The sequence below is a fragment of the Symphalangus syndactylus genome, chromosome 4, assembly GCF_028878055.3.
Source record: "Symphalangus syndactylus isolate Jambi chromosome 4, NHGRI_mSymSyn1-v2.1_pri, whole genome shotgun sequence".
Classification (NCBI taxonomy): Eukaryota; Metazoa; Chordata; class Mammalia; order Primates; family Hylobatidae; genus Symphalangus; species Symphalangus syndactylus.
The window spans coordinates 86,450,898-87,003,852 of record NC_072426.2 but is presented as its reverse complement, the minus strand read 5'-3'; the positions used below and the strand labels follow the sequence as shown (position 1 = coordinate 87,003,852).

The 552,955-nt window shown below is 45.1% G+C and overlaps 11 protein-coding genes, 1 long non-coding RNA gene and 7 pseudogenes across 32 annotated transcripts; 11 read left to right on the top strand and 8 right to left on the bottom strand.

Moving 5' to 3' along the window:
* Window positions 1–8,467: 8,467 nt before the first annotated feature.
* Window positions 8,468–31,904, bottom strand: MMRN2 (multimerin 2). Of its 2 annotated transcripts, XM_055275464.2 has the most exons (7): window positions 30,721–31,904; window positions 18,527–18,655; window positions 18,336–18,442; window positions 18,154–18,234; window positions 17,228–17,401; window positions 15,277–17,094; window positions 8,468–10,082 (listed from the first exon to the last, which is right to left on the bottom strand). In XM_055275464.2, the coding sequence occupies exons 1-7, from the start codon at window positions 30,882–30,884 to the stop codon at window positions 9,700–9,702; spliced, it is 2,856 nt and encodes a 951-aa protein (XP_055131439.1). In that variant the 5' UTR covers window positions 30,885–31,904; the 3' UTR covers window positions 8,468–9,699. The 2 variants fall into 2 exon arrangements, with proteins under 2 accessions (XP_055131439.1, XP_055131441.1); XM_055275466.2 differs by lacking the exon at window positions 18,154–18,234.
* Window positions 31,905–31,938: 34 nt separating this feature from the next.
* Window positions 31,939–36,605, top strand: SNCG (synuclein gamma). The gene is made up of 5 exons (XM_055275478.2): window positions 31,939–32,170; window positions 32,985–33,026; window positions 33,353–33,480; window positions 35,951–36,022; window positions 36,312–36,605. Exons 1-5 carry the CDS (start codon window positions 32,050–32,052, stop codon window positions 36,330–36,332), a joined length of 384 nt encoding a protein of 127 aa, XP_055131453.1. The 5' UTR covers window positions 31,939–32,049; the 3' UTR covers window positions 36,333–36,605.
* Window positions 36,606–41,705: 5,100 nt separating this feature from the next.
* On the top strand, window positions 41,706–43,962 carry ADIRF (adipogenesis regulatory factor). The gene is made up of 3 exons (XM_055275463.2): window positions 41,706–41,886; window positions 43,433–43,495; window positions 43,708–43,962. Exons 1-3 carry the CDS (start codon window positions 41,826–41,828, stop codon window positions 43,812–43,814), a joined length of 231 nt encoding a protein of 76 aa, XP_055131438.1. The 5' UTR covers window positions 41,706–41,825; the 3' UTR covers window positions 43,815–43,962.
* LOC129480922 (uncharacterized) lies at window positions 42,732–44,533 on the bottom strand. Its single transcript, XR_008657191.2, has 2 exons — window positions 43,964–44,533; window positions 42,732–43,198 (listed from the first exon to the last, which is right to left on the bottom strand). It is a non-coding gene; the product is annotated as an uncharacterized lncRNA (long non-coding RNA).
* A 31-nt stretch (window positions 44,534–44,564) lies between these two features.
* Window positions 44,565–107,955, top strand: LOC129480916 (procathepsin L-like; annotated as a pseudogene).
* LOC134736484 (uncharacterized) lies at window positions 44,708–48,006 on the top strand. Its single transcript, XM_063638124.1, has 3 exons — window positions 44,708–45,016; window positions 46,325–46,469; window positions 47,362–48,006. The coding sequence occupies exons 1-3, from the start codon at window positions 44,842–44,844 to the stop codon at window positions 47,471–47,473; spliced, it is 432 nt and encodes a 143-aa protein (XP_063494194.1). The 5' UTR covers window positions 44,708–44,841; the 3' UTR covers window positions 47,474–48,006.
* Window positions 68,609–74,487, top strand: LOC134736328 (ribosome biogenesis protein BMS1 homolog; annotated as a pseudogene).
* Window positions 107,956–131,089: 23,134 nt separating the features above from the next.
* On the bottom strand, window positions 131,090–139,997 carry LOC129480909 (NUT family member 2A-like; annotated as a pseudogene).
* Window positions 139,998–150,683: 10,686 nt separating this feature from the next.
* On the bottom strand, window positions 150,684–376,260 carry GLUD1 (glutamate dehydrogenase 1). Its single transcript, XM_063638123.1, has 15 exons — window positions 375,657–376,260; window positions 374,330–374,402; window positions 372,999–373,178; window positions 371,552–371,689; window positions 371,326–371,463; window positions 370,807–370,887; window positions 265,535–265,714; window positions 264,087–264,224; window positions 263,861–263,998; window positions 263,342–263,422; window positions 158,075–158,254; window positions 156,627–156,764; window positions 156,401–156,538; window positions 155,882–155,962; window positions 150,684–155,550 (listed from the first exon to the last, which is right to left on the bottom strand). The coding sequence occupies exons 1-15, from the start codon at window positions 376,250–376,252 to the stop codon at window positions 155,521–155,523; spliced, it is 2,310 nt and encodes a 769-aa protein (XP_063494193.1). The 5' UTR covers window positions 376,253–376,260; the 3' UTR covers window positions 150,684–155,520.
* On the top strand, window positions 163,666–437,185 carry LOC129480910 (arf-GAP with GTPase, ANK repeat and PH domain-containing protein 5). Of its 6 annotated transcripts, XM_063638115.1 has the most exons (26): window positions 163,666–163,805; window positions 165,074–165,153; window positions 168,822–169,010; window positions 169,891–170,033; window positions 170,761–170,882; window positions 172,120–173,405; window positions 175,244–175,366; window positions 276,283–276,471; window positions 277,352–277,494; window positions 278,222–278,343; window positions 282,705–282,827; window positions 383,743–383,931; window positions 384,812–384,954; window positions 385,682–385,803; window positions 387,041–388,327; window positions 390,166–390,288; window positions 402,616–407,780; window positions 408,151–408,219; window positions 410,518–410,586; window positions 413,240–413,274; window positions 416,846–416,946; window positions 419,544–419,579; window positions 422,787–422,838; window positions 423,459–424,996; window positions 428,473–428,524; window positions 429,145–437,185. In XM_063638115.1, the coding sequence occupies exons 17-26, from the start codon at window positions 407,558–407,560 to the stop codon at window positions 430,690–430,692; spliced, it is 3,723 nt and encodes a 1,240-aa protein (XP_063494185.1). In that variant the 5' UTR covers window positions 163,666–163,805; window positions 165,074–165,153; window positions 168,822–169,010; window positions 169,891–170,033; window positions 170,761–170,882; window positions 172,120–173,405; window positions 175,244–175,366; window positions 276,283–276,471; window positions 277,352–277,494; window positions 278,222–278,343; window positions 282,705–282,827; window positions 383,743–383,931; window positions 384,812–384,954; window positions 385,682–385,803; window positions 387,041–388,327; window positions 390,166–390,288; window positions 402,616–407,557; the 3' UTR covers window positions 430,693–437,185. The 6 variants fall into 6 exon arrangements, with proteins under 6 accessions (XP_063494185.1, XP_063494187.1, XP_063494186.1 ...); XM_063638117.1 differs by lacking the exons at window positions 163,666–163,805; window positions 165,074–165,153; window positions 168,822–169,010; ... (6 more) ...; window positions 278,222–278,343; window positions 282,705–282,827 and adding exons at window positions 378,589–378,728; window positions 379,997–380,076; window positions 382,675–382,752; XM_063638116.1 differs by lacking the exons at window positions 163,666–163,805; window positions 165,074–165,153; window positions 168,822–169,010; ... (6 more) ...; window positions 278,222–278,343; window positions 282,705–282,827 and adding exons at window positions 378,589–378,728; window positions 379,997–380,076.
* On the top strand, window positions 192,205–223,770 carry LOC129480911 (arf-GAP with GTPase, ANK repeat and PH domain-containing protein 5-like). 3 transcript variants are annotated; one of them, XM_055275457.2, is made up of 10 exons: window positions 192,212–192,841; window positions 193,212–193,280; window positions 195,573–195,641; window positions 198,295–198,329; window positions 201,901–202,001; window positions 204,598–204,633; window positions 207,841–207,892; window positions 208,511–210,048; window positions 213,532–213,583; window positions 214,204–223,770. In XM_055275457.2, the coding sequence occupies exons 1-10, from the start codon at window positions 192,619–192,621 to the stop codon at window positions 215,749–215,751; spliced, it is 3,723 nt and encodes a 1,240-aa protein (XP_055131432.2). In that variant the 5' UTR covers window positions 192,212–192,618; the 3' UTR covers window positions 215,752–223,770. The 3 variants fall into 3 exon arrangements, with proteins under 3 accessions (XP_055131434.1, XP_055131432.2, XP_063494190.1); XM_063638120.1 differs by lacking the exon at window positions 198,295–198,329 and having other exon boundaries at window positions 192,679–192,841; XM_055275459.2 differs by lacking the exons at window positions 208,511–210,048; window positions 213,532–213,583; window positions 214,204–223,770 and adding an exon at window positions 210,586–211,451 and having other exon boundaries at window positions 192,205–192,841.
* LOC129480908 (NUT family member 2A-like) lies at window positions 238,544–247,455 on the bottom strand (annotated as a pseudogene).
* On the top strand, window positions 299,685–331,260 carry LOC129480912 (arf-GAP with GTPase, ANK repeat and PH domain-containing protein 5-like). 4 transcript variants are annotated; one of them, XM_055275460.2, is made up of 10 exons: window positions 299,689–300,328; window positions 300,699–300,767; window positions 303,060–303,128; window positions 305,782–305,816; window positions 309,388–309,488; window positions 312,087–312,122; window positions 315,330–315,381; window positions 316,000–317,537; window positions 321,021–321,072; window positions 321,693–331,260. In XM_055275460.2, the coding sequence occupies exons 1-10, from the start codon at window positions 300,106–300,108 to the stop codon at window positions 323,238–323,240; spliced, it is 3,723 nt and encodes a 1,240-aa protein (XP_055131435.2). In that variant the 5' UTR covers window positions 299,689–300,105; the 3' UTR covers window positions 323,241–331,260. The 4 variants fall into 4 exon arrangements, with proteins under 4 accessions (XP_055131436.1, XP_055131435.2, XP_063494191.1 ...); XM_063638121.1 differs by lacking the exon at window positions 305,782–305,816 and having other exon boundaries at window positions 300,166–300,328; XM_055275461.2 differs by lacking the exons at window positions 316,000–317,537; window positions 321,021–321,072; window positions 321,693–331,260 and adding an exon at window positions 318,075–319,335 and having other exon boundaries at window positions 299,685–300,328.
* On the bottom strand, window positions 346,014–355,223 carry LOC129480907 (NUT family member 2A-like; annotated as a pseudogene).
* A 10,224-nt stretch (window positions 437,186–447,409) lies between the features above and the next one.
* Window positions 447,410–451,803, top strand: FAM25A (family with sequence similarity 25 member A). Of its 2 annotated transcripts, none has more exons than XM_055275454.2 (3): window positions 447,410–447,482; window positions 449,403–449,465; window positions 451,616–451,803. In XM_055275454.2, exons 1-3 carry the CDS (start codon window positions 447,410–447,412, stop codon window positions 451,747–451,749), a joined length of 270 nt encoding a protein of 89 aa, XP_055131429.1. In that variant the 3' UTR covers window positions 451,750–451,803. The 2 variants fall into 2 exon arrangements, 1 of the variants encoding a protein (XP_055131429.1); XR_010120528.1 differs by lacking the exon at window positions 447,410–447,482 and adding an exon at window positions 448,566–448,798 and having other exon boundaries at window positions 451,616–451,688.
* Window positions 451,804–454,945: 3,142 nt separating this feature from the next.
* LOC129480905 (annexin A8) lies at window positions 454,946–471,645 on the top strand. 7 transcript variants are annotated; one of them, XM_055275448.2, is made up of 12 exons: window positions 454,946–455,201; window positions 459,197–459,287; window positions 460,443–460,537; window positions 461,829–461,942; window positions 462,706–462,796; window positions 463,456–463,535; window positions 464,024–464,083; window positions 464,629–464,722; window positions 464,960–465,055; window positions 467,455–467,513; window positions 468,262–468,384; window positions 470,731–471,645. In XM_055275448.2, exons 1-12 carry the CDS (start codon window positions 455,181–455,183, stop codon window positions 470,788–470,790), a joined length of 984 nt encoding a protein of 327 aa, XP_055131423.1. In that variant the 5' UTR covers window positions 454,946–455,180; the 3' UTR covers window positions 470,791–471,645. The 7 variants fall into 7 exon arrangements, with proteins under 7 accessions (XP_055131423.1, XP_063494183.1, XP_055131424.1 ...); XM_055275447.2 differs by having other exon boundaries at window positions 455,009–455,201; window positions 460,344–460,537; XM_063638114.1 differs by lacking the exon at window positions 464,960–465,055 and having other exon boundaries at window positions 455,009–455,201.
* A 24,580-nt stretch (window positions 471,646–496,225) lies between these two features.
* On the top strand, window positions 496,226–497,118 carry LOC129480129 (heterogeneous nuclear ribonucleoprotein A1-like; annotated as a pseudogene).
* Window positions 497,119–505,474: 8,356 nt separating this feature from the next.
* Window positions 505,475–515,231, bottom strand: LOC129480128 (collagen alpha-2(I) chain-like; annotated as a pseudogene).
* A 29,238-nt stretch (window positions 515,232–544,469) lies between these two features.
* On the bottom strand, window positions 544,470–550,891 carry LOC129480285 (neuropeptide Y receptor type 4-2). Of its 3 annotated transcripts, XM_055274016.1 has the most exons (3): window positions 549,049–549,328; window positions 547,100–547,255; window positions 544,470–546,065 (listed from the first exon to the last, which is right to left on the bottom strand). In XM_055274016.1, the coding sequence occupies exon 3, from the start codon at window positions 546,004–546,006 to the stop codon at window positions 544,879–544,881; it is 1,128 nt and encodes a 375-aa protein (XP_055129991.1). In that variant the 5' UTR covers window positions 546,007–546,065; window positions 547,100–547,255; window positions 549,049–549,328; the 3' UTR covers window positions 544,470–544,878. The 3 variants fall into 3 exon arrangements, with proteins under 3 accessions (XP_055129991.1, XP_055129993.1, XP_055129992.1); XM_055274018.1 differs by lacking the exon at window positions 547,100–547,255; XM_055274017.1 differs by lacking the exons at window positions 547,100–547,255; window positions 549,049–549,328 and adding an exon at window positions 550,616–550,891 and having other exon boundaries at window positions 544,617–546,065.
* Window positions 550,892–552,955: the final 2,064 nt, after the last annotated feature.

Sequence of the window (552,955 nt, the reverse complement as noted above, 5' to 3'; positions counted from 1 at the left end):
AAGTGATATCAAGAGTTAATCTTAGAAACTTGCTCAGTAAAAAACATTTTCTAGTATAACATGTTCTGTAAAAAGCAAATGCTGCCATCTTTGGAATCTTAATCTAAAAATGGGGCCAGGCGTGTGGATCACAAGGTCAGGAGTTCAAGACTAGCTTGGCCAACATGGTGAAACCCCATCTCTACTAAAAATAAAAAACTCATCCAGGCATGGTGGCGGGTGCCTGTAATCCCAGCTACTCGGGAGGCTGAAGCAGGAGAATTGCTTGAAACCAGAAGGTTGAAGTTGCAGTGAGCCAAGATCGTGCCACTGCACTCCAGCCTGGGCAAAAGAGCGAAACTCCATCTCAAATAAACAAATAGCAAAAAACAAAAATGTTGCATTAAACTTAGTTTTTGTCTCTCCTTTCCACTCTTATTCTTAAATTTGAAGCTCATCGAGTAAGTGAAATATTTGAAGAATATGATAGGCCAGCAAGAAGAAGTATTATGTAGTACCATAGTTAGTAAATTTGTAAAACCTTGGAAGCCATTATTTGGTCCCACTTGTAATTTAGTGTTTTTAAAGTGTGTAGCTTCATTCAGATAGCTCTTTAAATAATTAAAATATAAAAGCAAACAACCCAAACCACCTGACTATAAACAGGAAAAGTTAACCCTCAAAGAGAGTTCTCCTTGTGAATTCTCTTTATGCTGGCAAATAGCTGTAGGATTAAAGGCATATTAGGGTTTCCTTCAGTTTGTTTATTCTAAGCTTTTACTATGCTTTCTTACTGAACAAGTTTCTGATGTAGAAAACTTGCATCCGATTTCTTTGGAAATATTTTCACAAAAGTTATTTTAATCAGTATTTTACATTGCCTTTCCAGTGTCCAGAAGTGTTTCTAAACTTAGAAAGTGACCTATAGTTTTTTAAAATTGTTTTCCTAGAACGTGCCAAATTTTGATTTACTCTTAACAGTCAGTACTTTTCTTCAGATGCTTTGTTCTGTTTAGAACAAAAATGCACTATAGTTTTTAAAGAATCATGCATCTTTGAGTTGTCCCAGGATCAAATTTGATATTGAATAATTTATTCCAGGGCAGCTTTCATAAACATACTTCATAGATGTTGTTTTGAAATGTTTCTAAATATCTAAAATCATTTCAACAGCAGAAATGACTTTTATTTTAACAGAAGATTATGATAGCCCTCGTAGTGTTTAAAAGTGGTCATATTGATTACTTACTTTGAGTCCGGTGTTGAAATAGCAGCGCCACAGCTCGTCTCTTGCCTCGGTGCTGCTGTGAGAGTCACAGTGGAGACTGCAGGGAGGAGGTGTGTTCCTAAGAACCAAAATCCAGCGCAGCATCCTGTGAAGCCACGTGTAATGATGGTCCCATAAGGAAAGTATGTGAATATGGCTCTTGTAAAGGATTAACTATTGTAATTTTAGCTTATGCTCTGTATTCTGTTTTCTATGGAATTATTTAAGCCCTTTTAGTGACCTTTGTCCTGGCCCATTTAAAAACTAAAATGTAGTATATATTGTATAAGATGGAAATATCATTATTGCTTCATTAGGGAAAACTGTACATAGGCATTGAAAGAAGGGTAAAAGCAAGCAGTTTTATCAGGCAATTGTAAAACACCAAAAACATAGATTCGTCTTTGACATGTAACACACTAAATGTATTTTGTACAGCATCGGGTTTAAAGGTGCCTTACTAAGTTTACCATTACTTGCTTTGTTCTATATACAGATTATGTCCAATGTATCATTTTGAAGTAAATAACCTTATTTTAGTACACTTTAGTGATGTGTTTTGTGATGCTACACTCAGACGGTATTGTGCATCAAAAGTCATCTGTTGAGATTTTTATAACAATTAAGTTAGTGTACATACATATGTTCCTGAGATGTACACTTCAACTACCAGAAACCCAGTATGGAGCACAGGTAGGTACACGCTTGCATTGTGGAGATAGAGAACTTCGAAACCTATCACAGTTCAGGGGTTTTTCCTTTAAAAAACAAGACAAAACATTGTTTTCTTTTTTTTTTTTTTGAGACGGAGTTTTGCTCTTGTTGCCCAGGCTAGAGTGCAATGGCACGATCTCAGCTCACTGCAACCTTTGCCTCCTGGGTTCAAGCAATTCTCCTGCCTCAGCCTCCCCAGTCTGGAACTACAGGTGTTTGCCACCATGCCTGGCTAATTTTTTGTATTTTTAGTAGAGACAGGGTTTCACCATGTTTACCAGGCTGGTCTCGAACTCCCGACCTCAGGTGGCCCACTTGCCTTGGCCTCCCAAAGTGCTGAGATTACAGGCATGAGCCACCATGCCCGGTCAAAACATTGTTTTCTGATTATGGAAATGTACTCATGGCAGAAAATTTGGAAAACAACAGGAAATAATAAAGCAAATAAAAATCACTCAAAATTCTATTGCCAGACATTACCACTATATACATTTGAGTGTTTCTTTTCAATCTTTTTTTTGAGACAGTCTTGCTCTGTCACTCAGGGTGGAGTGCAGTAGCGTGATCTTGGCTCAGTGCAACCTCTGCCTCCTGGGTTCAAGTGATTCTCCTGCCTCAGCCTCCCGAGTAGTTGGGATTACAGGTGTGCACCACCACACCCGGCTAATTTTTGTATTTTAGTAAAGATGCGGTTTCACCATGTTGGCGCAGGCTGGTCTCGAACTCCTGACCTCAAGTGATCTGCCTACCTCAGCCTCCCAAAGTCCTGGGATTACAGGAGTGAGCCACCACGCCTGGCCGGTTTCTTTAATATTATTAATAGAGCAGACATTAAGAAACAATTGTCTAATCCTTGTTCTTCCAAAATAGGTTTAATCCTTGTAGATAGTTTCAAGCAGACACTAAGTCAGTTACTAAGTCTTCACTTGGAGAAACATTTGTCTGCTGATAGTAGTAGCATATTGACCATTTCTGACATGTCATCCTTATATCAAGTTAGGTGCACTCTCCTACACAGCCTTGGCTCAGCCCTTGGAGCATACAGTGTTGACTGGGTGGACATGATCCGCTGAAAGTGGCCAGCAGTGAGCAGAGGCCACCTATTGTCAGCGGCACTACTGCAGGCATGGAGACTTAAATGTGTGAGTGCTGGTATAAGCAGAAGTGGGAGAGTCACCTCGATGCTGGGATCCAGATGGCGGCTTATTTCAAGTGCAATGGCACATATAAGAAATATTTTTGGAAGGGAGCAAGGACTAGGGCTGAAAGGTTCATTCATAATCTTTTTTTCTTTAGATGGAGTCTTGCTCTGTCACCCAGGCTGGAGCGCAATGGGGTGATCCCAGCTCACTGCAACCTCTGCCTCCCGGGTTCAAGCAATTCTCCTGCCTCAGCCACCTGAGAAGTTGGGATTACAGGTGTGCACCACCACACTCAGCTAATTTTGTATTTTTAGTAGAGACGGGGTTTACCATGTTGGCCAGGCTGGTCTCGAACTCCCAACCTCAGGTGATCTGCCCACCTTGGCCTTCCAGAGTGCTGGGATTATAGGCGTGAGCCACTGCACCCAGCCCATAATCTCCTTTTGACATAGGAATTGTTAATTCACATATTCCATCAACCCATTGCTCCTCTGAATCTTAGCAGCTTCTTGGTCTTTGTTCAAATGAAATCTAAGTCAATTCCATATCTCTCAATGTCCCTACATCCACCTCAGTGCCTATATCCTAATTTTGTCTTTTTTAGAGACAGTCTCGCACTGTCACCCAGGCTAGTGTGCAGCGGCTGTTCACAGGCACAATCATAATGCTGTAGCCTCAAACTCCTGATCTCAAGCCATCCTCCCACCTTAGCCTCCTGAGTAGCTGGGACCATGCCACCATGCCTGGCTCACATTCTAAATGTTATGCAGGAAGCTCAAAGTGTTAACATCTGAAAATCAATATGGAATGTTTATATTGAAAATATTTTCGGCCGGGTGCAGTGGCTCACGCCTCTAGTCCCAGCACTTTGGGAGGCCGAGGCGGGCAGACCACCTGAAGTCAGGAGCAGCCTGGCCAGCATACAGTGAAACCCTGTCTCTAAGGTACAAAAATTAGCTGGGTGTGGTGGTACTCGCCTGTAGTCCCAGCTCTTTGGGAAGCTGAGGCAGGAGAATAGCTTGAACCCAGGAGGTGGAGGTTGCAGTGAGCTGAGATCGCACCACTGCATTCCAGCCTGAGCAACAGAGCAAGACTCCATCTCTCAAAAAAAATAATAAAATAAAAATAAATAAATAAATAAATATATATATATGTATGTATGTACATATTCAAGTAATGTGAAGAAAAAGTTGGGCCCCCCTTGTTTTTCTTTAATGGAAGAGCCATTTTTAAAAGCCAATTTAGAATCCATATGATGACATCTGTTGCTCCACTGTATGACTGAAATGCAGGTCAGTGTTGAAAAACATAAAAAAATGGAAGTCTCCACCAAAAGACCTACACTGCTGTGGGAGGGATTTTAATCAGACATTTCAAAAGCAATTTTTATTACTTGATCCTGTCCTCATACTTGGCTAGGAGTTTGGCTGAAGATAGAATCTAACTCTGAAGATGATACTCCATGATCTTCTAGCATCCCTTGTCGCCGGTGAGAAGTCTGATGTGGATCTAATAAATGACATGTTATACAGGGTAACTTACTTTCAAGAAATAGAATTTTCTTTTTATTCTTGATGTTGGAAGTTGAAACTGGCCATATCTAAATATATTCATTCTGTTTCTTAGTACTAATGAGGTCTTTTGTTAGACCTGGGAAATTTTCTCCCATTATTTCTTTTGTTTCTTCCCTTTTTTCTTTCTTTTCCTTTTCTCTTTCTAGAACTTTCTAGAACAAATCTCAGGTCCCCTAGATGTTTCTTCCGTAATTGTTACTATGCTTCTCCTGTGTTTCATCCTACCTTCTACTTTTGTCAGCCCATCTGAGTTTATTTCAACAGCTAAATGTTTTATTTTGAAATGATTCCAGGCTTCCATTAAAGTTTCATGAATAGTATAAGGACTGCCATTTACCCTTCACCCAGATTCATAAACTGCTAACATTGCACAATTGCCTTGTCATTCTGTGTGTGTGTACAGGAGTCACAGAGACTCATCTTGTAATGTTTGTAATGTCTGTGTATCGTGTATGCACACATTTTTTTCTGACCTATTAGAAGCAAATTACAGAGCTAATACCCCTTTATCCCTAAATACTTCAGGGATGTTCTATGACTTAACCAATTATGTACAATTATCAGAACCAGGAAAGTTCACATTGATACAATAGCAATGACCAACAATACCATAATCTATAGACCTTACTGAAGTTTTGCTAATTGTTATTTTGGTGTGGTTGGGTTTTTTGTTTGTTTGAGATAGGGTCTCATTCTGTCACCCAGGCTGGGGTACAGTGGCACAGTCATAGCTCACTTCAACCTCAAACTTTGGGCCTCAAGCGATCCTCCTGCCTCAGCCTCCCAAAGGGCTATGATTACAGGCATGAGCCACCATGCTGGCCTCATTTCCCCTTTCCTTCTCAGAAGGATTCTGGCTTTCCCTGCCGCATTCATCCACCTCCACTACCCCCTCCAAGAGAGCTGAGTCATTGTCAAGCCAGGTTTGGGGAGCTTTCTTGATGGAGGGGATGGAAGGAGGGTGGTGCTCAGGCTACAGCGGGGAGAGCTTTTCCGTTTTTGAGCTAAAGACAACAGAGGGTGCAGAGGCTGAGAAAAGGAGAGTTCTAAGAAACATGTCACGAGCTATGTAGCCTCTTCACACTGCTTCTGAAATAAAATCTAACAGTAGGAGTGACTTTGACATTATGTTGTGGTTTCTGCAGACAACTTGGGATTGGCCCCTGCAGGTTTGTTAAGGGCGCGTTTGTCAGGGTATGGGGGCTCCCTGCTTCCAGAGGCCCAGCAGCTGCTGTGTACCTGGGGTTCAGAGCCGATGGCAGGGCTGGAGTTCTGGCACACAGTGACCCCAAGTGTGTTTATTTTTTTCTTTGTGGTGATGGTGGAACTGTTCTAGGGTTGGTTTTTGTGTGTTTTTGTTTTCAACTTTTTAGATTCAGGGGCTACATGTACAGGTCTGTTACCTAGGTATGTTGTGTGATGCTAAGGTTTGTGGTATGAATGATGCCATCACCCACATACTGAACATAGTACCCAATAGTTAGTTTTTCAACCCTTGCCTCCCCAACATGTCTCAAGGGCTGGGTTTGAGTTTGGGGCTCCCCCCAAAGCACTCCCATCTCCCCAGCAGTCTCACATGTTTGGGGTCATGATTTCCTGTTGCTGTTTCATTTCAGACCTGATCCCTTCTATTTTTCAGGAATTACTAAAATGTCCTGATGTACTTATGGTACCATCTCATTTTCCAATTGGCGATTTTTTTTTTTTTTTTTTTTTTTTTGAGGTGGAGTTTCGCTCTTGTTGCGCAGGCTGTAGTGCAATGGCTCGATCTCGGCTCATTGCAACTTCTGCATCCCGGATTCAAGTGATTCTCCTGCCTCAGCCTCCCGAGTAGTGGGGATTACAAGCGCCCGCCACCATGCCTGGCTAATTTTTGTATTTTTAGTAGAGACGGGGTTTCATCACATTGGCCAGGCTGGTCTTGAACTCCTGACCTCAGGTGATCCGCCCGCCTCGGCCTCCCAAAGTACTGAGATTACAGGCATGAGCCACCAATTTGGGGATTTTAAAATATTTTTTCCACATCAGGTTTGCGGGTACCACTGTGTGCTCCGTCCGTTGTGTTGTTTTGGGTGCCACAGTGAGGGTGCTGACCACTGGTCTGGGTAACGGGGGTCTGCTTGCAGTACAGTCAGAAGGAGCCTCCACCCAGGTGGAGACAGGAAGTGTATCAGATGAACTTCGGAATTCTTGCTAATCTGGGGTCCTAATTGTAGGACCGTTTAAACAGAAAATTTGCCCTTAAACTTGATGTTAAGATTTTGTGAAATGCAGTCATATATGTTTTGTTGCATGGAAAACACCCTGTCTAGAAGAACCATTATTTCTCTAGTTATCCCAGAAGCTTCTGGAGTGACACAGCCATGCTGTTGGCAGAGTTAGCACATTCATGTATAACCTTCCTCTCAAAGAGGACCAAGTGTATGAGGGTTGGATGACATGTACCCCTTCCGGAAGGGATCAGTTCACTTCATTTACTATGGGAGGTAACTTCCAAAGGATAAGACTGCATTACCTGATGTCTCAACTGTTACCAGCAGGGCCTGACCAGTCACTGCACGATTGAGCAGAAAGAAGACACAGCACAGTCTGCAGCAGCAAGGCTCACCTGCTACTGGGCTTCTAATCTTTGTTCTGGCGTGGCCAACTGCTTCATGCCTTGGGGCAGAATTGGTCTTGGTAACTGAGAGCTGCACTGGGGGTGGGTGATATTTAAATCTGTGGTTAAGATAATAAAATGCCAGAGGCCAGGCGTGGTGGTCCACGCCTGTAATTCCAGCACTTTGGGAGGCTGAGGCGGGAGGATCATTTGAGGTCAGGAATTCGAGACCAGCCTGGCCAACATGGTGAAAACTTGTCTCTACTAAAAATACAAAAATTAGCCAGGCATAGTGGTGGGTGCCGCTAATCCCAGTTACTCGAGAGGCTGAGGCAGGAGAATTGCTTGAGCCTGGGAGGCAGAGGTTGTAGTGAGCCGAGACTGCGCCACTACACTCCAGCATGGCTGACAGAGCAAGACTCCATCTCAAAAAAGAATGCTGGAATACCTAATTAGAGCTGTAAGATCAACCACCTCACACTAAAGACAGAGTTCAAGAGAGGTTGTGATTTACCCCATGTCAAACATTAGCAGTGTGGCCTGGCATACTGTTCCTTTTAACACCGATGTTTTAGCACAGTGAGTGCACAAAACTTAGTGCTAAATAAATTCTGAGGAACAAGTGAAGTAATGACTCCTAGCAAACAATGAGAAGTGCTGGTAACCTTGTTAACACCAACAAGCAACTCACTACGAAGTCCAATCTGATTTTTTTTTTTCTTTTTTTTTTTTGAGACAGAGTCTCGCTCTGTCTCCCAGGCTGGAGTGCAGTGGCACGATCTCAGCTCACTGCAACCTCCGCCTCCTGGGTTCAAGTGATTCTCCTGCCTCAGCAATCTGATTTTCTTATAGAGAAGACTATATTCAACAAATTTTGAGTACCTAATACCAAAAAAACCCTTGTTTCTGATAGCTAGATGACTGTTTTCTCAGGTCGGTTTGCTATAGGATCTGAAATTTTTTGAAAACCATATGCTGGTATATTACAGGAATAATTGCAGCTATGAGCTGTACTGTCTAGTCCAGTACTAGTGTCTTTGCCTAGTGTGGAAGCTTCCGAGTGTTTTATGTAAAATGAACGGAAATCATTCTACATAACAGGGCCTGGAAGAATCAGTCACATTTACCCACATAGTTTCACGTTGTCCCATATTTTTTTACCTACTCTACCAATTATTTTTTCCCTCCAGAAGTAAATGAGGCAGAGATTTGAAGGGCATCACTGTATTCCAAAGTTGATCATTAGTGAGAGGGATTTTTACAGTCTTCCTTCCCTCCTCCCTCAGCTGCCTCCTGGTTAGAGATGCTAACAAGAATTACGATGGTCCTAAGATACTGGAGGAAGTAAAAAAGGGGAAGGCCCTACACATTTTAGTTCACGTTTGGCATTTCTTGGTCTTTACCCTACGTAAGGCAAGGAGAAAAAGACATGAAATTTAAATTACAGATAAACACAAGTGTATTAGTCCATTTTCACACTGCTATAAAGAACTGCCCAAGACTGGATAATTTATAAAGGAAAGAGGTTTAATTGACTCACTGTTCCACATGGCTGGGGAGGCCTCAGGAAACTTACAATCATGGCAGACAGTGAAGAGGAACCAAGGCACCTTCTTCACAAGGTGACAGGAAGGAGAATGAACACAGGAGGAACTATCAAACTTATAAAATCATCAGATCTCGTGAGAACTCACTATCACAAGAACAGCATGGGGGAACCGCTCCCAAAATCCAATTACCTCCACCTGATCTCTTCCTTGACATGTGGGGATTATAGGGATTACAATTCAAGATGATATTTTAGGTGGGGGCACGGCTAAACCATATCATACAAGGAATGACTGAAACTAAAGATATTAATTTCCTTTCCCTTGGTTGGCCAGGCTGAAGTCTTCATTACTGACTAATAGAGACCAAGCAGGTTGGTTTAATCCCATTGCCCTCTAGTGCTTTCCAGTGTTGGCCAAAATGTTGCCTCCATTTTAAACAAACATTCCTCCTGGGAAAGAATGTCTTTCTATCATACGATTAGGGAGAAGAGAAGAGGAAGCAAGAGAAAAGTTTAAAGTGTTGTACAGAAGTTTCCAACCACAGGAGGAGCAAAACACCAAAGAAGTTGTCGAATACAGGGTGTGGCGAAGAGTTGGAGCCCAGGCCGTGCTGTCTGAGAAGGCATGCCAAGCCAAGGTTCAGGCTTCCTAGGACCATGTCCTGCCGGGAGAAGCATTCCAGTCCTTCTCATCATGGAGAAATGGCCAAGCCCCGTGCGGCTAGAAGGAGGCCACGTACACCACACTGTCTTTGCAGAAGGTTTCCAGGGAAGAGACAGACCAACTGAATGACCTCCGGCCCATCCCTGGCCAGAGCCCCAGGCCAAGGAGAGCTGGGCAAGTCCATGATGTCTGATCAGATCGGGGCTGGGGTTCAGGTCTTAAACATCAGGAAGCCCCCAAATGCAGTGCCCGGCAGGCTTCTCTTTGTTATTGATCCCTGGGTTAACTCAAACCACACTCGCTCACCCTTCTGCAGCTCAGCCATGGCAAAGACCGTTGCTGTGCTTCCACTCCCCTGCCCAGTGGTACATACTGGAGTCCGATGGTGACCTCCAAACACCAGCTGCCCGGTGCCTGGCCCTGGGCCAAATTCAACGCTCACTGCAAACAGGTAGACACCACGCTCAGGGGCTCGGAAGTAGCCATGTTCAGGGAAGTAGCTGCTGCCAACATTGATGTATGTAGTGTTGAACTTCACTGTCTGCAGGGCAGCCGTCCCTTCTGAAAAGCTGGCATAGAAGGCCACAGGGGATCCTGAAACATAACAGGACAGTGCTTAGTGACTCATCCCTTACACCCTTGGGTGGGAAATTAAACCCTGAGACCTACTGTCCTCACCTTATTAGCACTGGAAATAGGTCACTATTTCTAGATAACCTAGATATTCTCAACACCAGTGTTATTGCAGCTAGATGGCCAATTCTGTTTTTCACTAACAGAGAGGAAGGAAAATGCAAGTCTGTTGTCTGAGCTGATGTACATTTTAACAAAATACTTTCTTTTTTTTTTTGAGACAGGGACTCACTCTGTCTCCCAGGCTGGAGTGCAGCAGTGTCATGACTCACTGTAGCCTGTTTTTTTTAATGTAGAGATGGAGTCTTACTATGTTGCCCAGGCTGATCTCAAGCTCCCGGGCTCAAGTGATCCTCCAGCCTCAGCCTCCCAAAATGTTGGGCTTACAGGTGAGCCACCATGCCCAGCCACAAAGCACTTTCTTGTTTGATCCCTTTTCCTTCCAACTTTCTTGAGAGACAGTAACCCTGATTCACAAAACAGGTTGAATCCTTCACCGGCTGCCCAAGGCTACATGGTTTGTAAATGGCAGGCTGGGACAGGAACACAGGTCTCTGACTCCCAGACGACCACTACTTGCTAGGAATCTTGAGATACTCAGGGGAGAGGGAGAAAATATCCATCTTCAAGGTAATAATAATGCTAACACTGGGAAGGTATCTGCAGAGCCATGAAGGCTGGATCCTCCTGGATGTTGAAGACAGAACCTTGGAGAAAGAAGGAAAGAGCAGGTGGAGCCAGGGAAGAGAAGCCCCTTCAAGCTGGTCTTCTTTTTTTCAGTTGATAAAGGGTCTCTTGTTGCCCAGACTGGAGCACATTGGCGATCATGGCTCACTGCAGCCTCAACTTCCTGGGCTCAAGCAATCCTCCCACCCCAGCCACCTGAGTAGCTGGGTCTACAGGCATGCGCCATCATGCCTGGCTAATTTTTTATTTTCTGTAGAGACAGAGTCTTGCTCTGTTGCCCAGGCTGGTCTCAAACTCCTGAGCTCAAGCGGTCCTCCCACCTCAACCCCGCAAAGTGCTGGGATTACAGGTGTGAGCCACCGTTCCTGGCCAAGCTGGTCATCTTAATGTGGTTTTTCAAAATGTCGTACAGAGCCCTGAGATTACATATGGGTAAATTGAGGCCCAGAAAGAAAAAGCTTATTGCTCCAGACCACACAACTAGTAAATTACCAAGCCTCCTGGGAGCAGACCTTGAATCTCTAGACTTCTGGTTCTCTGCAGGGAGCATTTTGGCCAGCCTTAGGACAGGAACACTGACAGAACACTGGTGCCGGGTCCATGCACGGGCACAGAGGCAGAGGAAGTTGCCATGTGTGGAGGGTGTACAAACAGCCAGGAAGAAGCCAGTCCTGCTGCCTGGCCAGCATGGTTGGGCAGCTGGGGACAGGGTCATGAAATGGCACAGGAAGGGTGAGTCCTACTTGGGTCCTGGCTGTGACACTGGCCTTGGCACCAACGAAGTCATGTCCACCATGGGGTTCCTCAACCTGCTCCCTCTGTAGGGGTTTAAAAGAAGGTCCCCATTTCTTAGGTGATAAAACCAAAGTCTGCAGAGGAGCAGTTTGCTGAGCAATTACTGACTTGGGTCCCGGAACTCAAGCCTCAGCTCTTTGACTCCCAATCCAGTAAGCCTTTGTGAATAAAAAAATGTTGCTTTTCTCTAGTTCTGGAAGATTTTTTGAGAATTAGACAGTTGAGAATAGGTTTCCCATTTGTGTTAAGATTGTGTCAAATCAGCCGGGCGCAGTGGCTCACGCCTGTAATCCCAGCACTTTAGGAGGCCAAGGCAGGCGGATCACCTGAGGTCGGGAGTTGGAGACCATAGTGACCAACATGGAGAAACCCCATCTCTACTAAAAATACAAAATTAGCCAGGCGTGGTGGGGCATACCTGTAATCCCAGCTACTCGGGAGGCTGAGGCATGGGAATCGCTTGAACCCGGGAGGCGGAGGTTGCGGTGAGCCGAGATCCGCCGTTGCACTCCAGCCTGGGCAACGAGAGTGAAACTCCGTCAAAAAAAAAAAAAAAAAAGCTGGGCGCAGTGGCTCACGCCTGTAATCCCAGCACTTTGGGAGGCCGAGGTGGGAGGATCACGAGTTCAGGAGTTCGAGACCAGCCTGGCCAACATGGTGAAACCCCGTCTGTACTAAAAATATAAAAATTAGTTGGGCATGGTGGCAGGCGCCTGTAATCTCAGCTACTCGGGAGGCTGAGGCAGGAGAATCGTTTGAACCCGGAAGGCGGAGGTTGCAGTGAGCCGAGATCACACCATTGCACTCCAGCCTGGACGAAAGGGCGAGACTCCGTCTCAAAAAAAAAAAAAAAATGTGCCCAAGTCAGAGGCAGGCGGCTGCCTCTGCAATTCCCCTAACACCCTGCAGGTGGGTCTCTCGCCTAGCCGAAGGAAGGCCGGCCCGCAGCGCCCTCTACCGGTGCGAGGCCCTCGTTCCGGCCGTTGCGTCTAGGCGCCTGCGTAGGGAGTTCCGCCGCAGAGGGAGACCCGCCGCAGAGGGAGACCCTCAACTCAGCCTTGCGCCGGACAGGCCCTAAGATGCGGGAAGGGCTGTGCAAACTCAGAGTGTGCTTCCCTGCAGGGCACACATTCAAGCCCTACAGCCTTCCTACAAACAAATAAAGGGAAATTTGGGGTGTGTGTGTGTGTGTGTGTGTGTGTGTGTGTGTGTGTGTGTGTGTGTTTGAGACAGAGTCCTACTCTGTCGCCCAGGCTGGAGCGCAATAGAGCTATCTTGGCTCACAGCAACCTCTGCCTCCCAGGTTCAAGTGATTCTCCTGCCTCAGCCTTCCAAGTAGTTGGGATTACAGGTGCCTGCCACCACACCTGGCTAATTTTTTTTTTTTTTTTTTTTTTTGACAGAGTTTCACTCTTCTTGCCTAGGCTGGAGTGCAGTGGCGCAATCTCAGTTCACTGCAGCCTATGCCTCCTGGGTTCAAGTGATTCTCCTGTCTCAGCCTCCCGAGTAGCTGGGATTACAGGCGCCTGCCACCACACCCAGCTAATTTTGTATTTTTAGCAGAGATGGGGTTTCACCATGTTGGGCAGGCTGGTCTGGAACTCCTGACCTCAAGTGATCTACGTGCCTCGGCCTCCCAAACTGCTAGGATTATAGGCATGAGCCACTGTGCCCGGCCTGGAAATTTGTTTTTAAGGACAATATTTTTTTGAAATAAATATTGTCTTGGTAACCACATATTCAAACCATGGGGCAAATTCTGAAAGTCATCAGCATACTGAAGCCTTGCACCATACACGAGAGGAAACGAGAGAAGTGTCAGTATCGGTGGACACAACCTGGACCCTGAAAATGCTGGGGAAATGGGAAAACGTTGACTGCGTTCCTACATGGGGTAAGCCTCGTGCTAGGTATTTGGTAAACGCAGCAGTCTTCATAACAAAACTTTGACGTGGGTAGGGATTCTGCCATTTTACTGAGGAAGAAACAGACAAGTGATGCCAGAGCCTGGGTGCTTCCCACTGCTCCACGTTGCCTCTTGGGCCATAGGGAGGGTCAGCAGGGGCAGGGGCTGCCTGGGACGGGACCTTCAACAAGGCCTTGGACTTGCCACATGCCAGGCTGCACATGGCCAAGATGGTGGCCTTGTACTTAGCCCTGTGTCTGAGTGGGGAGAGGCCACAGCTCCAAGGCCAGCCTCTGGCAGAGAGAGTCACTTGAGACACAGAGCCTAGTTGTTCCCCTCCCAGGACCACACTCAGGGAGGGGATGGGAAGCTTGGTCGCACATCCCTTCAGCCTCAAAGCCAGCTCCCAGGCCCAGGGCCCTGCAGGGACCAGCCATGGAGTGCCTTTTGGAGGGGAAGAACCAGCACCCTAAAGACAGCGCTCCTCTGCTGCTCACTAGCTGTGCAAGCAGGAAACTTCTGTTTGCGCCTCAGTTTCAGGTAAGGTGGAAGTGCTGATGAGTGTGTCATTGACCTGTTGGGATGGGTCACTGTGGTAAAGCCCAGGAGGGGGGCTAGCACAGAGTGGTGGGACAGGTTAACTGTATTTGCAGAGGGAATGAGCTCCTTCCAGGGCCCATGGCTTTCCCTGTACAGTCCACTGAGGTGTGTTCCAAGACCTTAGCAGGTGCCTGAAATCTCAGACAGTACCAAACCCTATATATACTATTTTTTTTCTCTATGTACATACCTGTGCCAAAGTTTAACTTGTAAATTAGGCACAGTAAGAGATTGACAATAATAATAAAATATAAAACAATTATAACAATATACTGCAATAAAAGTTATATTAATGTGGTTTCTCCCTCTCTCAAAATCTTATTGTACTGTACTCACCTATTTTCTGATCGTGGTTGATGCAAGAAACTGAAATCAATGCTGGGCACATGGCTCACATCTGTAATCTTAACACTTCAGGAGGCTGAGGTGGGCAGATTACTTGATCCCAGGAATTTGAGACCAGCCTGGGCAACATAGCAAGACCCTGTCTCTACAAAAAGTACAAAAATTAGCTAGGCTTGGTGACACATGCCTGTAAGTCCCAGCTACTCTGGAGGCTGAAGTGGGAGGATCAGCTGAGCCTGGGGAGGTCGAGGCTGCAGTGAGCCATGATCCCACCACTGTACTAAAGCCTGGATGACAAAGTGAGACCCATCTCAAAAAAAAAAAGAAAAGAAAAAAGAAAAAGAAAAAAAACTAAAATCATGGAAAGTGAAACAGAGCTAAGTGGGGCTGCAAGTGGCCACAGTCCCTATCCACATTCTCCCTAGATACAGTGGCTTAAACGCACATGGGAACGAAGGGGGTGAGGTGAAGAGATGAGATGGGGGGACTTGAAGACTGCCCTGGCAGGGCAGGAGGCCCTCCCCTCTCTGCAGCAGAAGCAGTAGGCGGCACTAGTGTGCGTGTGGCCTCCAGACTCTGTCGCTCACGGGCTCTGGCACTAGCAGGTGGTTCTTGTGACTTCTCCTGTCTCCCCATAAGCCAGGTAGCTTGAGAGACCCACACCCCTGAAAGGCAGGTGGGCCAAGGGGAAGGTGTACCCAGTAGGGGTGACGGATGGCCGTCCTGTTCTCTTTCTTCCTTGCCCTCTTGGGGGCAGAAGAGCTGCCGGCAGCCGGCCCTGGCCTCCTAGGCTCGTCCAGTCTCCCCGGCCCAGGAACTCACCTGCCTCCCAGAGCGCCGCGCGCAAGGCACCTGGGACAGGCCCTGTGACGCGCGTGTCCACCAAAGTCTCCGCTTCCTTCTTGTCCCTCTTCCGGGGAGCTTCCAGGCCTTTCTGCTGCTTCTTCCCTTTCCTGCTCAGCATGGTCTGCAGCTTCCCCAGGTCCAGGCTGACGTTGGCTTCCATGAGCCCTTGGAAGTTCCCAAAGAGGCTGTGGAAGAGCCGCTGGTGCTGCTCCAAGCTGCGCTGAGTGGCGAAGAGTGCGTTGTGGAGGCCGTCAAGGGAGGCGTTGAGGGAGGCGGCCCCGGCCCCGGCCCCGGCCTCGGCCTCGCAGCACCGCCCGACACTCTTGACGTCGTTGTTCAGGCGCTGGAGCTCCCGCGCCAGCCCGGCCAGGGCGGTGGTGGCGGCCTCTTCGCGGCCCGCGTCGTGGCTGGGCTCCAGGTGCTCTGCCGGCCGCGGGGGCTCCGAGGCCTGCTCCAGGGCCGCCACTCGGGCGGCCAGCTCGTCCCAGCCGAGCGCCTGCTCCTGCAGCCCGCTGGCGGCGTCCTGCAGGGCCACGCGGATCTGCTCGTAGCTCAGGGGCAGCGGTCCCGGCGTCTGCTCAGACATCTCCTCCAGCACCTCCTCCCCGAAGAGCGCGGCCAGCACCGCCTCGTGCCGCAGCGCGTCCTCCAGCAGGGCGGCGAAGGCGCTGTGCAGCTGGCGCACCTCGTGGCGGGCCTCGGCCGCGGCCGCCTTCAGCGCGCCCACCTCGGCATCCAGCGCCTGCACTTGGCTCCGGAGCCGCGACGTGGCCGCCCGCGCCCGCTCGCCCTCCGCTTTGTGCGCGTCCACGGCCAGCGACACGGCGTCCACGGCGTTCTGCAGGGCCTGCAGGGAGGAGCCGTCCAGCTGCCGCCGCTCGTCCAGGCTCACCTGGGTCTCCTCCAGGGCACGCGTGGCGTCCCTCTGGCCCTCCCGGATGACGTCCAGGTCTAAGTAGAGCTTCTGGCAATTGCAGTCCTTCACGTACTTGATGAGGTCGGCATGGCCACCCTGCAGGTGCTGCAGCGTGAGGTTGAGCTCCAGGAGCTGCCGCTCCACCCCCTCCCTGTTCTCCTCCATGATCAGAGACTTCTCCATCAGGATCACGCGCAGCTCACGGAGCGCCGTGTGGTTCACCTGCAGCTCCTCCACCTGCCGCTCCACCTTGCTAATCTGATCGAAGGTCTCGTCTGATTCGGAGTACAGTTCCTTGATCTCATCTACGTGCCGGGTCAGGGTGGCCCTCATGTCCTCCAGGGTGTACTGCAACTCCTCCTCCCTGCGGGCCGTGGTCATGTGCAGCTCTGAGAGGTTCCTCTGCAGCTGGCCCAGCCTGGCCTGCAGGCTGTCCGGCTCAGGCCTTGCCCCAGCCCCGGGCGTTGCCAACACCAGACTGCCATTGGTCCCTGGGGCCTCCTGAGCCTTGTGCAGCCTCTTCAATTTGGTGTCCACATCGGCCTGGAGCTCCGAGATCGAGCGGTGCAGGCTAAAGTGCTGGGCATGCAGGCGGTCCTCCACGTCCTGCCGCAGCTGACCCACTCTCTGAGTGTTCTCCTGGACCTTGGCCTCAAATTTGGCACCAAGCTCCTGGAAGTCAGCCCTGGCCACAGCACTGTCCTGGACTCTGGAGATGGCCTGGCGGTTGGCCTCCACATCAAGAGACAGGTTTCTTATGGCCTGGGAAAGGCTGTGCAGGCTTTGGTTAAAGTTCCTCCAGATGGGGCTGAAATGCACTTGTAGGAAGGTGTCCACGTGGGGTAGCAGCACCTGCTCCAAGGATCTATCAGAGAACTCTGCAACAGACATGCGGTGTGACACAAGCCCTGCAGGAGCAGACACTCCTCCCAGGCTGGGACCAGCGGGGTCCTCCCCTCCTCCCCTCAGTGTGACCAGGCTCTTCCTCAGCCCCTACAGCCTGCCACTCACCGTGCCCTGTTTGATTTGCTTCCATCATTGCAGCTGTGAGGTTACCAGGCAGGGCTTTCCACAGGCCTGGCAGACTGTCTGCCACCTGGTGCACATCATTCTGGAGATCTCCCAGCAGGTGTTCCTGCTGTTCCTGTTGCACCTCAACCTCATTGATCGCTGCGGCAAGGTGGCCTAAATACACAGCAGACATAAATGTCAAGGGCTAACTCACCAGGCCTGGGAAGATCACGAGGTTCAGAGAAGGAGAGTTGAAGGCTGAGAGCAGGGAAGGTAGCTGCTGATGTCCTCTGAGCAGGAGCTTAGAAGCCTTAAACCCCTGGAGGGCAAATGCATAGCAAGTGAGCCCTTACCTTGCCTCCTACACCTACAGCAGACATGACTAATCAATCATGGTACACTCCCCTCCTCAGCACATGCACATGGCCTCACAACTTCATTCTTGGCAGCCCTTGTCAATAAATACTTCACCACATAATGAAACTCATTTGCTTTCTCGATCTTGGGCCCAGCCTTGAAGGGCCCTGCTGCAAATGGTGTCTCTTGGTGGGTTTCCTGTGCTGACTCCAAGACCAAGGACAGCATGACTTCCTGGCTCTGGTTAGGGCTGTGGGAAAGGGTGAGAATGCTTTTTCCAGGCACAAGGGCTTGTGTGGTTCAGGGGGGCAAGGAAAGTGCCAGATGAACCAGTCCTTCCCAGAAGATGGGGCGAAGGAAAAGGGTGTGTGTGCTTAGCCAGCAGGCAGCTGGGGGCCCTGTGAGCCTGGCCTTCAAGGTGGGAGGTGGTGCAGGCCACAGAGCAGGCCTTGCTGATTCTGGAGGCAAGGTTTCCCTGAAATGGCACTGCTGTATCACAGGAGAAAGGGCCAGCTGGCTACATGGGCCCCACCAGCCTGCCTGCCTGCCCCTTCTGGAAAGCAACACACCAGGTTCAAAGCTGACTGGTCCATCCCGAGGTTCCTGGTGGCTGTCACCAGGATCTGCAGGCTCAGGGACTGCCATGGAATCTGCAGAAGAAAGCATTAGATATTGACCCCATTGGTCAGGGGAGCTGCTTGACCTTGGGGATCAGAGATCAAAGGGGAAAGGGGGCTGCAGGGAGCCCTACCGTGGTGCTCACAGTTGGGGCCCGTGTAGCCAGGGCAGCACCTCCAGGCCAAAGAGGTCAGCACCTTCTGCTTGACCTGGTACACCGGCTTGTGGGCCATGCGGTACCTGGAAGAGGAGGAGGGCTGGCTCAGTGACTCCAGGGAAGGCCCGCTCCAGGCCTGGGCAAATGGCTCACCCTCCCCTACTCACATGACTTTGACTCTCTGGCAGTCTGGAGCTCCCTGCGGACACGGCTGCTGCGAATGAACGAGGAATTTCTCTGTTTTGCAAAGAGCTAATAAGGTGACCAGCTTGGACATTGGGTAGGGGCACCAGTTACTGGAAAACAAGCCAGAGGAAAAGGCTGCTGAGCCACATCCAGGTCAACAGGGGGTGGCAGTGCAGAGCCACCGGTCCCCGCCTCCTGCTGGAGCAGTGCTGGGATTCTGGAATCCATTATCCTGAGGAGAGAGCCTTCCGCATTATTCATCCCTGGGCTGCAGAGCAAATGTTTCACAATCCCTACCTGCAAAGAGAGCACCTGCTCCACCACCTTCCCAAAGCCTCCCTGAGCCAGCAGAGAGGCTGAGAAACCCACCACAATCTAGAGCTGTGAAAAGCAGCTCCAGGGTGATGACTGTTTTAGCCAACAAAACTAACAGCGAGAGTGTGGGGAAACACTGTGTGCACTGCAGCTGTCTGCATGGATTCCCTTTGGTGAGGTTAGCTGCAGAGCCAGAAAGCTCTCACTGTTTCTCCTGCTACCAACATGCAGCTGGGGCTGGAGAATCCTGGGTTCGAATCCCTCACACTTTCTGGCTGTGTGACCGAGTGAGGCACTTAGGGAGCTTCTCTTTCCCCATCTATACAATGGTGATCATAATGCCCTCCTCTAAGTGGGCAGAGAAGCACCAGGGGCCTGGCTCCTGACAAGTATTCTGTGAACACAGCCCCACTGCCCCATTCCAGCTGCCCTGGCAGCCTGCCCAGTTGCTACTTATATGAGGGACCAGCTCCCTGGCCATGCCCATTAGGACCATTCTAGAAAGGGACTTTCAAACAGTTGTCGTAAGGAAAGGTAAGCAGCTGGGTGGAGCAGTGTCCTCTCTGGGATGGCCGCCGCATCAAGGTCATGCAAGGTGGTTGGGGGTCACACTCAGCATCCCGCACACCTGAGAGGTAGCCCCTCCATCCTGGCCCTTCACCAGCATGTACTGTGGTGGTCCCAGGAGTGGGGGACACTCATGCTGACGGAGCTCCAGTTCACTGACCCAGTGGCTGACTCCATGGGGTCAGTGGCAGTGGTCAGAGAGCCCTTCCCCAGGCAGCCAGCTCCCAGAACAGAGCTCGTCAGAGTTGCCAGTGGCAATGATCTCTGTGGCACAGTACAGCTCAGCACCTCTTGGGTGCCGGGTGCTGCGTTCAAGCTCAGGGTGTGGATGTGGACGTGCAGACTTTCCCTTCAGGGTCCCCAGGGAGAGCGGGCACTCTTAGAATGGGTGAGAAGTGCTAGAATCTGCAGAGACTTTCAGGAGAAGGAGCTAATGGGGCTGTGTCTTAAGGCCAGAAAGTCGGATGAGGCACCAGATGTGACAGGGGTGCGTGGGGGTGAGGAAGGGGCTGCAGAAGGAGGCTGGGACAAAGAGAGAAGCCAGACCTCAGCGGAGGAGCTGGCCCATGTCCCTGAGGGCATGGGAAATCATGGAGGGGTTTCAGCAGGGAATTGGCATGAAAGAGCCACCCTGGTTCCTGGGTGCAGAGAGGATGGGAGGGCAAGATGTTGGCAGCTGTGTCCAGGGTATGGGGAGAGATGGTGGCAGCTTGGACTGAGTGATGGTGGACGTGGGAGAAGTGGCCACATCTGTGGGCTCTTAGAAGCAGCGTTCAGAGGCCTTGGTGATGAAGTGGCTGTAAGTGCCGGGATTTTATTCTCTGGAGCCGGTCTTTGTCCTGGGGCTGTCAAGCACTGTCACACAGGGGATAGTGTTGGGAAAGGCAGGGGCGGGGGATTCGAGTGACCTTTTCTTTTTTTGGAGACGGAGTCTCGCACTGTCGCTTGGGCTGGAGTGCACTGGTGCAATCTTGGCTTGCTGCAACCTCCACCTCCCAGGTTCAAGCGATTCTCCTTGCCTCAGCCTCCCAAGTGGCTGGGATTACAGGTGCCCACCACCACGCCCGGCTAATTTTTTTGTATTTTTAGTAGAGACAGGGTTTCACTATGTTGGCCAGGCTGGTCTTAAACTCCTGACCTCGTGATCCACCTGCCTCGGCCTCCCAAAGTGCTGGGATTACAGGCGTGAGCCACCGCACCCAGCCAAGTGACCATATTTTGAGTGCTGAGCCCCCAGCCTGCTTTACCCTCTTAGCAGCAGACTGGAAAAGTTTCTTAGGAAAATGAGCCAGCCCGAAAAGACCCAAAGCTGCTGACACCAGGGGTTCTCCCATAAAAATAGCCAACCAGAAGATCCTATGACAAAATGGGTCAGAAAGGGGTATCCATATACCCCAGCTTCCAGTCAGCTTCTCAGTCTTTCTCCTCTTAAGTGAGCAGACATCCAAGATTTACCCGAGAAACATTGTATTCCAAAAGAGGGCCAGGTACAGTGGCGCACGCCTGTAATCCCAGCACTTTGGGAGGCTGAGGTGGGAGGATCCTTTGAGCCCACGAGTTTGAGTCCAGCCTGTGCAACGTAGTGAGACCTCATCCCTACAAAAAATTAGCCAGGTGTGGTGGCACATGCCTGTAGTCTCAGCTATTCAGGAGGCTGAGGTAGGAGGATTGCTTGAGCCCAGAAGTTTGAGGCTGCAGTGAGCCATGATTATGCCACTTCAGCCTGGGTGCAGAGCAAGACCCTATCTAAAAAAAAAAAAAAAAAAAAAGAAGTCAAAGTGGGCAAACGGAAAAATGTCAACTTGGACAAAAACCAAGACTGTGTAAGGAGAAGAGAACCACTCCAACATTTGCACTAAGATTTCCAGGTTGATAAAAGAAATTACTGCACCCGGCCGGGTGCGGTGGCTCACGCTTGTAATCCCAGCATTTTGGGAGGCCGAGGCGGGCGGATCATGAGGTCAGGAGATCAAGACCATCCTGGCTAACATGGTGAAACCCCGTCTCTGCTAAAAATATAAAAAAAATTAGCCGGGCGTGGTGGCGGGCGCCTGTAGTCCCAGCTACTCGGAGAGGCTGAGGCAGGAGAATGGCGTGAACCTGGGAGGCTGAGCTTGCAGTGAGCCAAGATCGCGCCACTGCACTCCAGCCTGGGTGACAGAGCGAGACTCTGTCTCAAAAAAAAAAAAAAAAAGAAAAAAAAAGAAATTACTGCACCCAAGAAACAAGACCAGGAAGCTATGAAAAAAAAAAAAATGAGGAGGGGATGGGAGAGGAAGGGTGAGCATTCAGAGAACAAAGAAAACTCTTGGAACTTAAAAACATAACAGTAGAAATGAAAATAAATTTAATGGAAATGTTAGAGGGTAAAGTTAAAGAAATTTCCCTAAAAAGAGCAAATGGAGAGATGAAAAATTGGAAAGAGAAAAGAAAAATAGAGGACCAGTCTTGCAAATGTAACATCCAAATAGCACAAATTTCAGAAAGAGAGAACAGACGGAGGAAATCATCAATGAAAAAAAATCAGGCCAGGCATTGTGCCTTATGCCTGTAATCCCAGTATTTTGGGAGGCTGAGGCAGGAGGATCACTTGAGCTCAGGATTTCAACACCAGCCTGAGCAACATGGCAAGATCTCAATCTCCACAAAAATATTCAAAAATTAGCTAGATGTGGTGATATACACCTGTAGTCCCAGCTCCTCAGATGGCTGAGGTGGAAGGGTCCCGTGAGCCCGGGAGGTTGAGGCTTCAGTGAGCTACGATTGCACCACTGGACTCCAGCCTGAGCAAAAGAGCGAGACCTTGTCTCAACAACAAACAAAAAACATATTCCAGAAGTGAAGGACTTTAATTTCCAGATTCAAAGCACCACCAATTACCTGCAATATGATGAAAATACACTTACATCAAAACATGTCATGAAATTTTAGAACTCTGGAAACAAAGGGTTTCTACATGCTTCCAGAGAGAAAAACCAAGACAAACACACTCATACAAAGTCAGTAATTGGAATGGCTTTGAACCTCTCAACAGCAATATTGGAAAATGGAACACAGTGAAAATTGCATTCAAAATACTGAAGAAAAATAATTTACAACCCAGAATCCTATATCCAGCCTAACTATGAACCAGTGTGGGGAGTGAGAATAAAGGCATTTTCAAACGTCCCAGGTTTCAGAACATTTACCTCCCATGTATCCCAGTAGGAGACTACCTGATGAGCAGTGGTTTGAAATATTGCCTGCACATCAACACCATCATGCAAGCCAGGTGTGGTGGCTTGCACCTGTAATCCCAGCTACTCAAGTGACTGAGGTGGGAGAACTGCTTGAGGCCTGGAGTTTGAGATCAGCCTGGAGAACATAGTGAGACCCCATCTCAAAAAAAAAAAAAAAAAAAGACACCCAAAAACAAAACCACTGTGTGGCACTTTAAAAATAATAGTCTTGGGGCTGGGTGTGGTGGCTCACACCTGTAATTCCAGCACTTTGGGAGGCCAAGGCAGGTGGATCACTTGAGGTCAGGGGTTCCGGACCAGCCTGGCAAACATGGCAAAACCTCGTCTCCACTAAAAATACAAAAATTAGCCAGGCATGGTGGTGCACACCTGTAATCCCAGCTACTCAGGAGGCTGAGGCAGGAGAATCACTTGAACCCGGAAGGCAGAGGTTGCAGTGAGTGGAGACTGCACCACTGCACTCCAGCCTGGGTGACAGCTAGACTCTGTCTCAATAATAATAATACACTCGTTATTATTATTTATATTAATTATTAATTAATAATATATTAATAATATATTAATAAATAATAATAATAATAATAGTCGGGCCAGGTGCAGTTGCTCATGCCGGTCATCCCAACACTGGGAGGCCAAAGCAGGAGGACTGCTTAAGACTAGGAATTTGATACCAGCCTGGGCAATATAGTGAAACTTCATCTCTACAAAAAATACAAAAAGTAATAAAAAGAGGCTGGGTACGGTGGCTCATGCCTATAATCCCAGCACTTTGGAAGGCCAACGCAGGCAGATCACGAGGTCAGGAGTTTGAGACCAGCCTGGCCAACATAGTGACATACTGTCTCTACTAAAAATACAAAAAATTATCTGGGCATGGTGGTGGGTGCCTGTAATCCCAGCTACTTGGGAGGCTGAGGCAGGAGAATCACTTGAACCTGGGAGGCGGAGGTTGTGGTGGGCCAGGATCACTCCACTGCACTCCAGTCTGGGTGACAGTGCAAGACCCTGTCTCAAAAATAATAATAATAATAAAAAGAAAGAAAAATGATAGTCTCCTAGACCCCCTGAGGTTAGGGCCTGAGCACCAGCATTTTAAGGCTCTCTGGGTCATTGCATGGCACACCCAGGATGCAGAACCATGGTGCCACAGGAAACACTCCAACAAAACAACAGAGAGAATCAAGAAAGAGAAGGCACAGGATCAGGAAACAGGTTCCAACACAAAAACCAGGTGAAGGGAGCCCCCAGAATGACAGTGGGCTGTGGGATGAGGGCAGCAGTTCACACTGGAACACACCTGGAGGCTCTGGGAGCTGCATCTCCAAGAAGACGCAGCTGATCTGACACCCGGCATGAATGAGAGTGTAGAGAGCAGATGTGGACAACTGGCTGAAGGTATGGAGCTGAGTTAGTGATAAAGACACGGAATAAGCAGAAGAAAAAAGCAAGACATGAAATTTTAGAACTCTGTGAGTTCTAAATTTTTACTACTGAGAAAACCAAAAGTGTGCAAGGGGGCAAAAAAGTTTCACAGTTTATTTCAAGGCTTAATGCTGAGCAGTACACGTGGCCCTATGGATGCGTGCACATGTATTTGCTTTGGGGTAGGAATGAGATCTGGCTCATAGGTAATGCTACCTCCATCCCAGCTACTCAGGAGGCTGAGGCACGAGAATTGCTTGAATCTGGGAGGTGGAGGTTGCAGTGAGCCAAGATCGTGCCATTGCACTCCAGCCTGGGCAACAAGAGTGAAACTCCATCTCAAAAAAAAAAAAAAGATAATGTTACCTCCTAAGAAGTAGCAATGCAAGCATGTTCTTTAGTGATACAGAGGTAAACGCAAAAGAATCACCTGCAAATTTGAAAGTCATTGCCTTTGGGACCAGAGGGAGCTGGGGCTTCTGACTGTCTCAACAAGCCTTAGAGAATCAGTTGACTCCTAATCGGGAGATCAGCAAACTTTTTTTCTAAGGGTACAGATAGTAAATATTTGACACAAGGCCAGCTACATAATCTGCAGGGCCCAGTGCAAAATGAATATGTGGGGCCTCTCCTTCAAAAAGTATGAAGAATTTCAAGATGATGACACCCAGGGTGGGGCCCTCCAGAGTGCAGGGCCTTGTCTGTGACTGCACAGGTCACATGTCCCTGATGCTGGCCATGGTTTCAGGCTTTCCAGGCCACATGAACTCTGTCCCATCTACTCAGCTCTGCCATTATACCACAAAAGCAGTCAATGACAATATGTAAATGAACCAGCCTGGCTGTGCTCCAATAAAACTTTGTTAGCAAAAACAGGTGATGGGCTGGATTTGGCCCACTGGCCATAGTTTTCTGACCCCTGCCTATGAGTATGTATAACTAATAAAAATGAAACTTAAAAAAATAAATAAAGTCATTTTCATCAGGAAGAGAAAATGCAGATGAATAATCAAGAACAGTTTGGAACCCAGGCACAGTGGCTCATGCCTGTAATCCCAGCACTTTGGGAGGCCCAGGTGGGAGGATCACTTGAGTGCAGGAGTTTCAGACAAAACTGGGCAACATGGCACAACCCTGTCTCTACAAAAAATACAAAAATTAGCTGGGCATGGTGGCAAGCACCTCTAGTCCCAGCTACTTGGGAGGCTGAGGTGGAAGGATTGCTTGAGCTGAGGAGGTGGAGGTCACAGTGAGCCCACATTGAACCACTGCACTCGAGCCTGGGCAATGGAGCAAGACCCTGTCTCGAAAGCAAAAAAGAAAGAACATTTTGAAAGACAACAATGAGTAGGGAGTTTCTCTCACAACTATCAAGACCGACTCCAAAGCCAAGGAATGAAAACGATGGGGCGTTGGCTCAGGATTTGATATGCCAGCCAGTGGGAACAGAGACCAGGAAGGGGCCGGTGCATCTCCAAGGGATCAGTCAACGTAAAAAGGGGATACCTCACAATAAGGATGGAAGGAAGGAAGGGATGCTCACTCAACACTGAAACAGAGGGCTGGGAAGGTGCTGGCCCCAGAGCTCAGGAGCCACAGGTGACATGCTTGTCTGCACAGACATCCACCTGGGGCTCCATGGAAATTCCTGGAACATGGGCTCAGTATCGGGGCAACCTGCCCCCAATATTTCAACATAGGTTCTATTTTCCCTAAGTGTCAGCCGGTCTGAGAAATAAAGAGAAAGAGTACAAAGAGAGGAATTTTTACAGCTGGGCCTCCGGGTGTGACATCACCGATCGGTAGGACCATGATGCCCACCTGAGCCGCAAAACCAGCAGGTTTTTATTAAGGACTTTAAAAGAGGAGGGGGTGTATGAACAGGGAGTAGGTCACATGCTTTAAGGGGCAAAAAGCAGAGCAAAGATCACATGCTTCTGAGGAAACAGGGCAAGGACAAAATCAGAAACTCCTGATAGGGGTCTATGTTCAGTGGTGCACATATTGTCTTGATAAACATCTTGACAGAAAACAGGGTTTGAGTGCAGGGAACCAGTCTGATCTCAAATTTACCAGGGCTGGGGTTTCTCAATCCTGGTAAGCCTGAGGGTACTGCAGGAGACCAGAGCGTATCTCAGTCCTTATCTCAACCTCATAGGACAGACACTCCCTGAGTGGCCGTTTATAGACCTCCCCCCAGGAATGCAATTCTTTTCCTAGGGTCTTAATATTATATTCCTTGCTAGGAAAAGAATATAGCGATATCTCTCCTACTTGCACATCCATTTATAGGCTCTCTGCAAGAAGAAAAATATGGCTCTTTTTGCCCGACCCCGCAGGCAGTCAGACCTTATGGTTGTCTTCCCTTGTTCCCTAAAATCGCTGTTATTCTGTTCATTCGCAAGGTGCACTGATTTCATATTATTCAAACACACACGTTTTACAATCAATTTGTACAGTTAACACAAACATCACAGGGTCCTGAGGTGACATACATCCCCAGCTTAAGAAGATAACAGGATTAAGAGATTAAAGTAAGACAGGCATAAGAAATTATCAGTATTATTAGGGAAGTGATAAATGTCCATATTAAAATGAAATCTTCACAATTTATGTTCAGAGATTGCAGTAAAAATAGGTGTAAGAAATTATAAAAGTATTAATTTTGGGAACTGATATATGTCCATATTAAAATGAAATCTTCACAATTTATGTTCCTCTGCTGTGGCTCCAGCCTGTCCCTCTGTTTGGGGTCCCTGACTTCCCGCAACAGCTCAGCCCTAGAGAAAAATCTCTCTTAGACCAGTGGTTCTCAATGGGAGGAGAGGGTACTTTCCCCGGGTGCATTGTCACTACTGGGTGGTGGGTGCTACTCACGACTGGGTGTCTCATGGGTGGGGCCCAAAGATGCTGCCAAATACCCTACAATGCATAGGACATCTCCACACCCTACAACAAGGAATTATCTAGTCCAAAATGTCAGTAGTGCCAGGGTTGAGAAACTCTCTCTAAACAAAGTTCCATTCCTGGCAAACCTCTGACCTACTAAAGAGGGCCTGGAAGGCCTGTGCCCCAGGCATGCCTGGCCTGGTCCAGCCTGCCAGGAGTGACCGGGACTTTCCACCTCGAGCTCCTGGAAGTGGAAACTATGCCGCCCACCCTTCCTGCCCAAGAACTTTCTCTACTGACCTGCCCAGAGCCTGGGCTTCAGCACTGCTATTCTCTCTGCCCATGCTCCCTGCCCTGGGCAGGCCCTCCCTTGGCACAGTACAGGCTGCTGGCCCAGAACCCTGGGAACATTCCTGACCTTTGCTTCGGCTTCCTCCAGCTCTTGGCAGCTTCTTGCTGGCCCTTGATGCCCATGCCCCCCGCCCAACTTGCTGAAGTGCCCATTTTTTCCCTCCGCCCCTCCATCTCAGGCTGGCTTCATCTTTGTGCCCTCCCCTTGGGGAGTCCTGCTGGGTGCCCTCATCTCCCAGTGGCCAACCCAGAGTGGATGTGGGGCTCATCTGGCCTGGTTTGGAGCTGCCCTTGGTCTTCTGTGGCCCCAACCTGCTGCCCCACCCAGATGGGAGGGTATGTGGACTCCTTTGGAGCTTTAAATGGAAGCTGGGCGGCCTGAGCTCTCCTCTCCTCTCCTCCTCCTCCCTGAACCCACAGTGACCTTGAGCAAGGCCCTTCCCCCGTCATCAAAATGCGAAGAAACTGTGCCTCTGCGGCACACAGATCAGAGCGGGGGTGGGGGGAAGAGGGAGGGAGCCTGTGGGAGGGGGAGGGCGCATCCATTATGCAGATTGTGTGGAGTGCCTTCCCTTCCCCAGCCAGGAAACGCCCTCCCAGGGGCCCTCAAGTCTTCCTTGGGAAGGAGGGCGTGTTCTCAGCAGCCTTGCTTTCTGAGGCCCTGAAGCCAGCCATTAACCTGACCATTCCAGGGGAGAAACTCACAGGGTTTTTTCCTTGAGTCAGAAAAGGGCCTTGGCAGAGAAGCCTGAGGCTCTCTCAGGGACCAGCCCAGAGCTGAGAACCCCTGAGCGTGGTTCTGGAAGCTTCAGCTCTGGCCAGTGTGGGCTCTTCCCTGTTCATGCCAAGGGCTTTGTGCTGGGCAGGGGTCGGGGGTGGGGGTGAGGATGGGGGAGGAACAAGTGCAAAAGGTGCATCCTGGCCCAGAGAAGGCAGCCTGTGCTCTGCCCTACTCCTGTGTGACCTCCAGTCATATGCTGGGCTCTTCTGGGCCACAAGCTCCCAGCTGGGAAAATCCCAGTGCCCCTTGTGTGAGGGACAGGAGAAGCCTGAGGCCAGTGACTGGGGCCAACCCGCCTGCTGGCAGCAGCATCCCCTACACGGCCACCCTCTTGTGGGGACAGGACAGCCTGGGTGGGCCCGGGCTCTCACCATCACTTAGGAGCTGTGTGGCCCTGGGGGGCGTCCCCACCCCTCTGAGCTGTCACAGCAATGTGATAGATGGGACACCTTGCCTGGGGCTCAGCGCGGTCCCTACCACAGACTGAGTTCCACTGGGACAGCAAATCCTGGGTCTGAGGAGCCCACATTCTAGACATCCCCAAGCCAGGGCACAGAAAGAGCCTCTTCCTCCCGAAGTCCTAATGCTCAGGCTGCTGGCTCCCTGGGCTGGGCCCCTCAGGGTCCCTGGCAACCTAAGAAGCAGTTAACCCCTTCACTTCTCCACCGAAGGGAAGTCTGAGGACATAGTGGTTCTATTCAAGCTTCTCCTTGCAAAGGGTCTTATTGGGGCCTGCATCCTGGGCCCGGCCTAGCCCTGGGGCTCTGGAAACAGATGTGAGCGGCAAAGGCAGGGCAGAATGCCTGGCCCTGGCAGCCGAGCCTCCTCGTGATGGTGTCGGTGTCACCACCCCTGCTAGTGGAACCCAATTTGCCTCCCCTTCCCATGCTGCGGGGACGGGGGCTGGAGCACGCTTCCGCCTCCCTGGTCACAGGAGCACGGGAAGCAATCAGCCCAGGAAGCTGCGGCATTTCCTTCCTTTCTCACCAGCCCATCCGGGCTTGCCCTGTGGAGACTGCAGCTTCTGGATGTGGGAAGGAGAGCCCTGCAGGCAGGGGGCTTCCAGGCTTGGGACACCTGAGCATTCCTGGGCCAGGTACATGCACCCTCCCACTCTGAGAACCCCAGAGAAGGACTGCGGGGCCCCTGCAGGGCTGCCCATCAGCAGTTCCCAGACCCTCACTCCTTGGGGCTAAGGGAGCAATGTCTCTCCCACAACCAAGGGGGCAGGGAGGAAGAGGAGCAGCTCCCTCCTCCCTCCTGTCCACCGGGTCCTCTCATCCTCCCTTTGATCAAAAGGAGGAAGGTGGCCTGAGACTCAGGCGTGGAGCTTCCTTGGTCCTGAAATCAGAGCGGAGTGGCTGGATCCACCCCGCCCCTCCCCCAACCCCCGCTCCCCCTGCCGCCCCACCATTCACCTGCACCTCCCAGCCCTGAGCAGAGTTGGGGGAAGGTGGGAATGAGGTTTCTCCATGGCCAACTGCTCAGCCACTGCTCCTCACGCCACTGCCACCAGCCCCTCACTAAGGGGCCTCTTGCCCCTCCCTGGTCAAATCCATTTTCAGGAAAGCACCCAACAAACCTGCAACTCAGAAGCCAAATGAGACCTATCCCAGGCAGGTCCGCTCTGCGATGGTGGCTCTCATACACCGCATAGAAGTGTAAGGTGGCCCCCCCTCACTCCCTAAATCCATGTAGATGCCCTTAGCCAAACAGGTCTGGTGTGTGGGGGCAGGAGGGTGGAGGTAGGAGCATCTGGGGGCCGGGGCTGGCTCCGAGTGCTGCAGAGAGTTGACTATGAGCTCTGGAGTCAAACTCAGATCCTGCTCCTTAGCTGTGTGACCTTGGGCAAGCCCCTCAGCCTCTCTGAGCCTCAGGCTCCTCCTCTGTAAGTGGGGCTGTTGGAGGGATGAACTGAGATACACGTGGCAAGGTGCCTGGCCCTGAGACTGGGGGCCCCGTAAACAGCACCTGCTGCTCTGACTGAGGGGCAGTTGGAGATGAGGGGGCACTTAAAGGCCCAACACCTCATCAGCAGGAGGGGCCCTGGCCCTGTACACACAGAATGTTGGAAAGCTGTGTTCTGGGTCCAGTTGCAAGACCATCCTGCCCACTTGCTGGGTCGCTGAGGCAGAGTGCCCTGGATTGTGCTCTGGAGAGCAGGGGGCCCTCTCTGCTCACTGCTGGGCAGTCAGTCAGGTCCCCAGGGAACTCAGATCAAAATCTCAGGGCAGCCCTGCTGGGTCTCAGCTTTCAGAATTGATTTCTTTGGAAGAACAGGAGGCATAGCCAGGCCAGCTGGCAGTGGCTTCAGCCACAGTCCCCCAGTGCCCCATGCTGGGTGATTGATGGTAGGAGCTGTGCCTCCCTGACAGCCCCCCAAGCCCCATTCCCTGCCGTGGCTCCGACAGGGAACTCCCTGCAATTCTTAGGTGGATCCTGAAACACCCAGTCCAGGCTCCTTGTTCAGCCTCACAGCTGGCCCAGCAGATAGATACTATTAGCCCATTTCACAGATGGGACCCCAGTGAGGTCTAGAGAGGCTCTGCTCTAGCTGAGCTGGGACTCAGATCCTACTCCATGACCTCTGCCAAGGTCCAGGCCCTCTTACCGTCCAACGGGGTCCTTGCCGGTGTCCTTAGCCTCTGCCCTCCAGACCCCAGGTAGCCTGGAGCTCTGCAGATCAGAGAGCCTAGTACTGGGAGCCTGGGCCCATGCCCCCAGCAGCCCCCAGCCCAGGGGGCCCCCAAGGCTGAACAGCAAGCTCAGGATCATCTTGGTGGTGGGGCAGGCTCAGCTCACACTCAGCCTTGGCAAGTGGCTCCAGAAACTGCTACTGACGTTGTCTTCAAGTTAAATCTCAGGAGGAAAAGAAAATACGAGGACAACAAAGAGAGGAAGTGGCCTGGGCCAGCCTACCCGGTGGGTCTTGTCCTGCCCCCCAACTACCCTGGCTGGCCCCTACAGGGACCGCCAACCACACAAGCCAGTTCCTGTCCCTGAGGACTTGGCTCAGGGATTCTGGGAATGTGGTAGACACAGGGGGTGGCCCCACCAAATGCATCCTTATGGGAACCTGCTCCCTGGGAGCCATGAAAAGAACATGGACTTCGAGGTGGGGCCATAGGAAGTGGTCAGGTCCATCTCAGGGGACCTGCTGCCCATCTACACTGCTGGCCAGGAAAGGGGGGGCAATTCATGCCTCCTCAGCACCTTCAGCACTGGGCGGCTCAGAGAAGGGAAGGGACTATTCTGGGGTCACACAGCATGCAGCCAGAGGCCAAGGCATGGGGAAGTCCTTCATTTCCCCACCCCCACCCACCTCAGATCCTCCAACTGGTTTCATGGGAGCCCACGGTCTAGCGGCATCTGGGATGCTGGTGGGTAGCTGCACAGCCCAGGCCGAGGGAGGTTGGCCGCTCTCACCTAACAGGCCTATGTGGCCCTGACCCCTACCTAGGAAGCTGGGGACATTGGCCAAGGTGCCTCCAGTCTCTGTGCCTGTCTGTCCAGGTGTAGCATAGACACAGCACCCCCGGGACCAAGAGCACCCAGCCAGGGCTCTCCCCATGGATGGGCAGGGCAGTTAATGAATGAGGGACAGGGATGGGTTGGGAGGTGGCCAGCCCCCTCCAGCCCCTGGACGGCATAGGGCAGGAGAGCTGGGCTGAGCCAGCAGGAGCCCAGGGAGCCTGGTCTCTGCCTTCCTATCCTGGAGGAAGGTGAGGCTGAACCTCCTTCCCTTCCTCCCTCCCTCCCTGCCCCCACTGCACGCAGGGCTGGCTGGGCTCCAGCTGGCCTCCGCATCAATATTTCATCGGCGTCAATAGGAGGCAGCGGGGACAGCCGCTGCGGCAGCACTTGAGCCAGCTCCAGCCCGCAGCTCGCAGGGAGATACAGCTCCGTCCTGCCTGCAGCAGCCCAACCCTGCACACCCACCATGGATGTCTTCAAGAAGGGCTTCTCCATCGCCAAGGAGGGCGTGGTGGGTGCGGTGGAAAAGACCAAGCAGGGGGTGACGGAAGCAGCTGAGAAGACCAAGGAGGGGGTCATGTATGTGGGTAAGTGGGGCATGGCAGGGTGGGACAGTGTAGTGGCCAGAGGGTGAGGTGCCCAGTTGCCTTCGCCAGACCTTACTCCCCAGCCCCAGGGAGGCATTTTGGGAGGGGGCGAGGCCCTGGCTATTAAGGCAGGGTCTCCAGACCCTGGAGCACCCACAATGCCCTGTGCACACCTATGTATGTTTGTCTCTGGCCTCCTCGGGGCCTCTGGGTGTCAGAGACCGCAGACAGGGCTGGCTACCTGTCTGTGCACACACAAACACATGCCCAAGCATACCAGCCTCCCCTGAGCCTGGAGCCTCTGAAGCATGAGCAGCCTGTGCTCAGGTGGCCCCCACCCTCTCCATATGGGAGCGGCTGCAGCCAGGTCAAGGATCCCCACCCTCCCTAGAGAGAAGGGGCGGGCTAGGGGATGAGACCTAGGCTCAGTGTTCCCTCCCCCGCATCCTCTCCTGGCGCTCTCCAGAGGAGGAAGGGGAGGTCAAGCCAATGACTCAGCTCTGGCCCATCCTGTCCTGTTGCTGCTTCTGAGGCCCGGCCACACCCAGGCAGGGGCTGGACCCTGGGTCTAGCCAGTGTCCCTACCTCAGGCCTGTTCTCTCTTATCCCCCACCTTCTGTCTTGTCCCCTTCCCATCCATCCACTTCTTCCAGACACAGCAGGAAGAGGCCCTCTGAAGGGGCCGCCAGCCCCCAGACTCCATCCTCACCCCGCCACCGACCCCACAGTTTGTTCAGCTGTTCTGTTGTGTTTGTCCTGACCACTCCCAACACCTCGAGGGGGGTCTGGGCTGACGGCTCCATTTCCTCCCCAGGAGCCAAGACCAAGGAGAATGTTGTACAGAGCGTGACCTCAGGTGAGGAGCCCCAGGGCCAGGGGACACATGGGGGATAGGACCCCTGGGGCTCCTGCATCCTAGTGCTAGGGCTCAAACCTAGAGTCCTGCCTTACCCCCAGCTGGGGTCCCAAGCCCTACAGACCCCTGCAGACCATGAGGCTAAACTAGGGTGGGCGTCTCCTTACCCCCACCAGCATCAGAGATACCCTGGAGTCAGAGGGAGCAGGGGAGGGTCCCAGCAGGGCCAGGGCTCTGAGCTCCTGGGAAGGGGCTGCGAGCCTGACTCCAGCAGGCCTGCCTGGGGGCTGGGGCTGGGGCGGAGGCCAGCCAGTGTCCTCCCGTAGTGGCCGAGAAGACCAGGGAGCAGGCCAACGCCGTGAGCGAGGCTGTGGTGAGCAGCGTCAACACTGTGGCCACCAAGACCGTGGAGGAGGCGGAGAACATCGCGGTCACCTCCGGGGTGGTGCGCAAGGTGAGCCCCGGCTCTCAGACCTGCCCAGTCCTCTCCTGGGCCCAGAGAGGCTGCTGGGCGGAGGCGGCATGACTCCACTCCACACCCCAGGAAACAAGACGGGGGGCTGGGGCTGGCTTCACTTTCAGCATCCACTGAGCGCCGGCGTGGGGTGGGGTCCGTGCTTGCTGTTCGACCTGTATTCGGGTCTGGAATCACCACAACCACCCCTTCGGGAGACTTGGGAGCCCATCTCATAGACAAGGAAAGTGAGGCTCAAAACCACACCTTCTGGACGGCTCTCAGCATTTAGCAGACATCACATTTTATAAGTGAAAACAGGATCCCACATGGTGACAGGCAGCCTCCCGGGCAGTGGTCACCAGGCCGGGGGCTGAGTCGCACCCGCCCCGCCCCCAGGGCCCAGCCTCCCTCCCTGGGCTGGGCGGGGCAGCTGCCTCCTGCTGGGAGCCTCAGGGAAGTAGCGTCCCCTGGTGGTGGGAAAGCAGTGCTGCTTCTGACCCTACCCTCTGCAGCTGCCTTTGTGTACGTGTGTGTGCCCGTGTGTTGAGTGAGCGTGTGGGTGCATTTGTGAGAATGTGTGGGTGTGCATGCATGTGAATGTACACATGCGTGTGCAGCCCAATAGCAGACAGCACAGGAGCAGTGGGGCGCTCCCCAGGGACGCGTGTCGGCTGGGTGAGCTGTCCCAGCACCTGTGACACAGCAAGCTCTGCTTTATGCATTGTACGCTTATTCATTTAATATACACAAAATCCCATGAGACGGTGTGGAAACTAAGGCCCAGAGAGATTAATGTGTCCAAGGTCCCATGGCTAGTTCATGTGAGCTTGGAATTCCCCTGAGCAGCCTGTACTCGAGACCCTGTGGCAGTGTACGTGGTGGCCTGGGCTAGGATTCCAACCTGGGGGTGGGGCGGGGGAGCAGTGTTCAGCTCTCCTACCTGCTCCAGGCCTCCTAGGTGGTGGAGTCTGAGGCTCTGAGCACTGAGAACCCCTGCGTTGGGAGTGGGTGGGTGGAAGGGTGGGGGCTGCCCTACTCCTCTTGGCTCTGGGGTGATGCCCAGGTGTCTGCTTCCAGGGCCGGCACAGGGTCTCCATGTCCTTGGAGCTGGTAGCCGCTCCCTCTCCTAGTTCCCCTTCCTCGTGTATGACCTTGAGAAGCGGAGGAACCTCTTTGGGCCTCCGTGTTCTCATCTGCAAGTTGGGGGTGAGAGTGTCGGTCTCCCTGGGCTGTGTGATGAGGCAGGGCCATGACCTCCATGAAGCGATTCTCCTGGTCTATGTGAGCACCCAGCAGAGGAAGGTGACCATCATCATCATCATCATCATGTGTCCTGGGCAGAACACATAGAGCCCCAGGGCGCCCCTCCCTCCTCACCCCGAGCAAAAGAGGCCCTGGGGTGAGGGTGCCCGGGTATTCCTAGTGAATCGCGGAGCAGGGCTAGTGAGCCCTTGGAGCCACCTCGAGGGAGACTCATTTCCTGGTGACACCCAAAAACCAGTCAGGACTCATCTCCCAGTGAACCGTGAAAGGCCTCAGCAGGGACCATCTGACCGCTCATACCCCTGGCCTCATAATCAGCCTTAGGGCGGCAGGACTCAGCAGGTGGCCACCTGCCCTGCTGCTGGATAGCCTGGCCGACTCCAGCCAGCACAGCACTGCCCTTTTATGACCCATTCCGCCAAGGGGCAGGATGGCCCTGGGGCAACACAGAGGTGACAGGATCCTCCCCTCTGCCCGCCGCCAGAGGCAGGTGCTGAGGCCAGAGTGCAGGGCAATCACCAGTGTGGTCCTACACACCCAGATGGCATGATCTCTCACGCAAGTGTCTGGCTGGCATGGAGTGCACGAGATAGAAGAAGATGGGAAGTGAGGGAGGACTGTGTAACCTCTGCTGGCCCTGACCAGCCTGAGCCCAGAGCCTGTCCAGGAGGCAAGGAGAGGGACCCATGCTCCTGTGGACTGAAGTGGGCCTGGAGCAAGCCTGATGTCATGCCAACACACCCCACCACTTTGAGCTCGAAGGCCCTGAGCTGCATGCCAAGCCTCCCTGGCCTCAGAGTCCCTATGTGAACCCCAATCAGCCTTCCTTGTAGGGCTACTGAGGGTGGGGTCAGACCTGGGGCTTCAGGGACCTCTGCCCACTCTCACCCCCACTCCACCCTACCCCACCCAGGTTCCTCATCAGTGAAGCCCAACTAGGGGCTTCCCAGAGACGGGGGACCAGCTTGAGGGGTAAAGCTGGGCTCCAGAGTACTTGGTGCCCCTGGAAGGCCTTGGCATCATCAGAGTCCTGGATATTGTCTGAATTGCACACCCCCAATACCTCCAGCCCCTCCAAGTACAACAAGGCCATGAGGGGCCTCTGCTCCTCCTTGAGGCCAGGGTAGACAAGGCCCTGGTTGCAGGGCAGCTACGGGTCTCTGCATTCTCCACATGGCCTCATGCCCCCTTTTGTCCCCTACAGGAGGACCTGAAGCCATCTGTCCCCCAACAGGAGGGTGAGGCAGCCAAAGAGGAAGAGGAAGTGGCAGAGGAGGTAGGAGCTGGGCTCCTGGGGTGCATCATGGGAGGTTCCTGGGTAGGGACCCCATCCCCCACAGACTCACTGCTTCCCTCCTGGGTTCCCAGGGCCCAGAGGGGCCTCCTGACCTTCTACAGCCCCCACAGGGACTGTGGGCAGGGCTAACCCTGAACCTGAGTGGGAGGTCCCCCCACAGATGACCCCTCAGGCATGGGGCACAGAGGACAACCTTTCCCAGCCCACTCAGGGTGGCCCGTGAGGGCTGGGGCCTGGAGCTGGGTGTGCAGGTCATTCTCTCTCCCAGGCCCAGAGTCGGGGAGACTAGAGGGCTACAGGCCAGCGCGGACGCCCTGAAGAGTGCTCCTCTGCCTTGGACACCATCCCCTCCTAGCACAAGGAGTGCCTGCCTTGAGTGACCTGCGGCTGCCCATGCTCCTGCCCTCGTCCCTGGCCACCCTTGGCCTGTCCACCTGTGCTGCTGCACCAACCTCACTGCCCTCCCTCAGCCCCTCCCACCCTCTGGTCCTTCTGACCCCAAATATGCTGCTGTGAATTTTTTTTTTTAATGATTCCAAATAAAACTTGAGCCCACTCCTGCCATGCTTCCTCTGGGTGCTGTGTAGCTTGAGGAGGGGTCCCCAGGTCCTCCCAGGAACAGGAACAGGTTCACCCTGTTGATAGGACCAGTTATCCTATAGGGACACACACAGGGCATTCACGGGACCTGTATGAGCCTTCAGGAACACCCCCAACCCACCCATTGCCTTTAACATGGAGGAGGCAGCACTGCCTTCAGCTCCCCAAGACATTCAATAAGACTCACAGTCCCAGCCACGGGGAGAGCTTAGCTCAGCCTCAAGGTAGCCTCCGCGTGCCTGCTCTGAGTCCCTGAGGAACCCACTGTCAGCAGGAGGTGAAGATAGGCTCCTGGGCCTTCCCTCCGTGTGAGTCCTGGGCTCCAGTGTCGCATGAGGAACAGGGCCACCTAACATCCTCCCTGGGGCAGACGGTGACTTTCAAAGATGGAGAAGTCTAAACCTAGTGAGGATGAAGGGCATCCCCCAGGAGAGACAGGAGGTGACCCTGCGGCACCTCCCACCTGGCCCCAGCCAGTCTCATGCTCCCCGCTGGACCTGGAGCTGGGTACCCCCTCCACCCCTCCTGCACCCAGAAGCCTGCCAGGTGCCACCAAAAACACAACAGCAGAGACGCACGAGGCCGCACCTTGACAGAAAAATAGTAAAAAGCAACAGCTGCTGAGTTCCTCACAGGCGTTGACTGGGCACTGTTCTGAGCACTTCACCTTATTTTATCCTCAGAACAAACCTCTCAGGTTGGAGTTGTAGATCCAGGTTTTGTTGAGAAGCACAGGACCGGGCAGAAGCCCACGTGGCTCCCCAGCCCTGCTATGGCTGCATGGGCCCCAAGGTGCTTATAGTGGATTGCCCCCAACCTAAGGTTTCAAAACAACCCAGGGCCTGCTGGCCAGTGGCCTACATGAAGGGCTGTTTGCCCAGCCCACTCTGAACAAGCCTGCCGGGCACGACGCAAACAGCCCATCATGTAGGCCACTGGCCAGCGGGCCCTGGGTTGTTTTAAAGCCTTGCATGCCGGGCAGGCTTGTTCAGACCAGGGTTCCCTGGGGATCCTGGCTTCCCCTTTGATACTCAGATGGTTTGGGCTCAGAGCATCTCAGTGGCTTGTCACAGGCCTTCAGGCCTGGATGTTGGAGCCAGAGCTTGGGTCCGTCCACATGTGACTTCAGACACTGCCCTGTCCACACCGCCTCCCCATCCAGCCTCTGCAGTGGATTCAAGGGCAGCCCAGCAGGCTGGGAGCCCAGTCAGACACAGCTGAGCCAGGCTGTATCTATTGTCTGGCCATGGGCATCCACTGAAGAGGCAGAACGGAGCAGGGGGCTGCTGGTCTCCACACTCCCAAACCCTGCCACGGGCAGGTATGAAGGGTCTGGAAGCAGCTCAGGGCAGTAAGGGCTGTTCCTGCTCCCCAGCCCAGACATGTGCACATTAAGCAGGCCTGTATGAACCCAGGAGGAGGCCACCTGGGGCCTGGGTGTGCCCGAGAGTCCTCTGGGCTGTGAGAGAAAGCAAGGAGGAGCAAGGCCGGTCAGGTGATGGGGGTGAGGGAGAGGGCACCTATGCCCGGCTCCCAGCGACAGCCTGCCCCAGGCTCCAGAGCCCTCTGCCTCTGCTGGAGGAGCCCAGAGGGGTCCCTGCTGCCCCTACCACAGCCCCACCCACAACCCCCTCTCACATACACTCAGGGTTTTTTCCTGGACTCAAATGACAAACATCACTAGAAAGCCCCTTCCCAGCCATGGGCACTGGCAGTGCTCTTTGCCTTTGAAACCTCATGTGCTCTGCACCCTGTGAGGCTGCTTCTGACCTCCCTGCAGGAGCACAGTCGACTCCCCTTATCCACCAGGATACACCCAAGATGTTTCCAGCTGCCTGCAACCCCAGATAGTACCAAAGCCTACATATGTGTCTTCCTACACGTACACATGTGCCTCCCTATGATGAAGTTTATACATTAGGCACAGTAAGAGACTAACAATAACCAGTAAGAAAATGGAACAATTATAACAATATACTGTAATGAAAGTTATTTAAAACATGAATTATTTCTAGAATTTTCTTTTTTTTTTGAGACGGAGTCTCACTCTGTCATCCAGGCTGGAGTGGTGGCGTGATCTCTGCTCACTGCAACCTCTGCCTCCCGGGTTCAAGTGATTCTCTGGCCTCAGCCTCCCAAGTAGCTGGGACTACAGGCGTGCACCACTAATTTTGGTACTTTTAGTAGAGACAGGGTTTCACCATGTTGGCCAGGCTGGTCTCGAACTCCTGACCTCAAGCTATCCACCCACCTTGGCCTCCCAAAGTGCTGGGATTACAGGCGTGAGCCATCACGACCAGCTATTTCTGGAATTTTCCATTTAACATTTTGGACCTTACCAATTGCGGTGCAGGGGCCAAGGGAAAACTTCCCCTTTACCCTCTGAAGGTTCACTGAAAAGTCAGCTCATAAAAGCAGAATAGAAATGGAATACACATTCATTAGCATGCAAGGGGAAATCAGAGTGACTGCCCTGCCACAAAATGGGGTACAGATGAGCAGTGGGGAAGTGTGGTAATTTCAGGGGGCTAGTAAATGATTTTCAGGGGAATTCAGTGGGCTTGAAGAACATACAGTGGCCTGGGACAAAGTCTGTTGGGCTCACAGAGCAGACAACGGTTTGCAAAATCTGTCCAGGTGTGTGAGCAGGCTTCAGTCTTTCTTCCTGTGACATGAGTTCAGTCAGAGAAAACTCAGGGAAGGGACCAGGGGTCATTGTTTTCTTCTTTGGTGGGTCCAGACTTTAGGCAGATGAGGGACTTCAGAGAACAACTTCACTGTAAGCTTTGGAAGAGACGAAGGGTTGAGGGAACTGTGAGAGTCTGGTTGGAGAGACCTTAAGGCTTCTTCAGTTCAGAATGTCACACCACTATATTTCGGGATATTGGTTTCTGAGCCCCAACAATGGGTAACGGAAACTGCAGAAAGTGAAATCACAAATTAGCTGGGCATGGTGGCTCACGCTTGTAATCTCAGCTACACAGGAGGCTGAGGCAGAACCGCTTGAACCTGGAAGGCAGAGGTTGCAGCGAGCCAAGACCCCGTCATTGCACCCCAGCCTGGGCAACAAGAGCAAAACTCTGTCTCCAAAAACAAAAAAAGGAAAAAAAAAAGTGACACCACAGCAAACTGGGGCGGGGGTGGGGGAACGGTAATGCGGTAATACGCTCCCTCCTTCTGCCTCTCCTTGTCTGAGAAGCCCTGGTGCCCTGCACCCTCTCACAAGGTCCACTGCTGAGTCCTGGGCACCCTTCAGCCAATTTAATCTTCACACACACACTTTGGGGAGATGCTGTGATGTGATGGGGACGTTGAGGCTCAGAGAGGTGAGGGGCTTGCTCTAAGAGTATCTGAACCCAAGAGGTTTGACTGTAGTGCCTGCCGCTAGGGCCATGCGGAGCTCTCTCTACCATCATCTGCTGGGGGCTGGCTGTCTCTTCCTGTCCAGCTGCTCCCTTTCCGTCCAGCTCACAGCTCATTGCCCATGGGTCCCAGAGCCCAGTGGCACCACCAGCCTGTGATAAACTGGAACACTCAAAGGCCTGCCTGGCTATTGGGCACTACCGGTGGGATTTCAGGAGGGCTGGCAGGGCTGCTGCCGGCCAGGCAGGGCAGGGCTGAGCTGGGCTCCCCAGAGTCCCCCAGGCATCCATATGGCCACTCCCAGGGCAAGGCCTGGCTCTGGGAGAGGAGGGGCAGGGGCTGGGAAGACTGTTGCTGCCGCTTTGTTTTGCCTGAGACCCGCTCCCTCCCCTTTCCTCCACCTAATCTCACCGCCTGCCTCTTCCCTTTGCCCAGGGTTGACCTCATATCCATTAATTCATACCGTGTGTGTGTGTGTCCAGACACCTCCCTCTAGGGGCTGACCCCGCAGCACTAGAAGCAGGGTATGTACCAGCAGACCAGGCCTGCGTGGCAGGGGCTTCCCAGCGCTCCAGAATAGAGGAGACACCAGCAGAGGTGCAGGAAACAGCCCCGGACAGGAAGCGTTAGAGAGACCCAGAAAGGCGGGGTGGGTGTGCACTGGCCTCCAGGTCCTGAAGGCCGACTCTGGAGTGGGAGTACACCCAGCTGGGTGGGGCCTGACGACCCACGCCCCTTGTGTGCCAGGGGAATGTATCTCGCAGGCTGTTTTGCTGACCCCAGGGATGACCTTCTCCACTCAGGCCCAGGTCCCTAAGTCCCCTCCTAACAGCCACAAGTCGTACCCTAGTGCCTTGCCCACCCCATCTCAGCAAAGGTGACCTGAGAGGCCCAAGCTTATTCCTGCCCTCCCACGGCCCAAGCCATGCTTCCTGCCCAACTTCCTAAGGCTTCGGTGACGGACGGCAATCTCCTTGCCTGGGCTGCACAGGCACACTGCCCTCTCCCCCTTGGGGTTGCATGGTCTGCAAGTGCACACACCTATGTCTCGCCCTCTCAGGGGAAGGATTTACCAGGCCCTCTCCGTCTGCATCCACTGGGTCTCAGTGGCTACAGGCACACAGCCAGTCAGCAGTGCCCCTGCAGGTATTTGGGGCTGGGGGCTCCGACGATGCCAGAGCCCTAGGGTTTACAGGCACCTAGGCAGATTCGAGGATCCAAGTCCCTGCCACGTGAGTCTGGGTGAGACCGACCTCGCTGCCTCAGTTTCCTCCTATACACTGATGCTATTAATAAAAATACCCATTTCAGGAGGTGGTTGTAAAGATCATACAAGAGACTGCAGAGCGTTAGGCAGCATCTGGCACAAGACAAATGCTCAGTAAAAGACCGCTGCTGTCATTAATGTCAACACCAGCCCTGAGCTCCTGCCCTGGAGCTGACCCAGCGCTCACACCCAGGATCAGAAAGGGAGGGCTGGGGTTGATGAGCTGGGAGGAGGTGTGCACCCTTCTCCTGCCCCCAGCTCCTCTCTGGATCCCTGTCCTAGCACCTCTTCGGTCCCTGGTTCCGTCTGTCCCTTTCCCACCGCGGCCCGTCTTAGGCCAGGATGTGCTCCCTGGCCTGCGGACTCTGGAGCAGGGCCCGGCCACTCCCCGGAGCCTGTATGACGGGAACCGCCCCGTGCCCTCTCCCCTACGCGGGGCAGGCCGGCCCTGGGGCGCCTTAAAAACCGGAGCTGGCGCTTGACATCGCCACTCTGGGCAGGATCCAACATCGCTCCGGCTGCTCTTGACGACTCCACAGATACCCCGAAGCCATGGCCAGCAAGGGCTTGCAGGACCTGAAGCAGCAGGTGGAGGGGACCGCCCAGGAAGCCGGTGAGGATAGCGCGTGACCTAGGGCCCAGGCAGAAACGGCGGGTCTGCGCGGTCCGCAAGTTTGCGGACCAGCAGCTTGGCTCGGAAGGCTCGGCCCTCCACTGAGACGCAGGGGCGGGCAGAACGCCCACCCCGGCCAGCGGAGAGGTGGTGCCCGGAGGGAGGCAGCGGAACAGAGGCTCGGGAGCCGGAGCTGCGCTGCGGGCACTGCGGGAGCCCCTCCAAGGTGGTCATGGGGCGGCCCGCCCAGGCCCTCAGGAGAGGGTGAAGGTCCAGGACCAGGACCGGGCGCGGCCCGCCACCACTTCCACCCGCGCGCCACCAGAGGCTGCCCCAGACCCCAAAGGGCTTTGTTTCCATCCCACCCCCATCGCCGAAAAGTAATCGTCGCCTTAAAGTCCCCACCTGGCAAAGAAGGTCCTTAGTTCCTCCACCTCCAGCTCTCTCCTCCTTATTTCAGAGGTGACCCAGCTGTGGTGGGGGCATGGGAGATGTGAGGAGACGACTGGTTCTTCCTGCACCTAGCCCAGGCTTTGTTAGGACTCCAGCTCCCTATCAGTCCTGCACATATCCCAGTCAGGAGACAATATCCAAAACAACCCCTTCCTTCACCAGTGCTCCAGGGGAGGCCCACAGTTCTTCCCTTGAGACTGGAATGCCACCAAGGAAGCCTCCGTGTCAGGTCCCTTCCTTCTGGGCTTCACTTTTCCATCTGAGAGCTGGGTGCAAAGGATGGGCTGCTTTCTGATGGGTTAATCGAGATGAGGTTCCCAGGGGCCTCTCAGCACACTTGCCTGACTAACCCTTTCCGGAGGATGGGGTCTGGGTAAGGCAGGCCCTTTCCCGTTCAGCAGCAGGGACGAGTTACAGCTCTGCAGGCCGGAACCACCTGTCAGCCCACCAGGGGCTGGTGACTCCATTCCCAGCAGGCCGAAACTCTGGTCCAGAGGAGATGGTCCGGCCTTGGAAGTTTTGCCCCCTTCCTTCACTTGTCTCCTAATGTCTTAAGCTGCCTGTCCACAGAGGCACTGGCTTTGCTTGTGTGCCCTCCAGGGCAGGCCACAGGAGGGAGGAGGCAGTAAGAACCTGGCAAAATTCCAAGCCCCAGGGCCAAGTGCATGGAAGGTGGGAATTCAGGCATCTGGGCCAGGCTTCTAGGGGAGAAGCTGTAAAAGGGGGCAGGGGTCTTCTAGGCCATGCTCAACATTAGCCAACAGTCCAGATGCTAGCTGCAGCCTGGCCCCGCCCTGCCTTCCTTCTTCTGTCCAACATTTTCTCAGCAGCCCTGGAGATGGAAAGGGAAGCTCCTCCCCTACAGAGAAGGAGCTCAGAGTTAGAAATAAACAAAAACATCCCAGAGGCATGGAAAGGACTCCTGCCCCTCGGGCTGGGGGGCCCTGGGCCAGTGACTTCATCTCCATGGCATCCATCCGTTGGACCTGTACCACCGAATACTCTGGAGGACACATAAGACGCATGGCAATGGTGGGGCATGGTAGTCGGTGGTGACTCAACAGGGGCTAAAAGCCACATCTCTCTGTTCCAGTGTCAGCCGCCGGAGCAGCAGCTCAGCAAGTGGCGGACCAGGCCACAGAGGCGGGGCAGAAAGGTCTGGTGGGGCTGGAGGGAGGCGGGCAACCAGGCACACCTCCCACTCCCCGCCCCACCCCGGCCGGGGCCCAGGCACCTGCTCTCCTCTGCAGAGCCCTCTGTCCACAATGCCCCAAGCAGGTCCCCCGGGGAGACCCAGGCCAGGCTAAGCCTACGTGCACTGGTTCCCGGGGCCCTGCCTGACCTGCACTCTCTCCCGCCCTTCCCCAGCCCTGGACCAGCTGGCCAAGACCACCCAGGAAACCATCGACAAGACGGCTAACCAGGCCTCTGACACCTTCTCTGGGATCGGAAAAAAATTCGGCCTCCTGAAATGACAGCAGGAAGACTTGGGTCGGCCTCCTGAAATGACAGCAGGGAGACCTGGGTGACCCCCTTCCAGGCGCTATCTAGCAGAGCCTGGCCCTGATCTCCGGGCAGCCACCACCTCCTCGGTCTGCTCCCTCATTAAAATTCACGTTCCCACCCTGTGTCCACTTCATGACTCCTCGCAAGCTGGGCCCAGTCCTCTCATCCCAACGGCAAAGCCACCGTAGCCGGAGTCCTAGCCTCCCAAATCCGGAAATCCAAGCCAACGGTCTCAGGAATGTTTTCCATCCCGCCACGCGCCTCCCGAAGCTCCCAGACCGGAGGCTCAGCCCCCATCTCGGTTAGTGCCCCTCCCCCGCCCGACTCTGGAGCCAGCCCCTGCCCCTCATTCCCTGCCCCAGGACCCCGGCCCCTCCTGGGAGCTAGGCTGGACTCGGTCCTCAGATCCCGGGAAGGCTCAGCTCTGGGCGGGGCAAGGCACCCTGCAAGGGCGGGGGCCTCGGGAACTTCTCTCCGCCAGCTGCGACTGGAGGCTGGGAACAAGGGAGACGACCCAGGGCCACGGCCCCTCAGGACTTCAGGCGGCCGGAGGTTGTGGGGGCGAAGCGGAGTCGGGAGCCGGGCTTCCGGCCCTCGCTACCCCGTCTCGGCTCGCGGGTCGCCTGCGCGCCTGCCCCACCCAGCGGTGAGTCATGGGGCAGGGCCCGCGGGACGCTTTGTTGAGTGGGGCGCTGCCGCCCGGCGGGGTCTCGCCCCGACACTCCCCGGGGAGGGGCTTCGGGGCACGGGGCCGTGCACGTGAGAACGAAGCACGGGGGCCGCGCACGTGCGCGCTCGCGTGAGGGAGACCCCTCCCTTCCACACTACTTCCCTTCGGGACAAACCGGTAACCTCCCGCCCTGGGCGGTTTTGTCTAGCGGGTTCCGGATGGACTGGTGTTCGCAGCACCCCCCCGGCACGTGTCCACGCGCGCGGCCGCGGTACGGAGTATGCCCTGCCAGTAGGTGACTCAACGTGGCAGTGGTTGAGCGCGGGATGAGGCCCGGCCCTGGCGCGGGGCGCGGGCTGCTGCGGCCCTTTCCTCCTCACGCCCCAGCGGGCCCCTATGTTCCTGTCCAGCCGCTCCATGTCTTTACCCCGGTACTACCTCCACCCGCAATCGCCTCCTCTCCGGACTGCGCGCCCGTGGCCTCTGCGTTTCAGTTCAAAGGTACCGACTACGCGGTGCTTCCCAGTTCTGAGGCGATTTAGTCAGCGGACTCAAGGCGCACTCGCTGCCTCCCCGGGTCTCCCAGCAGGGGACGAAGTCCCCAACCTGGCTGCCAGCCCAGGTGCTGCAGTGCAGGTCTGCGTAGGAGGCCGTTCCCTTCTCCAGTCTGAGATCTCCGGCGCGGGGCACGCGTCTACCACCCTTAACCCAGGGCTGCCCCGGTTCCACGATCGGTTACTTGTTGCTGACTGTCCCCAAAAGGTTTCTTTGTAAAATGTGGGAAAGTTCTTGAAGAGACACCTGGAGCAGTGTCAGGGGCGCTTCCGGGAGCCCTAGCCTCCAGGAGCAGATCCTAGGGTCTGGAGAGCCGGCCTCAGGGCCACTCCAGGAGGCTGGTGGGGCTGGACTGGCAGAGCCCAGCATCCTTCTGGTGTGCATCATTCCCCTTTGACTCGGGGATGAATCCCAAGGGACTTTTCACTTGTTTTTGTGAGTGATCGCCTTAAGCGCGACCGAGGTGCGGCCAAGGAGAGAGGTCAGGCCTGAGGCCAGGAGTCTTCTAGAAAAGGCTTTTCTTGTCTTGAAGGCGGGGCATGGTGGCTCAGTCTGTAATCCCAGCACTTTGGGAGGCTGAGGCGGGAGAATGACTTGAGCCCGGGAGGTCGAGGGCCGCTGTACTCAGTCTGGGCAACAGAGTGAGACCCTGTCTCAGAAAGAAAGAAAAAAAAAGCCGCCCTTCATCTTTCTCTGGACATCTTGTAGCCAGAAAGGAACTCTAGAACCAGCCACTTGCAACCACAGGAGGAGCAAGTCTGACGAAAAGCCCATCTGCTGATGAGGGCAGAGCCTCCCAGACCTCCAGCCTGTTCCCACAACACCCACTCCTTGTCCACCTCAGCTACCTTGACATTCCCATCATGCTCCTGCTGCCTCGGTATCTTCACACCTGCCGCATTTTCTGCCTGGCATACTCTCCATAAATCACCCATGCCTATTGCTCTTCCAAACGTCAGGTCTCAGCGGCCTTGGGTGTGCCGACAGACACACACACACACACACACACACACACACACACACACTGCATCAGGCCCCTGGTGACACATTCTCACACCCCTGTACCTCCTTTTTAGAGTCACAATGAGCCTTCATGTGTGCTTCTCCATAGTGGTGGTTCATGGGGCTGTAACCAGTCCCTTTTTAGTGCATGCCCAGTGTCTTCCGCGGTGCTCGGGCAGCACTGGCTAAATGATTGCATGGAGGACCATCCTTTTGTTCTCCTGCTGGATGACAGTGAGTTCTCATTTTCAGGTTTACCATGGAGCCATCTCTGCAATGCAGCCCCTTCCACATTGCCCCAGCCCCATGGAGCTGGCGCTCCCATGGTGCTGTGCAATTGCCTGTTCCTGTGTGCCTCTGCTCCCCCGACACTACGAGCCCTGGAGGGCAGGGCCAGGTGGGACTTACCTTTTGGACCATGTCTGGGACACAGAGGGCACAGAGCCACTGTCTCTGTAATAGGTCCCTTGCCTGATTGCAGGGCAAGTCCATACACCCGAAACACCGGGTTGCAGCAGAAGAAAGAGATTTAATCGCAGGGCTGCCAGACAAGATGGGAGAAAACCTCAAATCTCTCTCCGAGAAGTTTGGGGCTAGGGTTCTTAAGAGTTTTAGAGCAGGCCAAAGTGTGGAGACTGTTGATTGGTTGAAGAGTGCAGAGTAAAGTCATGGGGCCAGGGAGAAGAAAAAACTTTATTCTCATGCTGATTATGTTCTTCTGGGCTGTTCAAACTGGTTGGGGTCACTTGTTTCGCTGGAATTTGGAATCTGAAAAACATTTTAGGCTGGGTGCGGTGGCTCATTCCTGTTTTCCCAGTACTCTGAAGGCCAAGGTGGGTGGATCATCTGACGTTAGGAGTTCGAGACCAGCCTGGCCACATAGTGAAACGCCGTCTCTACTAAAAATACAAAAATTAGCCGGGTGTGGTGGCGTGCGCCTGTAATCCCAGCTACTCGGGAGGCTGAGGCAGGAGAATCACTTGAACCTGGGAGGTGGAGGTTGCAGTGAGCTGAGATGGTGCCGCTGCACTCTAGCCTGGGCGACAGAGTGAGACTCTGTCTTGGGAAAAAAAAACTGAAAAAACAAACGAAAAAAACGTTTTAAGCAATTCCTAAACAAAAGCCTGTGATTCTAACAACAGAAAGCCAAACTGTAGGAACAGTGGGGATGCAGATGGTCAGTATCCAGTGCCACGGAAAGTTCTATAGAAGGAATTTAGTCAAAGCACAGCCTCATTAATGCTTAATTATAACTGTTAATGCTTAATTATAACTATATTTCTGTGTAGAATGCTCGTTAACCCTGTGACGACAGCTTCACCAGAGGAGCCCTTGGGAGCTTATACTGCCCAGGCCTGTCTCCGCCAGGTTCATGGAGCAAGTACAGCCCAGACTGGCTGAGGAGGAAGGACTGTGGCCACACTACACCTATTGGGTGTCAGTCAACTCTCCAGAGATCAATTCTTCCACTAGCAATGCCACAAATGATTCCTAATTCTCCAAATTCCAGTTTCCCATCTAGCCAAACACACAGTCACTAACATTACATTGTGGTTCCACTTACAAATGACTGCATTTTCAGGTGGAGGTGTTCCTTAAACCATTCTCTCTGGATGGCATTCCTTCCTCCCTCCTCTTCTTCATCCCCATTTTCAGTCCGTAGGATGAACTTCTTTGTATGTAATCTCCCAAACATCTACCGCTGGAGTTCTCAGCTTTGACCCCCATCAGACTACGCATGAGGCAGGGTGCAGATTCTTCCACTTGCACCTCCTCTCCCCTTCTCTCCCTCCGCCGCCTTTTAAAAAAGTTACTTGTCCCATTTCTACATTGTGAAAACACGTAGATTTGTATTCCATTCCTCAGCCCTGAACCACACCTTTGTTTTTGTCTTGGATCTGCAATTGAAGATATTAAAAGCTGTTTGCCATTCCTTCTGCTGAATATTTTCTGCTATCTCTTGGTTGGTTAGAATTAGTCCTGCAGAGTCTTCTCTTTTTTTTCTTTTTCTTTGAGACAGAGTATCACTCCTGTTACCCAGGCTGGAGTGCAATGGCGCGGTGTCCACTCACTGCAACCTCCACCTCCCGGGTTCAAGCAATTCTTCTGCCTCAGCTTCCGGAATAGCTGGGATTACAGGTGCCTGCCACCACGCCTGGCTAATTTTTGTATTTTTAGTAGAGACGGGTTTTCACCACGTTGGCCAGGCTGGTCTCAAATGCCTGATCTTAGGTGATCCACCCGCCGTGGCCTCCCAAAGTGCTGGAATTACAGGCATGAGCCACCGTACCCAGCCCAGAGTCTTCTCAAGAATGAAATAGTTACAGATGATAAGTGTTTACAGAGATAAGACATCTGATATTTGAGTTAATAATTTTTATAGCTGGGTAATATCAGGGTTCATTTTATATTTATGTATATATATATATATATATTTTTTTTTTTTTTTTTTTTTGAGACAGAGTCTTGCTCTGTTGCCCAGGCTGGAGTACACTGGCATGATGTCGGCTCACTGCAGCCTCCGTCTCCTGGGTTCATGTGATTCTTCTGTCTCAGCCTCCTGTCTCAGCTCATGCCTGTAGCTGGGATTGCAGGCATGCGCCACCATGCCTGGCTAATTTTTGTATTTTTAGTACAGACAGGGTTTCACCATGTTGGCCAGACTGGTCTCGAACTCCTGACCTCAGGTGATCCTCCCACCTCAGCCTCCTGAAGTGCTGGGATTACAGTCGGGAGCCACCGTGCCCGGCCCATTATATTCTATTTTTGTGTATGACATTTTCTATTTTTAAAAAGGTAAAAAAGTTAAAATAAAAATTTTATAAAAAGAAGGGCTTATGTGAACAGTATTCTGATTTTTAAATGTTTGGTTGGTATTGTTAGTCTGTAGCCTTTAGACTTTATCCCTGGCTGGGTTTCAGGTTTGTGGCTCCCTCTTCAGCTTCAGTGTCTTCTAGGTGTGGCTGCACTGCCTTCTGGCATAGAAGGTTGAGCAGGCCCTACATGTCTGATGCACATTGAAGTTTCTTTTTTTATTTTTAATTTTAATTTATTATTTATTTTGAGATGGGGGTCTCACTATGTTGCCCAGGCTGGTCTCAAACTCTTGGCCTCAAGCAGTCCTCCCACCTTGGCCTAACAAAGGGCTGGGATTACAGGTGTGAGCCACAGCACCAGCCCCCTACTGGAATTTTTTTTTTTTTTGTAGAGACAGGGAGGGTCTGGCTCTGTCACCCAGACTGGAGTGCAGTGGCCTGATCATGGCTTCCTGCAGCCTCAAACTCCTGGGCTCAAGCAGTTCTCCTACCTCAGCCTCCCAAGTAGCTGGGATTACAGGTGTGTGCCACCATGCTCAGCTAATTAAAACAAATTTTTTTTGTAGAGATGGAGTCTCACCATGTTGTCCAGGCTGATGTCAAACTCCTGGGCTCAAGTGATCCTCCCACCTCAGCCTCCCCACAGCACTGGGATTACGGGTGTGAGCCACTGTGTCCGGACTCCCACAGGAATTTCTAATAAGCAACATGATATTTCTGGCTTGTTCTCTTTCTTTATGTTTAAAGTACAATAATTTTTCTAGAGTTTGTCTTGGTGATTATGGTTCTGGTTCACTGTTGCCTGGTGTGCAGTTTGCCCTTTGAATACTAATTCAAGGCTGGGCGTGATAGCTCAGGCCTGTAATCCCAGCACTTTGGGAGGCTGAGGTGGGAGGATAGCTTGAGCTCAGGAGTTTCAGATCAGACTGGGGGACAGTGATACCCCATCTCTACAAAAAAATAGGAGAAGTATCCAGGTGTGGTGGTGCACGCCTGTAGTCCCAGCTACTTAAGAAGGCTGAAGTGGGAGGATCCCTTGAGCCCAGGAGTTGGAGGCTGCAGTGAGCCATGATTGCGCTACTGCACTCCAGCCTGAGTGGCAGAGTGAGATCCTATCTCCAAAAAAAAAAGTATATATGTATGTGTGTGTGTGTGTATATATGTACCTGTGTATGTGTGGGTGTATGTATACATATACATATATACCCAGAAGACAGATTGTTGGATCATAAGTCAGCTCTATATTTAATTTTTTGAGGAATCCCCATAGTGTTTTTCTTTCTTTCTTTCTTTCTTTTTTTTTTTAGACTGGGTCTCACACCGTTGCCCAGGCTGGAGTGCAATGGCATGATCTCAGCTCACTGCAACCTCTGCCTCCTGGGTTCACGCAATTCTCCTGCCTCAGCCTCCCAAGTAGCTGGGATGACAGGCACACACACCACACCCGGCTAATTTTTTTTTTTTTTTTTTTAGTAGAGATGGGGTTTCACTATGTTGGCCAGACTGGTCTTGAACTCCTGACCTCGTGATCTGCCCATCTCGGCCTCCCAAAGTGCTGGGATTACAGATGTGAGCCACCATGCCTGGCCTTCCATAGTGTTTTTCATAATGACTATATCAATTTGCATTCCCACTGATAGTGTACAAGGGTTCCCTTTTCTCCACATTCTCACCAACAGTTGTTGTCTTTTGTCTTTTTTTTTTTTTTTTTTTTTTTTAGAGATGAGGTCTCCCTGTGTTGCCCAGGCAGGAGTGCAGTGGCTGTTCACAGGTGTGAACATAGCACACTATGGCCTCGAACTCCTGGGCTCAAGTGATCCTCCTGCCTCAGCCTCTGGAGTAGCTAGGACTATAGGCGTGCACCACTGTGCCCAACTCCTGCATAATTGTATTTTAAAATATTTGCTCTGTTCCATTGCTCAGCTTTCTTCTTTGGGAATTCTAAGTGTGAGTATGAAGTTCTTTTCTTCCTACTTTCCATATCTACTGTTGTCTCCCAAATACTGTGTATCTTTTTCATTCCTTTTTTTCTTTATTTTTTCCATTTCTGTTCTATAGGCATCTACTGTGGTATCTACCTTCTTGTGCTTCTTATCTGTGATGGTTTGTTTAGTCTTTTTTCTTCTATTCATTTCTGAGATATATTTCTCTTCTGCCTGCTCTTGCTGTCTGGCCATCTCCTCTCAGAGTTCTGGCAACTGCTTTACAGTCTTCCTTCATAACAACTGTTGTTTATTAAGTGTCTTCTTTTTTCCTAAAATTCATGTTGGAATGTTGACTGTTCTTTTTCCATATTTAAAAATAGTATGTTTTTACTGTTAACTAGAAAAAAAGGGAAGGGCAGAAGTACATATCTATGGTATGCTGTCCTTTCTGTAAGAAAGAGAGGATGGGCTGGGCACAGCGGCTTATGCCTGTAATCCCAGCACTTTGGGAGGCCGAGGCAGGCAGATCACAAAGTCAGGAGTTCGAGACCAGCCTGGTCAACATGGTGAAACCCCATCTCTACTAAAAATACAAACATTAGCCGGGCATGATGGCACACGCCTGTTGTCCCAGCTATTGGGGAGGCTGAGGCAGGAGAATCGCTTGAACCCAGGAGGCGGAGGTTGCAGTGAGCTGAGACCGTGCCACCGCACTGCAGCCTGGGTGACAGAGTGAGAATCCATCTCCAAAGGAAAAAAAAAGAAAGGATTAAAGAAAATACAGTGTCTCTGTTTATTTGTAGAAAGTGGAGGAAGGCCAGTCACAGTGGCTAATGCCTGTAATCCTAGCACTTTGGGAGGCCGAGGTGGGCGGGTCACTTGAGGCCAGGAGTTTGAGACCAGCCTGGCCAACATGACAAAACACTGTCTCTACTAAAAGTACAAAAATAAGCCAGGCGTGGTGGCACATGCCTATAATCCCAGCTACTCAGGAGGCTGAGGCATGAATCGCTTGAACCCAGGAGGGAGAGGTTGCAGTGAGTCAAGATTGTGTCACTGCACTGCAGCCTAGTTGACAGAGCAAGACTCTGCCTTAAAAAAAAAAAGTGCAAGAAGGATAAACTAGAAAATAAAGGGATTGGGGGATTGGTTACCTATAGGGGGCAGGTGGGAAAGGGGTGGAAAGAGGGAGGGAATGGGAACAGGCTAACGGGAATAAGAAGAGAGTGACACTTATCTGAATATATCTTTTTTTTGTGGTTCTCAGAACCATGGTAATGTTCATATACTCAAAATATAGACAAAACAATTAAAACCAACCAGAATATAGGGGAGGGAAGTACCCAAAATGGAATACAAACACTAAAAAGTGAACCTAACTCTACTACAAATGAAAATAACCACACTCCAAAGAAAAAATCCAAGTAACCTTGAAAATCAGTGTGTTGACTGGATTCTGTAGGGTTAAATGCAGCAAGCACTCTCCATAAATTCTGTAATCTGGTCAGTAAATATATTCTTTCTCATAGGATTGTGGGTAAGCAATTCTGAGACAACTTTATATAGTAGAATTGAATGCATAAGTAAGTGTATCATAAATAATAAGAACTGGATTTGTCACTACTGGAGAAAGAAATTAAAAATAAAAAACAGGGAACCCTCTTCCAACACCCCATGTGGTGTTGCATTGGAATCTGAGGTATCAATATAAACTCAGGATTTTTAATTTTTGTACTAATAAATGCAGAAATATAGCTGGGCACAGTGACTCATGCCTATAATCCCAGCACTTTGGGAAGCCTGAAGTGGGCGGATTACTTGAGCTCAAGAATTGAAGACCAGCTTGGGCAATATAGTGAAACCCCATCTCCACAGGAGTGGAGGAAAAACCAGGCAGAGGGAACCCCAGGACATTGAGGGGCTCTGGCTGCTGTATGGGACATGCTTCTGGAAACTTGTCCCTAATAGGGCATCAAAGCCAGGCAGGCAGGGGCTCCTGCTCTGTCAGAGGTTGGAAGCCAGGACTGCATCTTCCCATCTTACTCTTGGGATGCAGGTCAGCTGTTTTCCTTCAGATGAGAGTCAGGTTCCAATTTTTTTTTTTTGTTTAGTTTTTGAGACGGAGTCTCGCTCTGTCACCTAGGCTAGAGTGCAATGGCGCTATCTTGGCTTAGTGCAACCACTGCCTCCCTGGTTCCAGCAATTCTCCTGCCTCAGTCTCATGAGCAGCTGGGATTACAGGCGCACACCACCACGCCTGGCTAATTTTTGTGTTTTTAGTAGAGATGGGATTTCACCATGTTGGTTAGGCTGGGAGGTTCCAATTTTATAAGATGAGAAGAAGGGCTGAGGTCATGCCCATTCTGCCACTTTGCTGAGTCCAGAGCTATGATGAAGTGAAGAAGAAGGCACAGGGCAGGACAAAGAAGGGGGCTCAGGGACTCAGGAGTTTTCCTTGGCAGAAGTCAACTTGCCCCACCCCTGAGAAAACTCTGACCGTCTCAGCTGCCAGGGAGGAACACAGGGACTGGGGAGGAGGGGACAGGGAGGGGAACAGTCTGCTGCTCTGTGCCCTGGGAGAGAAGTCTGATGACAGCAGTAACTCAGGAAGGGTTAAGAATATTCCTAAAATAGCCAAGCCACAGTCTAAGCCAGTCCATGAATGCCTCTTCCAGAGAGCAGATCTGTAGCAGGAAAAGTCAGCCTGATCTTTGCCCTACTGCCTGCTGCCTAGCCCTGGCTGCTGATTAAGCCTCCCACCCTGCCCGCTTCACCAATTCCTCTTGTCCTAGTGGGGATGGAGTAGTAGTAGTCAGAGGAGCCAAATCACCCCAATCAACAGGGAACGACAGCTGGGACCAGGAGCACTGGGCCCAGTGGCCGCCCATCCACACTCCTGGGCTGAGTCAGGTAGGGGGACATAGGGAGACAGACAGGCAAAGTGCAGGCTTTGTGCATGGGATGGAGGCTGCCAGGAGAGAGCAGCCAAATTCTCCCACCCACACACATGCATCGCCAGCCATGATCAGGTGGGACCTCCAAGATCATCATCAAATACCGCCATCTCCTAGCTCCGTGTTCCCCTACACTTAGGGCATCTTGGAGTGAGACAGGCAGGGAGGGGTTGAGGGTGCCCCTACATGAACAAACCATATCTTTGTTTCAGGGGCAGGACCAGGTACATAATTTGCAGGACCCAATGCGAACTGAAAATGTGGAGTCTGTCGTTCAAAAATTGTTAAGAATTTCAAGGCAGTGACAACAGAGCATTAAACCAAGTTCAGGTCCCCTCTGAGTGTGGGGCTTTTGCCACTGCACAGGTGGCACCTTTATGAAGCCATCCTTGTGCAGGGATTTGGTTTAATGAACATTTACTAAGTTCCCACTACTCAGCTCTTCTGGCTCTGTAATGTGGTCTGGCTGTGTGTCCGCACTCAAATGTTAATTTTGAATTGTAATCCCCATGTGCTGGGGGAGGGACCTGTGGGACGTGATTACATCACGGGAGTGGTTCCCACATGCTGTTCTCGTGATAGTGAGTGAGTTCTCCTGAGATCTGATGGTTTTATAAGGGGCCTTTTCCCTCTTCATTCTGTACTTCTCTCTCTTGCTGCCATGTGAAGGACGTGTTTGCTTTCCCTTCCACCGTGATTGTAAGTTTCCTGAGGCCTCCCCAGCCATGTGGAACTGTGAATCAATTAAACTTCTTTCCTTTGATTAACTTCTAATCTATAACTAAGGTCTGAGTCCTGAAGACCTTCCTCTGGAGCCTCAGTAAATTTAGTTAATCTAGATGGGTCCAGGTGCTGCAGGTGATTACCCTTATCTTGTCTCCTGCAAAATCATGGAGGTTTGGGGAGTTCTTTAGACCTCTCGTATGGAGGTTTGTTTTTTCTTTCCTGCAAGGACAAAGTGAATTGTATGATGGTTTATGTATCATTTTTTAGTTTATTGCCAAAAATTGAGGCTCAAGTTTGTAGACTACATTTTTAAATAAAATAAAACTTTCTAGACACAGAAATGTAGGTGAAGCTGTTCCTTTGGTACCATTTTCCGAATTTACACAGAGTTGATAGCAAATTTTTCTCTTTATCTTTCCTTGAATTGTATATATGCATATAAATGCTCTTAAATTCTTAGTGCAACAGGGTGGATTGTCATAACAGGGAACGTTCTTAGCATAGAGCACAAATCTTCCCACTGCTGACTAGGCTCTGGTCACATAGCACCCCGAGCTGGCCTTCAACTTCCACTTCTCGGTTCTTTTGCTTACCTTCTCTATTTCTAGAATGGCTTTGTCATTTCACTTGTCTGTCTGGTAATATCCTACTCCTGTAAGAATCAGTGAGTTCTTGTACATACTGATCTAAATTTGCCTCCGGTTGGAACCTTTTTCCAGTTTTCCAGGCAAGGTTGATTTATCTGTCTTCTATGTTTCCATAACAATCTTTCCAAGCATAATACAGTAAAAAGAGAGCTGATTCATCATGTCCTGTCTGTTTCCCTCTGGAGACTTCGGAGCCGACGTGAGGGTACAGGTGTGCCCCTGTATAAGATCTTTGGTCGCCTTTGTCAAGTTTAGCACAGTTCTCAGTATGTAATTGTTCTCAGGTGCCATTAAACTGGACCTGAATAATTGAAGGATTGAAAGTGTTCAGGAATCACCCAGGATGCTTCAATACTTCATCCTAATTAGGGATATGGGAAAAGTTTGCATGAGAAAGAAGTTTTTTTTTTTTGAACTTTAAGGATAAGTTAAAATTCAGTAGGCAGAATGATAATCTTGATAATTTTTTATTTTTTTTATTTATGTTTTTTTTTTTGAGATGGAGTCTCGCTCTGTCACCCAGGCTGGAGTGCAGTGGTGCCATCTTGGCTCACTGCAACCTCTGCCTCATGGTTCAAGCGATTCTTTTGCCTCAGCCTCCCGAGTAGCTGAGACTACAGGCACCCGCCACCATGCCCGGCTAATTTTTGTATTTTTAGTAGAGACGGTGTTTCACCATATTGGCCAGGCTGGTCTCCAGCTGCTGACCTCATGATCCGCCTGCCTTGGCCTCCTAAAGTGTTGGGATTACAGGCATGAGCCACTATGCCCAGCCATTTTTTATTTTAAAATGTTCATTTTTTACTATTTTGATACAATAACTTATTTTTTAAGAAAAGGCAGAAATCACTGTTTATTAGAAGGCAGATTTTACTGATTTTTATACCCCTAGATTTGTTGCATATCAAACCTATATAAAACATCTATAAATCAAATCATTAATTGCCCCTAGTGTAATAATTCTATATATGGATGTAATGTTTGAATCTTCAGGAGCTTTAATAACTTGAAGGCCTTTTGATTGCTTTAAAATTAATTCATTGTATTTGTTTATATTGTATCATTAAGCAAAAGTACAGAGTAAGCAATTAGTGTGATTAATTCCTCTTCTGTAATACAGTAAAGCACTGCCTCCCTAGACCAATTCTCTGGGATCCCTGGAAGACACCTGGCATCCAGCAAGTCTTTTTTTTTTTTTAAATTTTTCTTGTATTATTTATTTATTTATTTATTTATTTTTTGAGACAGAGTCTCGCTCTTTCGCCCAGGCCGGACTGCAGTGGCACTATCTAGGCTCACTGCAAGCTCCGCCTTCCGGGTTCACGCCATTCTCCTGCCTCAGCCTCTCGAGTAGCTGAGACTACAGGCGCCCGCCGCTGCGCCCGGCTAATTTTTTGTATTTTTAGTAGAGACGGAGTTTCACCGTGTTAGCCAGGATGGTCTCGATCTCCTGACCTCGTGATCGCCCGCCTCGGCCTCCCAAAGTGCTGGGATTACAGGCGTGAGCCACCGCGCCCAGCCTGGCATCCAGCAAGTCTTGACCCCTCTTTAGAAAGCCATGGAGAAACTGGAGGCAATTCTGTTAATTATTCGCCCTCTAGAGGCAATTCCATTAATTACCTTCCCTCACCTATCCATGACACAATTTCTCCAGTTACATGTAGAAGGCAATGTTATGTGTCTCTTGGCCAGACCCTTTATTTCATAGATGTGGAAATTGAGGCCATGAAGGATGAGGTGAGTGTTCAGAGTCCACATGACTAGTTAGTGCCCAGAGCCTGGCCTGGACTTCTCTCTTGTTCTGGGGCCTTGAGTTCTCTCCCTCTTCTTTAGTACACATGGCCAGAGGTAACATAATCTGCGCATCACATTTGCATTTGGAGTGCATCTGTTTTGCATTCATTTAATCTTGTTGAGATGGTTTGCTTGTTGACCTACTCAGCCAGTTATCTTTTCACCTTTGTGAGTTGAGAGCTTTGTGTATTAAGTCTGTAAAACTTTGCATCTTGGAAAGTGACATTATCTGTAGCAGACCCATACTGTTTTCAGATGCATCTTAATTGTGATAGTGATCCAAGAGATCACATGTTTTTCTGTGCTATTTCAGAATACGCCTTCTTAATCCAAGTCGAGATGGAGTCAAAAACAACAGAATACTATATTTTTGTTTCTTTTATTTAGGTAAAATACCTGTTTTCTGACAAGACTAGGACTCTCACATAGACTGCCATGAACTACAAGAAGTATAGCATTGCCAGAATAACCTGTGGTAAGTGTGTTTATCACTTACCGAACATTTTACTTGCATGCTTTCTACAAAATGAGTTTATTTTTAGCTATTTAGTCAAATTATCTTGACTTTCTGATGTTTTGAAAGAATATTTATAATAGATTTAGGTATTTCATTAATATTGAATGTTTTTAAAACTAAATGCGTCCCCAAGGAAACTGAACAGTTAAAACATGATTTACTTTTGCAAATATTAACCTAATGAGAAATCCCAGGGAATCTGCACATTTGTGTTTGCTATCTAACCATTATTAATTTCTTAGTGTATGTTTTGATCGGACTTTTTAAAATATATGCTAGCAGATTTTTCTAAGCTTTCTTAAAACTGTCATTATAAAATATTTGTAATACTAAGGTCAAGAATTTAATTTAGTATCATAGATCTAACTCATTAACTGTATTTATTTATTTATTATACTTTAAGTTGTAGGTTACATGTGTACAACGTGCAGGTTTGTTACATATGTATACATGTGCCATGTTGGTGTGCTGCACCCATTAACTCATCATTTACATTAGGTATATCTCCTAATGCTATCCCTCCCCCTCACCCACCCCACGACAGGCCCTGGTGTGTGATGTTCTCTATCCTGTGTCCAAGTGTTCTCTTTGTTCAGTTCCCACCTATGAGTGAGAACATGAGGTGTTTGGTTTTTCTCTCCTTGTGATAGTTTGCTGAGAATGATGGTTTCCAGCTTCATCCATGTCCCTACAAAGGACATGAACTCATCCTTTTTTATGGCTGCATAGTATTCCATGGTGTATATGTGCCACATTTTTTTAATCCAGTCTATCATGGATTAATCCAGTCTATCAACCCAAATGATGGACATTTGGGTTGGTTCCAAGTCTTTGCTATTGTGAATAGTGCTGCAGTAAACATATGTGTGCATGTGTCTTTATAGCAGCATGATTTATAATCCTTTGGGTATATACCCAGTAATGGGATGGCTGGGTCAAATAGTATTTCCAGTTCTAGATCCTTGAGGAATCACCACACTGTCTTCCATAATGGCTGAACTAGTTTACAGTCCCACCAACAGTGTAAAAGTGTCCCTATTTCTCCACATCCTCTCCAGCACCTGCTGTTTCCTGACTTTTTAATGATTGCCATTCTAACTGATGTGAGATGGTATCTCATTGTGGTTTTGATTTGCATTTCTCTGATGGCCAGTGATGATGAGCATTTTTTCATGTGTCAGACTGTCTTTTGATCACAGTTTTGTGACCACTCTGTTTTCCCTCTCTCTGGCAGTCACTTCCCAGAATTGACAAGGAATTCATCGTCAGATGATTTCTGCTAAGTAAATCCTAGCACTTCTTGACACTTTAGAAAAGGCTTTGGAATAATTTTATATTAGCATTTCTCACCTGCATATTTTTACATGTAAATACAAGTTGCATATACATTGCTTTGAAAGAGAACCAGGATAAAATTTAAAGAAACATGGTTTTAGAAGTCCAATGGTAGTATAAGACGTCACAAAAAACAGACTGCTCTTGATTCAGTACTTCCTGCTTACTCCCCAGATGCAGCCAACTTCAACAATTTTTACTTAAAAAAATCAATTTTTATATTTCAAAATAATATGTTTGTGTATGTGACCTATCTCTCCCCATCCTGCCCCACTCTGGCTTTACCCCCTTTAGAAGCGTTTAAAATTTTTTGCATATCCTTAGCATATACTGTTGCAATTATGGGGTAGAGGCTTTTTTTTTTTTTTTAATTTGTGCGTTTAATGAACCCCTAGTGGTACATGTCTGTTTTTCTTGTTAATTCTTGGGAATGTCTTTCTGTTGTTTCTATAATAATTTTCTTCCCCTCCAGCTTCCCTGTTTCTTCTGAATCTCTTGTTATCTTGTTAGATATTGAACCTCTTGAGTTGATCTAATTTTTGTCATCTTTCTCTCTCATTTTTTGTATTTTGTGTTTAATTTTCTGGTATCTAATTCACCTTGATTTTCTATCTTTCTGGCGACATTTTCATATGCTCTCACTTTTCAGTTGTCAAAAATGTTCTCTTGACCTTGCCCTTGCATTCTGTTTTCTCTGCCCACCTCTTTGATTCTCCCCATTGCCGTCTGGTGTTTTGGTTTCTTAATTTTATTTTATAGGCTTTCTTCAAAGGCCTGGTGATCATTTGCTGTGTGCTTATATATTTTTATTTTTTCACTGGGCAAAATACATGTAACATAAAATGTATCATATTAACTATTTTAAGTGTACAATTCGGTTGCTTTAACTATATTCATAACGTTTTGCAATGATTTCCACCATTCTATTCTAGAACTTTTTCATGTGAAGCTCTGTACCTGTTAAACAGTAATTCCTAACTCCAGTCGTCTTCCAGTCCCTGTTAACCACCATTCTACTTCCTGCCTCTGTGACTTTGCCTATCTTAGGTACCTCAGATAAGTGGAATCATACTGAATTGTCTTTTTGTGTTTGGCTTATTACCCTTAGCATAAGGTATTCAAGGTTTCATTGTTCATCCACATTGTGGAATGTGTCAGAATCTCCTTCCTTTAAAAAGGAATAATATTCTAATAATATTCCATTGCGTGCATATATCACATTTGTTTATCTATTCATCTACCGGTGGGCATGGTGTTGCTTCCACCTTCCAGCTACTGTGAGTAATGCTGCTGTGAACATTGCTATACAAATATCTTTTTGGGGCCGGGCGCGGTGGCTCACGCTTGTAATCCCAGCACTTTGGGAGGCCGAGGCGGGCGGATCACGAGGTCAGGAGATCGAGACCACGGTGAAACCCCGTCTCTACTAAAAATACAAAAAATTAGCCGGGCGCGGTGGCGGGCGCCTGTAGTCCCAGCTACTCGGAGAGGCTGAGGCAGGAGAATGGCGTGAACCCGGGAGGCGGAGCTTGCAGTGAGCCGAGATCGCGCCACTGCACTCTAGCCTGGGCGACAGAGCGAGACTCCGTCTCAAAAAAAAAAAAAAAAAAAAAAAAAAAAAAAAAATATCTTTTTGGGTCCCTGCATTTAATTCTTGGGGCTATATACCTCAAAATGGAATTACTGGGTCATATCATAATTCTGTGTTCAACTTTTTGAGGAACCACCATGCTGCTCTCTAGAGCAGACCACCACTTTACACTACTATTAGTAATGCACAAGGGTTTCATTTTCTCCATATCCTTGTCAACACTTGTTATGTTCCATCTTTTGTTTGTTTGCATTATAATAGCCATTTTAATGGGTGTGAAGTTGTACCTCATTGTGGTCTTGCTTTCCATTTCCCTTATGACTTGTGATATTGTCTGCACATAGTTTAAGGTTTATACACTAACAAAGCTGATTACTAGCGGGGTGTGTGTATGGGGAACTGTGTGGCTGCCGAGTGGCTTCCCTGTGGGATGATCAGCCAGAACTCGCTATTGTATTAGGGGATCCCCAGACATCAGCGTTTATAGGTCTTTTTAGTTTTTACGGGTACATAGTAGGTATACATATTTATGGGGTACATGAGATATTTTGATACAAACATGTAATGCATAATAATCACATCAGGGTAAATGGGATATCCATTATCTCAAACATTTATCATTTCTCTGTATTATAAACAATTCAGTTATACGCAGTTATTTTAAAATGTACAAAAAACTATTGCTGACTATAGTTACCCTGTTATGCTACCAATTAGTAGATCTTATTTATTCTAACTATATTTTGTACCTATTTACTATCCTCACTTCCCCCCACCAACTACATTTCCCAGCCTCAAGTAACAACCATTCTACTCTATCTTTGTGAGTTTGTTTTAATGTTTAGCTCCCCAAAATAAGTGTGAATGTGCAGTTTACCTTTCTGTGGCTGGCTTATTTCACTTAATATCCTCCAGCACCGTTCTGTGTTGTCACTAATGACAGAATCTCATTCTTTGTTATGGCTGAATAGTACTCCATTGTATATATGCACATTTTCTTTGTTCATTCATCTGTTGATGGACACTTAGGTTGCTTCCACATCTTGGATATTGTGAATAGTAATGCAGTAAACATAGGAGTGCAGCTATGTCTTTGATATATTGATTTTCTTTTTCATGTATATATCTAACAATGAGATTTCTGGATCCTGTGGTAGCTCTATTTTTAGTTTTTTGAGGAACCTCCAAATTGTTCTCCATAGTGGTTGCACTAATTTACATTCCCACCAACAGTATGCAAGGGTTTGCTTTTTTTCCATATCCTCACCAGCATTTGTTATTGCCTGTCTTTTGAATAAAAGACATTTTAACTGGGATGAGATGATATTTCCTCATAGTTCTGATTTGCATTTCTCTGATAATCAGTGATGTTGATCACCTTTTCCTAAGTCTGTTAGCCTTTTGTATTTTTTCTTTTGAGAAATGTCTGTTAAGATCTTTTGCCCATTTTAAAATCAGATTATTAGATTTTTCTCTATACAGTTGTTTGAGCTTTTTATATATTCTGGTTATTAATCCCTTATCAAATGGATAGTTTGGAAATATGTTTCCCCATTTTGTGGATTTTCTCTTTGTTGATTGTTTCTTCTGCTGTGCAGGAAGCTTTTTAACTTAATGGGATCCCATTTGTCCACTTTTGCTTTGGTTGTCTGTGCTTGTAGGGTATTGCTTAAGAAATCTTTTCCCAGTTTAATGTCCTGGAGAATTTCCCCAATGTTTTCTTGTAGTAGTTTCATAGTTTGAGGTCTTAGATTTAAGTCTTTAATTTGTTTTGATTTGGTTTTTATATATGATGAGAGATAGGAGTCTTGTTTCATTCCTCTGCATATGGATATCCTGTTTTTGCAGCACTATTTATAGAAGAGATTGTCCATTCTCCAATTTATGTTCTTGGCACCTTTATTGAAAATGAGCTCACTGTAGATGGATGGATTTCTTTTGGATTCTTTATTGTGTTTCATTGGTCTCTGTGTCTGTTTTCATGCCAGTAGCATGTCATCTGGGTTACTATAGGTCTATGGTATAATTTGAAGTCAGGTAATTTGATCCTTCCAGTTTATTTCTTTATGCTCAGGATAGCTTTGGCTATTCTGGACCTTTTGTGATTCCATATAGATTTTAGAATTATTCTTTCTATTTTTGTGAAGAATGTCATCAATATTTTGATAGGGGTTGCATTTAACCTGTAGCTTTCTTTGAGTTATATTGACATTTCAACAATATTGATTCCTCCAGTCCATGAAGGTGGAATATCTTTCCATTTTTGGTGCCCTCTTCAATTTCTTGCACCAGTATTTTATAGTTTTCATTGTAGCAATCATTCATTTCTTTGATTAAGGTTATTCCTCATTTTATTTGTAGCTATTGTAAATGGGATTGCTTTCTTAGTTTTTTTCAAAATGTTTGATGTTCACATATAAAAACGCTACTGATTTTTTTATGTTGATTACGTATCCTGCAAATTTCTTGAATTTGTTTATCAGTTCTAATGGTTTTTTGGAGTCTTTAGATGTTTCCAATTATAAGAGATTGTCTGCAAATAATTATAATTTGATTTATTTCCAATTTGGATGTGTTTTATTTCCTTCTCTTGTCTGATTGCTGTAGCTACGACTTACAGTACTTCCAGAAAAAGCTCAATTAATACTGAATTAACAGTGGTGAAAGTGGGCATCTCTTGTTCTAGATCTTAGAGGAAAGGCTTTCATTTTTTTTACCATTCAGTAAGATACTACTTAATGGGTGTGTCTTATATGAGTTTTATTGTTTTGAGGTGTGTTTCTTCTATACCCTGTTTTTTAAGCGTTTTTACAATAAAATGTTGAATTTTATTAAATGCTTTTACAGCATCAGTTGACATGATTATATAATTTTTGTCCTTCATTCTGTTGATACGATCACCTTGATTGCATATGTTGAACCATCCTTCTATTCCTGGGATAAATTCCACTTGGTCATTATCAATAATTTTTTAATATGTTGTGGAATTTGTTTTGCTTGTAAATTTTCTTGAGGATTTTTGCATCAATTTTCCTTAGGGATATTGACCTGTAGTTTTCTTTTTTAATGTGTCTTTGGTTTAAGTATCAGCCATTGAAATACTCATCCCTCCTCTATTTTTTGGAATAGTTTGAGTTGGATTGGTATTAGTTCTTCTGTAAATATTCGGTAAAATACAGCAGTGAAGCTATTGCTTTTAGGATTTTCTTTGTTGGTACTTTTTATTAAGGCTTTGATCCCATTATTTGTTATTGGTTGGTTCAGGTTTTGAAGCTTTTCGTGGTTCAATCTTGGTAGGTTGTGTGTATCTAGGAATTTATGTATTTCCTTTAGGTTTTTGTGAGTCTTTTTGGTGAGCTGGTCAGCTTTCTTCTCATGAAAATAACTTAGTTTTCTGCTAAGGGCTACACATTTGACCGCAACTGTTAGGGAAGCTGAATGGAAGCAGAGCGTTGATAATTGTGCCTGTCAGTGTATGTAGAACTCACTTTAAAACCCTATTTGGGGAGGATACTGTAGCCTATCCATATGTGTACGTGTGAGCCCCAGTGTCCCTGGGCTCAGGGCTACTGTGGTTTAATTTCTCTAAAAGATAAACCTTCCATTTATTTCTGCTAGTGGAAGGTTTAGTTGTCTGGCTGCATAGGATGAGGGAGGGTTCTTAAAGGTGGAGTGCTCCTCAAATGGACTGGCAACTTGATCTTCTGTCCTTCATAGTGAAGTTTCTGTATCATCTCATGTTATTTTCTTTTTTTTATTTTTATTTTTTATTTTTATTATACTTTAGGTTTTAGGGTACATGTGCACAATGTGCAGGTCTGTTACATAAGTATCCATGTGCCATGTTGATTTCCTGCACCCATTAACTCGTCATTTAGCATTAGGTATATCTCCTAATGCTGTCCCTCCCCCCTTCCCCCACCCCACAACAGTCCCCGGAGTGTGATGTTCCCCTTCCTGTGTCCATGAGTTCTCATTGTTCAATTCCCACCTATGAGTGAGAACATGCGGTGTTTGGTTTTTTGTCCTTGCGATAGTTTACTGAGAATGATGTTTTCCAGTTTCATCCATGTCCCTACAAAGGACACGAACTCATCATTTTTTATGGCTGCATAGTATTCCATGGTGTATATGTGCCACATTTTCTTAATCCAGTCTATTGTTGTTGGACATTTGGGTTGGCTCCAACTCTTTGCTATTGTGAATAGTGCTGCAATAAACATACGTGTGCATGTGTCTTTATAGCAGCATGATTTATAGTCCTTTGGGTATGTACCCAGTAATGGGATGGCTGGATCAAATGGTATTTCTCATGTTATTTTCAAAAGCATTTTCCTATCCTTGCCTTTGCATTGGCTCCCCAGTCTTCCACCTTCCCTGTACCTCACAGTTACCTCATGTGCCTTACAGGTACCTTGTGCTGTAATTTCTTCAGGTTTCACAGGGTTCTGTTAGGAAAACAGAAACAGAAGGAGGTAATCTAAGTAAACCTGTACCTATTAAATAAATCAAAAACTGATAATCTTCCAAAACAGAAAGCACTTGACCCAGATGGTTTCACTGGTGAATTTCATCATTTAAGGAAGAGATGGAACCAACTGTCTGCAATCTCTTTCAGAAAATAAAAGTAGAAGGAACACTCCCTAATGCATTCTATAAGGCTAGCATAACCCTAATACCAAAAGCAGATAAAAACATTACAAGAAAGGAAAACGATAGACTAATATCTCTTATAAACAGAGAAGCAAAATTCTCAACAAAATATTGGCAAATTGATAGCTGGGTGTGGTGGCTCATGCCTGTAATCCCAGCACTTTGGGAGGCTGAGGCGGGTGGATCACCTGAGGTCAGGAGTTCAAGACCAGCCTGGCCAAGATGGTGAAACCCTGTCTCTACTAAAAATACAAAAAATAGCCAAGCGCAGTGGCGGGTGCCTGTAATCCCAGCTACTTGAGAGGCTGAGGCAGGAGAATCACTTGAACCCGGGAGGCAGAGGTTGCAGTGAGCCAAGATCATACCACTGCACTCTAGCCTGGGTGACAGAGCAAGACTCCATCTCAAAAAAAAAAAAAAAAAAAAATATATATATATATATATAGATATGGGCAAATTGAATGAAATATTGTATAAAAAGAATTATAAATCACAAGAGAGATTTATTCCAGGTGTGTGAAGCTAGTTCAACATTTGAAAATCAATAAATGTAATCCATCATATCAAAGAAGAAAAATCACGTGGTCATATCAATAAATAAAGAAAAAGTATGTGATATCTAACACCCATTCATGATGAAAACTCTCAGCAAACTTGGAATGGAGGGGAATTTCCTTAACTTGATAAAGAATACCTACAACAGCAACGCTGCAGCTAACATAATACTTCATGGTGAGAAGCTAGACGCCTTTCCCCTAAGATTTAAAACAAGGCAAGAATGTCACCCTCACTACTCCTATTTAATATCATACTGGAAGTTCTAGCAAATGTGATAAGAAAATAAAATGAAAGGTAAGAAGGGAGCAATATAGATAAGAAAGGAACAAATAAAACTGTCGTTGCTCACAGATGACATGATTGTCTATGCAGAAAATCTCAAAGAATCAATATATACATCATCTCTTCATAATGAAATATATGAAATGTACTGTTTTTCCCTGGGTATTGGCTGGATTGTAAAATGCTTCTCCCACCTTCTTACCCCAGCCTTCTTCCTTGTAGGCTAGAGTTACTTGTTATTGGTAAATAGCCACTGTGGAGACTAAGGACCAAAGGAAACACAAAGAAATTTTACAGAAGAAAAACAGTGGGCCCAAAGCTGAAAAGAAAAAGAAGCGGCATCTGCAGGATCTCCAGCTAGAGGACGAAGAAGATGCCCGGAAGAGAAATCTCAAAGCTTTTGCAGTTCAGTCTGCTGTGGGGATGGCTTGATCCTTTCACAGGTATGTATAGCTGCAGTCTGATGCTTCTTCCATTGATTCTTTTTAAATAGTAGGAGCCTCTCACAGGTGACATTTGGATTCACAAGTTTAGTCACATTCCAAAGGACATGGAGATGCATGATGTGTGGCTTTTACTAAAATGTGAGAAGACTTCCCATAGAAGCTGCCTTGCCTCCAGCATCTGCACACTGGTTGGTGTTTCTTGCTCAAGATACAAGAATTTATAGAATTTGTTTATTCCTAAACTTTAAACTGTTTCTATGGTGATAAGTGTGCTTTTTCCTTCTGGATATGTTTTACAAAGTTGTAATATAAACTACAAAAATTACAATATGTAATGCTAACATAGCTTTAGTGAATCCTTGTGATATGCCTAGCAGTGTACTTTAAACATTATTCAACTAAATGCTTCCAGCAGCCTTACCAGAGTAGGAATCATTCTTGCCTTCATTTTATGGATAAGAAAACTGAGGTCAAGAAAACAAGTTACCTCCAATCATATAACCAGTAAGTAGGAGAGCCAAATTTAACTCCAGAGCCTCTGCTCTTATCCATTATGATGCACTGCCTCGGTATTTACCTTTTGTTTTTTAAAAAGCTATTAAAATCACTCATAAAACAGATTTAAGGAGTGTTTAATTTTCAACTCTCTGTACTGTTGAAGTCATCTTGTTACATCTTTATTGAACAGCAGTTATTTGGATGGGGGCCAGTAGTTAACAAATTAGTAATTGACAAGTTAATTATATTTATATATTGTCTGTTGTACTCTCTATAAAATATACTAAAGTACTCATATCTATAAGTAAACTAAAAAAAGTCTACTTATAAGGTTGATACCTTTTACTCTATTTTGAAAATGAGTTTACTTTTTTTTTTTTTAATGAATAGGACTCAGGATTTGAAGACAAAAAAGCATCATATTCCAGTGGTTGATCAAACTCCACTAGAGCCACCACCAATAGTGATAGTGATGATGGGGCCTCCAAAAGTTGGAAAGAGCACTTTGATATAATGCCTCATTCGGAACTTCACCCGGCAGAAGTTGACCAAGATCAGAGGCCCTGTGATGATCGTGTCAGGTAGGAGATGCCACCACAGACACAGAGTTGGCGTGGCTGTTGTCATCTGAGGAACATGCATGTGTTTCTTGTTTTCTTGAGTGGAACATGCTGAATTTTGTCATATCATGTTACCTCTCTTATACTTTTACTAAGTTAGCTGTAACTTCAGAAAAGGGTAAGTTCCCAGAGATGAGGATGTGATACATATCTTATCCTGACTGCTCTATGGCTTTGCCAGGCATGTTCCTTGGAAGGGCCTAGCAGGCCTGGTCACTGTGAACACATCATTTAACAGACAGCATGTACCTCCTATGTGCCAGGTGCACGTGCTTGCCCTTATGAAGCCACATGCTGGTGGAAGTGTGCGTTTTCTCTTTTTCCTGTGAGAATTTGTCTACTTTGGGAGATGGCGACCTTTCCAAGTTTGAGGGAAAATGAAACAAACTTCCAGTGGTAGAATGGCAATGTACACTCTGAAATCTCTTGCTATTGCAATAATATAGTTGGATTCAGGCTTTTCTTTATCTTTGGAGCATCCATGTTTTCCTTTTGTTGAGACAGAGTCTTACTCTGTGGCACAGGCTGGAATGCAGTGGCGTGATTAGTTCACGGCAGCCTCAACTTCCCAGGCTCAAGCAATCCTCCTATTTTAGCCTCCTGAGTATGGCTAATTTTTCTTTTTTTTTCCTTTTTTTTTTTTTTTTTTTTTTTGTAGAGATGGGGTTTCCCCATGTGGCACAGGGTGGTCTCAAAACTCCTGGGCTCAAGGGATCCATCTGCCTTGGCCTCCCAAGGTGCTGGGACTACAGGCATGAGCCACTGTGCCCAGCCCATATTTTCTTGACTGTTTTCTTTTTACCTTAATTTAGAAATAATTATTGTTATGAATATTCTGTTGCATAATGTTTGAGGATTTTTTTTTTTTTTTTTTTTTTTGAGACGGGGTCTCGCTCTGTCGCCCAGGCTGGAGTGCAGTGGCGCAATCTCGGCTCACTGCAAGCTCCGCCTCCCGGGTTCACGCCATTCTCCTGCCTCAGCCTCTCCGAGTAGCTGGGACTACAGGCGCCCGCCACCACGCCCGGCTAATTTTTTGTATTTTTAGTAGAGACGGGGTTTCACCGTGGTCTCGATCTCCTGACCTCGTGATCCGCCCACCTCAGCCTCCCAAAGTGCTGGGATTACAAGCGTGCGCCACCGCACCCGGCCGGATGTTTTTAGCTATAGTGGGAATATGGGAAGTTTTGATAGAGGCGAAGACATTGGCCTGCAGCTGAACAGCAGGATCATGGTTATCATGGAGCCTGTCCAGTCAGAACTTTCCCTGTTTGAGCACTTATATTCATCTGGGTAGACTTTTGATATTATTTAAATTTAGAACACAGCAAGAAAAACAGGATGGAATTTATTTTATTTTACCAGTTTTTGCCTATAAAAATGAACTTCTGGCACACTCTTGTAAATGTATATGGTGTTTTACTGGATGCAATTAAAAAATGAAAATTAGAGTTGATGGTTAGAGTTTTTTCAGGGTCTTTTTAAAGTAAAATTTTCATCTTTTCACTTATATGTAAAAAGCGCAGACTCACCATTATTGAATGTGGATGTGACATTAACATGATGATTGATCTGGCTAAAGTAGCAGATCTGGTAAGTCAGCAGGGGCAGCCTGGGCTGCTCGTGGAGACTTACAGCATTGTGATAGGTTATTTACCCCGTGATGAAGGGAAGAGAGTTTTATGATTATTAAAGAAATCATGGTCTTCATCAGAGATACAGTAGATGTGACTGAATTGATGATGATAATAATAATAGTAATAAATGTTGTTATATTAATAATACAAATGGAATGTGCACAATGAAATGTATTCCAAAATCTAAAAGCAAATCACAGGATGGAGAAAACCTTTAATGAACACAGCTAATAAGAGCACATTAACATGCATACATATATACGTACAAATATTTCATAGTAAGTACCATTTCTTCTTGGACCCTTCCTGGCACTGTGCTAACTGCTTTCTGCAAATTTAGCTTACATAAACCCTTGATACACCCTTGAGGTGAGTAGGTATTATCTGTAGTTTACATAAGTTGAAATAGAGCCTCCCAGCAGTTAAGTAACTTGTGTGAAGATGGGACCCTTGTTCCTGATGGTTCTAGAACCTTCATCCTTAATGATAATGCTAAAGTAAGTACATGAATTGCCTGAAGAAGTGGTTAGAGTTTATCATAGAAAATCTAGATAGTACTCAGTGTGTGGAAAATGTACACACTCTTGCATTTATGGAAATGATAATGTTCACTATTTCTGATAGTCTATTATTTTTTAAATTAGTAAAAATAAAATACAAATTTGCAAAAAAAAAAAAAAAAAAAGTCCGGGCACTGTGGCTCACAGCTGTAATCCCAGCACTTTGGCAGGCCGAGTAGGCGGATCACCTGAGGTCGGGAGTTCGAGACCAGCCTGACCAACATGGAGAAACCCCGTCTACTAAAAATACAAAATTGGCCAGGCGAGGTGGCGCATGCCTGTAATCCCAGCTACTTAGGAGGCTGAGGCAGGAGAATTGCTTGAACCTGGGAGGCAGAGATTATGGTGAGCCGAGATTCCGCTATTGCACTCCAGCCTGGGCAATAAGAGCAAAACTCCGTCAAAAAAAAAAAAAATTAGCAAAAAAATAAGCCATCTTGATTAGGAAGTGTGGGGTGACAGATACCTTATTTTTTTTCATTTTTATATATTTTTTGTTTTGTTTTGTTTTTACTGGAGACAGGGTTTCACCATGTTGGCCAGGCTGGTCTTGAACTCCTGACCTCAGGTGATCTGCCCACCTCAGCCTCCCAATGTGCTACGATTACAGGCCTGAGCCACCGCGCCCGGCCTTTTATCTAGTATTTTCTAGAGCTACAGTTTTTATACTTTGGCCCAGGAAGACCCCTAAAATATAAAGTGAAAAGTAATACAGATTTTAAAGTTGTGCCATTGTAATGTCAGAAAACTAAATAACCTCAAATTTTGAATCTGTAATGCTATTAGTAAAAATAAGTGTTATTATTAATATAAAGTTGTGTATAAATCTTGTGTACTTGAAATAGTTCATAGAAGTCATTTGTTTCTCTTTTAAGTGTAGCAAGTTTCTAATTTTAAAGACATACATATTAAGAGATGCCTTTACTTTTTTATTTTTAATTATTATGGATACATAATAGTTATACATATTTATGGGGTACACGTGGTATTTTGATAGAAGCATAAAATGTGTGATCATCAAATCAGGGTAATTAGGATATCCATCACTTCAAACATTGATCATTTCCTTGTTTTAGGAACATTTCAATTTCATTCTTGTAGTTATTCTGAATTATATAATAAATTATAGTCACCCTAGTGTGCTGTTGGACACTAGAATTTATTCCATCTAACTGTATTTTTGTACCTGTTAACCTTTCCCTCTTTGTCCCTCCCTCCCTGCTCCCCTTCCCAGCCTCTTAACCATCATTGAGAGAGATGCCTATGTAAGTCTTTTTAAGATTTTCAAAAGGAGCACACACATTTAGTAAAGCACTCTAGCTAATGCAGGATACACACAATGCTCATTTTCTTATTCCTTGCTCTAACCGCTGGTCTCTCAGATCCCTGCAGAGCAGTATCCTCCTAGATACGTATAAACCCACATGCCACCCTTTAAAAACACAAATGGTAGCTTATTTTACACACTGTTCTATGCTTTGCTTTTTTTGTGTAATATATCTTGAAGGTATATAATCAGTAAGTACTGTAGCTCTGCCTCCTTCTTTTTAATATAATATTCCATTCTGTAGATGCACCATAATTTATTTAGCCTAGCTTATGTTGATTGCTCTGCTCTGGGTTGTCAAAGCCTCCTGAGTACAGCAAAGGCACAAACTATGTGAATTTGGGTGTGTACGTGTGCGTGTGTGGATTATAGGAGTAATACTGGCTTAGATGACAAAGATTGGCAGCTGAGGGACTGTTTGCTCCCTGTTTTTCCTGACCCTACAACCAGCTGCTTGCCCCTTGGCACTCTGTGGCATCAGATGTGGTGTGAGGATATTCCACCTGTTCTTTGAGCTGGTCCAGTGTTGCTGGAAAGCTCTGCTTGCTGCCTTGGTCTGCAGTGGCAGCTGTGCTTTCCTACAAGCCCACCTTCATATATTCTGTGGTTTCAGATTATGGATGTTTCCTAGTTTAATCAAAGATGGGCATTTCTGTTTCCATTTTTTGTTATTTTTAGTTATCTATGGAAAGATAGGAACAGAAATGTCTTTAATATTAAACCTAGAAGTTTCCAGGAATCAATTCTGAAATTATTTTGCATCTTTGAAGTGTCTTAAATTATAAAAATTGGTCTTATCTGCTTATATTTTCTTATAGAGTACCATTCATCGTAATCTTACTGTTTTTTGACTTAATTCTAAACTGGTAGCTATTTAAAATAAAATTCTGAGCTATTGAGTTATACAAATTACCATATAAGATAGAGGTGTACACTGCATACTTCCCAGCAAAAAACAGATTGTTTTTTTTTTCTATGAGGAGATTGAAACAAGAGGTTGATTTTCTGTACATATTTAATATATTTCATTGATTATCACTTTCTTCCCATTCTTTGGATGTCAGAGACCTATTATTTGGTTTAAAAATACCTTACAGAAAACTTCATTTCTTTAAATTAGGATTTCTTAGGTAAGGGCCAGGTTAGACCCAGCTTTTTCTGAGTTACTTCTCATGCATTAGAATTCTTAAAATGGAAGTTTATATCCTAGTGGGCCTTGTCTTATGGTTGCCTTTTAGAGCAAGTCAGAGGGTGGTGGTTTCTCTGGGTGATGCCTGTGTAGTCATTTGATTTAGTCTGGAGAGGGACTTTTCTGTCGAGGGCCAGATAGTAGATATTTTTGGCTTTGTGGATCATATCTTCTGCAGCTACTTAGCTCTACAGTTGTAGTGCACAGGCGGCCATAGAAAATATGTAAATGAATTAATGTGGCTATGTTCCAATAAAACTTTAGTTACAAACACAGGTGATGGGCTGGATTTGGCCCATGGGCCAGTTGCCAACCCCTAGTGTAGGTGGTCTGTTTTGGTAGTTTCTTTGAGAAATGATGTGTTCTGCTTTTAAGTACTGATGCTTATAGATGCCAGCTTTGGGTTCGAAATGGAAACCTTTGAGTTTCTCAACATCGGTCAAGTACATGGCTTTCCTAAAATTATGGGAGTTCTTACTCACCTCGACTCCTTCAAGCATAATAGGCAACTGAAGAAGACAAAGAAGCAGTTAAAACAGGTTCTGGACAGAAGTTTACCTGGTAGGAAGAGAAATAATTGTTAGATACTAACAGTATAATCCTTTAAAAACAGACTGAAGAGGCCAGGCACAGTGGCTCATGTCTGTAATCCTAGCACTTTGGGAAGCAGAGGCGAGAGGATCGCCTGAGGCCAGGAGTTTCGAGCTCAGGGCAATATGGCCAAACCCTGTCTCTACTAAAAATGCAAAAATTAGTCGGGTGTGGTGGCGGTGCATGTAATCCCAGCTACTCTGGAGGCTGAGATGTGAGAATTACTTGAACCTGTGAGGCAGAGGGTGTAGGGAGCTGAGATTGTGCCACTGCACTCCAGCCTGGTGACAGAGTGAGACTCCGTCTCAAAAAACAAACAAACAAAAAACTGAAGAGACATTACTTAATGTCTCTCTAGGATTTGCCTCCTGAATTCCCTTTGTGTATGTGTTCACAGTCCCTGACCTCCTGAATTCCCTTTGTGTATGTGTTCCCAGTCTCTGGAAGGTTTCCCTCAAGAGAGTGGTTATTCTGGGCCTCTTGGTATATCTCATTTGTGTCTGTACCTGCTGCACCAGGCAGTGTCTGGCTGTTTTGGGGTCGGGACTTAATAGAGTACATCAGAAGTTTCTCCCAGTTACAGGACCAGGCACTGCCCATTCCTTTCCATACTGCTGTGGTCCATCAGCCACAGAACCGTTTCTGTGCTCAGAGGCCTCACCTCCCTCTCCTCACCATACTCAGATGGATGCCCCGGCTCGGCTGCAGAGCAGTCTGCCTCTGTGGGGTTCTAATAAGTCCTGAAGGAATCCAGCAAGGCTCTGGAAGCCTCAGGACAGTGGCTTTGCTGGAAGTCTCCCTTCTTAGGATTGCTTCTTGTTTGGAGCTTTTATTTTGTTGCAGTATTGACGAGAATTTAATTGAAATTTAATTTTTAATATACCTTTAATGTTTAGGTTGCCAAACTGTTCTACCTTTCTGGAATGGTGCATGGAGAATATCAAAACCAAGAAATCCACAATCTGGGCTGTTATATTACAGTTATGAAGTTTAGGCTTCTCACATGGCAAACTTCTCATCCTTATATCCTGGCAGACAGGTAAAGAGTGATCGTAAACTTTTTATTCCTGGACCATATATTTCAAAGCTAAAAAGGCCAGAAAAAGAACAGTGGTAGGATTTATTTTGTGCCTGTTTGAATAGTGGGGGTAGAAGTGTAGTTGATAATGTCTACTTATATCATTGCTCAAAGATGCTGTGCCTTTGGGAGTAAATTAATTATGAGATGTTTAGGAAAGTGGGAGGACTTGGGAACATTTAAGGCTACAGGATGTGGCCCCATCCTATGTTCAGCCTCAGTTTTCAGTGATGCTGCCTTCGTGCCCGGATGCTTGAGTCCTTTGTGTGTGCCTTCAGTTTCCTTCCTTTGTGCTCTTTGTGCTGTGGTTTTCTCAGCCTGGAATACCCTTTTTCCACCTGCCAGAATCCAAGCCACAGTAAAAATCCCAGAGCACAGGCTCACCCTCTTCCAGAAAGGGATTTTCTGAATATGTTCTTCACTCTTCCCTGACCCCAGGTGGACGTCATCTCCCTGTCTGGTGTCTTACGGAATGAATGTCACTTTCAGCCTAGAGACACAGTTGTGTGCCTGCCCCTTTTCCTCTGCTGGATAGTGAATGGTGCTTCCTTATTTCTGCATTTTCTAGTTTTCTAGACGACGTGCTTAGTGGACAAGAGTGTGATGAGTCATTGACACAGGAAAGGAGGTATAGGAACTTTGGCATTCATTTCTGCTGTATGATTGAGTTTCTTTTTCTTTTTTTTTATTTTATTATTATAGTTTAGGTTTTAGGGTGCATGTGCACAATGTGCAGGTTTGTTACATATGTATACATGTGCCATGTTGGTTTGCTGCACCCATTAACTCGTCATTTAGCGTTAGGTATATCTCCTAATGTTGTCCCTCCCCCCTCCCCCCACCCCACAACAGTCCCTGGAGTGTGATGTTCCCCTTCCTGTGTCCATGAGTTCTCATTGTTCAGTTCCCACCTATGAGTGAGAACATGCGATGTTTGGTTTTTTGTCCTTGCGATGGTTTACTGAGAATGATGTTTTCCAGTTTCATCCATGTCCCTACAAAGGACATGAACTCATCATTTTTTATGGCTGCATAGTATTCCATGGTGTATATGTGCCACATTTTCTTAATCCAGTCTATCGTTGTTGGACATTTGAGTTGGTTCCAAGTCTTTGCTATTGTGAATAGTGCCGCAATAAACATACGTGTGCATGTGTCTTTATAGCAGCATGATTTATAATCCTTTGGGTATATACCCAGTAATGGGATGGCTGGGTCAAATGGTATTTCTAGTTCTAGATCCCTGAGGAATCGCCACACTGACTTCCACAATGGTTGAACTAGTTTACAGTCCCACCAACAGTGTAAAAGTGTTCCTATTTCTCCACATCCTCTCCAGCACCTGTTGTTTCCTGACTTTTTAATGATTGCCATTCTAACTGATGTGAGATGGTATCTCATTGTGGTTTTGATTTGCATTTCTCTGATGGCCAGTGATAATGAGCATTTTTTCATGTGTTTTTTGGCTGCATAAATGTCTTCTTTTGAGAAGTGTCTGTTCATATCCTTCGCCCACTTTTTGATGGGTTGTTTGTTTTTTTCTTGTAAATTTGTTTGAGTTCATTGTAGATTCTAGGTATTCGCCCTTTGTCAGATGAGTAGGTTGCAAGACTTTTCTCCCATTCTGTAGGTTGCCTGTTCACGCTGATGGCGGTTTCTTTTGCTATGCAGAAGCTCTTTAGTTTAACTAGATCCCATTTGTCAATTTTGACTTTTGTTGCCATTGCTTTTGGTGTTTTAGACATGAAGTCCTTGCCCATGCTTATGTCCTGAATGGTATTGCCTAGGTTTTCTTCTAGGGTTTTTATAGTTTTAGGTCTAACATGTAAGTCTTTAATCCATCTTGAATTAATTTTTGTATAAGGTGTAAGGAAGGGATCCAGTTTTAGCTTTCTACATATGGCTAGCCAGTTTTCCAAGCACCATTTATTAAATTGGGAATCCTTTCCCCATTGCTTGTTTTTGTCAGGTTTGTCAAAGATCAGATAGTTGTAGATATATGGCATTATTTCTGAGGGCTCTGTTCTGTTCCATTGGTCTATATCTCTGTTTTGGTACCAGTACTATGCTGTTTTGGTTACTGTAGCCTTGTAGTATAGTTTGAAGTCAGGTAGTGTGATGCTTCCAGCTTTGTTCTTTTGGCTTAGGATGGACTTGGCAATGCGGGCTCTTTTTTGGTTCCATATGAACTTTAAAGTAGTTTTTTCCAATTCTGTGAAGAAAGTCATTGGTAGCTTGATGGGGATGGCATTGGATCTATAAATTACCTTGGTCAATATGGCCATTTTCATGATATTGATTCTTCCTATCCATGAGCATGGAATGTTCTTCCATTTGTTTGTATCCTCTTTTATTTCATTGAGCAGTGGTTTGTAGTTGTCCTTGAAGAGGTCCTTCACATCCCTTGTAAGTTGGATTCGTAGGTATTTTATTCTCTTTGAAGCAATTGTGAATGGGAGTTCACTCATGGTTTGGCTCTCTATTTGTCTGTTATTGGTGTATAAGAATGCTTGTGATTTTTGCACATTGATTTTGTATCTGAGACTTTGCTGAAGTTGCTTATCAGCTTAAGGAGATTTTGGGCTGAGACGATGGGGTTTTCTAGATATACAATCATGTCATCTGAAAACAGGGACAATTTGACTTCTTCTTTTCCTAATTGAATGCCCTTTATTTCCTTCTCCTGCCTGATTGCCCTGGCCAGAACTTCCAACACTATGTTGAATAGGAGTGGTGAGAGAGGGCATTCCTGTCTTGTGCCAGTTTTCAAAGGGAATGCTTCCAGTTTTTGTCCATTCAGAATGATATTGGCTGTGGATTTGTCATAGATAGCTCTTATTTTGAGATACATCCCGTCAATACCTAATTTATTGAGAGTTTTTAGCATGAAGTGTTGTTGAATTTTGTCAAAGGCCTTTTCTGCATCTATTGAGATAATCATGTGGTTTTTGTCTTTGGTTCTGTTTATATGCTGGATTACGTTTATTGATTTTTGTATGTTGAACCAGCCTTGCATCCCAGGGATGAAGCCCACTTGATCATGGTGGATAAGCTTTTTGATGTGTTGCTGGATTCGGTTTGCCAGTATTTTATTGAGGATTTTTGCATCAATGTTCATCAAGGATATTGGTCTAAAATTCTCTTTTTTTGTTGTGTTTCTGCCAGGCTTTGGTATCAGGATGATGCTGGCCTCATAAAACGAGTTAGGGAGGATTCCCTCTTTTTCTATTGATTGGAATAGTTTCAGAAGAAATGGTACCAGCTCCTCCTTGTACCTCTGGTAGAATTCGGCTGTGAATCCATCTGGTCCTGGACTTTTTCTGGTTGGTAAGCTATTAATTATTGCCTCAATTTCAGAGCCTGTTATTGATCTATTCAGAGATTCAACTTCTTCCTGGTTTAGTCTTGGGAGAGTGTATGTGTCGAGAAATTTATCCATTTCTTCTAGATTTTCTAGTTTATTTGCGTAGAGGTGTTTGTAGTATTCTCTGATAGTAGTTTGTATTTCTGTGGGATCGGTGGTGATATCCCCTTTATCAATTTTTATTGCGTCTATTTGATTCTTCTCTCTTTTCTTCTTTATTAGTCTTGCTAGTGGTCTATCAATTTTGTTGATCTTTTCAAAAAACCAGCTCCTGGATTCATTGATTTTTTGAAGGGTTTTTTGTGTCTCTATTTCCTTCAGTTCTGCTCTGATTTTAGTTATTTCTTGCCTTCTGCTAGCTTTTGATTGTGTTTGCTCTTGCTTCTCTAGTTCTTTTAATTGTGATGTTAGTGTCAATTTTAGATCTTTCCTGCTTTCTCTCGTGGGCATTTAGTGCTATAAATTTCCCTCTACACACTGCTTTGAATGTGTCCCAGAGATTCTGGTATGTTGTGTCTTTGTTCTCATTGGTTTCAAAGAACATCTTTATTTCTGCCTTCATTTCGTTATGTACCCAGTAGTCATTCAGGGGCAGGTTGTTCAGTTTCCATGTAGTTGAACGGTTTTGAGTGAGTTTCTTAATCCTGAGTTCTAGTTTGATTGCACTGTGGTCTGAGAGACAGTTTGTTATAATTTCTGTTCTTTTACATTTGCTGAGGAGTGCTTTACTTCCAACTATGTGGTCAATTTTGGAATAGGTGTGGTGTGGTGCTGAAAAGAATGTATATTCTGTTGATTTGAGGTGGAGAGTTTTGTAGATGTCTATTAGGTCCACTTGCTGCAGAGCTGAGTTCAATTCCTGGATATCCTTGTTAACTTTCTGTCTCGTTGATCTGTCTAATGTTGACAGTGGGTGTTAAAGTCTCCCATTATTATTGTGTGGGAGTCTAAGTCTCTTTGTAGGTCAATAAGGACTTGCTTTATGAATCTGGGTGTCCTGTATTGGGTGCATATATATTTAGGATAGTTAGTTCTTCTTGTTGAATTGATCCCTTTACTGTTATGTAATGGCCTTCTTTGTCTCTTTTGATCTTTGTTGGTTTAAAGTCTGTTTTATCCAAGACTAGGATTGCAACCCCTTCCTTTTTTTGTTTTCCATTTGCTTGGTAGATCTTCCTCCATCCCTTTATTTTGAGCCTATGTGTGTCTCTGCATGTGAGATGGGTTTCCTGAATACAGCACACTGATGGGTCTTGACTCTTTATCTAATTTGCCAGTCTGTGCCTTTTAATTGGAGCATTTAGCCCATTTACATTTAAGGTTAGTATTTATGTGTTAATTTGATCCTGTCATTATGATGTTAGCTGGTTATTTTGCTCGTTAGTTGATGCAGTTTCTTCCTAGCCTTGATGGTCTTTACAATTTGGCATGTTTTTGCAGTGGCTGGTACCAGTTGTTCCTTTCCATGTTTAGTGCTTCCTTCAGGAGCTCTTTTAGGGCAGGCCTGGGGGTGACAAAATCTCTCAGCATTTGCTTGTCTGTAAAGGATTTTATTTCTCCTTCACTTATGAAGCTTAGTTTGGCTGGATATGAAATTCTGGGTTGAAAATTCTTTTCTTTAAGAATGTTGAATATCGGCCCCCACTCTCTTATGGCTTGTAGAGTTTCTGCCGAGAGATCCGCTGTTAGTCTGATGGGCTTCCCTTTGTGGGTAACCCGACCTTTCTCTCTGGCTGCCCTTAACATTTTTTCCTCCATTTCAGCTTTGGTGAATCTGACAATTATGTGTCTTGGAGTTGCTCTTCTCGAGGAGTATCTTTGTGGCGTTCTCTGTATTTCCTGAATTTGAATGTTGGCCTGCCTTGCTAGGTTGGGGAAGTTCTCCTGGATAATATCCTGCAGAGTGTTTTCCAACTTGGTTCCATTCTCCCCGTCACTTTCAGGTACACCAATTAGACATAGATTTGGTCTTTTCACATAGTCCCATATTTCTTGGAGGCTTTGTTCGTTTCTTTTTATTCTTTTTTCTCTAAACTTCTCTTCATGCTTCATTTCATTCATTTCACCTTCCATCGCTGATACCCTTTCTTCCAGTTGATCGCATTGGTTATTGAGGCTTGTGCATTCGTCACGTAGTTCTCGTGCCATGGTCTTCAGCTCCATCAGCTCCTTTAAGGGCTTCTCTGCATTGGTTATTCTAGTTATCCATTCATCTAATTGTTTTTCAAAGTTTTTAACTTCTTTGCCATTGGTTCGAACTTCCTCCTTTTGCTTGGAGTAGTTTGATCTTCTGAAGCCTTCCTCTCTCAACTCGTCAAAGTCATTCTCTGTCCAGCTTTGTTCCGTTGCTGGTGAGGAGCCGCATTCCTTTGGAGGAGGAGAGGTGCTCTGATTTTTAGAGTTTCCGGTTTTTCTGCTCTGTTTTTTCCCCATCTTTGTGGTTTTATCTACCTTTGGTCTTTGATGATGGTGATGTACAGATGGGTTTTTGGTGTGGATGTCCTTTCTGTTTGTTAGTTTTCCTTCTAACAGTAAGGACCCTCAGCTGCAGGTCTGTTGGAGTTTGCTGGAGGTCCACTCCAGACCCTGTTTGCCTGGGTATCAGCAGCGGTGGCTGCAGAACAGCAGATATTGATGAATCGCAAATGCTGCTGCCTGATCGTTCCTCTGGAAGTTTTGTCTCAGAGGAGTACCCGGCCGTGTGAGGTGTCAGTCTGCCCCTCCTGGGGCGTGCCTCCCAGTTAGGCTACTTGGGGGTCAGGGACCCACTTGAGGAGGCAATCTGCCCATTTTCAGATCTCAAGCTGCGTGCTGGGAGAACCACTACTCTCTTCAAAGCTGTCAGACAGGGACATTTAAGTCTGCAGAGGTTATTGCTGTCTTTTGTTTGTCTGTGCCCTGCCCCCAGAGGTGGAGCCTACAGAGGCAGGCAGGCCTCCTTGAGCTGTGGTGGGCTCCACCCAGTTCGAGCTTCCCAGCTGCTTTGTTTACCTACTCAAGCCTGAGCAATGGCGGGCGCCCCTCCCGCAGCCTCACTGCCGCCTTGTGGTTTGATCTCAGACTGCTGTGCTAGCAATGAGCGAGGCTCCATGGGTGTAGGACCCTCCAAGCCAGGTGCAGGATATAATCTCCTGGTGTGACGTTTGTTAAGCCCGTTGGAAATGCGCAGTATTAGGGTGGGAGTGACCCGATTTTCCAGGTGCCATCTGTCACCCCTTTCTTTGACTAGGAAAGGGAATTCCCTGACCCCTCGTGCTTCCCGGTTCAGGCGATGCCTTGCCCTGCTTCGGCTCATGCACGGTGCACTGCACCCACTGTCCTGTACCCACTGTCTGGCACTCCCTGGTGAGATGAACCCGGTACCTCAGTTGGAAATGCAGAAATCACCCATCTTCTGCGTTGCTTATGCTGGGAGCTGTTCCTATTCAGCCATCTTGGCTCCCTAGCATTTCCTTTTTCTATACGGTCTTTATGTAGTCATCATTTTGTTTTTATTGGTGTTTTTTTTTTTTTTTCTTTTTTTTTGAGAGAAGGTCTCGCTTTGTCTCCCAGGCTGGAGTGCAGTGGCATGATCTTGGCTCCCTGCAGCCTTGAACTCCCAGGCTCAAGTGATCCTCCCGCATCAGCCCCACAAGTAGCTGGGACTACAGGAGTGTGCCACCATTCCAGCTAATTTTTTTCTTTTTTTCTAGAGATTAGTTCTCACTATGTTGCTCAGGCTGGTCTTGAATGCCTGGGCTCAAGCAATCCTTCTGCCTTGGCCTCCGAAAGTCCTGGGATTACAGATGTGAGCCACTATATCTGGCCTATTATTGCTGTATTCGAACTTATCCATCTCTTATAGTACGATGTTTAGTTTTTTCTAATTTACGTTTTCATAGTTTTATGTATTGTGCTATGTTAAATAGCTTCATATTGTTTTCTTTCATCCAATGATTTTAGCCTCCTGATCATCTTCTTTATCAGTTATGGCACTGGTGACTTAAAATGGATATTCTTCCTCTGTCCTTCCTCGTATGTTTGTTACCTGGCATTTTTAACAAAGAGCTTTCTCTTCTCCCCTTTATTTCAGTATCACTACTGACTAATGCACTTGCATTTTATTCCATGGGTTATTTTCCATCACTATCATTGTTCTTTCTGATGCCTATGCTGTCCCAGATTCGGCCGCAGGAGCCTTCAGCCTGTCTCCTGTGCCCTTTCAACTGTCTCTGTTAGTCTTTAGCATTTCTTACTTTCTGACAGAACCAGAGGATCCAGGCTCATTTTGTCCTCTTCCTGCCTTGGGCCTGGACTCAGCCATTTCTCTTAAGGATCATGTGTTTTTAGCTTAGAAATTAATCAGCTTTCCAAAAGATCTACAAAACACTAACTTCTCTTTTGAGCAATTTTTTTCTAAAATTAGATTTTTTTAAGGGTTATTCCTTTATTCTTGCTGTAAGTTCTTTTGAAGTGTGGTGTTAGGGAACCATGCCTGAGTTTGCTTATTAACTCTTCCAGTGTTTATCAGATCATTTTTTCCCCTATGCTATGTCATCTTAAACATCTTAAGCAATTCCTTCACATTTTTCTATTTCTTTGTATTTTCATTGACTATATTGCCATTTCTAGATTAGCTGGTTAATGTACAAATTAAATTATTTTGCATTTCCTTGGTAATATAGGCTGTTGATGCTAAAGGAGGAAAAGCAAATGGACTTGAAAACTGGTCGAATGTGTTGGATAGCCATTTTTGGAGATGATTCTGTGCGAACGTCTTCTCTCCTTTCTTGATCTCTTAATTTTTTTTTTCTTACCCAAGTATATACAGGTTGATTTTGTCTTTCTAGAAGATCCAAGATCTTTGGTTTAGAGCTATATTCTCTTAATGTTAACTGGTATTAGAATACTCTTTTCTGTATTTTATTTCAATACATTTTGAGAATAGAAATGCTTGTATTTTCTTTTAACTTGTGAAGTAGAGCGTGGCATACAAATGTTGTATTCTCAGTATTTCAAAAAATGACCTTCTTACTGTACAAGTTGTATTCAGCATATAAAGTCTATTCAGCTTTGTTGTAGATGCAGTGTGATTATTACATGTTGATAAGGTATGAATTGGAGATGGGATCCAAAATTACTGTACTTACTGTAATTTTTAAGCTAATTGTAGGTTTGGTGGTGAATATTTTACTTCTGCAAAACGAAAACAGTATTTCATCAGAAGTTGTTTTATGGTCTTTCAGACATTTTGTTGTGTATCTTTGGTGCTTTTTGCCCATAAAGTATCTGTTTTGTTTGTTTGTGTGTGTGTGTGTGTGTATGTGTATTGATCTGCCTCTAAATTTCACAGTGCTCTTTGTCAGGGATCATCAGAATCAGGCCTAGACAGAGAGCTGAGCGGTACTCTCAGTACGTCTCTGGAATGTAAGCAGTATAAGACTTTAAAACACACAAATGAAATATACATGATTACATGCTTCAATGAACTTAAACTTTCATCTGTGATCTTTATTTTGCAACACTCTGAAGTAACATTACAGTCTTTTCAGTGTGCTATGTCATTTATATGCCTTACTTTGCCCTAGGAATCCTGTATTGCCATTGAGCATATGCATATTGAGACATGTGCATAGCTTCTCCCCATTGAGCCCATCAGTGGGGAGGAGCTATGTACCAGGGACATTTGGCAAAGATTTTCTTGAGTCTGTTGGATGTAATAGCTCCTTAAGGAAACCTCACAGTTTACCTTCCCTGTTTGTTACCATTTGTAAACTAAGGCTCAGTGATGTAAAATATAACACATTCTGTGCTGTGGCATAACTGCAGCTTAGGTTTTTATATTCAAGACAAGCAGAGGTATAGCTGAAAATGTATGAATGCTTATTATGCCTCAAGATCCCTTTGTTGGTTTAGTTGTGGCATTTCCAAACACCTGACTTGGGGCTAAAGCAACTTTCTATCTGGCATCAGTATTTCTAAGTTGCCTTTAAGCTGAATAAACATTTGGTTTTTTTTTTTTTTTTGAGACGGAGTCTTTCTCTGTCCCCCAGGCTGGAGTGCAGTGGCGCGATCTTGGCTCACTGCAAGCTCTGCCCCCCGGGTTCACGCCATTCTCCTGCCTCAGCCTCCTGAGTAGCTGGGACTACAGGCGCCCGCCGACACGCCCGGCTAATTTTTTGTATTTTTAGTAGAGACGGGGTTTCACCGTGTTAGCCAGGATGGTCTCGATCTCCTGACCTTGTGATCCGCCCGCCTCGGCCTCCCAAAGTGCTGGGATTACAGGCTTGAGCCACCGCGCCTGGCCAAACATTTGGTTTTTATATTTAATTGCTTCATTGTGAAACACTGTAATTTAAAAAATTACACATATGTAATATGTGATATAGTATTTTACACTAAATAATAGTGACTGGCAGTCCATTGGCCGAAGAAGTATTATTTTTCAGATATTCTGCTCTGTGTCATCACCTGTAGACACTGACCTGGTATTTATCTGGAAAGGCTTGCTATCAGGGGTTCACAGCACTGCCTGTGGGTTATCTCCAGACCCTTTACATATGGCATTTTAGGACAGCGTGAGTCACAGGTTGCACTAGAAGTTGCCTTTGAAATTAGACCTAAACTATGTGGAACTGGAACCCTTGTATACAAAGCTCTCTATTGTCCAAATCCTGCTGAACTCTTAGGAAAGAACAGTTTTACAGATTCATTCTTTCCACACACAAGATTTCACCACTGCCCAGTTACTGTCACTTTTTATTTTCTTGACTGTTATGTTTTACTTGACTCCGGAGTCTTACCTTGTACTCTCACATTTACATGGAAGTATAGCTTATTTCACCAATTATACTGTCTATCAAAAGCAGAAGTAGTTACTTACACCTGAAAATCTGTACTGAGAATGTAGCTGTGAATATGTTTAAGAAAGTATACTTAAAGCAAGAAATCCAAGGAAGTATATTTAAATCAAAGCAAGAAATCCCATTTCCAAATGTCAATAAAGCATGTGTTACATAGAATCAGTGCATGAAAGTGTTTCAGTAGCCCAGATTAGATTGTACCCTGGTGAATAAGCAAGAGTTCTTTTTCATTTTCATCTTGCAATTCAACCGGGTATTTGGGTTCTTTTTCTATTCACTCATGTCAGATAGAGACATGCATGTTGTAAATTATTTTGTCAGAATGAAAGCCTGGCAGATTAAATGCTTTCTTCTCTTCTTGCTGTACTTGATATCAATCTCTTGTTCGTTTCTTGATAATATGTTGGTTATTTTTGTTTTCATTGCTTTTAGTGTCAGAGATGGCTTTGGATTCCCCATTCTGTGTGCTCCTGTCTGGCTCCTGAACCCAGCTGGAGAGGTGTGTCAATCCCAACTGGTGAAGTACTGAAAGGAAGCTACACAAAAGGCAGCAAAGTATTAGTAAGTGTACCTCTGACATTTTAACCACCTCTGACTTTTCCATGGAATGGACACGTAGTAGTCTCTGTCAGAGCTACATTTTAAAGGAGAAAAAGAAACGTGAAGTCATAAACTGTTTATTTATGCTGTTATTTTTGTGTTTACTCACCTCATTTATATTGACTTGTAAATTAGTAATTTGTGAACTATTATTTATCAATTCATTGCCTACATGTCAGCAAACAAATTTTCTTCTTAATAAAGAATCCAGTGGCTGGGCACAATGGTTCACACCTGTAATCTCAGCACGTTTGGAGAGCAAGGCAGGAGGATTCCTTGAGGCCAAGAGTTCAAGACCAGCTTGGGAAATATAGCAAGATTTCATCTCTACAAAAAAATGAAAACATTGGCTGGGCATGGTGGCTCATTCCTGTAGTTCAGGCTACTGAAGAGCCTGATGTAGGAGGATCACGTGAACCCAGTAGTTTGAGGCTGCAGTGAGCTATGATCCTAACACTGCTCTCCAGCCTGGGTGACACACCAAGATGCCGTCTCTTCAAAAAAGGAATCTAGAAGCATCAGTGTGTGCACGAGCATGGCTTGTGAATTTGGAAGTGCATGTGTGCATAGTTGTGCTCGACAATGTGTTGATAATTATACCTTCTCAGAATGAAGGTAATTTTTTTTTCTTTTTTTTTTTTTGAGATGGAGTCTTGCTCTGTCACCAGGCTGGAGTGCAGTGGTGCTCTCAGCTCACTGCATCCTCTGCCTCCCAGGTTCAAGCAATTCTCCTGCCTCAGCCTCCCAAGTAGCTGGGACTACAGGCACATGCCACCACTCCCGGCTAATTTTTTGTGTTTTAGTAGAGACGGGGTTTTATCATGTTGGCCAGGATGGTCTCGATCCCCTGACCTTGTGATCCAACCGCCTTGGCCTCCCAAAGTGTTGAGATTACAGGTGCGAGCCAGTGTGCCTGGCCTGAAGGTCATTTTTATAAAGATCTCTCCACGTCTTAGATTTGATTCTTCCTTTAAATATTTTTCTCATTAACATTTGAAAGCACCTGACCATATATAAAATGAAAAATTTTGATAACTCCATAACAGAATTATGGCATCATCTACTCTTTCTGTCTCTTGTCTCATAAATCTAAACTATCAACCTGCTTATTTTTCTATACTGTCACACTGTATATTCCCTGCATTGAATGCCTTTGTATTGATATTCTCTGTAAAAATTGTGGGAAGTTTTCTGCACCCTGAAATTTCTGTTTTGGGGATTAAATATCCACTATCCATGTTTTTCCAAGTCTTACAGCAGAAAAGGTAAATATAGCCCTCACAGCAGCCTGTTGTTTGTCCTGCAATTGTGTTTCCATCACATTACACAAAGCCTCTTTGTCTTCGTGGTTGTACCCTACTAATAAGTTTTTTTTAAATTATGTAATGTGTGTATATACAAATACCTGTATGTATGTGTATACACATACAGCTGATATCTACTGAGATTATGTATGCATGAACTATAGAATTAACTTGTAATTTTAAGAAAATAAATTATTTTTTAAAGATAAATCTCATGTTTAAGAAGGGGAATTACAATTGAATCATTTAGGGATGCCTCAGCCTAAACATATTATGGAAAAAGCCATAACCAAAAGTCATTTTAGAGTACTGCTAGGTTACTCAACCTATCATCACATTTAATTAAAATGTCAGTTTGAACCATGGCCAGTCTGTTTTCATTAATATGTTATTTAAGTCAACTTGTGAAGTCTTCATTTTAAAAATAGAATTTGTGTTAATGAACTGGAAAATAACATTCTATTGCTTGGAAGATGTGTTAAAAAGATTTATGACTTTGTAAAAGAAGAAAACCAGCTGGTGATCAGTTGGCATTAGTACATGAGGATGTACTCATATTTGGTAATAGCCATTTTTTTCTAACTAGAGTAAGGGAGTTGGGAATGGGAGGCAGAAACAAGGACACAGGTAAAAAATCATAGAACAAAACTGTATTGAGTTCTGAGTATGGGTCTGTGATCCATGGTTCAGTTTGAGAGGTTCCTGTGTCCCTTATGAGAAGGGACAGGAAAGCCAGGAGGACAGGAGTATGTTTGGGCCTGTGCCTGTGCTTCCACCACAGAAGTCAGCAGCTCTACCTTTCTCTTTTCTCCTCTTTATCTAGTAATTGTCTCCTCTTCAAATTTGGGAAATGAGCTTAATCAAAGATTTGTTGTGTTTTTTGTTTGTTTGTTTTTGAGATGTGGCCTCAGTGTGTTTGCCCAGGCTGATCTTAAACTCCTGGGCTCAAGTGATCCTCCCTCTCAGCCTCCTCAGTAGCTGGGACTACAGGCATGTGCCACCACACCCAGCTAAGTTAGTGCTAATGTATAGTTTGTCTGCTTCAATTTTGAAGGGCAGGATATATATAGTTACGTGTGTGTGTGTGGTGGGGGGGTAGTGTTTGTGTGTGTGTGTGTGTATATATATATATATTTATATATTATTAGTCCATTGCTGCTACAACAAACTACCACTATGTCAGGTCCTAAAACAAATTTATTACACTCCTGTATGTCAGAGTGTGATGTGGATCTCACTGGGCTAAAATCTAGGTGGTGGAAAGGCTACCTTCATCTCTAGAGGCTCTAGGGGATCTTTTTTCTCACCTTTTCCACATTCTGGAGTCTGCCTGCACTTTTTGGCTTTGGGCTTTTCTCCACTCTCACCATTAGCAGCCTTGCATCTCATGGACCCTTCTTCTATGGCCACATGTCTCTGTGGCTCTTTCCTTCCCCCTTCTCTTCCACTGTTAAGGACTCATGTGCTTACTTAGTCCTGAATGGAGACACCATCATCATCCACATGAGCCCACTGTCCTAATCCATACAGGCTGCTACAAGGAAATGCATTAGACTGGGTAGCTTATAAACAACAGAACTTGTTTCTCACAGTACTGGAGGCTCAGAAGTGCAAGATCAAGGTGCCGGCAGTTTTGGTGTCTGGTGAATGTCTGCTTTCTCACAGAGGCTTCCTTCTTGCTGTGTCTTCACATGGTGAGAGGAACAAACAAGCTCCTTTGTGCCTTTAATAAGGGCGCTAATCCCAGTCATGAGGGCAGTCTCCCCTAAGGCTTAACCTCCTAATACCATCACCTTGAGGGTTAGGATTTTAACACATCAACATCGATGGAACACAACATTCATTCCATAGCATCAGAGTAGTCTCCTGATATCAAGGTCTTTACCTGAATCACATGCATGATGTACCGTTTTCATGTAATGTTCTAGGAATCTGTGGACATCTTTGGGGGGCCATTATTTTGCTGATCACTTATTACATATATTTTAATATTCTAGACTAGTATGAAAACAATGCCACTTCCATTGCTTTATATATGTATATATATACACATTGTCTAATGCTATAATTAAAAAAAAGTTGTAGACACAAATATACCCATTTAAAAAAAACCATTTTTTGCTATTTTACTTCATACTGCCAACTCCTTTTTCCTGAAACTGCAACTCTGGAATTCTTTTTTGCTATTAGTTTTATTTTAATGAAATATTCATGAATGAGCATACACTTGTATATGGATTTAAAATTCACAGTAATGTTCTCATGAATTCATCTGTGAATAACATTTTATAGACAAAATGTCTGCACTAGGACAAGAGAAAGATGTATAATTCCCTTGTTCTAAGGTACCGCCATTCATTGTTATTATTTTAAAATAGGAGTGTTGACTGATGTTAAAACACAAAATGGGGCTGGGAGTGGTGGCTCCCGCCTGTAATCCCAACACTTTGGGAGACTGAGGTGGGTGGATCACCTGAGGTCAGGAGTTTGAGACCAGCCTGCCTAACATGGTGAAACCCCGTCTCTACTAAAAATACAAAAATTAGCTGGGCATGTGTTGCGCGCCTGTAATCTTAGCTACCCGAGAGACTGAGTCAGGAGAATTGCTGGAACCTGGGAGGCAGAGGCTGTAGTGAGCCGAGATCACACCAGTGCACTCCAGCCTGGGTGACAGAGCGAGACTCTGTTCTTCCCCCCACCCCCCAAAAAAAAACACAAAAAGGGATAATTGGCCGGGCACAGTGGCTCACGCCTGTAATCCCAGCACTTTGGGAGGCCGAGCTGGATGGATCACCTGAGACCGGGAGTTCAAGACCAGCCTGACCAACATGGAGAAACCCTGTCTCTATTAAAAATGCAAAAATTTGCCAGGCATGGTGACACATGTCTGTAATCCCAGCTACTCAGGAGGCTGAGGCAGAAGAATTGCTTGACTCTGGGAGGTGGAGGTTGCTGTGAGCCAAGATCGCACCACACTGCACTCCAGCCTGGGCAACAACAGCAAAACTCCATCTCAAAAAAAAAAAAAAAAAAAAACGGATTTATAACTGGGCAGTGGAATTGAAAATCATTTAAAAAATATCCAAAATACCTAAGGAACTTGTATAAATAAATAGGAAAAAAAAAAAGAGAGAAACATCAAGAAGCCCACAGAAAAGCAGATTTGTAAATGGGCAATGGATTTGAATAGACATTTAGCCAAAGAAGACATCCAGTTGGTGAAAAGGCATATGGAAAGGTGCTCAGCATCACTGATTATCAGGAAAATGAAAATCAAAACCGCCACAAGTGCTTTAGACCGTAGCGGCATGCATGAAAGTTTTCAGGCCTCTAGTTGTTGGGAGTGGCTGAGGAGATTGGGGAGCTTTTGTCTGAGTTGGAAGAGTGGAGTCTCAATAAGAATCAGTGTATTCTGGACATGTGTGGGCCCTGGAGTGTGCATGGCTGGATGCCTTGTCTGCCTGTGCCTTACAGAGTGACACCATTGTGGTGTGGTCGATCAGAGGGGCAGGTGGCTTTCAGAGGAAGTGGGAAGTGGTGGGGCTTGGTTTGTCTGCCCTCGGATGACAGCAGAAGTGAGTTGGCTCCCCAAGAACTTTTACCAGTAGCCTGTTTTGCTACAATTCTAGACCCAGACTGGAGTCCCAAGGCATCTTAGCCCACAGCTTCTTAGCAAGTACATGTTCAGTTGGCTCCCGCAGCTCAGCCTGGGTCATCCCCACCTTCTGCCTCTTGGGCCATAGCTCAGCTCTGCACACTGAGCCATCATCCTATGGTGAGCAAGACCCCATTCTTGGGCTTCAGTCTCTTTCCCTGCAGCAGGCAATCAAGGTGGTGTCTGGAAAGGGCCAAGGAGCCACATCTCACAGTGCCCTGCTGTCTGAACAAGGACCAGAGGCCTGTGGAACACATGGCTCTCAGATTTCTCCCATTTGATGACTCATCAGCTGCCCCCACATGGCTTTCTAGCTCACAGCAGATCTAGCCTTCTCTGAGCAGTGAAGATGGGATGTTTTATGGTCATTTTCCCTGGTGTGCAAAGCCCAAGTGGAGTTCTTCAGCACACCCTAGTCCATCCCTTCATTAACACCCCCACCTGTCCAGTCTTACCTGCCTTCATATCAAAAGCACTCAGGTAACCCAGAGGGCTTCAGCCCTGCCCTGCCTGACTTTCTGGGAAAGCCCCCTCTCCAACCACCCTAATCAGGACACTGTCTGAAGGTTCCCCCTCATCATTTTAAAAGGAAGAGACATTTTTCTGACACAGAGGTTCTGGTGAAGTGGCTAGCTCCCACATCACAGGGTGATGGCGGTTTGGGCTGAACCAGGATCAGACAGTGCTGTCCTGGGGCTGGCTGTCTGATAAGGGGCTCCAGAAAGGGCAGTGGTGGACCCCTGGGAGGCTTTCTGCTCTCCTGATCGCAGGTTTTTGGTGAGAGGACCTATTGGCCACTAAGGTGTCTGTGTGTGTGTGTGTGTGTGTGTGTGTGTGTGATGTGTGTTTACTTGGATTGACTTCTTTCAGCATGAAGCCCACTGTTTTGCTGAATGTATCTCACTGTTTCCTGAAACTCAGTACATTGAGCTGGCTTAAGGGTCCTGGGACCTCGCTGTGTCATATTTGCACAAGCCTAGTGTCTGTGCAGACTGTACACTGGAGTTCAGTTGTAAGACCCTTTTGATCCCTTATTCTGTTCCTGTAATAGAAAAGCCATTTCACTCAATGGAATAGAAACCCAGATCTAATGGAGAGATGTTCTAATCTGCCATACACTGGGGCAATGGCCAGTGATTTGGACTTTGTGGCACAGATGGAAATTTCCAGGTTCTCTAGGTGGTAGGCAGACACCTCACTTCTTAAGAAACTCCCCCACTCCACCCCTGCCAATGATGACGTTGCTTAGAGATATTTCTATCAGTGTTGAGTAGAAGAGATCATTTCTTGATGTTGAATTTCAGGTAAGGATGCCAGCTTCTGCATATCAGGGTGGTGATGCTTGGGCTGAGACAGGTCTAGACGGCACTGTCTGAAAGGGGGCTCAAGGAAGTAGCTGTGAAAGGCTCCTGGGATGTTTTCTGCTCCCCTCTCTGCAAATCCCCTGGAGGGAGATCCTGTTAGTCACTATGGGGTGTGTGTGTGTGTGTGTTCATCACTTGTTGCTTGGGGGTGGAAAGAGACAACAAAAGCCTACAGAATCTGTAGTTCTCAGTTCATCTCCCATCCTAGTCCAATCATGGCCTAACATCCTTAGCTACCAATTGCAGAGGAGACTCTGCGCATTTGTCTTCATGTGGCCTGGGATGTTGGCAGATTCAGAGTGGTGCCCCAGGCATCTGTGCCTGTAACTGCAGTTTCAGCAGGCTCAGGACCAGGCTAAAGGGCCTCCAGGCTTCCTCCAGTTTCCTGGTGCATGCATGTGCAATATACTCCCCTGGCCTGGGTCTTTCCTGCCTCTTCTTGCCAGTTGGGTCAGAACTAGCTTATTAACCAGCTTTTTCTGAGCTTTAATCGAACTGGCTCCAACCAGTTGGAGACTTGAAAAGGGCTACATGATAGTTATAGATTTTTAAAGATATATTATTATTTTAGAGTAGTTTTGAGTGTACAGCAAAATGGAGTGCAGAGTCCAGAGATCTCATATGGCCTCAATTCCTGTACACTCTCAATTCCTGTCTCATATGGCCTCAATTCCTGTCACTCCATGAACAACCTCCTACACCAGAGCCACTTTGAAACATTAGAAAATATATTTGAGCATCAGAAATGTATAAACTAGGCAGCTCCAGACTGCAAGCAGCTCAGAGGCCCAACAGAGAGGCTTAGGGAGGGTGGGGGAAGAATTTTATATGGTGAATGTGGGAGAAAAATAAAATACTTGATTGGGTAAAGTGGAGCAGTGGCCTCATTTGGAACATTACAGTGGAAAGTCTCTAGTTAGATGTTAGTTGGTGGTTTCTGATTGGTTAAGCTTAAGTTTCCTTTTATTATTTACACTGAGTCAAATTTTGGTTTATTCAAGGAGGAACTGAGTGCACTGCCGCCACCTCAGCCTCATGGCCACCTGTTTATTTGATTATTTTTAACAGAGAAGATCCTTTTAAAAATATCTGTTGCCCTGGCTGGAGTGCAGTGACGTGATCACGGCTCACTGCAGCCACAACCTTCCAGCTCAGGTGATCCTCCCACCTCAGTGCTCCCCACCCTGAGTAGCTGGACTACAGGCATGTGCCACCACACCACCATGCTAGGCTAATGGTTTGTATTTGTTTGAGAGATGCAGTTTCCTAAGTTGCTTAGGCTTCTTTCGAACTCTTAGACTCAAATAATCTGCCTGCATTGGTCTCCCCAAGTGCTGGAATTACAGGCCATCTAAATCTTTTGTCTCAGATTTGCGTTGTGACAAAAGGAGGAGTACTTTTTCTGACATGATGAGGCTGAGAAAGGTGAAGTAGGCGCATCCTGTGCATATTATTTTCTCAGGTGATGGGAATATATATTCTCTTTGAGAGAATGGGATATATATTCTCTTTGAATGATTTGGCAAGATATCAGATGAGAGAAGTTGAATAAACTTTAGAAGAACATAGGAAAAATAGATTATACATGTTCGGGTTCTGAAGAAATGATGTCATTGGAGAAACACAACTTTTATTGATTTCTGGAAACATTTAGGGCCAATTTTTTGTGTAAGTAATTTGAATTTATGATGATATCTCTGACCACTTTTTGATATTTTTTCTGGTTCAGCTGAGTGGTGTCATTGAGCAAACACAAAGTGGGGCTCATCGAGGGATGAGATTTTGCCAGAGAAAGGACGAGCAGCAAGTCAGGGAGCTTAAGGTAATTATGAGAAAGTGACTATCTAAAATTCGTTTGGTAGAAGGAGACAGATTGGATTTTTGTGTGTTTGGTATTCGGGGTAAGAGGGTATTTGGTATTTGGGGTAAGAGGGCATTTGTTCATCACTTGTTGCTTGGGGGTGGGTGTGTATGTGAGATGTGTTGTTTATTCTCTTTTTTTTTTTTTTTTTTTTTTTTGAGAGGGGGTCTCGCTCTTTCGCCCAGGCTGGAGTGCTGTGGCACAGTCTTGGCTCACTACAACCTCTGCCTCCCGGGTTCAAGGGGTTCTCCTGCCTCAGCCTCCCGAGTAGCTGGGATACATCAAATTCACATTTTTTTTTTTTTTTTTTTTGAGACGGAGTCTCGCTCTGTTGCCTAGGCTAGAGTGCAGTGGCGCAGTCTCAGCTCACTGCAACCTCCGCCTCCCAGGTTCAAGCAATTCTCCTGCCTCAGCCTCCTGAGTAGCTGGGATTACAGGTGCCCGCCACCATGCCCAGCTAATTTTTGTATTTTTAGTAGAGACGGGATTTCACCATGTTGGTCAGGCTGGTCTTGAACTCCTGACCTCGTGATCCACCCGCCTTGGTCTCCCAAAGTGCTGGGATTACAGGCATGAGCCACCGCGACCGGCCCAAATTCACTTTTGGTGGCAGAAGTGATGATATATTTTTTTAAAGTAACCTAGCCTAAAGTACGTCCTTAACCACTATCATTTAGACAATTTTTTACAAGCCCTTGAGTTGTGTACAGTAGCAAGCTCATAAGTGGAAACTTATTCGGCATTCAGAAGCAAACTGGTGATACGGAATTTGATTCTCTTTTTTTCTGTTTTTATTCTAAACAAAATTTTACTTCTACCTCCTACTAAGAAAGATCTGCTTATATTCATTTCCTGTATGGTTTGGTATATGAATAAAGTGTGATAACAAATATAAACTAAAAGATGGGTAAATTTTTACATACACTTCCATAGCATTTATAGAGTAAGAAAAATAAAGAAAAGCAAAAAAAAACTACAAACAAAACAACTGAGAAGTGAAAAGTCAAGGGCTTTGACTCAGAGGAGCAGAATGCTGGGGTGAGAATCCTCATGACATATGAGAAGAAGGAACCCAGGACACACAGTAGACAATTGGCAATTGAGAAAAGGAGAAACATCTCCATGGAAACAGTACAGAATGATTCTTTCCTTGACCTTACAAGAAAGAAATCTACCTTAATTTTGTCAGATTAAGTAAGGATTTCTGTGGCCATATAAAAATGTGTAATGCAATATAAGAAAGTACTTTCCTCACATGTAGTTAAAGATGGATGATTGTTCTGATAAAAAATATGCTCACAGCTAAACTTGCTGCCAGAGTTTAGGGAAATAAATGCCAGCCACTAGACTAAACCAAGGTGCTCATGCTATCACTGGCAAATAGTAAGCTCACAGTCATCTCAGATAACTGCAAGATTAATAGATGTTTCAGGAAACAATAGATAAGTAAATTAGAGAAATGGATAAACATGTAAAGCTTCTGTGCTAGTTTATGAGTGTTTTAGCTTAGAGAGAGTTAGGTCAGGTCAGTCTGTCAGGTACTTATCACAATTGAAAACTGTATAAAATTAAAATACTCAGATTTCAGATTTCAGAAAAAAATGTGTACAGTGAGATGCGATGTACAGAATAAGATCCTTCTATTTGAAGGAATATATAATGGGAATACCTAGAAAATGGTCTGGAAAGAATGATAATAAATTGATGCTACTCTGTTATTTGACTACTCCAGGTCAGGGAGCATGGATCATCCGTGAGCATGTCTACAAGGAGGACAAAGCGGGTAGTACTATGGGGTCTTTTGCATGTACCATGCACACTATAGTCTATGTGAATGCTGCTCCCCGGAATCATGTAGTGTACAATCTTCCCTTCCGCAATGGGATGGGTAATGGTTATGATGTGAAGCAAACTTTTTCTTTATACCTTATACATTTTTTTTTCTTTTCTGCAGCAAGATTTTTTTCAGATACCTGAGTGAGAATGATAATGAGGGACAGAACTACCAGGTAAATATTCCCCCACTTCTTGTTGTTGTATTACCTAGACATCCTGAATTAGTTTTAAAAAGAATGATGATGTTTTTTCTTCTCACAATGCTATTATTTTAAGGAGGAAGGCATGTGAAGACTTCGTATATAGAGTCAATAAGAAGATTTTAAACATGTGCATATAAACTTGGCCAACAAGAGGCACTTGGATCTGGAGAGACTGGCAGCATATAGCAGAACTTTAGCATCACTTAGAGCTCTGTTACAGAAATTATGAGCTGGGAGAAGAGACAATGGTGAGCTGATGGAAGTCGGGGCAGCCAGGTTAATTAATTAGGACTCTCAATAAACACTAGAACAAAAATAAAGAAGACAGTAATCCACTAGAACAAAATAGAAACCAAGGAGTCACTACCCACCCATAGACCCAATAACAATAGATGACAATTTTTGATAAGAAAATTAGAAGCAGGAGATAAATTAGCATTTTATGAAAGAGCTTGTAGTCAGTTGGACAGATGGATGTTTAATTCTTGAATCCTCTATTTACACTATCTTCCTCTCTGCATCTGTTTCCATATAAGGGATATAATAATTGTTTCATACAGTCATTTTGTTGTGTTGTTGATACATTTGTGTGAGTTACATGAATAATGTATCTAAGTGCCTTGTACATTTCCTGGCACATAGATGTTCATTAAATGATGGGTCTCTACCAACATCTAATATGAAAAAATATTTCCATTTCCCAGGGGCTTCAGAAGATGAGTATGAACTCATCTTAGAGTGGAAGAATGTATCAGACAGGAACAGGTCAGAAAAAGATCCCAATCTATGTATGTCATGTATTTAATATAGGGACTAAGAAGAGACTTATCTCATGATTAGATGGTGTGCATGGGCAAAGAAAGGAAAAAAAATGCTGCTATTTTCATAAAGGTTGAAAACGCAATAATTATGGGAAAGTTGCTAACAATGATTTTAGATGCTTGTCAAACCTAAACAAGAGGTCACCAGAAAAATGCTCTAAACCTCTTCACTGTGACATCCACATCTTACACTCATGCCCTTGTTTAGCATAATTTTACCTGGAGCTCTATTGTCCTGAGATCCTAGAAAATGTAGTATCTAGGTTTCTCCCTTGTAATTTAAACAATACTTCAGAAGTTAGAAGACGTGAGTGACTAACAGGAAACCTGTTACAGGATACAACTTGGTTAATTTAGATATAATAAATAATGGTGCTTCCTAACCACAGTTAGGATAATAGATAACACATGTTGCAGTTAAATAATAAATGTTGTAGTCTTTATTACTTGAATTTCTTATAAGACATTAAAATTTCATGAAGACAGTAGATCTGTGTATTTTAATCATTTTTTAAGCATCCAGAACTTCAGTTAATCAAATCAATAAATATTTCTTTTCTTAAAATGAAACAATCTGCACATATAGAACTCCACTCTGAAGAAAGGCAATTATTTTCATAATTATAGGAATTTCTGTATAATTATGTAAATAATTGCCTTTCTTGAGAGTGGAATTGTATATGTGCAGATTGTTTCATTAAAAAAATATGTATTTATTGTAATTAAAAAAGGCTTTATATATATATAAAGCCTTTAAGGCCTTTTGTTTTTTTTAAAAAAGAAGACTATCCCTCCAAAAGTGGCACACAGTTCTACCTGTTGTATAATCAACACTTTACTAATTTATGGATTTAATCCACTGTTTATCCCCAAGATTTCTGAGATCCCAAGTCCAATATAGTCAAGGCTCAAAATCAAAGTACTTACACTTTACCCTCACTATACCCCTTGCCTTTTATACTCCACCAAATACCACCTCCCAGAAGTTGCTGTAAAAAGAATAATTTACCTACATACATGACCATTAGGATTCAGCCTTGAAGCAGACATGCAGGAAAATATAATATTCCATCCTATGGCAACTTTTCTTTACTTGTTTTAATATTTTTCTGTACCCTAAGAAATAGTCATTTTAATAGATTTTCAATTATAGACTAATATTTATCAGGGATTCATTATAGAATATGCTATTAATTCCCTTGATGGTGGGAGTGGATAGAGAGGAATATATGGTTCCATCTTTTGAACCTCCTCTATGCTCTCTTATCTCAAGTTTATTTCATCAGTCAATTAATCTGCTTCTGTTACTGTGTCTCTTGGTCTCCCTGCCTTTCCCTGTCTCTCAATCACTGTGGTTTATTATTCCTTATCATTCTAATAATAAATGCCGGATGCTATGTTTCCTCATTAAGACATACCCTGGGAAGTCAATAAATACACGTTAAGAAGACAAGATTTCTCAACTTTGTTAAGATACAGATTTCTATCATTAACAATTCTGATTTAGCAAACATTTATTCACCCCCAATCTTTCTTAGTTTATCTCACTGAATTCTGCGTCCACAATTTGGTGTGTGAATAACTTATTGAACTTGCAACAGGTGGTGAATCATTAATGGCAATGTCAAGGCTTAAATCTTGCTCCACTGGTTCACCCACGGCTGCTCTCACATACTGAGCTAGAGTTCAATTAGAAAGTTGCAGATCAGTAACTCCAGAACGCTGGCCAGAGGGTCAGAAGAGCTGACTCATGGACATTCTCATTGTAGATAAAGGATTCATTGCGTTTAATAGTAGCTCTTATGTCTTTCTTTTCTAAAAATTAGCAGTACCAGTAGTCTCATGTTTTAGGTAAATTTGCTGTTGATTGGGGTAGAATAGTAGAAGTATATTAATAAAAATGCCTTTTTAAAATTACAAAGTATTATTTGCACTGCTGAAGTGATTCATGAACAAGAAATTTTGAATTACTACACATTAATATTTTTTCTAGCTCTCATACTTGTATGAGTCTCAGAAAGGACAGAAGTGAACAGAGATGAGAATGCAACCCTCTCTTAGCAAATGATCAGGCGATTGTGTATTGTTCAATGATTAATTGATATTTTAAAATGTTTCCAGGAAGACTAAAACACTTTTTGTGAATTATGTTCTTAATTTTATACTCACAGCTACTAAAGCAAGAGGGCTTCTTAGTAGCAAATTATTTTTACAGTAATCAAAGAAAGGTTAAAATAAGAGAGTAAGATACCTAAGGCCACGTGGAGAGTAAATGTCATAGCTGGAAATTTGGCAATGGTTTTTTGATTCTCATCATTTTGTATTTTGTTTTATTTTGTCTTGTAATACAGACTTCTCTGAATTATTTTATTTCTGACAGAGTAATATTAGACTAGGCCTTTATTTTTACAAAGCATATGATTTGTATTGTTTAATAAATAGGTAGATAAATATGGACCAAACTAATGAGCAGTTATCGTAAATGTTTACATATATAGAAAATAGTTTTTTAATGGATAACCTATATAAAATAATTTTTTAATAAACATGTATGGTTCAAGAAGGGCATTTTAAATTAAATGTTCAATGCCATTTTAAGAATTTGATTCTCTAAATTAAAGAATATCCACAAAATTTGATACCACATTAAAAAAATAGATGGCAAATAAATATATCTAGAATCCTCTAGAATTTATTTATTGATGAAATCATAAGGAAAAGAATTTTCATATGTAATTTATTAAATGATAAGTAACTTGTCATTTCATTTACTTGGGAAATAGCCTAATAAAGTTTTTAGGAGGTTTTCCTCTAGCTGGTAATTTTTGACAATTAAAAAACTTGACCCAGTTTTGAAAAATATTTGAAAATACTTGACCCTGCCCAAAAGCCACCTGCAAATAGCTTATTTGCATGAACATTAAACACAAGGGCTTTCATGTTCCTTTTACTTATTACTGAGATAACAAACCTCCATTCATTTAGCACAGCATCATTTTTGTTGTGAATAAAAAAAATCAGCCAACTTTCTGCCACATCTGGCTGCTAATCTATAAGCTTTGAATAAACAGTAGACAGTCAATTGCCGGCATCCATTCTCTTAAACCACGTGAAGTTTTTTTTTCCTCCCCAGTCAAAATGCCACTTAATACAATTTCATTTCAGTTTTCAGAACAACCAAAACTTTAAAAATAGATCAGGTTTTATGGTGCAGGGTGCAAAGCATGTATTAGATAATCTAAGGATAAATGTGTTCATGTACTAAATCTCTCAGTGTCCAATTGCTGATAAAAGTTCAAATAGTCACTACAGACAGAATAATTTCACTGTATCAAAAACTGGCATTTGCATTGAAAAGTCATTTCTACTCCTTTTTGAGAAACCAGTAGCAAAGTTATTAATTTTATAAAAAACCTAGAATCAATCTCAGTGAAGATCTTAATGGGTTTTTTGCTGGGCAAAAAGATGAGGACAGTTTAAATGCAATAGCTACAAAACATGGCATATAAAACATTTATTTAATTGAAAAATAACAGCTACAGCATCCATAAAATTCAAAGCCCAGCATTAGCATTTTTTCCCACTGCTTCCAAATGAACCCCAACCTCCTTATTTTAAACCTTCAGAACAGTTGCCTATAAATAGAGTTATTAGTCAGACATTTGGGAATATCTTTCAGTGTAGCCGTATGAAAATCTACCAGAGCACACATAAGAAAACTCGTTCGGTAATGGAACAGACAGCTATGCCTCATTAAAATACTTCACCAGATAAACTATAATAAGACTATTTGTTCTCATAATTTGTTACTTTTATTAATGAAGCCTCCCAGTATGATGCCCCTCCCTTTTTTATTAGCAGCAATATCAAATTTTGTCCTCAGATTTATGCATATTTGGGTTCATTTCTTATCTTTCTTAAACTTCAAGTTTATTTAGCCCCCTGTTTCAACTAACATTTTGCTGAATCCTTATACATATTTGTGCTATGTATTATTCCCAGCTTTAAAATTCCCATTTTTAAATTGATATTAACTCCTCTTCTAAACCATTTTTTCTATATGTAATATATATATATATATATAAAATGGATACAGAATTTCCTTATGTCTCAAATTTTTGTTTATTCCCTATTAAATGATGAGTATCCCTAAATTATAGAAGAACAGTTAAGTCTTTGCAGGTTTTAATAAAAAGTAGCCAGACCAGTTCTGTAACTAAAACCTTCACTGACCTCAATTACCTGTACTCTTATGTAAAGAGAGGACTAGACATTCTAAGAATTAACATATAGAAAGTGAATTAGTTACCTAAGTGAGAGTGCTTTTAATTATTTTCTCTTTTGTAAGGAGAACTAAACTCGCTTTAGTTCTTCCTCCAAATAGAGAGCTCAAAAAGACTGGGAGCAATTTCAAGAAGGAAAGAATGGGATATCTCTCTCCTGCTGGCACTCAGCATTGCACCTGTCCTGCAGTGGAACCATACATGACAAGACGGTTTTGGGAAAGTTCGATAGGTGTCCTCAAGAGTTTCAAGATGAAGCTAAACATGGCCAGTTGTTACCTGCTTCTTGCTTTCAAAATTCTGAAGGCTATATGCTCATTGAGGCAGCTTTTGATGGCAAGATGGGGAAAGAGAAAAGATGCCAGATTCTTCTTCCCACTTTAGATGACTGAATATGCTAAATACAGGCAAGTCCATGCCACAGAAGATGTAAGAGGCTTCAGGTACCCACTGGCAAGTGTTTGCAAGAAGTCAGCAGGAGAACAAATGACACAGGTTAACAAATAGGTAGCACAGAGTTACAAAGAATTTACAGATTCACTCCCCGACAGAAGCAGCATTTGGGTGCCTGCCTCTCAATAGAAATAAAGATCGGATTATTAAAAAAAAAAAAAAAAGCTTTTGTCTTTTCTTTTTTTTTTTTTTTTTTTTTTTTTTTTTTTTTTTTTGAGACGGTGTCTCGCTCTTTCACCCAGGCTGGAGTGCAGTGGCGCGATCTCGGCTCACTGTAGGCTCTGCCCCCTGGCGTTCACGCCATTCTCCTGCCTCAGCCTCCCGAGTAGCTGGGACTACAGATAGCCGCCACCTCGCCCGGCTAATTTTTTGTATTTTTACTAGAGACGGGGTTTCACCGTGTTAGCCAGGATGGTCTCGATCTCCTGACCTCGTGATCCGCCCACCTCGACCTCCCAAAGTGCTGGGATTACAGGCGCAAGCCACCGTGCCCAGCCTTCTCTTTTAATTCTTCCTGCTACAATTCTTGTTTTCCCCATTACAATCCGAAGGGACCCATAAACAGCACTTCAAATGTGTCATGTCACCCTCTCCTGGCTGTAAAGTTTCCACAGAAAAGTCTGCTGCCAGATATACTGAAGCTCCATTGTATGTTATTGTTTGTTTGTTTGTTCTCTTGGTGCTTTTGGGATACTCTCTTTTTCCTTGAACTTTGGGAGTTTGATTATCAAATGCCTCAATGCCTATTGGCTCTGAGATGAATACTTGTTTTCTGGGACGCACTTATAAGGAAGCAAAGAAGGGAGGTCTGGGCATACCGACATGCTTACCTACCATACAGATGCAACTAAGGAAAAGCTCCCAGATTTACCAGGTAAAAGTACAAGTTGCCCAGTTGAATTTACATTTCAGATAAATCATGAATAATGTTTAGTATATGTAATTCCTAAATACTTCATGGGGCATACTCATAGTAAACAATGTAAATTCAGCTGGGCATGGTGTACTTTATTTGACAAATTTGAACTGAGTCTTCAGCCAATCCTCCTGGGCCTCTTTCAGAGTTGTTCCGAATTGATGCAAAGCAGTTGCATGTTTGTATCACTACATTAGCCAGCCATGGGTCAATGGCTGCTCTCTGAAAGGAGGCACCACTTTGGGTTAGTTCGTTTTAGTCTTAGGGCAATAGTTAGTGAAAGGTACAGGTGTGAATGGTCAGCTGCTGATATTCCCTATGAGTGTGGGATTGATGTGTTCCCACGAAGATGGGGTCTGGATGATGAACCACAGTGTCTAGTACAATAATTTCTCTTATGTCAGCTTCAAGAGTGATATTTAGTTAATGTTTCTATATCCTACTTTTTTGTTTTGTTGTTTTGTTATGACTTTGTTCTCTTAACAATTAATTTTCCACCTTAGTGTTTCTTATACTGAGGAATTGTAGCTACTTATACTACAGAGGAATACTGAAGAATTGTAGCTACACATGACGATTGCAATTTCAAGGAAAGGGAATTTATGCTGAAATATTTTAATAACTTCCCCTCTTAGTTTTTACTATGTCAAAAAAATTCATATAAATGCATCCCTTTACACAATTGGTCTACTGAAATTTTTGGTGAAGCTAAAACACAGTATTGCCTTTTTACTGTAAAAGAGAAAAAATTAAATAGATTTATGTACAGAGACATCTATTACAAAAACTATTTTTAAATGACCATACACTGTATTTGCATAAAAGACTTAATTTGTCATTTCCTTAGAAATGAGAGGTTAGGCGCCAGTCTCGGTGGCTCATGCCTGTAATCCCAGCACTTTGGGAGGCTGAGGCGGGCGGATCACCTGAGGTCAGGAGTTTGAGACCAGCCTGACCAACATGGAGAAACCCTGTCTTTACTAAAAATACAAAATTAGCTGGACGTGGTGGCGCATACCCGTAATCCCAGCTACTCGGGAGGCTGAGGCAGGAGAATCACTTGAACCCGGGAGGCAGAGGTTGTGATGAGCCGAGATCATGCCGTTGCACTCCAGCCTGGGCAACAAGAGTGCAACTCCGTCTCAAAAAAAAAGAAAAAAGAAAAAAAAGTAAAGAAAAGAAATGAGAGGATAAGTCTGAAGAAATAAGGAGAAATAAGGTAGCTTGCTTGAGAAAGAAACACACACAAACTTGATAGCTATGGAGTATACTAGATAATCCATAATATGAACACTCAGGTTTGAGGAGATTCTATATAGCAGAAAAGGCCTATCTTCACAAAACTGCTAATTTGATAGAAAGTCTAACCTTATCTTTATATGGTTATTAATGTTAAAGCATGGAACTTTTAAAAGACCTTTTATTTTGTCAAACATTTACTTAAGCAAAGCACATTGTGCAGTGCCTGGCAATTTAAAATACTCAACAAATACTGCTTTTATTGTTCTTATTTTTTTATACTCATGGGAAAACTGCTATTTTAAATAATCTGTAATTGTTTACTATGTATTTTCAAGTTAAAGTATCTAAATGTAGATAGATTTTGATAATTGAAGATAAAATAATAGCCCTAAAACAGGAAAAGTGAATGTAAAGTTGGTATCTTCCAGGGCTAGAGAGGTATGATGTAAGACAGTAGGGGCTGTGTAAAAGTGGAGACTGTGTATTCAACATAAAGATACTCAAATTCAATTTTAAAAAATAATCAAATTTTCAGGTAGCCGGACCTGAGTTGAGACAATCAGTGGATCTGAAAGGCCATGAGAGACGTGTGGAAATGTTATAGTGTAAAACAAGGGTCCCAATCCCCGGGCCACAAACTGGTACCGGGCCTTTTAGGAACTGGGCCACACAGCAGAATGGGAGAGGTAGAGTGAGCATTACTCCTGAGCTCTGCCTCCTATCAGATCATTGGCAGCATTTGATTCTCACAGAAGCACCAGCTCTACTGTGAACTGCGCATTCAAGTGATCTAGGTTGATCCTATGAGAATCTGATGGTTGATGATCTGAGTAGTGGAACAGTTTCATCCCGAAACCTTCCCCTCAACCCTGTCCATGGAAATATTGTCTTCCACAAAATGAATCCCTGGTACCAAAGAGGTTGGGGACCACTGTTGTAAACAAAATTAAAGCAGTATTAAATACGACGATGTCTTAGATGTTATTTTCCTGCAAGAGACAGAATCTTATTTAAATTTCCTTAGTAAAACGGGTTTAACTGAAAGGATACAAGAATCTCTTGGGCTCAGAGTAAATAAGGAATCATTAGATAGCTGTTTGTTTTATATCTGGTTGCAAGTCTGCATGGTTTCTAGTTCCCATTCATCTGTTTATCATCTTCTCCAATACAGATTAATTTGGAAGGCTGTTAGTATTTGTTCCCTTTAACTTAAGTTTATCCATGGCTTTGGACTGCTGCGACAATTCTGGCCCAATGCTATTAGACTTCTCAGTTGAAATGCCTATAATTAACATACTAGAATACTTCATTTTCTAAATCAAAATTTTGAGAAACAGCCTCGTGTATTATATGCTTCTCCTTGAGTTACACATCCATTCCTATCTTTCTGAACTGTAACCAGAAAGAACAGTCATGGGGCACAAATAGGATTGAGTTTAAACTCTCTGCTTTATCACAATGCCAGACTGATATTTAGAGCCTCTACGTGTGGAAAAGCTTATGACACTCCATTGTACAGTTAAAAACAAAATTATTTTGAATCTGTAAAAAAAATACATACTGAAGCTAAATTACAGCCAATTCTAGTTTACAAAGTTCTGGATAAGACCATTGTCTTAGTCCATTTTCTGTTGCTTATAGCAGTATACCTAAAACTGAGTAATTTACAAAGAACTGAATTTATTTTCTACAGCTAAGGAGGCTTGGAAATCCAAGGTCGATGGGGCATGTCTTTTGAGAGCCTTCTTGCTTGTGGGGACTCTCAGAAGAGTCCCAAGGTAGCACAGGGTATCATATGGCAAGAGGGCTGAGTATGCTAACATGCTAGCTCAGGTCTATCTTCCCCTTCTTATAAATCCAACAGTTTCCCTCCCAAGATAACCTAGTAATCTTATCAGTGGATTAATCCACTCATGAGGGAAGAACTTTCATGATCCAACCCCCTCTTTAAAAAGCTCGTTCTCTATTTTGTCATATTTTGGATTAAGTTTCAACATGAGTTTTGGAGGGAACATTCAAACCATAATGGGTCACACCTGTAATACCAGCACTTTGGGAGTCCGAGGCAGGCAGATCACAAAGTCAGGAGATCGAGACCATCCTGGCTAACATGGTGAAACCCCGTCTCTACTAAAAAAAAAAATACAAAAAGTTAGCGTGGTGGCAGGCACCTGTAGTTCCAGCTACTCAGGAGGCTGAGGCAGGAGAATGGCGTGAACCTGGGAGGCGGAGCTTGCAGTGAGCCGAGATTGTGCCACTGCACTCCAGCCTGGGTGACAGAGCGAGACTCCGTCTCAAAAAAAAAAAAAAAAAAAAAAAAAGAAATGAAGAGCATCAGTTACATGTTTGCCTTTAGAATGAAGAAGGATGGAGGAGAGCAGTGTGAGAGAAGAACGTGAACATGACTGCACAGCACAATCAGGAATACAGCCAAGGGAAACACAGCTTCACAATGGCCATGAACTGCCTTTGGAGACATGGTAAGTATGCTGTGGGCTGCCCAACTCTGTGCTTCCCCTCCTCAGTTCTTTACCAAATTAATCTCTTGCTTCTTAACATTTTATTTACTTTTCTTTGAAGACCAATGAAGAATTCAGGCAGGTGATGAATGGTTTTCAATACCAGAAGCACAGGAAGGGGAAAGAGTTCCAGGAACGCCTGCTTCTTGAGATCCCCACATCTGTGGACTGGAGAGAGAAAGGCTACATGACTCCTGTGAAGGATCAGGGGAGACTGTGTTAGGTTCAGACCTCCCATCACCCCAGGAAAGCCAAGAAGCAATTGACATTTGTGCTACGGTAGACTGTGCAGCAACATGCAGTTCACTTTTTAAAGGAGTATTTAGCTACATGAGCTGTTGTTAAAAGTCTTGCTGTGTGTGTATGTGTTTGTGTGTGTGTATGTGTGTGTGTGGATATCAGCTTTTTTATTCTCTTTTCAGGGTCAGTGTGGCTCTTGTTGGGCTTTTAGTGCAACTGGTGCTCTGGAAGGGCAGATGTTCTGGAAAACAGGCAAACTTATCTCATTGAGTGAGCAGAATCTGGTAGACTGCTCTGGGCCTCAGGCAGTGAGGGCTGCAATGGTGGCTTCATGGATAATTCCTTCGGTATGTTCAGGAGAATGGAGGCCTGGACTCTGAGGCATCCTATCCATATGAAGGAAAGGTAAATGGAGCTCCTTTTCTTGCTGCCATTCCTGCTTTGTTTTACTGGGACACTTTCAGAGATAACAGACACTTTTCAGAATTCCCATTTTAGATGGTGGAATCTCTTATCTGCAAACTGTCAGTGTTGTCATTATAAATTACAGCCTTTGCACAGTTCTGTGATTACATGGTTAACATGCAGCTGTTCTTGCTTCTATGTAACATGGAGGATATACAAACCATTCTACGTAGAATACAGATGTCTCCATTGTGAAAAATGTCTTACGGAAAGTAAACCTAGAGGTCTTGCTGAAAAGAACTGAGCTAATTTTCAGTTTCAAATTAACTATTAGTAATAACATTTCACTTCCTTGGATGATTTGTAACAGTGTTGACTTGGAAATTCTATGCTGCAAACTGCTGAGTGTTGTGGTTCTGACTCAGGTTCCCCAGGAGAAGGATGGTAGTAATCAAATCGCCTCCCTCTTTACCTTCAAAAGGTTAAAACCTGTAGGTACAATCCCAAGTATTCTGCTGCTAATGACACTAGCTTTGTGGACATCCCTTCATGGGAAAAGGACCTGGCGAAGGCAGTGGCAACTGTCGGGCCCATCTCTGTTGCTGTTGATGCAAGCCATGTCTCCTTCCAGTTCTATAAAAAAAGATAAGCATCTTTCTTCGTAGAAATTATTGCAGAAAAAAAGTAAACCACCATGACACACCAGAATGATGGACTCTATACACGCAATAATCATACCCGATGCTTCTATTTGATATTACGTTGAATGTATCTCCATGAGTACCTGTACTGCATAACTTTTTATAAATAGCTATGTTATTTATAGTATAGTTTAATTTACTTAAATATTCTCTAATTGTTGTATTCTTAGAATTTTTCCAAAGATTTTTACTTCTGTGATTAAATTTGAAAAGAGCCTTTTGAGTCAAGGATTTTGGGGTTCTGTGCTATTTTTAAGATTGATATTCTAGAGTAGAATTACAAGCTTAAAAATGAGTGGTCTTTTATGCCTGTAGGAAAGTTTTTTTATGAAGGACTTATGCTAATTTCTATTTCTTTTGGTTGTGGATGAGAGCCTAATTCCCTAGCCTTGATAACAATAGATCTTGTTAAGCCTGATCTGGACTGTGTGTCATTTCACTGATTTTAGAGATGCCTCCCTCCCTGTGGGTGACAGGGTGGGTTACTGTCAGGTGTCCTCGGGAACTTCTCACCCAGCCTTCATTTTATTCTCTCAGGAATTTATTTTGAGCCATGCTGTGACCCTGAAGGCCTGGATCATGCTATGCTGGTGGTTGGCTACAGCTGTGAAGGAGCAGACTTGGATAACAATAAATGTTGGCTGGTGAAGAACAGGTATAAATTGCCAGAAAGACTTATAGTTGAAATTCAAAAGGGAATCCTTTTTTGCAATCAGTATTTACATACCACAAGCCCTTAATCACATTTCCGAAATCCCAGAAGTCTTTATCCCCCTTAGGCAGAACACAGAATATTAATGTTTGATTGTAACGTCAAGATGCTGTCACGAGTATGCTGGGGATATTAATATGGTATTTGTCCCATTGCATGTCTAAATTCTGAACATTTTCTTAATTCTGAAGCATATCTGGCTGGAAAGACATCCTATCTTTTTTCTGTTTCTGATTTTGCAGTTCTGTGAAAGGTCACAGTTTTGGGTCTGGGATTGAAGTGATATGCAGGTTTTGACTCAAGAATTTATAAGGGATGAACAGGAATGTCAGCATCTCCTGATTCTTTATGTTAAGTCTGTGGCTTTTGGCACACTGTTTAAGTTAATAACCCAATGTGCTTTATCCTTCCTCTGAAATGGAAAACCTGCTCTCCTTTCAGCTGGGGTAAAAAGTGGGGCATGGATGGCTACATAAAGATGGCCAAAGACCGGAGGAACAACTGTGGAATTGCTACAGCAGCCAGCTACCCCACTGTGTGAGCTGATGGATGGTGATGAGGAAGAACTTGACTATAGGATGGCGCATCCGGAGGAGGAATTTATCTTCAATCTACCAGCCCCTGCTGTGTGGAATGCACACTTCAATCATTGAAGATCCAAGTGTGATTGGAATTCTGATATTTTCACACTGGTAAGTGTTACCTCTATTTTAATTACTGCTATAAACATGTTCGTATTATTGATTCACTTACTTTGTATTTTCATTTTAAAAGGATATATACAATTTTACCTGTTTAAATAAAATGTAATTTCAAATGTACTGGTGGGGCTTCTTTCTGTTTTGATGCACTGACTTTTTTGTGTAGTTGTATTAGTCTGTTTTCACGCTGCTGATAAAGACATACCCAAGACTGGGCAATTTACAAAAGAAAGAGGTTTAATGGACTCGCAGTTCCACGTGGTTGGGGAGGCCTCACAGTCATGACAGAAGGTGAAAGGCACGTCTCACATGGCAGCAGAAAAGAAAAGAAAATGAAAGTCAAGCAAAAGGGGTTTCCCCTTATAAAACCATCAGATCTCGTGAGACTTATTCACTATTATGAGAACAGCATGGGAAAGACCTGCCCCCATGATTCAATTACCTCCCATCAGGTCCCTCCCACAACATATGGGAATTGTGGGAGCTAAAATTCAAGATGGGATTTGGGTGGAACACAGCCAAACCATATCAGTAGTCAAGCATGAAACTGGGCTCTAAGCCATACCTGCTCTACCAGTGGTTCACTAGGAGAAACAGTGGGTGGCCTTCTGGCTCTTCTAGTAACAAATGTGCAGATCTCACATCAGCTGCCCAGTGGTTGTGTCTGACCCAACTCTTGATTGAAGCAAAATATGACAAACGATCTATAAGGACAAAGGAAAATTGTTTTAATAAAGAAAAAATTCACATTTTTCTTTAAAGTGATCAGACATACATGTAATTTCAATACTGAAAAAGAGCCTTAGAGATCATGTTTATCTCACTCACAATGTTTGCAACCCAGTCAAGTTACAGGGCAAAGCTATCAGGGCCAGTTTCTGGAGCATCTTCCCCAGCTGCTGGTGAAGACCCCACGGCCACTTTGCAGTTGAGGTGAGACAAGGCACTAGTGAGTTGGCAAGGCTGTTTGTCTTTGGGTCCTCAAGGGATGAGGGATAAACTCCAGGGTGTGAGGCTGGGCTTCACGAATGGTGTGCTGGCCTTGGAAGGTGGAAGACAGATAAGAGGACCCAAACTGAGAGTCTGTGGCCACATTTACACCAAGCTACCTGTAAGCACCTGAATTATTTTAACCAACAGAAAAACTTCCCACATTGTATTGGCTAAAAGAGCACATAGTTTCATCACCTGCGTTTTTTCAAAAGTCTCATGTTCCCACTGAAAAAAATATAAAAGATAGTTAGAAGTGTTTAGTGAATAGACTGCATAATCTTTCAGGAAGAAAACTAGGAGGACAACAGGGTCTCATCCCTCAAAGCCTGCAGCAGGCTGCATTTAAGTTCATCTGAACTGGATCATGTGCCATGCTGGACTCTTACGTGCCCTTCCCTAGTTATTGCTAAAACCATCTTTTTGACATAAAATGACAAAAGTGGCAACTGTGAAATTTTATAATAAAAGTAGCCCGTGTTAGCAAGAAGATTGGGAAGATTCCCAAGGTAAATCCCTTAACTGTGCAGGTTGGGTCCTAAATTTGATACAGTTAGAATTTATGCAGCACCCAACATGTGCAGATTATCACCATGGTGGAAGAGACAGGCCCTGACCTCAAGGCGCTGGAACTGTTAGGGAAAGGGAGGTAATGAGGGAGGGTTTCCGGGAGGAAGGGAAAGCCGACACCAACCAGAGCAGCCAGTCACTAAGGGAAGGTGAAGAGGTGAGCATCTTAGCAGAGACTAGCACGTCAGTAACCCTGAGAAATGACTGCAGTGAGAGACCCTGAGGCGTGATTAGGTCCAGGTGTTGGGTGATGAGGCTTGCTAAGTGGAGTGTTTGAACATAGGGGACCACTAGAGAGTGCAGGAACAGACCGTTCTGGTTCTTCTCTATTACTGTAAAACAAACCACCCAGAAACTCAGTGGCTTGGTAGAAACATCTTTCACATTTTCCGCCTGGACTTGGCTGTGTGGTTTCGTGGGGAGACATCTGTAGGCTCTATCTGTGCTGGAGACATCTGTAGGGCTTGACGGGACTAGACATCTACAAAGGCTCACTCACACGACTGGCTGCAGATGCTGGTGTTGGCTGGGCATTTAGCTTGGGCTGTTGACCAGAGCACCTGCCTAGGGCCTCTCCATGACTTGGGCTTCTCACAGCATCAATGCTGGGAAAAATATATACATATACCTTGGCAAACTTTAAACGCTGAATTGCACAAATGTTTATGTTCATCTTTATTATTAAATAATAAAGAAAAGTATTACGAGGAGATTTGGTCTCTTTTCTCCAGTAATACAGTTTTAAAATCTCATAATTAACATAAAGTTTTTTATACTTATACTTTCAATAAGTACCTACTAGTCATTTTTATTTATTTATTTACTTTTCTTGAGATGGAGTTTGGCTCTTGTTGCCCAAGCTGGTGTGCAATGGTGTGATCTCGGCTCACTGCAACCTCTGCCTTCCAGGTTCAAACGATTCTCCTGCCTCAGCCTCCTGAGTAACTGGGATTACAGGCATGCACCACCATGCCTGGCTAATTTTGTATTTTTAGTAGAGATGCGGTTTCTCCATGTTGGTCAGGCTGGTCTTGAACTCCCAACCTCAGGTGATCCACCTGCCTTGGTTATAATCTAACCTAATTAAAATCTTTTTAAAAGCAGGACAAAAAATTCAACATTTTGTATGATTATAGCTACATTAAAATATGTCTAGAAAATACAGCCAGAGGAAATAAAAACTTTCATTGCCTCAAATTGCTGCAAAGCCAAGGGGCACTGCCCATGGCCAGGGAGGGTGAGCCCTGGAAGCACAGTTTGCTGACTCCTAGCCCAGCAGCAGCTGGACCCTCAGCCCCCAGTGCCTGGTTTCTCCTTGCACGTGAATCCAGGTCCCAGCATCTTGTCATTGACGGGAGCAGCCCTGGCTCACCCTCTTGGAAAACAGAAAGATGCTCATGGATGCTGGCTGTGAGGCAACCTGAGGGCTCTAAAGACCTCCTGTGGGGCTCACACTGGGGCCAGAGCCTCAGCCTCTGACACCCGAGAATGGAGTGGGCAGGAGGGCTGGGGCAGAGAAGAAGAAAGTTCTCCGGTTGTCCTGGTTAGTCACCCTGATCCTGGGAAATGCACACTCACAGCTGAATCAGGGAGAATCAAGTCACTCGGCCAGAAAAACAAGCCATTATGGCCAGCGAAGTGCTCACTAAGCACACACAAATACGCATGTATGTGCACCCACAAACACATAGAATTACACACATGCCCAATACACACATATGTACATGCACACTAACTCATTACACATGTGAACATGTATGCACACAACACACCTATACACATACACTTATGTGCAGATGCCCAAATGCACACATACACCCTTACACAATGCACATGTATATACATGTACTCCTGACACACATTCACACACGTGCACACATACCTACATACATACCACAGTATAATACACTTAGTAGAGTAGTATCGGGGGGCCTCAGTTGTGGTCAGATGGCCTGACACTTAGTCTGAATTGTTAATAATTGAACTGTGTAATTCTGTGTAAATCTTTTCATCTCTGCTTCCAGCCCCCAAAAGAGTGCGGTTGACTCAAACCATCTGGAAGTTCTCTTTAGTTGTAAAATTCTGTGATTTCAATAGGAAAAGACAGTATCATTCACCCAGAGCTCATCTGAGCTCCTTCTCTGTACCCTGAGGAGGATCCTGGGGGCTGGAGTCACAGCATAGGGTGCTTGTGAGGCCATCCTCACCCAGCGCCAGCCCCAAGAGTGTTGCCACCAGGGATAGCCCAGCGCCCCCGCAGACCTGTGCTGTGGACATTCCTGTGACTTCTTCCCTGCCCCTCCTCCCCATGTCCACGCACTTCTTCCCTCCTTTCTGATCAAGAATATGCCTTGGGAGCAAGTAGCAGGAACCAGCAACCTTCTGAGGCCCAGCACTCCCAGAAAGAGGTCAGCAGCTGTCTGTCCTGGGGACGTGTCCTGGTGGAGGTGGAAGGGGGCTCACTGCTCCTTAACACCCTCTTTCTAGAGTGCCTCCCTGGTTTACTCTTTCTGGCCGAGGCATTCATTTGGAGCAGACAAGCCCGTTCCCTGTCCCAGCTCAACATCTGGAAGTTGCTGGGTCACGGACTCCAGGTGTTGTTTAGAGCCTCTCATCAGCATGTGACTTTTGGTTGTGATGATAAAGTCTGACTGCACCTCAGATTGCCACCCAAAGCTCAGCTACAATCTCTACAAATTACCCCTGAAAGCAGATTTCTCAGGCAGCTGTGGAGCTGAGCCTGTGGCCTGGTAGGTGAGCCAGGATGTGGCCCTCCCTGGGCGTTTCATCCCTGTTGCCAGCACGGGGCTGGCACCATAGTGGTACCCAACAGCCTCTTGTTGGAAGGATGAATTTGAGCACCCTGCTCCTCATGAACAGCTTGGCCTGATTAAGTTCTCAAGAATCCAAAGGCCTGCAAAGACTATGACATCCTCCCACATATGAATTCAAACTGAACAAAAACCCTCAAAACTAAAAAAAAAAAAAAAGAAAATGAGCCAAGGAACAATCGCTTCTTCCCATTAGGAAGACCACTTTATAGGTGGTTATTTTGGAAATAACAACCTTTCACTTTTCTTATCCCCCGTTTCTCTAGGGGGCTTTCCTTTGCTGGGCTGCTCTAAATACAATGGGTAGTCCTGTACTTCACTCTGCCAGCTTTATTGTTACCTGGACATTTTTAGGTTCCAGCTTTATCTTTTTATTTTTATTTTCAAAATGTGGTAAAACATAACATAAAATTGATAATTTTAACCATCTTGAACAGATTGGTGGCATTAAATACATTCACATTTTTATGCAACCAACACCACCATCCATCCATGAATACTTTCATCCTGCAAAGCAGAAACCATCTTTTTACTCCCCTAGTAATCATGCCCTCCTTTCTAGCTTATTTTTACTTTATAGTAAATAGAATATCCTAGAAGCAGAGAATCTGAGCAATGGAGGGCACCTGGTAAGGTTATCTCTTCCAAACACCTGCCCTTCAGCAAAACCACACCTGGGGTATACTGAGCCAGACAGAATCAACCTTGTTTTAAATGTACAAAGCTAGGCCTTCTTTGCAAGTCACGTATTTGAAATATCAAGTCAGAAAATTCTTTTTCTAAAGTAAAAATTTTCTTTGTCATTTCCTCAGTTACTCTTTTTCTTTTCCAGATTGAAAATAACCAGTTACTGTCCTCAGGGAATCAACAATTTCATGAGCAGTCACTTCCTGGGAGGCCGTGGTTCTCAAACATTAGCCGGCCTCAGTGTCAGCTGGAGGGGTTATGAAAGCACAGATCGCTGTACCTACCCCCAGAGTTTTAGATCCCAGAGGTCCAAGGAGGGCTCCAGAAGTTGCATTTCTAGCAAATTCCCATGTGATGCTGATGCTATTGGACTGGGGACCCCATTTTAAGAAATGCTGCTATAAGGCCCAGTGCTAGGAAATCTGAAGGATGGAAACATGCAGGTACCTAAGAGGTGGGAACAAATGGAATTAAAAAGGTAAATGGGTTAAACTTCACGTGGAAAGTGCCAAAAGCCCTTCACGTAAGCCCTTTGCTGTCACAGAGCTCACAAGCTCAGGGTGCGGTGCAGGAGGCCGATGTGAACAGTAGTTTGGGATGTCAGTCATTCACACCGGGAACTGTGTGGACACTGCAGGGGAGCACAGTGCTCAGGCTGGGTGAGGAAGGGGCCGGGGATGGCTTCCTGCAGACCTGGAAGCATCAGGAGACATTCCAGGTGGATTCTTTTTTTTTTTTTCACTAATGAAACAGGAATTTTATTTAACATTCTTTTGTAATTAATGCTGGACATTTTTCAGATTTATGGTAGATTCCACAGCTTTCTGGGTTTATATATACACAATAAGAATAGAATCTTTAGATCAATCTCTTTTTTTTTTTTTGCCTGGAGATTCTTTTTTTTTTTTTTTTATTATACTTTAGGGTTTTAGGGTACATGTGCACAATGTGCAGGTTTGTTACATATGTATCCATGTGCCATGTTGATTTCATGTCTAAAACACCAAAAGCAATGGCAACAAAAGCCAAAATCGACAAATGGGATCTCATTAAACTAAAGAGCTTCTGCACAGCAAAAGAAACTATCATCAGAGTGAACAGGCAACCTACAGAATGGGAGAAAATTTTTGCAACATACTCATCTGACAAAGGGCTAATATCCAGAATCTACAATGAACTCAAACAAATTTACAAGAAAAAAACAAACAACCCCATCAAAAAGTGGGCAGAGGACATGAACAGACACTTCTCAAAAGAAGACATTTATGCAGCCAAAAAACACATGAAGAAATGCTCCTCATCACTGGCCATCAGAGAAATGCAAATCAAAACCACAGTGAGATACCATCTCACACCAGTTAGAATGGCCATCATTAAAAAATCAGGAAACAACAGGTGCTGGAGAGGATGTGGAGAAATAGGAACACTTTTACACTGTTGGTGGGACTGTAAACTAGTTCAACCATTGTGGAAGTCAGTGTGGCGATTCCTCAGGGATCTAGAACTAGAAATACCATTTGACCCAGCCATCCCATTACTGGGTATATACCCAAAGGACTATAAATCATGCTGCTATAAAGACACATGCACACGTATGTTTATTGCGGCACTATTCACAATAGCAAAGACTTGGAACCAACGCAAATGTCCAACAACGATAGACTGGATTAAGAAAATGTGGCACATATACACCATGGAATACTATGCAGCCATAAAAAATGATGAGTTCGTGTCCTTTGTAGGGACATGGATGAAACTGGAAAACATCATTCTCAGTAAACTATCGCAAGGACAAAAAACCAAACACCGCATGTTCTCACTCATAGGTGGGAATTGAACAATGAGAACTCATGGACACAGGAAGGGGAACATCACGCTCCGGGGACTGTTGTGGGGTGGGGGGAGGGGGGAGGGACAGCATTAGGAGATACACCTAATGCTAAATGACGAGTTAATTGGTGGATTCTTAAAGAAAAGAAAGTGTCCAGACAAAGAGGCGGGGTGAGGCACATGCTCTTCCAGCAGAGGAACCACGTGGAACTGAAAAGGGGACGTGGAGCATTCACGGGGCAGCAAGCTGTGCAAGTGTCCCCAAGGGGAGCGTGGAAGTGAGGCAGTGAGGACAGAGTGCAGAGGCGGGCAGGGCGAGACCCAGAGGGCATGGTAACACAGGAGGAGGAGCCCAGGCGATATTCTGAAGGCTCCTTTGACATCGAGGACAGAGAAAGCTTTGCTAAGACTCCATGTAAGGGGCATCAGAGAAGAAAGGAGAAGCGGGAACACAGCTCCCTCCAGTCCTCTAGGTCCTCCACTGTAGGATAGCCTAGGTGCAGACAAAATTTCCTTTCCTTTTCGTTTTGTTGGAAGATTTTGAAATTGCATGGAGGGAAACTTGTAAAGACACTGGACAAGCCTAGAACCAAAATGAACACAAAGAGGATACAGAAGGTGGGTCTGGAGGTGAACAGAGGAGGCTTCCAGCTCCATCTTGTGCAGGCTGTGCAGCCTTAAGCATGTTACTTCTCGTGCCGCAGTCTCTGTATTTAAATAGAGACCTAATTCCCTCACAAGACCCACACGACCTCACAGGGGCTGGCCTCCCTGCTGTTTTCAGCCTGAGCTCACAGCCGCTGGCCCGCACTCTTCCTGCTCCCGCTCCATAAGCCTCTTTCACACCGGGTTTGCCAGGCTGTCTTCTGCCCCAACCCTTTCCCCAGGTGGTTTCCTCCATCTGGAGTAGTCTTGCCCTCGCCTGACTAATTAACTACATTAAATCTAAGACCCACTCCCTCGGGGCAATCTGATCTACCTGCATAGGTTCAATCTCTACTCTTAGAGGGTTTTAAGCATTGGGAAATTTTACTTGATAGCACTTAGTGGTTGTTATTTGTATAATTAGTTGTTGAACGTCTCTTCTGCTAGAACAGGGGTCAGCAAACCATAGCCAGCTCTGGCCTGAAGCCCGATTTTGTAAATAAAATATTAATGGAGGAGATCAGGTGCCTACAGGGTCATATTGCTGGAGACGTGGAGTGACCCATCAAGATCAACATATTTTGGTTCATTTGGATGATCGACTTAACAAACAGCTTCCATATTTTTATCTATTTAACATTTCTTTGGTGCCAGGGAATGACATTTTCTTTGTTATAGAGAAATATTGAAAAAAAGAATGCACAGGGAGTTAATATGAAATATTGTGTTCTCAACAAGTGAAGGCCAAAAGACTTCATTACAGGATGTACAAAGGAAGCCTCTGTGTAACTTACATAGGGACAAGTGGTGGAAGCATCCAGTTACTGCAAAGCATGCTGCTAACAGGCGGATCTCAGGAGAGTCTGCATGTGGGCAGGGGGCGCCACTTCCTCATGGCCGAGGGGAGTGACTGTTCTGCTTTTGTTCCATTATATTAAAATTGTCATTTGAATTTTATGAGGTCCCTACATTTGTTGATCTGCAAGTTTCTTTAGTTTTATGGTTGCAAGGTATCTATATGCCTACATTCTTTATATCTAGTTTTAAGGTTACATATAATTAATATATATAATATTTAATTAAAAATTAAAATATATAAGATTTATATTATAAAATATATAGACACATGAGCAGAGGCAGAGCAACAAGAATAAGGTTTTAATGCACAATCAGGAGAGAAGGGCCCATCAAAGTAAACAGGCAAGGGGAAGAGGGGCACCCGTAAATAGCAGTGGGCATCCTGCCAGTTCAAAGAATAGAGACCTGGCTGGGGGGGCTTTGGTCAGCCAGATGAACAGCCAAGCCAGGGAGGGCACAGCTGATGATGACACATGCTGGCTGCTGCTTCTGTCCACAGGGGAGTGCCTCAAATACCCTGTGGTTCTGATTGGGCTCATCAGCCCCACATCCTCCAACACACACACACACACGCACGCACACACACTTTGAGGTTTGGGGCCTCTGGCCTGTATAAGGAGAGAGCAGCTTAAATTTAACTTCAAGGGACTGAGCCCCTTCCTCCAGGAGAAATGTCCATTCATGGGGACCATATGTGGAGGGAGACTTGCTTCTTATTTGTTCCCCATCATAGCACCTGTGTGTACCAGGTGGGCCTTGGGTACTCTTTCTGGATGGGGACCCTAACTGTGTTCAGTCGCAGCAGTTGTGATGCCATCCCCCATCACACTATCTGTTCTGGAGGAGGATGTTGCAGAGGCGCTGCTCCCTAAACTGGAGATGCCTGGAGGAGCCCTGATGGGAAGGCTTGGAAAAACAGGGGCACTGGGGACAGAGGCTTTTCATGCTGTCCATCAGGGGGCCCCAAGTGTGGGCTGAGGAGTGGGCCTGGAGAATATGAATGTAGCCAGGCAGATGTAGGCCAATGTCTTTCCAGGGTGCCTCTACTGTGCACTGAATTTGAGAAATTAAGAGGGTGCTCACTCTGGAGCTTGGTGAAGATTTGAAAACCACAGCGTTAGTAGTGGGAGTCGTGTCCATAGCAAAGATCTGAGGGCTCAAGGAGGCTGCAAGGTCAGGTGGGCAGATGCCCTTGCTGTGATGGTGGAAATGGCTGCTGTGAAATTCATCTGCTGCTGGGTGATAGCAGGGATCCTGGTGGAAGGTGCTGGAAGAGGAGTTGGGGAGGAAAGAGGAGGAGAGGAAAACACACATATGGGTATAGGAGGCTCCCTTCTGAAGGGAAGCTGGAAGGAGAAAGATGCGGGGCTAGGAGGTATGGGGCAAGAGTGAGAGGTCAGAGGTGCTGAAGCTGCAACTGAATGAGGGCAGCCTCCTTTCTCATGAGGTGGAACCCCCAAAATGGGGGCAAGGTCAGCAGGAAGACCCAGGGGAGAGTTAGGAATTACGGATATCAATTTTTACTCAATTCTTGGTGTGGGCGAAGGTGGAGGGAGAGGCAGGGTGAGGGGCCCAGTAGCCACGTGGGCCAAGCCAGAGGTAGGAGGAGGAGCTGGGATCTATGAAGTGTAGGTGGCTGGGGCAGGGAGTCTCAGCAGGTGTGGAGACAGCAGGGGCAGGCTGAGTGGCACTGCAGTTTGCCATGTCTTCTTCTTTTTTGAGACGGAATCTCGCTCTGTTGCCAGGTTGGAGTGCAGTGGTGCGATCTCCACTCACTGCAACCTCCGCCTCCCGAGTTCAAGCCATTCTCCTGCCTCAGCCTCCTGAGTAGCTGGGACTACAGGCACGAGCCACCATGCCCAGCTAATTTTTGTATTTTCAGTAGGGACAGGGTTTTACCGTGTAGGCCAGGATGGTCTGGATCTCTCGACATCTGCCTGCCCGTCTCAGCTTCCCAAAGTGCTGGGATTATGGGTGTGAGCCACCGTGCCTGCCCTGCCATGTCTTCTTTATCTTCCCAAGCAGCTGTTTTAGTCTCCTGGATTCTGATGTTCTACTTGTGTTCTTATCCATGTTGCCCAGGAATCCCTCAGGAGTTAGGCAGGGAAGCTTAGCAGGTGGGGGCAGGTCGTTTCTATTCCACCTCTATTGTGGGGGAGGGGTTGGTGGCAGCAGCAGTGGTGGTCCTGACAGTTTTCTTTCACTGGACCCATGGCCGGCAGCTCTGGGTGGAGAATAGCTACTTGATGCAAGAGCTTCAGGATCCTTGGGCTGCATCTCCTTCCCCCACATTAGCAAGCCTGGAGAGTTGGGCAGGTGGTCTTTACCCAACACCTTCAAGGCTGCCTTCTCTGGCCACAGGGAGCAGCCCAGAACTGGGGCAGGGATTATTATCCTTAATATTATCCATAATATTCCAAAAGTTCTCAAAAATTGGTAAGAAAAGGCACAACATCCCAATGGGAAAGTGGCACCACACACTCTGACTGTTTCCGCCTCTCAGTGGCCTGAGTATAAGTGCAGCCAGTGCTTGTCTGCCTCTCCTCTCCCCTGCCTGTGATGCCCCCTCAGAGGGTGTCTCCCCATTTTTTCTATCAGTGCTTCGCTGATAGAAAAATGCTGCACTTCCCACACAAGGCTCTAGTTCCAGACGTGCTTCCAGAATTCTCGGGAAACCCCCTCCTCTCCCCTGAAAACCCTGCCCTTGCACATTAGACATCCTGGTTTTCCTGTTGGGGTCCCATTATGGCATCATCAGCAGATGGGGCACAGTCTCCTGAGGCCTGGGAGGAATCTGTCCCAGAAACCAGGGTGTGGGGACTTCTGACTAAATCAAGGGAAGGTTTTCATGGAGAAAGTCAACAAAAAGTGAACATTCTAATTTCAAAAATAGTCTCCTCATTGCACTTCAAATTAAGGGACTTGGAAAAAGGGGAGCAGGGATCTGGGTGTTTAATGGGTTCAGAGTCTGATATTGAGATGATGAGAAAGTTCTTGAGATGGATTGGAGGTGACGGTGAGAAAACAATGTGAATAAACTTAACGCCAATAAACCCTATACTCAAAAATGATTAAAATGGTAGTTTATGTTAAATCTGTTTTACCTCAATAAAAAGTAAATAAAGTTTTGTTCCCAGTGGGCAGGTAAGTAGGGGAAACTCTCTTGCCACCTCTTGGCAAGAGCCTGAGAATCAGTTGGGCACCCCAGCAGTGTGGGCTCTTCTGAGGGCAGTGGTGACAGCCTGAGAGACAGTTGAGTGTAGCAAGGGCAGGTGCAGGTCCCTGGTCCCAGAATGTGAGTGTGGCAAGCCAGCCTCGACTTCTGCCTGCCTAGGAGGCATCCTAGGAGGTGAGTCTGAGTGAGCAGGGGTGAGCTCTGTGTGTCCTGTGTGCAGCAGCAGATTATCTGTCCGCCTGTGCAGAGAGGGGAGAAAGCCATGATGATGGGACCTGGTTTGGCTGAGAATCCCCAAAGGCCCAGGAACTCCTTAACCTTACATTAAAACACAAAAGATAGCTCAGCAGAGGCCACCACACCCGGCTAATTTTTGTATGTTTAGTAAAGACAGGGTTTCACCATGTTGGCCAGACTGGTCCTGAACTCCTGACCTCAGGTGATCCACCTGCCTCCGCCTCCCAAAGTGCTGGGATTACAAGCATGAGCCACCATGCCCAGCCTTCATTACCCTTTATTATTCATTTTTTTATTATTTTTTTCTCTGCCTATCAACCATTGTGCTTATCACTCACCTGACAAATATCACGTCTTGAGTAGATACTTGTAGAATGAATGAATATGATTTCACTTCAAGACCTAAGCAGTGGAGGCAATGGTGGACTACTAGAACAGGTGTCTCTAAGTGTGTTTGTATAAGACATTCTAGACCTCTAGAATGTCTCTTCTACTAGAACTCAGCTTTGATGACCTTACGCCCAGCGAAGGAGAGCATTCATGAAGCCTTGAAGGAGGCTGGCCTGCAGAGAAGCAGTCTTGGACAAGTTCAACCTGCCCCCATGCCACTTCAAAAATTAAAATTTTCATCACTCCTCCTTGCTTCCTTTACTCCTTCAAAAAGCATAGAGTTTTTCATGGGGTTGCACATCATTCATTTTACAAACACTATTAACATCATTTCATTAAAAATGACATCCTAACCCCAATTAACTAAGAAGTACATAATGCAGAATAAGCAGCAGCTTGCCCTAAGACCATTAGCAACATTCAGGGACATATACCTTTTCCTCAATTTCTTCATTGTGCTAATGGGCAGTGAAGAGTTGGTGTTTGAGAACTCCTCAGGTAATTGGTGTGCTGTCGGGGCACTGCTGAAAGCAGGAATCTTAGAGGCTGGGAGTCACCGTGTGGGCAGAGGAGGAGAGGAGACAGAGACTGTGTGGAGAGGTGAGGCTCTGTGCTGTCAGTGAGGGCTGTTCTCTGCCCCCATCTCTTCCAGTCCCTTTTTATCTCTGCCATCCCAGGAATGATGGAAGTGCCTGAGGAAGACTACCTGGGCTTCCTGATGAGTTACTGGCAGACTGCCTCTGTGGGACAAGAAGGTCACCTGCAAGCCAGACAGTCCAAATCCTCCCTGAAACATATTACTCTCCACCCACTGCTTACCAGTTCCCTTCAAGGCTGCTCCAGCTGCACATTTTTAAAAGTTGTTCTGTTCAGTGAGAAGACATAGACACAGGGAGGGGAACATCACACACCGGGGCCTGTCGGGGGGTCGGGGGCAAGGGGAGGGAGAGCATTAGGACAAATACCTAATGCAGACAGGGCATAAAACCTAGATGATGGGTTGATAGGTGCAACAAACCACCATGGCCCATGTATACCTATGTAATGAACCTGCACATTCTGCACATGTATCCTGGAACTTAAAGTAAAATAAAAACTTTGTAAAAAGTTGTTCTATTAACATATCAGCAAATGCTTTGAATCAGGGTTGATGGTGGCAGAGATGGATAGTCAACACCTCACCATGGTGGTCCTTCCCGGGCATCACTGGCCAAGCTTCACTCTGGTGAATTCCACATATAAGGCTTGCCCAGCCCTGTCTCATTCTCTTGGATGAGCCACAGCCATGCTACCCACCAGGACTAGGCACTTCTTCTGCACACTTTGTGGATAGCAGTCATTTCCCTGAATCCATGAAAGCATCATCCGCTTAAACCACTATTTCTTGGTGTTGTTTTTTGCAACTTTCAATTCCACAATTTCTGTTTCATTCTCTGTATAAATTGAAGGACACTTGGGAAAATTCCTCATCTCACAGTCCATTTTCTGTAACATTAGTCTTAGCCCTTTTAAAATCCTAGGCCTTGCTCTCTTGAAGTTTTTCTGGGATTGAGGCCAGTGGGATGGCAAAGCTGCTGTCACTGAGGTGTGGCCTGGAGAGTCCTTGGGTGTCTGGGGGAGAAGGCAGGGCCACCAGCATTGAAGCCAGGAATAGGGGACGACTCCAGGGGATGAAGCCCAAGGAAGACTCAGCATGTCAGGTGCAGATCAGTGCAGGATGAGGCCCTGAAGTGTGGGTGACTAGCCACTCACAGGGGGAGTGAGGTTCTTTGGCCCTATTTCTCATGGGGCTGGTATGTGGGGCTCCAGGTGTCCTGTGCTCAGAGCCTCAGCCTGCAGGGAGCCCCTGTCAGCCCCTCCATGGGAGTTGGGAGTTAAAGGGGGCCATGAGCAGCTCTCCTGGGGGAAGTTCCTTGTCCTGGGATGGGGGCATCCGTCCCTCAGGCCCCACCTGTCCTTTTGGGCTCCAAGTGAAGAAAGCTGCAATCTTGGTCTTCACATGGAGACCAAATGTGTCCCAAGCCAGGCTGCAGCACACACATGAGGGCTTAGGTAAACAGGCCAAAGCCCACTGCTCCCCCTGACCAGGGCAACTGTAACAGAAGAGGAAGTGGACAGACTTCAGAGAATGTTGGGGAGCTGCCCCAGAGATGGAAGCCAGGAATGCGGGACAGCTGGTGCCTGACCGAGGGTGCCCATCACCACAGCCCACGTCCTCGTGCATTTCTGCAGGGTCAGTCTGGCTCCAGCATGTGCTCTGGAATAATAGGGCCCCACAGCGCTGACGATCATGACCACCTGTCTGCCAGAGAGATGCGAGAGAGACTGAGGAGAGGAGTGCCCTGTGTGATGCTCCCTGGGCCAACTGACAGGACAGGTCCTGTCAGGCACACAGGCCCCAGACTCAGCATTTATATCTGGCTCATGAGCCCGATGACTCCGGGCAGCACAGTAGCACACGGTGGACGCATGCTCTATATTGAGTTAGGCAGGCCAGGAGCTGACCGCTGACAATCGGCCTGGCCACATCCTTGCACTTCACTGTACAAGAGTCTCCGGGTGGAGTGAGGTGGGCTCTGAGACCACACCACAAAAAACTCATTGCTGGGAAGACCAAGTGTGCCCAGGACAGCTATATAGAATGTGGTTGTTGGGTCCCTCACACCATCTAAAGCAGAGGCTCTTAAATAGCTGGGTTTAGGACACCCCCAAATCTTCACTGAAATTTCCAAGCCCATCACAGACTCCAAATTTTGCCTAGATTGCCTGAGGGTCCATGGACTCCTGGACAAGAACACCCTGTACTGGTCAGCAAAGTTGCCATGACAGAGCCTGGAGGGTCTTGCCTTCAGGACCCTGCCTGTTACCTCCTTCCAGAGAACCATTTTCCAGCCCCTAACCTATTTTCCCATCCCTGTAATCATGCTAAATGGAACTGGGAGACACTGTATTAGGGTTCACCAGAGGGACAGAACCAATAGGATATATAAGGGGAATTAGCTTACATGATCACAAAGGCAAAATCCCATGAGCTGGAGAATGACAGCGTGGCTCCCAGGGGAGCCAGTAGCATGGCCCAATAGTTTGAAAGCCTCAGAACCAGGGAAGCCACAGGGCAGCCCCCAGTCTGAGGCCGAAGGCCTAAGAGCCCCCAGGAGGCTGCTGGTACAAGTCCTAGTGTCCAAAAGCCAAAGAACCTAGAGTCTGATGTCCAAGGGCAGAAGGAGAAAAAGGCATCCTGTTCTGGAATGAAGAGACAGGGCAGGGCGCGGGGTGGGGGTCAGATGGGGAGAGAAAGAGGCAGAGAAAGAGAAAGAGAGAGACAGGGAGCACTGACTATCCCCTTTCTTCTACCTGCTTTGTCCTAGCCACGCCCCCAGCTGATTGTATGGTGCCACCCACATTGAGCAGGGATCTCCCTCTCTCCATTCACTGACTCACATGTCAATCTCCTCTGGAAACACCTTCACAGACACAACCAGGAACAATGCTTCCCTAGCCATCCAGGCATCCCTCAATCTAGTCAAATTGATATCTACTATTAACCATCACAGATATACAGCATCAAAGGAGGCAAATGTGGAAAAATTAAATTCACTCTGTGCTTTCTCCTCCAGCTGAGGCTATGAGTGCTCAAGACCACCCTCCTTTCACTACACTCACCCCAAAGCCTCCACCTGTTTCCAGGAGCACAGATACCACATAGGCCATCGGATACACCCTAGCAAGGTTCTCCCGAGGTGGGACTCAGAGGGCCCCCTGGGGCTTGATAGGTGTCAACAGTTTGCCTCATTGTAGCTTATGCCACAGAAGGATTTTGAATAGGGCTTAAAGTGCCAGTTAATTTGCAGTGTAACTTTTGAGTCCAATCATTTCTCTTTCTTTCTTCCTTCCTTTCTTCCTTCCTTTTCTTTCTTTCTTTCTTTCTCTTTCTTTCTTTCTTTTTCTTTCTTTCTTTCTTTCTTTCTTTCTTTCTTTCTTTCTTTCTCTTTCTTTCTTCTTTCTTCCTTTCTTTCTTTCTTTCGCTCTTTCTTTCTCTCTTTCTCTCTCTCCCTCTTTCTTTTTTTTCTTTTTTTTTTTTTTGAGACAGAGTCTCGCTCTGTCTCTCAGCATGGAGTGCAGTGGAGCGATCTTGGCTCACTACAACCTCCACCTCCTGGGTTCAAGCAGTTCTCCCCGCCTCAGCCTCCCAAGTAGCTGGGATCACAGGCACTTGCCACCACGCCTGGCTAATTTTTGTATTTTTAGTAGAGATGGGGTTTTGCCATGCTGGCCAGGCTGGTCTTGAACGCCTGACCTCAGGTGATTGGCCCGCCTTGGCCTCCGTGGACTCTGTCCTGGTATCCTTCTCCTGTTTGGTTGCCAAGTGTCCTCTGGCCTAGGGTTAACTATGCAAGATGCTTGTGAGTATTCAGAGTGTTGTTCCTAATAAATGCACTTCATTTAAAAAAAAGTTCTTGATGAAATAGTAAAAATTATTAAAGTTATTAAATCTCAATCTTCTTAATAATGTGTGGTGAAATTGAACATGCAGGCATCACACTTATGCATATCAAAGTGAGTGGGCAAAAGAGTAGATTAGACACAGATAAAGAGGAAATCGATGACATGGATGATTGATAAATGTAAAAAGTCAGTTAGAATGTAGCACAGGAAATATGAAAGAGGAGTTTATGAACACAGAGTGTACTAGCACCTGAATCTTGGACTTCCTAGCCTCCAGCTCCAGAACTGAAAGAAGTAAACATCTGTTGCTTAAACCACTCAGTCTATAGTATTTTATTATAGCACCATAAGCTTGAAGAAAGAGCTCAAATCAATAACCTAACACCTCAAGGAACTAGAAAACGAACAAACTAAACCAAAAATTAGCAGAAGGAAGGAAATAATAAAGATCAGAAAGATAAACAAAATAGAGAATAGAAACGCAATAGAAAAAATCAACAAAATCAAGAATTAGATTTTTAAAAATATCAACAAAATTACAAACCCTTAACTGGACTACCTAAGAAAAAAAGAAAGAAAACTAAGATAACTCAAATTAAAAATGAAAGAAAGGACATTACAACTGATGCCACAGAAACAAAAAGAATTATGAAAGAATGTTACTAATATTTAAATGCCAACATATTGAATAACCTAGAAGAAATGGATAAATTTGTAGAAACATACAACCTACCAAGACTGAATCACAAATAAATTTTACAAATCGGAACAGACCTATAACTAGTAAGTAGATTGAAGCAGTAATCAAAAACCTCCTAAAAAGAAAAACCCAGCCCTGGGAAATTCTACCAAAGAATCAATTCAATTCTTCCAAAGAATTAAAGAAAGGAAATGCTCTCAAACTCATATGAGGCCAAAATTACCTTGATTCCACAACCAAAGCCCCAAGAAAAGAAAACTAAAGACCACTGTATCAGGTGAATATTGATGCAAAAATCCTAAAAATATTTTAGTGAACAGAATTAAACAGCACATTAAAAGGATTATAGGCTGGGCGCGGTGGCTCACGCCTGTAATCCCAGCACTTTGGAAGGCCGAAGCGGGTGGATCACGAGGTCAGGAATTCAAGATCAGCCTGGCCAAGATGGTGAAACCCCGTCTCTACTAAAAATACAAAAATTAGCCAGGCGTGGTGGCAGGTGCCTGTAATCCCAGTTACTCAGGAGGCTGAGGCAGGAGAATCACTTGAACCTGGGAGGCAGAGGTTGCAGTTAGCCGAGATTGCGCCACTGCACTGCAGCCTGGGTGACAGAGTGAGTGAGACTCCATCTCAAAGAAAAAAAAGATTATACATTATGACCAAGTTGGATTTATACTTGGAATGCAAGGATGAGTCAAGATACAAAAATCAATCAAGTCATACACCACATTAATATAATGAAAGACAGAAACCACATGATTCAAACAAAGCATTCAACAAAATTCAACACCATTTCATGATTAAAAACAATCAACAAACTAGGAATAAAAGGAAAATACTACCACATAATAAAGGCCTTACATGAAATGCCCACAACTAACATTATGTTTACTAGTGGAAGACAAAGCTATTCCTCAAAGTACAGGAGAAAGTCAAGGATGCCCACTCTTGCCACTTCTATTCAACGTAGTACTGGGCCGGAGCAATTAGACAAGGAAAGATATATAAAAGGCATTCCAATTGGAAACGAAGAAGTAAAATTATTTCTATTTACAGATTATATGGTTTTATATGTAGAAAACCCTAAAAATTCCACCAAAAAACCTGTAAGAACTAATAAATGATTTCAGCAAAGTTACAAAATGCAAAATTAACACACAAAAATCCTTTGCAGTTCCATACATTAGCAATGACCAATATGGAAAGGAAATTAAGAAGAAAATTTCAGACCAGGTGCATCAGCTTACACTTGTAATCCCAACATATTGGGAGGCTGAGGCAGGCGGATCACTTGAGGCCAGGAGTTTGAGACTAGCCTGGCCAACATAGTGAAATCCTGTCTCTACTACAACAACAAACAAACAAACAAAACAAAAAACCCACAATTTTATTTATAATAGCATGAAAACGAATAAAATACTTAGAAATAAACTTAACCAGGAAGGCAAACAACTTGGACACTAAAAATTACAAAACAACAATGCTACAAGAAACCGCAGAGTATATAAATAAATGAAAAGACATCTCCATGCATATGGATTTGAAGACTTAATATTGTTAAAATGTCCATATTACCTAAAACAATTTACAAATTCAATACAATCCCTATTACAGCATTATTCACAGTAGCCAAGAGATCCCATCCAAATATCCCTTGGTGGATGAAAGGATAAAATATGGTATATACATCCAATGGAAGACTAAGCAGCCTACGGAAAGAAGGAAATCATGTCACATGCTAGAACATGGATCAATCTCAAGAACATTATGCTAAGTGAAATAAGCCAATCACAAAAGGACAAATACTCTCCTTCATATGAAGTATTTAAGGTAGTCAAAATCACAGAAACATAAAGTAGTGGTTGCCAAGGGCTAAGGGAGGGAGTAGGGGGGAAATTAGTATTTAATGTGTACAAAATTTCAGTTGTGAAAGATAAAAAATGTCTAAAGATCTAAATTTCACAATGATGTGAATATACATAACATTACTAAATTGTACACTTTAAAATGTTTAAGATGGTTTTTAAAAAAGGAAAAAGCATAGGAATAAATTTCATGACCTAAGACTAGTTAATGGTTTCTTAAACATGACATCGAAACCACAGGTAACAAAAGAAAAAATAGATAAATTGGACTTCATCCAAAGTAAAAACTTTTGTGCTTCAAAGAGTACCATCAAGAAAGTAAAGGACAACCCATAGAATGGTAGAATATTTCTGCAAATTATATCTTGTAAAGCATTTTTATCTAGAATATATAAAGAATTCTTATAACTCAATGACAAAACATAAACCAGTTAAAAATTACTAAATGTTGAGTACACATTTCTCCAAAGAAGATATACAAGTGGCGAATAGGTACATGAAAGAGGTTCAACGTCAGGGAAACACAAATGCAAACTACGATGAAATGCAACTTCAGAACCACTAGGATGACTTTATCAAAAAGAGAGTTGATAATAAATGTTGGCTAGAATATGGAGAGACGCTGGGACCCTCATACAGCTAGTGGGTATATAAAATGGTTCATGTACACTGGAAACAGTCTGGCACCTTCTGAAATGGTTAAACATAGAGTTTCCATATGGCCCATCAATTTCACTCTTAGGTATGTAGCCATGAGAAACGGAAACATACATCCCCAGAAAACCTTGTACACAAGTGTTCTTAGAAGTATTATTCACAATAGCCAAAAAGTGAAAAAAACCCAAATGTTCTTAACTGATAAATGGATAAATTTTAGTATATCCATTAAGGGAATATTATTCAGCAACAAAAAGGTCTGATGTAATGATACATACTAAAAACGTAGATGACCTTGGAAATATTATTCTAAGTGAAAGAAGACAGATGTGAAAGACACACATTGTATATTCCATGCACAGGGCATCATGCGACGCTGAAGTTAGAATCAAAGTGAGCTACAAAGGGCAGTCACTTGGATCAGGTCCATCTGGTAGCTGTCAGAAAGCACAGCATGTTCACTAACAGGGGCCGGCCTTGCTCAGGTTGTCAGATGGAGTTTCCCAGGAGGCTGTGGCTTCTTCAGGGGTCTGTCATCCAGTGGTGAAGGGAGGGGTCTCTGGAGGCAAACCTGCCTGGGGCCGCCCCAGCCGCACTGGCTCCCAGAGAGTGACCTGGGTGCATGAGCAGGGAGGCCAAGCCAACCGAGAGCCTCAGCACACCCCCAGCACCTGCTGTGAGCAAGCTGCATGGGCTTCCCCAAGCATGGACGGGACGACATCATGGGTATTTACAGATTTCTTTTCACTGCGTCCCAGGCTCTCCTGGTTCATGTGTGATACACTGCACTTGGGGTGGAGGTGTGCTGACAGTTGCAAAGGGCCAAGGCTTTCTTTCCCGTGGCTCTGATGCATGGTTTCCAGATACCAGTCATGAAGGAAGTTCTTCAGATTATGGACCTTGTCCTAGTCACATAGGGCTGCTAGGACAAAGTGCCATAGACTTGGGGGTGGTGGCACATATTAAAAAAAGAAATGTATTTGTCACAGTCTGGAGGCTGGAAGTCTGAGGTTAGCATCCCAATGGACGAGGTTCTGGTGAGGGCTCTCTTTCTGGCTTGCAGACGGCCGCCTTCTCACTGTGTCCTCGTGTCAGGGAGAGAGAGAGCTCTGGGGTCTCTGCTTCTTACCAGGGCCCTAATCCCATCATTAGGGCCCCACCCTCATGGTCTCTTCTAACTCTGAATAACTCCCAAAGGCCCCATCTCCAAATACCATCATGTTGGGGCTTAGGGCTTCAGCACAGGAACTGGGGGTGGGGGGAACGTGTGTTCAGTCTACTAGAGCCCCCCAGTCAGCCCTACTGTGCCCTTTTGGGGGCAGATTGTAGGGCTCAGGTGGGACACAGAGGTGGAGGAAGCATAAGTTCTGCCTCCTAGGAATGGCTCGGCCAAAACAAGGACAGGGACAGTGGGATAGACAACAGCCAGGGGGGTAACCATCAGGAGCCCCAAGGTGTCACTTTCAGCTTTTGGTGAGGAAGTTGGCTGGGCACCCACACATGCCAGAGTATGGACCATGTTCCCTTCAAACACGGCTCACTTAACATTCCTAAACCCTGCAAAGGGGCAGTGCTACCTTATCTCCTGAGGATGGCCCTGAATGTAGAGGAGTCACAGGATCTGCCCACATCACCCACCAGTGACTCCTCACTCCCCACATTTTCCCTGAGGGCCTGATGTGCACTGAGCTGGGGAAGCCCTGTCAAGATAAACTCTCTTTCCCAAAGGCCACAGAAGACGGCAGGCCTCCGACACTGCCCACATCGAGCAGAAGGGACGGGGCAGAGGGGCATCTGTCCGGCTGACTGCTGTGTTCTGTGGGCAGATGGGGCCAAAGAGGACTCAAACATGGCTCCCTTTGTCACTTGGCCGAGGGGCCAGGCCACTGTGTACCGGACAGCTTTGCCCCACCAGCCTCTGCTGCTGGGCCAGCCCCCAGCGCCATGACCACAGCTCTGCATGCAGGCAGTGCTGGGACCAGTGCCCTGGCGGTCACAGGGGTCCTGAGCCAATAAGGGCCCTGGGGGAGGAATCACAACTCAGACCGTGGAGAAGAAGATGTTGGCCAGGAGGGAACCAGGGTGGGTGCCGGGTCCTGTCCATGCTGGGATCTGAGATTCTAAGAGGTGGGTTAGGGGTAAGGGGGGCAGAAGTTGGCCCATGGGGTGAGGGGAGTTCAGCAGAGATTGGGAGGACAGGACAACCTGGGAAAGAGCAGAGCGTCCTCCCCAGCCTCGGTCCCTCTCCTGATGCAGTCCTCATCTCACTCACAGACTCTAGAAGTCTCCCTTCGGCGAACACCTAGCCCCCGACTCCTAGGGCACTTCCCAGACAGCCAATGCCACATCCCAGGTAGCCCCTGCTCTGCCCTTGGGGTCTGTGCCTGCAGAAGGGCGGCTGACCCTCTGCCCCTCTCGGCCTGGGCCCCAGCTCCCCCCGGCCCTGGAAGCAGCAGACACACCCACCCTGCGCCTGGTGGGCTGGTCATGCTTGTTCCCGTCGGTGATGGTGTGTTGAGAGGGAACTGCTTTAGAAACCAATGTAAATCTGTGTCTCCATCAATTCCACATGAGTTGGGTCATCATATGGGAAGGGAATCATAGCTGCGAGGGGCTCCATGCAGGACCTTGAGGGCCCCGAGGCCAGTCCCTGTGGCCACAGCAAGGAACATCTGCTTCAGCTAGTTGGACAAGACTCTCTCCTGCCCAGAAACAGGCAGAGCGACTTCCCCTGCTCCCCACCCATCGTCGTATCCCAAACACACCCGTGTGGACGGTCACCTCAACGTCTCCCTTCAGCCCAGTGCCCGCGCTCTTCCTGATGAGGGTTAAGCAGGAGCAGCCTCCTCTCCCCATGTCCATGTTGCAGGCAGCTGCCTTCTGCTCACCTCCACTGAGCACAGCAAGAGCCAGCCAGCTGTCTCCAATCCCAGGATTTTCCAGGGATGCTGATAATGATTGGAGGCCCCAAGAAGCCTCCCTAAAGCAGGCAGGGCCTTGTGAGTGGGTGGTGGGAGGGATCAGGGGTTCCTCAACATCTGTCAGTCCCTGGAGCATCTGAAGGGGCTCCCTACACCAGGAGGAAAGAGTGGGGCGGTTCCCTGTGGTTCCCAGTGCCTGGCATCTGCCAGTTCCTCTGCCCTCCCTCACAGACACCCTGCACGGAGCAGCACAGAGCGGAGGGCAGAGGCAGCAGCCCCGAGAGCATTTTCCAAAACAATTACATTCATTCACATTTACACACGAGGCCCCCAATGCACTGCTTCCCACCCCCACTCCCCAGCCCCTTCCCCCCAGCCCCTCCCTTCCTGCCCTCCCCGTTCAGCCACCCTCTCCCTCCCCTCCCTCCCCTCCCCTCCAAAGCTAAGGCCCAGCAAGATCAGCACTGGGGGAGAAGAAGCTTTTGACTGCTTTGGGGCATCGGATGCCAGAGCCCCACCCTTGGGGATTGGCCCCAGAGAGCTTGCCAAGAAGGCCCTACTGGCTACAATGCTGCTTCTTCTCCTTCCTGGAGACCAAGGGGTCACCTCTTCTCTTTTGAGACCGTGAAGGGCCACCCAGCCCCCAAGCCAGGGATTGCTCCCCAGAGACCCTGAGCCCAGGCCCTGGGTGGGGTGTCTCTTCAGCAGGGGATGGGCTTCCCAAGAGAGGTCGCTTCTTGGACTTGGTGGCAGGAGATGGTGCTAGGCTGAGGTCTCTTCTCTTAGCAGATGGGGGCTGAAGAGCTCCCTGGGGTCCACACTTTTCTGGGCTGAGAAGGCCCGAGGCAGGGATGGGGCTCTGGGGTAGCCACCAGGGCAGCAGCTTGTGCTGGGAACCCAAGAGGAAGGCCAGGCTGGGAAGCTCCTCCTCCTCCTCACTTGACCCTGAGCCAGCCCACGTGACTCCCTGACAGGAGACCCTCCAGGCAGATCCAAGGCATCCTTGGTACCCAGGCCAGGGCAGATGGGTCTGTGGTCCTGGGGAGGAGAGGTTGGCCGGGCAGCCCTCAGCCCAGGGGGATCCTGACATCCCAAAAGCACAGCAGAGTGTTTGGACCTGGCCATGCCAGTGTGTGCTCTGCCTCGTCCCTGAGGGTCCCAGGCAGCCGTCTGGGGTGGGCAGGTTTCCATGCCAACCCCTTGTTGGGGGTCAGGGATGTCTCTCTCTGCTCCTTGGCCAGCTGCAAACTCGGAAGAACTAGAGTCCAACCGGGCCATGCCATGACCAGGGGCTGCCCTCGCATGCTGTTTCTCCTTCCAGGGTAGGAGGTGCTTCTCCACTAGCTGCAGGAGGAAAGGGGGCACTTACTGGCGCTGCCCCAGGTGAGCAGGGCCCAGGGTGGTGGAGACCAGGGCACTTGGGCGGGAGGCAGGGAGGCCTGAGGCAGCTGGGCTTTAAGTCAAAGAGAAAGGGTGTGGCTCTGCTGGGCATCCCGTTGGGCCTCACAGCAGCTTGCATGCTGACTCCCTTCCCTGGCTCCTCTCCATCCTACTCCCTCTGAACCTGCATCTTCCCACCCCGGAGTGGCTCCCCAAGAAGCCGGGCATCCCTAGCCGGGGGGGTTAGACAATCAGGTGGGCCTTGTGTGCCAGGTCCCTCCTGCCCCTGGGGTACCTGGGCAAGGGTGAGTCCTTCCTCCTGCTCCAGCTCCTGGCTTAGGGCAAAGAAATCCATCTGTGGATCTGGGGAAAGCAATTCTTCCAGGAATCGGGGGTGAAGGACGGCCTCCACCTGGAAACAGAAGGAAGAAGGCATGAGCCTCCTGGGCAGGGAGTAGCCTGGAGCCAAGGACACCTGGAGGAGATGCAGAAAGCTGCCAGTGCCCCATCCCCACCCTCCTGGGGCTGTCTCATATCATGGTGACCACCAGCTACAGACACAGACCACAGACCTGGTAGCATACACACACACAGACAGAGACATACAAACCACACACAGACACACAAACAGACCCACATATGACACAGGAAAAGACACAGACACAGGTAACATACACACTCCACACTCACACCCACACAGACACACAAAGACACACAGTAACCACAGACACAAACACACAGCAACACACAGACACACACAATCATATACATAGACACTCAAATCCATGGAAATACACACACTGCTGAGTAGCTAAGGAACAGAGCTTAATTCCAAGGACCTGGGAGTGCCACCCCCTGGAATCCTGCAGGCCCCAGCACTCCAGGCCAGCCCACCTTGGTGACGAAGTCTTTCTGGGAACACAGTTTGTCAATGTAGCTCAGGAGGCCCGGGTCTGGGGGCGTCCAGTCCTCTTCCTGTGGCTGCTTCACTTCGCCCTCTTCCCATTGTTTCTCAGGCTCCCCCATGGCCCCGAGGGAAGGCCCCAGCAGCTCCTCCATGATGTCCACATGCTCCTGCACCAGTTCTGGGGGAATCTCATCAGGGACCTCGGTCTCTGCTGCTCTCTGGGGCCTGGGTGGTGGCAGGTGGGCCTTGGTCTCCACTGGCCTCTGGGTCCTGGGTGGTGGCAGGCAGGCAGTCGGGGCCTTGGGGCCGGCCTTGCTGGGAAGGCACACTGAGGCAGAGAGGGAGGAGGATGGGCGTGGTGAGGGCCGCTCCTCCTGCTTGCACCACACAGGGGAGGGCAGGGCTTGGGGATGTGAAGTGGGTCCCAGCTGGGTCAGGACCACCTGAACCACAGCGCCCCTGGAGGAGGCAGGAGGGGCACATCTGAGACAGCATTGCTTGGGAGGAAGTTTGGAGCCACCAATATGCCGTGTTCTCTCCCTGCTCATCCCTACTTCCTGGGCAGAGCATATGTGGAGTTTTGGACAGGCGAGGGGAGAGAGTAGCTAGGAAACTTGACCAGGTCGATACCCAACATGTGCTCCCAGAAGCTGTCCTGTTGGAGGGAGCAAATCCCCTTCTTGAAGGGAAGCATGGGGTGTGGGGACAGTGGCCTCCCTTGGCCCCTTTGGCCTTTGCCATGGCTCCCGTGGGAATGTGGGAAGCCATACCTGGCTGCTTGACCACCTCAGGGGCCAGAAGTCCTTGAGGTTCAAGCCTCGGTGTGGCTGGAGGAGGCAGGCACTGGGTCCCCTTCATCCATTGCGATTTCTGACTCTGCATCTCCTCCTCAGCCTCAAACTCCAGGAACCTGGGGGTGAAGGAGGCCCAGGCTGTGCTGGGAGGGTCCAGGCCCCCTCCCCCCAGGACCAGGCAGCGGCCGAGGGCAGGAATAGGAGGGAGTGCTTCGGGTGGGCTGTCCAGGCCCTCACTGGGTCCCATCCCCCAGTCCCAGGAGGGAGCTGCTTCCAGAGCTCTGGGCTCACCCTCCCTCACCCAGCCCCTGCAGAGCCCATGGCATCAACGGGGCTTCCTGACTAAAGTCAGGGCCACGAGGTCCAGGAGGGTCCCGGAGGACCCCTCATCTGGGTTTCAGCTGTCCAGGGGTGGGGTGTGTGGCAAAAAGCATCAGGGATGATGCCCAGATGCAGGAGTCCTGAGGCTGGGACTGTGGGCCCCTGAAAGATAACCCAGGGGCACGAGGCCTGGGAGACCCCCAGTCAGGAGGAAGCAAAGCTGAGCCCAGAGGACAGGGCCCCTTTGCCCTGAGGCTGCTGTCTCTCTGTCTTCATGGAGGGGACTGCCCAGGAGCAAAGGCAGTCAGGCCAGAGATGAGTCTCACGGTGTCATGGGCGCAGGTCTCCCCAACCCAACTCCCTGGCCAGGCTGGGATGGGAGACAACCGACTTCTGGCCACTGCTGTCAGGAGCCTGCACCCCACTCTTGTGCATAGTCACTAGTGTCCCTTCTCCCCATCCCCACAGCTGAAGGTGACCCCCTTTGGGCTGTGATGCTGGCTGCTCCCGCCATGACCTCCCACGTCAAGGCAGGGGTTGGCCCCAGGCCAGGCAGGGGGTGCTTCCCAGTAGGGCAGGACAGAGACCCCAGAGCACTCTAGGTGACAGAAGCAGCTTCCTGAGGGGGCCAGGGGCCCAGAGCGTCCTGTGTTTGTCCACACCCTCCTCATGCTCTACGTTGAGAAGCCACCACAGCCACCAGGCCTCTGTCATTCACTGTCACCCTGCCATGCAGGCCCTGCTCCCAGGACCCCAGACTCACTTTTCCGCCATCTCGTAGAAGATCATCCGGTCAAAGTTGCTCGTGTGCTGCCATTCCCGCATGGCCCGCCACAGTCCCTCCTCCAGGGTCATGGTGGGCTTCCCCCGGGCCAGGGATCGGAGAACTGGGCTATAAACCAGTGCAGTCAGTCCCAGTCTATAAGCCCACCCTTCATCCCAAGCCCACCCGGTCCCAACACCTGGCCCCTGTCCTCCCCACACCTGTCCTGCCATCTATCCCTGTCCTGTTCTCCCCAATGTGGGCTCCTCAGGCCCCAGAACATGCACCCCAAGATCAAACATCAACACAAGCTACTGAGTGGCCTCTCCGACTGCCCCTCGAGTCGTCGGTGTTGAGAAGCGAACCCAGTACTATGGGTGGAACATGTGTGTCCCCAACATTCCTGTGCTGAAGCCCTCAGCACCAGTGTGTCAGTATTTGGAGGCAATCAGGGTTAGAGCAGGTCATGAGCGTGGGTCCCAGTCATGGAATCCAAGCCCCGATAAGGGCAGGAGGAGACACCTGGGCTCTTGCTCTCAGCCACAAGGAGACACAGCCAGAGACAGCTCTCTCCAGCCAGGAGGGGGGCCCTGACCAGACACCCAATCTGCTGTCACCTTGATCTGGGACTTCTGGCCTCTGGAACTGGGAGACATGAATGTGTCTTGATAAAGCACCCAGTCTACGGGATTTGTTACGGCAGAGCCTGAGCTGACTGAAACAGCGTGCACACAGAATGACCTGGGGGCGAGGGTTAAAGTGCAGGTTCCAGGGCCCCAAGACTGAGCATTTAACCAGCTTCCTGGGGACTCTGGAGCAAGGCAGCCCCGGGGGACGTAGCCTCAGGGCCCTGGAGCATGAGGAGCAGGAGCACACGTCCAGAACCAAAGCAGGGCGGTGTCCAAGCCACTGCAAGCAGCAGGTGCAGCTCCCCACATTCCCACAGGAGCCATGGCAAAGGCCTGGGAGCCTGGGCAGCTCCACTCCAAGAATCAGGGTCCTCAGTGCACCCGGACTCCGCTCCAAGGGGGAATGCAACCAGTTCCAGGGTGTGGGGACAGCGAGATTGTTGGGGATGAAGATGGGGCCGCCTTCCACCTACACCCCAGGCAGGGGACTTCCCTAGGGGAACAGCCAGTGTGCTGCACGGTGGATGTGCTCAAGCTCCCGTTTGCTCATCAGTGGGAAACACAGGGTCACAGAGGCGCTGCAGGGTGGAGAGAGGCAGGGACTGGGAATGAAACCACAAACTCTCCCAGATGCTGACGTTGCTGCCTCACAGTCACCACAGTCCATGGCCCTGGGCTGCTGGGCTTGAGGTGCACTCACAGCTATCACTGGAGCCCGTGGCTTTGGGGAGTGCTCTCCTAGATGGCCTAGTCCTGATAATGATAGTAATGGGGACAGTAATCATAATTGTTGTCATGTAATGTGTCATAGCATGTGCCAGGCACTGTGCTATGCATGTCATATGTGAGTTCAAGTTATCTCTTCGCCATCTTCTGAATGAAGCATCATTGTCCCTTTTTCTAGGTGGGATTGAGGGTGAAGATGCAAATACCTGCCCAGCATCGACCCCAGTGCAGAGCCCAAGACCATCCCTCTGTGCAGGCTCCACCGCCTCTGTGCTAACTGGACCTCAGCAGAACTGCGGGTATGTGCCAGGTTCCTGCTGGGCCCTGCAGCTCCTCCATCCAGCCCCATGTGATGGGCTCCTGGCCATCAATACTGGGTTAAAGGGGAGGCACTGTGGTGTGTACTCAAAGACCTAAACCCAAACCGTAGCTCACATCACACCAGGAACCCTCTCTGACCTGGGTCTTCTGTAAACATTGTTGTGAAAATTATTGAAAGTAAAGATTGGCTGGACTCACGGGACAGTGACGGGAAGTTGAGATGAGGCCCCTGACAGTCTGTCCTGAGCCGCAGCCAGATTAATGTTGTTGAAAACGTACCTTCCCTAGTGCAACCCATCACCCTCACAACCGCCCTGCAAGCTCCCCTGAACAGCGTGACCTCCTGTCCATCCAGCAGCCTCTTTACATGTGAGCTGCAGGACCAGCTCTGGTGCCCCTGGGACACTCACATGAGGAAGCAGGAAAGCGCTTCGGTGTCAGGACTCTGGGGAAGGTGCCTTCGGGACCAGGGGCTTGTAGTGCTGCCAGAGTTGGAAGTTCTCATAGACACTCTTGGGGTTACAGGAGTCGCCTGGTGGGGCCTTGGCCTGGGAGGAAGCCAGGCTGCCCTCTCCACGAGCCCCTTGTGGCCATGGCCCAGCATTCCCTTGGGACACGGTGGGGAGCAACTGGGCAGCCGGTGGTGGTGGTGGTGGAAGAGGAAGGTCCTGGGACCAGCCTCCCTCACAGGCCTGGGTGCCCCCAACCACCTGGGCAGCCATAACAGGCACCACAGGAGCAGCTGCCAGGAGTAGGGGAGGTGGACACGTGACACCTCCGCAGAGGGCGCCTGCCAGATGAGGGGGCCCTGAGTTAGGACCAAGGTCTGTGCCTCAGGGGCCTTCACAGGCCCCACCTCTGTCCTCATCTGGACAAAGACGTTGGAAGCCCCGGCCCCACTCAGGCCGCGGCCATCCTGTCCTGCCACCAGAGGTGTGCTGGGGAAGGCAGACAGCACCAGAGGGCTGCCTGGAAGAACCCCTGCAGTCACAAGGGGCAGCCCGTGTGCTGGGGCAGGAGCAGGTGTGGTGAAGGGCAGAGCCGTGAACACAGACTGGGTATGCTGCGGAGACAAAGGAAAGAGGTGAATGGGCTGGGGTCTCCAGGTCCACACTAGTCACTGGGGAATCAGAGGGGAGTCCCAACAGCTGAGGGCGTATGACAGGGAAACTCTGCAGCTTGCAAGTGTCCCTGAGTGTGCATCAGATGTTCTGTTCCTCCATGGAGAGTCGCTCCACTAGAGAGCCTGGCCCCGGTCACCAAGACTCTCTGACCCCTGTCTCCCAAGAAGTAATAGCCAAGCCTTCGCTGCCTGAGGGTCTCCGTCAGGTGTCCCTGGCAGACCCTGTCAGCCTCACAGGCATCTCCCAAGCCATGGGTCAGGGATGAGTCTCTCAGCGGCTTGGTGGTCCTCAGCGTGCTCAGCAACAGGTGAGAGGCCTACCCCAGGGCAGTGCTCGGCACTCAGAAGGCCGATAGGAAGCCAGAAGCTTCCGAATATTATGGTCCCATCTCCTCTTCAATCATCCTTTTCCTGAAGCTCTTGTAAACCCCTTTCTTTCCTAGCTCAAACACAACAAAAGAAAACCACTGGATGGAAATCTTTCCCAAGCCAGCGCCCTAGGAACCCTGAAGATAATCCATAACTCATCACGCCCAGCATGTAAGTGATTGTCCTGGCACCACCCACAGCAAGTGCTAAATAGGGGTCGGATTCGGGCCACCCTTTCCTCAGTACTCGATGGTCCCGGCTGCTTCCCGAGGAAGCTCTGTTCCCAGGGAGCAGGTCTCAGAGGCAGTGGTGGAGTTCCCTGGGATAGTGTCACTGCATAGCCAGCAGCAGCTGCACACGATTAGAACACAGCCAGCAAATGGCGAGCAGCAGGGCTATCAGGGGAAGTGTCTAGGGATTTTCACAGCTGCTGGTCATGTTACAATAGGTAGTGGGACAAGGAGCCCATCTCTGGGCCTTCTTCTTTGAGCTCCCAATAACTGAATATAGTGACCAACCAAGAACCAGGGGCTCTTGGGCCACGGGCCAGGTGAGGCAAAGTTGTCTGGAACTCATCCCTGTTCACTAGGACCTCACGCAGTCTCTAGTCAAGGGGAATAAGGAATACAGCACATGCAGCGCATCATTCAGGACACATATCCTAACTTAAATAATAATTATAATAATAATAAGAGAACCATCTTCCTATTTGTGCGCTACTCTCCTTCCTCTACTGAAAAGGAAACCAGCCTTTCCAGACCCTTCCACTGAGAACCAGCAAGAATCCACACCTGTCCCCTGTTCATGAGGTAGTATAAATGGAACAGGAGCAAATTCTTCATCTCCACAGTAACACAAAGTGCAGAGGACAGGCCATGAGCTAGCAGACAAGAGGAAGTGGGTCTGAAGACCTGAGTTTCCACAAAAGGGCAAACAATTCAGAACAACTCAGGAAACCCAGGCCCTGTGTAGCCTGAACTTCCCCATCTGCCCACACCCCTATTAAATCAAAGCCAACAGCTACCTGAACTGACAGAGAAGCCATCTCTGGGGAGGGAGCTCAGGGGCTCTGGGCTGTGGCAGTTACAGTAGCCCCCAGCCTCGCCCACCCAGAGGCTGTCACTACTTGCTCTGTCACAGCCCACCCACCCAACAGTTTCCTGGCTGAGACCACTTCTCCCCACTCCTCCCTAAGATCTAGAAAACTCCAGTCCAAATCCCTCTGAACACTATGGAAGGGCACCTTCCAGGTGCCTGAAGACACGGCACAGGGTTCAGGCTTTCTGTCATCCTCCTGGGGCCACCAGCACAACACCATCCCACCACTCCCTACAAACACACAATGACGTGACCTGTCTCCTTCTAGAAAGGAGCAACCCATCCACTCTGTCCTTTCCCCTACAAGGTGTATTCCCCCAGGCATCTTGGTCCACCTCTAAGGAGCCATCCTCCCTAAACACAGACTCAGGGTGCCATGGCCATCCCCAGGTGTGATGTCCTTGGGGACATCCAGTTGCTCCCTCCCTCCTCAACATCAGCCCTATCAACTGTCCCCAGGGGCAGTGTCAAATTTGAATTCCCAAGGAGTTGAGGCATGGCAGACTCGGATAATGCTCCCATCCCTACAGGCTCACCTCCATTTGAAGCCATCCCCTCAGGCTGGGCACTGACAACCACTGTCTGGCAGTTTCTGCAATGAGAAAAGTCAAGGGTAAGACCCAGAGAGTGACCTGGCTCAGCAGATGCTCCTGAGTCCAACTGGAGCAGGTAAAATTTGAAAGTAAACAGGTTTGGAACATAGGACCCCAGACATTCTGCAGAGGGGGAGGGGCAGTGGGCAGCTGGTAGGGGTGGGGGACATTCTGTGAAGAGCTTCGGCCATTAGGCAAGAACCTGAGTTTCCTTTCCAACTGGAAGGCAGCAACAGAGATGGTGTGCGCCTCTTTAGGCAACTTTTAAATTGTCCTTCTGACTCACAGCAAAAGCTTCTACCTGATGTCCCCTTTACTTCCATTCTTTATCGACAGACCTACTTTTGTGCCAATCAACCCATGCTCCTTCCCATTTTGGCTCTTTCCCACTCTTGATGAATTTCAACAGGGGCTGCACTTGGTGAACAAAATTCAAAACACGTTTTCAGTCTGAGAAACACAGGGGTTCTTAGGAAGGCAAGGGGACTGGGTGTTTGAAATCAGGATGGTCTCAGCCGATCCAGGCTATTAGGTGGCTGTGTGCTCATCATTGTTTAGGAAGCAATCCTTGTGCCCCCAGGTCATGTATGTTGCTGGAATCTCTGTCCACACCAGCAGGCCAGCCTTACTTCCCAGCTCCTTTGCTGGAAAGCCTCAGTCCAGGAAAGAGTGGCTACGCGACCTACAGCACTGAGACCAGAAATCCTTTCATTTTGTTTCCCAGCATATTGTGATGGTGTTAAATGTTTATTTTTTATCTTTTGAATGATTTTAATTTAACCAAGCAATACTTTTCATGGCTCCAAATTCAAACGTGCACAGTGGAATAGGCAATGACCAGCCTTCCTCCCATCTCTTTTCCCTGGCCACCACATTTTCTTTCCTGGAGGAAACAGGTGTTATCTGATTGTTTCTCATCTTCACTGACACACACCCTGGCTGGCCTCTCTCAGCTCACTGTTGGCCTCATCTTCACCATACATTCCTCTGTTTGGAATCCAGTGTCATCGTATGTGGTTCTCTGCGTGGGAATTATTGTAGCCTGTCTTTAAAAAAAACTTCATTCTCATTTCCACACTGAGAATCACTGTCCGTTTATTAGTGTCAAAATGACAGGAAAGAGCACTCATGTTCTGTGTTGCGAACATGGGGAGTGTTAGGAAACTGGTCAAAGGAGATAAGGAGCGACTATGCAGAGCACAGCAGCAAAATCTTCCGAGACACACACGTCACTCCCTGCTGGGCAGGGTAATTTTGCATGATGGGAGGGTGTCGGGGAAGGGAAGAGGCCTTCAGCCAGACCGGTGCACACTGCGAACATTCACTGAAGCACATCCTGTTGGCACTTACGAAGCATTTGTCCCTTTCGAAGACATTTGGACTCAAGAAGGCAGAGTCGCAGGAAAATGTAACAGGGGGCACACTGCAGGGGCAGGTGGCGGATTGCAAGTCTCAAGCCCAGGGTTCTCCCCTCCTTGCCCCAGTTGTGTGAGAAAGTCATTTCCTAACTCCCGTCCAATATCCTCATGAGTTCTCGGTTTTGTCCCAACTCTAAACCTGAATGGTCCAGCAAGCATTTCTATGAAATGCCTCCACAGTGGCCACTGGGAGGGGAGTGACCTCCACGCAGTGCCTGCCTGTCTGGGTGCTCCCAGGCCTTTTGTCCTCTGAGACAGAACTGCCTTCTTACACGCAGCCCTCTTCTGCTGCGCAACTCTACCTCGATCTTAGCTGAGCAGATCAACGGAGGGCAGCAATTCAAGCAAAATCATGGTAAACTTACCAAAACAAAACCAAACCAAACACACCGTAAACGCTTTGGAGATCTTTCTGAGGACTTGATCTTTTATCACGGGGCAAACTTAAATGATTTTCAATCACTAACTTCATCTAAGAGGGATGTTGAAGCAAAATATCATACTCAGATACTGAAGAAGAGCAGAATTATTGGTTGCTTCCTCCCTTGTCAAGTCAGTCAACCGATGCTTTCTCAAGATTCTCACACATGGCTTTGATACAGGATTTGAATGAGTCTTTTTCTGAGCCAGTGATACAAAAAATATACTGTGGAACATTGTCTTGTCTTAATTCTGCAATCGCATCTGTGCATGTTTGAAGTCCTAGACCCCAGGAGGAGAGACAATCAAATTAGCCAAAGGTAATTTGTGAAGACTGGCCATGGCAGGTGGTGGCTAAAAGTCCTCTGGCCCCTGCTCTCTGAGCATCCCCACAGAAAGTCCTGGGCCGCACTGACTGCTGAAAAAGAACATCTCAGGGCTTGGATCTCCTGTTCAGAGGACACATGCTCTTCCACCCAGTAGAGGAATGGCGGCTCCATGCTGTGTCCTGCAGAGCTCTCAGTCTCTGCACTTGAGGCCCTGGGCCTGAACAGACGTGAAGGCTCTTCGGTGTTATCACGTGGAGATAGATAATAGGAATCCTGCAAATGAGCAGAAAGGATGTGACGATTAAAGTTTCTTCTGAAGCTATTACAAACTCAAGTCAGTGAGTTGCTTCTCTACTAGTTTTTTATTGCCAACTGGAATTCTGCACTGTGTTGCAGAGTCAGGGGTGGGGGAGCGTGGAATTGTTCCCTTACTATCTGCTGCTTTATCGACCGAAATTGATGAAGGCTACAACCAAAACATTTCTAGAAATCATTTGAAGGCGGTAGCAAAAACTCTGGGAATGGAGTCAGAAGAAAGTATATTTTGGAGTGTGTTTTCAGGTCTAAAATTCTTTGCCAGAAATATTCTTTAATAGAACCTCCAGACTGAGTAAGAAAACAGGGCATACTATTTTTTGAAAGGCATAAGCAGGAATGAAATAAATGCCGTCCAAAGGGAATGCAAGACATGCAATTCGAGGATACTTTGCTTTAGGATAAACCCTCCAAAGGTAAACCTTTCAGCAAGGGTGTTACCTAAGTGCATGGGCTGCAGGTTTGTATTACCGAAAATTAGGAGAGGTGATTGGGGACGCGCTGGTTTCTCAGAGGCACGGTCATGGAGTTTCCAATGAGGAGGCGTTGTCTGGCCCCAGGAAGCGCCCAGGTGCAACTTCCCTCCATTTCCCCATCTCCACCTGGGCCCTCCCAGGGCGGGGCTCCTGGCCTGCCCCGTGCGCCTGCGCGCGAGCCTTGAGGCGGGCGGGGTTCCAGCGCGAGGCCAGCGGTCCTCAACCGCTCCCAGCACGTGTTGTCGGCGGTTCATGGCAGGGAGACACGCAGCGCGAGAGCAAAGGGCGGTTACCCAACGGCCTTCGCTCTCATGGCGTCCTACTTGGTGTTACCTAAAGCCAAGGGCGATTAGAAGAAGGTAATCGCCTCCTGGTCATGCTCCCACTGGTCACCAGTGTCCGCGGGGCGACCCCACATTGTGGCCAGAGCAGGCCTATGGCTGTGCTTAAGGCGGGAGCGTTCATAGCTTTCCTAGCGGGGGCCCTGCGGGACGCCCAGGCCGCGCTCCTTTCCCTTGCTCACCTGGCACTGAAGTGAGGGGGGAGGTGTAACAATGCAGTTGGAACCCCAAAGTGTGTCTTGGCCGTGGCTTTCACATTCCAAACAATGCAAAAGTTTGAGGAAAACCTCAGCAGTTGAAACCGTGATGCAGTTCAGCAAAGAACTAGCTCCTGTCCTCGTAAAATCGGTGAAGTTCTCACGGACGACCTCATTGAGTAAGTTGTGAAGCTTGTTGACTTGATCAGAATGATCAGCCAGCATGCATGTTTTAATACTCTCATTTGCAATAATATGAGCAGCTGCAAAGTGGAAGAACAGGCCTTTAGTCATAGTTTGTTCACGGTAGCACAAGTTGGTTGTGGTTCCAAGAGTGTGGCCAAAGTCAAGAAAGGCTTCCATGAGAATCGCTTACTTATGTGGAATTTACAAATTAAAAGTAGTGGTATATTATTTGTAAATTGTAGGCTACATATGTATCTAAAATTTACTGCACACACGTGTGTATCTTGGGTGGTTGGGTTAGTGTGTACTTGAGAATGTCAGGAAGATTTATTTTGGATTTTGGAGGGTGTGAGATTTGTGGGGGTGGTTTTGTGTATGTGAAAATATGCTTATATGAATTCTTAGTTTGGAATTTGATATGTATTTAATTGGTGAGAATCTAATATGTATTCACATGTGTGGGTTGGTGGTGTCTGTGTGGAGATTGCAGATTAAAGAAGGTCATAACTGGGCCAGGCACGGTGGCTCACACCTATAATCCCAGCACTTTGGGCGGCTGAGGTGGGTGGATCACCTGAGGTCAGGAGTTTGAGACCAGCCTGGCCAACATGGTGAAACCCTGTCTCTACTAAAAATACAAAAATTAGCTGGGTGTGGTGGTGCATGCCTGTAGTCCCAGCTACTCGGGAGGCTGAGGCAGAAGAATCACTTGAACCCAAGAGGCGGAGGTTGCAATGAGCCCAGATCGTGCCACTGAACTCCAGCTTGGGCGACAGAGCGAGACTCCGTTCCCCGCCTCCTAAAAAAGAAGGTCATAACTGTTTTTGTGAGAGTGTGTAGGAGTGAGAGTTTATATTTGGAGGATATGAGATGTAAGATATGTATACCAGAAGAATTGGGGTTATATATTTGTGATTTGGGTTGTGAAGATGTATTTTCCATGTGTTTTCTCAGATGAATGTTGGGGATTTGTATTTGTCTAATGTTTGGCAGATTTGGAAGAATTATCTTGTGCACATGGGCAGTAACAGAGAAAGTGCTTGTGTCTATTTTTGTGGATGTACACTCTCTTTGGTTTACGTATTTGGGAAATGTAGGAAGACCATTTGTGTACTCAGGGCATGTTGCATGGTGATGCGTGTTTCTTTTCATGATTTTCAGGGGGTGTGTATGGCTATTTCAATGTGTGAGGGCAGATCCATGTCTATTGGGGGACTGGTAGGATGAATGTGTGCAGTTGTGAGGTGGAGTTTGTATGATTCTGTGTCTTGGAAGATGGAGGAGTTATTTCTCTGTGAGCATTTGGAAGTGTGATTACATATGTGCAGGTATTGTGGAATTGTATGTGTATTTGGGGATATGAGGTGGCATGTTTGCATATTTGTGGCGTGTTAGTTAATCGCGGGTATATTTAGGGCATGTAGAGAACTACATGAGTATTGGGTTTGTGTGTGTGTTCAAGGGCATGGCGGTTTAGATGAATGTTTTGTGGAGCTATGTGCTTGTATTTTTCAGTAAGTGGTTATTAGGGTTATATATTCTGGGAATTTAGTATGTCTGTGTCTGATAGAGAGATGGGGTTCTCTTTTTATACAGGAGAGTGAGAGAGTTGAATTTCTATGTATTAGAGGTATCTGATATGGTTATTGGTTAGTACTTGGCAATGTGGGAGCTGGTTCATACTAGACTGGGATAATTTGGGATTGGGAAGTGTTTTTATGGGTATTTATAAATGATATGCTGGAGATATTTCCATGCATCTTGGATGTGTATACTGGTTTGTGTGTATATTTATCAGCAGATAGATGAATTATCTAAGTCTATTTATAGAATATGGGATTGTTAGTATTTAAAGTGTATTTCTTTGGAGAATGCTAGGATGTTCATACATGTGTTTGGGCATGTTTAGGGGATGAGGTGAGGAGGTTATATTCCGGAGATGTAGCATATTGATTGGATAGTGTTTCAGGGGATTTATACACTCAGAGATTGGGGATATTTGCGTGAGTGTGTATGTGCCCATAGGTATATGAAAGTTGTGTGCGTATATTAGAGTATTATTGGTGTTTTTGTGTTTTTTTTTGTATTGTATGGGTTTTATCTGGGAGGGTGGGGTGTGTATTCATGGGTAGTTTGTGAGTGTGTATATGAGGGGTTTTGGGTATATTAAGACTTAGTGGTCCTCTGTGTCTGTTGTGAAATGTAATACTCGCAGAATTTGGTGTTGCCACTTGTATGTGTGTTCCCAGAGTTTGTGAGGTGGACTTATATGTATTTGATAAAAATAGTTTGTGGTTTTGTGTGTATTTGAGTTTATGTGGTTTCTGTATTTTGTATTCTGGGAGATGTGGGAGGTTCAGTGCATGTATTTGGAAACAGAGAGGCTGTGTATGTTGTGTTTGCATTCAAGAATCATGGATTCCTATAGTTTAGAGCTGTGGGATTGTATGTGATTCTTTTCTGGGTGATGTATGACACAAGTGTCGTATACCTTGTGATTTTTTTTTTGAGCCTATGCCTATAGGATTCTCATTATGTACTGTTAACAAATCTACTGAAAAGGATTTTCTTAAAAAAACAACAAAAGAAAAAAATAGAAATTTGATTCCAGTGAGCTGTTTGCAAATCAAGGAGTCCCAGCCTTCAGTGCAAAACAAAGGTACACTCTGAAAGAACAAAGAGAGGTATTATCTTTTATAGAGAAAGTTCGTTCTCAGATTCCCAATCTGGTTCACTCTGCAAATGAGGGACACAAGCTTGTTTATTTCTGATTGGCTGATGAAAGTCACAGTCTATTTCTTAAGTCCATATGACAAAATGGTACCCCTTGATTCAGGTGACATAAACAGGAACAGACAGCTGTGAAAGTCCCAAAGTGACACAAGTACGTGGTTTTTGCAGGAAGCAGGGTACATGTGTGAGACTTGCAGTCAGCAAATGGCTGCTTGGCTCCATTTTGAGTTTAGGCCCAGTCAGCCACTCATGATCCATCTGGAAGGATTAGCCCTTTCAAGGTTCACAGTATATATGGGTACTGTGTTCATTGTACATGTTTGTATTTGGGCACATATATATGTACATATACGGCTTCAGCAGTGATGTGAGCATTTGGGGCGGGTAGACTTTTGTCTGCAAATTTAAGTAATAATTGGGCAGGCCATCTGTGTATTTAGGGTACAGGTAGCAGTTGTGTTGCTGGTGGGCTGGTTCAGGTTCTTGCATTTGCTGCACAAAAGAAGTCTTACTTTGAGAGTGAGTCCAACGTAAAAGTAAGCAAGAGAGGTTATTGCAAAGCGAATGTACCCTCTGACAGCTGATCAGAGTGGGCTGCTCAAAGGTGAGACAGCATTGACTGATACTGGGGAAACCTCCTGTATGGAAGCCTTACATGACTCTTCATGAAGGGGTGGGAACGGGTGTCACTGTTAAGCACTCTCTGGGCTGTTCTCTGGATGCGCATGCACTATTGCTGCACATGCTAGTGCCTATATCAGGTGAATCATTAACATCTTCAATCTCTACCCAAGGGTGTATTTTTCACTGTTATAATGAGCACTGGTCAACCCAGGGACACTAATCATTCTTATTAAGCATCCAACCTCTCTTAGGTTTAGTGCATCTTCTTTTGTTTCAAGATTGTTTTTATTGACAGGAAATACAAGTTCAAAATGCCAGAGATCTGTATTCTTTGTTGTTGACTGCCAGCAGCAAGTGTATCCTTTCTTTGATTTTCTTGTATCATATATGACTTTTAAAAGTATCCCCACCCTGCTTTTTGCTGCCCTTGACATGTGTACACAATATTTCATTTATTCAACAAACATTTATTAAATTCCTTTCTTTATAACAGGGACTTCATTAGGAGTTTAAGACATAAAAACACATTATCTTCTCTTATGGAGATCGCAATCTAGTGGAGGAGACACCCCAATGGATCTCTGTCAGTGGAAATAATAGCATCTCTATAGACTACAGAAGATGTCCCCAAATCCAAGCTGTGCCCTCCCAGGAAGATGAGTTCTGGGATGCTAATTTGAGGCTTTCTCCTTGCTAACATCATTCTTATCATACCATGTCAGTCTTCTGTATTTGCCCTGGGTTCTATGACTTTTTTCAGTCTTTGCTTCATGTCCTCTTGCAAAAATCCAAGTTTACCATTGCAGTCTTTGCACAGTTACATTGCTTTCTTTGGGAAACTAACCCTTCTCTCACCTATCAGAATTATTTTCAATTGTACAATCAGAATCACATTTGTGATAACATTCTCATCATTTAGAAGCCACATGACCCATTCTGATTCATAATTCTTGTGTTTGTTTTGTTGACCAAAAAAAAAAAAAAATCAGAAAACGCATACTCTCTCTTCCAACTGCCCTATTCCTTTCTATAATGTGTTCCTGTGTAATAATAGTAAGCGTCACCCTCAGATAAGTGGTACATTGGCATATAATGAGTGAACAGACGAGGAGAGTATGTTGGCAAGGAATTAGGAAGCAACTAACCACAAAATTGTTATCAAGAATGTACTATTTTTCCCGTCTCTACTAAAAATACAAAAAAAAATTAGCCGGGCGTGGTGGCGGGCGCCTGTAGTCCCAGCTACTCGGAGAGGCTGAGGCAGGAGAATGGCGTGAACCCCGGGAGGCAGAGCTTGCAGTGAGCCGAGATTGCGCCACTGCACTCCAGCCTGGGCGACAGAGCGAGACTCCGTCTCAAAAAAAAAAAAAAAAAAAAAGAATGTACTATTTTTCCCAATGTGAAAAGAAAATATAAAGAGTGAAAAATAATTCATGATTTCTCATCAATGTCTTCAAGTATTGATCACCATTGGTCAAGGATCTAATAATCTAGTAATATGTTAAGATTTGCATTGACTTATTTTTATCCATTTAAACCTTGAGTAATATGACTTCGTCTTTTTTTCACATAACACATTTGCAGCTCAAGCTTCCAGACAAGTACATAGCCTTCTGTATCCTGTGGCCCTGGCTATGGCATCTGACATCTCTTTAATATGGAAGGGTCTATTATGCTATATTTGATGAAGAAAAAACCTCCACTAGAAGTCTTACCATCATCTTATATGTCACAACAATTTAAGTTTCAGAGAAAAATGTAGCTTTTCATTCAGATAATAATAGCGTATAGCAATGTGGCTCCATCTACTTACTGTCTTCCAAATAACTAAAAGAGCTTTCATGAATATCATCTCATCTCAAAGATATGGAAGCATAGCTTTTAGGGTTACCATTTTTTTCTCTTGAAATGTTCCTTTAACATTCCTATTCTCATTGTTTCTAAACAGGCAACCGTCTTATCTACCACAACCAGAAATGACATAATATTTTGCTTTTATCTTTTTCCTTTCCAAACACGTTGTTATCCAATATCATCATCTTCCTTTTACAATAGTCCTCAGACTATATCATCATCACCATATTGTCAAAATCCTTTTACAAAAATAAATCTCCTTTAAAGAATCAGCTTTCAGCACTCTGCATTCTATATTTTTCCCATTAGCTATTTCAAGCTGTATAATCTTATAAAAGTCACTGAATGATATAAAACAATTTGCTTATTGTATGTTGACTACATAAGATAGTTTTCGATATTTTTTTAAAAAACATAATCAGGTTTGTTTTTTCATACTGCAGAAAAAACACAAAATCAAATTTATTTTATTTGGTTCAATCCCTCATGACAGCATATCCTTACTCTTAAATGTGTTAAGCATACATGTGATACCTGGGAAAGGGTAAATTTCTATCCACCTTCCTACCTTAACGGAACCTAGCTAAGGTGTGTAGGCTTCCATTTCTAAGTAAATTGTGGGTCAGTTGTCAAGTAACCCAGAAAAAGAAGTTACCTTCTGAGTCTAAAAGCTTATAACTTTTCCAAATCTCAATAGAATGTATTCTGTTTGTGAGCCGGCAAAGAATGGGTGAATGATGACAAAATAAGCTCCAAAAAGGAAGACACTAAGCAAGCAATCTGCTGTCATTAATGTGAGAGCTGTCAGGAATGTAGCTTATAATAACAGGAACAGATAGCGCTTTTTTCAAAGCCTGAACTTAAAGCTTCAACAGTAAGCAGGGAAATGACATTTACCTTGAGATGTAAATTGCAGCCAATGACACTGTTCATTTATGTAAGATGGGTCTATTTTGGTTTTCAGAAATACAAATTGAAACCCCGTGTTTTCTCTTAGAAAGGCTGACTGCATAGAAAGTAAAACTTAAGCCTATTCCTGACATGTCAGGAAAATGTAAAGGCCATTTCACTGCCTAAATATGAATATTAATACAGTGCAAAGGTAAGCCTGTTTAACAGGATTATTTCTAAGTTCCCTGAAAAAGGGCATTGCTTTAGGGGCAATGGAAAGTCTATAGGACAGGAAAGCCTTCCACACAGAAATAGGCAGACACTCCCCTCTTATCCCTGAACATTAGATAAACAGTTTCAGGATCACATACCCTAGGGGCAAGTGATGCATTTCATAAAACAAAAACACTGAAAGAGAATCTGGGATGTCATTTTATTTTATTTTATTTCTCTTGGAACAAATAGATTATGGTTTCATCTTTTTCATACAAGCTCCTAGAGTAGACGATTCTTCAATCCCTGTGGTATCACTTGAAAGTAGTCACTGTCATTATCATAAAGAAGTTTGAAAGACCAACCCCTTAAACATAAATCCTTCTATCCATTTAGTACATTGACAAGAAACTTTCCTCAGTGGAAACTCAAAGCAGAGCTCAATCACCACACACTCTACATTTGGATTTGCTCCTTTAATACGCTGTCTAATACTCTCTTAGCTCCAATGATATTGGACAAAAGTTATTCCTTGTCTCTCTCACCCACTGGATGGGGCACTCTTTGATGGCAGATGGGGTGTCCTCCCAGTGCCTACATCAATATCTGGAACACAACAGACATTCAATAAAGCTCAAATTGTTGTGTTAAATGTGCTATGTTATGTACACTATATTTAATATAAATACTTTCAAGTATTTCAGATATCAAGAGAAGTTATTTCAAACTCTTTCTGGAATTCAGCAGCATGCTTTGCCAACAGGACCCAAATAAATGTTTTGTGATTATACTAATAATGTGAAATACAGTTGGTGAGTTGCTGTGCCGTTCTTTTCAACACCCGTCAAGTTGTCATGTTATATTCTGCACATACAACAGTCTTTGTGACTGACTAAAATACAGTCTATGATTGGGATAATTTTAAGGGGAATTAAGTGTACATACTATACAATACAAACTATACAGTACAAACCACAGTATTTTTGTGAACCAATCCCCATCTCCAATTATAAGCCCCAGATATCTTAGGATAAAAGTGATCAAGGCAACTTTATTTAACATTAAGAGAATGCAAATTTAGTAACAGCAGTAGTTAAAGAAATCCTTCTTTAAAGTAGTAAGAAAGCCTTCTTTAAAAAGCTTTTACTAATGTTAAAGTTGTCTCCAGAAAGTGTCTTCTGGCTTTAAAGACTGCAGCAATTCTCCCTTTATAGCTGATCAGACCACCTCCATCACCTGTCCCACTTTGGCTCTCTGAGTGGCTTGGACTCTTCTCACTCTTGCCTTAAGCATGAAACTCTCCCAGCTGTAGCTCTACCATGCTCAAAATGGTTAGTTCATCCATTCAACTAATAGTTTTCGAGATTTTTTCTTGTATCAGACATATTTATAGACATTGAACAATGAATTAAAAAGACAGATTATTTTCTGTGGAGCTTACATATGGCAAAGACAGACAATAAATGCATCTGCAATAAATATACAGTATATTAGATGGTGACAAGTATTACGGAGGGAAAATACACAGGGTAATATAGGGTGACCATAAAAATTATTGTGTAAAATGGGAGACTTTTGAACATAAGAGAAAAAAGGAGTGTTTAACACCATACAATGGAGTTATAACATGGAGTAATAACACCTTGACAGTAAGCAAGAACCAGAACTGTCCCAGGTAAATATGAACATAATATAGTCACGGCAGATGAGGGAGATGAGAAAAGTATTGGAATGCAAGGAAATGCCTTAATTTCTGGGGCCTACAGACCTGAATATTAGGTAGCCAGCCAACAGATATTGCACAGCAGGGTCTATTTAGAGGATATTGTCCATAGTAACTCATTTAATACTTATCACAACATTTTGAAGTAGGTGCTGGAAACATATGCAGAGACTTGGAAGCAGGGTTTTTCTAGGAATCCTCTCTTGCTTCCCGTGGTTCTCTTGCCTCCTCTGGATCCATTTCTCTATTAGCCTGAAGTGCTCATGCCATCCTTCCCTCTCAAGGAGGCCTCTTCATGTGACTCAATAAGGAACCATGCTTGGTATGTTAAATTAAAATAAATATGTTGAATTCTGACCATAATTATTGTGCTTGTGTATTGTGGGAGAATACCATTTTAATGGATCTTCCTTTGTGATTAAAGTCTTTGGAAGAAACCTCTGGTGCTTTGGCCACAAAACTATGTTTATATTTTCCCAATATCCCTCTGTATTGAGATTCTGCATTATACTCAATATTGTATACATAATTTTTTTCATATTTACATATTTTTTAAAAAGAAATATAGTGAGTTGCCAGATAGGTTTATTTACATAATCAAGTCTGTACCTTTTTCTAGAGCTATTTGCAAGCAGCAATGTTCCCTAGACTATTTCTTCTAAATATAAATGATTTGGGAAAGTTATTTTCCTAAGTAGATAAGAATAAGAATATAATTTACTTATATGAGTCAGTGGATATTTGCTTATGTACTATAATTAAATCAATAAAAACACAATATGCCAATAATTAAATATTGAATTATTTATAGTATGTTTAAGTAATAAATATTTTGATAATATCCAGTGTTGCAATACTATTTTCACATGGGTACAGGAATATTCTGTTAGTGTCAGTATAACTAGTTATATTTATTTTAGAAAGCAATTTGATGATACTTTTCAGAGATAGAAAAAAGTAAAGAGTTTATAATCCTAGTATAAGCAGCTAAACACAGAGAAATTATCTGGAGGAAAATAAACAAATGATAGCTAATTGTATTGGCATAAATAAGCAAAAGCTGCAACAAATTAAATGTTCCAAACAAAGAGATCAATTAATTCATTGAGTACATAAACTCTATGGTATATTATGGTATATTTTGTGAAAATAAAAAATGATATTTTAGAGGGCTATGTGCCATCAAAGAAAGGAAGCCTGACATAGAAATATTACATTTAAAAAGAAGAAAACACAAAGTTTTATTTGTTATATAAGTATCTTATGTAAACCATAAGAATTAGTGGAAATTGGAAGAAAACATGGCAAAATGAAAATGCAGTAGATTTATTAGAATCAGGGGCTTATGCATTATTCTAAATGAATTATTATTATTAGAAGATTGTGCAATGAATAGCTTTTTTAAAGAAGAAGTCATCGAGTACAAGACTTGTTCATGCGTTCTCAGGATCACCTGAAAGGTGATTTATGCTCCTTAATTTTCTAGGGGCCATGTAAATGCAACGATTCTCTTTATATTATACTTGGATTGGTATATGGTCTTGTTTTGTAGTTAACCACTTCAAACTTACACAGAATGAATTGGAGAAAGGGAACAAAATTGAGTAGAAAGATTCGTTATAGACCTTGGAAGAAATTTGTAACAAGTGTAGATGCTGATAAAGTGGTTTAATGAAAACATTTTTCAAGTAGAATTCTATGAATTGACATCCAGTCCATTTGTGTATTTTGAGGGATGTCTGAAAAATCTGTTGGTGCCCTGATGAGAGATAGATCCATGACACTGAAATAAATGCCTGTGATAGTTCTTTACTGATAAAATTTTAAGGTTATTTGTGCCCTACAGCTCTGTTCTAAGTTAATCATACTGAAGCTATGATACCCTTTACTATAATTCTTCAAGTTGAAACTATATAAATATGTGTGTGTATAAAATTGCCAATTCTTTGCAATGAAAAGATTTTTTTATAAAAAGCAAGATTAACTAGAGAATTTAAGTAAGGAAGTTAATAAATTTTAAATGTATTATCTTTTTATAAAGACTATATTTTGTCATTCAATATGTAGAAAAAATCAACACTTTGGCTTTGATGTTGGAAAAATTCACTGTATGCATATATTCTTTTAAGAAATGCTGCCTTATTAATATTGTGCAGGAAGCTGAAAAGATACTCTTTGCATTTATTCAAAGGTAATAGATAAATAGATAAAGATAGATGTTAACCTGTGAGTAGAAAGTTTACTTCAAGATGTAAGTATGTATGTATGTAGGTGTTTTGAGAAAAATATATTGGATATGTTTATATGTAGATATTTATTATTTCTTTCAAAATGTTTGTTAAATTTTAACAAATTTCATAGGCCTTGTGATATAGCCTTTAGAGTGTCTTATTTTCCAAAGGTTACCAAAGTGTCAACTTCAGCAAAGCCTCAGCAAGATTGGTAATGATTAAGCACTCATCTGCTCCAGTCTTTGAGACTTTATGAAGGTAGGAGACAGAGGGAATGAACCGTTTCTATGTTGTTAAAGTCTTGAGTGAAACAGACAAGTCTAACTCAATCAGTTCTTATTCATCTGGCCATGAACCTAAAGAGAAGTTATCTAAGGGGACTTCTTCATTAAGATAATCTCAGTTATCTTGAAGCAAATCTCAGTTAATTTGAAGCGAATTTGTAATTAACGACTCTCTCCTTCTATTAAGAAACCTAATCTAGTCAAGCTTTGGTTCTGAAAAGATTATTAATACCATGTGTGCATTTGTTGCTGATCCCTTAATCAATGTTTTATATGTCCAGACTTGGGGTTGGAAAATTGGCAAGGTTGGGGGAATTGGTTAAATGAGTTCCATTTTTATGTTTTCATTTTTTGCATGCAGCCTTTTTTCAATAGTTAGTCGTAGTAGTTCAATCAGGACAATGTTACAATGCTTAGCACCCCATCATCTCAAAAACAATAATCACATGTTTAGCATTCCTACTAGAGTGAAGATCATCATGACAATAATCATGAGAATTAACTCCGTAGAAACTGGTTAGAGTGCCATTATATGCCACTGGATGTATGTGTATCAGGAAATGATTTAATACATGTATCACTGTGTTATAAGACATTTTGCTATACAATTAACAGCAATGTTTATGTACAATTTGAGAAAAATAAGTAGTAAGCAAGCACAATTAGAAGTTCAAAGTCAATCAATACTTTTGATGTAATAGGAATAACAGCTTTCCAATATGTTTAACATACGCACATAAGCTTTACTAACAAGAACATTTACTTAGTCTTTTCTATTAGGTTTTATTGCTACATTCATTGTAAAACAATAATAAAACCTTGTTGAGACTTTATGACCAAATAAAATGTACTGATAAATGAATCACCTAACAATAACGCATGATGGGTGATGGCAATCACATTTTAAGGATCTCAGCAAATATATCTGATCGATAAATAGACAGCTGTTTCCTAAACACTACGTTAGGTACAATGGCATCATAAAAGGTGTAACTATATTAAACACAATCTAACATATCGAGGGCATACTATAAAAATACATGTAATATCTCAAAGATTATGTTGTAAGTGACATATGATATTATAGATAATAAATTACAAAGGCGTTCATAATACTTGAGTAGTAAAACATGTTTAATAAGAAAGAATGTTTTGAGTTAGGCATTAGTGAATGATGAAAATTTGGAGAGGTAAAAGGGGGAAAAAAGGGCATGTAGTGGGGTGCAGTGACTCACACCTGTAATCCCAGCAGTTTGGGAGGCCAAAGAGGGCAGATTACCTGAGGTCAGGAGTTTGAGAACAGCCTGGCCAACATGGTGAAACACAGTCTCTACTAAAATTACAAAAATTAGCTGGGCGTGGTGGCGCATGCCTGTAATCCCAGTTACTCCAGAGGCTGAGTGGGGAGAATCACTTGAATTTGGGAGGTGGGGTTTGCAGTGAGCCTAGATGGCATCACTGCACTCCAGCCTGGGTGACAGTGCAAGACTGGGTCTCAAAAAAAAAAAAAGGGGGGGGGAGGGGGGCATTAAGGTGTACTATGGGCAAAGTCCACAGACAGTTGACAGACTGGGAGATTTTTGCAGTAGAAAACCCAAAAAAACCTGAGCATGTGTTCCTCATATTAGTTTTCTGAGTAAAGCCGGAAGGGGCACTTGAAATGCATAAGGTTAGGAATCATACAGAAAATCTTAGAGCTTAAGTTAGAATAGTGTTTCTAACACAGTACACATTTATATAACCAGACTCTTAGAAGGCTAAAGACATTCAGTAAAGAGCCTGAAATTGGAATAAATGTTTAGATCAAAGTGAAAAGTAACAGGCTTAGAATTAATCATGCTTCTACTATATTTTCTCAAAAGTGAAATAAAGATGAATTCACTAGAGCTTGGGAGACTAATAATTCCTCTCTTCCTCCAAATTCCTTGCAAAGGACAATTATGATTCTAAGTACATATAAAGCCTAATAAATACAGATGACTTACTGGAATAACCATAATGTTTCTCTCTAGGAAGATCTTGTCAGCTTCTGGAGTTGTTGGCCCATTGGCACCTTCAGCAACGATCTGCAAGAGAGTCAGGAACATAGAGAAATGCCAACAACACCATCAAATCCCCTCCACTGAGGGCAAGAGATGTGCATATATGAACAGGGGGCTGTGGGGAGAAGCACAGTTTCAGTTAAAATTAAATTAAGAGGTTATTTTGCTCTGCAAAGTGTATAAAACTACCTTTCACTTTTCTATTTATCTAGGTTTTTGTTTTGTTTTGTTTTTACAGGAGTGTCAGGCAGATGCGTTTGCTTTGGTAGTGGTTGCACAACTCTGTGCAGGTAGCTAAAAGCTGTTAAATTATTTACTTTAAATGGGGGAACTGTATGGTATGTGCAATATGTGCCAATAAAGCTGCTAAAAAGAAAGAGAAAACTCAATCAGACTCTTCTATGACCCCCCTAACGTCATTCACATTGATAATGTTGGTTCCGGTTTCTATAATGTTGTCACCTTGGCTTTGACTCTGGGTGCGTCGGATTTGGTCAACTGCTTCTCACTGGCAGCTGGGATCAGTATGTCACAGTCGGCCTCCAAGATGCTTCCTTCATAGGGCTTTGCCTTAGGGAAGCCCAGAATGGACCCATGTTGCTGCCATTGATTGAAAATCACAATTAATAGCTGCACCAGAGTTTAAATGTTTATATTTAGTGTCTATGCCATAAAAATGTATTAATACCAATTTGAAGTCTTCCAGTTCCTTTGGGTTAATACCATCTGGATTCCATATACTCCCATCAGACTCACCAACAGCAATACATTTAGCACCAAAACTGTGTAAATTTCTCATAGAGTGTAGGCCCACATTACCAAATCCCTGTGAAGAACAATTATCCATGACACAAAAATTAAAGTCCTGGTATAGACAGCAAGAGTCATATTCTGACCAATGTAAATCCACATTCTGTTCATTTAGAAGCAATTCTCAAAATTCTTTTACCAAAAGAAACAATGTGCTAACTGGTTTCTCTTCAACAATAAAATTCTCTGTTTAAGAATGTGATGACCAGATATGGTGGCTCGCGCTTGTAATTCCAGCACTTTGGGAAGCTGAGGCAGGTGGATCACTTGAGGTCAGCAGTTCGAGACCAGCCATGGCCAACATGGTGAAACCCTGTTTCTACTGAAAATACAAAAATTAGTCAGGCATGGTGTCCCATGCCTGTAATCCCAGCTACTTGGGAGGATGAGGCAGGAGAATCGCTTGAACCTGGGAGGTGGAGGCTGCAGTAAGCCGAGATCACATCACTGCATGCCAGCCTGGGCAATGGAGTGAGACTCCATCTCAATCAATCAATCAATCAATAAACAGACAAATGGCAGTGGTGTTAAGTACACCACCAGGTCCTAAGTCCTTGATGATCAGATGTCCTATGTTGTAAAAAGGGATGTCACTAATTTGGAAGAATACAACTTTTTTTTGGAGATTGAGTCTCACTCTGTTGCCAAGGCTGGAGTGCAATGGCACAATCTTGGCTCACTGCAGCCTCCGCCTCCCGGGTTCAAGTGATTCTCCTGCCTTAGCCTCCCGAGTAAGTTGGGATTACAGGTGCCGCCATCATGCCGGGCTAATTTTTCTACTTTTAGTAGAGATGGCGTTTCACCATGTTGGCCAGGCTGGTCTCGAACTCCAGGCCTCAAGTGATCCACCCGCCTTGACCTACCAAAATGCTGGGATTACAAGCCTGAGACACCATGCCCAGCTACAACTTCTGTTTTAAAGTTATTTCAACTTAATTAAGATTCTCCTAAGTAAAATACATGTTAACACATCAAACAAATTTGGGTCAATGTGTAAACCTTTCTATATACTTACAAAACTTAGAAAATTATGTTAAGAGACTTGCCCTTCTAGCTACAATTTCAAGTTTTAATACTGACCAATATTTTGGTTGAATTTGGTGATAGTTGGTAATAGTTTCACATGTACTTGAGAGATGCTTAAATCAGTTCTAGTGACATGAATCATACCAAGGTTCAAAAAAGAAAAGATCTATTATTCTGAAAACCACCACTCTAAAATTTAAGAGATTTAAGATAACTGAATTTCAAAATTACAATTCTAAAAACATTAAAAAATTTAATGTCTATCAGTTATTAAGGAAACTTTTTTTTTTTTTTTTTTACCTGAATGACAAATGTTTTATCTCCAAACCCTGGTGTCATTCCTAAAATGCTCATGTAAGAAGCTTCATTGATGAAGTTTTCAATCCCATGGAAGACACCACAGCTAGTAGCAGAGATGCGTCCATGGATGCCCCCTTGGCCGATGGGTTTACCAGTAACACAGGCGTGTGCATTAATGTCCTGTAAGAGGGGGTAATTGAAAGAATGAAATGTCAACTCCAATTTCTCTGTTGAACAAATATAATGAATTAAAGTCAAAGCACATTCTCATTTAATGCTAATTAGGAGTGTGTGTGTATGAATGTATTTAAGGTACACTTTCACCAATAGAGACGAGACTCACTTTTTCAGCTTTCTGTTCCTAGAAAATACAATAAAGTGGACTATATTTTCTTTTTTCTTTTTTGAGACGGAGTTTCGCTCTTGTTGCCCACGCTGGATTGCAATGGCGCGATCTCGGCTCACCGCAACATCCGCCTCCCGGGTTCAAGCGATTCTCCTGCCTCAGCCTCCCGAGTAGCTGGGATTGCAGGCATGTGCCACCACGCCTGGCTAATTTTGTAGTTTCAGTATGGACAGGGTTTCTCCATGTTGCTCAGGCTGGTGTCGAACTCCCAACCTCAGGTGATCCACCCACCTCGGCCTCCCAAAGTGCTGGGATTACAGGCATGAGCTACCACGCCCAGCAAATTAGACTATATTTTCTGACGGAAAAAACAGAGTGTAGGGATTGAACATCAAGTAAGTACAAATAACATCACAAAAGTGGAGCTAGCTCAGCCTAAAGCTATCATTCCTTCAACAAGTATTTAAGCACTACTAAATCAAGGTACATACGCATCCCATTACGAGTGTCTTAAAATCTACTATAAGACTTGAATATGTCACCAAAACAGAGCCTGAGACATGAAGAGGCTTTACAATTTTCTTGGATGGGAAGACTCAATGTTGTATTGTGCCACTTTTTAGAAAGGAAGTTTTTAATATAACTTGATACTTAATATAACATGATATTCAAGTTCATCTAAGAGTAGACTAACAAAAGTATTTAATGAAGTATTTTAAAAATGGTATATTTGGTTGAGAGTCCTGTGCTTCTCTGTGAGCAGAGTATCTTTGGTAGCAGTGGTTAGGTCTGCAAAGTGGAGATGGGGGTTAGCAGTCTTCACCACCCATCTTTCTGTCCTCTTTCAACTGAAGATGTGCATATATTCTTGTTCAGAAACAGGTGTAATTAGAAAAAAAGAAGAATGGGCCTCAGGAGGGCTTCCCTTCCAAGACATCAACTGTACTATAAACACGGCCACGACAACACTGCAGAGTAAACTCACCGGTAGAGCAGGAGTAACTAGAGACAGTCTTATTTTGAATAGACACCGCCGGAAACGGAAATTCACAGTGGCGCTGACTCGCCGTAGGGAAACAAAAAGGCAGAAAAAAAGAGACTGGCAAAATTTTCATTTCAATATAAAATGAAAATCTATATAAAATTTTAAGTCAGTGGCAAAAGTATGAAATATTCAATAAACTTGTTGAAGCAATTTGCTATCCATGTAAACAAAATAAAATGCCTTACTTTACACCAAACCCCTAACTCCCAACATATCCCTAACGTTCCAGCTGGCTGAATTAAAAAGTGATCTGTTCTTTATCTGTATTGTTTAAATATTTTTACAGACAGAACTTAGAATTATATTATTTGTATAAGTATCAAGAAAAAGGATGAAAGCAAGGAAGAAAAACGGTCTAGTAAAGGTGATTTAAAGAATTAGTTTTCCCACAGTTTGCTTTCATGAATAATTAACACTTATGAATACAGAAATGCAAACCGAGTGCCAAAGGCTTTTAAACAGTGAGAATTCAAATGCTGGAGCTGAAGGAAATACTGTCTGGGGTCAGGCCTGGCGCCAACTGCCAGGCTCCCCAGCATACGTAACGGTCCTGAAAGCAGAGAGAAGAATACATTCTCCCACCAACACTGCACTTCTAGGTGGGGCTAGGACAAAGAGGGCGGCACGTTCCAGCTGACATCTAGAAATGAGTAACAAAAACAATTGCGTCCCACCCTTAGGCCTTGATTTGAGATTTGTTATCACTTAAAGGAAAATTGCGCACCAGTATAGTTCAAGGGGCTGTGCTTCACAAGACTTTCTCTTGCTGTTAGCACTGAGAATGAGCTACAAATAACATAATGCCCACTGATTTGCACTATTCAATGTAGTGTCTTGCTTAAAAAGAACAAGAGACCAGCTGGGCAGGGTGACTCACGCCTGTAATCCCAGCGCTTTGGGAGGCCGAGGCGGGTGGATCACCTGAGACCAGCCTGGCCAACATGGTGAAACTCCATCTCTACTAAAAATACAAAAAAATTAGCCAGGATAATGGCAGGCGCCTGTATTCCCAGCTACTTGGGAGTCTGAGGCAGGAGAATCTCTTGAACTCGGGAGGCAGAGGTTGTGGTGAGCCGAAATTGCGCCACTGCACTCCAGCTTGGGTGACCGAGTGAGACTCCGTCTCAAAAAAAAAAAAAAAGAGACCACACCCAGAGCTCATTGCCAAATGAGTCTGGTTCTGGCTTTTTGCACCGCACCAAGTAACCCGCGCCAGGCCGCACAGCTGCCCTAGCTTTCCGCGAAGACTCGGGCGAGCTTGGTGTACCGGGCTCGGGAGTCCCACCGCGAGAGTTGAGACAACGGATTCCGAGGGCGGGTGTGGCGCGGAATCGGGAGGGACGCCGACGCGGTGGAACGCACGGCGCACAGACGCCGGCGCCCACTCTGAGCTTTCCCCTGAAAGTTCTCCAGGCGGCGGTCTCTTTTTTCTGCCTTTTTGTTTCCCTCTGGCGAGTCGGCGCCACTGTGAATTTCCGTTTCCGGCGGTGTCCAAGCGGACCTGAGAACTCGCAGTTGTGAGCAGGTTCGGTGGTGCAGCGGGCTGGGGTAGGCGGCGGTGGGGTCCCTGGCTGTGGGGCACTGGGAAGATCGTGAGTCGTGCGAGTGGGAAGGTCCTCCCCCGGTCCTCTGGTTCATCTTTGCTCCCGAGGAGCAGCATATTTCGCATCTGCCTGAGGTGTGCCCGGGGGTCGTTGGGAGAGTGACGGGATGAATCCCTGCAGAGAGCCCGGACGGGGAGGGAAGGTGTCGGGGAGACGTCGTTTCCTGGCGACGTGGTCCCGGCCGGCGACTTAGACCTGAGCCGAATCTGTTGACCTTTAATTCTGCCTTTCCCACCAAGAGCAAAAGGAAGAGAAACATTAGTACAAGTTCGGAACTAAAATATAGTAGAGAAGCAACATAATCTCTGAAATCACACAGCTACTCAGTTTCAAAGCGTTCCTAGTGCCCAGCTCTCCTAACTCCCGGCCGGTGTTCCTTGTCATTATGGTGATATATAAAGACTTTCTGTTTCCGCTCCTGTGTGTGTCTGTGGGAAGCCTCTGACTCACCTCTGTGCTCCGGTAGCACCCTGTGCAGCCTTGCAATGTAGCCCTTATTGCATGGCACGAAAGATACTAGTTTGGATTCTCTGCAAGTGAGATCATAGGTATATCCATTTACTGGCACAGTGGCTAGCACATCATAGACAGACACAAACATTTATTAAACGGAATTAATACAGGACCTTAATTGAATGAAATGGCACCCTGCGCCGCTTTTTTTCAATCAAGCTGTCAGATTTTATGCAGCACGATATCCTAAAAAGACTCACTAATTCAGTGATTACCAGTTTATTGGCACAGATTCCCAGGTACCTCAGAAATCACTGGAAGGCTCTCTGTAAGTCCATGGGGTCTCCAGGCATCATTTAGAACCAGTCGTATCTCACACGTACAGATATTGCTATTTTTCAAATGTATGTAGATGAGTTGTAATTTAGGAGTTTTACAGAGTCAACAGGTACTAAAAGTAATACTGCGATTCTATTGGAAGTTCATAAAAGCGTTTCAAATTTTTTATTACAATTTTTTAGTTTAAGTTAGGAAACCACTTCATTAGTCCCATTGATATCTAGGTCTGAGCTGTCCAGTATGGTAGCCACATGTGACTATTTAGAGTTAGAAGGAAATTAATTAAAAATTCATTTTTTCAGTTCCTCTAAGTACATTTTAAGTGACCACATGTGGCTAAAGGCTAAATGGCCGAAAAGTACAGATATAGAATATTTCCATCCTTGCAGAAGTAGATACTGGTGATGTTGACACTTAAGATGAATAAAAAGTAACTTAACCATAAAATGTACCCTTAGCAGAGGTAACTCATCTAATTTATAGCATAACAGAGAGAAATGAAATTGGGAATGGTTAAGCAGTTTCTACCCTTGTTCAGTGAGCAAATATATCACCATCTCTTCATAAATAAATGAAATTTAATGTTTTTCCCTGGGTATTGCCTGGATTGTAAAATGCTTCTCCCATCTCCTTACCCCAACCTTCTTCCTTGTAGGTTAGAGTTACTCGTTATTGGTAAATAGCCAACTATGGAGACTAAGGACCAGAAGAAACACAGAAAGAAAAACAGTGGACCCAAAGATGAAAAGAAAAAGAGGTGGCATCTGCAGGATCTTCAGCTAGGAGGTGAAGAAGATGCCCGGAAGAGAAATCCCAACGCTTTTGCAATTCAGTCTGCTGTGTGGATGGCTCGATCCTTTCACAGGTATGTTTAGCTACAGTCTGATGCTTCTTCCGTTGATTCTTTTTAAATAGTAGGAGCCTCTCACAGGTGACATTTGGATTCACAAGTCTAGTCCAGCTCCAAAGGACATGGAGATGCATGCTGTGTGGCTTTTACCAAAACGTGAGAAGCTTTACCATAGAATCTGCCTTGCCTCCAGCATCTGCACACTGGTTGGTGTTTCTTGCCCAAGATACAAGAATTTATAGAATTTGTTTATTCCTAAACTTTAAACTGTTTCTATGGTGATAAGTGTGCTTTTTCCCTCTGGATATGTTTTACGAGGTTGTAATATAAAATACAAAAATTACAATATTTAATACTAACATAGCTTTATTTAGTGAGTCCTTATGATATTCTTAGCAGTGTACTTTAAACATTATTCAACTAAATGCTTCCAGCAGCCTTACCAGAGTAGGAATCATTCTTGCCCTCTTTTTATGGACAAGAAAACAGGTCAAGAAAACAGGTTCCCTCCAATCATATAACCAGTAAGTAGGAGGGCCAAATTTAACTCCAGAGCCTCTGCTCTTATCCATTATGATGCACTGCCTCGGTATTTACCTTTTGGTTTTTAAAAAACTATTAAAATCACCCATAAAACAGTCAGATTTAAAGAGTGTTTAATTTTCAACTCTCTATACTATTGAAGTCATCTTGTTACATCTTTATTGAATAGCAGTTATTTGGATGGGGGCCAGAAGTTAATAATTGACAAGTTAATTATATTTATATATTGTCTGTTGTACTCTCTATAAAATATACTAAAGTACTCACATCTGTAAGTATACTAAAAAAGTCTACTTATAAGATTGATACCTTTTACTCTATTTTGAAAGTGTGTTTCCTTTTTTTTTTTTTAATGAATAGAACTCAGGATTTGAAGACCAAAAAAGCATCATATTCCCGTGGTTGATCGAACTCCACTAGAGCCCCCACCAATAGTGGTAGTGGTGACGGGGCCTCCAAAGTTGGAAAGAGCACTTTGATATAATGCCTCATTCGGAACTTCACCTGGCAGAAGTTGACCGAGATCAGAGGCCCTGTGACAATCGTGTCAGGTAGGAGATGCCGCTGCAGACACAGAGTTGGCGTGGCTGTTGTCATCTGAGGGACATGTGTATGTTTGTTGTTTTCTCGAGTGGAACATGTTAAATATTGTCATATCATGTTACTTCTGTTATACTTTCACTAAGTTAGCTTTAATTTCAGAAAAGGGTAAGTTCCCAGAGATGAGGATGTGATACATATCTTATCCTGAGTGCTCTATGGCTTTGCCAAGCATGTTCCTTGGAAGGGCCTAGCAGGCCTGGTCACTGTGAACACATCATTTAACAGACAGCACGTACCTCCTATGTGCCAGGTGCACGTGCTTGCCCTTATGAAGCCACATGCTGGTGGAGGTGCGCGTTTTCTCTTTTTCCTAGGAGAATTTGTCTACTTTGGGAGATGGTGACCTTTCCAAGTTTGAGGGAAGATGAAACAAAGTTCCAGTGGTAGAATGGCAATGTATACTCTGAAATCTCTTGCTATTGCAATAATATAGTTGGATTGAGGTTTTTCTTTATATTTGGAGCATCCATATTTTCTTTTCCTTTTGTTGAGACAGAGTCTTACTCTGTGGCACAGGCTGGAATGCAGGGGTGTGATTACTGCTCACTGCAGCCTCAACCTCTCAGGCTCAAGCAATCCTCCTACCTTAGCCTCCTGAGTAATGTATGCCACCATGCCTGGCTAATTTTTCTCTTTTTCTTTCTTTCTTTTTTGGTTTTGTAGAGATGGGATTTCCCCATGTGGCCCAGGCTGGTCTCAAAACTCCTGAGCTCAAGGGATCCACCTAACGGCCTCCCAAGGTGCTGGGACTACAGGTGTGAGCCACTGTGCCCAGCCCATATTTTCTTGACCGTTTTCTTACTACCTTAATTTAGACATAATTATCGTTATGAATATTCTGTTGCATTATGTTTGAGGATGTTTTTAGCGATAGTGGGAACATGGGAAGTTTTGATAGAGGCAAAGACATTGGCCTGCAGCTGAACAGCAGGATCATGGTTATCATGGAGCCTGTGCAGTCAGAATTTTCCCTGTTTGAGCACTTGTATTCATCTGGGTAGACTTTTGATATTATTTAAATTTAGAACACAGCAAGAAAAACAGGATGGAACTTATTTTATTTTACCAGTTTTTGCCTATAAAAATGAACTTCTGGTACACTCCGTAAATGTATATGGTGTTTTACTGGATGCAATTAAAAAATGAAAATTAGAGTTGATGGTTAGAGTTTTTTCAGGGTCTTTTTAAAGTAAAATTTTCATCTATTCACTTATAGGTAAAAAGCGCAGACTCACCATTATTGAATGTGGATGTGACGTTAACATGATGATTGATCTGGCTAAAGTAGCAGATCTGGTAAGTCAGCAGGGGCAGCCTGGGCTGCTGGTGGAGACTTACAGCATTGTGATAGGTTATTTACCCCGTGATGAAGGGAAGAGAGTTTTATGATTATTAAAGAAATCATGGTCTTCATCAGAGATACAGTAGATGTGACTGAATTGATGATGATAATAATAATAGTAATAAATGTTGTTATATTAATAATACAAATGGAATGTGCACAATGAAATGTATTCCAAAATCTAAAAGCAAATCACAGGATGGAGAAAACCTTTAATGAACACAGCTAATAAGAGCTCATTAACATGCATACATATATACGTACAAATATTTCATAGTAAGTACCATTTCTTCTTGGACCCTTCCTGGCACTGTGCTAACTGCTTTCTGCAAATTTAGCTTACATAAGCCCTTGATACACCCTTGAGGTGAGTAGGTATTATCTGTAGTTTACATAAGATGAAATAGAGCCCCCCAGCAGTTAAGTAACTTGTGTGAAGATGGGACCCTTGTTCCTGATGGTCCTAGAACCTTCATCCTTAATGATAATGCTAAAGTAAGTACATGAATTGCCTGAAGAAGTGGTCAGAATTTATCAATAGAAAATGTAGCAGTACTCAGTGTATGGAAAATGTACACACTCTTGCATTTATGGAAATGATAACGTTCACTATTTCTGATATTCTATTAACTATCTTTTAAATTAGCAAAAACAAAATACAAAAAAAAAAAAAAAAAAAAAGCCAGACACAGTGGCTCATGCCTGTAATCTCAACACTTTGGGAGACTGAAGTGGGTGGATCACCTGGGGTCGGGAGTTCGAGACCAGCCTGACCAACATGCAGAAACCCATCTCTACTAAAAATACAAAATTAGCCAGGTGAGGTGGTACATCCCTATAATCCTAGTTACTTAGGAGGCTGAGGCAGGAGAATCACTTCAACCTGGTAGGCAGAGGTTGTGGTGAGCCAAGATTGTGCCATTGCACTCCATCCTGGGCAACAAGAGCGAAATTCCATCTCAAAAAAAAAAGAAAAAATTAGCAAAAAAATAAGCCGTATTGATTAGGAAGTGTGGGGTGACAGATAACTTGGTTTTTTCATTTTTACTTAGTTTTTTCTAGAGCTACAGATTTTATAGTTTGGCCCAGGAAGACTCCTAAAATATGAAAGAAAAAGTAATACAGATTTTAAAGTTGTGCCATTGTAATGTCAGAAAACTAAATAACATTCAAATTTTGATCATGTAATGCTACTATTAGTAAAAATAAGTATAATCAATATAAAGTTGTGTAAAGATTACTGAATCTTTTATACTTAAAATAATTCAAATAGTTCATAGAAGTCATTTGTTTCTCTTTTATTTGAAATGTAGCAAGTTTCTAATTTTAAAGACATACATATTAAGAGATGCTTTTACATTTTATTTTTAGTTATTATGGATACATAATAGTTGTACATATTTATGGGGTGCATGTAGTATTTTGATAGAAGCATACAATGTGTAATGATCAAATCAGGATAATTCAGATATCTGTCACTTCAAACATTTATATTTTATTTGTGTTAGGAACATTTTAATTTCATTCTTTTGGTTATTCTGAATTATATAATAAATTATAGTTACCCTATTGTGCTATTGGACACTAGAATTTATTCTATCTAACTGTATTTTTGTACCTGTTAACCTTTCCCTCTTTGTCCCTCCCTCCCTGCTCCCCTTCCCAGCCTCTTAACCATCATTGAGAGATGCCTGTGTAAATCTTTTTAAGAGTTTCAAAAATAGCACATTTGGTAAAGCACTCTAAGTGTAATGCAGGGTACACACAAGGCACATTTTCTCTTTCCTTGCTGTAACCGCTGGTCTCTCAGGTCTCTGCAGAGCAGTATCCTTCCAGATACATATAAACACACATGCCACCCTTTAAAAACACAAACGGTAGCTTATTTTATACACTGTTCTAGGCTTTGCTTTTTTCATGTAATATATCTTGGAGGTGTATAATCAGTACTGTAGCCCTGCCTTCTTCTTGTTAATATAATATTCCATTCTGTAGATGCACCATAATTTATTTAGCCTAGCTTATGTTGATTGCTCTGTTCTGGGTTGTCAAAGCCTCCTGAGTACGGCAGAGGCACACACAATATGTGGATTTGGGTGTGTACATGCGTGTGTGGATTAGGGGAGTAACACTGGCTTAGATGACAAAGATTGGCAGCTGAGGGACTGTTTGCTCCCTGTTTTTCCTGACCCTACAACCAGCTGCTTGCCCCTTGGCACTCTGTGGCATCAGATGTGGTGTGAGGATATTCCACCTGTTCTTTGAGCTGGTCCAGTGTTGCTGGAAAGCTCTGCTTGCTGCCTTGGTCTGCAGTGGCAGCTGTGCTTTCCTACAAGCCCACCTTCATATATTCTGTGGTTTTGGGTTTTGAATGTTTCCTGGTTTAATCAAAGATGGGCATTTCTGTTTCCATTTTTTGTTAGTTTTAGTTATCCATGGAAAGATAAAAACAGAACTATCTTTAATATTGAAACTACAAGTTTCCAGGAATCAGTTCTGAAATTATTTTGCATCTTTGAAGTGTCTTAAATTTTAAAAATTGATCTTGGCCAGGTGCGGTGGCTCACGCCTCTAATCCCAGCACTTTCGGAGGCTGAGGCGGGCGGATCACAGGAGATCGAGACCATCCTGGTGAACACTGTGAAACCCCGTCTCTACTAAAAACATAGAAGAAAACTAGCCGGGCGTGGTGGTGGGCGCCAGTAGTCCCAGCTACTCAGGAGGCTGAGGCAGAAGAATGGCATGAATCCGGGGGGCAGAGCTTGCACTGAGCCGAGATTGTGCCACTGTACTCCAGCCTGGGCAACAGAGCGAGACTCCGTCTCAAAAAAAAAAAAAAAATTGGTCTTATCTGCTTATGTTTTCTTATAGACTACCATTCATCATAATCTTACTGTTTTTTTTTTTTTACTTAATTCTAAACTGGTAGCTATTTAAAAAAATTTCTGAGCAATTGAGTTATACAAATTTACATACAAGATAGAGGTTTCCATTGCGTATTTCCCAGCAAAAAAACAGATTTTTTTTTTTTCTGTGAGGAGATTGAAAAAAGAGGTTGGTTTTCTGTAACTATTTAATATATTTCATTGATTATCACTTTGTTCCCATTCTTTGGACGTCAGAGACCTGTTATTTGGCTTAAAAATACGTTACAGAAAACTTCATTTCTTTAAATAAAGATTTCTTAGGTAAGGGCCAGGTTAGACCCAGTCTTTTCTGAGTTACTTCTCATGCATTAGAATTCTTAAAATGGAAGTTTATATCCTAGTGGGCATTGTCTTATGGTTGCCTTTTAGAGCAAGTCAGACAGTGGTGGTTTCTCTGTCTGGGTGATGCCTGTGTAGTCATTTGATTTAGTCTGCAGTGGTACTTTTCTGTCGAGGGCCAGGTGAATATTTTTGGCTTTGTGGATCATATCTTCTGCAGCTACTTAGCTCTGCAGTTGTAGTGAACAGGCAGCCATAGACGATACGTAAATGAATTAATGTGGTTATGTTCCAATAAAACTTTAGTCACAAACACAGGTGATGGGCTGGATTTGGCCTGTGGGCCAGTTGCCAACCCCTAGTGTAGGTGGTCTGTTTTGGTAGTTTCTTTGAGAAATAATGTGTTCTGCTTGTAGGTACTGATGCTTATAGATGTCAGCTTTGGGTTCGAAATGGAAACGTTTGAGTTTCTAAACATCTGTGAAGTACATGGCTTTCCTAAAATTATGGGAGTTCTCACCCACCTCGACTCCTTCAAGCATAATAAGCAACTGAAGAAGACAAAGAAGCGATTAAAACACAGGTTCTGCACAGAAGTTTACCAGGTAGGAAGAGAAATAATTGTTAGAAACTAACAGTATAATCCTTTTAAAGTAGACTGAAGAGGCTGGGCACAGTGGCTCATGCCTGTGATCCCAGCACTTTGGGAGGCAGAGTCAGGTGGATCGCTTGAGGCCAGGAGTTTCGCGCTCAGGGCAATATGGCCAAACACTGTCTCTACTAAAAAGGCAAAAATTAGTTGGGTGTGGTGGTGTGCACCTGTAATCCCAGCTACTAGGGAGGCTGAGACGTGAGAATTGCTCAAAGCTGGGAGGCAGAGGGTGGAGTGAGCTGAGAGTGCACCACTGTACTCCAGCCTGGGTGACAGAGTGAGACAGTCTCAAACAAACAAAAAGACTGAAGAGATGTTACTAAACGTCTCTCTAGGAATTGCCTCCTGAATTCCCTTTGTATATGTGTTCCCAGTCTCTGGAAGGTTTCCCTCAAGAGAGTGGTTATTCTGGGCCTCTTGGTGTATCTCATTTCTCTCCATACCTGCTGCACCAGGCAATGTCTGGGTGTTTTGGGGTCAGGACTTAATAGAGTATATCAGAAGTTTCTCCCAGGTACAGGACCAGGCACTGCCCCTTCCTTTCCATACTGCTCTGGTCCATTGGCCACAGAACCGTTTCTGTGCTGATATGTCTCACTTCCTTCTCCTCGCCATACTTAGACGGATGCCCTGGCTCGGCTGCAGAGCAGTCTGCCTCTGTGGGGTTCTAATAAGTCCTGAAGGAATCCAGCAAGGCTCTGGAAGCCTCAGGACAGTGGCTTTGCTGGAAGTCTCCCTTCTTAGGATTGCTTCTTGTTGAGAACTTTTATTTTGTTGCAGTATTGACGAGAATTTAATTGAAATTTAATTTTTAATATTCCTTTAATGTTTAGGTTGCGAAGCTGTTCTACCTTTCTGGAATGGTGCATGGAGAATATCAAAACCAAGAAATCCACAATCTGGGCCATTTTATTACAGTTATGAAGTTTAGGCCTCTCACATGGCAAACTTCTCACCCTTATATCCTGGCAGACAGGTAAAAAGTGATTGTAAACTTTTTCTTCCTGGGCCATATATTTCAAAGCTAAAAAGGCTAGAAAAAGAACACTGATAGGATTTATTTTGTGCCTGTTTGAATAGTGCAGGTAGAAGTGTAGTTGATGGAAAATGTCTACTTCTATCATTGCTCAAAGATGCTGTGCCTTTGGGAGTAAATAAATTATGAGATGTTTAGGAAAATGGGAGGACTTGGAAGCATTTAAGGCTACAGGATGTGGCCCCATCCTACGTTCAGCCTCAGTTTTCAGTGATGCTGCCTTCGTGCTCGGGTGCTTGAGTCCTTCGTGTGTGCCTTGAGTTTCTTTCCTTTGAGTTCTTCTTTGTCCTGTGGTTTTCTCAGCCTGGAATACCCTTTTTCCACCTGGCAGAATGCAAGCCACAGTACAAATCCCAGAGCACAGGCTCTCCCTCTTCCAGAAAGGGATTTTCTGAATATGTTCTTCACTCATCCCTGACCCCAGGTGGACGTCATCTCCCTGTCTGGTGTCTTACGGAATGAATGTCACTTTCAGCCTAGAGACACAGTTGTGTGCCTGCCCCTTTTCCTCTGCTGGATGGTGAATGGTGCTTCCTTATTTCTGCATTTTCTAGTTTCTAAATGATGTGCTTAGTGGACAAGAGTGTGATGAGTCATTGACACATGAAAGGAGGTATAGGAACTTTTGGCATTCATTTCTGCTGTATGATTGAGTTTATTTTTCTAGGATGGAAGATTTGACAAACCCGGAGGATATCTGAACACGCATCAAATGTGACCGGCAGGTGTCACTTTATGGTTATTTAAGAGGAGCGCACTTGAAAAATAAAAGCCAAATTCACATGCCAGGTATTCTCTTGTTTTAGAACGTACTAGAATTACACATAGGATTCTTGGGATGGCTTCATTTCTCAGGAAAACTGAAAAATGACCAAACAAGGGAAGATGGCCTTGCTGGAGGTTTTAAAAGTAAGCCAGCTATGTGTAGGCCTGCAAAGGTGTTACCGAATCCCTCTTCTCTGACCTCTTGTCTTGTAGCTAGAGGGCCACTGTTCCAGTGTGGCACAATGCCCTTCTTTAGGGTCATGGGTTAAGCCCTTGGACTGTGGATCGTTTTTAACCCCCCAGTCAACAGTAGATAGTTACTGACTTCTTGTCAGTTGAAGCTGGCTTTTTGGGTCCTGTCTTCCAGGGGTAGAAGATTTTGCCATGAGTGACGTCAGTTTCCTCCCAGACCCTTGAGTTCTTCCCGAACAACAAAAGAAGTGCTGTTTAAATAAGGAGCAGCTGGTTTATGTGCCTCTTTCTGGAGTTGGGGGTGTGCTGTATGACAAAGACGCTGTCTATGTTGACCTTGGTGGCAGCCACGGTTTTCAGGCATCAGTGAGGCAGGAGTCAATGCCCTGAACTCTCATTATTCTTTTAGAATCTATTTTTTAATCCAAAAAAGTAATGTAGTCAGCTTTTATATATTGAAGATTTTTCTCTTGTACTTATAATAAAGGCCCAAATGCATATTGTCAATATGTAGAATAAAAAGAATACCTTTTTTTCATTGTACCAAGCAGAAGAGTCCTGTCCTCCATGCCTCCTTGATTCGTGGCCCCAGCATGGGCACTGCTGCCAGTGTGGCACCTGCACGGCTTATTTCTGTTTCTACAAAATCAGTGTGCTTTCCAGCGCTCGTTTGTCTTTTTCTTTTTCTCATTCACAGTGGTCTCCTCATTATTTTAAAGTGGATTTCCAATATTTATTTCTTAGTTCTGTAGTTGAATTTTATTGGGTTAAAAGCAGGGTTATTTAAAAATGTTAGAAAAGCTAGCATTGTTGTAGCACTGGAACTGAGGTTTTTCTAGCTAGGTGTTTAGGTTATCAGGTTATATACTCACTGAGCTTTGGAAAAGTTTAATGAAGATGGGGATCCATTTCAAGCTTTGTTGTAAGGATTTTCTTCTCTGGTTTCTGTGGCATTAAGAAAGGTTCTCAGGAAATGTGTCTAAGATAATTTTGAGAAACTGAGTGAAACCAGTGTCTCTCCAGGATCTTTGTGCTTTCCTCACGTGCCCTTTCTTGGTGGCCTTGACAGGACGAGGTGGGGCCCAGCCATGAGCTGGTCTAGAGTCTCATCTCCACCTACTCCACCATTGATGCCAAGATGGCTTCAAGTCGAGTGATGCTGTTTTCCGATTCCAAACCACTTGGGTCAGAGGCTGTAGATAATCAAGGATAAGTCTGCTTTTTTTCTATTTTTAATAAAAAGATATATTACAGAAGATCATATCACCCGTAATTCTGCCATCATAACACATTTTGGTGGGATTCATTCTGTGTTGTTTTGTTTTTCTTTGTGTGTGCATGTGTCTCTGAGGGCTCTTCACTTACCTGACATTACGAGGGAGTCTTATCTTAAAAAAAAATACAGGATGCATTTTTCAACAGACCTCAAATATTCCTCAAATACCACGCCATCTTCCATAGGTTGCTTTTTTGGTTTTTAAGAGACCTGATGCCACTTGACTTTCTTTTGGTGGCCAAAACACTAGAGCAGAGTCAGGGAGTTTGTGGCTGTCCAGAAGCCACATGCCTTGTCTCTGAAAGTTTTATTTAGATTATGTTGTATTATCTCCCATGGGTAGGTTTCCACTGATGTGTGGCTTAAGTGAATTATTTTTCAGCCTGGGTTGGGAATTTGTATACCTTTATGCTTAGTGGATGTTTGCAAAACATTGATTTTGTTGTATTGATTTATGACTCCCAGTAAAATTTATCTGAATATTTTGAGATAACGTAGTATGTAATTTGTTACAATGTGCATAGACTGCCTACCACAGTGCCTGACATAATGAGTGTTATTAGCTATTTTCATTTTTGCGTATCCTTCTAGTCATCCTTGTCTACAAGAATACTCTCTTCTAATATAGTTACAGGTAAAATACATAATTTTATTTCTATATTCTGAGCATTTTTTTCTATACAGTCTTTATGTAGTCATGATTTTGTTGTTACCAATTTTTTTTGTTATTGTGGTTTCTTTGTTTTTGTTTTTGTTTTGAGATAAGGTCTCACTTTGTCTCCCAGGCTGGGGTGCAGTGGCGTGATCTTGGCTCACTGCAGCCTTGAACTCCCAGGCTCAAGTGATCCTCCCACTTCAGCCCCACAAATAGCTAGGACTACAGGAGTGCACCACCACTCCCAGATATTTTTTTTTTGTTTTGTTCTAGGGATGAGTTCTCACTATGTTGCCTAGGCTGGTCTTGAACTCCTGGGCTCAAGCAATCCTCTCGACTTGCCCTCCCAAAATCCTGGGATTACATATGTGAGCCACTATGCCTGGCCTGTCATTCCTGTATTCTAACTTATCCATCTCTTATGGTATGATTTTTAGTTTTTTCTAATTTATGTTTTGATACTTTTATCTATTGTGCTACGTTAAAAAGCTTCATATAGTTTTCTTTCATCCAGTGATTTTAGCCCCCTGATGATCTTCTCTATCAGTTATGGCACTGGTGACTTAAAATGGATGTTATTCCTCTGTCATTCCTTCTACGTTTGTTACCTGGCATTTTTAACAAAGAGCTTTCTCTTCTCCCCTTTATTTTGGTATCACTGCTGACTAATGCACTTGCATTTTATTCCATGGGTTATTTTCCATCACTGTCATTGTTCTTTCTGATGCCTATGCTGTCCCAGATTCGGCTGCGGGAGCCTTCAGCCTGTCTCCTGTGCCCTTTCAACTGTCTCTGTTAGTCTTTGAGCATTTCTTACTTTCTGACAGAACAAGAGGATCCAGGCTCATTTTGTCCTCTTCCTGCCTTGGGCCTGGACTCAGCCATTTCTCTTAAGGATCATGTGTTTTTAGCTTAGAAATTAATCAGTTTTCCAGAAGATCTACAAAACACTAACTTCCCTTTTCAGCAATTTTTTTCTAAAATTCGATTTTTTTTTAACGGTTATTCCTTTATTCTCTCTGTAAGTTCTTTTGAAGTGTGGTGTTAGGGAACCATGCCTGAGTTTGCTTGTTAACTCTTCCAGTGTTTATCAGATAATTTTTTCCCTACACTACGTCATCTTAAACATCTTAAGCAATTCATTGACATTTTCTGTTTCTTTGTATTTTCATTGACTATATTGCCACTTCTAGATTAGCTGATTAATGTACAAATTGAATTATTTTGCATTTCCTTGGTAATATAGGCTGTTGATGCCAAAGGAGGAAAAACAAATGGACTTGAAAACTGGTCGAATGCGTCGGAAAGCCATTTTTGGAGATGATTCTGTGCGAATGTCTTCTCTCCTTTCTTGATCTCTTAATTTTTTTTTCTTACCCAAATTTATACCGATTGATTTTGTCTTTCTAGAAGATCCAAGATCTTTGGTTTAGAGCTATATTCTCTTAATGTTAACTGGTATTAGAATACTCTTTTCTGTATTTTATTTCAATACATTTAAAAATAGAAATGATTGTATTTTCTTTTAACTTGTGAAATAGAGCATGGCATACAAATGTTGTATTCTCAGTATTTCAAAAAATTTCCTTCTTAGTGTACAAGTTGTATTCAGCATATAAAGTCCATCCAGCTTTGTTGTAGTTACAGTGTGATTATTACATGTTGATAAGGTGTGAATTGGAGATGGGATCCAAAAGTACTGTACTTACTGTAATTTTTAAGCTAATTGTAGGTTTGGTGGTGAATATTTTACTACTGCAAAATGAAAACAGCATTTCATCAGAAGTCGTTTTATGGTCTTTCAGGCATTTTATTTTATATCTTTGGTGCTTTTTGCCTATGAAGTATCTCTTTTGTGTGTTTGTGTGTATGTGTATTGATCTGCTGTAAGTTTCACAGCGCTCATTGTCAGGGATCATCAGAATCAGGCCTAGACAGAGAGCTGAGCGGTACTCTCAGTACGTCTCTGTGTCCTGGTTGCCACATTATCTCTGTTGTTTATTTATAAATTGGAGAACTCTCTGACCTGTAACAAAGGTTGGATAGATCACAGACAATTGGAAGAGGAATCCTTTACTCTATTGTCACCTCTTCTTTTTCTATTCACACATGTCACATAGAGACATGCGTGTTGTAAATTATTTTGTCAGAATGAAAGCCTGGCAGATTAAATGCTTTCTTCTCTTCTTACTGTATTTGATATCGATCTCTTATTCATTTCTTGATAATATGTTTGGTTATTTTTGTTTTCATTGCTTTTAGTGTCAGAGATGGCTTTGGATTCCCCATTCTGTGTGCTCCTGTCTGGCTCCTGAACCCAGCTGGAGATGTGTGTCAATCCCAACTGGTGAAGTACTGAAAGGAAGCTACACAAAAGGCAGCAAGGTATTAGTAAGTGTACCTCTGACATTTTAACCATCTCTGACTTTTCCATGGAATGGACAAGTAGTAGTCTCTGTCAGAGCTACATTTTAAAGGAAAAAAAGAAACTTGAAGTCGTAAGCTGTTTATTAATTTATGCTGTTACTTTGTGTTTACTCAACTCATTTATATTGACTTGTAAATTAGTAATTTATGAACTACTATTCATCAATTCATTGCCTACATGTCAGCAAACAAGTTTTCTTCTTAATAAAGAATCCAGTGGCTGGGCACAATGGTTCACACCTGTAATCTCAGCATGTTGGGAGGGCAAGGCAGGAGACCAGCCTGGGCAACGTAGCAAGATTTCATCTCTACAAAAAAAATGAAAACATTGGCTGGGCATGGTGGCTCATTCCTGTAGTTCAGGCTACTCAGGAGCCTGATGTAGGAGGATCACTTGAACCCAGGAGTTTGAGACTGCAGTGAGCTATGATCCTAACACTGCTCTCCAGCCTGGGTGACACACCAAGACACCATGTCTTCAAAAAAGGAATCTAGGGGCATCAGTGTGTGCACACAGCATGACTTGTGAATGCGGAAGTGCCTGTGTGCATAGTTGTGCTCAAGAATGTGCTGATGATTATACCTAATTAGAATAAATTTTTTTTTTTTTTTTTTTTTGAGATGGGGTCTTGCTCTGTCACCAGACTGGAGTGCAGTGGTGCTATCTCAGCTCACTGCAACCTCTGCCTCCCGGGTTCAAGTGATTCTCCTGCCTCAGCCTCCCGAGTAGCTGGGACTACAGGCAGACACCACCACTCCTGGCTAATTTTTTGTATTTTGGTAGAGACGCGGTTTCACCATGTGGGCCAGGATAGTCTTGATCCCCTGACCTCGTGATCTGCCCACCTGGGCCTCCCAAAATGCTGGGATTACAGGTGTGAGCCACTGTGCCTGGCCTGAAGGTCACTTTTATAAAGATCTCTCTACGTCTTAGATTTGATTCTTCCTTTAAATATTTTTCTCATTGACATTTGAAAGCACCTGACCATATATCAAATGAAGAATTTTCATAACTCCATAAAAGGAGAATTATGACATCATCTACTATTTCTTTCTCGTCTCTAAATCTAAACCATCAACCTCCTTATTTTTGTATACTGTCACATTGTGTATTCCCTGCATTGAATGCCTTTCTATTGCCATTGTCTATAAAAATTGTGGGAAGTTTTCTGCACCCTAAATTTTCTGTTATGGGGATTAAATATCCATTATCGAATTTTTTTCCAAGTCTTAGAGCAGAAAGGGTAAATACAGCCCTCACAGCAGCCTGTTGTTTGTCCTGCAATTGTGTTTCCATCACATTACACAAAGCCTGTTTGTCTTCGTGGTGGTACCCTACTAATAAGTTTTTTTTAATTATGTAATGTGTGTATATACAAATACCTATATGTATGTGTGTACACATACAGCTGATATCTACTGAGATTATGTATGCATGAACTATAGAATTAGCTTTTAATTTTAAGAAAATAAATTATTTTGTAAAGATAAATCTCATGTTTAAGAAGGGGAATTACGATTGAATCATTTAGGGATGCCTCAGCCTAAACATAATATGGAAAAAGCCATAACCAAAAGTCATTTTAGAGTACTGCTAGGTTACTCAACCTATCATCACATTTAATTAAAATGTCAGTTTGAACCATGGCCAGTCTATTTTCGTTAATATGTTATTTAAATCAACTTGTGAAGTCTTCATTTTAAATATAGAATTTGTGTTAATGAACTGGAAAATAACATTCTGTTGCTTGGAAGATGTGTTAAAGCCTAAAGATTTATGACTTTGTAAAAGAAGAAAACCAGCTGGTGATCAGTTGGCATTAGTACATGAGGATGTACTCATATTTGGTAATAGTCATTTTTTTCTAACTAGAGTAAGGGAGTTGGGAATGGGAGGCAGAAACAAGGACACAGATATATAAAAAATCATAGAACAAAACTGTATTGAGTTCTGAGTATGGGTCTGTGATCCATGGTTCAGTTTGAGAGGTTCCTGTGTCCCTTATGAGAAGGGACAGGAAAGCCAGGAGGACAGGAGTATGTTTGGGCCTGTGCCTGTGCTTCCACCACAGAAGTCAGCAGCTCTACCTTTCTCTTTTCTCCTCTTTATCTAATAATTGTCTCCTCTTCAAATTTGGGAAATGAGCTTAATCAAAGATTTGTTGTGTTTTTTGTTTGTTTGTTTTTGAAATGTGGCTTCAGTGTGTTTGCCCAGGCTGATCTTAAACTCCTGGGCTCAAGTGATCCTCCCTCTCAGCCTCCTGAGTAGCTGGGACTACAGGCATGTGCCACCACACCCAGCTAAGTTAGTGCTAATGTATAGTTTATCTGCTTCAATTTTGAAGGGCAGGATATATATATATAGTTATGTGTGTGTGAATGTGCGGTGGGGGGGTAGTGTGTGTGTGTGTGTTTATATATATATTTATATATTACTAGTCCATTGCTGCTACAACAAACTACCACCATGTCAGGGTGTAAAACAAATTTATTACACTCCTGTATGTCAGAGTGTGATGTGGATCTCACTGGGCTAAAATCTAGGTGTTGGAAAGGCTACCTTCATCTCTACAGGCTGTAGAGGATCTTTTGTCTCGCCTTTTCCACATTCTGGAGTCTGCCTGCATTTTTTGGCTTTGGGCTTTTCTCCACTCTCACCATTAGCAGCCTTGCATCTCATGGACCCTTCTTCTATGGCCACATGTCTCTGTGGCTCTTTCCTTCCCCCTTCTCTTCCACCGTTAAGGACTTGTGTTTACTTAGTCCTGAATGGAGACACCGTCATCATCCACATGAGCCCACTGTCCTAATCCATACAGGCTGCTACAAGGAAATGCATTAGACCAGGTAGCTTATAAATAACAGAACTTTGTTTCTCATAGCGCTGGAGGCTGAGAAGTGCAAGATCCAGGTGGCAGCAGTTTTGGTGTCTGGTGAAGGTCTGCTTTCTCATAGAGGTTTCCTTCTTGCTGTGTCTTCACATGGTGAGAGGAACAAACAAGCTCCCTTGTGCCTTTAATAAGGATGCTAATCCCAGTCATGAGGGCAGAGTCTCCCGTAAGGCTTAACCTCCTAATACCATCACCTTGAGGGTTAGGATTTTAACACATGAACATTGATGGAACACAACGTTCATTCCACAGCACCAGGGTAGTCTCCTCATGTCAGGGTCTTTACCTGAATCACATGCATGATGTACCGTTTTCATGTAAGGTTCTAGGAATCTGTGGACACCTTTGGGGGGCCATTATTTTGCTGATCACATATTACATATATTTTAATATTCTAGACTAGTATGAAAACAATGCTACTTCCATTGCTTTATATATGTATATATATACACATTGTCTAATGCTATAATTGAAAAAAAAGTTGTAGACACAAATATACCCATTTTTTAAAAAAAAACATTTTTTGCTATTTTACTTCATACTGCCAACTCCTTTTTCCTGAAACTGCTTCAAGTCTGGAATTCTTTTTTGTTATTAGTTTTATTTTATTGAAATATTCATGAATGAGCATACACTTGTATATGGATTTAAAATTCACAGTAATGTTCTCATGAATTCATCCGTGAATAACATTTTATAGACAAAATGTCTCCACTACGACAAGAGAAAGATGTATAATTCCCTTGTTCTAAGGTACCGCCATTCATTGTTATTATTTTAAAATAGGAGTGTTGACTGATGTTAAAACACAAAATGGGGCTGGGAGTGGTGGCTCCCGCCTGTAATCCCAACAATTTGGGAGACCGAGGTGGGCGGATCACCTGAGGTCAGGAGTTTGAGACTAGCCTGGCTAACATGGTGAAACCCTGTCTCTACTAAAAATACAAAAATTAGCTGGGCATGTGTTGCATGCCCATCATCTTAGCTACCTGGGAGACTGAGTCAGGAGAATCGCTGGAACCTGGGAGGCAGAGGCTGCAGTGAGCCGAGATCACACCAGTGCACTCCAGCCTGGGTGACAGAGCGAGACTCTGTTCTTCCCCCCACCCCCCAAAAAAACACAAAAAGGGATAATTGGCCGGGCACAGTGGCTCATGTCTGTAATCCCAGCACTTTGGGAGGCTGAGGTGGATGGATCACCTGAGACCGGGAGTTTGAGACCAGCCTGACCCACATGGAAAAACCCCGTCTCTACTAAAAATACAAAAATTAGCTGGGCATGGTGGCACATGCTTGTAATCCCAGCTACTCAGGAGGCTGAGGCAGGAGAATTGCTTAACTCTGGGAGGTGGAGGTTGCTGTGAGCCAAGATCGCACCATTGCACTCCAGCCTGGGCAACAACAGCAAAACTCCATCTCAAAAAAAAAAAAAAAAAAAAAAAGACAGATTTATAACTGGGCAGTGGAATTGAAAATCATTTAAAAAAGTACCTAAGGAACTTGTATAAATAAATAGGAAAAAAAAGAGAAAAACATCAAGAAGCCTACAAAAAAGCAGATTTGTAAATGGGCAATGGATTTGAATAGACATTTAGCCAAAGAAGACATCCAGTTGGTGAAAAGGCATATGGAAAGGTGCTCAACATCACTGATTATCAGGAAAATGAAAATCAAAACCGCCACAAGTGCTTTAGACCGTAGCGGCATGCATGAAAGTTTTCAGGCCTCCAGTTGTTGGGAGTGGCTGAGGAGATTGGGGAGCTTTTGTCTGAGTTGGAAGAGTGGAGTCTCAACAAGAACCAGTGTATTCTGGACATGTGTGGGCCCTGGAGTGTGCATGGCCGGATGCATTGTCTACCTGTGCCTTACAGAGTGACACCATTGTGGTGTGGTCAATCAGAGGGGCAGGTGGCTTTCAGAGGGAGTGGGAAGTGGTGAGGCTTGGTATGTTTGCCCACGGATGACAGCAAAAGTGAGTTGGCTTCCCAAGAACTTTTACCAGTAGCCTGTTTTGTTACAATTCTAGACCCAGACTGGGGTCCCAAGGCATCTTAGCCCACAGCTTCTTAGCAAGTACATGTTCAGTTGGCTCCCGCAGCTCAGCCTGGGTCATCCCCACCTTCTGCCTCTTGGGCCATGCATAGCTCAGCTCTGCACACTGAGCCATCATCCTATGGTGAGCAAGACCCCATTCTTGGGCTTCAGTCTCTTTCCCTGCAGCAGGCAATCAAGGTGGTGGCTGGAAGGGACCAAGGAGCCACATCTCACAGTGCCCTGCTGCCTGAACAAGGACCAGAGGCCTGTGGAGCACATGGCTCTCAGATTTCTCCCCTTTGATGACTCATCAGCTGCCCCCACATGGCTTTCTAGCTCACAGCAGATCTAGCCTTCTCTGAGCAGTGAAGATGGGATGTTTTATGGTCATTTTCCCTGGTGTGCAGAGCCCAAGTGGAGTTCTTCAGCACACCCTAGTCCATCCCTTCATTAACATCCCCACCTGTCCAGTCTTACCTGCCTTCATATCAAAAGCACTCAGGTAACCCAGAGGGCTTCAGCCCTGCCCTGCCTGACTTTCTGGGAAACCCCCCCTCCACCCACCCTAATCAGACACTGTCTGAAGGTTCCCCCTCATCATTGTAAAAGTGAGAGGTGACAGCATGCTGGCAGTCCTCACAGCCCTCGCTTGCTCTCGGCGCCTCGTCTGCCTGGGCTCCCACTTTGGTGGCATTTGAGGAGCCCTTCAGCCCACCGCTGCACTGTGGGAGCCCCTTTCTGGGCTGGCCAAGGCGGGAGCCGGCTCCCTCAGCTTGCAGGGAGGTGCGGAGGGAGAGGTGCGAGCGGGAACCGGGGCTGCAAGTGGCGCTTGCGAGCCAGCTGGAGTTCTGGGTGGGTGTGGGCTTGGCGGGCCCCTCACTTGGAGCAGCCGGCCGGCCCTGCCAGCCCCGGGCAATGAGGGGCTTAGCACCCAGGCCAGCAGCTGGGGAGGGTGTACTGGGTCCCCCAGCAGTGCCAGCCCACTGGCACTGCGCTTGATTTCTCGCCAGGCCTTAGCTGCCTTCCCGCAGGGCAGGCCTCGGGACTGCAGCCCGCCATGCCTGAGCCTTCCCCCGCCTCTGTGGGCTCCTGTGCAGCCCCAGCCTCCCCGACGAGCACTGCCCCCTGCTCCACGGCGCCCAGTCCCATCGACCACCCAAGGGCTGGGGGTGCGGGCACACGGCGTGGGACTGGCAGGCAGCTCCACCTGCAGCCCTGGTGCAGGATCCACTGGGTGAAGCCATTTGGGCTACTGAGTCTGGTGGAGATGTGGAGAACCTTTATGTCTAGCTCAGGGATTGTAAATACACCAATCAGCACCCTGTGTCTAGCTCGGGGTCTGTGAATGCATCAGTCGACACTCTGTATCTAGCTACTCTGGTGGGGCCTTGGAAAACCTTTATGTCTAGCTCAAGGATTGTAAATACACCAATCGGCACTCTGTATCTAGCTCAAGGTTTGTAAACACACCAATCAGCACCCTGTGTCTAGCTCAGGGTTTGTGAGTGTACCAGTCGACACTCTGTATCTAGCTACTACTCTGGTGGGGCCTTGGAAAACCTTTATGTCTAGCTCAAGAATTGTAAATTCACCAATCAGCACTCTGTATCTAGCTCAAGGATTGTAAACACACCAGTCAGCGCCCTGTCAGAAGAGACCACTGGGCTCTACCAATCAGCAGGACGTGGGTGGGGCCAGATAAAAGAATAAAAGCAGGCTGCCCGAGCCAGCAGTGGCAACCTGCTCGGGTCCCCTTCCACACTGTGGAAGCTTTGTTCTTTCACTCTTTGCAATAAATCTTGCTAGTGCTGACTCTTTGGGTCCACACTGCATTTATGAGCTGTAACACTCACCGAGAAGGTCTGCAGCTTCACTCCTGAAGCCAGCGAGACCACGAGCCCACTGGGAGTAACGAACAACTCCAGACGCGCTGCTTTAAGAGCTGTAACACTCACCACGAAGGTCTGCAGCTTCACTCCTGAGCCAGCGAGACCACGAACCCACTAGAAGGAAGAAACTCCAAACACATCCGAACATCAGAAGGAACGAACAACTCCAGACGCGCCACCTTAAGAGCTGTAACACTCACCGCGAGGGTCCGTGGCTTCATTCTTGAAGTCAGTGAGACCAAGAACCCACCAATTCCGGACATAAAAGGAAGAGAAATTTTTCTGACACAGAGTTTCTGGTGAAGTGGCCAGCTCCCACAACACAGGGTGATGGCGATTTGGGCTGGACCAGGATCAGACAGTGCTGTCCTGGGGCTGGCTGGCTGATAAGGGGCTCCAAAAAGGGCAGTGGTGGACCCCTGGGAGGCTTTCTGCTCTCCTGATTGCAGGTTCTTGGTGAGAGGACCTATTGGCCACTAGAGTGTCTGCAGGGGTGTGTGTGTATATGTGTGCGTGTGTGCGTGTGATGTGTGATGTGTGTTTACTTGGATTGACTTCTTTCAGTGTGAAGCCCACTGTTTTGCTGAATGTATCTCACTGTTTCCTGAAACTCAGTACATTGAGCTGGCTTAAGGGTCCTGGGACCTCGCTGTCATATTTGCACAAGCCTAGTGTCTGTGCAGACTGTACACTGGAGTTCAGTTGTAAGACCCTTTTGATCCCTTATTCTGTTCCTGTAATAGAAAAGCCGTTTCACTCAATGGAATAGAAACCCAGATCTAATGGAGAGATGTTCTAATCTGCCATACACTGGGGCAGTGGCCAGTGATTTGGACTTTGTGGCACAGATGGAAATTTCCAGGTTCTCTAGGTGGTAGGCAGAGGCCTCACTTTCTAAGAAACTCCCCCACTCCACCCCTGCCAATGAGGACGTTGCTTAGAGATATTTCTATCAGTGTTGAGTAGAAGAGATCATTTCTTGATGTTGAATTTCAGGTAAGGATGCCAGCTTCTGTATATCAGTGTGGTGATGCTTGGGCTGAGACAGGTCTAGACGGCACTGTCTGAAAGGGGGCTCAAGGAAGTAGCTGTGAAAGGCTCCTGGGATGTTTTCTGCTCCCCTCTCTGCAAATTCCCTGGAGGGAGATCCTGTTAGTCACTGTGGGGTGTGTGTGTGTGTGTGTGTGTTCATCACTTGTTGCTTTGGGGTGGGAAGAGACAACAAAAGCCTACAGAATCTATAGTTCTCAGTTCATCTCCCATCCTAGTCCAATCATGGCCTAACATCCTTAGCTACTGATCGCAGAGGAGACTCTGCGCATTTGTCTTCGTGTGGCCTGGGATGTTGGCAGATTCAGATTGGTGCCCCAGGCATCTGTGCCTGTAACTGCAGTTTCAGCAGGCTCAGGACCAGGCTAAAGGGCCTCCAAGCTTCCTCCAGTTTCCTGGTGCATGCATGTGCAATATACTCCCCTGACCTGGGTCTTTCCTGCCTCTTCTTGCCAGTTGGGTCAGAACTAGCTTATTAACCAGTTTTTTCTGAGCTTTAATCGAACTGGCTCCAACCAGTTGGAGACTTGAAAAGGGCTACATGATAGTTATAGATTTTTAAAGATATATTATTATTTTAGAGTAGTTTTGAGTGTACAGTAAAATGGAATGCAGAGTCCAGAGATCTCATATGGCCTCAATTCCTGTACACTCTCAATTCCTGTCTCATATGGCCTCAATTCCTGTACACTCTCGGGTCACTCCACCAACAACCTCCTATACCAGAGCCACTTTGAAACATTAGAAAATATATTTGAGCATCAGAAATGTATAAACTAGGCAGCTCCAGACTGCAAGCAGCTCAGGGGTCCAACAGAGAGGCTTAGGGAGGGTGGGGGAAGAAATTTATATGGTGAACGTGGAAGAAAAATAAAATACTTGATTGGGTAAAGTGGAGCAGTGGCCTCATTTGGAACATTACAGTGGGAAGTCTCTAGTTACATGTTAGTTGGTGGTTTCTGATTGGTTAAGCTTAAGTTTCCTTTTATTATTTACACTGAGTCAAATTTTGGTTTATTTAAGGAGGAATTGAGTGCACTGCCGCCGCCTCAGCCTCATGGCCACCTGTTTATTTGATTATTTTTAACAGAGAAGATCCTTTTAAAAGTATCTGTTGCCCTGGCTGGAGTGCAGTGACGTGATCACGGCTCACTGCAGCCACAACCTTCCAGCTCAGGTGATCCTCCCACCTCAGTGCTCCCCACCCTGAGTAGCTGGACTACAGGCATGTGCCACCACACCACCATGCTAGGCTAATGGTTTGTATTTGTTTGAGAGATGCAGTTTCCCTAAGTTGCTTAGGCTTCTTTCGAACTCTTAGACTCAAATAATCTGCCTGCATTGGTCTCCCCAAGTGCTGGAATTACAAGCCATCTAAATCTTTTATCTCAGATTTGCCTTGTGACAAAAAGAGGGGTACTTTTTCTGACACGATGAGGCTGAGAAAGGTGAGGTGGGCGCATCCTGTGCATATTATTTTCTCAGGTGATGAGAATATGGTCGGCTCTTGCCTAATGGGATATATATTCTCTTTGAATGATTTGGCAACATATCAGATGAGAGAAGTTGAATAAATGTTAGAAGAACATAGAAAAAATAGGTTATACATGTTGGGTTTCTGAAGAAATGATGTCATTGGAGAAACAAAACTTTTATTGATTTCTAGAAACATTTAGGGCCAATTTTTGTGTAAGTAATTTGAATTTATGATGATATCTCTGACCACTTTTTGATATTTTTTCTGGTTCAGCTGAGTGGTGTCATTGAGCAAACACAAAGTGGGGCTCATCCAGGGATGAGATTTTGCCAGAGAGAGGACGAGCAGCAAGTCAGGGAGCTTAAGGTAATTATGAGAAAGTGACTATCTAAAATTGCTTAGGTAGAAGGAGACAGATTAGATTTTTGTGTGTTTGGTATTTGGGGTAAGAGGGATGTGGGTGTGTACGTGAGATGTGTTGTTTATTCTCTCTCTCTCTCTTTTTTTTTTTTGAGAGGAAGTCTTGCTCTGTCGCCCAGGCTGGAGTGCTGTGGCACAGTTTTGGCTCACTGCAACCTCCGTCTCCCGGGTTCAAGGGATTCTCCTGCCTCAGCCTCCCAAGTAGCTGGGATTACAGGCACCTGCCACCACGCCCGGCTAGTTTTTGTGATTTTTTTTTTAGTAGAGATGAGGTTTCACTATGTAGGTGAAGCTGGTCTCGAACTCCCGACCTCAGATGATCCACCCACCTCGGCCTCCCAAAGTGTTGGGATTACAGGCGTGAGCCACTGCGCCTGGCCTGTTTATTCTCTTAAGAGAGAAAATGAGGGGATTAATGGACTGTAGTTCTGGACAAGGTGGAAAACAAAGTGGAAGTATTGGGGCAAGGGCTCTAACAGGCTAGGATGGTGCAGTCAGTCCCTTCACCCACAAATCAGTAGAATGTTAGCAGTTCAGACTCAAACCTTGTGAAAAACAGGTGGTGGAAAGGAAATCCCTCGCAGCAACTGGCACCATAATCAAGACAGAATGTTTGCAGAATAAATGGAGTTACCTGCTTTCAGCCCCAGGGAGTAGCTATTGTCTGCCCTGATGATATGTGATAATAATTTGTGATCCTGTTGTCTTAAAATGGGGTCACTCATCTCCAGTAGAATTAAGTCCACAGTGAAGTTGTCCCCCGATCCCCAAAAAGATAAACATATATGAATGAACTCACGTGATAACAACTACTGCTGCCTGGGATCATGAGAGGCCTGAACTGAACTGATAGGAAGTGAAAGGTGGCTGAGATAATGAGAATAGACCCATCTGCAGAGGATCATAAAACCAGCAAAGACAAGGTCTTGTCTAAGATGCCTTCACAAGCTTTGTCCATGAGAACTCTAAGGATTTCTCCAGACCTCTTGGCTGCTGCTGTGATCTCTGCCCAAGAGGAGCCTCTGACCAGCATCCAAAGGGCTTCTGGACCCACAGGACTCTTCTGGAGGTACATTGGTCTCCCGAGCTATGGCTGTGGTTTTTTACTCCCTTTATCACTGCCTGTGTGTAGAATGATAATTGCATAATTGATAGTGTGAAGACCTCTTGATAAATGGTAAATCTGAGCATATGTATTTGGCTGACATGTCATTGTGAAACCTCACAGCTTCAGTCAGTGTCAGCGCAGCTAGGGAGCATGTATCTAATGCACATGTCACTGGGCATAGTCTACAGGCACCTAATAACTCAGGTACCTTAACAGTCACTAATGAGTGTATCTCCAAGGACTAAACAATGGAAGACTGTAGAAGATGCCATTCATTAAGATATCTCAAGAATATGGAAGATTATTATTCACTTCTACTGGGACAGGACTTTATATGGCACCTGAAAAAATTCCCATGAAAAATCACGTTTACAAAATGTCAGGTTATGATATCCAAGATGAAACCAATAAGCCACAACATTCGCATAATACACTGTACAACCCTGATCTCTTGACTGTCATCAAATGTTTCTTACCTCTAAACCAAAGTTTCATTTTATAATTTATTTTTTCTTGTTTTTTTCTGTTCTCTTAGCTTAAGAAAAGATGATTACAAACTTTTTGTATGTTTTTCCTATATGCTTGCAAAGGGTTGTAAGACTTTATTGTGATTATTCTTGCTTTAAGCTGAAACTTCCCTAATCTTTCTTTAGAGATTGTGGCATAGCATGTTAGTTTCTTTTCCATATCCAGTTGTTTTCTGTAATGAATACAGAAATACAGGCACTATTTTGTAACTTTAAATAGACATCATCTCAAGTCTACAAGAATTATCCAAAATGGTATTTAATGACATTTCTAGGTCTTCAGACACTATTAATGCAGATTGTAGCCTCTAGGTCCTGAAGATTTTACTAGATACTGGTTACTGAAACTGAGCTTTCTGGAATTCTTTTACCTTCCACTGTGGTTTCCCGCATTTCAACATATCACCTATTTTTGTCCTCAAATGTTACTTAAATTTTTTCCACAGAATTAAATAAAATATGCATCATCCCTCCTCTGATTTTCGAAATGACCCTTTGCTTCCTATGATGATGATTCTTCTCGTCCGTTTTGTAGTTATATGTTAGAGTTTGTAAATATTCACACATTTTGCAACTGCAAATAATTTTCTTATTATTTTTTCCTCTTCCTCTAAAGTTGCTGTTATTTCTTTTAACTTCTTGTGGGAAAAATAAAACCTATCTTTCACTTTGTTGATATACTTATTTATAATTGAACTCCTTGATTTTTACTCGAATTGCTTTTCAAGTTACCCACTTTTAGGGAAGACATTATTTGGGTTTTGTTTGGTGTATCAGGCTTTTTTTTAGTTAGTTGTATCAAGAAGTGTAGACTTTTCTATACATAATATCCTTTTTCCCACAGTAGTTTTTTTGTTTTGTTTTGTTTTTTAAGTCTGTAGCCGGGCGCAGTGGCTCACGCCTGTAATCCCAGCACTTTGGGAGGCCAAGGCAGGCGGATCACGAGGTCAAGAGATCGAGACCATCCAGGCTAACACGGTGAAACCCCCATCTCTACTAAAAATACAAAAGATTAGCTGGACATGGTAACGGGTGCCTGTAGTCCCAACTACTCTGGAGGCTGAGGCCGGAGAATGGCGTGAACTCAGGAGGCAGAGGTTGCAGTGAGCCGAGATTGTGCCACTGCACTCCAGCCTGGGTGACAGAGCAAGACTCCATCTCAAAAAAAAAAAAAAAAAGTCTGTTAAAATAAAGGTCATCAAAAGATCTTTTCCTAAACCTTTCCTTTACCAGAAATATCTCTAGAGTCACATGGTCCTTTCTCCCTTCTTGCTTTTGTAGGAGTCCAAAGCTAATCTGTCCCTGATCTGGATTGCATGCACCTGTGCCTTTTGGGGCCCTTCTGCATTCATTCTTCCTTCTCTTCTAACCTCAAAAATGTGTTTTCTCTTTTGGCTCTTTCCCTTTAACATAGAAGTATACTCACACTTTTGTTGAATCTTGGAATAAAAGGCTTCCTTTACCACATATCTCCCTTTAATACTACATCTCTCTTCTCAGCCAAATACTTGGGAAAAGAAGCCCTGAGTTTGTGTCATTGTTTTCTCACCTCCAGTTCACTACTTTACCCACTGCCTGACATCCAGCTCGCTCACACACACACACAAGCCCAATCACTAAGTTGCCATAGCTGATTTGTAGCTTTCCTGCCCTCTTGGCAGAATTTGACTCTGCATTGGGATAATACATGTTGAGTACCTATTGAACAGGCACTGTGCTAGGTGCTGCTGTTATAGAAATGAGAAGAAGGCATCACCTCCTTTCTAACAACTCACAGGAGCAGCCATTCCTGATTGATACACGTCTCTTGACTCCCAGTGCTCACTTTTGCAAGCTTCACTTAATGCCGTGTAAATCACCCTATTCTCTAGGTCTTCTTTCTTCCCAGTTCTCCTTACTGTACACAACTTGTCAAGGCAGTCACCTCCACGCCCATGGCTTCAGTTGCTTTCTCCATTCTCTGAGAACAATAGAATTTTAAATGCTTTTTTTCCATGTATTAGCTTTATTTTATACAAGATGCCTCACTTGCTGTAACCATAGATTCAAAGTTGCTCCATGAAAGTAATAAATGAAAAATGGTGACATTTTTAGCATGTAAATTTTAGGAAATTTCCTCAGTTACTCTTAATGGCTTGATTTAGTATGTGTGTTATTTTTGAAAACATATGTTGGGATGTCACAAATGGACTTAGCCTACAGAGGTTTATATTCAACTTTTGACCAGAGAGTTCCATTTTAATGTGACACTGAGAGTAAAAAACTATCTTTTCCTCCTTACCCATTTCTCTTCCTACATTCTCTGCCAGGAGGAAGGCACTGCTACATACCCAGTCTTCCCCAGCAGAGCCTGAGCAGCTCTGTTTTCCCTCTACTTCCTGTCTTCTTTCACATCTCATGACCAAGCACTTCCTATTCTGTCTCCCAAATGATCACAGACTTTTTCCTCCACTTTTGTCACTGCCACTGCCCTTAGCATTACTCTGCCTTTAGAGAAAGTCTCTTAATTGGTTTGATTGCTTCCTTCAGTCCTTCCTTGTTGTACAGACCACTACACACACATCTGACAGAGACTTTTCACCTTTTTATGGTTCAATGACTCAAATTCCCAGAATAAAATTAAAACCACCCCAGGATCAAATTTGAGGTCAAATAGAGGTGGGTTTGTATCCCAGGTTCATATACTGTCCAGCAGTATGGTCTCAGAAAACTGACTTCCTTAAGTTCTTGTTTGTGTATCTGCCTACACTCATTGAGAGTTGGGACTATTTCACACATACAGTGTGTGGCATGTAGAAGGGACTTAATCAATGTTGAAAGAAGGGGAGGCATTTTAAAATCCACATCAAAAAAAATTTGTTCTGTTCGGGAGTGGTGGCTCACGCCTGTAATCCCAGCACTTTGGGAGGCCAAGGCAGGTGGATCACCTGAGGTCAGGAGTTCGAGATCAGCCTGAACAACGTGGTGAAACCCCATCTCTACTAAAGATACAAACGTTAGCTGAGCATGGTGGTGGGCTCCTGTAATCCCAGCTACTTAGGAGGCTTAGGCACTTGAATGAGAATCACTTGAACCCAGGAGGTGGAGGTTGCAGTGAGCAACGATTGTGCCACTGCCTGGGCAACAGAGTGAGACTCTGTCTCAAAAAAAAATAAAAAATAAAAAAATATGAAAAATTCTTTTAAAAATATACTAATCTGGCTGGGCATGGTGGCTCATGCCTGTAGTCCTAGCACTTTGGGAGGCTGAAGCGGGTGCATCACCAGCCTGACCAACATGGAGAAAGCCCATCTGTACTAAAAATACAAAATTAGCCGGGCATGGTGGTGCATGCCTGTAATCCCAGCTACTTGGGAGGCTGAGGCAGGAGAATCACTTGAGCCCGGGAGGCAGAGGTTGCAGTGAGACAAGATTGCGCCATTGCACTCCCGCCTGGGCAACAAGAGTGAAACTCCATCTCAAAAAAAAAAAAAAAAAAAAAATAGTGTTCAGCAAGGCTGAAGCATAAAAGGTTAATAGAATCATTTATCACTTGTATTTCTATACATCTACAAGACACCATCTGAAAATGAAATCAGAGAAACAATTTCATTGGGTAACAAGAGCAAAACTTCGTCTCAAAATAATAATAATAATAATCTACAATGTCATCTCCCTTCCAAGCTTGACTTCCACCTTTACTTTCTGATACGGTTTTGCCGTGTCCCCACCCAAATCTCATCATGAATTATAATCCCCAGAATCCTGATGTGTCGATGGAGGGGCCTAGGGGGAGGTGATTGGATCATGGGGGCAGTTTTCTTCATGCTGTTCTTGTGATATTCAGTAAGTCCTCATGAGATCTTAATGGATTTTGTTTTGTTTTGTTTTGTTTTGTTTTTTGGGATGGAGTCTTGCTCTGTTGCCCAGGCAGGAGTGCCATGGCACGATCTTGGCTCACTGCAGCCTCTGCCTCCTGGGTCCAGTGATTCTCCTGCCTCAGCCTCCTGAGTAGCTGGGATTACAGGCATGCACCACCACACCCAGCTAATTTTTGTATTTTTAGTAGAGACAGGATTTCACTGCATTAGCTAGGCTGGTCCCAAACTCCCGACCTCAGTTGATCCACCTGCCTTGGCTTCCCAAAGTACTAGGGTTACAAGTGTGAGCCACCATGCCCAGCTGAGATCTGATGGTTTTATACATGTTTGACAGTTGCTCCTTCACATGTTCCCACTGTCTGTGCGGCCACCATGTAAGTTGGACTTGCCCTTCTGCCATGATTGTAAGTTTCCTGAGGACTTACTGCCCTTCTGCCATGATTGTAAGTTTCCTGAGGACTTACTGCCCTTCTGCCATGATTGTAAGTTTCCTGAAGGACTTCCCCTTCTGCCATGATTGTAAGTTTCCTGAGGCCTCCCCAGCCATGTGAAACTTTGAGTCAATTAAACCTCTTTCCTTTAAAAATTACCCAACCTCAGGTATTTCTTTATATCAGTGTGAAAACAGACTACTATACTTTCTGATAATCATGCTTAAGGAATTAGGGAATTCAGACTACCTGAGATCAAACTGTGGCCCCACCCTTAGCAGTCATGTGACCTTGGGGAGGTTACTTACCTTCTCCATCTCAACAACTTCTGTAAAATCTGTAAAATGAGATTGTTTCTCAGGGTTAAATGAGCATAGCACAGTGGGGACACTGTCAGGCACACACTACTTGCCAGATGTCGAGTATTCATCTTTATTGAAATAGGACTGTGGTAACCCACTTTATGGTTCTCGATTTTGTATGACAAAATCATGCTTAGTGCCTTGTTAGTAAAAGAAAGAAAATCTGAAAGTCCCTGCCATGGAAGGAAGAAATAGCGGGGAGAAAAGGGGGTTGGTAAGTTTCAGCATTTCAGAGCTTGGAGGGACAAGTTAGGTTTCTATTTTATGGAGAAGGAGGTGGAGGCAGGATAGGTCATTCAAGACACACAGCCATAACTCTTTATTGAGAGTAAGTTAGGGCCCCAGGGATTGCTGTGGTTAAATTGCAGGCAAAAACAACCACTCATTGGAAGACAGGAGAGGAGTGTTTACTAACAAAAGCCGTCAGCAATTCAAGGTTATTTATATTCAGTCAGCAAATAAAAGTTGTTCAACTTGGTTGCTAATGGGACCCACTCTACTGAGGCTTTGTATAGAACTCATAGAGGAAGATGGCTTCAAGTAGTGAACTACCCTGTGCTTTTCTTAGAACTAAAATCTCAGGAAGCTGGTGATGAATGAAAACCTTAGTCCCACTGGCACTGCACGAGGGGCCAGGAGAGCAGCAGCATCATAAGGCACAGGGTGGGGCAGCCCAGGCAGGGGCATTCTGAGCTGTTGGGGGAGGGGTGGCAGTTAGGGTGGGGCATTGTGAGCTGTCAGGGAGGGCATTGTGAAGTGTGGGGTGGGGCATTGTGTGCCACATGCCTGGGCTCCCACCTGGGCCAGTGGGCTTCAGTCTGTAGGTGACTACAGAAGGAGGAGGAGCTCCGTCTGTTCTCTCTTCAGGCAGTTGTTGTGTCTCAGCGCTTGTTGGGTTCACAACCTATTAAATAAGCCGGCTGGTCTTCACCCTCCCAGACAAGTCAACTCAGGGGAGGCGGCAGGGTGCGGGCCTTGGCCCGCAGCCCTAGCCAGGGCCGGGGCCAGGGCCGGTGCCCGGGGCCGGGCTGTGAGGTGGGCAGGCAACAGCGGGCAAGACCATCTCTGCAAGTGCAGCATAGCCTCAGCCTAGGACAGCCGGAGTGCGTGGCCAAACCTGTGAGCAGAGGCACAGGTGGTGGCAGACAGTAGAGGCACCCCATGGGGAACATACTGACCTATTGTGTGCGCCCCAGGGTCAACCTCGAGTTTGACCAGCAACAGGGGTTGGTGTGTCCCTCTGAATCTGAGATCTATGAGGCAGGAGTTGGGGACAGGTTGGCAGGAGCGCCCATGGCTGCTGCTGTACAGCCTGCTGAGGTGACTGTTGAAGTTGGTGAGGACCTCCATATGCACCACATCTATGACCGGGAGATGCCTGAAGGTAAGGAGGTGACGGGTGCCATCTGCCCTCGGCTTGCCTCTGGCTGCTGCTGCCCCCAAGGTTCCCTTTGAGGCATCCCCCACTTTGAGCTCCTTTCTGCCTGTAGCCAGCTTTCCTGGGGGCTGGCCAGGAACAAAAAGCTGGCTCCACCTTGCATTCCCACCCCTTAGTCTTTCCCCACTGAGTCCAGTCAGTTTCTTTTCGCCTCCCCTCCCAATCGCCCAGTTCTTGCTCTCTCATCTCATTCTGCCAGGCTGGTATGGGACCATTTATTTATGGCTCTTGTCGAATAAGCAGCAGTGGAATGAACGAGTTGATAAATTTTTATAAATGATCACATCTTTTTTCTTTTCTCCCTGTATACATATAGCTTTGGAGTTTAACCCTTCTGCCAATCCAGAGGCAAGCACAATATTCCAGAGGAACTCTCAAACAGATGGTGAGACAACATTGTCTGTAGCTCTATTATCCTGTGGGACTTTGTTTAGGCTTCTTTGGACTATTCCTTTTCTCAATGAAAACTCAAATATCCCAACTTTTCAGTACCCATCTTATTTTTTCTTTGTACCTGTCCAGATGGTACCTAAGTGAAGGAACCAGGTAAATGCCTAATTGTTTCCTTTGTTAAAGTAGCTAAATCTCAGGACAGTTCATATTCAAATGTTTGGGGATTTCTTATTTAAAATCAGAATAGAGGTTGCCATGGGAGAGGCTATATGGTATTCTTAATGGGCTGCTTTAAGTCACCTTAATAGAAGCTGCTTAGTTTCTTCTAACTGTAATTTGAACACAGAAGGAAAAAAGAAAAAAGGAGAGTGCTTAAAATAATTGTGAAAGGTGTGAAATGTCACAGCCAGGGCTGCAGAAAAATGGTTGTGTGTGTGTGTTTGGGGTTTCTCAAAGGAGTTTACCCATGAGGCTCTTTAGTAACTCTGGTTACTTTAAAATTCTTACTTTAACAGAAAATGTGTCTCCAGATTTATTCTGGTGACTTAACAGACTTTATTTACCTCCTTGTTCTAAAAGAGAGGTGGGGATTGGCTCATGGTCAAAACTTTCAAAAGACATGAAACATCAGTGTAGACTTTTAATGTGTAATATGAAGATTGCAGGTTAAAATGTCAGACCTTCCCTGTAAGAGTGTTTGTTGCCATGGCTCCCCCTTTGTCCTTTCCCCTCCTGACAATAGCATCTCGTTCAAAGATAAGAAAGTTAGAGTTTTGGCCAGGCTTGGTGCTCACGCCTGTAATCCCAGCACTTTGGGAGGCTGAGGCGGGCGGATCACCTGAGGTCAGGAGTTCAAGACCAGCCTGGCTAGCATGGTGAAAAGCTGTCTCTACTAAAAAAAAAATACAAAAATTACCTGGGTGTGGTGGGGCATGCCTGTAGTTCCAGCTACTCACAAGGCTGAGGCAGGAGAATTGCTTGAACCTGGGAGGTGGAGGTTGCTGTGAGCAGAGATCGCGCCAATGCACTCCAGCCTGGGTGACAGGGCGAGACTCCGTCTCACAGAAAAAAAAAGGAAAGAAAGTTGGAGTTTTTTAGTCTCTACACTGCTGGGAGAGGTGGGGGATGGGAGGCAGTAGAAAAGAGAAAACAATTAGTTGGTTTGCCTCTAAAATTTTGCAAAGAGATGAATCTAAGTAAAAGTAATTCTGGGTAATAATATGGTTCTTGAATAAAAACTAAAATTTTCAAAATAGAAAACATTGCATCATAAACATATTAAATCCAGTTGGCTTATTGGTTTCATTTAAATGCCAGAGATTTCATTACTGTAGAGGAAATGTCTTATAGCTCTTCTATTTAAACTTTGGGCTCTTACTTTTTAAAGAGGTAGGATAATTAAGACTCATTATGAGTGTGATTTTGTAGCTTGGAAGTACTATCCTCACTTTTCAAGATATTTAAGGATTGCTTTAGAATAAACAAATCTATTATGTGAATTAATTGATTATACCTTTATACACAAAGTGTGTAAGTACTTGTGTAAACTTATACTCTGCTTGGCGATGTGAGGAAAGCCTCTGAGTGATGTTACACACCAGTTAGTAGATGGGCAGTGTTGGATGAGAGCCCAAAAATGACTCTTTATTGTCATTCTTTAGGATTACAACACAGTTTATGTATGTCTCACTTGGCCCTTTCCAATACAAATAAGGCCTGTGTATGTTCTCCCTGTGTATTGCTAATGAAGAAGTGAAGACTTAGAGATATCACATGAGTATGGAAGGCAGCTACTTAACAGAACTAAGGTTCTGTGTCCTCAGAATGACATGGAAGTGACAGATATGCTGAATTTACTTTTTAAATTTTTAAAAACTCTAGAATACATCTTATATTTTGCCTATAAAATAGACCTGTCTTTTAAAACTTACTGCTGTCTTGATTTATTTTATGCAAAGTTGATTTTATACAACTCAAAGCCAACATTTACCTCTACATTTTTTTTTTTTTTTTAAATAAAGGAGGGTGTCATTATGTTACTCACGCTGGCCTCAAATTCCTGACCTGCGTTCAAGTGATTTTCCCATCTCAGCCTCCTGAGTAACTGGGACTACAAGCATGTGCCATCTTGCCTGGCTCTATCTTATGTCTATACGTTCATTTCAATGGATAAGAATAAAAGTAGAGATAGTGAAATAGCCTAAATGCAGCAGTTGAATAAACGAGTTGATAAATTTTTATCAATGATTACATCTTTTTTTCTTTTCTTCCTCTATGCATATAGCTTTGGGGTTTAACCCTTCTGCCAATCCAGAGGCAAGCACAATATTCCAGAGGAACTCTCAAACAGATGGTGAGACAACATTGTTTTTTCCGTCAAGAGAAAGAATAAAAGCTCTTGTTTGATCAGGTTATAGAAAGTATTTAGAAAAACTCATATTAGTTTAAATTTGTCACCTTTTCACATGTTCACTTGTCTTATTTTAATGCGTGATATGCTTTCCTTTAGTTGTTATGATAGTGAAAATGTGTAACCTTTTTGTTTATACATTTTGCCATCTTTTTATCGACACAATTAATTTGTCATGTGATGGAGGAGTCATGGATTTCTCTTTATAATTCTTGGATTTATCTTTATTTATAATTAATGGATTTATCTTTATTTATAATCCCCTTTCCCTTGCTCCAAAGAGTACATTTTAAAGATGAATGATAGAACTTAGGCTTCAGCTTGGTTTTCATTTAAACAAATTAAAAAACATAGTTGTTTATCATCAGGGATTGAATCTGTGATTTGGGCCTCCTCTTACACAGTCCTCTGACCACATTCATTTACCACATCCAAGTTTATGCTACTCAAAACTTTTGGGTTATTAACCTTTTCATTTGATGTAATGTAAATTTAAACATGCGCTACTCCTGCTTATTTCCCTTAATGTTATGTTAAATCCTCATTTATTTGCCAAGAAGCCATACACAGCCAAGTTTTCCAGTTGACTTAAACAGCAAGAATACAGGTGAGGGTTCTATAATAATATGCGAAGTAATGCAGCACAGTAAAACATGGGAGTTTCTAACCTTTGTTTTTATAGTTTGAGTAGACTTTGCCCATCTTGAGTCAGTTATTTCTGGTTCGAATTTGTCTTCATTTTTTACATTACTATAAAGAGATACCTAAGGCTGGGTAATTTATAACAAAAAGAGGTTTAATTGGCTCAAAGATTTTCAGGCTGTACAAACATGGCTTCAACATCTGCTTCTGGTGAGGGCCTCAGCAAGCTTACAATCATGATAAAAGGCAAAGGGGAAGCAGGTGGTTCCACACAGTGAAAGAGGGAGGAGAGAGGGGAAGGGGGAAGGTACCACACTCCACACTCTTTTTTTTTTTGAAATGGAGTCTCACTCTGTTGCCCAGGCTGGAGTGCAATGGCACGATCTCGGCTCACTACAACCTCCGCCTCCCAAGTTCAAGCAATTCTCCTGCCTCAGCCTCCCGAGTAGTTGGGACTATAGGCAGGCACCATAACACCTGGCTAATTTTTGTATTTTTGGTAGAGACAGGGTTTCACCATGTTGGCCAAGCTGGTCTGAAACTCCTGACCTCAAGTGATCTGCCTGCTTCAGCCTCCCAAAGTGCTGGGATTACAGGCTTCAGCCACCACACCCGGCCAGTACCACATCTTTTAAATATACCATAATGAGAATTTGCTTATTACGGTGGGGATGGGACCAAGCCATTCATAAGGAATCCACCGCCATTACCCAAACACCTCCCACTAAGCCCTATCTCCAACATTAAGGGTCACATGTTCACATGAGACTTGGAGGGGAAACATATCAAAACATATCAGAATTGTGTTTCCCAGTTCCTTCCAGAGCCATGGGCTTTTCTCACACCTAGAGAGCGTGGAAGCAGTAAAAGAGAAGCTACTCCATGTCCCTCAGTCTTCAGTGGTAGGAACTTTTGCCTACAAGGCCCTTCCAGCATCAAAGGCAGAGGCAGTGTAGGAAACAAAGCATGGTCCAAGTCCCTCCTGGGGCTTTTATTATTCTGGCCTTTTTTTAGGGAAAAAAAAAAATGATTTTTTGTGCTGCAGACACCATGTCCAATTAGGTTTGTATACTCATTTTAACATTAAAATTTAGGCCAGGCTCTGTGGCTTACGCCTGTAATCCCAGCTCTTTGGGAGGCTGAGGTGGGTGGATCACGAGGTTAGGAGATCAAGACCATCCTGGCTAACACAGTGTAACCCCGTCTCTACTAAAAATACAAAAAAAAATTAGCTAGGCATGGTGGCACATGCCTGTAGTCCCAGCTAGTCAGGAGGCTAAGGCTGGAGAATCGCTTGAACCTGGGAGGCAGAGGTTGCAGTGAGCTGAGATCCTGCCACTGCACTCGAGCCTAGGTGACAGAGTGAGACTCCATCTCAAAAAAATAAAAAGAAAAAAGAATTTAAGATAGGTTACTTTCCAGTTGTGTAAAGACCCTTTTTTAATTTTGTTTTGTTTTTAGTGACATATTAGTAGATAACCACTAAGTGTGGTGCAAGATGCTTACAGGGATTCTGTTGCATCTAGAGATAGGTGCCTGATCAGGAAGTAGTTCTTAGAGCTGTTAGCTCTTAGAGTCTGATAATTAAAGTAAGCTATGTGTAAATGCAGAATGAGAGAATACTAATGGATCATGGCTCATATATGCAAGAGTTAAACGTTTTATTAGCTAAATTTTTCATCTGGCCTAATTTTTTTGCCCTTTTCTTTTGTACATGAGGATTCTTTCATTTGTATGTAATAGAAACAAAAAGTAAACTAAATGAAAAGCTAAGTTTTTAGATTTGACTTTATGAAATTAATCATGCCAGATAATTTAAATTATAAATTATTGAAAATTATTTTTTAATGGAATTTTGTCTCATTTTATATAGCAGTAATCAGTAAAATGTTAACAACTACTTTTATTTTATGGTATTTGTATCAGAAGTGACCAGTTTTTTTTTTATTCTTAGTTGTAGAAATAAGAAGAAGCAACTATACAAACCATGTAAGTAAACACTCAAATAGTTAAGAAATTGATAGTTTGACATAAAAGGATGTCTCTCTTGATTTCTTTAAATTACAATGTGGACCTGGTGGTGGTAGCATGGACCTCTTTTTGTGGATTTTCTAAATCTCTTCTACTTTCCTAAGTATTAAATTTATCCAGAAAAGTCTTTAGCTTAGTGTGTCCACCTTTTAAAGATTTCTGACTTTTATGGTTTCAGGTCATAGATTTATGTCCTTGATCCATCTTGAGTTGCTTTTTGTGTAAGGTGAGAGTTGAGGATCCAGTTTCATTCTCCCGCATGTGACTTGCCAATTACCTTAGCACCATTTGTTGAATAGGGTTTACTTTCTTCACTTTATGTTTTAGTTGGCTTTGTTGAAAATCAGTTGGCTATAGGTATTTGAGTTTATTTCTGGGTTCTCTATTCTGTTCCATTGGTGTATGTGCCTATTTTTATACCAGTACCATGCTATTTTGGTGACTATGGCCTTTGAAATCAGGTAATGTCATGCCTCCAGATTTGTTGTTTTTGCTTAGTTTTGTTTTGGCTGTGCAGGTTCTTGTTTGGTCCATATAAATTTTTGGATTGTTTTTTCTAGTTCTGTGAAGAAGGATGGTGGCATTTTGATGGGAATTGCATTGAATTTGTAGATTGCTTTTGGCAATATGGTCATTTTCACAATATTCATTCTACCCATTCATGAGCATGGGATGTCTTTCCATTTGTTTGTGTCCATGACTTCATTCAGCAATGCTTTGTAGTTCCCAACGGCATATCAGAAAGATAATCCACCCAGGCACAGTGGCTCACACCTGTAATCCCAGCACTTTGGGAGGCTGAGGTGGGCGGTTCATGAGGTCAGGAGTTCGAGACCAGCCTGGCCAACATGGTGAAACCCCATCTCTACTAAAAATACAAAAGTTAGCCGGGCATGGTGGCACTCACCTGTAATCCCATCTACTCAGGTGGCTGAGGCAGGAGAATTGCTTGAACCTGGGAGGCGGAGGTTGCAGTGAGCCAAGATCACCCCACTGCATACTCCAGCCTGGGCAACAGAATGAGACTCCATCTCAAAAAAAAAAAAAAAAAGATAATCCACCATGATCAAATGGGTTTCATTACCAGGGATGCAGGGATGGATTAACATACACAAGTCAATAAATGTGATACACCACATAAACAGAATTAAAAACAAAAAAATCGCATGATCATCTTAATAGATGCAGAAAAAGCATTTGACAAAATGCAGCATCCTTTTTTGATTAAAACCCTCAGCAAAATTGGAATACAAGGGTCATAGCTCAATGTAATAAAAGCCATCTATGACAAACCCACAGCCAACATAATACTGAAAGGGAGAAAAGTTGAAAGCATTCCCCCCGAGAACTGGAATAAGACAAGGATGCCCACTCTCACCACTTGTATTCAACATACTACTGGAAGGCCTAACCAGCGCAATCACACAAGAGAAAGCAATAAAAGGCATCCAGATCAGTAAAGAGGAAGTCAAACTGTTGCTGTTTGATGATGATATGATCATAGACCTAGGAAACCCTAAAGACTCCTCCAAAAAGCTCCTAGAACTGATAAATGAATTCAGCAAAGTTTCAGAAGACAAAATTAATGTACACAAATCAGTAGATCTGTTGTACCCTAGAAGCAACCAAGCTTAGAATCAAACCAAGAAATCAACCCCTTTTCTGATAGCTGCAAAAATAAACTAAACTAAAATAAAATACTTAGGAATAGACCTAACCAAGGAGGTGAAAGATGTCTACAAGGAAAGCAACTTTAGTATTTTTAATGGGTTAAAATGAGAGGCAGCAGGTACAGCAGGAGAAGTCAGTGGGTGGGCATCGGCATCCAATGGGTAATGCACCTTTGATGGTAAGGCTTTGGTTTTGACTTACTAAATTAGTAGGTACGATTATTTTCTAGTTTTTGTCATTAAACCTTTAAACTACTAAGTAACCCCTTCCATTTCTTGTTAAATATCGTAAAATTTCATACTCTGATTTATGCTGACTGACGTTAGATTATTTGTTTCTATTTGGTGACTACCTTAAATAATACCTATAAACAGTAAACTGTTAGTAGTGTTTTTGCTGTAATTAAATGTAGTAAGACTTATCTTCCAAATGATAACTGAATTGTCAAACACTTGTCAAAGTTTTGGATTTACTCAAAATTCTATGCTCAGCAGCTGGAGGTAGGAAGAGTAAGGGCCCTCCCTTACTCCTATGTAGAGGCATACTTTCTCATGAGGGGAATCCTCTGCAGGAATTAGTATCTTGTAAGCAGTGGTGAGTTCAACTAATTAGTGTACAAAAATACATTTTTTGGTGTGGCTGCCGACAAAGAGATCCAAGAGGGTAGCTGGAGTCAAGCTTGCTGAAGCAAGGAAAGAGAAAAGCAGTATTCCAGGCAGAGCGCAGGGGTAGAGCAGGAAAATGGCTAGGTGCAGGTCAGATGATCTATAGAATGAAATTGATCACGTTTTGAAATGAATGCAAAATATACTCTGAGAGTCTCATTTGAGTCATGTCATGGCAGTCTTATTTAAACATGAAATGAAAGTTCGATTTTTTAAGTTGTCATTTGTTTTCAGGGTGTGAGAGAATATTTAAGTGATACTCTTTTTATCCTCCACATAAGAAAATAGGACTAGAGAAACCTGTGGCTTCCTCACTTGTTGGTGGCCTAGCAGCCCTGGCACACAGAGCCTCTGAATCTGAAACACTTCTTTTGTAACAATATCACCTGAAATAATACATTTAGGATTAGTAATTTAGTAAATGCATTAGTCTTGTATTCACTGCAATAAAATGCTCTTGTAGCAGGATTATTTAATACATTACATTTTATCATAGTAAATAAATAATAGAAGGGCCGGGCGCAGTGGCTCACGCCTGTAATCCCAGTACTTTGGGAGGCTGAGGCAGGCGGATCGCGAGGTGAGGAGGTCGAGACCATCCTGGCTAACACGGTGAAACCCCATCTCTACTAAAAACACAAAAAATTAGCCGGGCGTGGTGGCGGGCACCTGTAGTCCCAGCTGCTCAGGAGGCTGAGTCAGGAGAATGGCGTGAACCCGGGAGGCAGAGCTTGCAGTAAGCCGAGATCGCGCCACTGCACTCCAGCCTGGGTAACAGAGTGAGACTCCGTCTCAAAAATAAATAAATAAATAAATAAATTAATTAATTAAATAATAGAAATTCTCGGCTGCTTTACATAGCTGTAGAAAAAAACAATGAAATCTTATTTTAAACTTTATTTTTTTTGAGACAATGCGAAGCCGACTTTTCCCATTATTTTTAATGGTAATTCATAAAATCCTTGTTAGGTTTGATGACAGGTACCATATTAAGGGCAGCATTTTATAACCCATATCTTAAACATCATCTCTGGAAGTTGAGAGCCTCCAATGGGTTTTCTATAGAGTGCACATGATACCACTCAGGCAGTTCATAGAGTGTGAGAAATATCTTAGTGCTTTGTCATTTGACATTTTAACTGAGAAAAAAATACACTTTGATAAGTTTGACTTATAATTCCCTTCCCCTTCAGGTATCTACTGAGCATTTCAGTCAAAAATGCAGATTGTGTTTGACAATATTCCTTGATGACAGCACAGCCAGCCAGCATTATCTTACAATGACAATAATATCGTGAGTACAACTATACTGCCAAGGGACAGATTCCTTTATTCTAAAATTATTTCAGCCATTTGGTTGTCCTCCAGCAATCAGTTTAAGAAATTGGAATCAACCATATATTGATATCCAGATTCTAAATAGTAAGTATCAGTTTCTCTTTTAATCTTAGACGTCGTGGTGGAAGGAAAAATCAGTTAGCAAAGAAGCAATCCCAGAAACAGTGTATCTTTTTGATGCCTTTATGCCTTTAGACAATGTTGAACACAGTGAGAAGGGTAGGTTCCCTTTATTGAATGTTTTTTGTGAAAACTTAGTTTTTCAATGCATTATAGGCCTAAATCAGTGTGCACTACTTTGGACATTAGCCTTGGAAGAAGGAACAGCTTTTCTTCTTCTGGCACCACAGTGTATCTGCATTTGAATTTCTCCCATTGTGCATGAGCACCTTGTGGGCCACAAAGATGCGCTTTGAGAGCACCCTGAGATGAAGTTTATTTTAAAAGGAACAACAACCAACACCACCACCAGCTCCATAGGGGCTGTCCAGTGTACATTATTCTCATCTCCTTGGGTTATTAGTCTTGATTTTTAGAACACAGTTTGGAAAGTGCTAATTTAGAATATTATTGTCTTTATCTTTAATTTTACTTTTCATTCTGTAAACATAACTAGCTTATAAACAATTTTGTTTCAAATGCACTAGCCTTTTTAGCTAATTCAATTGTCAATAACTTTTACTTCAATTAAAAGTGGCAAGTTTGCACTCATAATAATGTCACTTTCCTCCCTCCCTTATAACAATAGTTGAGAGGAAATTGTGTTTCAAACAAAAACTGAACTCAAACTCTGTCTCAAGTCCTGAGCTTTGGGACCTATTGAGTAACCACTAAATGTCTGTAGTCAGCCAAGTCTCTTAAATCTTTGAGCACACATACACAAAAATTACTTTGACTAGAGTCCCTGGCTTCTTTTGAGTTCCAAAGATTTTGATATGTTAGCATACAATTCAAAAGCAGCTTTGAAGATTAATTTTGCTCAAACAAATTTCGTGCTTTTTTCCTGATTATTCTACTTTTTAGAAGTCTACTTTTGAAAGTATAGTAAGTTTTAATTTGCCATCAGCAATTTTGAGAAATAATCATTTGGTGTATTCACTATTGGTGAAATAAAGGTTTATTGAGCAAATTAATAGGGCAAATTGGCTTCAAGAAAATGTTTTGAAAAATGTTTTATCATGAATCAGTAGTGCACTGTTGTCAGTGGGATAGGTAGAACTCACTGAGATCACTTATGCAAGGTTTTTTTTCAAAATACAGGTCTGCAAACACACGCATCTTCCCATCTCCACTTTATCTCTAGGCACTGAGAAGACTTTCAGGAAAATAGGGATGGATGTGAGGCATCTTTCTGTGAAGAAAAGCATCCCAGAAGATTCTGATTTTCACCCCAGCTCAATCATTCCAAACTTTGCTGCACATTGAAATCACCTGGGAAACTTTTACCAACAACCTTGATGCCCAAAGCCATACCCAATACTAATTAAATTAAAATGTCTCATGTTGAAGATGAGGCACATATTAAAGCTTCTCAGGTGGTTTTAATGTGCAGCAAAGTTTGAGAGCCACTGCTTAATTTGAGTTTAGGACGAGAAACTGCTCCTATTTGGTGGGACCTTGGGCAAGTCAGTTTTAAGGTTTGTTTCCCTGATCTGTAAAATGAGTGTTGAATTAAATGTCACATAAGGTCATTTTTCCTTTCCAGCATGTAACTTTAAATTCTGTGATTTTAAACTTATTTCAGAGATGAAAACTACTTGAAGCACTACAGACATACCCATCTTACATGCCAATGTTACGGGCTTTTTAAAAAGTGCTAATATTGTGTAGACCTATAAGTAAAATTGAGATTTGCCTTCCCTCGGTTGTTTTGAGCCTCACTCTACAAAATTAGCTGAGTGTGGTGGCACATGCCTGTAATCCCAGCCGCTTGGGAGGCTGAGGCAGGAGAATCTCTTGAACCCGGGAGGCAGAGGTTGTGGTGAGCTGAGATTACACCATTGCACTCCAGCCTGGGCAACAAGAGCAAAACTCCATCCACCCACCGCCCCCGCAAAAAAAAAAAAAACAAAAAAACAATTACCTGGACAGTGGTGAAAACTTGTAGTCCCAGCTTCTTGGGAGGCTGAGGCATGAGAATCGCTTGAACCTGGGTGGTGGAGGTTGTGAGGAGTCAAGATCGCACCACTGCAGTCGAGTCTGAGCAACAGAGACAGACTCTGGGTCAAAACATAAATAAATAGATAAAATAAATCGCATGGGACGAAAGGTTTCGTGGGTAGAAAAGCATATAACGGAAATCTGTTATTATTTATACATTATAATCACCAACAGAAACGCGTCTTCTAATGGCATATTTCCTCGCATTTTGGTTCTCATATTTTTGTGACAAACGAAGAAATGAAAACAAAGTGCCCTTATGGTACTGTTCTGATCTAGAAAATTTGAATTTCAGGGCCACTAGGAGAGTTTCCTCTGCCCCCCTTTTAAAAAATGTCTTCAGGCCTAAAAATGATAACATCTATTGTGATGAATTTTTTTTCCTTCCGCAGTGTGACCTGGCAGATACCTCATCATATCATGCAAAGGTGAGCTTTTTAGAAACCTGTCTTGTTATTCTAGCTAATTACTTTGCAAGATATCAAGCTCAGTGTTAGGTCACAGCTTTAGACATCATAAGCTGTATTGTGCCTACTAAAATATCAAAGCAAATTATTTGTATTTTCTTTGTTCCTTAAGACTCTTAATTGTTAAATGATTGAGAATCTCAAAGAGTATGTGTTTATATTGAATATATTGATATTTACTGTGGTAGAAATATACAATTGAAATTTTTTTCAAAATCTATTTTTCGTTTAGATTTCACAGCCTTACCACTGTTGATATTATGGGCTAGATAATGCTTTGTTGTGAGGACTGGCTTGTGCATTGCAGAGAGTTTAGCAGTATTCATGGACTCTACCAACTAGATGTCAGTAGTAACCCATGACCCAGGTTGTAAATATTCCTTGAGAACAGTACTGTTAACAGAAATTTTTCTTTGAAAAATAACTTTTCTACAACAAAAAGTTGAGTAAAAAGTGTGTCATGTATTTATATTATTTAAAGTCTCTCATGTTGAGCTTTTAATAGGAGACAAATGGATTCTCTAGAGCTTTCTTTGCAATTTACTTTAAAGAAGCAATAAGAGGCTGGGTGCAGTGGCTCACGCCTGTAATCCCAGCACTTTGGGAGGCCGAGGCGGGCGGACCACAAGGTCAGGAGATCGAGATCATCCCGGCTAACACGGCGAAACCCCGTCTCTACTAAAAATACAAAAACTTAGCTGGGCATGGTGGCACGCACCTGTAGTCCCACCTATTCTGGAGGCTGAGGCAGGAGAACCGCTTGAACTTGGGAGGCAGAGGTTGCAAAGAGCTGAGATCATGCCATTGCACTCCAGCCTGGGTGACAGAGCAAGACTCTGTCTAAACAAACAAACAAACAAAAGCAATAAGCTGGTGGGGCGCGGTGGTTCACACCTGTAATCCCAGCATTTTGGGAGGCCGAGGTGGGCGGATCACTTGAGGTCAGGAGTTTGAGACCAGCCCGACCAACATGGTGAAACCCGCCTCTACTGAAAGTACAAAAAATGGCTGGGCGTGGTGGTGCATGCCTGTAGTCCCAGTTACTTGGGAGGCTGAGGCAGGAGAATCACTTGAACCTGGGAGGCAGAGGTTGCAGTGAGCCGAGATCTCGCCATTGCACCCCAGGCTGGGTGACAGAGGGAGACTCTGTCTCAAAAAAAGAAAAAAAGAAGCAATAAGATGACCTCACCTCATGCAAATATGTAGTTGGTAGAAGGTGTATTTTTAAAGTTTTCAGACAGTTGTGGGTATTTGTTAACACTAAATCAAAACTTCACAAGTGGTGGTTTCTTAAATTAGTTACAGTGGCATTTTACATATTAATAAGTTTATTCCATCAGTACTCATTGATCTTTCTTGCACAGTAAATGGATCTCTTGCTCCATACTTGCATTTATAATATCATGCATTAATTACTTGGAATATATTGGTTTATGTTTTATTGTGTGAAAAATCACTTTTAGTTTAACCACCAATCTTACTTTAACACACCTTTAAGTATTGAAAAGCTGTCAGGCCTACAGTAGAAGGAACAAGTTTTTCAAAGCCCTCAGGAAAGCTTAAATTTTATCATTGGGAACAAATACATATTTCCCTTGAAGTGACAACCTCTCACTTCATTTATTTTTGAGAATGATAATAGAACTTGTTTTTTAGACCGGGTTTCACTCTGTCACTTGGCTGGAGTGCATTGGCATGATCTCAGCTCAAGCAATCCTCTCACCTCAGGTTCCTGTGTAGCTGGGACCACAGATGCGTGGCACCACGCCAGGCTAATTTTCTTGTATGTTTGATAGAGACAGGGTTTCGTTATGTTGCCTAGGCTGGTCTCGAACTCCTGAAGGAGCTCAAGCCATCTGCCTGCTTTGGCCTCTCAAAGTGCTGGGATTCTACAGGCGTGAGCCACTGCGCTGGCCCAGTTGTACTTTTAAATAAAAATGATGTTCTGTGAAAAAAGTGATTTTTCAGTTCACAATTAAATCACGAATTCTTTAAAAACAACAAAAAAAGCGCTTCTCGTTAACTTTCCACTTATTCAGAATATTAAAGAGACATGTCAAGATTTAAAAACATTAATTTTTACTGCTTCATCAAAGACATTCTTAAGAAATTCAGGCTATGTTTTTTAACTGTAGGGGACAGTGAAGAATAGAATGACTACTAATATAATTGGTACCACTGCCTTGATTTATGCTGAGAAACCAGCCGTTGTACCCACTTTTGCTTTTATACAGTCATGGCAAGTGTCAGTGAAAAAGCAGGCAATGACTTTTACAAATTTTTAAAATTTTTCATCAGCTTTCTCAGGTTTAATTAGTATTATTCAGAACAGTGTTGGCCAGGCACAGTAGCTCAGGCCTGTAATCCCAGCAGTTTGGGAGGCCGAGGCAAGCAGATCACCTGAGGTCAGGAGTGGTGGCAGGTGCCTGTAATCCCTGCTACTCGGGAGGCTGGGATAAGAGAATCACTTGAATCCGGGAGGCAAAGGTTGCCGTGAGCCGAGATCGCACCATTGCACTCCAGCCTGGGCAACAAGAGTAAAACTTGGGTCTCAAAAAAAAAAAAAAGAACAATTATGACCTCAGGCCTTCTGGAAGGGGTCTTGGGGATCCCGAGAGGTCCACAGAGCACATTTGGAGAACCACTGGTTTATACACAGGCACAATGCATTAGTTTTACAAAGTTTAAAGTTCATCAAAGACTGGCCTCTTAAAAAGGCAGATGAGTTTGTCATTCAAACAACAGAAAATACATAAATACATCATGAGTGTATACTACAGAGAACTAAAGAGAAAGGAAGCTAGGAAATCTGAATCACATTTACATTTATTAAAGTTTACTACTACTGCTTTGTAGAATATTCTTGTGTTTCAATGTGTGGTTAGAAAAGTGAAAATATGTTTGGTTTATTGCCATTGCCTGTTAGGGAGAGTCAATACTTATGGGCATTTCTGACTGGTTATCGTATAAAAGACTTCACGGTACAGGCCATGATGTGCTGAGAAAGAATAAGGCAGGAAACCCTCTGCAAGTCAGGATCCAGGAGGAGAATTCGTAAAAGCTGCTTTGGTAAAGTAAACACCAAAGCACACAGGAGGCAGTATTTTACTAAACAAATATACTAAGATATTAACAGTTTTTGAAGTAATGCACATTCTTATTTTACAGAGATGCAGATAGATCTTTGAGCATATTTGATGAGCGGTTATACTCATATACGGTAAGTGGCACTTTTATTGAGGTTGTATTTTCATCGTACACTTGTATCTGTTTCATGCTGAAGTCAAAGGCATCTTTTTTTAAATCTTCCCCGTTTCATGTTGCATTTAGTCATCTTAAGTGTTGTGAAAAGAGTGAGCTGGAATAAGAACTGATCTGCAGCTCTGTTAGTGAGCTACTATGAGTAAATATACTATCCAAACAACAGAAAATGTATCTTTTTTTTTTTTTGATGGACTCTCTTTCTGTAGCCCAGGCTGGAGTGCAATCGTGGGATCTTGGCTCACTGCAGGCTCTGCCTCCCAAGTCCCTGTTCAAGCAATTCTCCTGCCTCAGCCTCCCAAGTAGCTGGAATTACAGGCATGTGCCACCATGCCCAGCTAATTTTTTTTTTTTTTTTTGGTAAAGACAGAGTTTCACCATGTTGGCCAGAATGGTCTTGAACTCCTGATCTCGTGATCCACCCTCCTTGGCTTCCCAAAGTGCTGGGATTACAGGTGTGAGCCACCGTGCCTGGCCCAGAAAATGTATCTTTTTAAAAGGTAATTGTGAGCTGTCTATAGGACCCTGCAAGTCACTACCCAATTTTCAAAGCCATTCCTCCTTCTGTTCCACACAGGTTTCCACCGTGCCCATTACCCAGACAAGAAATGGAGGTGGCAGTTTAAATAACTATTCCTCCTCCATTCCATCGACTCCCAGCACCAGCCAGGAGGACCTTCACATCAGTGTTCCTCCCACTGCCAACACACCCACGTCCGTTTGCAAGCAGTCCGTGCGCTGGTCCAACCTGTTTACATCTGAGAAAGGGAGTGACCCAGACAAAGAGAAGAAAGCCCCGGAGAGTCATGCTCACACCGTCGGGAGCGGCAGAGCCATCCCCATTAAACAGGGCATGCTCTTAAAGCGAAGTGGGAAATGGCTGAAGACATGGAAAAAGAAACATGTCACCCTGTGTTCCAATGGCATGCTCACCTATTATTCAAGCTTAGGTGATTATATGAAGAATATTCATAAAAAAGAGATTGACCTTCGGACATCTACCATCAAAGTCCCAGGAAAGTGGCCACCCCTAGCCACATCGGCCTGCGTGCCCATCTCCAGCTCTAAAAGCAGTGGCCTATCCAAGAACATGAACGGTCTACGTACCGCAGCCAATCCAGACACTGGGCTGGGTGACTCCATATGCATGAGCCCCAGTATCTCCAGCACTACCAGCCCCAAGCTCAGCCCGCCCCCGCCTCCTCATGCCAATAAAAAGAAACACCTAAAGAAGAAAAGCACCAACTTAAAAGATGATGGCCTGTCCAGCACTGCTGAGGAAGAAGAAGAAAACTTTATCATTGTGTCTGTCACTGGCCAAACGTGGCACTTTAAAGCCACGACGTATGAGGAGCGGGACGCCTGGGTCCAAGTCATCCAGAGCCAGATCCTGGCCAGCCTGCAGTCATGTGAGAGCAGTAAAAGCAAGTTCCGGCTGACCAGCCAGAGCGAGGCCATGGCCCTGCAGTCGATCCAAAACATGCGTGGGAACTCCCACTGTGTGGACTGTGAGACCCCGAACCCTAAGTGGGCCAGTTTGAACTTGGGAGTCCTCATGTGTATTGAATGCTCAGGAATCCACCGCAGTCTTGGCACCTGCCTTTCCCGTGTGCGATCTCTGGACCTGGATGACTGGCCAGTTGAGCTCATGAAGGTTATGTCATCTATTGGCAATGACCTAGCCAACAGCATCTGGGAAGGGAGCAGCCAGGGGCAGACAAAACCTTCAGCAGAGTCATCAAGGGAAGAAAAGGAGCGGTGGATCCATTCCAAATATGAGAAGAAGCTCTTTCTGGCCCCAGTACCCTGCACTGAGCTGTCCCTGGGCCAGCACCTGCTGCGGGCCACCGCTGATGAGGACCTGCGGACAGTCATCCTGCTGCTGGCACATGGCTCCCGTGAGGAGGTGAACGAGACCTGTGGGGAGGGAGACGGCTGCACGGCGCTCCATCTGGCCTGCCGCAAGGGGAATGTGGTCCTGGCACAGCTCCTGATCTGGTACGGGGTGGACGTCACGGCCCGAGATGCCCACGGGAACACAGCGCTGACCTATGCCCGGCAGGCCTCCAGCCAGGAGTGCATCAACGTGCTTCTGCAGTACGGCTGCCCCGACGAGTGCGTGTAGTATCTGTTTTATTTGACTGCAGTCTCCTTGGTGCAAAAATGAAATGGGAAAAATAAGGATAACTCACAATTTCAAAAGGAAATCACAAATTCAGCTAATAATAGCATTTTCAGTACTTTTCGTAAACTAAGTAAATACACAAAATGTTGATTTTTCTGACCATAAGACATATTTTATGTCCTTTTGCCAAGGTGGATGTGTTAGTCTTAGGCCCTCCTGGGCCACATTGCCCAAGTCACACAGGCTTCTGTGTTATGTATTTAGATAAGATGTGTGAAAATAGATTTGAAAAAACGTTCATAAATATGCATTGATTTTTGTACACATGGCACCTCTTTTTTTTTTTTTTTTTTTTTTTTGATGGTGTTTTGCTCTGTCACACCGCCTGGAGTGCAGTGGTGCGATATCGGCTCACTGCGAGCTCTGCCTCCCGGATTCACACCATTCTCCTGCCTCAGCCTCTCAAGTAGCAGGGACTACAGGTGCCTGCCACGACACCCGGCTAATTTTTTGTATTTTTAGTAGAGACGTGGTTTCACCATGTTAGCCAGGATGGTCTCGAACTCCTGACCTCGTGATCCACCTGCCTCGGCCTCCCAAAGTGCTGGGATTACAGGCATGAGCCACCGTGCCCGGCCCATGGCACCTCTGTTAGTTTATAAATTGAATTGGATGTGAACTAATAATGTCAGCTAGTTGAGATAAGAGGGTTACAGATGGCTGGGCGCAGTGGCTCACACCTGTAATCCTAGCACTTTGGGAGGCCTAGGTGGGCTGATCACCAGGTCAGGAGATTGAGACCATCCTGGCTAACACGATGATACCCCATCTCTACTAAAAAATACAAAAAATTAGCCAGGCATGGCCAGGCATGGTGGCTCACACCTGTAATCCCAGCACTTTGGGAGGCCGAGGCGGGCGGACCACAAGGTCAGGAGATCGAGATCATCCCGGCTAACACGGCGAAACCCCGTCTCTACTAAAAATACAAAAACTTAGCTGGGCATGGTGGCACGCACCTGTAGTCCCACCTATTCTGGAGGCTGAGGCAGGAGAACCGCTTGAACTTGGGAGGCGGAGGTTGCAAAGAGCTGAGATCATGCCATTGCACTCCAGCCTGGGTGACAGAGCAAGACTCTGTCTAAACAAACAAACAAAAAAAAGCAATAAGCTGGTGGGGCGCAGTGGTTCACACCTGTAATCCCAGCATTTTGGGAGGCCGAGGTGGGCGGATCACTTGAGGTCAGGAGTTTGAGACCAGCCCGACCAACATGGTGAAACCCGCCTCTACTGAAAGTACAAAAAATGGCTGGGCGTGGTGGTGCATGCCTGTAGTCCCAGTTACTTGGGAGGCTGAGGCAGGAGAATCACTTGAACCTGGGAGGCGGAGGTTGCAGTGAGCCGAGATCTCACCATTGCACCCCAGGCTGGGTGACAGAGGGAGACTCTGTCTCAAAAAAAGAAAAAAAGAAGCAATAAGATGACCTCACCTCATGCAAATATGTAGTTGGTAGAAGGTGTATTTTTAAAGTTTTCAGACAGTTGTGGGTATTTGTTAACACTAAATCAAAACTTCACAAGTGGTGGTTTCTTAAATTAGTTACAGTGGCATTTTACATATTAATAAGTTTATTCCATCAGTACTCATTGATCTTTCTTGCACAGTAAATGGATCTTTTGCTCCATACTTGCATTTATAATATCATGCATTAACTACTTGGAATATATTGGTTTATGTTTTATTGTGTCAAAAATCACTTTTAGTTTAACCACCAATCTTACTTTAACACACCTTTAAGTATTGAAAAGCTGTCAAGCCTACAGTAGAAGGAACAAGTTTTTCAAAGTCCTCAGGAAAGCTTAAATTTTATCATTGGGAACAAATACATATTTCCCTTGAAGTGACAACCTCTCACTTCATTTATTTTTGAGAATGATAATAGAACTTGTTTTTTAGGCCGAGTTTCACTCTGTCACTTGGCTGGAGTGCATTGGCATGATCTCAGCTCAAGCAATCCTCTCACCTCAGGTTCCTGTGTAGCTGGGACCACAGATGCGTGGCACCACGCCAGGCTAATTTTCTTGTATGTTTGATAGAGACGGTTTCGTTATGTTGCCTAGGCTGGTCTCGAACTCCTGAAGGAGCTCAAGCCATCTGCCTGCTTTGGCCTCTCGAAGTGCTGGGATTCTACAGGCGTGAGCCACTGCGCTGGCCCAGTTGTACTTTTAAATAAAAATGATGTTCTGTGAAAAAAGTGATTTTTCAGTTCACAATTAAATCACGAATTCTTTAAAAACAACAAAAAAAGCGCTTCTCGTTAACTTTCCACTTATTCAGAATATTAAAGAGACATGTGAAGATTTAAAAACATTAATTTTTACTGCTTCATCAAAGACATTCTTAAGAAATTCAGGCTATGTGTTTTAACTGTAGGGGACAGTGAAGAATAGAATGACTACTAATATAATTGGTACCACTGCCTTGATTTATGCTGAGAAACCAGCCGTTGTACCCACTTTTGCTTTTATACAATCATGGCAAGTGTCAGTGAAAAAGCAGGCAATGACTTTGTATTACTTTTACAAATTTTTAAAATTTTTCATCAGCTTTCTCAGGTTTAATTAGTATTGTTCAGAACAGTGTTGGCCAGGCACAGTAGCTCAGGCCTGTAATCCCAGCAGTCTGGGAGGCCGAGGCAAGTGGATCACCTGAGGTCAGGAGTGGAGGCAGGTGCCTGTAATCCCTGCTACTCGGGAGGCTGGGATAGGAGAATCAGTTGAATCCGGGAGGCAAAGGTTGCCGTGAGCCGAGATCGCACCATTGCACTCCAGCCTGGGCAACAAGAGTAAAACTTGGGTCTCAAAAAAAAAAGAACAATTATGACCTCAGGCCTTCTGGAAGGGGTCTTGGGGATCCCGAGAGGTCCACAGAGCACATTTGGAGAACCACTGGTTTATGCACAGGCACAATGCATTAGTTTTACAAAGTTTAAAGTTCATCAAAGACTGGCCTCTTAAAAAGGCAGATGAGTTTGTCATTCAAACAACAGAAAATACATAAATACATCATGAGTGTGTACTACAGAGAACTAAAGAGAAAGGAAGGTAGGAAATCTGAATCACATTTACATTTATTAAAGTTTACTACTACTGCTTTGTAGAATATTCTTGTGTTTCAATGTGTGGTTAGAAAAGTGAAAATATGTTTGGTTTATTGCCATTGCCTGTTAGGGAGAGTCAATACTTATGGGCATTTCTGACTGGTTATCGTATAAAAGACTTCACGGTACAGGCCATGATGTGCTGAGAAAGAATAAGGCAGGAAACCCTCTGCAAGTCAGGATCCAGGAGGAGAATTCGTAAAAGCTGCTTTGGTAAAGTAAACACCAAAGCACACAGGAGGCAGTATTTTACTAAACAAATATACTAAGATATTAACAGTTTTTGAAGTAATGCACATTCTTATTTTACAGAGATGCAGATAGATCTTTGAGCATATTTGATGAGCGGTTATGCTCATTTACGGTAAGTGGCACTTTTATTGAGGTTGTATTTTCATCGTACACTTGTATCTGTTTCATGCTGAAGTCAAAGTCATCTTTTTTTAAATCTTCCCCATTTCATGTTGCATTTAGTCATCTTAAGTGTTGTAAAAAGAATGAGCTGGAATAAGAACTGATCTGCAGCTCTGTTAGTGAGCTACTATGAGTAAATATACTATCCAAACAACAGAAAGTGTATCTTTTTTTTTTTTTTGATGGACTCTCTTTCTGTAGCCCAGGCTGTAGTGCAATCGTGGGATCTTGGCTCACTGCAGGCTCTGCCTCCCAGGTCCCTGTTCAAGCAATTCTCCTGCCTCAGCCTCCCAAGTAGCTGGAATTACAGGCATGTGCCACCATGCCCAGCTAATTTTTTTTTTTTTTTTTTGGTAAAGACAGAGTTTCACCATGTTGGCCAGAATGGTCTTGAACTCCTGATCTCGTGATCCACCCTCCTTGGCCTCCCAAAGTGCTGGGATTACAGGTGTGAGCCACCGTGCCTGGCCCAGAAAATGTATCTTTTTAAAAGGTAATTGTGAGCTGTCTATAGGACCCTGCAAGTCACTACCCAATTTTCAAAGCCATTCCTCCTTCTGTTCCACACAGGTTTCCACCGTGCCCATCACCCAGACAAGAAATGGAGGTGGCAGTTTAAATAACTATTCCTCCTCCATTCCATCGACTCCCAGCACCAGCCAGGAGGACCTTCACATCAGTGTTCCTCCCACTGCCAACACACCCACGTCCGTTTGCAAGCAGTCCGTGCGCTGGTCCAACCTGTTTACATCTGAGAAAGGGAGTGACCCAGACAAAGAGAAGAAAGCCCCGGAGAGTCATGCTCACACCGTCGGGAGCGGCAGAGCCATCCCCATTAAACAGGGCATGCTCTTAAAGCGAAGTGGGAAATGGCTGAAGACATGGAAAAAGAAACATGTCACCCTGTGTTCCAATGGCATGCTCACCTATTATTCAAGCTTAGGTGATTATATGAAGAATATTCATAAAAAAGAGATTGACCTTCGGACATCTACCATCAAAGTCCCAGGAAAGTGGCCACCCCTAGCCACATCGGCCTGCGTGCCCATCTCCAGCTCTAAAAGCAGTGGCCTATCCAAGAACATGAACGGTCTACGTACCGCAGCCAATCCAGACACTGGGCTGGGTGACTCCATATGCATGAGCCCCAGTATCTCCAGCACTACCAGCCCCAAGCTCAGCCCGCCCCCGCCTCCTCATGCCAATAAAAAGAAACACCTAAAGAAGAAAAGCACCAACTTAAAAGATGATGGCCTGTCCAGCACTGCTGAGGAAGAAGAAGAAAACTTTATCATTGTGTCTGTCACTGGCCAAACGTGGCACTTTAAAGCCACGACGTATGAGGAGCGGGACGCCTGGGTCCAAGTCATCCAGAGCCAGATCCTGGCCAGCCTGCAGTCATGTGAGAGCAGTAAAAGCAAGTTCCGGCTGACCAGCCAGAGCGAGGCCATGGCCCTGCAGTCGATCCAAAACATGCGTGGGAACTCCCACTGTGTGGACTGTGAGACCCCGAACCCTAAGTGGGCCAGTTTGAACTTGGGAGTCCTCATGTGTATTGAATGCTCAGGAATCCACCGCAGTCTTGGCACCTGCCTTTCCCGTGTGCGATCTCTGGACCTGGATGACTGGCCAGTTGAGCTCATGAAGGTTATGTCGTCTATTGGCAATGACCTAGCCAACAGCATCTGGGAAGGGAGCAGCCAGGGGCAGACAAAACCTTCAGCAGAGTCATCAAGGGAAGAAAAGGAGCGGTGGATCCATTCCAAATATGAGAAGAAGCTCTTTCTGGCCCCAGTACCCTGCACTGAGCTGTCCCTGGGCCAGCACCTGCTGCGGGCCACCGCTGATGAGGACCTGCGGACAGTCATCCTGCTGCTGGCACATGGCTCCCGTGAGGAGGTGAACGAGACCTGTGGGGAGGGAGACGGCTGCACGGCGCTCCATCTGGCCTGCCGCAAGGGGAATGTGGTCCTGGCACAGCTCCTGATCTGGTACGGGGTGGACGTCATGGCTCGAGATGCCCACGGGAACACAGCGCTGACCTATGCCCGGCAAGCCTCCAGCCAGGAGTGCATCAACGTGCTTCTGCAGTACGGCTGCCCCGACAAGTGCGTGTAGTATCTGTTTTATTTGACTGCAGTCTCCTTGGTGCAAAAATGAAATGGGAAAAATAAGGATAACTCACAATTTCAAAAGGAAATCACAAATTCAGCTAATAATAGCATTTTCAGTACTTTTCGTAAACTAAGTAAATACACAAAATGTTGATTTTTCTGACCATAAGACATATTTTAGGAGGGTGGAGCCAAGATGGCCGAATAGGAACAGCTCCGGTCTCCAGCTCCCAGCCGCAGCGACACAGAAGACGGGTGATTTCTGCATTTCTGCTTGAGGTACTGGTTTCATCTCACTAGGGAGTGCCTAACAGTGGGTGCAGGACAGTTGATGAAGCGCACTGTGCGCGAGCCAAAGCAGGGCAAGGCATTGCCTCACTCGGGAAGCGCAAGGGGTCAGGGAGTTCCCTTTCCTAGTCAAAGAAAGGGGAAACAGACGGCACCTGGAATATCGGGTCAGTCCCATCCTAATACTGCGCTTTTCCAACGGGCCTGGAAAACGGCACACTAGGAGATTGTGTCCCGCACCTGGCTCGAAGGGTCCTATGCCCACGGAGTCTCGCTGATTGCTAGCACAGCATTCTGAGATCAAGCTGCAAGGCGGCAGTGAGGCTGGGGGAGGGGCGCCCGCCATTGCCCAGGCTTGCTTAGGTAAACAAAGCAGCCAGGATGCTCGAACTGAGTGGAGCCCACCACAGCTCAAGGAGGCCTGCCTGCCTCTGTAGGCTCCACCTCTGGGGGCAGGGCACAGACAAACAAAAACTCAGCAAGAACCTCCACAGACTTAAATGTCCCTGTCTGACTGACAGCTTTGAAGAGAGTAGTGGTTCTCCCAGCACGCAGCTGGAGATCTGAGAACGGACAGACTGCCTCCTAAAGTGGGTCCCTCACCCCTGAGCAGCCTAACTGGGAGGCATCCCCCCAGTAGGGACAGACTGACACCTCATTCAGCCAGGTACTCCTCTGAGACAAAACTTCCAGAGGAACTATCAGACAGCTGAATTTGTGGTCTCATGAAAATAATGCTGTTCTGCAGCCACCGCTGCTGACACCCAGCCAAACAGGGTCTGGAGTGGACCTCTAGTAAACTCCAACAGACCTGCAGCTGAGGGTGCTGTCTGGTAGAAGGAAAACTAACAAACAGAAAGGACATCCACACCAAAAACCCATCTGTACATCACCATCATCAAAGACAAAAAGTAGATAAAACCACAAAGATGGGGAAAAAACAGGGCAAAAGAACTGGAAACTCTAAAAAACAGAGCACCTCTCCTCCTCCAAAGGAACGCAGTTCCTCACCAGCAACGGAACAAAGCTGGATGGAGGATGACTTTGACGAGTTGAGAGAAGAAGGCTTCAGACGATCAAACTACTCTGAGCTACGAGAGGAAATTCAAAACAATAGCAAAGAAGTTAAAAACTTTGAAAAAAAATTAGAAGAATGGATAACTAGAATAACCAATGGAGAGAAGGGCTTAAAGGAGCTGATGGGGCTGAAAGCCAAGTTTCGAGAACTACGCGAAGATTGCAGAAGCCTCAGTAGCAGATGCGATCAACTGGAAGAAAGGGTATCGCTGATAGAAGATGAAATGAATGAAATGAAGAGAGAAGGGAAGTTTAGAGAAAAAAGAATAAAAAGAAATGAACAAAGCCTCCAAGAAATTTGGGACTATGTGAAAAGACCAAACCTACGTCTGATTGGTGTACCTGAAAATGATGGGGAGAATGGAGCCAAGTTGGAAAACACTCTGCAAGATATTATCCAGGAGAACTTCCCCAATCTAGCAAGGCAGGCCAGCATTCAGATTGAGGAAATACAGAGAATGCCACAAAGATACTCCTCGAGAAGAGCAACTCCAAGACACATAATTGTCAGATTCACCAAAGTTGAAATGAAGGAAAAAATGTTAAGGGCAGCCAGAGAGAAAGGTCGGGTTACCCACAAAGGGAAGCCCATCAGACTAACAGCTGATCTCTCAGCAGAAACTCTACAAGCCAGAAGAGAGTGGGGGCTGATATTCAACATTCTTAAAGAAAAGAATTTTCAACCCAGAATTTCCTATCCCGCCAAACTAAGCTTCATAAGTGAAGGAGAAATAAAATACTTTACAGACAAGCAAACGCTGAGTGATTTTGTCACCACCAGGCCTGCCCTAAAAGAGCTCCTGAAGGAAGCACTAAACATGGAAAGGAACAACCGGTACCAGCCACTGCAAAAACACGCCAAATTGTAAAGACCATCGAGGCTAGGAAGAAACTATAGCAACTAACGAGCAAAATAACCAACTAACATCATAATGACAGGATCAGATTCACACATAACAATATTAACGTTAAATGTAAATGGGCTAAATGCTCCAATCAAAAGACACAGGCTGGCAAACTGGATAAGGAGTCAGGACCCATCAGTGTGCTGTATTCAGGAAACCCATCTCACGTGCAGAGACACACATAGACTCAAAATAAAGGGATGGAGGAAGATCTATCAAGCAAATGGAAAACAAAAAAAGGCAGGGGTTGCAATCCTAGTCTCTGATAAAATAGACTTTAAACCAACAAAGATCAAAAGAGACAAAGAAGGCCATTACATAATGGTAAAGGGATCAATTCAACAAGAAGAGCTAACTATCCTAAATATATATGCACCCAACACAGGAGCACCCAGATTCATAAAGCAAGTCCTCAGTGACCTACAAAGGGACTTAAACTCCCACACAATAATAATGGGAGATTTTAACACCCCACTGTCAACATTAGACAGATCAATGAGACAGAAAGTTAACAAGGATATCCAGGAATTGAACTCAGCTCTACATAAAGTGGACCTAATAGACATCTACAGAACTCTCCACCCCAAGTCAACAGAATATACATTTTTTTCAGCACCACACCACACCTATTCCAAAATTGACCACATAGTTGGAAGTAAAGCTCTCCTCAGCAAATGTAAAAGAACAGAAATTATAACAAACTGTCTCTCAGACCACAGTGCAATCAAACTAGAACTCAGGATTAAGAAACTCACTCAAAACCACTCAACTACATGGAAACTGAACAACCTGCTCCTGAATGACTATTGGGTACATAATGAAATGAAGGCAGAAATAAAGATATTCTTTGAAACCAACGAGAACAAAGACACAACATACCAGAATCTCTGGGACACGTTCAAAGCAGTGTGTAGAGGGAAATTTATAGCACTAAATGCCCATAAGAGAAAGCAGGAAAGATCCAAAATTGACACCCTAACATCACAACTAAAAGAACTAGAAAAGCAAGAGCAAACACATTCAAAAACTAGCAGAAGGCTAGAAATAACTAAAATCAGAGCAGAACTGAAGGAAATAGAGACACAAAAAACCCTTCAAAAAATTAGTGAATCCAGGAGCTGGTTTTTTGAAAAGATCAACAAAATTGATAGACCGCTAGCAAGACTAATAAGAAAAGAGAGAAGAATCAAATAGATGCAATAAAAAATGAAAAAGGGGATATCACCACCGACCCCACAGAAATACAATCTACCATCAGAGAATACTACAAACACCTCTATGCAAATAAACTAGAAAATCTAGAAGAAATGGATAAATTCCTCGACAAATACACCCTCCCAAGACTAAGCCAGGAAGAAGTTGAATCTCTGAATAGACCAATAACAGGTTCTGAAATTGTGGCAATAATCAATAGCTTACCAACCAAAAAGAGTCCAGGACCTGATGGATTCACAGCTGAATTCTACCAGAGGTACAAGGAGGAACTGGTACCATTCCTTCTGAAACTATTCCAATCGATAGAAAAAGAGGGAATCCTCCCTAACACATTTTACGAAGCCAGCATCGTCCTGATACCAAAGCCTGGCAGAGACATAACCAAAAAAGAGAATTTCAGGCCGGGCGTGGTGGCTCACGCTTGTAATCCCAGCACTTTGGGGGGCCGAGGCGGGTGGATCACGAGGTCAGGAGATCGAGACCATGGTGAAACCCCGTCTCTACTAAAAATACAAAAAATTAGCCGGGCGTGGTGGCGGGCGCCTGTAGTCCCAGCTACTTGGAGAGGCTGAGGCAGGAGAATGGCGTGAACCCGGGAGGCGGAGCTTGCAGTGAGCCGAGATTGCGCCACTGCACTCCAGCCTGGGTGACAGAGCAAGACTCCGTCTCAAGAAAAAAAAAAAAAAAAAAAAAAAAAAAAGAGAATTTCAGACCAATATCCTTGATGAACATTGATGCAAAAATCCTCAATAAAATACTGGCAAACCGAATCCAGCAGCACATCAAAAAGCTTATCCACCATAATCAAGTGGGCTTCATCCCTGGGATGCAAGGCTGGTTCAACATACGCAAATCAATAAATGTAATCCAGCATATAAACAGAACCAAAGACAAAAACCACATGATTATCTCAATAGATGCAGAAAAAGCCTTTGACAAAATTCAACAATGCTTCATGCTAAAAACTCTCAATAAATTAGGTATTGATGGGACATATCTCAAAATAATAAGAGCTATCTATGACAAACCCACAGCCAATATCATACTGAATGGGCAAAAACTGGAAGCATTCCCTCTGAAAACTGGCACAAGACAGGGATGCCCTCTCTCACCGCTCCTATTCAACATAGTGCTGGAAGTTCTGGCCAGAGCAATCAGGCAGGAGAAGGAAATAAAGGGTATTCAATTAGGAAAAGAGGAAGTCAAATTGTCCCTGTTTGCAGCTGACATGATTGTATATCTAGAAAACCCCATTGTCTCAGCCCAAAATCTCCTTAAGCTGATTAGCAACTTCAGCAAAGTCTCAGGATACAAAATCAATGTACAAAAATCACAAGCATTCTTGTACACCAATAACAGACGGAGAGCCAAATCATGAGTGAACTCCCATTCACAATTGCTTCAAAGAGAATCAAATACCTACGAATCCAACTTACAAGGGATGTGAAGGACCTCTTCAAGGAGAACTACAAACCACTGCTCAATGAAATAAAAGAGGATACAAACAAATGGAAGAACATTCCATGCTCATGGGTTGGAAGAATCAATATCGTGAAAATGGCCATACTGCCCAAGGTAATTTATAGATTCAATGCCATCCCCATCAAGCTACCAATGACTTTCTTCACAGAATTGGAAAAAACTACTTTAAAGTTCATATGGAACCAAAAAAGAGCCCGCATCACCAAGTCAATCCTAAGCCAAAAGAACAAAGCTGGAGGCATCACGCTACCTGACTTTAAACTATACTACAAGGCTACAGTAACCAAAACAGCATGGTACTGGTACCACAACAGAGACATAGATCAATGGAACAGAACAGAGCCCTCAGAAATGATGCCGCATAGCTACAACTATCTGATCTTTGACAAACCTGACAAAAACAAGAAATGGGGAAAGGATTCCCTATTTAATAAATGGTGCTGGGAAAACTGGCTAGCCATATGTAGAAAGCTGCAACTGGATCCCTTCCTTACACCTTATACAAAAATTAATTCAAGATGGATTAAAGACTTATATGTTAGACCTAAAACCATTAAAATCCTACAAGAAAACCTAGGCAATACCATTCAGGACATAGGCGTGGGCAAGGACTTCATGTCTAAAACACCAAAAGCAATGGCAACAAAAGCCAAAATTGACAAATGGGATCTCATTAAACTAAAGAGCTTCTGCACAGCAAAAGAAACTACCATCAGAGTGAACAGGCAACCTACAGAATGGGAGAAAATTTTTGCAACCTACTCATCTGACAAAGGGCTAATATCCAGAATCTACAATGAACTCAAACAAATTTACAAGAAAAAAACAAACAACCTCATCAAAAAGTGGGCAAAGGACATGAACAGACACTTCTCAAAAGAAGACATTTATGCAGCCAAAAAACACATGAAGAAATGCTCCTCATCACTGGCCATCAGAGAAATGCAAATCAAAACCACAGTGAGATACCATCTCACACCAGTTAGAATGGCCATCATTAAAAAATCAGGAAACAACAGGTGCTGGAGAGGATGTGGAGAAATAGGAACACTTTTACACTGTTGGTGGGACTGTAAACTAGTTCAACCATTGTGGAAGTCAGTGTGGCGATTCCTCAGGGATCTCGAACTAGAAATACCATTTGACCCAGCCATCCCATTACTGGGTATATACCCAAAGGACTATAAATCATGCTGCTATAAAGACACATGCACACGTATGTTTATTGCGGCACTATTCACAATAGCAAAGACTTGGAACCAACCCAAATGTCCAACAACGATAGACTGGATTAAGAAAATGTGGCACATATACACCATGGAATACTATGCAGCCATAAAAAATGATGAGTTCGTGTCCTTTGTAGGGACATGGATGAAACTGGAAAACATCATTCTCAGTAAACTATCGCAAGGACAAAAAACCAAACACCGCATGTTCTCACTCATAGGTGGGAATTGAACAATGAGAACTCATGGACACAGGAAGGGGAACATCACGCTCCGGGGACTGTTGTGGGGTGGGGGGAGGGGGGAGGGACAGCATTAGGAGATACACCTAATGCTAAATGATGAGTTAATTGGTGGATTCTTAAAGAAAAGAAAGTGTCCAGACAAAGAGGCGGGGTGAGGCACATGCTCTTCCAGCAGAGGAACAACGTGGAACTGAAAAGGGGACGTGGAGCATTCACGGGGCAGCAAGCTGTGCAAGTGTCCCCAAGGGGAGCGTGGAAGTGAGGCAGTGAGGACAGAGTGCAGAGGCGGGCAGGGCGAGACCCAGAGGGCATGGTAACACAGGAGGAGGAGCCCAGGCGATATTCTGAAGGCTCCTTTGACATCGAGGACAGAGAAAGCTTTGCTAAGACTCCATGTAAGGGGCATCAGAGAAGAAAGGAGAAGCGGGAACACAGCTCCCTCCAGTCCTCTAGGTCCTCCACTGTAGGATAGCCTAGGTGCAGACAAAATTTCCTTTCCTTTTCGTTTTGTTGGAAGATTTTGAAATTGCATGGAGGGAAACTTGTAAAGACACTGGACAAGCCTAGAACCAAAATGAACACAAAGAGGATACAGAAGGTGGGTCTGGAGGTGAACAGAGGAGGCTTCCAGCTCCATCTTGTGCAGGCTGTGCAGCCTTAAGCATGTTACTTCTCGTGCCGCAGTCTCTGTATTTAAATAGAGACCTAATTCCCTCACAAGACCCACACGACCTCACAGGGGCTGGCCTCCCTGCTGTTTTCAGCCTGAGCTCACAGCCGCTGGCCCGCACTCTTCCTGCTCCCGCTCCGTAAGCCTCTTTCACACCGGGTTTGCCAGGCTGTCTTCTGCCCCAACCCTTTCCCCAGGTGGTTTCCTCCATCTGGAGTAGTCTTGCCCTCGCCTGACTAATTAACTACATTAAATCTAAGACCCACTCCCTCGGGGCAATCTGATCTACCTGCATAGGTTCAATCTCTACTCTTAGAGGGTTTTAAGCATTGGGAAATTTTACTTGATAGCACTTAGTGGTTGTTATTTGTATAATTAGTTGTTGAACGTCTCTTCTGCTAGAACAGGGGTCAGCAAACCATAGCCAGTTCTGGCCTGAAGCCCGATTTTGTAAATAAAATATTAATGGAGGAGATCAGGTGCCTACAGGGTCATATTGCTGGAGACGTGGAGTGACCCATCAAGATCAACATATTTTGGTTCATTTGGATGATCGACTTAACAAACAGCTTCCATATTTTTATCTATTTAACATTTCTTTGGTGCCAGGGAATGACATTTTCTTTGTTATAGAGAAATATTGAAAAAAAGAATGCACAGGGAGTTAATATGAAATATTGTGTTCTCAACAAGTGAAGGCCAAAAGACTTCATTACAGGATGTACAAAGGAAGCCTCTGTGTAACTTACATAGGGACAAGTGGTGGAAGCATCCAGTTACTGCAAAGCATGCTGCTAACAGGCGGATCTCAGGAGAGTCTGCATGTGGGCAGGGGGCGCCACTTCCTCATGGCCGAGGGGAGTGACTGTTCTGCTTTTGTTCCATTATATTAAAATTGTCATTTGAATTTTATGAGGTCCCTACATTTGTTGATCTGCAAGTTTCTTTAGTTTTATGGTTGCAAGGTATCTATATGCCTACATTCTTTATATCTAGTTTTAAGGTTACATATAATTAATATATATAATATTTAATTAAAAATTAAAATATATAAGATTTATATTATAAAATATATAGACACATGAGCAGAGGCAGAGCAACAAGAATAAGGTTTTAATGCACAATCAGGAGAGAAGGGCCCATCAAAGTAAACAGGCAAGGGGAAGAGGGGCACCTGTAAATAGCAGTGGGCATCCTGCCAGTTCAAAGAATAGAGACCTGGCTGGGGGGGCTTTGGTCAGCCAGATGAACAGCCAAGCCAGGGAGGGCACAGCTGATGATGACACATGCTGGCTGCTGCTTCTGTCCACAGGGGAGTGCCTCAAATACCCTGTGGTTCTGATTGGGCTCATCAGCCCCACATCCTCCAACACACACACACACACGCACGCACACACACTTTGAGGTTTGGGGCCTCTGGCCTGTATAAGGAGAGAGCAGCTTAAATTTAACTTCAAGGGACTGAGCCCCTTCCTCCAGGAGAAATGTCCATTCATGGGGACCATATGTGGAGGGAGACTTGCTTCTTATTTGTTCCCCATCATAGCACCTGTGTGTACCAGGTGGGCCTTGGGTACTCTTTCTGGATGGGGACCCTAACTGTGTTCAGTCGCAGCAGTTGTGATGCCATCCCCCATCACACTATCTGTTCTGGAGGAGGATGTTGCAGAGGCGCTGCTCCCTAAACTGGAGATGCCTGGAGGAGCCCTGATGGGAAGGCTTGGAAAAACAGGGGCACTGGGGACAGAGGCTTTTCATGCTGTCCATCAGGGGGCCCCAAGTGTGGGCTGAGGAGTGGGCCTGGAGAATATGAATGTAGCCAGGCAGATGTAGGCCAATGTCTTTCCAGGGTGCCTCTACTGTGCACTGAATTTGAGAAATTAAGAGGGTGCTCACTCTGGAGCTTGGTGAAGATTTGAAAACCACAGCGTTAGTAGTGGGAGTCGTGTCCATAGCAAAGATCTGAGGGCTCAAGGAGGCTGCAAGGTCAGGTGGGCAGATGCCCTTGCTGTGATGGTGGAAATGGCTGCTGTGAAATTCATCTGCTGCTGGGTGATAGCAGGGATCCTGGTGGAAGGTGCTGGAAGAGGAGTTGGGGAGGAAAGAGGAGGAGAGGAAAACACACATATGGGTATAGGAGGCTCCCTTCTGAAGGGAAGCTGGAAGGAGAAAGATGCGGGGCTAGGAGGTATGGGGCAAGAGTGAGAGGTCAGAGGTGCTGAAGCTGCAACTGAATGAGGGCAGCCTCCTTTCTCATGAGGTGGAACCCCCAAAATGGGGGCAAGGTCAGCAGGAAGACCCAGGGGAGAGTTAGGAATTACGGATATCAATTTTTACTCAATTCTTGGTGTGGGCGAAGGTGGAGGGAGAGGCAGGGTGAGGGGCCCAGTAGCCACGTGGGCCAAGCCAGAGGTAGGAGGAGGAGCTGGGATCTATGAAGTGTAGGTGGCTGGGGCAGGGAGTCTCAGCAGGTGTGGAGACAGCAGGGGCAGGCTGAGTGGCACTGCAGTTTGCCATGTCTTCTTCTTTTTTGAGACGGAATCTCGCTCTGTTGCCAGGTTGGAGTGCAGTGGTGCGATCTCCACTCACTGCAACCTCCGCCTCCCGAGTTCAAGCCATTCTCCTGCCCCAGCCTCCTGAGTAGCTGGGACTACAGGCACGAGCCACCATGCCCAGCTGATTTTTGTATTTTCAGTAGGGACAGGGTTTTACCGTGTAGGCCAGGATGGTCTGGATCTCTCGACATCTGCCTGCCCGTCTCAGCTTCCCAAAGTGCTGGGATTATGGGTGTGAGCCACCGTGCCTGCCCTGCCATGTCTTCTTTATCTTCCCAAGCAGCTGTTTTAGTCTCCTGGATTCTGATGTTCTACTTGTGTTCTTATCCATGTTGCCCAGGAATCCCTCAGGAGTTAGGCAGGGAAGCTTAGCAGGTGGGGGCAGGTCGTTTCTATTCCACCTCTATTGTGGGGGAGGGGTTGGTGGCAGCAGCAGTGGTGGTCCTGACAGTTTTCTTTCACTGGACCCATGGCCGGCAGCTCTGGGTGGAGAATAGCTACTTGATGCAAGAGCTTCAGGATCCTTGGGCTGCATCTCCTTCCCCCACATTAGCAAGCCTGGAGAGTTGGGCAGGTGGTCTTTACCCAACACCTTCAAGGCTGCCTTCTCTGGCCACAGGGAGCAGCCCAGAACTGGGGCAGGGATTATTATCCTTAATATTATCCATAATATTCCAAAAGTTCTCAAAAATTGGTAAGAAAAGGCACAACATCCCAATGGGAAAGTGGCACCACACACTCTGGACTGTTTCCGCCTCTCAGTGGCCTGAGTATAAGTGCAGCCAGTGCTTGTCTGCCTCTCCTCTCCCCTGCCTGTGATGCCCCCTCAGAGGGTGTCTCCCCATTTTTTCTATCAGTGCTTCGCTGATAGAAAAATGCTGCACTTCCCACACAAGGCTCTAGTTCCAGACGTGCTTCCAGAATTCTCGGGAAACCCCCTCCTCTCCCCTGAAAACCCTGCCCTTGCACATTAGATATCCTGGTTTTCCTGTTGGGGTCCCATTATGGCATCATCAGCAGATGGGGCACAGTCTCCTGAGGCCTGGGAGGAATCTGTCCCAGAAACCAGGGTGTGGGGACTTCTGACTAAATCAAGGGAAGGTTTTCATGGAGAAAGTCAACAAAAAGTGAACATTCTAATTTCAAAAATAGTCTCCTCATTGCACTTCAAATTAAGGGACTTGGAAAAAGGGGAGCAGGGATCTGGGTGTTTAATGGGTTCAGAGTCTGATATTGAGATGATGAGAAAGTTCTTGAGATGGATTGGAGGTGACGGTGAGAAAACAATGTGAATAAACTTAACGCCAATAAACCCTATACTCAAAAATGATTAAAATGGTAGTTTATGTTAAATCTGTTTTACCTCAATAAAAAGTAAATAAAGTTTTGTTCCCAGTGGGCAGGTAAGTAGGGGAAACTCTCTTGCCACCTCTTGGCAAGAGCCTGAGAATCAGTTGGGCACCCCAGCAGTGTGGGCTCTTCTGAGGGCAGTGGTGACAGCCTGAGAGACAGTTGAGTGTAGCAAGGGCAGGTGCAGGTCCCTGGTCCCAGAATGTGAGTGTGGCAAGCCAGCCTCGACTTCTGCCTGCCTAGGAGGCATCCTAGGAGGTGAGCCTGAGTGAGCAGGGGTGAGCTCTGTGTGTCCTGTGTGCAGCAGCAGATTATCTGTCCGCCTGTGCAGAGAGGGGAGAAAGCCATGATGATGGGACCTGGTTTGGCTGAGAATCCCCAAAGGCCCAGGAGCTCCTTAACCTTACATTAAAACACAAAAGATAGCTCAGCAGAGGCCACCACACCCGGCTAATTTTTGTATGTTTAGTAAAGACAGGGTTTCACCATGTTGGCCAGACTGGTCCTGAACTCCTGACCTCAGGTGATCCACCTGCCTCCGCCTCCCAAAGTGCTGGGATTACAAGCATGAGCCACCATGCCCAGCCTTCATTACCCTTTATTATTCATTTTTTTATTATTTTTTTCTCTGCCTATCAACCATTGTGCTTATCACTCACCTGACAAATATCACGTCTTGAGTAGATACTTGTAGAATGAATGAATATGATTTCACTTCAAGACCTAAGGAGTGGAGGCAATGGTGGACTACTAGAACAGGTGTCTCTAAGTGTGTTTGTATAAGACATTCTAGACCTCTAGAATGTCTCTTCTACTAGAACTCAGCCTTGATGACCTTACGCCCAGCGATGGAGAGCATTCATGAAGCCTTGAAGGAGGCTGGCCTGCAGAGAAGCAGTCTTGGACAAGTTCAACCTGCCCCCATGCCACTTCAAAAATTAAAATTTTCATCACTCCTCCTTGCTTCCTTTACTCCTTCAAAAAGCATAGAGTTTTTCATGGGGTTGCACATCATTCATTTTACAAACACTATTAACATCATTTCATTAAAAATGACATCCTAACCCCAATTAACTAAGAAGTACATAATGCAGAATAAGTAGCAGCTTGCCCTAAGACCATTAGCAACATTCAGGGACATATACGTTTTCCTCAATTTCTTCATTGTGCTAATGGGCAGTGAAGAGTTGGTGTTTGAGAACTCCTCAGATAATTGGTGTGCTGTCAGGGGCATTGCTGAAAGCAGGAATCTTAGAGGCTGGGAGTCACCATGTGGGCAGAGGAGGAGAGGAGACAGAGACTGTGTGGAGAGGTGAGGCTCTGTGCTGTCAGTGAGGGCTGTTCTCTGCCCCCATCTCTTCCAGTCCCTTTTTATCTCTGCCATCCCAGGAATGATGGAAGTGCCTGAGGAAGACTACCTGGGCTTCCTGATGAGTTACTGGCAGACTGCCTCTGTGGGACAAGAGGGTCACCTGCAAGCCAGACAGTCCAAATCCTCCCTGAAACATATTACTCTCCACCCACTGCTTACCAGTTCCCTTCAAGGCTGCTCCAGCTGCACATTTTTAAAAGTTTTTCTGTTCAGTGAGAAGACATAGACACAGGGAGGGGAACATCACACACCAGGGCCTGTCGGGGGGTCGGGGGCAAGGGGAGGGAGAGCATTAGGACAAATACCTAATGCAGACAGGGCATAAAACCTAGATGATGGGTTGATAGGTGCAACAAACCACCATGGCCCATGTATACCTATGTAATGAACCTGCACATTCTGCACATGTATCCTGGAACTTAAAGTAAAATAAAAACTTTGTAAAAAGTTGTTCTATTAACATATCAGCAAATGCTTTGAATCAGGGTTGATGGTGGCAGAGATGGATAGTCAACACCTCACCATGGTGGTCCTTCCCGGGCATCACTGGCCAAGCTTCACTCTGGTGAATTCCACATATAAGGCTTGCCCAGCCCTGTCTCATTCTCTTGGATGAGCCACAGCCATGCTACCCACCAGGACTAGGCACTTCTTCTGCACACTTTGTGGATAGCAGTCATTTCCCTGAATCCATGAAAGCATCATCCGCTTAAACCACTATTTCTTGGTGTTGTTTTTTGCAACTTTCAATTCCACAATTTCTGTTTCATTCTCTGTATAAATTGAAGGACACTTGGGAAAATACCTCATCTCACAGTCCATTTTCTGTAACATTAGTCTTAGCCCTTTTAAAATCCTAGGCCTTGCTCTCTTGAAGTTTTTCTGGGATTGAGGCCAGTGGGATGGCAAAGCTGCTGTCACTGAGGTGTGGCCTGGAGAGTCCTTGGGTGTCTGGGGGAGAAGGCAGGGCCACCAGCATTGAAGCCAGGAATAGGGGACGACTCCAGGGGATGAAGCCCAAGGAAGACTCAGCATGTCAGGTGCAGATCAGTGCAGGATGAGGCCCTGAAGTGTGGGTGACTAGCCACTCACAGGGGGAGTGAGGTTCTTTGGCCCTATTTCTCATGGGGCTGGTATGTGGGGCTCCAGGTGTCCTGTGCTCAGAGTCTCAGCCTGCAGGGAGCCCCTGTCAGCCCCTCCATGGGAGTTGGGAGTTAAAGGGGGCCATGAGTAGCTCTCCTGGGGGAAGTTCCTTGTCCTGGGATGGGGGCATCCGTCCCTCAGGCCCCACCTGTCCTTTTGGGCTCCAAGTGAAGAAAGCTGCAATCTTGGTCTTCACATGGAGACCAAATGTGTCCCAAGCCAGGCTGCAGCACACACATGAGGGCTTAGGTAAACAGGCCAAAGCCCACTGCTCCCCCTGACCAGGGCAACTGTAACAGAAGAGGAAGTGGACAGACTTCAGAGAATGTTGGGGAGCTGCCCCAGAGATGGAAGCCAGGAATGCGGGACAGCTGGTGCCTGACCGAGGGTGCCCATCACCACAGCCCACGTCCTCGTGCATTTCTGCAGGGTCAGTCTGGCTCCAGCATGTGCTCTGGAATAATAGGGCCCCACAGCGCTGACGATCATGACCACCTGTCTGCCAGAGAGATGCGAGAGAGACTGAGGAGAGGAGTGCCCTGTGTGATGCTCCCTGGGCCAACTGACAGGACAGGTCCTGTCAGGCACACAGGCCCCAGACTCAGCATTTATATCTGGCTCATGAGCCCGATGACTCCGGGCAGCACAGTAGCACACGGTGGACGCATGCTCTATATTGAGTTAGGCAGGCCAGGAGCTGACCGCTGACAATCGGCCTGGCCACATCCTTGCACTTCACTGTACAAGAGTCTCCGGGTGGAGTGAGGTGGGCTCTGAGACCACACCACAAAAAACTCATTGCTGGGAAGACCAAGTGTGCCCAGGACAGCTATATAGAATGTGGTTGTTGGGTCCCTCACACCATCTAAAGCAGAGGCTCTTAAATAGCTGGGTTTAGGACACCCCCAAATCTTCACTGAAATTTCCAAGCCCATCACAGACTCCAAATTTTGCCTAGATTGCCTGAGGGTCCATGGACTCCTGGACAAGAACACCCTGTACTGGTCAGCAAAGTTGCCATGACAGAGCCTGGAGGGTCTTGCCTTCAGGACCCTGCCTGTTACCTCCTTCCAGAGAACCATTTTCCAGCCCCTAACCTATTTTCCCATCCCTGTAATCATGCTAAATGGAACTGGGAGACACTGTATTAGGGTTCACCAGAGGGACAGAACCAATAGGATATATAAGGGGAATTAGCTTACATGATCACAAAGGCAAAATCCCATGAGCTGGAGAATGACAGCGTGGCTCCCAGGGGAGCCAGTAGCATGGCCCAATAGTTTGAAAGCCTCAGAACCAGGGAAGCCACAGGGCAGCCCCCAGTCTGAGGCCGAAGGCCTAAGAGCCCCCAGGAGGCTGCTGGTACAAGTCCTAGTGTCCAAAAGCCAAAGAACCTAGAGTCTGATGTCCAAGGGCAGAAGGAGAAAAAGGCATCCTGTTCTGGAATGAAGAGACAGGGCAGGGCGCGGGGTGGGGGTCAGATGGGGAGAGAAAGAGGCAGAGAAAGAGAAAGAGAGAGACAGGGAGCACTGACTATCCCCTTTCTTCTACCTGCTTTGTCCTAGCCACGCCCCCAGCTGATTGTATGGTGCCACCCACATTGAGCAGGGATCTCCCTCTCTCCATTCACTGACTCACATGTCAATCTCCTCTGGAAACACCTTCACAGACACAACCAGGAACAATGCTTCCCTAGCCATCCAGGCATCCCTCAATCTAGTCAAATTGATATCTACTATTAACCATCACAGATATACAGCATCAAAGGAGGCAAATGTGGAAAAATTAAATTCACTCTGTGCTTTCTCCTCCAGCTGAGGCTACGAGTGCTCAAGACCACCCTCCTTTCACTACACTCACCCCAAAGCCTCCACCTGTTTCCAGGAGCACAGATACCACATAGGCCATCGGATACACCCTAGCAAGGTTCTCCCGAGGTGGGACTCAGAGGGCCCCCTGGGGCTTGATAGGTGTCAACAGTTTGCCTCATTGTAGCTTATGCCACAGAATGATTTTGAATAGGGCTTATAGTGCCAGTTAATTTGCAGCGTAACTTTTGAGTCCAATCATTTCTCTTTCTTTCTTCCTTCCTTTCTTCCTTCCTTTTCTTTCTTTCTTTCTTTCTTTTTCTTTCTTTCTTTCTTTCTTTCTTTCTTTCTTTCTTTCTTTCTTTCTTCTTTCTTTCTTTCTTTCTTTCTTTCTTTCTTTCTTTCTTTCTTTCTTTCTTCTTTCTTTCTTTCTTTCGCTCTTTCTTTCTCTCTTTCTCTCTCTCCCTCTTTTTTTTTCTTTTTTTTTTTTGAGACAGAGTCTCGCTCTGTCTCTCAGCATGGAGTGCAGTGGAGCGATCTTGGCTCACTACAACCTCCACCTCCTGGGTTCAAGCAGTTCTCCCCGCCTCAGCCTCCCAAGTAGCTGGGATCACAGGCACGTGCCACCACGCCTGGCTAATTTTTGTATTTTTAGTAGAGATGGGGTTTTGCCATGCTGGCCAGGCTGGTCTTGAACGCCTGACCTCAGGTGATTGGCCCGCCTTGGCCTCCGTGGACTCTGTCCTGGTATCCTTCTCCTGTTTGGTTGCCAAGTGTCCTCTGGCCTAGGGTTAACTATGCAAGATGCTTGTGAGTATTCAGAGTGTTGTTCCTAATAAATGCACTTCATTTAAAAAAAAGTTCTTGATGAAATAGTAAAAATTATTAAAGTTATTAAATCTCAATCTTCTTAATAATGTGTGATGAAATTGAACATGCAGGCATCACACTTATGCATATCAAAGTGAGTGGGCAAAAGAGTAGATTAGACACAGATAAAGAGGAAATCGATGACATGGATGATTGATAAATGTAAAAAGTCAGTTAGAATGTAGCACAGGAAATATGAAAGAGGAGTTTATGAACACAGAGTGTACTAGCACCTGAATCTTGGACTTCCTAGCCTCCAGCTCCAGAACTGAAAGAAGTAAACATCTGTTGCTTAAACCACTCAGTCTATAGTATTTTATTATAGCACCATAAGCTTGAAGAAAGAGCTCAAATCAATAACCTAACACCTCAAGGAACTAGAAAACGAACAAACTAAACCAAAAATTAGCAGAAGGAAGGAAATAATAAAGATCAGAAAGATAAACAAAATAGAGAATAGAAACGCAATAGAAAAAATCAACAAAATCAAGAATTAGATTTTTAAAAATATCAACAAAATTACAAACCCTTAACTGGACTACCTAAGAAAAAAAGAAAGAAAACTAAGATAACTCAAATTAAAAATGAAAGAAAGGACATTACAACTGATGCCACAGAAACAAAAAGAATTATGAAAGAATGTTACTAATATTTAAATGCCAACATATTGAATAACCTAGAAGAAATGGATAAATTTGTAGAAACATACAACCTACCAAGACTGAATCACAAATAAATTTTACAAATCGGAACAGACCTATAACTAGTAAGTAGATTGAAGCAGTAATCAAAAACCTCCTAAAAAGAAAAACCCAGTCCTGGGAAATTCTACCAAAGAATCAATTCAATTCTTCCAAAGAATTAAAGAAAGGAAATGCTCTCAAACTCATATGAGGCCAAAATTACCTTGATTCCACAACCAAAGCCCCAAGAAAAGAAAACTAAAGACCACTGTATCAGGTGAATATTGATGCAAAAATCCTAAAAATATTTTAGTGAACAGAATTAAACAGCACATTAAAAGGATTATAGGCTGGGCGCGGTGGCTCACGCCTGTAATCCCAGCACTTTGGAAGGCCGAAGCGGGTGGATCACGAGGTCAGGAATTCAAGATCAGCCTGGCCAAGATGGTGAAACCCCGTCTCTACTAAAAATACAAAAATTAGCCAGGCGTGGTGGCAGGTGCCTGTAATCCCAGTTACTCAGGAGGCTGAGGCAGGAGAATCACTTGAACCTGGGAGGCAGAGGTTGCAGTTAGCCGAGATTGCACCACTGCACTGCAGCCTGGGTGACAGAGTGAGTGAGACTCCATCTCAAAGAAAAAAAAGATTATACATTATGACCAAGTTGGATTTATACTTGGAATGCAAGGATGAGTCAAGATACAAAAATCAATCAAGTCATACACCACATTAATATAATGAAAGACAGAAACCACATGATTCAAACAAAGCATTCAACAAAATTCAACACCATTTCATGATTAAAAACAATCAACAAACTAGGAATAAAAGGAAAATACTACCACATAATAAAGGCCTTACATGAAATGCCCACAACTAACATTATGTTTACTAGTGGAAGACAAAGCTATTCCTCAAAGTACAGGAGAAAGTCAAGGATGCCCACTCTTGCCACTTCTGTTCAACGTAGTACTGGGCCGGAGCAATTAGACAAGGAAAGATATATAAAAGGCATTCCAATTGGAAACGAAGAAGTAAAATTATTTCTATTTACAGATTATATGGTTTTATATGTAGAAAACCCTAAAAATTCCACCAAAAAACCTGTAAGAACTAATAAATGATTTCAGCAAAGTTACAAAATGCAAAATTAACACACAAAAATCCTTTGCAGTTCCATACATTAGCAATGACCAATATGGAAAGGAAATTAAGAAGAAAATTTCAGACCAGGTGCATCAGCTTACACTTGTAATCCCAACATATTGGGAGGCTGAGGCAGGCGGATCACTTGAGGCCAGGAGTTTGAGACTAGCCTGGCCAACATAGTGAAATCCTGTCTCTACTACAACAACAAACAAACAAACAAACAAAACAAAAAACCCACAATTTTATTTATAATAGCATGAAAACGAATAAAATACTTCGAAATAAACTGAAATAAACTTAACCAAGAAGGCAAACAACTTGGACACTAAAAATTACAAAACAACAATGCTACAAGAAACCGCAGAGTATATAAATAAATGAAAAGACATCTCCATGCATATGGATTTGAAGACTTAATATTGTTAAAATGTCCATATTACCTAAAACAATTTACAAATTCAATACAATCCCTATTACAGCATTATTCACAGTAGCCAAGAGATCCCATCCAAATATCCCTTGGTGGATGAAAGGATAAAATACGGTATATACATACAATGGAAGACTAAGCAGCCTACGGAAAGAAGGAAATCATGTCACATGCTAGAACATGGATCAATCTCAAGAACATTATGCTAAGTGAAATAAGCCAATCACAAAAGGACAAATACTCTCCTTCATATGAAGTATTTAAGGTAGTCAAAATCACAGAAACATAAAGTAGTGGTTGCCAAGGGCTAAGGGAGGGAGTAGGGGGGAAATTAGTATTTAATGTGTACAAAATTTCAGTTGTGAAAGATAAAAAATGTCTAAAGATCTAAATTTCACAATGATGTGAATATACATAACATTACTAAATTGTACACTTTAAAATGTTTAAGATGGTTCTTAAAAAAGGAAAAAGCATAGGAATAAATTTCATGACCTAAGACTAGTTAATGGTTTCTTAAACATGACATCGAAACCACAGGTAACAAAAGAAAAAATAGATAAATTGGACTTCATCCAAAGTAAAAACTTTTGTGCTTCAAAGAGTACCATCAAGAAAGTAAAGGACAACCCATAGAATGGTAGAATATTTCTGCAAATTATATCTTGTAAAGCATTTTTATCTAGAATATATAAAGAATTCTTATAACTCAATGACAAAACATAAACCAGTTAAAAATTACTAAATGTTGAGTACACATTTCTCCAAAGAAGATATACAAGTGGCGAATAGGTACATGAAAGAGGTTCAACGTCAGGGAAACACAAATGCAAACTACGATGAAATGCAACTTCAGAACCACTAGGATGACTTTATCAAAAAGAGAGTTGATAATAAATGTTGGCTAGAATATGGAGAGACGCTGGGACCCTCATACAGCTAGTGGGTATATAAAATGGTTCATGTACACTGGAAACAGTCTGGCACCTTCTGAAATGGTTAAACATAGAGTTTCCATATGGCCCATCAATTTCACTCTTAGGTATGTAGCCATGAGAAACGGAAACATACATCCCCAGAAAACCTTGTACACAAGTGTTCTTAGAAGTATTATTCACAATAGCCAAAAAGTGAAAAAAACCCAAATGTTCTTAACTGATAGATGGATAAATTTTAGTATATCCATTAAGGGAATATTATTCAGCAACAAAAAGGTCTGATGTAATGATACATACTAAAAACTTAGATGACCTTGGAAATATTATTCTAAGTGAAAGAAGACAGATGTGAAAGACACACATTGTATATTCCATGCACAGGGCATCATGCGACGCTGAAGTTAGAATCAAAGTGAGCTACAAAGGGCAGCCACTTGGATCAGGTCCATCTGGTAGCTGTCAGAAAGCACAGCATGTTCACTAACAGGGGCCGGCCTTGCTCAGGTTGTCAGATGGAGTTTCCCAGGAGGCTGTGGCTTCTTCAGGGATCTGTCATCCAGTGGTGAAGGGAGGGGTCTCTGGAGCCAAACCTGCCTGGGGCCGCCCCAGCCGCACTGGATCCCAGAGAGTGACCTGGGTGCATGAGCAGGGAGGCCAAGCCAACCAAGAGCCTCAGCACACCCCCAGCACCTGCTGTGAGCAAGCTGCATAGCTTCCCCAAGCATGGACGGGACGACATCATGGGTATTTACAGATTTCTTTTCACTGCGTCCCAGGCTCTCCTGGTTCATGTGTGATACACTGCACTTGGGGTGGAGGTGTGCTGACAGTTGCAAAGGGCCAAGGCTTTCTTTCCCGTGGCTCTGATGCATGGTTTCCAGATACCAGTCATGAAGGAAGTTCTTCAGATTATGGACCTTGTGCTAGTCACATAGGGCTGCTAGGACAAAGTGCCATAGACTTGGGGGTGGTGGCACGTATTAAAAAAAGAAATGTATTTGTCACAGTCTGGAGGCTGGAAGTCCGAGGTTAGCATCCCAGTGGACGAGGTTCTGGTGAGGGCTCTCTTTCTGGCTTGCAGACGGCCGCCTTCTCACTGTGTCCTCGTGTCAGGGAGAGAGAGAGCTCTGGGGTCTCTGCTTCTTACCAGGGCCCTAATCCCATCATTAGGGCCCCACCCTCATGGTCTCTTCTAACTCTGAATAACTCCCAAAGGCCCCATCTCCAAATACCATCATGTTGGGGCTTAGGGCTTCAGCACAGGAACTGGGGGTGGGGGGAACGTGTGTTCAGTCTACTAGAGCCCCCCAGTCAGCCCTACTGTGCCCTTTTAGGGGCAGATTGTAGGGCTCAGGTGGGACACAGAGGTGGAGGAAGCATAAGTTCTGCCTCCTAGGAATGGCTCGGCCAAAACAAGGACAGGGACAGTGGGATAGACAACAGCCAGGGGGGTAACCATCAGGAGCCCCAAGGTGTCACTTTCAGCCTTTGGTGAGGAAGTTGGCTGGGCACCCACACATGCCAGAGTATGGACCATGTTCCCTTCAAACACGGCTCACTTAACATTCCTAAACCCTGCAAAGGGGCAGTGCTACCTTATCTCCTGAGGATGGCCCTGAATGTAGAGGAGTCACAGGATCTGCCCACATCACCCACCAGTGACTCCTCACTCCCCACATTTTCCCTGAGGGCCTGATGTGCACTGAGCTGGGGAAGCCCTGTCAAGATAAACTCTCTTTCCCAAAGGCCACAGAAGACGGCAGGCCTCCGACACTGCCCACATCGAGCAGAAGGGACGGGGCAGAGGGGTATCTGTCCGGCTGACTGCTGTGTTCTGTGGGCAGATGGGGCCAAAGAGGACTCAAACATGGCTCCCTTTGTCACTTGGCCGAGGGGCCAGGCCACTGTGTACCGGACAGCTTTGCCCCACCAGCCTCTGCTGCTGGGCCAGCCCCCAGCGCCATGACCACAGCTCTGCATGCAGGCAGTGCTGGGACCAGTGCCCTGGCGGTCACAGGGGTCCTGAGCCAATAAGGGCCCTGGGGGAGGAATCACAACTCAGACCGTGGAGAAGAAGATGTTGGCCAGGAGGGAACCAGGGTGGGTGCCGGGTCCTGTCCATGCTGGGATCTGAGATTCTAAGAGGTGGGTTAGGGGTAAGGGGGGCAGAAGTTGGCCCATGGGGTGAGGGGAGTTCAGCAGAGATTGGGAGGACAGGACAACCTGGGAAAGAGCAGAGCGTCCTCCCCAGCCTCGGTCCCTCTCCTGATGCAGTCCTCATCTCACTCACAGACTCTAGAAGTCTCCCTTCGGCGAACACCTAGCCCCCGACTCCTAGGGCACTTCCCAGACAGCCAATGCCACATCCCAGGTAGCCCCTGCTCTGCCCTTGGGGTCTGTGCCTGCAGAAGGGCGGCTGACCCTCTGCCCCTCTCGGCCTGGGCCCCAGCTCCCCCCGGCCCTGGAAGCAGCAGACACACCCACCCTGCGCCTGGTGGGCTGGTCATGCTTGTTCCCGTCGGTGATGGTGTGTTGAGAGGGAACTGCTTTAGAAACCAATGTAAATCTGTGTCTCCATCAATTCCACATGAGTTGGGTCATCATATGGGAAGGGAATCATAGCTGCGAGGGGCTCCATGCAGGACCTTGAGGGCCCCGAGGCCAGTCCCTGTGGCCACAGCAAGGAACATCTGCTTCAGCTAGTTGGACAAGACTCTCTCCTGCCCAGAAACAGGCAGAGCGACTTCCCCTGCTCCCCACCCATCGTCGTATCCCAAACACACCCGTGTGGACGGTCACCTCAACGTCTCCCTTCAGCCCAGTGCCCGCGCTCTTCCTGATGAGGGTTAAGCAGGAGCAGCCTCCTCTCCCCATGTCCATGTTGCAGGCAGCTGCCTTCTGCTCACCTCCACTGAGCACAGCAAGAGCCAGCCAGCTGTCTCCAATCCCAGGATTTTCCAGGGATGCTGATAATGATTGGAGGCCCCAAGAAGCCTCCCTAAAGCAGGCAGGGCCTTGTGAGTGGGTGGTGGGAGGGATCAGGGGTTCCTCAACATCTGTCAGTCCCTGGAGCATCTGAAGGGGCTCCCTACACCAGGAGGAAAGAGTGGGGCGGTTCCCTGTGGTTCCCAGTGCCTGGCATCTGCCAGTTCCTCTGCCCTCCCTCACAGACACCCTGCACGGAGCAGCACAGCGCGGAGGGCAGAGGCAGCAGCCCCGAGAGCATTTTCCAAAACAATTACATTCATTCACATTTACACACGAGGCCCCCAATGCACTGCTTCCCACTCCCACTCCCCAGCCCCTTCCCCCCAGCCCCTCCCTTCCTGCCCTCCCCGTTCAGCCACCCTCTCCCTCCCCTCCCTCCCCTCCCCTCCAAAGCTAAGGCCCAGCAAGATCAGCACTGGGGGAGAAGAAGCTTTTGACTGCTTTGGGGCATCGGATGCCAGAGCCCCACCCTTGGGGATTGGCCCCAGAGAGCTTGCCAAGAAGGCCCTACTGGCTACAATGCTGCTTCTTCTCCTTCCTGGAGACCAAGGGGTCACCTCTTCTCTTTTGAGACCGTGAAGGGCCACCCAGCCCCCAAGCCAGGGATTGCTCCCCAGAGACCCTGAGCCCAGGCCCTGGGTGGGGTGTCTCTTCAGCAGGGGATGGGCTTCCCAAGAGAGGTCGCTTCTTGGACTTGGTGGCAGGAGATGGTGCTAGGCTGAGGTCTCTTCTCTTAGCAGATGGGGGCTGAAGAGCTCCCTGGGGTCCACACTTTTCTGGGCTGAGAAGGCCCGAGGCAGGGACGGGGCTCTGGGGTAGCCACCAGGGCAGCAGCTTGTGCTGGGAACCCAAGAGGAAGGCCAGGCTGGGAAGCTCCTCCTCCTCCTCACTTGACCCTGAGCCAGCCCACGTGACTCCCTGACAGGAGACCCTCCAGGCAGATCCAAGGCATCCTTGGTACCCAGGCCAGGGCAGATGGGTCTGTGGTCCTGGGGAGGAGAGGTTGGCCGGGCAGCCCTCAGCCCAGGGGGATCCTGACATCCCAAAAGCACAGCAGAGTGTTTGGACCTGGCCATGCCAGTGTGTGCTCTGCCTCGTCCCTGAGGGTCCCAGGCAGCCGTCTGGGGTGGGCAGGTTTCCATGCCAACCCCTTGTTGGGGGTCAGGGATGTCTCTCTCTGCTCCTTGGCCAGCTGCAAACTCGGAAGAACTAGAGTCCAACCGGGCCATGCCATGACCAGGGGCTGCCCTCGCATGCTGTTTCTCCTTCCAGGGTAGGAGGTGCTTCTCCACTAGCTGCAGGAGGAAAGGGGGCACTTACTGGCGCTGCCCCAGGTGAGCAGGGCCCAGGGTGGTGGAGACCAGGGCACTTGGGCGGGAGGCAGGGAGGCCTGAGGCAGCTGGGCTTTAAGTCAAAGAGAAAGGGTGTGGCTCTGCTGGGCATCCCGTTGGGCCTCACAGCAGCTTGCATGCTGACTCCCTTCCCTGGCTCCTCTCCATCCTACTCCCTCTGAACCTGCATCTTCCCACCCCGGAGTGGCTCCCCAAGAAGCCGGGCATCCCTAGCCGGGGGGGTTAGACAATCAGGTGGGCCTTGTGTGCCGGGTCCCTCCTGCCCCTGGGGTACCTGGGCAAGGGTGAGTCCTTCCTCCTGCTCCAGCTCCTGGCTTAGGGCAAAGAAATCCATCTGTGGATCTGGGGAAAGCAATTCTTCCAGGAATCGGGGGTGAAGGACGGCCTCCACCTGGAAACAGAAGGAAGAAGGCATGAGCCTCCTGGGCAGGGAGTAGCCTGGAGCCAAGGACACCTGGAGGAGATGCAGAAAGCTGCCAGTGCCCCATCCCCACCCTCCTGGGGCTGTCTCATATCATGGTGACCACCAGCTACAGACACAGACCACAGACCTGGTAGCATACACACACACAGACAGAGACATACAAACCACACACAGACACACAAACAGACCCACATATGACACAGGAAAAGACACAGACACAGGTAACATACACACTCCACACTCACACCCACACAGACACACAAAGACACACAGTAACCACAGACACAAACACACAGCAACACACAGACACACACAATCATATACATAGACACTCAAATCCATGGAAATACACACACTGCTGAGTAGCTAAGGAACAGAGCTTAATTCCAAGGACCTGGGAGTGCCACCCCCTGGAATCCTGCAGGCCCCAGCACTCCAGGCCAGCCCACCTTGGTGACGAAGTCTTTCTGGGAACACAGTTTGTCAATGTAGCTCAGGAGGCCCGGGTCTGGGGGCGTCCAGTCCTCTTCCTGTGGCTGCTTCACTTCGCCCTCTTCCCATTGTTTCTCAGGCTCCCCCATGGCCCCGAGGGAAGGCCCCAGCAGCTCCTCCATGATGTCCACATGCTCCTGCACCAGTTCTGGGGGAATCTCATCAGGGACCTCGGTCTCTGCTGCTCTCTGGGGCCTGGGTGGTGGCAGGTGGGCCTTGGTCTCCACTGGCCTCTGGGTCCTGGGTGGTGGCAGGCAGGCAGTCGGGGCCTTGGGGCCGGCCTTGCTGGGAAGGCACACTGAGGCAGAGAGGGAGGAGGATGGGCGTGGTGAGGGCCGCTCCTCCTGCTTGCACCACACAGGGGAGGGCAGGGCTTGGGGATGTGAAGTGGGTCCCAGCTGGGTCAGGACCACCTGAACCACAGCGCCCCTGGAGGAGGCAGGAGGGGCACATCTGAGACAGCATTGCTTGGGAGGAAGTTTGGAGCCACCAATATGCCGTGTTCTCTCCCTGCTCATCCCTACTTCCTGGGCAGAGCATATGTGGAGTTTTGGACAGGCGAGGGGAGAGAGTAGCTAGGAAACTTGACCAGGTCGATACCCAACATGTGCTCCCAGAAGCTGTCCTGTTGGAGGGAGCAAATCCCCTTCTTGAAGGGAAGCATGGGGTGTGGGGACAGTGGCCTCCCTTGGCCCCTTTGGCCTTTGCCATGGCTCCCGTGGGAATGTGGGAAGCCATACCTGGCTGCTTGACCACCTCAGGGGCCAGAAGTCCTTGAGGTTCAAGCCTCGGTGTGGCTGGAGGAGGCAGGCACTGGGTCCCCTTCATCCATTGCGATTTCTGACTCTGCATCTCCTCCTCAGCCTCAAACTCCAGGAACCTGGGGGTGAAGGAGGCCCAGGCTGTGCTGGGAGGGTCCAGGCCCCCTCCCCCCAGGACCAGGCAGCGGCCGAGGGCAGGAATAGGAGGGAGTGCTTCGGGTGGGCTGTCCAGGCCCTCACTGGGTCCCATCCCCCAGTCCCAGGAGGGAGCTGCTTCCAGAGCTCTGGGCTCACCCTCCCTCACCCAGCCCCTGCAGAGCCCATGGCATCAACGGGGCTTCCTGACTAAAGTCAGGGCCACGAGGTCCAGGAGGGTCCCGGAGGACCCCTCATCTGGGTTTCAGCTGTCCAGGGGTGGGGTGTGTGGCAAAAAGCATCAGGGATGATGCCCAGATGCAGGAGTCCTGAGGCTGGGACTGTGGGCCCCTGAAAGATAACCCAGGGGCACGAGGCCTGGGAGACCCCCAGTCAGGAGGAAGCAAAGCTGAGCCCAGAGGACAGGGCCCCTTTGCCCTGAGGCTGCTGTCTCTCTGTCTTCATGGAGGGGACTGCCCAGGAGCAAAGGCAGTCAGGCCAGAGATGAGTCTCACGGTGTCATGGGCGCAGGTCTCCCCAACCCAACTCCCTGGCCAGGCTGGGATGGGAGACAACCGACTTCTGGCCACTGCTGTCAGGAGCCTGCACCCCACTCTTGTGCATAGTCACTAGTGTCCCTTCTCCCCATCCCCACAGCTGAAGGTGACCCCCTTTGGGCTGTGATGCTGGCTGCTCCCGCCATGACCTCCCACGTCAAGGCAGGGGTTGGCCCCAGGCCAGGCAGGGGGTGCTTCCCAGTAGGGCAGGACAGAGACCCCAGAGCACTCTAGGTGACAGAAGCAGCTTCCTGAGGGGGCCAGGGGCCCAGAGCGTCCTGTGTTTGTCCACACCCTCCTCATGCTCTACGTTGAGAAGCCACCACAGCCACCAGGCCTCTGTCATTCACTGTCACCCTGCCATGCAGGCCCTGCTCCCAGGACCCCAGACTCACTTTTCCGCCATCTCGTAGAAGATCATCCGGTCAAAGTTGCTCGTGTGCTGCCATTCCCGCATGGCCCGCCACAGTCCCTCCTCCAGGGTCATGGTGGGCTTCCCCCGGGCCAGGGATCGGAGAACTGGGCTATAAACCAGTGCAGTCAGTCCCAGTCTATAAGCCCACCCTTCATCCCAAGCCCACCCGGTCCCAACACCTGGCCCCTGTCCTCCCCACACCTGTCCTGCCATCTATCCCTGTCCTGTTCTCCCCAATGTGGGCTCCTCAGGCCCCAGAACATGCACCCCAAGATCAAACATCAACACAAGCTACTGAGTGGCCTCTCCGACTGCCCCTCGAGTCGTCGGTGTTGAGAAGCGAACCCAGTACTATGGGTGGAACATGTGTGTCCCCAACATTCCTGTGCTGAAGCCCTCAGCACCAGTGTGTCAGTATTTGGAGGCAATCAGGGTTAGAGCAGGTCATGAGCGTGGGTCCCAGTCATGGAATCCAAGCCCCGATAAGGGCAGGAGGAGACACCTGGGCTCTTGCTCTCAGCCACAAGGAGACACAGCCAGAGACAGCTCTCTCCAGCCAGGAGGGGGGCCCTGACCAGACACCCAATCTGCTGTCACCTTGATCTGGGACTTCTGGCCTCTGGAACTGGGAGACATGAATGTGTCTTGATAAAGCACCCAGTCTACGGGATTTGTTACGGCAGAGCCTGAGCTGACTGAAACAGCGTGCACACAGAATGACCTGGGGGCGAGGGTTAAAGTGCAGGTTCCAGGGCCCCAAGACTGAGCATTTAACCAGCTTCCTGGGGACTCTGGAGCAAGGCAGCCCCGGGGGACGTAGCCTCAGGGCCCTGGAGCATGAGGAGCAGGAGCACACGTCCAGAACCAAAGCAGGGCGGTGTCCAAGCCACTGCAAGCAGCAGGTGCAGCTCCCCACATTCCCACAGGAGCCATGGCAAAGGCCTGGGAGCCTGGGCAGCTCCACTCCAAGAATCAGGGTCCTCAGTGCACCCGGACTCCGCTCCAAGGGGGAATGCAACCAGTTCCAGGGTGTGGGGACAGCGAGATTGTTGGGGATGAAGATGGGGCCGCCTTCCACCTACACCCCAGGCAGGGGACTTCCCTAGGGGAACAGCCAGTGTGCTGCACGGTGGATGTGCTCAAGCTCCCGTTTGCTCATCAGTGGGAAACACAGGGTCACAGAGGCGCTGCAGGGTGGAGAGAGGCAGGGACTGGGAATGAAACCACAAACTCTCCCAGATGCTGACGTTGCTGCCTCACAGTCACCACAGTCCATGGCCCTGGGCTGCTGGGCTTGAGGTGCACTCACAGCTATCACTGGAGCCCGTGGCTTTGGGGAGTGCTCTCCTAGATGGCCTAGTCCTGATAATGATAGTAATGGGGACAGTAATCATAATTGTTGTCATGTAATGTGTCATAGCATGTGCCAGGCACTGTGCTATGCATGTCATATGTGAGTTCAAGTTATCTCTTCGCCATCTTCTGAATGAAGCATCATTGTCCCTTTTTCTAGGTGGGATTGAGGGTGAAGATGCAAATACCTGCCCAGCATCGACCCCAGTGCAGAGCCCAAGACCATCCCTCTGTGCAGGCTCCACCGCCTCTGTGCTAACTGGACCTCAGCAGAACTGCGGGTATGTGCCAGGTTCCTGCTGGGCCCTGCAGCTCCTCCATCCAGCCCCATGTGATGGGCTCCTGGCCATCAATACTGGGTTAAAGGGGAGGCACTGTGGTGTGTACTCAAAGACCTAAACCCAAACCGTAGCTCACATCACACCAGGAACCCTCTCTGACCTGGGTCTTCTGTAAACATTGTTGTGAAAATTATTGAAAGTAAAGATTGGCTGGACTCACGGGACAGTGACGGGAAGTTGAGATGAGGCCCCTGACAGTCTGTCCTGAGCCGCAGCCAGATTAATGTTGTTGAAAACGTACCTTCCCTAGTGCAACCCATCACCCTCACAACCGCCCTGCAAGCTCCCCTGAACAGCGTGACCTCCTGTCCATCCAGCAGCCTCTTTACATGTGAGCTGCAGGACCAGCTCTGGTGCCCCTGGGACACTCACATGAGGAAGCAGGAAAGCGCTTCGGTGTCAGGACTCTGGGGAAGGTGCCTTCGGGACCAGGGGCTTGTAGTGCTGCCAGAGTTGGAAGTTCTCATAGACACTCTTGGGGTTACAGGAGTCGCCTGGTGGGGCCTTGGCCTGGGAGGAAGCCAGGCTGCCCTCTCCACGAGCCCCTTGTGGCCATGGCCCAGCATTCCCTTGGGACACGGTGGGGAGCAACTGGGCAGCCGGTGGTGGTGGTGGTGGAAGAGGAAGGTCCTGGGACCAGCCTCCCTCACAGGCCTGGGTGCCCCCAACCACCTGGGCAGCCATAACAGGCACCACAGGAGCAGCTGCCAGGAGTAGGGGAGGTGGACACGTGACACCTCCGCAGAGGGCGCCTGCCAGATGAGGGGGCCCTGAGTTAGGACCAAGGTCTGTGCCTCAGGGGCCTTCACAGGCCCCACCTCTGTCCTCATCTGGACAAAGACGTTGGAAGCCCCGGCCCCACTCAGGCCGCGGCCATCCTGTCCTGCCACCAGAGGTGTGCTGGGGAAGGCAGACAGCACCAGAGGGCTGCCTGGAAGAACCCCTGCAGTCACAAGGGGCAGCCCGTGTGCTGGGGCAGGAGCAGGTGTGGTGAAGGGCAGAGCCGTGAACACAGACTGGGTATGCTGCGGAGACAAAGGAAAGAGGTGAATGGGCTGGGGTCTCCAGGTCCACACTAGTCACTGGGGAATCAGAGGGGAGTCCCAACAGCTGAGGGCGTATGACAGGGAAACTCTGCAGCTTGCAAGTGTCCCTGAGTGTGCATCAGATGTTCTGTTCCTCCATGGAGAGTCGCTCCACTAGAGAGCCTGGCCCCGGTCACCAAGACTCTCTGACCCCTGTCTCCCAAGAAGTAATAGCCAAGCCTTCGCTGCCTGAGGGTCTCCGTCAGGTGTCCCTGGCAGACCCTGTCAGCCTCACAGGCATCTCCCAAGCCATGGGTCAGGGATGAGTCTCTCAGCGGCTTGGTGGTCCTCAGCGTGCTCAGCAACAGGTGAGAGGCCTGCCCCAGGGCAGTGCTCGGCACTCAGAAGGCCGATAGGAAGCCAGAAGCTTCCGAATATTATGGTCCCATCTCCTCTTCAATCATCCTTTTCCTGAAGCTCTTGTAAACCCCTTTCTTTCCTAGCTCAAACACAACAAAAGAAAACCACTGGATGGAAATCTTTCCCAAGCCAGCGCCCTAGGAACCCTGAAGATAATCCATAACTCATCACGCCCAGCATGTAAGTGATTGTCCTGGCACCACCCACAGCAAGTGCTAAATAGGGGTCGGATTCGGGCCACCCTTTCCTCAGTACTCGATGGTCCCGGCTGCTTCCCGAGGAAGCTCTGTTCCCAGGGAGCAGGTCTCAGAGGCAGTGGTGGAGTTCCCTGGGATAGTGTCACTGCATAGCCAGCAGCAGCTGCACACGATTAGAACACAGCCAGCAAATGGCGAGCAGCAGGGCTATCAGGGGAAGTGTCTAGGGATTTTCACAGCTGCTGGTCATGTTACAATAGGTAGTGGGACAAGGAGCCCATCTCTGGGCCTTCTTCTTTGAGCTCCCAATAACTGAATATAGTGACCAACCAAGAACCAGGGGCTCTTGGGCCACGGGCCAGGTGAGGCAAAGTTGTCTGGAACTCATCCCTGTTCACTAGGACCTCACGCAGTCTCTAGTCAAGGGGAATAAGGAATACAGCACATGCAGCGCATCATTCAGGACACATATCCTAACTTAAATAATAATTATAATAATAATAAGAGAACCATCTTCCTATTTGTGCGCTACTCTCCTTCCTCTACTGAAAAGGAAACCAGCCTTTCCAGACCCTTCCACTGAGAACCAGCAAGAATCCACACCTGTCCCCTGTTCATGAGGTAGTATAAATGGAACAGGAGCAAATTCTTCATCTCCACAGTAACACAAAGTGCAGAGGACAGGCCATGAGCTAGCAGACAAGAGGAAGTGGGTCTGAAGACCTGAGTTTCCACAAAAGGGCAAACAATTCAGAACAACTCAGGAAACCCAGGCCCTGTGTAGCCTGAACTTCCCCATCTGCCCCCACCCCTATTAAATCAAAGCCAACAGCTACCTGAACTGACAGAGAAGCCATCTCTGGGGAGGGAGCTGAGGGGCTCTGGGCTGTGGCAGTTACAGTAGCCCCCAGCCTCGCCCACCCAGAGGCTGTCACTACTTGCTCTGTCACAGCCCACCCACCCAACAGTTTCCTGGCTGAGACCACTTCTCCCCACTCCTCCCTAAGATCTAGAAAACTCCAGTCCAAATCCCTCTGAACACTATGGAAGGGCACCTTCCAGGTGCCTGAAGACACGGCACAGGGTTCAGGCTTTCTGTCATCCTCCTGGGGCCACCAGCACAACACCATCCCACCACTCCCTACAAACACACAATGACGTGACCTGTCTCCTTCTAGAAAGGAGCAACCCATCCACTCTGTCCTTTCCCCTACAAGGTGTATTCCCCCAGGCATCTTGGTCCACCTCTAAGGAGCCATCCTCCCTAAACACAGACTCAGGGTGCCATGGCCATCCCCAGGTGTGATGTCCTTGGGGACATCCAGTTGCTCCCTCCCTCCTCAACATCAGCCCTATCAACTGTCCCCAGGGGCAGTGTCAAATTTGAATTCCCAAGGAGTTGAGGCATGGCAGACTCGGATAATGCTCCCATCCCTACAGGCTCACCTCCATTTGAAGCCATCCCCTCAGGCTGGGCACTGACAACCACTGTCTGGCAGTTTCTGCAATGAGAAAAGTCAAGGGTAAGACCCAGAGAGTGACCTGGCTCAGCAGATGCTCCTGAGTCCAACTGGAGCAGGTAAAATTTGAAAGTAAACAGGTTTGGAACATAGGACCCCAGACATTCTGCAGAGGGGGAGGGGCAGTGGGCAGCTGGTAGGGGTGGGGGACATTCTGTGAAGAGCTTCGGCCATTAGGCAAGAACCTGAGTTTCCTTTCCAACTGGAAGGCAGCAACAGAGATGGTGTGCGCCTCTTTAGGCAACTTTTAAATTGTCCTTCTGACTCACAGCAAAAGCTTCTACCTGATGTCCCCTTTACTTCCATTCTTTATCGACAGACCTACTTTTGTGCCAATCAACCCATGCTCCTTCCCATTTTGGCTCTTTCCCACTCTTGATGAATTTCAACAGGGGCTGCACTTGGTGAACAAAATTCAAAACACGTTTTCAGTCTGAGAAACACAGGGGTTCTTAGGAAGGCAAGGGGACTGGGTGTTTGAAATCAGGATGGTCTCAGCCGATCCAGGCTATTAGGTGGCTGTGTGCTCATCATTGTTTAGGAAGCAATCCTTGTGCCCCCAGGTCATGTATGTTGCTGGAATCTCTGTCCACACCAGCAGGCCAGCCTTACTTCCCAGCTCCTTTGCTGGAAAGCCTCAGTCCAGGAAAGAGTGGCTACGCGACCTACAGCACTGAGACCAGAAATCCTTTCATTTTGTTTCCCAGCATATTGTGATGGTGTTAAATGTTTATTTTTTATCTTTTGAATGATTTTAATTTAACCAAGCAATACTTTTCATGGCTCCAAATTCAAACGTGCACAGTGGAATAGGCAATGACCAGCCTTCCTCCCATCTCTTTTCCCTGGCCACCACATTTTCTTTCCTGGAGGAAACAGGTGTTATCTGATTGTTTCTCATCTTCACTGACACACACCCTGGCTGGCCTCTCTCAGCTCACTGTTGGCCTCATCTTCACCATACATTCCTCTGTTTGGAATCCAGTGTCATCGTATGTGGTTCTCTGCGTGGGAATTATTGTAGCCTGTCTTTAAAAAAAACTTCATTCTCATTTCCACACTGAGAATCACTGTCCGTTTATTAGTGTCAAAATGACAGGAAAGAGCACTCATGTTCTGTGTTGCGAACATGGGGAGTGTTAGGAAACTGGTCAAAGGAGATAAGGAGCGACTATGCAGAGCACAGCAGCAAAATCTTCCGAGACACACACGTCACTCCCTGCTGGGCAGGGTAATTTTGCATGATGGGAGGGTGTCGGGGAAGGGAAGAGGCCTTCAGCCAGACCGGTGCACACTGCGAACATTCACTGAAGCACATCCTGTTGGCACTTACGAAGCATTTGTCCCTTTCGAAGACATTTGGACTCAAGAAGGCAGAGTCGCAGGAAAATGTAACAGGGGGCACACTGCAGGGGCAGGTGGCGGATTGCAAGTCTCAAGCCCAGGGTTCTCCCCTCCTTGCCCCAGTTGTGTGAGAAAGTCATTTCCTAACTCCCGTCCAATATCCTCATGAGTTCTCGGTTTTGTCCCAACTCTAAACCTGAATGGTCCAGCAAGCATTTCTATGAAATGCCTCCACAGTGGCCACTGGGAGGGGAGTGACCTCCACGCAGTGCCTGCCTGTCTGGGTGCTCCCAGGCCTTTTGTCCTCTGAGACAGAACTGCCTTCTTACACGCAGCCCTCTTCTGCTGCGCAACTCTACCTCGATCTTAGCTGAGCAGATCAACGGAGGGCAGCAATTCAAGCAAAATCATGGTAAACTTACCAAAACAAAACCAAACCAAACACACCGTAAACGCTTTGGAGATCTTTCTGAGGACTTGATCTTTTATCACGGGGCAAACTTAAATGATTTTCAATCACTAACTTCATCTAAGAGGGATGTTGAAGCAAAATATCATACTCAGATACTGAAGAAGAGCAGAATTATTGGTTGCTTCCTCCCTTGTCAAGTCAGTCAACCGATGCTTTCTCAAGATTCTCACACATGGCTTTGATACAGGATTTGAATGAGTCTTTTTCTGAGCCAGTGATACAAAAAATATACTGTGGAACATTGTCTTGTCTTAATTCTGCAATCGCATCTGTGCATGTTTGAAGTCCTAGACCCCAGGAGGAGAGACAATCAAATTAGCCAAAGGTAATTTGTGAAGACTGGCCATGGCAGGTGGTGGCTAAAAGTCCTCTGGCCCCTGCTCTCTGAGCATCCCCACAGAAAGTCCTGGGCCGCACTGACTGCTGAAAAAGAACATCTCAGGGCTTGGATCTCCTGTTCAGAGGACACATGCTCTTCCACCCAGTAGAGGAATGGCGGCTCCATGCTGTGTCCTGCAGAGCTCTCAGTCTCTGCACTTGAGGCCCTGGGCCTGAACAGACGTGAAGGCTCTTCGGTGTTATCACGTGGAGATAGATAATAGGAATCCTGCAAATGAGCAGAAAGGATGTGACGATTAAAGTTTCTTCTGAAGCTATTACAAACTCAAGTCAGTGAGTTGCTTCTCTACTAGTTTTTTATTGCCAACTGGAATTCTGCACTGTGTTGCAGAGTCAGGGGTGGGGGAGCGTGGAATTGTTCCCTTACTATCTGCTGCTTTATCGACCGAAATTGATGAAGGCTACAACCAAAACATTTCTAGAAATCATTTGAAGGCGGTAGCAAAAACTCTGGGAATGGAGTCAGAAGAAAGTATATTTTGGAGTGTGTTTTCAGGTCTAAAATTCTTTGCCAGAAATATTCTTTAATAGAACCTCCAGACTGAGTAAGAAAACAGGGCATACTATTTTTTGAAAGGCATAAGCAGGAATGAAATAAATGCCGTCCAAAGGGAATGCAAGACATGCAATTCGAGGATACTTTGCTTTAGGATAAACCCTCCAAAGGTAAACCTTTCAGCAAGGGTGTTACCTAAGTGCATGGGCTGCAGGTTTGTATTACCGAAAATTAGGAGAGGTGATTGGGGACGCGCTGGTTTCTCAGAGGCACGGTCATGGAGTTTCCAATGAGGAGGCGTTGTCTGGCCCCAGGAAGCGCCCAGGTGCAACTTCCCTCCATTTCCCCATCTCCACCTGGGCCCTCCCAGGGCGGGGCTCCTGGCCTGCCCCGTGCGCCTGCGCGCGAGCCTTGAGGCGGGCGGGGTTCCAGCGCGAGGCCAGCGGTCCTCAACCGCTCCCAGCACGTGTTGTCGGCGGTTCATGGCAGGGAGACACGCAGCGCGAGAGCAAAGGGCGGTTACCCAACGGCCTTCGCTCTCATGGCGTCCTACTTGGTGTTACCTAAAGCCAAGGGCGATTAGAAGAAGGTAATCGCCTCCTGGTCATGCTCCCACTGGTCACCAGTGTCCGCGGGGCGACCCCACATTGTGGCCAGAGCAGGCCTATGGCTGTGCTTAAGGCGGGAGCGTTCATAGCTTTCCTAGCGGGGGCCCTGCGGGACGCCCAGGCCGCGCTCCTTTCCCTTGCTCACCTGGCACTGAAGTGAGGGGGGAGGTGTAACAATGCAGTTGGAACCCCAAAGTGTGTCTTGGCCGTGGCTTTCACATTCCAAACAATGCAAAAGTTTGAGGAAAACCTCAGCAGTTGAAACCGTGATGCAGTTCAGCAAAGAACTAGCTCCTGTCCTCGTAAAATCGGTGAAGTTCTCACGGACGACCTCATTGAGTAAGTTGTGAAGCTTGTTGACTTGATCAGAATGATCAGCCAGCATGCATGTTTTAATACTCTCATTTGCAATAATATGAGCAGCTGCAAAGTGGAAGAACAGGCCTTTAGTCATAGTTTGTTCACGGTAGCACAAGTTGGTTGTGGTTCCAAGAGTGTGGCCAAAGTCAAGAAAGGCTTCCATGAGAATCGCTTACTTATGTGGAATTTACAAATTAAAAGTAGTGGTATATTATTTGTAAATTGTAGGCTACATATGTATCTAAAATTTACTGCACACACGTGTGTATCTTGGGTGGTTGGGTTAGTGTGTACTTGAGAATGTCAGGAAGATTTATTTTGGATTTTGGAGGGTGTGAGATTTGTGGGGGTGGTTTTGTGTATGTGAAAATATGCTTATATGAATTCTTAGTTTGGAATTTGATATGTATTTAATTGGTGAGAATCTAATATGTATTCACATGTGTGGGTTGGTGGTGTCTGTGTGGAGATTGCAGATTAAAGAAGGTCATAACTGGGCCAGGCACGGTGGCTCACACCTATAATCCCAGCACTTTGGGCGGCTGAGGTGGGTGGATCACCTGAGGTCAGGAGTTTGAGACCAGCCTGGCCAACATGGTGAAACCCTGTCTCTACTAAAAATACAAAAATTAGCTGGGTGTGGTGGTGCATGCCTGTAGTCCCAGCTACTCGGGAGGCTGAGGCAGAAGAATCACTTGAACCCAAGAGGCGGAGGTTGCAATGAGCCCAGATCGTGCCACTGAACTCCAGCTTGGGCGACAGAGCGAGACTCCGTTCCCCGCCTCCTAAAAAAGAAGGTCATAACTGTTTTTGTGAGAGTGTGTAGGAGTGAGAGTTTATATTTGGAGGATATGAGATGTAAGATATGTATACCAGAAGAATTGGGGTTATATATTTGTGATTTGGGTTGTGAAGATGTATTTTCCATGTGTTTTCTCAGATGAATGTTGGGGATTTGTATTTGTCTAATGTTTGGCAGATTTGGAAGAATTATCTTGTGCACATGGGCAGTAACAGAGAAAGTGCTTGTGTCTATTTTTGTGGATGTACACTCTCTTTGGTTTACGTATTTGGGAAATGTAGGAAGACCATTTGTGTACTCAGGGCATGTTGCATGGTGATGCGTGTTTCTTTTCATGATTTTCAGGGGGTGTGTATGGCTATTTCAATGTGTGAGGGCAGATCCATGTCTATTGGGGGACTGGTAGGATGAATGTGTGCAGTTGTGAGGTGGAGTTTGTATGATTCTGTGTCTTGGAAGATGGAGGAGTTATTTCTCTGTGAGCATTTGGAAGTGTGATTACATATGTGCAGGTATTGTGGAATTGTATGTGTATTTGGGGATATGAGGTGGCATGTTTGCATATTTGTGGCGTGTTAGTTAATCGCGGGTATATTTAGGGCATGTAGAGAACTACATGAGTATTGGGTTTGTGTGTGTGTTCAAGGGCATGGCGGTTTAGATGAATGTTTTGTGGAGCTATGTGCTTGTATTTTTCAGTAAGTGGTTATTAGGGTTATATATTCTGGGAATTTAGTATGTCTGTGTCTGATAGAGAGATGGGGTTCTCTTTTTATACAGGAGAGTGAGAGAGTTGAATTTCTATGTATTAGAGGTATCTGATATGGTTATTGGTTAGTACTTGGCAATGTGGGAGCTGGTTCATACTAGACTGGGATAATTTGGGATTGGGAAGTGTTTTTATGGGTATTTATAAATGATATGCTGGAGATATTTCCATGCATCTTGGATGTGTATACTGGTTTGTGTGTATATTTATCAGCAGATAGATGAATTATCTAAGTCTATTTATAGAATATGGGATTGTTAGTATTTAAAGTGTATTTCTTTGGAGAATGCTAGGATGTTCATACATGTGTTTGGGCATGTTTAGGGGATGAGGTGAGGAGGTTATATTCCGGAGATGTAGCATATTGATTGGATAGTGTTTCAGGGGATTTATACACTCAGAGATTGGGGATATTTGCGTGAGTGTGTATGTGCCCATAGGTATATGAAAGTTGTGTGCGTATATTAGAGTATTATTGGTGTTTTTGTGTTTTTTTTTGTATTGTATGGGTTTTATCTGGGAGGGTGGGGTGTGTATTCATGGGTAGTTTGTGAGTGTGTATATGAGGGGTTTTGGGTATATTAAGACTTAGTGGTCCTCTGTGTCTGTTGTGAAATGTAATACTCGCAGAATTTGGTGTTGCCACTTGTATGTGTGTTCCCAGAGTTTGTGAGGTGGACTTATATGTATTTGATAAAAATAGTTTGTGGTTTTGTGTGTATTTGAGTTTATGTGGTTTCTGTATTTTGTATTCTGGGAGATGTGGGAGGTTCAGTGCATGTATTTGGAAACAGAGAGGCTGTGTATGTTGTGTTTGCATTCAAGAATCATGGATTCCTATAGTTTAGAGCTGTGGGATTGTATGTGATTCTTTTCTGGGTGATGTATGACACAAGTGTCGTATACCTTGTGATTTTTTTTTTGAGCCTATGCCTATAGGATTCTCATTATGTACTGTTAACAAATCTACTGAAAAGGATTTTCTTAAAAAAACAACAAAAGAAAAAAATAGAAATTTGATTCCAGTGAGCTGTTTGCAAATCAAGGAGTCCCAGCCTTCAGTGCAAAACAAAGGTACACTCTGAAAGAACAAAGAGAGGTATTATCTTTTATAGAGAAAGTTCGTTCTCAGATTCCCAATCTGGTTCACTCTGCAAATGAGGGACACAAGCTTGTTTATTTCTGATTGGCTGATGAAAGTCACAGTCTATTTCTTAAGTCCATATGACAAAATGGTACCCCTTGATTCAGGTGACATAAACAGGAACAGACAGCTGTGAAAGTCCCAAAGTGACACAAGTACGTGGTTTTTGCAGGAAGCAGGGTACATGTGTGAGACTTGCAGTCAGCAAATGGCTGCTTGGCTCCATTTTGAGTTTAGGCCCAGTCAGCCACTCATGATCCATCTGGAAGGATTAGCCCTTTCAAGGTTCACAGTATATATGGGTACTGTGTTCATTGTACATGTTTGTATTTGGGCACATATATATGTACATATACGGCTTCAGCAGTGATGTGAGCATTTGGGGCGGGTAGACTTTTGTCTGCAAATTTAAGTAATAATTGGGCAGGCCATCTGTGTATTTAGGGTACAGGTAGCAGTTGTGTTGCTGGTGGGCTGGTTCAGGTTCTTGCATTTGCTGCACAAAAGAAGTCTTACTTTGAGAGTGAGTCCAACGTAAAAGTAAGCAAGAGAGGTTATTGCAAAGCGAATGTACCCTCTGACAGCTGATCAGAGTGGGCTGCTCAAAGGTGAGACAGCATTGACTGATACTGGGGAAACCTCCTGTATGGAAGCCTTACATGACTCTTCATGAAGGGGTGGGAACGGGTGTCACTGTTAAGCACTCTCTGGGCTGTTCTCTGGATGCGCATGCACTATTGCTGCACATGCTAGTGCCTATATCAGGTGAATCATTAACATCTTCAATCTCTACCCAAGGGTGTATTTTTCACTGTTATAATGAGCACTGGTCAACCCAGGGACACTAATCATTCTTATTAAGCATCCAACCTCTCTTAGGTTTAGTGCATCTTCTTTTGTTTCAAGATTGTTTTTATTGACAGGAAATACAAGTTCAAAATGCCAGAGATCTGTATTCTTTGTTGTTGACTGCCAGCAGCAAGTGTATCCTTTCTTTGATTTTCTTGTATCATATATGACTTTTAAAAGTATCCCCACCCTGCTTTTTGCTGCCCTTGACATGTGTACACAATATTTCATTTATTCAACAAACATTTATTAAATTCCTTTCTTTATAACAGGGACTTCATTAGGAGTTTAAGACATAAAAACACATTATCTTCTCTTATGGAGATCGCAATCTAGTGGAGGAGACACCCCAATGGATCTCTGTCAGTGGAAATAATAGCATCTCTATAGACTACAGAAGATGTCCCCAAATCCAAGCTGTGCCCTCCCAGGAAGATGAGTTCTGGGATGCTAATTTGAGGCTTTCTCCTTGCTAACATCATTCTTATCATACCATGTCAGTCTTCTGTATTTGCCCTGGGTTCTATGACTTTTTTCAGTCTTTGCTTCATGTCCTCTTGCAAAAATCCAAGTTTACCATTGCAGTCTTTGCACAGTTACATTGCTTTCTTTGGGAAACTAACCCTTCTCTCACCTATCAGAATTATTTTCAATTGTACAATCAGAATCACATTTGTGATAACATTCTCATCATTTAGAAGCCACATGACCCATTCTGATTCATAATTCTTGTGTTTGTTTTGTTGACCAAAAAAAAAAAAAAATCAGAAAACGCATACTCTCTCTTCCAACTGCCCTATTCCTTTCTATAATGTGTTCCTGTGTAATAATAGTAAGCGTCACCCTCAGATAAGTGGTACATTGGCATATAATGAGTGAACAGACGAGGAGAGTATGTTGGCAAGGAATTAGGAAGCAACTAACCACAAAATTGTTATCAAGAATGTACTATTTTTCCCGTCTCTACTAAAAATACAAAAAAAAATTAGCCGGGCGTGGTGGCGGGCGCCTGTAGTCCCAGCTACTCGGAGAGGCTGAGGCAGGAGAATGGCGTGAACCCCGGGAGGCAGAGCTTGCAGTGAGCCGAGATTGCGCCACTGCACTCCAGCCTGGGCGACAGAGCGAGACTCCGTCTCAAAAAAAAAAAAAAAAAAAAAAGAATGTACTATTTTTCCCAATGTGAAAAGAAAATATAAAGAGTGAAAAATAATTCATGATTTCTCATCAATGTCTTCAAGTATTGATCACCATTGGTCAAGGATCTAATAATCTAGTAATATGTTAAGATTTGCATTGACTTATTTTTATCCATTTAAACCTTGAGTAATATGACTTCGTCTTTTTTTCACATAACACATTTGCAGCTCAAGCTTCCAGACAAGTACATAGCCTTCTGTATCCTGTGGCCCTGGCTATGGCATCTGACATCTCTTTAATATGGAAGGGTCTATTATGCTATATTTGATGAAGAAAAAACCTCCACTAGAAGTCTTACCATCATCTTATATGTCACAACAATTTAAGTTTCAGAGAAAAATGTAGCTTTTCATTCAGATAATAATAGCGTATAGCAATGTGGCTCCATCTACTTACTGTCTTCCAAATAACTAAAAGAGCTTTCATGAATATCATCTCATCTCAAAGATATGGAAGCATAGCTTTTAGGGTTACCATTTTTTTCTCTTGAAATGTTCCTTTAACATTCCTATTCTCATTGTTTCTAAACAGGCAACCGTCTTATCTACCACAACCAGAAATGACATAATATTTTGCTTTTATCTTTTTCCTTTCCAAACACGTTGTTATCCAATATCATCATCTTCCTTTTACAATAGTCCTCAGACTATATCATCATCACCATATTGTCAAAATCCTTTTACAAAAATAAATCTCCTTTAAAGAATCAGCTTTCAGCACTCTGCATTCTATATTTTTCCCATTAGCTATTTCAAGCTGTATAATCTTATAAAAGTCACTGAATGATATAAAACAATTTGCTTATTGTATGTTGACTACATAAGATAGTTTTCGATATTTTTTTAAAAAACATAATCAGGTTTGTTTTTTCATACTGCAGAAAAAACACAAAATCAAATTTATTTTATTTGGTTCAATCCCTCATGACAGCATATCCTTACTCTTAAATGTGTTAAGCATACATGTGATACCTGGGAAAGGGTAAATTTCTATCCACCTTCCTACCTTAACGGAACCTAGCTAAGGTGTGTAGGCTTCCATTTCTAAGTAAATTGTGGGTCAGTTGTCAAGTAACCCAGAAAAAGAAGTTACCTTCTGAGTCTAAAAGCTTATAACTTTTCCAAATCTCAATAGAATGTATTCTGTTTGTGAGCCGGCAAAGAATGGGTGAATGATGACAAAATAAGCTCCAAAAAGGAAGACACTAAGCAAGCAATCTGCTGTCATTAATGTGAGAGCTGTCAGGAATGTAGCTTATAATAACAGGAACAGATAGCGCTTTTTTCAAAGCCTGAACTTAAAGCTTCAACAGTAAGCAGGGAAATGACATTTACCTTGAGATGTAAATTGCAGCCAATGACACTGTTCATTTATGTAAGATGGGTCTATTTTGGTTTTCAGAAATACAAATTGAAACCCCGTGTTTTCTCTTAGAAAGGCTGACTGCATAGAAAGTAAAACTTAAGCCTATTCCTGACATGTCAGGAAAATGTAAAGGCCATTTCACTGCCTAAATATGAATATTAATACAGTGCAAAGGTAAGCCTGTTTAACAGGATTATTTCTAAGTTCCCTGAAAAAGGGCATTGCTTTAGGGGCAATGGAAAGTCTATAGGACAGGAAAGCCTTCCACACAGAAATAGGCAGACACTCCCCTCTTATCCCTGAACATTAGATAAACAGTTTCAGGATCACATACCCTAGGGGCAAGTGATGCATTTCATAAAACAAAAACACTGAAAGAGAATCTGGGATGTCATTTTATTTTATTTTATTTCTCTTGGAACAAATAGATTATGGTTTCATCTTTTTCATACAAGCTCCTAGAGTAGACGATTCTTCAATCCCTGTGGTATCACTTGAAAGTAGTCACTGTCATTATCATAAAGAAGTTTGAAAGACCAACCCCTTAAACATAAATCCTTCTATCCATTTAGTACATTGACAAGAAACTTTCCTCAGTGGAAACTCAAAGCAGAGCTCAATCACCACACACTCTACATTTGGATTTGCTCCTTTAATACGCTGTCTAATACTCTCTTAGCTCCAATGATATTGGACAAAAGTTATTCCTTGTCTCTCTCACCCACTGGATGGGGCACTCTTTGATGGCAGATGGGGTGTCCTCCCAGTGCCTACATCAATATCTGGAACACAACAGACATTCAATAAAGCTCAAATTGTTGTGTTAAATGTGCTATGTTATGTACACTATATTTAATATAAATACTTTCAAGTATTTCAGATATCAAGAGAAGTTATTTCAAACTCTTTCTGGAATTCAGCAGCATGCTTTGCCAACAGGACCCAAATAAATGTTTTGTGATTATACTAATAATGTGAAATACAGTTGGTGAGTTGCTGTGCCGTTCTTTTCAACACCCGTCAAGTTGTCATGTTATATTCTGCACATACAACAGTCTTTGTGACTGACTAAAATACAGTCTATGATTGGGATAATTTTAAGGGGAATTAAGTGTACATACTATACAATACAAACTATACAGTACAAACCACAGTATTTTTGTGAACCAATCCCCATCTCCAATTATAAGCCCCAGATATCTTAGGATAAAAGTGATCAAGGCAACTTTATTTAACATTAAGAGAATGCAAATTTAGTAACAGCAGTAGTTAAAGAAATCCTTCTTTAAAGTAGTAAGAAAGCCTTCTTTAAAAAGCTTTTACTAATGTTAAAGTTGTCTCCAGAAAGTGTCTTCTGGCTTTAAAGACTGCAGCAATTCTCCCTTTATAGCTGATCAGACCACCTCCATCACCTGTCCCACTTTGGCTCTCTGAGTGGCTTGGACTCTTCTCACTCTTGCCTTAAGCATGAAACTCTCCCAGCTGTAGCTCTACCATGCTCAAAATGGTTAGTTCATCCATTCAACTAATAGTTTTCGAGATTTTTTCTTGTATCAGACATATTTATAGACATTGAACAATGAATTAAAAAGACAGATTATTTTCTGTGGAGCTTACATATGGCAAAGACAGACAATAAATGCATCTGCAATAAATATACAGTATATTAGATGGTGACAAGTATTACGGAGGGAAAATACACAGGGTAATATAGGGTGACCATAAAAATTATTGTGTAAAATGGGAGACTTTTGAACATAAGAGAAAAAAGGAGTGTTTAACACCATACAATGGAGTTATAACATGGAGTAATAACACCTTGACAGTAAGCAAGAACCAGAACTGTCCCAGGTAAATATGAACATAATATAGTCACGGCAGATGAGGGAGATGAGAAAAGTATTGGAATGCAAGGAAATGCCTTAATTTCTGGGGCCTACAGACCTGAATATTAGGTAGCCAGCCAACAGATATTGCACAGCAGGGTCTATTTAGAGGATATTGTCCATAGTAACTCATTTAATACTTATCACAACATTTTGAAGTAGGTGCTGGAAACATATGCAGAGACTTGGAAGCAGGGTTTTTCTAGGAATCCTCTCTTGCTTCCCGTGGTTCTCTTGCCTCCTCTGGATCCATTTCTCTATTAGCCTGAAGTGCTCATGCCATCCTTCCCTCTCAAGGAGGCCTCTTCATGTGACTCAATAAGGAACCATGCTTGGTATGTTAAATTAAAATAAATATGTTGAATTCTGACCATAATTATTGTGCTTGTGTATTGTGGGAGAATACCATTTTAATGGATCTTCCTTTGTGATTAAAGTCTTTGGAAGAAACCTCTGGTGCTTTGGCCACAAAACTATGTTTATATTTTCCCAATATCCCTCTGTATTGAGATTCTGCATTATACTCAATATTGTATACATAATTTTTTTCATATTTACATATTTTTTAAAAAGAAATATAGTGAGTTGCCAGATAGGTTTATTTACATAATCAAGTCTGTACCTTTTTCTAGAGCTATTTGCAAGCAGCAATGTTCCCTAGACTATTTCTTCTAAATATAAATGATTTGGGAAAGTTATTTTCCTAAGTAGATAAGAATAAGAATATAATTTACTTATATGAGTCAGTGGATATTTGCTTATGTACTATAATTAAATCAATAAAAACACAATATGCCAATAATTAAATATTGAATTATTTATAGTATGTTTAAGTAATAAATATTTTGATAATATCCAGTGTTGCAATACTATTTTCACATGGGTACAGGAATATTCTGTTAGTGTCAGTATAACTAGTTATATTTATTTTAGAAAGCAATTTGATGATACTTTTCAGAGATAGAAAAAAGTAAAGAGTTTATAATCCTAGTATAAGCAGCTAAACACAGAGAAATTATCTGGAGGAAAATAAACAAATGATAGCTAATTGTATTGGCATAAATAAGCAAAAGCTGCAACAAATTAAATGTTCCAAACAAAGAGATCAATTAATTCATTGAGTACATAAACTCTATGGTATATTATGGTATATTTTGTGAAAATAAAAAATGATATTTTAGAGGGCTATGTGCCATCAAAGAAAGGAAGCCTGACATAGAAATATTACATTTAAAAAGAAGAAAACACAAAGTTTTATTTGTTATATAAGTATCTTATGTAAACCATAAGAATTAGTGGAAATTGGAAGAAAACATGGCAAAATGAAAATGCAGTAGATTTATTAGAATCAGGGGCTTATGCATTATTCTAAATGAATTATTATTATTAGAAGATTGTGCAATGAATAGCTTTTTTAAAGAAGAAGTCATCGAGTACAAGACTTGTTCATGCGTTCTCAGGATCACCTGAAAGGTGATTTATGCTCCTTAATTTTCTAGGGGCCATGTAAATGCAACGATTCTCTTTATATTATACTTGGATTGGTATATGGTCTTGTTTTGTAGTTAACCACTTCAAACTTACACAGAATGAATTGGAGAAAGGGAACAAAATTGAGTAGAAAGATTCGTTATAGACCTTGGAAGAAATTTGTAACAAGTGTAGATGCTGATAAAGTGGTTTAATGAAAACATTTTTCAAGTAGAATTCTATGAATTGACATCCAGTCCATTTGTGTATTTTGAGGGATGTCTGAAAAATCTGTTGGTGCCCTGATGAGAGATAGATCCATGACACTGAAATAAATGCCTGTGATAGTTCTTTACTGATAAAATTTTAAGGTTATTTGTGCCCTACAGCTCTGTTCTAAGTTAATCATACTGAAGCTATGATACCCTTTACTATAATTCTTCAAGTTGAAACTATATAAATATGTGTGTGTATAAAATTGCCAATTCTTTGCAATGAAAAGATTTTTTTATAAAAAGCAAGATTAACTAGAGAATTTAAGTAAGGAAGTTAATAAATTTTAAATGTATTATCTTTTTATAAAGACTATATTTTGTCATTCAATATGTAGAAAAAATCAACACTTTGGCTTTGATGTTGGAAAAATTCACTGTATGCATATATTCTTTTAAGAAATGCTGCCTTATTAATATTGTGCAGGAAGCTGAAAAGATACTCTTTGCATTTATTCAAAGGTAATAGATAAATAGATAAAGATAGATGTTAACCTGTGAGTAGAAAGTTTACTTCAAGATGTAAGTATGTATGTATGTAGGTGTTTTGAGAAAAATATATTGGATATGTTTATATGTAGATATTTATTATTTCTTTCAAAATGTTTGTTAAATTTTAACAAATTTCATAGGCCTTGTGATATAGCCTTTAGAGTGTCTTATTTTCCAAAGGTTACCAAAGTGTCAACTTCAGCAAAGCCTCAGCAAGATTGGTAATGATTAAGCACTCATCTGCTCCAGTCTTTGAGACTTTATGAAGGTAGGAGACAGAGGGAATGAACCGTTTCTATGTTGTTAAAGTCTTGAGTGAAACAGACAAGTCTAACTCAATCAGTTCTTATTCATCTGGCCATGAACCTAAAGAGAAGTTATCTAAGGGGACTTCTTCATTAAGATAATCTCAGTTATCTTGAAGCAAATCTCAGTTAATTTGAAGCGAATTTGTAATTAACGACTCTCTCCTTCTATTAAGAAACCTAATCTAGTCAAGCTTTGGTTCTGAAAAGATTATTAATACCATGTGTGCATTTGTTGCTGATCCCTTAATCAATGTTTTATATGTCCAGACTTGGGGTTGGAAAATTGGCAAGGTTGGGGGAATTGGTTAAATGAGTTCCATTTTTATGTTTTCATTTTTTGCATGCAGCCTTTTTTCAATAGTTAGTCGTAGTAGTTCAATCAGGACAATGTTACAATGCTTAGCACCCCATCATCTCAAAAACAATAATCACATGTTTAGCATTCCTACTAGAGTGAAGATCATCATGACAATAATCATGAGAATTAACTCCGTAGAAACTGGTTAGAGTGCCATTATATGCCACTGGATGTATGTGTATCAGGAAATGATTTAATACATGTATCACTGTGTTATAAGACATTTTGCTATACAATTAACAGCAATGTTTATGTACAATTTGAGAAAAATAAGTAGTAAGCAAGCACAATTAGAAGTTCAAAGTCAATCAATACTTTTGATGTAATAGGAATAACAGCTTTCCAATATGTTTAACATACGCACATAAGCTTTACTAACAAGAACATTTACTTAGTCTTTTCTATTAGGTTTTATTGCTACATTCATTGTAAAACAATAATAAAACCTTGTTGAGACTTTATGACCAAATAAAATGTACTGATAAATGAATCACCTAACAATAACGCATGATGGGTGATGGCAATCACATTTTAAGGATCTCAGCAAATATATCTGATCGATAAATAGACAGCTGTTTCCTAAACACTACGTTAGGTACAATGGCATCATAAAAGGTGTAACTATATTAAACACAATCTAACATATCGAGGGCATACTATAAAAATACATGTAATATCTCAAAGATTATGTTGTAAGTGACATATGATATTATAGATAATAAATTACAAAGGCGTTCATAATACTTGAGTAGTAAAACATGTTTAATAAGAAAGAATGTTTTGAGTTAGGCATTAGTGAATGATGAAAATTTGGAGAGGTAAAAGGGGGAAAAAAGGGCATGTAGTGGGGTGCAGTGACTCACACCTGTAATCCCAGCAGTTTGGGAGGCCAAAGAGGGCAGATTACCTGAGGTCAGGAGTTTGAGAACAGCCTGGCCAACATGGTGAAACACAGTCTCTACTAAAATTACAAAAATTAGCTGGGCGTGGTGGCGCATGCCTGTAATCCCAGTTACTCCAGAGGCTGAGTGGGGAGAATCACTTGAATTTGGGAGGTGGGGTTTGCAGTGAGCCTAGATGGCATCACTGCACTCCAGCCTGGGTGACAGTGCAAGACTGGGTCTCAAAAAAAAAAAAAGGGGGGGGGGAGGGGGGCATTAAGGTGTACTATGGGCAAAGTCCACAGACAGTTGACAGACTGGGAGATTTTTGCAGTAGAAAACCCAAAAAAACCTGAGCATGTGTTCCTCATATTAGTTTTCTGAGTAAAGCCGGAAGGGGCACTTGAAATGCATAAGGTTAGGAATCATACAGAAAATCTTAGAGCTTAAGTTAGAATAGTGTTTCTAACACAGTACACATTTATATAACCAGACTCTTAGAAGGCTAAAGACATTCAGTAAAGAGCCTGAAATTGGAATAAATGTTTAGATCAAAGTGAAAAGTAACAGGCTTAGAATTAATCATGCTTCTACTATATTTTCTCAAAAGTGAAATAAAGATGAATTCACTAGAGCTTGGGAGACTAATAATTCCTCTCTTCCTCCAAATTCCTTGCAAAGGACAATTATGATTCTAAGTACATATAAAGCCTAATAAATACAGATGACTTACTGGAATAACCATAATGTTTCTCTCTAGGAAGATCTTGTCAGCTTCTGGAGTTGTTGGCCCATTGGCACCTTCAGCAACGATCTGCAAGAGAGTCAGGAACATAGAGAAATGCCAACAACACCATCAAATCCCCTCCACTGAGGGCAAGAGATGTGCATATATGAACAGGGGGCTGTGGGGAGAAGCACAGTTTCAGTTAAAATTAAATTAAGAGGTTATTTTGCTCTGCAAAGTGTATAAAACTACCTTTCACTTTTCTATTTATCTAGGTTTTTGTTTTGTTTTGTTTTTACAGGAGTGTCAGGCAGATGCGTTTGCTTTGGTAGTGGTTGCACAACTCTGTGCAGGTAGCTAAAAGCTGTTAAATTATTTACTTTAAATGGGGGAACTGTATGGTATGTGCAATATGTGCCAATAAAGCTGCTAAAAAGAAAGAGAAAACTCAATCAGACTCTTCTATGACCCCCCTAACGTCATTCACATTGATAATGTTGGTTCCGGTTTCTATAATGTTGTCACCTTGGCTTTGACTCTGGGTGCGTCGGATTTGGTCAACTGCTTCTCACTGGCAGCTGGGATCAGTATGTCACAGTCGGCCTCCAAGATGCTTCCTTCATAGGGCTTTGCCTTAGGGAAGCCCAGAATGGACCCATGTTGCTGCCATTGATTGAAAATCACAATTAATAGCTGCACCAGAGTTTAAATGTTTATATTTAGTGTCTATGCCATAAAAATGTATTAATACCAATTTGAAGTCTTCCAGTTCCTTTGGGTTAATACCATCTGGATTCCATATACTCCCATCAGACTCACCAACAGCAATACATTTAGCACCAAAACTGTGTAAATTTCTCATAGAGTGTAGGCCCACATTACCAAATCCCTGTGAAGAACAATTATCCATGACACAAAAATTAAAGTCCTGGTATAGACAGCAAGAGTCATATTCTGACCAATGTAAATCCACATTCTGTTCATTTAGAAGCAATTCTCAAAATTCTTTTACCAAAAGAAACAATGTGCTAACTGGTTTCTCTTCAACAATAAAATTCTCTGTTTAAGAATGTGATGACCAGATATGGTGGCTCGCGCTTGTAATTCCAGCACTTTGGGAAGCTGAGGCAGGTGGATCACTTGAGGTCAGCAGTTCGAGACCAGCCATGGCCAACATGGTGAAACCCTGTTTCTACTGAAAATACAAAAATTAGTCAGGCATGGTGTCCCATGCCTGTAATCCCAGCTACTTGGGAGGATGAGGCAGGAGAATCGCTTGAACCTGGGAGGTGGAGGCTGCAGTAAGCCGAGATCACATCACTGCATGCCAGCCTGGGCAATGGAGTGAGACTCCATCTCAATCAATCAATCAATCAATAAACAGACAAATGGCAGTGGTGTTAAGTACACCACCAGGTCCTAAGTCCTTGATGATCAGATGTCCTATGTTGTAAAAAGGGATGTCACTAATTTGGAAGAATACAACTTTTTTTTGGAGATTGAGTCTCACTCTGTTGCCAAGGCTGGAGTGCAATGGCACAATCTTGGCTCACTGCAGCCTCCGCCTCCCGGGTTCAAGTGATTCTCCTGCCTTAGCCTCCCGAGTAAGTTGGGATTACAGGTGCCGCCATCATGCCGGGCTAATTTTTCTACTTTTAGTAGAGATGGCGTTTCACCATGTTGGCCAGGCTGGTCTCGAACTCCAGGCCTCAAGTGATCCACCCGCCTTGACCTACCAAAATGCTGGGATTACAAGCCTGAGACACCATGCCCAGCTACAACTTCTGTTTTAAAGTTATTTCAACTTAATTAAGATTCTCCTAAGTAAAATACATGTTAACACATCAAACAAATTTGGGTCAATGTGTAAACCTTTCTATATACTTACAAAACTTAGAAAATTATGTTAAGAGACTTGCCCTTCTAGCTACAATTTCAAGTTTTAATACTGACCAATATTTTGGTTGAATTTGGTGATAGTTGGTAATAGTTTCACATGTACTTGAGAGATGCTTAAATCAGTTCTAGTGACATGAATCATACCAAGGTTCAAAAAAGAAAAGATCTATTATTCTGAAAACCACCACTCTAAAATTTAAGAGATTTAAGATAACTGAATTTCAAAATTACAATTCTAAAAACATTAAAAAATTTAATGTCTATCAGTTATTAAGGAAACTTTTTTTTTTTTTTTTTTACCTGAATGACAAATGTTTTATCTCCAAACCCTGGTGTCATTCCTAAAATGCTCATGTAAGAAGCTTCATTGATGAAGTTTTCAATCCCATGGAAGACACCACAGCTAGTAGCAGAGATGCGTCCATGGATGCCCCCTTGGCCGATGGGTTTACCAGTAACACAGGCGTGTGCATTAATGTCCTGTAAGAGGGGGTAATTGAAAGAATGAAATGTCAACTCCAATTTCTCTGTTGAACAAATATAATGAATTAAAGTCAAAGCACATTCTCATTTAATGCTAATTAGGAGTGTGTGTGTATGAATGTATTTAAGGTACACTTTCACCAATAGAGACGAGACTCACTTTTTCAGCTTTCTGTTCCTAGAAAATACAATAAAGTGGACTATATTTTCTTTTTTCTTTTTTGAGACGGAGTTTCGCTCTTGTTGCCCACGCTGGATTGCAATGGCGCGATCTCGGCTCACCGCAACATCCGCCTCCCGGGTTCAAGCGATTCTCCTGCCTCAGCCTCCCGAGTAGCTGGGATTGCAGGCATGTGCCACCACGCCTGGCTAATTTTGTAGTTTCAGTATGGACAGGGTTTCTCCATGTTGCTCAGGCTGGTGTCGAACTCCCAACCTCAGGTGATCCACCCACCTCGGCCTCCCAAAGTGCTGGGATTACAGGCATGAGCTACCACGCCCAGCAAATTAGACTATATTTTCTGACGGAAAAAACAGAGTGTAGGGATTGAACATCAAGTAAGTACAAATAACATCACAAAAGTGGAGCTAGCTCAGCCTAAAGCTATCATTCCTTCAACAAGTATTTAAGCACTACTAAATCAAGGTACATACGCATCCCATTACGAGTGTCTTAAAATCTACTATAAGACTTGAATATGTCACCAAAACAGAGCCTGAGACATGAAGAGGCTTTACAATTTTCTTGGATGGGAAGACTCAATGTTGTATTGTGCCACTTTTTAGAAAGGAAGTTTTTAATATAACTTGATACTTAATATAACATGATATTCAAGTTCATCTAAGAGTAGACTAACAAAAGTATTTAATGAAGTATTTTAAAAATGGTATATTTGGTTGAGAGTCCTGTGCTTCTCTGTGAGCAGAGTATCTTTGGTAGCAGTGGTTAGGTCTGCAAAGTGGAGATGGGGGTTAGCAGTCTTCACCACCCATCTTTCTGTCCTCTTTCAACTGAAGATGTGCATATATTCTTGTTCAGAAACAGGTGTAATTAGAAAAAAAGAAGAATGGGCCTCAGGAGGGCTTCCCTTCCAAGACATCAACTGTACTATAAACACGGCCACGAGAACACTGCAGAGTAAACTCACCGGTAGAGCAGGAGTAACTAGAGACAGTCTTATTTTGAATAGACACCGCCGGAAACGGAAATTCACAGTGGCGCTGACTCGCCGTAGGGAAACAAAAAGGCAGAAAAAAAGAGACTGGCAAAATTTTCATTTCAATATAAAATGAAAATCTATATAAAATTTTAAGTCAGTGGCAAAAGTATGAAATATTCAATAAACTTGTTGAAGCAATTTGCTATCCATGTAAACAAAATAAAATGCCTTACTTTACACCAAACCCCTAACTCCCAACATATCCCTAACGTTCCAGCTGGCTGAATTAAAAAGTGATCTGTTCTTTATCTGTATTGTTTAAATATTTTTACAGACAGAACTTAGAATTATATTATTTGTATAAGTATCAAGAAAAAGGATGAAAGCAAGGAAGAAAAACGGTCTAGTAAAGGTGATTTAAAGAATTAGTTTTCCCACAGTTTGCTTTCATGAATAATTAACACTTATGAATACAGAAATGCAAACCGAGTGCCAAAGGCTTTTAAACAGTGAGAATTCAAATGCTGGAGCTGAAGGAAATACTGTCTGGGGTCAGGCCTGGCGCCAACTGCCAGGCTCCCCAGCATACGTAACGGTCCTGAAAGCAGAGAGAAGAATACATTCTCCCACCAACACTGCACTTCTAGGTGGGGCTAGGACAAAGAGGGCGGCACGTTCCAGCTGACATCTAGAAATGAGTAACAAAAACAATTGCGTCCCACCCTTAGGCCTTGATTTGAGATTTGTTATCACTTAAAGGAAAATTGCGCACCAGTATAGTTCAAGGGGCTGTGCTTCACAAGACTTTCTCTTGCTGTTAGCACTGAGAATGAGCTACAAATAACATAATGCCCACTGATTTGCACTATTCAATGTAGTGTCTTGCTTAAAAAGAACAAGAGACCAGCTGGGCAGGGTGACTCACGCCTGTAATCCCAGCGCTTTGGGAGGCCGAGGCGGGTGGATCACCTGAGACCAGCCTGGCCAACATGGTGAAACTCCATCTCTACTAAAAATACAAAAAAATTAGCCAGGATAATGGCAGGCGCCTGTATTCCCAGCTACTTGGGAGTCTGAGGCAGGAGAATCTCTTGAACTCGGGAGGCAGAGGTTGTGGTGAGCCGAAATTGCGCCACTGCACTCCAGCTTGGGTGACCGAGTGAGACTCCGTCTCAAAAAAAAAAAAAAAGAGACCACACCCAGAGCTCATTGCCAAATGAGTCTGGTTCTGGCTTTTTGCACCGCACCAAGTAACCCGCGCCAGGCCGCACAGCTGCCCTAGCTTTCCGCGAAGACTCGGGCGAGCTTGGTGTACCGGGCTCGGGAGTCCCACCGCGAGAGTTGAGACAACGGATTCCGAGGGCGGGTGTGGCGCGGAATCGGGAGGGACGCCGACGCGGTGGAACGCACGGCGCACAGACGCCGGCGCCCACTCTGAGCTTTCCCCTGAAAGTTCTCCAGGCGGCGGTCTCTTTTTTCTGCCTTTTTGTTTCCCTCTGGCGAGTCGGCGCCACTGTGAATTTCCGTTTCCGGCGGTGTCCAAGCGGACCTGAGAACTCGCAGTTGTGAGCAGGTTCGGTGGTGCAGCGGGCTGGGGTAGGCGGCGGTGGGGTCCCTGGCTGTGGGGCACTGGGAAGATCGTGAGTCGTGCGAGTGGGAAGGTCCTCCCCCGGTCCTCTGGTTCATCTTTGCTCCCGAGGAGCAGCATATTTCGCATCTGCCTGAGGTGTGCCCGGGGGTCGTTGGGAGAGTGACGGGATGAATCCCTGCAGAGAGCCCGGACGGGGAGGGAAGGTGTCGGGGAGACGTCGTTTCCTGGCGACGTGGTCCCGGCCGGCGACTTAGACCTGAGCCGAATCTGTTGACCTTTAATTCTGCCTTTCCCACCAAGAGCAAAAGGAAGAGAAACATTAGTACAAGTTCGGAACTAAAATATAGTAGAGAAGCAACATAATCTCTGAAATCACACAGCTACTCAGTTTCAAAGCGTTCCTAGTGCCCAGCTCTCCTAACTCCCGGCCGGTGTTCCTTGTCATTATGGTGATATATAAAGACTTTCTGTTTCCGCTCCTGTGTGTGTCTGTGGGAAGCCTCTGACTCACCTCTGTGCTCCGGTAGCACCCTGTGCAGCCTTGCAATGTAGCCCTTATTGCATGGCACGAAAGATACTAGTTTGGATTCTCTGCAAGTGAGATCATAGGTATATCCATTTACTGGCACAGTGGCTAGCACATCATAGACAGACACAAACATTTATTAAACGGAATTAATACAGGACCTTAATTGAATGAAATGGCACCCTGCGCCGCTTTTTTTCAATCAAGCTGTCAGATTTTATGCAGCACGATATCCTAAAAAGACTCACTAATTCAGTGATTACCAGTTTATTGGCACAGATTCCCAGGTACCTCAGAAATCACTGGAAGGCTCTCTGTAAGTCCATGGGGTCTCCAGGCATCATTTAGAACCAGTCGTATCTCACACGTACAGATATTGCTATTTTTCAAATGTATGTAGATGAGTTGTAATTTAGGAGTTTTACAGAGTCAACAGGTACTAAAAGTAATACTGCGATTCTATTGGAAGTTCATAAAAGCGTTTCAAATTTTTTATTACAATTTTTTAGTTTAAGTTAGGAAACCACTTCATTAGTCCCATTGATATCTAGGTCTGAGCTGTCCAGTATGGTAGCCACATGTGACTATTTAGAGTTAGAAGGAAATTAATTAAAAATTCATTTTTTCAGTTCCTCTAAGTACATTTTAAGTGACCACATGTGGCTAAAGGCTAAATGGCCGAAAAGTACAGATATAGAATATTTCCATCCTTGCAGAAGTAGATACTGGTGATGTTGACACTTAAGATGAATAAAAAGTAACTTAACCATAAAATGTACCCTTAGCAGAGGTAACTCATCTAATTTATAGCATAACAGAGAGAAATGAAATTGGGAATGGTTAAGCAGTTTCTACCCTTGTTCAGTGAGCAAATATATCACCATCTCTTCATAAATAAATGAAATTTAATGTTTTTCCCTGGGTATTGCCTGGATTGTAAAATGCTTCTCCCATCTCCTTACCCCAACCTTCTTCCTTGTAGGTTAGAGTTACTCGTTATTGGTAAATAGCCAACTATGGAGACTAAGGACCAGAAGAAACACAGAAAGAAAAACAGTGGACCCAAAGATGAAAAGAAAAAGAGGTGGCATCTGCAGGATCTTCAGCTAGGAGGTGAAGAAGATGCCCGGAAGAGAAATCCCAACGCTTTTGCAATTCAGTCTGCTGTGTGGATGGCTCGATCCTTTCACAGGTATGTTTAGCTACAGTCTGATGCTTCTTCCGTTGATTCTTTTTAAATAGTAGGAGCCTCTCACAGGTGACATTTGGATTCACAAGTCTAGTCCAGCTCCAAAGGACATGGAGATGCATGCTGTGTGGCTTTTACCAAAACGTGAGAAGCTTTACCATAGAATCTGCCTTGCCTCCAGCATCTGCACACTGGTTGGTGTTTCTTGCCCAAGATACAAGAATTTATAGAATTTGTTTATTCCTAAACTTTAAACTGTTTCTATGGTGATAAGTGTGCTTTTTCCCTCTGGATATGTTTTACGAGGTTGTAATATAAAATACAAAAATTACAATATTTAATACTAACATAGCTTTATTTAGTGAGTCCTTATGATATTCTTAGCAGTGTACTTTAAACATTATTCAACTAAATGCTTCCAGCAGCCTTACCAGAGTAGGAATCATTCTTGCCCTCTTTTTATGGACAAGAAAACAGGTCAAGAAAACAGGTTCCCTCCAATCATATAACCAGTAAGTAGGAGGGCCAAATTTAACTCCAGAGCCTCTGCTCTTATCCATTATGATGCACTGCCTCGGTATTTACCTTTTGGTTTTTAAAAAACTATTAAAATCACCCATAAAACAGTCAGATTTAAAGAGTGTTTAATTTTCAACTCTCTATACTATTGAAGTCATCTTGTTACATCTTTATTGAATAGCAGTTATTTGGATGGGGGCCAGAAGTTAATAATTGACAAGTTAATTATATTTATATATTGTCTGTTGTACTCTCTATAAAATATACTAAAGTACTCACATCTGTAAGTATACTAAAAAAGTCTACTTATAAGATTGATACCTTTTACTCTATTTTGAAAGTGTGTTTCCTTTTTTTTTTTTTAATGAATAGAACTCAGGATTTGAAGACCAAAAAAGCATCATATTCCCGTGGTTGATCGAACTCCACTAGAGCCCCCACCAATAGTGGTAGTGGTGACGGGGCCTCCAAAGTTGGAAAGAGCACTTTGATATAATGCCTCATTCGGAACTTCACCTGGCAGAAGTTGACCGAGATCAGAGGCCCTGTGACAATCGTGTCAGGTAGGAGATGCCGCTGCAGACACAGAGTTGGCGTGGCTGTTGTCATCTGAGGGACATGTGTATGTTTGTTGTTTTCTCGAGTGGAACATGTTAAATATTGTCATATCATGTTACTTCTGTTATACTTTCACTAAGTTAGCTTTAATTTCAGAAAAGGGTAAGTTCCCAGAGATGAGGATGTGATACATATCTTATCCTGAGTGCTCTATGGCTTTGCCAAGCATGTTCCTTGGAAGGGCCTAGCAGGCCTGGTCACTGTGAACACATCATTTAACAGACAGCACGTACCTCCTATGTGCCAGGTGCACGTGCTTGCCCTTATGAAGCCACATGCTGGTGGAGGTGCGCGTTTTCTCTTTTTCCTAGGAGAATTTGTCTACTTTGGGAGATGGTGACCTTTCCAAGTTTGAGGGAAGATGAAACAAAGTTCCAGTGGTAGAATGGCAATGTATACTCTGAAATCTCTTGCTATTGCAATAATATAGTTGGATTGAGGTTTTTCTTTATATTTGGAGCATCCATATTTTCTTTTCCTTTTGTTGAGACAGAGTCTTACTCTGTGGCACAGGCTGGAATGCAGGGGTGTGATTACTGCTCACTGCAGCCTCAACCTCTCAGGCTCAAGCAATCCTCCTACCTTAGCCTCCTGAGTAATGTATGCCACCATGCCTGGCTAATTTTTCTCTTTTTCTTTCTTTCTTTTTTGGTTTTGTAGAGATGGGATTTCCCCATGTGGCCCAGGCTGGTCTCAAAACTCCTGAGCTCAAGGGATCCACCTAACGGCCTCCCAAGGTGCTGGGACTACAGGTGTGAGCCACTGTGCCCAGCCCATATTTTCTTGACCGTTTTCTTACTACCTTAATTTAGACATAATTATCGTTATGAATATTCTGTTGCATTATGTTTGAGGATGTTTTTAGCGATAGTGGGAACATGGGAAGTTTTGATAGAGGCAAAGACATTGGCCTGCAGCTGAACAGCAGGATCATGGTTATCATGGAGCCTGTGCAGTCAGAATTTTCCCTGTTTGAGCACTTGTATTCATCTGGGTAGACTTTTGATATTATTTAAATTTAGAACACAGCAAGAAAAACAGGATGGAACTTATTTTATTTTACCAGTTTTTGCCTATAAAAATGAACTTCTGGTACACTCCGTAAATGTATATGGTGTTTTACTGGATGCAATTAAAAAATGAAAATTAGAGTTGATGGTTAGAGTTTTTTCAGGGTCTTTTTAAAGTAAAATTTTCATCTATTCACTTATAGGTAAAAAGCGCAGACTCACCATTATTGAATGTGGATGTGACGTTAACATGATGATTGATCTGGCTAAAGTAGCAGATCTGGTAAGTCAGCAGGGGCAGCCTGGGCTGCTGGTGGAGACTTACAGCATTGTGATAGGTTATTTACCCCGTGATGAAGGGAAGAGAGTTTTATGATTATTAAAGAAATCATGGTCTTCATCAGAGATACAGTAGATGTGACTGAATTGATGATGATAATAATAATAGTAATAAATGTTGTTATATTAATAATACAAATGGAATGTGCACAATGAAATGTATTCCAAAATCTAAAAGCAAATCACAGGATGGAGAAAACCTTTAATGAACACAGCTAATAAGAGCTCATTAACATGCATACATATATACGTACAAATATTTCATAGTAAGTACCATTTCTTCTTGGACCCTTCCTGGCACTGTGCTAACTGCTTTCTGCAAATTTAGCTTACATAAGCCCTTGATACACCCTTGAGGTGAGTAGGTATTATCTGTAGTTTACATAAGATGAAATAGAGCCCCCCAGCAGTTAAGTAACTTGTGTGAAGATGGGACCCTTGTTCCTGATGGTCCTAGAACCTTCATCCTTAATGATAATGCTAAAGTAAGTACATGAATTGCCTGAAGAAGTGGTCAGAATTTATCAATAGAAAATGTAGCAGTACTCAGTGTATGGAAAATGTACACACTCTTGCATTTATGGAAATGATAACGTTCACTATTTCTGATATTCTATTAACTATCTTTTAAATTAGCAAAAACAAAATACAAAAAAAAAAAAAAAAAAAAAAGCCAGACACAGTGGCTCATGCCTGTAATCTCAACACTTTGGGAGACTGAAGTGGGTGGATCACCTGGGGTCGGGAGTTCGAGACCAGCCTGACCAACATGCAGAAACCCATCTCTACTAAAAATACAAAATTAGCCAGGTGAGGTGGTACATCCCTATAATCCTAGTTACTTAGGAGGCTGAGGCAGGAGAATCACTTCAACCTGGTAGGCAGAGGTTGTGGTGAGCCAAGATTGTGCCATTGCACTCCATCCTGGGCAACAAGAGCGAAATTCCATCTCAAAAAAAAAAGAAAAAATTAGCAAAAAAATAAGCCGTATTGATTAGGAAGTGTGGGGTGACAGATAACTTGGTTTTTTCATTTTTACTTAGTTTTTTCTAGAGCTACAGATTTTATAGTTTGGCCCAGGAAGACTCCTAAAATATGAAAGAAAAAGTAATACAGATTTTAAAGTTGTGCCATTGTAATGTCAGAAAACTAAATAACATTCAAATTTTGATCATGTAATGCTACTATTAGTAAAAATAAGTATAATCAATATAAAGTTGTGTAAAGATTACTGAATCTTTTATACTTAAAATAATTCAAATAGTTCATAGAAGTCATTTGTTTCTCTTTTATTTGAAATGTAGCAAGTTTCTAATTTTAAAGACATACATATTAAGAGATGCTTTTACATTTTATTTTTAGTTATTATGGATACATAATAGTTGTACATATTTATGGGGTGCATGTAGTATTTTGATAGAAGCATACAATGTGTAATGATCAAATCAGGATAATTCAGATATCTGTCACTTCAAACATTTATATTTTATTTGTGTTAGGAACATTTTAATTTCATTCTTTTGGTTATTCTGAATTATATAATAAATTATAGTTACCCTATTGTGCTATTGGACACTAGAATTTATTCTATCTAACTGTATTTTTGTACCTGTTAACCTTTCCCTCTTTGTCCCTCCCTCCCTGCTCCCCTTCCCAGCCTCTTAACCATCATTGAGAGATGCCTGTGTAAATCTTTTTAAGAGTTTCAAAAATAGCACATTTGGTAAAGCACTCTAAGTGTAATGCAGGGTACACACAAGGCACATTTTCTCTTTCCTTGCTGTAACCGCTGGTCTCTCAGGTCTCTGCAGAGCAGTATCCTTCCAGATACATATAAACACACATGCCACCCTTTAAAAACACAAACGGTAGCTTATTTTATACACTGTTCTAGGCTTTGCTTTTTTCATGTAATATATCTTGGAGGTGTATAATCAGTACTGTAGCCCTGCCTTCTTCTTGTTAATATAATATTCCATTCTGTAGATGCACCATAATTTATTTAGCCTAGCTTATGTTGATTGCTCTGTTCTGGGTTGTCAAAGCCTCCTGAGTACGGCAGAGGCACACACAATATGTGGATTTGGGTGTGTACATGCGTGTGTGGATTAGGGGAGTAACACTGGCTTAGATGACAAAGATTGGCAGCTGAGGGACTGTTTGCTCCCTGTTTTTCCTGACCCTACAACCAGCTGCTTGCCCCTTGGCACTCTGTGGCATCAGATGTGGTGTGAGGATATTCCACCTGTTCTTTGAGCTGGTCCAGTGTTGCTGGAAAGCTCTGCTTGCTGCCTTGGTCTGCAGTGGCAGCTGTGCTTTCCTACAAGCCCACCTTCATATATTCTGTGGTTTTGGGTTTTGAATGTTTCCTGGTTTAATCAAAGATGGGCATTTCTGTTTCCATTTTTTGTTAGTTTTAGTTATCCATGGAAAGATAAAAACAGAACTATCTTTAATATTGAAACTACAAGTTTCCAGGAATCAGTTCTGAAATTATTTTGCATCTTTGAAGTGTCTTAAATTTTAAAAATTGATCTTGGCCAGGTGCGGTGGCTCACGCCTCTAATCCCAGCACTTTCGGAGGCTGAGGCGGGCGGATCACAGGAGATCGAGACCATCCTGGTGAACACTGTGAAACCCCGTCTCTACTAAAAACATAGAAGAAAACTAGCCGGGCGTGGTGGTGGGCGCCAGTAGTCCCAGCTACTCAGGAGGCTGAGGCAGAAGAATGGCATGAATCCGGGGGGCAGAGCTTGCACTGAGCCGAGATTGTGCCACTGTACTCCAGCCTGGGCAACAGAGCGAGACTCCGTCTCAAAAAAAAAAAAAAAATTGGTCTTATCTGCTTATGTTTTCTTATAGACTACCATTCATCATAATCTTACTGTTTTTTTTTTTTTACTTAATTCTAAACTGGTAGCTATTTAAAAAAATTTCTGAGCAATTGAGTTATACAAATTTACATACAAGATAGAGGTTTCCATTGCGTATTTCCCAGCAAAAAAACAGATTTTTTTTTTTTCTGTGAGGAGATTGAAAAAAGAGGTTGGTTTTCTGTAACTATTTAATATATTTCATTGATTATCACTTTGTTCCCATTCTTTGGACGTCAGAGACCTGTTATTTGGCTTAAAAATACGTTACAGAAAACTTCATTTCTTTAAATAAAGATTTCTTAGGTAAGGGCCAGGTTAGACCCAGTCTTTTCTGAGTTACTTCTCATGCATTAGAATTCTTAAAATGGAAGTTTATATCCTAGTGGGCATTGTCTTATGGTTGCCTTTTAGAGCAAGTCAGACAGTGGTGGTTTCTCTGTCTGGGTGATGCCTGTGTAGTCATTTGATTTAGTCTGCAGTGGTACTTTTCTGTCGAGGGCCAGGTGAATATTTTTGGCTTTGTGGATCATATCTTCTGCAGCTACTTAGCTCTGCAGTTGTAGTGAACAGGCAGCCATAGACGATACGTAAATGAATTAATGTGGTTATGTTCCAATAAAACTTTAGTCACAAACACAGGTGATGGGCTGGATTTGGCCTGTGGGCCAGTTGCCAACCCCTAGTGTAGGTGGTCTGTTTTGGTAGTTTCTTTGAGAAATAATGTGTTCTGCTTGTAGGTACTGATGCTTATAGATGTCAGCTTTGGGTTCGAAATGGAAACGTTTGAGTTTCTAAACATCTGTGAAGTACATGGCTTTCCTAAAATTATGGGAGTTCTCACCCACCTCGACTCCTTCAAGCATAATAAGCAACTGAAGAAGACAAAGAAGCGATTAAAACACAGGTTCTGCACAGAAGTTTACCAGGTAGGAAGAGAAATAATTGTTAGAAACTAACAGTATAATCCTTTTAAAGTAGACTGAAGAGGCTGGGCACAGTGGCTCATGCCTGTGATCCCAGCACTTTGGGAGGCAGAGTCAGGTGGATCGCTTGAGGCCAGGAGTTTCGCGCTCAGGGCAATATGGCCAAACACTGTCTCTACTAAAAAGGCAAAAATTAGTTGGGTGTGGTGGTGTGCACCTGTAATCCCAGCTACTAGGGAGGCTGAGACGTGAGAATTGCTCAAAGCTGGGAGGCAGAGGGTGGAGTGAGCTGAGAGTGCACCACTGTACTCCAGCCTGGGTGACAGAGTGAGACAGTCTCAAACAAACAAAAAGACTGAAGAGATGTTACTAAACGTCTCTCTAGGAATTGCCTCCTGAATTCCCTTTGTATATGTGTTCCCAGTCTCTGGAAGGTTTCCCTCAAGAGAGTGGTTATTCTGGGCCTCTTGGTGTATCTCATTTCTCTCCATACCTGCTGCACCAGGCAATGTCTGGGTGTTTTGGGGTCAGGACTTAATAGAGTATATCAGAAGTTTCTCCCAGGTACAGGACCAGGCACTGCCCCTTCCTTTCCATACTGCTCTGGTCCATTGGCCACAGAACCGTTTCTGTGCTGATATGTCTCACTTCCTTCTCCTCGCCATACTTAGACGGATGCCCTGGCTCGGCTGCAGAGCAGTCTGCCTCTGTGGGGTTCTAATAAGTCCTGAAGGAATCCAGCAAGGCTCTGGAAGCCTCAGGACAGTGGCTTTGCTGGAAGTCTCCCTTCTTAGGATTGCTTCTTGTTGAGAACTTTTATTTTGTTGCAGTATTGACGAGAATTTAATTGAAATTTAATTTTTAATATTCCTTTAATGTTTAGGTTGCGAAGCTGTTCTACCTTTCTGGAATGGTGCATGGAGAATATCAAAACCAAGAAATCCACAATCTGGGCCATTTTATTACAGTTATGAAGTTTAGGCCTCTCACATGGCAAACTTCTCACCCTTATATCCTGGCAGACAGGTAAAAAGTGATTGTAAACTTTTTCTTCCTGGGCCATATATTTCAAAGCTAAAAAGGCTAGAAAAAGAACACTGATAGGATTTATTTTGTGCCTGTTTGAATAGTGCAGGTAGAAGTGTAGTTGATGGAAAATGTCTACTTCTATCATTGCTCAAAGATGCTGTGCCTTTGGGAGTAAATAAATTATGAGATGTTTAGGAAAATGGGAGGACTTGGAAGCATTTAAGGCTACAGGATGTGGCCCCATCCTACGTTCAGCCTCAGTTTTCAGTGATGCTGCCTTCGTGCTCGGGTGCTTGAGTCCTTCGTGTGTGCCTTGAGTTTCTTTCCTTTGAGTTCTTCTTTGTCCTGTGGTTTTCTCAGCCTGGAATACCCTTTTTCCACCTGGCAGAATGCAAGCCACAGTACAAATCCCAGAGCACAGGCTCTCCCTCTTCCAGAAAGGGATTTTCTGAATATGTTCTTCACTCATCCCTGACCCCAGGTGGACGTCATCTCCCTGTCTGGTGTCTTACGGAATGAATGTCACTTTCAGCCTAGAGACACAGTTGTGTGCCTGCCCCTTTTCCTCTGCTGGATGGTGAATGGTGCTTCCTTATTTCTGCATTTTCTAGTTTCTAAATGATGTGCTTAGTGGACAAGAGTGTGATGAGTCATTGACACATGAAAGGAGGTATAGGAACTTTTGGCATTCATTTCTGCTGTATGATTGAGTTTATTTTTCTAGGATGGAAGATTTGACAAACCCGGAGGATATCTGAACACGCATCAAATGTGACCGGCAGGTGTCACTTTATGGTTATTTAAGAGGAGCGCACTTGAAAAATAAAAGCCAAATTCACATGCCAGGTATTCTCTTGTTTTAGAACGTACTAGAATTACACATAGGATTCTTGGGATGGCTTCATTTCTCAGGAAAACTGAAAAATGACCAAACAAGGGAAGATGGCCTTGCTGGAGGTTTTAAAAGTAAGCCAGCTATGTGTAGGCCTGCAAAGGTGTTACCGAATCCCTCTTCTCTGACCTCTTGTCTTGTAGCTAGAGGGCCACTGTTCCAGTGTGGCACAATGCCCTTCTTTAGGGTCATGGGTTAAGCCCTTGGACTGTGGATCGTTTTTAACCCCCCAGTCAACAGTAGATAGTTACTGACTTCTTGTCAGTTGAAGCTGGCTTTTTGGGTCCTGTCTTCCAGGGGTAGAAGATTTTGCCATGAGTGACGTCAGTTTCCTCCCAGACCCTTGAGTTCTTCCCGAACAACAAAAGAAGTGCTGTTTAAATAAGGAGCAGCTGGTTTATGTGCCTCTTTCTGGAGTTGGGGGTGTGCTGTATGACAAAGACGCTGTCTATGTTGACCTTGGTGGCAGCCACGGTTTTCAGGCATCAGTGAGGCAGGAGTCAATGCCCTGAACTCTCATTATTCTTTTAGAATCTATTTTTTAATCCAAAAAAGTAATGTAGTCAGCTTTTATATATTGAAGATTTTTCTCTTGTACTTATAATAAAGGCCCAAATGCATATTGTCAATATGTAGAATAAAAAGAATACCTTTTTTTCATTGTACCAAGCAGAAGAGTCCTGTCCTCCATGCCTCCTTGATTCGTGGCCCCAGCATGGGCACTGCTGCCAGTGTGGCACCTGCACGGCTTATTTCTGTTTCTACAAAATCAGTGTGCTTTCCAGCGCTCGTTTGTCTTTTTCTTTTTCTCATTCACAGTGGTCTCCTCATTATTTTAAAGTGGATTTCCAATATTTATTTCTTAGTTCTGTAGTTGAATTTTATTGGGTTAAAAGCAGGGTTATTTAAAAATGTTAGAAAAGCTAGCATTGTTGTAGCACTGGAACTGAGGTTTTTCTAGCTAGGTGTTTAGGTTATCAGGTTATATACTCACTGAGCTTTGGAAAAGTTTAATGAAGATGGGGATCCATTTCAAGCTTTGTTGTAAGGATTTTCTTCTCTGGTTTCTGTGGCATTAAGAAAGGTTCTCAGGAAATGTGTCTAAGATAATTTTGAGAAACTGAGTGAAACCAGTGTCTCTCCAGGATCTTTGTGCTTTCCTCACGTGCCCTTTCTTGGTGGCCTTGACAGGACGAGGTGGGGCCCAGCCATGAGCTGGTCTAGAGTCTCATCTCCACCTACTCCACCATTGATGCCAAGATGGCTTCAAGTCGAGTGATGCTGTTTTCCGATTCCAAACCACTTGGGTCAGAGGCTGTAGATAATCAAGGATAAGTCTGCTTTTTTTCTATTTTTAATAAAAAGATATATTACAGAAGATCATATCACCCGTAATTCTGCCATCATAACACATTTTGGTGGGATTCATTCTGTGTTGTTTTGTTTTTCTTTGTGTGTGCATGTGTCTCTGAGGGCTCTTCACTTACCTGACATTACGAGGGAGTCTTATCTTAAAAAAAAATACAGGATGCATTTTTCAACAGACCTCAAATATTCCTCAAATACCACGCCATCTTCCATAGGTTGCTTTTTTGGTTTTTAAGAGACCTGATGCCACTTGACTTTCTTTTGGTGGCCAAAACACTAGAGCAGAGTCAGGGAGTTTGTGGCTGTCCAGAAGCCACATGCCTTGTCTCTGAAAGTTTTATTTAGATTATGTTGTATTATCTCCCATGGGTAGGTTTCCACTGATGTGTGGCTTAAGTGAATTATTTTTCAGCCTGGGTTGGGAATTTGTATACCTTTATGCTTAGTGGATGTTTGCAAAACATTGATTTTGTTGTATTGATTTATGACTCCCAGTAAAATTTATCTGAATATTTTGAGATAACGTAGTATGTAATTTGTTACAATGTGCATAGACTGCCTACCACAGTGCCTGACATAATGAGTGTTATTAGCTATTTTCATTTTTGCGTATCCTTCTAGTCATCCTTGTCTACAAGAATACTCTCTTCTAATATAGTTACAGGTAAAATACATAATTTTGTTTCTATATTCTGAGCATTTTTTTCTATACAGTCTTTATGTAGTCATGATTTTGTTGTTACCAATTTTTTTTGTTATTGTGGTTTCTTTGTTTTTGTTTTTGTTTTGAGATAAGGTCTCACTTTGTCTCCCAGGCTGGGGTGCAGTGGCGTGATCTTGGCTCACTGCAGCCTTGAACTCCCAGGCTCAAGTGATCCTCCCACTTCAGCCCCACAAATAGCTAGGACTACAGGAGTGCACCACCACTCCCAGATATTTTTTTTTTGTTTTGTTCTAGGGATGAGTTCTCACTATGTTGCCTAGGCTGGTCTTGAACTCCTGGGCTCAAGCAATCCTCTCGACTTGCCCTCCCAAAATCCTGGGATTACATATGTGAGCCACTATGCCTGGCCTGTCATTCCTGTATTCTAACTTATCCATCTCTTATGGTATGATTTTTAGTTTTTTCTAATTTATGTTTTGATACTTTTATCTATTGTGCTACGTTAAAAAGCTTCATATAGTTTTCTTTCATCCAGTGATTTTAGCCCCCTGATGATCTTCTCTATCAGTTATGGCACTGGTGACTTAAAATGGATGTTATTCCTCTGTCATTCCTTCTACGTTTGTTACCTGGCATTTTTAACAAAGAGCTTTCTCTTCTCCCCTTTATTTTGGTATCACTGCTGACTAATGCACTTGCATTTTATTCCATGGGTTATTTTCCATCACTGTCATTGTTCTTTCTGATGCCTATGCTGTCCCAGATTCGGCTGCGGGAGCCTTCAGCCTGTCTCCTGTGCCCTTTCAACTGTCTCTGTTAGTCTTTGAGCATTTCTTACTTTCTGACAGAACAAGAGGATCCAGGCTCATTTTGTCCTCTTCCTGCCTTGGGCCTGGACTCAGCCATTTCTCTTAAGGATCATGTGTTTTTAGCTTAGAAATTAATCAGTTTTCCAGAAGATCTACAAAACACTAACTTCCCTTTTCAGCAATTTTTTTCTAAAATTCGATTTTTTTTTAACGGTTATTCCTTTATTCTCTCTGTAAGTTCTTTTGAAGTGTGGTGTTAGGGAACCATGCCTGAGTTTGCTTGTTAACTCTTCCAGTGTTTATCAGATAATTTTTTCCCTACACTACGTCATCTTAAACATCTTAAGCAATTCATTGACATTTTCTGTTTCTTTGTATTTTCATTGACTATATTGCCACTTCTAGATTAGCTGATTAATGTACAAATTGAATTATTTTGCATTTCCTTGGTAATATAGGCTGTTGATGCCAAAGGAGGAAAAACAAATGGACTTGAAAACTGGTCGAATGCGTCGGAAAGCCATTTTTGGAGATGATTCTGTGCGAATGTCTTCTCTCCTTTCTTGATCTCTTAATTTTTTTTTCTTACCCAAATTTATACCGATTGATTTTGTCTTTCTAGAAGATCCAAGATCTTTGGTTTAGAGCTATATTCTCTTAATGTTAACTGGTATTAGAATACTCTTTTCTGTATTTTATTTCAATACATTTAAAAATAGAAATGATTGTATTTTCTTTTAACTTGTGAAATAGAGCATGGCATACAAATGTTGTATTCTCAGTATTTCAAAAAATTTCCTTCTTAGTGTACAAGTTGTATTCAGCATATAAAGTCCATCCAGCTTTGTTGTAGTTACAGTGTGATTATTACATGTTGATAAGGTGTGAATTGGAGATGGGATCCAAAAGTACTGTACTTACTGTAATTTTTAAGCTAATTGTAGGTTTGGTGGTGAATATTTTACTACTGCAAAATGAAAACAGCATTTCATCAGAAGTCGTTTTATGGTCTTTCAGGCATTTTATTTTATATCTTTGGTGCTTTTTGCCTATGAAGTATCTCTTTTGTGTGTTTGTGTGTATGTGTATTGATCTGCTGTAAGTTTCACAGCGCTCATTGTCAGGGATCATCAGAATCAGGCCTAGACAGAGAGCTGAGCGGTACTCTCAGTACGTCTCTGTGTCCTGGTTGCCACATTATCTCTGTTGTTTATTTATAAATTGGAGAACTCTCTGACCTGTAACAAAGGTTGGATAGATCACAGACAATTGGAAGAGGAATCCTTTACTCTATTGTCACCTCTTCTTTTTCTATTCACACATGTCACATAGAGACATGCGTGTTGTAAATTATTTTGTCAGAATGAAAGCCTGGCAGATTAAATGCTTTCTTCTCTTCTTACTGTATTTGATATCGATCTCTTATTCATTTCTTGATAATATGTTTGGTTATTTTTGTTTTCATTGCTTTTAGTGTCAGAGATGGCTTTGGATTCCCCATTCTGTGTGCTCCTGTCTGGCTCCTGAACCCAGCTGGAGATGTGTGTCAATCCCAACTGGTGAAGTACTGAAAGGAAGCTACACAAAAGGCAGCAAGGTATTAGTAAGTGTACCTCTGACATTTTAACCATCTCTGACTTTTCCATGGAATGGACAAGTAGTAGTCTCTGTCAGAGCTACATTTTAAAGGAAAAAAAGAAACTTGAAGTCGTAAGCTGTTTATTAATTTATGCTGTTACTTTGTGTTTACTCAACTCATTTATATTGACTTGTAAATTAGTAATTTATGAACTACTATTCATCAATTCATTGCCTACATGTCAGCAAACAAGTTTTCTTCTTAATAAAGAATCCAGTGGCTGGGCACAATGGTTCACACCTGTAATCTCAGCATGTTGGGAGGGCAAGGCAGGAGGATTCCTTGAGGCCAGGAGTTCAAGACCAGCCTGGGCAACGTAGCAAGATTTCATCTCTACAAAAAAAATGAAAACATTGGCTGGGCATGGTGGCTCATTCCTGTAGTTCAGGCTACTCAGGAGCCTGATGTAGGAGGATCACTTGAACCCAGGAGTTTGAGACTGCAGTGAGCTATGATCCTAACACTGCTCTCCAGCCTGGGTGACACACCAAGACACCATGTCTTCAAAAAAGGAATCTAGGGGCATCAGTGTGTGCACACAGCATGACTTGTGAATGCGGAAGTGCCTGTGTGCATAGTTGTGCTCAAGAATGTGCTGATGATTATACCTAATTAGAATAAATTTTTTTTTTTTTTTTTTTTTGAGATGGGGTCTTGCTCTGTCACCAGACTGGAGTGCAGTGGTGCTATCTCAGCTCACTGCAACCTCTGCCTCCCGGGTTCAAGTGATTCTCCTGCCTCAGCCTCCCGAGTAGCTGGGACTACAGGCAGACACCACCACTCCTGGCTAATTTTTTGTATTTTGGTAGAGACGCGGTTTCACCATGTGGGCCAGGATAGTCTTGATCCCCTGACCTCGTGATCTGCCCACCTGGGCCTCCCAAAATGCTGGGATTACAGGTGTGAGCCACTGTGCCTGGCCTGAAGGTCACTTTTATAAAGATCTCTCTACGTCTTAGATTTGATTCTTCCTTTAAATATTTTTCTCATTGACATTTGAAAGCACCTGACCATATATCAAATGAAGAATTTTCATAACTCCATAAAAGGAGAATTATGACATCATCTACTATTTCTTTCTCGTCTCTAAATCTAAACCATCAACCTCCTTATTTTTGTATACTGTCACATTGTGTATTCCCTGCATTGAATGCCTTTCTATTGCCATTGTCTATAAAAATTGTGGGAAGTTTTCTGCACCCTAAATTTTCTGTTATGGGGATTAAATATCCATTATCGAATTTTTTTCCAAGTCTTAGAGCAGAAAGGGTAAATACAGCCCTCACAGCAGCCTGTTGTTTGTCCTGCAATTGTGTTTCCATCACATTACACAAAGCCTGTTTGTCTTCGTGGTGGTACCCTACTAATAAGTTTTTTTTAATTATGTAATGTGTGTATATACAAATACCTATATGTATGTGTGTACACATACAGCTGATATCTACTGAGATTATGTATGCATGAACTATAGAATTAGCTTTTAATTTTAAGAAAATAAATTATTTTGTAAAGATAAATCTCATGTTTAAGAAGGGGAATTACGATTGAATCATTTAGGGATGCCTCAGCCTAAACATAATATGGAAAAAGCCATAACCAAAAGTCATTTTAGAGTACTGCTAGGTTACTCAACCTATCATCACATTTAATTAAAATGTCAGTTTGAACCATGGCCAGTCTATTTTCGTTAATATGTTATTTAAATCAACTTGTGAAGTCTTCATTTTAAATATAGAATTTGTGTTAATGAACTGGAAAATAACATTCTGTTGCTTGGAAGATGTGTTAAAGCCTAAAGATTTATGACTTTGTAAAAGAAGAAAACCAGCTGGTGATCAGTTGGCATTAGTACATGAGGATGTACTCATATTTGGTAATAGTCATTTTTTTCTAACTAGAGTAAGGGAGTTGGGAATGGGAGGCAGAAACAAGGACACAGATATATAAAAAATCATAGAACAAAACTGTATTGAGTTCTGAGTATGGGTCTGTGATCCATGGTTCAGTTTGAGAGGTTCCTGTGTCCCTTATGAGAAGGGACAGGAAAGCCAGGAGGACAGGAGTATGTTTGGGCCTGTGCCTGTGCTTCCACCACAGAAGTCAGCAGCTCTACCTTTCTCTTTTCTCCTCTTTATCTAATAATTGTCTCCTCTTCAAATTTGGGAAATGAGCTTAATCAAAGATTTGTTGTGTTTTTTGTTTGTTTGTTTTTGAAATGTGGCTTCAGTGTGTTTGCCCAGGCTGATCTTAAACTCCTGGGCTCAAGTGATCCTCCCTCTCAGCCTCCTGAGTAGCTGGGACTACAGGCATGTGCCACCACACCCAGCTAAGTTAGTGCTAATGTATAGTTTATCTGCTTCAATTTTGAAGGGCAGGATATATATATATAGTTATGTGTGTGTGAATGTGCGGTGGGGGGGTAGTGTGTGTGTGTGTGTTTATATATATATTTATATATTACTAGTCCATTGCTGCTACAACAAACTACCACCATGTCAGGGTGTAAAACAAATTTATTACACTCCTGTATGTCAGAGTGTGATGTGGATCTCACTGGGCTAAAATCTAGGTGTTGGAAAGGCTACCTTCATCTCTACAGGCTGTAGAGGATCTTTTGTCTCGCCTTTTCCACATTCTGGAGTCTGCCTGCATTTTTTGGCTTTGGGCTTTTCTCCACTCTCACCATTAGCAGCCTTGCATCTCATGGACCCTTCTTCTATGGCCACATGTCTCTGTGGCTCTTTCCTTCCCCCTTCTCTTCCACCGTTAAGGACTTGTGTTTACTTAGTCCTGAATGGAGACACCGTCATCATCCACATGAGCCCACTGTCCTAATCCATACAGGCTGCTACAAGGAAATGCATTAGACCAGGTAGCTTATAAATAACAGAACTTTGTTTCTCATAGCGCTGGAGGCTGAGAAGTGCAAGATCCAGGTGGCAGCAGTTTTGGTGTCTGGTGAAGGTCTGCTTTCTCATAGAGGTTTCCTTCTTGCTGTGTCTTCACATGGTGAGAGGAACAAACAAGCTCCCTTGTGCCTTTAATAAGGATGCTAATCCCAGTCATGAGGGCAGAGTCTCCCGTAAGGCTTAACCTCCTAATACCATCACCTTGAGGGTTAGGATTTTAACACATGAACATTGATGGAACACAACGTTCATTCCACAGCACCAGGGTAGTCTCCTCATGTCAGGGTCTTTACCTGAATCACATGCATGATGTACCGTTTTCATGTAAGGTTCTAGGAATCTGTGGACACCTTTGGGGGGCCATTATTTTGCTGATCACATATTACATATATTTTAATATTCTAGACTAGTATGAAAACAATGCTACTTCCATTGCTTTATATATGTATATATATACACATTGTCTAATGCTATAATTGAAAAAAAAGTTGTAGACACAAATATACCCATTTTTTAAAAAAAAACATTTTTTGCTATTTTACTTCATACTGCCAACTCCTTTTTCCTGAAACTGCTTCAAGTCTGGAATTCTTTTTTGTTATTAGTTTTATTTTATTGAAATATTCATGAATGAGCATACACTTGTATATGGATTTAAAATTCACAGTAATGTTCTCATGAATTCATCCGTGAATAACATTTTATAGACAAAATGTCTCCACTACGACAAGAGAAAGATGTATAATTCCCTTGTTCTAAGGTACCGCCATTCATTGTTATTATTTTAAAATAGGAGTGTTGACTGATGTTAAAACACAAAATGGGGCTGGGAGTGGTGGCTCCCGCCTGTAATCCCAACAATTTGGGAGACCGAGGTGGGCGGATCACCTGAGGTCAGGAGTTTGAGACTAGCCTGGCTAACATGGTGAAACCCTGTCTCTACTAAAAATACAAAAATTAGCTGGGCATGTGTTGCATGCCCATCATCTTAGCTACCTGGGAGACTGAGTCAGGAGAATCGCTGGAACCTGGGAGGCAGAGGCTGCAGTGAGCCGAGATCACACCAGTGCACTCCAGCCTGGGTGACAGAGCGAGACTCTGTTCTTCCCCCCACCCCCCAAAAAAACACAAAAAGGGATAATTGGCCGGGCACAGTGGCTCACGTCTGTAATCCCAGCACTTTGGGAGGCTGAGGTGGATGGATCACCTGAGACCGGGAGTTTGAGACCAGCCTGACCCACATGGAAAAACCCCGTCTCTACTAAAAATACAAAAATTAGCTGGGCATGGTGGCACATGCTTGTAATCCCAGCTACTCAGGAGGCTGAGGCAGGAGAATTGCTTAACTCTGGGAGGTGGAGGTTGCTGTGAGCCAAGATCGCACCATTGCACTCCAGCCTGGGCAACAACAGCAAAACTCCATCTCAAAAAAAAAAAAAAAAAAAAAAAGACAGATTTATAACTGGGCAGTGGAATTGAAAATCATTTAAAAAAGTACCTAAGGAACTTGTATAAATAAATAGGAAAAAAAAGAGAAAAACATCAAGAAGCCTACAAAAAAGCAGATTTGTAAATGGGCAATGGATTTGAATAGACATTTAGCCAAAGAAGACATCCAGTTGGTGAAAAGGCATATGGAAAGGTGCTCAACATCACTGATTATCAGGAAAATGAAAATCAAAACCGCCACAAGTGCTTTAGACCGTAGCGGCATGCATGAAAGTTTTCAGGCCTCCAGTTGTTGGGAGTGGCTGAGGAGATTGGGGAGCTTTTGTCTGAGTTGGAAGAGTGGAGTCTCAACAAGAACCAGTGTATTCTGGACATGTGTGGGCCCTGGAGTGTGCATGGCCGGATGCATTGTCTACCTGTGCCTTACAGAGTGACACCATTGTGGTGTGGTCAATCAGAGGGGCAGGTGGCTTTCAGAGGGAGTGGGAAGTGGTGAGGCTTGGTATGTTTGCCCACGGATGACAGCAAAAGTGAGTTGGCTTCCCAAGAACTTTTACCAGTAGCCTGTTTTGTTACAATTCTAGACCCAGACTGGGGTCCCAAGGCATCTTAGCCCACAGCTTCTTAGCAAGTACATGTTCAGTTGGCTCCCGCAGCTCAGCCTGGGTCATCCCCACCTTCTGCCTCTTGGGCCATGCATAGCTCAGCTCTGCACACTGAGCCATCATCCTATGGTGAGCAAGACCCCATTCTTGGGCTTCAGTCTCTTTCCCTGCAGCAGGCAATCAAGGTGGTGGCTGGAAGGGACCAAGGAGCCACATCTCACAGTGCCCTGCTGCCTGAACAAGGACCAGAGGCCTGTGGAGCACATGGCTCTCAGATTTCTCCCCTTTGATGACTCATCAGCTGCCCCCACATGGCTTTCTAGCTCACAGCAGATCTAGCCTTCTCTGAGCAGTGAAGATGGGATGTTTTATGGTCATTTTCCCTGGTGTGCAGAGCCCAAGTGGAGTTCTTCAGCACACCCTAGTCCATCCCTTCATTAACATCCCCACCTGTCCAGTCTTACCTGCCTTCATATCAAAAGCACTCAGGTAACCCAGAGGGCTTCAGCCCTGCCCTGCCTGACTTTCTGGGAAACCCCCCCTCCACCCACCCTAATCAGACACTGTCTGAAGGTTCCCCCTCATCATTGTAAAAGTGAGAGGTGACAGCATGCTGGCAGTCCTCACAGCCCTCGCTTGCTCTCGGCGCCTCGTCTGCCTGGGCTCCCACTTTGGTGGCATTTGAGGAGCCCTTCAGCCCACCGCTGCACTGTGGGAGCCCCTTTCTGGGCTGGCCAAGGCGGGAGCCGGCTCCCTCAGCTTGCAGGGAGGTGCGGAGGGAGAGGTGCGAGCGGGAACCGGGGCTGCAAGTGGCGCTTGCGAGCCAGCTGGAGTTCTGGGTGGGTGTGGGCTTGGCGGGCCCCTCACTTGGAGCAGCCGGCCGGCCCTGCCAGCCCCGGGCAATGAGGGGCTTAGCACCCAGGCCAGCAGCTGGGGAGGGTGTACTGGGTCCCCCAGCAGTGCCAGCCCACTGGCACTGCGCTTGATTTCTCGCCAGGCCTTAGCTGCCTTCCCGCAGGGCAGGCCTCGGGACTGCAGCCCGCCATGCCTGAGCCTTCCCCCGCCTCTGTGGGCTCCTGTGCAGCCCCAGCCTCCCCGACGAGCACTGCCCCCTGCTCCACGGCGCCCAGTCCCATCGACCACCCAAGGGCTGGGGGTGCGGGCACACGGCGTGGGACTGGCAGGCAGCTCCACCTGCAGCCCTGGTGCAGGATCCACTGGGTGAAGCCATTTGGGCTACTGAGTCTGGTGGAGATGTGGAGAACCTTTATGTCTAGCTCAGGGATTGTAAATACACCAATCAGCACCCTGTGTCTAGCTCGGGGTCTGTGAATGCATCAGTCGACACTCTGTATCTAGCTACTCTGGTGGGGCCTTGGAAAACCTTTATGTCTAGCTCAAGGATTGTAAATACACCAATCGGCACTCTGTATCTAGCTCAAGGTTTGTAAACACACCAATCAGCACCCTGTGTCTAGCTCAGGGTTTGTGAGTGTACCAGTCGACACTCTGTATCTAGCTACTACTCTGGTGGGGCCTTGGAAAACCTTTATGTCTAGCTCAAGAATTGTAAATTCACCAATCAGCACTCTGTATCTAGCTCAAGGATTGTAAACACACCAGTCAGCGCCCTGTCAGAAGAGACCACTGGGCTCTACCAATCAGCAGGACGTGGGTGGGGCCAGATAAAAGAATAAAAGCAGGCTGCCCGAGCCAGCAGTGGCAACCTGCTCGGGTCCCCTTCCACACTGTGGAAGCTTTGTTCTTTCACTCTTTGCAATAAATCTTGCTAGTGCTCACTCTTTGGGTCCACACTGCATTTATGAGCTGTAACACTCACCGAGAAGGTCTGCAGCTTCACTCCTGAAGCCAGCGAGACCACGAGCCCACTGGGAGTAACGAACAACTCCAGACGCGCTGCTTTAAGAGCTGTAACACTCACCACGAAGGTCTGCAGCTTCACTCCTGAGCCAGCGAGACCACGAACCCACTAGAAGGAAGAAACTCCAAACACATCCGAACATCAGAAGGAACGAACAACTCCAGACGCGCCACCTTAAGAGCTGTAACACTCACCGCGAGGGTCCGTGGCTTCATTCTTGAAGTCAGTGAGACCAAGAACCCGCCAATTCCGGACATAAAAGGAAGAGAAATTTTTCTGACACAGAGTTTCTGGTGAAGTGGCCAGCTCCCACAACACAGGGTGATGGCGATTTGGGCTGGACCAGGATCAGACAGTGCTGTCCTGGGGCTGGCTGGCTGATAAGGGGCTCCAAAAAGGGCAGTGGTGGACCCCTGGGAGGCTTTCTGCTCTCCTGATTGCAGGTTCTTGGTGAGAGGACCTATTGGCCACTAGAGTGTCTGCAGGGGTGTGTGTGTATATGTGTGCGTGTGTGCGTGTGATGTGTGATGTGTGTTTACTTGGATTGACTTCTTTCAGTGTGAAGCCCACTGTTTTGCTGAATGTATCTCACTGTTTCCTGAAACTCAGTACATTGAGCTGGCTTAAGGGTCCTGGGACCTCGCTGTCATATTTGCACAAGCCTAGTGTCTGTGCAGACTGTACACTGGAGTTCAGTTGTAAGACCCTTTTGATCCCTTATTCTGTTCCTGTAATAGAAAAGCCGTTTCACTCAATGGAATAGAAACCCAGATCTAATGGAGAGATGTTCTAATCTGCCATACACTGGGGCAGTGGCCAGTGATTTGGACTTTGTGGCACAGATGGAAATTTCCAGGTTCTCTAGGTGGTAGGCAGAGGCCTCACTTTCTAAGAAACTCCCCCACTCCACCCCTGCCAATGAGGACGTTGCTTAGAGATATTTCTATCAGTGTTGAGTAGAAGAGATCATTTCTTGATGTTGAATTTCAGGTAAGGATGCCAGCTTCTGTATATCAGTGTGGTGATGCTTGGGCTGAGACAGGTCTAGACGGCACTGTCTGAAAGGGGGCTCAAGGAAGTAGCTGTGAAAGGCTCCTGGGATGTTTTCTGCTCCCCTCTCTGCAAATTCCCTGGAGGGAGATCCTGTTAGTCACTGTGGGGTGTGTGTGTGTGTGTGTGTGTTCATCACTTGTTGCTTTGGGGTGGGAAGAGACAACAAAAGCCTACAGAATCTATAGTTCTCAGTTCATCTCCCATCCTAGTCCAATCATGGCCTAACATCCTTAGCTACTGATCGCAGAGGAGACTCTGCGCATTTGTCTTCGTGTGGCCTGGGATGTTGGCAGATTCAGATTGGTGCCCCAGGCATCTGTGCCTGTAACTGCAGTTTCAGCAGGCTCAGGACCAGGCTAAAGGGCCTCCAAGCTTCCTCCAGTTTCCTGGTGCATGCATGTGCAATATACTCCCCTGACCTGGGTCTTTCCTGCCTCTTCTTGCCAGTTGGGTCAGAACTAGCTTATTAACCAGTTTTTTCTGAGCTTTAATCGAACTGGCTCCAACCAGTTGGAGACTTGAAAAGGGCTACATGATAGTTATAGATTTTTAAAGATATATTATTATTTTAGAGTAGTTTTGAGTGTACAGTAAAATGGAATGCAGAGTCCAGAGATCTCATATGGCCTCAATTCCTGTACACTCTCAATTCCTGTCTCATATGGCCTCAATTCCTGTACACTCTCGGGTCACTCCACCAACAACCTCCTATACCAGAGCCACTTTGAAACATTAGAAAATATATTTGAGCATCAGAAATGTATAAACTAGGCAGCTCCAGACTGCAAGCAGCTCAGGGGTCCAACAGAGAGGCTTAGGGAGGGTGGGGGAAGAAATTTATATGGTGAACGTGGAAGAAAAATAAAATACTTGATTGGGTAAAGTGGAGCAGTGGCCTCATTTGGAACATTACAGTGGGAAGTCTCTAGTTACATGTTAGTTGGTGGTTTCTGATTGGTTAAGCTTAAGTTTCCTTTTATTATTTACACTGAGTCAAATTTTGGTTTATTTAAGGAGGAATTGAGTGCACTGCCGCCGCCTCAGCCTCATGGCCACCTGTTTATTTGATTATTTTTAACAGAGAAGATCCTTTTAAAAGTATCTGTTGCCCTGGCTGGAGTGCAGTGACGTGATCACGGCTCACTGCAGCCACAACCTTCCAGCTCAGGTGATCCTCCCACCTCAGTGCTCCCCACCCTGAGTAGCTGGACTACAGGCATGTGCCACCACACCACCATGCTAGGCTAATGGTTTGTATTTGTTTGAGAGATGCAGTTTCCCTAAGTTGCTTAGGCTTCTTTCGAACTCTTAGACTCAAATAATCTGCCTGCATTGGTCTCCCCAAGTGCTGGAATTACAAGCCATCTAAATCTTTTATCTCAGATTTGCCTTGTGACAAAAAGAGGGGTACTTTTTCTGACACGATGAGGCTGAGAAAGGTGAGGTGGGCGCATCCTGTGCATATTATTTTCTCAGGTGATGAGAATATGGTCGGCTCTTGCCTAATGGGATATATATTCTCTTTGAATGATTTGGCAACATATCAGATGAGAGAAGTTGAATAAATGTTAGAAGAACATAGAAAAAATAGGTTATACATGTTGGGTTTCTGAAGAAATGATGTCATTGGAGAAACAAAACTTTTATTGATTTCTAGAAACATTTAGGGCCAATTTTTGTGTAAGTAATTTGAATTTATGATGATATCTCTGACCACTTTTTGATATTTTTTCTGGTTCAGCTGAGTGGTGTCATTGAGCAAACACAAAGTGGGGCTCATCCAGGGATGAGATTTTGCCAGAGAGAGGACGAGCAGCAAGTCAGGGAGCTTAAGGTAATTATGAGAAAGTGACTATCTAAAATTGCTTAGGTAGAAGGAGACAGATTAGATTTTTGTGTGTTTGGTATTTGGGGTAAGAGGGATGTGGGTGTGTACGTGAGATGTGTTGTTTATTCTCTCTCTCTCTCTTTTTTTTTTTTGAGAGGAAGTCTTGCTCTGTCGCCCAGGCTGGAGTGCTGTGGCACAGTTTTGGCTCACTGCAACCTCCGTCTCCCGGGTTCAAGGGATTCTCCTGCCTCAGCCTCCCAAGTAGCTGGGATTACAGGCACCTGCCACCACGCCCGGCTAGTTTTTGTGATTTTTTTTTAGTAGAGATGAGGTTTCACTATGTAGGTGAAGCTGGTCTCGAACTCCCGACCTCAGATGATCCACCCACCTCGGCCTCCCAAAGTGTTGGGATTACAGGCGTGAGCCACTGCGCCTGGCCTGTTTATTCTCTTAAGAGAGAAAATGAGGGGATTAATGGACTGTAGTTCTGGACAAGGTGGAAAACAAAGTGGAAGTATTGGGGCAAGGGCTCTAACAGGCTAGGATGGTGCAGTCAGTCCCTTCACCCACAAATCAGTAGAATGTTAGCAGTTCAGACTCAAACCTTGTGAAAAACAGGTGGTGGAAAGGAAATCCCTCGCAGCAACTGGCACCATAATCAAGACAGAATGTTTGCAGAATAAATGGAGTTACCTGCTTTCAGCCCCAGGGAGTAGCTATTGTCTGCCCTGATGATATGTGATAATAATTTGTGATCCTGTTGTCTTAAAATGGGGTCACTCATCTCCAGTAGAATTAAGTCCACAGTGAAGTTGTCCCCCGATCCCCAAAAAGATAAACATATATGAATGAACTCACGTGATAACAACTACTGCTGCCTGGGATCATGAGAGGCCTGAACTGAACTGATAGGAAGTGAAAGGTGGCTGAGATAATGAGAATAGACCCATCTGCAGAGGATCATAAAACCAGCAAAGACAAGGTCTTGTCTAAGATGCCTTCACAAGCTTTGTCCATGAGAACTCTAAGGATTTCTCCAGACCTCTTGGCTGCTGCTGTGATCTCTGCCCAAGAGGAGCCTCTGACCAGCATCCAAAGGGCTTCTGGACCCACAGGACTCTTCTGGAGGTACATTGGTCTCCCGAGCTATGGCTGTGGTTTTTTACTCCCTTTATCACTGCCTGTGTGTAGAATGATAATTGCATAATTGATAGTGTGAAGACCTCTTGATAAATGGTAAATCTGAGCATATGTATTTGGCTGACATGTCATTGTGAAACCTCACAGCTTCAGTCAGTGTCAGCGCAGCTAGGGAGCATGTATCTAATGCACATGTCACTGGGCATAGTCTACAGGCACCTAATAACTCAGGTACCTTAACAGTCACTAATGAGTGTATCTCCAAGGACTAAACAATGGAAGACTGTAGAAGATGCCATTCATTAAGATATCTCAAGAATATGGAAGATTATTATTCACTTCTACTGGGACAGGACTTTATATGGCACCTGAAAAAATTCCCATGAAAAATCACGTTTACAAAATGTCAGGTTATGATATCCAAGATGAAACCAATAAGCCACAACATTCGCATAATACACTGTACAACCCTGATCTCTTGACTGTCATCAAATGTTTCTTACCTCTAAACCAAAGTTTCATTTTATAATTTATTTTTTCTTGTTTTTTTCTGTTCTCTTAGCTTAAGAAAAGATGATTACAAACTTTTTGTATGTTTTTCCTATATGCTTGCAAAGGGTTGTAAGACTTTATTGTGATTATTCTTGCTTTAAGCTGAAACTTCCCTAATCTTTCTTTAGAGATTGTGGCATAGCATGTTAGTTTCTTTTCCATATCCAGTTGTTTTCTGTAATGAATACAGAAATACAGGCACTATTTTGTAACTTTAAATAGACATCATCTCAAGTCTACAAGAATTATCCAAAATGGTATTTAATGACATTTCTAGGTCTTCAGACACTATTAATGCAGATTGTAGCCTCTAGGTCCTGAAGATTTTACTAGATACTGGTTACTGAAACTGAGCTTTCTGGAATTCTTTTACCTTCCACTGTGGTTTCCCGCATTTCAACATATCACCTATTTTTGTCCTCAAATGTTACTTAAATTTTTTCCACAGAATTAAATAAAATATGCATCATCCCTCCTCTGATTTTCGAAATGACCCTTTGCTTCCTATGATGATGATTCTTCTCGTCCGTTTTGTAGTTATATGTTAGAGTTTGTAAATATTCACACATTTTGCAACTGCAAATAATTTTCTTATTATTTTTTCCTCTTCCTCTAAAGTTGCTGTTATTTCTTTTAACTTCTTGTGGGAAAAATAAAACCTATCTTTCACTTTGTTGATATACTTATTTATAATTGAACTCCTTGATTTTTACTCGAATTGCTTTTCAAGTTACCCACTTTTAGGGAAGACATTATTTGGGTTTTGTTTGGTGTATCAGGCTTTTTTTTAGTTAGTTGTATCAAGAAGTGTAGACTTTTCTATACATAATATCCTTTTTCCCACAGTAGTTTTTTTGTTTTGTTTTGTTTTTTAAGTCTGTAGCCGGGCGCAGTGGCTCACGCCTGTAATCCCAGCACTTTGGGAGGCCAAGGCAGGCGGATCACGAGGTCAAGAGATCGAGACCATCCAGGCTAACACGGTGAAACCCCCATCTCTACTAAAAATACAAAAGATTAGCTGGACATGGTAACGGGTGCCTGTAGTCCCAACTACTCTGGAGGCTGAGGCCGGAGAATGGCGTGAACTCAGGAGGCAGAGGTTGCAGTGAGCCGAGATTGTGCCACTGCACTCCAGCCTGGGTGACAGAGCAAGACTCCATCTCAAAAAAAAAAAAAAAAAGTCTGTTAAAATAAAGGTCATCAAAAGATCTTTTCCTAAACCTTTCCTTTACCAGAAATATCTCTAGAGTCACATGGTCCTTTCTCCCTTCTTGCTTTTGTAGGAGTCCAAAGCTAATCTGTCCCTGATCTGGATTGCATGCACCTGTGCCTTTTGGGGCCCTTCTGCATTCATTCTTCCTTCTCTTCTAACCTCAAAAATGTGTTTTCTCTTTTGGCTCTTTCCCTTTAACATAGAAGTATACTCACACTTTTGTTGAATCTTGGAATAAAAGGCTTCCTTTACCACATATCTCCCTTTAATACTACATCTCTCTTCTCAGCCAAATACTTGGGAAAAGAAGCCCTGAGTTTGTGTCATTGTTTTCTCACCTCCAGTTCACTACTTTACCCACTGCCTGACATCCAGCTCGCTCACACACACACACAAGCCCAATCACTAAGTTGCCATAGCTGATTTGTAGCTTTCCTGCCCTCTTGGCAGAATTTGACTCTGCATTGGGATAATACATGTTGAGTACCTATTGAACAGGCACTGTGCTAGGTGCTGCTGTTATAGAAATGAGAAGAAGGCATCACCTCCTTTCTAACAACTCACAGGAGCAGCCATTCCTGATTGATACACGTCTCTTGACTCCCAGTGCTCACTTTTGCAAGCTTCACTTAATGCCGTGTAAATCACCCTATTCTCTAGGTCTTCTTTCTTCCCAGTTCTCCTTACTGTACACAACTTGTCAAGGCAGTCACCTCCACGCCCATGGCTTCAGTTGCTTTCTCCATTCTCTGAGAACAATAGAATTTTAAATGCTTTTTTTCCATGTATTAGCTTTATTTTATACAAGATGCCTCACTTGCTGTAACCATAGATTCAAAGTTGCTCCATGAAAGTAATAAATGAAAAATGGTGACATTTTTAGCATGTAAATTTTAGGAAATTTCCTCAGTTACTCTTAATGGCTTGATTTAGTATGTGTGTTATTTTTGAAAACATATGTTGGGATGTCACAAATGGACTTAGCCTACAGAGGTTTATATTCAACTTTTGACCAGAGAGTTCCATTTTAATGTGACACTGAGAGTAAAAAACTATCTTTTCCTCCTTACCCATTTCTCTTCCTACATTCTCTGCCAGGAGGAAGGCACTGCTACATACCCAGTCTTCCCCAGCAGAGCCTGAGCAGCTCTGTTTTCCCTCTACTTCCTGTCTTCTTTCACATCTCATGACCAAGCACTTCCTATTCTGTCTCCCAAATGATCACAGACTTTTTCCTCCACTTTTGTCACTGCCACTGCCCTTAGCATTACTCTGCCTTTAGAGAAAGTCTCTTAATTGGTTTGATTGCTTCCTTCAGTCCTTCCTTGTTGTACAGACCACTACACACACATCTGACAGAGACTTTTCACCTTTTTATGGTTCAATGACTCAAATTCCCAGAATAAAATTAAAACCACCCCAGGATCAAATTTGAGGTCAAATAGAGGTGGGTTTGTATCCCAGGTTCATATACTGTCCAGCAGTATGGTCTCAGAAAACTGACTTCCTTAAGTTCTTGTTTGTGTATCTGCCTACACTCATTGAGAGTTGGGACTATTTCACACATACAGTGTGTGGCATGTAGAAGGGACTTAATCAATGTTGAAAGAAGGGGAGGCATTTTAAAATCCACATCAAAAAAAATTTGTTCTGTTCGGGAGTGGTGGCTCACGCCTGTAATCCCAGCACTTTGGGAGGCCAAGGCAGGTGGATCACCTGAGGTCAGGAGTTCGAGATCAGCCTGAACAACGTGGTGAAACCCCATCTCTACTAAAGATACAAACGTTAGCTGAGCATGGTGGTGGGCTCCTGTAATCCCAGCTACTTAGGAGGCTTAGGCACTTGAATGAGAATCACTTGAACCCAGGAGGTGGAGGTTGCAGTGAGCAACGATTGTGCCACTGCCTGGGCAACAGAGTGAGACTCTGTCTCAAAAAAAAATAAAAAATAAAAAAATATGAAAAATTCTTTTAAAAATATACTAATCTGGCTGGGCATGGTGGCTCATGCCTGTAGTCCTAGCACTTTGGGAGGCTGAAGCGGGTGCATCACCAGCCTGACCAACATGGAGAAAGCCCATCTGTACTAAAAATACAAAATTAGCCGGGCATGGTGGTGCATGCCTGTAATCCCAGCTACTTGGGAGGCTGAGGCAGGAGAATCACTTGAGCCCGGGAGGCAGAGGTTGCAGTGAGACAAGATTGCGCCATTGCACTCCCGCCTGGGCAACAAGAGTGAAACTCCATCTCAAAAAAAAAAAAAAAAAAAAAATAGTGTTCAGCAAGGCTGAAGCATAAAAGGTTAATAGAATCATTTATCACTTGTATTTCTATACATCTACAAGACACCATCTGAAAATGAAATCAGAGAAACAATTTCATTGGGTAACAAGAGCAAAACTTCGTCTCAAAATAATAATAATAATAATCTACAATGTCATCTCCCTTCCAAGCTTGACTTCCACCTTTACTTTCTGATACGGTTTTGCCGTGTCCCCACCCAAATCTCATCATGAATTATAATCCCCAGAATCCTGATGTGTCGATGGAGGGGCCTAGGGGGAGGTGATTGGATCATGGGGGCAGTTTTCTTCATGCTGTTCTTGTGATATTCAGTAAGTCCTCATGAGATCTTAATGGATTTTGTTTTGTTTTGTTTTGTTTTGTTTTTTGGGATGGAGTCTTGCTCTGTTGCCCAGGCAGGAGTGCCATGGCACGATCTTGGCTCACTGCAGCCTCTGCCTCCTGGGTCCAGTGATTCTCCTGCCTCAGCCTCCTGAGTAGCTGGGATTACAGGCATGCACCACCACACCCAGCTAATTTTTGTATTTTTAGTAGAGACAGGATTTCACTGCATTAGCTAGGCTGGTCCCAAACTCCCGACCTCAGTTGATCCACCTGCCTTGGCTTCCCAAAGTACTAGGGTTACAAGTGTGAGCCACCATGCCCAGCTGAGATCTGATGGTTTTATACATGTTTGACAGTTGCTCCTTCACATGTTCCCACTGTCTGTGCGGCCACCATGTAAGTTGGACTTGCCCTTCTGCCATGATTGTAAGTTTCCTGAGGACTTACTGCCCTTCTGCCATGATTGTAAGTTTCCTGAGGACTTACTGCCCTTCTGCCATGATTGTAAGTTTCCTGAAGGACTTCCCCTTCTGCCATGATTGTAAGTTTCCTGAGGCCTCCCCAGCCATGTGAAACTTTGAGTCAATTAAACCTCTTTCCTTTAAAAATTACCCAACCTCAGGTATTTCTTTATATCAGTGTGAAAACAGACTACTATACTTTCTGATAATCATGCTTAAGGAATTAGGGAATTCAGACTACCTGAGATCAAACTGTGGCCCCACCCTTAGCAGTCATGTGACCTTGGGGAGGTTACTTACCTTCTCCATCTCAACAACTTCTGTAAAATCTGTAAAATGAGATTGTTTCTCAGGGTTAAATGAGCATAGCACAGTGGGGACACTGTCAGGCACACACTACTTGCCAGATGTCGAGTATTCATCTTTATTGAAATAGGACTGTGGTAACCCACTTTATGGTTCTCGATTTTGTATGACAAAATCATGCTTAGTGCCTTGTTAGTAAAAGAAAGAAAATCTGAAAGTCCCTGCCATGGAAGGAAGAAATAGCGGGGAGAAAAGGGGGTTGGTAAGTTTCAGCATTTCAGAGCTTGGAGGGACAAGTTAGGTTTCTATTTTATGGAGAAGGAGGTGGAGGCAGGATAGGTCATTCAAGACACACAGCCATAACTCTTTATTGAGAGTAAGTTAGGGCCCCAGGGATTGCTGTGGTTAAATTGCAGGCAAAAACAACCACTCATTGGAAGACAGGAGAGGAGTGTTTACTAACAAAAGCCGTCAGCAATTCAAGGTTATTTATATTCAGTCAGCAAATAAAAGTTGTTCAACTTGGTTGCTAATGGGACCCACTCTACTGAGGCTTTGTATAGAACTCATAGAGGAAGATGGCTTCAAGTAGTGAACTACCCTGTGCTTTTCTTAGAACTAAAATCTCAGGAAGCTGGTGATGAATGAAAACCTTAGTCCCACTGGCACTGCACGAGGGGCCAGGAGAGCAGCAGCATCATAAGGCACAGGGTGGGGCAGCCCAGGCAGGGGCATTCTGAGCTGTTGGGGGAGGGGTGGCAGTTAGGGTGGGGCATTGTGAGCTGTCAGGGAGGGCATTGTGAAGTGTGGGGTGGGGCATTGTGTGCCACATGCCTGGGCTCCCACCTGGGCCAGTGGGCTTCAGTCTGTAGGTGACTACAGAAGGAGGAGGAGCTCCGTCTGTTCTCTCTTCAGGCAGTTGTTGTGTCTCTCAGCGCTTGTTGGGTTCACAACCTATTAAATAAGCCGGCTGGTCTTCACCCTCCCAGACAAGTCAACTCAGGGGAGGCGGCAGGGTGCGGGCCTTGGCCCGCAGCCCTAGCCAGGGCCGGGGCCAGGGCCGGTGCCCGGGGCCGGGCTGTGAGGTGGGCAGGCAACAGCGGGCAAGACCATCTCTGCAAGTGCAGCATAGCCTCAGCCTAGGACAGCCGGAGTGCGTGGCCAAACCTGTGAGCAGAGGCACAGGTGGTGGCAGACAGTAGAGGCACCCCATGGGGAACATACTGACCTATTGTGTGCGCCCCAGGGTCAACCTCGAGTTTGACCAGCAACAGGGGTTGGTGTGTCCCTCTGAATCTGAGATCTATGAGGCAGGAGTTGGGGACAGGTTGGCAGGAGCGCCCATGGCTGCTGCTGTACAGCCTGCTGAGGTGACTGTTGAAGTTGGTGAGGACCTCCATATGCACCACATCTATGACCGGGAGATGCCTGAAGGTAAGGAGGTGACGGGTGCCATCTGCCCTCGGCTTGCCTCTGGCTGCTGCTGCCCCCAAGGTTCCCTTTGAGGCATCCCCCACTTTGAGCTCCTTTCTGCCTGTAGCCAGCTTTCCTGGGGGCTGGCCAGGAACAAAAAGCTGGCTCCACCTTGCATTCCCACCCCTTAGTCTTTCCCCACTGAGTCCAGTCAGTTTCTTTTCGCCTCCCCTCCCAATCGCCCAGTTCTTGCTCTCTCATCTCATTCTGCCAGGCTGGTATGGGACCATTTATTTATGGCTCTTGTCGAATAAGCAGCAGTGGAATGAACGAGTTGATAAATTTTTATAAATGATCACATCTTTTTTCTTTTCTCCCTGTATACATATAGCTTTGGAGTTTAACCCTTCTGCCAATCCAGAGGCAAGCACAATATTCCAGAGGAACTCTCAAACAGATGGTGAGACAACATTGTCTGTAGCTCTATTATCCTGTGGGACTTTGTTTAGGCTTCTTTGGACTATTCCTTTTCTCAATGAAAACTCAAATATCCCAACTTTTCAGTACCCATCTTATTTTTTCTTTGTACCTGTCCAGATGGTACCTAAGTGAAGGAACCAGGTAAATGCCTAATTGTTTCCTTTGTTAAAGTAGCTAAATCTCAGGACAGTTCATATTCAAATGTTTGGGGATTTCTTATTTAAAATCAGAATAGAGGTTGCCATGGGAGAGGCTATATGGTATTCTTAATGGGCTGCTTTAAGTCACCTTAATAGAAGCTGCTTAGTTTCTTCTAACTGTAATTTGAACACAGAAGGAAAAAAGAAAAAAGGAGAGTGCTTAAAATAATTGTGAAAGGTGTGAAATGTCACAGCCAGGGCTGCAGAAAAATGGTTGTGTGTGTGTGTTTGGGGTTTCTCAAAGGAGTTTACCCATGAGGCTCTTTAGTAACTCTGGTTACTTTAAAATTCTTACTTTAACAGAAAATGTGTCTCCAGATTTATTCTGGTGACTTAACAGACTTTATTTACCTCCTTGTTCTAAAAGAGAGGTGGGGATTGGCTCATGGTCAAAACTTTCAAAAGACATGAAACATCAGTGTAGACTTTTAATGTGTAATATGAAGATTGCAGGTTAAAATGTCAGACCTTCCCTGTAAGAGTGTTTGTTGCCATGGCTCCCCCTTTGTCCTTTCCCCTCCTGACAATAGCATCTCGTTCAAAGATAAGAAAGTTAGAGTTTTGGCCAGGCTTGGTGCTCACGCCTGTAATCCCAGCACTTTGGGAGGCTGAGGCGGGCGGATCACCTGAGGTCAGGAGTTCAAGACCAGCCTGGCTAGCATGGTGAAAAGCTGTCTCTACTAAAAAAAAAATACAAAAATTACCTGGGTGTGGTGGGGCATGCCTGTAGTTCCAGCTACTCACAAGGCTGAGGCAGGAGAATTGCTTGAACCTGGGAGGTGGAGGTTGCTGTGAGCAGAGATCGCGCCAATGCACTCCAGCCTGGGTGACAGGGCGAGACTCCGTCTCACAGAAAAAAAAAGGAAAGAAAGTTGGAGTTTTTTAGTCTCTACACTGCTGGGAGAGGTGGGGGATGGGAGGCAGTAGAAAAGAGAAAACAATTAGTTGGTTTGCCTCTAAAATTTTGCAAAGAGATGAATCTAAGTAAAAGTAATTCTGGGTAATAATATGGTTCTTGAATAAAAACTAAAATTTTCAAAATAGAAAACATTGCATCATAAACATATTAAATCCAGTTGGCTTATTGGTTTCATTTAAATGCCAGAGATTTCATTACTGTAGAGGAAATGTCTTATAGCTCTTCTATTTAAACTTTGGGCTCTTACTTTTTAAAGAGGTAGGATAATTAAGACTCATTATGAGTGTGATTTTGTAGCTTGGAAGTACTATCCTCACTTTTCAAGATATTTAAGGATTGCTTTAGAATAAACAAATCTATTATGTGAATTAATTGATTATACCTTTATACACAAAGTGTGTAAGTACTTGTGTAAACTTATACTCTGCTTGGCGATGTGAGGAAAGCCTCTGAGTGATGTTACACACCAGTTAGTAGATGGGCAGTGTTGGATGAGAGCCCAAAAATGACTCTTTATTGTCATTCTTTAGGATTACAACACAGTTTATGTATGTCTCACTTGGCCCTTTCCAATACAAATAAGGCCTGTGTATGTTCTCCCTGTGTATTGCTAATGAAGAAGTGAAGACTTAGAGATATCACATGAGTATGGAAGGCAGCTACTTAACAGAACTAAGGTTCTGTGTCCTCAGAATGACATGGAAGTGACAGATATGCTGAATTTACTTTTTAAATTTTTAAAAACTCTAGAATACATCTTATATTTTGCCTATAAAATAGACCTGTCTTTTAAAACTTACTGCTGTCTTGATTTATTTTATGCAAAGTTGATTTTATACAACTCAAAGCCAACATTTACCTCTACATTTTTTTTTTTTTTTTAAATAAAGGAGGGTGTCATTATGTTACTCACGCTGGCCTCAAATTCCTGACCTGCGTTCAAGTGATTTTCCCATCTCAGCCTCCTGAGTAACTGGGACTACAAGCATGTGCCATCTTGCCTGGCTCTATCTTATGTCTATACGTTCATTTCAATGGATAAGAATAAAAGTAGAGATAGTGAAATAGCCTAAATGCAGCAGTTGAATAAACGAGTTGATAAATTTTTATCAATGATTACATCTTTTTTTCTTTTCTTCCTCTATGCATATAGCTTTGGGGTTTAACCCTTCTGCCAATCCAGAGGCAAGCACAATATTCCAGAGGAACTCTCAAACAGATGGTGAGACAACATTGTTTTTTCCGTCAAGAGAAAGAATAAAAGCTCTTGTTTGATCAGGTTATAGAAAGTATTTAGAAAAACTCATATTAGTTTAAATTTGTCACCTTTTCACATGTTCACTTGTCTTATTTTAATGCGTGATATGCTTTCCTTTAGTTGTTATGATAGTGAAAATGTGTAACCTTTTTGTTTATACATTTTGCCATCTTTTTATCGACACAATTAATTTGTCATGTGATGGAGGAGTCATGGATTTCTCTTTATAATTCTTGGATTTATCTTTATTTATAATTAATGGATTTATCTTTATTTATAATCCCCTTTCCCTTGCTCCAAAGAGTACATTTTAAAGATGAATGATAGAACTTAGGCTTCAGCTTGGTTTTCATTTAAACAAATTAAAAAACATAGTTGTTTATCATCAGGGATTGAATCTGTGATTTGGGCCTCCTCTTACACAGTCCTCTGACCACATTCATTTACCACATCCAAGTTTATGCTACTCAAAACTTTTGGGTTATTAACCTTTTCATTTGATGTAATGTAAATTTAAACATGCGCTACTCCTGCTTATTTCCCTTAATGTTATGTTAAATCCTCATTTATTTGCCAAGAAGCCATACACAGCCAAGTTTTCCAGTTGACTTAAACAGCAAGAATACAGGTGAGGGTTCTATAATAATATGCGAAGTAATGCAGCACAGTAAAACATGGGAGTTTCTAACCTTTGTTTTTATAGTTTGAGTAGACTTTGCCCATCTTGAGTCAGTTATTTCTGGTTCGAATTTGTCTTCATTTTTTACATTACTATAAAGAGATACCTAAGGCTGGGTAATTTATAACAAAAAGAGGTTTAATTGGCTCAAAGATTTTCAGGCTGTACAAACATGGCTTCAACATCTGCTTCTGGTGAGGGCCTCAGCAAGCTTACAATCATGATAAAAGGCAAAGGGGAAGCAGGTGGTTCCACACAGTGAAAGAGGGAGGAGAGAGGGGAAGGGGGAAGGTACCACACTCCACACTCTTTTTTTTTTTGAAATGGAGTCTCACTCTGTTGCCCAGGCTGGAGTGCAATGGCACGATCTCGGCTCACTACAACCTCCGCCTCCCAAGTTCAAGCAATTCTCCTGCCTCAGCCTCCCGAGTAGTTGGGACTATAGGCAGGCACCATAACACCTGGCTAATTTTTGTATTTTTGGTAGAGACAGGGTTTCACCATGTTGGCCAAGCTGGTCTGAAACTCCTGACCTCAAGTGATCTGCCTGCTTCAGCCTCCCAAAGTGCTGGGATTACAGGCTTCAGCCACCACACCCGGCCAGTACCACATCTTTTAAATATACCATAATGAGAATTTGCTTATTACGGTGGGGATGGGACCAAGCCATTCATAAGGAATCCACCGCCATTACCCAAACACCTCCCACTAAGCCCTATCTCCAACATTAAGGGTCACATGTTCACATGAGACTTGGAGGGGAAACATATCAAAACATATCAGAATTGTGTTTCCCAGTTCCTTCCAGAGCCATGGGCTTTTCTCACACCTAGAGAGCGTGGAAGCAGTAAAAGAGAAGCTACTCCATGTCCCTCAGTCTTCAGTGGTAGGAACTTTTGCCTACAAGGCCCTTCCAGCATCAAAGGCAGAGGCAGTGTAGGAAACAAAGCATGGTCCAAGTCCCTCCTGGGGCTTTTATTATTCTGGCCTTTTTTTAGGGAAAAAAAAAAATGATTTTTTGTGCTGCAGACACCATGTCCAATTAGGTTTGTATACTCATTTTAACATTAAAATTTAGGCCAGGCTCTGTGGCTTACGCCTGTAATCCCAGCTCTTTGGGAGGCTGAGGTGGGTGGATCACGAGGTTAGGAGATCAAGACCATCCTGGCTAACACAGTGTAACCCCGTCTCTACTAAAAATACAAAAAAAAATTAGCTAGGCATGGTGGCACATGCCTGTAGTCCCAGCTAGTCAGGAGGCTAAGGCTGGAGAATCGCTTGAACCTGGGAGGCAGAGGTTGCAGTGAGCTGAGATCCTGCCACTGCACTCGAGCCTAGGTGACAGAGTGAGACTCCATCTCAAAAAAATAAAAAGAAAAAAGAATTTAAGATAGGTTACTTTCCAGTTGTGTAAAGACCCTTTTTTAATTTTGTTTTGTTTTTAGTGACATATTAGTAGATAACCACTAAGTGTGGTGCAAGATGCTTACAGGGATTCTGTTGCATCTAGAGATAGGTGCCTGATCAGGAAGTAGTTCTTAGAGCTGTTAGCTCTTAGAGTCTGATAATTAAAGTAAGCTATGTGTAAATGCAGAATGAGAGAATACTAATGGATCATGGCTCATATATGCAAGAGTTAAACGTTTTATTAGCTAAATTTTTCATCTGGCCTAATTTTTTTGCCCTTTTCTTTTGTACATGAGGATTCTTTCATTTGTATGTAATAGAAACAAAAAGTAAACTAAATGAAAAGCTAAGTTTTTAGATTTGACTTTATGAAATTAATCATGCCAGATAATTTAAATTATAAATTATTGAAAATTATTTTTTAATGGAATTTTGTCTCATTTTATATAGCAGTAATCAGTAAAATGTTAACAACTACTTTTATTTTATGGTATTTGTATCAGAAGTGACCAGTTTTTTTTTTATTCTTAGTTGTAGAAATAAGAAGAAGCAACTATACAAACCATGTAAGTAAACACTCAAATAGTTAAGAAATTGATAGTTTGACATAAAAGGATGTCTCTCTTGATTTCTTTAAATTACAATGTGGACCTGGTGGTGGTAGCATGGACCTCTTTTTGTGGATTTTCTAAATCTCTTCTACTTTCCTAAGTATTAAATTTATCCAGAAAAGTCTTTAGCTTAGTGTGTCCACCTTTTAAAGATTTCTGACTTTTATGGTTTCAGGTCATAGATTTATGTCCTTGATCCATCTTGAGTTGCTTTTTGTGTAAGGTGAGAGTTGAGGATCCAGTTTCATTCTCCCGCATGTGACTTGCCAATTACCTTAGCACCATTTGTTGAATAGGGTTTACTTTCTTCACTTTATGTTTTAGTTGGCTTTGTTGAAAATCAGTTGGCTATAGGTATTTGAGTTTATTTCTGGGTTCTCTATTCTGTTCCATTGGTGTATGTGCCTATTTTTATACCAGTACCATGCTATTTTGGTGACTATGGCCTTTGAAATCAGGTAATGTCATGCCTCCAGATTTGTTGTTTTTGCTTAGTTTTGTTTTGGCTGTGCAGGTTCTTGTTTGGTCCATATAAATTTTTGGATTGTTTTTTCTAGTTCTGTGAAGAAGGATGGTGGCATTTTGATGGGAATTGCATTGAATTTGTAGATTGCTTTTGGCAATATGGTCATTTTCACAATATTCATTCTACCCATTCATGAGCATGGGATGTCTTTCCATTTGTTTGTGTCCATGACTTCATTCAGCAATGCTTTGTAGTTCCCAACGGCATATCAGAAAGATAATCCACCCAGGCACAGTGGCTCACACCTGTAATCCCAGCACTTTGGGAGGCTGAGGTGGGCGGTTCATGAGGTCAGGAGTTCGAGACCAGCCTGGCCAACATGGTGAAACCCCATCTCTACTAAAAATACAAAAGTTAGCCGGGCATGGTGGCACTCACCTGTAATCCCATCTACTCAGGTGGCTGAGGCAGGAGAATTGCTTGAACCTGGGAGGCGGAGGTTGCAGTGAGCCAAGATCACCCCACTGCATACTCCAGCCTGGGCAACAGAATGAGACTCCATCTCAAAAAAAAAAAAAAAAAGATAATCCACCATGATCAAATGGGTTTCATTACCAGGGATGCAGGGATGGATTAACATACACAAGTCAATAAATGTGATACACCACATAAACAGAATTAAAAACAAAAAAATCGCATGATCATCTTAATAGATGCAGAAAAAGCATTTGACAAAATGCAGCATCCTTTTTTGATTAAAACCCTCAGCAAAATTGGAATACAAGGGTCATAGCTCAATGTAATAAAAGCCATCTATGACAAACCCACAGCCAACATAATACTGAAAGGGAGAAAAGTTGAAAGCATTCCCCCCGAGAACTGGAATAAGACAAGGATGCCCACTCTCACCACTTGTATTCAACATACTACTGGAAGGCCTAACCAGCGCAATCACACAAGAGAAAGCAATAAAAGGCATCCAGATCAGTAAAGAGGAAGTCAAACTGTTGCTGTTTGATGATGATATGATCATAGACCTAGGAAACCCTAAAGACTCCTCCAAAAAGCTCCTAGAACTGATAAATGAATTCAGCAAAGTTTCAGAAGACAAAATTAATGTACACAAATCAGTAGATCTGTTGTACCCTAGAAGCAACCAAGCTTAGAATCAAACCAAGAAATCAACCCCTTTTCTGATAGCTGCAAAAATAAACTAAACTAAAATAAAATACTTAGGAATAGACCTAACCAAGGAGGTGAAAGATGTCTACAAGGAAAGCAACTTTAGTATTTTTAATGGGTTAAAATGAGAGGCAGCAGGTACAGCAGGAGAAGTCAGTGGGTGGGCATCGGCATCCAATGGGTAATGCACCTTTGATGGTAAGGCTTTGGTTTTGACTTACTAAATTAGTAGGTACGATTATTTTCTAGTTTTTGTCATTAAACCTTTAAACTACTAAGTAACCCCTTCCATTTCTTGTTAAATATCGTAAAATTTCATACTCTGATTTATGCTGACTGACGTTAGATTATTTGTTTCTATTTGGTGACTACCTTAAATAATACCTATAAACAGTAAACTGTTAGTAGTGTTTTTGCTGTAATTAAATGTAGTAAGACTTATCTTCCAAATGATAACTGAATTGTCAAACACTTGTCAAAGTTTTGGATTTACTCAAAATTCTATGCTCAGCAGCTGGAGGTAGGAAGAGTAAGGGCCCTCCCTTACTCCTATGTAGAGGCATACTTTCTCATGAGGGGAATCCTCTGCAGGAATTAGTATCTTGTAAGCAGTGGTGAGTTCAACTAATTAGTGTACAAAAATACATTTTTTGGTGTGGCTGCCGACAAAGAGATCCAAGAGGGTAGCTGGAGTCAAGCTTGCTGAAGCAAGGAAAGAGAAAAGCAGTATTCCAGGCAGAGCGCAGGGGTAGAGCAGGAAAATGGCTAGGTGCAGGTCAGATGATCTATAGAATGAAATTGATCACGTTTTGAAATGAATGCAAAATATACTCTGAGAGTCTCATTTGAGTCATGTCATGGCAGTCTTATTTAAACATGAAATGAAAGTTCGATTTTTTAAGTTGTCATTTGTTTTCAGGGTGTGAGAGAATATTTAAGTGATACTCTTTTTATCCTCCACATAAGAAAATAGGACTAGAGAAACCTGTGGCTTCCTCACTTGTTGGTGGCCTAGCAGCCCTGGCACACAGAGCCTCTGAATCTGAAACACTTCTTTTGTAACAATATCACCTGAAATAATACATTTAGGATTAGTAATTTAGTAAATGCATTAGTCTTGTATTCACTGCAATAAAATGCTCTTGTAGCAGGATTATTTAATACATTACATTTTATCATAGTAAATAAATAATAGAAGGGCCGGGCGCAGTGGCTCACGCCTGTAATCCCAGTACTTTGGGAGGCTGAGGCAGGCGGATCGCGAGGTGAGGAGGTCGAGACCATCCTGGCTAACACGGTGAAACCCCATCTCTACTAAAAACACAAAAAATTAGCCGGGCGTGGTGGCGGGCACCTGTAGTCCCAGCTGCTCAGGAGGCTGAGTCAGGAGAATGGCGTGAACCCGGGAGGCAGAGCTTGCAGTAAGCCGAGATCGCGCCACTGCACTCCAGCCTGGGTAACAGAGTGAGACTCCGTCTCAAAAATAAATAAATAAATAAATAAATAAATTAATTAAATAATAGAAATTCTCGGCTGCTTTACATAGCTGTAGAAAAAAACAATGAAATCTTATTTTAAACTTTATTTTTTTTGAGACAATGCGAAGCCGACTTTTCCCATTATTTTTAATGGTAATTCATAAAATCCTTGTTAGGTTTGATGACAGGTACCATATTAAGGGCAGCATTTTATAACCCATATCTTAAACATCATCTCTGGAAGTTGAGAGCCTCCAATGGGTTTTCTATAGAGTGCACATGATACCACTCAGGCAGTTCATAGAGTGTGAGAAATATCTTAGTGCTTTGTCATTTGACATTTTAACTGAGAAAAAAATACACTTTGATAAGTTTGACTTATAATTCCCTTCCCCTTCAGGTATCTACTGAGCATTTCAGTCAAAAATGCAGATTGTGTTTGACAATATTCCTTGATGACAGCACAGCCAGCCAGCATTATCTTACAATGACAATAATATCGTGAGTACAACTATACTGCCAAGGGACAGATTCCTTTATTCTAAAATTATTTCAGCCATTTGGTTGTCCTCCAGCAATCAGTTTAAGAAATTGGAATCAACCATATATTGATATCCAGATTCTAAATAGTAAGTATCAGTTTCTCTTTTAATCTTAGACGTCGTGGTGGAAGGAAAAATCAGTTAGCAAAGAAGCAATCCCAGAAACAGTGTATCTTTTTGATGCCTTTATGCCTTTAGACAATGTTGAACACAGTGAGAAGGGTAGGTTCCCTTTATTGAATGTTTTTTGTGAAAACTTAGTTTTTCAATGCATTATAGGCCTAAATCAGTGTGCACTACTTTGGACATTAGCCTTGGAAGAAGGAACAGCTTTTCTTCTTCTGGCACCACAGTGTATCTGCATTTGAATTTCTCCCATTGTGCATGAGCACCTTGTGGGCCACAAAGATGCGCTTTGAGAGCACCCTGAGATGAAGTTTATTTTAAAAGGAACAACAACCAACACCACCACCAGCTCCATAGGGGCTGTCCAGTGTACATTATTCTCATCTCCTTGGGTTATTAGTCTTGATTTTTAGAACACAGTTTGGAAAGTGCTAATTTAGAATATTATTGTCTTTATCTTTAATTTTACTTTTCATTCTGTAAACATAACTAGCTTATAAACAATTTTGTTTCAAATGCACTAGCCTTTTTAGCTAATTCAATTGTCAATAACTTTTACTTCAATTAAAAGTGGCAAGTTTGCACTCATAATAATGTCACTTTCCTCCCTCCCTTATAACAATAGTTGAGAGGAAATTGTGTTTCAAACAAAAACTGAACTCAAACTCTGTCTCAAGTCCTGAGCTTTGGGACCTATTGAGTAACCACTAAATGTCTGTAGTCAGCCAAGTCTCTTAAATCTTTGAGCACACATACACAAAAATTACTTTGACTAGAGTCCCTGGCTTCTTTTGAGTTCCAAAGATTTTGATATGTTAGCATACAATTCAAAAGCAGCTTTGAAGATTAATTTTGCTCAAACAAATTTCGTGCTTTTTTCCTGATTATTCTACTTTTTAGAAGTCTACTTTTGAAAGTATAGTAAGTTTTAATTTGCCATCAGCAATTTTGAGAAATAATCATTTGGTGTATTCACTATTGGTGAAATAAAGGTTTATTGAGCAAATTAATAGGGCAAATTGGCTTCAAGAAAATGTTTTGAAAAATGTTTTATCATGAATCAGTAGTGCACTGTTGTCAGTGGGATAGGTAGAACTCACTGAGATCACTTATGCAAGGTTTTTTTTCAAAATACAGGTCTGCAAACACACGCATCTTCCCATCTCCACTTTATCTCTAGGCACTGAGAAGACTTTCAGGAAAATAGGGATGGATGTGAGGCATCTTTCTGTGAAGAAAAGCATCCCAGAAGATTCTGATTTTCACCCCAGCTCAATCATTCCAAACTTTGCTGCACATTGAAATCACCTGGGAAACTTTTACCAACAACCTTGATGCCCAAAGCCATACCCAATACTAATTAAATTAAAATGTCTCATGTTGAAGATGAGGCACATATTAAAGCTTCTCAGGTGGTTTTAATGTGCAGCAAAGTTTGAGAGCCACTGCTTAATTTGAGTTTAGGACGAGAAACTGCTCCTATTTGGTGGGACCTTGGGCAAGTCAGTTTTAAGGTTTGTTTCCCTGATCTGTAAAATGAGTGTTGAATTAAATGTCACATAAGGTCATTTTTCCTTTCCAGCATGTAACTTTAAATTCTGTGATTTTAAACTTATTTCAGAGATGAAAACTACTTGAAGCACTACAGACATACCCATCTTACATGCCAATGTTACGGGCTTTTTAAAAAGTGCTAATATTGTGTAGACCTATAAGTAAAATTGAGATTTGCCTTCCCTCGGTTGTTTTGAGCCTCACTCTACAAAATTAGCTGAGTGTGGTGGCACATGCCTGTAATCCCAGCCGCTTGGGAGGCTGAGGCAGGAGAATCTCTTGAACCCGGGAGGCAGAGGTTGTGGTGAGCTGAGATTACACCATTGCACTCCAGCCTGGGCAACAAGAGCAAAACTCCATCCACCCACCGCCCCCGCAAAAAAAAAAAAAACAAAAAAACAATTACCTGGACATAGTGGTGAAAACTTGTAGTCCCAGCTTCTTGGGAGGCTGAGGCATGAGAATCGCTTGAACCTGGGTGGTGGAGGTTGTGAGGAGTCAAGATCGCACCACTGCAGTCGAGTCTGAGCAACAGAGACAGACTCTGGGTCAAAACATAAATAAATAGATAAAATAAATCGCATGGGACGAAAGGTTTCGTGGGTAGAAAAGCATATAACGGAAATCTGTTATTATTTATACATTATAATCACCAACAGAAACGCGTCTTCTAATGGCATATTTCCTCGCATTTTGGTTCTCATATTTTTGTGACAAACGAAGAAATGAAAACAAAGTGCCCTTATGGTACTGTTCTGATCTAGAAAATTTGAATTTCAGGGCCACTAGGAGAGTTTCCTCTGCCCCCCTTTTAAAAAATGTCTTCAGGCCTAAAAATGATAACATCTATTGTGATGAATTTTTTTTCCTTCCGCAGTGTGACCTGGCAGATACCTCATCATATCATGCAAAGGTGAGCTTTTTAGAAACCTGTCTTGTTATTCTAGCTAATTACTTTGCAAGATATCAAGCTCAGTGTTAGGTCACAGCTTTAGACATCATAAGCTGTATTGTGCCTACTAAAATATCAAAGCAAATTATTTGTATTTTCTTTGTTCCTTAAGACTCTTAATTGTTAAATGATTGAGAATCTCAAAGAGTATGTGTTTATATTGAATATATTGATATTTACTGTGGTAGAAATATACAATTGAAATTTTTTTCAAAATCTATTTTTCGTTTAGATTTCACAGCCTTACCACTGTTGATATTATGGGCTAGATAATGCTTTGTTGTGAGGACTGGCTTGTGCATTGCAGAGAGTTTAGCAGTATTCATGGACTCTACCAACTAGATGTCAGTAGTAACCCATGACCCAGGTTGTAAATATTCCTTGAGAACAGTACTGTTAACAGAAATTTTTCTTTGAAAAATAACTTTTCTACAACAAAAAGTTGAGTAAAAAGTGTGTCATGTATTTATATTATTTAAAGTCTCTCATGTTGAGCTTTTAATAGGAGACAAATGGATTCTCTAGAGCTTTCTTTGCAATTTACTTTAAAGAAGCAATAAGAGGCTGGGTGCAGTGGCTCACGCCTGTAATCCCAGCACTTTGGGAGGCCGAGGCGGGCGGACCACAAGGTCAGGAGATCGAGATCATCCCGGCTAACACGGCGAAACCCCGTCTCTACTAAAAATACAAAAACTTAGCTGGGCATGGTGGCACGCACCTGTAGTCCCACCTATTCTGGAGGCTGAGGCAGGAGAACCGCTTGAACTTGGGAGGCAGAGGTTGCAAAGAGCTGAGATCATGCCATTGCACTCCAGCCTGGGTGACAGAGCAAGACTCTGTCTAAACAAACAAACAAACAAAAGCAATAAGCTGGTGGGGCGCGGTGGTTCACACCTGTAATCCCAGCATTTTGGGAGGCCGAGGTGGGCGGATCACTTGAGGTCAGGAGTTTGAGACCAGCCCGACCAACATGGTGAAACCCGCCTCTACTGAAAGTACAAAAAATGGCTGGGCGTGGTGGTGCATGCCTGTAGTCCCAGTTACTTGGGAGGCTGAGGCAGGAGAATCACTTGAACCTGGGAGGCAGAGGTTGCAGTGAGCCGAGATCTCGCCATTGCACCCCAGGCTGGGTGACAGAGGGAGACTCTGTCTCAAAAAAAGAAAAAAAGAAGCAATAAGATGACCTCACCTCATGCAAATATGTAGTTGGTAGAAGGTGTATTTTTAAAGTTTTCAGACAGTTGTGGGTATTTGTTAACACTAAATCAAAACTTCACAAGTGGTGGTTTCTTAAATTAGTTACAGTGGCATTTTACATATTAATAAGTTTATTCCATCAGTACTCATTGATCTTTCTTGCACAGTAAATGGATCTCTTGCTCCATACTTGCATTTATAATATCATGCATTAATTACTTGGAATATATTGGTTTATGTTTTATTGTGTGAAAAATCACTTTTAGTTTAACCACCAATCTTACTTTAACACACCTTTAAGTATTGAAAAGCTGTCAGGCCTACAGTAGAAGGAACAAGTTTTTCAAAGCCCTCAGGAAAGCTTAAATTTTATCATTGGGAACAAATACATATTTCCCTTGAAGTGACAACCTCTCACTTCATTTATTTTTGAGAATGATAATAGAACTTGTTTTTTAGACCGGGTTTCACTCTGTCACTTGGCTGGAGTGCATTGGCATGATCTCAGCTCAAGCAATCCTCTCACCTCAGGTTCCTGTGTAGCTGGGACCACAGATGCGTGGCACCACGCCAGGCTAATTTTCTTGTATGTTTGATAGAGACAGGGTTTCGTTATGTTGCCTAGGCTGGTCTCGAACTCCTGAAGGAGCTCAAGCCATCTGCCTGCTTTGGCCTCTCAAAGTGCTGGGATTCTACAGGCGTGAGCCACTGCGCTGGCCCAGTTGTACTTTTAAATAAAAATGATGTTCTGTGAAAAAAGTGATTTTTCAGTTCACAATTAAATCACGAATTCTTTAAAAACAACAAAAAAAGCGCTTCTCGTTAACTTTCCACTTATTCAGAATATTAAAGAGACATGTCAAGATTTAAAAACATTAATTTTTACTGCTTCATCAAAGACATTCTTAAGAAATTCAGGCTATGTTTTTTAACTGTAGGGGACAGTGAAGAATAGAATGACTACTAATATAATTGGTACCACTGCCTTGATTTATGCTGAGAAACCAGCCGTTGTACCCACTTTTGCTTTTATACAGTCATGGCAAGTGTCAGTGAAAAAGCAGGCAATGACTTTTACAAATTTTTAAAATTTTTCATCAGCTTTCTCAGGTTTAATTAGTATTATTCAGAACAGTGTTGGCCAGGCACAGTAGCTCAGGCCTGTAATCCCAGCAGTTTGGGAGGCCGAGGCAAGCAGATCACCTGAGGTCAGGAGTGGTGGCAGGTGCCTGTAATCCCTGCTACTCGGGAGGCTGGGATAAGAGAATCACTTGAATCCGGGAGGCAAAGGTTGCCGTGAGCCGAGATCGCACCATTGCACTCCAGCCTGGGCAACAAGAGTAAAACTTGGGTCTCAAAAAAAAAAAAAAGAACAATTATGACCTCAGGCCTTCTGGAAGGGGTCTTGGGGATCCCGAGAGGTCCACAGAGCACATTTGGAGAACCACTGGTTTATACACAGGCACAATGCATTAGTTTTACAAAGTTTAAAGTTCATCAAAGACTGGCCTCTTAAAAAGGCAGATGAGTTTGTCATTCAAACAACAGAAAATACATAAATACATCATGAGTGTATACTACAGAGAACTAAAGAGAAAGGAAGCTAGGAAATCTGAATCACATTTACATTTATTAAAGTTTACTACTACTGCTTTGTAGAATATTCTTGTGTTTCAATGTGTGGTTAGAAAAGTGAAAATATGTTTGGTTTATTGCCATTGCCTGTTAGGGAGAGTCAATACTTATGGGCATTTCTGACTGGTTATCGTATAAAAGACTTCACGGTACAGGCCATGATGTGCTGAGAAAGAATAAGGCAGGAAACCCTCTGCAAGTCAGGATCCAGGAGGAGAATTCGTAAAAGCTGCTTTGGTAAAGTAAACACCAAAGCACACAGGAGGCAGTATTTTACTAAACAAATATACTAAGATATTAACAGTTTTTGAAGTAATGCACATTCTTATTTTACAGAGATGCAGATAGATCTTTGAGCATATTTGATGAGCGGTTATACTCATATACGGTAAGTGGCACTTTTATTGAGGTTGTATTTTCATCGTACACTTGTATCTGTTTCATGCTGAAGTCAAAGGCATCTTTTTTTAAATCTTCCCCGTTTCATGTTGCATTTAGTCATCTTAAGTGTTGTGAAAAGAGTGAGCTGGAATAAGAACTGATCTGCAGCTCTGTTAGTGAGCTACTATGAGTAAATATACTATCCAAACAACAGAAAATGTATCTTTTTTTTTTTTTGATGGACTCTCTTTCTGTAGCCCAGGCTGGAGTGCAATCGTGGGATCTTGGCTCACTGCAGGCTCTGCCTCCCAAGTCCCTGTTCAAGCAATTCTCCTGCCTCAGCCTCCCAAGTAGCTGGAATTACAGGCATGTGCCACCATGCCCAGCTAATTTTTTTTTTTTTTTTTGGTAAAGACAGAGTTTCACCATGTTGGCCAGAATGGTCTTGAACTCCTGATCTCGTGATCCACCCTCCTTGGCTTCCCAAAGTGCTGGGATTACAGGTGTGAGCCACCGTGCCTGGCCCAGAAAATGTATCTTTTTAAAAGGTAATTGTGAGCTGTCTATAGGACCCTGCAAGTCACTACCCAATTTTCAAAGCCATTCCTCCTTCTGTTCCACACAGGTTTCCACCGTGCCCATTACCCAGACAAGAAATGGAGGTGGCAGTTTAAATAACTATTCCTCCTCCATTCCATCGACTCCCAGCACCAGCCAGGAGGACCTTCACATCAGTGTTCCTCCCACTGCCAACACACCCACGTCCGTTTGCAAGCAGTCCGTGCGCTGGTCCAACCTGTTTACATCTGAGAAAGGGAGTGACCCAGACAAAGAGAAGAAAGCCCCGGAGAGTCATGCTCACACCGTCGGGAGCGGCAGAGCCATCCCCATTAAACAGGGCATGCTCTTAAAGCGAAGTGGGAAATGGCTGAAGACATGGAAAAAGAAACATGTCACCCTGTGTTCCAATGGCATGCTCACCTATTATTCAAGCTTAGGTGATTATATGAAGAATATTCATAAAAAAGAGATTGACCTTCGGACATCTACCATCAAAGTCCCAGGAAAGTGGCCACCCCTAGCCACATCGGCCTGCGTGCCCATCTCCAGCTCTAAAAGCAGTGGCCTATCCAAGAACATGAACGGTCTACGTACCGCAGCCAATCCAGACACTGGGCTGGGTGACTCCATATGCATGAGCCCCAGTATCTCCAGCACTACCAGCCCCAAGCTCAGCCCGCCCCCGCCTCCTCATGCCAATAAAAAGAAACACCTAAAGAAGAAAAGCACCAACTTAAAAGATGATGGCCTGTCCAGCACTGCTGAGGAAGAAGAAGAAAACTTTATCATTGTGTCTGTCACTGGCCAAACGTGGCACTTTAAAGCCACGACGTATGAGGAGCGGGACGCCTGGGTCCAAGTCATCCAGAGCCAGATCCTGGCCAGCCTGCAGTCATGTGAGAGCAGTAAAAGCAAGTTCCGGCTGACCAGCCAGAGCGAGGCCATGGCCCTGCAGTCGATCCAAAACATGCGTGGGAACTCCCACTGTGTGGACTGTGAGACCCCGAACCCTAAGTGGGCCAGTTTGAACTTGGGAGTCCTCATGTGTATTGAATGCTCAGGAATCCACCGCAGTCTTGGCACCTGCCTTTCCCGTGTGCGATCTCTGGACCTGGATGACTGGCCAGTTGAGCTCATGAAGGTTATGTCATCTATTGGCAATGACCTAGCCAACAGCATCTGGGAAGGGAGCAGCCAGGGGCAGACAAAACCTTCAGCAGAGTCATCAAGGGAAGAAAAGGAGCGGTGGATCCATTCCAAATATGAGAAGAAGCTCTTTCTGGCCCCAGTACCCTGCACTGAGCTGTCCCTGGGCCAGCACCTGCTGCGGGCCACCGCTGATGAGGACCTGCGGACAGTCATCCTGCTGCTGGCACATGGCTCCCGTGAGGAGGTGAACGAGACCTGTGGGGAGGGAGACGGCTGCACGGCGCTCCATCTGGCCTGCCGCAAGGGGAATGTGGTCCTGGCACAGCTCCTGATCTGGTACGGGGTGGACGTCACGGCCCGAGATGCCCACGGGAACACAGCGCTGACCTATGCCCGGCAGGCCTCCAGCCAGGAGTGCATCAACGTGCTTCTGCAGTACGGCTGCCCCGACGAGTGCGTGTAGTATCTGTTTTATTTGACTGCAGTCTCCTTGGTGCAAAAATGAAATGGGAAAAATAAGGATAACTCACAATTTCAAAAGGAAATCACAAATTCAGCTAATAATAGCATTTTCAGTACTTTTCGTAAACTAAGTAAATACACAAAATGTTGATTTTTCTGACCATAAGACATATTTTATGTCCTTTTGCCAAGGTGGATGTGTTAGTCTTAGGCCCTCCTGGGCCACATTGCCCAAGTCACACAGGCTTCTGTGTTATGTATTTAGATAAGATGTGTGAAAATAGATTTGAAAAAACGTTCATAAATATGCATTGATTTTTGTACACATGGCACCTCTTTTTTTTTTTTTTTTTTTTTTTTGATGGTGTTTTGCTCTGTCACACCGCCTGGAGTGCAGTGGTGCGATATCGGCTCACTGCGAGCTCTGCCTCCCGGATTCACACCATTCTCCTGCCTCAGCCTCTCAAGTAGCAGGGACTACAGGTGCCTGCCACGACACCCGGCTAATTTTTTGTATTTTTAGTAGAGACGTGGTTTCACCATGTTAGCCAGGATGGTCTCGAACTCCTGACCTCGTGATCCACCTGCCTCGGCCTCCCAAAGTGCTGGGATTACAGGCATGAGCCACCGTGCCCGGCCCATGGCACCTCTGTTAGTTTATAAATTGAATTGGATGTGAACTAATAATGTCAGCTAGTTGAGATAAGAGGGTTACAGATGGCTGGGCGCAGTGGCTCACACCTGTAATCCTAGCACTTTGGGAGGCCTAGGTGGGCTGATCACCAGGTCAGGAGATTGAGACCATCCTGGCTAACACGATGATACCCCATCTCTACTAAAAAATACAAAAAATTAGCCAGGCATGGCCAGGCATGGTGGCTCACACCTGTAATCCCAGCACTTTGGGAGGCCGAGGCGGGCGGACCACAAGGTCAGGAGATCGAGATCATCCCGGCTAACACGGCGAAACCCCGTCTCTACTAAAAATACAAAAACTTAGCTGGGCATGGTGGCACGCACCTGTAGTCCCACCTATTCTGGAGGCTGAGGCAGGAGAACCGCTTGAACTTGGGAGGCGGAGGTTGCAAAGAGCTGAGATCATGCCATTGCACTCCAGCCTGGGTGACAGAGCAAGACTCTGTCTAAACAAACAAACAAAAAAAAGCAATAAGCTGGTGGGGCGCAGTGGTTCACACCTGTAATCCCAGCATTTTGGGAGGCCGAGGTGGGCGGATCACTTGAGGTCAGGAGTTTGAGACCAGCCCGACCAACATGGTGAAACCCGCCTCTACTGAAAGTACAAAAAATGGCTGGGCGTGGTGGTGCATGCCTGTAGTCCCAGTTACTTGGGAGGCTGAGGCAGGAGAATCACTTGAACCTGGGAGGCGGAGGTTGCAGTGAGCCGAGATCTCGCCATTGCACCCCAGGCTGGGTGACAGAGGGAGACTCTGTCTCAAAAAAAGAAAAAAAGAAGCAATAAGATGACCTCACCTCATGCAAATATGTAGTTGGTAGAAGGTGTATTTTTAAAGTTTTCAGACAGTTGTGGGTATTTGTTAACACTAAATCAAAACTTCACAAGTGGTGGTTTCTTAAATTAGTTACAGTGGCATTTTACATATTAATAAGTTTATTCCATCAGTACTCATTGATCTTTCTTGCACAGTAAATGGATCTTTTGCTCCATACTTGCATTTATAATATCATGCATTAACTACTTGGAATATATTGGTTTATGTTTTATTGTGTCAAAAATCACTTTTAGTTTAACCACCAATCTTACTTTAACACACCTTTAAGTATTGAAAAGCTGTCAGGCCTACAGTAGAAGGAACAAGTTTTTCAAAGCCCTCAGGAAAGCTTAAATTTTATCATTGGGAACAAATACATATTTCCCTTGAAGTGACAACCTCTCACTTCATTTATTTTTGAGAATGATAATAGAACTTGTTTTTTAGGCCGAGTTTCACTCTGTCACTTGGCTGGAGTGCATTGGCATGATCTCAGCTCAAGCAATCCTCTCACCTCAGGTTCCTGTGTAGCTGGGACCACAGATGCGTGGCACCACGCCAGGCTAATTTTCTTGTATGTTTGATAGAGACGGTTTCGTTATGTTGCCTAGGCTGGTCTCGAACTCCTGAAGGAGCTCAAGCCATCTGCCTGCTTTGGCCTCTCGAAGTGCTGGGATTCTACAGGCGTGAGCCACTGCGCTGGCCCAGTTGTACTTTTAAATAAAAATGATGTTCTGTGAAAAAAGTGATTTTTCAGTTCACAATTAAATCACGAATTCTTTAAAAACAACAAAAAAAGCGCTTCTCGTTAACTTTCCACTTATTCAGAATATTAAAGAGACATGTGAAGATTTAAAAACATTAATTTTTACTGCTTCATCAAAGACATTCTTAAGAAATTCAGGCTATGTGTTTTAACTGTAGGGGACAGTGAAGAATAGAATGACTACTAATATAATTGGTACCACTGCCTTGATTTATGCTGAGAAACCAGCCGTTGTACCCACTTTTGCTTTTATACAATCATGGCAAGTGTCAGTGAAAAAGCAGGCAATGACTTTGTATTACTTTTACAAATTTTTAAAATTTTTCATCAGCTTTCTCAGGTTTAATTAGTATTGTTCAGAACAGTGTTGGCCAGGCACAGTAGCTCAGGCCTGTAATCCCAGCAGTCTGGGAGGCCGAGGCAAGTGGATCACCTGAGGTCAGGAGTGGAGGCAGGTGCCTGTAATCCCTGCTACTCGGGAGGCTGGGATAGGAGAATCAGTTGAATCCGGGAGGCAAAGGTTGCCGTGAGCCGAGATCGCACCATTGCACTCCAGCCTGGGCAACAAGAGTAAAACTTGGGTCTCAAAAAAAAAAGAACAATTATGACCTCAGGCCTTCTGGAAGGGGTCTTGGGGATCCCGAGAGGTCCACAGAGCACATTTGGAGAACCACTGGTTTATGCACAGGCACAATGCATTAGTTTTACAAAGTTTAAAGTTCATCAAAGACTGGCCTCTTAAAAAGGCAGATGAGTTTGTCATTCAAACAACAGAAAATACATAAATACATCATGAGTGTGTACTACAGAGAACTAAAGAGAAAGGAAGGTAGGAAATCTGAATCACATTTACATTTATTAAAGTTTACTACTACTGCTTTGTAGAATATTCTTGTGTTTCAATGTGTGGTTAGAAAAGTGAAAATATGTTTGGTTTATTGCCATTGCCTGTTAGGGAGAGTCAATACTTATGGGCATTTCTGACTGGTTATCGTATAAAAGACTTCACGGTACAGGCCATGATGTGCTGAGAAAGAATAAGGCAGGAAACCCTCTGCAAGTCAGGATCCAGGAGGAGAATTCGTAAAAGCTGCTTTGGTAAAGTAAACACCAAAGCACACAGGAGGCAGTATTTTACTAAACAAATATACTAAGATATTAACAGTTTTTGAAGTAATGCACATTCTTATTTTACAGAGATGCAGATAGATCTTTGAGCATATTTGATGAGCGGTTATGCTCATTTACGGTAAGTGGCACTTTTATTGAGGTTGTATTTTCATCGTACACTTGTATCTGTTTCATGCTGAAGTCAAAGTCATCTTTTTTTAAATCTTCCCCATTTCATGTTGCATTTAGTCATCTTAAGTGTTGTAAAAAGAATGAGCTGGAATAAGAACTGATCTGCAGCTCTGTTAGTGAGCTACTATGAGTAAATATACTATCCAAACAACAGAAAGTGTATCTTTTTTTTTTTTTTGATGGACTCTCTTTCTGTAGCCCAGGCTGTAGTGCAATCGTGGGATCTTGGCTCACTGCAGGCTCTGCCTCCCAGGTCCCTGTTCAAGCAATTCTCCTGCCTCAGCCTCCCAAGTAGCTGGAATTACAGGCATGTGCCACCATGCCCAGCTAATTTTTTTTTTTTTTTTTTGGTAAAGACAGAGTTTCACCATGTTGGCCAGAATGGTCTTGAACTCCTGATCTCGTGATCCACCCTCCTTGGCCTCCCAAAGTGCTGGGATTACAGGTGTGAGCCACCGTGCCTGGCCCAGAAAATGTATCTTTTTAAAAGGTAATTGTGAGCTGTCTATAGGACCCTGCAAGTCACTACCCAATTTTCAAAGCCATTCCTCCTTCTGTTCCACACAGGTTTCCACCGTGCCCATCACCCAGACAAGAAATGGAGGTGGCAGTTTAAATAACTATTCCTCCTCCATTCCATCGACTCCCAGCACCAGCCAGGAGGACCTTCACATCAGTGTTCCTCCCACTGCCAACACACCCACGTCCGTTTGCAAGCAGTCCGTGCGCTGGTCCAACCTGTTTACATCTGAGAAAGGGAGTGACCCAGACAAAGAGAAGAAAGCCCCGGAGAGTCATGCTCACACCGTCGGGAGCGGCAGAGCCATCCCCATTAAACAGGGCATGCTCTTAAAGCGAAGTGGGAAATGGCTGAAGACATGGAAAAAGAAACATGTCACCCTGTGTTCCAATGGCATGCTCACCTATTATTCAAGCTTAGGTGATTATATGAAGAATATTCATAAAAAAGAGATTGACCTTCGGACATCTACCATCAAAGTCCCAGGAAAGTGGCCACCCCTAGCCACATCGGCCTGCGTGCCCATCTCCAGCTCTAAAAGCAGTGGCCTATCCAAGAACATGAACGGTCTACGTACCGCAGCCAATCCAGACACTGGGCTGGGTGACTCCATATGCATGAGCCCCAGTATCTCCAGCACTACCAGCCCCAAGCTCAGCCCGCCCCCGCCTCCTCATGCCAATAAAAAGAAACACCTAAAGAAGAAAAGCACCAACTTAAAAGATGATGGCCTGTCCAGCACTGCTGAGGAAGAAGAAGAAAACTTTATCATTGTGTCTGTCACTGGCCAAACGTGGCACTTTAAAGCCACGACGTATGAGGAGCGGGACGCCTGGGTCCAAGTCATCCAGAGCCAGATCCTGGCCAGCCTGCAGTCATGTGAGAGCAGTAAAAGCAAGTTCCGGCTGACCAGCCAGAGCGAGGCCATGGCCCTGCAGTCGATCCAAAACATGCGTGGGAACTCCCACTGTGTGGACTGTGAGACCCCGAACCCTAAGTGGGCCAGTTTGAACTTGGGAGTCCTCATGTGTATTGAATGCTCAGGAATCCACCGCAGTCTTGGCACCTGCCTTTCCCGTGTGCGATCTCTGGACCTGGATGACTGGCCAGTTGAGCTCATGAAGGTTATGTCGTCTATTGGCAATGACCTAGCCAACAGCATCTGGGAAGGGAGCAGCCAGGGGCAGACAAAACCTTCAGCAGAGTCATCAAGGGAAGAAAAGGAGCGGTGGATCCATTCCAAATATGAGAAGAAGCTCTTTCTGGCCCCAGTACCCTGCACTGAGCTGTCCCTGGGCCAGCACCTGCTGCGGGCCACCGCTGATGAGGACCTGCGGACAGTCATCCTGCTGCTGGCACATGGCTCCCGTGAGGAGGTGAACGAGACCTGTGGGGAGGGAGACGGCTGCACGGCGCTCCATCTGGCCTGCCGCAAGGGGAATGTGGTCCTGGCACAGCTCCTGATCTGGTACGGGGTGGACGTCATGGCTCGAGATGCCCACGGGAACACAGCGCTGACCTATGCCCGGCAAGCCTCCAGCCAGGAGTGCATCAACGTGCTTCTGCAGTACGGCTGCCCCGACAAGTGCGTGTAGTATCTGTTTTATTTGACTGCAGTCTCCTTGGTGCAAAAATGAAATGGGAAAAATAAGGATAACTCACAATTTCAAAAGGAAATCACAAATTCAGCTAATAATAGCATTTTCAGTACTTTTCGTAAACTAAGTAAATACACAAAATGTTGATTTTTCTGACCATAAGACATATTTTAGGAGGGTGGAGCCAAGATGGCCGAATAGGAACAGCTCCGGTCTCCAGCTCCCAGCCGCAGCGACACAGAAGACGGGTGATTTCTGCATTTCTGCTTGAGGTACTGGTTTCATCTCACTAGGGAGTGCCTAACAGTGGGTGCAGGACAGTTGATGAAGCGCACTGTGCGCGAGCCAAAGCAGGGCAAGGCATTGCCTCACTCGGGAAGCGCAAGGGGTCAGGGAGTTCCCTTTCCTAGTCAAAGAAAGGGGAAACAGACGGCACCTGGAATATCGGGTCAGTCCCATCCTAATACTGCGCTTTTCCAACGGGCCTGGAAAACGGCACACTAGGAGATTGTGTCCCGCACCTGGCTCGAAGGGTCCTATGCCCACGGAGTCTCGCTGATTGCTAGCACAGCATTCTGAGATCAAGCTGCAAGGCGGCAGCGAGGCTGGGGGAGGGGCGCCCGCCATTGCCCAGGCTTGCTTAGGTAAACAAAGCAGCCAGGATGCTCGAACTGAGTGGAGCCCACCACAGCTCAAGGAGGCCTGCCTGCCTCTGTAGGCTCCACCTCTGGGGGCAGGGCACAGACAAACAAAAACTCAGCAAGAACCTCCACAGACTTAAATGTCCCTGTCTGACTGACAGCTTTGAAGAGAGTAGTGGTTCTCCCAGCACGCAGCTGGAGATCTGAGAACGGACAGACTGCCTCCTAAAGTGGGTCCCTCACCCCTGAGCAGCCTAACTGGGAGGCATCCCCCCAGTAGGGACAGACTGACACCTCATTCAGCCAGGTACTCCTCTGAGACAAAACTTCCAGAGGAACTATCAGACAGCTGAATTTGTGGTCTCATGAAAATAATGCTGTTCTGCAGCCACCGCTGCTGACACCCAGCCAAACAGGGTCTGGAGTGGACCTCTAGTAAACTCCAACAGACCTGCAGCTGAGGGTGCTGTCTGGTAGAAGGAAAACTAACAAACAGAAAGGACATCCACACCAAAAACCCATCTGTACATCACCATCATCAAAGACAAAAAGTAGATAAAACCACAAAGATGGGGAAAAAACAGGGCAAAAGAACTGGAAACTCTAAAAAACAGAGCACCTCTCCTCCTCCAAAGGAACGCAGTTCCTCACCAGCAACGGAACAAAGCTGGATGGAGGATGACTTTGACGAGTTGAGAGAAGAAGGCTTCAGACGATCAAACTACTCTGAGCTACGAGAGGAAATTCAAAACAATAGCAAAGAAGTTAAAAACTTTGAAAAAAAATTAGAAGAATGGATAACTAGAATAACCAATGGAGAGAAGGGCTTAAAGGAGCTGATGGGGCTGAAAGCCAAGTTTCGAGAACTACGCGAAGATTGCAGAAGCCTCAGTAGCAGATGCGATCAACTGGAAGAAAGGGTATCGCTGATAGAAGATGAAATGAATGAAATGAAGAGAGAAGGGAAGTTTAGAGAAAAAAGAATAAAAAGAAATGAACAAAGCCTCCAAGAAATTTGGGACTATGTGAAAAGACCAAACCTACGTCTGATTGGTGTACCTGAAAATGATGGGGAGAATGGAGCCAAGTTGGAAAACACTCTGCAAGATATTATCCAGGAGAACTTCCCCAATCTAGCAAGGCAGGCCAGCATTCAGATTGAGGAAATACAGAGAATGCCACAAAGATACTCCTCGAGAAGAGCAACTCCAAGACACATAATTGTCAGATTCACCAAAGTTGAAATGAAGGAAAAAATGTTAAGGGCAGCCAGAGAGAAAGGTCGGGTTACCCACAAAGGGAAGCCCATCAGACTAACAGCTGATCTCTCAGCAGAAACTCTACAAGCCAGAAGAGAGTGGGGGCTGATATTCAACATTCTTAAAGAAAAGAATTTTCAACCCAGAATTTCCTATCCCGCCAAACTAAGCTTCATAAGTGAAGGAGAAATAAAATACTTTACAGACAAGCAAACGCTGAGTGATTTTGTCACCACCAGGCCTGCCCTAAAAGAGCTCCTGAAGGAAGCACTAAACATGGAAAGGAACAACCGGTACCAGCCACTGCAAAAACACGCCAAATTGTAAAGACCATCGAGGCTAGGAAGAAACTATAGCAACTAACGAGCAAAATAACCAACTAACATCATAATGACAGGATCAGATTCACACATAACAATATTAACGTTAAATGTAAATGGGCTAAATGCTCCAATCAAAAGACACAGGCTGGCAAACTGGATAAGGAGTCAGGACCCATCAGTGTGCTGTATTCAGGAAACCCATCTCACGTGCAGAGACACACATAGACTCAAAATAAAGGGATGGAGGAAGATCTATCAAGCAAATGGAAAACAAAAAAAGGCAGGGGTTGCAATCCTAGTCTCTGATAAAATAGACTTTAAACCAACAAAGATCAAAAGAGACAAAGAAGGCCATTACATAATGGTAAAGGGATCAATTCAACAAGAAGAGCTAACTATCCTAAATATATATGCACCCAACACAGGAGCACCCAGATTCATAAAGCAAGTCCTCAGTGACCTACAAAGGGACTTAAACTCCCACACAATAATAATGGGAGATTTTAACACCCCACTGTCAACATTAGACAGATCAATGAGACAGAAAGTTAACAAGGATATCCAGGAATTGAACTCAGCTCTACATAAAGTGGACCTAATAGACATCTACAGAACTCTCCACCCCAAGTCAACAGAATATACATTTTTTTCAGCACCACACCACACCTATTCCAAAATTGACCACATAGTTGGAAGTAAAGCTCTCCTCAGCAAATGTAAAAGAACAGAAATTATAACAAACTGTCTCTCAGACCACAGTGCAATCAAACTAGAACTCAGGATTAAGAAACTCACTCAAAACCACTCAACTACATGGAAACTGAACAACCTGCTCCTGAATGACTATTGGGTACATAATGAAATGAAGGCAGAAATAAAGATATTCTTTGAAACCAACGAGAACAAAGACACAACATACCAGAATCTCTGGGACACGTTCAAAGCAGTGTGTAGAGGGAAATTTATAGCACTAAATGCCCATAAGAGAAAGCAGGAAAGATCCAAAATTGACACCCTAACATCACAACTAAAAGAACTAGAAAAGCAAGAGCAAACACATTCAAAAACTAGCAGAAGGCTAGAAATAACTAAAATCAGAGCAGAACTGAAGGAAATAGAGACACAAAAAACCCTTCAAAAAATTAGTGAATCCAGGAGCTGGTTTTTTGAAAAGATCAACAAAATTGATAGACCGCTAGCAAGACTAATAAGAAAAGAGAGAAGAATCAAATAGATGCAATAAAAAATGAAAAAGGGGATATCACCACCGACCCCACAGAAATACAATCTACCATCAGAGAATACTACAAACACCTCTATGCAAATAAACTAGAAAATCTAGAAGAAATGGATAAATTCCTCGACAAATACACCCTCCCAAGACTAAGCCAGGAAGAAGTTGAATCTCTGAATAGACCAATAACAGGTTCTGAAATTGTGGCAATAATCAATAGCTTACCAACCAAAAAGAGTCCAGGACCTGATGGATTCACAGCTGAATTCTACCAGAGGTACAAGGAGGAACTGGTACCATTCCTTCTGAAACTATTCCAATCGATAGAAAAAGAGGGAATCCTCCCTAACACATTTTACGAAGCCAGCATCGTCCTGATACCAAAGCCTGGCAGAGACATAACCAAAAAAGAGAATTTCAGGCCGGGCGTGGTGGCTCACGCTTGTAATCCCAGCACTTTGGGGGGCCGAGGCGGGTGGATCACGAGGTCAGGAGATCGAGACCATGGTGAAACCCCGTCTCTACTAAAAATACAAAAAATTAGCCGGGCGTGGTGGCGGGCGCCTGTAGTCCCAGCTACTTGGAGAGGCTGAGGCAGGAGAATGGCGTGAACCCGGGAGGCGGAGCTTGCAGTGAGCCGAGATTGCGCCACTGCACTCCAGCCTGGGTGACAGAGCAAGACTCCGTCTCAAGAAAAAAAAAAAAAAAAAAAAAAAAAAAAAGAGAATTTCAGACCAATATCCTTGATGAACATTGATGCAAAAATCCTCAATAAAATACTGGCAAACCGAATCCAGCAGCACATCAAAAAGCTTATCCACCATAATCAAGTGGGCTTCATCCCTGGGATGCAAGGCTGGTTCAACATACGCAAATCAATAAATGTAATCCAGCATATAAACAGAACCAAAGACAAAAACCACATGATTATCTCAATAGATGCAGAAAAAGCCTTTGACAAAATTCAACAATGCTTCATGCTAAAAACTCTCAATAAATTAGGTATTGATGGGACATATCTCAAAATAATAAGAGCTATCTATGACAAACCCACAGCCAATATCATACTGAATGGGCAAAAACTGGAAGCATTCCCTCTGAAAACTGGCACAAGACAGGGATGCCCTCTCTCACCGCTCCTATTCAACATAGTGCTGGAAGTTCTGGCCAGAGCAATCAGGCAGGAGAAGGAAATAAAGGGTATTCAATTAGGAAAAGAGGAAGTCAAATTGTCCCTGTTTGCAGCTGACATGATTGTATATCTAGAAAACCCCATTGTCTCAGCCCAAAATCTCCTTAAGCTGATTAGCAACTTCAGCAAAGTCTCAGGATACAAAATCAATGTACAAAAATCACAAGCATTCTTGTACACCAATAACAGACGGAGAGCCAAATCATGAGTGAACTCCCATTCACAATTGCTTCAAAGAGAATCAAATACCTACGAATCCAACTTACAAGGGATGTGAAGGACCTCTTCAAGGAGAACTACAAACCACTGCTCAATGAAATAAAAGAGGATACAAACAAATGGAAGAACATTCCATGCTCATGGGTTGGAAGAATCAATATCGTGAAAATGGCCATACTGCCCAAGGTAATTTATAGATTCAATGCCATCCCCATCAAGCTACCAATGACTTTCTTCACAGAATTGGAAAAAACTACTTTAAAGTTCATATGGAACCAAAAAAGAGCCCGCATCACCAAGTCAATCCTAAGCCAAAAGAACAAAGCTGGAGGCATCACGCTACCTGACTTTAAACTATACTACAAGGCTACAGTAACCAAAACAGCATGGTACTGGTACCACAACAGAGACATAGATCAATGGAACAGAACAGAGCCCTCAGAAATGATGCCGCATAGCTACAACTATCTGATCTTTGACAAACCTGACAAAAACAAGAAATGGGGAAAGGATTCCCTATTTAATAAATGGTGCTGGGAAAACTGGCTAGCCATATGTAGAAAGCTGCAACTGGATCCCTTCCTTACACCTTATACAAAAATTAATTCAAGATGGATTAAAGACTTATATGTTAGACCTAAAACCATTAAAATCCTACAAGAAAACCTAGGCAATACCATTCAGGACATAGGCGTGGGCAAGGACTTCATGTCTAAAACACCAAAAGCAATGGCAACAAAAGCCAAAATTGACAAATGGGATCTCATTAAACTAAAGAGCTTCTGCACAGCAAAAGAAACTACCATCAGAGTGAACAGGCAACCTACAGAATGGGAGAAAATTTTTGCAACCTACTCATCTGACAAAGGGCTAATATCCAGAATCTACAATGAACTCAAACAAATTTACAAGAAAAAAACAAACAACCTCATCAAAAAGTGGGCAAAGGACATGAACAGACACTTCTCAAAAGAAGACATTTATGCAGCCAAAAAACACATGAAGAAATGCTCCTCATCACTGGCCATCAGAGAAATGCAAATCAAAACCACAGTGAGATACCATCTCACACCAGTTAGAATGGCCATCATTAAAAAATCAGGAAACAACAGGTGCTGGAGAGGATGTGGAGAAATAGGAACACTTTTACACTGTTGGTGGGACTGTAAACTAGTTCAACCATTGTGGAAGTCAGTGTGGCGATTCCTCAGGGATCTCGAACTAGAAATACCATTTGACCCAGCCATCCCATTACTGGGTATATACCCAAAGGACTATAAATCATGCTGCTATAAAGACACATGCACACGTATGTTTATTGCGGCACTATTCACAATAGCAAAGACTTGGAACCAACCCAAATGTCCAACAACGATAGACTGGATTAAGAAAATGTGGCACATATACACCATGGAATACTATGCAGCCATAAAAAATGATGAGTTCGTGTCCTTTGTAGGGACATGGATGAAACTGGAAAACATCATTCTCAGTAAACTATCGCAAGGACAAAAAACCAAACACCGCATGTTCTCACTCATAGGTGGGAATTGAACAATGAGAACTCATGGACACAGGAAGGGGAACATCACGCTCCGGGGACTGTTGTGGGGTGGGGGGAGGGGGGAGGGACAGCATTAGGAGATACACCTAATGCTAAATGATGAGTTAATTGGTGGATTCTTAAAGAAAAGAAAGTGTCCAGACAAAGAGGCGGGGTGAGGCACATGCTCTTCCAGCAGAGGAACAACGTGGAACTGAAAAGGGGACGTGGAGCATTCACGGGGCAGCAAGCTGTGCAAGTGTCCCCAAGGGGAGCGTGGAAGTGAGGCAGTGAGGACAGAGTGCAGAGGCGGGCAGGGCGAGACCCAGAGGGCATGGTAACACAGGAGGAGGAGCCCAGGCGATATTCTGAAGGCTCCTTTGACATCGAGGACAGAGAAAGCTTTGCTAAGACTCCATGTAAGGGGCATCAGAGAAGAAAGGAGAAGCGGGAACACAGCTCCCTCCAGTCCTCTAGGTCCTCCACTGTAGGATAGCCTAGGTGCAGACAAAATTTCCTTTCCTTTTCGTTTTGTTGGAAGATTTTGAAATTGCATGGAGGGAAACTTGTAAAGACACTGGACAAGCCTAGAACCAAAATGAACACAAAGAGGATACAGAAGGTGGGTCTGGAGGTGAACAGAGGAGGCTTCCAGCTCCATCTTGTGCAGGCTGTGCAGCCTTAAGCATGTTACTTCTCGTGCCGCAGTCTCTGTATTTAAATAGAGACCTAATTCCCTCACAAGACCCACACGACCTCACAGGGGCTGGCCTCCCTGCTGTTTTCAGCCTGAGCTCACAGCCGCTGGCCCGCACTCTTCCTGCTCCCGCTCCGTAAGCCTCTTTCACACCGGGTTTGCCAGGCTGTCTTCTGCCCCAACCCTTTCCCCAGGTGGTTTCCTCCATCTGGAGTAGTCTTGCCCTCGCCTGACTAATTAACTACATTAAATCTAAGACCCACTCCCTCGGGGCAATCTGATCTACCTGCATAGGTTCAATCTCTACTCTTAGAGGGTTTTAAGCATTGGGAAATTTTACTTGATAGCACTTAGTGGTTGTTATTTGTATAATTAGTTGTTGAACGTCTCTTCTGCTAGAACAGGGGTCAGCAAACCATAGCCAGTTCTGGCCTGAAGCCCGATTTTGTAAATAAAATATTAATGGAGGAGATCAGGTGCCTACAGGGTCATATTGCTGGAGACGTGGAGTGACCCATCAAGATCAACATATTTTGGTTCATTTGGATGATCGACTTAACAAACAGCTTCCATATTTTTATCTATTTAACATTTCTTTGGTGCCAGGGAATGACATTTTCTTTGTTATAGAGAAATATTGAAAAAAAGAATGCACAGGGAGTTAATATGAAATATTGTGTTCTCAACAAGTGAAGGCCAAAAGACTTCATTACAGGATGTACAAAGGAAGCCTCTGTGTAACTTACATAGGGACAAGTGGTGGAAGCATCCAGTTACTGCAAAGCATGCTGCTAACAGGCGGATCTCAGGAGAGTCTGCATGTGGGCAGGGGGCGCCACTTCCTCATGGCCGAGGGGAGTGACTGTTCTGCTTTTGTTCCATTATATTAAAATTGTCATTTGAATTTTATGAGGTCCCTACATTTGTTGATCTGCAAGTTTCTTTAGTTTTATGGTTGCAAGGTATCTATATGCCTACATTCTTTATATCTAGTTTTAAGGTTACATATAATTAATATATATAATATTTAATTAAAAATTAAAATATATAAGATTTATATTATAAAATATATAGACACATGAGCAGAGGCAGAGCAACAAGAATAAGGTTTTAATGCACAATCAGGAGAGAAGGGCCCATCAAAGTAAACAGGCAAGGGGAAGAGGGGCACCTGTAAATAGCAGTGGGCATCCTGCCAGTTCAAAGAATAGAGACCTGGCTGGGGGGGCTTTGGTCAGCCAGATGAACAGCCAAGCCAGGGAGGGCACAGCTGATGATGACACATGCTGGCTGCTGCTTCTGTCCACAGGGGAGTGCCTCAAATACCCTGTGGTTCTGATTGGGCTCATCAGCCCCACATCCTCCAACACACACACACACACGCACGCACACACACTTTGAGGTTTGGGGCCTCTGGCCTGTATAAGGAGAGAGCAGCTTAAATTTAACTTCAAGGGACTGAGCCCCTTCCTCCAGGAGAAATGTCCATTCATGGGGACCATATGTGGAGGGAGACTTGCTTCTTATTTGTTCCCCATCATAGCACCTGTGTGTACCAGGTGGGCCTTGGGTACTCTTTCTGGATGGGGACCCTAACTGTGTTCAGTCGCAGCAGTTGTGATGCCATCCCCCATCACACTATCTGTTCTGGAGGAGGATGTTGCAGAGGCGCTGCTCCCTAAACTGGAGATGCCTGGAGGAGCCCTGATGGGAAGGCTTGGAAAAACAGGGGCACTGGGGACAGAGGCTTTTCATGCTGTCCATCAGGGGGCCCCAAGTGTGGGCTGAGGAGTGGGCCTGGAGAATATGAATGTAGCCAGGCAGATGTAGGCCAATGTCTTTCCAGGGTGCCTCTACTGTGCACTGAATTTGAGAAATTAAGAGGGTGCTCACTCTGGAGCTTGGTGAAGATTTGAAAACCACAGCGTTAGTAGTGGGAGTCGTGTCCATAGCAAAGATCTGAGGGCTCAAGGAGGCTGCAAGGTCAGGTGGGCAGATGCCCTTGCTGTGATGGTGGAAATGGCTGCTGTGAAATTCATCTGCTGCTGGGTGATAGCAGGGATCCTGGTGGAAGGTGCTGGAAGAGGAGTTGGGGAGGAAAGAGGAGGAGAGGAAAACACACATATGGGTATAGGAGGCTCCCTTCTGAAGGGAAGCTGGAAGGAGAAAGATGCGGGGCTAGGAGGTATGGGGCAAGAGTGAGAGGTCAGAGGTGCTGAAGCTGCAACTGAATGAGGGCAGCCTCCTTTCTCATGAGGTGGAACCCCCAAAATGGGGGCAAGGTCAGCAGGAAGACCCAGGGGAGAGTTAGGAATTACGGATATCAATTTTTACTCAATTCTTGGTGTGGGCGAAGGTGGAGGGAGAGGCAGGGTGAGGGGCCCAGTAGCCACGTGGGCCAAGCCAGAGGTAGGAGGAGGAGCTGGGATCTATGAAGTGTAGGTGGCTGGGGCAGGGAGTCTCAGCAGGTGTGGAGACAGCAGGGGCAGGCTGAGTGGCACTGCAGTTTGCCATGTCTTCTTCTTTTTTGAGACGGAATCTCGCTCTGTTGCCAGGTTGGAGTGCAGTGGTGCGATCTCCACTCACTGCAACCTCCGCCTCCCGAGTTCAAGCCATTCTCCTGCCCCAGCCTCCTGAGTAGCTGGGACTACAGGCACGAGCCACCATGCCCAGCTGATTTTTGTATTTTCAGTAGGGACAGGGTTTTACCGTGTAGGCCAGGATGGTCTGGATCTCTCGACATCTGCCTGCCCGTCTCAGCTTCCCAAAGTGCTGGGATTATGGGTGTGAGCCACCGTGCCTGCCCTGCCATGTCTTCTTTATCTTCCCAAGCAGCTGTTTTAGTCTCCTGGATTCTGATGTTCTACTTGTGTTCTTATCCATGTTGCCCAGGAATCCCTCAGGAGTTAGGCAGGGAAGCTTAGCAGGTGGGGGCAGGTCGTTTCTATTCCACCTCTATTGTGGGGGAGGGGTTGGTGGCAGCAGCAGTGGTGGTCCTGACAGTTTTCTTTCACTGGACCCATGGCCGGCAGCTCTGGGTGGAGAATAGCTACTTGATGCAAGAGCTTCAGGATCCTTGGGCTGCATCTCCTTCCCCCACATTAGCAAGCCTGGAGAGTTGGGCAGGTGGTCTTTACCCAACACCTTCAAGGCTGCCTTCTCTGGCCACAGGGAGCAGCCCAGAACTGGGGCAGGGATTATTATCCTTAATATTATCCATAATATTCCAAAAGTTCTCAAAAATTGGTAAGAAAAGGCACAACATCCCAATGGGAAAGTGGCACCACACACTCTGGACTGTTTCCGCCTCTCAGTGGCCTGAGTATAAGTGCAGCCAGTGCTTGTCTGCCTCTCCTCTCCCCTGCCTGTGATGCCCCCTCAGAGGGTGTCTCCCCATTTTTTCTATCAGTGCTTCGCTGATAGAAAAATGCTGCACTTCCCACACAAGGCTCTAGTTCCAGACGTGCTTCCAGAATTCTCGGGAAACCCCCTCCTCTCCCCTGAAAACCCTGCCCTTGCACATTAGATATCCTGGTTTTCCTGTTGGGGTCCCATTATGGCATCATCAGCAGATGGGGCACAGTCTCCTGAGGCCTGGGAGGAATCTGTCCCAGAAACCAGGGTGTGGGGACTTCTGACTAAATCAAGGGAAGGTTTTCATGGAGAAAGTCAACAAAAAGTGAACATTCTAATTTCAAAAATAGTCTCCTCATTGCACTTCAAATTAAGGGACTTGGAAAAAGGGGAGCAGGGATCTGGGTGTTTAATGGGTTCAGAGTCTGATATTGAGATGATGAGAAAGTTCTTGAGATGGATTGGAGGTGACGGTGAGAAAACAATGTGAATAAACTTAACGCCAATAAACCCTATACTCAAAAATGATTAAAATGGTAGTTTATGTTAAATCTGTTTTACCTCAATAAAAAGTAAATAAAGTTTTGTTCCCAGTGGGCAGGTAAGTAGGGGAAACTCTCTTGCCACCTCTTGGCAAGAGCCTGAGAATCAGTTGGGCACCCCAGCAGTGTGGGCTCTTCTGAGGGCAGTGGTGACAGCCTGAGAGACAGTTGAGTGTAGCAAGGGCAGGTGCAGGTCCCTGGTCCCAGAATGTGAGTGTGGCAAGCCAGCCTCGACTTCTGCCTGCCTAGGAGGCATCCTAGGAGGTGAGCCTGAGTGAGCAGGGGTGAGCTCTGTGTGTCCTGTGTGCAGCAGCAGATTATCTGTCCGCCTGTGCAGAGAGGGGAGAAAGCCATGATGATGGGACCTGGTTTGGCTGAGAATCCCCAAAGGCCCAGGAGCTCCTTAACCTTACATTAAAACACAAAAGATAGCTCAGCAGAGGCCACCACACCCGGCTAATTTTTGTATGTTTAGTAAAGACAGGGTTTCACCATGTTGGCCAGACTGGTCCTGAACTCCTGACCTCAGGTGATCCACCTGCCTCCGCCTCCCAAAGTGCTGGGATTACAAGCATGAGCCACCATGCCCAGCCTTCATTACCCTTTATTATTCATTTTTTTATTATTTTTTTCTCTGCCTATCAACCATTGTGCTTATCACTCACCTGACAAATATCACGTCTTGAGTAGATACTTGTAGAATGAATGAATATGATTTCACTTCAAGACCTAAGGAGTGGAGGCAATGGTGGACTACTAGAACAGGTGTCTCTAAGTGTGTTTGTATAAGACATTCTAGACCTCTAGAATGTCTCTTCTACTAGAACTCAGCCTTGATGACCTTACGCCCAGCGATGGAGAGCATTCATGAAGCCTTGAAGGAGGCTGGCCTGCAGAGAAGCAGTCTTGGACAAGTTCAACCTGCCCCCATGCCACTTCAAAAATTAAAATTTTCATCACTCCTCCTTGCTTCCTTTACTCCTTCAAAAAGCATAGAGTTTTTCATGGGGTTGCACATCATTCATTTTACAAACACTATTAACATCATTTCATTAAAAATGACATCCTAACCCCAATTAACTAAGAAGTACATAATGCAGAATAAGTAGCAGCTTGCCCTAAGACCATTAGCAACATTCAGGGACATATACGTTTTCCTCAATTTCTTCATTGTGCTAATGGGCAGTGAAGAGTTGGTGTTTGAGAACTCCTCAGATAATTGGTGTGCTGTCAGGGGCATTGCTGAAAGCAGGAATCTTAGAGGCTGGGAGTCACCATGTGGGCAGAGGAGGAGAGGAGACAGAGACTGTGTGGAGAGGTGAGGCTCTGTGCTGTCAGTGAGGGCTGTTCTCTGCCCCCATCTCTTCCAGTCCCTTTTTATCTCTGCCATCCCAGGAATGATGGAAGTGCCTGAGGAAGACTACCTGGGCTTCCTGATGAGTTACTGGCAGACTGCCTCTGTGGGACAAGAGGGTCACCTGCAAGCCAGACAGTCCAAATCCTCCCTGAAACATATTACTCTCCACCCACTGCTTACCAGTTCCCTTCAAGGCTGCTCCAGCTGCACATTTTTAAAAGTTTTTCTGTTCAGTGAGAAGACATAGACACAGGGAGGGGAACATCACACACCAGGGCCTGTCGGGGGGTCGGGGGCAAGGGGAGGGAGAGCATTAGGACAAATACCTAATGCAGACAGGGCATAAAACCTAGATGATGGGTTGATAGGTGCAACAAACCACCATGGCCCATGTATACCTATGTAATGAACCTGCACATTCTGCACATGTATCCTGGAACTTAAAGTAAAATAAAAACTTTGTAAAAAGTTGTTCTATTAACATATCAGCAAATGCTTTGAATCAGGGTTGATGGTGGCAGAGATGGATAGTCAACACCTCACCATGGTGGTCCTTCCCGGGCATCACTGGCCAAGCTTCACTCTGGTGAATTCCACATATAAGGCTTGCCCAGCCCTGTCTCATTCTCTTGGATGAGCCACAGCCATGCTACCCACCAGGACTAGGCACTTCTTCTGCACACTTTGTGGATAGCAGTCATTTCCCTGAATCCATGAAAGCATCATCCGCTTAAACCACTATTTCTTGGTGTTGTTTTTTGCAACTTTCAATTCCACAATTTCTGTTTCATTCTCTGTATAAATTGAAGGACACTTGGGAAAATACCTCATCTCACAGTCCATTTTCTGTAACATTAGTCTTAGCCCTTTTAAAATCCTAGGCCTTGCTCTCTTGAAGTTTTTCTGGGATTGAGGCCAGTGGGATGGCAAAGCTGCTGTCACTGAGGTGTGGCCTGGAGAGTCCTTGGGTGTCTGGGGGAGAAGGCAGGGCCACCAGCATTGAAGCCAGGAATAGGGGACGACTCCAGGGGATGAAGCCCAAGGAAGACTCAGCATGTCAGGTGCAGATCAGTGCAGGATGAGGCCCTGAAGTGTGGGTGACTAGCCACTCACAGGGGGAGTGAGGTTCTTTGGCCCTATTTCTCATGGGGCTGGTATGTGGGGCTCCAGGTGTCCTGTGCTCAGAGTCTCAGCCTGCAGGGAGCCCCTGTCAGCCCCTCCATGGGAGTTGGGAGTTAAAGGGGGCCATGAGTAGCTCTCCTGGGGGAAGTTCCTTGTCCTGGGATGGGGGCATCCGTCCCTCAGGCCCCACCTGTCCTTTTGGGCTCCAAGTGAAGAAAGCTGCAATCTTGGTCTTCACATGGAGACCAAATGTGTCCCAAGCCAGGCTGCAGCACACACATGAGGGCTTAGGTAAACAGGCCAAAGCCCACTGCTCCCCCTGACCAGGGCAACTGTAACAGAAGAGGAAGTGGACAGACTTCAGAGAATGTTGGGGAGCTGCCCCAGAGATGGAAGCCAGGAATGCGGGACAGCTGGTGCCTGACCGAGGGTGCCCATCACCACAGCCCACGTCCTCGTGCATTTCTGCAGGGTCAGTCTGGCTCCAGCATGTGCTCTGGAATAATAGGGCCCCACAGCGCTGACGATCATGACCACCTGTCTGCCAGAGAGATGCGAGAGAGACTGAGGAGAGGAGTGCCCTGTGTGATGCTCCCTGGGCCAACTGACAGGACAGGTCCTGTCAGGCACACAGGCCCCAGACTCAGCATTTATATCTGGCTCATGAGCCCGATGACTCCGGGCAGCACAGTAGCACACGGTGGACGCATGCTCTATATTGAGTTAGGCAGGCCAGGAGCTGACCGCTGACAATCGGCCTGGCCACATCCTTGCACTTCACTGTACAAGAGTCTCCGGGTGGAGTGAGGTGGGCTCTGAGACCACACCACAAAAAACTCATTGCTGGGAAGACCAAGTGTGCCCAGGACAGCTATATAGAATGTGGTTGTTGGGTCCCTCACACCATCTAAAGCAGAGGCTCTTAAATAGCTGGGTTTAGGACACCCCCAAATCTTCACTGAAATTTCCAAGCCCATCACAGACTCCAAATTTTGCCTAGATTGCCTGAGGGTCCATGGACTCCTGGACAAGAACACCCTGTACTGGTCAGCAAAGTTGCCATGACAGAGCCTGGAGGGTCTTGCCTTCAGGACCCTGCCTGTTACCTCCTTCCAGAGAACCATTTTCCAGCCCCTAACCTATTTTCCCATCCCTGTAATCATGCTAAATGGAACTGGGAGACACTGTATTAGGGTTCACCAGAGGGACAGAACCAATAGGATATATAAGGGGAATTAGCTTACATGATCACAAAGGCAAAATCCCATGAGCTGGAGAATGACAGCGTGGCTCCCAGGGGAGCCAGTAGCATGGCTCAGTAGTTTGAAAGCCTCAGAACCAGGGAAGCCACAGGGCAGCCCCCAGTCTGAGGCCGAAGGCCTAAGAGCCCCCAGGAGGCTGCTGGTACAAGTCCTAGTGTCCAAAAGCCAAAGAACCTAGAGTCTGATGTCCAAGGGCAGAAGGAGAAAAAGGCATCCTGTTCTGGAATGAAGAGACGGGGCAGGGCGCGGGGTGGGGGTGAGATGGGGAGAGAAAGAGGCAGAGAAAGAGAAAGAGAGAGACAGGGAGCACTGACTATCCCCTTTCTTCTACCTGCTTTGTCCTAGCCACGCCCCCAGCTGATTGTATGGTGCCACCCACATTGAGCAGGGATCTCCCTCTCTCCATTCACTGACTCACATGTCAATCTCCTCTGGAAACACCTTCACAGACACAACCAGGAACAATGCTTCCCTAGCCATCCAGGCATCCCTCAATCTAGTCAAATTGATATCTACTATTAACCATCACAGATATACAGCATCAAAGGAGGCAAATGTGGAAAAATTAAATTCACTCTGTGCTTTCTCCTCCAGCTGAGGCTACGAGTGCTCAAGACCACCCTCCTTTCACTACACTCACCCCAAAGCCTCCACCTGTTTCCAGGAGCACAGATACCACATAGGCCATCGGATACACCCTAGCAAGGTTCTCCCGAGGTGGGACTCAGAGGGCCCCCTGGGGCTTGATAGGTGTCAACAGTTTGCCTCATTGTAGCTTATGCCACAGAATGATTTTGAATAGGGCTTATAGTGCCAGTTAATTTGCAGCGTAACTTTTGAGTCCAATCATTTCTCTTTCTTTCTTCCTTCCTTTCTTCCTTCCTTTTCTTTCTTTCTTTCTTTCTTTTTCTTTCTTTCTTTCTTTCTTTCTTTCTTTCTTTCTTTCTTTCTTCTTTCTTTCTTTCTTTCTTTCTTTCTTTCTTTCTTCTTTCTTTCTTTCTTTCGCTCTTTCTTTCTCTCTTTCTCTCTCTCCCTCTTTTTTTTTCTTTTTTTTTTTTGAGACAGAGTCTCGCTCTGTCTCTCAGCATGGAGTGCAGTGGAGCGATCTTGGCTCACTACAACCTCCACCTCCTGGGTTCAAGCAGTTCTCCCCGCCTCAGCCTCCCAAGTAGCTGGGATCACAGGCACGTGCCACCACGCCTGGCTAATTTTTGTATTTTTAGTAGAGATGGGGTTTTGCCATGCTGGCCAGGCTGGTCTTGAACGCCTGACCTCAGGTGATTGGCCCGCCTTGGCCTCCGTGGACTCTGTCCTGGTATCCTTCTCCTGTTTGGTTGCCAAGTGTCCTCTGGCCTAGGGTTAACTATGCAAGATGCTTGTGAGTATTCAGAGTGTTGTTCCTAATAAATGCACTTCATTTAAAAAAAAGTTCTTGATGAAATAGTAAAAATTATTAAAGTTATTAAATCTCAATCTTCTTAATAATGTGTGATGAAATTGAACATGCAGGCATCACACTTATGCATATCAAAGTGAGTGGGCAAAAGAGTAGATTAGACACAGATAAAGAGGAAATCGATGACATGGATGATTGATAAATGTAAAAAGTCAGTTAGAATGTAGCACAGGAAATATGAAAGAGGAGTTTATGAACACAGAGTGTACTAGCACCTGAATCTTGGACTTCCTAGCCTCCAGCTCCAGAACTGAAAGAAGTAAACATCTGTTGCTTAAACCACTCAGTCTATAGTATTTTATTATAGCACCATAAGCTTGAAGAAAGAGCTCAAATCAATAACCTAACACCTCAAGGAACTAGAAAACGAACAAACTAAACCAAAAATTAGCAGAAGGAAGGAAATAATAAAGATCAGAAAGATAAACAAAATAGAGAATAGAAACGCAATAGAAAAAATCAACAAAATCAAGAATTAGATTTTTAAAAATATCAACAAAATTACAAACCCTTAACTGGACTACCTAAGAAAAAAAGAAAGAAAACTAAGATAACTCAAATTAAAAATGAAAGAAAGGACATTACAACTGATGCCACAGAAACAAAAAGAATTATGAAAGAATGTTACTAATATTTAAATGCCAACATATTGAATAACCTAGAAGAAATGGATAAATTTGTAGAAACATACAACCTACCAAGACTGAATCACAAATAAATTTTACAAATCGGAACAGACCTATAACTAGTAAGTAGATTGAAGCAGTAATCAAAAACCTCCTAAAAAGAAAAACCCAGTCCTGGGAAATTCTACCAAAGAATCAATTCAATTCTTCCAAAGAATTAAAGAAAGGAAATGCTCTCAAACTCATATGAGGCCAAAATTACCTTGATTCCACAACCAAAGCCCCAAGAAAAGAAAACTAAAGACCACTGTATCAGGTGAATATTGATGCAAAAATCCTAAAAATATTTTAGTGAACAGAATTAAACAGCACATTAAAAGGATTATAGGCTGGGCGCGGTGGCTCACGCCTGTAATCCCAGCACTTTGGAAGGCCGAAGCGGGTGGATCACGAGGTCAGGAATTCAAGATCAGCCTGGCCAAGATGGTGAAACCCCGTCTCTACTAAAAATACAAAAATTAGCCAGGCGTGGTGGCAGGTGCCTGTAATCCCAGTTACTCAGGAGGCTGAGGCAGGAGAATCACTTGAACCTGGGAGGCAGAGGTTGCAGTTAGCCGAGATTGCACCACTGCACTGCAGCCTGGGTGACAGAGTGAGTGAGACTCCATCTCAAAGAAAAAAAAGATTATACATTATGACCAAGTTGGATTTATACTTGGAATGCAAGGATGAGTCAAGATACAAAAATCAATCAAGTCATACACCACATTAATATAATGAAAGACAGAAACCACATGATTCAAACAAAGCATTCAACAAAATTCAACACCATTTCATGATTAAAAACAATCAACAAACTAGGAATAAAAGGAAAATACTACCACATAATAAAGGCCTTACATGAAATGCCCACAACTAACATTATGTTTACTAGTGGAAGACAAAGCTATTCCTCAAAGTACAGGAGAAAGTCAAGGATGCCCACTCTTGCCACTTCTGTTCAACGTAGTACTGGGCCGGAGCAATTAGACAAGGAAAGATATATAAAAGGCATTCCAATTGGAAACGAAGAAGTAAAATTATTTCTATTTACAGATTATATGGTTTTATATGTAGAAAACCCTAAAAATTCCACCAAAAAACCTGTAAGAACTAATAAATGATTTCAGCAAAGTTACAAAATGCAAAATTAACACACAAAAATCCTTTGCAGTTCCATACATTAGCAATGACCAATATGGAAAGGAAATTAAGAAGAAAATTTCAGACCAGGTGCATCAGCTTACACTTGTAATCCCAACATATTGGGAGGCTGAGGCAGGCGGATCACTTGAGGCCAGGAGTTTGAGACTAGCCTGGCCAACATAGTGAAATCCTGTCTCTACTACAACAACAAACAAACAAACAAACAAAACAAAAAACCCACAATTTTATTTATAATAGCATGAAAATGAATAAAATACTTCGAAATAAACTGAAATAAACTTAACCAAGAAGGCAAACAACTTGGACACTAAAAATTACAAAACAACAATGCTACAAGAAACCGCAGAGTATATAAATAAATGAAAAGACATCTCCATGCATATGGATTTGAAGACTTAATATTGTTAAAATGTCCATATTACCTAAAACAATTTACAAATTCAATACAATCCCTATTACAGCATTATTCACAGTAGCCAAGAGATCCCATCCAAATATCCCTTGGTGGATGAAAGGATAAAATACGGTATATACATACAATGGAAGACTAAGCAGCCTACGGAAAGAAGGAAATCATGTCACATGCTAGAACATGGATCAATCTCAAGAACATTATGCTAAGTGAAATAAGCCAATCACAAAAGGACAAATACTCTCCTTCATATGAAGTATTTAAGGTAGTCAAAATCACAGAAACATAAAGTAGTGGTTGCCAAGGGCTAAGGGAGGGAGTAGGGGGGAAATTAGTATTTAATGTGTACAAAATTTCAGTTGTGAAAGATAAAAAATGTCTAAAGATCTAAATTTCACAATGATGTGAATATACATAACATTACTAAATTGTACACTTTAAAATGTTTAAGATGGTTCTTAAAAAAGGAAAAAGCATAGGAATAAATTTCATGACCTAAGACTAGTTAATGGTTTCTTAAACATGACATCGAAACCACAGGTAACAAAAGAAAAAATAGATAAATTGGACTTCATCCAAAGTAAAAACTTTTGTGCTTCAAAGAGTACCATCAAGAAAGTAAAGGACAACCCATAGAATGGTAGAATATTTCTGCAAATTATATCTTGTAAAGCATTTTTATCTAGAATATATAAAGAATTCTTATAACTCAATGACAAAACATAAACCAGTTAAAAATTACTAAATGTTGAGTACACATTTCTCCAAAGAAGATATACAAGTGGCGAATAGGTACATGAAAGAGGTTCAACGTCAGGGAAACACAAATGCAAACTACGATGAAATGCAACTTCAGAACCACTAGGATGACTTTATCAAAAAGAGAGTTGATAATAAATGTTGGCTAGAATATGGAGAGACGCTGGGACCCTCATACAGCTAGTGGGTATATAAAATGGTTCATGTACACTGGAAACAGTCTGGCACCTTCTGAAATGGTTAAACATAGAGTTTCCATATGGCCCATCAATTTCACTCTTAGGTATGTAGCCATGAGAAACGGAAACATACATCCCCAGAAAACCTTGTACACAAGTGTTCTTAGAAGTATTATTCACAATAGCCAAAAAGTGAAAAAAACCCAAATGTTCTTAACTGATAGATGGATAAATTTTAGTATATCCATTAAGGGAATATTATTCAGCAACAAAAAGGTCTGATGTAATGATACATACTAAAAACTTAGATGACCTTGGAAATATTATTCTAAGTGAAAGAAGACAGATGTGAAAGACACACATTGTATATTCCATGCACAGGGCATCATGCGACGCTGAAGTTAGAATCAAAGTGAGCTACAAAGGGCAGCCACTTGGATCAGGTCCATCTGGTAGCTGTCAGAAAGCACAGCATGTTCACTAACAGGGGCCGGCCTTGCTCAGGTTGTCAGATGGAGTTTCCCAGGAGGCTGTGGCTTCTTCAGGGATCTGTCATCCAGTGGTGAAGGGAGGGGTCTCTGGAGCCAAACCTGCCTGGGGCCGCCCCAGCCGCACTGGATCCCAGAGAGTGACCTGGGTGCATGAGCAGGGAGGCCAAGCCAACCAAGAGCCTCAGCACACCCCCAGCACCTGCTGTGAGCAAGCTGCATAGCTTCCCCAAGCATGGACGGGACGACATCATGGGTATTTACAGATTTCTTTTCACTGCGTCCCAGGCTCTCCTGGTTCATGTGTGATACACTGCACTTGGGGTGGAGGTGTGCTGACAGTTGCAAAGGGCCAAGGCTTTCTTTCCCGTGGCTCTGATGCATGGTTTCCAGATACCAGTCATGAAGGAAGTTCTTCAGATTATGGACCTTGTGCTAGTCACATAGGGCTGCTAGGACAAAGTGCCATAGACTTGGGGGTGGTGGCACGTATTAAAAAAAGAAATGTATTTGTCACAGTCTGGAGGCTGGAAGTCCGAGGTTAGCATCCCAGTGGACGAGGTTCTGGTGAGGGCTCTCTTTCTGGCTTGCAGACGGCCGCCTTCTCACTGTGTCCTCGTGTCAGGGAGAGAGAGAGCTCTGGGGTCTCTGCTTCTTACCAGGGCCCTAATCCCATCATTAGGGCCCCACCCTCATGGTCTCTTCTAACTCTGAATAACTCCCAAAGGCCCCATCTCCAAATACCATCATGTTGGGGCTTAGGGCTTCAGCACAGGAACTGGGGGTGGGGGGAACGTGTGTTCAGTCTACTAGAGCCCCCCAGTCAGCCCTACTGTGCCCTTTTAGGGGCAGATTGTAGGGCTCAGGTGGGACACAGAGGTGGAGGAAGCATAAGTTCTGCCTCCTAGGAATGGCTCGGCCAAAACAAGGACAGGGACAGTGGGATAGACAACAGCCAGGGGGGTAACCATCAGGAGCCCCAAGGTGTCACTTTCAGCCTTTGGTGAGGAAGTTGGCTGGGCACCCACACATGCCAGAGTATGGACCATGTTCCCTTCAAACACGGCTCACTTAACATTCCTAAACCCTGCAAAGGGGCAGTGCTACCTTATCTCCTGAGGATGGCCCTGAATGTAGAGGAGTCACAGGATCTGCCCACATCACCCACCAGTGACTCCTCACTCCCCACATTTTCCCTGAGGGCCTGATGTGCACTGAGCTGGGGAAGCCCTGTCAAGATAAACTCTCTTTCCCAAAGGCCACAGAAGACGGCAGGCCTCCGACACTGCCCACATCGAGCAGAAGGGACGGGGCAGAGGGGTATCTGTCCGGCTGACTGCTGTGTTCTGTGGGCAGATGGGGCCAAAGAGGACTCAAACATGGCTCCCTTTGTCACTTGGCCGAGGGGCCAGGCCACTGTGTACCGGACAGCTTTGCCCCACCAGCCTCTGCTGCTGGGCCAGCCCCCAGCGCCATGACCACAGCTCTGCATGCAGGCAGTGCTGGGACCAGTGCCCTGGCGGTCACAGGGGTCCTGAGCCAATAAGGGCCCTGGGGGAGGAATCACAACTCAGACCGTGGAGAAGAAGATGTTGGCCAGGAGGGAACCAGGGTGGGTGCCGGGTCCTGTCCATGCCGGGATCTGAGATTCTAAGAGGTGGGTTAGGGGTAAGGGGGGCAGAAGTTGGCCCATGGGGTGAGGGGAGTTCAGCAGAGATTGGGAGGACAGGACAACCTGGGAAAGAGCAGAGCGTCCTCCCCAGCCTCGGTCCCTCTCCTGATGCAGTCCTCATCTCACTCACAGACTCTAGAAGTCTCCCTTCGGCGAACACCTAGCCCCCGACTCCTAGGGCACTTCCCAGACAGCCAATGCCACATCCCAGGTAGCCCCTGCTCTGCCCTTGGGGTCTGTGCCTGCAGAAGGGCGGCTGACCCTCTGCCCCTCTCGGCCTGGGCCCCAGCTCCCCCCGGCCCTGGAAGCAGCAGACACACCCACCCTGCGCCTGGTGGGCTGGTCATGCTTGTTCCCGTCGGTGATGGTGTGTTGAGAGGGAACTGCTTTAGAAACCAATGTAAATCTGTGTCTCCATCAATTCCACATGAGTTGGGTCATCATATGGGAAGGGAATCATAGCTGCGAGGGGCTCCATGCAGGACCTTGAGGGCCCCGAGGCCAGTCCCTGTGGCCACAGCAAGGAACATCTGCTTCAGCTAGTTGGACAAGACTCTCTCCTGCCCAGAAACAGGCAGAGCGACTTCCCCTGCTCCCCACCCATCGTCGTATCCCAAACACACCCGTGTGGACGGTCACCTCAACGTCTCCCTTCAGCCCAGTGCCCGCGCTCTTCCTGATGAGGGTTAAGCAGGAGCAGCCTCCTCTCCCCATGTCCATGTTGCAGGCAGCTGCCTTCTGCTCACCTCCACTGAGCACAGCAAGAGCCAGCCAGCTGTCTCCAATCCCAGGATTTTCCAGGGATGCTGATAATGATTGGAGGCCCCAAGAAGCCTCCCTAAAGCAGGCAGGGCCTTGTGAGTGGGTGGTGGGAGGGATCAGGGGTTCCTCAACATCTGTCAGTCCCTGGAGCATCTGAAGGGGCTCCCTACACCAGGAGGAAAGAGTGGGGCGGTTCCCTGTGGTTCCCAGTGCCTGGCATCTGCCAGTTCCTCTGCCCTCCCTCACAGACACCCTGCACGGAGCAGCACAGCGCGGAGGGCAGAGGCAGCAGCCCCGAGAGCATTTTCCAAAACAATTACATTCATTCACATTTACACACGAGGCCCCCAATGCACTGCTTCCCACTCCCACTCCCCAGCCCCTTCCCCCCAGCCCCTCCCTTCCTGCCCTCCCCGTTCAGCCACCCTCTCCCTCCCCTCCCTCCCCTCCCCTCCAAAGCTAAGGCCCAGCAAGATCAGCACTGGGGGAGAAGAAGCTTTTGACTGCTTTGGGGCATCGGATGCCAGAGCCCCACCCTTGGGGATTGGCCCCAGAGAGCTTGCCAAGAAGGCCCTACTGGCTACAATGCTGCTTCTTCTCCTTCCTGGAGACCAAGGGGTCACCTCTTCTCTTTTGAGACCGTGAAGGGCCACCCAGCCCCCAAGCCAGGGATTGCTCCCCAGAGACCCTGAGCCCAGGCCCTGGGTGGGGTGTCTCTTCAGCAGGGGATGGGCTTCCCAAGAGAGGTCGCTTCTTGGACTTGGTGGCAGGAGATGGTGCTAGGCTGAGGTCTCTTCTCTTAGCAGATGGGGGCTGAAGAGCTCCCTGGGGTCCACACTTTTCTGGGCTGAGAAGGCCCGAGGCAGGGACGGGGCTCTGGGGTAGCCACCAGGGCAGCAGCTTGTGCTGGGAACCCAAGAGGAAGGCCAGGCTGGGAAGCTCCTCCTCCTCCTCACTTGACCCTGAGCCAGCCCACGTGACTCCCTGACAGGAGACCCTCCAGGCAGATCCAAGGCATCCTTGGTACCCAGGCCAGGGCAGATGGGTCTGTGGTCCTGGGGAGGAGAGGTTGGCCGGGCAGCCCTCAGCCCAGGGGGATCCTGACATCCCAAAAGCACAGCAGAGTGTTTGGACCTGGCCATGCCAGTGTGTGCTCTGCCTCGTCCCTGAGGGTCCCAGGCAGCCGTCTGGGGTGGGCAGGTTTCCATGCCAACCCCTTGTTGGGGGTCAGGGATGTCTCTCTCTGCTCCTTGGCCAGCTGCAAACTCGGAAGAACTAGAGTCCAACCGGGCCATGCCATGACCAGGGGCTGCCCTCGCATGCTGTTTCTCCTTCCAGGGTAGGAGGTGCTTCTCCACTAGCTGCAGGAGGAAAGGGGGCACTTACTGGCGCTGCCCCAGGTGAGCAGGGCCCAGGGTGGTGGAGACCAGGGCACTTGGGCGGGAGGCAGGGAGGCCTGAGGCAGCTGGGCTTTAAGTCAAAGAGAAAGGGTGTGGCTCTGCTGGGCATCCCGTTGGGCCTCACAGCAGCTTGCATGCTGACTCCCTTCCCTGGCTCCTCTCCATCCTACTCCCCCTGAACCTGCATCTTCCCACCCCGGAGTGGCTCCCCAAGAAGCCGGGCATCCCTAGCCGGGGGGGTTAGACAATCAGGTGGGCCTTGTGTGCCGGGTCCCTCCTGCCCCTGGGGTACCTGGGCAAGGGTGAGTCCTTCCTCCTGCTCCAGCTCCTGGCTTAGGGCAAAGAAATCCATCTGTGGATCTGGGGAAAGCAATTCTTCCAGGAATCGGGGGTGAAGGACGGCCTCCACCTGGAAACAGAAGGAAGAAGGCATGAGCCTCCTGGGCAGGGAGTAGCCTGGAGCCAAGGACACCTGGAGGAGATGCAGAAAGCTGCCAGTGCCCCATCCCCACCCTCCTGGGGCTGTCTCATATCATGGTGACCACCAGCTACAGACACAGACCACAGACCTGGTAGCATACACACACACAGACAGAGACATACAAACCACACACAGACACACAAACAGACCCACATATGACACAGGAAAAGACACAGACACAGGTAACATACACACTCCACACTCACACCCACACGGACACACAAAGACACACAGTAACCACAGACACAAACACACAGCAACACACAGACACACACAATCATATACATAGACACTCAAATCCATGGAAATACACACACTGCTGAGTAGCTAAGGAACAGAGCTTAATTCCAAGGACCTGGGAGTGCCACCCCCTGGAATCCTGCAGGCCCCAGCACTCCAGGCCAGCCCACCTTGGTGACGAAGTCTTTCTGGGAACACAGTTTGTCAATGTAGCTCAGGAGGCCCGGGTCTGGGGGCGTCCAGTCCTCTTCCTGTGGCTGCTTCACTTCGCCCTCTTCCCATTGTTTCTCGGGCTCCCCCATGGCCCCGAGGGAAGGCCCCAGCAGCTCCTCCATGATGTCCACATGCTCCTGCACCAGTTCTGGGGGAATCTCATCAGGGACCTCGGTCTCTGCTGCTCTCTGGGGCCTGGGTGGTGGCAGGTGGGCCTTGGTCTCCACTGGCCTCTGGGTCCTGGGTGGTGGCAGGCAGGCAGTCGGGGCCTTGGGGCCGGCCTTGCTGGGAAGGCACACTGAGGCAGAGAGGGAGGAGGATGGGCGTGGTGAGGGCCGCTCCTCCTGCTTGCACCACACAGGGGAGGGCAGGGCTTGGGGATGTGAAGTGGGTCCCAGCTGGGTCAGGACCACCTGAACCACAGCGCCCCTGGAGGAGGCAGGAGGGGCACATCTGAGACAGCATTGCTTGGGAGGAAGTTTGGAGCCACCAATATGCCGTGTTCTCTCCCTGCTCATCCCTACTTCCTGGGCAGAGCATATGTGGAGTTTTGGACAGGCGAGGGGAGAGAGTAGCTAGGAAACTTGACCAGGTCGATACCCAACATGTGCTCCCAGAAGCTGTCCTGTTGGAGGGAGCAAATCCCCTTCTTGAAGGGAAGCATGGGGTGTGGGGACAGTGGCCTCCCTTGGCCCCTTTGGCCTTTGCCATGGCTCCCGTGGGAATGTGGGAAGCCATACCTGGCTGCTTGACCACCTCAGGGGCCAGAGGTCCTTGAGGTTCAAGCCTCGGTGTGGCTGGAGGAGGCAGGCACTGGGTCCCCTTCATCCATTGCGATTTCTGACTCTGCATCTCCTCCTCAGCCTCAAACTCCAGGAACCTGGGGGTGAAGGAGGCCCAGGCTGTGCTGGGAGGGTCCAGGCCCCCTCCCCCCAGGACCAGGCAGCGGCCGAGGGCAGGAATAGGAGGGAGTGCTTCGGGTGGGCTGTCCAGGCCCTCACTGGGTCCCATCCCCCAGTCCCAGGAGGGAGCTGCTTCCAGAGCTCTGGGCTCACCCTCCCTCACCCAGCCCCTGCAGAGCCCATGGCATCAACGGGGCTTCCTGACTAAAGTCAGGGCCACGAGGTCCAGGAGGGTCCCGGAGGACCCCTCATCTGGGTTTCAGCTGTCCAGGGGTGGGGTGTGTGGCAAAAAGCATCAGGGATGATGCCCAGATGCAGGAGTCCTGAGGCTGGGACTGTGGGCCCCTGAAAGATAACCCAGGGGCACGAGGCCTGGGAGACCCCCAGTCAGGAGGAAGCAAAGCTGAGCCCAGAGGACAGGGCCCCTTTGCCCTGAGGCTGCTGTCTCTCTGTCTTCATGGAGGGGACTGCCCAGGAGCAAAGGCAGTCAGGCCAGAGATGAGTCTCACGGTGTCATGGGCGCAGGTCTCCCCAACCCAACTCCCTGGCCAGGCTGGGATGGGAGACAACCGACTTCTGGCCACTGCTGTCAGGAGCCTGCATCCCACTCCTGTCTTTAGTCACTAGCGCCCCTTCTCCCCATCCCCACAGCTGAAGGTGACCCCCTTTGGGCTGTGATGCTGGCTGCTCCCGCCATGACCTCCCATGTCAAGGCAGGGGTTGGCCTGCAGGGGGTGCTTCCCAGTAGGGCAGGACAGAGACCCCAGAGCACTCTAGGTGGCAGAAGCAGCTTCCTGAGGGGGCCAGGGGCCCAGAGCGTCCTGTGTTTGTCCACACCCTCCTCATGCTCTACGTTGAGAAGCCACCACAGCCACCAGGCCTCTGTCATTCACTGTCACCCTGCCATGCAGGCCCTGCTCCCAGGACCCCAGACTCACTTTTCCGCCATCTCGTAGAAGATCATCCGGTCAAAGTTGCTCGTGTGCTGCCATTCCCGCATGGCCCGCCACAGTCCCTCCTCCAGGGTCATGGTGGGCTTCCGCCGGGCCAGGGATCGGAGAACTGGGCTGTAAACCAGTGCAGTCAGTCCCAGTCTATAAGCCCACCCTTCATCCCAAGCCCACCCGGTCCCAACACCTGGCCCCTGTCCTCCCCACACCTGTCCTGCCATCTATCCCTGTCCTGTTCTCCCCAATGTGGGCTCCTCAGGCCCCAGAACATGCACCCCAAGATCAAACATCAACACAAGCTACTGAGTGGCCTCTCCGACTGCCCCTCGAGTCCTCGGTGTTGAGCAGCAAACCCAGTACTATGGGTGGAACATGTGTGTCCCCAACATTCCTGTGCTGAAGCCCTCAGCACCAGTGTGTCAGTATTTGGAGGCAATCAGGGTTAGAGCAGGTCATGAGCGTGGGTCCCAGTCATGGAATCCAAGCCCCGATAAGGGCAGGAGGAGACACCTGGGCTCTTGCTCTCAGCCACAAGGAGACACAGCCAGAGACAGCTCTCTCCAGCCAGGAGGAGGGCCCTGACCAGACACCCAATCTGCTGTCACCTTGATCTGGGACTTCTGGCCTCTGGAACTGGGAGACATGAATGTGTCTTGATAAAGCACCCAGTCTACGGGATTTGTTACGGCAGAGCCTGAGCTGACTGAAACAGCGTGCACACAGAATGACCTGGGGGCGAGGGTTAAAGTGCAGGTTCCAGGGCCCCAAGACTGAGCATTTAACCAGCTTCCTGGGGACTCTGGAGCAAGGCAGCCCCGGGGGACGTAGCCTCAGGGCCCTGGAGCATGAGGAGCAGGAGCACACGTCCAGAACCAAAGCAGGGCGGTGTCCAAGCCACTGCAAGCAGCAGGTGCAGCTCCCCACATTCCCACAGGAGCCATGGCAAAGGCCTGGGAGTCTGGGCAGCTCCACTCCAAGAATCAGGGTCCTCAGTGCACCCGGACTCCGCTCCAAGGGGGAATGCAACCAGTTCCAGGGTGTGGGGACAGCGAGATTGTTGGGGATGAAGATGGGGCTGCCTTCCACCTACACCCCAGGCAGGGGACTTCCCTAGGGGAACAGCCAGTGTGCTGCACGGTGGATGTGCTCAAGCTCCCGTTTGCTCATCAGTGGGAAACACAGGGTCACAGAGGCGCCGCAGGGTGGAGAGAGGCAGGGACTGGGAATGAAACCACAAACTCTCCCAGATGCTGACGTTGCTGCCTCACAGTCACCACAGTCCATGGCCCTGGGCTGCTGGGCTTGAGGTGCACTCACAGCTATCACTGGAGCCCGTGGCTTTGGGGAGTGCTCTCCTAGATGGCCTAGTCCTGATGATGATAGTAATGGGGACAGTAATCATAATTGCTGTCATGTAATGTGTCATAGCATGTGCCAGGCACTGTGCTATGCATGTCATATGTGAGTTCAAGTTATCTCTTCGCCATCTTCTGAATGAAGCATCATTGTCCCTTTTTCTAGGTGGGATTGAGGGTGAAGATGCAAATACCTGCCCAGCATCGACCCCAGTGCAGAGCCCAAGACCATCCCTCTGTGCAGGCTCCACCGCCTCTGTGCTAACTGGACCTCAGCAGAACTGCGGGTATGTGCCAGGTTCCTGCTGGGCCCTGCAGCTCCTCCATCCAGCCCCATGTGATGGGCTCCTGGCCATCAATACTGGGTTAAAGGGGAGGCACTGGGGTGTGTACTCAAAGACCTAAACCCAAACCGTAGCTCACATCACACCAGGAACCCTCTCTGACCTGGGTCTTCTGTAAACATTGTTGTGAAAATTATTGAAAGTAAAGATTGGCTGGACTCACGGGACAGTGACGGGAAGTTGAGATGAGGCCCCTGACAGTCTGTCCTGAGCCGCAGCCAGATTAATGTTGTTGAAAACGTACCTTCCCTAGTGCAACCCATCACCCTCACAACCGCCCTGCAAGCTCCCCTGAACAGCGTGACCTCCTGTCCATCCAGCAGCCTCTTTACATGTGAGCTGCAGGACCAGCTCTGGTGCCCCTGGGACACTCACATGAGGAAGCAGGAAAGCGCTTCGGTGTCAGGACTCTGGGGAAGGTGCCTTCGGGACCAGGGGCTTGTAGTGCTGCCAGAGTCGGAAGTTCTCATAGACACTCTTGGGGTTACAGGAGTCGCCTGGTGGGGCCTTGGCCTGGGAGGAAGCCAGGCTGCCCTCTCCACGAGCCCCTTGTGGCCATGGCCCAGCATTCCCTTGGGACACGGTGGGGAGCAACTGGGCAGCCGGTGGTGGTGGTGGTGGAAGAGGAAGGTCCTGGGACCAGCCTCCCTCACAGGCCTGGGTGCCCCCAACCACCTGGGCAGCCATAACAGGCACCACAGGAGCAGCTGCCAGGAGTAGGGGAGGTGGACACGTGACACCTCTGCAGAGGGCGCCTGCCAGATGAGGGGGCCTTGAGTTAGGACCAAGGTCTGTGCCTCAGGGGCCTTCACAGGCCCCACCTCTGTCCTCATCTGGACAAAGACGTTGGAAGCCCCGGCCCCACTCAGGCCGCGGCCATCCTGTCCTGCCACCAGAGGTGTGCTGGGGAAGGCAGACAGCACCAGAGGGCTGCCTGGAAGAACCCCTGCAGTCACAAGGGGCAGCCCGTGTGCTGGGGCAGGAGCAGGTGTGGTGAAGGGCAGAGCCGTGAACACAGACTGGGTATGCTGCGGAGACAAAGGAAAGAGGTGAATGGGCTGGGGTCTCCAGGTCCACACTAGTCACTGGGGAATCAGAGGGGAGTCCCAACAGCTGAGGGCGTATGACAGGGAAACTCTGCAGCTTGCAAGTGTCCCTGAGTGTGCATCAGATGTTCTGTTCCTCCACGGAGAGTCGCTCCGCTAGAGAGCCTGGCCCCGGTCACCAAGACTCTCTGACCCCTGTCTCCCAAGAAGCAACAGCCAAGCCTTCGCTGCCCGAGGGTCTCCGTCAGGTGTCCCTGGCAGACCCTGTCAGCCTCACAGGCATCTCCCAAGCCATGGGTCAGGGATGAGCCTCTCAGCGGCTTGGTGGTCCTCAGCGTGCTCAGCAACAGGTGAGAGGCCTACCCCAGGGCAGTGCTCGGCACTCAGAAGGCCGATAGGAAGCCAGAAGCTTCCGAATATTATGGTCCCATCTCCTCTTCAATCATCCTTTTCCTGAAGCTCTTGTAAACCCCTTTCTTTCCTAGCTCAAACACAACAAAAGAAAACCACTGGATGGAAATCTTTCCCAAGCCAGCGCCCTAGGAACCCTGAAGATAATCCATAACTCATCATGCCCAGCATGTAAGTGATTGTCCTGGCACCACCCACAGCAAGTGCTAAATAGGGGTCGGATTCGGGCCACCCTTTCCTCAGTACTCGATGGTCCCGGCTGCCACTCAGGAAGCTCTGTTCCCAGGGAGCAGGTCTGAGAGGCAGTGGTGGAGTCCCCTGGGATAGTGTCACTGCATAGCCAGCAGCAGCTGCACACGATTAGAACACAGCCAGCAAATGGCGAGCAGCAGGGCTATCAGGGGAAGTGTCTAGGGATTTTCACAGCTGCTGGTCATGTTACAATAGGTAGTGGGACAAGGAGCCCATCTCTGGGCCTTCTTCTTTGAGCTCCCAATAACTGAATATAGTGACCAACCAAGAACCAGGGGCTCTTGGGCCACGGGCCAGGTGAGGCAAAGTTGTCTGGAACTCATCCCTGTTCACTAGGACCTCACGCAGTCTCTAGTCAAGGGGAATAAGGAATACAGCACATGCAGCGCATCATTCAGGACACATATCCTAACTTAAATAATAATTATAATAATAATAAGAGAACCATCTTCCTATTTGTGCGCTACTCTCCTTCCTCTACTGAAAAGGAAACCAGCCTTTCCAGACCCTTCCACTGAGAACCAGCAAGAATCCACACCTGTCCCCTGTTCATGAGGTAGTATAAATGGAACAGGAGCAAATTCTTCATCTCCACAGTAACACAAAGTGCAGAGGACAGGCCATGAGCTAGCAGACAAGAGGAAGTGGGTCTGAAGACCTGAGTTTCCACAAAAGGGCAAACAATTCAGAACAACTCAGGAAACCCAGGCCCTGTGTAGCCTGAACTTCCCCATCTGCCCCCACCCCTATTAAATCAAAGCCAACAGCTACCTGAACTGACAGAGAAGCCATCTCTGGGGAGGGAGCTGAGGGGCTCTGGGCTGTGGCAGTTACAGTAGCCCCCAGCCTCGCCCACCCAGAGGCTGTCACTACTTGCTCTGTCACAGCCCACCCACCCAACAGTTTCCTGGCTGAGACCACTTCTCCCCACTCCTCCCTAAGATCTAGAAAACTCCAGTCCAAATCCCTCTGAACACTATGGAAGGGCACCTTCCAGGTGCCTGAAGACACGGCACAGGGTTCAGGCTTTCTGTCATCCTCCTGGGGCCACCAGCACAACACCATCCCACCACTCCCTACAAACACACAATGACGTGACCTGTCTCCTTCTAGAAAGGAGCAACCCATCCACTCTGTCCTTTCCCCTACAAGGTGTATTCCCCCAGGCATCTTGGTCCACCTCTAAGGAGCCATCCTCCCTAAACACAGACTCAGGGTGCCATGGCCATCCCCAGGTGTGATGTCCTTGGGGACATCCAGTTGCTCCCTCCCTCCTCAACATCAGCCCTATCAACTGTCCCCAGGGGCAGTGTCAAATTTGAATTCCCAAGGAGTTGAGGCATGGCAGACTCGGATAATGCCCCCATCCCTACAGGCTCACCTCCATTTGAAGCCATCCCCTCAGGCTGGGCACTGACAACCACTGTCTGGCAGTTTCTGCAATGAGAAAAGTCAAGGGTAAGACCCAGAGAGTGACCTGGCTCAGCAGATGCTCCTGAGTCCAACTGGAGCAGGTAAAATTTGAAAGTAAACAGGTTTGGAACATAGGACCCCAGACATTCTGCAGAGGGGGAGGGGCAGTGGGCAGCTGGTAGGGGTGGGGGACATTCTGTGAAGAGCTTCGGCCATTAGGCAAGAACCTGAGTTTCCTTTCCAACTGGAAGGCAGCAACAGAGATGGTGTGCGCCTCTTTAGGCAACTTTTAAATTGTCCTTCTGACTCACAGCAAAAGCTTCTACCTGATGTCCCCTTTACTTCCATTCTTTATCGACAGACCTACTTTTGTGCCAATCAACCCATGCTCCTTCCCATTTTGGCTCTTTCCCACTCTTGATGAATTTCAACAGGGGCTGCACTTCGTGAACAAAATTCAAAACACGTTTTCAGTCTGAGAAACACAGGGGTTCTTAGGAAGGCAAGGGGACTGGGTGTTTGAAATCAGGATGGTCTCAGCCGATCCAGGCTATTAGGTGGCTGTGTGCTCATCATTGTTTAGGAAGCAATCCTTGTGCCCCCAGGTCATGTATGTTGCTGGAATCTCTGTCCACACCAGCAGGCCAGCCTTACTTCCCAGCTCCTTTGCTGGAAAGCCTCAGTCCAGGAAAGAGTGGCTACGCGACCTACAGCACTGAGACCAGAAATCCTTTCATTTTGTTTCCCAGCATATTGTGATGGTGTTAAATGTTTATTTTTTATCTTTTGAATGATTTTAATTTAACCAAGCAATACTTTTCATGGCTCCAAATTCAAACGTGCACAGTGAAATAGGCAATGACCAGCCTTCCTCCCATCTCTTTTCCCTGGCCACCACATTTTCTTTCCTGGAGGAAACAGGTGTTATCTGATTGTTTCTCATCTTCACTGACACACACCCTGGCTGGCCTCTCTCAGCTCACTGTTGGCCTCATCTTCACCATACATTCCTCTGTTTGGAATCCAGTGTCATCGTATGTGGTTCTCTGCGTGGGAATTATTGTAGCCTGTCTTTAAAAAAAACTTCATTCTCATTTCCACACTGAGAATCACTGTCCGTTTATTAGTGTCAAAATGACAGGAAAGAGCACTCATGTTCTGTGTTGCGAACATGGGGAGTGTTAGGAAACTGGTCAAAGGAGATAAGGAGCGACTATGCAGAGCACAGCAGCAAAATCTTCTGAGACACACACGTCACTCCCTGCTGGGCAGTGTAATTTTGCATGATGGGAGGGTGTCGGGGAAGGGAAGAGGCCTTCAGCCAGACCGGTGCACACTGCGAACATTCACTGAAGCACATCCTGTTGGCACTTACGAAGCATTTGTCCCTTTCGAAGACATTTGGACTCAAGAAGGCAGAATCGCAGGAAAATGTAACAGGGGGCACACTGCAGGGGCAGGTGGCGGATTGCAAGTCTCAAGCCCAGGGTTCTCCCCTCCTTGCCCCAGTTGTGTGAGAAAGTCATTTCCTAACTCCCGTCCAATATCCTCATGAGTTCTCGGTTTTGTCCCAACTCTAAACCTGAATGGTCCAGCAAGCATTTCTATGAAATGCCTCCACAGTGGCCACTGGGAGGGGAGTGACCTCCACGCAGTGCCTGCCTGTCTGGGTGCTCCCAGGCCTTTTGTCCTCTGAGACAGAACTGCCTTCTTACACGCAGCCCTCTTCTGCTGCGCAACTCTACCTCGATCTTAGCTGAGCAGATCAACGGAGGGCAGCAATTCAAGCAAAATCATGGTAAACTTACCAAAACAAAACCAAACCAAACACACCGTAAACGCTTTGGAGATCTTTCTGAGGACTTGATCTTTTATCACGGGGCAAACTTAAATGATTTTCAATCACTAACTTCATCTAAGAGGGATGTTGAAGCAAAATATCATACTCAGATACTGAAGAAGAGCAGAATTATTGGTTGCTTCCTCCCTTGTCAAGTCAGTCAACCGATGCTTTCTCAAGATTCTCACACATGGCTTTGATACAGGATTTGAATGAGTCTTTTTCTGAGCCAGTGATACAAAAAATATACTGTGGAACATTGTCTTGTCTTAATTCTGCAATCGCATCTGTGCATGTTTGAAGTCCTAGACCCCAGGAGGAGAGACAATCAAATTAGCCAAAGGTAATTTGTGAAGACTGGCCATGGCAGGTGGTGGCTAAAAGTCCTCTGGCCCCTGCTCTCTGAGCATCCCCACAGAAAGTCCTGGGCCGCACTGACTGCTGAAAAAGAATATCTCAGGGCTTGGATCTCCTGTTCAGAGGACACATGCTCTTCCACCCAGTAGAGGAATGGCGGCTCCATGCTGTGTCCTGCAGAGCTCTCAGTCTCTGCACTTGAGGCCCTGGGCCTGAACAGACGTGAAGGCTCTTCGGTGTTATCACGTGGAGATAGATAACAGGAATCCTGCAAATGAGCAGAAAGGATGTGACGATTAAAGTTTCTTCTGAAGCTATTACAAACTCAAGTCAGTGAGTTGCTTCTCTACTAGTTTTTTATTGCCAGCTGGAATTCTGCACTGTGTTGCAGAGTCAGGGGTGGGGGAGCGTGGAATTGTTCCCTTACTATCTGCTGCTTTATCGACCGAAATTGATGAAGGCTACAACCAAAACATTTCTAGAAATCATTTGAAGGCGGTAGCAAAAACTCTGGGAATGGAGTCAGAAGAAAGTATATTTTGGAGTGTGTTTTCAGGTCTAAAATTCTTTGCCAGAAATATTCTTTAATAGAACCTCCAGACTGAGTAAGAAAACAGGGCATACTATTTTTTGAAAGGCATGAGCAGGAATGAAATAAATGCCGTCCAAAGGGAATGCAAGACATGCAATTCGAGGATACTTTGCTTTAGGATAAACCCTCCAAAGGTAAACCTTTCAGCAAGGGTGTTACCTAAGTGCATGGGCTGCAGGTTTGTATTACCGAAAATTAGGAGAGGTGATTGGGGACGCGCTGGTTTCTCAGAGGCACGGTCATGGAGTTTCCAATGAGGAGGCGTTGTCTGGCCCCAGGAAGCGCCCAGGTGCAACGTCCCTCCATTTCCCCATCTCCACCTGGGCCCTCCCAGGGCGGGGCTCCTGGCCTGCCCCGTGCGCCTGCGCGCGAGCCTTGAGGCGGGCGGGGTTCCAGCGCGAGGCCAGCGGTCCTCAACCGCTCCCAGCACGTGTTGTCGGCGGTTCATGGCAGGGAGACACGCAGCGCGAGAGCAAAGGGCGGTTACCCAACGGCCTTCGCTCTCATGGCGTCCTACTTGGTGTTACCTAAAGCCAAGGGCGATTAGAAGAAGGTAATCGCCTCCTGGTCATGCTCCCACTGGTCACCAGTGTCCGCGGGGCGACCCCACATTGTGGCCAGAGCAGGCCTATGGCTGTGCTTAAGGCGGGAGCGTTCATAGCTTTCCTAGCGGGGGCCCTGCGGGACGCCCAGGCCGCGCTCCTTTCCCTTGCTCACCTGGCACTGAAGTGAGGGGGGAGGTGTAACAATGCAGTTGGAACCCCAAAGTGTGTCTTGGCCGTGGCTTTCACATTCCAAACAATGCAAAAGTTTGAGGAAAACCTCAGCAGTTGAAACCGTGATGCAGTTCAGCAAAGAACTAGCTCCTGTCCTCGTAAAATCGGTGAAGTTCTCACGGACGACCTCATTGAGTAAGTTGTGAAGCTTGTTGACTTGATCAGAATGATCAGCCAGCATGCATGTTTTAATACTCTCATTTGCAATAATATGAGCAGCTGCAAAGTGGAAGAACAGGCCTTTAGTCATAGTTTGTTCACGGTAGCACAAGTTGGTTGTGGTTCCAAGAGTGTGGCCAAAGTCAAGAAAGGCTTCCATGAGAATCGCTTACTTATGTGGAATTTACAAATTAAAAGTAGTGGTATATTATTTGTAAATTGTAGGCTACATATGTATCTAAAATTTACTGCACACACGTGTGTATCTTGGGTGGTTGGGTTAGTGTGTACTTGAGAATGTCAGGAAGATTTATTTTGGATTTTGGAGGGTGTGAGATTTGTGGGGGTGGTTTTGTGTATGTGAAAATATGCTTATATGAATTCTTAGTTTGGAATTTGATATGTATTTAATTGGTGAGAATCTAATATGTATTCACATGTGTGGGTTGGTGGTGTCTGTGTGGAGATTGCAGATTAAAGAAGGTCATAACTGGGCCAGGCACGGTGGCTCACACCTATAATCCCAGCACTTTGGGCGGCTGAGGTGGGTGGATCACCTGAGGTCAGGAGTTTGAGACCAGCCTGGCCAACATGGTGAAACCCTGTCTCTACTAAAAATACAAAAATTAGCTGGGTGTGGTGGTGCATGCCTGTAGTCCCAGCTACTCGGGAGGCTGAGGCAGAAGAATCACTTGAACCCAAGAGGCGGAGGTTGCAATGAGCCCAGATCGTGCCACTGAACTCCAGCTTGGGCGACAGAGCGAGACTCCGTTCCCCGCCTCCTAAAAAAGAAGGTCATAACTGTTTTTGTGAGAGTGTGTAGGAGTGAGAGTTTATATTTGGAAGATATGAGATGTAAGATATGTATACCAGAAGAATTGGGGTTATATATTTGTGATTTGGGTTGTGAAGATGTATTTTCCATGTGTTTTCTCAGATGAATGTTGGGGATTTGTATTTGTCTAATGTTTGGCAGATTTGGAAGAATTATCTTGTGCACATGGGCAGTAACAGAGAAAGTGCTTGTGTCTATTTTTGTGGATGTACACTCTCTTTGGTTTACGTATTTGGGAAATGTAGGAAGACCATTTGTGTACTCAGGGCATGTTGCATGGTGATGCGTGTTTCTTTTCATGATTTTCAGGGGGTGTGTATAGCTATTTCAATGTGTGAGGGCAGATCCATGTCTATTGGGGGACTGGTAGGATGAATGTGTGCAGTTGTGAGGTGGAGTTTGTATGATTCTGTGTCTTGGAAGATGGAGGAGTTATTTCTCTGTGAGCATTTGGAAGTGTGATTACATATGTGCAGGTATTGTGGAATTGTATGTGTATTTGGGGATATGAGGTGGCATGTTTGCATATTTGTGGCGTGTTAGTTAATCGCGGGTATATTTAGGGCATGTAGAGAACTACATGAGTATTGAGTTTGTGTGTGTGTTCAAGGGCATGGCGGTTTAGATGAATGTTTTGTGGAGCTATGTGCTTGTATTTTTCAGTAAGTGGTTATTAGGGTTATATATTCTGGGAATTTAGTATGTCTGTGTCTGATAGAGAGATGGGGTTCTCTTTTTATACAGGAGAGTGAGAGAGTTGAATTTCTATGTATTAGAGGTATCTGATGTGGTTATTGGTTAGTACTTGGCAATGTGGGAGCTGGTTCATACTAGACTGGGATAATTTGGGATTGGGAAGTGTTTTTATGGGTATTTATAAATGATATGCTGGAGATATTTCCATGCATCTTGGATGTGTATACTGGTTTGTGTGTATATTTATCAGCAGATAGATGAATTATCTAAGTCTATTTATAGAATATGGGATTGTTAGTATTTAAAGTGTATTTCTTTGGAGAATGCTAGGATGTTCATACATGTGTTTGGGCATGTTTAGGGGATGAGGTGAGGAGGTTATATTCCGGAGATGTAGCATATTGATTGGATAGTGTTTCAGGGGATTTATACACTCAGAGATTGGGGATATTTGCGTGAGTGTGTATGTGCCCATAGGTATATGAAAGTTGTGTGCGTATATTAGAGTATTATTGGTGTTTTTGTGTTTTTTTTTGTATTGTATGGGTTTTATCTGGGAGGGTGGGGTGTGTATTCATGGGTAGTTTGTGAGTGTGTATATGAGGGGTTTTGGGTATATTAAGACTTAGTGGTCCTCTGTGTCTGTTGTGAAATGTAATACTCGCAGAATTTGGTGTTGCCACTTGTATGTGTGTTCCCAGAGTTTGTGAGGTGGACTTATATGTATTTGATAAAAATAGTTTGTGGTTTTGTGTGTATTTGAGTTTATGTGGTTTCTGTATTTTGTATTCTGGGAGATGTGGGAGGTTCAGTGCATGTATTTGGAAACAGAGAGGCTGTGTATGTTGTGTTTGCATTCAAGAATCATGGATTCCTATAGTTTAGAGCTGTGGGATTGTATGTGATTCTTTTCTGGGTGATGTATGACACAAGTGTCGTATACCTTGTGATTTTTTTTTTGAGCCTATGCCTATAGGATTCTCATTATGTACTGTTAACAAATCCACTGAAAAGGATTTTCTTAAAAAAACAACAAAAGAAAAAAATAGAAATTTGATTCCAGTGAGCTGTTTGCAAATCAAGGAGTCCCAGCCTTCAGTGCAAAACAAAGGTACACTCTGAAAGAACAAAGAGAGGTATTATCTTTTATAGAGAAAGTTCGTTCTCAGATTCCCAATCTGGTTCACTCTGCAAATGAGGGACACAAGCTTGTTTATTTCTGATTGGCTGATGAAAGTCACAGTCTATTTCTTAAGTCCATAGGACAAAATGGTACCCCTTGATTCAGGTGACATAAACAGGAACAGACAGCTGTGAAAGTCCCAAAGTGACACAAGTACGTGGTTTTTGCAGGAAGCAGGGTACATGTGTGAGACTTGCAGTCAGCAAATGGCTGCTTGGCTCCATTTTGAGTTTAGGCCCAGTCAGCCACTCATGATCCATCTGGAAGGATTAGCCCTTTCAAGGTTCACAGTATATATGGGTACTGTGTTCATTGTACATGTTTGTATTTGGGCACATATATATGTACATATACGGCTTCAGCAGTGATGTGAGCATTTGGGGCGGGTAGACTTTTGTCTGCAAATTTAAGTAATAATTGGGCAGGCCATCTGTGTATTTAGGGTACAGGTAGCAGTTGTGTTGCTGGTGGGCTGGTTCAGGTTCTTGCATTTGCTGCACAAAAGAAGTCTTACTTTGAGAGTGAGTCCAACGTAAAAGTAAGCAAGAGAGGTTATTGCAAAGCGAATGTACCCTCTGACAGCTGATCAGAGTGGGCTGCTCAAAGGTGAGACAGCATTGACTGATACTGGGGAAACCTCCTGTATGGAAGCCTTACATGACTGTTCATGAAGGGGTGGGAACGGGTGTCACTGTTAAGCACTCTCTGGGCTGTTCTCTGGATGCGCATGCACTATTGCTGCACATGCTAGTGCCTATATCAGGTGAATCATTAACATCTTCAATCTCTACCCAAGGGTGTGTTTTTCACTGTTATAATGAGCACTGGTCAACCCAGGGACACTAATCATTCTTATTAAGCATCCAACCTCTCTTAGGTTTAGTGCATCTTCTTTTGTTTCAAGATTGTTTTTATTGACAGGAAATACAAGTTCAAAATGCCAGAGATCTGTATTCTTTGTTGTTGACTGCCAGCAGCAAGTGTATCCTTTCTTTGATTTTCTTGTATCATATATGACTTTTAAAAGTATCCCCACCCTGCTTTTTGCTGCCCTTGACATGTGTACACAATATTTCATTTATTCAACAAACATTTATTAAATTCCTTTCTTTATAACAGGGACTTCATTAGGAGTTTAAGACATAAAAACACATTATCTTCTCTTATGGAGATCGCAATCTAGTGGAGGAGACACCCCAATGGATCTCTGTCAGTGGAAATAATAGCATCTCTATAGACTACAGAAGATGTCCCCAAATCCAAGCTGTGCCCTCCCAGGAAGATGAGTTCTGGGATGCTAATTTGAGGCTTTCTCCTTGCTAACATCATTCTTATCATACCATGTCAGTCTTCTGTATTTGCCCTGGGTTCTATGACTTTTTTCAGTCTTTGCTTCATGTCCTCTTGCAAAAATCCAAGTTTACCATTGCAGTCTTTGCACAGTTACATTGCTTTCTTTGGGAAACTAATCCTTCTCTCACCCATCAGAATTATTTTCAATTGTACAATCAGAATCACATTTGTGATAACATTCTCATCATTTAGAAGCCACATGACCCATTCTGATTCATAATTCTTGTGTTTGTTTTGTTGACCAAAAAAAAAAAAAAATCAGAAAACGCATACTCTCTCTTCCAACTGCCCTATTCCTTTCTATAATGTGTTCCTGTGTAATAATAGTAAGCGTCACCCTCAGATAAGTGGTACATTGGCATATAATGAGTGAACAGATGAGGAGAGTATGTTGGCAAGGAATTAGGAAGCAACTAACCACAAAATTGTTATCAAGAATGTACTATTTTTCCCGTCTCTACTAAAAATACAAAAAAAAATTAGCCGGGCGTGGTGGCGGGCGCCTGTAGTCCCAGCTACTCGGAGAGGCTGAGGCAGGAGAATGGCGTGAACCCCGGGAGGCAGAGCTTGCAGTGAGCCGAGATTGCGCCACTGCACTCCAGCCTGGGCGACAGAGGGAGACTCCGTCTCAAAAAAAAAAAAAAAAAAAAAAGATTGTACTATTTTTCCCAATGTGAAAAGAAAATATAAAGAGTGAAAAATAATTCATGATTTCTCATCAATGTCTTCAAGTATTGATCACCATTGGTCAAGGATCTAATAATCTAGTAATATGTTAAGATTTGCATTGACTTATTTTTATCCATTTAAACCTTGAGTAATATGACTTCGTCTTTTTTTCACATAACACATTTGCAGCTCAAGCTTCCAGACAAGTACATAGCCTTCTGTATCCTGTGGCCCTGGCTATGGCATCTGACATCTCTTTAATATGGAAGGGTCTATTATGCTATATTTGATGAAGAAAAAACCTCCACTAGAAGTCTTACCATCATCTTCTTTTATATGTCACAACAATTTAAGTTTCAGAGAAAAATGTAGCTTTTCATTCAGATAATAATAGCGTATAGCAATCTGGCTCCATCTACTTACTGTCTTCCAAATAACTAAAAGAGCTTTCATGAATATCATCTCATCTCAAAGATATGGAAGCATAGCTTTTAGGGTTACCATTTTTTTCTCTTGAAATGTTCCTTTAACATTCCTATTCTCATTGTTTCTAAACAGGCAACCGTCTTATCTACCACAACCAGAAATGACATAATATTTTGCTTTTATCTTTTTCCTTTCCAAACATGTTGTTATCCAATATCATCATCTTCCTTTTACAATAGTCCTCAGACTATATCATCATCACCATATTGTCAAAATCCTTTTACAAGAATAAATCTCCTTTAAAGAATCAGCTTTCAGCACTCTGCATTCTATATTTTTCCCATTAGCTATTTCAAGCTGTATAATCTTATAAAAGTCACTGAATGATATAAAACAATTTGCTTATTGTATGTTGACTACATAAGATAGTTTTCGATATTTTTTTAAAAAACATAATCAGGTTTGTTTTTTCATACTGCAGAAAAAACACAAAATCAAATTTATTTTATTTGGTTCAATCCCTCATGACAGCATATCCTTACTCTTAAATGTGTTAAGCATACATGTGATACCTGGGAAAGGGTAAATTTCTATCCACCTTCCTACCTTAACGGAACCTAGCTAAGGTGTGTAGGCTTCCATTTCTAAGTAAATTGTGGGTCAGTTGTCAAGTAACCCAGAAAAAGAAGTTACCTTCTGAGTCTAAAAGCTTATAACTTTTCCAAATCTCAATAGAATGTATTCTGTTTGTGAGCCGGCAAAGAATGGGTGAATGATGACAAAATAAGCTCCAAAAAGGAAGACACTAAGCAAGCAATCTGCTGTCATTAATGTGAGAGCTGTCAGGAATGTAGCTTATAATAACAGGAACAGATAGCGCTTTTTTCAAAGCCTGAACTTAAAGCTTCAACAGTAAGCAGGGAAATGACATTTACCTTGAGATGTAAATTGCAGCCAATGACACTGTTCATTTATGTAAGATGGGTCTATTTTGGTTTTCAGAAATACAAATTGAAACCCCGTGTTTTCTCTTAGAAAGGCTGACTGCATAGAAAGTAAAACTTAAGCCTATTCCTGACATGTCAGGAAAATGTAAAGGCCATTTCACTGCCTAAATATGAATATTAATACAGTGCAAAGGTAAGCCTGTTTAACAGGATTATTTCTAAGTTCCCTGAAAAAGGGCATTGCTTTAGGGGCAATGGAAAGTCTATAGGACAGGAAAGCCTTCCACACAGAAATAGGCAGACACTCCCCTCTTATCCCTGAACATTAGATAAACAGTTTCAGGATCACATACCCTAGGGGCAAGTGATGCATTTCATAAAAGAAAAACACTGAAAGAGAATCTGGGATGTCATTTTATTTTATTTTATTTCTCTTGGAACAAATAGATTATGGTTTCATCTTTTTCATACAAGCTCCTAGAGTAGACGATTCTTCAATCCCTGTGGTATCACTTGAAAGTAGTCACTGTCATTATCATAAAGAAGTTTGAAAGACCAACCCCTTAAACATAAATCCTTCTATCCATTTAGTACATTGACAAGAAACTTTCCTCAGTGGAAACTCAAAGCAGAGCTCAATCACCACACACTCTACATTTGGATTTGCTCCTTTAATACGCTGTCTAATACTCTCTTAGCTCCAATGATATTGGACAAAAGTTATTCCTTGTCTCTCTCACCCACTGGATGGGGCACTCTTTGATGGCAGATGGGGTGTCCTCCCAGTGCCTACATCAATATCTGGAACACAACAGACATTCAATAAAGCTCAAATTGTTGTGTTAAATGTGCTATGTTATGTACACTATATTTAATATAAATACTTTCAAGTATTTCAGATATCAAGAGAAGTTATTTCAAACTCTTTCTGGAATTCAGCAGCATGCTTTGCCAACAGGACCCAAATAAATGTTTTGTGATTATACTAATAATGTGAAATACAGTTGGTGAGTTGCTGTGCCGTTCTTTTCAACACCCGTCAAGTTGTCATGTTATATTCTGCACATACAACAGTCTTTGTGACTGACTAAAATACAGTCTATGATTGGGATAATTTTAAGGGGAATTAAGTGTACATACTATACAATACAAACTATACAGTACAAACCACAGTATTTTTGTGAACCAATCCCCATCTCCAATTATAAGCCCCAGATATCTTAGGATAAAAGTGATCAAGGCAACTTTATTTAACATTAAGAGAATGCAAATTTAGTAACAGCAGTAGTTAAAGAAATCCTTCTTTAAAGTAGTAAGAAAGCCTTCTTTAAAAAGCTTTTACTAATGTTAAAGTTGTCTCCAGAAAGTGTCTTCTGGCTTTAAAGACTGCAGCAATTCTCCCTTTATAGCTGATCAGACCACCTCCATCACCTGTCCCACTTTGGCTCTCTGAGTGGCTTGGACTCTTCTCACTCTTGCCTTAAGCATGAAACTCTCCCAGCTGTAGCTCTACCGTGCTCAAAATGGTTAGTTCATCCATTCAACTAATAGTTTTCGAGATTTTTTCTTGTATCAGACATATTTATAGACATTGAACAATGAATTAAAAAGACAGATTATTTTCTGTGGAGCTTACATATGGCAAAGACAGACAATAAATGCATCTGCAATAAATATACAGTATATTAGATGGTGACAAGTATTACGGAGGGAAAATACACAGGGTAATATAGGGTGACCATAAAAATTATTGTGTAAAATGGGAGACTTTTGAACATAAGAGAAAAAAGGAGTGTTTAACACCATACAATGGAGTTATAACATGGAGTAATAACACCTTGACAGTAAGCAAGAACCAGAACTGTCCCAGGTAAATATGAACATAATATAGTCACGGCAGATGAGGGAGATGAGAAAAGTATTGGAATGCAAGGAAATGCCTTAATTTCTGGGGCCTACAGACCTGAATAGTAGGTAGCCAGCCAACAGATATTGCACAGCAGGGTCTATTTAGAGGATATTGTCCATAGTAACTCATTTAATACTTATCACAACATTTTGAAGTAGGTGCTGGAAACATATGCAGAGACTTGGAAGCAGGGTTTTTCTAGGAATCCTCTCTTGCTTCCCGTGGTTCTCTTGCCTCCTCTGGATCCATTTCTCTATTAGCCTGAAGTGCTCATGCCATCCTTCCCTCTCAAGGAGGCCTCTTCATGTGACTCAATAAGGAACCATGCTTGGTATGTTAAATTAAAATAAATATGTTGAATTCTGACCATAATTATTGTGCTTGTGTATTGTGGGAGAATACCATTTTAATGGATCTTCCTTTGTGATTAAAGTCTTTGGAAGAAACCTCTGGTGCTTTGGCCACAAAACTATGTTTATATTTTCCCAATATCCCTCTGTATTGAGATTCTGCATTATACTCAATATTGTATACATAATTTTTTTCATATTTACATATTTTTTAAAAAGAAATATAGTGAGTTGCCAGATAGGTTTATTTACATAATCAAGTCTGTACCTTTTTCTAGAGCTATTTGCAAGCAGCAATGTTCCCTAGACTAGTTCTTCTAAATATAAATGATTTGGGAAAGTTATTTTCCTAAGTAGATAAGAATAAGAATATAATTTACTTATATGAGTCAGTGGATATTTGCTTATGTACTATAATTAAATCAATAAAAACACAATATGCCAATAATTAAATATTGAATTATTTATAGTATGTTTAAGTAATAAATATTTTGATAATATCCAGTGTTGCAATACTATTTTCACATGGGTACAGGAATATTCTGTTAGTGTCAGTATAACTAGTTATATTTATTTTAGAAAGCAATTTGATGATACTTTTCAGAGATAGAAAAAAGTAAAGAGTTTATAATCCTAGTATAAGCAGCTAAACACAGATAAATTATCCGGAGGAAAATAAACAAATGATAGCTAATTGTATTGGCATAAATAAGCAAAAGCTGCAACAAATTAAATGTTCCAAACAAAGAGATCAATTAATTCATTGAGTACATAAACTCTATGGTATATTATGGTATATTTTGTGAAAATAAAAAATGATATTTTAGAGGGCTATGTGCCATCAAAGAAAGGAAGCCTGACATGGAAATATTACATTTAAAAAGAAGAAAACACAAAGTTTTATTTGTTATATAAGTATCTTATGTAAACCATAAGAATTAGTGGAAATTGGAAGAAAACATGGCAAAATGAAAATGCAGTAGATTTATTAGAATCAGGGGCTTATGCATTATTCTAAATGAATTATTATTATTAGAAGATTGTGCAATGAATAGCTTTTTTAAAGAAGAAGTCATCGAGTACAAGACTTGTTCATGCGTTCTCAGGATCACCTGAAAGGTGATTTATGCTCCTTAATTTTCTAGGGGCCATGTAAATGCAACGATTCTCTTTATATTATACTTGGATTGGTATATGGTCTTGTTTTGTAGTTAACCACTTCAAACTTACACAGAATGAATTGGAGAAAGGGAACAAAATTGAGTAGAAAGATTCGTTATAGACCTTGGAAGAAATTTGTAACAAGTGTAGATGCTGATAAAGTGGTTTAATGAAAACATTTTTCAAGTAGAATTCTATGAATTGACATCCAGTCCTTTTGTGTATTTTGAGGGATGTCTGAAAAATCTGTTGGTGCCCTGATGAGAGATAGATCCATGACACTGAAATAAATGCCTGTGATAGTTCTTTACTGATAAAATTTTAAGGTTATTTGTGCCCTACAGCTCTGTTCTAAGTTAATCATACTGAAGCTATGATACCCTTTACTATAATTCTTCAAGTTGAAACTATATAAATATGTGTGTGTATAAAATTGCCAATTCTTTGCAATGAAAAGATTTTTTTATAAAAAGCAAGATTAACTAGAGAATTTAAGTAAGGAAGTTAATAAATTTTAAATGTATTATCTTTTTATAAAGACTATATTTTGTCATTCAATATGTAGAAAAAATCAACACTTTGGCTTTGATGTTGGAAAAATTCACTGTATGCATATATTCTTTTAAGAAATGCTGCCTTATTAATATTGTGCAGGAAGCTGAAAAGATACTCTTTGCATTTATTCAAAGGTAATAGATAAATAGATAAAGATAGATGTTAACCTGTGAGTAGAAAGTTTACTTCAAGATGTAAGTATGTATGTATGTAGGTGTTTTGAGAAAAATATATTGGATATGTTTATATGTAGATATTTATTATTTCTTTCAAAATGTTTGTTAAATTTTAACAAATTTCATAGGCCTTGTGATATAGCCTTTAGAGTGTCTTATTTTCCAAAGGTTACCAAAGTGTCAACTTCAGCAAAGCCTCAGCAAGATTGGTAATGATTAAGCACTCATCTGCTCCAGTCTTTGAGACTTTATGAAGGTAGGAGACAGAAGGAATGAACCGTTTCTATGTTGTTAAAGTCTTGAGTGAAACAGACAAGTCTAACTCAATCAGTTCTTATTCATCTGGCCATGAACCTAAAGAGAAGTTATCTAAGGGGACTTCTTCATTAAGATAATCTCAGTTATCTTGAAGCAAATCTCAGTTAATTTGAAGCGAATTTGTAATTAACGACTCTCTCCTTCTATTAAGAAACCTAATCTAGTCAAGCTTTGGTTCTGAAAAGATTATTAATACCATGTGTGCATTTGTTGCTGATCCCTTAATCAATGTTTTATATGTCCAGACTTGGGGTTGGAAAATTGGCAAGGTTGGGGGAATTGGTTAAATGAGTTCCATTTTTATGTTTTCATTTTTTGCATGCAGCCTTTTTTCAATAGTTAGTCGTAGTAGTTCAATCAGGACAATGTTACAATGCTTAGCACCCCATCATCTCAAAAACAATAATCACATGTTTAGCATTCCTACTAGAGTGAAGATCATCATGACAATAATCATGAGAATTAACTCCGTAGAAACTGGTTAGAGTGCCATTATATGCCACTGGATGTATGTGTATCAGGAAATGATTTAATACATGTATCACTGTGTTATAAGACATTTTGCTATACAATTAACAGCAATGTTTATGTACAATTTGAGAAAAATAAGTAGTAAGCAAGCACAATTAGAAGTTCAAAGTCAATCAATACTTTTGATGTAATAGGAATAACAGCTTTCCAATATGTTTAACATACGCACATAAGCTTTACTAACAAGAACATTTACTTAGTCTTTTCTATTAGGTTTTATTGCTACATTCATTGTAAAACAATAATAAAACCTTGTTGAGACTTTATGACCAAATAAAATGTACTGATAAATGAATCACCTAACAATAACGCATGATGGGTGATGGCAATCACATTTTAAGGATCTCAGCAAATATATCTGATCGATAAATAGACAGCTGTTTCCTAAACACTACGTTAGGTACAATGGCATCATAAAAGGTGTAACTATATTAAACACAATCTAACATATCGAGGGCATACTATAAAAATACATGTAATATCTCAAAGATTATGTTGTAAGTGACATATGATATTATAGATAATAAATTACAAAGGCGTTCATAATACTTGAGTAGTAAAACATGTTTAATAAGAAAGAATGTTTTGAGTTAGGCATTAGTGAATGATGAAAATTTGGAGAGGTAAAAGGGGGAAAAAAGGGCATGTAGTGGGGTGCAGTGACTCACACCTGTAATCCCAGCAGTTTGGGAGGCCAAAGAGGGCAGATTACCTGAGGTCAGGAGTTTGAGAACAGCCTGGCCAACATGGTGAAACACAGTCTCTACTAAAATTACAAAAATTAGCTGGGCGTGGTGGCGCATGCCTGTAATCCCAGTTACTCCAGAGGCTGAGTGGGGAGAATCACTTGAATTTGGGAGGTGGGGTTTGCAGTGAGCCTAGATGGCATCACTGCACTCCAGCCTGGGTGACAGTGCAAGACTGGGTCTCAAAAAAAAAAAAAAGGGGGGGGAGGGGGGCATTAAGGTGTACTATGGGCAAAGTCCACAGACAGTTGACAGACTGGGAGATTTTTGCAGTAGAAAACCCAAAAAAACCTGAGCATGTGTTCCTCATATTAGTTTTCTGAGTAAAGCCGGAAGGGGCACTTGAAATGCATAAGGTTAGGAATCATACAGAAAATCTTAGAGCTTAAGTTAGAATAGTGTTTCTAACACAGTACACATTTATATAACCAGACTCTTAGAAGGCTAAAGACATTCAGTAAAGAGCCTGAAATTGGAATAAATGTTTAGATCAAAGTGAAAAGTAACAGGCTTAGAATTAATCATGCTTCTACTATATTTTCTCAAAAGTGAAATAAAGATGAATTCACTAGAGCTTGGGAGACTAATAATTCCTCTCTTCCTCCAAATTCCTTGCAAAGGACAATTATGATTCTAAGTACATATAAAGCCTAATAAATACAGATGACTTACTGGAATAACCATAATGTTTCTCTCTAGGAAGATCTTGTCAGCTTCTGGAGTTGTTGGCCCATTGGCACCTTCAGCAACGATCTGCAAGAGAGTCAGGAACATAGAGAAATGCCAACAACACCATCAAATCCCCTCCACTGAGGGCAAGAGATGTGCATATATGAACAGGGGGCTGTGGGGAGAAGCACAGTTTCAGTTAAAATTAAATTAAGAGGTTATTTTGCTCTGCAAAGTGTATAAAACTACCTTTCACTTTTCTATTTATCTAGGTTTTTGTTTTGTTTTGTTTTTACAGAAGTGTCAGGCAGATGCGTTTGCTTTGGTAGTGGTTGCACAACTCTGTGCAGGTAGCTAAAAGCTGTTAAATTATTTACTTTAAATGGGGGAACTGTATGGTATGTGCAGTATGTGCCAATAAAGCTGCTAAAAAGAAAGAGAAAACTCAATCAGACTCTTCTATGACCCCCCTAACGTCATTCACATTGATAATGTTGGTTCCGGTTTCTATAATGTTGTCACCTTGGCTTTGACTCTGGGTGCGTCGGATTTGGTCAACTGCTTCTCACTGGCAGCTGGGATCAGTATGTCACAGTCGGCCTCCAAGATGCTTCCTTCATAGGGCTTTGCCTTAGGGAAGCCCAGAATGGACCCATGTTGCTGCCATTGATTGAAAATCACAATTAATAGCTGCACCAGAGTTTAAATGTTTATATTTAGTGTCTATGCCATAAAAATGTATTAATACCAATTTGAAGTCTTCCAGTTCCTTTGGGTTAATACCATCTGGATTCCATATACTCCCATCAGACTCACCAACAGCAATACATTTAGCACCAAAACTGTGTAAATTTCTCATAGAGTGTAGGCCCACATTACCAAATCCCTGTGAAGAACAATTATCCATGACACAAAAATTAAAGTCCTGGTATAGACAGCAAGAGTCATATTCTGACCAATGTAAATCCACATTCTGTTCATTTAGAAGCAATTCTCAAAATTCTTTTACCAAAAGAAACAATGTGCTAACTGGTTTCTCTTCAACAATAAAATTCTCTGTTTAAGAATGTGATGACCAGATATGGTGGCTCGCGCTTGTAATTCCAGCACTTTGGGAAGCTGAGGCAGGTGGATCACTTGAGGTCAGCAGTTCGAGACCAGCCATGGCCAACATGGTGAAACCCTGTTTCTACTGAAAATACAAAAATTAGTCAGGCATGGTGTCCCATGCCTGTAATCCCAGCTACTTGGGAGGATGAGGCAGGAGAATCGCTTGAACCTGGGAGGTGGAGGCTGCAGTAAGCCGAGATCACATCACTGCATGCCAGCCTGGGCAATGGAGTGAGACTCCATCTCAATCAATCAATCAATCAATAAACAGACAAATGGCAGTGGTGTTAAGTACACCACCAGGTCCTAAGTCCTTGATGATCAGATGTCCTATGTTGTAAAAAGGGATGTCACTAATTTGGAAGAATACAACTTTTTTCTGGAGATTGAGTCTCACTCTGTTGCCGAGGCTGGAGTGCAATGGCACAATCTTGGCTCACTGCAGCCTCCGCCTCCCGGGTTCAAGTGATTCTCCTGCCTTAGCCTCCCGAGTAAGTTGGGATTACAGGTGCCGCCATCATGCCGGGCTAATTTTTCTACTTTTAGTAGAGATGGCGTTTCACCATGTTGGCCAGGCTGGTCTCGAACTCCAGGCCTCAAGTGATCCACCCGCCTTGACCTACCAAAATGCTGGGATTACAAGCCTGAGACACCATGCCCAGCTACAACTTCTGTTTTAAAGTTATTTCAACTTAATTAAGATTCTCCTAAGTAAAATACATGTTAACACATCAAACAAATTTGGGTCAATGTGTAAACCTTTCTATATACTTACAAAACTTAGAAAATTATGTTAAGAGACTTGCCCTTCTAGCTACAATTTCAAGTTTTAATACTGACCAATATTTTGGTTGAATTTGGTGATAGTTGGTAATAGTTTCACATGTACTTGAGAGATGCTTAAATCAGTTCTAGTGACATGAATCATACCAAGGTTCAAAAAAGAAAAGATCTATTATTCTGAAAACCACCACTCTAAAATTTAAGAGATTTAAGATAACTGAATTTCAAAATTACAATTCTAAAAACATTAAAAAATTTAATGTCTATCAGTTATTAAGGAAACTTTTTTTTTTTTTTTTTACCTGAATGACAAATGTTTTATCTCCAAACCCTGGTGTCATTCCTAAAATGCTCATGTAAGAAGCTTCATTGATGAAGTTTTCAATCCCATGGAAGACACCACAGCTAGTAGCAGAGATGCGTCCATGGATGCCCCCTTGGCCGATGGGTTTACCAGTAACACAGGCGTGTGCATTAATGTCCTGTAAGAGGGGGTAATTGAAAGAATGAAATGTCAACTCCAATTTCTCTGTTGAACAAATATAATGAATTAAAGTCAAAGCACATTCTCATTTAATGCTAATTAGGAGTGTGTGTGTATGAATGTATTTAAGGTACACTTTCACCAATAGAGACGAGACTCACTTTTTCAGCTTTCTGTTCCTAGAAAATACAATAAAGTGGACTATATTTTCTTTTTTCTTTTTTGAGACGGAGTTTCGCTCTTGTTGCCCACGCTGGATTGCAATGGCGCGATCTCGGCTCACCGCAACATCCGCCTCCCGGGTTCAAGCGATTCTCCTGCCTCAGCCTCCCGAGTAGCTGGGATTGCAGGCATGTGCCACCACGCCTGGCTAATTTTGTAGTTTCAGTATGGACAGGGTTTCTCCATGTTGCTCAGGCTGGTGTCGAACTCCCAACCTCAGGTGATCCACCCACCTCGGCCTCCCAAAGTGCTGGGATTACAGGCATGAGCTACCACGCCCAGCAAATTAGACTATATTTTCTGACGGAAAAAACAGAGTGTAGGGATTGAACATCAAGTAAGTACAAATAACATCACAAAAGTGGAGCTAGCTCAGCCTAAAGCTATCATTCCTTCAACAAGTATTTAAGCACTACTAAATCAAGGTACATACGCATCCCATTACGAGTGTCTTAAAATCTACTATAAGACTTGAATATGTCACCAAAACAGAGCCTGAGACATGAAGAGGCTTTACAATTTTCTTGGATGGGAAGACTCAATGTTGTATTGTGCCACTTTTTAGAAAGGAAGTTTTTAATATAACTTGATACTTAATATAACATGATATTCAAGTTCATCTAAGAGTAGACTAACAAAAGTATTTAATGAAGTATTTTAAAAATGGTATATTTGGTTGAGAGTCCTGTGCTTCTCTGTGAGCAGAGTATCTTTGGTAGCAGTGGTTAGGTCTGCAAAGTGGAGATGGGGGTTAGCAGTCTTCACCACCCATCTTTCTGTCCTCTTTCAACTGAAGATGTGCATATATTCTTGTTCAGAAACAGGTGTAATTAGAAAAAAAGAAGAATGGGCCTCAGGAGGGCTTCCCTTCCAAGACATCAACTGTACTATAAACACGGCCACGAGAACACTGCAGAGTAAACTCACCGGTAGAGCAGGAGTAACTAGAGACAGTCTTATTTTGAATAGACACCGCCGGAAACGGAAATTCACAGTGGCGCTGACTCGCCGTAGGGAAACAAAAAGGCAGAAAAAAAGAGACTGGCAAAATTTTCATTTCAATATAAAATGAAAATCTATATAAAATTTTAAGTCAGTGGCAAAAGTATGAAATATTCAATAAACTTGTTGAAGCAATTTGCTATCCATGTAAACAAAATAAAATGCCTTACTTTACACCAAACCCCTAACTCCCAACATATCCCTAACGTTCCAGCTGGCTGAATTAAAAAGTGATCTGTTCTTTATCTGTATTGTTTAAATATTTTTACAGACAGAACTTAGAATTATATTATTTGTATAAGTATCAAGAAAAAGGATGAACGCAAGGAAGAAAAACGGTCTAGTAAAGGTGATTTAAAGAATTAGTTTTCCCACAGTTTGCTTTCATGAATAATTAACACTTATGAATACAGAAATGCAAACCGAGTGCCAAAGGCTTTTAAACAGTGAGAATTCAAATGCTGGAGCTGAAGGAAATACTGTCTGGGGTCAGGCCTGGCGCCAACTGCCAGGCTCCCCAGCATACGTAACGGTCCTGAAAGCAGAGAGAAGAATACATTCTCCCACCAACACTGCACTTCTAGGTGGGGCTAGGACAAAGAGGGCGGCACGTTCCAGCTGACATCTAGAAATGAGTAACAAAAACAATTGCGTCCCACCCTTAGGCCTTGATTTGAGATTTGTTATCACTTAAAGGAAAATTGCGCACCAGTATAGTTCAAGGGGCTGTGCTTCACAAGACTTTCTCTTGCTGTTAGCACTGAGAATGAGCTACAAATAACATAATGCCCACTGATTTGCACTATTCAATGTAGTGTCTTGCTTAAAAAGAACAAGAGACCAGCTGGGCAGGGTGACTCACGCCTGTAATCCCAGCGCTTTGGGAGGCCGAGGCGGGTGGATCACCTGAGACCAGCCTGGCCAACATGGTGAAACTCCATCTCTACTAAAAATACAAAAAAATTAGCCAGGATAATGGCAGGCGCCTGTATTCCCAGCTACTTGGGAGTCTGAGGCAGGAGAATCTCTTGAACTCGGGAGGCAGAGGTTGTGGTGAGCCGAAATTGCGCCACTGCACTCCAGCCTGGGTGACCGAGTGAGACTCCGTCTCAAAAAAAAAAAAAAAGAGACCACACCCAGAGCTCATTGCCAAATGAGTCTGGTTCTGGCTTTTTGCACCGCACCAAGTAACCCGCGCCAGGCCGCACAGCTGCCCTAGCTTTCCGCGAAGACTCGGGCGAGCTTGGTGTACCGGGTTCGGGAGTCCCACCGCGAGAGTTGAGACAACGGATTCCGAGGGCGGGTGTGGCGCGGAATCGGGAGGGACGCCGACGCGGTGGAACGCACGGCGCACAGACGCCGGCGCCCACTCTGAGCTTTCCCCTGAAAGTTCTCCAGGCGGCGGTCTCTTTTTTCTGCCTTTTTGTTTCCCTCTGGCGAGTCGGCGCCACTGTGAATTTCCGTTTCCGGCGGTGTCCAAGCGGACCTGAGAACTCGCAGTTGTGAGCAGGTTCGGTGGTGCAGCGGGCTGGGGTAGGCGGCGGTGGGGTCCCTGGCTGTGGGGCACTGGGAAGATCGTGAGTCGTGCGAGTGGGAAGGTCCTCCCCCGGTCCTCTGGTTCATCTTTGCTCCCGAGGAGCAGCATATTTCGCATCTGCCTGAGGTGTGCCCGGGGGTCGTTGGGAGAGTGACGGGATGAATCCCTGCAGAGAGCCCGGACGGGGAGGGAAGGTGTCGGGGAGACGTCGTTTCCTGGCGACGTGGTCCCGGCCGGCGACTTAGACCTGAGCCGAATCTGTTGACCTTTAATTCTGCCTTTCCCACCAAGAGCAAAAGGAAGAGAAACATTAGTACAAGTTCGGAGCTAAAATATAGTAGAGAAGCAACATAATCTCTGAAATCACACAGCTACTCAGTTTCAAAGCGTTCCTAGTGCCCAGCTCTCCTAACTCCCGGCCGGTGTTCCTTGTCATTATGGTGATATATAAAGACTTTCTGTTTCCGCTCCTGTGTGTGTCTGTGGGAAGCCTCTGACTCACCTCTGTGCTCCGGTAGCACCCTGTGCAGCCTTGCAATGTAGCCCTTATTGCATGGCACGAAAGATACTAGTTTGGATTCTCTGCAAGTGAGATCATAGGTATATCCATTTACTGGCACAGTGGCTAGCACATCATAGACAGACACAAACATTTATTAAACGGAATTAATACAAGACCTTAATTGAATGAAATGGCACCCTGCGCCGCTTTTTTTCAATCAAGCTGTCAGATTTTATGCAGCACGATATCCTAAAAAGACTCACTAATTCAGTGATTACCAGTTTATTGGCACAGATTCCCAGGTACCTCAGAAATCACTGGAAGGCTCTCTGTAAGTCCATGGGGTCTCCAGGCATCATTTAGAACCAGTCGTATCTCACACGTACAGATATTGCTATTTTTCAAATGTATGTAGATGAGTTGTAATTTAGGAGTTTTACAGAGTCAACAGGTACTAAAAGTAATACTGCGATTCTATTGGAAGTTCATAAAAGCGTTTCAAATTTTTTATTACAATTTTTTAGTTTAAGTTAGGAAACCACTTCATTAGTCCCATTGATATCTAGGTCTGAGCTGTCCAGTATGGTAGCCACATGTGACTATTTAGAGTTAGAAGGAAATTAATTAAAAATTCATTTTTTCAGTTCCTCTAAGTACATTTTAAGTGACCACATGTGGCTAAAGGCTAAATGGCCGAAAAGTACAGATATAGAATATTTCCATCCTTGCAGAAGTAGATACTGGTGATGTTGACACTTAAGATGAATAAAAAGTAACTTAACCATAAAATGTACCCTTAGCAGAGGTAACTCATCTAATTTATAGCATAACAGAGAGAAATGAAATTGGGAATGGTTAAGCAGTTTCTACCCTTGTTCAGTGAGCAAATATATCACCATCTCTTCATAAATAAATGAAATTTAATGTTTTTCCCTGGGTATTGCCTGGATTGTAAAATGCTTCTCCCATCTCCTTACCCCAACCTTCTTCCTTGTAGGTTAGAGTTACTCGTTATTGGTAAATAGCCAACTATGGAGACTAAGGACCAGAAGAAACACAGAAAGAAAAACAGTGGACCCAAAGGTGAAAAGAAAAAGAGGTGGCATCTGCAGGATCTTCAGCTAGGAGGTGAAGAAGATGCCCGGAAGAGAAATCCCAACGCTTTTGCAATTCAGTCTGCTGTGTGGATGGCTCGATCCTTTCACAGGTATGTTTAGCTACAGTCTGATGCTTCTTCCGTTGATTCTTTTTAAATAGTAGGAGCCTCTCACAGGTGACATTTGGATTCACAAGTCTAGTCCAGCTCCAAAGGACATGGAGATGCATGCTGTGTGGCTTTTACCAAAACGTGAGAAGCTTTACCATAGAATCTGCCTTGCCTCCAGCATCTGCACACTGGTTGGTGTTTCTTGCCCAAGATACAAGAATTTATAGAATTTGTTTATTCCTAAACTTTAAACTGTTTCTATGGTGATAAGTGTGCTTTTTCCCTCTGGATATGTTTTACGAGGTTGTAATATAAAATACAAAAATTACAATATTTAATACTAACATAGCTTTATTTAGTGAGTCCTTATGATATTCTTAGCAGTGTACTTTAAACATTATTCAACTAAATGCTTCCAGCAGCCTTACCAGAGTAGGAATCATTCTTGCCCTTTTTTATGGACAAGAAAACAGGTCAAGAAAACGGGTTCCCTCCAATCATATAACCAGTAAGTAGGAGAGCCAAATTTAACTCCAGAGCCTCTGCTCTTATCCATTATGATGCACTGCCTCGGTATTTACCTTTTGGTTTTTAAAAAACTATTAAAATCACCCATAAAACAGTCAGATTTAAAGAGTGTTTAATTTTCAACTCTCTATACTATTGAAGTCATCTTGTTACATCTTTATTGAATAGCAGTTATTTGGATGGGGGCCAGAAGTTAATAATTGACAAGTTAATTATATTTATATATTGTCTGTTGTACTCTCTATAAAATATACTAAAGTACTCACATCTGTAAGTATACTAAAAAAGTCTACTTATAAGATTGATACCTTTTACTCTATTTTGAAAGTGTGTTTCCTTTTTTTTTTTTTAATGAATAGAACTCAGGATTTGAAGACCAAAAAAGCATCATATTCCCGTGGTTGATCGAACTCCACTAGAGCCCCCACCAATAGTGGTAGTGGTGACGGGGCCTCCAAAGTTGGAAAGAGCACTTTGATATAATGCCTCATTCGGAACTTCACCTGGCAGAAGTTGACCGAGATCAGAGGCCCTGTGACAATCGTGTCAGGTAGGAGATGCCGCTGCAGACACAGAGTTGGCGTGGCTGTTGTCATCTGAGGGACATGCGTATGTTTGTTGTTTTCTCGAGTGGAACATGTTAAATATTGTCATATCATGTTACTTCTGTTATACTTTCACTAAGTTAGCTTTAATTTCAGAAAAGGGTAAGTTCCCAGAGATGAGGATGTGATACATATCTTATCCTGAGTGCTCTATGGCTTTGCCAAGCATGTTCCTTGGAAGGGCCTAGCAGGCCTGGTCACTGTGAACACATCATTTAACAGACAGCACGTACCTCCTATGTGCCAGGTGCACGTGCTTGCCCTTATGAAGCCACATGCTGGTGGAGGTGCGCGTTTTCTCTTTTTCCTAGGAGAATTTGTCTACTTTGGGAGATGGTGACCTTTCCAAGTTTGAGGGAAGATGAAACAAAGTTCCAGTGGTAGAATGGCAATGTATACTCTGAAATCTCTTGCTATTGCAATAATATAGTTGGATTGAGGTTTTTCTTTATATTTGGAGCATCCATATTTTCTTTTCCTTTTGTTGAGACAGAGTCTTACTCTGTGGCACAGGCTGGAATGCAGGGGTGTGATTACTGCTCACTGCAGCCTCAACCTCTCAGGCTCAAGCAATCCTCCTACCTTAGCCTCCTGAGTAATGTATGCCACCATGCCTGGCTAATTTTTCTCTTTTTCTTTCTTTCTTTTTTGGTTTTGTAGAGATGGGATTTCCCCATGTGGCCCAGGCTGGTCTCAAAACTCCTGAGCTCAAGGGATCCACCTAACGGCCTCCCAAGGTGCTGGGACTACAGGTGTGAGCCACTGTGCCCAGCCCATATTTTCTTGACCGTTTTCTTACTACCTTAATTTAGACATAATTATCGTTATGAATATTCTGTTGCATTATGTTTGAGGATGTTTTTAGCGATAGTGGGAACATGGGAAGTTTTGATAGAGGCAAAGACATTGGCCTGCAGCTGAACAGCAGGATCATGGTTATCATGGAGCCTGTGCAGTCAGAATTTTCCCTGTTTGAGCACTTGTATTCATCTGGGTAGACTTTTGATATTATTTAAATTTAGAACACAGCAAGAAAAACAGGATGGAATTTATTTTATTTTACCAGTTTTTGCCTATAAAAATGAACTTCTGGTACACTCCGTAAATGTATATGGTGTTTTACTGGATGCAATTAAAAAATGAAAATTAGAGTTGATGGTTAGAGTTTTTTCAGGGTCTTTTTAAAGTAAAATTTTCATCTTTTCACTTATAGGTAAAAAGCGCAGACTCACCATTATTGAATGTGGATGTGACGTTAACATGATGATTGATCTGGCTAAAGTAGCAGATCTGGTAAGTCAGCAGGGGCAGCCTGGGCTGCTGGTGGAGACTTACAGCATTGTGATAGGTTATTTACCCCGTGATGAAGGGAAGAGAGTTTTATGATTATTAAAGAAATCATGGTCTTCATCAGAGATACAGTAGATGTGACTGAATTGATGATGATAATAATAATAGTAATAAATGTTGTTATATTAATAATACAAATGGAATGTGCACAATGAAATGTATTCCAAAATCTAAAAGCAAATCACAGGATGGAGAAAACCTTTAATGAACACAGCTAATAAGAGCTCATTAACATGCATACATATATACGTACAAATATTTCATAGTAAGTACCATTTCTTCTTGGACCCTTCCTGGCACTGTGCTAACTGCTTTCTGCAAATTTAGCTTACATAAGCCCTTGATACACCCTTGAGGTGAGTAGGTATTATCTGTAGTTTACATAAGATGAAATAGAGCCCCCCAGCAGTTAAGTAACTTGTGTGAAGATGGGACCCTTGTTCCTGATGGTCCTAGAACCTTCATCCTTAATGATAATGCTAAAGTAAGTACATGAATTGCCTGAAGAAGTGGTCAGAATTTATCAATAGAAAATGTAGCAGTACTCAGTGTGTGGAAAATGTACACACTCTTGCATTTATGGAAATGATAACGTTCACTATTTCTGATATTCTATTAACTATCTTTTAAATTAGCAAAAACAAAATACAAAAAAAAAAAAAAAAAAAAGCCAGACACAGTGGCTCATGCCTGTAATCTCAACACTTTGGGAGACTGAAGTGGGTGGATCACCTGGGGTCGGGAGTTCGAGACCAGCCTGACCAACATGCAGAAACCCATCTCTACTAAAAATACAAAATTAGCCAGGTGAGGTGGTACATCCCTATAATCCTAGTTACTTAGGAGGCTGAGGCAGGAGAATCACTTCAACCTGGTAGGCAGAGGTTGTGGTGAGCCAAGATTGTGCCATTGCACTCCATCCTGGGCAACAAGAGCGAAATTCCATCTCAAAAAAAAAAGAAAAAATTAGCAAAAAAATAAGCCGTATTGATTAGGAAGTGTGGGGTGACAGATAACTTGGTTTTTTCATTTTTACTTAGTTTTTTCTAGAGCTACAGATTTTATAGTTTGGCCCAGGAAGACTCCTAAAATATGAAAGAAAAAGTAATACAGATTTTAAAGTTGTGCCATTGTAATGTCAGAAAACTAAATAACATTCAAATTTTGATCATGTAATGCTACTATTAGTAAAAATAAGTATAATCAATATAAAGTTGTGTAAAGATTACTGAATCTTTTATACTTAAAATAATTCAAATAGTTCATAGAAGTCATTTGTTTCTCTTTTATTTGAAATGTAGCAAGTTTCTAATTTTAAAGACATACATATTAAGAGATGCTTTTACATTTTATTTTTAGTTATTATGGATACATAATAGTTGTACATATTTATGGGGTGCATGTAGTATTTTGATAGAAGCATACAATGTGTAATGATCAAATCAGGGTAATTCAGATATCTGTCACTTCAAACATTTATATTTTATTTGTGTTAGGAACATTTTAATTTCATTCTTTTGGTTATTCTGAATTATATAATAAATTATAGTTACCCTATTGTGCTATTGGACACTAGAATTTATTCCATCTAACTGTATTTTTGTACCTGTTAACCTTTCCCTCTTTGTCCCTCCCTCCCTGCTCCCCTTCCCAGCCTCTTAACCATCATTGAGAGATGCCTGTGTAAATCTTTTTAAGAGTTTCAAAAATAGCACATTTGGTAAAGCACTCTAACTGTAATGCAGGGTACACACAAGGCACATTTTCTCTTTCCTTGCTGTAACCGCTGGTCTCTCAGGTCTCTGCAGAGCAGTATCCTTCCAGATACATATAAACACACATGCCACCCTTTAAAAACACAAACGGTAGCTTATTTTATACACTGTTCTAGGCTTTGCTTTTTTCATGTAATATATCTTGGAGGTGTATAATCAGTACTGTAGCCCTGCCTCCTTCTTGTTAATATAATATTCCATTCTGTAGATGCACCATAATTTATTTAGCCTAGCTTATGTTGATTGCTCTGTTCTGGGTTGTCAAAGCCTCCTGAGTACGGCAGAGGCACACACAATATGTGGATTTGGGTGTGTACATGCGTGTGTGGATTAGGGGAGTAACACTGGCTTAGATGACAAAGATTGGCAGCTGAGGGACTGTTTGCTCCCTGTTTTTCCTGACCCTGCAACCAGCTGCTTGCCCCTTGGCACTCTGTGGCATCAGATGTGGTGTGAGGATATTCCACCTGTTCTTTGAGCTGGTCCAGTGTTGCTGGAAAGCTCTGCTTGCTGCCTTGGTCTGCAGTGGCAGCTGTGCTTTCCTACAAGCCCACCTTCATATATTCTGTGGTTTTGGGTTTTGAATGTTTCCTGGTTTAATCAAAGATGGGCATTTCTGTTTCCATTTTTTGTTAGTTTTAGTTATCCATGGAAAGATAAAAACAGAACTATCTTTAATATTGAAACTACAAGTTTCCAGGAATCAGTTCTGAAATTATTTTGCATCTTTGAAGTGTCTTAAATTTTAAAAATTGATCTTGGCCAGGTGCGGTGGCTCACGCCTCTAATCCCAGCACTTTCGGAGGCCGAGGCGGGCGGATCACAGGAGATCGAGACCATCCTGGTGAACACTGTGAAACCCCGTCTCTACTAAAAACATAGAAGAAAACTAGCCGGGCGTGGTGGTGGGCGCCAGTAGTCCCAGCTACTCAGGAGGCTGAGGCAGAAGAATGGCATGAATCCGGGGGGCAGAGCTTGCACTGAGCCGAGATTGTGCCACTGTACTCCAGCCTGGGGAACAGAGCGAGACTCCGTCTCAAAAAAAAAAAAAAATTGGTCTTATCTGCTTATGTTTTCTTATAGACTACCATTCATCATAATCTTACTGTTTTTTTTTTTTACTTAATTCTAAACTGGTAGCTATTTAAAAAAATTTCTGAGCAATTGAGTTATACAAATTTACATACAAGATAGAGGTTTCCATTGCGTATTTCCCAGCAAAAAAACAGATTTTTTTTTTTTTCTGTGAGGAGATTGAAAAAAGAGGTTGGTTTTCTGTAACTATTTAATATATTTCATTGATTATCACTTTGTTCCCATTCTTTGGACGTCAGAGACCTGTTATTTGGCTTAAAAATACGTTACAGAAAACTTCATTTCTTTAAATAAAGATTTCTTAGGTAAGGGCCAGGTTAGACCCAGTCTTTTCTGAGTTACTTCTCATGCATTAGAATTCTTAAAATGGAAGTTTATATCCTAGTGGGCATTGTCTTATGGTTGCCTTTTAGAGCAAGTCAGACAGTGGTGGTTTCTCTGTCTGGGTGATGCCTGTGTAGTCATTTGATTTAGTCTGCAGTGGTACTTTTCTGTCAAGGGCCAGGTGAATATTTTTGGCTTTGTGGATCATATCTTCTGCAGCTACTTAGCTCTGCAGTTGTAGTGAACAGGCAGCCATAGACGATATGTAAGTGAATTAATGTGGTTATGTTCCAATAAAACTTTAGTCACAAACACAGGTGATGGGCTGGATTTGGCCTGTGGGCCAGTTGCCAACCCCTAGTGTAGGTGGTCTGTTTTGGTAGTTTCTTTGAGAAATAATGTGTTCTGCTTGTAGGTACTGATGCTTATAGATGTCAGCTTTGGGTTCGAAATGGAAACGTTTGAGTTTCTAAACATCTGTGAAGTACATGGCTTTCCTAAAATTATGGGAGTTCTCACCCACCTCGACTCCTTCAAGCATAATAAGCAACTGAAGAAGACAAAGAAGCGATTAAAACACAGGTTCTGCACAGAAGTTTACCAGGTAGGAAGAGAAATAATTGTTAGAAACTAACAGTATAATCCTTTTAAAGTAGACTGAAGAGGCTGGGCACAGTGGCTCATGCCTGTGATCCCAGCACTTTGGGAGGCAGAGTCAGGTGGATCGCTTGAGGCCAGGAGTTTCGCGCTCAGGGCAATATGGCCAAACACTGTCTCTACTAAAAAGGCAAAAATTAGTTGGGTGTGGTGGTGTGCACCTGTAATCCCAGCTACTAGGGAGGCTGAGACGTGAGAATTGCTCAAAGCTGGGAGGCAGAGGGTGGAGTGAGCTGAGAGTGCACCACTGTACTCCAGCCTGGGTGACAGAGTGAGACAGTCTCAAACAAACAAAAAGACTGAAGAGATGTTACTAAACGTCTCTCTAGGAATTGCCTCCTGAATTCCCTTTGTATATGTGTTCCCAGTCTCTGGAAGGTTTCCCTCAAGAGAGTGGTTATTCTGGGCCTCTTGGTGTATCTCATTTCTCTCCATACCTGCTGCACCAGGCAATGTCTGGGTGTTTTGGGGTCAGGACTTAATAGAGTATATCAGAAGTTTCTCCCAGGTACAGGACCAGGCACTGCCCCTTCCTTTCCGTACTGCTCTGGTCCATTGGCCACAGAACCGTTTCTGTGCTGATATGTCTCACTTCCTTCTCCTCGCCATACTTAGACGGATGCCCTGGCTCGGCTGCAGAGCAGTCTGCCTCTGTGGGGTTCTAATAAGTCCTGAAGGAATCCAGCAAGGCTCTGGAAGCCTCAGGACAGTGGCTTTGCTGGAAGTCTCCCTTCTTAGGATTGCTTCTTGTTGAGAACTTTTATTTTGTTGCAGTATTGACGAGAATTTAATTGAAATTTAATTTTTAATATTCCTTTAATGTTTAGGTTGCGAAGCTGTTCTACCTTTCTGGAATGGTGCATGGAGAATATCAAAACCAAGAAATCCACAATCTGGGCCATTTTATTACAGTTATGAAGTTTAGGCCTCTCACATGGCAAACTTCTCACCCTTATATCCTGGCAGACAGGTAAAAAGTGATTGTAAACTTTTTCTTCCTGGGCCATATATTTCAAAGCTAAAAAGGCTAGAAAAAGAACACTGATAGGATTTATTTTGTGCCTGTTTGAATAGTGCAGGTAGAAGTGTAGTTGATGGAAAATGTCTACTTCTATCATTGCTCAAAGATGCTGTGCCTTTGGGAGTAAATAAATTATGAGATGTTTAGGAAAATGGGAGGACTTGGAAGCATTTAAGGCTACAGGATGTGGCCCCATCCTACGTTCAGCCTCAGTTTTCAGTGATGCTGCCTTCGTGCTCGGGTGCTTGAGTCCTTCGTGTGTGCCTTGAGTTTCTTTCCTTTGAGCTCTTCTTTGTCCTGTGGTTTTCTCAGCCTGGAATACCCTTTTTCCACCTGCCAGAATGCAAGCCACAGTACAAATCCCAGAGCACAGGCTCTCCCTCTTCCAGAAAGGGATTTTCTGAATATGTTCTTCACTCATCCCTGACCCCAGGTGGACGTCATCTCCCTGTCTGGTGTCTTACAGAATGAATGTCACTTTCAGCCTAGAGACACAGTTGTGTGCCTGCCCCTTTTCCTCTGCTGGATGGTGAATGGTGCTTCCTTATTTCTGCATTTTCTAGTTTCTAAATGATGTGCTTAGTGGACAAGAGTGTGATGAGTCATTGACACATGAAAGGAGGTATAGGAACTTTTGGCATTCATTTCTGCTGTATGATTGAGTTTATTTTTCTAGGATGGAAGATTTGACAAACCCGGAGGATATCTGAACACGCATCAAATGTGACCGGCAGGTGTCACTTTATGGTTATTTAAGAGGAGCGCACTTGAAAAATAAAAGCCAAATTCACATGCCAGGTATTCTCTTGTTTTAGAACGTACTAGAATTACACATAGGATTCTTGGGATGGCTTCATTTCTCAGGAAAACTGAAAAATGACCAAACAAGGGAAGATGGCCTTGCTGGAGGTTTTAAAAGTAAGCCAGCTATGTGTAGGCCTGCAAAGGTGTTACCGAATCCCTCTTCTCTGACCTCTTGTCTTGTAGCTAGAGGGCCACTGTTCCAGTGTGGCACAATGCCCTTCTTTAGGGTCATGGGTTAAGCCCTTGGACTGTGGATCGTTTTTAACCCCCCAGTCAACAGTAGATAGTTACTGACTTCTTGTCAGTTGAAGCTGGCTTTTTGGGTCCTGTCTTCCAGGGGTAGAAGATTTTGCCATGAGTGACGTCAGTTTCCTCCCAGACCCTTGAGTTCTTCCCGAACAACAAAAGAAGTGCTGTTTAAATAAGGAGCAGCTGGTTTATGTGCCTCTTTCTGGAGTTGGGGGTGTGCTGTATGACAAAGACGCTGTCTATGTTGACCTTGGTGGCAGCCACGGTTTTCAGGCATCAGTGAGGCAGGAGTCAATGCCCTGAACTCTCATTATTCTTTTAGAATCTATTTTTTAATCCAAAAAAGTAATGTAGTCAGCTTTTATATATTGAAGATTTTTCTCTTGTACTTATAATAAAGGCCCAAATGCATATTGTCAATATGTAGAATAAAAAGAATACCTTTTTTTCATTGTACCAAGCAGAAGAGTCCTGTCCTCCATGCCTCCTTGATTCGTGGCCCCAGCATGGGCACTGCTGCCAGCGTGGCACCTGCACGGCTTATTTCTGTTTCTACAAAATCAGTGTGCTTTCCAGCGCTCGTTTGTCTTTTTCTTTTTCTCATTCACAGTGGTCTCCTCATTATTTTAAAGTGGATTTCCAATATTTATTTCTTAGTTCTGTAGTTGAATTTTATTGGGTTAAAAGCAGGGTTATTTAAAAATGTTAGAAAAGCTAGCATTGTTGTAGCACTGGAACTGAGGTTTTTCTAGCTAGGTGTTTAGGTTATCAGGTTATATACTCACTGAGCTTTGGAAAAGTTTAATGAAGATGGGGATCCATTTCAAGCTTTGTTGTAAGGATTTTCTTCTCTGGTTTCTGTGGCATTAAGAAAGGTTCTCAGGAAATGTGTCTAAGATAATTTTGAGAAACTGAGTGAAACCAGTGTCTCTCCAGGATCTTTGTGCTTTCCTCACGTGCCCTTTCTTGGTGGCCTTGACAGGACGAGGTGGGGCCCAGCCATGAGCTGGTCTAGAGTCTCATCTCCACCTACTCCACCATTGATGCCAAGATGGCTTCAAGTCGAGTGATGCTGTTTTCCGATTCCAAACCACTTGGGTCAGAGGCTGTAGATAATCAAGGATAAGTCTGCTTTTTTTCTATTTTTAATAAAAAGATATATTACAGAAGATCATATCACCCGTAATTCTGCCATCATAACACATTTTGGTGGGATTCATTCTGTGTTGTTTTGTTTTTCTTTGTGTGTGCATGTGTCTCTGAGGGCTCTTCACTTACCTGACATTACGAGGGAGTCTTATCTTAAAAAAAAATACAGGATGCATTTTTCAACAGACCTCAAATATTCCTCAAATACCACGCCATCTTCCATAGGTTGCTTTTTTGGTTTTTAAGAGACCTGATGCCACTTGACTTTCTTTTGGTGGCCAAAACACTAGAGCAGAGTCAGGGAGTTTGTGGCTGTCCAGAAGCCACATGCCTTGTCTCTGAAAGTTTTATTTAGATTATGTTGTATTATCTCCCATGGGTAGGTTTCCACTGATGTGTGGCTTAAGTGAATTATTTTTCAGCCTGGGTTGGGAATTTGTATACCTTTATGCTTAGTGGATGTTTGCAAAACATTGATTTTGTTGTATTGATTTATGACTCCCAGTAAAATTTATCTGAATATTTTGAGATAACGTAGTATGTAATTTGTTACAATGTGCATAAACTGCCTACCACAGTGCCTGACATAATGAGTGTTATTAGCTATTTTCATTTTTGCGTATCCTTCTAGTCATCCTTGTCTACAAGAATACTCTCTTCTAATATAGTTACAGGTAAAATACATAATTTTATTTCTATATTCTGAGCATTTTTTTCTATACAGTCTTTATGTAGTCATGATTTTGTTGTTACCAATTTTTTTTGTTATTGTGGTTTCTTTGTTTTTGTTTTTGTTTTGAGATAAGGTCTCACTTTGTCTCCCAGGCTGGGGTGCAGTGGCGTGATCTTGGCTCACTGCAGCCTTGAACTCCCAGGCTCAAGTGATCCTCCCACTTCAGCCCCACAAATAGCTAGGACTACAGGAGTGCACCACCACTCCCAGCTATTTTTTTTTTTGTTTTGTTCTAGGGATGAGTTCTCACTATGTTGCCTAGGCTGGTCTTGAACTCCTGGGCTCAAGCAATCCTCTCGACTTGCCCTCCCAAAATCCTGGGATTACATATGTGAGCCACTATGCCTGGCCTGTCATTCCTGTATTCTAACTTATCCATCTCTTATGGTATGATTTTTAGTTTTTTCTAATTTATGTTTTGATACTTTTATCTATTGTGCTACGTTAAAAAGCTTCATATAGTTTTCTTTCATCCAGTGATTTTAGCCCCCTGATGATCTTCTCTATCAGTTATGGCACTGGTGACTTAAAATGGATGTTATTCCTCTGTCATTCCTTCTACGTTTGTTACCTGGCATTTTTAACAAAGAGCTTTCTCTTCTCCCCTTTATTTTGGTATCACTGCTGACTAATGCACTTGCATTTTATTCCATGGGTTATTTTCCATCACTGTCATTGTTCTTTCTGATGCCTATGCTGTCCCAGATTCGGCTGCGGGAGCCTTCAGCCTGTCTCCTGTGCCCTTTCAACTGTCTCTGTTAGTCTTTGAGCATTTCTTACTTTCTGACAGAACAAGAGGATCCAGGCTCATTTTGTCCTCTTCCTGCCTTGGGCCTGGACTCAGCCATTTCTCTTAAGGATCATGTGTTTTTAGCTTAGAAATTAATCAGTTTTCCAGAAGATCTACAAAACACTAACTTCCCTTTTCAGCAATTTTTTTCTAAAATTCGATTTTTTTTTAACGGTTATTCCTTTATTCTCTCTGTAAGTTCTTTTGAAGTGTGGTGTTAGGGAACCATGCCTGAGTTTGCTTGTTAACTCTTCCAGTGTTTATCAGATAATTTTTTCCCTACACTACGTCATCTTAAACATCTTAAGCAATTCATTGACATTTTCTGTTTCTTTGTATTTTCATTGACTATATTGCCACTTCTAGATTAGCTGATTAATGTACAAATTGAATTATTTTGCATTTCCTTGGTAATATAGGCTGTTGATGCCAAAGGAGGAAAAACAAATGGACTTGAAAACTGGTCGAATGCGTCGGAAAGCCATTTTTGGAGATGATTCTGTGCGAATGTCTTCTCTCCTTTCTTGATCTCTTAATTTTTTTTTCTTACCCAAATTTATACCGATTGATTTTGTCTTTCTAGAAGATCCAAGATCTTTGGTTTAGAGCTATATTCTCTTAATGTTAACTGGTATTAGAATACTCTTTTCTGTATTTTATTTCAATACATTTAAAAATAGAAATGATTGTATTTTCTTTTAACTTGTGAAATAGAGCATGGCATACAAATGTTGTATTCTCAGTATTTCAAAAAATTTCCTTCTTAGTGTACAAGTTGTATTCAGCATATAAAGTCCATCCAGCTTTGTTGTAGTTACAGTGTGATTATTACATGTTGATAAGGTGTGAATTGGAGATGGGATCCAAAAGTACTGTACTTACTGTAATTTTTAAGCTAATTGTAGGTTTGGTGGTGAATATTTTACTACTGCAAAATGAAAACAGCATTTCATCAGAAGTCGTTTTATGGTCTTTCAGGCATTTTATTTTATATCTTTGGTGCTTTTTGCCTATGAAGTATCTCTTTTGTGTGTTTGTGTGTATGTGTATTGATCTGCTGTAAGTTTCACAGCGCTCATTGTCAGGGATCATCAGAATCAGGCCTAGACAGAGAGCTGAGCGGTACTCTCAGTACGTCTCTGTGTCCTGGTTGCCACATTATCTCTGTTGTTTATTTATAAATTGGAGAACTCTCTGACCTGTAACAAAGGTTGGATAGATCACAGACAATTGGAAGAGGAATCCTTTACTCTATTGTCACCTCTTCTTTTTCTATTCACACATGTCACATAGAGACATGCGTGTTGTAAATTATTTTGTCAGAATGAAAGCCTGGCAGATTAAATGCTTTCTTCTCTTCTTACTGTATTTGATATCGATCTCTTATTCATTTCTTGATAATATGTTTGGTTATTTTTGTTTTCATTGCTTTTAGTGTCAGAGATGGCTTTGGATTCCCCATTCTGTGTGCTCCTGTCTGGCTCCTGAACCCAGCTGGAGATGTGTGTCAATCCCAACTGGTGAAGTACTGAAAGGAAGCTACACAAAAGGCAGCAAGGTATTAGTAAGTGTACCTCTGACATTTTAACCATCTCTGACTTTTCCATGGAATGGACAAGTAGTAGTCTCTGTCAGAGCTACATTTTAAAGGAAAAAAAGAAACTTGAAGTCGTAAGCTGTTTATTAATTTATGCTGTTACTTTGTGTTTACTCAACTCATTTATATTGACTTGTAAATTAGTAATTTATGAACTACTATTCATCAATTCATTGCCTACATGTCAGCAAACAAGTTTTCTTCTTAATAAAGAATCCAGTGGCTGGGCACAATGGTTCACACCTGTAATCTCAGCATGTTGGGAGGGCAAGGCAGGAGGATTCCTTGAGGCCAGGAGTTCAAGACCAGCCTGGGCAACGTAGCAAGATTTCATCTCTACAAAAAAAATGAAAACATTGGCTGGGCATGGTGGCTCATTCCTGTAGTTCAGGCTACTCAGGAGCCTGATGTAGGAGGATCACTTGAACCCAGGAGTTTGAGACTGCAGTGAGCTATGATCCTAACACTGCTCTCCAGCCTGGGTGACACACCAAGACACCATGTCTTCAAAAAAGGAATCTAGGGGCATCAGTGTGTGCACACAGCATGACTTGTGAATGCGGAAGTGCCTGTGTGCATAGTTGTGCTCAAGAATGTGCTGATGATTATACCTAATTAGAATAAATTTTTTTTTTTTTTTTTTTTTTGAGATGGGGTCTTGCTCTGTCACCAGACTGGAGTGCAGTGGTGCTATCTCAGCTCACTGCAACCTCTGCCTCCCGGGTTCAAGTGATTCTCCTGCCTCAGCCTCCCGAGTAGCTGGGACTACAGGCAGACACCACCACTCCTGGCTAATTTTTTGTATTTTGGTAGAGACGCGGTTTCACCATGTGGGCCAGGATAGTCTTGATCCCCTGACCTCGTGATCTGCCCACCTGGGCCTCCCAAAATGCTGGGATTACAGGTGTGAGCCACTGTGCCTGGCCTGAAGGTCACTTTTATAAAGATCTCTCTACGTCTTAGATTTGATTCTTCCTTTAAATATTTTTCTCATTGACATTTGAAAGCACCTGACCATATATCAAATGAAGAATTTTCATAACTCCATAAAAGGAGAATTATGACATCATCTACTATTTCTTTCTCGTCTCTAAATCTAAACCATCAACCTCCTTATTTTTGTATACTGTCACATTGTGTATTCCCTGCATTGAATGCCTTTCTATTGCCATTGTCTATAAAAATTGTGGGAAGTTTTCTGCACCCTAAATTTTCTGTTATGGGGATTAAATATCCATTATCGAATTTTTTTCCAAGTCTTAGAGCAGAAAGGGTAAATACAGCCCTCACAGCAGCCTGTTGTTTGTCCTGCAATTGTGTTTCCATCACATTACACAAAGCCTGTTTGTCTTCGTGGTGGTACCCTACTAATAAGTTTTTTTTAATTATGTAATGTGTGTATATACAAATACCTATATGTATGTGTGTACACATACAGCTGATATCTACTGAGATTATGTATGCATGAACTATAGAATTAGCTTTTAATTTTAAGAAAATAAATTATTTTGTAAAGATAAATCTCATGTTTAAGAAGGGGAATTACGATTGAATCATTTAGGGATGCCTCAGCCTAAACATAATATGGAAAAAGCCATAACCAAAAGTCATTTTAGAGTACTGCTAGGTTACTCAACCTATCATCACATTTAATTAAAATGTCAGTTTGAACCATGGCCAGTCTATTTTCGTTAATATGTTATTTAAATCAACTTGTGAAGTCTTCATTTTAAATATAGAATTTGTGTTAATGAACTGGAAAATAACATTCTGTTGCTTGGAAGATGTGTTAAAGCCTAAAGATTTATGACTTTGTAAAAGAAGAAAACCAGCTGGTGATCAGTTGGCATTAGTACATGAGGATGTACTCATATTTGGTAATAGTCATTTTTTTCTAACTAGAGTAAGGGAGTTGGGAATGGGAGGCAGAAACAAGGACACAGATATATAAAAAATCATAGAACAAAACTGTATTGAGTTCTGAGTATGGGTCTGTGATCCATGGTTCAGTTTGAGAGGTTCCTGTGTCCCTTATGAGAAGGGACAGGAAAGCCAGGAGGACAGGAGTATGTTTGGGCCTGTGCCTGTGCTTCCACCACAGAAGTCAGCAGCTCTACCTTTCTCTTTTCTCCTCTTTATCTAATAATTGTCTCCTCTTCAAATTTGGGAAATGAGCTTAATCAAAGATTTGTTGTGTTTTTTGTTTGTTTGTTTTTGAAATGTGGCTTCAGTGTGTTTGCCCAGGCTGATCTTAAACTCCTGGGCTCAAGTGATCCTCCCTCTCAGCCTCCTGAGTAGCTGGGACTACAGGCATGTGCCACCACACCCAGCTAAGTTAGTGCTAATGTATAGTTTATCTGCTTCAATTTTGAAGGGCAGGATATATATATATAGTTATGTGTGTGTGAATGTGCGGTGGGGGGGTAGTGTGTGTGTGTGTGTTTATATATATATTTATATATTACTAGTCCATTGCTGCTACAACAAACTACCACCATGTCAGGGTGTAAAACAAATTTATTACACTCCTGTATGTCAGAGTGTGATGTGGATCTCACTGGGCTAAAATCTAGGTGTTGGAAAGGCTACCTTCATCTCTACAGGCTGTAGAGGATCTTTTGTCTCGCCTTTTCCACATTCTGGAGTCTGCCTGCATTTTTTGGCTTTGGGCTTTTCTCCACTCTCACCATTAGCAGCCTTGCATCTCATGGACCCTTCTTCTATGGCCACATGTCTCTGTGGCTCTTTCCTTCCCCCTTCTCTTCCACCGTTAAGGACTTGTGTTTACTTAGTCCTGAATGGAGACACCGTCATCATCCACATGAGCCCACTGTCCTAATCCATACAGGCTGCTACAAGGAAATGCATTAGACCAGGTAGCTTATAAATAACAGAACTTTGTTTCTCATAGCGCTGGAGGCTGAGAAGTGCAAGATCCAGGTGGCAGCAGTTTTGGTGTCTGGTGAAGGTCTGCTTTCTCATAGAGGTTTCCTTCTTGCTGTGTCTTCACATGGTGAGAGGAACAAACAAGCTCCCTTGTGCCTTTAATAAGGATGCTAATCCCAGTCATGAGGGCAGAGTCTCCCGTAAGGCTTAACCTCCTAATACCATCACCTTGAGGGTTAGGATTTTAACACATGAACATTGACGGAACACAACGTTCATTCCACAGCACCAGGGTAGTCTCCTCATGTCAGGGTCTTTACCTGAATCACATGCATGATGTACCGTTTTCATGTAAGGTTCTAGGAATCTGTGGACACCTTTGGGGGGCCATTATTTTGCTGATCACATATTACATATATTTTAATATTCTAGACTAGTATGAAAACAATGCTACTTCCATTGCTTTATATATGTATATATATACACATTGTCTAATGCTATAATTGAAAAAAAAGTTGTAGACACAAATATACCCATTTTTTAAAAAAAAACATTTTTTGCTATTTTACTTCATACTGCCAACTCCTTTTTCCTGAAACTGCTTCAAGTCTGGAATTCTTTTTTGTTATTAGTTTTATTTTATTGAAATATTCATGAATGAGCATACACTTGTATATGGATTTAAAATTCACAGTAATGTTCTCATGAATTCATCCGTGAATAACATTTTATAGACAAAATGTCTCCACTACGACAAGAGAAAGATGTATAATTCCCTTGTTCTAAGGTACCGCCATTCATTGTTATTATTTTAAAATAGGAGTGTTGACTGATGTTAAAACACAAAATGGGGCTGAGAGTGGTGGCTCCCGCCTGTAATCCCAACAATTTGGGAGACCGAGGTGGGCGGATCACCTGAGGTCAGGAGTTTGAGACTAGCCTGGCTAACATGGTGAAACCCTGTCTCTACTAAAAATACAAAAATTAGCTGGGCATGTGTTGCATGCCCATCATCTTAGCTACCTGGGAGACTGAGTCAGGAGAATCGCTGGAATCTGGGAGGCAGAGGCTGCAGTGAGCCGAGATCACACCAGTGCACTCCAGCCTGGGTGACAGAGCGAGACTCTGTTCTTCCCCCCACCCCCCAAAAAAACACAAAAAGGGATAATTGGCCGGGCACAGTGGCTCACGTCTGTAATCCCAGCACTTTGGGAGGCTGAGGTGGATGGATCACCTGAGACCGGGAGTTTGAGACCAGCCTGACCCACATGGAAAAACCCCGTCTCTACTAAAAATACAAAAATTAGCTGGGCATGGTGGCACATGCTTGTAATCCCAGCTACTCAGGAGGCTGAGGCAGGAGAATTGCTTAACTCTGGGAGGTGGAGGTTGCTGTGAGCCAAGATCGCACCATTGCACTCCAGCCTGGGCAACAACAGCAAAACTCCATCTCAAAAAAAAAAAAAAAAAAAAAAGACAGATTTATAACTGGGCAGTGGAATTGAAAATCATTTAAAAAAGTACCTAAGGAACTTGTATAAATAAATAGGAAAAAAAAGAGAAAAACATCAAGAAGCCTACAAAAAAGCAGATTTGTAAATGGGCAATGGATTTGAATAGACATTTAGCCAAAGAAGACATCCAGTTGGTGAAAAGGCATATGGAAAGGTGCTCAACATCACTGATTATCAGGAAAATGAAAATCAAAACCGCCACAAGTGCTTTAGACCGTAGCGGCATGCATGAAAGTTTTCAGGCCTCCAGTTGTTGGGAGTGGCTGAGGAGATTGGGGAGCTTTTGTCTGAGTTGGAAGAGTGGAGTCTCAACAAGAACCAGTGTATTCTGGACATGTGTGGGCCCTGGAGTGTGATGCATTGTCTACCTGTGCCTTACAGAGTGACACCATTGTGGTGTGGTCAATCAGAGGGGCAGGTGGCTTTCAGAGGGAGTGGGAAGTGGTGAGGCTTGGTATGTTTGCCCACGGATGACAGCAAAAGTGAGTTGGCTTCCCAAGAACTTTTACCAGTAGCCTGTTTTGTTACAATTCTAGACCCAGACTGGGGTCCCAAGGCATCTTAGCCCACAGCTTCTTAGCAAGTACATGTTCAATTGGCTCCCGCAGCTCAGCCTGGGTCATCCCCACCTTCTGCCTCTTGGGCCATGCATAGCTCAGCTCTGCACACTGAGCCATCATCCTATGGTGAGCAAGACCCCATTCTTGGGCTTCAGTCTCTTTCCCTGCAGCAGGCAATCAAGGTGGTGGCTGGAAGGGACCAAGGAGCCACATCTCACAGTGCCCTGCTGCCTGAACAAGGACCAGAGGCCTGTGGAGCACATGGCTCTCAGATTTCTCCCCTTTGATGACTCATCAGCTGCCCCCACATGGCTTTCTAGCTCACAGCAGATCTAGCCTTCTCTGAGCAGTGAAGATGGGATGTTTTATGGTCATTTTCCCTGGTGTGCAGAGCCCAAGTGGAGTTCTTCAGCACACCCTAGTCCATCCCTTCATTAACATCCCCACCTGTCCAGTCTTACCTGCCTTCATATCAAAAGCACTCAGGTAACCCAGAGGGCTTCAGCCCTGCCCTGCCTGACTTTCTGGGAAACCCCCCCTCCACCCACCCTAATCAGACACTGTCTGAAGGTTCCCCCTCATCATTGTAAAAGTGAGAGGTGACAGCGTGCTGGCAGTCCTCACAGCCCTCGCTTGCTCTCGGCGCCTCGTCTGCCTGGGCTCCCACTTTGGTGGCATTTGAGGAGCCCTTCAGCCCACCGCTGCACTGTGGGAGCCCCTTTCTGGGCTGGCCAAGGCGGGAGCCGGCTCCCTCAGCTTGCAGGGAGGTGCGGAGGGAGAGGTGCGAGCGGGAACCGGGGCTGCAAGTGGCGCTTGCGAGCCAGCTGGAGTTCTGGGTGGGTGTGGGCTTGGCGGGCCCCTCACTTGGAGCAGCCGGCCGGCCCTGCCAGCCCCGGGCAATGAGGGGCTTAGCACCCAGGCCAGCAGCTGGGGAGGGTGTACTGGGTCCCCCAGCAGTGCCAGCCCACTGGCACTGCGCTTGATTTCTCGCCAGGCCTTAGCTGCCTTCCCGCAGGGCAGGCCTCGGGACTGCAGCCCGCCATGCCTGAGCCTTCCCCCGCCTCCGTGGGCTCCTGTGCAGCCCCAGCCTCCCCGACGAGCACTGCCCCCTGCTCCACGGCGCCCAGTCCCATCGACCACCCAAGGGCTGGGGGTGCGGGCACACGGCGTGGGACTGGCAGGCAGCTCCACCTGCAGCCCTGGTGCAGGATCCACTGGGTGAAGCCATTTGGGCTACTGAGTCTGGTGGAGATGTGGAGAACCTTTATGTCTAGCTCAGGGATTGTAAATACACCAATCAGCACCCTGTGTCTAGCTCGGGGTCTGTGAATGCATCAGTCGACACTCTGTATCTAGCTACTCTGGTGGGGCCTTGGAAAACCTTTATGTCTAGCTCAAGGATTGTAAATACACCAATCGGCACTCTGTATCTAGCTCAAGGTTTGTAAACACACCAATCAGCACCCTGTGTCTAGCTCAGGGTTTGTGAGTGTACCAGTCGACACTCTGTATCTAGCTACTACTCTGGTGGGGCCTTGGAAAACCTTTATGTCTAGCTCAAGAATTGTAAATTCACCAATCAGCACTCTGTATCTAGCTCAAGGATTGTAAACACACCAGTCAGCGCCCTGTCAGAAGAGACCACTGGGCTCTACCAATCAGCAGGACGTGGGTGGGGCCAGATAAAAGAATAAAAGCAGGCTGCCCGAGCCAGCAGTGGCAACCTGCTCGGGTCCCCTTCCACACTGTGGAAGCTTTGTTCTTTCACTCTTTGCAATAAATCTTGCTAGTGCTCACTCTTTGGGTCCACACTGCATTTATGAGCTGTAACACTCACCGAGAAGGTCTGCAGCTTCACTCCTGAAGCCAGCGAGACCACGAGCCCACTGGGAGTAACGAACAACTCCAGACGCGCTGCTTTAAGAGCTGTAACACTCACCACGAAGGTCTGCAGCTTCACTCCTGAGCCAGCGAGACCACGAACCCACTAGAAGGAAGAAACTCCAAACACATCCGAACATCAGAAGGAACGAACAACTCCAGACGCGCCACCTTAAGAGCTGTAACACTCACCGCGAGGGTCCGTGGCTTCATTCTTGAAGTCAGTGAGACCAAGAACCCGCCAATTCCGGACATAAAAGGAAGAGAAATTTTTCTGACACAGAGTTTCTGGTGAAGTGGCCAGCTCCCACAACACAGGGTGATGGCGATTTGGGCTGGACCAGGATCAGACAGTGCTGTCCTGGGGCTGGCTGGCTGATAAGGGGCTCCAAAAAGGGCAGTGGTGGACCCCTGGGAGGCTTTCTGCTCTCCTGATTGCAGGTTCTTGGTGAGAGGACCTATTGGCCACTAGAGTGTCTGCAGGGGTGTGTGTGTATATGTGTGCGTGTGTGCGTGTGATGTGTGATGTGTGTTTACTTGGATTGACTTCTTTCAGTGTGAAGCCCACTGTTTTGCTGAATGTATCTCACTGTTTCCTGAAACTCAGTACATTGAGCTGGCTTAAGGGTCCTGGGACCTCGCTGTCATATTTGCACAAGCCTAGTGTCTGTGCAGACTGTACACTGGAGTTCAGTTGTAAGACCCTTTTGATCCCTTATTCTGTTCCTGTAATAGAAAAGCCGTTTCACTCAATGGAATAGAAACCCAGATCTAATGGAGAGATGTTCTAATCTGCCATACACTGGGGCAGTGGCCAGTGATTTGGACTTTGTGGCACAGATGGAAATTTCCAGGTTCTCTAGGTGGTAGGCAGAGGCCTCACTTTCTAAGAAACTCCCCCACTCCACCCCTGCCAATGAGGACGTTGCTTAGAGATATTTCTATCAGTGTTGAGTAGAAGAGATCATTTCTTGATGTTGAATTTCAGGTAAGGATGCCAGCTTCTGTATATCAGGGTGGTGATGCTTGGGCTGAGACAGGTCTAGACGGCACTGTCTGAAAGGGGGCTCAAGGAAGTAGCTGTGAAAGGCTCCTGGGATGTTTTCTGCTCCCCTCTCTGCAAATTCCCTGGAGGGAGATCCTGTTAGTCACTGTGGGGTGTGTGTGTGTGTGTGTGTGTTCATCACTTGTTGCTTTGGGGTGGGAAGAGACAACAAAAGCCTACAGAATCTATAGTTCTCAGTTCATCTCCCATCCTAGTCCAATCATGGCCTAACATCCTTAGCTACTGATCGCAGAGGAGACTCTGCGCATTTGTCTTCATGTGGCCTGGGATGTTGGCAGATTCAGATTGGTGCCCCAGGCATCTGTGCCTGTAACTGCAGTTTCAGCAGGCTCAGGACCAGGCTAAAGGGCCTCCAAGCTTCCTCCAGTTTCCTGGTGCATGCATGTGCAATATACTCCCCTGACCTGGGTCTTTCCTGCCTCTTCTTGCCAGTTGGGTCAGAACTAGCTTATTAACCAGTTTTTTCTGAGCTTTAATCGAACTGGCTCCAACCAGTTGGAGACTTGAAAAGGGCTACATGATAGTTATAGATTTTTAAAGATATATTATTATTTTAGAGTAGTTTTGAGTGTACAGTAAAATGGAATGCAGAGTCCAGAGATCTCATATGGCCTCAATTCCTGTACACTCTCAATTCCTGTCTCATATGGCCTCAATTCCTGTACACTCTCGGGTCACTCCACCAACAACCTCCTATACCAGAGCCACTTTGAAACATTAGAAAATATATTTGAGCATCAGAAATGTATAAACTAGGCAGCTCCAGACTGCAAGCAGCTCAGGGGTCCAACAGAGAGGCTTAGGGAGGGTGGGGGAAGAAATTTATATGGTGAACGTGGAAGAAAAATAAAATACTTGATTGGGTAAAGTGGAGCAGTGGCCTCATTTGGAACATTACAGTGGGAAGTCTCTAGTTACATGTTAGTTGGTGGTTTCTGATTGGTTAAGCTTAAGTTTCCTTTTATTATTTACACTGAGTCAAATTTTGGTTTATTTAAGGAGGAATTGAGTGCACTGCCGCCGCCTCAGCCTCATGGCCACCTGTTTATTTGATTATTTTTAACAGAGAAGATCCTTTTAAAAGTATCTGTTGCCCTGGCTGGAGTGCAGTGACGTGATCACGGCTCACTGCAGCCACAACCTTCCAGCTCAGGTGATCCTCCCACCTCAGTGCTCCCCACCCTGAGTAGCTGGACTACAGGCATGTGCCACCACACCACCATGCTAGGCTAATGGTTTGTATTTGTTTGAGAGATGCAGTTTCCCTAAGTTGCTTAGGCTTCTTTCGAACTCTTAGACTCAAATAATCTGCCTGCATTGGTCTCCCCAAGTGCTGGAATTACAAGCCATCTAAATCTTTTATCTCAGATTTGCCTTGTGACAAAAAGAGGGGTACTTTTTCTGACACGATGAGGCTGAGAAAGGTGAGGTGGGCGCATCCTGTGCATATTATTTTCTCAGGTGATGAGAATATGGTCGGCTCTTGCCTAATGGGATATATATTCTCTTTGAATGATTTGGCAACATATCAGATGAGAGAAGTTGAATAAATGTTAGAAGAACATAGAAAAAATAGGTTATACATGTTGGGTTTCTGAAGAAATGATGTCATTGGAGAAACAAAACTTTTATTGATTTCTAGAAACATTTAGGGCCAATTTTTGTGTAAGTAATTTGAATTTATGATGATATCTCTGACCACTTTTTGATATTTTTTCTGGTTCAGCTGAGTGGTGTCATTGAGCAAACACAAAGTGGGGCTCATCCAGGGATGAGATTTTGCCAGAGAGAGGACGAGCAGCAAGTCAGGGAGCTTAAGGTAATTATGAGAAAGTGACTATCTAAAATTGCTTAGGTAGAAGGAGACAGATTAGATTTTTGTGTGTTTGGTATTTGGGGTAAGAGGGATGTGGGTGTGTACGTGAGATGTGTTGTTTATTCTCTCTCTCTCTTTTTTTTTTTTTTTGAGAGGAAGTCTTGCTCTGTCGCCCAGGCTGGAGTGCTGTGGCACAGTTTTGGCTCACTGCAACCTCCGTCTCCCGGGTTCAAGGGATTCTCCTGCCTCAGCCTCCCAAGTAGCTGGGATTACAGGCACCTGCCACCACGCCCGGCTAGTTTTTGTGATTTTTTTTTAGTAGAGATGAGGTTTCACTATGTAGGTGAAGCTGGTCTCGAACTCCCGACCTCAGATGATCCACCCACCTCGGCCTCCCAAAGTGTTGGGATTACAGGCGTGAGCCACCGCGCCTGGCCTGTTTATTCTCTTAAGAGAGAAAATGAGGGGATTAATGGACTGTAGTTCTGGACAAGGTGGAAAACAAAGTGGAAGTATTGGGGCAAGGGCTCTAACAGGCTAGGATGGTGCAGTCAGTCCCTTCACCCACAAATCAGTAGAATGTTAGCAGTTCAGACTCAAACCTTGTGAAAAACAGGTGGTGGAAAGGAAATCCCTCGCAGCAACTGGCACCATAATCAAGACAGAATGTTTGCAGAATAAATGGAGTTACCTGCTTTCAGCCCCAGGGAGTAGCTATTGTCTGCCCTGATGATATGTGATAATAATTTGTGATCCTGTTGTCTTAAAATGGGGTCACTCATCTCCAGTAGAATTAAGTCCACAGTGAAGTTGTCCCCCGATCCCCAAAAAGATAAACATATATGAATGAACTCACGTGATAACAACTACTGCTGCCTGGGATCATGAGAGGCCTGAACTGAACTGATAGGAAGTGAAAGGTGGCTGAGATAATGAGAATAGACCCATCTGCAGAGGATCATAAAACCAGCAAAGACAAGGTCTTGTCTAAGATGCCTTCACAAGCTTTGTCCATGAGAACTCTAAGGATTTCTCCAGACCTCTTGGCTGCTGCTGTGATCTCTGCCCAAGAGGAGCCTCTGACCAGCATCCAAAGGGCTTCTGGACCCACAGGACTCTTCTGGAGGTACATTGGTCTCCCGAGCTATGGCTGTGGTTTTTTACTCCCTTTATCACTGCCTGTGTGTAGAATGATAATTGCATAATTGATAGTGTGAAGACCTCTTGATAAATGGTAAATCTGAGCATATGTATTTGGCTGACATGTCATTGTGAAACCTCACAGCTTCAGTCAGTGTCAGCGCAGCTAGGGAGCATGTATCTAATGCACATGTCACTGGGCATAGTCTACAGGCACCTAATAACTCAGGTACCTTAACAGTCACTAATGAGTGTATCTCCAAGGACTAAACAATGGAAGACTGTAGAAGATGCCATTCATTAAGATATCTCAAGAATATGGAAGATTATTATTCACTTCTACTGGGACAGGACTTTATATGGCACCTGAAAAAATTCCCATGAAAAATCACGTTTACAAAATGTCAGGTTATGATATCCAAGATGAAACCAATAAGCCACAACATTCGCATAATACACTGTACAACCCTGATCTCTTGACTGTCATCAAATGTTTCTTACCTCTAAACCAAAGTTTCATTTTATAATTTATTTTTTCTTGTTTTTTCTGTTCTCTTAGCTTAAGAAAAGATGATTACAAACTTTTTGTATGTTTTTCCTATATGCTTGCAAAGGGTTGTAAGACTTTATTGTGATTATTCTTGCTTTAAGCTGAAACTTCCCTAATCTTTCTTTAGAGATTGTGGCATAGCATGTTAGTTTCTTTTCCATATCCAGTTGTTTTCTGTAATGAATACAGAAATACAGGCACTATTTTGTAACTTTAAATAGACATCATCTCAAGTCTACAAGAATTATCCAAAATGGTATTTAATGACATTTCTAGGTCTTCAGACACTATTAATGCAGATTGTAGCCTCTAGGTCCTGAAGATTTTACTAGATACTGGTTACTGAAACTGAGCTTTCTGGAATTCTTTTACCTTCCACTGTGGTTTCCCGCATTTCAACATATCACCTATTTTTGTCCTCAAATGTTACTTAAATTTTTTCCACAGAATTAAATAAAATATGCATCATCCCTCCTCTGATTTTCGAAATGACCCTTTGCTTCCTATGATGATGATTCTTCTCGTCCGTTTTGTAGTTATATGTTAGAGTTTGTAAATATTCACACATTTTGCAACTGCAAATAATTTTCTTATTATTTTTTCCTCTTCCTCTAAAGTTGCTGTTATTTCTTTTAACTTCTTGTGGGAAAAATAAAACCTATCTTTCACTTTGTTGATATACTTATTTATAATTGAACTCCTTGATTTTTACTCGAATTGCTTTTCAAGTTACCCACTTTTAGGGAAGACATTATTTGGGTTTTGTTTGGTGTATCAGGCTTTTTTTTAGTTAGTTGTATCAAGAAGTGTAGACTTTTCTATACATAATATCCTTTTTCCCACAGTAGTTTTTTTGTTTTGTTTTGTTTTTTAAGTCTGTAGCCGGGCGCAGTGGCTCACGCCTGTAATCCCAGCACTTTGGGAGGCCAAGGCAGGCGGATCACGAGGTCAAGAGATCGAGACCATCCAGGCTAACACGGTGAAACCCCCATCTCTACTAAAAATACAAAAGATTAGCTGGACATGGTAACGGGTGCCTGTAGTCCCAACTACTCTGGAGGCTGAGGCCGGAGAATGGCGTGAACTCAGGAGGCAGAGGTTGCAGTGAGCCGAGATTGTGCCACTGCACTCCAGCCTGGGTGACAGAGCAAGACTCCATCTCAAAAAAAAAAAAAAAAAAAGTCTGTTAAAATAAAGGTCATCAAAAGATCTTTTCCTAAACCTTTCCTTTACCAGAAATATCTCTAGAGTCACATGGTCCTTTCTCCCTTCTTGCTTTTGTAGGAGTCCAAAGCTAATCTGTCCCTGATCTGGATTGCATGCACCTGTGCCTTTTGGGGCCCTTCTGCATTCATTCTTCCTTCTCTTCTAACCTCAAAAATGTGTTTTCTCTTTTGGCTCTTTCCCTTTAACATAGAAGTATACTCACACTTTTGTTGAATCTTGGAATAAAAGGCTTCCTTTACCACATATCTCCCTTTAATACTACATCTCTCTTCTCAGCCAAATACTTGGGAAAAGAAGCCCTGAGTTTGTGTCATTGTTTTCTCACCTCCAGTTCACTACTTTACCCACTGCCTGACATCCAGCTCGCTCACACACACACACAAGCCCAATCACTAAGTTGCCATAGCTGATTTGTAGCTTTCCTGCCCTCTTGGCAGAATTTGACTCTGCATTGGGATAATACATGTTGAGTACCTATTGAACAGGCACTGTGCTAGGTGCTGCTGTTATAGAAATGAGAAGAAGGCATCACCTCCTTTCTAACAACTCACAGGAGCAGCCATTCCTGATTGATACACGTCTCTTGACTCCCAGTGCTCACTTTTGCAAGCTTCACTTAATGCCGTGTAAATCACCCTATTCTCTAGGTCTTCTTTCTTCCCAGTTCTCCTTACTGTACACAACTTGTCAAGGCAGTCACCTCCACGCCCATGGCTTCAGTTGCTTTCTCCATTCTCTGAGAACAATAGAATTTTAAATGCTTTTTTTCATGTATTAGCTTTATTTTATACAAGATGCCTCACTTGCTGTAACCATAGATTCAAAGTTGCTCCATGAAAGTAATAAATGAAAAATGGTGACATTTTTAGCATGTAAATTTTAGGAAATTTCCTCAGTTACTCTTAATGGCTTGATTTAGTATGTGTGTTATTTTTGAAAACATATGTTGGGATGTCACAAATGGACTTAGCCTACAGAGGTTTATATTCAACTTTTGACCAGAGAGTTCCATTTTAATGTGACACTGAGAGTAAAAAACTATCTTTTCCTCCTTACCCATTTCTCTTCCTACATTCTCTGCCAGGAGGAAGGCACTGCTACATACCCAGTCTTCCCCAGTAGAGCCTGAGCAGCTCTGTTTTCCCTCTACTTCCTGTCTTCTTTCACATCTCATGACCAAGCACTTCCTATTCTGTCTCCCAAATGATCACAGACTTTTTCCTCCACTTTTGTCACTGCCACTGCCCTTAGCATTACTCTGCCTTTAGAGAAAGTCTCTTAATTGGTTTGATTGCTTCCTTCAGTCCTTGCTTGTTGTACAGACCACTACACACACATCTGACAGAGACTTTTCACCTTTTTATGGTTCAACGACTCAAATTCCCAGAATAAAATTAAAACCACCCCAGGATCAAATTTGAGGTCAAATAGAGGTGGGTTTGTATCCCAGGTTCATATACTGTCCAGCAGTATGGTCTCAGAAAACTGACTTCCTTAAGTTCTTGTTTGTGTATCTGCCTACACTCATTGAGAGTTGGGACTATTTCACACATACAGTGTGTGGCATGTAGAAGGGACTTAATCAATGTTGAAAGAAGGGGAGGCATTTTAAAATCCACATCAAAAAAAAGTTGTTCTGTTCGGGAGTGGTGGCTCACGCCTGTAATCCCAGCACTTTGGGAGGCCAAGGCAGGTGGATCACCTGAGGTCAGGAGTTCGAGATCAGCCTGAACAACGTGGTGAAACCCCATCTCTACTAAAGATACAAACATTAGCTGAGCATGGTGGTGGGCTCCTGTAATCCCAGCTACTTAGGAGGCTTAGGCACTTGAATGAGAATCACTTGAACCCAGGAGGTGGAGGTTGCAGTGAGCAACGATTGTGCCACTGCCTGGGCAACAGAGTGAGACTCTGTCTCAAAAAAAAATAAAAAATAAAAAAATATGAAAAATTCTTTTAAAAATATACTAATCTGGCTGGGCATGGTGGCTCATGCCTGTAGTCCTAGCACTTTGGGAGGCTGAAGCGGGTGCATCACCAGCCTGACCAACATGGAGAAAGCCCATCTGTACTAAAAATACAAAATTAGCCGGGCATGGTGGTGCATGCCTGTAATCCCAGCTACTTGGGAGGCTGAGGCAGGAGAATCACTTGAGCCCGGGAGGCAGAGGTTGCAGTGAGACAAGATTGCGCCATTGCACTCCCGCCTGGGCAACAAGAGTGAAACTCCATCTCAAAAAAAAAAAAAAAAAAAAATAGTGTTCAGCAAGGCTGAAGCATAAAAGGTTAATAGAATCATTTATCACTTGTATTTCTATACATCTACAAGACACCATCTGAAAATGAAATCAGAGAAACAATTTCATTGGGTAACAAGAGCAAAACTTCGTCTCAAAATAATAATAATAATAATCTACAATGTCATCTCCCTTCCAAGCTTGACTTCCACCTTTACTTTCTGATACGGTTTTGCCGTGTCCCCACCCAAATCTCATCATGAATTATAATCCCCAGAATCCTGATGTGTCGATGGAGGGGCCTAGGGGGAGGTGATTGGATCATGGGGGCAGTTTTCTTCATGCTGTTCTTGTGATATTCAGTAAGTCCTCATGAGATCTTAATGGATTTTGTTTTGTTTGGTTTTGTTTTGTTTTTTGGGATGGAGTCTTGCTCTGTTGCCCAGGCAGGAGTGCCATGGCACGATCTTGGCTCACTGCAGCCTCTGCCTCCTGGGTCCAGTGATTCTCCTGCCTCAGCCTCCTGAGTAGCTGGGATTACAGGCATGCACCACCACACCCAGCTAATTTTTGTATTTTTAGTAGAGACAGGATTTCACTGCATTAGCTAGGCTGGTCCCAAACTCCCGACCTCAGTTGATCCACCTGCCTTGGCTTCCCAAAGTACTAGGGTTACAAGTGTGAGCCACCATGCCCAGCTGAGATCTGATGGTTTTATACATGTTTGACAGTTGCTCCTTCACATGTTCCCACTGTCTGTGCGGCCACCATGTAAGTTGGACTTGCCCTTCTGCCATGATTGTAAGTTTCCTGAGGACTTACTGCCCTTCTGCCATGATTGTAAGTTTCCTGAGGACTTACTGCCCTTCTGCCATGATTGTAAGTTTCCTGAAGGACTTCCCCTTCTGCCATGATTGTAAGTTTCCTGAGGCCTCCCCAGCCATGTGAAACTTTGAGTCAATTAAACCTCTTTCCTTTAAAATTTACCCAACCTCAGGTATTTCTTTATATCAGTGTGAAAACAGACTACTATACTTTCTGATAATCATGCTTAAGGAATTAGGGAATTCAGACTACCTGAGATCAAACTGTGGCCCCACCCTTAGCAGTCTTGTGACCTTGGGGAGGTTACTTACCTTCTCCATCTCAACAACTTCTGTAAAATCTGTAAAATGAGATTGTTTCTCAGGGTTAAATGAGCATAGCACAGTGGGGACACTGTCAGGCACACACTACTTGCCAGATGTCGAGTATTCATCTTTATTGAAATAGGACTGTGGTAACCCACTTTATGGTTCTCGATTTTGTATGACAAAATCATGCTTAGTGCCTTGTTAGTAAAAGAAAGAAAATCTGAAAGTCCCTGCCATGGAAGGAAGAAATAGCGGGGAGAAAAGGGGGTTGGTAAGTTTCAGCATTTCAGAGCTTGGAGGGACAAGTTAGGTTTCTATTTTATGGAGAAGGAGGTGGAGGCAGGATAGGTCATTCAAGACACACAGCCATAACTCTTTATTGAGAGTAAGTTAGGGCCCCAGGGATTGCTGTGGTTAAATTGCAGACAAAAACAACCACTCATTGGAAGACAGGAGAGGAGTGTTTACTAACAAAAGCCGTCAGCAATTCAAGGTTATTTATATTCAGTCAGCAAATAAAAGTTGTTCAACTTGGTTGCTAATGGGACCCACTCTACTGAGGCTTTGTATAGAACTCATAGAGGAAGATGGCTTCAAGTAGTGAACTACCCTGTGCTTTTCTTAGAACTAAAATCTCAGGAAGCTGGTGATGAATGAAAACCTTAGTCCCATTGGCACTGCACGAGGGGCCAGGAGAGCAGCAGCATCATAAGGCACAGGGTGGGGCAGCCCAGGCAGGGGCATTCTGAGCTGTTGGGGGAGGGGTGGCAGTTAGGGTGGGGCATTGTGAGCTGTCAGGGAGGGCATTGTGAAGTGTGGGGTGGGGCATTGTGTGCCACATGCCTGGGCTCCCACCTGGGTCAGTGGGCTTCAGTCTGTAGGTGACTACAGAAGGAGGAGGAGCTCCGTCTGTTCTCTCTTCAGGCAGTTGTTGTGTCTCTCAGCGCTTGTTGGGTTCACAACCTATTAAATAAGCCGGCTGGTCTTCACCCTCCCAGACAAGTCAACTCAGGGGAGGCGGCAGGGTGCGGGCCTTGGCCCGCAGCCCTAGCCAGGGCCGGGGCCAGGGCCGGTGCCCGGGGCCGGGCTGTGAGGTGGGCAGGCAACAGCGGGCAAGACCATCTCTGCAAGTGCAGCATAGCCTCAGCCTAGGACAGCCGGAGTGCGTGGCCAAACCTGTGAGCAGAGGCACAGGTGGTGGCAGACAGTAGAGGCACCCCATGGGGAACATACTGACCTATTGTGTGCGCCCCAGGGTCAACCTCGAGTTTGACCAGCAACAGGGGTTGGTGTGTCCCTCTGAATCTGAGATCTATGAGGCAGGAGTTGGGGACAGGTTGGCAGGAGCGCCCATGGCTGCTGCTGTACAGCCTGCTGAGGTGACTGTTGAAGTTGGTGAGGACCTCCATATGCACCACATCTATGACCGGGAGATGCCTGAAGGTAAGGAGGTGACGGGTGCCATCTGCCCTCGGCTTGCCTCTGGCTGCTGCTGCCCCCAAGGTTCCCTTTGAGGCATCCCCCACTTTGAGCTCCTTTCTGCCTGTAGCCAGCTTTCCTGGGGGCTGGCCAGGAACAAAAAGCTGGCTCCACCTTGCATTCCCACCCCTTAGTCTTTCCCCACTGAGTCCAGTCAGTTTCTTTTCGCCTCCCCTCCCAATCGCCCAGTTCTTGCTCTCTCATCTCATTCTGCCAGGCTGGTATGGGACCATTTATTTATGGCTCTTGTCGAATAAGCAGCAGTGGAATGAACGAGTTGATAAATTTTTATAAATGATCACATCTTTTTTCTTTTCTCCCTGTATACATATAGCTTTGGAGTTTAACCCTTCTGCCAATCCAGAGGCAAGCACAATATTCCAGAGGAACTCTCAAACAGATGGTGAGACAACATTGTCTGTAGCTCTATTATCCTGTGGGACTTTGTTTAGGCTTCTTTGGACTATTCCTTTTCTCAATGAAAACTCAAATATCCCAACTTTTCAGTACCCATCTTATTTTTTCTTTGTACCTGTCCAGATGGTACCTAAGTGAAGGAACCAGGTAAATGCCTAATTGTTTCCTTTGTTAAAGTAGCTAAATCTCAGGACAGTTCATATTCAAATGTTTGGGGATTTCTTATTTAAAATCAGAATAGAGGTTGCCATGGGAGAGGCTATATGGTATTCTTAATGGGCTGCTTTAAGTCACCTTAATAGAAGCTGCTTAGTTTCTTCTAACTGTAATTTGAACACAGAAGGAAAAAAGAAAAAAGGAGAGTGCTTAAAATAATTGTGAAAGGTGTGAAATGTCACAGCCAGGGCTGCAGAAAAATGGTTGTGTGTGTGTGTTTGGGGTTTCTCAAAGGAGTTTACCCATGAGGCTCTTTAGTAACTCTGGTTACTTTAAAATTCTTACTTTAACAGAAAATGTGTCTCCAGATTTATTCTGGTGACTTAACAGACTTTATTTACCTCCTTGTTCTAAAAGAGAGGTGGGGATTGGTTCATGGTCAAAACTTTCAAAAGACATGAAACATCAGTGTAGACTTTTAATGTGTAATATGAAGATTGCAGGTTAAAATGTCAGACCTTCCCTGTAAGAGTGTTTGTTGCCATGGCTCCCCCTTTGTCCTTTCCCCTCCTGACAATAGCATCTCGTTCAAAGATAAGAAAGTTAGAGTTTTGGCCAGGCTTGGTGCTCACGCCTGTAATCCCAGCACTTTGGGAGGCTGAGGCGGGCGGATCACCTGAGGTCAGGAGTTCAAGACCAGCCTGGCTAGCATGGTGAAAAGCTGTCTCTACTAAAAAAAAAATACAAAAATTACCTGGGTGTGGTGGGGCATGCCTGTAGTTCCAGCTACTCACAAGGCTGAGGCAGGAGAATTGCTTGAACCTGGGAGGTGGAGGTTGCTGTGAGCAGAGATCGCGCCAATGCACTCCAGCCTGGGTGACAGGGCGAGACTCCGTCTCACAGAAAAAAAAAAGGAAAAAAAGTTGGAGTTTTTTAGTCTCTACACTGCTGGGAGAGGTGGGGGATGGGAGGCAGTAGAAAAGAGAAAACAATTAGTTGGTTTGCCTCTAAAATTTTGCAAAGAGATGAATCTAAGTAAAAGTAATTCTGGGTAATAATATGGTTCTTGAATAAAAACTAAAATTTTCAAAATAGAAAACATTGCATCATAAACATATTAAATCCAGTTGGCTTATTGGTTTCATTTAAATGCCAGAGATTTCATTACTGTAGAGGAAATGTCTTATAGCTCTTCTATTTAAACTTTGGGCTCTTACTTTTTAAAGAGGTAGGATAATTAAGACTCATTATGAGTGTGATTTTGTAGCTTGGAAGTACTATCCTCACTTTTCAAGATATTTAAGGATTGCTTTAGAATAAACAAATCTATTATGTGAATTAATTGATTATACCTTTATACACAAAGTGTGTAAGTACTTGTGTAAACTTATACTCTGCTTGGCGATGTGAGGAAAGCCTCTGAGTGATGTTACACACCAGTTAGTAGATGGGCAGTGTTGGATGAGAGCCCAAAAATGACTCTTTATTGTCATTCTTTAGGATTACAACACAGTTTATGTATGTCTCACTTGGCCCTTTCCAATACAAATAAGGCCTGTGTATGTTCTCCCTGTGTATTGCTAATGAAGAAGTGAAGACTTAGAGATATCACATGAGTATGGAAGGCAGCTACTTAACAGAACTAAGGTTCTGTGTCCTCAGAATGACATGGAAGTGACAGATATGCTGAATTTACTTTTTAAATTTTTAAAAACTCTAGAATACATCTTATATTTTGCCTATAAAATAGACCTGTCTTTTAAAACTTACTGCTGTCTTGATTTATTTTATGCAAAGTTGATTTTATACAACTCAAAGCCAACATTTACCTCTACATTTTTTTTTTTTTTTTTTTTTTAATAAAGGAGGGTGTCATTATGTTACTCACGCTGGCCTCAAATTCCTGACCTGGGTTCAAGTGATTTTCCCATCTCAGCCTCCTGAGTAACTGGGACTACAAGCATGTGCCATCTTGCCTGGCTCTATCTTATGTCTATACGTTCATTTCAATGGATAAGAATAAAAGTAGAGATAGTGAAATAGCCTAAATGCAGCAGTTGAATAAATGAGTTGATAAATTTTTATCAATGATTACATCTTTTTTTCTTTTCTTCCTCTATGCATATAGCTTTGGGGTTTAACCCTTCTGCCAATCCAGAGGCAAGCACAATATTCCAGAGGAACTCTCAAACAGATGGTGAGACAACATTGTTTTTTCCGTCAAGAGAAAGAATAAAAGCTCTTGTTTGATCAGGTTATAGAAAGTATTTAGAAAAACTCATATTAGTTTAAATTTGTCACCTTTTCACATGTTCACTTGTCTTATTTTAATGCGTGATATGCTTTCCTTTAGTTGTTATGATAGTGAAAATGTGTAACCTTTTTGTTTATACATTTTGCCATCTTTTTATCGACACAATTAATTTGTCATGTGATGGAGGAGTCATGGATTTCTCTTTATAATTCTTGGATTTATCTTTATTTATAATTAATGGATTTATCTTTATTTATAATCCCCTTTCCCTTGCTCCAAAGAGTACATTTTAAAGATGAATGATAGAACTTAGGCTTCAGCTTGGTTTTCATTTAAACAAATTAAAAAACATAGTTGTTTATCATCAGGGATTGAATCTGTGATTTGGGCCTCCTCTTACACAGTCCTCTGACCACATTCATTTACCACATCCAAGTTTATGCTACTCAAAACTTTTGGGTTATTAACCTTTTCATTTGATGTAATGTAAATTTAAACATGCGCTACTCCTGCTTATTTCCCTTAATGTTATGTTAAATCCTCATTTATTTGCCAAGAAGCCATACACAGCCAAGTTTTCCAGTTGACTTAAACAGCAAGAATACAGGTGAGGGTTCTATAATAATATGCGAAGTAATGCAGCACAGTAAAACATGGGAGTTTCTAACCTTTGTTTTTATAGTTTGAGTAGACTTTGCCCATCTTGAGTCAGTTATTTCTGGTTCGAATTTGTCTTCATTTTTTACATTACTATAAAGAGATACCTAAGGCTGGGTAATTTATAACAAAAAGAGGTTTAATTGGCTCAAAGATTTTCAGGCTGTACAAACATGGCTTCAACATCTGCTTCTGGTGAGGGCCTCAGCAAGCTTACAATCATGATAAAAGGCAAAGGGGAAGCAGGTGGTTCCACACAGTGAAAGAGGGAGGAGAGAGGGGAAGGGGGAAGGTACCACACTCCACACTCTTTTTTTTTTTGAAATGGAGTCTCACTCTGTTGCCCAGGCTGGAGTGCAATGGCGCGATCTCGGCTCACTACAACCTCCGCCTCCCAAGTTCAAGCAATTCTCCTGCCTCAGCCTCCCGAGTAGTTGGGACTATAGGCAGGCACCATAACACCCGGCTAATTTTTGTATTTTTGGTAGAGACGGGGTTTCACCATGTTGGCCAAGCTGGTCTGAAACTCCTGACCTCAAGTGATCTGCCTGCTTCAGCCTCCCAAAGTGCTGGGATTACAGGCTTCAGCCACCACACCCGGCCAGTACCACATCTTTTAAATATACCATAATGAGAATTTGCTTATTACGGTGGGGATGGGACCAAGCCATTCATAAGGAATCCACCGCCATTACCCAAACACCTCCCCCTAAGCCCTGTCTCCAACATTAAGGGTCACATGTTCACATGAGACTTGGAGGGGAAACATATCAAAACATATCAGAATTGTGTTTCCCAGTTCCTTCCAGAGCCATGGGCTTTTCTCACACCTAGAGAGCGTGGAAGCAGTAAAAGAGAAGCTACTCCATGTCCCTCAGTCTTCAGTGGTAGGAACTTTTGCCTACAAGGCCCTTCCAGCATCAAAGGCAGAGGCAGTGTAGGAAACAAAGCATGGTCCAAGTCCCTCCTGGGGCTTTTATTATTCTGGCCTTTTTTTAGGGAAAAAAAAAAATGATTTTTTGTGCTGCAGACACCATGTCCAATTAGGTTTGTATACTCATTTTAACATTAAAATTTAGGCCAGGCTCTGTGGCTTACGCCTGTAATCCCAGCTCTTTGGGAGGCTGAGGTGGGTGGATCACGAGGTTAGGAGATCAAGACCATCCTGGCTAACACAGTGTAACCCCGTCTCTACTAAAAATACAAAAAAAAATTAGCTAGGCATGGTGGCACATGCCTGTAGTCCCAGCTAGTCAGGAGGCTAAGGCTGGAGAATCGCTTGAACCTGGGAGGCAGAGGTTGCAGTGAGCTGAGATCCTGCCACTGCACTCGAGCCTAGGTGACAGAGTGAGACTCCGTCTCAAAAAAATAAAAAGAAAAAAGAATTTAAGATAGGTTACTTTCCAGTTGTGTAAAGACCCTTTTTTAATTTTGTTTTGTTTTTAGTGACATATTAGTAGATAACCACTAAGTGTGGTGCAAGATGCTTACAGGGATTCTGTTGCATCTAGAGATAGGTGCCTGATCAGGAAGTAGTTCTTAGAGCTGTTAGCTCTTAGAGTCTGATAATTAAAGTAAGCTATGTGTAAATGCAGAATGAGAGAATACTAATGGATCATGGCTCATATATGCAAGAGTTAAACGTTTTATTAGCTAAATTTTTCATCTGGCCTAATTTTTTTGCCCTTTTCTTTTGTACATGAGGATTCTTTCATTTGTATGTAATAGAAACAAAAAGTAAACTAAATGAAAAGCTAAGTTTTTAGATTTGACTTTATGAAATTAATCATGCCAGATAATTTAAATTATAAATTATTGAAAATTATTTTTTAATGGAATTTTGTCTCATTTTATATAGCAGTAATCAGTAAAATGTTAACAACTACTTTTATTTTATGGTATTTGTATCAGAAGTGACCAGTTTTTTTTTTATTCTTAGTTGTAGAAATAAGAAGAAGCAACTATACAAACCATGTAAGTAAACACTCAAATAGTTAAGAAATTGATAGTTTGACATAAAAGGATGTCTCTCTTGATTTCTTTAAATTACAATGTGGACCTGGTGGTGGTAGCATGGACCTCTTTTTGTGGATTTTCTAAATCTCTTCTACTTTCCTAAGTATTAAATTTATCCAGAAAAGTCTTTAGCTTAGTGTGTCCACCTTTTAAAGATTTCTGACTTTTATGGTTTCAGGTCATAGATTTATGTCCTTGATCCATCTTGAGTTGCTTTTTGTGTAAGGTGAGAGTTGAGGATCCAGTTTCATTCTCCCGCATGTGACTTGCCAATTACCTTAGCACCATTTGTTGAATAGGGTTTACTTTCTTCACTTTATGTTTTAGTTGGCTTTGTTGAAAATCAGTTGGCTATAGGTATTTGAGTTTATTTCTGGGTTCTCTATTCTGTTCCATTGGTGTATGTGCCTATTTTTATACCAGTACCATGCTATTTTGGTGACTATGGCCTTTGAAATCAGGTAATGTCATGCCTCCAGATTTGTTGTTTTTGCTTAGTTTTGTTTTGGCTGTGCAGGTTCTTGTTTGGTCCATATAAATTTTCGGATTGTTTTTTCTAGTTCTGTGAAGAAGGATGGTGGCATTTTGATGGGAATTGCATTGAATTTGTAGATTGCTTTTGGCAATATGGTCATTTTCACAATATTCATTCTACCCATTCATGAGCATGGGATGTCTTTCCATTTGTTTGTGTCCATGACTTCATTCAGCAATGCTTTGTAGTTCCCAACGGCATATCAGAAAGATAATCCACCCAGGCACAGTGGCTCACACCTGTAATCCCAGCACTTTGGGAGGCTGAGGTGGGCGGTTCATGAGGTCAGGAGTTCGAGACCAGCCTGGCCAACATGGTGAAACCCCATCTCTACTAAAAATACAAAAGTTAGCCGGGCATGGTGGCACTCACCTGTAATCCCATCTACTCAGGTGGCTGAGGCAGGAGAATTGCTTGAACCTGGGAGGCGGAGGTTGCAGTGAGCCAAGATCACCCCACTGCATACTCCAGCCTGGGCAACAGAATGAGACTCCATCTCAAAAAAAAAAAAAAAAAGATAATCCACCATGATCAAATGGGTTTCATTACCAGGGATGCAGGGATGGATTAACATACACAAGTCAATAAATGTGATACACCACATAAACAGAATTAAAAACAAAAAAATCGCATGATCATCTTAATAGATGCAGAAAAAGCATTTGACAAAATGCAGCATCCTTTTTTGATTAAAACCCTCAGCAAAATTGGAATACAAGGGTCATAGCTCAATGTAATAAAAGCCATCTATGACAAACCCACAGCCAACATAATACTGAAAGGGAGAAAAGTTGAAAGCATTCCCCCCGAGAACTGGAATAAGACAAGGATGCCCACTCTCACCACTTGTATTCAACATACTACTGGAAGGCCTAACCAGCGCAATCACACAAGAGAAAGCAATAAAAGGCATCCAGATCAGTAAAGAGGAAGTCAAACTGTTGCTGTTTGATGATGATATGATCATAGACCTAGGAAACCCTAAAGACTCCTCCAAAAAGCTCCTAGAACTGATAAATGAATTCAGCAAAGTTTCAGAAGACAAAATTAATGTACACAAATCAGTAGATCTGTTGTACCCTAGAAGCAACCAAGCTTAGAATCAAACCAAGAAATCAACCCCTTTTCTGATAGCTGCAAAAATAAACTAAACTAAAATAAAATACTTAGGAATAGACCTAACCAAGGAGGTGAAAGATGTCTACAAGGAAAGCAACTTTAGTATTTTTAATGGGTTAAAATGAGAGGCAGCAGGTACAGCAGGAGAAGTCAGTGGGTGGGCATCGGCATCCAATGGGTAATGCACCTTTGATGGTAAGGCTTTGGTTTTGACTTACTAAATTAGTAGGTACGATTATTTTCTAGTTTTTGTCATTAAACCTTTAAACTACTAAGTAACCCCTTCCATTTCTTGTTAAATATCGTAAAATTTCATACTCTGATTTATGCTGACTGACGTTAGATTATTTGTTTCTATTTGGTGACTACCTTAAATAATACCTATAAACAGTAAACTGTTAGTAGTGTTTTTGCTGTAATTAAATGTAGTAAGACTTATCTTCCAAATGATAACTGAATTGTCAAACACTTGTCAAAGTTTTGGATTTACTCAAAATTCTATGCTCAGCAGCTGGAGGTAGGAAGAGTAAGGGCCCTCCCTTACTCCTATGTAGAGGCTTACTTTCTCATGAGGGGAATCCTCTGCAGGAATTAGTATCTTGTAAGCAGTGGTGAGTTCAACTAATTAGTGTACAAAAATACATTTTTTGGTGTGGCTGCCGACAAAGAGATCCAAGAGGGTAGCTGGAGTCAAGCTTGCTGAAGCAAGGAAAGAGAAAAGCAGTATTCCAGGCAGAGCGCAGGGGTAGAGCAGGAAAATGGCTAGGTGCAGGTCAGATGATCTATAGAATGAAATTGATCACGTTTTGAAATGAATGCAAAATATACTCTGAGAGTCTCATTTGAGTCATGTCATGGCAGTCTTATTTAAACATGAAATGAAAGTTCGATTTTTTAAGTTGTCATTTGTTTTCAGGGTGTGAGAGAATATTTAAGTGATACTCTTTTTATCCTCCACATAAGAAAATAGGACTAGAGAAACCTGTGGCTTCCTCACTTGTTGGTGGCCTAGCAGCCCTGGCACACAGAGCCTCTGAATCTGAAACACTTCTTTTGTAACAATATCACCTGAAATAATACATTTAGGATTAGTAATTTAGTAAATGCATTAGTCTTGTATTCACTGCAATAAAATGCTCTTGTAGCAGGATTATTTAATACATTACATTTTATCATAGTAAATAAATAATAGAAGGGCCGGGCGCAGTGGCTCACGCCTGTAATCCCAGTACTTTGGGAGGCTGAGGCAGGCGGATCGCGAGGTGAGGAGGTCGAGACCATCCTGGCTAACACGGTGAAACCCCATCTCTACTAAAAACACAAAAAATTAGCCGGGCGTGGTGGCGGGCACCTGTAGTCCCAGCTGCTCAGGAGGCTGAGTCAGGAGAATGGCGTGAACCCGGGAGGCAGAGCTTGCAGTAAGCCGAGATCGCGCCACTGCACTCCAGCCTGGGTAACAGAGTGAGACTCCGTCTCAAAAATAAATAAATAAATAAATAAATAAATTAATTAAATAATAGAAATTCTCGGCTGTTTTACATAGCTGTAGAAAAAAACAATGAAATCTTATTTTAAACTTTATTTTTTTTGAGACAATGCGAAGCCGACTTTTCCCATTATTTTTAATGGTAATTCATAAAATCCTTGTTAGGTTTGATGACAGGTACCATATTAAGGGCAGCATTTTATAACCCATATCTTAAACATCATCTCTGGAAGTTGAGAGCCTCCAATGGGTTTTCTATAGAGTGCACATGATACCACTCAGGCAGTTCATAGAGTGTGAGAAATATCTTAGTGCTTTGTCATTTGACATTTTAACTGAGAAAAAAATACACTTTGATAAGTTTGACTTATAATTCCCTTCCCCTTCAGGTATCTACTGAGCGTTTCAGTCAAAAATGCAGATTGTGTTTGACAATATTCCTTGATGACAGCACAGCCAGCCAGCATTATCTTACAATGACAATAATATCGTGAGTACAACTATACTGCCAAGGGACAGATTCCTTTATTCTAAAATTATTTCAGCCATTTGGTTGTCCTCCAGCAATCAGTTTAAGAAATTGGAATCAACCATATATTGATATCCAGATTCTAAATAGTAAGTATCAGTTTCTCTTTTAATCTTAGACGTCGTGGTGGAAGGAAAAATCAGTTAGCAAAGAAGCAATCCCAGAAACAGTGTATCTTTTTGATGCCTTTATGCCTTTAGACAATGTTGAACACAGTGAGAAGGGTAGGTTCCCTTTATTGAATGTTTTTTGTGAAAACTTAGTTTTTCAATGCATTATAGGCCTAAATCAGTGTGCACTACTTTGGACATTAGCCTTGGAAGAAGGAACAGCTTTTCTTCTTCTGGCACCACAGTGTATCTGCATTTGAATTTCTCCCATTGTGCATGAGCACCTTGTGGGCCACAAAGATGCGCTTTGAGAGCACCCTGAGATGAAGTTTATTTTAAAAGGAACAACAACCAACACCACCACCAGCTCCATAGGGGCTGTCCAGTGTACATTATTCTCATCTCCTTGGGTTATTAGTCTTGATTTTTAGAACACAGTTTGGAAAGTGCTAATTTAGAATATTATTGTCTTTATCTTTAATTTTACTTTTCATTCTGTAAACATAACTAGCTTATAAACAATTTTGTTTCAAATGCACTAGCCTTTTTAGCTAATTCAATTGTCAATAACTTTTACTTCAATTAAAAGTGGCAAGTTTACACTCATAATAATGTCACTTTCCTCCCTCCCTTATAACAATAGTTGAGAGGAAATTGTGTTTCAAACAAAAACTGAACTCAAACTCTGTCTCAAGTCCTGAGCTTTGGGACCTATTGAGTAACCACTAAATGTCTGTAGTCAGCCAAGTCTCTTAAATCTTTGAGCACACATACACAAAAATTACTTTGACTAGAGTCCCTGGCTTCTTTTGAGTTCCAAAGATTTTGATATGTTAGCATACAATTCAAAAGCAGCTTTGAAGATTAATTTTGCTCAAACAAATTTCGTGCTTTTTTCCTGATTATTCTACTTTTTAGAAGTCTACTTTTGAAAGTATAGTAAGTTTTAATTTGCCATCAGCAATTTTGAGAAATAATCATTTGGTGTATTCACTATTGGTGAAATAAAGGTTTATTGAGCAAATTAATAGGGCAAATTGGCTTCAAGAAAATGTTTTGAAAAATGTTTTATCATGAATCAGTAGTGCACTGTTGTCAGTGGGATAGGTAGAACTCACTGAGATCACTTATGCAAGGTTTTTTTTCAAAATACAGGTCTGCAAACACACGCATCTTCCCATCTCCACTTTATCTCTAGGCACTGAGAAGACTTTCAGGAAAATAGGGATGGATGTGAGGCATCTTTCTGTGAAGAAAAGCATCCCAGAAGATTCTGATTTTCACCCCAGCTCAATCATTCCAAACTTTGCTGCACATTGAAATCACCTGGGAAACTTTTACCAACAACCTTGATGCCCAAAGCCATACCCAATACTAATTAAATTAAAATGTCTCATGTTGAAGATGAGGCACATATTAAAGCTTCTCAGGTGGTTTTAATGTGCAGCAAAGTTTGAGAGCCACTGCTTAATTTGAGTTTAGGACGAGAAACTGCTCCTATTTGGTGGGACCTTGGGCAAGTCAGTTTTAAGGTTTGTTTCCCTGATCTGTAAAATGAGTGTTGAATTAAATGTCACATAAGGTCATTTTTCCTTTCCAGCATGTAACTTTAAATTCTGTGATTTTAAACTTATTTCAGAGATGAAAACTACTTGAAGCACTACAGACATACCCATCTTACATGCCAATGTTACGGGCTTTTTAAAAAGTGCTAATATTGTGTAGACCTATAAGTAAAATTGAGATTTGCATTCCCTCGGTTGTTTTGAGCCTCACTCTACAAAATTAGCTGAGTGTGGTGGCACATGCCTGTAATCCCAGCCACTTGGGAGGCTGAGGCAGGAGAATCTCTTGAACCCGGGAGGCAGAGGTTGTGGTGAGCTGAGATTACACCATTGCACTCCAGCCTGGGCAACAAGAGCAAAACTCCATCCACCCACCGCCCCCGCAAAAAAAAAAAAACAAAAAAACAATTACCTGGACATAGTGGTGAAAACTTGTAGTCCCAGCTTCTTGGGAGGCTGAGGCATGAGAATCGCTTGAACCTGGGTGGTGGAGGTTGTGAGGAGTCAAGATCGCACCACTGCAGTCGAGTCTGAGCAACAGAGACAGACTCTGGGTCAAAACATAAATAAATAGATAAAATAAATCGCACGGGACGAAAGGTTTCGTGGGTAGAAAAGCATATAACGGAAATCTGTTATTATTTATATATTATAATCACCAACAGAAACGCGTCTTCTAATGGCATATTTCCTCGCATTTTGGTTCTCATATTTTTGTGACAAACGAAGAAATGAAAACAAAGTGCCCTTATGGTACTGTTCTGATCTAGAAAATTTGAATTTCAGGGCCACTAGGAGAGTTTCCTCTGCCCCCCTTTTAAAAAATGTCTTCAGGCCTAAAAATGATAACATCTATTGTGATGAATTTTTTTTCCTTCCGCAGTGTGACCTGGCAGATACCTCATCATATCATGCAAAGGTGAGCTTTTTAGAAACCTGTCTTGTTATTCTAGCTAATTACTTTGCAAGATATCAAGCTCAGTGTTAGGTCACAGCTTTAGACATCATAAGCTGTATTGTGCCTACTAAAATATCAAAGCAAATTATTTGTATTTTCTTTGTTCCTTAAGACTCTTAATTGTTAAATGATTGAGAATCTCAAAGAGTATGTGTTTATATTGAATATATTGATATTTACTGTGGTAGAAATATACAATTGAAATTTTTTTCAAAATCTATTTTTCGTTTAGATTTCACAGCCTTACCACTGTTGATATTATGGGCTAGATAATGCTTTGTTGTGAGGACTGGCTTGTGCATTGCAGAGAGTTTAGCAGTATTCATGGACTCTACCAACTAGATGTCAGTAGTAACCCATGACCCAGGTTGTAAATATTCCTTGAGAACAGTACTGTTAACAGAAATTTTTCTTTGAAAAATAACTTTTCTACAACAAAAAGTTGAGTAAAAAGTGTGTCATGTATTTATATTATTTAAAGTCTCTCATGTTGAGCTTTTAATAGGAGACAAATGGATTCTCTAGAGCTTTCTTTGCAATTTACTTTAAAGAAGCAATAAGAGGCTGGGTGCAGTGGCTCACGCCTGTAATCCGAGCACTTTGGGAGGCCGAGGCGGGCGGACCACAAGGTCAGGAGATCGAGATCATCCCGGCTAACACGGCGAAACCCCGTCTCTACTAAAAATACAAAAACTTAGCTGGGCATGGTGGCACGCACCTGTAGTCCCACCTATTCTGGAGGCTGAGGCAGGAGAACCGCTTGAACTTGGGAGGCAGAGGTTGCAAAGAGCTGAGATCATGCCATTGCACTCCAGCCTGGGTGACAGAGCAAGACTCTGTCTAAACAAACAAACAAAAAAAAGCAATAAGCTGGTGGGGCGCGGTGGTTCACACCTGTAATCCCAGCATTTTGGGAGGCCGAGGTGGGCGGATTACTTGAGGTCAGGAGTTTGAGACCAGCCCGACCAACATGGTGAAACCCGCCTCTACTGAAAGTACAAAAAATGGCTGGGCATGGTGGTGCATGCCTGTAGTCCCAGTTACTTGGGAGGCTGAGGCGGGAGAATCACTTGAACCTGGGAGGCGGAGGTTGCAGTGAGCCGAGATCTCGCCATTGCACCCCAGCCTGGGTGACAGAGGGAGATTCTGTCTCAAAAAAAGAAAAAAAGAAGCAATAAGATGACCTCACCTCATGCAAATATGTAGTTGGTAGATGGTGTATTTTTAAAGTTTTCAGACAGTTGTGGGTATTTGTTAACACTAAATCAAAACTTCACAAGTGGTGGTTTCTTAAATTAGTTACAGTGGCATTTTACATATTAATAAGTTTATTCCATCAGTACTCATTGATCTTTCTTGCACAGTAAATGGATCTCTTGCTCCATACTTGCATTTATAATATCATGCATTAATTACTTGGAATATATTGGTTTATGTTTTATTGTGTGAAAAATCACTTTTAGTTTAACCACCAATCTTACTTTAACACACCTTTAAGTATTGAAAAGCTGTCAAGCCTACAGTAGAAGGAACAAGTTTTTCAAAGCCCTCAGGAAAGCTTAAATTTTATCATTGGGAACAAATACATATTTCCCTTGAAGTGACAACCTCTCACTTCATTTATTTTTGAGAATGATAATAGAACTTGTTTTTTAGACCGGGTTTCACTCTGTCACTTGGCTGGAGTGCATTGGCATGATCTCAGCTCAAGCAATCCTCTCACCTCAGGTTCCTGTGTAGCTGGGACCACAGATGCGTGGCACCACGCCAGGCTAATTTTCTTGTATGTTTGATAGAGACAGGGTTTCGTTATGTTGCCTAGGCTGGTCTCGAACTCCTGAAGGAGCTCAAGCCATCTGCCTGCTTTGGCCTCTCAAAGTGCTGGGATTCTACAGGCGTGAGCCACTGCGCTGGCCCAGTTGTACTTTTAAATAAAAATGATGTTCTGTGAAAAAAGTGATTTTTCAGTTCACAATTAAATCACGAATTCTTTAAAAACAACAAAAAAAGTGCTTCTCGTTAACTTTCCACTTATTCAGAATATTAAAGAGACATGTCAAGATTTAAAAACATTAATTTTTACTGCTTCATCAAAGACATTCTTAAGAAATTCAGGCTATGTTTTTTAACTGTAGGGGACAGTGAAGAATAGAATGACTACTAATATAATTGGTACCACTGCCTTGATTTATGCTGAGAAACCAGCCGTTGTACCCACTTTTGCTTTTATACAGTCATGGCAAGTGTCAGTGAAAAAGCAGGCAATGACTTTTACAAATTTTTAAAAATTTTCATCAGCTTTCTCAGGTTTAATTAGTATTATTCAGAACAGTGTTGGCCAGGCACAGTAGCTCAGGCCTGTAATCCCAGCAGTTTGGGAGGCCGAGGCAAGCAGATCACCTGAGGTCAGGAGTGGTGGCAGGTGCCTGTAATCCCTGCTACTCGGGAGGCTGGGATAAGAGAATCACTTGAATCCGGGAGGCAAAGGTGGCCGTGAGCCGAGATCGCACCATTGCACTCCAGCCTGGGCAACAAGAGTAAAACTTGGGTCTCAAAAAAAAAAAAAAGAACAATTATGACCTCAGGCCTTCTGGAAGGGGTCTTGGGGATCCCGAGAGGTCCACAGAGCACATTTGGAGAACCACTGGTTTATACACAGGCACAATGCATTAGTTTTACAAAGTTTAAAGTTCATCAAAGACTGGCCTCTTAAAAAGGCAGATGAGTTTGTCATTCAAACAACAGAAAATACATAAATACGTCATGAGTGTATACTACAGAGAACTAAAGAGAAAGGAAGCTAGGAAATCTGAATCACATTTACATTTATTAAAGTTTACTACTACTGCTTTGTAGAATATTCTTGTGTTTCAATGTGTGGTTAGAAAAGTGAAAATATGTTTGGTTTATTGCCATTGCCTGTTAGGGAGAGTCAATACTTATGGGCATTTCTGACTGGTTATCGTATAAAAGACTTCACGGTACAGGCCATGATGTGCTGAGAAAGAATAAGGCAGGAAACCCTCTGCAAGTCAGGATCCAGGAGGAGAATTCGTAAAAGCTGCTTTGGTAAAGTAAAAACCAAAGCACACAGGAGGCAGTATTTTACTAAACAAATATGCTAAGATATTAACAGTTTTTGAAGTAATGCACATTCTTATTTTACAGAGATGCAGATAGATCTTTGAGCATATTTGATGAGCGGTTATACTCATATACGGTAAGTGGCACTTTTATTGAGGTTGTATTTTCATCGTACACTTGTATCTGTTTCATGCTGAAGTCAAAGGCATCTTTTTTTAAATCTTCCCCGTTTCATGTTGCATTTAGTCATCTTAAGTGTTGTGAAAAGAGTGAGCTGGAATAAGAACTGATCTGCAGCTCTGTTAGTGAGCTAGTATGAGTAAATATACTATCCAAACAACAGAAAATGTATCTTTTTTTTTTTTTGATGGACTCTCTTTCTGTAGCCCAGGCTGGAGTGCAATCGTTGGATCTTGGCTCACTGCAGGCTCTGCCTCCCAAGTCCCTGTTCAAGCAATTCTCCTGCCTCAGCCTCCCAAGTAGCTGGAATTACAGGCATGTGCCACCATGCCCAGCTAATTTTTTTTTTTTTTTTTTTGGTAAAGACAGAGTTTCACCATGTTGGCCAGAATGGTCTTGAACTCCTGATCTCGTGATCCACCCTCCTTGGCCTCCCAAAGTGCTGGGATTACAGGTGTGAGCCACCGTGCCTGGCCCAGAAAATGTATCTTTTTAAAAGGTAATTGTGAGCTGTCTATAGGACCCTGCAAGTCACTACCCAATTTTCAAAGCCATTCCTCCTTCTGTTCCACACAGGTTTCCACCGTGCCCATTACCCAGACAAGAAATGGAGGTGGCAGTTTAAATAACTATTCCTCCTCCATTCCATCGACTCCCAGCACCAGCCAGGAGGACCTTCACATCAGTGTTCCTCCCACTGCCAACACACCCACGTCCGTTTGCAAGCAGTCCGTGCGCTGGTCCAACCTGTTTACATCTGAGAAAGGGAGTGACCCAGACAAAGAGAAGAAAGCCCCGGAGAGTCATGCTCACACCGTCGGGAGCGGCAGAGCCATCCCCATTAAACAGGGCATGCTCTTAAAGCGAAGTGGGAAATGGCTGAAGACATGGAAAAAGAAACATGTCACCCTGTGTTCCAATGGCATGCTCACCTATTATTCAAGCTTAGGTGATTATATGAAGAATATTCATAAAAAAGAGATTGACCTTCGGACATCTACCATCAAAGTCCCAGGAAAGTGGCCACCCCTAGCCACATCGGCCTGCGTGCCCATCTCCAGCTCTAAAAGCAGTGGCCTATCCAAGAACATGAACGGTCTACGTACCGCAGCCAATCCAGACACTGGGCTGGGTGACTCCATATGCATGAGCCCCAGTATCTCCAGCACTACCAGCCCCAAGCTCAGCCCGCCCCCGCCTCCTCATGCCAATAAAAAGAAACACCTAAAGAAGAAAAGCACCAACTTAAAAGATGATGGCCTGTCCAGCACTGCTGAGGAAGAAGAAGAAAACTTTATCATTGTGTCTGTCACTGGCCAAACGTGGCACTTTAAAGCCACGACGTATGAGGAGCGGGACGCCTGGGTCCAAGTCATCCAGAGCCAGATCCTGGCCAGCCTGCAGTCATGTGAGAGCAGTAAAAGCAAGTTCCGGCTGACCAGCCAGAGCGAGGCCATGGCCCTGCAGTCGATCCAAAACATGCGTGGGAACTCCCACTGTGTGGACTGTGAGACCCCGAACCCTAAGTGGGCCAGTTTGAACTTGGGAGTCCTCATGTGTATTGAATGCTCAGGAATCCACCGCAGTCTTGGCACCTGCCTTTCCCGTGTGCGATCTCTGGACCTGGATGACTGGCCAGTTGAGCTCATGAAGGTTATGTCGTCTATTGGCAATGACCTAGCCAACAGCATCTGGGAAGGGAGCAGCCAGGGGCAGACAAAACCTTCAGCAGAGTCATCAAGGGAAGAAAAGGAGCGGTGGATCCATTCCAAATATGAGAAGAAGCTCTTTCTGGCCCCAGTACCCTGCACTGAGCTGTCCCTGGGCCAGCACCTGCTGCGGGCCACCGCTGATGAGGACCTGCGGACAGTCATCCTGCTGCTGGCACATGGCTCCCGTGAGGAGGTGAACGAGACCTGTGGGGAGGGAGACGGCTGCACGGCGCTCCATCTGGCCTGCCGCAAGGGGAATGTGGTCCTGGCACAGCTCCTGATCTGGTACGGGGTGGACGTCACGGCCCGAGATGCCCACGGGAACACAGCGCTGACCTATGCCCGGCAGGCCTCCAGCCAGGAGTGCATCAACGTGCTTCTGCAGTACGGCTGCCCCGACGAGTGCGTGTAGTATCTGTTTTATTTGACTGCAGTCTCCTTGGTGCAAAAATGAAATGGGAAAAATAAGGATAACTCACAATTTCAAAAGGAAATCACAAATTCAGCTAATAATAGCATTTTCAGTACTTTTCGTAAACTAAGTAAATACACAAAATGTTGATTTTTCTGACCATAAGACATATTTTATGTCCTTTTGCCGAGGTGGATGTGTTAGTCTTAGGCCCTCCTGGGCCACATTGCCCAAGTCACACAGGCTTCTGTGTTATGTATTTAGATAAGATGTGTGAAAATAGATTTGAAAAAACGTTCATAAATATGCATTGATTTTTGTACACATGGCACCTCTTTTTTTTTTTTTTTTTGATGGTGTTTTGCTCTGTCACACCGCCTGGAGTGCAGTGGTGCTATATCGGCTCACTGCGAGCTCTGCCTCCCGGATTCACACCATTCTCCTGCCTCAGCCTCTCAAGTAGCAGGGACTACAGGTGCCTGCCACGACACCCGGCTAATTTTTTGTATTTTTAGTAGAGACGTGGTTTCACCATGTTAGCCAGGATGGTCTCGAACTCCTGACCTCGTGATCCACCTGCCTCGGCCTCCCAAAGTGCTGGGATTACAGGCATGAGCCACCGTGCCCGGCCCATGGCACCTCTGTTAGTTTATAAATTGAATTGGATGTGAACTAATAATGTCAGCTAGTTGAGATAAGAGGGTTACAGATGGCTGGGCGCAGTGGCTCACACCTGTAATCCTAGCACTTTGGGAGGCCTAGGTGGGCTGATCACCAGGTCAGGAGATTGAGACCATCCTGGCTAACACGATGATACCCCATCTCTACTAAAAAATACAAAAAATTAGCCAGGCATGGCCAGGCATGGTGGCTCACACCTGTAATCCCAGCACTTTGGGAGGCCGAGGCGGGCGGACCACAAGGTCAGGAGATCGAGATCATCCCGGCTAACACGGCGAAACCCCGTCTCTACTAAAAATACAAAAACTTAGCTGGGCATGGTGGCACGCACCTGTAGTCCCACCTATTCTGGAGGCTGAGGCAGGAGAACCGCTTGAACTTGGGAGGCGGAGGTTGCAAAGAGCTGAGATCATGCCATTGCACTCCAGCCTGGGTGACAGAGCAAGACTCTGTCTAAACAAACAAACAAAAAAAAGCAATAAGCTGGTGGGGCGCGGTGGTTCACACCTGTAATCCCAGCATTTTGGGAGGCCGAGGTGGGCGGATCACTTGAGGTCAGGAGTTTGAGACCAGCCCGACCAACATGGTGAAACCCGCCTCTACTGAAAGTACAAAAAATGGCTGGGCGTGGTGGTGCATGCCTGTAGTCCCAGTTACTTGGGAGGCTGAGGCAGGAGAATCACTTGAACCTGGGAGGCGGAGGTTGCAGTGAGCCGAGATCTCGCCATTGCACCCCAGGCTGGGTGACAGAGGGAGACTCTGTCTCAAAAAAAGAAAAAAAGAAGCAATAAGATGACCTCACCTCATGCAAATATGTAGTTGGTAGAAGGTGTATTTTTAAAGTTTTCAGACAGTTGTGGGTATTTGTTAACACTAAATCAAAACTTCACAAGTGGTGGTTTCTTAAATTAGTTACAGTGGCATTTTACATATTAATAAGTTTATTCCATCAGTACTCATTGATCTTTCTTGCACAGTAAATGGATCTTTTGCTCCATACTTGCATTTATAATATCATGCATTAACTACTTGGAATATATTGGTTTATGTTTTATTGTGTCAAAAATCACTTTTAGTTTAACCACCAATCTTACTTTAACACACCTTTAAGTATTGAAAAGCTGTCAAGCCTACAGTAGAAGGAACAAGTTTTTCAAAGTCCTCAGGAAAGCTTAAATTTTATCATTGGGAACAAATACATATTTCCCTTGAAGTGACAACCTCTCACTTCATTTATTTTTGAGAATGATAATAGAACTTGTTTTTTAGGCCGAGTTTCACTCTGTCACTTGGCTGGAGTGCATTGGCATGATCTCAGCTCAAGCAATCCTCTCACCTCAGGTTCCTGTGTAGCTGGGACCACAGATGCGTGGCACCACGCCAGGCTAATTTTCTTGTATGTTTGATAGAGACGGTTTCGTTATGTTGCCTAGGCTGGTCTCGAACTCCTGAAGGAGCTCAAGCCATCTGCCTGCTTTGGCCTCTCGAAGTGCTGGGATTCTACAGGCGTGAGCCACTGCGCTGGCCCAGTTGTACTTTTAAATAAAAATGATGTTCTGTGAAAAAAGTGATTTTTCAGTTCACAATTAAATCACGAATTCTTTAAAAACAACAAAAAAAGCGCTTCTCGTTAACTTTCCACTTATTCAGAATATTAAAGAGACATGTCAAGATTTAAAAACATTAATTTTTACTGCTTCATCAAAGACATTCTTAAGAAATTCAGGCTATGTTTTTTAACTGTAGGGGACAGTGAAGAATAGAATGACTACTAATATAATTGGTACCACTGCCTTGATTTATGCTGAGAAACCAGCCGTTGTACCCACTTTTGCTTTTATACAATCATGGCAAGTGTCAGTGAAAAAGCAGGCAATGACTTTGTATTACTTTTACAAATTTTTAAAATTTTTCATCAGCTTTCTCAGGTTTAATTAGTATTATTCAGAACAGTGTTGGCCAGGCACAGTAGCTCAGGCCTGTAATCCCAGCAGTCTGGGAGGCCGAGGCAAGTGGATCACCTGAGGTCAGGAGTGGTGGCAGGTGCCTGTAATCCCTGCTACTCGGGAGGCTGGGATAGGAGAATCAGTTGAATCCGGGAGGCAAAGGTTGCCGTGAGCCGAGATCGCACCATTGCACTCCAGCCTGGGCAACAAGAGTAAAACTTGGGTCTCAAAAAAAAAAGAACAATTATGACCTCAGGCCTTCTGGAAGGGGTCTTGGGGATCCCGAGAGGTCCACAGAGCACATTTGGAGAACCACTGGTTTATGCACAGGCACAATGCATTAGTTTTACAAAGTTTAAAGTTCATCAAAGACTGGCCTCTTAAAAAGGCAGATGAGTTTGTCATTCAAACAACAGAAAATACATAAATACATCATGAGTGTGTACTACAGAGAACTAAAGAGAAAGGAAGGTAGGAAATCTGAATCACATTTACATTTATTAAAGTTTACTACTACTGCTTTGTAGAATATTCTTGTGTTTCAATGTGTGGTTAGAAAAGTGAAAATATGTTTGGTTTATTGCCATTGCCTGTTAGGGAGAGTCAATACTTATGGGCATTTCTGACTGGTTATCGTATAAAAGACTTCACGGTACAGGCCATGATGTGCTGAGAAAGAATAAGGCAGGAAACCCTCTGCAAGTCAGGATCCAGGAGGAGAATTCGTAAAAGCTGCTTTGGTAAAGTAAACACCAAAGCACACAGGAGGCAGTATTTTACTAAACAAATATACTAAGATATTAACAGTTTTTGAAGTAATGCACATTCTTATTTTACAGAGATGCAGATAGATCTTTGAGCATATTTGATGAGCGGTTATGCTCATTTACGGTAAGTGGCACTTTTATTGAGGTTGTATTTTCATCGTACACTTGTATCTGTTTCATGCTGAAGTCAAAGTCATCTTTTTTTAAATCTTCCCCATTTCATGTTGCATTTAGTCATCTTAAGTGTTGTAAAAAGAATGAGCTGGAATAAGAACTGATCTGCAGCTCTGTTAGTGAGCTAGTATGAGTAAATATACTATCCAAACAACAGAAAATGTATCTTTTTTTTTTTTTTGATGGACTCTCTTTCTGTAGCCCAGGCTGTAGTGCAATCGTGGGATCTTGGCTCACTGCAGGCTCTGCCTCCCAGGTCCCTGTTCAAGCGATTCTCCTGCCTCAGCCTCCCAAGTAGCTGGAATTACAGGCATGTGCCACCATGCCCAGCTAATTTTTTTTTTTTTTTTTTGGTAAAGACAGAGTTTCACCATGTTGGCCAGAATGGTCTTGAACTCCTGATCTCGTGATCCACCCTCCTTGGCCTCCCAAAGTGCTGGGATTACAGGTGTGAGCCACCGTGCCTGGCCCAGAAAATATATCTTTTTAAAAGGTAATTGTGAGCTGTCTATAGGACCCTGCAAGTCACTACCCAATTTTCAAAGCCATTCCTCCTTCTGTTCCACACAGGTTTCCACCGTGCCCATCACCCAGACAAGAAATGGAGGTGGCAGTTTAAATAACTATTCCTCCTCCATTCCATCGACTCCCAGCACCAGCCAGGAGGACCTTCACATCAGTGTTCCTCCCACTGCCAACACACCCACGTCCGTTTGCAAGCAGTCCGTGCGCTGGTCCAACCTGTTTACATCTGAGAAAGGGAGTGACCCAGACAAAGAGAAGAAAGCCCCGGAGAGTCATGCTCACACCGTCGGGAGCGGCAGAGCCATCCCCATTAAACAGGGCATGCTCTTAAAGCGAAGTGGGAAATGGCTGAAGACATGGAAAAAGAAACATGTCACCCTGTGTTCCAATGGCATGCTCACCTATTATTCAAGCTTAGGTGATTATATGAAGAATATTCATAAAAAAGAGATTGACCTTCGGACATCTACCATCAAAGTCCCAGGAAAGTGGCCACCCCTAGCCACATCGGCCTGCGTGCCCATCTCCAGCTCTAAAAGCAGTGGCCTATCCAAGAACATGAACGGTCTACGTACCGCAGCCAATCCAGACACTGGGCTGGGTGACTCCATATGCATGAGCCCCAGTATCTCCAGCACTACCAGCCCCAAGCTCAGCCCGCCCCCGCCTCCTCATGCCAATAAAAAGAAACACCTAAAGAAGAAAAGCACCAACTTAAAAGATGATGGCCTGTCCAGCACTGCTGAGGAAGAAGAAGAAAACTTTATCATTGTGTCTGTCACTGGCCAAACGTGGCACTTTAAAGCCACGACGTATGAGGAGCGGGACGCCTGGGTCCAAGTCATCCAGAGCCAGATCCTGGCCAGCCTGCAGTCATGTGAGAGCAGTAAAAGCAAGTTCCGGCTGACCAGCCAGAGCGAGGCCATGGCCCTGCAGTCGATCCAAAACATGCGTGGGAACTCCCACTGTGTGGACTGTGAGACCCCGAACCCTAAGTGGGCCAGTTTGAACTTGGGAGTCCTCATGTGTATTGAATGCTCAGGAATCCACCGCAGTCTTGGCACCTGCCTTTCCCGTGTGCGATCTCTGGACCTGGATGACTGGCCAGTTGAGCTCATGAAGGTTATGTCGTCTATTGGCAATGACCTAGCCAACAGCATCTGGGAAGGGAGCAGCCAGGGGCAGACAAAACCTTCAGCAGAGTCATCAAGGGAAGAAAAGGAGCGGTGGATCCATTCCAAATATGAGAAGAAGCTCTTTCTGGCCCCAGTACCCTGCACTGAGCTGTCCCTGGGCCAGCACCTGCTGCGGGCCACCGCTGATGAGGACCTGCGGACAGTCATCCTGCTGCTGGCACATGGCTCCCGTGAGGAGGTGAACGAGACCTGTGGGGAGGGAGACGGCTGCACGGCGCTCCATCTGGCCTGCCGCAAGGGGAATGTGGTCCTGGCACAGCTCCTGATCTGGTACGGGGTGGACGTCACGGCCCGAGATGCCCACGGGAACACAGCGCTGACCTATGCCCGGCAGGCCTCCAGCCAGGAGTGCATCAACGTGCTTCTGCAGTACGGCTGCCCCGACGAGTGCGTGTAGTATCTGTTTTATTTGACTGCAGTCTCCTTGGTGCAAAAATGAAATGGGAAAAATAAGGATAACTCACAATTTCAAAAGGAAATCACAAATTCAGCTAATAATAGCATTTTCAGTACTTTTCGTAAACTAAGTAAATACACAAAATGTTGATTTTTCTGACCATAAGACATATTTTAGGAGGGTGGAGCCAAGATGGCCAAATAGGAACAGCTCCGGTCTCCAGCTCCCAGCCGCAGCGACACAGAAGACGGGTGATTTCTGCATTTCTGCTTGAGGTACTGGTTTCATCTCACTAGGGAGTGCCTAACAGTGGGTGCAGGACAGTTGATGAAGCGCACTGTGCGCGAGCCGAAGCAGGGCAAGGCATTGCCTCACTCGGGAAGCGCAAGGGGTCAGGGAGTTCCCTTTCCTAGTCAAAGAAAGGGGAAACAGACGGCACCTGGAATATCGGGTCAGTCCCATCCTAATACTGCGCTTTTCCAACGGGCCTGGAAAACGGCACACTAGGAGATTGTGTCCCGCACCTGGCTCGAAGGGTCCTATGCCCACGGAGTCTCGCTGATTGCTAGCACAGCATTCTGAGATCAAGCTGCAAGGCGGCAGCGAGGCTGGGGGAGGGGCGCCCGCCATTGCCCAGGCTTGCTTAGGTAAACAAAGCAGCCAGGATGCTCGAACTGAGTGGAGCCCACCACAGCTCAAGGAGGCCTGCCTGCCTCTGTAGGCTCCACCTCTGGGGGCAGGGCACAGACAAACAAAAACTCAGCAAAAACCTCCACAGACTTAAATGTCCCTGTCTGACTGACAGCTTTGAAGAGAGTAGTGGTTCTCCCAGCACGCAGCTGGAGATCTGAGAACGGACAGACTGCCTCCTAAAGTGGGTCCCTCACCCCTGAGCAGCCTAACTGGGAGGCATCCCCCCAGTAGGGACAGACTGACACCTCATTCAGCCAGGTACTCCTCTGAGACAAAACTTCCAGAGGAACTATCAGACAGCTGAATTTGTGGTCTCATGAAAATAACGCTGTTCTGCAGCCACCGCTGCTGACACCCAGCCAAACAGGGTCTGGAGTGGACCTCTAGTAAACTCCAACAGACCTGCAGCTGAGGGTGCTGTCTGGTAGAAGGAAAACTAACAAACAGAAAGGACATCCACACCAAAAACCCATCTGTACATCACCATCATCAAAGACAAAAAGTAGATAAAACCACAAAGATGGGGAAAAAACAGGGCAAAAAAACTGGAAACTCTAAAAAACAGAGCACCTCTCCTCCTCCAAAGGAACGCAGTTCCTCACCAGCAACGGAACAAAGCTGGATGGAGGATGACTTTGACGAGTTGAGAGAAGAAGGCTTCAGACGATCAAACTACTCTGAGCTACGAGAGGAAATTCAAAACAATAGCAAAGAAGTTAAAAACTTTGAAAAAAAATTAGAAGAATGGATAACTAGAATAACCAATGGAGAGAAGGGCTTAAAGGAGCTGATGGAGCTGAAAGCCAAGTTTCGAGAACTACGCGAAGATTGCAGAAGCCTCAGTAGCAGATGCGATCAACTGGAAGAAAGGGTATCGCTGATGGAAGATGAAATGAATGAAATGAAGAGAGAAGGGAAGTTTAGAGAAAAAAGAATAAAAAGAAATGAACAAAGCCTCCAAGAAATTTGGGACTATGTGAAAAGACCAAACCTACGTCTGATTGGTGTACCTGAAAATGATGGGGAGAATGGAACCAAGTTGGAAAACACTCTGCAAGATATTATCCAGGAGAACTTCCCCAATCTAGCAAGGCAGGCCAGCATTCAGATTGAGGAAATACAGAGAATGCCACAAAGATACTCCTCGAGAAGAGCAACTCCAAGACACATAATTGTCAGATTCACCAAAGTTGAAATGAAGGAAAAAATGTTAAGGGCAGCCAGAGAGAAAGGTCGGGTTACCCACAAAGGGAAGCCCATCAGACTAACAGCTGATCTCTCAGCAGAAACTCTACAAGCCAGAAGAGAGTGGGGGCTGATATTCAACATTCTTAAAGAAAAGAATTTTCAACCCAGAATTTCCTATCCCGCCAAACTAAGCTTCATAAGTGAAGGAGAAATAAAATACTTTACAGACAAGCAAACGCTGAGTGATTTTGTCACCACCAGGCCTGCCCTAAAAGAGCTCCTGAAGGAAGCACTAAACATGGAAAGGAACAACCGGTACCAGCCACTGCAAAAACACGCCAAATTGTAAAGACCATCGAGGCTAGGAAGAAACTATAGCAACTAACGAGCAAAATAACCAACTAACATCATAATGACAGGATCAGATTCACACATAACAATATTAACGTTAAATGTAAATGGGCTAAATGCTCCAATCAAAAGACACAGGCTGGCAAACTGGATAAGGAGTCAGGACCCATCAGTGTGCTGTATTCAGGAAACCCATCTCACGTGCAGAGACACACATAGACTCAAAATAAAGGGATGGAGGAAGATCTATCAAGCAAATGGAAAACAAAAAAAGGCAGGGGTTGCAATCCTAGTCTCTGATAAAATAGACTTTAAACCAACAAAGATCAAAAGAGACAAAGAAGGCCATTACATAATGGTAAAGGGATCAATTCAACAAGAAGAGCTAACTATCCTAAATATATATGCACCCAACACAGGAGCACCCAGATTCATAAAGCAAGTCCTCAGTGACCTACAAAGGGACTTAAACTCCCACACAATAATAATGGGAGATTTTAATACCCCACTGTCAACATTAGACAGATCAATGAGACAGAAAGTTAACAAGGATATCCAGGAATTGAACTCAGCTCTACATAAAGTGGACCTAATAGACATCTACAGAACTCTCCACCCCAAGTCAACAGAATATACATTTTTTTCAGCACCACACCACACCTATTCCAAAATTGACCACATAGTTGGAAGTAAAGCTCTCCTCAGCAAATGTAAAAGAACAGAAATTATAACAAACTGTCTCTCAGACCACAGTGCAATCAAACTAGAACTCAGGATTAAGAAACTCAGTCAAAACCGCTCAACTACATGGAAACTGAACAACCTGCTCCTGAATGACTATTGGGTACATAATGAAATGAAGGCAGAAATAAAGATATTCTTTGAAACCAACGAGAACAAAGACACAACATACCAGAATCTCTGGGACACGTTCAAAGCAGTGTGTAGAGGGAAATTTATAGCACTAAATGCCCATAAGAGAAAGCAGGAAAGATCCAAAATTGACACCCTAACATCACAATTAAAAGAACTAGAAAAGCAAGAGCAAACACATTCAAAAACTAGCAGAAGGCTAGAAATAACTAAAATCAGAGCAGAACTGAAGGAAATAGAGACACAAAAAAACCCTTCAAAAAATTAGTGAATCCAGGAGCTGGTTTTTTGAAAAGATCAACAAAATTGATAGACCGCTAGCAAGACTAATAAGAAAAGAGAGAAGAATCAAATAGATGCAATAAAAAATGAAAAAGGGGATATCACCACCGACCCCACAGAAATACAATCTACCATCAGAGAATACTACAAACACCTCTATGCAAATAAACTAGAAAATCTAGAAGAAATGGATAAATTCCTCGACAAATACACCCTCCCAAGACTAAGCCAGGAAGAAGTTGAATCTCTGAATAGACCAATAACAGGTTCTGAAATTGTGGCAATAATCAATAGCTTACCAACCAAAAAGAGTCCAGGACCTGATGGATTCACAGCTGAATTCTATCAGAGGTACAAGGAGGAACTGGTACCATTCCTTCTGAAACTATTCCAATCGATAGAAAAAGAGGGAATCCTCCCTAACACATTTTACGAAGCCAGCATCGTCCTGATACCAAAGCCTGGCAGAGACATAACCAAAAAAGAGAATTTCAGACCAATATCCTTGATGAACATTGATGCAAAAATCCTCAATAAAATACTGGCAAACCGAATCCAGCAGCACATCAAAAAGCTTATCCACCATAATCAAGTGGGCTTCATCCCTGGGATGCAAGGCTGGTTCAACATACGCAAATCAATAAATGTAATCCAGCATATAAACAGAACCAAAGACAAAAACCACATGATTATCTCAATAGATGCAGAAAAAGCCTTTGACAAAATTCAACAATGCTTCATGCTAAAAACTCTCAATAAATTAGGTATTGATGGGACATATCTCAAAATAATAAGAGCTATCTATGACAAACCCACAGCCAATATCATACTGAATGGGCAAAAACTGGAAGCATTCCCTCTGAAAACTGGCACAAGACAGGGATGCCCTCTCTCACCGCTCCTATTCAACATAGTGCTGGAAGTTCTGGCCAGAGCAATCAGGCAGGAGAAGGAAATAAAGGGTATTCAATTAGGAAAAGAGGAAGTCAAATTGTCCCTGTTTGCAGCTGACATGATTGTATATCTAGAAAACCCCATTGTCTCAGCCCAAAATCTCCTTAAGCTGATTAGCAACTTCAGCAAAGTCTCAGGATACAAAATTAATGTACAAAAATCACAAGCATTCTTGTACACCAATAACAGACAGAGAGCCAAATCATGAGTGAACTCCCATTCACAATTGCTTCAAAGAGAATCAAATACCTACGAATCCAACTTACAAGGGATGTGAAGGACCTCTTCAAGGAGAACTACAAACCACTGCTCAATGAAATAAAAGAGGATACAAACAAATGGAAGAACATTCCATGCTCATGGGTTGGAAGGATCAATATCGTGAAAATGGCCATACTGCCCAAGGTAATTTATAGATTCAATGCCATCCCCATCAAGCTACCAATGACTTTCTTCACAGAATTGGAAAAAACTACTTTAAAGTTCATATGGAACCAAAAAAGAGCCCGCATCGCCAAGTCAATCCTAAGCCAAAAGAACAAAGCTGGGGGCATCACGCTACCTGACTTTAAACTATACTACAAGGCTACAGTAACCAAAACAGCATGGTACTGGTACCACAACAGAGACATAGATCAATGGAACAGAACAGAGCCCTCAGAAATGATGCCGCATAGCTACAACTATCTGATCTTTGACAAACCTGACAAAAACAAGAAATGGGGAAAGGATTCCCTATTTAATAAATGGTGCTGGGAAAACTGGCTAGCCATATGTAGAAAGCTGCAACTGGATCCCTTCCTTACACCTTATACAAAAATTAATTCAAGATGGATTAAAGACTTATATGTTAGACCTAAAACCATTAAAATCCTACAAGAAAACCTAGGCAATACCATTCAGGACATAGGCGTGGGCAAGGACTTCATGTCTAAAACACCAAAAGCAATGGCAACAAAAGCCAAAATTGACAAATGGGATCTCATTAAACTAAAGAGCTTCTGCACAGCAAAAGAAACTACCATCAGAGTGAACAGGCAACCTACAGAATGGGAGAAAATTTTTGCAACCTACTCATCTGACAAAGGGCTAATATCCAGAATCTACAATGAACTCAAACAAATTTACAAGAAAAAACAAACTACTGCATCAAAAAGTGGGCAAAGGACATGAACAGACACTTCTCAAAAGAAGACATTTATGCAGCCAAAAAAACACATGAAGAAATGCTCCTCATCACTGGCCATCAGAGAAATGCAAATCAAAACCACAGTGAGATACCATCTCACACCAGTTAGAATGGCCATCATTAAAAAATCAGGAAACAACAGGTGCTGGAGAGGATGTGGAGAAATAGGAACACTTTTACACTGTTGGTGGGACTGTAAACTAGTTCAACCATTGTGGAAGTCAGTGTGGCGATTCCTCAGGGATCTCGAACTAGAAATACCATTTGACCCAGCCATCCCATTACTGGGTATATACCCAAAGGACTATAAATCATGCTGCTATAAAGACACATGCACACGTATGTTTATTGCGGCACTATTCTCAATAGCAAAGACTTGGAACCAACCCAAATGTCCAACAACGATAGACTGGATTAAGAAAATGTGGCACATATACACCATGGAATACTACGCAGCCATAAAAAATGATGAGTTCGTGTCCTTTGTAGGGACATGGATGAAACTGGAAAACATCATTCTCAGTAAACTATCGCAAGGACAAAAAACCAAACACCGCATGTTCTCACTCATAGGTGGGAATTGAACAATGAGAACTCATGGACACAGGAAGGGGAACATCACGCTCCGTGGACTGTTGTGGGGTGGGGGGAGGGGGGAGGGACAGCATTAGGAGATACACCTAATGCTAAATGACGAGTTAATGGGTTCAGGAAATCAACATGGCACATGGATACATATGTAACAAACCTGCACATTGTGCACATGTACCCCAAAACCCTAAAGTATAGTAAAAAAAAAAAAAAGACATATTTTATGTCCTTTTGCCAAGGTGGATGTGTTAGTCTTAGGCCCTCCTGGGCCACATTGCCCAAATCACACAGGCTTCTGTATTATGTATATAGATAAGATGTGTGAAAATAGATTTGAAAAAACGTTCATAAATATGCATTGATTTTTGTACACATGGCACCTCTTTGTTTTTTGTTTTTTTTTTGATGGTGTTTTGCTCTGTCACCCCGCCTGGAGTGCAGTGGTGCAATATCGGCTCACTGAGAGCTCTGCCTCCCGGATTCACACCATTCTCCTGCCTCAGCCTCTCAAGTAGCAGAGACTACAGGTGCCTGCCACGACACCCGGCTAATTTTTTGTATTTTTAGTAGAGACGTGGTTTCACCATGTTAGCCAGGATGGTCTCGAACTCCTGACCTCGTGATCCACCTGCCTCGGCCTCCCAAAGTGCTGGGATTACAGGCATGAGCCACCGTGTCTGGCCCATGGCATCTCTCTTAATTTATAAATTGAACTGGATGTGAACTAATAATGTCAGCTAGTTGAGATAAGAGGGTTACAGATGGCTGGGCGCAGTGGCTCACACCTGTAATCCTAGCACTTTGGGAGGCCTAGGTGGGCTGATCACCAGGGCAGAAGATTGAGACCATCCTGGCTAACACGATGAAACCCCATCTCTACTAAAAAATACAAAAAATTAGCCAGGCATGGCCAGGCATGGTGGCTCACACCTGTAATCCCAGCACTTTGGGAGGCCAAGGCAGGCGGATCACGAGGTCAGGAGATCAAGACCATCCTGGCTAACATGGTGAAACCCTGTCTCTGCTAAAAATACACACACACACACAAAATTAGCTGGGCGTGGTGGCGGGCACCTGTAGTCCCAAGTACTCGGGAGGCTGAGGCAAGAGAATGGCGTGAACCCAGGAGGTGGAGCTTGCAGTGACCCGAGATTGCACCACTGCGCTCCAGCCTGGGCGACCAAGCGAGACTGCATGTCGAAAAAAAAAAAAAAAAATTAGCTGGGCATGGTGGCGGGCGCCTGTAGTCCCAGCTACTTGGGAGGCTGAGCAGGAGAATGGCCTGAACTCGGGTGGCAAAGCTTGCAGTGAGCAGAGATTTTGCCACTGCACTCCAGCCTGGGCAACAGAGCGAGACTCACTCTCAAAAAAAAAAAAAAAGAGGGTTACAGGTCATTGCACACGGAAAATATTCCCCAGCAGTAAACACTTCCATTAATGTGATCTACAGCTTTTAAAAAAGGAGCATCTCAGAATAAGATGCTGGTACAATTTGCTTATTGAGAAAGGAAAAAAAAACACACTGGAGTATATTAAAAAGGGAAAAGAAGGAATGTGATTTCTCATGATTGAAAGCTTGATTTAGATTGCATACAGCTTTTGCTACCCAAGACCAAGCAGCTCTGGCAAGACTGGGTGGTTTTCCGAATACCAGACCGAGGTGCCTTATGAAGGCAGCTGCCGATGGTTCCAGATGTAGAGAGATAGGTGATGCAGGAGGGAAAGCTGGATTGGAAAAGGGAGAGTTTTGTAGACGGGCTGTGCTCATTGTGCCTTTGAAAGAGCAGAGCCGGCAGCCTCTAGTCATCATTTGGATATACAGGACTAGAGCATGAATCTGATGTAGAGCTACAGAATGAAGAGCAACAGCAGCTGTTTAAATACCGAGAAAGTGTGTAGAATGAAACTGGCAAGCCAAGCATGGTGGTTTCATGCCTTTAGTCCTAGCTACTTCGGAGGCTGAGGTGGGGGAATTAATTGAGCACAGCAGTTTGAGTCTAGCCTGGGCCAGATGGTGAGACCCTGGCCTTAGATAGGTGAGACCTTTCTTATCTTAAGAAAAAATAAGACCAGGTACAGTATCTCATGCCTGTAATCCCAGCACTTTGGGAGGCCAAGTTGAGAGGATTGCTCGAGTGTAGGAGTTCAAGACCAGACTGGGCAATAAAGTGAGAACCATTTCTACCAAAAAAAAAAAAAAAAAAAAAAATCAAGAAATTAGCTGGACATAGTGGCACATGCCTATGGCCCCAGTTACATGGCATGGCAGGCTGAGGCAGGAAGATCACTTGAGCCCAGGAGGTGGAGGCTGCAGTGACCCGTATTCGTGCCACTGCACTCCAGCCTGGGCAACAGAGTGAGACCCTGTCTCAAAAACAGATAAAGTGGACAGAAAATAGGTCGGTAAGGACTAATCATTTAAGGGACAAGCCCCCAGAGGAGTGGCTACTAGAGTGGTAGGAGGAAAAGCAGAAGAGGATAATAGAAGGAGAAAGAGTTGAAGATAGGCGAGGCTGTGGTCACAGTGCTGAATGCTGCCAAGAAGTGACTTGATTCATGAACACTCACTGGATGCTGACTCTGTTGCTCTTCTAAGTGCTGGGGTAGAGGAGAGGAGAGGTGGAGCACAGTTCTTGCTTTTATGAGCTTATGTTCTAGGAAGTTCAAACTTAAGTATTTTTTCAGGTAGTATGAAATAGCAGGAAGAAGAAGCAGGCTAAAGGGACACAGAGTGATAGGGGGCTATTTTAGGTAGAATGATAAGGAAGAGCCTGTCTAGAGAGCTATTTGAACAGTGACCTGACTGAAGGGATGACAGAAAGCGGTGCTGACATTACAGGCAGCAGGATGACTGCCAAGACAGAAACGCATTTCACGTGTGTTTGAGGAATAAACAGCAAGGTGACCAGCATGGTCAGACTGAAGAATGAGGGAAACCTTGAATGAGAATAACGCAATTCCATCTTGGATGCTAATCTGCCATGTTCTGATTAATCCCAGTTCCAAGAATTCATCTACGATTTCTATTTTATCTTTTTAAAAAAATTATTTTTTATTTTTTATTTTTTGAGATGGAGTCTCACTCTGTCTCCCAGGTTGGACTGCAGTGGCACAATCTCAGCTCACTGCAAACTTCATCTCCTGGGTTCAAGCAATTCTCTTGCCTCAGCTTCCCGAGTGACTGGGATTACAGGCGCCTGCCACCACGCCTGGCTAATTTTTGTATTTTTAATAGAGACGAGGTTTTACCATGTTGGCCAGGCTGGTCTCGAACTCCTGACCTCAGGTGATCCGCCCACCTTGGCCTCCCAAACAGCTGGGATTACAGGCGTGAGCTACCGTGTCTGGCCATACACATCCCTACTGAAGCACGCATTACCCTTTCCCTATGCTATATAAGCCCTGGGTCGGGGAGGTGGGGGTAATGGCACAGGGATCCACCATCTTATCTTGGTGCCATCCCTGACTTGGCTTCTGTTCATAAACACCTATTAAATGTTTCTTTCTGAGAAACTGGGTTTGTCAGCCTCTTTCTTTGATATCTCAGGTTCCTTGGCCTTTGTGGGTAGGTTTATATAGACCTGCTCAGCACAGAACAGGCAGTTTCTCAAAAAATTAAAAATAGAATTACCAAATGGTCTAGCAACATCACTTCTGGGTATATAGCCAAAATAATTGAAAGCAAGGTCTCATAGAAATATTTGTACACTGATATTTATAGCAGTGGTATTCACACTCGTCAAAAGATGGATGCAGCCTAATTGTCCATAGGCAGATGAATTGATAAAATGTGGTATATACATACAATAAAATATTCTTCAGCCTTAAAAAGGAAGGAAATTCTAACACATGCTACAACATGGATGAACATTGAGGACATTATGCTAAGTGAAATAAGCCAGTTAGAAAAAGACAAATACTGTGTTCTTTCACTTATGTGAAGCGTCTAGACTGAGTAAGCAAACTAATAGAAATAGAAAGTAGAACGGGGGTTGCCAGGAACATGGGGAAGGGAGAAAATGGGAAGTTGCTTAGTGGATATAGAGTTTTGGTTTTGTCAGATGAAAAAGTTCTGGAGATTGGTTGCATGGCAATGTGAAAATACTCTACATTACCCAACCCAAGGGCTCCCCTTGACCCCTGTTCCAACTGTCACTTAAAAGTGGTTAAGGTAGTAAATTTTATGTATATTTTACCACAATTCAAAATAGAATTATTATTATTATTTTTATTATAATTTTTTGAGATCCCTCACTCTGCTCCCAGGCTGGAGTGCAATGGCACCATCTCAGCTCACTGCAACCTCCGCCTTCTGGGTTCAAGCGATTCTTCTGCCTCAGCCTCCCAAGGAGCTGGAACTTACAGGCACATGCCACCATGCCCAACTAATTTTTGTATGTTTAGTAGAGACGGGGTTTCACCATGTTTGCCAGGCTGTTCTCGAACTCCTAACCTCAGGTGATCCACCTGCCTTGGCCTCCCAAAGTGCTGGGATTACAGATGTGAGCCACCATGCCCTGCTGTCAAAATAGGTTTTTTTGTTTGTTTGTTTTTGTTTTTGAGATGGAGTTTTGCTTTTGTTGGCCAGGCTGGAGTGCAATGGCATGATCTCGGCTCACGGCAGTCTCCACCTCCCGTGTTCAAGCAATTCTGCTGCCTCAGCCTCCCGAGTAGCTGGGATTACAGGCATGCACCACCATGCCCAGCTAATTTTGTATTTTATCTTAGTAGAGATGGGGTTTCTCCATGTTGGTCAGGCTGGTCTCCAACTCCCCACCTCAGCCTCCCAAAGTGCTGGTATTACAGGCGTGAGTCATCGTGCCTGGCCTTTTTTTTTTTTTTTGTGATGGACTTTCACTCTTGTTATCCAGGCTGGAGTGCAATGGCACGATCTCAGCTCACTGCAGCCTCTCCTCCCGGGTTCAAGCGATTCCCTTCCTCAGCCTCCTGAGTAGCTGGAATTACAGGCATGCACCACTACGCCTGGCTAATTTTGTATTTTTAGTAGGGATGGGGTTTCTCCATGTTGATCAGGCTGGTTTTGAACTCCTGACCTCAGGTGATCCACCCGCCTCAGCTTCCCAAAGTGCTAGGATTACAGGCGTGAGCCACTGCTCCTGGCCTGAAAAAAATTTTTAAAGTTTGAGAAAATACAAAATTTTCATAGTCTCCAAGTATTTCTCCTAAGATCTTTCCCCCTACGAGGGGGAAAGATAGTAACTTTACAATGGAGAAACCCAGCAGAAACCTGAACCAAATGAACACGTTCAACATCATCAATAAGAAGAATTATCAATGCCATAACTCTGGTGGAATGCACTGGGAAGGATTCCACATCGTTTTTGTGCCGTAATTGCCAAAAGTGCGTAACTTCAGTCCAATCACGGAAATACATCAGACAAACCCAAATCGAGGAACATTTGACAAATGCTGATCAGTACTGGTTCAAAGTGTCACGGTTATGAAAGATAAGGAAAGATTGAGGAACTGTTATTGCAGTCCTACAAAACGGCGAGAGACTAAGAAATAACTAAATGCAGCATGATCCTGGGTGGAATTTGGGAACAGAAAGAGGAGATGAGTGGAAAAAGTGGTGAAACTCCAATAAGGTCTTTAGTTTAGCAAATATGTTCATTTTAAATTAGTTAAATTATTTAAATATATTTAAACATTATTTAAATGTATTTAATTAAATTAATAAAATTGGTTATTTTGTGAAATTTTAATATACTTAAATATAAGAATGTGGATTTCCTGGTCCTGATCACCGTACTGTGGTTACGTAAGAGGTGAATGTTCAGGGAGGCTGGGGATGGAATAAATGGAAATTATGAAGAGAGAAACCTACCCCATCAGTCACGAAACCTACCCCATCAGTCACGAAACCCTCACACTCATGGCAGTGTGTGGGAGGTTCCAGTATGAATGGAATTTCCCAGATGTCAGTGCGAGGTCTCTGTGGAGGGAGTGGGGCTACCTGGGAATCTAGTGGAGAGCATTCGGGGCTCCCTTCCTCAGGAGCCTGCCCTTCCTGCACAGAAGCGTCAGCCTCACCTCTGTACCACTGCCCCTCTGCCTCTCAGAACCCACTCGGCTTCAGGAAGTTTCTACTGCCAGCCTCCTTTCCCGGATGCAGCCTCCAGGGACTCAGCCCTGCCTTCCCAAGTGTTCCTGCCTCTCTTGGGAAGGGGTGCTCTCAGATCCCGCATCCCTGGACTTCCCCGGGCACCACCTGCTCCTTCTTTCTTCACTTCTCCAGCTCTGCGTTCTCACTTTGAGGGTCCTCTCCTGCTGGGAGTGTGTGCTGCTGGCAACAATGAAGATTCCCCCCTGGGTCGCCCCCCATGCCCTGTTCTTCTGCACTTCCCTGGCTTCCTGCATTGGTTCTGCTGGTGTCACCTACTTTGGGGTTTACGTGGCTTCCCAGCTTCCTAATTTCTCTTAAGTTGAGTTTGATGTGTGTGTTGATGATGGGCTTTTTCTTCCTCCTCCTCCTCCTCCTCCTCCTCCTCCTCCTCCTCCTCCTCCTTCTCCTCCTTCTCCTCCTCCTTCTCTTCCTCCTCCTTCTCCTCCTCCTCCTTCTCCTCCTCCTCCCTCCTCCTCCTCCTCCTCAGTCTTGTTGTTGCTCCATATAGTTTCCAGAAGGAGAAAAGGGACACTGTAAAATTAAGCTGCTGCAGGCCGGGCACAGTGGCTCATGCCTGTAATCCCAGCCCTTTGGGAGGCCGAAGCAGGCATATCACCTGAGGTCAGGAGTTCAAGACCAGCCTGGCCAACATGATGAAACACCATCTCTACCAAAAATACAAAAATTAGCAAGGCGTGGTGGCATGTGCCGGTAATCCCAGCTACTCGGGAGGTTGAGGCAGGAAGATCTCTTGAACCCGGGAGGCAGAAGTTGCAGTGAGCCGAGATCATGCTACTGCACTTCAGCCTGGGCAACAAGAGTGAAACTCCATCTCAAAATAATAATCATAATAGTAACAACAATAATAAAGCTGCTGCCATGTTTCTATCAGACCCAGAAATCCCGCAGAGTGAGCTGGAATTCTCTGTTTCTCTATTTCCCCTCCACACCCACTGGCTCCTCTGTGCCCACTGCCTCTTGCACTGCATCACCAGGGTGCCTCACTCTCTGGCCCTAGTGGAATTCAGACAGTGGGGGATGTCATAGGAGGTGGGAGAGAGAGAGGAGAGGTGGTTATTCACTCAGATTCTTCCTTGCTGGTTTGCCAGTGGCCACATCTTTCTACTGATGGCTGCAGCTTCTAATGATCCTCCCCTACAGCCACAGCTCTCTTCGGGGTCTGTGGACACCTTTCCTGTCCCTCTAGACCCAGGGAGATAACAGCTCCCACTCTTGCTGGTGCAGGGCATTCCTCATCTCTTATTGGTTCCCTTAACTCTGTCCACACTTCTGTGAACAGCCCCTTTCCTCAAGTACCCATTTGAATATGTCCTCTGGCTTCCACCAGGAGCCTGACTGATACCCACAGGTGGGTGAATGCTGGCGTGCTGCTGGGCCCCTCTTCCTCTGGTGACTGGCCAGCCAAGTCTCCAGGAGTCTTGTTAGGGTGGGCAGCGGTCGGCACAGCACAAACTGTGAGCTCAAATCCACAGAACAAAAGTGGGAGAAGAGGAGAAGACACTGGCAGGATGGACTGCCACAAAAGTCTTGGCATTCATGACGTCTGTCCTTTAAATCATGCAAGGCATCATCATGCTTCAGACATGAGACAGCCTAAGTATTTAAGTATTTCAAATAAACAAATTGTTTTTCAGAATTGGTAATTGCTAAGTTGGCAAATTGCTATTGGAAACATTGGCTCTCCTTGACTCAATGATTCAGCCAGCTAGTCCCTTGCCAAACTAGTTTGTTGGGCAAATTCCACCTTGAGAATTTATCTGCTCCTGTCAAAGCCAGATTCTCCCTGCCTGAGGGGAGGCTGGACTTGACCTTCTGACTCAGGATATGCTGACTTGGGTCCCTAGGTCCAAAGATGGCCCTCTTGGGCCCATTGTGGGCTGGTCCTCTTCCATGATGGGGTGGTGGAGGGCAGGCCCCACCTGATTCACCCTTGACCTCATCCAGGCAGGTGAAGTTCCCTGCAGGAGTCACCTGAGCCCAGCCCCTCAGACCAGGATCCATCATGTTTAGGAGGATTTGGGGCTATCTCAGGTTCTTTGACTAGAAAGGGGTCCCACTCTTAGGGGTCTGCCCTCTGTGGGGCACAGATGGCTTGCTGGGGCCCATGGACTGGGCTGGGTGGACGGGAATCTGGTCACAGCAGCAGCAGCTGGAAGGCCAAGTGGGAGGGCACCAGGACCTGGGGCCCGCGTCTGGTCCTGGGCCTCCCCAGGCCTCTTGCCTTCTCCCCAGCAGGCATTTGGGATCTGTGTCTGGACCCAGCCTTGCCCGGGAGGTCTAGGGCCATGGAGTGTTGTTATTAGAATCACAGTGCTCACACCAAGGCAGTGCATTAAATTGGCAGGGCAGGGTCTCATGGGCAGGGGACCATGTGGAGGGGGTGGGGGGAAGGGCAGTTGTCCCCAGAGGCTGTGGTGGGCCTGGCTCTGGGCTGGGCAGTGGGCCAGGGTCCTGCTGTGTGGCTGAGCTCTGACAACAGGCTGTCTGGGTCTGGTGAGCTCCTGAGGGCGGGGACCGGTGGAGAGTACCCTAGGGTGGGAGCTCATGAGGAGGGGGTCTGTGGGGTCTGGAAGCCATTCTAGAGCAGGCAGATGACATTTATCAGGGGAACAGGCATAGAAAGGACCCTTGTGCGAGTGGGGGACACAAGCCTCAGAAGAAACAGGGAAGGGGCTTTGACGGGTCCAGGGAGAATCCCTCAGGTTTCCTAGAACAATTCCCACCAGCCATGTCCCAGGTGTCCCCCCACCCCCCAACCCTCTGCAGTGCCAGCCCAATGCCCTGGGCAAAACATCCTGGACTCTGGCTGTTACAAAAGGAGGACAGAGTCGTCTGGACCCGCCTGAGCTCCAGGCCCCCCACTTTCACAGCCCCTTCTGGGTCCAGAAGTTCATACGTATATAAATGAAAAATGTGCACGAATCATATTATTGTATTCTTTTTCATAAAGAGGGCCCCTCTAAATTGTTTAAGCCCCAATTCACCCCTGCCCAAAGGAGATAGCAATGGCACGTGTGGGGCCGTGGTCTTGAGACCCAGAGGTCCTGCTGCCCACGGTACCCACTGTCCACCCTAGGGGGACAGGCCGTAGCCCTGGAGCCCCCAAACACCACGCAGGAATGCCAGAGGGCCTCAGCTCCTGCGCCCCACGCTGGGAGGGCCCACAGTCCAGTAAACTAATCAGGCGCCAACACACCCAGGAGAGCAGCTCCAGGAGCCTGCACTGGGGAGAGAGCCTCAGACCACTGCCCCAGGCCTGCACCCCAGAAGTAGGAGCATGGGAAGACCTCTCCTTGGCTCCTGGTCAGCGGAAGTCACATTCCCCAGCCCTCTGGCTCCAAGGCAGCCTCATGTCCCAGTCACTCCTTGGCCCACCCTACCGGTTGGTCAGAGCTCACTGCCAAAGTGTGCCTCAGTGATGAGTGGAGGGAACAGGTGTTTACCAGGAGCTTGCATGCTTTGTCTCAGGGACGATTAGTGACACAGCCAGGAAGGCACACTATCCCCATTTTACAGATGAGGAAACGGAGGCTCAGGTTGGGCTGGTGACTAAGGGAAGCAGCATGTGGCAGGTGGCTTGAGGCATGTCTGTCCATCATGAGTAACTAGGGAGCAGCCCTGCCACTCCTCATGTGATGCACCAGGAGCCAGGGAAGCTGCTTTCTAGGGGATTCTAGGTGGGGCCAGAAGCATCTCCCTGAGTGGTGGTGGAGGCCTCTGTCTACTCCTCCAGGACTGCCAGGGGATAGGAGGGCACCGCTGACCTCACAGACACTCTTGGGTGAGTGAGCATCAGCTGAGTGACGCCAAGTGACTACACTTCTGCCCAGTGCTGTGCCCCCTTCTTCCTTGGGCAAGGCACCACCCTGAACGCCCCACCTGTCCCATGGAGGCCGCAAACTGCTCTGCAGAGCCAGGGTCTCCAGGAATGGGGAGGGCAGTCACCCTTAATCCACTTGTGTTCGTGACCCAAAGGACTGCCCAGGTCTCAGGCCCATAGAACCCCCAAACCTCTTACTGCGCCACAATGGGGACCTTGAGCAGCAGGCTTGGAATCCTAGGCCTTGTCTCCAGGTATATATCAGTACCCAGGCTTGGGAAGCTTTGGTCTCAGGGGGACTGGCACTCAGGCGCTCTGCCTCAAGGAAGAGTCATGTCCAGATCTCTCCTGTCCAGCCTCAGCCCTGCTCCCTGCCCCTATCCTTCACAGGGTCCCTAGGACAGGGTTACAGAAGTCTCATGCTGTCAGGGGTGCTGCCACCCCAGAGCCAGGGTGGCTCCGCTCAGCCCCGTCCTGCTGCCGCCCTCGCTGACTCACCTGTCCAGCCTCCTACTGGGCTGGGGCGAGGGCTTATTGCCCCAGAGCCTAGACGGGCACCAGAGACAGCTATAAAAGCATGTTGGGCCAGTCCTCAGCATCCTAGTTGGCCACCGTCTGCTGCCACACGATGCTGGGAGGCCTGGGGAAGCTGGCTGCCGAGGGCCTGGCCCACCGCACCGAGAAGGCCACTGAGGGAGCCAGTGAGGACCTGGGGCTCCTTTCTATCCGGGCTGGGGGGATCTGGGGACGACTGGGTCTGTTGGAGGCGGATCTTAGTAGGCAGGTGAGGACCAGGGGGGAGGCCTTGGCCCCTCAGGAACCCTGGCTTCCAGCCCCACCAAGTCAGCACGGAGTTGAGGGGTGCAGAGCTGAGGAGGTCTCCTGGGGGCAGGGCATGAGTCCTGGTGCTGGGTGAACACTGGCAGCTTGGACCCTTCCCTCTGGAAATCTGGGGAGCCTTTCTTGTCAAAACAGCCTATTCTGAATAACCTATGCAGCAAAAGGAAGATGGATTTTTATTTTTACCATAACTTTAAAGCTTCAAAGATTTCTTAACAAGTCACTAAGTCTGTTCAAAATCAAAAAGGGCATTTTCAATTTCATCCAAGTCCCCTAAAGCACGTTTATTTTTATTTGTATTTGTATTTGAAATGGAGTCTTGCTCTGTCACCCAGGTTGGAGTGTAGTGGTGTGATCTCAGCTCACTGTAACCTCTGCCTCCTCGGTTCAAGTGATTCTTGTGCCTCTGCCTCCTGAGTGGCTGGGATTACAGGTACCCACCACCATGCCCGACTAATTTTTGTATTTTTAGCAGAGATGGGGTTTCACCATGTTGGCCAGGCTGGTCTCAAACTCCTGACCTCAAGTGATCCATTCCTCTTGGCCTCCCAAAGTGCTGGGATTACAGGTGTGAACCGCCGCACCTGGTCCCAAAGTGTATTTTGTATTCGAGGTCAGCAGCTGTGTGTGGGGAGGACCAGCCAGGCCCCACTCATGGGTCATCGTGTGGAAAACAGTCTTGCCTGAGTTTGTGTCCTCTTTCTAAATGGCAGCAGACGCGTATTTTGTTTTTGACTCTGCAGCTGGTGTGGACCACCTGCTTTAGCCTTTCACCAGCCTCTGAGTTTTGTATGATTCTTGTTGGGAGAAAAGCTGAGTGTTGGGAGAGAAGCTGAGGCAGGGCTTGCTAGATTTGCTGGCTCCTTGCTTCTAGCAGTCCCATTATCTCAAGTAGCCATATGTTTCTCATTCACTTGATACACCGTTTCCTTTCAACCCCCACATCCTCACCACCTGTTTCTTTGTTAGATCACCAATAAATAGCGTGGGCTCCCAGAACTCGGGGCCTTCGCAGCCTCCACACTCGCGATGGTGCCCTGGTCCCATTTTTCTCTCTCAAACTGTCTGTTTCTCATTCCTTTGACTCCGCTGGACTTGCCGCCCCTGCGACCTGGTGTTGGGTCTCATCACCCCAACAGATTCCCATTCTAAAGATGAGGGAACCAAGAGGCGGAAGGTAGAGTTAGAATAAGGACCATTTCTTCTGACTCCAAAATCTTTCAGTTCTAGCATGCTACCACCCACACTATAAAAAAACTCTGAAGTAGGCAGAGAATTCTCTCTCGTTGGAGGAATTGCTTTGAGAGACCTGGTTTTACCGGATGAGGCTTTGGAAACCAACCTGAGGCAGGCGCCAGCACATCCTGAGAGGGGTGTGACCTGGCACACAGGCCCAGCCTGGGCTTCATGTCTCAGCTGGCAAAACGGCCTACTCATTGCCATTCCAGGCCAGACAGGGCCAAGGGGCTTCAGGGACCCATGCCCTCATGGGGCTCACTGAGCTTGTCTGCCAGCAGCCAGGGCCCTGGCATCTCCGAATGAAGCCAGCTGTGGGGGAAGGTCCTTCTCATAAGCCAGTCTGTCCTGGCTGGGGGTGGCATCCCAGAGCCCCACCTTGGATGTCCAGGGATGTATAGGTCTGTTGTGAGGATAAGTGGGTCAGCACTGAGCCCTCACCCTGGACTGGGAGGGCAGCGGGCCTGCTCTGAGCCCTCACCCTGGACTGGGAGGGCAGCGGGCCTGCTCTGAGCCCTCACCCTGGACTTGTCTCCTCTGTTCAGTTCATGCCGTGGAGGAAGTGGTGAAGGAGGTGGTGGGACATGCCAAGGAGACTGGAGAGAAAGGTACAGCCGGCTGAGGTCGGGCAGGGAAGGAGGGAGGGAGGAAGGGAAGCTAGGTGCTGGGCCAACCTGTTCTTTGACTAACCAGGTCAAACTCTGCCCTTAACGTTGCAGCCTTTCAGAGCCTCTCGGCTGGGGCAGTTATCTATGCTCATCAGAGGCCACAGACTGTACTGCGTTAGGGCACTGTCTAGATGGTTCTGTCTGTGGAATAAGAAGACAAAGTCACAAAAGACTGTGTGACAGCACACTGGGACAAAACATTTAACATGGCAGGGTGTGATGGCTCACGCCTGTAATCCCAGCACTTTGGGAGGCCAAGGAGGGTGGATCACAAGGTCAGGAGATCGAGACCATCCTGGCTAACACGGTGAAACCCCATCTCTACTAAAAATACATAAAAATTAGCCAGGCGTGGTGGTGGGTGCCTATAGTCCCAGCTACTTGGGAGGCTGAGGCAGGAGAATGGCGTGTACCTGGGAGGCAGAGCTTGCAGTGAGCCGAGATCGCACCACTGCACTCCAGCCTGGGCTACAGAGTGAGACTCAGTCTCAAAAAAAAAAAAAAAAATTGCTGGGCGCGGTGGCTCACACCTGTAATCCCAGCACTTTGGGAGGCTGAGGTGGGCGGATCACGAGATCAGGAGATCCAGACCACGGTGCAACCCTGTCTCTACTAAAAATACAAAAAATTAGCTGGGCGTGGTGGCAGGCGCCTGTAGTCCCAGTTACTCGGGAGGCTGAGGCAGGAGAATGGCATGAACCCAGAGGGCTGAGCTTGCAGTGAGCCAAGATTGCACCACTGCACTCCAGCCTGGGCAACAGAGCGAGACTCCGTCTCAAAAAAAAAAAAAAAAAAAAATTTAACATGTAAAATTCTATGTTAAATGTTAAATTGATGTGTGTGAGCTATGAGTAGAACTATGTACAAAGCATGTGTATATCTCATTCCTTTTCAACAAAATAGATTCCGGGTAGATGAAGGACTTAAATTTACATAAATGTATTTATTAACTTACTAGGAGATAACCATCTTAGCTCAGGCTGCTATTAAAAAATACCATAGGCCAGGTGCAGTGGCTCATGCCTGTAATCCTAGCCCTTCGGGAGGCCAAGGCGGGTGGGCCACCTGAGGTCAGGAGTTCAAGACCAGCCTGACCAATATGGTGAAACCCCATTGCTACTAAAATTACAGCTGGGCGTGGTGGCACATGCCTGTAATCCCAGCTACTCAGGAGTCTGAGGCAGGAGACTCCCTTGAACCTGGGAGGCGGAGGTTGCAGTGAGCTGAGATTGCACCACTGCACTCCAGCCTGGGTGACAGAGCAAGACTCTGTCTCAAAAACAAAAACCATAAACTGGGCGACTTAGAAACAACAGAAATTTATTTCTCACACTCCTGGAGGATGGGAAGTCCAAGATCAAGGCACTGGCAGATTTGACATCTGGTGAGGGAGTCTTTCTGGTTTGTGGATGGGCCTAGCTCTGTCCTCACATGGTGGAAGGAGCTAGCTCTCTGTGGTCTCTTTTCTGTGGGTGCTAATTTCAACCTCCCAAAGGCCCCACCTCTGAATACCATCACATTAAGGCTGAGGATTTCAACATATGAGTTTTGAGGGGGAAGACATCATAAACATTTAGACATAGTAATAACATAAGAGACTTTGGCCTAATCTTGGAGAGGGGAGAATCTTTAGAACTATGACAAAAAACCAGCAGCCATAAAGGAAATATTAAGTAAATCTGACAATCCAAAACTGAAATTTTCTATAGCCAAAAAAAAAAAAATACTATAAACCAAGCCAAAAGAAAAATTACAAACTGATGAAAAATATTTGTCATAAAAATGATAATCCAATATAACAACCCAATATAAAAATGGCCAAAAGACATAAGCAGGCATTTTCCAGAAAAAAAGGATAAGCAGGCAATGTACCCATGAGTAGATGCTCAGTCTCACTCACAGTTGAAGAAATACAAGTTGTTGGGGAAAATTAAAACCAAATTCAAATTCATTCTGCAGAAATCCTGCTGCCCTTGGTCCCATCGGGCCACTCCAGAGACTAATCCATTAAGATGGCCACATCCCACAGGCCACTTAAGGGGACACAAGTTCAGCGGGTGGATCACCCGCTTCCTCTTTCTTTCCAACAGCCATTGCTGAAGCCATAAAGAAAGCCCAAGAGTCAGGAGACAAAAAGATGAAGGAAATCACTGAGACAGTGACCAACACAGTCACAAATGCCATCACCCATGCAGCAGAGAGTCTGGACAAACTTGGACAGTGAGTGCACCTGCTACCACGGCCCTTCCCCAGTCTCAATAAAAAGCCATGACGTGTACATCGAGCCCTGGATTTATTCCCATTTGGATGGAAACACTAAGCAAAGTATTTTCTTGTTGATATAACATATTTTACATATTTATGGAGTACATTTAAGTATTTATTACATGCACAGAATGGTGATCAATCAGGGTGTTTGGGATGTCTATCACCTTGAATATTTGGTGTTACTATGTGTTGGGTACATTTCAAGTCCCCTCTTCTAGCTACTTTGTTCTTTTGTTTTTGTTTTGAGACAGAGTCTTGCTCTGTCACCCAGGCTGAGGGCAATGGTGTGATCTCGGCTTACTGCAACCTCTGCCTCCCAGGTTCAAGCACTTCTCCTGCTTCAGCCTCCCAAGTAGCTTGGACTACAAGCGCAGGCCACCACGTCCGGCTAATTTTTATTATTTTTATTTTTTTATTTTTTTAATTTTTAGTAGAGATGGGGTTTCACCGTGTTAGCTAGGCTGGTCTCGAACTCCTGACCTCAAGTGATCTGCCTGCCTGGGCCTCCCAAAATGCTGGGATTATAGGCATGGGATACTGTGCCTAGCCTTCTAGCTACTTTGAAATATACAATACATTGCTGCTAACTATAGTCACCCTAGGTGAAGTATTTTTCAACAGAAACACTTTGCATGTCCCCCGTGTCTCCTCTGCGGAGGTGGACACCGGCACTGGGGCCCCTGCTGCTGGTTGGATAGGTCCTCATGATGAATCAGATGCTTCTCTGTCATGCTAAGTAAGATCTTTCATGTCAGGAAGGGGCTCTTCTGGAAGAATAGTTAGTATCTGTGCTATATTTCCTAAAAAACTGTTTCCCCAGAAACTATATATAGCTTTCAGGTGCCTCAGTGCTTCAAGACATGCTAAAGGAGGACCGTCATTTGTCTTGCATGTTTTTGGGATTTTTCTTGAGATGTTCTTGGAGGACTCAGGGCAGATAATGGACCAGCTTGATGAAGAATTTAGCAAGGAAGGCCCCCACTGAGCTGCTTCCTGTTCTCGCAGAGATCAGATAAGCATTTCTGCCGGACAGTTACAGAATCTGGTCAAGAAGAGACTGAGTCACACTGCTCAGTCATCCTAGAAGCTGCTGCTGATTTTTTTTTTTTTTTAAGACGGAGTTTCACTCTGTTGCCCAGGCAGGAGTGCAGTGGCATGGTCTTGGCTCACTGCAACCTCTGCCTCCTGGGTTCAAACAATTCTCTTGCCTCAGCCTCCCCAGTAGCTGGGACTACTGGTGCCTGCCACCACTCCCAGCTAATTTTTTGTATTTTTAGTAGATATGGGGTTTCACCATGTTAGCCAGGATAGTCTCGATCTCCTGACCTCATGATCCACCTGTCTTGGCCTCCCAAAGTGCTGGGATTACAGGTGTGAGCCACCGTGCCCAGCCCAGAATATTTAGCGACTGATGTCAGGCCTAAATGTTGATAGTGGGTAGTAGTGGGCAAGAATGCTTGGCCCTGTCTCTCTCTTCTCATGAGCAAGTCAGTATCATAGAAGTTAAACATATCTTTAAGTAGCATTTAACTTAAAATTTTTTTAATTAAAAAAAAGAGAAGTAATTTGTAAAAATATTGCATCCCCTATTTCTCTTGCTGGAAGCTATTTGTTCTTAGCAGAAATGGGAAGAAAAGGTGTTTTGCTTAAAAAATAAGTGAGTTGCTCACCATACTTCTGGATCTCATCTAGAATTGGCCTCACAGTTTGTGAACAGCCCAGGTATAGCCAATGTCTTAGCTTTAGAATGTTTGCCACTTTCCAGCTACAGCTGAACCTTATATCCTGGTTTGGTTCCTGATGACTTTCAAATTCTCCTGATCCAAACGCAAGCTCAGAAGCACAAGCACATTGTTGGTAAGGGTAGTGAGTGTGCGGAGGAGAAGTGTGGGTTTTGTATTTTCAAACTGTCATTTTATTTTTAGGTTGTTGGATATGGGACTGATGTTGCAGTATAGACTGAAACATCCTCTTTGGATAGCAGTTTCTCTCACAGGACTTTATTCTCCAGGTGTGCACAGGCACACACGGGTGCCCAAAGGATAAACACACAGATCTATTGTAGCATATTTGTATTACTGAGAGATTAGAAACATCCTAAAACGTTAACCAAATCACTTCGATGAAAAGTTTTGCTCTGCTTATTAGGTTTGGCATACGACATGGAGGTGACATCTATTACTTCCAGTGTATTATAGATACTTTAGCTCGAAAAATGAGACCTGTACCTAGATGGGCACCAAAAGGGACTGGTTAACAAATATTGCATATACAGGGGTATGGGGCGGCTCCGGGGCTGGGGATGGCGGCGGCCAGGGTTGCGGCGGCTCCAGGACAAGCGGGTGGATCCCGGGAAGCGCTGTGAGCTCCCGAGCCAGCTGCGAGGACACTTACTGCAGCTGCTCAGAAGCACCACTGGAAGCTCAGATGTGGGCCCCCCAGCCAGAAGCAGAGAGGGGTACAGGGAAGCCCCTCCTGATGCCCCAGAGAGCAAGCCGACTCCTTCCAGGCTCCAGAAACACCACAAAGCAATATGAAACCTGTTCATGAGAGGAGCCAGGAGTGCCTTCCACCAAAGAAACGAGACCTCCCCACGACCAGCGAGGATATGGGGAGAACTACCAGCTGCTCCACTAACCACACACCCTCCAGTGATGCCTCTGAATGATCCCGAGGGGTTGTGGTGGCCAGGCAGAGCCAGGCAGGAGCCAGAGTCAGCCTGGGGGGTGATGGAGCTGAGGCCATCATGGGTCTGACAGTGGACCAGTATGGCATGCTGTATAAGGTGGCTGTGCCGCCTGCCACCTTCTCACCATCTGGCCTCCCATCTGTGGTGAATATGAGCCCCTTGCCCCCGGGGAAAAAAAATAATATTGCATATGCAATTAATTAAATGGCATACTCCATGGCTATTAGGAATGATGAAAATGGGCTGGGTGCGGTGGCTCACGCCTATAATCCCAGCACTTTGGTAGGCCAAGGTGGGCAGATCACCTGAGGTCGGGAGTTTGAGACCAGCCTGATCAACATGGAGCTGTGTTTACTGAGTGGGGCTTTCGCAGGCTGGAGCTAAGAATTTCCAGTATGCGTAACAGCCACAGCCCAAATATCTGACAGTGAGTTGTGTAATTCCCCAGAGCAGGCCTGGGCAGTGTCTGGGTGGGGCCTGGGAGCCATAGGAGATGCCCAAAGCCAGGCAGAGCCCGGGGGCGAGGGGGCGGCAGGCAGGTGTGGCGCTGGGTGCAGCCCAGGGCGGGCTTGCACCCCCACGCCCAAGTGAGTGGCCTGCTCACTCCTCAGCTGCAGGAGCCAGATGTGTGGAGTCCCAGCGGAGGCCAACCTGTGTCTCTTCATCTCCCTGGGAAAGGTGCCCCTGAGGTGAACGAGATGGCCTGGTGGAAAGCCTGGGTAAGTGGGAGCTGGCAGGAGATTTGGGTTCCTGCATGGTGTTGGGTGCTGGTCACCAGGGAGTCCTGAGAAATGTAAAGTCACCCTTGGCTGGGAGTGGCTCAGTCTACATTTGGCTGCCTCCTTGGCCAAGCATGGAGGGTGGGGAGGAGCCGAGAAGAAACAGTCCCAGGCCTAGAGTGCCCACGGCAGGGATGGGACCTGGGCCGGGAGACAGGCTGATGAAGAAATCTAGAAATGTAAGGGGAAAGCTGAGGTTTGAGAGGAGTCCAGGGCAGGGACCCTTGCAGGGGTGGGGCCACTCAAAGGAGAGGGTATCATGGTTGAGCCTTGTGTGTAAATGTGTATGGGGTGCACACACGTGTGCATTTGGGGAGAATCAGGCATACTGCTCCTGGCAGAGGGAAGTGTGTGCAGAGGGTCAGACGGCGGGGAGCTTGGCTTTGAGGGAAGCTGCTCAGCACAGCTTGAGGGTCCTGGTTCCAGAGGAGATGGACCTGGGGAAGCAGGCAGGGCCAGGTCCTGAAAGGCCTTGCCTGGCAGGCTGAGGAGTTCAGGCTTTACCTTAAGAGCAGTGGGAAGGCACTGAAGGGCTTTGAGCGGGAGAGTAACCTGAACCTGCTGTTGGGGACCCATCAATGCTTTCACCTCAGGGATCAATGATGTTCATTTGTCAAGACTGGAGAGAGAAGAGGGGAAGCAGGAGGACCTGGCCTGCTAAAGCCTGGAGGAACCCGGGGCTCAGGGCAGCCCATCCCCAGCAAAATTGATGCGTGCTTGGGAGCTTTCCATCTATGCTTGAGCCTGAGGCCATCGCTGTGCTAGGGAGTTGAATATCCAGAAGGGGACAGAGGTGGCATCTCCTGGCTGCCGTCTCTGCACGTCCTTTTCCTTTCCTCCCAGGCAGCCTCAGGATGTCAGGGCTGCACTCTCTGTTTTGCAGATGAGGAAATGAAGGCTCAGAGACACTGAGTGACTTGCTAGGGTCCAATGGCCAGCAGGCTCCAGTCAGAGAGCAGTTGGGTCTCTCTGCCCAGCCCCAGGCTCTCTGTGAGCTTTTGTGGGATACCCAGGCTTGTCCAGCTTCAGGGAATCTCTGGATCATAGATGTCGCAACCCAGGCAAGGGTCCTCAGGGTCAGACATGCTAGGTTCTGGACAGGTGGGACACAGAGGAAGCCAGGGTGAGGTGGGGCAGCTGTCCTGGCCCCAAGGGAAGCAGCCATCTTCCAGGACAAGGGGCCATGGCGACCTCCAGCTTCAACCAGGCTGCTGGGAATCTGCCTTTGAGGAGGTGGACATGGCAGGGAGAGCCCAGTGCTGGGTGGTTTCCAAAGTCAGTTGCTGGCCAAGACAGTCTGACACTGGGCCTTGCACCCAGTGCAGCAGGACAAAGGGCTCTCCATGTAGGGACCTGCCAAATTGACAGGATCACTGTGACACTCACTGAGTCCCTATTGTGTGGCAGGACCCTCCTCTAAGCACCTCACATTCAATATCTCCCTTGAACCTCACAAGAAGTCTACGAAGTAGACACCAGTATCCTTATCCACAGATGAGGAAACTGAGGCACAAGTAGGCTAGGCAGGTGCCTGAACTCACTAGTAAGTGTCAGAGTCTAGGTGAGAATCTGAACAGCCTGACTCCAGGGCCAAAACTATACCCTGGTCGTCCATGCCCCATGTGAGAGCTGGCTCAGGGCAGCAAGTTCACAGGTGGACTCCACCTGCAACAGCTGAGCTGCTAGAGAGGACCCAGTGTTCTCTGGGCACAAAGCTGGGCCAGGAATGGGCTGGGAGGGGATGAGGGAGCCACTGGAGAGAGATCTGTCTGCAGGCAGGGCCCATCTGCACCTCTCTTTTTGGTGTTGCCTTTTCCTCTGTGTCTCTCATAGAGACAAACCCATCTCCCAGGCCTCTGGGCAGCCGCATAGCAGGGAAAGGCCAAGGCGTGGCAGCTCCCCTGTGCCTGTCACAGAACAAGTTATATTAATAGATGTGGTCACAGGCTGGTCTGAGTCACCTTTTCAGTGAAAATGTGCCTGTCTGGACTAGCACAGCCCGGGGCAAGACCCTGCAGGAGCCTGAGGCTGACCCTTCCTTCTCAGCAGGAGGTCTGGAGCTCCAGGACTCCACACTGATAGCCAGGGCTCCGATTCCCAGAACACTTATTTTCTAAAACCTTAGAGTGGGAAGTGAGACAGAGGCTTCTCAATGCAGCAAAATCAGAACCAGCCCGGGAGCTGCTTACAAATGCTGCACCTGAGCCCTACCGCACCCCTGCGGGACTGCATGCTCCTCAGGGATGCGGTTACACAGCCTGGCCACTCGCTGGTGCCCCATAGCCCCCGAGTGCTGGGGCAGAGGGAAGCCGGCAGGCACTGAGAGCTGAGATGCCTCCCACATTCCCAGACGACCTGCGTTCCTGTGGGTGAAGCTTCCTTCAGTGGAACGTTCCAAGAACACTCATTGCCTGGGAAAGGTTGAGTCATCAGTAGGGCAGGGGAGGTAGATAGAGCTCAGCTTCTGAGTCAAGCTGGGGAGTCCCAGCAGCATTGCTTACTAGCTGTGTAAGGGAGTCCAGCTTCCTTTCTGTAAAGTGAGGCATCAGTACTTACCTAGCACAACTGTTGAGGAAGCCATGACATAAGCATTGCATCTAAAGCACCTGGCCCAGGTCTGGCACACACAAGGGGCTCAAAGTGCTAACAAGAGTAATAGCAGAGCGTTACTCCACAAGCAAGGGCTATCATGTGTGTGTACACTGATGAGCAATATCTGGGACCACACTGGCTCTCTCTGGATGGAATTTCCATAGGAATTATTTCTAACAATTTCTGCTGTGAAACATGGTGTTAAGAAATGACTCAGGAATATCTGTCACCAGACATTTGAAATTAAAGCAAAGGGTTCAGAAAGATGCCTTACCTCTTACTCAAAGGAAAGATAGTTAGAGATATACCATCCATGGGAATCTCTGTATTTTCAGAATGTAACCCAGGGCTTGGATGGATGGATGGATGGATGGGCAGGTGCATAGATGGATGGGTGGGTGGATGGATGGATGGATGTGGAAGTCACATGGATAAGTGGGTAGGTGGGAAAGTAGATGGGCAGATGATGGAGGTGATGGAAGGAATAAGTGAACAGGTAAATGGAAGACAAGACTGCATGGGACTAAACTCTTTCATCCTGGAGGATCTCTGAGTCTCCGTCTAATTCAATACCTATCTCCAATATCCCTCCACTCTCTACCATTCCTCCACCCAATACATACTTATGTCTGTGTTAATCATCTGAGAAATTCTGCAGGGCACAAGTTTAAAGAGCCCTCAGGAAAGCCCTGAACTGGAGGCTTGGAAGTCAAGGGCTCAGGCACTTGGTTATCTGGTTTATTTCACAGTCTGCAGAGCATCGTGCAGGTTTTTCTAAACCTGACGCTCTGAGCCCCATGGGCCTGTGGACTTGCAAACACCCTGAACTATCAGGATGCTCAGCTGGGCCCCTGCCCTCTAAGTTCCTGTAAGTCCCAACTCCCCAGGAAGAGGGCAGACTGAGCTCAAACCATTCCTCAGAAAGGCGGAACCATGCCCAGCCTTCCAACCTCATCTGCACGCTCTGAAGGCGGTGCATGCAGCTCCAGGAAGCCTTTGCTTAAGTGTTCTTGCCCCTCCTAACTTTGGGTGAGTTTGTCCTATCCTGCTGCTGGTGGGTGATGCTGGAAGGAGCTGGGTGTGGCTGGAGCTGCTGTCTGCCGTCAGATGGCACAGACAGGGACAGGAAAGGTTTCGTGGCTTCTCCCCACAAGCTCTGGCTCTGGTTACTCCACCCTGTTGGCCAAGGGGCTGAAGGGCGGAGCACTGGCCTGCGAGGGCTGAGCAGATCGCCGTGCCCAGGGAAGGGGCTCACCCTGTCAGGGCGGGCTACAAGATGGGCTGGGAGCCTGCTCTGCCCTCCCTGTCCCTGCCCGCTTTGAGCAGGCCTGGTTCTCTTGCAGATTGAACAGGAGGGTGTCACAGTGAAGAGCAGCTCCCACTTCAACCCAGACCCTGATGCAGAGACCCTCTACAAAGCCATGAAGGGGATCGGTGAGTGGGTGTTGGCAGCCTTGCCACCTCTGCTCAAGACCCCTCTGCTCACAGCCCTGGAAAGTGGGTGCCAGGGGACATCTGGGGAGCTGGGGTGTCCCATGATACTCTGAAACTGACTCCCCTACCCAGAGAATCACACAGCCCTCTGTTTCTGCAGTGAGGTCAGTACCCACCCTGCAAGACTGGACAGGAGGGTGCTGCTCTTCCCTGGGTAATGGGGGTGGGGAGGTCAGCTGTGTGTCCCTGTGAGTGACTGCCCATCAGTCTCAGCTTTCTCACTTGTAAAGTGGCCCCAAGAATTCTTGGCCTCGTGTGTCACATGAAGTGTGAAGGGGGTGGTGCTGTATGATGCCAGGCACAGAGCTGCTGGGGCTGTGAGGTGTGGGGAGTTTGTGGGGCTGACTCAAGGCCCCCTTGCCCCATGTCGATGGCCACGGGGCCAGCTCCCTTCCCATCTCCTGCACTTGCCCAGTGCTGTCCTCAGCACTACCGTGAGTGGGCGAGGGCTGGCCTGAGGCCAGATTTAAACAGCTTGCCCAGAAAGCCCTCCTGACCTGAGAGCAGGGCATGCACCCTGACCTCACCCCAGGTGGGACTGACCCCTTAGCTGGCTCTGCCTGAGGATCAGGGGCATTAACGAGAACTGCCACTCCTGATGAGCCCAGAAAACGTTCTCATGCCCTCTGCTTTCTGTGAAGCAGAAAGTTATCTCCACTTCCCAAATGAGAAAACAGAGGCCCAGGGAAATGAGGCTGGCTGCCCAATGCCATGCAGTTGCTGGGCCAGGCCTCTGATCCAGGGGTTGGACTCTTAGTCTTGACCTTCCCCTACTGCGACCAATACAAAGGAGGGCAGGGCTGGAGATCTCACTCGGCCAAGCTCCAAAGGCCCGGGCTGATGTCCAGAGCCACCCAGACCTCAGATTCCATCTTGTGAGGCTGGCCTTGGGCACGCCCCAACATTGTGGGGGTGTGGGGTGGGAAATGGGGAGGCAGATTTCCTAAGGGTCTTGTTTACACCACGAAAGTGGTCTGGGGGTTTGGAACTATCCAGGTGTCAGGTCCCAACTGCTTAGCCACCAAGCAGCTGCCTCCGCCCTCACCAGTGTGTCACCCTGGGGGCAGCAGGGTCACTCATGCTGTATCCCTGCAGGGACCAACAAGCAGGCTGTCATCGATGTGCTCACCAAGAGAAGCAACGCGCAGCGGCAGCAGATTGCCAAGTCCTTCAAGGCTCAGTTCGGCAAGGCAAGGGGAAGGCTGGTGGGGGTGGGGATAGGTGAGCCTTGGAGTTGGGGGTACAGCCTGGGAGGCAGCTCCATTCTGGACGACTTTCCCCTAGAGCCAGCCCACTGACAGCATGGGCACATGGAACCTCTTTGCACGAAAACAATTGTTCTTTATTGAAATTCAAATGTAACTGGCAACCCTGTGTTTTATCTGGCAGACCTACTTTTAGGTGTCAGAGCCCGGGCCGGGGGCTGGCCTTCCCTGCTTCCTTTCCTGCCTCCTCTCTCACAGCATTCCTTCTCATGCACCCAACAGGCCCCACTGGAGGTCTGTCTCCCTGCCCCCAGGCTATCTCGCCCTGCCCCCAAGCCCAGACCACCTCTTTCCCATGCCCCAGGCATGCAGGCCTGGCTTCACTCTGTTCTGGGGCGTGGGCACGCTTTCCTCAGTGGAGCTGCTTACACCCACACCTCATCCCTTCTGCCACCTGGGAATTATAAGAGCCTGGAGCAAGCATGCCAGACCCTTTGTTTCTCCTCCCACCTGCCCTCCACCCCTAGGACAAAGCCTGAAATTTGGGGGTACATAGTAAACACAGGATTAAATATGCGCATAGCCATGGTTGCCTGAAGCCTCTGGTGACTCAAATCATTGGTTTGGAGATTTAACGAAGGAAGATCAGCTCAAATATTCTCTTGGAGAACCCAGTGTGCATTTTTACAGTTTCCCTCTCTTAGTCCTCACAGCTGTACATTATTCTTTGTATTCAAACATTTGGGGAAACTGGCGCTCAGAGAGGTTGTAAGTTGCCCAAGGTCCCAGAGCCTGTACTCAACAAGGTGGGGATTAAAATCCAGGTCTGACAAAGCCGTTGATCTCTCTGCTGCTCTGTAGATCAGCTGATGTAGCCTGGTGGCTCCTTGTAGCAAAATGTGCCCTACGAAGGAGGCACAGGTATTTTATGGTGATGCCACACTCAGAGCTTGCAGTCTAGCTAGCAATGCCAATTTCATTTTACTGAGAGTTTATAATGTGCCCAGCACTGCACTGAATGCTGAGTTGAGTCACACACATCTCTCTATCAACACCCTAAGCAATGGGATGAAGCAGGAGTATGTTCATCTCCGTGCAACTGGTAAAGATACTGATGCTCAGAGAAGCTAAGGAGCTGGCCCAAGAAACCCAGCCAGCACGTGGCAGGGCCCACGCGAAATCCAGCCCAAGTCCCTGGGCCCAGCCACCACTCCGCTGCCTGCACTCAGGTGGGCCTGGCTTATGACAAATACACCTTTCCCTGTTCCTGCATTAGGACCTCACTGAGACCTTGAAGTCAGAGCTGAGTGGCAAGTTCGAGAGGCTCATTGTGGCCCTTATGTACCCACCATACAGATATGAAGCCAAGGAGCTGCATGACTCCATGAAGGTAACTAGGCAGACGGGGCAGGGCAGTGGCAGGGGTGCTCACATGACTGGGTAGGGGCAATGCGGGGACCGGGCACCGGCAGCCCAGAGCTCCCTTTGAGCCACTGTTTGGAATGGCCACATGGGCCATAGCTGGGCCCAGTGAGCAGGCGGCCTGCTGCTCAGACTGCACCCAACACCTGGAGTCACTGGTCCCTAATTGACATGTTGAATGGCCGTGATGAAGCCAAAATCAGTACTTCTCAGAACCTCACGAGCTCAGGTGTACAGTGGTATTGGAAACCCACCTCAACAGTCTCAGGCACAGCCCCCTGGGTTTCCCTTTACCTCTCACTACTCTTTGCTTTTGCAGATTAATAAGGATGGAGACCCAGTAACTATAGTCATTTTGTTTGAAAAGACACTTGCTGCGTGGGCACTGCCAGGCATTTTACACCCATGCTCCCTAATCTACCTTTGGGGCAGGGGAGGCTTCTTACTCCTGTTTATGGATCGGGATGCTTAGGCTCCGGGACATGGAGCAGCCTGTCTGAGACCACCCAGCTAAGGAGGGAGAGCTGAGACAGGGCTTCCCCATCACAGCACTTGCCCTCAATGTCCATCACTGAAGACAAGCATGTGATTTTCTCATCACATCCTCCCACTCCAAGTGGGACAGAGTAGTGAGATCCTTCCTGAGGCTCAGGCATCTTGAGAAAAGAAGGTGTGGACAGAGCAGAAGGTCATGGCACAGCACTCCAGCGGGCAGAGGTTTCTGTCCACAGGGCTTAGGAACCAAGGAGGGCGTCATCATTGAGATCCTGGCCTCTCGGACCAAGAACCAGCTGCGGGAGATAATGAAGGCGTATGAGGAAGGTAAGGGGTGGCACAGATGGAGGGGCTCGGGGGTGGCCACAAGCTTTGGCAGCCTGGCAGGGAACAAGGATCAAGAATTAACCTGGGCCACACTAGAAAGGACCCTTTGGGGACTTTTTTACCCACAGGTGCTGAGCACCTACTGTATGCCAAGATCTGTGCCTGATGGTGACACTGAACATGACTCAGACTTGATCTGTAAGCTCACCAGCTCCTCTTACAGGGGAGAGAGGCACGTGATCAACTAAAATCTCTGCCCCTGAGGACCGTGGTAGTAGGGGGTATGGATGCCAGGCTAGCAGAGGCCAGTCAGTCCTCCACATCGTGTACCCAGTGGGGAGTTTTCCTGGAGGCTTTGGCTTTGCCAAGCCTTGAGATGAAATGGAGCTTGGTTGGCAGCCCCTAGCCTGGCTCTCTGACCTGGTCCATCTTGTGCTTTGAGCTTGGTTGGGTATGCATGTGGCTTCTAGTTGTGAACCACCACCCAGGTGACAGCCACTTGGACACCCGGGCATTGCATCCATGCCCTGTGCCAAGGACTTTCTTTCCTAGAAGGCTTTCATAAGGAGAAGTATGGGGAACAGGGCTGGAGGGAAGAAAGCAGGCCCTGGGTAGGCTGTGGGCTTCTGCCTGTGCCTCATGGTCCTGTTTCCCTGCAGACTACGGGTCCAGCCTGGAGGAGGACATCCAAGCAGACACAAGTGGCTACCTGGAGAGGATCCTGGTGTGCCTCCTGCAGGTATCACAGCCCAGGCTCTTGGGAGTGCCTTGGTTTGGAAGTCTCAACAGCTCCACCCCAGGGAGCAGCCCTTGAATAGAGCCACAAGAGTCAGGGCAGGGGCATGGGATAGCCCGGCAGCCAGGGCTCACTGGGTGTGTCTCAGCATGGTTAGAGGGTCCCGACTGCAGAGCCCCCACACCTGTCCTTACTCAGCCATGTGAGAGCATCCTGGAAGTGGGAGGAGAGCAGGTCCTTCGTGCAGGCCTCATGCCAGGCACTTTGCTTACCTTAGCTCACTGAATCCCCCAAGCCTTATGAGACAGTCCTTACCACCACCATTGCACAAATGAGGAAACCAAGGGCTGAAGAGAATAACTGGCTTGTCGAAGTTTCCACAGCCAAAGAGCAGCAGAGCCATGCCTACCGTCCAAGCCCAGGATCCCCCCTCTGCCCTTAATGCTCTGGTCAGCTGGCCTGCCTTACAGAGCCACCTCCTCTGTTCCTAGGGCAGCAGGGATGATGTGAGCAGCTTTGTGGACCCGGGACTGGCCCTCCAAGACGCACAGGTGAGGCTGCGCCCAGCTGGCCATGTGGCCCCACCCCGTGCCATCTGGACTCCAGCTCCTCTGCCCACGGGGGCTTTCTCTGACACTAGGCTGGGACCCACCCAGCTCAGCTCCCTATAGGCCTTTGTCCTGTGGTGTCTGGGGAGGAGAGTGAGGGTGTTGGGAGACTCGGGAGGAAGGAGTGTGACTTGGGGGTGGGGGAGCACTAAAGCTCTGTCCTGGCAGGAACAGCCCATGAACCTGGGGGTGCTAGGCCCCAGTGCTGGACACATGTGTCGGGGTCTCTGTAGGTCTGCCTGCTGGCAGAGGGAAGTCTGGGGACCAGGCAGTTCCTAGAGCAGCTTGTGGCCCAGGATAGAGAAAAGATTCTAAGCCAGAGCTGCTAGAGAAAGGGGAGCTTCTGTCAGAGATGTCCAAGCAGGGGAGCATGCTGGCCTGGCAGAGTGGACAGGGCCGGGCCATGGCCACAGCTCTGGGACTCTGGGGCTCAGTCCCTCACCTCCCTGGTCTGCCTCACCAGCTTATTGTGGGTGTTCCAATGCTAGGATCTGTATGCGGCAGGCGAGAAGATTCGTGGGACTGATGAGATGAAATTCATCACCATCCTGTGCACGCGCAGTGCCACTCACCTGCTGAGAGGTACCAGGGAGGGAGGGGCTGGGGCCGGGGCCACAGGGGGTGTCCTGGCCGTGAGCCTCTCCCTCGTGCTTCTGCCTTGTCAAGTCTAGAGTTAGGGAGAGAGCCAGGGAGCCCAGGACTTTTTCCCCGGCCACCAAGTGGGAGGTCAGGGCGGCAAATTGATGTGCAATCTCTGATCCGAGACACTGAGGGGCACCACGAGGTCTGACCATCCCCTGAGCAGAGCCCTCTCCACAGTGTTTGAAGAGTATGAGAAGATTGCCAACAAGAGCATTGAGGACAGCATCAAGAGTGAGACCCACGGCTCGCTGGAGGAGGCCATGCTCACTGTGGGTAAGAGCTCAGGCCTGCACATTTTTCAGGCCACAGGGCTCACCGTGGGGCAGCACCAAAGAACAAAGGGCCGAGGGATGCAACCGCAAGAGAAAGAATCCCTGGGTCACCTTCACGGGATGTCCCCTCAACTCACACTCTGCCTGTCCTCTTCACCCAGGGACTGCTCCACCTCTAGAGTCCCAGTATGTGCTGCCAAGGATTGCTCTCTGTGCTGCCCACGTGGTGCCCAGTGCTGTGTGGGTGTGTCTGCATGAGTGTGTGTGTGCATGAGTGTGTGCATGAGAATGTGTGTGCATGAGGGTGTGCATGAGTGTGTGTGTGCATGAGGTTGTGTGTGCATGAGTGTGTGCATGAGGGTGTGTGTGCATGAGAGTGTGTGTGCATGAGAGTGTGTGTGCATGAGTGTGTGTGTGCATGAGAGTGTGTGTGCATGAGAGTGTGTGTGCATGAGGGTGTGTGTGCATGAGAATGTGTTTGCATGAGTGTGTGCGTAAGAGTGTGCCTGAGGGTGTGTGTGCATGAGTGTGTGTGTGCATGAGAGTGTGTGTGCCTGAGGGTGTGTGTGCATGAGTGTGTGTGTGCATGAGAGTGTGTGTGCATGAGGGTGTGTGTGGATGAGTGTGTGTGTGCATGAGAGTGTGTGTGCATGAGAGTGTGTGTGCATGAGGGTGTGTGTGCATGAGTGTGTGTGTGCATGAGAGTGTGTGTGCATGAGGGTGTGTGTGCATGAGTGTGTGTGTGCATGAGGTTGTGTGTGCATGAGTGTGTGCATGAGAGTGTGTGTGCATGAGAGTGTGTGTGCATGAGGGTGTGTGTGCATGAGGGTGTGTGTGCATGAGGGTGTGTGTGCATGAGGGTGTGTGTGCATGAGAATGTGTTTGCATGAGTGTGTGCGTAAGAGTGTGCCTGAGGGTGTGTGTGCATGACTGTGTGGGTGGGATGTGTGTGTGTGAGAGAGATTGTGTGTGTGTGTGCACACAAATGCATACGCCAGTGATTATGCCAGCCCCAACCCTGTGTGTACTCATGGCAGCCATGCAGGGAGCACTCTGGCTGTGGTTGTGAAGCCCTGGCCAGCACAAAGTCATCTTTCTGGACATGAACCAGGGGCCTGGCCCCTGCCTTCATTGCCAGTTGAAGAAACAGTGATGTGTGGCTTGAGTCCAAACTGAGTGATGGATGGTCTGATGCTGAGAAACACTGGGGATCTTCCCCACAGCAGGAAGTCAGGGCCACTCAGGAGGACCCACTCCAGAGCTCTCATGGGTTCCAGGGCTGAGATCACAATGGGAGGAGTCACTGCAGAGTAGAGAGCTGAGGCCCAGGGCAGAGGGACATCTCTTCTCCCACTTACACACAGAGCCCAGGTCCGGACTCCCGGCCTGCAGCTCTCACCTCCACACCAGGCTGCCTCCATGCAAAGCCCAGCAGCCAGCAGGCTCCCTGCTGTGTCCTAGCCTCTCTGGGTAGACAGGGCCATCTGAGACACCCCAGCTGGCCTTGGATGCTGTGATACAATCCGGTCTATGTCAGGGCATCTAATCGCACCCCTGCTCCAATCTCAGCTTCCAAAATCCACCCCTGGATCTGGCCTGAACCCACCAAGAATGAAGTCTGCCAGCAGGCAATAGTGAAGCGATGCAGTGCTCCGTCATGCTGGCCCTTCCTGTTCACTTCATCTTGAAGCCTCACATCAGTCTCACTTCCCAGATGAGTCAGGGAGGTCGAGTAATGAAGCCACACTGCACCATGAAGGCAGGAAGTGAACACATGCCTACCTCACTCAAAGCCCACGCTCCATCTGCAGCCCTAGGTGAAAATGCCAACCTTCCCCACCCAGATGCCAAGTCTCTGAGCAGTACCCATGGGAGCAAGCATGGGCCCACTCTCTGGATCAGATGCCCCCAGGTGCCTTAGTCCTGTGGGGCCAAACTCCATTTGTCATATGGGAATTCAAAATGCAGGGTTCCTGCTGATAAGTGAGAGACACAGGGCACTCTGAGGCCAGCAGCCGCCATACCATGGTGCTTCTGTGGAGCTGAGAGGCCGGATTTTCGGTGGAGGTGTCTCTGGGTTGAGAGCCCAGGGCCTGTCCTGAGTCTGAGCTGCCCTTGGATGGGCTTGAGCTGGTGTCTTTAGACGAGCCCCACAGTCTGGCACGTTTCACATCTTACCCTTCTGCCTGCCTGCTTGGGCCTTTGGAGCTGTGCCCAGTGCCCCGGGCTACCTTCCCTGTCCCACGCCACCTGACACAAAGCCTCTCACATTGGGAAAGGCAGGGCACAAAGAAATATGCCAAGCCTTGCACTGACTCTTAAGACCTAAGGCAAGACATAAAGTTGTAGGCAGTGCCACCTACCAGCTCCAGACATTAACACAGCTTTCTTGTTTGCCAGTGAAATGCACCCAAAACCTCCACAGCTACTTTGCAGAGAGACTCTACTATGCCATGAAGGTAACTGTCCTGTCTTCTGCTTCCTGACGCTCACCCTACATAGCACCAAGTGCAAAGCCAAGGAGCTCAAAGCCACCACGATCCTCCACACAGGGGAGTTATCTTACCCAAACCTGTTGTGGATCAGAAAGGTTTTAGTTCTTAGAGGTGAAACTGAGTCTGGGAAAGGGACGCTGCATCTCCAGAGGTGAATAATTCCCTGAAACTAAAGCCATTGCCCGTTTTCTCCGATTGATGGTTGCTGATATCCCCTGAAGTTAGTTCCACACCCGAAACCCAAGCCTTGTGGCCACTTCTGCCGAGGAAATGAGAGACGGCATGCAATTCCCTTGGCCATGTGGCCCCAGCTGACATGAGACTGGTCAGGGATGAAGGTGAGCAGGAAGGCCCTGCCTGTGAAATTCCTGGCTGAGCTGACTGCTGCCGTTGCTCTAGTAGGAAGTCTTGTTCCTGGAGCAGTGAGTACTTTGTGCCTAGAATTTGATGTGGCAAAGCAAACATACTGCAGTTTGGAGCACTTGGCATCATAAAGGAAGAGTTCTGGGCAGTGGGTGAGAAGGGATTAAGGAAGTGGACACCCTAAGCCACCAAAGCTTCCCACCTAATGCTTCCCTGGCTGAAGCACAGGCTCCTTCCCACATCTCCCTCCCTCTAAAAGCCCCAGAACCCAACCACACAGATCCGTCCATCACTCACAGATGGACAGGAAAGGTGAGGCAGGATTGTTGATGGCCACTGTCTTGCCCAGGGAGCAGGGACGCGCGATGGGACCCTGATAAGAAACATCGTTTCAAGGAGCGAGATTGACTTAAATCTTATCAAGTGTCACTTCAAGAAGATGTACGGCAAGACCCTCAGCAGCATGATCATGGTAAGCAGGCATTCCCAATGCTGAGGCCAGCCTGAAACCTAGACATTCGGGGAGACCTGGAGGCTGTGGCCAGCACTACATGAGCCCCTCCCTTCCCAGTGGGCACCATGCGCTTACATTCATGACCATGTGGTGTGTGCAGGGAACAGCAGAGGTCAGTGTGGCTGGATCCCAAGGGGAATGGGGGGCAGAGGGGAGATGCAGAGACCAGGGCACAGAGGCTCCCCTGTGTCCCACTCAGAAAGTTGGTTTCACATTTGAGTTATGGTTGCTCCTTGGAAAAGACACCAAATCTTTGCAGAAGAAGCCACCTCTGAATAGTCAAAGAGATGAACTAGTCCAGTAGGAATCGGGACCACCACTCAAGTCCAGATTTAAGCAGTCCTGGCGGCCAACTTCTAAGGAGATAAGTCAGATGAGCACCAATAGATTATCTAACCAGATTCCAATTAGCAAAAGTTCTGGAGCCTTCAAAACACAGAGTGATTATCACACTGCGATAATTGGGAGAAACAGCTCTTCTGGGGGTGTCTGCAAATTGAGGTCTTGATGATTTCATTAGCAGAAGTCACATTAGGACAAATATATCCCCAAGTCTTCTTTGGCTACTAAGTCAAGTCTCTAGCTCTTCTGCAAATGTCGTTGTTAAGTGCACTTTTCAAGAAACACATAGCTGACAATAGGTGGAAAAGACATTTCTGTTTCCAGATGTTTCAAGATGGGGCAACAGGTGGGCAGGGGCAAGGGAGGATTGGAATTATTCTTGATTTCACTTTAGGCTCCCCAGCCAATCTTGTCGGGAGACAGGAGGGCAAGGCACACACCAGCCTGGACTGCTGCTGTCACCTGCAGACAGTCTGAGCTGATTGTCATTAACCCTTTTAACCACACATGGTAACTTAATGGCATCAGAGAGATTTCTACAGATACATGAAGCCACCCTCTTCAAATTTTATCTAATGTTGTTACTTAAGAAAATCGAATCAGGAATACGTTGATCGAACATTTTCTTTTTAGTGTAGACCATAGATGTCATTAAAGCAAGAATGGTTTTCAACACTAATATGAGTTAAAAACTCCTGCATTGAAATTAAGAGGCAAATGTATAAACACTCCAAGTATAACTCATGTATTTGAAAAAGTAAACAAAATTAATGCTTTTCTTTCTAAAAACTATTACAAAAATTGTCTTCAAAATAATAAAAATCACCAGGCATGGTGGCCCACACCTGTAATCCCAGTGCTTTGGGAGGCCAAGGCGGGAGGATCGCTTGAGCCCAGGAGTCCAAGGCTGCAGTGAGCTAGGACTGCATCACTGCACTCCAGCCTGGGTGACAGAGTGAGACCGTGTCTAGAAAGAAAAAAGTTAAAAAAAAAAGTAATTGTAGTTTGAAACCAGTAACAAGATTTCAGGCTCAAAACAGGCAAATTTTACTAAATGGTGAAAAGTAGACAATAACCATGAGACCTAAGCTGGTCCAGAGTGTGGAAAGTGGGTCTAGCCCCAGTCTACCCCTTACTCACCATGCTGTTGTGAATGAATCCACTCCCCTCTCTTGACCCCGCTGTCCTCAACTGCATGAAGAAGAATCTGGGTGATCTGACCTGGCCCATTTCCCAGCTCTGTGTGCAGACCCCAGACTAGCCAGTCCCATCAGGACCTAGCAGTATGTAAGAAACAGGGCTCCTCAGCCATAGGACCACAAGGTCAGTCTCATCAGGAGACAGACACTGTGGACCCGATGTGAGCCAGCTGCAGGGCAGACCAGCTCGCCTTCCTCCTGCTGTGCCCTCACCACGTCTCAGTAAGATGCACAGCAGCACAGCCTCAATCTCATTTCATAGATGAGTCCCACAGAGGTGAAGGGGCTTGCCTTGGCCACACCGTCAGGGCACGATGGTCCAGGCTCCCTCCACCCCCAGCCCTGCCCCCAGGTGTGTGCTGGTGCCTCACTCTCAGCCTTGATTCCCAAGCTGCCACAGCAGGTGTTGAATAATGATGCATCGTGTTGTGCAAATGAATGGCTGGGCACCCCTGGCTCCCGAATAGAAGAACCCTGGGACAGCTGACCCCTTCCTTGTTTAGGAGTGGAACTGTCTCTGATTCACTTTCCACATCAATCCTGCATGTAGTTGGTAAGAGAATCAAAAGGAAATGTAAAGGAATAGCCTGAAATTAAAAACAAGGAAAGAGGGGTGACGGCACAACCCCTGCGGCTAGGAACCCTGGAGGGCCGGGCCAGGTGCAGGCCAGGGGCACAACTCTTAGTCATAATAACACAGCCACCATTGCCCAGCCAGGCACAAACAAACCCCTTCTCAAGCTCATGCACCTCCTGCCCACAGGAAGACACCAGCGGCGACTACAAGAACGCCTTGCTGAGCCTGGTGGGCAGCGACCCCTGAGGCACAGAAGAACAACAGCAAAGACCAGAAGTCAGAGTCTCCAGGACTCCTCACTCAACCTCGGCCATGGACGCAGGTCGGGTGTTGTGGGGAGGTCCCAGCCTTTCAGTCTTCTATTTCCCTATTTCCAGTGCTTTCCAGCCGGGTTTCTGACCCAGAGGGTGGAACTGGCCTGGGCTCCTCTTCCCAACTTCCTCCAGGTCATCTCCGAGTGTGAGCACAATGCCAACCTTAGCGTTTCTCCAGCCAGACAGATGCCTCGGCATGAATGGCTTGGGGACTTGTGGGTCATTCCTTCCTCCCTGCAGGAGCTTCCCAAGCTGGTCACAGAGTCTCCTGGGCACAGGCTATACAGACTCCAGCCCCATTCCCATCTACTGAAACAGGGTCTCCACAAGAGGGGCCAGGGAATATGGGTTTTTAACAAGTGTCGTACTGATATGCTTCTCTATCAGGCAGCTGGAGAGCTGGCTGGGAGCCCTTTTGTTTTAGAACACACATCCTTCAGCAGCTGAGAAATGAACACATATCCATCCCAACCGAGATGCCATTAACATCATCTAAAAATGTTAGGCTCTAAATGGACGAAAAATTCTCTCACCATCTTAATAACAAAATAAACTACAAATTCCTGACCCAAGGACACTGTGTTATAAGAGGCGTGGGCTCCCCTGGTGGCTCTCCAGGTCAGTTGCCCTGGCCTTGCACCCCTCTGCATGCAGCACAGAAGGGTGTGACCATGCCCTCAGCACCACTCTTGTCCCCACTGAACGGCAACTGAGACTGGGTACCTGGAGATTCTGAAGTGCCTTTGCTGTGGTTTTCAAAATAATAAAGATTTGTATTCAACTCAAAGTATCTTTGGATGTTTAGCAGGGACCAGTGTAGGACCAATTTAATTTGTCAGAAACAGAGCTTTGGGGAGCCACAAAGCCTGAGCACCTCGTGGGCATCTCCCAGTGGGAACACCGGGTGGGCTGCACCCACCGCTGCCCTGGGGACAATCCTTGCAAATGAGGGTAGATTCTATTCACCTGCTGATGTGTAGGCTACATCCTCATATCTCAGGGTTAGAGAGGGATTTAAAGTCAGCTGGTCCTGTTCCAACCTGTGGCCTGACTGCCCCCTTGGCATCCACCCAGGGGTGGTCCTTGGTGTGCTTGGGGTGCACTTGGGTACTCAGGGTGTACTGGCGGTACTCAGGGTGCAGCTGAGTACTCCAGGTGCACTTGGCTGCCTCCAAAGATGGGACTCACTGCGTCCTTTGACAGCGCAATCTTTTTCCAATGGATGTGACCAGCAAAGTTCTTGCTTTACCTGAACCAAAATCAGCCACATCAAGCCCACATCTCTGCCATCTAGGGCCACAACGCTTATTCCCTCCCAGTAACAACACTTTGGATATCTGAAGAAGGCCCACAAATTCTGCGAGTTTGACTTCTGTCAAAGCCCAGTGTCCCCAGTCCCTTCAGTGGTCCCTCCTGGAGCCTGTTTGGGGCCATCACCCCTGAACATGCTCCAGTTTGCAAACTTCCCCTCAAGTGGCCCTGAGGGGTAAGCGTATGCCCAGGAACCAGCCTGATCAGGGAGATGGGAATAGCATGGGCTATGAATTCACTTGGATGGGAGGCAGATTCTGGCTCTGCCCTGCGCCAGCTCCATGACTTTGACTGTGTTAGGCTTTTCTTGGGTTGCCATAAAGCAATACCTGAGTCTGGGTAATTTATTTAAAAAGGGGGTTTAATTGGCTCACAGTCCTGCAGGCTATATAGGAAGCATGGTGCCAGCATCTGCTCAGCTTCTGAGGAGGCCTCTGGAGGGACCTTACAGTCATGGCGGAAGGTGAAGGGGGAGCCAACATCACGTAGCGAGAGTGGGAGCAAGAGAGGTGGGGGGAGGTGCCACACACTTTTAAACAGCCAGATCCTGTCAGAGCTCAAGATGGTGAGGACAGCACCAGGCCATGAGGGATCCGTCCCCTGACCTAAACACCTCCCACCAGGCCCCAACTCCAACACTGGGGATCTCATTTCAACATGAAATTTGGAGGGGATATCCAAACTATATCAGTGACTGAGTCACTTACTCTCTCTCTCAGCCTCAGTTTCCTCACATTTCTATACAGGGTGGGCTCCCAGTTACAACTGCCGCCTTTCGAACCACCCCAGAGCCAGTGGCATAAAATCCTCATGTATAATATTCACAGATTCTGTGGGTCAGCAGTTCTGAAGGGCACAGCAAGGTGCTTGTCTCTGCCCCAACCAGTAAGGGGACTCAGTCTCAGTTGGGAAGACCTGAAGGTTGGGGTGACTCTAGGGCAAAGGGTTGCAATCATCTGGATGCCTCTTCACTCACATGTTGGGCCCCTGGTGAGATGGCTGGAAGGCCAGGCTCAACTGGGACTGTCCCCTGCACTCCTACACGTAGCTTCTCCAGCATGGTGGCCTCAGGGTAGCAAGTGGTAGGGCTCCACGGTCTCCCAGTGGACAAGAAGGACACCACATTGCCTTCTGTGAGTTAGTGTCAGGAGTCACATGGCATCACTTCCCCAGTGCCCTATCAGTTGAAGATATCACAAGCCACCCCAGCTTCAAGGAAAGGGGACACAGACCCAATCTGTCAATGACAAGAGTGTCAACGAATCTGGGGACTGTTTTTAAATCCACCACAAGTTGCTCAGAATATTTAACAACTGGTGCAGCACAGCCCACTCACCTGAATGGCTGCTGTCTGCAGGGGTGGAGCAGAGCTTGAGTAGTGGCCCCTGCAGGGCCAGGCCTCAACCCTTAGTGCTGGGTGGCAGGGTGTCTGTGGGGCCCCAGGGGAGGCTCCTGGGTGTTGGGGGTGCAGCAGCTATTCACCAACATGTCTTAGTCTTTTCAGACTGACATACAAAATACCATAAATAGGTAAATAGGTGGCTTAAATAACAGACACTTATTTTGCACAGTTCTGGAGGCTGGGAAGTCTAAGATCAATTCAGTTCCTGGGGAGGGCCTCTTCCTGGCTTGCAGACGGCTGCCTTTTTGACACGTCCTCCCATGACCTTTCCTCTGTGCTTACACCTGGTCATGGGGGGGAAGAGTTCTCTCTCTCTCTTTCCTGCTCTTTTCATAAGATCACTATATCATCATGAGGGCCCCACCCTCCTAACCTCATCTAACCCGAATTACCTTCCAAAGGCTCATCTCCAAACACCAGCAAACTGGGGGTGAGTGCTTCAACAACACACAATCAGACCATAACACAGCAAGGTGGGGGCCCTTCGGGAGTTTAACAACCTTTTAGTAGCTGTATCAGTGTGCGTCTCTTGGATCCCAGCCCTGGGTGAGAATTCTTTTTCCTTTGCTTTCTGTTCAAGTCCTGCTCTGTGTGCAGACTTGCTTTCAGTGCTGAGCCATTGCCTAGCTGCTTTCTGCCAAAGCCCTTTAGAAAGGACTTAGAGGGGCCAGGCGTGGTAGCTCAGTCTGTAATCCCAGCACTTTGGGAGAATGAGGCGGGCAGATCACAAGGTCAGGAGATGGAGACCATCCTGGCTAACACGGTGAAACCCTGTCTTTACTAAAAAATACAAAAAAATTAGCTGGGTGTGGTGGCAGGCCCCTGTAGTCCCAGCTTACTCGGGAGGCTGAGGCAGGAGAATGGCGTGAACCTAGGAGGCGGAGATTGCACTAAGCAGAGATCGTGCCACTGCACTGCAGCCTGGGTGACAGAGCGAGACTCTGTCAAAAAAAAAAAAAAAGAAAGAAGAAAGAAAGAGAGAAAGAAAGGAAGGAAGAAAGAAAGGAGAGAGAGAAGAGAAGGAAGGAAGGAAGGAAGGAAGGAAGGAAGGAAGGAAGGAAGGAAGGAAGGAAGGAAGGAAGGAAGGAAGGGAAAGGAAGAAAGGAAGGAAGGACTTAGAGGATCTCTCTGCCCTGCAAGCCCCCGTGACCGCTGGTTCGGTGGGTTATTTTGCAGCCCACCCCAAAACAGGCCTCACGTGGCCAAACAGGAGCCTTGAGAAGAGCTGCAGCCAAGGAAATTTGGTCAAGTCCAAGTATATGCCCAGCAAGGGGATCCGCTTAAGCAGAGTCATGAAGTTGATCATCTCCCCTGATGGGGCAGAATGGACATCACCCCCACTGCCTCCCTGCCAGCAGAGAAATCTGGGACAGGCCTGGAAGCAAGAGGTCTCCTCAGATTAGAGGGGAAGCTCTCTCTGCCTGGGGTCAGAGCTGGAGCAGCATGGGTGTAGGGGGTCATGGCCCCATGTGCTGACTCCCACCAGGTGACCCCCATGGCACCTGGGGAAGGAAGCAAAGGGGACCTGGCCAGGACACCAGTAGCATCCACAGCACCTGCTAATCATTTTTGCTGGAGTAACATTTTGGGCACTTCTGGTAAAGCAGACACGCTCCACAGGTGCTTTTGCAATTGCTCTTTGGAATTTTTGAAAAACACACCTATGTTTTTAAAGATAATTTGGAGTCTGCCTAGTTTAATTTCAGCATAGGGGAAAAATAGGGAGTAGTGACAAAGTTTCTTTGCTTGAGCAAACTTGAGTCAGGCTCCTGAACCTTCTGGGCTCATCTGTGTACTTTCTTGTAAAATCCAATTTGAGCAAGAACCCCACTAAGTCAATTCAGCAAGACTCCCCTTGTTCCTATGTGACCACTCCCAATATCTGCTCAGGGTCCTCATCCTCCACCTTCCCAGGTGATGTCTGGTCACCCTGGCCTTTCTTCAGCAGGTCTCCTGTTAGGTCAGTTTAGCCAGCATCACCCTCACCCCTGGCATTTCCTCTTGGTAATTTTCCATCTTTCAACTCCTACCTGCTCCGTGGCTCCAAGTCTCAACTTCTCATGCTGTTTTTAGAATGAGCCTGACTGTATATTGAGGTGTCTTTTCGCTTATTGCAATAGTCTTGAATAAAATCTGGTTTTACTACTTTATCATCTAGCTCTGGTTATTCTTTGCCGTAGGTATTCCCTACTTGTAGCCTTGCCATAGCTCTATCATGGTTGCTTTCTAATTCCCTCCAAGAGATGATATCTACATATACGCGCTCTCTAGCCTCAGATCAATGTTTTGCATTTCCTAGGAGCTGAATTCCTTTTCTTCCATTGCAGCGCTGGCTGGGAGAGAAGGCACAACATGGTCCAGCATACTGAGCCCCAAGTTTGTCCTGCAGCATGATTTGAGACACAGTGTTCGTGCCACACAGACTTCTGTGAGCCGTCCAATAGCCTTTCATACATTTGTTTTCTGCTTAAACTACAGAGTAGATGCTCTTGTTAGCACCTAAGAACACTCTCTATTACACAGAACTACACCCTAATGACATTTTATCTGTTTACATGTCTTCTCAGAAAAGCTGTGAGCCCCTTGAAGGCAGGAACTTTGTTTTTAAACATTCAGGGCCTAGTAGATAGCAGGCTTTCAACGAATATTTTTGAATAACAACAAACAAGAGTATGGACTTTGGGAACAGGAGAGCCTACTAGCCAGCGAGCCCGAGCCAATCCTTGATGGCCTCCAATTCTGAGAATACTCTCTGGGCCCCCTTAGGCTCCCTGTGGAAGAAAGCTTACCCAGCCAACCCTAATAAAAATACTTCTGAGACAGATCTAACAGGACAAAGTGGAGTCTCTCCACTCTTTCAGTAGCTCCTTCACCCCGGGTGCTGTTTGGCATTCTGACACTGCCATGGCATGGCCAGCAGGATGGTCCCTAAGGCTCCTGGGGCTGCTCTATAAGAGCTTCCCACCCCTGACCTGCAGTCCATGAGAGCAAGGCCACAACCGGGCACATGCCCACCCGTGTTGGTCTCATGCTTTCAGGGGGTAGAGCTAGTGTGTTGGACTTGGCATGTTTAGGGTCACCTCCCTGAGGGTTGACAACCTGGGCAAAATTAGCATTCCCTTGGCAAGGAATAAAGGGGGAATGGATTTGTGGTCAGCAACCCACATTGTTACCACGGCCAACCATTCTGCCTGCAACAGGGTGGGGCTGGCCAGGGGAGGCTCCTCAGGGAAGGTGATAGCTGTGCAGAGCTTTGCAGGATGACTTAGTGCTTATCAGGTAGACAGATACGGAAAAACATTCCGGGGAGAGGGAGGAACGCTAACAACAGCAGGGGATCTGGTCTGTACTAAACATGCCAAAGGAATGGTGTGTCCATATCAACAGAGGAGGGAGAGACAGGAGAGAAAGAGCTTGTCAGGGCCTGAGTCAGAGCGGGCTCATGCTGTGGGGTTAAGAAGCTCAAAGGATTTCCAGAGACAGTGGGGAAGCTTTACAGGGACAGGCAGGGGAGGATCTTAGCTCGGCTTTCGTAAGCCTCTGGCTTGAGTATGGAAGGTGAGTGTGGGACAGGGAGCCCAGTGCTGAAGTGTTGCAACACTATAGGGACACATACAGACCAATTCCCTCCCACCTAACAGCTCTGCGCTTTGGGGTCCTGGGTTAATTTCCTGGGACAAGGCTGGCTTTGGCTACCTCTGTCCTTGACCAAGGACGTCTTTTAAAATATTTGTGATGTGTCCTAGGCCACTGCATCTCTGTCCCTGTAGTGAGGAGCAGATACTGATTCCCCAAGCTCCCACTCTGAGACCACAAATATCTGCAACACCTCGGTAAGCCCTAGGCCTGAGTGTGAGGTTGCAGGCACTTCCATGGCCCCATGCAGGTGTCCAAGTTCCCTCGTGGTATTTGGCCAAGGTGGGCCCTGTGTGATGCCCTAGCGCGGTGACTACCTGTGTTCCTGGCCCATGGGCATCTTCCACGGAATTCCGGGCTTGGCCTGGGGATTCATGCGGGCGCATCTCTGTGATCTGCTCTGGAGCAGGATGTGCATCAGGTCTCTCAGACCCGAGTCCCTGGTGCCTGGCGCTCAGCCTTGACTGAAGAGCTCGGCCCAGCCTGCTGGGCCAGCCAGCTCCTGCTCAGGGCCACAGCCCTGTAACCACGGCTGCCTCCCCAGGACTCAGGAATTCTCCCACTCCGGAATGCCTTGCTGCTGGGGTGACCAGGTCTTCACTTGTGAAACAGGAGTCAGCCACCTCAGCCCTGCGCCTGGCCTGGTGGAACATGGGTCACCGCCCCAACCTGGGGGCAGCCGCCCCATCCCAACGCAGTTGCTGCCGCTCTCCATGCCTCCCTGTGCCCAGCTAACCGGCGGACTTGGTCCCTGGGAAAACCTGGGTACCCAGGCTGCCTTTGGTTTCAGCCCCTACTCCTCTTCCCGGGCTGCCCTTGCTCCCCGGACGGCCCCTTTGCCCCGTCTGTGTTCACGTCGGCTGGGAAGGGTCCCCTGCAGACAGATCTTGGACCAGGTCGCGTCCCCCCTCCTGACCAGCAAACTCCTAAAAGCGGCCCCTGCCCCAGAGCCCCTGTAGCCTCCAACCGGCAGTCAGGGCGCAGCGCCGCCTCAGTGCCTCTTAGTGGCGCCAAGGCGTGCCGGAAACCCGCCACCGCAGCGCCCTCTCGTAGCCGCCTCCGCCAGCAGAAAGACGTTCTCCGGAGAGAGAAGGGGACGCGCGCGCGGGGGCGGGCGCGCGGGATCTTGCAGGAGAACCTGACTCCGCAGCAGCAGCAGTGGAAGCCAGAGTGACGCGTTCTGTTGAACACCAGTTTTCTGGAGCGCTGAGTGTTCTCACAACTCAGCAGTCTGTTTCTCCTATCAGGTTTCCAAGCCACTTCACTGCACTGGCCCCTGTGGGTCACTGCTGCACCGCCCTGGCCCATGTGGGTCCCTGAGGAGCGACCTGCCGGGGCCACCTGGCTGGACGAAAAAGACACACCTTGGACTTAAGCCGTGAGAAAAAAAAAACTTCATCAGTAAGAAACAAGTCAATAGACAAGTCAAAGACTAGGAGAAAATATGCATAAAACATAACAAAGTGACTTGATTCCTGATTCTGGAGTATTTAAGAATTCCTATAACTCAACAAAAAGTTCAATTTTTTAAAATGAGCAAAAGGCTTGGGTGAATTATTCACAAAGGAACGTAGACAAATGCCAGTACACACATGAGAAGCGCATGCACATCCACAAACTTCAAACAAGCCCACCTCATATATTTCTAGCGAGTAAGGAAAAGAATGCAAACACTTTTGAAAACGGTTTGGTTGTTTCTTGTAAATTTAAGCAAATACCCTGTTATATTATCCAGCGAGTCCATCCTTAGGTTTTTATCCAAGGATAAAGAGGTGAAAACTCATATCTAACAAATAGACTTATAAAAAGATCAAAATAGAAACTTTATTCATAAAAGACAAAAACTAGAAATAACCCAAATATTCATTCACAGGAGAATGAATAAACAGACTAGGTTGAATCCATACAATGGAATGTTAGCAGACAATAAAAGAAAATGAACTGTTGATACCCCCTACTACACAGCAGAAGCTCTGAATCGTGTTCCTGAATGAGAGAAGTCAGGTATGAAAGAATAAACATTGTATGATTCCATTTATATGAAAATGAAGCTGTGATTTAAAAATCAGACTAGTATTAGGTTGGTGCAAAAGTAATTGCGGTTTTTGCCAATTTTTTTTTTTTAATAGTTGCTTTGGGGTTTATGGATGGAGTGGCATGGCAGAGGTTAGCTGAAGGGGGCATGAAATAACTTTTTGGGGGTGCTAGAATGTTCTAAATCTTACAGTGGGGGAGGGACAGGAGTGCAGGCATTTGACAAAACACATTGAATTGTGAAATTTAAGATTTTTGAATTTCGTTGTATGTAAATTACCTGCCAATAGAAACATGACGAATAGAGCAGTTATGAGCATTTGTCTGTAGGTTTTTGTGCAAACTTAAATTATAATTTCTCTGATAAAAGCCCAGGAATGTGATTGTTGAGTAATATAGTAAGTGCATGTTTTTTGAGAAACCGTCAATCTATTTTTGGGAGTGGCTGTGTGTATCATGTTATATTCCCACAAGCAAGGGATGAGAAATTTGGTTTCTCTGCATCCTTGCTAGCATTTGGTTTTATCATTACGTTTTTATTTCAACTGCTCAAGTAAGTGTGGAGTGATTTCTCATTATCTCAATTTACCTTTCCCCAAAGCCTAATGATGTTAAATATATTCCCACATGCTGATTTGCCTCGGCCATGAAATGTCTCTTCATGTCTATTGCCCAATTTCTTATTAGATTTTTTTTTACTGTTGAGTTTTGAGAGCTCTTTATGCATTGTAAATGTGAGTCCTTTGCCAGATACGCAGTTTGCAAATATTTTCTCCCCTCCATAGCTTGTCCTTTCATCATCTTAACAGAATATTTTGCAGAGGAAAAGTTTTTAATTTTGATGAAGTCCAATGTAACAATTCTTTCTTTAATGAATCGTACTTGGGTGCCATGCCTATGAACTCATCCTCAACTCCTAGGTCCAGATGATTTTCTCCTGTGTCCTCCTATCATAGCCAGAAACTAGAAAAGAACCAAAATGTCCCTCACTAAGTGAATGCTTAAACTAAGTGACACATCTATGCCAATATTCAGCAATAAAAAGAAACAAATTATTGATGCAGATAACTAAATGGATGGATCTCAAGAGCATTAGGCTAAGTGAAAAAAACCAATCTCAAAAAGTCACATACTGTACGATTTCACTTGTATAACATTCTTCCAGGGGCAAAATTATAAACAGTGAAAACAGATTAGTGGTTGGCAGGCGTTAGAGGCGGTGGTGAGGAAGTGTGACTACAAAGAGGTAGCAGGAGAGATCTTGGGGTGATGGGATAGTTTTGTGTCTTGGTGGTTACAGGAATCTACACATGTGATACAATGTAATAGAAGAACGCACATTGTGCTAATGTCAGTTTCCTTGTTTTGATATTGTTCTATAGAATGTAAAATGTAAACAATGGAGAAACTGGGTGAAGGATATTGGGACCCCTTCACAAATTCTTGTCAATCTACGATTATCTGAAAATTTAAAAGCCTAAACATGCATAAAATAAAAACCTAAAAGGCAAAAAAGTAATGCATGCACTTGATAAAAATCAAGTAGTACAAAAGAGTAAGTGGTGAAAATAAATCTCTGCACCACTCCAGACCCCAGCCAAAGTCCTCTCCAAACTCTCTCACAGTTATTAAGTTTCTTGTATATGCTTCTAGAAATTCATCTTGCATATGCTTCTAGAAAATCAAGTAGTACAAAAGAGTAAGTGGTGAAAATAAATCTCTGCACCACTCCAGAACCCCCAGCCAAAGTCCTCTCCAAATTCTCTCACAATTGTTAAGTTTCCTGTATATGCTTCTAGAAATTCTCTAGGAATACGCAAAAATATATGTACTGTCACTACTTCTCTAGCTTTTGTCTAATGCTAGTCTTCTTTCTATTTTAAATTATATGTATTTAATATATCTTTAGGAAAAATTAATACTTTTTAATAGCAGTGTAAGATTTCATTGTGAATGTACCATAATTTATTTAACCAATCTCTACTCATTTAATGTTTTTGGTTGTTTAGGCTGGTTTCAGTAGCTTGTTATTGGAAGTTATTGCAATAAACATTCTTACATTACTTTGTATCATCATAGGATAGACTCCTAAAACATTGTGTTTAGATCAAAGGGCATGTGGAATTGTACTTAAGATAGATTTTGTCAAGATGTCCCCATTCTCATCAGTACAGAAGGAAAATACCAATTTCCTAAACCTCTTACTAAGACAGTACATCTTCAAAATTTGATCCTCACTCATCTGGTGGACAAAGTATAGTAATTCAGTGTTTTAGTTTGACTTCCCATGATGACAAGTGAAGCTTTAAACGTGATGCTTTTTATATATTTAAAGGCCTTTTTTTCCTGTGAACTGTTGGCTCAGGTCCGTCCTTCAGTAGAGTTTAGTGAATCTGCCTCGTTTCCCTAATCAATTCTCTCTCTTACCACTGGAAAGGAGTACCACAGTTGTTTACCCATTCGTTAGTTGACAGACATTTGGATTGTTTCTACTTTTTGGGTATTATGAATAATGATGCTTTGAATACACTTGTACAAGATATTGTGTGGATATATGTTTTCAGTTCTCTTGGGTATGTATCTAGGAGTGGAATTCCTTGGTCATATGATAATACTACACCCAACTTTTTGAGGAACTACCAAACTGTTTTCCAAAGTGACGGCACCATCTTCTGTTCACACCAGCAATGAATGGGGTTTTCAATTTCTCTGCATCTTCACCAACACTTCTTATTGCCTGTCTTTTTCTATGAAAGCCATCCTATTGGGTGTGTAGTTATATCTTATTGCGGTTCTATTTGCACTTTCCTAATGACTAATAATGTCAAGCATCTTTTCATGTGCTTTTTGATCATGAGTGTATCTTCTTTGGAGAAATATTTATTCAAATCATTTGCCCATGTTTTAATTAGGTTATTGTCTTTTATTGCTGAGTTGTTAGAGTTCTTCACACATTCTGGATATAAGTCGCTTATCAGATTATATATATATATTTGATTTGCAAATACTTCTTCCCATTCTGTGGGTTGCTTTTTGACTTTCTTGATGGTGTCCTTTGAAGCACAAAAGCTGTCAATTTTCATAATGCCTCATTTATTTTTTTTGTTTGGTCACTTCTGCTTTTGATGTTATATCTAATAATCCTTTTACCAATCCAAGGTCATGAACATTTGCCTCTATGGTTTTATAGTTTTAGCTTTTAGATTTAGAACTTTGATCCATTTTGAGTTAAGTTTTGTGCATGATGTAAGGTAAGTGTCCAGCTTCCTTCCTTTACATGTGGAAATCCAGTTGTCCCAGCATCATTTGTTAATGCTTTTTTTTAATCCTCTTGAATTGTCTTGGCACCTTTGTCAAAAATCAGTTAACCATCAATGAAGGTTTAATATTGGATTTTCAATTCTATTACATTTCTAGTATTGGGCTATCTTGATTACAAGACGTTGGTAGTAAGTTTGGTTTTCTTTGGGGTTTGGGGGGATTGTTTTGTTTCATTTTGTTTTTGAGATAGGGTCTTGTTCTGTTGCCCAGGCTGGAGTGCAGTGCCTTGGTCATAGGTCACTGTATCATGGACCTCTTGGGCTCAAGTGATCCTCCCACCTCGGCCTCTCAAGTTGCTGGGACTACAGGCACACACCACCACGCCCAGCTAATCTTTTTTTATTTTTTGTAGAGATGGGATCTCATTATGTTGCCCAGGTTAATCTCAAACTCCTAGGCTCAAGCAATCCTCCCAACTTAGCCTCCCAAAGTGCTGGCATTACAGGTGTGAGCCACTGCACCCAACCTGTAGTAAGTTTTTAAATCAGGAAGTGTAGTCCTCTCTCTTTCAAGATCATGTTGGCTATTCTGGGTCTCTTGCATCTGCATATGAATTTCTGAGAAAAAGGCACACAATCTTTCAATCAAGATTGCATTGAATCTGTAGACCAATTTGGGAAACATTGACATCTTAACAATATTAAGTCTTCCAAATCCATGAACATAGGATGTTTTTTCATTTATTTAGGTCTTCTTTAATTTCCTTTAGTGGTGTTTTATTGTTTTCAGTACGTACAAGTCTTAGACTTATTTGTTGAATTTATTCATAAGCCTTTTATTTTGTCTGATGCCATTGTAAATGGAATTCTGTTCTTAATCTTATATTCAGATTATTCATTGCTAGTGTGTAGAAATATAATTGTTTTTCATACTGTTCTTGTATGTGCAATCTTGCTGAACTCATTTATTAGTTGTAATAGTTATTTTGTGAATTCCTTAGATTATGTCATCTGTAAATATAGTTTACATCTTTCTTTTCAATTTGGATGCTATTTTTTAAATTTACATACTTACTTATTTGCATAATTTCCCTAGCTCAGACCTCTAATACAATGTTGAATAGAAGTGGTGAGCATGGACTTCCTTTCCTTCTTACTGGTCTTGGAAGGAAAGTATCCACTCTTTCACCCTTTGGGATGATGTCAGTTGTGGTTTTTCATAGATGCTCTTTATTAGATTTCATAAATTCTCCTCTATTTCTAGTTTTATGAGTGTTTTATTATGAAAGGATATTGATTTTGTCAAATGTTTGTTCTGCGTCTATTGAGATTAGGTGGATTTTGTCCTTCATTTTATTAATGTGGTGTATTAATTAGATTTATTTTATTATGTTAAACCAACTTTGCATTCCTGAAATAAATTTCACTTGATTGTGTTGCATAATCATTTTTATATGTTTCTGGGTATAGTGTGCTAGTATTTTGTTGATAATTTTTGTATTAATAGTCATGAAAGATATTGCTCTGTTCTTTTAGAATGTCTTTTGTTTTGGTATCATGATAATAATGACATCATAGACTGAGTTGAAGTTTGTTTCTTCTATTTTTGGAAAAGATTATGAAGAATTGACAATAATCTTTTTTAAATGTTTGGGAAAACTAATCAGCGAAACCGTTCGGTACTGAGCTTTTTTGTGCATGGTGAGTTTCTTAATTACTAATTTAATTCCTTTACTTACTAAGGTCTATTGAAATTTTCTATTTGTTCTTGATTCAGTTTTGGTAGTTCCTGTCTTTCTAGGAATTTTTCCATTTCACCTAAGTTAAAATTTTGCTGTCTTACAATTGTTTATAGTATTCCTTTATAATCCTTTTATTTCTATGAGGTGGTAGTGGTGTGCCCTATTTCATTCTCTAAACATTAATAATTTAATAATTTAATTCCCTATACATTGATAATTTAATAATTTAATGTATAGGGAATGAAATACGGCACATAACTTTTTTCTTGTCAGTCAAGCTAAAGGTTTACTAATTTTATTGCTCTTTTCAGTGAAGCAATTACTCTTGTTTTTTCCCTTAGTGTTTTTTCTATTCCCTGTTTTATTTATTTCCACTACAATCTTTATTATTTTCTTCTTTCTGCTTGCTTTGGGCTTAGTTTGCCCTTCCTTTTATACTTTCTTAAGGTGGAAGTTTGGGTTATTGAGATCTTTCTTCTTTTTAATATAGGCATTTACAGCTATAAAAGTCTCCCTAAGTATTGCTTTGACTGCATCCCATACACTTTGATATGTTGTGATTTTATTTTCATTCATTTCAAATAATTTTCTAATTTTCATTGTGATTTCTTCTTTGACCCATTGATTATTTTGGAGTGAGTCATTCAATTTCTACATATTTGTGGATGTCCGAAATTTCTTTCTGTTTTTGGTTTTTAATTTCACTCTACTATTGTTAGAGAACATATTCTATATGATTTCAATTATTTTAAATTTACCGAGTTTTGTTTTATGGCTGAATATACACATATGTGTTTTCTATTGCTGCCATAACAAATTACCACAAATTTGCACCTAACACAAATTTATTATCTTGTGGTTCTGAAGATCAGAAGTCTGACATGTCTTACTGGGCTAAAAATAGGAATCTGTATGGTTGTATTCCTTTGTGGAAATTCTCGGAGAGTTCCCTTGTTCATTCGAGTTGTTGGCAGAATTCAGTTCCTGCAAGTTGTAGGACTGAGATTCCCACTTCCTTGCTGGCTGTCAGCTGAACTGTTCCCAGCTTCTAGAAGCTACCCACATTCCCTTATTAATAGTACCCTTCCTCCATCCTCAAAGGCAGCAACGGTGGGTCAAGTCCATCAGTTTAGTAGTCACTTAAACCTTTCTCACACCTCAGTTGTCTCCTCCTCCTTCCATTTCATCTCCCTACCATGGTTAGGAAAGTGTCTCCACTTTTAAGAACTCATGTATTTTGATTGGGCCCACCCAGACAATCCAGGGTAATCTCCACATCTCAAGGTTTATACCCTTAATCATATCTGCAAAGCCTCTTTTGTCATGTAAATATAACGTGGTTCCAGGGATTAGGGCATGGATATCTTTGGGGGCCACTATTCTTCTCATGACAAGATTTATTCTTGAGAACATTCCATATACACATATAAAGAATGTCTATTCTGTTGGTGGTGGTGGAGTGCTCTGTGGGTAACTACCGGCTCTAGTGGGTTTACTATCTTTTTCAGATCTTCTATATCCTTGTTGATCTTCTGCCTGGTCGTTCTACCCATTGTTGAAAGTGGAGTAATGATGTCTCCAACTATAGTTGTTGCATTTTCTATTTCTTACTTCAGTTTTTGCTTCATTTATTTGGATATCTGCTATTAAGTGCATATATATTCTTAATTGCCATGTCTTCTTAATAGATTGAAACTTTTACAATTATAAAATGTTTTTCTTTGTCTCTTGTAATAATTTTTGTCTTAGAGTCTATTTGGTCTGCTGTTAGTATAGCCAGCCACTCCAGCTCCCCTTTGGCTACTACTTTCATGGTTTATCTTTTTCCATCCCATTACTTTCAACCTATTTGTGTCTTTGAATGTAAAATATGTCTCTTATAGATAACACATAGTTGATTCATTTTTTAAAATCACAATCTCTGCATTTTGATTGGTATGTTTACTCTATTTACATTTCATATGATTTACTGAAAAGATAGGCTCTACACCTTCCATTTTGCTATTTTTATATGTCCTACATCTTCTTTGTTTTTCTTTTCCCTCATTACTGCCTTCTTTTGATTTCAATTGATATTTTCTAGCATATCATTTTAATTCTTTTGCTTCTTTTACAATATATTTTTAGTTATTTTCTTATTCTTGCCTTGGGGATTTTATCATAAAACAATCTAATCCATATCAATCAAACTTAATTTCAACAATATATTAAAAGATTGCTTCAATATAGGTCCATTTCCTGCCCCCTTCCTTTGTGTTAATATTATCATACAAATTACATCTTTATACATTATAAGCCCAACAACCCAGTTTTATAATTACTCATTTATGTAGCTATTTTTAAATCAGATAGGATAAGAAAAGAATTACAAATAAAAATACATTATACTGTCTTTTTAATTATGCAATTACCCTGCAGTGCTCTTTATTTCTTTGTGTAGATGAAGTTACCATCTAGTGTCCTTTCATTTCAGCCTGAGAGACTCCTTTTTGTATTTCTTGTAGGGAAGATCTACTCATGATGAAGTCTCTCATTTTTCATTTATCTGGGCATTTCATCTTTTTTTTTTCAAAATACCTTTGCTAGATATAGAATTCTTGGTTGATAGTCATTTTCTTACAATACTTTTAATATGTTATCCCATTGCCTTCTTGCCTGAATGGTTTTTTTGGTAAGAAGTCAGTTGTTAATTTTATTGAGGAATTTGAAGCTAGAGTGTATATGCTGAGTTATTTTTCTTTTGTAGCTTTCGAGATTCTCTTTTTGTCATTGGCTTTTGATAGTTTGACTCTGATGTATCTAGGTATGGATTTCTTTCTTTTTATACCACTTGTAGTTCACTGAACTTCTTGAGCATGTAAATTAATGTTCTTCGTCAAATTTGGGAAGTTTATGGCAATTATTTCTTCAAATATTCTTTCTGCCCCTTTATCTCCTCTTCTTTTGGGATTCTGTTTATGTACATATTGGTATGCTCTCTGAGGCTGTGTTCATTTTTCTTCATTCTTTTGACTTTCTGTTCCCTGGATTGTATAATCTCAACTGACCCATATTCAACTTACTGAATCTTTTTTCTGCCTGCTCAAATTGGCCGTTAAGCCCCTCTGGTTAATAGTTTTTTTAATTTCAGTTGCACTTTCAACCCAGAATTTTATTTTGTTCCCTTTTTTATATAATTTTCTATCTCTTTACTGATATGCTGTATTTGGTAAGACATCATTGGCATGCTTTTTAAAATTCTTTAAACATGTTTTCCTTTAGTCGTTTAAACACGTTTTTAAGACTTGTTCTAAAGTCTTTGATAGTTAAGTCCAATGTCTGGGCTTCCTCAAGAAAAAGTTTCTAATGGCTGCTTTTTCTCTGTGAATAGGCCACACATTTTGTTTCTTTGAATTTCTCATATTTTTTTCTTAAAAATTGAATGTTTTAAATAAAATAATGTGGCATCTCCAGAAATCAGACCTCACCCCCTTCACAATTTGTGTTGCTTCTTTTTGTTGTTGTTGCTGATGCTGCTGTTTCTCTCTGTTTAGTGAATTTCCTGGACTAAGTTTTAATGTATACTTTTTGTCATGTGTAGCCACCAAAGTCTTTCCTCAGTTTAGTTGTCTGTTAATTTTTGGACAGAGATTTCTTTAAATTCCTTGCACAACTAAATCTCCCTACCTTTGCTGAGGAGCTTTGTTTGTGTTGGGCCATGCCTTCAATGCTTCAGCAAGCAGCTGACAACTCTGCCTCAGAGTTTACGTCCTGCTTGCACAGAGCCTCAAAGCCAAACAAAAGTTAAGCTCTAGTTAGATCCATCTTGGACATGTGTACAACCCTGCACATGCACATGGCCTTCTAGGTTCTTAAGAATATGTCAGAGCTTTTCCAAAGCCTCTATGAATACCTCATTCCCCAGTTTTTCCTTGCAACTGTTTTGGTCAGCCTCTCGTTAGCCCCAGCTGGTACTGCCATCTCAGGCAGTTGCAATGTAAAACAATTTTTGCTGATTGTTTTTGACAGATTCCCTCAGGATAGGGCTGTTCACACAGACTAAGCTCCAAACCATGTTAAGGAAAGACAATCCCTAAGAATGTGCCTTTTCCAGGGAGCTGTCAGACAGATCAAATAGTAACAACTTTCTGAGGATGGGATTTTTTTGGAGAGCTCCAAACCTATTCTGTCCTCCCCAGTGGCTACCAGGCTGCTGGTTTTCACAGCTGTCATGGTTGTGAGAATGTTAATTGTGTGTGTGTGTGTGTGTGTGTGTGTAAAGACAGAAGTTGTCTGTATGTTGTCCAGACTGGTCTCAAACTCATGGACTTAAGCAATCCTCCCATCTCAGCCTCCCAATGTGCTAGGGTTACAGGAGTGAGCCACCATGCCTAGCTGAGAACATTTATGTTCAAGTCTATCATAGAGCTTGGAAAAGAAGACTACGAATAAGGCAAATTAAAACACCACAAAATTTGCTATTCTTACTGAGATTCAGCTATGTTTCTTGAATAAATCTAACTTGGATTGCTGAAAGCCTTTGGTTAATTTCCAGGACTCTGAAAATGTTAATTTTGACATTTTTGCCAGTGCTCTCATTGTTGTTAAGGAAGGATTTTCAGAAGTCCTTATTCTGACATTCTGCAAGTGTTTCTCTTGGTTTGAGTTTTCATGTGATTGGGGTAGTTGTTTTTATTTTTGTTGTTGTCTTGATTGGTTTTTGGAGAGATGGTTTTCTACTGGATATTCCTAGGATTCTTTTCTTTGAAGTCAAACATTCATTTTGTTAGGATCTGTCATCTCAGCATTGACTTCTCTAAATCAATTTACCCTTCAGTCAGAAAATTCAAGTCTTCTTTTATTTCAGGAAAGTTGTTCTGAATATTGACTCTAATATTTTTTTCTACTCCATAGTTCAGGTTTCCTAACCAGGGGACAGAATGTCCTCCTCTGCACTGAATGGCCTCTGCCTTTGTCTACTGAAGACTGCCTGAGTATCACTTGCAATTTAAAACAGGGGCATGTCTGTAGAGCCTTCTCTGTACCCAGGACAGTTTAGAGGCGTGTCTGTGTTTCCACACCAATAGTAATAATGATTACTACAAGGTGAGCATCTAATGCTTCAAAATCTGATATCATTTAATGACCCCAGCTACCCTGTGAGGTGGGTATTATCTTCATTTGCAGATGAAGATACTGTAGCTTAGTCAGCAGACTAAGTCACCCAAATGCTCTGTCAGAAGCAGAATTTGTACTCAGGAATGTCCAACTGCAAAGTCCATGTGCTTGAACAGTATTGCATACTGATACATGCACCTGCCATGACCAGAACACAATACAGTGATCTGGCAGCACTTGGTGGCTCATCATCTCTGCTACACTGATAACAACTTGAGGGCTGGACCTACTTATCTTATTTAACAAGGACCCTCTCAGAGGTTAGGGTTGCCCAGTGCAAAGATAGCAAGTCATGTGGCACATGGGCCACCTCACCCCTTCTGCAGCCATCAAGAACTTTCTTTTTTGAACATGGCATTCTTTCTCTCTAAGCCCAGTTAAGAATTCAGAATCCTTCTAGGCCCAGTTTTTAAAGCAGCCACCACCAATCTATTGGTGCTGACATGAATTCAAAAGATACTTTCTATCCCTTATCTAAATAGTTCATAAGATGATGAGGCTGAACTATGGAACAAATGTAGTCCATCAGAGATTTCTAGAAAAAAAAAACAACAACTCTCAATAGTCCTAGAAGTTTGGAAATGAGTATTAATCCCAGGATAATCCAGACACATCTTGTCTTATGGCCTGATGCCAAGTGATGTGGCCCTTATCTAATAGCACATTTGCATTTTAAATGAGTAAAGCTGATGAAACCTCTTTTTCTAATTTCAGCTTTTATTTTATCTACAGGGGCCTAATAGATATTCACTCCACCCAACAACCACAGAATATACATTCTTCCTATCTGTACACAGAACATATTCTCAGATCAACCATATGCTGAGTCATAAAGCAAGTCTCAATAAATTTTAAAAAATTGGAATTATACCAAACACACTCTTGGACCACAGTGCGATAAAAATAGAAACTAATATCAAGAAGATCTCTCAAAACTACACAAATACGTGGATATTAAACGACTTTTTCCTGATTAACTCCTAGGTGAAAATCAAAATTAAGGCAGAAATTAAAAAAACTTTGAAAGTAATGAAAATGGAGATACAACTTAACAAAATCTCTGGGATGCAGCCAAAGCAGTGTTAAGAGGAAAGTTTATAACCTTAAATGCCTTCACCAAGAAGTTAAAACATTCTCAAATTAACAATCTAACTTTGTACCTAGAAGAACTAGAGAAAAAGAGCAAACCAACCCCAAAGCTAGCAGAAGAAAATAAATAACTAAAATTAAAGAAGAACTTCATGAAATTGAGATGCAAAAATCCATACAAAAGATAAATGAAACCAAAAGTTGATTTTCAAAAAAATAAACAAGACTGAGAGACCACTAGCTAGATTAACAAAGAAAAAAGAATTTCCTAATAAGTACTATCAGAAATGACAAAGATATTACAATTCATCTTCATTTGCAGATGAAGATACCGCAGCTTAGTCAGCAGACTAAGTCACCTAAATGCTCTACCAGAAGCAGAATTTGTACTCAGGAATGTCCAACTGCAAAGTCCATGTGCTTGAACAGTATCGCATACTGATACATGCAGAAATACAAAAGATCCTCAGAAAATACTGTGAGTAATTCTATGCACACAAATTAGAAAATCTAGAGGAAATGGATAAATTCCTGGGAACATACAATCTCCCAAGATTGAATCAGGAAGAGACTGATAACCTGACTAGACCAATATCAAGCTCTGAAATTAAACCAATAATAAAAAACCTACAACAACAATGACAACAAAAAGCCCTGGACTAGATGGATTCACAGCTAAATTCTATCAGACATACAAAGAACTGGTACCAAGCCTACTGATTAAACCTCTTTAGGTTCTGCTTTTTGTATTATTAAAATCTTCATTTTTGGTTTTCTAACAGTCTCTGATTCAACATTCGTTACCAATAAACAATCCAGGTAGCCTCACCCTGAGTGGCAGCCTGGCTGGTTGAGTTCTAAAAATGCCCAGGACCTCCAAGACTAGGTGAGATCTGAAGTAATGAAATGCCTCCGTTCACTAAAGGCCTGAAATTGTCCTGACTGCCCCAGTCCCACGGACCAAGAAGAGCCTTTCAAGCTGTGATCCCAATACTTGTGGCTGCTGTGAGAATAAGGAAAGCAGCCTAGGCCTCCAGTGGGAGGATCAGATGTTTGCCCTTCATACCTCAGAGAGCCTTCATCCAAGTAAGATGGGTGGTGAGGAGCTGTGGATGACAACATGAAGGATGAGGACTGATGCAGCAGCCATAATTAGATTATAGGTTTCCATGGGATGTGCCATGACTGCTTACAAATGGGGCCCAGCCATGGAATTGAGTTATCATCTAAGCTGATTCCTGAGGCACAGATCATCCTGTCCTCCACAACATGATTAAAGACTACATGATGCTCGGGAAGACCTCTGCAGCTGTGTGCTTGGAGGAATGTGTTTTTCCTGCTAAAGCATAAGAAAAAAGAGACCAGCAATTATTATCTTAGGCCTTGCAGCATCCTTTCTGGTCCCACAAGTTTGAGAAGGCAGGTGTGTGTGTGTGTGTGTGTGCATTTGTGTTTGTGTGTGTGCACGTCCACATGCATGCATGATCATACAATGGAAGTGGGTAGGCAAAAGTTGATTGCCTATATACCCTCCCCACAACCGGGTGTATAAGAGTGTTCTTTGAGAATGAGAAAGCAGGAAGGAGCACATCCCACACCTTAGCATTCATGTAGCCAATTAGCAAACTCCTGAGCTCCCATGACATGCTAGACCCTGGGCTCAGCAGTGGAGCTCAGACGTGTCCCAAACCGGGCGATGGAAGTGGTGGGAAGCAACCACTCATGGACAGCTTCCCATGTGCCAAGCGTGTGCCAGCATTGACATTATGCCATCTCTCACTCCTGCCCTCCATCACATTAGTGATTCTGCCATGAGTGACTTGTTCCTTTGGGTTCCTGTAAGTTCCTGTGGAAGGGTCTGGCCACAGCAGGGGAAAGAGCACCGAGGGAGCTTTTAGGAAACTCTGCTCCAGGTCAGCTGTGCAATGCTGAAAAAATGGCTCACCCTCTCTGGACCTGTTTCCTCTTTTGCACAATAAGACGGTGGTGTTCTCCAAGGTCCCCTTGAAAATCCGACTTATCCTTGGTCATCACTTTGCAGAGGGCAGGTCCTGTCCCCAAGCCCACCAGAGTGGAGCTGGGAAAAGTTCCATGGTGGAGAAAAGGCAGGGGACACAACTCTGAGAGTCATTCCTTTGAAGACTGAGCCCAGAAGGCTCGTTTTCTGGATTGCATGGGGCACCTTGGCTTTCTCTGCTGGAGCCACACACCCCTGGTGCGGTAGTTTCTGCCCTGCCCAGACTCTGGTCCCAGAAGGTTGACATAATGAGGAGAGAATGAGCTTGCTAGCTCTGCCATGACCAGCAGGTAGCCTTGGGCAAGTGCTTCACTTCCCTGAGCCTCACTTCCTCTGCTTCATCCCTTCTCAGAGACCACTCCGCATTTACCATCCTAAAGCCTGACCCGTCCTGACCACCATTATCCTCTCTCCATCCCCTGATTTTTCTCTTTAGGACAGTTACTGCATTCTCTATCTCTTGTTGTTTCGTAGGTGGAGGAGGTAGCTGCCTCCTCCCTACCTAGAACGTGAGCCTAGTAAAGGGATGGGCCTCACTTGTTTCAGGTTTGACCTCCAATGCCTGTCACATAGAAGCCCAACACCATTTCCAATGCCAGAAGTGACAGGACAACAGCAACAATAGCAATATTTCTGTACCATCCCCCTCACTTTCCAAAGAGAAGTAATTCCCAGCTTGGACCCTGCCTTGCTGGGAGGGGTGCCCAGGTGCGGCCTCTCTGTGACCTTGAACTCTGGCTCCAGCTTATGCCAGCGTGGCCTTTCCCCAGGGTAGGGAGCTGGCACCCTGGGCATTCCCCAGCCAGCATCCAGCCTTCTTGGGCAGGGCCTTTCCACACCATTCCTCCCAAATCCTCGCTGGCCCACCCTGGAACAAATGCAGGCGGAAGCTCACATCCCCACCTCTGCTGTTTCTGCTGGGTCCCCAAAGAGCTTTATGGCCAGTGCCTGCTCCTTTTAGGCCCCACAGTGGGGCACAGGGTGGGCCTCGGTTGGCCTTAATTTTCCATTCACCTGAGGAGTGGCTCGATCTCACTCACTCCCATTGCAGGTGGATGTCAGCCAAACTGGATGCATAAGGCTTTTGTGATTTAGGAATTGCAACAGGGGAGATAAAGCGCCTAGGAATGTCCTCGGTTGGAAAAAAGGAGCACCATCCTCACATTCTGTAACCTGAGCACTTTATCTCCTCTCTCCCCTTCCCTTCACTGATACAACAAAGGAGACTTCAGCACTAGTTTCCTCAGTCCTTCCGCAGGGCGGGCTTTCTCATGGCCTCAAAGTCATGGAGAAGAGTGTGCACGGGACACATCACTTTAAGCAAAGCCCATAGACCATATTTGAGAAAAGGAGTTAAATAAAGAGGCAGCCACCAACAAACCAGAGCCTCGTGGTCACTCGGGTCCCACAGACTCTAAAGGTCAAAGGGCCTCTGAGCATTTGAGAATCAGAGAGGGCAAGTAACTTGGCTGATATCACACAGCACGAAGGTGGCAGAGCCAGGATTCCACCTGCTGGCCTCCCAGATGTCTTTCCTGTTGGACCCTGCTTGCTGGCCACTCCTGGTGGGGTCACTCCACCATTAGTGTGTTCATCAAACTGACAGCTGTGGTCCAGATCCCCTGCCTCTGGTGTGCCCAGCACCTTAGCTGGCACCTCCCTCAGCAAACCCAGCCCTCGCCATCCTCCCAAGCATACTTCCCAGGGCTGTTTTGTCCATTACGGTTCCAGAATATAGGCCTTTGGGTTTTTTCAGGGCCTGTAAAAAGGTTTGAAACATGAAAAACACACTGGGAGTTCCAAAATTCTCAAGTAAAACTGTAGAAATGCCTTAGGAATTAAATATGTAATAAGATGTGAACACTTCATTACACGCCTACAATTAGTCACATGCCTACGATATGGGAATAACGTCAGGTCAGCTAGTGAACTGTTATATAGTAATTGCGCATCACTTATACAGATATACACAAAGTGCACTTACTGACTTGGATGTGTGTGTTTCGTTGTTTGAAGTGGCGTGGATGGAGGCTCCAAAAGATAAAAGAATGTAGGGGCAGTGACTCTTCAAATGGCCCTCACCCACCCCTTACCCTCAGCTCACCCACCATGAAGCTTCCTCCTCCAAAGAGGACACACCTCCTTTCCTAGAACATTCTTCAGTGCCACAGGCTGCTCAGTCAGCCCTGATTCTGGAGTCTCCAGTGAGCGAGGCCTGGGGTGGCCCCAGCGGGATGAGCCACACTCCCCACAGCATTCAGCCTGGATGTGGCACCAGCTGTACAAAGCAAGAGGCAGCTATTGGACACCTGCTTGCCACATGTTCTGTCTTATCCTCCCAGCAACACTGAGTGAGGGAGGGAGTGTTAACCCACCATTCACCAGGTTTACCAGAGCCGAAGCCCAGGCTCTCCCCACTGCACACTTTTAAAAGGGTCTTTCAGCTTCCCATTAAAGAGGTTTGTTCCTTTGTTCCTCCTCTCTTGTTCTTCCTAAGACATCACTGAAATTTAAGCTTGTAAATTTAAAATGGAGTAAATCTATAAGGGAAAAGCATTAAAAAAGAGAGAAAGATGGCTTACTAATGGATGAGAGTCCAACACATTTCTGTAAGACAAGGTTCATGAGCAGCTTAGCACTGTGGCTCCCACCTGTAATCCCAGCACTTTGGGAGGCTGAGGCAGGAGGATCGCTTGAAGACAGGAATTCAAGCCTGCAGTGAGTTACCGTCACACCACCCTACTCTAGCCTAGGCAACAAAGTGAGACCCCGTCTCTTAGAAAAGAAAAAAGAAAATTCACAAGAGGGTGTGGCAATATTAGACAGGCTAAGCCCCCAGGTGTACCCAGTGTAACCACAAGGGCCCTTCGGTGGAAGGGAGAAGCAGAAGAGGTCAGAGTGAAGCCACACCTGCTGTGACAATGGAGGAAGAAGGTGGCTGGCCAAGGAACGCCATCAGCCTCTAGAAGCTGGAAAAGGCAAGGAAACGGTATCTGCCCGGAGCCTCATGGGAGCACCGCCGCCTCATGGGAACACAGCTGCCCTGTGACACTGATTTTAGCCCCGTGAGACCCGTGCTGGGCTTCTGGCCTCCAGAACTGTAAGATTTGTGATGCTCTAAGCAAATCGTAAATTTGTGGAAACTTGTTACAGCAGCAACAGAAAACTAGCACAGGCAGCCTACGTGCTAATTCTCATCTTACCTGAGAATTCTCATCTTACCCTGAGGTGAGGTGTACAATACACCCAGTGTTAGTTGGAAAGCTGAAACAATTCTCTAATGTGAATACTGAAATCGTCAGGTCAGGGTAACTGTGACAGTCTGGGAGCAATGGAGGCTTCAGTGAGCAGGACCAGCTGCCTTTCTCACTACCACAGCTTGATCTCTCTCACAACTTCCTCTCCACCTCCACTGACCTCTGGGTTGGTTTTCTCCTGCATGATCTTTCCACATGTCAGGGGCCTGGAGGCCCCCTACAAGAGCCGATTTTACATTTCCTTCCTAGAGGTAATCCCAGAACAAAAGAGAGCAGTTTTATTTTTTTTCAAGAGAATTAAATTGTTTATTGATTACACATGATAATGGATGATAAACAAGCTTCATTCACATCTATAATTTTATCTGGTACCATTATTCAATTAGATATATTGCATAGGATGTGCCAACAATTACTTTTATAACCAATAATTCCATGATTTTGCTTGAGTAATCCCTTTTAATGGTGATTGAAATCATGACTGACCGAGGCAGTGGCAAGAAAAGGGGCTTTGACTTTGTAACATTTGACGACCATGACTCCGTCGATAAGATTGTCATTCAGTAATACCATACTGTGAATGATCACAACTGTGTGATAAGATTGTCATTCAGTAATACCATACTGCGAATGACCACAACTGTGAAGTTAGGAAAGCCCTGTCAAAGCAAGAGATGGCTAGTGCTTCATCCAGCCAAAGAGGTCGAAGTGGTTCTGGAAACTTTGGTGGTGGTCGTGGAGGTGGTTTCGGTGGGAATGACAACTTTGGTGGTGGAGGAAACTTCAGTGGTCGTGGTGGCTTTGGTGGCAGCCGTGGCGGTGGTGGATATGGTGGCAGTGGGGATGGCTATAATGGATTTGGTAATGATGGAAGCAGTTTTGGAGGTAGTGGAAGCTACAATGATTTTGGCAATTACAACAATGAGTCTTCAAATTTTGGACCCATGAAGGGAGGAAATTTTGGAGGCAGAAGCTCTGGCCCCTATGGTGGTAGAGGCCAATACTTTGCAAAAGCACGAAACCAAGGTGGCTATGGTGGTTCCAGCAGCAGCAGTAGCTATGGCAGTGGCAGATTTTAATTAGGAAACAAAGCTTAGCAGGAGAAGAGAGCCAGAGAAGTGACAGGGAAGCTACAGGTTACAACAGATTTGTGAACTCAGCCAAGCATAGTCGTGGCAGGGCCTAGCTGCTACAAAGAAGGCATGTTTTAGACAAACACTCATGTGTATGGGCAAAAAACTCGAGGACTGTATTTGTGACTAATTGTATAACAGGTTATTTTAGTTTCTGTTCTGTGGAAAGTGTAAAGCATTCCAACAAAGGGTTTTAATGTAGATTTTTTTTTTGCACCCATGCTGTTGATTGCTAAATGCAATAATAGTCTTATTGTGACGCTGAATAAATGTCTTTTTTTTAAAATGTGCTGTGTAAAGTTAGTCTACTCTGAAGCCATCTTGTTAAATTTCCCCAACAGTGTGAAGTTAGAATTCCTTTAGGGTGATGCCAGGTTCTATTTGGAATTTATATACAACCTGCTTGGGTGGAGAAGCCATTGTCTTCGGAAACCTTTGGTGTAGTTGAACTGATAGTTACTGCTGTGGCCTGAAGAGAGCAGTTTTAGTAGTGAAAGTCCTGGAGGATTCTTAGTGGTCAGGATTGGGGAGCATGCCTGCATCCCACAGTGGCCAGGGCCCAGGACACATGCCTGGCCCTGTGACTGGCTGGTCATGGGCACAGGCCCCCGAGAGGGAGGGGAGAGTCCTTTCAGAAGAAGGGGAGGGTATGGGAACAGACCCAACCTGGCCGCCCCAGACTGTTACCCTCCCTGAGGTGGATGGAATGCAGAATCAAAGTACAATTATATGGTTTAAAGTTTTAAAAGTAAATAACAGAAAACTAAAAATAATTATGCCAAAATGATAAAACTTTGGAAGGATGAAGGGAGGAAGCAGAGGTGCATAATGAGGCCATTTCTTATGCTCCATCACAGGAGGTAGATAAATTTTCTCTCGATGAATAAGAAAATAAGGGTGCCTATACATGCTACTAAGCATTGTGGAGGCACCCACCAGAAGTACTAAGAATGGAAATGTTTACAAGAAGTTGCCTCTGGAGAGTGAGGCCAGGACTGGGGAGGGGAGCGGATAGAAACTGTTTTCTCTCACCATAAACCCTTCTCTCATATTTGATTTGTTCCTATCTGTTTGTTTTACATTGATCACAAGATGTGCTGTGAGAGTGAAAGATTTTTAAATATTTAGATGGATGTCCTGAGCTTTGATATGAAATGCTGATCTGATCAATATCTAATATTATAACTCCACTTGGGATAAAATTTTAGGGTCATGGGGAAAAAAACATAATTTGGAATCATCTTCATTCATATGCAAGTTATGCTTTTTAAGGAAACTCCTTGATTCTCATCTGCTGTGCTGAATCTTTAGGAGTTTAACCTGCTATGTCACATGTTTCAATAAAAGAGAGATGTTCCCAGCCTGTTAAACAGCAAACTTGCCTGCTTAAGTCAAAAAGCAATTACGAATAAATGAACTCTCATCGTCACCCTCTCTCCAGAAGAGAGTAAGGCACATTCATTCTCACAAGAAGACCTGGCCTCGCCCCGTTTCTCTGTTTCCCAGGCATATGGCTCATCTGCGTCCAGTGTATGTTTGGCAGGGACACTGGACATGTCCCACTCGTCTCCTGCCTCTTGCCCCTGCCAGTCTGGCCTGAAGCCCTGGGCCTGAGGGGAGGACTGGGAGGCATCAGAGAGAGCCGCTGGCCAGGATCTGATTTGCGTTTGCATCTCTGGGGTCTGGGTTGGAGCCCAGACTCTTTCCCTAGATCCCAACTCTGCTTGCCCAGAAGTCTTGGCCTGGGTTCCTGGTTCCCAAGTTTCCTACCAACTCAGAGGTCACAGCCACCCAAAGCCCCAAGGCTAGGAAGCTCACTAAGGCCACCTGCTCCCATCCACATCCATCTCTTACGTTCACATCCTGTCTTTAACAGCCCTGGTCTTTCAGACGGCCAGGAGCACCATCCCTCCTGGTGGCTGCACATCCCCAGACATCTCCAGGTAAGTCAACATTCACTGCCAGGCTTCCCTCCATTCCTGCAAGGGGCAGCACTAGGTCCAAGCTATGGGAGCCACTGAGGCAGAACTCAGCCTGCCCTGCCAGCAGAGGCCTCAGGCAGCCAGCTGTGGCCCTAGGATGCTGGTCTGCCATGACCCAGGCCTAGTGCTCAATGCAGAGTTACTCTTCGGGTCCCAGCTCCTTCATGCAGGGCTCCCGGGCCACATAGTCAAAGTCAGATTCCCCACCCTCCCCCAGGGATTCAGGTCATTGACTTACATCAAAGCTGGAAGCCATAAATCAGGAGCCTTCATTGGTCTCATTCCTGAACCCACCCCTGCAACCTTTGGTCATCGCCCCATAGGCCAGCCCTGGCCATCCACCCATCTCCCTGATGCTCCCTCCATCCTGCTCTGGGACTCCTCTCCTTCCTGCTCTTCCACCACTGATGACTCTGCCTCCTCGTCACTGTTCCGTTGGGAGGCCCATTTCAGAGCAAATGAGCCTTCTGTGTCATCAGCCTCTCTCTCCTCCCCTGGGGGCACACTCCTTTGCCCTAGATGGGGGCTTCTCACTCTCCCACTTCCAACTTGGCTAAGGACCCAGCAAGACAGGGAGCATCTTCCTCTTCCCCTTTGCCCTCCTCCCACATCCCATCATCTTTCGCTCTCTGGAGGTTGGGGGAAGGGGCAGGGTGGAACCATTTCCCCAGCTTCTCACTCCCAGGACCTCCCCTCCACGATCACCATCTCCCTCTCCTCCCTGAGGCTGGAGGCCTGGCCATGCCCATAGGGACAACATCTCCCCAGCTTGGCCTCAGTGCTCTGGGACCTCCCCAACTGCACAGCAGGCTCCCAGGCCAGGAATGCTTTTGTCTCAGCTCCCCTCTAGACTTGGGGAGCCCTCCGTGGAAAACCACAGTCGAAAAGTGGATTTAGCATCTGCATTGTTCAGAGTCATGGCAAGAAATGGCATTGAATGGTTCAAATGATGAGACTTTAATGGCAGTAGTCCTTACAGAAGTGTGGCCAGGTGAAGAGGATGAACAAGGGATGTTGAGAAGCACGAAGACAAACAACTCTAGGATGCTGTTACCCATGGGGCTAACAAGACAGAGAGGAATAGTGTTGCCAGAGCCAGTAGGAGCTGGAGATGTGGAGAAGGGGCTTCCAGCAGGAGCTGATGTCTTGGAGAGACACAGCCTTGGGCAGGGGCAGTGGGGACGGGGTGGAGGGATACCCTGGCCACTCTCCCTCTCTTCCTATACTTTTGCCTTCCAGCTAGAGTCTCCCACTGGCTAATTCCAACCTCTGCCCAGTCAGTAAGAAAGCTCAAGAGGCAGCTTAAAGAAGTCAGGTTCCCGGGGTAGCAGGACACATGGCTGTGGGGGTGGGGACGGAGAGTGGGCAAACACCCTGAAACTAAAAGGAGAGTAGCAGTGCAGAATCCAGGGCCACTGAAAACAGTTCCCAGAGTCGAACTCCTTCATTTTGCAAATGGAGAAGCCAAGGCTGGAAAAGGTTAGTGATTTTCCTGAGTCACACAAAGTTCTTGTCCCGGCTAAGCCCAGACCCCAGATCCCCATTCCGCTTGCTGCCTGTCACACAACAAAGGCCTTGACACCAACATTCCCTTCTGTGGAGTCTCTTGTAGCATTTATGCACTAAAAATCATTTTTAAAACATTTTAATAGGGTATATTGCTTTGAATCCCTTCCCCAACAGGAAATATGCTGGCTGGCAGAAGGCTCAGCAGCTGACCTTGAACTCCCTTGACCCCCCAACATCCAAGCTGAGATTTTCCATCCAACAGTATTGCCAGAGCCCAAGCTGAATGGAGGAGGCTGGAATTAAACAGTAATTGCCCCTTCCAGTTATCGTTCTGTAGCCAGCAGCTAGATGAATATTCGGAAAAGATCGGAGGAGAAATCTAATTGAATTCAAACATAATAAATTGAAGCCAACTCACTGGATTTATGGTCATGTCTTCTGGCATCTTTTAATTTTACATCACACTCATTTGGAGGCAATCAAATTAGGGCGCTCATAAGCGGCCGAGGGAGGGGAGGCTGGAGCCACACTCGCTGCGGTAATGAGATCTCTGCAGTGGGATGATTCAGAAGTCGGTTGCCGGGGAGGCTGCAAGGGCACAGTGGTCACTGCCTCCTTTCAGGAAAGTTGTTGGGAGGAGCAGGAGGTTGATTGTAGGAGGGAGCAAGGGTGGAGTCCAGCCCGGCTACTCACCGGGTAACTGTGGCCTTCACCGCCCACAGTGTCAGACTCCTCCTCGGTGGGATAGCGGCAGTGCCTGCCTCCGAAAGCTAAACGAGTAGGAAATGAGACAAGAGGTAGAAACCATGTCTTCCTCCAGCCCTGAGAGTTTGATAACCTCTGCCCTCTCATCCCATTATGGCCCCATGGACAAAGCTCCTTGGCCCCGGATTCTCACCCATGGACCTCTGGCTCGTACTTGTGAGAAACAAACTTACCCGTCCAAACCCAAAGAATGGACTCAGAGACCAGGAGAACAGCGAAAGTGAAACTTTTAATGATGATCTTGCAAGATCGGGTGTCTGAGGGACAAGCACACCCAGCAGTTTCGACAAGCAGTTTCTCCCTAGAGTACGGGTCCCTCCCCCAGTTGCTCATAGACTGAGTACTACGGGGTCACAATCTGCCCGGATGTTGCCTATTGATTGTTAGTCAGGGGCTTTAGGTGTTTTTTTTAGGATTGTCTTGCTGCATTTTGTTGCAGCTCACAATGCATTGCAATCCTAGTCAGCTCAGGGGCTCTTCAAGTATTTGACTTACGACCTAAGTAGCTAGGCAGGCTGACAAGAAGAGACAAATCAAGCTATCTTGCAGACTAATAAACTTTTATCTTAAACTTCTTTGGTTTGGGTGAGGGCAACTAAGTGGGTGGGGAAGAGGGAGGAAGAGGGAGGCTGAGAAGCAGGCATCAGCTATCCAACCAGGGGCCTAGTATGTCCTGTTGCTTCTATAGTTTGCTGACCTAAGCTGATTCAAGGCACTTGGTCTTAGGAATGGACCACTGTATACATTATTTCCTTCAGACGCCCACCATGGACACAACGCTCAGCTCATCCTGGCAGCCTGGTGAGATATGGCCTTGCTGCTAGAGCCGTTCCAGGCATCCCTACCCCAGACCAGGGGACTGGTCCAAGAGACCTGAGCTGGAACCTGAGAAGAACATCCAGGCAGCAGCCAAATAGGTGCCTGGCGCAAACAGGTGTTCAGGAAACATGGGCTTTCTCATCCACCCCAGTCCCTGCACAGGGCCGAGAAGGAGGAGGGCAGGCAGCTTTCTTGTCTGACACAATCAAGCATTCGCTTATCAAACACCTCATATGCCTGTGGTGCCAGGCAGGATGCAGAATGTTATCCCATTCCATCCTCACTGACCATAAGGGAAGTATGAACACATTTCACTTTGTAGATGAGGAAACTGAGTCCCAGTGAGAATAGGCATTTGCTCATGGCCACACAGCAGGTAAGAGATGGAGTCAGCAGTCAAACTCAGGTCTGACTGACTCCAGAGCCTGCGCACTCTCTGACAAGCAGCTCCACAGAACCATGGCTGCCCAAGCAGGTGACTCCACAAGAGCCTGGAGCCTCTGGGACCTGGACAGGGAAGTAGATTGTAGCCTTGTGAAAGTTACATCATGTGATGAGGGCTTTCTGATCCCACAGTCTACAGAGGGAACCGCAGCTGGAGCTGAGCAAAGCCAGCTCACCCAGGCAGGGGCTCCAGTGAGTGCGCCCTGCTGCTCGCCAGGTGGTCAGCCTTCCAGCTTCCCCAGGGAGTACCTACATGTCCCCCCAATGCTTACTGCCCACTCCCAGGAGGGGCTGCATGTCAGAGCAGGCCAGAGCACCAGATGCCCTGTAAGGGCATGTCTCTGTGTGTTTGTGTATGTGTGTGCACACACATGCACGTGGAAATGTGCATGGGTGTGTATACACTTGTGTGCATGCACAGAACTGTGTGTGCTTATAAGTGTGTGTCTCTGTGAGTGTCTGAGAGTGTGTGTGTGTGTAAGTGTGTGAGGTAGGCCAAGCAATTCCAATCACTTATTTTCTGAAATGTCCTCAGATCCACCCAGGTGAAAGGAGCTAATAAATATGTCATTATAATCACATTTTCGACTGTTAAAATACAGTCCTGATTATATTTGCAATGACGACAGTTTACTTTATCCAACACAGTAGGTGATTCAATTAAACCTCTCCCCATCTATCCTTGGGCAGCCAGACAGGCCAGGCTTTCCAGCCACAGGGAGAAGAGGAGGCAAAGGTGACACTCCCATGGGCGCATACTCTCTCATCACATTCTTGATGCTTCCTCTGTCTTGGTTTTTTGAGGCCCCCAGAGCTTGGCCAGGTGTCTGCTCATTAACATATTAGGCCTGAGTTCAAATCATGAGCCCCATGAGCTGAAATGCACTCCAGGCCCCCTGCCCACTCCACAGACCAGCGCACCTGAAGCACAGACCTGAATGAGTGAAGAAAGTCTTGACAGTAACCACCTGATGTTAGCACAGATGCCACAGACTTAGAGCCCTGCAGGATGCCAGCTGCATTCCCAGTGCACCCACACTTCCAATCACTGGCTACCAAGATAGAGGCTCCCACTCAGGGCTTCAAGTTGAATAAATAATTCATTAGAATGACTCACCAACCTCTGTACTTACAATTCCAGTTTTATTGATTGGTACAAATCAGGACAAGCTAAATGAAAAGATGCACAGGGAGAGGTCTGGGGAGATTCTCAAATGCGAAGCCTCCCAGAACATGGTTATACGATTACCAACCAGGGTGGCTCCACTGAGCTACAATGTCCAGAGTTTTTATTGGGGTTTTGTTACCTAGGCATGATTGATGAAATCATTGCTTACACCTTTGTACTCAATTCCAATACCCACTCTCTCCCCAGAGGTCAGGCTGATATCATGTGGCTCAAAGTCCTGACCCTTTATTCACATGGCTCGTCTTTCCATGGTTGGCCAGCCTGCATCCTGAAACTATGGAGTCCCACCTTGAAGCACCTCATCAGCATAAACTCCGGTGTGGCCCCAGGGACCCATGATGAATAGCAAAGACACTCCTGCCACCCTGAAAATGCCAAGGGTGTAGAAGCTCCCTTCCAGGAACCTGGGACAAAGCCCAAATGCTTCATTTTACAACACCATGGGCCCCCTAAAGTGTCTGGTGGCTCTTCATTGCCTTCTGGGTAAATCCAGGCTTCAGCCTTGCCTAGAAAGCCCCTTCCTCCTTGTCTGCCCTCATCTCCCAGCTTTCTGGCCAGGTGCCTTTTGTTCCAGCCACACTGGCCTTCTTCACTTTCCAGACATACCAGGCCCTTTCCCATACCTCTGGGGTGATATCCTCCTCATCCTTTCCCCTTTCTTGATGCTTCCACTGTCTTGGCATATGTGACATCTGCTCACCTCTCCATCTCCCTAATGAGGCTATGAGCACCCAAAGGCACCCTCAAGGCCCACACATTTTAGCTGTCTTGGATGACCTGAAGCCACACAGTGCAAGGTCTGCAGAGACTGTGCCATTCAGAATCCCTGAGGCCCTTGGCTGGGAGCCATATTAATGGTCCTTCCCTGGCCTAGAGAGACGCTGCACCATTCTCGCCTAAGCATGGCATGGCCACAGTATTTGCATTCACCTTTATTTCTGATCATGAAGTTGAGCATGCAGCTGACTCAAGGGCCAATGATCCTGCCAAGGTCTTCCTACAGGTGTTCCCAGCAGACCTGCTGGCCAGGGGTGTGGTGCCACAGGTGCTTATCATGGGCCCACTGCAGGATGGCTGGTCCCCAAGCAGCCCCACCCAGAGAAGCTTCCACCACAATCCTGAGGCAATGCCTAAGGCCTCTGGAGAATGAGGTGACTATCACTGTTGGGGGGGCATGACCAACACAGGGTGCAAGTCAGTTTCTTGGGTGCTTATAATGTTCAATTATTTAATCTGAGTGCTGGTGACATGGTTCCCTTGGCAAAGATTAATCGAACCATATAATTATAATTTGTATATTTTTGTATATGTCTGTTCACTTCAACAAAAATTTACATAAAATGTCCTATTAAAAAAAAAGCTACTCTTGCCCCAGCTTCTTAGCATATGCATAAAGCAATGCTCAGAAAGCATCTTACTGATCAGGAGAGTTCCCCCAAGGTGTTTATAATTGGTTCTCAGAGAAATGCTGGCTCCCTCCTTCTGTCCCCTTAGCTGAAGCGGGCTGTGCGTAATACAGCCAGAGGAAGGAGGCCATCAGTGTTCTGCCAGAGTTATTTGAATTTAAGCCCCTGCACTCTAGAATTCTTGAGGCTACCCAAAGCTTCATGGAGCTCTATGATGAGATTCAAGGTGCAGATTCCTATTTTGGCATCTAAATCAAGTGAGGACACATTTATGCAAGGACCTTAGGCATCCATATCAGTCACAATAAACAGTTTTTGAAATAGTTTTAATTATTTTAAAATAATGCATAATAACCTCAAAACCTAGTGGCTTAAAACAATAATTTGTCACTATCTTTCACAGTTGAGGGAGTTGGCTTGGCTAAGCCAGGGCAGGTGTTGTGTGGGGTCTCTCCCTGGGTTAGTCAGATGGCGTCTGAGTCATCCAAAGGCCTGACAGGGCTGGACATCCCAAGTGGCTTCCTCACATAGCTGGCAGCTGGGAACCGAGTGAGGGCTGTGGTCTGCAGGCCTAGGCACGGCTCCTCCTTGTGGGTTGGGCCTTCTCACAGCATGGCATCTGGATCAGAAAAGCAGGAAGTGGAAGCTGACAGCCTCTTAGCCCTGAGCTTAGAAGCTGGCACAGCACCATGTCCCTCACTCTATGGGTCAGAGAAGTCATAGAGCTCACCTAGATTCCAGGTGATGGGATAGAGACCCCACCTCTCAAGGCGAGCTCTCTAAGTGGGAAATCCATTACCATGACTTTGAAATGAGGTTGGATCCAGGAGTCCAAGCAAGGTCCTCAACTTTCCCTCCCCGTCTCTGGCCTCTGCAGGGCTCTACTGGGCTTCAGCTTCAGACACAGGCTCCCCAGGAGACAGCTATGGTGCTCAGCAGGTCCAAGCTCAGACTCCTTAGAGCACTCAGTTTCCTAACAATGGACCCTGGTTGGCCCTGCTGTCCACGTGCTGATCCCAACCTAATAAGCACGTCCAATGTGTGACACACTCTGGCCAATGTGGGTCCTCTGACTGCCCTTGTGGTGGGCAGTGGGGGGCTCTCTTTATTATTATCCCCACCACAATCACATAGAAAGTTGGTAAGGGGGATCCCTTTTCTCAAAGCAGGGAACCACAGAGCTCATACTGTACCCCAAATCCCCTGCAATGTGACCTACAGGTCATGCAACCAGCATTAAGTTACAAAGAGAAAGGTGGGTATATCTGGAACACCCTAGGTCTCCTTTTCCAGTCCCTACCTTGGGATGTACAGCTGTCACTCCACCCCCACATTCTCCCCCTACCCTCTGGGCCTCCCAGGCCACGTGCCTCCCCAGCCTTTCCTGCCTCCTTCTCCAGAAGGCCAACTGCTTCCACTGGCCACTTCAGATGGGCTCATCCCCCGGCCCTCCCCCAGCCCTCACCCTTCTCTTGAGTTCTGAGAGGATAACATCGTCGATATGATTTGGCTGTGTCCCCACACAAAACCTCATCTTGAATTACGATCCCCATAATCCCTATGTGTTAAACTTAGGACCAGATAGATGGAGGTAATTGGATAATGGGGGCGGTTTCCCCCATGCTGTTCTCATGATAGTGAGTGAGTCTCGTGAGATCTGATGGCTTTGTAAGTGCCCGGCATTTCTCCTGCTAACACTCATTCTCTCTCCTGTTGCCCTGTGAAGAACTGTGAGTCGATTAAACCTCTTTTCTTCAGAAATTACCCAGTCTTGGGTGTTTCTTCATAGCAGCGTGAAAAAGGACTAATACAACTGGCTTCTAGGGATAGCCGGGGAGTACCCCCGGCATAGACTGGGGGCCACATGGATTCAACATCAGACCACAGGCCTGTCAGAGGAGGAGGTGAAGCCGTCGGTGGAAGGCACACGAGGGATCTGAGTCCTTTTCCTTCCTGCCTGTCTGTGGCCCAGGGAGCCAGTGGTGGAGATGACACATTTTTTTTTTTTTTTGAGACAGAGCCTCACTCTGTCTCCCAGGCTGGAGTGCAGTGGCTTGATCTTGGCTGACTGCAACCTCCACCTCCCAGGTTCAAATGATTCTCATGCCTCAGCCTCCCACATAGCTGGGATTACAGGCGTGCACCACCTCATCCGGCTAATTTTTGTATTTTTAGTGGAGACGGGGTTTTGCCATGTTGCCCAGGCTGGTCTCAAACTCCTGATTTCAAGTGCTCTGCTGGCCTCGGCTTCCCAAAGCGTTGAGATTACAGGCATGAACCACCACGCCGAGCAGGAGATGCCACTTCTAAGGTGTCGTTAGGTTTGGGAGGCCATGCAGGCCAATGGAGGGACAGTCGTGGTGTTCTGCCTTTTGTTATGGAATAATTGTTATTAAAATCCTGGAGTGGGTTGAATTGTGGCCCCCACAAAAGGTTGATCTGGGTCCAAACTCCTGGATCCTGTGACTATAACCTTATTTGGATAAAATGGCTTTGTAGATGTAATTAAATTAAGGATCTTCGGGTAAGTTCATCCTGACTTTGCCATTTTTAATTAAGTTGTTTGTCTTCTTATTATTTAATTGCAGGAGTAATTTTTATATTTTTGATACCAGTACTTTGTTAGATATAAGTTTGAGTACTTAGTCCTTGTAAGAGACAGAAAAGGAGAGACACACACAGAGGAGAAGGCCGTGGGAGGCTGGAGGCAGAGATCAGAGCCACGAGCCAAGCTTGGAGCTGCTGGAAGCAGGAAAGCAAAGAAGAACCTTGCCTGGGCCTAAGTAGGGAGCACAGCCCCGTGACACCGTGGTTTCGGACTTCTCACTTCCAGAACCATGAGAGAATAAATTTCTGTTCTTTTAAACCATGAAATTTGTGGCAATTTGTTATAACAGCCCTAAGAAAATAATACAAATCTTCTTTCACTGTCAAAAGTGCCTGGGTTGGAATCTACTGTAAGGACTCCCAGAGAGCTCTGGGGAGAGGAAACAAGGAGCCAGCCCCCTAGGCCTGGGCCCGACTGAGGCCGGGGACCAGAGGCTCAGGTGGGGCCCTGGAGGCCAGCAGGAGGTCCCAGCCCAGTCACCAGCATAGGAGATTGACAGGAATGAAAGAAAATGTGTTGAGGGGTGTGCCTTAGGTCACAGGTCTCCAGCAGCCAGCAGCATCCGGAGGCTAGCTGGGGTCCTGGGTCCTGGCCATCTCTAGTCCTCAGAGACACAACTGATGTGAGTGTCAGTCCATTCTCAGGCTCACAGCCCTGAAATCTCTCTCCTCTGAGACAGAAAAGGAAGTTCATGTCAGAATCGGAGCACAGAGAGATCATGAATAAGCTGATGTCAGTGGCCCACTCACTGCCATCCTTGCTCCTCTGAGCATCATTATACCAAATCAAAGCATGGAAAATCAATGAATCTGCAGCCCAGGATGCTGGGTACTACATCCACAGCCCAAAGAGCCTCTCCGGGGACGGTTGCTGAGATACTAAGGGAAGGATACTTTGGAAAGATGGAAAAGTAAAAATATTTCCTACACCCTTTCTTTTGGAGAGACTGTACCTGTATCTGGGATGTACAGGTGAGTTCAAACACCAGGGCATTTGTGGATGGTGCCCAGGCTATACTCAAAGCAGAGCCATCTCCTTCCCTGAGTGCCCTGCTCCTGTATGACCTACTGCAGGAGGCAGTGTCAGGTCCTGGGCTGTGCGAGGAAGGGAAGGCAAGATGCAGTAAGCCAGGGAAGGACACAGGACAGGGCTCAGTGAAGCCCTACCCTGCGGTGATACAAAACTGCTGCACAAGCTGGTCCCCAGAGAGCAACAGAGGAAGACTTAGGAGGCAGAGAGACTGGGAACACCAGTGGGGATGGGAGGGAAGTCTCCAGCCTGAAAAAGAAAGTGGCCAATGGAAGAAACTAGGAAATAAAACATGGTCTCGAGTAGGGCATTCCCTACTTCTTCATATGAGTCCGGGTTCTAGGAGGTGAATATGCATACAGTCACATGCTGTGTGACACTTCAGTCAGCTACAGACGGTGGCCCCATTAAATTATAATGGAGTGGAAAGAATCATCACCTGGCAACAACCTAGTGCAATGTATTATCTAGGTGTTTGTGGTGATGCTGGTGTAAACAAACCTACCGCACTGCCAGTTGTATAAAATCTAGCACATAGAATTATGTACAGTGCATAGTACTTGAAAATGATAACAAATGACTGTTAGCAGTTTATGTATTTACTATACTATACTTTCGTGATTATTTTACAATGCACTCCTTCTACTTATTAAAAAAAAAGTTAATGTGTCACATCCTCAGGCAGATTCTTCAGGAGGGATTCCAGAACAAGGCACTCTCATCACAGGAGATGACAGCTCCATGTGCATGCCTGCCCCGGAAGACCGTCTGGTAGGACAAGATGTGGAGGTGGAACACAGTGATATTGATAATCCTGACCCTGGGTAGGTGTGGGCTAATGTGTGTGTGTCTTCATTTTCATTTTTTTTCTAATTTAAAATTAAAAAAAAGAAAAAAGCTTATAGGATAAGGTTATAAAGAAAGAAAATATTTTTGTGCAGCTATACAACGTGTGTCTTAAGCTAAGTATTAATATAAAAAAGTCAAAAAGTTAAAAAAATAAAGTTGATAACATAAAGAAGCTAAGGTTCATTTATTATTGAAGGAAGAAAAAAATTTAAAATACATTTAGTGTAGCCTAAGTGTATAGTGTTTATAAAATCTGTGACAGTGTACAGTGATGTCCCGGAACTTCACATTCACTCACCACTCACTCACTAGCTCACCCAGAGCAACTTCCAGACCTGCAAGCTTCATTCATGGTAGATGCCCCACAGAGGTGCACTACTTTTTATCTTCTATGCTGTATTTTCCCTCTACCCTTCCTATGTTTAGCTATGTTTGGATATACAAATATTACTGTGTTACAGTTGCCTGCAGTATTCAGTACAGTCACATGCTGCACAGATTGGTAGCCTAGGAGCAACAGGCTATGCCATAGAGCCCAGGTATGTAGTGGGCTGTACCATTTAGGTTTGTGTAAGTACACTCTATGATGTTCACACAATGACAAAATCCCCTAATGATATGTTTCTGAGAACGCATCAGTGTCATCGAGCAGCGTTGTGTATTAATCCATTTTCAAGCTGCTGATAAAGACATACCCAAGACTGGGCAATTTACAAAAAAAAAAAGATTTAATGGACTTACAGTTCCAAGTGGCTGGGGAGGCCTCACAATCACAGTGGGAGGCAAGGAGGAGCAAGTCACGTCTTGCATGGATGGCAGCAGGCAAAGAGAGAGATTGTGCAGGGGAACTCCCCCTTATAATACCATCACATCTCATGAGGTTTATTCACTATCACAAGAACAGCACAGGAAAGATCTGCGCCCATGATTCCATTACCCTCCACTGGGTCCCTCCCACAACACATGGGAATTCAAGATGAGATTTGGGTGGGGACACAGCCAAACTATACCACCATGACTGTAGTCTCTTGTGTGGGCTCCTTTCACTCATCATAATGTTTCTGAGCTCCATTCTCCTTGTCGTGTGTATCTATAATCTCTCCTACTTTAATGTTGGGTAGTATTCCATTCTGCAGTTGTATCACAATTTGCTTATCCATTCTACTGTTTGGGGTTTTTCCCCAGTTTGAGGCTACTAAAATTGTTATAAATATTTGTTTATAAGTCCTTGTGAACATGGGTGTTTTTATTCCTCTTGAGTAAATAAATACCTAGGAGAGGAATTTCTGTTTTTTTATTTTTATTTTTATGGGTACATAGTAGGTGTATATACTTATGGAGTACATGAGGTGTTTTGATACAGGCATGCAATGTGTAATAATCACACCAGGGTAAACAAGGTATCCATCACCTCAAGCATTTATCATTTCTTTGTGATACAAACATTCCAATTATACACGTTTACTTATTTTTAAATATACTAAAAATTATCATTGACTGGCCAACCTGTTGTGCCATCAAATACTACGTCTTATTCATTGTATTTAACTCTACTTTTGTACCCATTAACCACGCCCATTTCCCACTCCCCACACCCACAACCTTTTCCCAGCTCTGGTGACCATCATTCCACTCTCTATCTCCATGAGTTCAATATTTTTAATTTTTAGCTCCCACAAATGAGTAAGGACATGTAAAATTTGTGTTTCTGTGCCTTTTAAATTCATTTAACATTATGTCCTCTAATTCCGTCCATGTTGTTGTAAATGACAGGATCTTATTCTTTCTTATGGCTGAATTGTACTCCATTGTATATACGTACCACAGTTTCTTTATCCGTTTGTCTATTGGTGAACAATTAGAGTGATTTCAAATCTTGGCTATTGTGAATAGTGTTGCAATAAACATGGAAGTGCAGCTATCTCTTCGATATACTAATTTCCTTTCTTTTGGGTATTTACCTACCAGTAGGATTGCTGGATCATAGGGTAGTTCTGTTTTCAGTTGTTTGAGGAACCTCCATACTGTTCATCCTAGTGGCTGTATTAATTTACATTCCCACCAACAGTGTATAAGGGTTCACTTTTCTCCACATCCTCACCAACATTTGTCATTGCCTTTCTTTTGGACAAAAGCTATTTTAAATGGGTTGACATGAGATCCCATTGTAGTTTTGATTTGCATATCTCTGATAGTCAATGATGTTGAGCACCTTTTCATATGCCTATGTGTCATTTGTATGATCTCTTTTGAGAAGTGTCTATTCAGATATTTTACCCATTTTTAATTATATTATTAGATTTCTTCCTATTTAGTTGTTTGAGCTTTGCATAGATTCTGGTTATTGATCAGATGGGTAGTTTGCGAATATTTTCTCCCATTCTGTCGGCTGTCTCTTCACTTTGTCATTTCCTTTGCTGTGCAGCTTTTTAACTTGATGTGGAAATTTCTGGTTTGTATAGTAAGTATATATTTAAATTCACAAGAAACTTCCAAACTGTTTTTCAAAGTGACAGTATTAATCCTGAATTTCCACTAACATTGTACAAGAGTTCTAGTTGCTCCCGATTCTTACAAAAATTCAGAATTGTCGATCTTTAAGTTCAGGCATCCTTGTGGTGTGAGGGGTCGTCACATGTCCCTGATGTGTAATGCTGCAGTGCATCTTTTCATGTGTTTATTGGTTGTTTCGGGAAGTGTCTGCTCAAAATTTTCTGCCCATTTTGATCAAGTTGTTTTGTCTTCTTCTTACTGATCTTCCAGGGTTCTTTTTAACTTTTGCATACCATTACTTTGCCAAATACCTGTGTATATTTTCTCCTGGTCTGCAACTTGCCCTTTCATTTTCTTCATGGTGTCTTTTGTAGACCAAAAACTTTTAATTTCAATAAGGCCCATTTATCAATTTTTTTCCTTGAAAATTTCATGTGCCCTGAGAAATCTTTGCCTGCCCAAATTGTGAAGATTTTCTCTTACATTTTTCTCTAGAAGCTTTACAAATTTAGCTCTTATTTTTGTCTGTGATCCATTTCAAGTTGAAGTTCACTTTTTTCACATATAGATCTTCACTTGTTTTAGCACCGTTTATTCAAAGACTGTCTTTTTCCCCATGAAATTACTTTGGTAACTTTGTTAGAAATCAACATATTATGTATGTCCAGAAACAGGACATCTGATTCTGTTCCACTGACGAATTGTCTAAACTGAAACCTATACCACATGTCTTCATTACTGGCTTTCCTGTAATCTTGAAATAAAGTAGATAAGTCCTCAACATTCATTCTTTTTAAAAATTGCTTTGACTCTTCTAGATTATTTGTACTTCCATGTAGATTTTAGAATCGCTTTGTCAATTTCAACCAAAAATCAGGAGAGCTGACTTCTTAACAATATTGGCAATTCACTTTGTCTCCGCAATGTTTCATAGTTTTTTACGTAGAGATTTTGCTCATCTTGTGAGTATTTTCAAATGGTACTATAGACAGTATTATTTATATAATTTAATCTTCCAAATTGCCACAATTTAGGAAAACAACTGATCTTTTGTTTATTGACCGTTGTATCTTATGACCTTGCTAAATTCGCTTATTTTAGTAACTTTTTGTAAATTCCTTAGGATTTTCAAGTACGTTATTATTTCTTCTATGAATGGATTCAGTTTTACCTCCTCCTTTCAAATCTTATGTCGGTATTTCTTCTTACCTTATTGCACTACCTAGGACTTCTGGTACAATGTTGAATGACCATGGCAAAAGTGGACATTCCTGCCTCACTCCCAACCTGAGGAGAAAAACATGTCTTTCACTATCAAATTTGATAATACCTGTAGGTTTTTCATGACTGCATTTTTTCAGGTTGATGAATTTCCCTTCTACTCCAGTGTTTTAAGAGGATTTTATTTTTTTAAAAAAAGTACATCGTGAATGAGTATTGCATATTGTCAAATGCTTTTATAACATCTATCTAGATCATCACATGGGTTTTCTGCTTTAAACTGCTAGAATTGCATTCATTGATTGGTCAATTGCACTGATTAACTTTGTATTTCTAGGGTAAGCACTCTTGGCCACGGTGTATTACCCTCTACATATATTCCTAGATTCAACATACTAAAATATTTTAAGGATGTTTGCATATATATTCCTTTTTTTTTTTTTTTTTTGGAGACAGAGTCTTGCTCCGTCATCCAGCCTGGAGTGCAGTGGTACGATCTCAGCAACCTCCACCTCCCAGGTTCAAGTGATTCTCCTGCCTCAGCTTCCTGAATAGCGGGGATTACATGCGTACACCACCACACCCAGCTAATTTTTTGTATTTTTGGTAGAGATGGGGTTTCACCATGTTGCCCACGCTGGTCTTGAACTCCTGGCCTCAAGTGATCCACCCACCTCAGCCTCTCAAAGTGCTGGGATTACAGGCGTGAGCCACGGTGCCCAGCTGCATGTATATTCCTTGTGGACATTGGCCTGTAAGTTTTTTTCCTGTAGCATCTTTTCTCTGAGTTTGATATCAGGGTTATGCTGATCCCATAAATTAAGTTAGAAAGTCTTTCTTCCTCCTTTACTTTCTGCAAGTTTGTGTAAAAGTGATACTACTACTTCCTGGTGACTCCCGCCCCGCTCCTCCTCCGAAGAGAGATCTGGGCCGCTGACAGGGGCCCTCCGCAGCCACCGGGGCTGGGACTGGGGGGATCGGTTCCCACCCCGGTGCAGCCGCCGCCGGGCAGACCGCCTGGCTTGGCTGCAGCCACGGCGACATCTAGCCCCGGTTCTGCTAGGCTGGGAGCGCCAGCCAGCTTGGGAGTAGTCAGGCAGCTGTTGCCAGCAGGTAGAGGGCGCCTGTAGCTTGGGCGCCCAGGTGATGGAGAATGGCCTGGGCCGCCTCTGGATCATGAGTGCACCTGGCCTGAGAGCCAGCCAGGCCCTGCCCCCGCCGGGCTCCTCCTCTGCTGGAGCTGAGGACCTCTAGCCAGTGACCTCTGCAGCCACCGGGGATGGGGCTGAGGGCCGGTTCCCGCCCCTGTGCAGCCGCCGCAGGGCAGACCGCCTGGCTTGGCGGCAGCCATAGGGACATCTGGCCCCGGTTCTGAGATGTGGGGAGTGCGGGCGGGCTCGGGGGTTGCCTGGAGGCCGCTGCCTGCACACAGAAGGCGGCTGCAGCTTGGGTGCCCAGGCGGGCTGGAGGTGCATGGTCTGGTCGGCCTCGGGATCGCCAGAGCTCCCAGCCTGAGGCCCCCAGGCCGTGTCTCCCGCCCCATTCCTCCACCAGAGGGAGATCGGGGCCGCTGGCATGGGCACTTTGCAGTCACCCCGGATGGGGTTGAGCAGGGGTTCTCAGTTCTCATCCCTGTGCAGCCGCCGCCGGGCAGAATGCCTGACGTGGCCGCAGCCACTGGGACACCTCGCGGGCCGGGCAGGCCAGGGGGTGAAAGCGCTGGGAGGCGGGTGCCTTCTTGCCCTGTGGCGCCTCTGGGCCCCACGGCTTGTCGGCCTCCGGCGCGCAGGGTTCCCCAGCATCCTGGGCGCCAGCTCGCTGCCCGCACGAAGTCAACTCAGAGAGGATGAACTTCGGTTGCCTTGTCTGGCTGGGCTGCCAGGCGGGGCAGCTGACCTGTTGATCGGGTGGCTTTTTTCATCTTCTTGCTCACAGGACAGCGGGCTGGGAAGCCAGGGGACGCGGGGACCTGGGGCTGGAAACCACATCTGCCCACAGCCGCAGCCTGGTGCACCTGTCATCCTGGCGGCGCCCTGGCGTCGGAGAAGCAGCAGACGCGGAGCTCCTGAAGCTGGCACCGCTGCAGCAACCGGTCCCGGTACAGGCGTCAGTGGAAGGCGGCCTCCTCGCGCGGCTCCCCCGGCCCCACGACCAGGGGTGCGGCCAGCACCGCCCTCACGCACCGCATCTCGTCGACATTGTCCTCCCTGGAGGCGGCTGGACCTGAGCGAGGCTCGCAGCGATCGGCCCCGCGAGGACGGGCATGCAGGGCTCAGGATCCCACACTCTGGCCCTGCGGCACCGCACCTTTCAGCAGCAGCGGGAAGTCCTGCAGCAGCGCCTTGGGTGGGATGCTGGGGCCCGGGGGTCCTGGCAGGCCGAACTTCAGCTTCTTATCTTGGCCCCTGATCCTCTTCCTGTTGTTAAACCTTTGTCACTCTGCCACGAAAAGCATCCAGGGGTCCTTGATGTCGACACTGCGCGCACGCTCAGCCGAGCTCATCGGACGGACGGTTCTCCCCAGGGCCCGCAGGCAGCTTGTTCCCGGGAGGCGGCTCCTTCTGGACGCAGCTCTTTGTAGGCCCACCAGGCTCAGGGGAGCCAAGGCCCGCCGCGGCCAACAGGCCTGTGGAGAATAAGAGTAAGGTGGGCTCTGCAGGGCAGCAGCCCGGGACCATGAGACAGGCGTGTCAGTCTGGGCTCCAAGCACAGCCTCTCGGGATTCCCAGGGACCTATGGCTTATAATGTACTTAAATCCCAGCCTCGCCCGAGAGACAGCCAAGTCACCGTCACCGCCTAGGGCCCCTGATCCGCTCCCACTCTCACTGCAGCGGAGGGTGTGTGGGGGAGAGAGGGACGCAGGGAGGGAAAAGCGAGGGGAGGGCGAACATCTTTTCATAAACTTTCCCCTTTCTATATGCCATCTCTGATGGGAGCCTTTTAAGATCTTTTGTCCATTTACTAATTGGGTTGCTTGATTTCTTATTGTTGAGTTGTAAGTGGTTTTTAATGGTCTGAATGCAAGACAGGTGTTTTACAAATATTTTCTCCCTGTCTGTGGCTTGTTTCTCCATTCTCTTAATATTTCCTTTCCCAGAGCAAAAGTTTTTAATTGTAACGAAGTCATACCAATATCTTCTTTCATGGTAGAAATTTGTCTTTTATGTACTTTAGTGTTGTATCTACAAAGTAATTGCCAAACCCAAAGTTACCTAAATATCCCTTTTGTTATTTTACAGAAGTTTTACAACTTTTGGATTTAAATGTAGGTCTAAAATTGAACTCTTAAAAGTAGAGAGTAGAATGATGGTTACCAGAGGCTGTGTTGCTGGAGAGAAAATGGGAAGTTGTTCACAGGTGCAAAGATTCAGTTAAACAGGAGAAATGCGTTTTCAAGTCTGTTGCACAGCAGGATGACTATAGTCAATAATAATATACTGTATATTTCAAAATAATAAAAAGTAAATTTCAAATATCTAACCACAAAAAATAAAATTGAGGTGATGGATATGTTAAAAAGAAAGTGATACTACTACTTCCTTAAATATTTGATTGAATTCACTAGTGAAGTCATTGGAGCCTGGAATTCTCTTTGTGTGAAGGTTTTTAATTACAAAGTTAATTTCTTTAATGGTTATAGAGCTATTCAGGTTATCTATTTTTTCTTCACTGGGCTTCAGTAATTTTTTCTTTTGGAAAATTTTCCCATTTCCTCTGGGTTGTCAAATTTGTCGCCATAAAGCTTCTATAATATCCCCATATTATTTCTTCAATCTCTCCATAGTCTGTAATTTTTATTCCCTCTTTTATTAGTGATGTTGGTAGTTTATGACTTTTTATTAGGAGTTTATCAATTTTATCGATCTTTTCAAAGAACTTCTTATCTTATTGACTTTCTTCATTATTCCTTTTTCTATTACATTGTTTTCTGCTATTAACTTGATTTCCTTTCTTCTTCTTACATTAGGTTTAATTGGCTTCTCTTTTTCCAGCTTCTTAAAGTAAAGCTTAAATCATTGACCTTGGACTTTTTATATTTTCTAATAAAAATCATTTAAAGTTATAAGTTTGTCTCTAATCATTACATAAATTTTGCTATTCTGTGTTCTAATTCTTATTTAGGAAAAATTATTTTAAAATATCTTTTGTGATTTTCTCTTTGATCCATGTATTATCTAAAAGTGTGTTGCTCAATTTCCAAATACTTAGGGATTTTCTAGATATCCTTCTGCTATTAACTTCTATTTTAGTTCCACTGAATTTAGATAACATGTTCTATATTATTGTAGTCCTCTTAAATGTATAAAAACTTGTTTTGGCCGGGAGCGGTGGCTCACGCTTGTAATCCCAGCACTTTGGGAGGCCGAGGCGGGCGGATCACGAGTTCAGGAGATCGAGACCACGGTGAAACCCCGTCTCTACTAAAAATACAAAAAATTAGCTGGGCGTGGTGGCGGGCGCCTGTAGTCCCAGCTACTCGGAGAGGCTGAGGCAGGAGAATGGCATGAACCCGGGAGGCGGAGCTTGCAGTGAGCCGAGATGGCGCCACTGCACTCCAGCCTGGGCGACAGAGCAAGACTCCGTCTCAAAAACAAACAAACAAACAAAAAAAAACTTGTTTTCTGCCCCAGATATGGTCCATTATAATGAAAGTTTTGTGTTCAGTTGGAAACAATGTAGATTCTATGAATATGGTGAATTGCATTGATTGATTTATTGCACTGTTGATTAAACTGACTTTCCATTCCTAGGATATAGAACACTCCACCTAAAAATCTGTATTTAGGTAGAAGGTTCTACAGGCATCAATTAAATCAAGTTGGTTAGTAGTATTGTTCAAGTGTCCTTCTCCTTTATTCATTTTTTCTACTCGTTCTATAAGTTACTGAGAAACAAGTATGACAATTTGTAAATGTAAGTGTAGATTTCTCTACTTCCCCCTTCAGTTCTGTCCATTTCTTTGTCATATTTTGAAGTTCTATTATTAGGTGAATACATGTTTACAATTTTTCTCTTTCTGATAAATTTATCATTATGAAATATTCTTTTTTATTTCTTGTTTTGCATTTTTCTTGTTCTGAAGTTTACTTTTTCTGATATTTAACTAGACCCTCCAACTTTCTTATAATTGGTGCTACATGGTATGTTTTATTCCATCCTCTTACTTTTAACCTACCTGTGCCTTTAAATTTTTGGGGTCTTTAGACAACATAGAGTTGAGTCTTGCCTTATTATGCAGTCTAAAAATATTTGTCTTTTTATTGGAATTTTTAGACTAGTTTCATTTCATATAATTATCAGTATAGTTGGGTATAAATCTACCATTTGTCATTTGTTCTCTGTTCATTTCATCTGTTCTTCATCCTTTATTTCTCTCTTCTTGATTTCTTTTAGAGGAATTAAAAATGTTTATGGTTCTATTTTATCTCCACTGTGAGTTCATTAGCTATAACTCTGGCTTCATGTTTAGTGGTTGCATGAGGGTATACAACATGTATCATTAGCTCATTACAAATATACTATTATAACACTTTATGTACAATGTAAGACCTTACAATCATATACTTCCATTTCCTCCATTCTGTCCATCGTGCTATCATTACATATTTTGCTTTAATATGTTATAAACCACACAGTACGTTGTTATTATTTTTGTTTAAACAATCAATTATCTTTTAAGGAAATTTAAAAATGAGAAAAGCCTCTGTATTTACCCACATACTTACTATTAAGTGTTTTTCATCCTTTGTCCCCTTAGCATCACTTCACATTAGAAACACCTGGTGAGTCTTATTATATTTGTTAGTGTGAGGAAAATAATTGAAGGTAAACACAGTTACCGAGCTCCTTGTCTTTTATAAGGGGTTGATTAGGAGTATCCAGTGGTGATATCTTTATTGCTAGATCATGCCATGGACTATTAGTGCTCTCTTTACAATTGGAAATAAAGTTATTAGCAACTTTAAATGTAATCAGATTAGAGACCTAATTTTGGAATAGATAGATATTATTATACTTAAATATAATATATAATTATATATAATTTTATACATATGCATAATGTGTGTGTGTGTGTGTGTGTGTGTGTAAGGAATTGGCTCCTATGATTATTGAGGCTGACAAGTCCCAAAATCTGCGGTTAGTCAGCTGGAAACAGCAGAGCCAATGGTGTACTTCCAGTTCAAAGGCTGGCAGGCTCAAGACTCATAAAAAGCTGATACTTCAGTTCAAAAATGGCAGGAAAAAAAACCACCTCCCAGCTCAAAGCAGTCAGACAGGATGAAATTCTCTGTTACTTGCAGGAGAGTCAGTCTGTCTGTTCTATTCAGGTCTTCAATAGGTTTGATGAAGCCCACCCACATTTCTTAGCCACTGGTATTTAGCAATTGGATTATGTTTTACCTTGCATAGTTTTCTTTGTGCTTATCTTGCTTTTGATCTATTGAGCATCGTGGATGGGTGGTTCTATATGTTTCATCAAATTTGGAGCATTTTTTACCATTATTTCTTCAAATATTTTTTCTCTTCCCTCTTTCCTTTCCTTCTCAGCTTCCAATTACAAGTGTGTGATCCATACTTGCATGAGTATTTTCCCACAGGTTACTAAAGATTCATTTAAATTTTCTTTTTATTCTCTCTTGACTGAATTTTAGTTTCAAAAGTTTCTATTGCAACATTCAACTTCACTGATCTTTTCTTCTTCACATCTAATCTGTTCATTTCATAAAGAAATTTTTTATTTAAGATTTTTATTTTCAGCTCTAGTATTTCCTTTTTAATTTTTCTCCTTCTTTGATGATTACTTTCATGTTTCCTTTAAATTCATGTGTATTTCTGTAATTGGTGTTTTAAATCCTTTGTGTGCTATTTCCAACATCCATCATTCCTGAGTGTGTTTCTATTGACTGGTCTTTCTCCTGGTAGGAGTTGCACTTTTGTGCATCTTTACATGTCTATATTTCTTATATGACATTGAACATTGTTAATTATACCTTACTTAATGCTGGATTTTGTTGTCCTCCTCTAAAGATTGGTAGATATTTTTCTGGCAGCCAACTGAGTTACTTAGAAATTACCCTGACCATTTTGAGGTTTGTTTTGAAGCTTTGACTGAAGGAAAGGGGTTATATTAGACTTTATTTAGGGCATCTTTACTGCTCCTGCCAAGACATGACTGTTCTGGGATCTCAACTGAACGCACTGGATTTTCTACAAGGACGCTCCACTCTGGCTGGTAGGAATGCAGGAGTCCCCCCATGTCCTACATGAACTCTGAAAGTGCCTGCTCACTGCTTTCCAGTCACCCTTTGCCCAGCCTCCTGGAGTTTCATGATAGACATCCACAACCTAATTTTTATAACAGATCCATGGGGAATCCTGTTGTATTAATCTGTTCTCACACTGCTATAAAGAATGACCTGAGACTGGGTAATTTATGAGGAAAAGAGGTTTAGTTGACTCCGTTCCACAGGCTGTACAGGAAGCATGGTTGGGGAAGCCTCAGAAAACTTAAAATCATGGCAGAAGGGGAAGAGGAAGCAAACACATCCTTCACATGGCAGAGCAGGAAGGGGAGTGATGATCTCATGAGAACTCACTCACTGTCACAAGAACAGCAAGGGGGAAATCTGCCCCCATGATCCAGTCATCTCCCCCCGGGCCCCTCCTCCAACACTAAAGACAACGATTCAACAGGAGATTTGCATAGGGACATAGAGCCAAGCCATATCAACTGTACAGATTTCTGAATATTTTTCTGTACGTTACTCCCTCCTCTCAAAACTGCTGCGTTGGAGATTAAGTTTCCAACACATAAACTTTGTGGGACACATGCAACCATAGCAATCCCCCTCCAGGGAGGTTCTGCAAAGAGGCCTGCCACTGATTCCTCATCGCATGGAGATGAGATCTCCCTTATTCTGCAAGGCCATGTGGTTTTTCCATCTCTTTCTAATCTGAGTGTTCAGGTAAAAGTCCACACCTGCTAACAGGGGCAAGCAGGTGCTAAAAGCTAGTGAAAAAACTAGTGAAGAGGGCCCAACTCACTGAAGAGTAGCATGCCCACCCAAAGGGTCAGCTGTGACCAAGATCCCACAAAGGTAGCCATGCACAAATGCATGCCAGGGCTGCTCGACTTCAGATTCTTCAAAAGAAGCTGCCAGTCACAATTTTTACATGAAATCTCCTGTGTGTTAAAAGTTAGCAACTGTGGGCCAGGCTCGGTGGCTCACACCCGTTATCCCAGCGCTTTGGGAAACCGAGGAGGGTGGATCACAAGATCAGGAGTTCAAGACCAACCTGGCCAATGTGGTGAAACCCTGTCTCTACTAAAAATACAAAAATTAGCGGGGCTTGGTGGCACATGCCTATAATCTCAGCTACTTGGGAGGCTGAGGCAGGAGAATTGCCTGAACCCAGGAGGCAGAGGTTGCAGTGAGCTGAAGTCACGCCACTGCACTCCAGCCTGGGTGACAAAGGGAGACTCTGTCTCCAAAAAAAAAAAAAAAAAAAGTTAGCAACTGTGGAGGACAAACAAAATGCTGACCTTGTCTTCAGACTTCTCCTTGGATGGAAGGGTGGCAGACCCAAAGCCTTTGGCTTAAGAAGTCTCCCCAGGGCCAGGTCCTAACAAAACATGGCTTCTCCCATGATGTCCCCCATGTGTCAATGCTAAACCGACCCTCTGGCTCTGACAATTCAAAGTCAACTCAACAAATGCTTAGTAAGCATTTGCTGCCTGACAGGCTCGGGCCTTGATGTTGGGAATAAGACTGGACCGGTCACTCATATCTCTGCCCTCAGAGATGCAACCTCAGAGATTAAACCTCTAGTGTTTACTAGAGGTTAAACACTAGTGAGGAGGCAGATATTAGCCCAACCATCACAAAAAATACATGACTACAAACTGAGATAAATATTAGGAAGAAAAAATTGGAGGAAACTAAGAGAGTTTATTACAGCAGATTTTACCCCTTCTGGCTATGATATTTGAACTGAATGTTGAAGGATGGATAGCATTCAAATAATTAAAGGGGTTGGATGAGATTGAGAGCAAAGCTTTCCATAAAGTAAGCCCAAGTGTGTGTGACCACCCTCTGCATGGTAGCTCCTGTCCTGCTACCCGTTCCAGGAAGACACAGCAAAACCAGGGGCCATGACTTTGATCCTGTAACTTGCATCACAGGTCCTCCAAATATAGCTCCTTCCCCATCAGTCTCTGGATACTTCTAAGGTCATTCCCTGATCAACTTCCCTCGGGCATATACATCTTAACCATTGAGGATGTTGTCTTGCTCTTGGCCTGGCCTGTCTGTGTTTGCCACTTACTGTGTGTCCCCTCAGGGCCCAGACCAGAGCCACAGATGTGGGCTGGACCCCTCCCTGGGGGGTGAAGAGCCCTGGTGTCATCATCCAGGAAGAGGTTGATCCTCCCAAGGAAATGGGACCAGAGGGAGGGGAACTCAGGCTGTCCCTCTCTGGAGCTGATGTAGGCCCATCTTCACCCTGGTTTTGACTTGAGTTTAGATTTGTCTGAGGCCAGGAAGGTTAGTGAGGCAGCAGCGGGTGGGCAAAGAAGCCCTTACCCAGTGAAGACAACTCGGGTGAGGCCACCTCAGGGTAAGGACCTCTGAAGAGGAGGGGGGGTTTTCCCATGAGCCCATAACAGCGAGTCACCTGCTGCCTCCTGATTCAGTCAACATTGCTGAGTGTCTGCAGCTGAGCCCACTCTCTGTGCTGGCACTGGAATCCTAGGGGACAAAATGCCCAGGCCCTGTTCTGAGGAAGCAGATGCCCCTGAGGAAGTGGACAACAGTCCAGCAACCCCATATGGTAGTGGAATCACAAGTGAGGGCATGGCTATGCCCAGGAATTCTCTGAACCACAAGAGGGTCAAACTCAGGGCCTGAGCTAGTCTTGGGGGTCAGCAAGAGCATCCCAGAGGGAGTGACATAGAAGCTCTCCACTCCAGGCTAGCTAGGAGTTGTAGGCCAGGAGGAGTACGTTCCAGGTAGAGGAAACAGCAGATACAAAATCCTGGGAGCAGGAGGGAGTGCAGAGAGTTTAAGGAAGAAAGAAGTCACATGGAGCGAGATGGGGCTGGAGGAGAAGGAACCTGTACAAGGAGAGATGGAAGAGGGTTGAGGGTTTGGGGGGGTCCCAGGCTGCCAGGAGATGTATTAGCTCATTCTCACACTGCTAATAAAGACATATCCGAGACTGGGTAAAAGAAAAAGGTTTAATTGACTCACAGTTCCGCATGGCTGGAGAGGCCTCTCAATCATGGTGGAAGGTGAATGAGGAGCAAAGTCAGATCCTACATGGTGGCAGGCAAAAGAGAGCATATGCAGGGGAACTCCTCTTTATAAAATCATCAGATCTCATGAGACTTATTCAGCATCACAACAGCATGGGAAAGACCTGCCCCCCATGATACAATTACCTCCCACTGTCATTCAAGTTGAGATTTGGGTGGCGACACAGCCAAACCATATCAGGAGATTAGGTGGGCCCTTTTGGCACAGTCTGTCCTGGACAAAGAGACTTAAGGAAGACTCAGGGCCCCCCTTGGGTGTGGACATTCACCTGGGAGCAGAGCCCGGAAGCCAGCATGATGGGGAGGGAGGATGCTCTAGACTGACTGTCTTTACCCAAAGTGCATGTGCTGAAATCCCAAACCTCAAGGTGAGGCTATTAGGAGGCTGGGTTGTGCGGGGGTGATTAGGTCCCTTATAAAAGACCCTGGAGAGGTCCCTCACCCCTTCTGCCATAGGAGGACACAGCAAGAAGGCACCATCTATGAAAGAGTAAGAAGCCCTCACCAGAAACCAAATCTGTTTCAGCTCCTTGATCCTGGACTTCCCAGCTGCCAGAACTGTAAGAAATAAACTTATGTTGTCCACATGCCACCTGGTGTATGGCATTCTGCAATAGCAGCCCGAGCCGACTAAGAAAGTGGGGAGCCATGGTGAGTGAGGCGCCCAGGAGCCGGGAGTGTCTGCCCCAGGGGCTGCAGGTTCAGGCACTGCTCCACTGGGAGGCCTCCACTCCTTTTCAGTTTTGGCAGATCCAGGCTTGGGGCTACAGAGCAGCCTGCCAGACTGCCCCAGACCAGGCAGGAGCACCCCTGCCACATGAGAACTGAGCAAGGATGATGCAGTTGCAACCCACATCCAAAGCCCTCCTTCCAACACACCAAGCTGCACCCCACAGCCCATTTTGTGGTTCAAGGTACAACTCACATTTTCAGGAACAGAGGGCAAGGCCTGGGGATCTACTGCCTTAGTATAGAGAGAAATCTGCTTCCAATGCCCCACCTGTAGCCCAAAGCCCTCCTACCAGGACACCCCAAAAGTTGTGTCATAACTGTGCTGCAGGCCTCAGTGACGGCTCAGGACGAACACAGGAGGGCTGGAACAGACCGTCCCTGCCCCTCCCTCCTTCCCCACTCCCCACCCTATGAGTAGCCCTGGCCTTCTGTCAAGAGTCTGGCAGGGCCCAGGAAAGGAGGGTGCCCTTCTTTTGCTCTGATAAAGTCCTGGGGTTTCTCCCCCATGGCGTCTGACTGCTCAACCTCCATGCGAGCACTTGGAGGCAGGGGGCACTTTGACCCACTTTGCTATTCCCAGCCTCCTACAAATGGCCTCCTGGTCATCGAGTGTGGAGGAAATCATGCTCGGAGCCCAACTGGGAGCCCCAAATTCAGCTCCAGCTTGCCCTTCACATGGGGCAGGGAAAAGCAAGGTGGTATGAGGTGCCCATGCAGGGAGACAGGGAGCCTCAGGTCTTCCTCTCTGCCGGCCTCCAAGGACCGTCAGACTTCTGAGTCTGGTTTCTCATCTCTAACTTGAGATGCCTGAACTGGACAGATCCCTATCCTAACTCTCTGACTGAAACAATGTGTGATCCCAAGTCCAAAACCTTCCAGGTTGGGATCCTCAAATGACACTGAGCAAACCCACTCTGGAGTTTTTCCAGGTGCTGGGGTTACCCCGAGGGTTTGCCTGGCATCTCCCTCTACCAGGACGTGCAGAATGACTGGATGTTTGAGTGGGAAGGGCATGAGAGTGCATGTCATAGGGAAGGAAACTGTGGCCCAGGATCCCCAGGCTGCCTGGCTCCCCATTAAATGCTCCCTCTGCCTTAGCAATTGGCCTCCTGCCGCCTGTAGGCTTAACACCATCTCAGCGACAGCGATAACACCTGGAGTGAACAGGACTCCTGCAAATTTCATGTTGCCATGGAGATAACAGACCATTCAGACAGACTCAAACACTTCCAGCCAAGGCAGAGGAGTAGGGTCCCGGCAACAGCAGGACTCATTTGCTTTTGGAGATAATGTTGCTGAGGCTGATTGAACTGTGCTCCAGTCTGTTGTCCAAACGTGTATTTCTCATCTCTTAACCATGCCTGCATGTTTGGAGATAAGACCTACGCAGGAGCCTTGGCAACTAGATCAGCCAGCATCCTGTGGGAGAAAAGTGGGCTGCCACTAAGTGTCACCAGACAGAATGCCATCCCTTCAGGACACAGCTGTCTGCTCCAAACCCTGTGCCTCTCACACCAGCTGGTGGGGGAGCAGGTGAAGCAGCACAGCATTGCAGGAAAGCAATTTTGCAAAAGGTGTCAGCTTAGAAGCTTGCATCTCCTGCTTCCCCTTTGTTTTGTTTTAGGTAGCTCCCCTACAGGAATGACTCAAACCAGCCTCCACTGACAGAACACCAAGAACTCAGGGGACCCTACAAAGCTTCCTGGACAGGGTTTTCACCTATTCATAAGGAATTTTAAATTTAAGGAATATAAAAAATACAAACAAAAATATTACTACAATCCCATGATCGCTGGGGTATTTCCTTCCAGGGGTGTTGTTTCTGTGAATGTATAAGTGCATTTCCAAATAATGAGGCACTTACTCCGTGGCTTAGCATCCTGATTTTAAAATATTTAATAGATAGCAAGCTTTTCTCAGTGCTGTTAGAAAGCAGCCTGTCATGTCAAGCCTTCTCTGATTGCTGGACATTCTATTGTTTCTTATCTTTCACTACATGATACAGCACACAGAAAGGCATTTTGTACAGAAATCTTACAATCAAATAATAGACTCCCCTGTCAGCTCTGAGCTTCTCCACATGCCTTTTCCTTCTGAATAGTGCTACTTCCAGTTGCCACGGGCCTGGCCCATAGTAGGTGGCATTTGATAATGCTTCCCAAATGACCCTCCTTCACTGAGGACATACATAGTGGCTTCCCTCTCATTGTGAAGTGAGTAAACGCATGTATCTGGCACAGCATAAGCCCTGAAGAAAATGCCAGCTGTTTTTTTTTTTTTCTCTTTTTGAGACAGAGTCTCTGTCCCCCAGGCTGGAGTGCCGTGACACAATCTTGGCTGACTGCAGAGGGTTCAAGCGATCCTGGTGCCTCAGCCTCCTGAGTGCTGGGACTCGAGGCACACGCCACCACACCCGGCTAATTTTTATATTTTTAACAGAGGCAGGGTTTCACTATGTTGACCAGGCTGATCTCAAACTCCTGACCTCAAGTGATCCATCTACCTCGGCCTCCCAAAGTGCTGGGATTACAGACGTGAGCCACCATGCCCAGCCGAAAATGCCAGCTTTAATAAAGATGAAGCTAAGGATAAGGACCATCCCCATGCTCAGAGCAGAGCAGGGAAGACAGAGAAAAACAGATGGTTCTAGGTACTGGCCCTCCCGGAGGAGGGCACAGCAGCCTGCTTCTTACCTGAACTGTGTTTCTTAAATATTTCTAAAAATACTGCCAGGTGTCTGCTTACCCCTGTCTGCAGAAGGAAGTTTGCATATTTGCACAGGAATATAAGCATTTGTTAATTGGTTTCTGTGTTGACATATACAAATGTTATAGATCCCGGGGTCAATAGTTCTGCCTGGGGAAAGGTGGAGGAAGTACAATCAGGTGATAAAGTACTGTGCCCAAGATGCAGAACTTGCTTCCCCCGGTGCCCAGAGAATTGGCAGGGGACCATGGTCTGCCTGCCTGCCCCCTTCCTTCTCACTCTCCCTCCCTTCCTCCCTCCCTCTTTTTCTCTCTCTCTCTTTCTCTCTCTCTCTCTTTCTCTCTTTTTATTGAGCTTAATTTGCAATATACTGTCCTGCTTTCTTTTCTTTTCTTTACTTTTTTTTTTTTTTTTGAGATGGAGTCTCGCTCTGTCGCCTAAGCTGGAGTGCAGTGGCATGATCTCGGCTCACTGCAACCTCCTCCTTGCAAATTCAAGCAATTCTCTGCCTCAGCTTCCCCAGTAGCTGGGATTACAGATGCCCACCACCACGCCTGGCTAATTTTTTGTATTTGTAGTAGAGACGGCGTTTCACCATGTTGGCCAGGCAGGTCTTGAACTCCTGACCTCGTGATCCACTCGCCTTGGCCTCCCAAAGTGCTGGGATTACGGGTGTGAGCCACCATGCCTGGCCTGTCCTGCTTTCTTAAATAGAGGCAGACAAGCCCCATTCCCCTAGGCCCCGAAGTCCAGTTTCCGTGCTTTGTATGGAGAGCTATTTTTTCATGCTGTTGTTGGAGCCCTCTGGAGTCTTGATTGGCTGCATCGTGGGGAAGGTGGGCTCGCTGGCCTTGCCCCTCCCTGGTCCCCTCCTGGAGGTTAGCTCACCTTCAAGCTCCAACATCTGTTCTTCACGGTGGAAACCAATTTACTGTCCTCTCAGGGGGCATTATTCTGGGCCAGAAACTGTGCCGGCTGCCCAGGAGATAACAACCTAAACCCTTTGTTTGCCAGGGTTACAGCCGGTGGAAAGATGGAGACTCTCTTGCATCCTTCCAGCTCTAAGATTCCCTAAGTGCCCAACAGGAACATGGCAAAGTGCAAAATCCAGGGATGCAGACAAGAAACAAGGGAGCCAGGAAAAGTTTTCAGAGAAGGTAAACTTGGAATTGGAAAGCATGAGATTCGGTAGGCACTGAGCTGGGCACAGTGTGGCATATGTGAGGACTCAAAAATAAGGAGTCTGTGGATTCAAGCATGGGGTGGGAGTGAGGGGGTGCTGGAACAAGCAGGAGAGGAAGGCCAGCCAGGGGGAAGCTGTGCATGGCCAGGGGCCATGTGAAAGCATGGGGACCCCATCCTGCAGAGGGCAGGACCCGCCGAGTGGGAGAGTCAAGGTCAGATGTGAGACCTTTTCCAGAGAAAGGATCACTGGACAAAAGGCCTGGAGGCAGAGATGTCATTGAGGGAGGTTCTTGACATAGTCCAAGCTAAAGGAACAAGTCTGAATCAGATGCCCCTAACTAGGCAATTCAGTGGTTCACAATAGGAATAACTGTGATGGAAAATCCTGCTGGAATCTGAGAAGAACCACATTTTGCTCTGGACTTGCACTTGAGGTATGCGTGGAACACCCCGTGGAGGCGTCCAGCCTGCAGGTAGACGGAGACTGGAGAAAGTGTGAGTCTGGGAACGGGGCACAGTTGCCATTGCTCATGGAGGGTGTTGGGGGCAGGACACAAAAGCTACAGCAGAACCAGGAAAGCCTGGCATATGAGGGACAGAGGACCTAGCTGGAGTCGTGCCATGGGAGCTAAGGGAAGAGATTTCAGGGAGGTGATATAAAGAATGAAGCTGCAAAGATCAAGTATTGCAAGGACCCAAATCGCATGGCAAGACCATGCCACTTGTGCTTTTTTTTTTTAATTTTGAGACAAGAGTTTTGCTCTTAGTGCCCAGGCTGGAGTGCAATGGCACGATCTCGGCTCACTGCAACCTCCGCCTCCTGGGTTCAAGTGATTCTCCTGCCTCAACCTCCCAAGTAGCTGGGATTACTGGTGTCCACCATCACACCCAGCTAATTTTTTTATCTTTAGTAGAGATGGGCTTTTATGCAGAGCAGTTTCAGCAGTCACAGAAGTGAAAATGCCTGTCAGCTGAGAAACAAAGAGAAAGTGAGAGTATGGTGGCCAGGAGCGTAGAACACTCTTGCGGGGCTTGGCTCTGAGGGGAAGAAGGTCCAGAACAGGGGCTGGCAAAGTCGTGGGGAGTATTTTTCCTAATGGGGGCCTTCGCTGCAGTTTGTAGCTGCAGTGGCAGAGCCTGTAGAGGAAGAGAGGATGAAGATGACCTTGAGGATGCCATCCTGGAAGGCTGGGGAACCGTGATGTCATTACTTATGGGATAAACTCTCCCCAGAGGAGGAATCCTCACGTGCTTTGCATTTGTTCCTTCCCCCAGGCTCAGATACTTTGACACTCCCCAGTCCTGAGTGTGGGGCCAGTTCAGGCGAGGCAGGAGGGAGGAGGAGGCCCAGAACCCCATGGAAAATTTTCCTAGGAAGGCTCAAGCCTGACACTAGGAGACAGGGCAGCATCAGGGAACACAGGGCTGTACCCAGGCCAGCACAGGGCCCGGAGTGGCAGGCTGGCAACCTGCGTCCCCCTCAACTCATCTCACATTTTTTCTCAACAGTTTGGACATTTATGGCTTGTTATCTAGTACCACATGCCCGTCGATGGGAGCAATGAGGCTGCTCTTCTGGCTTTTAATAGCACAGCTCAGACATGGACATGGCTAATACTAACTTAGATGAGGAAATTAACTGGAAGAGCCATGGAATCAAGCTTGGCCTGTGTAGGACAGTCTTCTTAAAATGAGACTATGATTTTAACAAAAATCACACAGCACCTGCCATGTACTGGATATTCTACTTGGTCCTGATACTGGCTTTGCTGGCAGATCTCTACTTCATTCCATGGAGAGGTTGGAGGGCCACAAAATTACTCTATTTGCCACAAAGATAAATCATAGACTGAAAAAATAACAGGTGCTGGTAAGGTTGTAGAGAAAAAGGAATGCTTATACACTGTTGATGGGAGTGTAAATTAGTTCAGTCATTGTGGAAAACAGTGAGGTAATTCCCCAAAGACCTAAAAACAGAACTACCATTCAACCCAGAAATCCCACTACTGGGTATATACACAAAGGAATATAAATCGTTCTACCATAAAGACACGTCCCAAAGGACATGATCTCGTTCTTTTTTATGGCTGCATAGTATTCCATAGTGTAGGATAGAGCTGGAGGCCATTATCCTTAGCAAATTAACACAGGAACAGAAAACAAAATACCACATGTTCTCACTTATAAGTGGGAGCTAAATGATGAGAACCCATGGGCAAAAAGAGGGGAACAACAGACACTGGGGCTTACTTGAGTGTGGAGAGTAGGATGAGGGAGAGGATCAGAAAAATAACTATTGGGTACTAGGCTGAGTACCTGAGTGATTAAATAATCTGTGCAACAAATCCCCATGACACGAGTTTACCTATGTAACAAACCTGCACATGTACCCCGAAACCTGAAATAAAAGATTTTTAAAAATAAATAAAAATGTTTAAATAAAATAAAAAATAAATTTTAAAACTTAAATTAACTTTTAGAAAAACCATGGACTCTTAGAAGAGCACAAATTCTTGAAAATATTCTGGTTCAAACCCTTCATTTGACTACTATGGAATCTGAGACTCAGAGAGAGTCAGCGACTCTCAGACCTCTCTGAGTAGGTGGCAGATCCACTGAACCATCAGAAGACAGCTGCCATTATCTGACAAGGCTTCTGTGGGGCCCAGGCACCTCTTTCAGACAAGTGTGGGACTTGGACCAGAGTCGGCATAGCTTCTGGGTGGTGGGGGGCAGGCCTTGGTAATGTATTGTAGGGGGTGATCTGGGCGGCGAGAGGAGGACTAGAAGGAGGTGGTAGGCACAGCAAACAGGCAGCTTTCAACATCCCCCAAGGTGCCTGCTTTCCTCAGAACTCTGCCTTCCTTTAGCAAGCTGAAGCAAAAAGCTGTGGAAATGATCTTGGGGCCGCAAACTCCTTGAGCAAACAAGGGAAAAGTACTTAGCAGCCCACACGCTGCCGGCTAGATCAGAGTTCATCAGGGAAAATCCACAGAGATAAGCTCAGGAACAAGCGTTCTGACCTCTTCCAGGGCAGCGCACTGGGACCTACCCGGGCTGATGTCAGACTCCAGGAGAGCGACCCCGGACCTTGGGCTTATATGACCAGGGAAGCACAGCCCCTGGCCTGGTGGGATCAGAGCTTGATCCGATCATAGTGGGGTATGGCAGAACTCTGGCCGTCAGCCCTGCTCTTCCAGCTCACGGGGGACGCAGGTGGGGTTGCAGGGAACAGCAGCCCCACTCCAGTATGATCAGGAGCTGGACTTCCAGCCTGTGACACAGCAGCATCCTACCAGCATTGATCATCTTCAGATTCAGCCAAAACCAGCTTCCTTGGAACTCTGCAGGAGACCAACTTTGTGAGGCCAGCCTGCAGAGAATAGGGAAACCAGGAACTGGCTGAAGTTTGGCAGTGGCTTACAAAACTAAACACACCGTTGCCATACAATCCAGCAAAAGCACTCTTTGATATTTACCCAAAGGAGTTGAAAACTTATGTTCACATAAAAACCTGCACATGGATGTTTACAGTAGTAGCTTTATTCATCATTGCCAAAACTTGGAAGCAACCAAGATGTCCTTGAGTAGGTGAATGGATAAATAAATTTTGGCACATCCAGACAATGGAATATCACTCAGCTCTAAAAAGAAATGAGCTGTCAAGCCATGAAAAGAAATGGAGGAACTTAAATGCTTATCATTAAGTGAAAAAAAACCAATCTGAAAAGACAACATACTGTATTATTCCAACTACATGGCATTCCGGAAAAGGCAAAACTATGGGGACGGTAAAAAGATCGGTGGTTGCCAGGGTTTAACAGGAAAGGAGGTGATAAATAGGTAAGACACAGAGGATTTTTAGGGCCATGAAACTATTCTGTGTGATACTATAATGGTGGATATGTGTCATGATGCATTTGTCCAAACCCATAGAATGTACAACACCAAGAGCGAACCCTGAACCACGGAGTCTGGCATCAACTGTAACAAACACACCACTCTAGTGGACGGTGTAGCTAACGGGGAGGCTGTGCGTGTTTGGGGCCCAGGAAGGATACGGGAAGTCCTTCTTGGCCTTCCAGAAACTGGACTCCTGGCCCATCTTTTCATCTCTTTGGAGAAACAAACAACAAACAATAATCTCGTCATAATTAAAATTCACTGTGATATAAAGCTGCTCTAAAAGTAGTACAATTAAAATAAAAATTTATTTCATTTCTTGAGCTGACATTTCAGACAGCCCAGTGGCCTCCCATTAAACTCGAAGGTGATGAGTCTCTGCTCAGTCTCACCTCCTGGGCTTCTGTTCCAGTGTGAGTCTGAGCTCCATTCAACTCTTCCAGGGCCTTTTCAGCTCTAGGTGTAAAGGTTCAGTGTGAACTCGTAGAAAGAAGACAGGCTTTTCAGTCAAGAGATCTGAATTCTTATAAGGACTGTCTCATAGTCCTTGGTCTCAGTTTCCATGAGGATCATGGTACAGTGTTAGGGCTGGACAGAAAGCCCTCAGACTGGCTTAGGACAGATGGAGTGGTCATTGGGTTCTTTCTACTCCATTTCACTGTGACTATAAAGCTGCTCTAAAAACTAGTGAAAGTAAAATGAAAAGGTTGATGTTGATTTTCATACTTTAACCCAATATTTCTAAAATATTGCTATTTCAACATATAATCAACACACAAAATTATTAATGAGACACTTCACATCCTTTGTAGGGGCTGTCTTTGAAATTCAGTGTGTAATTTACACTTGGCACATCTCAATTTGTGCCAGTCCCATCTCACGTGCTCAGGAGTCACATGTGGCCCGTGGCCACCACACTGGACAGCTATGGTTTCATTGTCCAACCCCACCTTGGAACCCAAATCCTTGGAACCCAGGATCCTCACTGTACCAATATGGAAACTGAGACCAAAGACTATGAGACAGTCCGTGTAAGAATTCAGATCTGTTGACTGAAAAGCCTGTCTTCTTTCTACGAGTTCACACTGAACCTTTACACCTAGAGCTGAAAAGGCCCGGGAAGAGTTGAATGGAGCTCAGACTCACACTGGAACAGAAGCCCAGGAGGTGAGACTGAGCAGAGACTCATCACCTTCGAGTTTAATGGGGGGCCACTGGGCTGTCTGAAATGTCAGCTCAAGAAATGAAATAAATTTTAATTTTAATTGTACTATTTTTAGAGTAGCTTTATATCACAGTGAATTTTAATTATGACGAGATTATTGTTTGTTGTTTGTTTCTCCAAAGAGATGAAAAGATGGGCCAGGAGTCCAGTTTCTGGAAGGCCAAGAATTGAAGTAGCAAGCTGCAGCCGTTTTCCAGACAAGCAGGATGTGGGGATGCAGAAGAATGCGGGACTGGAGAGGCTAACTCCATAAGCAGGGGCTGTCATGAGTCCCATCTCCCTCTATAAACCTCTCTCTTTTCATGTCTTATTGTTCCATGTTATATGTAACTGTTTTAAAGCTACATACTGGACAAAAAGTGGAATCGACTCCAGCCTCTGAATCGTTAAATAAGCTCATGAGAAACCTCCGCATTTTCTCCATCAGGATGTGACTGAGGCCCCACTGCCAAACGGCAGGATGCTCAGACAGCACCCAGGAATTTGGGGAAAAAAACTGGTGCTCACAGCTGTCCAGTTAAGGCACAAGTCTCCCACCTGCTGCAGGTATCTGGGTGGGACAAATGGGTCAGTCCACAGAACAAAAGGCATGTAAAGGAGGCCTTCTTTTTGGGAAATCCTTTGTAGATCCACCACCCACACCTTACTCCCAAGCCCAGAAGGGGCTGAAAATAACATTTCCAAGGGGCACAGGCTGCCAGCCATCACAAAGCACACTATCTGGTGGGGGAGATATGGCTATTGCAGAGTTTTCACCCACGAGCTGGAGTTCTTTGTTCTGAATGCATGCCCTGCTTTCAGTATGGTTTCCTGGGCAGTCAAAAAGATGCTAATCGAATGCCCCATTAATAGCTTTATGAATGAAAGGATATGTATTTTAAGAGAGCTTTCTGCCAGCACCCAATTACACTGATAAACTTTTCGCAGTCTGACAGGAATTAGTTTCAAATAAGTGGTGACATTTAAACAACAAGAAATCTCAAGGCCACGATTACACAGCCACACTCTCAAGCACCCTCCTGCTCCACCAATCATTGTGAAGTACCCTTGCAGATGCCTGCTCGGCTGCCCAGGCCGGGAGTGCTGGCTACTGCCAGCTAAGCAGACATCTTGCTGTGCTCCTTGGACCCTTTCCCAATATCTCCTCTGGACCTGGGAGCCCCAGTCCGGTCTGTCTGTATTTGCAGGGGTTGTGAGGTGTATCAGAACCTTGAAGAGATATTCTGGGAAGAAAGGCCTTCCCAGACTACCTCTCCGCAGCACTGTAAGAATCAGATTTCTTCCATGGGGGACTTCCAGGTCTCTTCAGCATTTTCTCAGTCTTCACTGTATCCCTGCAACTCAGTGAACCACAGCAACAACTCCCAGCTTCCAGCCAAGAAGCTTGACCCTGAAGCTGGCCTAGATTCTCTACAGAAGTGAGGCCACAGAACACAGGTGAAGGGCCACTTACCTGGTGTCATCTCTGGTCTCAGCTCTGGAGAACTAGCTCCTCTGCCAGCTGCCCCATCCTGTCCACCAAGACCTCCTTGCTGAACCCCACCCGGTGCCTCAGGACCCTAACTTGTTTGCTGGCCTCCATGTCCTCTCACCAGATCCAGCCCTGGGGAGCTGAATTTCCTCTGGCCCACTGCCAGCCCTGGATCAGTACACACCCCAGCCAGCCACGGCCCAGCCCTGTCTGTCTCTCTCTCTCTCTCATGGCTGGGTCGGCCTTGGCCAGTGCTCTCTCTAGAGATCAAGACACAGGCACCTCTCTTGGTCTGTTCTGGCTGCTGTGATAAAATGCCTTAAGCTGGGTGTCTTATAAACCACAGAAATTTATTTCTCACAGTTCTGGAGGCTGGGAAGTCCTACAGACTGGGGTACTGGCCTGCTTGTTTCCTAGTGAGGGCTCTCTTCCTGGGTTGCAGATGGACGTCTCCCTGATGTATCTTCACATGGCAGAGAGACAGAGAGACAGACAGAGAGACAGAGAAAGAGAGCGAGAGAGACAGAGAGCATGCTCTTTGGTCTCTTCTTGTAAGGGCCTAATCCCATCATGAAGAATCCCTATAACCTCAACTAAATCTAATCATTTCTCAAAGGCTCCGTCTCCACATACCATCCCACTGTGGGTTAGGGTTTCAACATAGGGATTCTGGAGGCACACAAACGTGCAGTTCAAAACAGTGGAGACAAGGGGGCAAGGACTAGACAGCCCTACCATCCTCGTTTAAACCCTTGAATCAAGCCTGAAGTCAAAGAACTTCCTTTGGAGAGCCCCATTCCATGAGCCAATAAGTTCCCCATTTTGCCATCACCCACTTGAGTTTGGGATTTTCCCCCAGCTACTGAGTGCCTGACTGACATGATGCCCCCCCGAGATGGGCCTCCCTGCCCCCAATCTCACCTCCTCTGTTAGTTTCCTGGGGTTGCCACAACAGAGCATCACAGACAGAGCGGCTAAAATGACAGAAATTTATGGTCTCACAGTTCTGGAGGCTGCAAGTTCAAGGTCAACGTGTCAGCAGGTTTGGTTCCTTCGGAAGGCTGTGCAGGAGCCTGTTGCCTCTCCCTCAGCTTCTAGTGGTTTACTTCCATCTTCAGCATGCCTTGGCTTGTAGAAGGACTACCCTGAACTCTGTCTTCATGGTCACAACACATCCTCCCTGTGTGTGTTTCTGTGTCCAAATTTCCCCTTCTTATAAGGACACCAGTCTTATATGGACAATGCTCCATGTATGAACCTTTGCCAAGGGATTGGATTAGGGACCCACTATACTCCAGTATGACCTCATCTTAACTAATTATACCTGCAACGACACTGCTTCCAAAGAAGCTCACATGATGAGGTACTGTGGGTTAGGAATTCAATATATGAGTTTGGGGGGACACAGTTCAGCCCATACCACCTCCTCTGACCCTGAATTGGATGCTGTTTCTGCTCTGCTTATGATCCTCTTGTCCTCAACTGGCCTCTTGGTCCAGCACCCACTGAGGCACCAACTCTGAGAGAGCTCACTGGCTTCACACAGGTGCAACCTGATGGCACCTCACCTCACACCCCAAACACCCTTCTCACCTCCACAGGAGCGCTCTGTTTATGTCCAGGTATGTTCAGCGTTCCTGTGTGTCCCCAGGGTGTGGGGAGGTAATGCTCCATGTACGAACCTTTGCCAAGGGAATATGGGATCCAATGGATGAGTTCTTACCTCTTTTTTCATCCAGACAAACTGTCCTGAGGTGGTTTTAAGAGGTATCGAGTAATCAGCTGCCAGCTCAGTAGCGCATCTTCAGATTGACTCTCCCTCCTTCCCTGTCTCCTTCCCCGTATTCTTCATTCTGTTCCCTGGGATCTTTCTCCCTAATAAAGGAAGAGCTCATAGACCTCTGCCCCAGCTTCTGCTTTCTGGGGAATGCAGGCCAATCCAGCCACACTACTCTCCCTCCATGTAACCTGACCATGCCATCCCCCTGCTTAAAAGCTTTCAGTGCTTCTCCATTGCCCATAAAGCTCACAGTCTCTAGCTATTAGCTTCAAGGCCACTTGGAGGTCATCTGGCCAACTGTCTTTCCTGCTACAACAGTCTAAGTCATAGACTTTGGAAGACAACTGATTGGGTTTCAACTTTGGCTCTTACTGAAAATGTGGAAAAACTCATTTCACCTCTATAAGCTTCAGTTTCTTCATCTATCTGATCTCAGGATTGAGGGAAGGCAATGTAAAGCATCTGGCACAGTGGTTGGGGCACTAAATACATGGCAGCCAGTGTTTATTATTACAAACCAGGAAACCAGGATGCTAAGGGAGCTGCTTCAGCTCCCTTTCAGTCAGCAATCTTGGGCAAACGGCTGTCAAACTTGAGACCAAACAGCTACAAAACCAGATGCCCGCTCTCCACAAATAGGAGGCTGAAGTGCAGCTCTCCACTGAAGAACTCTAACAGTTGGAAATTCACTTGTACTATGGATATTTCTTCTGCACCTCTCGTGAACAGCCTGTTCTTGCTGAGAGCTGGACAGTAAATACAACATCTACAGTGCCTGCGTCCGTGGGGTTCACTTTCTAATGAGGGAGTGGAGACCCTCAACAAGGAACCAGCCAATGTGCTAAGTCCTGTGGCAGAAACTGGGCAGAAAAGGGAAGAGAGAGGGAGGATGGTTATATTTTTACAGGATGGTTAAAAAATTAGTCTTCTCTTTTTTGAGACAGGCTTTCACTCTGTTGCCCAGGCTGGTGTGCAATGATGTGATCACAGCTCACTGCAGCCTTGACCTTCTGTGCTCAGTCAATCCTCCCACCTCAGCCTCCCAAGTAGCTCAGAATACAGGCTTGTGCCACCATGCCCAGCTGATTTTTGTAATTTTTGTAGAGATGGGGTTTCACTATGTTGTCTGGACTGGTCTCAAATTCCTGGGCTCAAGTGATCTGCCTGCTTTGGCCTCCCAAAATGCTGGGATTACAGGCACAAACCACCATGCCAAGCCAGGAAATTAATCTTCTAATAAAGGTTCACTTAAGGTGAAGGGAGCAAGGGAGAAAGTTGATATCAAGGGGTGGCACTCCAAGCAGCAAGAGCAGGAAGTAGAAAAGCCTAAGGCGGGAGCAGTCTTAGCCTGTTCAAAAGATAGCAGAGAAGCAAGCACTGCTGAAGAGGAGTGGGTGAGGGGAAGGGTAGTAGGAAGTGAGGCCAGAGAGGGGCGGATGGTCTGCAGACACAGGTGCAGACTGTGACTGTGAAATTTGCACAGAGTATGATGGAAAGCCACTGGAGGGTTGAACAAAGTTGTAGAGGCACCTGACTAGCTTCAGTGGATCACTCTGGCTGAATGAGGCCAGAAAGGAGGCCTCTGCCATGATCTCAGTAGGGAGGATGGTGGCTTGAACCTGAAAGCAGAGCCTGGAGGCAGTGAGAAATGGTCATTCTGAGAACATTTTGAAGGCAGAGCTTACAGAACTCACTGATAGATTGGATGAGGGGTGTGAATAGGAGGTGATCCCAAAGACTGTGGCCCAAGCAAATGAAAAGCAGGACTTGCCCTTTCCTGAAAAGGAGGACACTGAGGAAGGAGGTAGCAGGGACAAATCTGGAGTTTGCTTTTGAATGTGCCAAGCTTGAGATGCTGACTGGTGTCTAGGAAACACAAAGCATGCCTGGACACCCAAATCTGGAGGTCAGGGAGAAGTTCAGACTGGAGATACACTGGGGAACATTAGAGTATTTGTGGCATTTAGCACCAGAAAACTGGGTGAGCTCACCAGGGGAATGAGAGGACCTCCAGGGCTCCTTGGGGATGCTTCAGTGTCCCAAATTCAGGGCAACAAGAGTCCAGGAAAGAAGATGGGGGAGAAGAGCCCAATGAGGCAGGGAGAGCCACAACCATTATGCCCTGAAAAAGCCACATGCTGGAGTCTCAAGGAGAAGGGAATGACCAACTGCCCAAAACAGCTGACGACCATATCAGACAAGACTGAGAACTGGCCACAGGATTTGGCAACATGGCAAGAGCTATATGAATGGACTGGTGAGCACATAAGAGGAGAGGAAGTGGAAGCTTCAGGATTAGACAGGGGGCCAGGCACAGTATCCCATGCCAATCTCAGCACTTTGGGAGGCCGAGACAGGAGGATCACTTGAGGCCAGGAGTTCAAGACCAGCCTGGGCAACAGAGAGAGACCTCATCTCTACAAAAAAGGAAAAAAAAAGAAAAACCAGCCTGGACAACATAGGGAGACCCAGTCTCTACCAAAAAAGAAAAAAAAAAGATTTAATTTTTTAATTAGCTGGACATGGTGGTATGCACCTGTGGTCCTAGCTACTCAGGAGGCTGAGGTGGGAGGATCACTTGAGCCCAGGAGTTCGAGGTTGCAGTGAGCTATGTTCGTGCCACTGCACTCCAGCCTGGGTGACAGAGCAAGACCCTGTCTCTAAAAGAACAAAAAAAAAAAAAAAAGAGAGAGAGAGAGAGAGAGAAAGAGGTTAGACAAGGCTCTGGAGGAGTTTTGTGCAAAAAGGAGCAGAGAACACTGATGGTGTGAGAGTGATGTTCTTCAGGAGATGACAGCGAATGGGATCTGGGGACAATGGAGGTCTTTGGGGCTGTTAGCTTGTTTGTTCTTCTCTGGCCATTCCAGCTCTCAGGGTCACCTTGCCTTCCAGGCCCCTCCACTCCAGTGACTCCTTTGGTGACGTATCCACTCATGCATTCTGAGTCTTTCCTGTATCACCTCCTGACCCTTCCAGTGGCTCAGTCACTATCTAGCTGTGTGACCTTGGATGAGTCACTTAACCTCACAAGAAGCAGCAATCAGTGAATCCGGTAACTTCAGTTTCTTCCAGCATCAGGGTGGACAGAGAGTCACAGTGGTAGGACCTGGGGGTGTTTCTCTAAGGTATGTGGGAATTTAGGCTCCCCTTTGATCTCAGATTCATGGAGAACCCAGAACTGGTTATTAGAAAACTCTTGCAGAGTGAATAGGTAAGCTTCTTTAATAGTAATTCTTCACTTGGCAAATGCTTAAGTGCCTGCTCTATCCAAGGGTGTGTCAGAAGTTCTGCAAGGGTGGAGGATGAGCCTCTTGGATTTTACCCTCAAAAGCTCATAACCTTGTGGGGTGGTGGGTGTGTCTATTCAAAACCATAACAGGGCAGACTCTCTGGCACATCACTTTGTGTTCATCTTTAGGACCAGTTGTCACAGTTGCACACACAAATTAAAGTTCCACAGGAGGTGGGATGTTTTCGGTCTTGTACTCTATGTGCCTGACACATCATAAGCAGTCAGTACATGTTTGTTGAATGAAAGCAGTATTGAATGGTACCATTTAATTTGTGTTTTGAAGCAAGGGTGGGATTTGGACCTACACAGATGGGCAAAGGGGGGCATTGTAGACTGGCGGGGGGTGCGGTGGCTGGAGGCAGGAGGAGGGAATGGCGGGAGCAGATGTACAGAGACCGTGACACCCAAGGTGTGGTTGGTAATTGCAGGCCGACTGTGACTGGATCGTGTGATATGTCAGGATGCAAAGAGACTGAAAAGGTAAGTTGGGGCCAGATGGTGGAGAGGGTTGAATTCAAGCTATGTTTAAGGGATCAGATTTATCTATAGTAGGATGATCTCATGTTCCCATTTCCCAGGGTAGTTTTGCCTGTTGTCCCAGGGTGATTATTCATGGTGGCCCCTTTCATGCTCAAGTATCCCTGTTTGGATAAGTTATGTGGTCCTGAAATCCTAAAGGCTTTGTGGAACCCCCAAAGGTTTCACAGAGGGATACGGTCAGGCTAGCCTTGAATGGTCAGTGCCCACACTGTTTGCTGGACCTGGAGGCAGGAGCTGGGACACCCTCTAGTCTTGGCAATTCAGGTCAAAGTCTTTTGGTTAATGGTAAACCACCAACAGTGGCCAGGGTATGGTGAAATGGGCACTCTTCAGGGAGTGCCCTGAAATTGTTCCAGACCTTTTTTGGAAATCAATTTTGCAGCACGCATCAAGAGCCTTGAAAAATGTCCATGCCCTTTGTTAATTCCACTTCTGGAAATCTCTCCTAAGGAAATAATTCCAAATATAGAAAAGGTTCTTTGCACAGAGGTTCATCATAAAACTCTATGCAACAGGTCTAGAGACAGCTCAGAATGCCACAACAGATGATATTAAGGACATAGGATATATCTATCAATGGACTTTAAATTCCATAGAACAGGGACAATGTCTGATTACAACCACTGTATCCCCGCAGCTAACATAGTGTCTGACATATTTGTTTAATGAATAAACAAGTGAATAAAAATTTATATCAGGTTAAACAAAAAAGATATAAAACAATCCTTAAATGGGATATATAAGTTCCCATATGGACACACTACGATCTCAACCATTTTTTTAAAAAACAGACATATGTATATGACTATGCATATGAAAACTTTTAAAATGACTCCCCAAAATGTAAACAGTGATTATGTTTGAGTGGTGGAACTCCTGATAATTTCCTTTTTTTAATTTTATTTTTGTATATATTGTATATCTTTCAGAATGAATATGATTACTTTCATAATGGAAAAAAAAAAAGGCCACATCAATACTTTAAAAAAGAAAGGCTAGCATTAGGCAGGGCTTTAGCACTCACAGCCAGGACATGATGAAGTTTTGCATCCTCCAAGGGTTCCCAGTCAGTCTTTGTGGTATCAGTCTCCAATTCCAGCCATGATCCTCCTCTGTAAGATGGGTTCCTCCCACAATGGGTGGCAGAGGGTCCACTTGCTGGCTAGAAATGCCCCCCCATCCCCCCACTGCCCCCAGGAGCTAGAGATACTGAGGGGTGCTGGCTTTCACTGGGGCAGTTTCTACATTCATAAGCAGCCATCAAAAATGCTATCTAGGCTGGGCACGGTGGCTTGTGCCTGTAATCCCAGCACTTTGGAAGGCAGAGCAGAGCAGATCATCTGAGGTCAGGAGTTCGAGACCAGCCTGGCCAGTATAGTGAAACCCTGTCTCTACTAAAAATACAAAAAAAAAAAAAAAATAGCTGGGTGGTGTGGTGACAGGCACCTGTAATCCCAGTTACACAGGAGGCTGAGGCAGGAGAATTGCTTGAATCCGGGAGGCGGAAGTTGCAGTGAGCCAAGATCGCACCATTGCACTCCAGCCTGGGCAGCATGAGTGAAATTCTGTCTCAAAAAAAAAAAAAAAAAAAAGAAAAAGAAAAAAAAGATATCCAGCAAGATGAAAAACTGTTGATGATACAGTTTTAAGTGAAATAGAGCAGAATACAAAAAGCCATGTTCACTAAGAACGTATCTATGCAAACTATGCACATGGCAAATATTTATCAAAAGAATGAAAAAGTCTCACAAAAAATATGACCACATGCAGCCAGAGATGAGACAGACAACCAAAACTGAATACACCTTTTCAGCAATAACAATTTTAGAGACGTTCCCAGAACTAAGATGGGTGTCTACAGTTGCTTACCCAGTAACTCTAGGTTCCAGGGCAACCTGTTTCTTAGAGCAGAGCTTCTCAAACTTCAGTGTGCACACAATTAACCTGGGATCCTGATAAAACGTGGATTTGGATTCAGTCGAGCTGGGCTGGCAACAAGGACTCTGCATATCTACAAGCTCCAGGTGATGCTGGGGCACAGAACACACTCAATGAGGCTTCTACCCACTACCCCAATTCTTAGCACCAAACACCTTCCCCAGAGGCCTGGCCTGGCCCTCCATCCTCAAGCATGCCTGCACCCGAAATCATCTTTGTCCCCAGCATCTTGGCACCATTGAGACTAATAATGGAAGCAACTCCAGGCACTTGCGTGGGATCCAGTGGGGGCTGAGGCCCCCAATTCCTTGGGAAGCTTGGACAATGACATCTTTCTGGGGTGATGTGAAGACAAAAGTGACTCCATCTTGGATGCTAATTTGCCCATGTTGACTTCTGATTAGCCCCAGTCCCATGAATGCCTTCTGACTCCTACTTTATTTACTGTCCCGAGTGTAAGAATATGTACTCCTGCTTTTAGATCAAAGCAAGCTTGATGTTATCATGCAAATTCTGGGCTATGATGCACATGGCATTCTTGCTTGCTCTGGCACACTACCTTTCATTGTCTTGCTGGAGCATGTATATCCTTTTCGTATGGTATATAAGCCTTGGGTCCGAGAGTAACAGTGCAGAGATCTGCCTGTCTTGTGGCCACCCAAGACCACCCTTCTGCCTAAAAGTTCCCTCAATAAATCACTCAATACCAACAAACTGGATTTGTCTGCCTCCTTGTTTGGTCTCTTGGCTCCTTTGGCATTTGGGGGTTGCTTTGTGCATGTGGGCTTTTCACAAAATAGATGGGTCCTGGAACCTGGGCTTTGCTGGCAGGTGGTCACCTGGAGCAGCCAGCAGCAGATGGCACCACAGGACAAGCACAAGCTGTGTCCAAGAGAGTGGCTCAAGAAATCTGCCCAAAATCCAACACAAAATGAACAAAGGAACTGAATGGGAGATGTGACCAAAAGAAGCGGTAAGATAAACAGCTCCAGGAAGGGAGCTGCTGGCTCAAACAGCACTTGTCTTGGATGTCAGTTCCACCGGCTCTTGGTCAGGGGTGAGAGCCCTGTGCCAGACCCCCTCTGCAGAACCTATGCCGTCTTATGATGGGCTCTTCCAGGGCTCCGGCACATGAATACCCTGGCCTGGGAGACTATAGTAGGTCAGCCACTGTCCACTCTGCTGGAGGGTCGGTCTGAGCCCACAGAGCCATGTGGAGACATCCCATCCAATGCAGCCCAGGAGCAGTCTTGACATTTCTTTCCCTGCAAGGACAGGCTGTCTGGTCCACACATAGATGAAGCCTTGGGCCTGGTTCAGCATCCAGAGGACGAGGCCATAACCCCCAAGGTAAGATATTTACACTAATTGGAGCCTTTTCTCCTTTTTCCCTGGCTGGCTGGAGGAAGGGGACCCCTGCTTTTTTCAGCCAGTGCCCCATGAAGTTAGACTCCCAGGACTCCCTGCCCCTGATCCTACTTAAGGCCACTGGGATGCCCAATACCCTGAGGAAGCTTTGAAAGATACGTGGCACATTATCTGGGGCAAGTCAGCTCAGTGGTCAGAGCACAGAGTGAAGGAGGCTGCAGCCATGGCCTTGAGTTCTGGAGGCCTCTGTAGTGGGTCAACAGTGGGGAGAGCCACAGAGTCTCGGTCCAGCTGCTGTATCAAATGAGGTCCTGGGAGGCAAGGAAGGGCAGGCAGGAGACTATGGCTGCAGCAGCCTGAGCCCTGGCCCCCTTCCCATGCTGGACTCCTGTCCAGCACCAAACATTCAGCAGTGAGTGGCACCTTTACCATCAACCCACCATGGAAAACTTCCCTGGAGCTCTCTCCTTGTGCCAGGACCTGTCCATGGCATGTAAGACACAGGCCCCATGATGATATGGATTTCACCTGCAAGGCGCTCGCCATCTCATCTAGGAGAGGAACTTGCAGGCTGATTTCCATGTAAGGTGGAAGGCATGGTGATAGAGAAAAGGGATGGAGTAGGAAGTGAGTCCTGGAATTCCTGCTGCAGAGGGCTGTAAGCCAAGACTACTGCATCTATTCTCTTCAGCTGGATGTGCTAATGATCTAACAGTAATCCCACTGCTTTGCATCCACAGAATTCTTTACTTCTGAAGCGACTCCACACACCATATCTCACAGAGGTGAGGAGTTGACCAAGGTCTAGAGCTCTGACTCCAAGCGCTCCTTCCCTCACCCCACAGTGGCCCCGCGGTCTCACTGGTGGAGGTGAAATCTCTGGGTTCCCAGGCCAGGCATCTGTTGCTGTGTCACCAGAATGAACCCTGCCTGCTGCCAGCAGACATCTCCGGCTCTGGCATCTTTCAGCTCAAGCTGCAAGGCTTACTGTGACCTCTGGAATCTGCACTCAGAATTCTCCCAGGAACAAACAGCTGAAGTATCAAAATGCCAGTCTTCACGATGCAAATGGATGCAAAAGCAGCTCTTGCCAGCCTATCTGGACCCCAGAAAGCCAGGAATGCTGGGGTGCCACCCCAGCTTGCAGTGTGCCCACTTAGCTAAGTGAAAGAGCCTGGCAAGGGACATGGCAGGGAGAAGCCCTACACCTGGTTAAATGGTATTGGACCTGCCACTTAGCCTCAGGGACCCTTTGGAGACTTCCGTATGTACTGTGGACAGGGGCAGATGCTCTGACTCCTCCAGGGGGGTGCTCTGCTGGCAAGTCAGCACCAGGGCCTTGATCTCCTTCTTGAAGTTGGTGTTGAGAAAGCCGTAGATGAATGGGTTGACGCAGGTGGAGGCCATGGCAAGCAAGTGGCACACCAAGAAGATGAGGTTCCCATGGCAGATGGGGATGGCCTCATGGTGCCAGTCTTCCAGGCTGTTGAACACATGCAGAGGCAGCCAGAGCACGGCGAAGGCCACCACCATCACCACCAGCACCACATTGACCTGCTTCATGTGCCCAGCTCGCAAGCTGTAGGTGCCCTTGTGAAACACACGCCCCTGCCTCTGCAGGCGCCGGTAGATGCGTGCATAACAGACCAGGATGAAGCCCAGTGGGAGGCAGTACTGGAAGAGGAGCAGGAAGGTGGTGTAGATGGTGCGGTGGTGAGCCAGTGGCCAGGACTCGGTACAGACCACCTTATCCGCCAGGAACTCCAGAGCCTTGGAGTGGTTCTTGTGGAAGACATTCTCCAGGATGCTGTTGGCCAGGAAGGGCAGGGAGAGGACACAGGCAATGACCCAGATGAGCACAATCCCCAGGTAGGCCTGTGAGATGCTGGGCTTCCAGCCTGTTGGGTTGATGATGAGCTGATGCCTCTCCAGGGCCACGAGGACAAGCGAGAGGATGGAGACCGTCACCGACATGCACTGGATGAAGGCCGACATCTTGCAGAGGGTCTCTCCAAAGATCCAGTAGTCCATGATGGTGTAGATGGCCGTCAGCGGCTGGCAGAGGAGGCACATGAGGAAGTCAGAGAAGGCCAGGTTGGCGATAAGCAGGTTGGTCACATTGGCTTTCTCCTTCTGCCTCACAGTCACACACATCAGGCAGAGGTTACCCAGGACCCCCACGACAGTCTCAATGCTGTAGGAGGTGACGATGAAGACCATCATGTCCACGGAATCCTGGCAATGGTCAGAGAAGTTGTATGAGATGCCCAGGGGTTTGCTTCTGTTTTCACCTTGTGGAGATTTTGGGAGGAGCAAGGCCAAGAGGTGAGAGGTGTTCATGGTGGATGTGAAAAGATTCCAGGACTCTTGAACTAAGTGATACACTTGAGGGATGACGCCTACAAGGCAAACAGACAAACAATACTCAGGGATCGTGCCCAGGGCAGAATCCAGGGAGGAGCAGGGCTGGGTAGAAAGGCTCTCAGATGCTTCCAACCCGAGGCTGGTATCTGGAGGGGCTATTACCTAAGGCTCATGGTAAGACTCTGGCATCCAATGATGCTACCCTGTTAGAAGCACTTGTTGCATGCTGGGTACTGTGCTCAGCACTTTCATCTATTAGCTAGTTTATTCCTAGAGGTAGATATTATCAATCCATTTCATAGATGAGGAATCTAAGACCTGGAGATGGAAAGCAACTTGCCCATAGTCACACAGCTAATTAGTAACAGGGCCCAGTTACAAACTCAGGTCATCTAATGCCAGAACTTGTTCTACTAATTCCTTCCGGCCTCAGGATGAGGCTGTTCTGATGATAAAGAAGTTGGAGTGCTGTATGCAGAGTTTAGTGATGGAATTGTTCAGGGAGCATGGGTAGAATGCCCCTTGTCATATTTTATCTGAATGGAGACAGCAATAAATGCCACTCTGCACAGGATTGCTTGTGTCCTTCCACGGCACCCCATTCCCTTCAAGATAGAGCTAAAGCTTCGGGGATCCATACTCAGTGCACCCTCCTGGTCTCAGCCCCTCCCTGCCCTGCTAGCCTTGTTTTTTAGGTGATATCTGGCAAAGTTGAAGACTGCCCAGTATGCAAAGCCTGGCTCATCAGCACACCAACTTCTTCCTACCACCCACCATGTGCACACACATACCTGGCCAAAGTTACAGGTGCCCAGTGCCCTCCCCAGAACCTACTCCATGACTATATTCAAGTCACTTGATGCAGTGTGCAGCTCACAAGCACACCAGACTGTTCCACATCTCTATGCCCTGGTACAGGCTGTCCCTTCCCCGAGGACCTCCTCAGCACAACTGACCCCCTGCCAAGACTGAGTTGGAATTGAGACTCCAGAGTTCCCCCGTGGTAGTGCCAGTGATGGATGTTTTGCACGGGAAGCACCATACCACTACATACATCATTGTGACTCACCTCTCAGATTCTCTAGTCATTGTTAATCCCACAGGGTTGCAGTTCTCAACCTTCAGTAAACATCAGAATCATTCTAGAAGCATGTTGAAAGTGCAGATCCCAGGGCCCTTCCACCAGGAGATGTAGTTAAGTGAGTCCAGGATGGGGGCCAGGAATCTGTATTTAACAAGTAGACTATGTGATTCTGATGCACATGGCCCTTGGACCCCGCCTTGTAAAACACTATAGCAGAAAACCCTATTTGAGATATTTTTTAAGTCTCATATAATGGCCATATGTATTTTTTACATGATCAATTGCTATGTTAAGGCAGTTTTTGCAGAGTACAAGACCAAAATCAACCAGAGCCCAGTAAACTCTATTTGTCGGCTGTCGTAAGTGTCACTTGTTGTGCATCTGATCTACTTATAAAGATGAGTCTCTGAGGTCAGGACTTCAACACCTGCCTGGCCAACATGGTGAAACCCCATCTCCACTGAAAATAGAAAAATTAGCCAAGTGTGGTGGTGCGTGCCTGTAGTCTCAGCTACATGGGAGGCTGAAGCAGGAGAATCACTTGAACCTGGGAGGCGGAGGTTGCAGTCAGCAGAGAGTGCACCACTGCACTCCAGCCTGGGCAACAGAGCGAGACTCTGTCTCAAAAAAAAAAAAAAAAAAAGTCTCATTTGGTCATTTAAAAGATCAAGCTGTGAATTCACCTGATAGTTTACAGTCTGGTTATTTAGGAACCAGATCTCGAAGGCAGGAAGATTTCTCCGGCACTATGGTCTTCTGGCAAAAAGGGCCATTTGGGGCAGAACATGACAAAATAAACTATTCCAGAGCCAAACACAAGGCCCAATATAAGATAAAGAGCAGTCCCAGCTGCATGAACCTGTGGCAGAGGCACTGCACTCAGAAGCAGCAAACGGGCCAGAACCCAAGGCTCTGGGTGACCATCAGCAGGGCTTGGCCAGTAGTGTAGAGAAACACCATTCATCCCAAACCAACCACCTAAAGCAGGATCAGAGTGGAAGGACTGGGCTGGGAGGGCTCCAGAAAATGCTCACTGCTTCATTTACCCACTCAATAAGTGTGTCAAGCCCTGGGCTAGAAACAAGCACTGCAAAGATGACTTATACAGTCATGGCCCTCCCAGAACAGAGGGGCTGACCAGCACGAATGCAGATGGAACTCGTTGCCATTGCCAACGCCAATATGAAACAGAGGCCTGTGAGTTGAGAGATCAGAGAAGGAGCAGGGAGCAGGGAGACGAGAGAAGAGGTGGCAATGGTACAGGGCTCAAAGGCTGAAGAGGAGTCAACCAGCCAAAGGGACAGGGAGAGGAGGGAACTCGAAGTGCAAGGAACAGCATGTGCAAAGGCACAGAGGCAGGAAGGAGCAGAGCCTGCTGGGAAAAGTAAGCAGAATAACAGGTTCCAGGGTGGCAGATGATGAAGCTGGAGTGGTGGGCCAGACCAGCAAGGCCAGGTCCATTCCAGTAAGATCACTTGGATATAGAAAATGGATTGGCAGACAGGGCCAAGACAGGAGGAGGAGGAGCACTGAAAAGGTGGTGTTGGGCGTCTGCCTGAGGCTGCTGGGCTTGGGGTACACTGACCAGTGAGGACCAGGGGACCTCAAGTCCCTCAGGCACACCCAAGGGGGTGGCGAGTGCATGAGGGGGAGGGTAGATTATTACGAAAGTTCAGTAAAATGGTGTCTCTGCATTTTGTCCCCAGGCAGCTCTCCAGACACAAAAACTAGAACCAGCTGCAAGCCCCAACAGGGACCCCCTGCAGCCTGCCTTCCCAGTCAATCAGAGGAAAATTAATGAATCATACACACAATGCTAATCTCCCAGTGGGGTTAGAATAGGGAAGGCCCTTTGCTTTGTCTCCTGAAATCTCAGCAAAAGCTACTATATCCTAATGCCCATAGCGCCCAGATACCTCAGATGCACCCCTTACCTCCTTGGCTTGCAGCTTACAGGGTGCGGATGGGGCCGCCCATGTCTCAGGTGAGGAAACTGAGGTCCACAGTGGGGGCAGGATGCTCCCCAGATCCAGTGTGACGCTCTGCGCCCCGGGCCAAGGGCAGGCAGGGCGCCCGGCTTCCCGGAGGGTTCGTACGGGGGCCCACTCGGCCCCGCCCCCGGCCGCACTCCTGTGCCCAGGAGGCACCAGGCTCGGGGCAGAGCCGCGCCTGCTTCACCTGCTCCTGCGGCCCCGATGCTGCCTGCGTGCGGAGCGGAGCGGCTGCTACGCTCCCGCCTGCGCCCGCCCAGCCTGCCCCTTGCGCCCGCCCACGAGAGCGCTCCAGCCGCCCGCCTGCCCGGGACCCCAGCACTCGCCCTGGGGAGCCGCATCTTGAGCCCCCAAGGCCTGCCCGGAGCTGCAGCCCTGCCTGCGTGTGTCTCTCACGCCCACCTCAACCCTAGATACAGGCAGAATGGAGCTGCGCTGTCTTTCTCTCTTTCTTTCTCTCTCTCTCCTCCCTCTCTCCCTCCCTTTCTCTTTCTCTAGGAGTGTCTCTCTCTCTCTCTGGGGGTGTGTGCGTCTGCCTGACTCTCTCTCTCTCTGCCTCAGTTTCCTCATCCATGAAATGGGTATGAAAAGACCTGCCTTTCATAAGTTCGTTCAGAAACATTACTTGCAGACCTCCTATGGGCCTGGCTCTCCTGCTGGGCACCAGAGCTGGACAAGACAGGCTCCCTGTCCTTGGTTCCTTCTGGAGCTCTCAGCCCTGGGGGAGAAGACAGACAGGGTACAAGGAAAGAGGGCAATAAATTATTACCGAGGGTGAGATGCTGTGAGCAAATGGGTTCGATAGGCCAGATGGATGGCACAGTCACAGCAAAAGCCCTGAGGCTGGGAGCATTCAGCCCCTGGAGACCAGGGGACGGCAGTGTGGCTGAGAATGTCAGCCAGGGTGAGGGAAGGAGATGGGCATCCAGGGTGTGAGTGAAAACTCAGGGTGGGCCCTGGAAGTGGAGTGTCTTATCTCAGGCAGTCCCAAGGTTGTGGCGATGAGAATTCAATGAGAATGGTCACTTTCTCCTTTGGAGCTGAGATGCACACGACTTGGCTGTAATGGAACAGCTTTGCTTACAATGGCTGCTCCTGTTTTGAATACACTAGCTTATAATTCCCTGCCCCCCACCCCCACATGGCAAAGTCACATGTGTGCTTAGAGGACCTCCTGAGAGTAACAGATCTGCTTCAAGAGCACCTCCTAAACACTGGACATACACACCTGTCCAGTGAACCTCCTGTGGCTCTCCATGGAAATGTCCCCATGAAGTCATGGCAGTGGTCCCTCTAGAATGGCAGCTGCCATTTGTAGTGCATAGACTCTGCAGACACTACCTTAGTTAATCATCACAACAGTTCTGAGAGGTCGGCATTTTTATTCCCATTGTGCTGATGAAGCAAAGTGACACTCAGTGATTGAGCAACTTGCCCAAAGTCACTCAGCTAAGAAAGAGCCAGATCCAGGATGCGAACCCAGCTGCCAAGCACCCAGGCCTCTGCTCACTGTCGCTGTAGACTGGCACCTGTCATCTCTTCTTTCTGGACCGTGCTCCTTCCTGTCTCGACTACCTGGAAAGCTGCTGCTCCTCCGTTGCACCCCAGCTCCGATGTCCCTGCTGCCATGACAAATTCCTGCCACCCTCCCATGCTCTGCTGCAGAGGCAGATGTAGCAGCCTAGTTGGTTGTCTGCCTGAGCACCTTTGTCTCCCCACTCCCCTATGTCTAGGTCAAAGCTCTTGTCTCTGCCTCCAGATCCCAGCACAAGTCCACACACAGCATCTGACAAAGAAAGAAAGGAAGGAAGGAAGAAAGGGAGGGAGGGAGGGAGGGAGGACATTTAAGGAGACCTGATTGTAATGGTAGCTTCCAGACGTGTAAAATCAGAGAACATTGCTTGACCAGAAACTGCTCAACTCCAGCTGGGAGCTCTATGGACACCCGTCCTCTGTGCAGGTAAGAACTCAGCCACTGTCACCTCCTTCTTGCAGGGCAGCTGTGTGGGGTCTGGATTTGCTGGTAAGCCCATGGAGGCAAGCTTCCACATAGACATATTTGAGAACTACTGCCCAAGGCATGCAGCCTGAGCCCTAGCTCTTGTGGGTCAGAGAACAGCAGAAGAGCTGAAATGGTGGGAAAAGCAGCAAACAGCTCCCATGCCAGGCAGAAGCATGTGAACCTGCCCTTAGTCCATCCTCATGCCTAACTGGTGTGGTGTGATCATCCCATCTCACAGGCGAGAAAACTGAGCCTCGAAGAAGTAGAGTGTCTTGTCTCAGCCAGCCAACTTGTAGATGGTAGGGCTGGACTTTCAATCCAAAGTCCAAGCTCTTCCTTCAGGACCATAATGCCCAGGAGAGGGGTAGGTAGCTCTTCCTAGCACAGATTTCAGGTTAAACCAATACTCCCAGAGTTGGCTGCCAGACCCTTTGCCTCTGCTAGGGAAAGGAGACAGCACCCCCTGGAGGCAGCAGAGCCCCGCACCAATCATAGCCAGAGCACTTGAAGCTCCTCAAGAAAGCAGTCTATAAGAAAGAACTGGGAGCTGCTGTTCTTCCCCCTTGCTGGAGTCCAGGGTCCGGAGCACAGCCTGAGAGGCTCTGCCAGTCAGCCAGGCCGCATTCCGCCATCTCTGGGGAAGGGGCTGGGTAGGATTTTCCTTCTGCCATAAAAGTGGCTGGCTGGTGTGACCCGCTGGAGACTGATTCTCCTAAATAGCTTAGTGACAGGTTCCCTTCCCACCCCATCAGGAATGTTCCTCATGAATCACCCCGAAGTCAGACAGGCGCACGACTCCCTTAGGTGTGTGCAGTGCTCCACATGACCTCTCTGAACCTCAGTCCGCTGCATGCTCAGTATTCCCCCTGGTCCTATGAGGAAGCTGAAGATCAGCTAGTCAGGGAATGGATAGACCCCAGCCACCCTCCTTACTATAAATTTGCTGGGATTTGGAATCAGGCCCATTCACAGTTGCTTACATCACATTGAGAGTCAGCGTGGCGACTGGTCACAAGCCGGGCACAGAAGCCGTCTCGCATTGCCTCAGATTCTCATTTGCAAAGTGGAGCTAATAAGGAAGTTTGCCTCGGGAGCTGCTGTGGCAAGAATGAGTTGAGATGAGGACGGCTCTCCACACAGTTATGGGCGGGAAACACCCTGCAGAGCTGTGGCTATTAGCATTCCTGTGTCCTGCATGCCTGCCCACCTCCCTGAGCCTCTGCCCCAGAGCTAATGGGCCATCACGACCAATTCTATCTGGAAACCTCTCCAAACCCACATCACAACCCATGCATCTCACCTGGACAGTCCTAAGAGGCCCTGCAAGCTCAGCCATGGTGAGCACCTCCTAGACACTGGACAGACATACACAACTCTCCAGTGAAACCTCCTGTGGCTCCCATTGGAAATGTCCCCATGGAATCATGGCAGCGGTCCCTCTAGGATGGGTCCCTCTGAAATCAGTCTGACTCTATTCCTCTTTCAGCCCTTCTAGGGCTGCCTCCTCCAGACTCATTCTGCACGTAAACTCTTCATTTTCAGGGAGTATGGTTGAGTTTCTCAGATCCAGGCTTGTGTAGATGTTGCTTCCACGGCCTGAACTCATCAAGCTCTCCATTCTCAGAGACCCATCCCATACACACAACTCCCTGAGAAATGTCCTTGGCCATCCCTGCCTCCAACCTGTGCATTCTGAAGGGCAGCTGCCAAGCATGATCCACTCACATATAGCACCCGGAAGCTGTCCTACTTTTTTCATGGAAGGCTACAGCAGAGGGAAGCCACATCAGCTATCTGGGGAAACCAGTTTATTTTCCGGTACTTATAACAGAGAACCAAAGATCCTCA

What these genes read in the sequence shown, in the direction of transcription:
- MMRN2 (XM_055275464.2), bottom strand. Translation starts at nt 30,884, where the DNA reads ATGATCCTGAGCTTGCTGTTCAGCCTTGGGGGCCCCCTGGGCTGGGGG. An exon ending in AGCAAATCAAACAGGGCACG is followed by an intron (nt 17,095 to 17,227) that starts GTGAGTGGCAGG and finishes TGTCTGTTGCAG; the next exon opens with AGTTCTCTGATAGATCCTTG. An exon ending in CGCGGCGCTCTGGGAGGCAG is followed by an intron (nt 10,083 to 15,276) that starts GTGAGTTCCTGG and finishes GTTATGTTTCAG; the next exon opens with GATCCCCTGTGGCCTTCTAT.
- SNCG (XM_055275478.2), top strand. Translation starts at nt 32,050, where the DNA reads ATGGATGTCTTCAAGAAGGGCTTCTCCATCGCCAAGGAGGGCGTGGTG. An exon ending in TGTACAGAGCGTGACCTCAG is followed by an intron (nt 33,027 to 33,352) that starts GTGAGGAGCCCC and finishes GTCCTCCCGTAG; the next exon opens with TGGCCGAGAAGACCAGGGAG. An exon ending in CCTCCGGGGTGGTGCGCAAG is followed by an intron (nt 33,481 to 35,950) that starts GTGAGCCCCGGC and finishes TGTCCCCTACAG; the next exon opens with GAGGACCTGAAGCCATCTGT.
- ADIRF (XM_055275463.2), top strand. Translation starts at nt 41,826, where the DNA reads ATGGCCAGCAAGGGCTTGCAGGACCTGAAGCAGCAGGTGGAGGGGACC. An exon ending in GGGGACCGCCCAGGAAGCCG is followed by an intron (nt 41,887 to 43,432) that starts GTGAGGATAGCG and finishes TCTCTGTTCCAG; the next exon opens with TGTCAGCCGCCGGAGCAGCA. An exon ending in CACAGAGGCGGGGCAGAAAG is followed by an intron (nt 43,496 to 43,707) that starts GTCTGGTGGGGC and finishes GCCCTTCCCCAG; the next exon opens with CCCTGGACCAGCTGGCCAAG.
- LOC134736484 (XM_063638124.1), top strand. Translation starts at nt 44,842, where the DNA reads ATGAGGCCCGGCCCTGGCGCGGGGCGCGGGCTGCTGCGGCCCTTTCCT. An exon ending in CTCTGCGTTTCAGTTCAAAG is followed by an intron (nt 45,017 to 46,324) that starts GTACCGACTACG and finishes TCTCATTTTCAG; the next exon opens with GTTTACCATGGAGCCATCTC. An exon ending in GCCCTGGAGGGCAGGGCCAG is followed by an intron (nt 46,470 to 47,361) that starts GTGGGACTTACC and finishes ATTTCTGTGTAG; the next exon opens with AATGCTCGTTAACCCTGTGA.
- LOC129480911 (XM_055275457.2), top strand. Translation starts at nt 192,619, where the DNA reads ATGGGGAACATACTGACCTATTGTGTGCGCCCCAGGGTCAACCTCGAG. An exon ending in CCTCATCATATCATGCAAAG is followed by an intron (nt 204,634 to 207,840) that starts GTGAGCTTTTTA and finishes CTTATTTTACAG; the next exon opens with AGATGCAGATAGATCTTTGA. An exon ending in CAGTACGGCTGCCCCGACGA is followed by an intron (nt 210,049 to 213,531) that starts GTGCGTGTAGTA and finishes CTTATTTTACAG; the next exon opens with AGATGCAGATAGATCTTTGA.
- LOC129480912 (XM_055275460.2), top strand. Translation starts at nt 300,106, where the DNA reads ATGGGGAACATACTGACCTATTGTGTGCGCCCCAGGGTCAACCTCGAG. An exon ending in GAGGAACTCTCAAACAGATG is followed by an intron (nt 303,129 to 305,781) that starts GTGAGACAACAT and finishes TTTTATTCTTAG; the next exon opens with TTGTAGAAATAAGAAGAAGC. An exon ending in CTTACAATGACAATAATATC is followed by an intron (nt 309,489 to 312,086) that starts GTGAGTACAACT and finishes TTCCTTCCGCAG; the next exon opens with TGTGACCTGGCAGATACCTC.
- GLUD1 (XM_063638123.1), bottom strand. Translation starts at nt 376,252, where the DNA reads ATGTTTCTCTTCCTTTTGCTCTTGGTGGGAAAGGCAGAATTAAAGGTC. An exon ending in CACCCAGAGTCAAAGCCAAG is followed by an intron (nt 263,423 to 263,860) that starts GTGACAACATTA and finishes ACTCTCTTGCAG; the next exon opens with ATCGTTGCTGAAGGTGCCAA. An exon ending in ATAAAACATTTGTCATTCAG is followed by an intron (nt 156,765 to 158,074) that starts GTAAAAAAAAAA and finishes TGTTCTTCACAG; the next exon opens with GGATTTGGTAATGTGGGCCT.
- LOC129480910 (XM_063638115.1), top strand. Translation starts at nt 407,558, where the DNA reads ATGGGGAACATACTGACCTATTGTGTGCGCCCCAGGGTCAACCTCGAG. An exon ending in GAGGAACTCTCAAACAGATG is followed by an intron (nt 410,587 to 413,239) that starts GTGAGACAACAT and finishes TTTTATTCTTAG; the next exon opens with TTGTAGAAATAAGAAGAAGC. An exon ending in AGCGGTTATGCTCATTTACG is followed by an intron (nt 428,525 to 429,144) that starts GTAAGTGGCACT and finishes TGTTCCACACAG; the next exon opens with GTTTCCACCGTGCCCATCAC.
- FAM25A (XM_055275454.2), top strand. Translation starts at nt 447,410, where the DNA reads ATGCTGGGAGGCCTGGGGAAGCTGGCTGCCGAGGGCCTGGCCCACCGC. An exon ending in GAAGGCCACTGAGGGAGCCA is followed by an intron (nt 447,483 to 449,402) that starts GTGAGGACCTGG and finishes TCCTCTGTTCAG; the next exon opens with TTCATGCCGTGGAGGAAGTG. An exon ending in CAAGGAGACTGGAGAGAAAG is followed by an intron (nt 449,466 to 451,615) that starts GTACAGCCGGCT and finishes TCTTTCCAACAG; the next exon opens with CCATTGCTGAAGCCATAAAG.
- LOC129480905 (XM_063638113.1), top strand. Translation starts at nt 455,181, where the DNA reads ATGGCCTGGTGGAAAGCCTGG. An exon ending in TGGCCCTCCAAGACGCACAG is followed by an intron (nt 464,084 to 464,628) that starts GTGAGGCTGCGC and finishes TTCCAATGCTAG; the next exon opens with GATCTGTATGCGGCAGGCGA. An exon ending in TGCCACTCACCTGCTGAGAG is followed by an intron (nt 464,723 to 464,959) that starts GTACCAGGGAGG and finishes CCCTCTCCACAG; the next exon opens with TGTTTGAAGAGTATGAGAAG.
- LOC129480285 (XM_055274017.1), bottom strand. Translation starts at nt 546,006, where the DNA reads ATGAACACCTCTCACCTCTTGGCCTTGCTCCTCCCAAAATCTCCACAA.